Source organism: Leucopleurus acutus (assembly GCF_964270905.1).
Source record: "Leucopleurus acutus genome assembly, chromosome: 7".
Taxonomy (NCBI): Eukaryota; Metazoa; Chordata; class Mammalia; order Artiodactyla; family Delphinidae; genus Leucopleurus; species Leucopleurus acutus.
In genome coordinates, this window is record NC_139150.1 from 27,258,869 (window position 1) to 27,835,584 (window position 576,716).

The following is a 576,716-nucleotide window of genomic DNA, read 5'->3' on the forward strand; positions in this document are numbered from 1 at the left end:
CAACCTGAGGACCGGATGAGGTTTAGTCAGCAGGCTTAAGCAGGAACAAAGTCAAACATTACCAGAGCAAAAATGTCAGGAGAAAAAAGTCAAGCCAAGGAAGCAAGGAACACCTGGGTGACAAGGTATGGCTGACTAACACTTGGTGTTAACCAAGTGTTAACACTTGGCAGGAGCCACACAAAAATTTCTCCCAGATGGGTGAAGAGTTGCGCCAAAAAGGACTTGCTATTCAAAAGACACCTTCTCGGAAAAAGCTCTAACTATAAAAGAAAAAAATAGATAAATAGGATCACACTAAAATTAAGAACTTCCAATTATCAAAGGCACTATTAAGAGAATAAAAAGGCAAGCACAAAATGGAAGATACTTGCTATTTGGGTTTATCTCCAACACAGGACTCTTACCCAGAAAATATAAAGAACTCGTATAAATTGATAAGTAAAAGACAACTAGTATTTTTTAAGTTCAGTACAAAACTGAGCAAAAACTTGAACAGGTAATTTACAAAAGAGGATATCCAAATAACCAATAAACATATGCAGACTGCGCAACTTCAATAGCCATCACAGAAATGCAAATTACAACTACAACAAGATACTACCATCTGCTCATTAAAATGGCTAAAGTGAAAAAAAAGAAATAATACCAACTGCTGCTGAAGATGTTAAGCAGCTTGAACTCTCTTACACTGCTGGTAAGAATATAAATTAACACAACCCCTTTGGACAACTGGTGGTATGTGCTAAAAGTGAACACAGATAGCCTCAGACCCAGCAATTCCATTCCTAAGAGATCGTATGTTTACCAAAAGACATGTACAGAAATGTTCATAGAGGCATTATTTAAAATAGCCCAAACTGAAAATAACCCAAATGTTCATCAGAAGTAATATTAATGAATACAATTAATAAATTGTGTTATATACTTACAATATATATACATATATAATAATATATTTGCAATGAGAAGTATGAAATACTGCTACCTGCATCAACATCAACAAATCTCAAATATAATGTTGAGAGAAAGAAACCAGAGATTAAAAAAAAGAAGACATTCTGCATGATTCCATGTATATGGTGTTTAAAAACAGGTAAAACTAATCTACAGAGTTAGAAGTCAGGACTGTGGATGCTCTTTGAGGTGGGGGATAGGGCTTCTGGAGTTTTGGTTCTGTTTTACGATGTTGGTGTGTTCACTGTGAAAATACATAGAGTTGCACTGGTATGATTTGTGCACTTTTTATACATGTTTTATACTTCAAAAAATTTCAGTTAAAGAGGAGTAATGACATCTTCTAACAAATTTACTAGGTAGCTTAGGGCTTGGTAGGCAGTCTGGCCCTGACTAGGTTTTCTGTCTCTCCAGAAGAAGCCCAATCTCTGTGGGAGTAGCATGGTAAGCCAAGGTATAAAAGCCTATCCTAATTCATGTTAAGTTTTTGGAGTCCAGTCAAAGGCATTGTTATGTCATCAGCTCCATCAGAGGTTTCTTCTGGAATCCTGAGACACAAAAGTTAAGCTCTATGCAATTCTCTTAGTTCCATACTCTTCTTTTTCTAAAGAATTCCTCCCAGAGCAGATGAGGTTAATAACAATCATCCTGGAGTTAATCATTAGGTGCCAGTAATTTCAGGCCTTAAGAATGATCTGGGGCTTCCCTGGTGGCTCAGATGGTTAAGAATCCGCCTGTCAATGCAGGGGACACGGGTTCAAGCCCTGGTCCGGGAAGATCCCACATGCTGCGGAGCAACTAAGTCCGTGCGCCACAACTACTGAGCCTGTGCTCTAACGCCTGCAGGCCACAACTACTGAGCCCACGTACCACACCTACTGAAGCCCGCGCACCTAGAGCCCATGCTCTGCAATAAGAGAAGCCACTGCAATGAGAGGCCTGCGCACCGCAACAAAGAGTAGCCCCAGCTCGCTGCAACTACAGAAAACCCATGTGCAGCAACGAAGACCCAAGAAAGGAAGGAAGGAAGGAAGGAAGAAAGAAGGAAAGAAAGAAAGAAGAAAAGAAAGAATGACCGGCTCCTTGAATCATTTACTTTTTTTTTTTTTACACTGGGACAGAGCTGCTTAAAAAGTGGGAGTTGGGGTGAGGGGTGGGGATGGTCGCCAGACACCAAGTCTGCTGTGGGGCCCCTCAACTGTGTGCCTCTGCATGTTATAAGGGATCTCTTCTCCTCCCTGAAATGGAAGTAATTTTAGCTAAGTAGGGGTAAGAGTCTTGTCTTGTTGCCTGAAAAAATGTAATTTGGGCTCCAGGCATGCACATTTTGTTGGGTACTTCCAATTCAGGGCTGGGTGGCGAGGGAACCTGAAGTCAGGCTCAAAATTCATTAAACGGTTATTCTCCACCAGGCTGCTAGGTCATGAGAGCCAGTGAGGGTGGGGATGAGAAAACAGCAACTTGCCCAAAGGTTGCCATTCAGAAGGGGAATGGTGAATGGTTCAATAGTGACATGAAAAATGACCATCATCACCACTCTCTACATTGGGCTCTTGTGAGATATTTGTGAGGAAATTCCAACAGGCTGGTTCATGCATCTTTATATGTAGGTGAACTCCTTTATGTGTAGATGAAGAACACCTCCAGGCTCTCAGGAGCTTTGCTCTAATGGCACACGGACCAATGAACAAAGATTACGTGGCTTGGTAAGTACTATAACAGCAGGAAGCACAAGGTACTATGAGAGCTCTTGGAGGATGAGCCTCTAGTCCAGACTCAGAAGGTTGAGAAAGTCTGGGAAATAGCTGTTTAGCAAATGCACTAGAGTCCTAACCCCATCTTGTACACCACAGTGTTTTGCCTGCCATCCCTGGCTATGAAGCAGGCTTCAGGAGGCTCCTAGCCAATCACATGGCAGCAAATTAGGCCACTGAATAGTAGATATTCTCCCAGATCTTAATTCCCAGATCTTAACAGTAGATATTCTCCCAGCTCTAGCTTCTAGCTAAAAGAAGAGATTTGGAACTTGATCAGGACTCTGGGCTACAAGCTATTTGTAACAGCTGTCTCCTAGAAACCCAAGTGCAAGTCCATGAACTGATGCAACAGTTTCTGTTTAAAGTAGGTGGAAGAACAGTCGTCTTGCAGGCAAGTCACCATTATTTAATGCCTGTTTTGTTGTAGAGCAATCTAATTCCCATGCTCCTGTTTATCCATCCATGGGCCAAGCACTCTACACATGCTCCCCCCACCTATCCCCAGCCTCATATTAAGAGCTCTGTAAGGCCCACTGCTATGTCTATTGGTACCGCATATGGCCCTTGTTCCATGACATAGTCATCTACCAAAGACTAGGCTCAGAAAGCAGATATCTTTTACATCCTACAGAATAGTGAAGAGCTCAAGGACTCCCACTAGTAGCAGAGCAATTGCAGCATTTAGTGGATGGGAATTGGGAGTTGGAAAATGGCCAAAGAGTGAAACTGAAAATTTGCTGCCAACTTCTACAATACCTCAAATGTATGAGATTCTTCTACTAACACCTTCCCACAAGTCCAAAGCCTAGCCACTACTTAGGCTGAAGAACTGGCATAGAGCTGCAGGAAAGAACACCATGGTCGGAAGCCAGTGTCACATACCAGTCCAGAGAGTTGGGTCTTACGCACAGTAAAAGACAGTCACAGGGCTGGGACTTCATAGCTTTATAAGAAGCCCAAATACACCGAACCACTAGATCTGACAACTATTGGATCTTTCCTATTTAAAAAAAATATAAGGTATGATTGACATACAAAAGCTGTGCATATGTAATGAATACAACTTGATGAGCTTGGAGGTAAGTATACATCCATGAAATCATCACCACAATCTATGCCATAAATACATCCATCACCTCCAAAAGTTTCCTCCCATCCTATTTATTAATATTTGTGTGTGTGAGAGATAAGAACGCTTAATTAACATTTACCCTCTTAGCAAATTTTTAAGTATAGTACAATAAGTATTATTATTATAGGCTCTAAATTGTACAGTAGATCTCTAGGAGTTATTCACTTGTATAAATGAAACTTTGTACTCTTTGACTAATACCTCCGTTTCCCCCTCCCCACCCCCCCAGCCCCCAGAAACCACCATTCTACTCTCTGCTTCTATGAGTGATTATTTTAGCCTCCTTATGTTAGCAATATTATGTAGTATTTGTCCTCTATGTCTGGCTTATTTTACATGGCATAATGTCCTCAATGTTCATCCATGTTGTTGCAGGAAATGGCGGGATTTCTTTCTTTTTTAAAGCTGAATAATATTCCGTTGTACATATATACACCACCTCTTCTTTATCCATTCATCAATGGATTCTCAGACATTATTCTTTAAGTAAGTTTTCTACCCCTTTCTTTTTCTTCTCCTTCTGAGACTTCCACCATGCATACATTGGTTCTCTTAAAGATATGCCATAAGCTCTGTAGGCTCTCCTCACTCTTTTCCTTTCTTTTTTCTTGCTGTTTCTCTAACCGGATAATTTCAAATGACATGTCTTTGAGTTTTCTGATTCTTATTGAGTCTACTGTTGAAGCTCTCTGTTGAAATTTTCAGTTCAGTCATATTCTTCAGCTCTAGAATTTCTGTTTGGTTCTTTTTTATGATTTCTCTTAGTTTAACTTTTTGTTTTGTTCATGTATTGATTTCCAGATTTCATTTAGTTGTCTATCTGTGTTCTCTTGTGCTCACTGAGCTTCTTTAAGATGACTGTTTTGAATTCTTTGTCAGATCATTCATAGATCTCCTTTTCTTTAGGGTCAGTTACTGGAGCTTTATTTTGTTCCTTTGGTGGTGTTTGTTCATGATCCTTGTAGCCTTTCATTGGTGTCTGCACATATAAAGAAACCGTCACCTTTTCCAAATTTTACAGACTGGCTTTGTCAGGGAAAGCCCTCCACTGGTTAGCCCGCCCAGAGATTCTGTGTGGGCTGGCTAGTGGTGTCTGCAGGTGGCCCAGCTGGCGGGCTCCACAGGCAGATGGGCCTGGTCCCAGGGATCAAGTGTGGTCTGCTACTGGGGGTTGCAAGCCAGCTGTTGAGATCTCTGCACTGGTTGATGAGACCCTTCCACCCCTTTTCTTTGTTCTTAGCTACTTCCCAGAGATCTAGCCTTGCCAGTTCTCTCAGGGTTCTGGGTGAGGTGCGACAGAAGAGGGCCTCCCGAGTAGAAGCCTGAAAGGCAGGGGAAATCAGGCTCTCACTTTGCCCTCTCTTTCCCTCATGGTGGACAAGGGATCTCTTTCAGTGTTGTGCTGTGCTGGCCTGGGGGAGGGGTGACATGCATGAAGTGACACTGTTATTCTTACCCTTTCACTGCATCTTTTCTATTGTCTGTGTTCCACTGGGATGCTGTGACCTCTCACTGGATTCCACAGCTCTGATAAAGGTATTCACCGATGGTTGTAAATTGATGTTTCTGTTGGGGAGGAGGACAAGGTCTGGAACCTCCTGTCTACCCTCTTGCTGATGTTACTCCTCTGACCTTTCCTATTCATTAACTTTCTCTGGCTTTAATCCCAGATGTGACAATGGACTTTGATTCTTATGTTGCATTTGCATTTGGTAATTTCCATTGTGACCTTAGAAACTTGGATCCTAGGCAAAACACTCAAAGGTATTTGGATTTTGCTTTGGTATCCTGTGTATTCTAACCTGATATAAAACTCCTTTCCCATTTTTGGCATCAGCATCTCTTAGAGAGTGCACTCTGCCATGTAACTGGGGTGGAGAGGCTCATTCACATGGTATTCTACACTCAGAGATTTGCTGGGTTCTGGCTTCAGGAAATCCTGAGGGCTACACAAAACAGGGAAAAAACTGCCAGCATGAATTCAGAACTAATCTTCTACCATAATAATAATAACGTATATTAGTATATCCTGTGAAATATCCAACTTTAAGCGTTTCCTATTCATTGTTTTCTTAATGTTAGCCAAATTTTTGCATCTTTTAGGTTTAAAAAAAAATCTATTATCCCTACAATGTTTATAAAGAAGTCATCTTTTTCACAAAGCTATGTCTGTGATACTTGATTTGAATGAGATCAAGGCAGTTGGCTTGGCAAAGTCCCAAGACTTCAGCCCACATCTACCCTAACCCCTAACCCTTAGTTCATTATAAGAATTTGATGAAAGAATATGGATGGAGCACTAAAAATCCAATAGGGCATTATTACAGTGGCAAAAGAAGGCCATTTGCAGCTAACTTAACACCAAGGTTAAGATGTTTAAATATTCATTACTGTTTAGGTTGCTGACTATTAGACTGCTAGCAAAAGGAAGTCTGAAATTGGCCTATAATATTCAACTGCATAAGAAAATTAATTCAAAACTACTGGTGGACACTTTTCAGACAAAAAAGATCTTAAATCAATTGTAAGTTGAGTAAGAAAAACATTTTGGGGGTAAGAAATAATTTATTTAAACACACCTGAAATTTTCCACCTCTAACCCTCTGCCCTTCCATATTCCATCCTAACCAGGATCTGAGGCTATGAGATTATAAGAAAAATTTTTTAGCTTTTAAAAAACAGCAAAGAGAGACTTCCCTGGTGGTACAGTGGTTAAGAATCCGCCTGCCAATGCAGAAGACACGGGTTCGAGCCCTGGTCTGGGAAGATCCCACATGCTGTGGAGCAACTAAGCCCGTGCACCACAACGACTGAGCCTGTGCTCTAGAGCCCATGAGCCACAACTACTGAGCCTGTGTGCCATAACTACTGAAACCCACGTGCCTAGAGCCCGTGCTCCGCAACAAGAGAAGTCACTGCAATGAGAAGACCGTGCACCACAATGAAGAGTTGCCCCCGTTCACCGCAACTAGAGAAAACCCGCGTGCATCAATGAAGACCCAAAGCAACCAAAAATAAATATAAAATAATAAATAAATTTATTAAAAAATAAAACACAGAAAAGAGTGGGGGCGGAGGGAAGGAGGGAGGGGACAGCAGAGATGAAATATGTCTTGCTTTTCTTCTCTTGACAGAAACATTACTGCTGCATATTTAGGCTATCTTAGGGGTGATGGAGATGGAGGTGTTAAGTGAGTATGTGAACTGAGAAGGCCTCAATCATTCATTAATTTCAGGACAGTCCATCTTTTCATCTCTGTAAATGAATATGAATTACAAGCATTTCTCGGGGACTTCCCTGGTGGTCCAGTGGTAAAAATTCCGCCTTCCAGTGCAGGGGATCCCTGCATTGTTCAATCCCTGGTCGGGGAACTAAGATCCTACATGCCGCCGAGCAACTAAGCCCCAGTGCCACAACTACTGAGCTCACGTGCCTCAATGAGAGAGCCCGCATGCCACAAACTACAGAGCCCATGTGCCCTGGAGCCCGTGCGCCACAACTACAGAGCCCACATGCTCTGGAGTCCCCGCACCACAACTAGAGAGAGAAAACCCACAGAACTAGAGAGAAGCCCATGCGCCACAACAAAAGATCCCGCATGCCTCAAGGAAGATCCCACATGCTGCAACTATGACCTGACACAGATTAAAAAAATAAAAACAAAACCCCAAGCACTTCTCAGATCAGATACAGGAACTCAATGTGAGACCCCAGAGGGAATGAGGGCTTTGGAATAAGAGAAATTTGTGACAGAGACAGGTATGTGGCAATCTCCAGGGAAGATATCTGCAACTGCTGGGGCTTCATCACCCAAGGGTATAACCAATTTAGGAACTAACTAGCACAAGAGCTGAGCGCTAACCACCTAGGGCAGCAAGAATCTGATGAGTGAAAGGGTCAGACTCCAGAATGGATGGAAGAGACCAATTCAGGGAGCATTTGTCTATGTCTTGACCAAGAAAGGAGGAAAGTGAATGGTATAAATATACAAGAACAGTGGCAGGAAATTTAAGGGCTAAAAATGAGCTGAAGTTTACTGAAAACACTTGTCTAGATTATTCTAGAACAATTTCACTTACCTATTTGAAAATTCAAATTGGCTTTTCCAATTTCACAATGCATGAAACCTTTTTTTTAAACATCTTTATTGGAGTATAATTGCTTTACAATGGTATGTTAGTTTCTGCTTTATAACAAAGTGAATCAGCTATACATATACATCTATCCCCGTATCTCCTCCCTCTTGCATCTCCCTCCCACCCTCCCTATCCCACCCCTCTAGGTGGTCACAAAGCACCCAGCTGATCTCCCTGTGCTATGCGGCTGCTTCCCACTAGCTATCTATTTTACATTTGGTAGTGGATATATGTCCATGCCACTCTCTCACTTCATCCCAGCTTACACTTCTCTCTCCCCATGTCCTCAAGTCCATTCTCTACATCTGCGTCTTTATTCCTGTCCTGCCCCTAGGTTCTTCAGAAACATTTTTTCCTTAGATTCCATATATATGTGTTAGCATACAGTATTTGTTTTTCTCTTTCTGACTTACTTCACTCTGTATGACAGTCTCTAGGTCCATCCACCTCACTACAAATAACTCAATTTCATTTCTTTTTATGGCTGAGTAATATTCCATTGTATATATGTGCCACATCTTCTTTACCCATTCATCTGTTGATGGACACTTAGGTTGCTTCCATGTCCTGGCTATTGTAAATAGAGCTGCAATGAACATTTTGGTACATGACTCCTTTTGAATTATGGTTTTCTCAGGGTATATGCCCAGTAGTGGGATTGCTGGGTCATATGGTAGTTCTATTTTTAGTTTTCTAAGGAACCTCCATACTGTTCTCCATAGTGCCTGTATCACTTGACATTCCCACCAACAGCGCAAGAGGGTTCCCTTTTCTCCACACCCTCTCCAGCATTTATTGTTTGTAGATTTTTTGATGATGGCCATTCTGAGTGGTGTCAGGTGATACCTCATTGTAGTTTTGATTTGCATTTCTCTAATGATTAGTAATGTTGAGCATTCTTTCATGTGTTTGTTGGCAATCTGTATATCTTCTTTGGAGAAATGTCTATTTAGGTCTTCTGCCCATTTTTGGAATTGGGTTGTTTGTTTTTTTGATATTGAGCTGCATGAGCTGCTTGTAAATTTTGGAGATTAATCCTTTGTCAGTTGCTTCGTTTGCAAATATTTTCTCCCATTCTGAGGGCTGTCTTTTCGTCTTGTTTATGGTTTCTTTTGTTGTGAAGAAGATTTTAAGTTTCATTAGGTCCCATTTGTTTATTTTTGGTTTTATTTCCGTTCCTCTAGGAGGTGGGTCAAAAAGGATCTTGCCGTGATTTATGTCATAGAGTGTTCTGCATGAAGGCTTTTTTGAAGCTATTAGCGTAAAATGTTAACATTTTGTGTACAGTCTTATTCACAGAATGGAGAAGTTGGCCTCCTAAGGTCCTGTCCACTCCATGTGAGGCAGCCTGCAGTGGGTGGGGGCAGGGAACCCTGGATTTGCAATCAGAAGCTCAGTCATTAACTGGAGGATTCTTCTTGGATGAGCCCTTTGACATTTCTTAAGCCTCAGTTTTGACACATGAAAATGGGCTTGAAAATACCAGTTTGGTTGATCTCACTGTCCATTATGAAGATTAAGTTATACCTTACATATTCTGAGTAAACATAAAGCTTTATATGAACATAAATTATTTAAAAAATCATGTGTGGAAGATTTTGGAAGATGCCCCCTAGCAGAGTCAGCAAACACGAGGCAGAGAACAAATAGAGGAACTGCAATCGCCTCATTGAGGTGTTTTCTAATTTCTGTACCTAGAATATCTTTCCCTACCAGAGTGCAAATTCTGAAGGGCAAGAATTAAGTTTTAGACACTTTTGCACCACCCGTACCCCCAACTGTCATCCTTAATTGGTAGTAGGCGCCAATGAACGTTTGTTGAACTGTACCACCTGGCTTCAGCTTCCAGCCTTATATATTGAGAAGCCAAGAGGGTAAATGTGAGCAAGTTGGGAAGGAGGGCAAAGAGAAACCCTACTTTACAATGGGGAAAACAGCCTTGTCGTTGTGGTCCTTATTGTGCCTTCACTGTGCTGCCTTTCTTATTCTGAACGCAGCCGGCTTCTGGACACTCTAAGTTGTCAAGAGCTTGGTGGGTTTTCCCGGACTAGCAGCTTTGTGTAGCTGAACACAGGACGTACTTTCTTTTGATACTTTTGGGGGATAGGTTTACTGACAAAGTTGTTGTCCCTCTCTTCCAGGCCCTAGCTCTCTGCGGATCTAGTCATGCTGTTTAGGTTCATGAAGTACAAATTAGCATAATCCGATTAGATGAGCTGCTGAGGGGCGGGCTTTTTTTTTTGGTCTGAAAAGCAGAGAAAAGAAAAGTGTCTCACAAAGAGGGGAGCCTGGAGCTTGGAAGGGGAGGGGCGACAATTGCTCCTGGGCTGCTGGCCTGAAAGCTTGCACCTGCACAAGCCCTCTTATAAATAAGGACTCTTAGATGGTATTAAACAGGGGACTGAGGAGTCCGGGGGAGCTTGGGGAGGTAAGCATGGGGAAGAGAAAGGCAAGACAGCGGCTCTGCATCCATTAATTGATTTATCTGGATCGCAAAGCGGGGCTTGCTGACAGAAGAGAAAGCCCGTTTGATTCCTACTCAGCATTGCGAGTGGGTCAGCCCCATAATCAGGTCTATTGAGATAAGCGTTTTAGAATCTCTGCAAGAGACTGATAAGGGGTTTACTTGTAGGGAACAAAGTTCACTGGATGTCTGATTTCAGTACTTTCTGAATTGGACTTCTGTTTCTTTCCTTTATTTCCAGAAAACAAACAAACAAACAAACAAACAAAAAAGCTGGGAGGTGGTAGTTGCTTTAGGCCTGTGGGTGATGTGTGCTTAGAAACCACAAGAGAAAAACTCAACTATCAACTTGTTAAAATAGGGGAAGCCAGGGAATTTTCTGACTGAGTGCACCTTTCTCTGCTATAGACAGTTGATGGGTATAACTGACATTTTCATTATTTTGAAAACTAAGAAGGACTCTAATCTATGTGTGTGGTAAATGTTGAGTTTCAAGCAAGTGATTACTTCTATCCTTCTTACCTGGAAGAAAGATATTTTTACCCTTAAAGATGAAGGAGTACTGAAATGATGTCCATGTACTTGCTGGGGACCAACCATCATCTGCACCAGTTTACGCGATGCTCAGAGAACATCTAAATGTGTCTGACTCTATGGAAGTAAAAGGAAACCTTGTTTAAGCCTGACTTACAACATGATGAACATCGAAGGCCAATTAGTGAAGGCTCATTTCTATTGATACATCTTCTGCAGTGCTGTTCAACATAATTTAAATGCTGAGAGGGATGGAACCCCCATCACTTCCTTCGGATAATTTATGGTCTATCAAAGAATTCTTCTGGATAGAAAACCTAGATCACCAATCAAATTACTCTGTGCTTTAAAAAGAAAAGATCCATGGGCTTCCCTGGTGGCGCAGTGGTTGAGAGTCCGCCTGCCGATGCAGGGGACACGGGTTCGTGCCCCGGTCCGGGAGGATCCCACATGCCGCGGAGCGGCTGGGCCCGTGAGCCATGGCCGCTGAGCCTGCGCGTCCGGAGCCTGTGCTCTGCAACGGGAGAGGCCACAATAGTGAGAGGCCCGCGTACCGCAAAAAAAAAAAAAAAAGAAAAAGAAAAAATCCATTTCAATCATTGCCTACATGCAGCGAGCATTTCCTTCATGGGAGGTTTCTATTCTTCAAGGTAGAGGAACACAGAGAAATTTGGCCTGTGCTGAATTCAGAGCCTAGCCTTGCTGCTTGCTCATTGCGTGAATGTGAATCTCAGGTTGGTCTCCTAGACTCTTCTAAGCCACAATTGCCCTGACTGTAAACTAAAGCAAATACCTCCATTAAAAGATCAGAAGTATCAAAGACGGCATTTATAAAATGCCTGGCATGTAATAGGCACTCAGTGAATATTAATAACCCTTCCTTGAGGCGTTTATATTTCCCATCCCATTCCCAACTTGCTGTATTCAGTTCTCTTTATATGTCCAAGTAGATGTATCCTGATACCCAAGCACAGTGTAGTTTTCTATTCCCAAGAGCTGTCTTTTCTCTGCTTTATCTCCTCCGTCTTTTCACCAGTACATCCGTCCTTCTCAGTTCCTGTGATGGAGCATCTTTCCTCCTGGAGCCTAGAGTCATACAGCCTCTCAGAGAAGGACAAAGGAGACAGTGCAAGGCTGTCTTCAGAAGCTCTGGAGCTTACGGAGGAAATTTAGTCTAGGGAGGCAGATAAGAAAAGAATTTCTATCTGCCAGAAGCCAAAGTGAACATGCAAAATACCTTAAGTGTGATCTGGGTATCTGGAGGCCTGATATCCAGAGAAAGGGGTAGGAAGCAGATCAAGGAAGGCCTGAGAAACTGATTAGCTCTGACAGCCCCTGTCTCTTTTGGGCTGTGGGTTGAAACAGTTGCATTTCACACATCCTCTTACATAGAGTGATGGAGTGGCAGAAAAGGCAATGGCACAAGGTGTCCTTAGACAAGGTGCTCTGCATACCCACTTAGGTTTTAGTAAAGGCTCCTTTTGAAAAAGTCTGACTTTTTCAGAGATGCCTTATATCACGGTCAAGATATAGATGGGCACACAATTTGACAGTATATGAAAATACAATTATACCATGACCACGTAAAGATTTATTCCAGCAAGGCAAGGCAATGTATTAATATTATATATCTCATATCAATCTCAATAGATTTCAAAAAACCTTTCATTAGGGCTTCCCTGGTGGCACAGTGGTTGAGAGTCCGCCTGCCGATGCAGGGGACACGGGTTCGTGCCCCGGTCCGGGAGGATCCCACTTGCCGTGGAGTGGCTGGGCCCGTGAGCCATGGCCGCTGAGCCTGCGCGTCCGGAGCCTGTGCTCCACAACAGGAGAGGCTGCAGCAGTGAGAGGCCCGTGTACCGCAAAAAAAAAAAACAAACAACTTTCATTAAAATGTATTGCCTGGTCCTTCTTTGGGGGAGGGGGCAGTAGAGGTTTTGCCCTGCTCTGTGCCCCAGGAAGCACACATCTCGGCCTCTACCACTCTGGCCTGTCAGGCATCCCCTCTGCATGGCCACATCTGAGCTGGGTTCCAGTTACACCGGGGAGACCAGGGGTCACAGGAGATGTTGCTTCCTCGTTGCAGTGCGAGGGTTTCTCATTGCAGTGGCTTCTCTTGTTGCGAAGCACAGGCCCTAGGCGCGCAGACTTCAGTAGTTGTGGCACACGGGCTTAGTTGCTCCGTGGCATGTGGGATCTTCCTGGACTGGGGCTCGAACCCGTGTCCCCTGCATTGGCAGGCAGATTCTTAACCCCTGCGCCACCAGGGAAGCCCTGGGGCCCCCATTTTTGAGAAAGTTGCCCTTCTGAACTTCTATTATGTGTTTTTTCCTTCCTGCCTTTTGGATGTTTTTCTTCCAGCCCAAGATTGTGTGTGTCCTCTTAGCTCTGCCAGGTCAGGATAGTGGTGCTAATCTGTCTCAGACCTGGTGGGCCCTGAGTTCCTCCCATCCTCTTGTCAGAGTTCCAGGGAGTGAGTTTTTGAAATTTCTCTTTATTAGAGGAAAATTTAGAATTTGGTGAAGGAGAAATTTTTATCCAATTTAATTTATTTGAAATATGTAATATTAAACTTCTTAATAAGTCATTCTTATTAAAAAGGAGGGAATATTCAGCACCCCTCCCATTTCTTACCCCAGAAACTTCAGAGATGAGGTCTCATGGCAAGGTTTTAAAGAGAACCTAGGAGGATAAAACCTCAGAGTCAAGGAGGCTTTTCTAGCTGTGACTCAAAAACCCAGAACCATAAAATTGATAAACTGCACAGCATAAAATTAAAATTCTTATTACATGGCAAATAAGCACCATAAATAAAGTCATAAGACAAATGAAAAACTTGGGGGAAATACTTGTAATTCACATCATAGACAAAAGGTTGATCTCTTGTATATAAAAAGAACTTTTGAAAATTGGGAAGAAAAAAGCCTAACAACCCAATGGAATAAAAGAAAATCTACAGACAGTTCACAGAAACAGAAATACAAATGACCCATAAACATGTGATGTCAGCCTCACTCATAAAAGAAAAACACAGGGACATCCCTGGTGACACAGTGGTTAAGAATCTGCCTGCCAATGCAGGGGATATGGGTTTGATACCTGGTCCAGGAACATCCTACATGCCGCGGAGCCACTAAGCCGGTGCGCCACAACTACTGAGCCTGCGCTCTATAGCCCATCAGCCACAACTACTGAGCCCACGTGCCACAGCTACCGAAGTCTGTGTACCTAGAGCCCGTGCTCTGCAACAAGAGAAGCCACTGCAATGAGAATCCCACGCACTGCAACAAAGAGTAGCCCCTGCTCACCGCAGCTAGAGAAAGCCTGTGCACAGCAACAAAGACCCAACGCAGCCAAAACTAAATACATTAAATAAAGAAAGAAAAATGCAAATTAAAACCACATTGAAATAGCATTTTCACCTATCAGACTGGCAAATATCCCAGCAATTGTCAGCATACTCTGCAGGTGAATCCATGGGGAAACAAGAATTCCCATACAGATTGGGATTGACATATATACACTAATATGTATAAAATGGATAACTAATAAGAACCTGCTGTATAAAAAAAATAAATAAAAATTAAAAAAAAAGAATTCCCATACATTGCTGCTGAGAATGCATTTATCCTACAGATATACCTGCAAAATTGGGAAATCATGTATGTTGAAGGCTATTCATCATGGGATTGTTAGTATTGGCAAAAGACTGGAAAAAGCCTGTGTCCCTCATAAGGTACTGGTTAACTAAGGTATATCTACATGATATAATACATTCAGATATTAAAAAGAATGAGAAAGTTCTCTGGTGTGGGAAGAATTCCGGAATATAGTGTTAAGAGAAAAAAGCAAGTTGATATAAGAAAGGAGGAAATAAGAATATATTTGCACGAAGACCCATTGAAAAACAATTAGAATTTACTCTTGGTGGTGTACATTTTAAGGGTTTCTATAAATGTATAGTGACATGTATCCATCATCATAGTATCACACAGGGTATTTTCACTGTTCTCTGTGCTCTGCCTATTCATCCCTCCCCCTCCCACCCCTGGCAATGCTGATCTTTTTATTGTCTCCATAGTTTTGCCTTTTTCCAGAATGTCATATTGTTGGAATCATACAGTATGTAGCCTTTTCAGATTGGTTTCTTTCACTTAGTAATATGCATTTAGGGTTCCTCTATACCTTTTCATGGCTTGATAACTCATTTCTTTTTAGTGCTGAATAATATTCCATAGTCCGGATGTACCACAATTTATTTACCCATTCACCTACTGAAAGGACATCTTGGTTACTTTCAGATTTTGGCAATTACTAATAAAGCTGCTGTGAACGTCCATGTAAAGGTCTTCGTGTGGACATAAGTTTTCACCTCCTCTGGGTAAATGCTAAAAAGCACAATTGCTGGATCATATGGAAGAATATATTTAGTTTTGTTAGACGCTGCCAAACTGCCTTCCAAAGTGGCTGCACCACTTTGCACTTCCATCAGCAACAGATGAGAGTTCTTGTTGCTCCCCTTCCTCTCCAGCATTTAGTGTTGTCAGTGTCCCACATATCAGCCATTCTAATAGGTGTGTTGTGGTATTTCATTGTTTCAAGTTCCATTTCCCTGATGCCATATGATGCGGAGCATCTTTTCATAGGTGTATTTTCCATCTGCATATCTTCTTTGGTGAGGTATCTGTTAAAATCTTTGGCCCATTTTTTAATCAGGTTGTTTGTTTTCTTCTTGTTGCGTGTTAAGAGTTCTTTGTATATTTTGGATAACAGTCCTATATCAGATGTGTCTTTTGCAAATATTTTCTCCCAGCCTGTGGCTTGCTTTCTCCTTCTCTTGACACTGTCTTTTGCAGAGCTCAAAAATATTTTTAAAAGAATAAATACTACTGTTACTAACCCCACTTCCACTCTCCATTTTTTTCATTAAAAATAGCTTTGGAAAATAACTTTTTGATAACAATTTTCTGAGCATATTACCATATCCCCCCATTATATCAATCATATCTTTAAAAGCATTACTTCTGGAATACAAAAACTATAGATTTTAGAATACTTTATCAATTTATAAAAGCATGGCAGCTGAGTTGAGTCCATTTAAATTTAGTATACTTATAACCACAAATGATAGAACGTATAGCTTTTAAAATTTATACACATTTAGCACATTCACTTAAACATTTTATCTGACCATGTAACACACATTTATTCTTTAAATCAAAGTGCTTAGGAAAAGAAAGAAGATGTGTATTTTTAACCTTTTGCTTAGAAAGTTCTCTTTGCAAGTATACAGGTGACTGTCTTCTAAAAACTAATTTTTACACCCAAGCATTTTACAATATATGGTGGAGGTGGGAAGGAGATGAGATGGGCTTTTGAATTGGCCTGAACTGGTCTTTTTATTCCTGAAAGACTGGAAAGGCATGGGCTCTGCCCAAACGCCATTATAGCATGGAAAAGGAAGATCAGGCAGAGCATGGTTGAAGGCAGTGTCAGCTGAAAAAAAACCAAAAAATGCACACTGTGAGAGCTGTGACTTCAGTTTTACTGGGCAGCTTAATGAAGACTATAGCCCGGAAACAGCCTCTCAGATAGCTCTGAGGGACTTCTCCAAAGAGAAGGGTCGGGGGAGGTCAATATATATGTGATTTTGGTGAAGCGGGTATGTGCAATCAGGCACACATCTCAGTAGAAGGTTGCTGCTGGGCTAAGCATATGTCTCCATTAATGATTTTAGTGCTTTTCTAGGTAAAAGAAAATGAAAGAAACTGGGTCCATAAAATTTTCTCCTGAAAATATCGAACTATGTGAAGGCCTGTTCTCCCAGTTCTTACCAAAGCACAGAGTGCCTCATTCCTGATCTCCACGCTGAACTCCTTTCAGGGTGTATTAAAGGTCAGTGACTGCCGTGGCTAGTGACTTCATTCTTGTAGAACCAGATGGTGAGCAACATTCTTTAGTTTGCCACAGTGACTGAGAAAAAATGAAGCCAGCTCATGTTGGCACCCCGTCAAGTCCAGACTGTGGCACAGTCCAGTTGCACTGTGGGCTCACATTCAATCCTGCCTCTATAGAACAGTCTACCTGCCGGGGACTTATTGTATTACCCCCAGCCTGGTGCTTCTGAACAGGAAGCTTGGTTTTTTTGGAGTTGTGTTTGTTTACCCAATAATGTTATTGGATAATATGCCTGGTCTGTGAGGGTCTATTAAGGTAGTTAGGCTCAAAAAGAATCAAGAACTCTGATGGAAAAAAAAAAAATGTCTGTGTAAAGCAGTGATTTTGAGTAAAAATGACAAGGGTTGAATTCTGGCTCCAACAGTGGAAACTTGGGCAAGTTAAATAATCTCCTAAAGAGAAATTAAAGAAACAATCCCATTTACCATCGCATCAAAGAGAATAAAATACCTAGGAATAAACCTACCTAAGGAGACAAAAGACCTGTACTACAAAAACCATAAGATGCTGATGAAAGAAATCGAAGATTACACAAACAGATGGAAAGATATACCATGTTCTTGGATTGGGAGACTCAATATTGTCAAAATGACTATACTACCCAAGGCAGTCTACAGATTCAATGCAATCCCTGTCAAACTACCAATGGTATTTTTCACAGAACCAGAACAAAAAAGCTTAAAATTTATATGGAGACATAAAAGACCCTGAATAGCTAAAGCAATCTTGAGAAAGAAAAACATAGCTGTAGGAATCAGGCTTCCTGACTTCAGACTATACTACAAAGCTACAGTAATCAAAATAGTATGGTACTGGCACAAAAACAGAAATATAGATCAATGGAATAGGATAGAAAGCCCAGACATGTGCCTATGGTCAATTAATCTACTACAAAGGAGGCAAGATTATACAATGGAGAAAAGACAAAGACAGTCTCTTCAATAAATGCTGCTGGGAAAACTGGACAGCTACATGTAAAACGAATGAAATTAGAACATTCTTTAACACTATACACAAAAATAAACTCAAAATAGGTTAAAGACCTAAATGTAAGACCAGATACTATAAAACTCTTAGAGGAAAACATAGGCAGAACACTCTTTGACATAAATCTCAGCAATATCTTTTCTGAGCCATCTCCTAGAGTAATGGAAATAAAAATAAAAGTAAACAAATGGCAACTAATTAAACTCAAAAGCACAGCAAAGGAAACCATAAACAAAACGAAATGACAACCCACAGTATGGGACAAAATATTTGCAAACAATGTGACCGACAAGAGATTAATCTCCAAAATTTACAAACAGCTCATGTAGCTCAAAATCAAAAAAACAAACAACCCAATCAAAAAATGGGCAGAAGACCTAAATAGACATTTCTCCAAAGAAGGCATACAGATGGCCAACAGGCACATGAAAAAATGCTCCACATGTTAATTATTAGAGAAATGCAAATCAAAATTGCAATGAGATATCACCTCACACCAGTCAGAATGGCCACCATCAAAAAATCTACAAAAAAATAAGTGCTGGAGAGGGTGTGGAGAAAAGGGAACACTCCTACCCTGTTGATGGGAATGTAAATTGGTATAGCCACTATGGAGAACAGCATGGAGGTTCCTTAAGAAACTAAAAATAGAGCTACCATATGATCCAACAATCCCACTCCTGGGCATATATTCTGAGAAAAACACAGTTTGAGAGAATACACGCACCCCAATGTTCATTGCAGCACTCTTTACAATAACCAAGACATGGAAGCAACCTAAATGTCCATCAACAGATAAATGGATAAAGGAGATGTGGTACATATATACAATGGAATATTACTCAGCCATTAAAAAGAATAAAACAATGCCATTTGCAGCAACATGGATGAACATAGAGATGATCATATTAAGTGAAGTAAGCCAGACAAAGACAAATATCATATGATATTGCTTATATGTGGAATCTTAAAAAAAATGATACAAATGAACTTATTTACAAAACAGAAACAGACTCACAGACTTGGAGAATGAACTTATGGTTACCAGGGGGAAGTGGGGAGCGAGAAGGGATGGATTGGGAGTTTGGGATTGACATGTACACACTGCTATATTTAAAATAGATAACCAACAAGGACCTACTGTATAGCACAGGAAACTCTACTCAGTACTCTGTAATAACCTAAATGGGAGAAGAACTTGAAAAAGAATAGATACATGTCCATGTATAACTGAATCACTTTGCTGTACACCTGAAACTAACAGAACATTATTAATCAAATATACTCCAATATAAAATTAAAAAAAATTTTTTTTAATTCACCCATTAAAAAAAAAATCTCCTAAATTTCAGTTTCATCATCTGTGAAGTGAGAACAATACATATAATTGATATTATATTAGCAATATAATATTGTTATGAAGATTAGGTGAGCTGATATGCAGGAAGTTCTTGTCACAGTGCCTGGCATATTGTAAGCACTCAGCAAATCTTGGCTCTGACTTTCATTACCATAAATTTACTTTATTTTTACTTACATTGTATTGTAAACAATTCTGAAATAGATACCCATATATATAATCCTTTGACCATAATTCTGATTATTTCTTTATGATAGCTTCCTCGAAGGAGAGTTACTAAGGTCCAAGTGTATGAACATATTGGATAACCCTGATTTTTAAAATTATCCAGAAAAGGCAAGTCTACAGCTTGCCTCATTCGACTACCCCCTTGAGCTCTGGAAATTAAATTCTTAGAGTAAACATTATTTGGTAGATTACAAACCTAACTAAGGTTTATGTAAAAATCTAGTGCTTTTTAAAATCTAGATTAAAAATCTTTTAAACCTAGTGATTTTTAATGCTAATGATAGGTCATTAGCAATAAAGAGAAAATAGAACAGAAATTTCCCTGTTTATAGTAAACTCCAATAGTCATAGAAGGGAGGGTGTGTTTAGGAGCCCATGCCCTGGCTTCTTATAATCCTGAACCACACTCTCCCCTTCGCATTCCTTCCTAACACCTGCCACTTTAAATCCCCCACTTTGCATTGCCATTAAGCTTTTAGATTTCCTCCTTATCTTTGACCTTTTTATTTAAGGATATGACTTTTAGCTAACCTTTGGCCTGCAGGTCAGCAGTTAAGCTGTCCATTCTCCTGACCCCTTTCATCCTTTGGCCTTTTAAGGACAAAGCCTGTTGTGCGTAACTTATACATATTTGGGTCATCTCAAGCCATTCTTAGCTGGTGAAACCTCATCAGGCAGGTGCTGCAGGAGACTTGGTGAATGGATATTTTGAGAAACAAACTTTTAAGAAGAGCTTTAGGGATAGACACATACACACTACTATATATAAAATAAATAACTGATGAGGACCTACTGTATAGCACAGGAAACTCTACTCAATGCTCTGTAATGGCCCAGATGGGAAAAGAATCTAAAAAAGAGTGGATATATGTATACGTATAACTGATTCACTTTGCTGTACACCTGAAACTAACACAACATTGTAAATCAACTATACTCCAATAAAAATTAAAATAAAAAAGAAGAGCTTTAGACTTGGGATTTCTCACGAAAATTCAGCCTGTTCAAGTTGCATTTCAGTGTCGTCTTTCAGGGGAGGCTAGAGGAGTATTCTTAATGGAGCTAGTCTCGGTATAGTTTTCTCATTTTAAAACTGAGGTCACTGGCAGGGCTGTTGTGAAGACTCAATGTTATAAACTGTCACTGCCCTCAAGGAGATCTTAACTTGTTGCTGAGGACAGAATATGCACAAGATGTATATAATACAGGGGAGAGGAAGTAAGGGTCTTGAAGCATATAAGAGGATTCTACAAAAGGAGAAATTAGACTGAGTGGTGGAAATCTAGGAGGACTTCATGTAAGGTGGTGTATAAGATGAGTCAAGCTTCCTGAAGGAGTGGTATTTAAGATCAGTCATGAAGGATTTTAGCAAGTGGAATTTAGTGCAAGCAGATGAACTCACAAGAGTAAAGTCAGAGGTATTAGAGTTTGGCCTGTTGGACCACCAAGTGAAGTGGCTTCATTAGCAGGTATAAAATATTTAGGCAATTGTGGAAAGTAAAGGGAATAGTACATTGAGCCAGGCTGCAGAGGGCTTGGTTTGCTGGGGTATGGCATCTGTCTCAGTCTGGTGGACAAGACACTAAAGGTTTGATAGCAGGGGATGACCTGACCATAGCTGTGATTTGAGAAGGACAGTTAGGAAGCTGTGTGAAAGATGAAGTGAAGGGAGTGACTAATTAGGGGATGCTAGATATTTATTTTAATAAATGTATTTATTTTTGGCTATGTTGGGTCTTCATTGCTGTGCGCGGGCTTTCTCTAGTTGCAGTGAGTGGGGGCTACTCTCCGTTGCAGTGTGCAGGCTTCTCACTGTGGTGGCTTCTCTTGTTGCAGTGCACAGGCTTCAGTAGTTGTGGCACGTGGACTCAGTAGTTGTGGCTTGTGGGCTCTAGAGCTCAGGCTCAGTAGTTGTGGTGCACGGGCTTAGTTGCTCCGCGGCATGTGGGATCTTCCCAGGCCAGGGCTCGAACCCATGTCCCTTGCATTAGCAGGCAGATTCTTAACCACTGCACCACCAGGGAAGCCCTAGATTTTTTTTTAGACTCAAGATAACAGGGGGAGTGGGGTTCAAAGGATGGACAGAATGGGTGGATGTGCTTAGTAAATTTGTGAAATACTTTCTAAAAAAAAAAACAATTTCTTTTCTTAAATAATTTATTTTCAATAAGTTAATAGTTAAATAGCAATTTAGAATCAATGATTACAAACTCACAAAACACATCACCAAATAAATCTTTGGTTGGTACCTCTAATCACATTCTACAAAGCACAATAATTCAATTTCAATTAAAAGGCATATGAAGATAACTGAACACTATTGAAAAGAGATGAGTCTAATAATGAGATGCTTGGCCATTTTCAATCCTAAAATCCTTAGTGGCTGAACAGGGCTGTAGACAGGCTGGACGTGCTGGCTCAGAAGATCTCACACTATGTCCTGGGCTGCACTAACTGTCCGTGTGACCTCTGGAAAGTTACTTCAAAACCCTCTGGACTGTTTTCTCCTCTGTAAAAGGAGGAGTAGAATTCGCCAATCTAATGATCTGTATAAATAAATGGGCGTGTTTATACTTGGCTTCCGGAAGTTTCCAGTGGTGCCCATAGCGGAACAAACACTTGTTTTCAAGTAACAGAGTAGCATAAATGATATAATCTGTCTAAAGTTTTCTTTTGGGTGCAAATGGCCCATAAAGAGATGTACCATCAGTGAACTAGAATTCATTTGAACCATAAATTCTTACTACTGCAATCACCAAGCCGTAAGTACAGGACACCAAGGAAGGCTGTGGAGTGATTTTAGAATTAGCTTCCAGTCTCACAAATACCTTGGCAAGGTTTTGGTCCATATAACTACAATTCCTTTTGACAGTCACTTTAACCTAACACAACTTGATAGGCCAAAATCCAACTTGCAAAAGAAATCATTTAAGAGATGAATTACATTAAGTAATATTTTAAATGTTTATTCATTTATTGTAGGAATTTCCTATAGGGTTTCTTTAAATAACTGTTCCCTCATTTAGTTTAACGATACTCAATCTCCTCACGACTTTTTGGCGGTACTGGGTTACTTTTCAGTGGAAAGGCCTTCTGTGCACAACAGACATGGCCCCAGCAGCAGAGAAGTGCACTCATTCTGAGAAGAGCAGTAAAATCCCGTGTTCAGGCAAAGAGGTCTTCTCTGCCTTCCTCAGCAACATGAGGCTAATATAAAAATGCTGTCAAAAGTGTTACTTTGAAAAAAAAAAAAAGTGTTACTTTGAGTTAATGCCAGATGAGAGAATAAGCAATATTAATCAATTGACAAACTGTCATTAAAGCTTTGAGATGTACTATCACCTGGTAGTTTGGGGACAAACTTAAGTCCACATAAGCTCATGAGAAAGAAATGCAAATTCAGGGGAAATCCCCTGGTCTCTGTGCTTATGTGTTTCCCAGGACTATTCTGGGTCTGTGGGGACATTTACTGAATGCAGTTTAAAGAAAGGATCTACACAGAAAATGCATTGTTTCTGATAAACGCGTTGTCTACAAGTGTCAATGCTGTGTAGAGTTTAAAGACATTGTGACCTTGCTATTTTGGGAGAATGAGATTTTGAGGGCGCCTCATCCAGATTTCTTCTAAGCACCAAACCAAAGAGGCTCATTTCAGCCTTTCATAAATCAAATACCTTCTTTCTAGAGTGGCAGAAAATTTAAATTCCTCTACTGTGTATACATGATCTCAAATCCATCTATTTCCTACCTGTAGTTCAGACGGTTTTAAAACCAATGCACCACCAAGAACTCTGGGGAAATGAAATGTCCCATAGACAATCAAATGACATTATTTGTATTCTGGGCTCAACTATGGGATTCCTTTTTGAATCTAAGCATCATCAGGGTGGCACAAGGGGGTGAGTTCTGCCAGACCCACGCTGTTTCACTCATCGTGGGTACCGCCTCTCCCAGCGTAGACTGAGCTAATGCTCCACAGCAGGGAAAACAGATCACAGGTTCATTAATTCATTAAAGTCTGGTATCAACATTCCTATTGTCTACTCTACATCTTTTGTTAAGCTCTCTATTAAATGGTAATATTTAGATTTTCATCATTATATTTGAATTTTACAGGTCTTAAGTCAGCAGAAGCTCAGGCTAAATTAAAAGTTTTGATACCTGACATGGGAAACTAAGGGGTTAGAAAACCTATTTTAGCTAGCTGGTTTTCATAAGAAAACTATGAACTCTCGTAAATTATCAGGTCCTTTCCTCTCACAGGTATAATCCACCATTTGGCTTTAGAGATAACATATACATACACAGCCCTATGCAAGTGACACCTCACATGTCCATAGAGATAACGGATGCAGAGCTCTTCCACAGGTATCTGCTGCCTTCCTGTGGTCCTCACATGTCAGGAGGGTCTTTTCTTCACAGATGTTCCTGCAAGTCTCCAGGTTGGTTTCTGCAAGGGCTATCTTTTCATTTGTCTTACATTGTTCACCCTTGATCAAATATGCCTCATTTTTCAAAACAAACTTTAAAATATGTTCAGAGGGAAGCATTTTCTACTCAACCATCTGAGATCCATTTTGAGAAAACTTTCTTATAACTGAAAATGTACAGAGTAAAACAGTGATTTTCAAACCAGTTTTTAACCTAAGGGTCTTTTTTTTTTTTTTCAAACAACATCTTATGCAGAACCCAGATTTATAACATAGACAGAGACAGGCTGATCTGACTAAAGCCCTGGGGGTGGGGGGTGACAGACACCCAAGCCACGTTCCTCATGGTCCCTTTCAGCATCCTGAAGCCGACCCTGAGCCACCTCCTATGAAGCTTAAATTCATGCCTCACAAATTATTCATCAGGTTGACTCTGGAACATGCAAAAGGCTGTCGACAGCTAGTTACTTCTGAACCAGTGCTGCCTGGGGTGACGACAGCCAGAGCCCCACTACGGAATGTGGTGGCTTGGGCCGGATGATGGAACCTGGTAATCACCAAGGAGAGTCCTGTCCGGCAGGTGGGGTCCTTGGGGGAAGAGGCCCAGAATATTTCCCGGAGCAGCCACTCCCGTTTGCTGTAGGCTTTGCTCCCCCAAGACCTTCACCAGGAAGTTGATGTACCTCATCGCCAGGCGAAGCGTTTCATTTTTGCTCAGCTTCTTGTCGGGAGGGTGAGTGGGGATGAGCTTCCTCAGCTTGGCAAAAGCACTGTTGACGTTCTGCTGCCTCCACCGCTCCCTGGTGTTTGTGAAGATCTTTCTGGTCATGTTGGAGCTCCTGAGACGAGAAAGAGAAAGGGCCCTGAGGGCCAATACCTTGTCAGAGGCCTGCTGGGTAGCACATGTCCTGCCAGGAACTTGAGATGTTAGTCTTCTCCACTCAGATCTTAGGAAATGCATTGCCTCATTTCCAGGTGCTTTGAATCTTCCTTTGACAAGGGAAGAAAACATGGCAGAAGAAAGGGCAGGATAAGAACACCTTCCTTCAGCGTTTCTCTCCCTGGGTGTTTTGAAGCCTCCAGTTAAAAGGTGGTTTTATCTTAATACCCCTATTACTACTGTTATAACCAACTCTTCCTAATTGTTCAGAATCAGGCACAGTGTAGGATTGAGTACGTGTGTGAATAAAACATATATTTGCTAATAGAGAGTTGAATATAGATTCTTTAAAAAGGGGGGTGCTGAGATCCTAGGTTTCATTAACGAGATAATATTTGGAGTGAAGAAGGTGACAGCACAACTCTCCTCTTAGCTGGCCGACGTCATCTGCAGGATTGGGCCCGCTGTGTAAGAGCTAAAATATCTAGACTGGACCACATTTAGAGGGGGATGAACAGGATGATGAAGAGCCCTGAAACCCAGCTGCGTGAGGAGCAGAAGTGGGGTTGTTTAGCGTGACAAAAGAAGAAAGGGGGCGGGGGGGGTGACGATTTGGCGTGGATGCTGTGGAAGATACCCAGGCTCTCCAAGGTTGAATTTGGATGACCTTTCCAACGCTGGGAGAGGTGATTATTATCGCATATTGCCAATTCTTAATTGTGCTCTTTTTAACATTTAGAGGCATGGGCCCCTTTGTTCAGGTGGCTTGGATTAACCTTCGTTAATGGGAACCTTTATGACGCATCAGCAGACGAGCCACAGCCCAGCACCCAACGTTTGGTGCTCTTGGTTTATGGCTATCAGTTTGCCGCCTGCTCCAGTCTCAGCAACCTGGGCAGAGGGCCCCTTCTGTGCCCACAAAGAGTAGTAAATATTCCTAACTCCACACCTTCACACATGCCATCTTTCTGTCCCTTGAATTCCCTCCTTGCTGTCTTCTTGCCTATTTCTACACATTCTTTAAAGAGCAGATCCAATCCTCCTTTTCATTCCTATAAAGGCTTCCAGGCCATCCCAGAGCCCCCCATGCCCACAGCCACTGGTGGAAGACAAAGGCTATTAGGAGAATGAAATAAGTTAATATTTGTAAATCACTATAACAGTGCCTGACACATAGTAATGGCTATAAAAGTGTTGGGGAATAAATACAACAAAATAATAAATATATTTATAAAGAAAAATGACTTGTGAGGTACTGAATATTCCTGGGGGTGATCCCTTGTTTTCCTGCAACCAAGCCTCTACTGTAATCTCTTGGCTCTTGCTGCCTTTGTTGCTTTATTTTAACCCTTCCTGTAGACCTGTTCTGTTCCATGGGTTTGTGGACATGGTAGGACGGGGTACTGGTGCTCAAGGAGCTTATTGGATGGTCTGGTGGAGGAGGCAGCACATACATAAGCACTTAAAAATCACAGCAGAAGGTCCCACACACCAAGGGCCAAGTCCAGAGCTGCACTTGCTGACTAGAGAAAGGTGTAAAAGAACCACGTCAAGACCAAAATGATTGGGTCAATGCCATTGAACTTTTCCCTAAGTTCTACCTTTTTTCTATTTCTTTTTTTGAATTTTATTTTATGTATGTTTTTATACAGCAGGTTCTTATTAGTTATCTATTTTATACATATTAGTGGATATATGTCAATCCCAATCTCCTGGTTTTATTTGGGCTTTCCTGAGGATATGAGTTTGTAGGTAAACATCCCGAATATCTGAGAAAAGTTATACAAAGCGCCATGTAGAATGTCAGGCACTTGGTAGGTGCCGCTCAAAGTGCCAGTTTCCTTCCACACCTGTTGTTTGTGTTAGCAGCCCACGTTGCAGGAAGGAGTTGGAGGGTTAAAAACTGACACATATGGTACAAAAGGGTAGGCTGTGATGCAGACCTGTTAAAATGGCAGTCAACCCAACAGGGAGCTCTAGGGCAAAGAGTGACTGTAGAGGAGACCCCACTGGGCAGAAATCACCAGATCCTGGCAGCGCTGCCACGCTCACTCATAGGCTGGGGGCTGCCGGAAGAACGGAGGCCCCCTCCTGAGGGCACTGCCACTGAAGGCTGTCAGCTAACTGCACTCCCTGCAGCTGAACTGCAAGTTTTTTCTTGAAGTGAGATCCAAGCAGCGCACCCCTGTGTGATCTCCGCGTGTACCCAATGCTGAGAACACTGCTCTACTCTCCAAACAGGAGTTCTGAGACCTAGCAAAACTATGTTTGAGAAGGAAGCAGTATCTGAGGGATTAAGAGGCACAAACTATTATGTATAAAATAAGCTACAAGGATATATGCCCCCCAGGACATTTCCCCATGCAGGTCCTTGATGCCTTTCCTGCTTCTGCCTGGGTTGGAGAGGCCAGTGCTGTGCTGAGAAGCCAGTGATGAGCAGAATCATAGCGGCTCAAGTTCACCGGCTGGCCTCAGGCTCCCTCCATCAGCCACTTAAGTCTATTTCCTCTCTCTGTGGAGACACTCCTAGTTGGACCCATGATCCAAGACAGTCACATGCACTCTAAGCTTTACTATCAACACTTACTGACTCTACGTGCCAGACACTGTGCTCACTGCTGGACACTGAGGAGCCCACTGCCCTGTGACACAGAGAGGGAAGCACAGGGCCTATAGGAGCAGAGAAACAGCACCGAACTCAGGCATTCTAGGGGGCTTTCAAACTGAACGGAGTGATCCCCAAGGCCTCTTTCTATGCTGAAATGCCACAATGCCCTGCCCTTGCCTTTTATCTACCTAAGTTATTTCTAAATAACCTAGCCTTTGGATCTACAATGAAAATATGAGCTTTGTCAGACCTGTATCCAACTATACCTAAAATATGAAGGTTTGAACCTAAATCAAGGGGATTTAAAAAACTATTCAGTTTTGCTCACACCAAGGCTGGTTGCTTTGCAGCCAGGACTGTGGAAGCAAAGTCACTTTTAAGCTTCTCTTGTCAAAAGAGGCTTTAGCTCATTCACTAGTCCCATGGGGGGTCTTTTTCAAGCTGGGAAGAAAAGATTAGGCAGGATAAACTAACTGGTGTTCTCTTCTGAGAGGGCTCCATCCTATTGTGAGAAGCAGACAGAGGAAATGGGGAGAAGAGAAGGCTTCTGAAACGTAGCCTTGCCATCCTAGGACATGCTTAATAATTACTTGTTGACTTATCCTCAAGTGTGTTACTCTCCTTCTCCACAGGGGGAAACAGAAATCAGTGATTTAACAAGCTGGAAAAACTCAAAGTAGAGGTCACTGGAAAATTGCTAAGGACTTAATAAATCAAAGGAAAGTGGCATTTAGTGTTTTTCCTGTTGCAAGGACTGATGGCTGCTAATCTTGATTCAGAGTAATTTAAGAACTTAAAAAGTACCCCAGATGCCACAGAATCAGAGAACATCTGACAGATGTTGAAACAGGCGTGAAGTTTTTTTGTCCCAAGTCACACATCCCTGTGTGGCAGAGCCTGTGTCCCAAGCCTGAGTATTTATGCATCTATGTCACCACTGACTCCTGCTGAGTCAGGGTCCATAACCTTTTTTGTGCCATGGACCTTTTTGGCAGTCTGGGGAAGCCTAGGGACAGATTTCATCTCAGAACAATGATTTCAAATACATGAAGGAAAAAGCCTTTGGTTCCCTTCTCAGAATAAGAGTTTTAAATGTATGAATTAAAATAGACACATAAAATAACCAATTATACTTCATAGGTATTAAAATAATTCTAAAAAGCAAGACAGTAAAACCTGTGCTTCACTCTTAACACATTAAACAGATTTGTTATCATCATTTCTAAGTAGTGATACTTAAATGATTTTTTCAGAAGATCTGCAACATGAGTTGAAAGTATGATTTTTATTGGTGACAAAGTCATCAGCACGACTAGTGCCAAAGTAGTTTTTACTCACATTCATAAATAAAGGAAATGCTAAATTTAAACTAAAGGTCAGTAGACATAAAGATGTAATTTTTTCCCACCTAAATATATAGAATGCCTGAATTCTATCCATACACCCGAGTGGGTGTGTGTCATGGGCCCCAGACTAAGAATGCCTGGACAGGAGGAATGTCACGGTAAACTGAATAGGAATATAGGTGTGCACAAACTTCTACTTATACTGTCACCACAGAAGGTAACAGGTTACTGGAGAAAAGAACAATTATGCCCCCAGAAAAGGTGCTGCTTTTTCGTGTGGGTGTTTCCTGGACACAGAGCCCAGGTCAGCTAGAAAGGTTGCAGCACACAAGTACAGCTAACATTTCTATGGTGGCCTGTCCCAGGCATTCAGACTCACACTGCTCTTTTTTCATAAAACTTTAAATTTCTCTTTCTGGCCTTTGGTCCTGTGTATTTGTCTCTTTCATCTTTCTTTTAAAAGTAAGCGGAAACACTGTCCAGAAAGAGGGCAGTGAAGTGTGGTTTATACAAGTTCGTGAGGGGAAGGTGCCTAACCTCCAACACTAGGCACAGCTTTGCCTTTTGAAGTTACTATAGAAATAACACATGATCACTTTAGAAAAAAAAATTCAAGCAGTACACAAGTGATAAAGCAAAAAATAAAAGACCATCCTTATCCATCTACCTATTCAAACTCATTCCCCAGCAGCAGCCAGTTTGGTGTGTGTATATATAATATATGTGTGTGTGTGTGTGTGTATGTATATATATATATATATATATATATATATGTAAATATATACATATATATATACATACAAATATATACAAATATATACAAATATAAAATATATGTATCCTTCAAAAATCAGAATACATACTATTATGCAATTACTTTTCTCAGTAGACAACTCTTCTAAATAAGTACATTTGCTATGAATGCGGGTCTTTGGGTGCGCTCCCGGCGCACTGGGAGCGCCACCTGTTCCAAAACGCACTCAACACCCGCGCCTAGCCGCCCACCCCGCCCAACCTGCTGCCCTTGACCGCTTCATTCCCGGCTTTTCCCTTTTTCTTTGTATAACTTTTGCTCCCCTTCGCCGGCAGCGCCTGCCTTGCGATGAAGTTCAGGCGTCCGGGAAAGCATCTCGGCTAAAGTTTCGCACCTGCCAGGTGTCCAGGAGTCGCTCATCCCGACGCAGAAGCTGCCTAATCGGCCCTCGGAGACACATCAAGGGGTGCCCGGGCATCGGACACCAAGGCGCAGCAGCCCCGCCAACACGCGCTAGAGGACCCGCCAGGCTCCCCCGGAGCCGCACCACCGCCCCTGCTCCGCGAAAAGCCCCCAGGTTATCTCACCGAGTCGCCTTGGTGGCTGCCACCAAGTCAACTCCACACCCCTGCCCTCCGCAGCGAGTGCGGCTCAGACTCGGGGAGCTGCGCCGGAGACCCGCTGGCCCACCAGCCCCGGCAGTGCCCACGTCCCTCTCGGAGTCCACGCACCTCCTCTCCAAGATCGAGGAGCCCGCGCGCGCCGTAGCTGTCGCCCTCGCCTGGGCGCCGCGCCTCCGCTACCGCCTTTATAGGACACCGCCCTTTGTCTCGGGGACCCAGGGGGCCCCTTTCTGACCCGGACTCTGCAGGTCCCTCCCTCCTCCCTCCCCCCACGGCGCGCCCGCTTCCCAGGACCAGCCTCCCTGTGTTCTAGAAACGGAGCAGAGGCGGAAGGAGAACCCTGCTTTGCCTAAGGCTTGGGGACGGGAGGGGTCGTGCCACCTACCCGGCCACGGCGAAGCCGGGCGTGTGACCTACCCACCCTCTTCCAGGTCTACAAACCTCGGAAAGTCCATGCCACGTGGTTAACTCATCAGATGTCAATCATTTAAGGCCCAGTAAGTCTCCAACTGTAGTTCAAGAACCACTTGCTTCAGAATCATGGGTGGGGGGAGGCAGATCTCAATATCCACAACCCAGACCACCAGATCAGGTTTTCTGGGGATGGGGTCCGAAATCTGCGTTTTTACTAAGTATCCCAGCAGATGAAGATGCACAAAGAAATTTAACAATCACTGCACTGGACAGATCCCCAGATTTATTCATCCCAGCTTCCAGAGTGCCCCGGGGACTTGGTATTTCGGGGCCTCCTCATTGGTCTTCCTGATTCTGTACTTTCCTCTTTCCATCCATTCTCCAACATCACCCAGAATGATCCTATGAAAACCCAAGTCAGGTTCCTGTCACTTCTCACTCAAAGCCTTCCCCTGGCTCCCCATTTCACTCAGAGTTAAGCTGAAGTCTTAACAATGGCTCCCAGATTTTACCAGACCCCGTGTGTTCCTTCTCTCCTTGGGGTGTACTCAGCTCTGGAACACTCCAGGCACCCTCCTGCCTCAGGGCCTTTGCACTGTCTGTTTCTACGGCCTGAAACACTCTTCCCCCTCAAGTTATCCAAATAGTTCCTTCCCTCACCTCCTTTCATTCATTAAGAAATTATTATTGCGTGTCTGCTATGGGCCAGTGCCTGTTATAGGCACTGGGGATACAACTTCAAACAAAACAGACACAAATTCTGCCCTCAAGGAGCTGACATTCTTCAGGTCTTTGCTCAAATGTCACCTTCTCCATGAGGATTCTCTGACCACAGTATCTAAAATTGCACGTTCACACACACAGGACTCTCCATCCTCCTGCCCTGCTTTATTCTTCTCCTTAGCACTCACCCCCATTTAGTAATATTTTACCCATTTATCTCGTCTGTCTCCTCCTCAAACCCAGTGAACAGGCATTCTTCAAATGTTGGTTGATAAATGAATGGGTAAGTAACAAAATTCTAGGCATCACACTCTCTGAAGGTACCAGCATAGGATTTGGCACAATAAATTCACAAATGCATTAAAGCTTAGTGGATAAGAGCAAAGGACTCTGGATTTGCATTACCCAGGTTGAAATCCCTGATGTACCCAGTTATGTGACCCTAGGTAAATCATGTAATTCTCCCTACCTCAATTTCCTCATCTGTAAAATTTAGCACTGTACCTAGTACACAGTCAGACTACTATAAATTTTACTGTGGTAAATTGTATTATTGTTACAACTACTGGCTCCCTTCCTTGTGAGAGGATTATATAACCCCTCCCATTGTCATGTGACTGGCAATGCCTCCATGTAGGTGAAGGGAGAGCAATTCCTCACTCCCTTCCAGGCTTGGCCATGTGACTTGCATCAGCCAATGGAATGTGAGCAAACGTGACATGGTGGTGATAGAACAGAAGCTCTAACAGCCAAATGTAAAATAGATAGCTATTGGGAAGCAGCCGCAGCCGCATAGCACAGGGAGATCAGCTCAGTGCTTTGTGACCACCTAGAGGGGTGGGATAGGGAGGGTGGGAGGGAGGGAGATGCAAGAGGGAGGGGATATGGGGATATATGTATACATAGAGCTGATTCACTTTGTTATACAGCAGAAACTAATACAACATTGTAAAGCAATTATACTCTAATAAAGATGTTTAAAACAAAAGAGTGATTGCTGGTTGGGCTTAGACATGAGAAAGTAATGTTTGGGGTTGCTTTCTCAGCCTGGAAGCCATAAAGCAAACCCATAGGCAACCACAGCCTTCGCATCACAGGAGTGAGGAATAAATCTTTGCTGTTGTAAGCCACTGAGATTTGGGGGTTGCCTGTCCCCCTCCTCAAAATAAATGCATACAGTTCTTTATTATAAATAAAAAAGTTGTTGCATAAACGGCTAGTTCTCAGAGGGCAGGAAAGTGAAGAAAATTCTGTATCTGCCTTTAAGGAGTTCACAGTCTTTGGGAGGAAGAGGACATGACAAAAATGACTAAATACAAGACAGACAGTCCTGAGTGCCAGAGAGTATGAAATTGGAGTTAAGGAGGCAAAGATTCTAGCTGGAGGATCAGCAATTGCTCATGGCAGGGCTGCCTCTGACATATGTGGGGCTCAGGACAAGGGTACAAATGGAGACTCCTGACCCATCCACATTCCCATTCTTTTCCCACCCCCTTCTCTGTGAAGGGTCTTGTGTATATGACGTGGAATCCCAGCCCACACGGACCTAAGGAAGAGCGCTGTGAAGGTTCTGAAAATAGACTCAGGGCCATTTGAGCAGAAATGCAGGGGTTCTGGATATACAGAGTGTGGTACAAATTCAGGGGTCCCTGATACCCTGGGTGTGGTCTAGAATGTGGGAAATGGGCACCTGGTGGGCATTGGAGGAGGACCAGAGCAGGTCCATCTAAAGCACAGAATCCAAGGCAGGGTCCCTGATCACCTGGGTGCAAAGTGGGAAATGCTGGATAGGAACTACACACGTATGAGTGGAGGAGAGGGCAGTCCCTATGAAGGCAACTGTGTGCCTTGAACATGGGAGTGATATGTTTTGATTTACAGTTACAGGCCTCATTCTGGTGGCAGTCAGCGGATGGATTAGAGGGCGGGTTGGAGAGAATGAATGGGTCAATTATGCATAGGCACAAAAGGGGCCTTTGGGAACATACTCTAATATTTGCAGTGAGCAGCCCTGATTTGTCCTTTCTGCCGTCTGTCTCTGTGTGCCACTGAGGGGAACTGCTGCCTCGTGGTGCCTCATGGTGCCCAGGTCTCCCACCCGACCTGTTGTACCTCAATCCTGATAGAGGGCATGTTGGAATTTAAACCAAGAACCTACATCACCCTTCCTCTCAGCCAAAAGCCTGCGAGGTAATATATTCTTAATGGCACGTTCTACAGTTGTAAAAAAGAAGTGTAGCAACTAGGAAGCAAGACTGGAAATGTGTGAGGCTAAGGTAAGCAACAGTAAGTGTAAAATAGGACCTGTGCACAAGTGGACGAGGACTGAGACACAGGACGAGGGGAAAGATGAGGACTGTGGAGAAGGGAGCACAGATGTGTTGGCACAGTGCAACCGGGGTCGACATTTGTTTTCTCCTCTGAAGTTCCTTCCATGTTACTGTCGGTTTTATAATTTCTGAAATGGGGGAAGCCGTCTTGGTGCAGCACTCCACGAGCAGAGATGCTTCAGCATGATGGGCCCTCTCCCATCCTGTCTCCCAGTGTGGAGAGTTTAGGGGCGAGGTCTTGCAGGGGAAGGGGTTGAAGTAGGAATTTACATAATCCGATTATTGGGGGATTAGGTTTGGGCAGCTAAACGCCTCTGTGTGCTTGAGCTAAAACCCTTACTATTCATGGCTCTCACCGCCCCCTGGAGAGACTGCACCTGCGGGCTCCTGGGGAGGGACGAGAGGGTTGGGGAGAGAAGAGCAGGTCCCTAGGAGGGCTGGGGCATTGTCAGCCTCTCTGGTTCTGCTGTCTTAATTGATCTGTCTGGATTAGCCTGTGAATGCTGGATTTCTAGTCCTGTGTGCTGGGGCTGTTAGCTTTAGAAAAGACGAACCTGAGGTTTTCAGAAGGGGCTCCTGTGAGCCCAGGTGGTTGTGGACCAAAGTCATTTTGGCTGGAGGTCAAGCGTCAGCTCCATCCAGTCTTAAAACTCCCTCTTCCCCGCTCATTCTCAACCCCCTTCCCAATCCCCAATTGTGCATATCCAGGCCCCAAAGCATCCATCTATTTCTCCATTTATCCAGTCATACATTCAGCCCCCCTTCCATCCATCTATTGTTAAGCTTCCATCAATTTATTCATCACATGAATTAACTGGTTCTTGATAGTTAATAAAATTTACTAGTAAATCCTAGATAGATTTTGTTCCTTCAAGTGTGCTACCTTGCAAGTCAATTTTGGTATTTTGACATATGAACTTGACATTTTCACATTCATTAATAAAGTGTTATATACAGTTACTCAAAGTGAGACAGGCTGGGACCTGGGCCCCTTTGCTGCAGTGCTGCAATGCTTGCACCTGGGCACACCTCTCCTCCAGCAGCAAAATACAAAGAAACTGTCTGGGACTAAAAATAACTGTGTGCATGCGCAGTTGGGACAAATTCTGGACAAAAGATACAAAGAGACCAAAAAACCCAACTGCCACTTTTGAAGAGCCTGGAGCAAAAGCAGGGTAGTGCTCATGCCCTCTGCACACTAATATGTATAAAATAGATAAATAATGAGAACCTGCTGTATAGCACAGGGAACTCCACTTTGCTGTACAGTAGAAACTAACACAATGTTGTAAAACAACTATACCCGAATAAAAAATAAATAAATTTAAAAAATAATTTAAAAAAATAAAGAAAACCCCACCACCTAAGGGGTGGGCAAAGCACCTAAGCCACCCCAGCCACCCCTCCGGCGAGACCCCTGGACACACCCCTGTCCTCGCCCCATATAAGGAACAAGCTCACCGCCCCCTCAGGGAGCGAGCAAACAAAGGAACCTGTGGTATGTTCTCGCTCCCCGCTGCTGCAACAGGGGCCCCAATAAAGCCCTGCCCGAATTCCTTCTATGGCCTCTAGTCAATTTTCATTGATCGGGGAAGGCCAAGAACCCAGGTCGGTAACAAATGCTTTCAAAAATATCTCTGTATTTACATTATCAACTTTCTCATTCCTCATGTTATGTGTCTAGGACTTCTCTCTCCTTTATTAGCTTTGCAGAGCTTGTCCATTTTATTTTTCTCTTAAAAAACTACCTCTGTGGTTCACCATTTTTCTGATTTTCTAATGTATTAATTTCTACTATATCTTTATTTATTTATTTTGACTTTCTAGGTTTCATCTTTTTTAATTGAGGTAACTGGTTTATAACACTATATAAGTTTCCTGTGTACAACATTCTATTTCAACTTCTGTATACACTACAGCGTGCTTACCACCGAAAGTTTAGTTTCCATCGTCACCATAGAGTTGACCCCCTTTTAGCTATTTCGCCCCCTCCCCTTCCCCTCTGGTAACCACTATTCCATTTTCTTCATCTAAGTTTTAGTTTTTGCTTGTTTAATATTTCACATATGAGTGAAATCATACTGTATTTGTCTTTCTCTGTCTGACTTATTTCACTTTCTACCATACCTTTATTAAATCTGCTTTTTCATTTGCCTATGTTTATTTTGTTCTTTCTCCATCTCCCATTCTTAGATTGTTTATTAATTTTCATTCTTTCTTGTTTAATAAGAAAAGCATTTCAGGCTATGAATTTTCTTCTGATATACCTTTGGTGTCATCCGTCACTTCCATTTGCAGTATCTTTGCCATTAGCCTCTAACATCTGTTGTTTATTTTTTCTTTTTGAAACTTTTAAAAAATTTCCTTATCATTGTATTTTTTGGTAACCATGTGCTATTAACTTCTAATTTTATTGCAGTGTAGTCAAAGGTATGCTCCATATTGTTTTTGCTTTGGGATATTTATAAAGAGTTTCTCTAGGTAAAACTTCTATAAATCATCCGTAGGTAATAGAAAAGGAGATACAGCCTTTGTTTGAAAAATAAAAATTTTTTTATATACATCCATTAAATTGATCCTCTATATTCATGGGAGTTTGGGTCTATCTGATCTGTTAGAGAGAGTTATGTGAAAATTTCCCTCTACTGTTTTGTGTCTGTTCCTTCCTTTTGGTTTTTCCAAGAGTGTTTGCTTTAAATATTTATATCTTGAGATACAATGCATTTTGCACATAAAGACTCTTGGAAGTTTTATTGACTTAAGAGAATTGTGCCCTGTGTCAACATAAAATGATCTTCTTTGCCTTGCTTCTTCTCATGAATTCCATTTTGATATTACAACTCCTGTTTATAAATTTGCTTTTTCCAAATAAAACTGTGCCAATTCTTTTACAACTAAATTTGTCAGTATGTGGGTGTTACTTTTGGTCATAGGTTTTATCTTTCTGTGATATTTTATTTGGGAAATTTAAACTCCTTTGAATCCTCTGGGGGTTTTTTTGCGGTACGCGGGCCTCCCACCGTTGTGGCCTCTCCCGTTGCGGAGCACAGGCTCCGGACGCGCAGGCTCAGCGGCCATGGCTCACGGGCCCAGCAGCTCCGCGGCATGTGGGATCTTCCCGGACCGGGGCACGAACCCGTGTCCCCTGCATCGGCAGGCGGACTCTCAACCACTGCGCCACCAGGGAAGCCCTCTTCTTTTTAAAAGCGCCCCCATCTCCATTTTGAATTCTTTAAAGCAAGTCTCATTCTAGTTTACTTGCTTTTGATGAATGAATGCAAGACAGCACTGACTCATTTCTCCAAACAGCTGCCTTCAGCTTGCCCTGCTTTCCGTCAGAAGTCACATAGCTTGTTTCTGTGAAATGAATGCTTCTAAGGCCATGGAAGGAGCTTCTGGTGATTGCTTAATTTGTTTTTTAAGGAGATGAGAAGAACATTCTGGCTGCTGTATGGAGGGGGCCAATAAATGATGTGGGGAGACTAGGAAGCTGTGACAGGAATACAGACGAGAGAGGATGATGGCTTGACCTAGGGGGTGGCATCGAGCACCAACTCTGGGCCACACACTGAATTCTCTACCGCTATTATGTAGCACTAAGTGTCACACTAGGCATTTCACCCAATTTTCTCATGTAATATGAGAAATTATATATTTTCATTATAAAGTTACATAACAAGGTGTTATCCTAGACAAAACAAAATACCACTCCCCCACAATTTAGCTCCCAAATAAATTGAGTATTTAACTAAATTCTAAAATGTATGCCCAAAGAAACAAGCCTTCAAACACAGCTGACTGTTTTACTAGCAATTTTTACACAAACATCTTTTCAGAGCCAGCAGGGGCTATAAATTCTCGTGGATGTTAATGTCACTCCATTCATAGGACTCACAGGGCAAACTGATTAGCTAACCTCCTCTTCCCGCCTCCCCTACTCTAACCTCCCCTGAATGAAAAAAATAACAGAGCAAGTAGCTGCCCTATGATGAAAGCGGGTGATGTGGGAAACCAGGGTACGTGGAAGGAAGAAATACACTGATGTGGCCCACATCTTTACCCAAGCGTTGGGAGGGATGAGAGCTTTGATCTTCTCTCCTAAGGAAAGAGAGATCTGGCTGTTTCATCATCATTTGGGGACTTCCCTGAGGTCATTCCCTAGTCATGACAGAAAAGTAAAGCTGCTAGAATCTTTAGACCAGAGTCCCTGAGGCACACAGGTTTTGTGGCCCTGGACACACTCATAGATAGGAACAACAAAGGAAAAAAATTATACCGATTTAGGAGGAAGCACACCTGCTGTCCACTGGGTTTTTCCCCCCTGCAGCACACTGTGACTTTCAGTGACAAAAGAGGAGAAACAATATTACTCTGTAAATAAGTTATCCTTACTTGGAAGCTTGCCACAGCCTGTTACCAAACATCCTCCATCTGAGAAGGAGTGAACGAACGTTGAATCTCAGGGATGGTCCTCAACTGGATCCACATGTAAGGAGCCCTGTTTGAATAAAGAAGGTGGAGGTGAGGAGAGTGATCCGACCACAATCCGGAATCAGATTTGCAAAGGTTCCCTGTACTGTTGTTCATCTGCCCCGTTGATGCCCTTTCTTCCTGTCTCCGCTCTTTTCTGTCTGCTAACCCAGTGCCTTGCCTGGGATAAGCACGATGATGAGGCTACTGGTTTGCATTTCAGTAGAGGAATTTGTTAATTGGTCTAGAGGCTCACTGCTGCATTGTAACTTTCTCAAACTGGCCACTTATTTAAGAAATAAAAAGCTGGTGAAATTGCAAAAAAAAAATTACTCTTCTGAGCCTGTTTTCTATAAACTGGGAGTAATAAATACTCATTGATATGCTGTGGACTAAGTGGGAAAAGGTACTGAGAAATAACCAAATGGAAAGCAGCTTTGTAGAGAAGCTGAGAGGCCTTTCATTAGGCTTTGGAGGCAGACTGGTGTTTGAATTCCTGCTCTGACACCAGCTGCCATCCTGGGCAGGTTACTTAACTTCTTCCAGTCTCAATTTTCTCAGCTGTAAACTGGAAATAATATCAACTTCATGGATTATTGTAAAGACTCAGTGCACTAATGTACATGAAGTTAGTGACTAGGAGTAAATGCTTTAAAACAGTGGTAATAGGCATCTCATAAAATCATAGTTGCTCAATAAATACTCATTTTATTACCAGAAAATTCTACCCAAAAACTAGATGGGGAATATGAACACATGCCTCTAATTTTCTCCAAAGGGTACTTTGATATTTTTCTTTCATTTGTCCAACTCAGTATCCTGGCTCTCACCTCTCACCTCTCTCCTTCCAGTTGCTTTGGGTCCTGTGCTACTAAGAAGCATTTATTTCCTTCCACTAATTGAAGCCAACATCCCAGGGCTGGATGGATTAAGGAGATGTCAGAGAGGGGGGAAAGAAAAGCTTCCCTTGAGCATCAGGCTCTCTCTTCCAGTTAATTTTCACTCTCCAGCTCCCCAGACCCAGTACCCCTTGGTAACTGTCCCCCACCACACACACACATTTCTCCACCAAGACACCTGGTGTTGAGGCCAGGCGGGTATTTCTGTCCAGAGCAAATGTTGACCGTCGCAGCAAAAACCAGGGCATGTAACTGCCTCAAGTGAGTGGGCTTTTCTTCCCTTAGTTACCAAGTAGCGGGATGCACAGCCCTGGGTGTGCCCAGCTGCTGACACTCTCAAGACCAGGCTGGCTTGGCCTCAACTTTGTAGGCCTGGAGCTGTGAGTACTTCTATTTCCAGCCGATAAACCGAAGTGCAGTGGGAAAGCAAGGGTGGTGAGGGTGGGCAGAACCAGGTACTGGAGAAAAGAAAGGGGTGGGGTGCGACTCCCCTCTTCCACTTTACATTCTCTGCTCTTTGTATAAGAGACACGATTCATCAACGGGTCCCCTAGATGAGGATTTAGATGCTCTGTGGGCAGCAGATAAGAGTGCAGCCTTCTTGCAGAAAGTAAATTCATTGAATACTCCCCATAAAGTCAATAATGTCAGGCTTATCAGCTGTCCTCATTCCCCATGCAGCCCCGGGGGACCAGGACTGGAAATAAAGGCCACAGCTCCAGGGGCTGGAGCGTGAAGGTGCAGAATTGGGCTGGGGAGGGTCCTCTGTCTCCCTGGGCTGAGTTTTAGGCAGGTGGGGGGAAATCTGCCAGGCCTGAGCTGCCCAGAGCCCTCAGCTTCCCAGACTGACAAATCCCAAACCAAACACATATACTGAGGGGATGAGGGAGGCACTCCCTGACCCCTCAAATCCAGCAGATGTTTTCAGGAGGCTCCCCTGGGGCATCTTAGGCAGATTAAGGATGTTACTTTAAATCTAACCAATAAAAAACCTTCAGAGGAAACCCTGACTTCTCACCACAATTCTCACCTCTGTTTTTCATAACACAGATACTTCTGCACTACCCAAGAGCACATCCACATCTTCTAGCTGGTGGAGATTTGGTTTCTTTGCAAATTGTCTGAAACAAGTGGGTTTGTCAGCTGAGGTTTCAGACCCGATTTTGAGATTTACGCTGTAGCTGAAGCAGACTGTTTAACAAAATATACCTGTGCTTGGCTCCCCTCCATTCACCACCCGTATGATCCCAGCAGATGGGGTCCCAAGCTTTCCTGGGGGGATAGGAGGTAGGGTGGAGAGAGTGATGTCAGTTGTTAGCAAAGCTGCGCTTCTAGTACAACTAGAATACCTCTTCTTCACCCTTTGGAGACCAGAGTCTTCAGAGATGAACAGACAATAGGGAAATGAGGACCAGGTTAAGACCCCGAATTGAACACCTCTACTGGGCCCATCTCCTCTCCTGGCTTCAGTTCCCCCAGATCCCAGAGCTAGGCCTTGTGGAGTCCCCACAGGGACAGCCCATCCTGTCCTGGCTTCTGACTGAAGCAGCAGGTGTAGAAATAGCTCCAGCCTCTTCCCCACAGCTCTCACATTGCCTGCACTGTGGGGCCCAGGCCTAACGCTGACTTCCCCAGAGCCTAGGACCTCACTACCGACTCTCCTGCCCCAATTCATCTAACTGAGCCTTGGCCCTCAAATGCCTGTTCTAATTCCTGGAGCCCCCTGGATAAGACCCTACCCTGGTCCCAGCGTGCTTTTCTGAGGCCGGCAGCACTGATCTTGAGCCCCACTTCCCAGAGGAACACCAAGTACCCCTCAGTCTCAGGCACTTCCTGCCCCTGGACTCCCTGTGTCCGTGCCTGGAACTGGCTGGGAATTCCTAGGATTGACCTCCTGAGTCACCTGAGTGGCTTACGACCACCTGGCTAAGTCTCTGTCCTCTGTCCTGCAACTGTACGGATCCCAGGGTTTTGGGGACGAGTCTGTGTGAACCTAAATTTCCCCAAATCCCTACTCCGCCCTTGAAAGAGCTTCATGAATGTTTGTTGTGTCAGTGAATGAACCTCAGCCCTTAGCACTGTGGCTGTGAGTAGTAATCTAGTCAGAATTGTTTATTGAAGGCATCATGCTCTGATTCAAATAAACCTTCTCCATTTTCTCTCACCCGTATGTTACAGCAGGATATTTACTGCCCCCACAGTCTGCTCCTTGCCCACCTTTCTATTTGTATTTTTTACTACTTATCCATACATAGACAGATGGTCTTTTTCACTGCTCTATAAAGCCCATTCTGGGACTGTACTGATTCCTTCTCTTCAAGAATGCTTTCTTCCCTTTCTTCATTTATTCAAATTTTCTGTTCATTAAGTCTTAGGATCCAGCTGAACTTCACTGTCCCTCTCCCTGTCCTCCTTCCCGGAGTTTTTTCTAGCCTCAGACCACCTTCTACAAAGTGTGGGATCTTTGGTTCCCCTACCTAAGCCTGGTCTTTGAAATTCAATTCTTTTAAGTGTTATGTTGTTTGTTTTTTGCGATACGCGGGCCTCTCACTGTTGTGGCCTCTCCCGTTGCCGAGCACGGGCTCCGGACGCGCAGGCTCAGTGGCCATGGCTCACGGGCCCAGCCGCTCCGCAACATGTGGGATCTTACCGGACCGGGGCCCGAACCCGTGTCCCTTGCATCGGCAAGCGGACTGTCAACCACTGCGCTACCAGGGAAGCCCCTGTTGTTTTTTTAACATCTTTATTGGAGTCTAATTACTTTACAATGGTGTGTTAGTTTCTGCTTTATAAAAAAATGAATCAGCTATATATATATATACACATGTCCCCCTATCTCCTCCCTTCCACCCTCCTTTCCCACCCCTCTAGGTGGTAACAAACCACCAAGCTGATCTCCCTGTGCTATGTGGCTGCTTCCCACTAGGTATCTATTTTAGGTTTGGTAGTGTATATATGTCCATGCCACTCTTTCACTTTGTCCCATCTTACCCTTCCCCCTCCCCATATCCTCAAGTCCATTCTCTACTACATCTGCGTCTTTATTCCCATCTTGCCCCTAGGTTTTTCATGACCATTTTTTTTTTTTTTTTTTAGATTCCATATATATGTGTTAGCATACGGTATTTGTTTTTCTCTTTCTGACTTACTTCACTCTGTATGAAGGACTCTAGGTCCATCCACCTCACTACAAATAACTCAATTTCGTTTCTTTTTACGGTTGAGTAATATTCCATTGTGTATATGTGCCACATCTTCTTTATCCATTCATCTGTTGATGGACACTTAGGTTGCTTCCATGTCCCGGCTATTGTAAATAGAGCTGCAATGAACATTGTGGTACACGACTCTTTCTGAATTATGGTTTTCACAGGGTATATTCCCAGTAGTGGGGCTGTTGGGTCATATGGTAGTTCTATTTCTAGTTTTTTAAGGAACCTCCATACTGTTTTCCATAGTGGCTATATCAATATACATTCCCCGCAACAGTGCAAGAGGGTTCCCTTTTCTCCACACCCTTTCCAGCATTTATTGTTTATAGATTTTTTGACGAGTGCCATTCTGACTGGTGTGAGATGATATCTCATTGTAGTTTTGATTTGCATTTCTCTAATGATTAGTGATGTTGAGCATCCTTTCACGTGTTTGTTGGCAATCTGTATATCTTCTTTGGAGAAATGTCTATTTAGGTCTTCTGCCCATTGTTGGATTGGGTTGTTTTGTTTGTTTGCTATTGAGCTGCATGAGCTGCTTGTAAATGTTGGAGATTAATCCTTTGTCAGTTGCTTCATTTGCAAATATTTTCTCCCATTCTGAGGGTTGTCTTTTCATCGGTTTATGGTTTCCTTTGCAGTGCAAAAGCTTTTAAGTTTCATTAGGTCCCAGTTGTTTATTTTTGTTTTTATTTCCATTTCTCTAGGAGGTGGGTCAAAACGGATCTTGCTGTGATTTATGTCATAGAGTGTTCTGCCTATGTTTTCCTCTAAGAGTTTCATACTGTCTGGCCTTACATTTAGGTCTTTAATCCAGTTTGACTTTATTTTTGTGTATGGTGTTAGGGAGTGTTCTAATTTCATTCTTTTACATGTAGCTGTCCAGTTTTTCCAGCACCACTTTGAAGAGGCTGTCTTTTCTCCACTGTATATTCTTGCCTCCTTTATCAAAGATAAGGTGACCATATGTGCGTGGGTTTATCTCTGAGATTTCTATCCTGTTCCACTGATCTATATTTCTGTTTTTGTGTCAGTACCATACTGTCTTGATTACTGTAGCTTTGTAGTATACTCTGAAGTCAGGGAGCCTGATTTCCCCAACTCCGTTTTTCTTTTTCAAGACTGATTTGGCTATTCGGGGTCGTTTGTGTTTCCATACAAATTGTGAAAATATTTGTTCTAGTCTGTGAAAAATGACAGTGGTAATTTGATAGGGATTGCACTGAATCTGTAGATTGCTTTGGGTAGTATAGTCATTTTCACAATGTGGATTCTTCCAATCCAAGAATATGGTATATCTCTCCATCTGTTTGTATCATCTTTAATTTCTTTGATCAGTGTCTTATAATTTTCTGCATACAGGACTTTGTCTCCTTAGGTAGGTTTACTCCTAGATATTTTATTCTTTCTGTTGCAATGGTAAATGGGAGTGTTTTCTTAATTTCACTTTCACTTTCAGATTTTTCATCATTAGTGTATAAGAATGCAAGAGATTTCTGTGCATTAATTTTGTATCCTGCTACTTTACCAAATTCATTGATTAGCTTTAGTAGTTTTCCGGTAGCATCTTTAGGATTCTGTATGTATAGTATCATGTCATCTGCAAACAGTGACAGCTTTAGCTCTTCTTTTCCGATTTGGATTCCTTTTCTTTTTCTTCTCTGACTGCTGTGGCTAAAACTTCCAAAACTATGTTGAATAATAGTGGTGAGAGTGGGAAACCTTGTCTTGTTCCTGATCTTAGTGGAAATGGTTTCAGTTTTTCACCATTGAGAACGATGTTGGCTGCGGGTTTATCATATATGGCCTTTATTATATTGAGGTAAGTTCCCCTTTGCCTACTTTCTGGAGCATTTTTATCATAAATGGGTGTTGAATTTTGTCAAAAGCTTTCTCTGCATCTATTGAGATGATTATATAGTTTTTGTCCTTCAATTTGTTAATATGGTTTATCACACTGATTGATTTGCATATACTGAAGAATCTTTGCATTCCTGGGATAAACCCCACTTGATCATAGTGTATGATCCTTTTAATGTGCTGTTGGATTCTGTTTGCTAGTATTTTGTTGAGGATTTTTGCGTCTGTGTTCATCAGTGATATTGGCCTATAGTTTTCTTTCTTTGTGACGTCTTTGTCTGGTTTTGGTATCAGGGTAATGGTGTCCTCATAGAATGAGTTGGGAGTGTTCCTCTCTCTGCTATATTTTGGAAGAGTTTGAGAAGGATAGGTGTTAGCTCTTCTCTAAATGTTTGATAGAATTCACCTGTGAAGCCATCTGGAACTGGGCTTTTGTTTGTTGGAAGATTTTTAATCATGGTTTCAATTTCTGTGCCTGTGATTGATCTGTTCATATTTTCTATTTCTTCCTGGTTCAGTCTTGGAACGTTGTGCGTTTCTAAGAATTTGTCCATTTCTTCCAGGTTGTCCATTTTATTGGCATATATTGCTTGTAGTAATCTCTCGTGATCCTTTGTATTTCTGCAGTGTCAGTTGTTACTTCTCCTTTTTCATTTCTAATTCTATTGACTTGAGTCTTCTCCCTTTTTTTCTTGATAAGTCTGGCTAATGGTTTATCAGTTTTGTCTATCTTCTCAAAGAACAAGCTTTTAGTTTTATTGATCTTTGCTATCGTTTCCCTCATTTCTTTTTCATTTATTTCTGTTCCTATCTTTATGATTTCTTTCCTTCTGCTACCTTTGGGGATTTTTTGTTCTTCTTTCTATAATTGCTTTAGGTGTAAGGTTAGCTTGTTTATTTGAGATGTTTCCTGTTTCTTAAGGTAGGATTATATTGCTATAAACTTCCCTCTTAGAAGTGCTTTTGGTGCATCCCATAGGTTTTGGGTCATCGTGTCTCCATTGTCATTTGTTTCTAGGTATTTTTTTATTTCCTCTTTGATTTCTTCAGTGACCTCTTGGTTATTAAGTAGTGTATTGTTTAGCCACCAAGTGTTTGTAGTTTATACAGATTTTTTCCTGTAATTGATATCTAGTCTCATAGCACTGTGGTCAGAAAAGATAGTTGATACATTTCAATTTTCTTAAATTTACGAAGGCTTGATTTGTGACCCAAGTTATGATCTATCCTGGAGAATGTTCTATGAGCACTTGAGAAAAATGTGTATTCTTTTGTTTTTGGATGGAATGTCCTTTAAATATCAATTAAGTCCATCTTGTTTAATGTATCATTTAAAGCTTGTGTTTCCTTATTTATTTTCATTTTGGATGATCTGTCCATTGGTGAAAGTGGGGTGTTAAAGTCCCCTACTATGATTGTGTTACTGTCGATTTCCCCTTTTATGGCTGTTAGCATTTGCCTTATGTATTGAGGTGATCCTATGTTGGGTGTATAAATATTTACAATTGTTATACCTTTTTCTTGGACTGATCCCTTGATCATTATATAGTTTCCTTCTTTTTCTCTTGTAATAGTCTTTGTTTTTTCGTTTTTTTTTTTTTTTTTTTTTTTTTTTTTTTTTTTGCGGTACGCAGGCCTCTCACTGTTGTGGCCTCTCCCATTGCAAAGCACAGGCTCTGGACGTGCAGGCCCAGTGGCCATGGCTCACAGGCCCAGCCGCTCCATGGCATGTGGGATCTTCCCAGACCGGGACACAAACCTGTGTCCCCTGCATCGGCAGGCGGACTCTCAACCACTGCGCCACCAGGGAAGTCCTAGTCTTTGTTTTAAAGTCTATTTTGTCTGATATGAGAATTGCTACTCCAGCTTTCTTTTGATTTCCATTTGCATGGAATATCTTTTTCCATCCCCTCACTTTCAGTCTGTATGTGTCCCTAGGTCTGAAGTGGGTCTCTTGTAGACAGCATATATACAGATCTTGTTTTAGTATCCATTCAGCCAGTCTATGTCTTTTGGTTGGAGCATGTAATCCATTTATGTTTAAGGTAATTATCGATATGTATATTCCTATTACCATTTTCTTAATTGTTTCGGGTTTGTTATTGTAGGTCTTTTCCTTCTTTTGTGTTTCCTGCCTAGAGAAGTTCCTTTAGCATTTGTTGTAAAGCTGGTTTGGTGGTACTGAATTGTCTTAGCTTTTGCTTGTCTGTAAACCTTTTATTTCTCCATCAAATCAGAAAGAGATCCTTGCTGGGTAGAGTAATCTTTGTTGTAGGTTTTTCTCCTTCATCACTTTAAATATGTCCTGCCACTCCCTTCTGGTTTGCAGAGTTTCTGCTGAAAGATCAGCTATTAATCTTTTGGGGATTCCCTTGTGTGTTACTTGTTGTTTTTCCCTTGCTGCTTTTAATATTTTTTCTTTGTATTTAATTTTTGATAGTTTGATTAATATGTGTCTTGGTGTCTTTCTCCTTGGATTTGTCCTGTATGGGACTGTCTGTGCTTCCTGGACCTGATTGACTATTTCCTTTCCTATCTTAGGGATGTTTTCAACTATAATCTCTTCAAATATTTTCTCAGACCCTTTCTTTTTCTCTTCTTCTTCTGGGACCCCTATAATTCGAATGTTGGTGCGTTTAATGTTGTCCCAGAGGTCTCTGAGACTGTCCTTAGTTCTTTTCATTCTTTTTTCTTTATTCTGCTCTGTGGTAGTTATTTCCACTATTTTATATTCCAGGTCACTTATCTGTTCTTCTGCCTCAGTTATTCTTCTATTGATCCCGTCTAGAGAATTTTTAATTTCATTTAGTGTGTTGTTCATCACTGTTTGTTTGCGCTTTAGTTCTTCTAGGTCCTTGTTAAACGTTTCTTGTATATTCTCCATTGTTTTTCCAAGATTTTGGATCATCTTTACTATCATTATTCTGAATTCTTTTTCAGGTAGACTGCCTATTTCCTCTTCATTTGTTAGGTCTGGTGGGTTTTTGCCTTACTCCTTCATCTGCTGTGTGTTTCTCTGTCTTCTCATTTTGCTTAACTTACTGTGTTTGGGGTCTCCTTTTTGCAGGCTGCAGGTTCGTAGTTCCCTTTGTTTTTGCTGTCTGCCCACAGTGGCTAAGGGTGGTTCAGTGGGTTGTGTAGACTTCCTGGTGGAGGGGACTAGGTCCTGTGTTCTGGTGGATGAGGCCAGATCCTGTCTTTCTGATGGGTAGGTCCACATCTGGTGGTGTGTTTTGGGGTGTCTGTGGCCTTATTATGATTTTAGGCTGCCTCTCTGCTAATGGGTGGGTTTGTGTTCCTGTCTTGCTAGTTGTTTGGCATAGGGTGTCGAGCACTGTAGCTTGCTGGTCATTGAGTGGAGCTTGGTCTTGGCGTTGAGATGGAGATCTCTGGGAGATTTCTGGCATCTGATATTATGTGCAGCTGGGAGGTCTCTTGCGGACCAGTGTCCTGAAGTTGGCTCTCCCACCTCAGAGGCACAGCCCTGACACCTGGCTTTTTGGAGGTCTGAGGTTTTCTTCCAGCATTCAGTAGGAGTTGTTCCACGTGTAGATGTATTTCTGATGTATTTGTGGGGAGAAAGGTGATCTCCACATCTTACTCTTCCGCTGTCTTGAAGCCGTATCCAAGTGTTATGTTTTAATCCTACCATCTGTCTCCCCAAAGGACAGGCCTTGTACCTGTGCCCCTGAGGCCACTCTCACTTCTCATCACCAGTCCTCAGGACAGGGCCCTCTCACCAGGAATACTCTGAAATACAGAAAGGCTCTTATCTTACAGAAATATTACTTGGGATTATTAGGAAAATACAAGTTCAGAGATTAATGCCAAAGGTTGAAATAAAAGTAAAGATAATAATATTAATAGCTATCATTTATTGAACTTCTACTCCGTACTAAGCAATATACCAGGATTCCTATAATTCTTATAATAACTCTTATGGGCAGGTATTAATTTTAGCTTCATTAGTTGAAAAAAAAATTGGAACTCAGAAGTTAAATAACCAGTCTGAGATCACAAAGCTAGGAAGTGACACCCCTGGTTCTGAGTCTAGAGCTCTACAACTCCAAAGCTCTTGCTGGTCCCATCAAATCCTCTGGCCCTGCATTGTCCAGTATGCTAGCTACTAGCTATATGATACTACTTAATTTAATTAAAATCAAAGTAAACAGTGGAGAAAAGACAGCCTCTTCAATAAGTGGTGCTGGGAAAATTGGACAGCATGTAAAAGAATGAAATTTGAACACTCCTTAACACCACATACAAAAATAAACTCAAAATGGATTAAAGGGGTTTCCCTGGTGGCGCAGTGGTTGAGAGTCTGCCTGCCGATGCAGGGATACGGGTCCGTGCCCCAGTCCAGGAAGATCTCACATGCTGCGGAGCGGCTGGGCCTGTGAGCCATGGCCACTGAGCCTGCGCGTCCGGGGCCTGTGTTCCGCAACGGGAGAGGCCACAACAGTGAGAGGCCCGCGTACCGCAAAAAAAAAAAAAAAAAGGATTAAAGACCTAAATGTAAGGCCAGACACTGTAAAACTCTTAGAGGAAAACATAGGCAGAACACCGCATGACATAAATCACAGCAAGATCCTTTTTCACCCCCCTCCTAGAGAAATAGAAATAAAAACAAATGGGACCTAATGAACCTGAAAATCTTTTACACAGCAAAAGAAACCATAAACAATACAAAAAGACAACCCTCATAATGGGAGAAAATATTTGCAAACAAAGCAACTGACAAAGGATTAATCTCCAAAATATACAAGCAGCTCACGCAGCTCAATATCAAAAAAACAAAAAACCTAATCCAAAAATGGGCAGAAGACCTAAACAGACATTTATCCAAACAAGATATACAGATTGCCAACAAACACGTGAAAGGATGCATAACATCACTAATCATTAGAGAAATGCAAATCAAAAACCCAGCAAGGTATCACCTCTCACTGGTCAGAATGGCCATTATCAAAACCTTTATAAGCAGTAAATGCTGAAGACGGTGTAGAGAAAAGGGAACCCTCCTGCACTGTTGGTGGGAATGTCAATTGATACAGCCACTATGGAGAACAGTATGGAGGTTCCTTAAAAAACTAAAAATAGAACTACCATATGACCCAGCAATCCCACTACTGGGCATATACCCTGAGAAAACCATAATTCAAAAAGAGTCATGTACCACAATGTTCATTGCAGCTCTATTTACAATAGCCAGGACATGGAAGCAACCTAAGTGTCCATCAACAGATGAATGGATAAAGAAGATGTGGCACATATATACAATGGAATATTACTCAGCCATAAAAAGGAATGAAACTGAGTTATTTGTAGTGAGGTGGATGGACCTAAAGACTGTCACACAGAGTGAAGTAAGTCAGAAAGAGAAAAACAAATACCGTATGCTAACACATACATATGGAATCTAAAAAAAAAAAAGAAAGAAATGGTCAGAAGAACCTAGGGGCAAGATGGGAATAAAGACGCAGATGTAGTAGAGAATGGACTTGAGGATATGGGGAGGGGGAAGGGTAAGATGGGACAAAGTGAGAGAGTGGCATGGACATATATACACTACCAAACATAAAACAGATCGCTAGTGGGAAGCAGCCGCATAGCACACGGAGATCAGCTCGGTGCTGTGTGACCACCTATAGGGGTGGGATACGGAGGCGGGGAGGGAGGGAGATGCAAGAGGGAAGAGATATGGGGACATATATGTATGTATAACTGATTCAGTTTGTTATAAAGCAGAAACTGACACACCATTGTAAAGCAATTATACTCTAATAAAGATGTATTAAAAAATATCAAAGTAAACATTTAGTTCCCCATTTGCACTTGCCACATTTCAAGTGCTCAAGACCACATGTGGCTCGTGGCTACTGTCTTGGACAGTGCAGGCAGAGTCATTTCTAGTATCAGAGAATGCTCTGTTTGACAGCACTGTTGTAGATATTCTCTGGTCTTCCACTAGGATATAGGGGAAACCTGGTTCCTAGCAAATTGTGACCGCATGACATGAGGAGAGGACAGCTTCTTAAAAGCTAAGCCTTTTGCTTTGTGAGCTCACCCTTCAGTTTTTCTAAGCAGGATCTGGCTGGATTAAACAGTTGCACAGTTTAGGCTCCAAAACAAACTCATACACACTCCAACTATGCGATGATCGTTCTTCTAAGACACCTGAAAGACATTTGGTGGTAATACATTTTCAGAAAATTAGTCAACCAGTCACCTTTCCTGCAGTATTCTCTAGAAAATATTCTCCAAAGTATTGAGACTAACTAGAAAAAAAAAAAAAGAATTTAAATTAAAAAAAACTGGTGATAAATATGAAATTAGTTAAAGTTAGAGACCTAAGAACAATGACACCAGCTGCTAAAGGGCTTTTGCTGATAAATATTCTTGGGGAAAAGTCAACTATAAAGGACACAAAAGAATGCAAAAATAGGGCTTCCCTGGTGGTGCAGTGGTTGAGAGTCTGCCTGCCAATGCAAGGGACACGGGTTCGAGCCCTGGTCTGGGAGGATCCCACATGCTGCGGAGCGACTGGGCCTGTGAGCCACAATTGCTGGGCCTGCGCGTCTGGAGCCTGTGCTCCGCAGAGAACAAGAGGGGCAGCGATAGTGAGAGGCCCGCGCACCGCGTTGAGGAGTGGCCCCCGCTTGCCACAACTAGAGAAAGCCCTCGCACAAAAACGAAGACCCAACACAGCCATAAATAAATAAATAAATTTATAAAAATAAATTTAAAAAAATGCGAAAATAAATTTTAAAGAGGGTTATTAAATTTACAGAGTAAATCAATAAAGAATTGGAGGAGAAAAAGAGAAAAACAAAACAAAAAGCTAAAATCTGTCTTCCGAAGACTGAGACAAGATTATTCCTTTTAATTTTATTATGAAGAGTGTTACATATTATGAACGTTTATAAAATGTTTAAGGACACTCTAGTAAAATCATAGTCAAACAATGGTGCAAAGAACACATTTAAAAAGAAACCATAAGAGAGACAACTACAGTATTTGGTGTTTTCACTATTTAAAATTTTAGCCATCCTAATAGCTGTGCAGTGATATCTCGTTGTGGTTGTAATTTGCATTTCCCTGATGGTTAACAATGTTGAACATTTTTTTTAAGTTTATTAGTTGTCAGTACTGTAGTCCTCTATCTTTACTTCTCTATCATTGACAACTTTAACTCCTTCCAGAAAATGTTTTTACACTTACCACCTTTACTTAGAAGTTTATATATAGTTTTGGTATTTGTTACAGGGGGACTAGTAAGGGAAACTTTATTAAAGAGGAACTGGGAAGATACCAATTTAGATTAGAAATAAAAGGAGTAGGGAATTCCCTGGCAGTCCAGTGGTTAGATTCTGTGCTTTCACTGCTGGGGCTCGGGTTCAATCCCTGGTTGGGGAACTAAGATCCCACAAGCTGCATGGCATGGCCCCCCCCCCAAAAAAAAAGAAAAGAAAAAGAAGAGTAGTAGTAATTTTCAGTAAAGGTGGACATTTTCACAAAATTTCTAGAAAATGACTTATTAAGGAAGAGGAATATGCTGAAATTCAGCAGACTTTGTATTTTTGTGTCCAAGGAAAAAAATAAGATCCCAAAACACAAAGTATGATGTGGCAGAGCTGACACCAGCTGAACACCTGTAAGCTCATACCAGTGACAACACAGAAAATGGTTTCTAATTATTAGCTGAGCAAGATCTGGTTTATTAATATTTACTTCAGGAAGATCACATGATGTGTTCATGGGAGAAATTATGACAAAGAAAAATTGTAACTTCTTCCCCTTCCCCATTTTATTGACATATCACATTGTATAAGTTTAAGGTGTACAACGATGATTTGATATATGTACATATTGTGAAATGATTACCACCATAAGTCAACATCCATTACCTCAGTTAGAAATTTTTGTTTTCTTGTGATGAGAACTTTTAAGATCTACTCTCTTAGCAGCTTTCAAATATACAATATAGTATTGCTAACTACAGTTATCATGCTGTACATTACATCCCCAGAACTTACTTATATCTGGAAGTTTGTATCTTTTGACCACCTTCAACTAATTACCCCAGCCCCTACCCCCTGCTTCTGGCAACCACCAATCTGTTCTCTGAGTTTGTTTGTTTATTAGAGTCTACATATGCAATCATACAGCATGTCTTTTTCTGACTTTTTTTCCTTAACATAATGACCTCAAGGTCCACCTATGTTGTCACAAATGGCAGGACTTCCTCTTTCTTGTGGCTGAATAATATTCCATTCTATATATACATCACATCTTCTCATCCATTCATCTGTTGATAGACACTTAGGTTATTTCCATATCTTGGCTATTGTAAATAAAGCTGCAGTGAACACGGGGTGCAGATATTCCTTCAGGATAGTAATGTCATTTCCTTCGAATATATACCCAGAAGTGGAATTGCTGGATCGTATCGTTCTATTTTTAATTTTTTGAGGAAACTCTGAACTGTTTTCCAGAGTGGCTGTACCAGTTTACAGTCCCACCAACAGTATACAAGGTTTTCTTTTCTCCACATCCTCACATGCCCTTGTTAGCTCTTGTCTTCTTTGACAATAGCCATTCTAACAGATGTAAGGTGATATCTATCTCACTGTGGTTTTGATCTCCATCTTCCTGATGATTAGTGATGTTGAGCAATTTTTCATGTATCTGTTAGCCATTAGAATTTCTTCTTTAGAAAAATGTTTCAGTTCCTTTGCCCACTTTAAAAATTGGATGTTTTCTTGCTATTGAGTTGTATGAGTTCCTTATATATTTTGGATATTAACCCCTTATTATACATATGATTTGTAAATATTTATTTCCAACTCATAGGTTGCCTTTCATTTTGTTGTTTTCTGCTCAGAAGCTTTTTGGTTTGATGTAGTCCCACTTGTTTATCTTTGTTTTTGTTGACTATGCTTTTGGTGTCATATCACTGACAAGACCAATGTCAAGGAAATTTTTCCCTATGTGTTCTTCTAGGAGTTCATGGTTTCAGGTCTCATATCTAGGTTTTCAATCCATGTTGAGTTAATTTTGACTGGTGTGATATAGGGATCTAGTTTCATTCTTTTGCATGTGATTATCCAAATTTTCCCAGCCCCACTTATTTAAGAGACTGTATTTTCTCTATTGAGTATTCTTGGCTCCCCTGTCAAATATTAGTTGATTGTATATGCATGGGTTTATTTCTGGGCTCTCAATTCTATTCCATTGGTCTATGTGTCTTTTTAAATGCCAGTACCATACTGTTTTGATTACTACAGCATTGTATATGGTAATAATATAGCTTGAAATCAGGAAGTGTGATGCTTCCAGCTTTTTTCTTCTTTCCCAGGATTGCTTTGGCTATTGCTTTTGACTATTTGGCTAACGATGCTGAACATCTTTTTAATGTGCTTATTTGCCATCTGTATAGCCTCTCCAGTGAAATGTCTGTTCATATTTCTTGCTCATTTTCTAATCGGATTTTTAAAAAACTGTTGAGGGTTTTCTTTAATACATTCTAGATACTAGTCTTCTTTCAGATATGTAATTTGCAAATATTTCCTACTAGTCTGTAGCTTGACTTTTCATCCTCTTCTTGTAAGCTTTTGCAAAGCAGCAGTTTTCAATTTTGATGAAGTACAATTTATCAATTTCTCCTTTTACTGATTGTGCTTTTGGTATGAAGTCTAAGAAAGAACTCTTTGTCTAGCTCTAGATCATGAAAATTTTCTATTTTTCCCCTTAGAGTTTCATTGTTTTATATTTTACATTTAAGTACATGATACATTTTGAGTTCATTTTTATATAAAGTATGAGGTTTTTCATTTTTTTTTTTTGCCTATGGCTGTCCAATTGCTCTCGTACCAATTGTTCAAAAGACTATCCTTCCTCCATTGAATTGCTTTTGCACTTTTGTCAAAAATCAGTTGAGCATATTTGTATGCCAATTTCTAGGTTCTTTTTTTCTGTTCCATTGATCTATGTGTCTATGCCTCTACCAATACCATTCTGTCTTGATTACTGCATTAGTTTGCTAGGGCTGCCTAACGTAGTATGACAGACCAGATGGCTTAAAACAACTTTCTTTTCTCACAGTTCTGGAGGCTAGAAGTCCAAGATCAAGGTGTTGGCAGAACTGGTTTCTTCTGAGGGCCTCTTTCCTTGGCTTGTAGATGGCCATCTTCTCCCTAAATCTTCACTTGATCGTCCCTCTGTGTTTGTCTGTAACTTAATCTCTTCTTATAAGGATACCAATCATATTGGATTAGGGTCCACCCATACAACCTATCTCACCTTAATTTAGAAGTACTGTACTGGTGGCAAGATTACTATTTTACTAGATTGCTTATGAATGTTAGTGGCTATTATTTCTACTGCAAGCTGCAAAAATAAACACAAAATATCTCAAGTGATTAGAAAAATTTTATTCATCGTCCCAAACTGGATTATATATTACAAATTCTGATCAAAATAATAATATTAAAGGCATTTTCAGTAGTACCACAAACTATCTGTACCTGAAGATAAAGTCAAAGTAAACTGGTAAGCATACACTGAAATTTACTCATGTTTAAAATATCACTTTGTTTAGAAAATTCACAAACACGTTTTCTGGTTATGATGAGGGATACATAAATAGCTACATATGATTTTCATTTAACAAACACATGAACTATTCCCCATGCTCTGAATGAGTCATCATAAGTCTGCATACTCTTGTAATTCTCTTAATGGTACATGAGACAGTAGTTTATTGTTTTATAGAACAAAATACAGCACTTCTAATTCTCCTCATACTGCCTTTCAACCCCACTGTGAGAGCTGTGCATAAGAACACAGCAGCTTGGGTGGCTCATGGGTTCCGACATAATCTCTGCATTGGTTGGGTTAGAGGAAGGCAAGGAAGGCATTCTAAGATATAAGTTCTGAGAATATAGAAACAGATTTCTCATAGAAAAATGTATACTTGTCTACTTTAGCACAGGTACCGTACAAAAAGCATCACTATTGAATTGGTCTGTTTGACTTATAAACTATAATTAGGATTTCAGTCTGATGTGGAGCAGCTTAAAATAGTATCACATACCCTGTTGATTCTTGCCTAGTTGAGACAGAAACACAAATGTGGGGGAAGAAGGTAGAAAAGAGTATTTTCAATTCCCGTTTATTAATACTGACATAAGCATTCATCAGCACAGATAATTAAGTGAAACTAAGTATTCCAAATTCTTTCCCTCTCCAAATCATGGCTTATATCTGATTTTGGCTGGCAGAGATTTACTAACAAGAAGGTGAGGGTTCACCTCCACGTAAAGCTAGATTACTGAAACAGAAGTCCAGGGCAGACCAGGCACCAAATCTAGGGAGGTACGGAGAGTGACCTGCTTGGGACCTGGGAACTAGGTAGCATATGGGGATAGCATAAGGAGACCCTAGAGGACAACAGCTTCACCAATAAAATGAAAATATTTGTTCTATTTAGAGAAGGAGGCAACTTGGTCATGTCTCTGAATTCATCAACCATACAATTTGTCCTTTAATGCCTTGTTATAATGAAATGATTTTTTTTTTCCCTAAGCAAATTCAGTCATGCAACCTTCTGAGTAAGGTTTGTGTCCTACCAATTTCTTTAATCCCATTTGAAGAATAATTAGAAAAAGGATTTGGAAATAAGAAATGGAACATTTCTTGAGTATTACCTAATTCTAGGCCTGATACTAAGCACTTTATATTTCATTTAATCCTAACTAAAACCCCTTAGAAGTATTCTTCATTTTGCCAATTCACTCATGTGGAAATTGAGGTTAAGAGGTCCCCACCATAAATCCCACACAATGAAGCTGGGATTCAAACTCAGGCCTAATTCAAAACTTTGTGCCCTTTTATGCTAACATGGCACTTTCCCTAAGTGACATGTTAGAGGTGACTTAGCCCGGGTCTTAGTGACAGAGCAGGAGGAAAGAGAAGTAGCTGCTGGGGCATTTCTTCAGAGAAATCCTTTTGAATGGTCAAGAAATAGAGTTTTTCCCGTGCTTTAAAGTTGTTACAAATGATGGCTATGTTTTAGAAGGTGGGAATGTGGCACTTTCTCTGATCGTGTTTTGAGGGGAAGTTTCCCCTGGGGATTTATAATACTAAGAATGAAGGAACTGTTCATTTTTCAGAAGGTGAAACTAGGGGGAGACTTAGAAACATCTGCAGCCTTAGGCTTGTGACATTGGGTGAGGGTTTATTGGAGTGTGGGAATTCATTCCAAGTGTGTTTCCCAGATGCAGCTCTGGTCCCCAGTCTACCCCTGCTTTCCTGTGTAACACCTTGCTGTCCTATGTGCCGTTTGAAGCTTTGTAGCCTGTAAGGCTAGAAACAATGGTTTAGGGTCACAAAAAAAAAAAAAAGAGAAATGAGCATAATCTATTCTCAATTTCTTGGATCCTCCATAAGAGACTATCAGTAAAGAGGAAGAGGAGGGAATCTTCAGAAATGGGCACTTACTAGATTGGTGCTAATGGTTTCCTGGGGAAGTAGAGAGGTAAGCAGAAATGGGACACATCGTGAGCCTAAGGGAATCAGGTACTCCTGGATATTAAAAATATAATGACCAAAGGCTGATGCCTCCAAATATGAACTATATCACCTTTTGGAGATAAGGTATGTTTTAGATAAAGGTATGAAGACAGTGTAAGCATTTTGGACAAAACACTCTTCCTTCGTCACCTCAGACTCTAAATTTGAGCAGAAAGATATTAAGTGGGTGATGGCAAAAACATCCTGAAAACTTCTCCGTCAAGCATGTCAAGCAGGGCTAAAGATGTTGTGCTGTGATCAGTGAAACAGGCATGTGCTGAGAGTCATGGCACTCTTAGAGCCTCAACTCTTTCTTGCTCAAATCACTCCTTTCTGTGCTTATTTATTTAGCTATACAATAAAAGGGTTAGAATGAGTGTTGCAGTGAGGGCCCCTCTGGCCCTTAAGACTCAAGAGCAAGATGATTTTCACTTGAATGTTAACTTGTCTGGGGGGAATGGTGGCACACATTCTGCCACCTAGTGGTCATATTTCAGGGTTTGCCCCACTGCCCAGCTTCTCAGGGATGCTCAATTTGGAGAACTGAGGTTTTATTCCAGGATCCAGATGTCAGCAGCTGCAGCAGAGGAGAGAAGGACAAGTGCTCCCTGCTTAGAGGACTGAGTGGTCACCTGGTTGTCAAGTGAGAGGTTGTCAGTCTTGACTCTCAGGACCTCTCTGGGGACATCCATGGGTGCTAAACAAGTTACTATAAGAGGTTTTCTCCTGGTAAGCCAGGCAAACTGTACCTGGAAGTGGACAGATTAGGAGAATTATTATTGGAATACTCAGGTGAGGAAAGCAAAGTGATCTGATAAGGTGCTGATGGTAGATCCAAGGTCTCTGGACACTCAGCAGAGTGCAACAATTAAGAAGTATAGGATGAAGTGTAGCTGAATCTGTAACAGAGCAAGCCTGGCTTTCAGAGTTTGGGGAAGGGCTTTCATTCTCCCAAGTTAGGGTAGGACCCAATGTCTGAACTCTGTGAAACCAGAAGGCAGTCAAAAAAGGTATTCTAGCAGCCAGTGGTCTACAGAGGGATGTATATGGAACCTCTGTCCATGCGGCCAAGTTAGCTTAGATATTTGAATGCTTCAAGACCTTGAACTCCGGGGACAGATAAAAAGAAATAACCTAAACAGGGGGTGGGTAAGACACCCCCTGGCAAACAGTGGGGGTCCCAATTTGAAATGGGCAGAAATGTGTAGTGTGTGCACTTTTAGACGCTAAGTACGAGCAAATGGTCCTCAATAAACAGGGTGGATTTTGCCCGGGAACACTATTATTACCTGTTACATTTTTTCAACCATAAAAAAAAAATTAGGTTCAACTATTTAGAATTTGCGTATGATTTCCATGGGCTGATTTTCTAGCAGAAAGAAAGCTGATTACAATGGCCTGTCATTTGGGGACAAGTTTACTGGTAATCTATAAAGGTTACCTGAAAACCTAAATTATGTTAGGTTTTTATAAGAAGACCCAGTGACTATGCACTGAAAGCTCATCCTAAGAGAGGAAGGTCATTGCTTACCATTTATCAAAAAAAAGTTTTTGCTGTTTTTAAAATTTGGAGTGGGGTGGTTGTAGCTTGTAGGTTTCCCCAACTTTGTTTTAGGAAAACTATCAGCCCATTCTCTCAGACCTTCTGGTTTCCATTTCTGACATTCCTATTATTCTCTAGTTTTCACGAAAATCTGCCAATCTGGTCCAGAAAGTAGTCCTAAGCAACCTACATAAAATGTAAGACTTAGCTTCCTATCCTGGGCAAAGAAAAAGATAGCAATGCTCTGTGCCTAATATCCCTTTACCTGTCACTTACAATGCATAATTAAAGTGACTCGTGAAGAGATAGGGAGACACAGCCATCCCAGTCCACTCAGGGACATATCTTGAGGGGAAAAAGGAAACTGGAGGGTTTCAGAGTGGGTGCTACTTGACAAAGTAGGGATGTCTGAGTTCTTGCCCCATTGATATTCAATAGATAGGACAACTAGGAACCAATACAAACTTTGCAAATACTATGATCTGGGGTGGGGAACAGCTGCCAGGTTTGCCACTTATCTGTATTTTGGAGTCCTGATGTAGTGCTGGAAGAGGAGAGTGAACAGGCAGGTTTACATACCATGGAAATTGGTTTATAGGCTATAAGTGAAAGATATGGAACTATGATTGATGAATGAATACACTGAGGAGTACCTTTAGAAAAAGTGGAGGTATTGCTATTAACACTTTAGGGTTAACATTAGAATTGGAGTACAAGGGTTATAAACTCAGAAAATATTAAATGACCATGAATTGCTCATAGTTTACCTATTGATTGAGAATGAAGTAAGGAAAATATGTTTTATGAAATCACCACCCTTTCAATATCATGTCTGGTAGCATGGTCTCACTTGAGTGATTTGTCAAACAAGTATTATCAGGTCAGTGAAAATATTCTCACAATGGCTGGAAATTTAAGCATCACACAAGCATAAGCTTTCTTTTCACTTCCGATATGAAAATAGAAGGTGTATGGAAATTTACATACCTTTGACAAGGCTAGAAATAAGCTGTCACTCTCTTATATAATGCTCTGTGCTCTAAATCAATTCCACATCAGGGTGCTTGTAACAGGAATCTGCTAGCATCTCTTCTTGATGTCACCTAAAGTCTGATCACTTGAATATTAACTCAGCCTCCACACCTTAAAAGTAGCCCTAACATACAAGCTTACACAGGTTATTTTTTTTACTAGTATATCCTTCCTTAGCTGCACCTGGTAAGCCCATCTTCCAAAATGTTAATTATTTAACATTTTGAAAGCACTTACAGAACATTTCATATTCTATATAAGCTCTTCAAAGGGTGAGGGTGTTTCCCTCAAAGGAAAACTGGGGTGCTTACCAAAGGTAGGGGGAAAAGAGGCAGGCATCTGTCTCACTCATCTCTGCTTCTCCACTGTAACCTAGCATTGTACCTGGTACATGGAGACTCTTTAATAAATGTAAAATGAGAGAATTAAATCAGTTGGCTCAGGAGTTAGGACTCTCTCTGTATTTTCAAACTTGTCATTTTTCTTTGGCTCCTACTTATGTTTGACAACTAGACACGTATCTTTTTAAACAGTCATCTCCCTTTTGTGCAGGAGGGGAATTCCACCATTTCAACCTACTGTGTCAGTACAACTGGATAACCTCATCCCACTCAGAAATGGGCCAGACTCCATTGGGCTGCACATTGTGGGGAGAGCGTTTCCAGTCCCATGTCCTCACAGGAACCTTCCAGGTCTTACCATAGTTGGCTTCGATGTACTCGATGGTTTCACAGGGCACACGAACCTTCATGTCTACAAACTCGGTCCAGCACAGTGTAAACTTGGGAAACAGGTATCTGTGGCAAAACAGGCAATGGGGAGAGGCGTTAGGCTCCAACAGCAGAAGTTTTAGCTAAAGAACCCACAACTAGTGTACTCTTGGCTAAAGGACAGTCCTCTTCCACTAAATAGATTTGGGGATAGACACAGGGGACCTTTTGCTGTTTCTGACTGTCCAGTATCTCTTTCTTCTTCTAATGGCAATAGCACCCCAATTTATCTCCCCTATTCCCAGTCCATATGGGTCAGGAGGGGCTGACCTGACCCCTAGGCCCCAGAGATGGGTAAAAAAGACTCAGGCCTAACCAGAAAATTATAGTGATTGGGTCAGGGATGGAAATTTACACAAATTAGGCAAATGAAAATCAGCCTTGGAATTTCTTTTGGAACTATCAGGGGAAGAAGTGTTCTTCTGCTGAGGTTTCTAAGCTGTAGGATGGAAACTGAGCACTGCTAGTGGCCATCTTTGCTGTTAGCAGGGAGAGCCGGTCTGAGAATGAAGTCAAAGCAAAAAGTTGTCAAAAGATGGAGGAAAATGATAGAGGTCAGAAAACCCTGGGGAAGTGCTTGGATTTGGTTGTGGCCATTCCTTAAATACTGATAAATATATAAATATTCTTTTTGACTACATTTCTAATACTTGGAATTCGTAGTACATGGAGGGAGGCACGTAGCAGTGAGAGAGGAAACAAAACCCTCCTAGTTAGCCAGAGAACCTGAATCAATCCTGGCAATGTATGACATTCTCCAGCAATAGCATCATAAATGCTTGTGTGTTTGTGAGAGGACATGTTAATTCCTGTCTCCTGGGTTTCACTGTGGTCCCAGATGGCTTTTGATGACCTTAGATAGCTGAAGGAGAAATTCCCAGGATCAGTCAGGATATTTCTCAAACTCCTTTCCTAACTCGCACAGTAATAAGAATTTCATACCACAATACGTGAACATGGTAAGACTCACTATATGTTGGCTTTCTGAGCAAAGCTTCACACCCCAACCCCTCCTCAGATGCAGGAATAGAGATCTAATGCTTGGATCTACTGTACTTCAACAATACTTCTCTTAAAGGAAACAGTTATACAAACCACCTTCTTCCTGCTCTGCCTTTTATTTTATCATCTCCCCTTTTTAATTTCCGTTCTCAGCCTCAAACTTACTTCTTTCTTGCTTATTTTTAATAGGTTACACATCATTAAATCTCCATCAAATCCAAACTGCTACTAAAAGAACCTAACTAAAGAAAACCAAAATAAGCATCACATGTGTAAGGTGAATCTTCTTTTCCTTCACAGCATGGATTTTCCAGGGAAACAGAACAAGCACAACTCCAAGATGCTCTCCCAGGCTCCTCCCTTGCTTCCATCCCTCACGGGAACCCACCTTTTTGTTTTTTGGCCTTTCTTTCTTTTTTTCATCTCAAATGTAAAAGAATATCTCTAAGCTAGCCCACTAGTTATAATGAATTTAACTCAACTTATAGCAGAATTATTTCAATTAGTAAGTTTCAGAAATTATACTAAAAAAACCCCACGTTTCTTAAAGGTACTTTGGATCAGTAAATGAAATTCTATATATTACAAAGGAAAGTTCAAACTAGCAGGTTCGTTAGATTTAAGTTCATATTTTAATGCTATATTCTGTGTTGTTGCTTTCTGAGAAATGTTTCTTCTCTTCACAACATGGCAAGAACCTTCCGTAATGAGATTTAAAGTGGCAATAGCAGAGATTAAAGAAATTTAAAATATCAGAGGATTAAAGAAAAAAGGAACAGAGAAAAACCAGATGTCAAAGAGTAATCAGATTACAGAAATGGGATCTAACTGGGATGTTCTCCAAGGAAAGGTCAGTTCTCAGATATTTTGCTTTTGAATATTATTTTACCACCAGATGAACATAAAGCCACAGATGGAAATGAGAGGCTGAACATTTCTAAAGAAAGCAACAAGTCCTTTCTACACAAACCAATAGGTGCTGGCAGTTAACAGACAATACCAGCTGGCTTCTGTGAAAAGAAGGCCACAGCAAACCTCAAAGCTGAGGGAGAAATAGGATACAGCACAGCTCCACCATCTGCTGGTCCCAATTTTACTCCGCACACTCATATTCATGGACTTGCTTATTTTGTGAGACATATCCATCCATCATCAGCCTCCACCCTCCCCGATCAAGATGCTGGTCAGCAGAATGTCCACCTGTCCCATCCTATCAAGTTGACACACTGAAGCTGAAATGAGGCAGAAATCATGGTCCATCTAGTAACACAGGCCAAGAAATGCCCCTCTTAAATATAATCCTCCACAGTCTCATCAAAGAGATGAAAGAAAGAAAAACCGTAAGTCCAGGATGATACAATGGATGAGAATACTATAAATTTTATAAAAGCTTTTATAAAATGAAACGTTCAAAGCTTTCATTGAACAATGAAAGATTTATGAACAAAAACAAAACAGTTAAAATACATAAGCAATCTTAAAATTACTCAAAGACAATTTAACTCAAATGTTAATTTTTGTTCCTAAATAAAAACATCCCTAAACTATCTTTGTGGTTTTATTTTCACCAAATAATTTTCAAGCCTTTCAGCAAAAAGAAAATTCCAGCTTCCTAGGAGAAGAGGGAAGATAAACAATACAATGTGAAAACTGATTGTAAAACGGGATTGTGGAGAGGAAAAGGGGGGGTGAGTGACTCAGAACAGCACATGCCATGTACCCTGTCCAGGTTACCAGTAAATAATGACTAAGACTATAATTAGAGTCAATGTTACCTTAGCTTTTAAAGCCCACATTAAGTTCTCCTAAGTAGTTTGTACTTTAAAGCTCTGAGATAGGATCCAAAATGTGAACAGATTTAAATTCAGACTAAACAACCCCAAATCAGAATATAAATTCAAGGGATCTTATCACACACACACAAAATCCTTCCATTCATTTTCTAGTTCATACCACTTTTACTTCTTTTTATTTTTGCAAAAAGCAGTAGTTAGAATTAAGAGTTAGTTGGAGAAGACCATTTTTTCCCTCACAGACATCCTTAAAATCTGTAAAACTACTTATTGGTGGTTGGATAAAGTAATTTCATCAGTTTAACTGTACCACCTAAAAACATAATTGCTAAATGAAAAGCGCTGTTTTTACTGTTAATTAGTTAGCTAGGCTAAGTGAGAGAGACATCATCAATGACAACTGAATCTGACCTTTTTAAACATAAGTTTGCATTAAACTCTAGAGTTGGAACAGCAGAGCTTTTTTAAACAAGAATTTCCTGCAAAACAACACAATAGTTTATTCTCATTACCAATTTTGTCTCTTCTTTTAACTCTTAGTTTCTTTTTCTTGTGTTATTCCAGTGCCTAAGCCCTCCAGCACACTGCTTAATTAAAGCAGGGACAGCATGCATTCTTATGTTTTTTTCTGATTTTAACAGAAAGGCTTCTAAAGTTTTACCATTAAATACGATTGCTCACTCTAGATTTTTGGCATATTCCCTTTATTAGGTTAAAAAAATTTCAGATCCCCTTTAGTCCAAGTTTACTAAAAGGCCTTTTGCTGTTGTTGTTAATTTATGAAATGTATCAAATGTTTTTAATGTCATCTATTGAAACAATCACATACTTTTTTCTCCCTTTAACCTTTCAAGTGTTGAGAATTACACTAATACACACACATACTACAAAATTCTATTCATTTGTTTTTCATTCAGGATATTTTCATTTGTGTTCACTAAGACAGTAATTTCCCTTAAAAATTTTTTTTGGTACTGTCCGAGTCCAGTTTTGCTATCAGTCATAAAATGAATTGCTTAAAGCAGTTTTCTTTTTTTTTCCCAAAAATAAGGGAATAATCTATCCTGTGAAGGCATGGTAAAACTTTCCTGTAAACTTTCTAGGTCTTTTGGTAGAGAAAAAAAGGGGAAAGGAGAATTTGTGATTAGTAATTCAATTTCTTTAATAAGTTATTTAGAACTTCTTGAGTTAAAATTTTGTCATTTTCACATTTTCTCTAATATCGCATTTTAGACTGTTATCTTAGTTGTCCATAGCATTTTCTTTTGAGTCAGTGTAACACAGTTGTTTTGGATCAATCTTGCTGGATGTCTACTTAGTTTACTACTTTTATAATTTGTTATCTTAAGAACTAGCATTTGGATTTGTTCATCTTTGAGATTTTTCTTTCTTTTTTTTCTTTTTTTGGCAGAGCCACATGTCTTGCAGGATCTAAGTTCCCCCACTCAGGATCGAACCCAGGCCCTTGGCAGCAAAAGCACGGTCCTAACCACTGGACTGCCAGGGAATTCCCATGATACTATTTGTTTTTTATTTTATTAATTTCTTCTCTTGGTTTCCTTCCTTCACTTTCCTTAGACTGACTGTGCTGTTCTTTTCATCTCTTCAGGTGGTAGCTTAATTTTTTCAAACCTATTCTTTCATACTTGTTTTTTTTTTCTCCTAGTCTCAGACCTTCCCAAGGGACATGGGATGGAGTGACTAAATGCACTCAGCTTGTGCCCCACTGATGGGCTTCCCTCCACCCTACTTTTTAGAGGATGGGGTGGGGGGTGTGGGTGAGTCTGAATTAGATTACGAGGCCCCCATACCGGGTACCTCACAACAGCCATTGAAATACTTATTGTTTTAAAGGCTACAAGTTTACCTCTATCCTCTTAACTGCATCCTATTTGAATCCTAAAACTTTTGTAATTTCCACTATGATCTCCTTTTTAATTCATTAGTTATTAAAGAGGGCATTTTAAAGCTTCCACACTTTTTAAAGATGTCTTTTAATTCTTGATTTCTAATTCAATTCCACTGTGGTCATACAATGCCATCTACTGAAATAATCATAGTTTTTTTTTTTCCCTTTAATCTGTTAATGTGGAGAATTACACTCATACACACACACCTCACAAGAATTTTATTAGTGCTTTCAAATGTATTGAGATTGCCTTCATGTTGTAGTACATGATCAACTTTTATAAATGCTCCATTTATAGTGGATAAGAAAGTACATGCAGCATTTGCTGGATGAATACTTTCATATATATATATAAATAATACTTATATATATATATATATATATATATATCTGTCAAATAGATCAAGCCTGTTGATTTTGTCCATATCTTGCATATTTTTACTAGTTTCTTCTTTGCTTGACCCAGCAGTTTTTAAAATAAAAGTATACCAAAATCTCCCACCAAAATTGCAACATGTCAAATATTCATCAGAATTTCATCAGTTTTCGATTTATATATTTCAAGACTATATTGTTAGAGTCATAAAGGTCATGAATATTATTTCTTCTTGGTGAACTGTTCCTTTGTAAAATTATGTAGTGGGCCTTTTAATCCTTTAACAGTCTCCCCCACCACAACCCAATAAAATTCTATTTTGTCTGATAGTAAAATTACAGTAGAATTTTCTTTGGCTAATAATATTGGGGTATATTTTTTCTATTCCTGTAATTTTCAACCTTCCCATGTGATTTTGCTTCAGGTGTGCCTCTTCCAAGCATTTTATAGTTAAATGTTGTTTTCTATCTCATTTGATACTGTTTATCTTTTTGTAGGTTAGCTTAATCTGTGAATATTTATTGCAATAAATTACGTACCTGGACATATTTTGAACTCTAGAGCCAGACTATCTGGCTCAAATCCTGGCTTCACCAATTACTGTCGTGTGTGACCTTGGTCAATGTTTTTGCGCCTTAACCTCATGTATAAAATGAGGGTACAAGCAGTACCTCAGAGAGATGTTAGAATAGAATGAAAAATATTATAAATATAAAGTGCTCAGAATAGTATCTAACACACATAGTAAGTGCTATAACAATGCTGACTAGTTTTATGATTATTTTTACATGTTTTCAGTTTACCATACTTTTTCTTTGCTCTACCTTTCCTACTTTCATTTAGAATGATAAAGGTTTATAAATTATCTTTTGTTCTGCTTGTTTGGAAGTTATAAATAATATTTCTATCCAGTAGTAATTACTGTTTGTAATACTTACTGTTTATTTTTCAAAAAACATATTTCAGGGCTTCCCTGGTGGCGCAGTGGTTGAGAGTTCGCCTGCCGATGCAGGGGACACGGGTTCGTGCCCCGGTCTGGGAAGATCCCACATGCCGCGGAGCGGCTGGGCCCGTGAGCCATGGCCGCTGAGCCATGGCCACAGAGCCTGCGTGTCCGGAGCCTGCGCTCCGCAACGGGAGAGGCCACAACAGTGAGAGGCCCACATACCACACAAAAAAAAACAAAAACAAAAAACATATTTCATTACAACATTTTCTAATAAAGACTTAATGTATACAGAATCTCTATCCTCTTCCTAAACATGGGACTTAGTATACTTTATTCCTTGAACACTTAACAAATCGCCTCCTCCTCAACTTATTTTTGACACGTCTTTTTTTTTGGTAAACAGGTAATGGCTAACAAATGTACTGACATATTTTATCCATTTGTGTGTCCACCATTTTTTCATATATATCATATCTTCCTTTTGTGTTCTTTAATACAGTTTTAAGTGTGGATCTGTGAGACATAAATTTTCTTAGTCTTTGTACATATGCAAATGCCTTTATCTTGACCTCCCTCTTGAGTATTAGTTTTAATTGTACGTAACATTCTTAGTTGACAGTTATTTCTCCTCAGCTTTTGGAAGATGTTACTCCGTTATCTTCTGTCCTCTATTGTAGCCAAGGTATATTTGCTGTTCCTTTATGAGCAATCTATTTTCTCTGGTAGCCTATAAAATTTTTTTTGGTTTTGGTATTACTGTTTCCTTAAGAAGTATCTAGATGTAGATTTATTATTTATCCTGCTTGCCTGTCTTTAATTTGGAAATTCTCTTTATATACTCCTTCTTCATCATTTACTTCATTCTCTTTTAGCTCAGCTATGTCTTTTAGACATTATTCATCAGTGATTTGTGTTTGGAGCAAAGGGAATATGGCAAGGTGAGGAATTATTGTGCCACATTAATTATATGTCATCAGCATCAATTTTGCCCATAGTTTTCTACGCATTTCTAAGAAATCAACTCTTTGCTTTCTTTTCTTTTTTTTTTTTGGTACGCAGGCCTCTCACTGTTGTGGCCTACCCCATTGCGGAGCACAGGCTCCGGACGCGCAGGCTCAGCAGCCATGGCTCATGGGCCCAGCCGCTGCACAGCACGTGGGATCCTCCCGGACCGGGGCACAAACCCGTGTCCCCTGCATCGGTAGTGCAGTCCCCTGCACTCTCAACCACTGCGCCACCAGGGAAGCCCCTCTTTGTTTTCTTTTGTTTTTGATTTTTTCTTTTTTTTTTTTTGGCCGCCCCATGTGGCTTGCAGGGTCTTAGTTGCCGGACCAGAGATTGAACCTGGGCCCCCTGCAGTGGAAGCGTGGAGTCCTAACCACTGGATCTTCCCTAAAACCAACACTTGAAAACCAAAGTTACAGCATGCTGACTAGTATTTTTTTAACCATCTCTTCCACTAAACCTCTCACAATCCTTCCACTGATTATACAGAAGCAAAGGGGTAATAGAGGAATGGCTAACACTTTTCAGAGACTGGACTGGAATATAGTCTCTCTGAGGTCTTTATAGATCTCATATGCCAATCCTGTCCCAAACTTCTAACATATAATCAGTATACATATAGCATATACATGTTTTATAAGATAAAATTCTACCCATTGAACCTTGTTTTTCTGCTGACTTCCACTGTAAGTTGAGTGATTCCATCTATCTTATTGACAAACTCTCCTATGCAATCTCCATAGGACAGAACTAGTGAAGTAGAAGAAATTTATATCACCAACGAGTAGACAAATTAAAGCTTGTATGGATAGTTATCATTTAACACCTGAATGCACATACTTAATGACCATATCAAAGACTATTCATTTAAAGCATGCACAAGACTTTCCTTTAAGGCCAGAGGGAAAAACCTCAAGGCATTTTTATTTCTACTGCGTAACTTCCAAAAACTATATCTATAGCTCATCAACAAGTAATTAGACTCCAGCTGTGCTTGCTTTGTCTCAGACAATTTTTATAGGATTCCTTTTTGGATATAATAGATAATGAAAAAAGGAGATTAAATTACGATTTCAAATTTCATACTAAATACAAAAGGCTTCATTTATTTTGATCTCAGATTATCTAATTTGTCCAAGCAGATGCAAACGGCTCCAAGTTTATCACTGCAATTAGGTCTGCCTTGATCAAATTCATGGCTTCTGGTCCCAGATATCCTTCTGTTTCTACTTGTGATCTTGAGCTCTTTTCTCTTAGTATCAATTTTCTAAGTCACAGAATTTTTTTCTCTTTCAAACTCTTAAATCAGTTTTTCAAGCTGCAATTTACACATAATGAAATGCACCCATTTTGAGTTTTGATAGGTGCATATACCTGGGTAACCACTAAAATCAAGATACAGAACATTTCTACCACCCTGCTTCCCAAAGCTCCCTGTGCTTTTTGGCAGGCATGCAGTCAGTCCACCGTGGCCCCTGGTGATCAATGACCTTTTCACATTCTTGATTGGTTTTGCCTGCTTTACAATTTCAAATAAATGCAGTTACATAGTACCTACTCTTCCTATTTGAATTCTTCCACGTAACATAACTTTTGGAGATTTATCCACGCTATTGCATATATTAGTAGTTGGTTCCTCTCTGTTGCTAAGTAGAATTCCACTGTTTGAACATACCATAATTTGTTTATTTGGTCACCAAAAGATGGGCATTTGGGTTGTTTCCATTTTTTGGCTACCATGAATAAAACTGCTGTGAACATTTGTGTAGAAGACATTTAGTGAAAATTTGCTTTTATTTCTCTCAGAATACTACCATATACAATCTCTTACAGAATTATATTCAAACAACAAAACATACCGCAGTCTTAAAAAACCAAATTTACTTCATATAAGTGAAAGGCCCGCTATTTATTCATTCTGAGGTAATCTTCTCTTAAAAAAACAAATAAAGCTCACTATACAAAGAACTGCCACTTCTATATATTGTATAAGAATACAATTACCATATAACATGCATTCAATGTTCTTCCCTCCATGGTTTGGAGGTGTTACTAAGGAGACCTAAGACATAATCTAAATGTTGTAAAATATGAAGGTATAAACAAAGTAGGAAATATAACATCATTTTTAGAAAAGCTAATGTTTTAAATGCACTCATTTAAAGAAATTATTCAAATTTGCCTTTTAGCTTCACAGCTGTAAGTACTTAAAAGACAAATGTGTTTTTTGAGAGCTAGAACTATGGAAGCATAGTATCAATCTATGGAGCTGAGAGAGTCTATGAGTGGGGATTCAACAACCAACACCAGTCTTTAACTTCTTTTGAAGCAGTGACTGAAAACAACTGGGGTGACTTAACTTTATGGCTTTGATTCTCCAAAGGTGCTCCGTTGGATCAAGTCATCAATCTGGTGTCACCCTTTCATCTTAACGAAACACTGTAAACTGTGCTTAAGAGGAACTGGTTTTAGTTTCAAGTAGGGTTCAGGTCTCACTCAGCCTGACAGATTTATCAGGACTGATTCTACCTATAACTCAGAAAGGACAGAAAAATCAGCAGAAGTACCCAAATACAGCATAAAAGAGGTAAAGGGAAAAGAAAAATCTATGGAAATTCAGAGGAAGGGGAGATTATTTCCATTTAGAGGTACTGAGGAGCAACCTCAAAATGGAGGCAACTCAATGGCAGATGCCCTCGAATGGCAGAACTGGGACATGGGATGACGTCTAATAAATAACCTGGCACTACTAGTGACACACTTAAAATCGTGGACTGAAATCAAGTTTCGAAAGGCTGGGGTCTAAGTACACTGTGGTGTCTAGGATTTGATCCTAGAGCAGAGAAAGGACATTAGATAAACTGGTGAAGTACAGATAATATTTAGAGTTTAGTTAACTGTAATGCACCGAGGCTGGTTTCTTGGTTTTGACAAATGTACCACAGTAACAATACATTAACATTAGGGGAAACTAGGTGACTGTATCCAGAAACTCATCTGTATTATCTTCTGTGAATCTAAAATTATCACAAAACTAGAAATTTATTTTTAAAAAATAGGGGGAAAAATGGCAGGTAAAATAAAGCAAGCTGACAAAGATGACTGAGGAGACCTGTACAGCTGCAAAGAGACTTAAGGAGTCAAAGGAAAAACAAGACACTGAGCAGTAAAATCTTGTACTTTTATCAGAACATTGACCAATTACTCCTCTTTTTCTCAAATAGCACAATCAAACAATAATAATAATTCCAGTTCTGGGAATCTATTCAAAGAAACAACCCCTAATAAAGCTTTCACTTTATATATAAAGATGTTCACAGAATTTTTTAATAATAAAAAAATGGGAATAATCTAAATAGAATAATAGTTATATAAACCTATTATTAGACCTTTCTCCATATTCCTCCTAAGTCTCCCTAAGAAACTTCTCTATTTTTTATGCCACACTTCCTTGTCGCTGCTTCTAGATAGTTGATTTGTATCACAACTATACATGACACCTATTTAAATCACACCCTGCTGACAGAGTACTTTAATATTTGTTTCATGGTCTAGATTATGAGATCCTTGAGAGCAGAAACTAAGTTATATTCACATCAGAATCCTTAGCACATAGCGGTTAGTAAATAAATTTTGCAGAAATGAAATGTTAAATAGGAGTCACACTTGGATGAGTCTAGTCTCACAGAGGACAAATCCAAATTTTTTGAAGATCTATACACTAAGCAGAAGCTGCATATATCAGAAGGCCTAAGTAAGCCACAGGTAGCCCCAGTGGTAGCAGATTTCCTATCAGAGGATACAGAGGTAGCTGTAATATTCTGACAATGTCGATAAATAGAAGGGCTACTTTCATGGAGGGAGTATTAACAATATGATAGAGATTGTGGTAACACTAACACTCTGTATGGGTAAGAATACGAGCTCTGAAGTGACATGGCCCTAGGTCTGAGGCTTAGCTCTGCCTTAATTTCCTCATCCATATCATGAGGTGACAGTAAATCTCCCTTATAAACTTGTGATGAGGGTTAAATGACATGATGCATATAAAAGCTTGGCATAGTGCCAAGCACAAAGTAAATATTCAATAAAAGTTAATTTTTATTATTACCATTATTATTGCCTCTTAAACTTCTGGCCTCTACTTATATCAGTTGATTCAGATGTGAAGGAAAGAAATAACCCAAAGGAATCTGGGCAGCATCTGTAAGAACTCTGAAGTTCTGGAATGACAATTTCACATCTGGAGGCATAGTTAATATATTCATCACTTTTTATTATTGGCAATTGGAACTTGGAGAAGAAAAATAAATATTAAAAATCCAGACAAGATTTAAGAATGGAATTTAGATTTTAGTTGAAAGTATAGGCTTAGAGTAAGAATTGAAGATGGAAGAAATATGGGACCTGGGAAGAAAATGCTTGCCCAAAGAGTAACTAATCCAAGTTATCACTGTGTTGAAGGCCCAGTGTTTTGTATCAGTGCAACACATGAGTAGTAATAGTAATAGAATAATAATATGGTAATGATAGTTGCAGCCGTAGCTAATACTTACACAGTACTATGTGGCAGGTACTGTTCTAAATGCATTACTACATACATTAACTCATTTAACCTATTAATTCTTAGACGGAAGCATTTAGGCTTAAGAATCCAACAGGTCTGAAGTTAAATCTTGGCCCTACCATTAATGGCCAGAGAACCTTGGACAAGTTACTTCCCTTCTCTGGGCTTTAGTTTCCTCATTACTAACTGGGAGTGAGAACACCTAACCCACAGGGATAATGTGAGGATGGTATGAGATTAAATAATAAATTACCTATCATAGTGCCTGATATCTAGCTGATACCTGGTAGCTATAGCTTTACATTGCTATCAATATTGTAATTATTATTAAATCTTATGACCAAAAACATCATTCTGAAGGCATGCAGAATAAAGTTTTGAAAGGGGAAACTTTTTTCTTCCTTCCTCATTCCTCTTCACCTTTTCAAAAAATGGTAAGCATCCTATATTATTATTAAGCTTTTTCTCAGAATAAACTACACATGAATAAAAAGTAGAATATTATAAAGATAAAAAGACCCTTAGACTAGCTTTAAAGATTTTTCCCTCTAGGAACAATAGTGGTGAAAATTCTATAGTTCCTTAAATAGTAGTGAAAAGAATGAAAATGGCATATGGCTGGGGGAATCTTCCAAAGAAATTACTCCACACAACCATCCCCTTTTCTCTTCTCTGCCTTTTAAGGTTACGGTAACATGATAGAAAATCTGAGACTCACACCATCTGTTCAGGCAGTTCTATCACTGCTCATTTCTCTCGTTAAATAATCAGAACACTTTCCACTTCCCAAACACTGCTACCATAAAGAGCAGTTAAAGCACAATGAAAGAAGACTTTTCTAGCCAGAGATGTAGTAGTTAGAAGTGCATAGTTCTTTTGAGGTCTGACATGGGATCATGTCAGTGAGAAGAAAGAAATCCTTCTAAGAAAGCCTTAGAAGAAAAATTAAGACTAACATGATTATAATACAAGCTTCAGAAATTACTTTTCTTAGAACAAAGGTGACATTCTCATATGAGTTCTCGAAGAATAGGTGTGGCAGTTTAATATTGAGATAATTATATAGGTTTCTGATCTGTAAATTCCTTGTAAGACTAAGAAGAGAAATCCTACTGCTACAGAGAGTATTAATAATAGCAGCTTATAATTACTTAGCACTCAGGACATGCTTAATTATCTTCAAAACCCTTTTTGTGTATTGACTCACTTAGTTCTTAAAACCATTCTGTGTAGGAATTTCTATTATTGTTCCCATTTTACATTTGAGGAAACTTAGGTACAGATAATATAGCTGATAAAATGGAGAGCTGGGATTCAAAAGCAAGCAGACTGGCTCCATGCCTTTAATTTCTATGCTACACTATCTCCTAGTTTAAAAAAAAGCCTCTAAATTATGTGTTAAATTTGGCATCTTTACCATATTTGAATAAACAAACTATAGCTAAATGTCAAAAACACTTAGCTCCCTATTCACCTAGCCATAGTGAGAGTGTCAATTACAAATTCATTAACTTACTAATTTCTACCTTATAATCTGAGCTTACTCAGCATGAAGGTGTTTGTTGTCATAAAGCAAAATAATTTTTTATAATAAATGAGTTTCGGGAATATGCTCCAGGATCAGGGTCAATTGGGATACTTTATTACTTTGAGAAAAAGGTTTGGATTACTCTCAAACGTCCAGAACCAGTTTAACCTTACACGGAGACTCCCTGCCTTCAAACAGATTCAGTGATCCCAGTAGGGTATGTCTAAGTACCCAGGAGAAACCAGTCCAAGTTTGGAATTCTTCTTCTATGCTATGTAGAACATTCCCCAATGCTCCCAATGGCTCAAATTTATTCAATGATAGGAGTCCCAATCTCAGCTAGTTGGTGAGGGAAATTTATGCTACTGGTCATATAACAACCATAAGAATGACAACAACGATAGCAATCACATTAGCAATCATAATATTAATAATATTAAATAATAATAACAATGGTAACCACCACTTACTGATAATAAGTGCTAAGCATTCCGCTAAGTGCCTCATACTGTCAGGTGTATTACAGAGGCAGTAGGGGGTAGTGATTAAAAGTATGAACTCTAGAGACAGGCTGCTGTCTGACTTATTCGCTGTGATGTTGAACAAACGACTTAAATTCTCAGTGCCTCATAGACTATCTGTGGTTGTTATGAGGATTAGATGTGTTAATACATGAAAAATGTTCATAGTAGTGCCTGATACACAGTAGTACTACTCAAATTTAATGGATGAGGAGCTTAATGTTCAGAAAAGCTAAAGGCCACAATTAGGGTGAAGCTGAGGCTTCCCGGGTCTGCCTGATTCCAGAGCCCTTGCTCTCTGGGTTCTCTTTCGCATTCATTCTCTCTCTCTCAGAACTGTGAACAGGCCAACTGCATCATAAAGGGCACTCAGTTACTCTAACTTCATTTTTGTCTTTCGTCATCAAGGAGTTTGACTATGGCAGTATTAAAAAAAAAAAATGTTCAAAATGCCAGTCTAACATATTGCAGTCCATCAATTAATTCAGAATTGAGACACTCTCCCCCTGCAATTTTCTATCTGAATCATGTGTCTTAAGATTATAATTGGCAGTGTCTTTCCTTTCTTGATAGCACATAAAATAATGGTACATCTTACAATGCATATCACCTTACATTTGACAAAATATGGTAGCCGTTAAGCCCGATCACTATCCTTTAAGGATTAGCCCTCAGTCTATGTGTTAAAGGCACATTCCAGAGCTTGCCCAGCATTCATGACCTCAGCTCCAGCCAATCCCAATCTCCTCACTTAAACTTCACGTGACCTTAACAATCTCCTTCTTACTGACCCTTACCCGTTCTCATCAAATTATCAAGCTCCTACAGCTCTAACAGCCAATCAGTTTTTTGGCTCAGGCTCTGGGCCTGATTTTTCTGTTCCTTATTTTGGCTTTCCATTTCTGATGACTCAAGGGCTTCCAAATCACAATGACTCTATGGACTGACAAACCCAGGGGCACTTCCTCCTCAGGGACTGTCCTTATAGGTAGTCCTCACTTCTCAAGCATAACTGGGCTCTCTGGGAAAGCTGAGAAAGTATCAGCTAACAGTGAGACTTGACAGTCTTTTTCCCCCCCCATTTTCAGTTACTTCCTTATTTCTACCTTCTGCAGTTATTACTATAGCCCCTTTTGTAAGTACTTATCTGATTCATACTTAAATTTTTTTCCTGTTTTGGCCTGAGTGCCTCCATTCCACATATAGTCAGTCTCTTCATAGAAGAAAAAAATGTCAAGTTTTACATCATCTTTTCCCTGGAAAGATAGTTCCAAGCTGTCTTCTACCTAGGGAGAAGATGAACATCTTCACAGACTGAAACAAAGGAAGTACATTTTTTAAAATTAAAAAAACAAAAGATTCTTATGTTTTATACAGAGAGAGTATAGGTTTCAAGATACTGTTTTTCAAGTTGGAGCACTTCTAAAATTGGGATGCATCAGTAGCACACCATTGTTTGATTTTTTTTTTAACATCTTTATTGGAGTATAATTGCTTTACATTGTTGTGTTAGTTGCTGCTATATAATAAAGTGAATCAGCTATACGTATACATATATCCCCATATCCCCTCATTCTTAAGTCTCCCTCTCACCCTCCCTATCCTACCCCTCTAGGTGGACACAAAACACTGAGCTGATCTCCCTGTGCTATGCGGCTGCTTCCCACTAGCTGTTTTACATTTGGTAGTGTATGTATGTCCATGCCACTCTCGCACTTCATCCTAGCTTACCCTTCCCCCTCCCCGTGTCCTCAAGTCCATTCTCTACGTCTGCGTCTTTATTCCTGTCCTGCTCCTAGGTTCTTCAGAACCATTTTTTTTTTAAGATTCCATATATATGTGTTAGCATACAGTATTTGTTTTTCTCTTTCTGTCTTACTTCACTCTGTATGACAGACTCTAGGTCCAACCACCTCACCACAAATAACTCAATTTCATTTCTTTTTATGGCTGAGTAATATTCCATTGTATATATGTGCCACATCTTCTTTATCCATTCATCTGTCAATGGACACTTAGGTTGCAAAAATATGGAACGCTTCACGAATTTGCGTGTCATCCTTGCACAGGGGCCATGCTAATCTTCTCTGTATCATTCCAATTTTAGTATATGTGCTGCCGAAGCGAGCACTGATTTCTTTCTTAAATGCACATAAAATAATGTTGCTTTTTACAACTGATGACAACTCAGAGTAAATGACTTATAGTAGTTAAATGGTCACTCTGCAAAACATCCTGTTCCTGAGCCCCTTTCTGACTAAAGAAGGAAAGTAAGCAAAGAACAATTATTCCCTTTAATAACCAAGTAAAACTATCAGGAAGTAAGTCTCTCATCACAATCAATAAATGAGTACTTATGTAACTGTGGCATAGAAACCCATACATCAATACATTATATACATGAAAAAAAGAAAAAAGAAGTTAAAAAGTACAAAGAATTCTGAGAGCATTTCCCTAAGAAACTTATCCTACAAATAATCATGTTCCCATTGGACTTGGTGCATCTGTCTGTGGCAGCACTAATCACTTAATTGTTGATGACTTTGTTTTCTCCCAATTAGACAGTGGACTCCTCAAGGATAAAGACTGTACCTTATTCATCTTTGTGTCCTGGGTGCAGAGCTCAGTGCCAGGCAGAGACTGAGTGTTAAGGAAACAATTGCTGAATGACTAGAGTTCTATTGCTTTGCCTTTCACCTCAGAAAGATATTTTATTAAATTTTTAAATAAACTAGAATGATTATGATGAGAGAAGTAATTTTCCAGGAACTAAACATACTTCTACTTGCTTTCCAGGACAACACCTCCCTGGGAACAACCAAATTAAGAGTAAGGTCATTGTCGGGATCATAGGCTTAGGGCATAGGAATCAAAGTGTCTAAAAGGAGATTTCATCTAAGCCACAATGACCTATTCCTAGTTGACCTGTGAGAAAACTGCTATGGCCTAGGACATGTGAAATAAACAAGAAACCCAAGTACTGTTTGAAATGATTCCATATATTTTTTTTAAGCTTCTTTTTTTTTTTGACATGGACCATTTTTTAAAGTCTTTACTGAATTTGTTACAACATTGCTTCTGTTTTGTGTTTTGGTTTTTTTTGGCCGAGAGGCATGTGGGATCTTAGCTCCCCGACCAGGGATCAAACCACACCACCTGCATTAGAAGGCAAAGTCTTAGCCACCAGACTGCCAGGGAAGTCCCTATATTTCTAATTCTTAGCAATCCATGGAATGTTTCAAGTTGATAATAATATGATGCCTACGTGAACATAAAATTAAATGACTCATGAGAAAAAACATAACTTCAGGTAAGGTAGATGAGATTCTTACTTATTATATTAATCATATATTATATTAATTAATTATGTTATATTATTGCCTAATATAATGGCAATAAATTCTTCAGCAAGAGTCCAAGCTCCTTTTTGCCTTCTCATGGTCAATAGAAAGCCAGATTTTCTAGTTTTCCTTAAATAGTGCAGAAGTCACAAGTGGTAATAATCTTCTGCTGAACTCATCCTGGCCGATAATGAGTGATAAAATGCTACATACAGTGCTTTTAAACATCTCTGAGTTGCTTAATATAAACTTTACTTTTGAGACATGTTACTAATGAAGTAAATCAGATTTTTATTACTGACCTTCCCAAATTTGTGTTTGAGTGGGAGTCCTGCATCTTGAAATGCTGAAATAATATCAGATTTGTAATCTTGTATAAAAATTCCTAGGTCAACATCTTTACTATAAGGAATAATGCCGCACTGCCGATACCATCCTAAAAAAAAGGAATGAGAAAACTTTTTTAAAAACTTAAGTTTGGAAAAAATTAGTCATTATTATAATGGATAGTCTTTGTAACAGTGTATTTTATTTCACAGGATTAGACTTGGTGTGCTTTACCAAAGTTAAAAAAAACTTAGATCCCAACTTAATATCTGTGATTATAGGAGCCACTTGTTGAAGAACATTTCTTTTATTCCTTCCTTCCTTCATTTTTACTGGTTTGAGCACTCAGCAGCCTCAAAAACTTTCATGATGTACTGTAATTTCTGAATAAACTATTAGCTTTAATAATGTTAACTGTGCCATCCATTTAAAACATTAAGTTACTTTTTAAAATGTTTAATCATAAATCTCTTATAATGAAGGCTGCTTTTAAGATATGCTAAAAAATATAATTTAATTCTTTTGCTTAAGCTATATCCCTTTCCTGAGCAGTAATTTGTAGAACTTAACAGCTCTGAACAGCTCATGTCTGATGGATCACATAAAAAAGAAGAGCAGTACCAGCCTCAATTTTCAGCATACTGTCAAAAGATATTCCTACATATTTACTATGTATCTACTTCTAAACTGGGGCTATAATAATGTTCTAAAAAGGCAAACTTTATACCTTAATATTACTAAGGGCTCTGAGTTTCTCTTATTATCCTTCTAATCCTTCCATCAAAGTATTCAAAAAGTAAATAAATGTCTATGATTATCTTTGAGAAATACTGTTTGGAATTCTAAACTTTAACTTCATTTTAACATAGATCTTTAGAAGCCTAGCATGGGATCTCATCTCTAGTTTAAGAAAAATCTACAATCCACATCTATCAAAGAATCATGAACTACTAAAAATGGAAGACTCCTTAAGTATCATCTGATCCAACTCCCTCATTTTATAAATGCCCTTAAATTAAGAAAACCATGGGGCTAAGAACTCAAAAGATATCATGATAAATGATCACGAAATATTTTTGATGACAGTCTATAAAACAATCTTACTCCAGAAAGTTAAACCTTAAAGCATGTATCACATAAATGAGATGTACTTTTTTGGGGGGGGGGGTTACTCTAGCTGGAAGCTCCTTGACAGGAAGAACCATGGGAATTTTCCTCAAAGCCTAATTGACAGGATAACCATACATCCCTGTTTACACCTGTTGTACCAACATAATTACTAATGGCACTCCTTTCACTCTCAAAAAGTCTCTTGAATTGGACAATAAATTATATGGTAACCCTATAAAAGCAGGAACAAAATTAATTTTTGTACAAATATACTTATAATTAAGATAGAACAAATACAGATATAATCAACTACAGTTATAAACAAGAGGGAATAAAAACAAAAAAATGTTAAATTCTAAATAATTCTAAAATCCAAAGGAGTTTGAGCTAATGCACAATAGAAAGAGATCCAGAAATCTTTCTTGGATTCTACATTTCCCCATCTCAGAATGAACAGAATGTGGTAAGACAGTGATGTCCAATCATGATCTGGAAAAGATTCGTGGAAGACCTTATAACATTCCCTTTCCTCTTAGAAACTTTTGGTGCAATGCAAGTTATTTGTATTGTGTGTAAGTAAAGAAACAGAACACAGTTTGTTTTTTTTTTAAGGTAATAACAACCTTTGGGATAGAAATAATAAAATGCTTATCTAAAGATTATCTGAGAATCACATGTAGTCTACATGTTCTGATATAAATTTTATACAAATTACTTATAATTTTGGGACACACAACATGGCCTTAATTCTGTTTTATGCTTCTGAAGTTATTTCTTTAAAAAAATCAATAAATCCTTGCTCCATGCACTATGTTTATTCTTTCTATAAATATGATGCTTCGAATACCACTGATGTGTTGTCGTCTCAAGCAGTCATCCTTAGAGCCAAAGAGGATGAAATGTCAAAAAGACAAATGTAAAGTAACAAGAATTTTACCTAGACAAGTTCCACTGCTCAGCCAGAACCGTACTCCCAATTTCTTTAATGTTTTGGCTGCTAGTTGCAACAATTCCTTTGCACTCTTCCGAAAGGCCATAGCTTCCACAGTGTTATCATCAAGGTATTGCTACAGATATAATAAATAGTCAGCTATTATAGCCATTTCTAAGTTGCCAGAAATATTTCTGTGACATCCAAATTAAACTTGAAAATTAACCCCATATTATATATTTTTTGATTATAAAAAACAAGTTTCAGAATTCCTTGTTAGTCACACATTAAAATAAGACTATAAGAGTGGATTCTAGGAGAGACAAGTTAAAGGGGAAGGACTATACCCAGGATTCTCAAAGGATGAGATTTATACCTTTATCAACTCCCTCCTCTACATCACGATTTAGCAGATTGGGTAGTTAGGGGAAAAGAAGGTTAATTAAGAGAGCTACAGGCATATCTGAAGCACAAGGCCTTCAGTGACGTTTTCATCATTCACTGGTGCAAATGGTCTTTAGGACAGAACAGTACAGTACAAAGAATGTGGGATTTTTGAATCAGATTGTGTTCAAGTCTAAACTCACTTCATTTTAGCTATGACCCTGGGCATAGCGCCTCAGAAGAACATAAGCTCTACGAGGAAAATGACTTCATTTTGTTTATCACTATATCTCCAATGTCTAAAACAGTACTTGAATGAATGAGAGAATCAAAGAACAAACCTCTCTCAGATATAATTTTCTCATCAATAATTAAAGAATAATAATTATACTTTGCAGGACTGCTGTGAAGATTTAATGAGATAATGACAGAAAAATGTCTCACAAATTTTGAAATTCTATACAAATATTACTGTCATTTACTTATAGTCTTTTTGCTTTTCTTCATTTTTAGGGTGTTCTGGAACTGAAGAAAGCACTGAAAATTCTTCATTGATGCTTCACTACCTACGGGACAAAATCTAAACTTCTTGGCATGGCAGACAAGGACACTGTGTTTAGGGCCAGAGTACTGGTCCAGCCTTATCTCCACCCTTCTCATATTTCACTCCCCAAATATATCACAACTTTTCAAGCCTCTGTGTCAACATGTTTCCCTGTCTGAAATGCCCTGGACTAACAAAATCTTTCAGGTCTCAGTTCCACCCTCTGAAAAACATTCCCTGATTTTCCCAGGAACACAAATGTATTTATTCTCCCAGGGCTCCTCTTCAGCTCAACATTTAAAGAGCAAGAAATTACGTTTGGTACTAGATATAGACAGAGACAAATAAAATAATCTGTTCAGTGACCTTATAACAGTTACCATTTATATATACTTTTATTATAATTCTTATCATATTTAATTCTTTTTGTTCCAGAACAAAAGATCAAAGTCTTTTTTTAAAATTGAATTGTAATTGACATACAATATCATATTAGTTTCAGGTGTACAGCATAGTGATTCAATATTTTTATACATTACAAAATGATCATCATGATAACTCTAGCTACCATCTGTCATCATACAGAGTTATTACAATATTACTGACTATATTCCCTAGTGTGTATATTACATCCCCATGACATATTCGTTTCATACCTGGAAGTTTATATCTCTTAATCCCCTTCACCTATTTCACCCATCCCCCTTATCATATTTCATTCTAATTGCTGATTCTATTTATATTTCCTCCAATAGGCTGTAAACATGAATCCTTTAAGGCAAGTACTGAATCTCTCCATCACTGTATGTACAAATTGAAAATGGTGCCTGGTATATAATATGTGAGCAACACATATTGATAAATGAGTAAATAACTGACTAATCCCCTCCCATCCCACAATATCTTAAAATATCCTGGCATTCTTTTACAATATAGCAGGAGGAAATATAGTTCCTAGAAGGACCATATATCTCAAGCAAAAAGTATCCCTAGGAAAAAAGACGGATTCCTGAAGATAAGTTACATTCTCCAGAATACACAAAGTATGTGGGATCTTTTCAATATGAAAACATCCTCAGAGCCACAATTCTCTTAGAACATATGATTGGCATGAGAGATGCATGTTCATATCCCTGTTGTAGGGGGGAAAGCCTGGAGCTAGAAATTTGGAGACCCAGAATTTACTCCATGCTCAGCCAATAATGACTATGTAACTTACATCTTGAAACCTCAGTTTTCTTATCAGTTAATGGTGAATCCTTGGCTTATTTCACAGAGTAACTGAAAGGATCAAATTAAGTAACAGAAATGAAAACTTTGCGTTATACAAAAATATTACTCTGACAATTATGTCCAACTGAGGCTGCCCCTGCATAGACACACTCCCAGCTCTGACATACCTTTAATAAATAACATGACACTCCCAGAAATTCCATTTCTTAGAATTGACCCTCATATGCGTTAAAGTATAAACACGTATATACCTATACACCTTATACATCTGTTACGGACTTTAAAAGTTATAGTTATACATACTTTTTTTCATTTAAAAATGTCTCATATAAATCTTGGGATTACCATGCCTCTTAGAAAAAGACTAAATCCTAATTTAAATACCAGTCCATATGATCTTTCCTGTTCAGACAACCTTTCCCCAAATCTTTCCCCAAAATATAGATGAAAAACAATAAAATGACAGAAGGTGTCCACTCATTTCACAGATGAGGAAACTAAGGCTCAGAAATTTGCCCCAGGTCTCAGAGCAACTTAGTAGAAGAAAGAGGATATGAATGTGGCTTTCTAGATATTTCTGGGCCAGGGGTCCAGATATTTCCATACTCCCCTCTAGTTTTTTACTGGAACTCAACAAACTGAAGCTCATCAATTATTTTTTGATGGTTACCGCCGAAACAAAATTAAGTGCAGGAAAATGTGTATTATCCTAGTCCTAAACTTCTTGGTAGATTGAGAAAATAATTAAAGTAAATAAAGTAAGCCAGGAGAGCACTTCCCCTCTGTTCTCCTTCCCTCCCTGGACTCTTCTAAACTAGAGCCATTAGATGAGGCAGAGCAAGAAAGCGCACAGTGGTGGCCTGGCATGGGTATCGGAGCCTGAGAAGGCGTCGAGGGCATCCACATGGAGAAGAGTCCAGTGTGGGGAGCCAGAGCCTGAGCAAGATGAGAAGTGTGTCTATATATGGGAGTAGCCCAGTGGGGGAGAGCAACACCTAAGCAGGATGAGGATAGCATCCATGTGGGAGAGCGAACAGCAGAAACAATGGGAGACTGAACAAATAAGTAAATATATTAAGAGTAATATAAGTCAGGTTTCTCACTGTTTGAGAAGGGAGTCACAAAAATGGAAATGAACCCTATGCTATTTAATTGAAATATAAATTAAACTGAAGACATCAATGTGGATTCATGGATCGTGATAGACAGATACAGAAGTAAATACACACACACTCTACTCCTGTCACTGAGAGGTCCTGCAGGCAAGCAAATCTGGTCTCCAGGCTTGGCTTCTAAAAGGAATCAGTATCCAGAGAGATGGCTGATTCCAGGATTGTAGCAGGGAAATTACAAGATGAACCCGGAATATCTTGAGCCAAAAAGCAAGAAGGTGCTCAAAAGATGATGGAGACATGTCAAAAAGACACAGAAGTCATGTGAAGGGGCTTCTACTGGCCAAATATGGAACAGTTTGAGGATCAAAATAAATGATGAAAATAGTGCACTATAACTCATTGAAGAAAATAGGAAATCATGAGTTCATATTGATATAAACAAAGAAACTTGAAAGTTTGAGGAAGATATTGACAATATTTACAGACTTTTAAAGTACCTTCATGCCAAATACCTATTAATTACAAAGGGAAAAATAGAAACTTCACCAGGGCGAAGCCAGCAGACAGCACTTTAATCACGTAATCAATGTAAAAGTCACTAGTAATGGGACAAATCAAAATCATGCAGCGTCCAACAGGATGAAGTGAAAGCACAGAATCACTTCTGTGTTATTCCTACTAAAGGTATATAACCTAAATCTAACTTGAGGAAAAACCAAACAAACCCCAAACAAGGGACAATGTACAAAATATCTGGCCTGTAATCTTCAAAAGTATCAAAGTCATAAAAGTTAAAAAGTGATTGTGAAACTGTTCCAGACTGAAGGAAACTAAAGAGACAGAAAAATTAAATGCAACATGTGATTCTGAACAGAATCCTTTTATTATAGTAGTCATTATTGGGATAATTAGCAAAACTTGAATGAGGATTAAATGGTAATAATCTTTATGTTAATTTCCTGATTTTTGTACTAAGACATGTAGGACAATGTTCTTGTTTTCAAGAAATACTAAATTATTTGAAGTTGTGGGGCAGATGTTGACAACTTACTTGCAAATGGTTCAGGAAAAAGAATTATTTGTATTGCATCTGTAACTTTTCTGAAAGTTTGAAAACGTTTCCAAAAATTATTATAAAAAAAAAAGAAAGAAAGTTAGGAGGCTGCTTTGTGAGATCTAGTAGATTCATTGATTTTTTTTTTTCAACACCAGGCATTGTATTTAAGACTGTTTGGCGCCATCAAGTGTTCAAAGTTATGTATGTTCACCTCAATTTGAAAACTGACCTTCCTGTGGTTATAACGTAAGAAATGATGAAGAATGAAACATTTACAAGGGTAAGGATTAAAAAAAGTTATCAATCCCATTAGGTACTCTATATCAGTAATAACAGTACATTAGCAGAAGAGGAAAACAAATCAGTAATCACGAGTCTGTCTTGCTACTAGTGAAGGACACAAATAACATGATGAAGAATGAAGACAAAGTTTGGGACTTCCCTGGTGGCGCAGTAGTAGAGAATCCGCCTGCCAATGCAGGGGACACAGGTTCAAGCCCTGGTCCGGGAAGATCCCACATGCTGCGGAGAAATTAAGCCCGTGTGCCACAACGACTGAGCCTGCGTGCCACAACTACTGAAGCCTACAGCCCGTGCTCCGTAACAAGAGAAGCCACCGCAATAAGACCACACACCGCAACCAAGAGTAGCCCCTGCTCGCCGCAACTAGAGAAAGCCTGCGCACAGCAACGAACACCCAATACAGCCAAAGATAAAATTAAAAAATAAATAAAATTAAAAAAATAAGATTCAGCATAAAAAAAAGAGAATGAATACAAAGTTCCACTTGATCCTGTTATGAAGAGAAACCTGTCAATAGCATTACAGCCTTGCTATGTGATGGTACTTTAAACACCAATAGTATGAGGCTATGATAAGCTGATTAGCCCTCTGAGCATCTGTCATCCACATTCTTTACTCTAATGCTGACTGAATGGTTGCCCTTAAAATCTAAAAAGCAAAAGTGAAAATATGCAATTAAAAAAATATAACACTATTCTCATGATTTCTCAATATCTTGAAACATTTTACATCTTACACTGCCTTCTCACAAAGTTCAATAAAATGAGTTTGGGCAAATGCTTGCTGGGTAATAGAGTAGCTCTAATAAGTGTCCTGGAAAGAAACCATTTGATTCGGATGAGCACCTTATTCTTCATGCATTTTTCCATCACTAGAGGAGCCTTTCTTTGCGCCAGCTACTGTGCTAGATACTGGGGCTATAGAGGTGAGTAAAATAAGATGCCTGCCATCAAGAAGTTCACATAATCTTGTAGGGGGACAAGACTGACATTCACAATTAATTGTGATAATTGCTATGACAGAGGTGGCAACCAGAAAAAAACTCCCCTGAGGCAGGAATAGTGAATGCGTGGTCAAGTGCAAGCACCAGTCTGCATCTCTTCTGCTTCCTACTACTCTGTGGTGGGGATATGATGGGCAGCACTTGCCTAATATTGCTGGTCCAGCCACACATGCGGTTTTCCAGCTTTTCATCCACGAGGCTGACTGGGTATGCTTCACAGTCACATAACTATAGATTTAAGGGAACAGGGCTAGGAAGGCCCACCCAGGCTGTCAGGTCTAGGCCCTGGGTGTGAGTACAGCCTACCAGAAAAAACCTTGCATTTGTGGGTGCTGGGCATTTGGCCAGTGATGATACAGCTGGTACTTCATTTTCCCATTCCACTCCTATCCTTGTGTACACAGCTTTCTTGGAAGGGAACCCCAGAAAATAAAGGGCAAGTGGAAAAATTAGGGTACCAAAACCCCACCATAAATTTGACTGATTTCACTCTATCTCTCTTTCATGTCATTTCTTACAGCTGAACTTTCATGTCCTTTAAAATCATCTTTATATCCCCCGGGGTCAGGAGAGTTCCTGGGAAGCTAGCTTTTAATAAATGTTTATTGAGTAGAAAGCTAAAGCAGCAGAATAAAGTAGAGTTCAAAAGCACTTGGTCTTTGTGTAGCATTTATCTTCAAAAACCTTCAAAAACACAAAAAATTCATATTCAGTGCCAACCCTCTGAGAAAAACTGTATTTTCTATGAAGTCCTCTCTAAATCCGCATGGTCCATATTCTACATGGATTCATCCTACTCAGATTGCTTCAAGAACAGAATATACCATCTTTATAAAGTTCATGGGCTATCCTAACTAAAAGCGGAGGCCAGTGCTGAACCTGTCAAAGTCTCCAAATAAAACAAGGTCTCCATAGATATCAAACCATTCAACTGGGGAAGAAATTGTTCCTTAAGGTTAATGTTTAATCTACTTAAAAAAAATTGAAACCATCTAGAAGAAAATAGACAAATCAGAAAAGATGTTTTCTTACTTACTTTCCATAGTTCCTTCATTTCCCCCCCCCAAGAAATATTATACATACACTTCCTTTAATTTGAAAAGTACAATATTTGGTTATCTCTAACCTGAAAGAATGCTCGAGCTTCTTTATACCTACACTCAATAAATCTAGAGTGTGGTATTTCTTCCAGAAAGTGCATTGGATCTTTTGGAATGAGAACTTCTAATCCATCAATAGTAACTTGTTGTAACTCTGGCCTGAAAACAAATGTTAAGACTTATTATAAGGATTTAACTCAGAATATTGGCAGCCTCTTCAAAATATACAATATAAGCAAATAGCTAAACATCAAGCATATTTTCTTCAATTACCTCAGGTATCAGTTTTAAAGATCTACTCTCTTAGCAACTATCAAATATACAACATAGCAGTGTTAACTATAGTCACCATGCTGTACATCAGATTTCCAGAACTTATTTATCTCATAATAATTGGAAGTTTGTACATTTTGAACACTTTTACTTGTAAGTATATAAATCCACAAACATACTTTATCCTGTGTTTGAACTCTTTATATATATAGAAAGATTTGTATTCTTTTATGCCTTATTTTTGTCACTCAACATTGTAGGATTCATCTCTGTTGTTGCACAGAGCGTGAGTTCAGAGTGTCTTGTTTCCCTGCCCTACGATTCTTCTCGTTATGCGCACATACATTTTGTGTGGGGCACTAAGAACAATGTTGCTATGAACATTCAGATATATATTATATTTCCTGGGGCACATGTGCATGAGTTGCTTCCTGTTGAATATTTACATTTCAAAACTGATTTACATGAATTACATTTTAGATTTAATTACTAAATGTAAAAGAAAGAATAAGAATTCATGACTGAACAAGACAGGTTTCACATCTCCCCTTTAGACCCTGAATTTACCTGTCAAAAGCTCCAGGATAACGACCAAACTGTAACTTTCGAAAAGGAACAAACTTCCTGTCAACGTGTCCTTTGAGCCGTAGATGGCCATGCCAAAGGTAGTTGCCGCTCCTTTCATGGAAGACCACCAAGTGGACAGCATGACTGGCCAATGTGCAGATGTAGTGCAGGGGGATTTCAGTTCCAGAAAGTGAGTCTATCCCATCTAGCCGGGGGTCCTTGCTCTCGAACTTTAGGCACTGAAATCCCATATTTTCAGCTATCCGAAACCAGCTTTCCTAAAACCAAAGAAACATCAAACTTGAATATTTAAAACCAAATACTAGTAGTGAAACTAAAATGATTCTTACACTGAATTAAGTCATACATATTTTTGTCCTAATCTGCTCTTTGCCTGAAGATTAAAAAATGAAGGTGGGGAAGGAAAGGTGGTAGTGGGAGAATAAAGGAAAGTACCAAAAAGAGAAACCACATAGCATGGAAGACATGTTCAAAGACTCTCTTTATGAAAATTAATACAAATTTCTTCCTTGGAATGAGAATGCCCACTCATTATAGTGTTCTTTGGTTAGTATCTACAAAGTAAACGTTAATATAAGGATAACACTTAAAATTAAACCTGTAATTCTCAATTTCACTTCTAATAACCTTCAAAAGTGCTTCATAAAAGCAGGGTTTTCATCTCATAGTTATATCCCAACACCTTAAACTGCTACTAAAATAGAAGCCTATCATAATGCACATTATTAGAAAATAGACTGAGATATACTATAAAACAAGGTGCATTTTCCAACAGCATTAGTTATAGTATAACTCTCACGTAACAAGATTAATCTATAGGGTAGATTTTTAATCCTAATCTGGACACCAGTGCTTTAGATGATTAACCAGTATTAATTATTAAGAACACCTTATGTTTGAATAGAAATGTACAGTTTCCAAAGAACTTTTATAAACATTACTGCATTTACATATGACATCTATCTTATAGAGCACAGATATTATAGATAAAGAAACAGACTCACAGAAGTCCAAAGAAACAAAATTAATAAGAGGCAAAGCCACTGCCAGCATTTAGGTCTTATCTAACCAAATACAAGGTTCTTTCTACTCTACAATACTATTTCTTTAAGTCTATATTTATATAATGTGTACAAAGCTCATTCACATTAATTATCTCATCTGATGTCCATAGAAATTATGTGAGGTCAGCAAGGAAGATATTATACCTAGTCTACAGTTAAGGAAAATAAAGTGGTAATACCAGACATTAAAGTTATTAAAGGATGGAAGTGCATCTGAAAGTCTTATGAGCCACAGCATTCATAAACATCTTTCAAGAGTACTTTATTTGCATCACTTATTGTCTTTGAATGTTGTCATTTGGATTAGCTGTGTCCTCATTTATGCTCTTATAATACACACAAACCGTTATCATAGTACTGATTGTACTGTTTTTTAGTTGTTTAAACTCCATTAATAGACTGAAAGTTCCTCAACCTTAAGAATCAACAAAGTGGCTAGTACCAGCAGGTGCTCAATAGATACCTGTTGTTGTTGTTTATATTGTTAAACAAGAGAAAGTGACCATTCTGGTAAAGAATGCTAACCAGCATCAATAACAACTGTCTTCTCCTTTCTGGATATAGAGTGAAATCGTGTTTTGGTCAAAGGAATGTGGATGGAACTATCAGATACCACTTCCAGGCCTGGCCTTACAATGTCCCATAAGACCTTCCCTGCTTTCCCTCCTCCATCTGTATGTAGGGAAACAAAGAACTACAAGATGGGGAAGCCATACAAATGAAACAGCCTGCATCCCTAAGTCACTGCTTAGAGGAAAGTCATCCAGGAATATTGCTGACCAAGAATAACCACACTGGATTTTGTCTAGAGACAATTACTCCTTTTTTGCCCTGAACCAATGAGATTTTAGGGTTGTTTTTAGTAGCAACTAATGTAACTTAGTCTGGCTAATACAATTTCACCTTGGTACTCCTTATACTAGAATTATCAACTGTAGGATTCCCCTTTTTCATAAACCTAAGAGGTGGAAAGTACTGATTGAGTGTAAGAGTGGCCAACTCAGAGAAGGAATCTACTGTACAGGATGAAAGAAAAGCATTATAATTTGGTAAATTTGGGAAAAATTTAAAAGGCCAGACAGAACTTGAAGAGGGATCAGACCTTTGGTTGTGGGAAGAAAGACTGACAGACAAAATAGGCAGAACTATGAAATGGCTTGCCTTTTTATAATCATGGCAGAGGAAAGTCAAGAACAAAGTAGTTGCTCTAATCAAACGGAGCAAAGGCCTAGCTCAAGACTGTACTGCACACATCTACTCCCAGTTACCTTGGCAGTAGTTTGCTCACTTCATGGTAATGATATTAATAAAAGAAAAATCACAGGTAAATTAAGTCTATAGTAATTAGATCTGGTGATCTAATGAATTAGCTCTACCTTGGGAGAAGGTGTTGGGAGGACTACCCAAGGGCTCTGTATGATGTCATTTATGTAAAATGATAAACATGACCCTGTGTGCTTATTCTGGGTGTTGCTGACCTTTTGCTTCTGACTCTGGTCTTTCTGGTTTTGCCAATTATGGCATATTCTCTTTCTTCTAAAGTACTGGTTCTCAAGGCAAGTGGTACTGTAACCAAGAGACATTTTAGAAATTTGTGGAGATATTTTCAGTTATAATGATTGAGGACACAACTGGCATTTAGAGGTCTAGGCCAGGTACACGAGACATCCTAAAATCCAAAATATGGAAATCTATCCTGTGTCCTGCATAATTTCAAATGTTCTATCAGATAGTCACGTAGTGAAAAACGTATTTGTAATTATGTGAGCCTCCATTTCCAAGGAATACAATCGCCATGTTAAAGGAGAGACAATTTTACTTTTCTGCTGTTGGAAACTTGTTTACTGTTTTGGAAAACTATATTACTAAAAACAATATCATTCATAATAGAGTCTATATTGGAAGTTATTACATTCAGTGGTCCTACTAAATAAGTAGGATAAGTGCAAGCATCTGAATTACTTCCTTATGTCTTCCAGTGTAGTCATGCCTGGGCATTTACACACTGAAATATACATTTCCTTTCATTTCTACTTTATACTATAGTTGAGACATTACAGGATTTGGGAGATTATGTATGTAGGTAAGTTATAATTTCTATAGACTTCGTTTTGGGAAAATAAAGGAATGATAAAATACTTGTTGTAAAAAAGGTTTATAAGCTTTGTAGGCTTTTTCTATGAGGAACTCAAACAGTCCAATAGGAATGACCTACAAATACTGACATTTAGGAGTCTTTGCAGTGAAAAAGCTGGCATACTCTTATTACCCTATAGTGAAGTCCACTAGTTAATGAGGCCTAACCAGAAAAAAAAAGCTTCCAATTGGTATTCAGTGCCTCATTCTTAAAGATGAACAAAGATCAATGAACACTATAGAAAACCTGTATCATGAAAAACAGACAAAATAAAATAACCATACCAAAACCCAAACACCCACAAAGAAGGGAATTTCAAAAACAAAATGCGGTAGAAAGCAAAAGACTTTCTTTTAAAAACACCAAACCTTGGGGCTTCCCTGGTGGCGCAGTGGTTGAAAATCCGCCTGCCAATGCAAGGGACATGGGTTCGAGCCCTGGTCTGGGAAGATCCCACATGCCGTGGAGCAACGAAGCCCGTGCACCACAACTACTGAGCCTGCGCTCTAAGGGCCCGCATGCCACAACTACTGAGCCCGTGTGCCACAACTACTGAAGCCCACACACCTAGAGTCTGTTCTCCACAACAAGAAGCCACCACAATGAGAAGCCTGCACACTGCAACGAAGAGTTGGCCCCCTCTTGATGCAACTAGAGAGCCCGCGTGCAGCGACAAAGACCCAACGCAGCCAAAAATAAATAAATAAATAAATAAATTTATTTTTAAAAAAGTTAAAAAAAAGAAAAACAACAAACCTTTAAAATCTGAAGAGGGAAAAAGACAAAACTGCACCCATAAAATAAGAATGCTACTATAAGAAACAGAGTACACAAAGCTTTTAGAAAATAAAGATATTAAATTTTAAGCAAAATATGAAAAAAATCAATGACATTGTTAAAGATTTTGTTTAAAAGTAGAACAGTTAACAAAAGAGATGAAAAAAATCACAGAGCAAAGATAAGAAAATGAAACTTTGGAAGTCCAACATCCAAGTAACAAGTTCAGAAAGAAAGACACTTTTATTCAACATTATCCTGGGGGTCCTACCTAAACCAATAAGACAAGAAAAAGAAATTAGGCATAAGAGTTGGAAAGGAAGAGACCAAATTTTCTTTTTGTGCAGAGAATACAATGACCTACACTCAAAGAGGGAGAAAATGAAAGAGAGGGAGGAAAAGGAGGTAGGGGATTGAGGGAGGAGAGAGAAACTATTGGAGTTTACCTATAGAGTTCAGAGTTCAGTACAGTTGCTGGAAAACAAGATCAAAACACAAAAGACAACAGCATTCTAATTCACCCATAATAATGAATTGGCAAAAGAAGAGGAAAAGTATCTACATTAACACCCCCCCATGCACACAAAACTATAAGGTAGCAAGAAATAAATCTTACAAAGATGCACAAAATCTGTAAGAAAAATATACTCTATTAAAGAACACCAAAGGACACCTAAATTAAAGGAGATATATTTCATGTTCATGGATAAGAACTCTTCATATTTTAACAATGTAAAGAGACCTTGCATGCTTTTGCTTTCTCTGACTAGCCTAGACTAACCTAGATAATGAAAGACACATGGCCCAGGCACCTCCACTGCCTCATCTGACAGCCAGCCATCCTGAAGAAGCAGAGCTGCCTAGCTGACTGGCAGCTGTACAAGTGAACTTGGCTGAGACCAGAAGAACTGCCCAGCTGAATCCTACGCAAATTGCTAAGTCACAGAATCATAACCTACATAAATGGTTGTTGTTTAAGCCACTAAATTTGGGGACAACTGTTACACAGCAGAAGCAAATTAGAAATCAAACGTGCAGGTAAGAAGAAACATCTTCAGATATGCAAGGTTTCAACCTCCCATTCAACCTTTCTCCAAAGAGAATTCCTAAAATGTTGTGAAGAGGAGTTATACAACAGTATCTGCAGAGCAGATCAGACTGTATTAGGGCAGAAAGACCACGAGATCTAGGAGGGATGTCTCCAGAAAAAAAAAAAAGGAACTGAGAAATGATCTGATGTATTTGATCCTACTGAGAGTTTTATGTTTCTGCTGCAGAGTTCGTACATGGATTATTGATAAATATATAGAAAACTAGCAAACAAAAAAAGAGAAAGAGAGTCATATAAGAAAAGGAAAATATTCAGAGTAAACTAGGTAGCATTCATGTGATTATCTATATATTCATAGTAAGATAAACACTGACTATTGATTTAACTACAAAATATGATACAGTCATGGTAATGGGAGAAGAGTGTGTGTGTGTGTGTGTGTGTGTGTCTACATGAGACAAAATAGATATGACAGCTAAATTCTCATAATTCATAATCTAAATATGAAATATTTTAAAAATAGAAGCATAAACATTTCATTTATAAAGGAGAAGATAAACAAGGTAGAGAGAGTTGAAGGTGGTTGGCTCTAAGAGTGGGAATAAGGGGTGGGGAGGAGAGAAGAGTCAGATACTGATGTTTTTCATTATGAGCTTTGCCTTACTATCTGACTTTTTAAACCTAGTACTAGTATTCTTTTGATTAAAATGCCATGTCCTAACTTTTCTGTAAGTTTAAATATTTTCAAAATATCAATATAAAATTGGGAGGAACGAAAAACCAAGCAAACAGGGCTTCCCTGGTGGCGCAGCGGTTGAGAGTCCGCCTGCTGATGCAGGGGACACGGGTTCGTGCCCTGGTCCGGGAAGATCCCACATGCCGCAGAGCGGCTAGGCCCGTGAGCCATGGCCGCTGAGCCTGCACATCCGGAGCCTGTGCTCCGCAACGGGAGAGGCCACAACAGTAAGAGGCCCGCGTACCACACACACACAAAAAAAACAAGCAAACAAACATCATGTTATATAAACATGTTATCTGTTTCATCACCTGCATCACTGCCTGGGAAGAACCATAGGCAGAAAAAAGTCAAAACTCACTCTCTTGAGACCTTGTCTAAGAGTCTGGGCAATCAAGGAAACATGCAGCTTATAGTGCTCTGCCAGACCATACCATCACCCTGGAACATAAGCCCCACCTATCAGTGGTCAACACAACTAAAACAGATCCACTGCAGAGCTAGTGCACATCTATCATGGGTGGCTGACTAAATAGTTGAGCTCATTTAATCTGATGCTAATTTTCTTACTCTTATTTGAATAACTCCTCAGAATGAAAAACAGTGAAACTGAAAAGTCAGAGGTATTCCAAATAAAGGAGTAAGCAAATTTTTGACATGTTTGGTTGAGACCTTTTTTTTTTTTTTTTTTGACTACTATCTAACCTTTGCTTTGTAACCATTTAAAAAGGATGAAAATATAAGTTTGAATTTTTGGATACAGCTAAGAAGCACTCCACTCGAGTATCAAACAAGTCCTATGCACTTACAAACCATCAAGAATAGTGCTATAGACGAGGAATACTACCCTCATGTATACCTTATGTGGCAGATACCGAAAATTCAACACCAAATCCCTTCCTACCTGCCTGCCTACACTGAAGAAAATGCTAAATACCTGTTTTTTTAGCCACCTTCACAACACGGAGACATATGAATATAGTTCTAGACAGTGAGCTATAAGCAGTTTACCAGAAGCTCCTGAGGAAAATTTCCCATCAAAAGATAGATTGTGATAATCCTGAAGCCCGTGGAACAAAAACCACATTCACAGAAAGATAGACAAGATGAAAAGGCAGAGGGCTATGTACCCGAAGAAGGAACAAGATAAAACTCCAGAAAAACAACTAAATGAAGTGGAGATAGGCAACCTTCCAAAAAAAAATTCTGAATAATGATAGTGAAGATGATCCATGACCTCGGAAAAAGAATGGAGGCAAAGATCGAGAAGATGCAAGAAATGTTTAACAAAGAGCTAGAAGAATTAAAGAACAAACAAACAGAGATGAACAATACAATAACTGAAATGAAAAATACACTAGAAGGAATCAATAGCAGAATAACTGAGGCAGAAGAACGGATAAGTGACCTGGAAGACAGAATGGTGGAATTCACTGCTGCGGAACAGAACAAAGAAAAAAGAATGAAAAGAAATGAAGACAGCCTAAGAGACCTCTGGGACAACATTAAACGCAACAACATTCACATTATAGGGGTGCCAGAAGGAGAAGAGAGAGAGAAAGGACCAGAGAAAATATTTGAAGAGATTATAGTCGAAAACTTCCCTAACATGGGAAAGGAAATAGCCACCCAAGTCCAGGAAGCGCAGAGAGTCCCATACAGGATAAACCCAAGGAGAAACACGCCAAGACACACAGTAATCAAACTGGCAAAAATTAAAGACAAAGAAAAATTATTAAAATCAGCAAGGGAGGGCTTCCGTAGTGGCACAGTGGTTGAGAGTCCGCCTGCTGATGCAGGGGACACGGGTTCGTACCCCAGTCTGGGAAGATCCCACATGCCGTGGAGCGGCTGGGCCTGTGAGCCATGGCCACTAGGCCTGCGCGTCCGGAGCCTGTGTTCCGCAACGGGAGAGGCCACAAAAGTGAGAGGCCCGCGTACCACAAAAAAAAAAAGCAGCAAGGGAAAAAAGACAAATAACATACAAGGGAACTCCCATAAGGTTAACAGCTGATTTCTCAGCAGAAACTCTACAAGCCAGAGGGGAGTGGCATGATATACTTAAAGTGATGAAAGGGAAGAAACTACAACCAAGATTACTCTATCTGGCAAGGATCTCATTCAGGTTCGATGGAGAAATCAAAAGCTTTACAGACAAGCAAAAGCTAAGAGAATTCAGCACCACCAAACCAGCTCTACAACAAATGCTAAAGGAACTGCTCTGAGTGGGAAACACAAGAGAAGAAAGGGACCTACAAAAACAAACCCAAAACAATTAAGAAAATGGTAATAGGAACATACATATCGATAATTACCCTAAACATGAATGGATTAAATGCTCCAACCAAAAGACACAGGCCTGCTACATGGATATGAAAACAAGACCCATATATATGCTCTCTACAAGAGACCCTCTTAAGACCTAGGGACACATTCAGACTGAAAGTGAGGGGATGGAAAAAGATATTCCATGCAAATGGAAATGAAAAGAAAGCTGGAGTAGCAATACTCATATCAGATAAAATAGGCTTTAAAATAAAGAATGTTACAAGAGACAAGGAAGGACACTACATAACGACCAGGAGATCACTCCAAGAAGAAGATATAACAATTATAAATATATATGCACCCAACATAGGAGCACCTCAATACATAAGGCAACTGCTAACAGCTATACAAGAGGATATCGACAGTAACACAATAATAGTGGGGGACTTTAACACCACACTTACACCAATGGACAGATCATCCAAAATGAAAATAAATAAGGAAACAGAAGCTTTATGACACAACAGACCAGACAGATTTAATTGATATTTATAGGACATTCCATCCAAAAACAGCAGATTACACTTTCTTCTCAAGTGTGCACAGAACATTCTCCAGGATAGATCACATCTTGGGTCACAAATCAAGCCTCAGTAACTTTAAGAAAATTGAAATCATATCAAGTATCTTTTCTGACCACAACTCTATGAAATTAGAAATGAATTACAGGGAAAAAAACATAAAAAACACAAACACATGGAGGCTAAACAATACGTTACTAACTAACCAAGAGATCACTGAAGAAATCAAAGAGGAAATCAAAAAATACCTAGAGACAAATGACAATGAACACACAACGATCCAAAACCTATGGGATGCAGCAAAAGCAGTTCTAAAAGGGAAGTTTATAGCTATGCAAGCTATAAGAAACAAGAAACAAGAAAAATCTCAAATAAACAATCTAACCTTACTCCTAAAGGAACTAGAGAAAGAAGAACAAACAAAACCCAAAGTTAGCAGAAGGAAAGAAATCATAAAGATCAGAGCAGAAATAAATGAAATAGAAATAAAGAAAACAACAGCAAAGATCAATAAAACTAAAAGCTGGTTCTTTGAGAAGACAAACAAAATTGATAAACCATTAGCCAGACTCATCAAGAGAAAGAGGGAGAGGACTCAAATCAATAAAATTAGAAATGAAAAAGGAGAAGTTACAACAGACACCGCAGAAATACAAAGCACCCTAAGAGACTACTATAGGCAACTCTATGCCAATAAAATGGACAACCTGGAAGAAACTGACAAATTCTTAGAAAAGTATAACCTGCCAAGACTGAACCAAGAAGAAGTAGAAAATATAAACAGACCAATCACAAGCACTGAAATTGAAACTGTGATTAAAATCTTCCAAAAAACAAAAGTCCAGGACCAGACGGCTTCACAGGTGAATTCTATCAAACATTTAGAGAAGCGCTAACACCCATTCTTCTCAAACTCTTCCAAAAAATTGCAGAGGAAGGAACACTCCCAAACTCATTCTATGAGGCCACCATTACCCTGATACCAAATCAGACAAAGATACTACAAAAAAAGAAAATTACAGACCAATATCACTGATGAATATAGATGCAAAAATCCTCAACAAAATACTAGCAAACAGAATCCAACAGCACATTAAAAGGATCATACACCATGATCAAGTGGGGTTTATCCAAGGGATGCAAGGATTCTTGAATATACACAAATCAATCAATGTGATGCACCATATTAACAAACTGAAGAATAAAAACCATACGATCATCTCAATAGATGCAGGAAAAGCTTTTGACAAAATTCAACACCGATTTATGATAAAAACTCTCCAGAAAGTGGGCACAGAGGGAACCTACCTCAACATAATAAAGGCCATATATAACAAACCCACAGCCAACATCATTCTCAATGGTGAAAAACTGAAACCATTTCCTCTAAGATCAGGAACAAGATAAGGATGTCCACTCTCACCACTATTATTCAACATAGTTCTTGAAGTCCTAGCCACAGCAATCAGAGAAGAAAAAGAAATAAAAGGAATACAAATTGGAAATGAACAAGTAAAACTGTCACTGTTTGCAGATGACATGAGACTATACATAGAGAATCCTAAACATGCCACAAGAAAACTACTAGAGCTAATCAATGAATTTGGTAAAGTTGCAGGTTACAAAATTAATGCACAGAAATCTGTTGCATTCCTATACACTAATGATAAAAAATCTGAAATAAAAATTAAGGAAACACTCCCATTTACCATTGCAACAAAAAGAATGAAATACCTAGGAATACACCTACCTAGGGAGAAAAAAGACCTGTATGCAGACAACTATAAGACACTGATGAAACAAATTAAAGATGATACCAACAGACGGAGAGATAGACCATGTTCTTGGATTGGAAGAATCAATATTGTGAAAAGGACTATACTACCCAAAGCAACTACAGATTCAATGCAATCCCTATCAAATTATCAATGGCATTTTTTACGGAACTGGAACAAAAGATCTTAAAATTTGTATGGAGACACAAAAGACCCCGAATAGCCAAAGCAGTCTTGAGGGAAAAAAAAGGAGCTGGAGGAATCAGACTCCCTGACTTCAGACTATACTATAAAGCTACAGTCATCAAGACAATATGGTACTGGCACAAAAAAAGAAACACAGATTAATGGAACAAGATAGAAAGCCCAGAGATAAACCCACACACCTATGGTCAAGTAATCTATGATAAAGGAGGCAAGGATATACAATGCAGAAAAGACAGTCCTTCAATAAGTGGTGCTGGGAAAATTGGACAGCTACATGTAAAAGAATGAAATTAGAACACTCCCTAACATCATACACAAAAATAAACTCAAAATGGATTAGAGACCTAAATGTAGGGCCAGACACTATAAAACTCTTAGAGGAAAACATAGGAAGAACACTCTTTGACATAAATCACAGCAAGATCTTTTTTGATCCACCTCCTAGAGTAATGGAAATCAAAACAAAAATAAACAAATGGGACCTAATCAAACTTCAAAGCTTTTGCACAGCAAAGGAAACCATAAACAAGACGAAAGGACAGCCCTCAGAATGGGAGAAGATATTTGCAAACAAATCAACGGACAAAGGATTAATCTCCAAAATATAAAAACAGCTCCTGCAGTTCAATAGTAAAAAAAAAAAAAAACCCAATCCAAAAATGGGCAGAAGACGTAAATAGACATTTCTCCAAAGAAGACATACAGATGGCCAAGAAGCACATGAAAAGCTGCTCAACATCACTAATTATTAGAGAAATGCAAATCAAAACTACAATGAGCTATCACCTCACACCAGTTAGAATGGGCATTATCAGAAAATCTACAAACAACAAATGCTGGAGAGGGTGTGGAGAAAAGGGAACCCTCTTGCACAGTTGGTGAGAATGTAAATTGATACAGACACTATGGACAACAGTATGGAGGTTCCTTAAAAAACTAAAAATAGAATTACCATATGATCCAGCAATCACACTACTGGGCCTATACCCAGAGAAAAGCATAATTCAAAAAGACACATGCATGCCAATGTTCCTTGCAGCACTATTTACAATAGCCAGGTCATGGAAGCAACCTAAATGCCCATCGACAGATGAATGGATAAAGAAGATGTGGTACATATATACAATGGAATATTACTCAGCCATAAAAAGGAACGAAATTGGGTCATTTGTTGAGACGTGGATGGATCTAGAGACTGTCATATAAAGTGAAGTAAGTCAGAAAAAGAAAAACAAATATCGTATATTAACACATATATGTGGAACCTAGAGAAACAGTACAGATGAACCAGTTTGCAGGGCAGAAATTGAGACACAGATGTAGAGAACAAACGTATGGACACCAAGTGGGGAAAGTGGCAGGGTGGTGTGGGTGGTGGTGTGATGAATTGGGTGATTGGGATTGACATGTATACACTGACGTGTATAACACTGATGACTAATAAGAAATTTAAAAAAAAGAATGATTAGATATCCAAATTTTGGACAAAGTTTGGATGAGACACAGTTGGCCCATTCATGTATATAACTTGACATTAAAGATGGCTCTTCATGCAATGGCTGAAAAAAGTCAGTTTTTAAAAAGGTACAAAAAAATGGTACTCTTATCTTGTTTGTGGTGATAATAAACACCAGTATTAGTAATTAAAAAAAAAAAAAGATAGATAGTGTCACTATGATACCCTGGCGCTACAACAGCTACCTTGTGAGGATGAGAGAAATGCAGGAAGAATTTCAGTGATGCACATGCTGACTTCAGTGGACAGCTCCACTAATACCAACAGCCACCAACATTTTAACCTCTTGTTATATCAGAAAAATAAGTCCCCTATTTGCTTAAGCCACTATTGTGTTTTGTTACTTATTGCTTAAAGTATTCCTGATACAATCTATAAAAGTCTTTATGAAAATTTTAAAATGTTTTACAGTTTAAATTGGTTTAATCCCATACTGTTTTGTAAAAGACACTCCATTATCTGAAAGCAAATCATCTTACCTCATTCTTCCATAGGTGATACTGTAGTGCAAATGCAGTAAAGTCTCTTGGAACACAGAAAAACTTGCATTCTGAAGCGGAGCCATGAGAAGCATTCTTGACTTGTTCAAAGTTTTTATTAATCAATTCCAGAATCAAAGGATCAATAAGGAACACAGGTACATTTTGACTGGATGTTAGCATAATAAATTTTTTAACTGTGCGCTGTTTGAGAGGAAAAGAATCCCCTTAGTTCTTCTAAACCAATACAATAATTGATCTTATTAAATTTTTATTCATTAATATTATAAGGATATCTAGACTGCTTACTCAGTAGATTGCATGCTTATTAGTTTGCTAAAAAAATAAAACCCACAAATAAATAATACATTGTCCCTGTTCTCAAGAAGTATACAGTCTACTGAGGAAGACGAACAAATATTTACAATACAACGTAAAATATGCTATAGTAGAAATATATGCAACCTATTATAGAGTACAGAACAATAGCTACTAATTAACTGTACATCAGAAGGATAACAAAATCTTCATAGAGGAAGTAGTATCTGAAATGAGAACTTTGGGCTTACAAATTATTCCCTTGGTAGTAGCTAAATCTTTTCAAGCAAAAGTGGGACAGGAAATACCAGCCTTTTCAGTTTTCAAAAATCAGTCATGTCAACCTTTCTGAAACCAAAAATCAGTTGTATGTGCCACTTTTCTTCATATTTGAAATACTGCTTAATAATCTTGCCAGTCAAAAGACAAACTAAAATACATCGCCTGCCTGACCATTCCTATCTACAGTTTGATTTTCTAATAATACTGTAATATTTAAAAATATAATTCTGTTGAGTGCTAAACAGAACACCCTACTGGAAAAAATAAATTTCAAAATTAGAATTGAAACAACAATCACACTTAGGAGTAAATAATACCTAAGCGTAGTCAAGTTAAATAGAATAACTGAAATACATTATTGCTTAAAAGCCTACTTTAGTGAAAGCAATAATGATTTCAAAGGGATGTATGCCATCAAAAAAAGATGTTTCAGGGAATTAAGGATAAATTCTTATTTACAAAATCTGAGGAAACTTATAAAAACATATACAAGATAAATAAATAGAGTATCAAGAATTATAAAAATTTAAAAAATGAGATAAAGGCAGTAATCAGTCTCTTATCCTTTGTTTTTACTGTAGAGTATTATGCAAATACCAAGAATATAATAATCTCTATTCTAGAAGAGTTTATCATCTCTTAGAGGGAAAGCCAACTAAGTAAAAAGTTAGAATAAACAATTATGCCCCCAAATTCAATAACAGATGAAATGGACAAATTTCTTTAAGAACAAGATTAAGAAAACTACCACAAAATGAAACAGGAAATCTGACTTGCCCTATAACTATTAACAGAATTGAATTTGTTATGTATTAAAAAAAAAAAACCTGCCATCAAAACAACAAGAAAAAACTCTAGACTCAGATGGTTCACTGGTGAATTCTATCAAAGCTTTAAGAAGAAATAATACCAGTGTACAAAAACTCTTTCAGAAAACTGAGCAGGAGGAAATCCTTCCAAACTCATTTTATGAGGCCAGTGTAATCCTAATAGCAAAACCTGACAAAGACATTACAAAAAAAGAAAATTATATACCACCATCCCTCATGAACACAGAAGAAATAATACTTAACAAGATACTAAAAAATCAATTCCTGTAGTTTTTAAAAAAAGGACCAAAGAAAGAAAAAAAAGGAAATATCATGACCAAGTAGGGTTTATCCCAGGAATGAAAGGCAGCATTTGAAAATCAATCAATAAAATTCACCTTATCAACAGAGTAAAGGGGAAAAACTCTATGATAATTTCAACACAAAAAAATATTTGACAAAATTCAATATCTATTTATGATTAAAACCTCTTAGCAAATCAGGAATACAACACTTGTTGAATTTGATAAAGATTATGAACAAAAAAGTCTATTACTGAATTGCACTTCTTCATTTATCCTTGATACCAATCTTTCATTTCAGATACATGTTTTGCAAATATTTTGTAATCTGTGGCATTAGCTATTCATTTTCTTAATGGTGGCTTTTGATGAGCAGAAGTTTTAAATTTTGAGAGCCTAATTTATCAAAAGTTTTTTCTTTCATGGCTATTACTTTCTGTGCTTTACACTAGGAGAATAAAAGAGGAAGGAAGATGATGAGATGACAGATACTAGTACATATAAGGTGCTTAATAAATGTCTGTTGAATGAATCTCTTTCAACTTGGTGTTTGTTGAATGAATCTCTTTCAACTTGATGAACACACAGCTTCATTATGATTATTAATATAAATATAGATTAGGGCAGGGTCAAGGAGAGATTCTACAACTCACCTTCTAAATATGCCTTCCAGGTTGTTATCAATGCAATCATCAAGGTTCCCTGGACATAGATGTCCAATTGACTCTAAATCCAATTAATTCTTAATCAACATGACTATTATCATCTGACCTTCAGTAATTCATTTTGTTTACAGGAAAGAAAAACGTCTTGTTGAGAAAAGGATACAATGAGACTGTAACAGTCCATTCTTCCACAAGGGCTTGGCAGGACATGTCCTTAGTGAACACCTAGTTCCTAATAATCATCATATTTTCTCTTCTAAGCCCCTCAAATTATCTGTTTAATAACTCATTCTAGGATTTTATCAGAGTTCAGTATCACATCTATTGATGACATTTCACTTTTTTGTTCCTTCTAAAATATTAGAACAAAAGTATTTTAGTACTACTTCTCCCTTCCCTATGACTTTGCCAATATTATACGGAGTGATTTTCAGTACCATGCAATGTAATTAACAAAGAGAACTCACTGAATGTAGTAAGCTGCTCCGTAATTTTTTGCTCATTTATCTTGGAAGTCAACCCTTTTAAAACAATCTGTTATTTTCTCCCACCTCAAGGGTCATTCCCTGAATGAAAGAGATAGGGCTTCCCTTTCCCCTCAGACTACCCTAAGTTCACAAAGCAGAACTGCTACTTTTAATAAATTAAAAGTTTACATTGATACTTCTAGACCTGATAGTTGAGGAGTCTGATATAGGATATCTCAGACTTTACTTTTTAAACATAGTTCAAATCCAATTGGTATCAGCAATGACCTAAAATTATCACTACTTTATAGCTGCTTGGTGATTTGAAAACTCACTTCTAATCTAAAGCCTCTCATGTCTCTGGTTAAAGAGAAGCCAAAGATTGAAGTGTATCCACAAGAAATAACTAGTCATATCCAATATGTATGCTAACAGGATAAACGTAATTTTTTAGCATTGTTTTTCATTCTAAATTTGATTAGAAAAAAGAAAATATATTTTATAAATTGTATAAATGTACAGGCTGTGAAACAGGGATTTATTGTACATATTGCTAATTTTCCTTATCTTAAAAAGAAAACATGGGATTCCCTGGTAGTCCAGTGGTTAGGACTCTGTGCTTCTACTGCCGGGGGACCTGGGTTCGATACCTGGTTGGGGAACTAAGATCCCATAAGCCCTGCGGCACAGCCAAAAAAAAAGAAAACATGTTGAATAGATTTTTACTCCTAAACTCCTATTTACTAGGTACATTTACTAGGTAAATAGGTACTCCTATTTACCTTTATTCTTGGTTCAATTCTGATTCACATATTTATTCACTTGGGGAAGCACCACAGCTCAGTGAATGAGGATTTTGGAGGCAAGCAGTTAGAATCTGGACTCAGCCACTTATTAGCCAACCAACCTTAATCTTTCTAAGTGAACTGAGGATAAACATATGTACTGACTTCTTAAAGTTTGCACAAGGACTAAATGAGATACTGCATGTAAAGCACTTGGCACAGGGTCTGCCTCTTCCTTTCTATCACCTACTACCTGTTTTCACAAAGCTAGCTATTATCATTGTCATCATTCAACAAATACTTATTAAGTAGATAAATGAATGAACTAAATGAACATGGCAATTGAGGAAGTTCTTGATTATCATACATACCCACTGTGTGCCATCAAATCCAATTCGGCTTCCTTTGGATTTCGATAAACCAGCTCCATTCTAGGAAGATTAAAAAAAAAATTGTAGTAAATTCAAAGCCCAGCATGCAACATTCCATTTAGGGTAGGTATGATTCAATCTATATAACTGGTTCATAATCATTAAAAAGCATTATCTAAATACCTATTTTCATACAGTCATGAGCTAAGAATTCTACAAGTACATAATACAACTACCCAAGACGGAAAACACTGACAGATTGCTATAATTTAATTAAGTGTCATCACTTAATTAAATAAATACGGTCAACATCTCTGAACCAATTAATTTCCATCAATGAATAGTAAACTCTTTGCTATCTCTTTAGAATTAGTGTTTATCCATTTAGCTCCATATCCCTAACTTCAGCTTACCTCCACACACTGACTTAGTGTTTGCAGACCTTGGCAAAGTGATAAGAAAGTATAATAATTATTGAGCAGCTTCTAAGTGTACTTCCACATATGAATTATGTATTCTCATCTATCTCGCATAACTATCCTGCAAAGTAGGCATTATTATTTCTGTTCCACAGAGAGCTCCAATGCCCACACTTTTCATAACATATATCATACTTGCAAATGTTGAGTTATTTTTTAAAGAATATTTTTTAAAACATTCAGGTCTAGAGAATCAGAAGGAAAAAAGTATTATCAGTTCTTCATGTGTTAATCACCAAAACACTTTGAAAGTCACAGGAGAAAGAATGTCTGATCGTCTAGAGACAAGAGGAAGAATGTTTCAAGCTCAAAGAAGTTTCTTATGCATTGAATGTGCTCTTTATCTGTTAGATGGAAGTATTTTGAAAAGCAGTAAGAATATTCTCACCCTGAAAATGAAGTGTGCTCCAAGTTCCTAAACAGGAGACTCATTTCCCCATTAAACTGTAAACTCAAGGGCAGGGACCAAATCCAATCCACCTTTGTATCACCAGTATCTAGCATAGTGCTTGACAACTAGTAAAATGCTTAATAACAGTTTGCTAATTGGAGGGAAGGAAGGAAGAAAGGTATACTGAGTGATTAAGGTAGAACCAGAACTGGTCTCTCCTCACAAGCTCTGCAACTTAAACAGTAACATTTTAACACCAAGGAATATTTCTCTAGGATTCAGCAAGAGCACTCCTGGTTATATGTCCGAAGAAAATGAAAACACTTATTCGAAAAGATACATACATCCCAATGTTCATAGCAGCATTACTTACAATAGCCAAGATTTGGAAGCAACCTAAGTGCCCATCAACAGATGAATGGAAAATGATGATGTGGCGCATACACACACACACACACACACACACACACACACACACACACACACTGGAATACTACTCAGCCATAAAAAGGAAATCCTGCCATTTGCAATATGGATGAACCTAGAGGATATTATGCTTAGTGAAATAAGTCAGACAGAGAAAGTCAAATACTATATGATATCATTTATATGTGGAATCTAAAAAATAATGAATGAATATGACAAAACATAAACAGACTCATAAAGAACAAACTAGTGGTTAGCAGTGGGGAGAGGGAAGTGGGGAGGGGCAAGATACGGGTAGAGGATTAAGAAGCACAAACTACTATGTATAAAATAAATGAGTTATGAAGATATATTGTACAGCACGGGGAAATACTGCCAATATTTTATAACAACTTTAAATGGAGTATAATCTATAAAAATATTGAATCACTATGTTGTACACCTGAAACAAATATAATACTGTAAATCAACTATATTTGAATAATAAATTAATTTTTTACAAAGAAAATATACCAAGGATATTTACAAAACATCAGAGGCAGCTTTGCGATCCTCATCCTTGAAAAAAGATTGCAAATTCTATAATATAGCCACTTGTTGCTCACCATAGCCCTACATTAGTAGATAAAACTAAATTTCTGAGTTGTTTAATTTGTTTTCTCTATTGGATCACTCCCATCAGTATACAAATATGAAATTATTTCTCCTATCTTAAATAATTAAAACAGAAAACCCGTCTTGACTTCTCTTTTCCCAACTAACAATTTTCTGTCCCCCTTTACAGCAAAACTCTTAATGGGTAGTCCATTCTCACTCCCTCCAGTTTCTCTCCTGTCATGTACTTACTTGAGCTTAAGTTCACTCTGCCAAGTATTCATCAAGTTCACCAGTAACCTCCATATTGCTAAATCCAATGGTCAACTATGAGTTCTTGTCTTATTTGATCTATCAAGAATTATTTATCACCTCTGCCTCACCTAAACACTTCATTCACTTGGCTCTCAGGATCCCCATACTTCTGGTTTCCTGCTATTTCTCTCCAACTACTCCTTGGTCCCATTTGCTACTTCTTCTCAGCTCCAAGACATGTTGGAGGGTCCCAAAGCTCAGACCATGAGATTTTTCTCCTCCTCTTTTTACTCTATGTTTACTTCCTTGGTAACTCATCCACTCACAGCTTTAAATACAATCTATATGCTTACAACCCCCAGTTTATATTCCCAACCACATCAGTCCTTTGTACTCCAGACTTATATATTCAAATGTCTATTCACCTTCTTCATTTGGACGTCAGATAGGCATCTCAAACTTAGTATGTACAAAAAAACTCCTGATCTTCACCATTCTTCAAACTTGCTTCCTCTAGTCTTTCCCATCTCGTTAAACAGCAACTTCTCCCTTCCAATTATCTAGGTCAAAAATACTAGCATTGGGGCTTCCCTGGTGGCGCAGTGGTTAAGGATCCACCTGCCAATGCAGAGGACACGGGTTTGATCCCTGGCCCGGGAAGATCCCACATGCCGCAGAGCAACTAAGCCCGTGCGCCACAGCTACTGAGCCTGCGCTCTAGAGCCCACGAGCCACAGTTACTGAGCCCACGTGCCACAACTACTGAAGCCCACGTGCCTAGAGCCCGTGCTCTGCAACAAGAGAAGCCACAACAATGAGATGCCTGCGCACCGCAAAGAAGAGTAGCCCCCCGCTCACCACAACCAGAGAAAGCCCACACACAGCAACAAAAACCCAGCACAGCCACACACACACACAAAAACCTAGCATTATCCCTGACTCTTTTCTGTCTTTCATACCCCACATCTAGCCCATCAACAAATCCTGATAACTCTACTTTCCATTTCTCACAAATTCCACCACTAGCTCCTGTGTCCAAGCCATCATCATCTCATGTAAATTACTAGAACACCTTCTAACTGGTCTGTTTCAGCCCTTGCCCCTACAATCTGTTCTCAACGGAGCATCCGCACTACTTCTTTTTATTAAAAAATGTCAGGTCATGTCACATTTCAGCTCAAAACCTTCCTAGAGTCCCCAATCTCATTCAGAATAAAAGCCAAAGCCTTTATAGTGGCTTACAAGGCCATAAAAAATATAGAACTCTCTGACCTTACCTACTATTCTCCTCTCTCACTCCTCTACAGCCACAGTGATCTCTCTGCTGTTTCAAAACTGCCAGGCAAGTTCCTGCCTCAGGACCTTTGTGTTTCCTTCGGTCTCTACTTAGTGTACTCCTCTTCTAAACATACACATAGCTCATTCCCTTTACATAGGCTGTTTCCTCTATTTGTAATGGCTCTCCCATCCTTCTTTACATGGAGAACTCCTACTCATCCTATAAGACCAATCCAAACTATTACTTTATCCATGAAATATTTAATCATATCCTTCCCAAATAGGTTACTCAGCAGTTCCTCATTCCCTGAAAACTTTGCACTTATCTAAGCTCAAAGAGTCAAGGATAGGGACATAAGAGGATCCACTTTTATACAGCTTGAAGATTATACAATTTTGGTCGTCCTTTTTCAGAAAAAAAAATGCAATAAATTATCTATTGCAAACTTTACAAAAATACACAGTTTTGTAACATATTCCTAAGGCTCCTCCAAGAGCCTTGGAAGTGAGGGGAGTTGCAGTTTAAATTTCATTATCTTAATGGTTAATCCACCTCGGTAGGAACAGTTAATGGCATGCAGTGGCTACAACTTTGCTGTACAGGAGGAATGCAGTCACTATCAACCAATAGCCCTACAAATGGAGAACCAAGAGAATAAATAACCTGGCCTCTTTCGTCCTGGTCTCCAGTCTCCAGCTGATGCCTCCCATTGGCTAAACCCAAATGGCAAACAAAGAGCAAGGGAGCTCAGCTAATGTAGTCCACAGAGGTCAGCCTCTCAAGCCACAGAGTATGGCGAGGAGAGGACCTGGAGAGGCAAACAGAGACTATCTACCGCACCATGGTAAGAAGTTGGGATCTTATTCCATAGGTATTTTATGCAGAGAATAACTTGATCAGATCTGTATTTAAGAAAAATAACTCTGACGGCTGTTATTTTTGCCTGAAGAGCATTACAAAGGGTAGAGGTAAAGAAGAGTTCTTAAGCTATAAGTAGTAAAGTAGGCAGAACAGTGTTTTATGATGTGTGATTTGAAGAAGTAACATATCATATTGATGTCATTTGTTTATATGTCTCTATATATTTCTTTTCCCCTTTCCCCTTCAACCCCGAACTCCCCCAATTTGTGGGTTCCTAGGCAGCAAGGACTGCACTTGATTCATCATTTTGTCTCATAGCCTAGTACTGTGCTTAGCACATAGTAAACTCTCAACAAATACTTGACAAATGAATGACTGAATGTTCTAAAAGAAAAGCCATAAGGTAAAAGTCAAGAGGTTAAAAACGTCTAAAGATATTCTGAAACACTATCTATGAGATATTTGTGTTGAAAACTTAAGTGAAATGAATAAACGAATGGAGAGAGAGAATCAGATCCCAAACAGGACTGGTAGAAACAGTCTGGTGGCTACTGAACTCCACTGATAAATGAATCAAATTAAGATATGCCATCAAAGAAAAAGCATTCAGGAAACAGAAGTAAAGATTTAAATGATCCTGTCATTTTTTAAAGATAGTAGCCAACAATCAGTTTCTTACAGACACCAAAAAAACAATTCTTAATTCAGCATGATAATTAATCATGCCTATTGGACCTAATGGTAGTACTTTAAAGAAATATTTTTAAGTCTTCAATAACTGGTGGGAAAGCTATGTTTATTAATAATCAAAGCTGCTTGGCCAGAAACTTATACAGCTTAAAGTCTGGGAATAAACGGAAAAAAATTTTAAATACCCTTTAATTCTAATGAAAGAAATTCTTTCACATTTCTCCTGGATAATGGCAGGAGTGGCGGGGCGGGGGAAGGATGGGAAGGGGGAACAGTAGCATTTATCAAAGTTTACCATACTAGATGAGACTATCAAGCATGATATTCTTTCTCAGCAATGATCTAAACATTAGCCTTCAGAACAAAACGGAACTAGCCAGAAGTCAAAGAAGATCTAAGAAAAATCATGCTTCAGTAACTGACCAACTGAAAACACTTCAAAAACCTGTTACACATGATCTAAATGGTTATAAGATTAATTTCCATTTCTAATAATGGATTATGAAATTGTTCACTGTGAATGACTACTGCCAAATTTGAAATCCAAATTCCCCTTTCAACTCCCTCCCCTGCCTTCTAACCAAACACACACAGGTTACTAAATATAATGCAAAGAACGATATCCTAGCACAGAACACTGTTAAGTGGCCTTCTAGGTAATAAGAATAACTGATTACTACAGGCAGCGGTGCAGCTTACGGTTGTAAGTCAAGAACATCATCAAGGTTTGGTTCACTCAGTGCTTTACACAAACATGGTTCATTGGCTTTGTCTTCTTTCCACTGAGGCATCAATATTTTATGACTTTCAATTGGGATGCAGAACTCCTTAAAGCTATCTCATTTCATATCTTCTTATCAATGTTATAGTGTTTTGTTTGAACATACTTGTATTTACATGTTGGAATAGCCCTATGAGTGAAGACACAAGCTTTAGGAACTGAACTTAGCAATCTTTTTTTTAAAATGTATTCTTTTATTTATTTTATTTTTATTTTATTTTTTTTAAATTTTTGGCCATGTTGGGTCTTTGTTGCTGTGCGCGGGCTTTCTCTAGTTGCGGCGAGCGGGGGCTACTCTTTCGTTGCAGTGCATGGGCTTCTCACTGTGGTGGCTTCTCTTGTGCAGCACGGGCTCTAGGCATGCTGGCTTCAGTAGTTGTGGCACATGGGCTCAGTAGTTGTGGCTCATGGGCTCTAGAGAGCAGGCTCAGTCAAACAACTGAATGAGGGTTCAAACTCAGGACTATCTAGGCCCAAAACTCAAGAATTACTGCTGCTACCACTTCTATCAAATTTTGAGTTCCTTGAGATTTAGGACCTATGTTCTACTTATCTCTGTATTCCTACCAAGTGCCCTTTATGTAACATACAGTCAAGAAACACAGACTGAATGAGCAACACAGAATCATAATCACACTATCCTGTTAAACGCAGTAAAAAACAATGAACAACTGACATTCCCTAGAGGGTGCTAGAGACAAGTCTTTCCCTTTGAAGGCCTGGAAGAGTTTGTATTTCAAAGACTTGGATGGTTGTTATGGAATCTGAAGAGTGAACTGTATCCATCAGTGGAATTTTACCAGACTCAACAGATATAATCTGCTAGTTCCTATCTTCAATGCTATCAGATAACTGGATTATTCAGACCTCATTTAGGAGGACACTGAAAGACTAAACTTGCATAACCAGCTAGGGTCAAAAGGAATTCCATGGTGAGGCCCAAGAAATAGATAGACAGAAGTAGCCCTCCTTAACTCCAAGAAAGAAAATAGCCCTTCTTCCCTAACCAATGATAGATATTGTATTTCTCTCCATTGAAGAGCCTGAAAAACTCTGTAGTCCTAAACATCTACTACACTAGATATGGGTTGGGGACCAATGATAAAACCCATTTTTCATGCCTGCCCTAGGTCTAATACATAATCTCAAGGGTCTCTCTAAATCACCTCAAAGTTCAAGGATGACCTAGAATCAAGGTTTCTCTGTTGATGATGCTGACCTATTATTTAGTATTGATCAAGGCTACTATTATGTACTCTTTTGCCAAATCAAACAAATTTGACTGAACTAAAAATCATTTTCATGTGAACTTTATTTATCTAAGATTATCCCCCCAAAATATTGTTCACTGAACAAATGAGGAAGACAATTCAGATACGATCAATAAACAAAGTTCACAAAATTCTGGGTTCTCCTCCTATGTCAGGAGAATCTGTATTAGATTACAGAGGATGCATCTGTACTTCCCTAAAGTTTGTATGTAAGTAAAATCTTGAAGTTTAATAAAAAGCCAAAAGTTAAAACTTCTTCCACAACAAAACTAAAAAATTTTTAAAAGTTGGTAGCTTCAGCAGTTAGTCTAACCCTATTTTTAAATAAAGCTTTTTTTTTCCTGTTAGTATAGAGAAACTACTTGTATTTGTTACAAAGTATCTTACCTTCACATTAATAATATATAGGAAACATTTATTGTCCCATTAACATCTGTCCCCAATTAAATTATAAATATAGAGAGGAAAGAGACTACTTCCCAATCACTGTTTATCACCTTAGCAAAATGCCCAACACATGACTTTTACATAAAAGTTTCTGAATTAATAAGTTTTAAAATTCCATCTTAAAGAATACAAAATTACTTGGCTAGGAATAGTTTAATATAATTTCCATATTCTTCAATAAAATAAAAATAACCTTTGGTATTTAGAACTTAGATGTTGTAATTTCCACCTATTATTAAAATTAAACATAAAAAACAAGAACTCTAGTACAGATAATGCAAATTTTACAAATTTAATAGTATACAAAGGTTAACTGAACTTTATTTAATTTAATGCTTTATTTTGTTCAAAATATTCTATTTTGTTTAAAGAATATGGCACTTATTACTAAAGCAGTTTGTATGTCATGGACTCAATACAACAAATACTATTTTTCATTATAAAATTGAAGATAATAATAATAAAAATAATAGCTAATATGTACTGATCTCTTTCTATGTGACTTGTACTGTTCCAAACGCTTTATGTCTATTAATTCATATAAGTTTCACAAGTCTCATAGGTGGTACTGTTACTGTCCCAATTCCATAGATGAGGAAGTAGAGGTCAAGTAACAGAAGTCAAGTAATTTACCCAAGATCCCACAGCTAATAAGCAGGATAGATGAGGTTTAATCCTAGGCTGGAGATCATGCTCTTAACAACTATGCCACATTGCTTACCAAGGAAGAAGGTCAGGACAGGAGTTATTTACATGAATTTAACATATAATTAAGATTGGATTTTTAAATTAATGAAGTCATTCAATAAGTGACATTGGGACAGCTGACTAACCATTTGGGTAAAACTGTAAATTAAATATCTAACTCATACCTCATACTAAAATAAATTATATTTTGTATAAAAATTTAAACATAAAATAGTATCTGATGAAAATACAGGTGAATATTTCCATAATCTTGGGCTACTTATGACATAAAAACCAGATGCCCTAAGGGAGAAGGATCTTGATACCTGTCTACCTAGAAATTAAATAGAACACTAGTGTATTAAGGGGGTACATCGTGAATATAAAGGTAAAAGGCAAATTAATAAACTGGGGAAGATATTTGAGATATATATGGCAAACGCTTAATATCCTTAAAACTATAAAGAACAACTACAGAAAAAGACAACAACATCAGCATATGGAAAAAGCAAAAAGCATATGGAAAGATGTTTAACCTCATTAGAAAGAAATGGCCTCTAATGGAGTTTAATATCTCTCGGCTCTTGAACATCAAAAATACCAGAAATATAAAGAACAAGCGCTCTTGGGGTAGACTCCTCAGGTTTAAATTCTATCTCCCTCACTTAATAATTGTGTGACACTGGACAAATTTAGCAAGTTTCTCTAAACCTCAGTTTTTTCTGCTGGGAAAATGAGGACAACAGGATCTACTCAATTTGTTGTTATAAGAATTAAATATATGTGAAGTGCTTAGCATAGTGCCTAGCCTATGAGCACACCAAAAAACGTGAACTGCTATGGCAGACACGATAGGTAAGTTGACCTAACACCCACTCCCAAAACCCTTCTCCTTTGCGATCTCTAATATAAATTCTGGAAAACCTAACTAACAACAGCATTAACACTAATAGTAAAATCTTGCTTTCCCAGATTTTCTTACAGCTGGGAATCTGCTGGCCATGTCACAAAAGAAGAAGCCTCCTAGAATGCACTATTTCCTCCTCCAGCCTGGACTGTAGCACCAGGGAAATGTCAAGAGAATTTTGGAAGCTCTGGACTGAAAGGTATGAGACAAATAACCCTCTATTTGTTTAAGCTACTATTAGCCAAAAGCATCTCAAAAGCATGACACGGATGCCATAATTATTGTTATTGTTGTTATTATTCCCATATTTGGAAAGGGTATAGGAAATCAGGCACACTACTTATCCTTAGGAAAGGTGACTTTGCAATATGTAACAAAATCTAGAATGTACATCCTAGACCCAGAAATTCCACTCTAGGACTTTATCCTAAGAAAATAATCAGCAAAGGGTTGGAGATGAAACACAAAGACATTCACTGGGTCAACAGCCAAGACAGCTGGTAGCCTCAGTACTTGTCAATTATTTTTAAAATAATATAGCCTGGAAAGAATGGAGTTAGGTACACCTGTCAGGCTTGCATGTTAGAAACTGGGTAATTGGGGTAGGTTATCTAACATCTCTGTCAGAGTTTTGGTTTTCATATTTGTAAAATGAGGTCTAGGAACCTCATGTAATAATGCTGCATGATAAACCTCTCTCAATCTTAAAGGCTTAAGCATTTGTTTTCTCCCTCATAGATGTATGAGTCAGCTGGGCAGCTATGTTTGGTCTGCTCCATACATCTAATTCAGGGCTCAGGCTGGAGGTCAGCATCTACCCAGGGCACACTCTTCTCCTGGCAGGTCAGGGGAGCACAAAGGGCAAGTCACATCATACGAGCCCATTTGAAATCTCTGAAAATGTCTATAACATTCCACAAGCGAAAGTAAGTCTCATGGTCAAGCTTAACTAGGGCAGGGAAGTATCATCCCCTTTGGGAGGGAAAGGGAAGTAAATGGTTCTGAAGAATAGTTCTAACTATCAAATGACGATACAAACAAAAACATATTTCCCCCCCAAAATGGTTTTAGGGTTAAATTAAGCATAGACAGTATCTAGCACAATTCTCAATAATGGTAGCTATTATTATAATTAATCCCAGTGGGAGTGTTTGGCAACTTTTCACAATTCAGCAATACCTTCTCAACTTTGGAATTTCTTATCTGGACTTCTGTATGATCTTCAGAAGCTACCAGATTCCAAATTATTGTCTCTACATCTTTATACCTATAGATTTATAATAAAGGTAAGTTATAACACTACACTTCCCTGTTAGACACTATATTAAAATATACTCTGTACTAAAATAAACTAATTCTAATATTTTATCAAAATTATTTATCATTGAATTCTTTCCAATGAGTGATGATCTGTTTGGAAAAATAACAATTTTCACATAACTCTATCAGAAAATTTCAACATCACTGAAACTTGGCACCTCTGACTTTTAGCATGTTATTAATAACATTTAACTGTAATTTTGAAGTGCTTGCCACACTCACGAGGATGAGAATCTCAAAGAACTATTTCTGCACAGATTTTAAAAACTGATTAATTTTATGTACTGCAAAAGGGAAGTATGTTAGGAAAATATACAGCTAAAATGAAGTCTAATAATGAGAAAGGAGGAAAAAAATTACCTTTGCTGATAAATAGTGCTTGTAGTAGTACAACTGAAACAGCAGAAATGCAGAACTTGTCAAAGTTAAAAGCGCCAAAATCACGTTCTTATTGATCCTACTCATTAGTCTGCGGTGCTCACTTGGTTGTCTTTTGAAAGTAACCCAGTTGGTTTCATCTTTTTGGATAAGAAGATAATCTTGTTTTCTGTGAACAAAAAGATATTTCTAAAGAGACAAAAACCTGTATTTAATTTTCACCTTTATTAACCAAGAAAAAGTTATCTAAAGTTCAACAGAACCTTCTTTGACTTGGTAATTTCCTATCCTAAAGAAATAATCAGATATGAGACCACACTTGAAAGAACAAAAAAGTTTATCATAGCATTCTTTACAGTTGCAAATAACAAAAAACATAAATGGGATATCTATAAAAACTGACCAAAAGAGACTGGGGGGCTTCTCCCCCAGGGTCTCTGATTCAATAGAACTGGGTAAGTCCTCTGAATTTGCATTTCTAATGAGTTCCCAGGCAATGCTGATGCTGCTGAACATACTAAGAACCACTTCCATAGAAAAAAATTAAGTTTTTGGTCAAGGAACACCATCTGTATAATAGCTCTTTGTCTTTTGTTATGTAGGATGTGGTCAGTTTTTATAAATATCCCATATACATTTTCATTTTCTGCAAGTGTAAAAAAAGCCACGATAAAAATTTTTGTTCTTTCATCTTTGGTCCCATCTGACTATTTCTTTAGAACAAGAAATTTAATATAGTTCTACTTCTTCTTACCTCCTCTCCACTGTTTGATTTTGGTCAAACATATTCAATTCAGTTCAAATATTTATATTTATTCCTTTAAATATACTAACACCTCTATTACTTGATGTCTAAACTTTGTATGTCTTTAGTTCTCCAGCTAAAAAATAAGAGAAAATCTACCTTCTGCATCTCTCCTCTTTCAATCCTTTTATTAATTTACTTTGCTATCGTTCTATCGCATTCTGCAATACAAATCTCACAACTTTTTTAGTCTTATTCCTACTATATTCCCTGCCAATCCTTTTGCTGTATCATCTCTGTTCAGCTACTGGATGGCTGGTATTCATCTTCTCCTTAGGACTTGTGGGCACTATTTACCTTGAATTCCTACATTGTTCAAAAATGGGTGTCAGGCTTCCCTGGTGGCGCAGTGGTTAAGAATCCACCTGCCAGTGCAGGGGACACGGGTTCGAGCCCTGGTCCAGGAAGATTCCACATGCCGTGGAACAACTAAGCCCATGTGCCACAACTACTGAGCCTGAGCTCTAGAGCCCCTGAGCCACAACTACTGAGCCCGTGTGCCTAGAGCCTGTGCTCTGCAACAAGAGAAGCCACTGCAATGAGAAGCCCGTACGCCACAAGGAAGAGTATCCCCCGCTGGTCGCAACTAGAGAAAGCCCGTGCACAGCAATGAAGACCCAATGCAGCCAAAAATAAATAAATAAATTTATGAAAAAAAAGAACAAAAAACGGGTGTCAACTAATAGTTTGGCTATGAGGTCACACTTTCTTTCCTCTGATGACTTATAGAATTTGTACCACTGTCCTGCAATGCTAAATACTCCCTTGACAATATCTGATCCTTCCCCTGGCACTCCCCTATAGATAAGCTGATCTTTTTAATGGGATGAGCAAAGAACACATTCCTTATCTTTGCAATCCAATTTTTTAAAAACTAGGTTATGTAATGATGTTAATGACTATATATTAGTTTTTCTTCACTATGTGCACTTTCAATCTGTAGAATCAAGATTTCTTTCTCTGCGGCAAGTTTTCTTAAGTTATACGTTTGAATACTTTTCTGTTCTAATGTTGTTCTCTACTTCCAGAACTACAATTAAGCATTTGTTTCATCTCCTTTCACTCCCATTTCACTTTGCTCAACTTTCAAAAGCCTGTCGTCATATCCCTTACTGAGCTTTCAACAGTGTTAATTCTCCTTTTTGCTTCGTATGTGGCGTTTTATTATTATTTTTCTTTTATAAGGGACCACTCTTCGATGTTCTCATTGACTCTTTATTTATTTATTTTTATGTCTGGCTGTGTTGGGTCTTTGTTGCTGAGCGCGGGCTTTCTCTAGTTGCAGCGAGCAGGGGCTACTCTTCGTTGTGGTGCATGGGCTTCTCATTGTCGTGGCTTCTCTTGTTGCAGAGCACAGGCTCTAGGCATGCGGGCTTCAGTAGTTGTGGCACACGGGTCTCAGTAGTTGTAGCTTGTGGGCTCTAGAGCGCAGGCTCAGTAGTTGTGGTGCACGGGCTTAGTTGCTCCACAGCATGTGGGATCTTCCCAGACCAGGGCTTGAACCTGTGTCCCCTGCATTGGCAGGCAGATTCTTAACCCACTGTGCCACAAGGGAAGTCCTGGCCTTTTATTTCTGATTTTTTTTTCTTTTCTTTCTTGAGTTCTGCCAAATTATTACTCACCATTTACTGTTGTCTTACTATTTCTTTCTAGCCAATTAACTTTCTCTATTACTTTAAAGAAGTGATTGTCTCCTTAAATTTGTTAGGCCAATACAGTTTTCTCATGGGTTCTTTGTCACTTGTTTTTCCGTTTCTTTTCGCTTTTCTTCTTATAACATTTTTGTGTAGCTGCTGTGCTAATTTCCTTTTTACTATTATTAATCTTTGAATGACATGAACTCCACTCAGGCCAACTATTTGCAAGAGGACTGTGGAAGGAAGAAGCAAGGCTGTGTTGTGGACTAGAAGGTAGTCTCTTTTTTTTTTGCGGTACACGGGCCTCTCACTGTTGTGGCCTCTCCCGTTGCGGAGCACAGGCTCCGGACGCACAGGCTCAGCGGCCATGGCTCACGGGCCCAGCCGCTCTGCGGCATGTGGGATCTTCCTGGACCAGGGCACGAACCCGTGTCCCCTGCATCGGCAGGTGGACTCTCAACCACTGCGCCACCAGGGAAGCCCCGGTAGTCTCTTTAGTATACAAGAAAGCTCTTTATGATACAGGGTGTTCTGTGCATGTGTGTGCGTGAGAGAGACAGAGAGAATATATGTGAGAACAAGCAAGAGAAAGTTGTTTAGCCATTACTTCTTGCCTCACCAAGAGAGTGCTTCCTGCAAAGATTGTGTATCTGTATGCTTTCTCATTTGCTCTTCCTTTCCTGCTAGTTCATGTTGCCAAACATTCCAAGGAAGCTTCTCCCACTGCTTTTCTATGCATCCTGACACCACTGTAAACAGAAGATCTATTTCTCGTTGCTCTGTCAGTTCTGAGATCTCTTTCTGCCAGAATGCTCTTTTAATCTCTTTCTGCTTACATTTGAGAAATATTTCTCAAATATTTCAATTTGGGATACAGGACTCTAGTCCCATCAAAGATGTAATTAAAGTTGAACAATGCAGGGGTTGGGGCACCAACCCTCTGCAGTTAAAAACCTGCATATAATGTATAGTTGGCCCTCCATATACATATGTGGTTCCTCTATATCTGCGGTTCCTTCATATATGCGGTTTTGCATCTGTGGATTCAACCACCCAGGGGTCATATAGTACTGCAGTATTTACTATTTAAAAAAATCTACATATAGCAGTTCAAACTCATGTTGTTCAAGGGTCAACTGTACATCTCTGTCTCTCATTCTCCTTGCTGTTTCAGGGTAATTTCAGATAGAAGAAGGCACAAATGTCTTTACTCTGTCGTCTTTAAATCAGAAGTCTTAGAGTTTTAAAACAATCCAAACGAGCTTCCAGTGCAGAAGCCTATATAAAGCAAACACTACATGATATTATATAAAGTCAACAAACTACTTAAGAGAAATATCACCAGTGACGTGAGTAATCTACTTGATTTACAGATAATGCATAAAGCAAAGATAACTGAATAAATCATGATCATGTTCTATCTCCTAAAACTAAAAACTAGCAACATAAAACAATATTGATGATGGTATTAGTTTTGCTGTCAGCTAAACCTTGCTAAAATAAAACTGTCAAATATGTACTCTGATAAGGACAGCTCACAAGATAACAAAAAGAATATCCTTCATTTTCAGTATTTCAGCTCAGTTTCTTATAGTTGTAGTAAATAGTGCATCAACATATTGTACACTGATTCCTAGTGAAATGTAAAGTAGCATTTGGAGTGTGCTATAGAACCCAGGCTTTTCTGTGCCAGAATTAACAGGCGGAAAGAAAGGCCTATATAAACCACTACAGAAACATAAAGTCCAAATTAATATCTTTTTCTTTCTTTGGATATAACTCTAACCTACAGTTAATTCTTAAATGAAATAAACCTCCAGAATATATCAATCACAACTACATTTTTATTATCAAGATGATATCCAATTAACTTTACTTCATTACTTATTTTCTATAAATGCCAAGGCAGTTATTGCAAAGGAAGAATATTAGCCTGTCAAAACATTCCTATTTGCTAGCACCATCTCTTCATTAGGAATGGAGTTACCACTTTAAAATGAATAATGTGATACTTTAAAAAAGAGAGGCCAAGGCTTGTTGAGTTTACCTCTAAAATCCCTCTGGCACCAACTCTCTCTTCATTCTTCACTGTCATTCTAATTTGAACTCTAATTGTACAAATGTCTTAATTGTAACTGATGTCCCAGGTTCCACTTTCTGCCTACCCATAATCTTACCTATACATTGACAGATATACCAAGTTGCTGATAAATGAATCAAATTACACCATAATCAAAATATTTCAGTGGTTCTCTACCACCTACAAATAAAGCTCAAATTCCACATACATTTGACCCTTGAACAACACGGATCTGAACTATGCAGGTCCACTTATATGCAGATTTTTTTCAATAATAAATAGTATTACACAATCTGTTGTTGACTGAATCTTTTGGTGTGGAACTGCAGATACGGAGGGCTGACTCTGCTACCTGCAGATTTTTGACTGCAGGGAGGTGTAAAATAAAGAATGGTGCCCACCATCCAGTTCTACAAGAATCAAGTCATTAGCCACTGCAGTTGCTGACCTACAACATATCTGAAAGGAATTCAGGGTGAAGATCAGGATGAGGCACTCTGTGCTCTGGGGAAACAGGCAAAACAGGCCCTTAGATACTTAGAAATATTTCAGGAGAAACAGTTTATGAACCTGGACCCTTCCATCTTCCCATACTTAGAAAAGCACTAAAATCATTAACTGAGATATGTGTTCCTCGTGACTAGCAGCAACTTTCTACAGACATGTGTGCTTGAGTGCACGTACCCCTTTGCCAAAATCATGTATCTACTGACCTCCCCCACTACCTCTTCTTACTCTGAGCTATCTGAGAGACTGTCTCCCAGACTACAGTCCTCAGTAAGTCCCCAAATAAAACTGAAACTCACAGCTCTCATGTTGTGTGTTTTTATTTCAGTCGACAGAGGGTTGGCACCTGCACTGTTCAAGGGTCAACTGTAATGGCATTCAAGGGTATTCACAATATGACTGAACACACGCAAATATTCTAGGCTTTCTCCCACTTCACACACTCTTTGGTTTTTGCCCAGGTATTCCTGGAATACACACGACCTTTCTTGCCTCTTTGCTTTATACTCATTCCCTCTTGTCTGAAATGTTCTCATCCATTTCCACAGAACCAGTTCTACACCTCTTTTCATCACTCCTCTCAAGTGACCCTTCTTTTATGAAATCTTTCATGCTCTTCAAAGTCAGAAGTGAACTCTCCTAGCTCTAAATTCCTAGTCTTACCTTCTTGAAGGGAATAAATATTTACTGTCTACCTTAACAGGCAGAGATGCCAATAAAATGCTAAGTTGGAGAGAAAATGATACAGTTCCCTATCTTCTAAGACGTTAGAGATGAGTATGTAAGAGTTTTCAAAAGAAGAATGGTGATGGTAATGGTGGTAGAGGGTATGATGTGCTAAAGAACAGCATGGGAAGTTTTTTCCAAAATGCACAAGCACCATCCTTACCACCCTCACATCTATTAAGAACCACTGTTCTAAATTGTGATAGACTCTATCAGAGATAAATATAGAGACAACTTCAAGTGTAATGGTCATGGAGTAAATACAGGTTACTATGGAGCACAAGGAGAGGAAACTAACCCTAAGGCTTTTACTACTTTCTATTTTGAATTATAGCTATTAGAATGCATGAATCATCTCCCCTACCAGCCTAAAAGTGGTTGAATTATTATCAAGAAATAAGTATGTTAAGTATACTCAAAGACACTGCACAATGCTCAAAAGAACACAAAACTACTTTTAAAAAGTTTTTATTTTAAAAAGTTCTCTGTCCTACAGAAACTTTCATAATAAAACAGAATATGAAATACGAAAAAGTGATTTTTTTAGAGCTTAAAGCCTATACTTGGTTCCAACTCCTGAACAATAAACATTTTAAAATAACATATGGAGAAATATAGCATAGAATCAAAATAAAAACATTATTTGTATATACATTTCTCTTTATATGTGACATTTTAGCTATCATAATAAAAATGCTAGAGAAGACAAGTAATGTATTTTCTTACATATACTTAGGTAAAGCTTCCTAAAGAAAACAGTAATAATGACAAAGAAGAAAGAGTACCGCAGAGATGTAAATTTAAATGAGGGGGCGGGGAGATGTAATGGAGACTCTAAGGGGAGTTACCAGGTTTAAGTACCCAAGTATCTTCCAAGTTCTAATGCAAATATGAGAAGGTTAATATAAGTATGGTATATTACAGCATAGAATTAGTCTTAGATGACTTGGAAACAGGCTCTAACTAGTGCATGAACTAGGATCTGGCAATGAAGAAGACAGGAATGGGCAGATCTGCTTCCCAGCTGAACCTTTAATGGGTTGTGGGTGTCGGAGCTATCAATCCTCTCAGTCTTTTGAGCCTGGGGTAGCTAGAGTCCAAGACTGTCACCTCCAGCCAAGAACAAACACATTCTTTTACCCTTTCTTTCGCCCTCTATTATCAATTTTGCTTTGTGTCAAGGCATGAGAAAGGTTGGAAAAAACCAGCAGTAGATAAAAGCCATATACAAATTTGAAGGAAAAATATACAGGATGGGAAGTTCAAGATAGCTCTCAGGTTCTTGCTACAGCCAAGAGCAGTATTTCATATTCTTTCAGCTTCCCATTTCCCTTTCACATTATCATTTGTTCTTTGATGGTAAAGGCACAAAAAACTTTGGCACCTGGCTTAACCTGACATCTCCTCTCCAACTACTTTTTTGAGAATCATCTTGGTAGGGATCAGTTTGAAAGAATGTCAAACGGCCTTACTTTCTTATCCCAATTCTCCCCACTACTGCCTTCTGGATCACCTCTCGATATCAGAGGCCCTTGGACAAGAAATAATCAGCCCTGACACTGAACTTAGGCTCATAAGATGATGTGTGCTAGCCTGGTCCCCTCAATGCTGCTAGATCCAATTTATTCAGGAACACTGGGGAGTGAGAGGAAGGTATAGGTGGTCTGAATCAGACAGAACTGAGATTCAAATATGCCCTGCACTGCAAAATAAAACAGGAGGCTAAACTACAGAGAAGAAACAGGGTAGTCTAAATAGGCAAAGGCATGTTTTGAGATAAGGCAGCAGACTGGAAAGCGTAAAGAGAAAATGCTTCTGAAGAGGTATTCAGAGTTAAGATGAAAAAAAAAAAATCAACATTTTCAGCTGCTCTAAGCCAAAAAAAAAGCCCAGTAGCAACAGATGCTATCCATCTTCCTTAAATACTGCTGCTCCTTTTCCTTTCTTTTCATTGCTAAATTTGCAAAAGAGCGTCAGTAGCCTGGAAGCAAAGGTTAGACTGTAAGGGTTTAAAAAGTCTCTTTATCTGCTTACCACTCATTCACTTCTTAACCCTTTGCAATGTAACCTCTCTCAATATGCTGACACTTGAAGATTAAAAAATTAATCTCTTCATTTGATACTCCAGAAAAATCATAAATATATAGTGACTCCTTTTGAAATGGCTATGGAGTACTGAGTTTTTAGAGAGTGTCTGAAATGAAAGACCTAGACAAGAAAGGAAGTGAAGATAGGAAGGGACTGATATTACAGGGGCAAAGTAAAAGGGTGAAGGAAGTGGCATTGCCTAATATACCTACTGAATAATTCTGTGTTTGATATGAAATCTGGATGGATGTTCTCTTTACATTCTCTTGCTCCTAATCACTTTATTAGATATACCTCCCATATCTACTGGCTACTTACTACTTATAAATATTTCACCAGACTGTTGGTGATGTCCTCTTGAACATTCCACCAGCACCTAAAACAAATCACTGTCCACCTTCAAACCAGATTTCTTTCATGACTTGCCCCTCTATTCTGTTAATGGTATCCCTAAATATTTATGTTCAAAACAAAATAGTTTTTGTGGTTCTAATTCCACATCTGAGTCACCAAACTTACATTCTTCGTAGTGCCTCTACAAGCTGTTATTTCTTTCCCATTTCCAGTATAGTTAGCCTAATTTAAAGGCTTATTAACTCTGCCTAAATAGAAAGCCTCCTACATGCGTACAGATAGTCCCTAACTTACGATGGTTTGACTTATGGTTTTTGACTTTACAATGGTGCAAAAGTGACAAGCATTCAGTAGAAACCACACTTGAATTTTGATCTTTTCCTGGGCTAGCAATAAATGCCACGTAATCCCTCATGATGCTGGGCAGTGGCAGCGAGGCACAGCTCCCAGCCAACCACGTGATCACAAGAGGAAACAACTGGCCCTTATAACCATTCCGCTTTTAATTTGCAGTATTCAATAAATTATATGAGATAGTCAATACTTTATTATAAACTAGGCTTTGTGTTAGATGATTTTGCCTACCTGTAGGCTAATGTAAGTGTCCTGAAGATGTTTAAGGTAAGCTAGGCTAAACTCTAATGATGTTTGGTAGGTTAGGTGTATTAACAGCATTTTCAACTTACGATGGGTTTATCAAATTGAGGAAGATCTGTACTCTACCACCAGGCTTTCCTCAAAATACCCATCTTAGGGACCAAAGTCCAGTCATTTCTATAGTACCACTTTGTGTCAGTTTCCCCTGCTTTCAGAACTCCTATGGCTTATTTAGTACTAATCCCCTAAATGAAACCATCAATACAGTGCTTGCTCACCTCGGTGCATTTGTCTATGCTATTCCTTCTCTCTACAGTGCCTTCTCCCCCACATCCTGCCCCCTCACTGTCTTTTGAGTAGTTCAGAGCATAGGCTCCGAAGACAGACTGCTATGTTCAAATCCTGCTGTGCCACTTGCAGCCTATATGTACGTCCTCAGGCAGGTTACTTAATCTTTCTATGCCCCATCTTTAAAGTGGATCTATAAATTGTACTTGACTCACAGGGCTGTTCTGACAGACTAATACATGTAAAGCACCGAACAGTACCTAGAACATGATAACTATACAATATATGCCAGCAATAATTAATAACTGTCACCTTAAAAGCCTACTAGAAATTCCCTCTGCTCTCAGACAACTAAAGTCTCCCTCTTTTATATCCACACAGCATTGTGTATTTGTACTATTTTTGCGGTCAGTCTTAACTAGTTATAGTTCCTTGAGACAGGAGGCTATCATATGTTTCCATATTCCCCAGTATTCCATATTCTGTACTCTTCCACAGTAGAATTCAAGCACAGACATAGATTTTAAAAGATTTATGATGGACCTCTGTTGCCCCAAGAGCTCTGTGTGCCCAGAAGAGTATACAAAAGTATTTGAGGTAAGTGGTGAATGCGAGCAACTGCAGGTGAAGAGTGACAGCCAGAGTTTATGTCACACAGGTCAGTTTGGTTTGTTCCCTCATTCATTCATTTTTCCATTAAGTTCACAAATATCACTGAGCCCTATGTACATACTATAGACACCAGTCAACCTGCTAGCTGTTCCCTGTCACAAGACTCTACAGTAGAAACAATAGATTCTGTTTATTTCAAAGGCAGCATAAAGTTGAGGAACCAAGGATTTCTTTTGACCTAAACATTATTTACATACATTATTTCATGGGTCATTTAAGAGCTACCTTAGTAGCATACACACCAGTGTAAAAACAGTGGCTGTCTTTGGGTTGGAAGGACTGTAGGTGCTTTTCTTTTTCCTTTTTATTTATCCTATGTGAATATCGATTGATTTTGTAATGAGAGAAAAAAAGTACTAAGTTTCAAAAAAACTTTAAAAAAATTCTCTCTTTCTGTGGCTCAATTAACAAATACTACAGCCCACACACATTATAAGCTTTAATTATCTTACTATCTTCCAATTTTTGGAGTAACAGAATAGTGTTAAACCAAGCTATTTTTAACTGAGTAAAGTCTTCCCCTCAAGAATGCAAGTACTTAACTGCTTGGTTGAGGATATCTGGGTGTTGATCTTAGTAAAACTATAAAGCGAATCAAACACACAGAATCAAACATAGGGCTCAGCAAGCATCAAGTACTTAGTACAAAATATAAAGTGTGAATATATGTACATACATAAAATCTGGATGGATGTTCACCAATATATCAATAATGGTCATCTCGGGGCTTCCCTGGTGGCGCAGTGGTTGAGAGCCCGCCTGCTGATTCAGGGGACACGAGTTCGTGCCCCGGTCCGGGAAGATTCCACATGCCGCGGAGTGGCTGGGCCCGTGAGCCATGGCCTCTGAGCCTGTGTGTCCGGAGCCTGTGCTCCGCAACAGGAGAGGCCACAACAGTGAGAGGCCCACGTACCGCAAAAAATAAAAATACAAAAAAATAATGGTCATCTCTAGGTGTGGGGATTGGCATGATTTTTACATTGTTCTTTATGCTTTTTTATATTGTCCCAAAATTTTTATAATGAGTATATATTATTTTCATAAAGACAATAAAATTATTAATAAAAACAGCTGGTAAGTAGTAGTAGTGGCTTAATACCTGCTAGACAGGATCTAGATCTTTGCTACTTAAAAGTATGGTCCTCAGACGAGCAACCTCAGCATCATGTTGAAGCGTGTCAAAATGCAGAATTTTCAGGCCATACTGCAGACCTACTGATTCAGAATCTACATTTAATCTACATTTTAAGATCCTCAGGTGATTCATATTTGCATTAAAATTTGAAAAGCACTGATTTGGACACTACAGCCTTTACATGCAGGGACGATAGGAACAACATCTGCCTTCTTCATTGTACATCCCTAGCACACAGCAGTGCCTGAAACACACAAGTATTTGTTGAATAAATAAGCAAGTAAATGATATTACTTCTGAATAGACAATCAGAATGACAGTGGAGACTGTATCTGTTTGAATTATTTTCTGCTAGAGTTCCCCAAAATGATAGCTTAATATTAATATTTACTGTAAATACTGTTAAATTATTTTAATAAAAATGCTGGCCCCCAAAATGTAATCCTTTTTGAAAAGGAGTCCTAGCTCATAGCCCTGAGATCTACATGTCTCCTTCAATCATTTCTCTAGTCTCCTATCCATGCGCACACCCTATACTCTTTACAATCTCTCCCTAAAAGCAAACTCATTTTCAAGATTTTAAATACCACCTCTGAGAGAAAACTTACTTAAGTTTCAGTCTATAACCCCATCTGTCTATATAACCAACTCTATTTCCTACACCTCAAAGTTAACAGTTTTATTCTCCATCTACTATCTCCCTGCCCCCTTCAAAGAGAATAGTTCTCCATCCTCACAGACTCCTGTTTTACAGGTTTTAGAGAAGAGAGACCACCTAATCCAAGAACATCATTTTACAGAGGAGAATAGGATCTGAAAGAAATAAATGACAGCCCAAGAGGCTAGTTATTGGCAACGCAAAGCTACAATCTGCATCACCTTACTCCCAATACATTATCACATGCTAAAATTCTGATAGAATTCTCATTTTTATCAACAGCAGTTAAATTCACTTTTGAGAAACACAGGTTCAAAATAACAATCGCCTAGATCCAAGAAATCAAGTACTGTATATTGTTGACATTTCTCTCATTCCTTTTTTCTTCCTTTTCAGAATGTACTGCATTTTCTTTCCACTTGGGGTTCCTTCAACCTCTAGTGCCATACTTCCCAAATCCTCCATCCTCTCAAAGCCTACCTCCGCAAATATACTCTAAAATGCCTATTCCTGTCTTCTGTATCTTTATCTATGGTGCTCAGCAGAGATAGCTCCTGATGACTCAAACCCTATCCATCCTCAACGTACAGCTCAATCCCAGCCTTTTTTACTTTTCCCAATTCCTAATGCACTGCTCCATCACTCACTTTCATATTTGTTCATAGGCTGATGTTTATTCTTTGGAAACCTGCTATCTTCAAAAGTAGAAAGAACCTGTTGTTATCTAGGTCCTCCGTTTACATCTGAGAAAACTGAGGCCCAGAGAGAAGCGACTTCTCTCGTTACTTGAGAAATTGGTGATGGTGATGAAATCTTAACTCAGTTCCCCAGATTCCTATCCAAAGCTTCGGTCATCTCTCTCTCTCTCTCATATGAAACTTTATTTAGCATGGCTAGCTGTGTCCACCCCATTATTAGGCACACAAAAGGGACGCTTCAGTAAATACTCCTCCAACTGAACTGAAAGCTGAACCCAGGGGGAAAGCATAAAAGAAAGGGATGGTTAATTAAATTACCCTCACTCTAGAAAACTGCTGTAGTTCCCCCACTACCCAAGGAAGCACTCCACACTCCCTCATGGGGCATCAAGGTTCGTCCCAGTTGAGACCCAACGGTAGCTCCTGCCACATTTCTGGCCCTCCCCTCTCCGCACCCATTCCTCCAGCCATTACCCTAACACGCAGTGCTGCCCAAACCTGGTAGTCTCTTTCATGCTTCTGCACCTTTGCACACACGGGCCCCACAGCCTGCAATGCTCTCCTCCCTCCCGCCGACCCCTGCCCCCGAGATCCTCTTGCAAATCCCGAGACAGCTCTCAGGACCCTATTCAAACGTCACTACCCCAGTCGGGTCCTACAAGGGTCTCGATCGGCCTCCAACACCGGACCTGTCTCGGGATGACGATTTTACTTGCTGACAAGCCCAAGAGCGTGGGAGGGACGCCGAAGCGCACATCCAACCCGAGGTGCTCGTGGACTGCCTCACTGAGTATCCCCCGCCCGGAACGCGCTCGACCTATGGCCTGCCTGGGCCGAGGCAAGTGCCCATTCGGCTGGAGGAATGCCCAGTGACGGCACCCGAGCCACCGGCGACATCCGCCTGAGGCGCCCACCCGTCCCCGGAGGCCAAGCCGCGCCTCTCACACCTTACCTCCGCCAACACCAGCGGCAACGCCACTTTACGGCACTCACAGCAACCGCTGCAAAAGGGGCCGTCAAGCGCGGAGCCTTTACGTACCGGTTGGTTTGGTGTCGCAGCCGTTAACCCCGGCCTTCGCCTGGTCTACTACCAACGCTGCTTCCTCACCGAAGTTTACGGAGCCCGGTGATTTCCTGGCTTTGGGGATTTAGACATGTAGCCAAAGCTCTTTTTATCTGTTGCCTAGGTAACAACTACAGCAGGGCACTGAGGCGATCTGAGATTTTAGGAATTGCTCCTAGAATTGGAGAGGCACCAGCTGAGCTGTGTTTCCCAAAGTGTGTGAGTTTGCCAGATAAAATATAGGATGCCAGTTAAATATGAATTTCAGATAAACAACGAATAATTTTTGAGTGTGCTTTGCAGAGGGATTCAGAATAACTCCCTGAACTCTGGTTTGGGTACCATCAGGTGAGATGGGAGATAGATTGGGAAACAGTAGCCGAGTTAATATTGCTCTTGTGGTTGAGGTGTCTGTGGGACGTGCAAGCTCCCGCGGACTGTTATACTCCTGTTAAGGACTAGAAATATACACATTCAATTCCGGACCTGGTTGTTTAACTGTGTAATCCAAAGAATTATTGTTAAGGATCACAGGTGAATCAATTTTGACATAATCTTGAAAACTATAAAGCACTAAACAAATTACTGTAATTTGAAGTTCTTTCTACAAAAATTACTATTACCAGCCCATGGTGAAAACTGATAATACTTCCCTCATATATTTGAGTTGTTTTCTAAACTTTTTCTTTTTTGCATTTTGAAATCATTTTATCATAATAGAGAATGCTGGTATACATAACATACATTTATTGTAGTAGTACATATGTTGTATATACATTTTCTTACACCCTGAATTATTTTTAGTGGGCTAACTTGGTTTCCAACTTGCATGATATATACATTTTTGTGCCCTCTAGCACAACGCCACGTACCATTATGTATGTTCAATAAAGCACATGGAATCTAAACTGTTTTTTTGAAAAGTATAAAATGAAAAGTCCTTTTCCCTCTCATTTCCCAGGGGTTATGATCCTTATCAGTTTCTTGCTTTTCCTTCCAGAAGTATTCTGTGTACATACAAGTTTATGCTGTATGTAACCAGATGAGGCCAGTACTCCAGAGACAAGTGTTAGTGGAAAAGGAAAAGTTGCTTTATTCAGGAGTCCAGCAACATGGGAAGATGGTGGACTGATGTCCTAAGACCATCTCCAAACTGCTAGTTAGGAGACAGAGGTTTTAAAGGCAGTGTGAGGGACGGGGCAGTGCACGTGATCAGCTCGTGCACAGTTCTTGGATTGGTTGGCATCAAGGTGAAGTTTCCAGCATCACCAATCTTCTGGTTTTGACCAGTATGTTGTCTACGTGCTTGTGGTCAGCAGTTTTCATCTGGTGGGGGTCTGCTTCCTGTTAAAATAACTTAGGACTGTGTGTCAGACCTTCATTTATCTCTTTCAGGGAAACGGGAGTTTGATGATTCTATGTGGCTGGTTTATAGTCTGAATTGTTGCCAGTTTCCCAGCTCAACAGCTATTCTTTGTTTCTACATCTTCCTATTTACTAATCATTCACTCTTGAGCCAGCCTTCTGAGAATCAGGGGAGGCCTGGGAGACTAAAGCTTTTCTACAATCAAGAGGCAGGTGGAGGACATGGGGGGGGGGTGTCTGTCCCAGGAACGCCCCATAGGGTCCTGCTTGGTTACAATCCCCCTTTTTCTTTGATACTCCTCAATCCTGAGGTGTGGAACAAGAAAGGAAGTAAGGTTTGGGATAGAGAGGTTAATCATAAACTCGACAGAGGAACTCAGTTTTAGGGAACTCAGTTTTATGTAGAGTCCTCTGATTACTTAGAACTGGTAGTTGGTAGGTTAATTTAAAAAGTAGGTAGAGAGTGGCACAGACTAATATATACTACCAAGTGTAAAATAGATAGCTAGTGGGAAGCAGCCGCATAGCACAGGGAGATCAGCTCGGTGCTTTGTGACCACCTAGAGGGGGGGGATAGGGAGAGTGGGAGGGAGATGAAAGAGGGAGGAGACATGGGGATATATGTATATGTATAGCTGATTCACTTTGTTATAAAGCAGAAACTAACACACCATTGTAAAGCAATTATACACCAATATTTTTTTTTTTTTTAAATAAAAGGAGAGACATAGAAGAAGGAAAAGAAAAAAGTAGGTAGCACCCAGAGGAGGGAAGTTACCAAAGATTAACAGGATCATTGGACACAGGTGCTAACCTGAGGGACCAAAGATGGTAAATTTTGACCATCAAAATGAATAACTGCTATTGATTAAACACATCAAATATATGAAAATTCTTGACTTCATGATTCCTTAAAAATGAAACTCATTAGTCATGATTGAAGATTGCCAGGGCACCACCTCACTATCCCGAAACTCGATAAAAATATCAAGCATTTATCTGGCCTTTCTTATTGGAACAGGATTTCAGTGTAACCAAAATACTAATGAGAATTCCAGCTAATAAATGATGAATGATAGAACAATCACTGCTACTCCTAATGCCGTATGAAGGACAGCCCTCATCAGTAGAGGCTAAAATTAAGTTGAAACGTTGATGGGGAACTTTTCAATAGACGGATTAGGCTGGCACCACCTGAACCCACTGATCAATCTTTTTAAGTGGGACAACCTGCCATTATGCACTTACGGATGTGATGCAACAGAAAGTACACAGCACCACCTGTGAAGGATTCTTGCCTTAAAATTGAAAGTGCGGGCTTCCCTGGTGGCGCAGTGGTTGAGAGTCCGCCTGCCGATGCAGGGGACACGGGTTTGGGCCCCGGTCCGGGAAGATCCCACATGCCGCGGAGCGGCTGGGCCCGTGAGCCATGGCCGCTGAGCCTGCGCTTCCGGAGCCTGTGCTCCGCAACGGGAGAGGCCACAACAGTGAGAGGCCCGCATACCTCACCAAAGAAAAAAAAAAAAAAAAAATGGAACCTGCATTTAACCATAACTCTAGATTTAACAAAGGCTATAGAGAATAGATCAGAATGTGGGACATTCTACAAGGCAGATGCCCCAGTTTCTTTATCAATGGCATTTAAAAGGTGGTGAGGGAACTAATACAAAATCAGAGACTTAAGAGACATAACCAAATGCAAGGCATGGACCTTGTCTGGATCCTGATTTGAAAAAAGCAACCATAAAAAGATATTTTTGAGACAACTGAAATTTTAATATGGGCTGGGCCATTAGACAATATTAATTTTGCTAAGAATGTTAATGGAATGTGGCTGTGTTTAAAAGAAAAAGTCACCATTGATGCATATTACAGTACTACTTATGAGTGAAACTTTTTAAAACAAAAAAATGACACAAACATGGCAAAATGTTAACAACTGATAAATCTAGGTGATGAGCATAAAGGTGTTCATTATAAATAGCCTCTCTACTCTTCTGTATGTTTGAAAATTGTCATGATAACAAGAAAAGGGAAAAATTATCAGGTTCATAAAGGGCATAACAAATCTTATTCCATGTAAAGCTTTAAAAAATGCAGTAATAGCAGAGGATTACATTAGCCAATCTTTTTTTTTTTTTTTTGGCTGCGCTGCGTGGCATGCGAGATCTTAGTTCCCTGACTAGGGATCGAACCTGTACCCCCTGCAGTGGAAGCACAGAGCCCTCACCGCTGGACAGCCAGGGAATTCCCAACATTGGCCAATCTTTTGATTTGAACTATGGCCTTTTTAAGTGTGGATCAACTAATTAGTTTTTCTTACATAAGCCACAGTCATAATAGATCACCTGTAGTTTCTGGTATGTTTCTTTAAAGTGGACCAGGAACTTACAGATACAAGTGAAGGAATCTCAACTCAGAGTCCTAGATGTGTGTTTTTCTTTTTTGCAATCCTCTGTAATTTACAATTATCTTGGACACAACTAACTTGTCAGCCACTTGCTCTTCATCGCTAAAGTTCCCTCCACTTGAATTTCATTGGTTTATGTAATACTTAAATTATATAATTACAACAATGCCACTGGCGTAACAAGTTTGGGAACAAACAGCTAACTAGAGGTATACATACCATGCAACTGGTGGGAGCAGTACTTCTCCAGCATACAAGGGGGAGCCCAGCTGTGAGCCTTCAACTCACTGTGAATCCTAGTCAGTATGCTTTAACCTGGTTAGCCAGTCCAGTTGGAGAAGGGGTACAAGGATTGGTAAAAACAGCCTCTAGTATAAGCAAACATCCATCTTTTAAAAATTATTCAGATGCTGAAGCACATACACATCCTGGCCCACCCTAACACTGTGGGGCCCGGGGCAAGAGTAGAAATGGAGGCCCAACTTGACATATATTTTAAGTGTCTAAATAGGTAAGAGTCAATCATATACACATACATATATACATACACACACTTCTATCTTGACAAATATTTCTTCTCAAGGAACAGAAATCTAGGTTCAAAACTGAATTCTCAGACATGTGCTGGAAGGTGATAACACGAGAACCAGGTTGGCCTGTTCTCCCCACAAGTCCCTGGGTCTTTTTCCTTTTAACGTCTAGTTACAGCTTGCCACAAGGGTCCTGGTAAACATGAAGGTGGACACCCCAGTCTGCACATCCAAGCCCCATCCACACTCCTCCCAAACTGCCTCCCCTTGAGTCTAGGGGTATACACCTGTAGTGCAGTGCAGGATGGATTTGGGGAAGAGGCCTGCATGTGCTGTGTAAGCAAGCTTTGGGCTGGTGGGACAGGGAATTATGGGGTCCTAGCTATCTGGCTCATAGCCAGGAACACAGACTGCAAGTGGGCGTGATTTCTTAGCTCCTTCACTTTTTCATTCCATGGAGAGGCACAGCCAGAGAGTGAGGATCATGGCAGGGAACCCCTCTTGCCCAAGTCGAAGTATACACCACCCCCCATGGTATCATGCTATATATACTGTTGGCCTTGCTTTTTCTATTTCATAGTATCATGAAAACCCTTCCATTAATAGTATATTCTGTATCAGATGTGTAGGGTTACCTGGAAGCATCACGATCTAATCCCATGACCTTGTGCAAAATGGGCATAAACATACTACTAGTACCATGGAGTATAAATGTAAAATGAGGTGTAGTAATGGAAACACTTGGACAGAAAAATAGAAGGCACAAAATTTCCTGAGCTCTCACCCGAGATCCAGTGAGGCACAGTAGGACTGGTATACCAAAGAAAATGTTCTCTAATTGAGGAAGCCAATCCCCATAATGGTCTACATATTTATAACATTTTGGGAGGGAGGCATGCAGAATATATGTAGACAAGTATATAACAACTTGTGTAGCAACTTAGAAAAGGGGAGCCTTCAGAATCTTGGTAAGCCCATTTTTCAGTTAACAATTAGGTTGTTTGTATTTTGCTATCAAAATGCTGCAATGAGTACTTATTTGTGAGTATATATGTAAGAGAAATACCTAGAAATGGAATTAAACTTTTCAAAGGTATGTATATTTAATACCTTGATATTACTTAATTGTTCTCCAGAAATGTTGCACCCATTCACACACTCCATCTTCTATATGAGGGTACTGGCTGCTCAATATCTTTTGTCACATTCCTCTCCCTGTGACTCAAGACTATCCAGTATCTCTTCATTCTTCTCTTGGTGAAAATGATCTTAGTTACAAGAGATCCAGCCTCCTCTGGTCATAGATTGGTTTTCTTTTTTCTCCTAAACTGGTTTCAAGTTAGAATATAAATTTTAAAAAAATCTTAGGTTCTGGTTCTCTCCTAGCTACCATCTACCAAAATGTAATGCAAGATGTGACAAGCTCCAAAGACAGAAACTAAGTTCCTGGTTTATGTTATAGTTACTTATAGCATGTCTCATCTTCCATCTATAGCTGCACTGTACCAAACAGCAGCTATTAGCAAGATGTGGCTCTTTACATTTAAATTACAATAAAAATTTTAGTTCCTTAGCTGAACTAGCCACATACATGGAAAGTGCTCAACAGCTGCCTATGGCTAGTGGCTACTGTGTTGGACAGCCCAGATACAGAACCTTCCATCATTGCATACAATTGTGTTGAACAGCACTACTCTAAAATAAAAATCTTTGGGGTCAAAAGTACTATGACACTTTTATCTTCTCATGCTCAACAGCACATTGTAGATATCTAATGAGAGTGGATAAAAATGCAAGCACTGAAGCAAAAGATAGCAGGAAAAAAAGTTTAATTTTTAGATGAGATATTCCAGGTGCTTTTTAAAGAACTTAACTTGGTCATTCTATACACAACATACAATCATTTCAACATACAAGTTACTCCACTTTGAATACCCTATTTTAAAGTTTAAAAAAACATTTTAAAAGCTTTGTCTTGTTTCCAAGGAAAATGAGGCAAAATGCTTATTATAAAACACTAGTTTGCAGCACTGCGTACTGCTTAATTATAAGTAGTCCATTAATGTTCGTCACCCTTAACTTAAAGGTTAAACCTGAGGAATTAGAATTTTTATTATCAGAACTGCATAGCAAAACCATGTCCAGATGATAGAAACACCAAACAATCTGTGGATCAAGACAACCTCTAAACCATTTAATCCAATTTAAAGCAAAACAAGTAGGTTAGGAGAGATACTAAATGATATCCAGTTTGACAGTTTTGAAATGCCTCATCATGTTTTAAAAAAATGACAATGCAACAAAAGTTGTCAAATGTTTTAAGTGGGCATATTCACCTTATATCATTTATCTGATGACAGCAAACTGCTGAACCATTCCAAAACTGTTGTTTTGGAAAGAACTATTTAGGCCAAATTCAGTCTTTGCATGTGGCACTGAGCAGTCATAAATTGAAAGTGCAAATGCCGGGATGGAAACATAGCTTAAATCATTTATTTATGCTACTATTCTACTCTGACACACTTTAATGCTGTGGGAACATTTTTACAGTTCTGTAAGTCTTAACAGAGTAACAGGCTTGATGAGAAAATACAAAAAGGCCACAAGTCATGCATAAACTAAAAATGCTAAAGGATATTTTAATTAGGCTTTCTTCTTTTAAAAAAAAATCATGTTTCATGTCCTGGTGATACCACTTTAAACACATGCTTTGTCAAAGTAAATGGCATCTAGAGGTATCCAAACACTTAAGTCCATTATTAACTGAAAGTAATACCTTACATTTACATAGCATTTTACTGTTGTTGAAGCAATTTCACACACTCCATTTCATTTTATTCCTCACAACAGCCCTGTGAGGTAGGCTGAACAAGTTACAATATTTTATGTAAGGCAAAGGAAGCCCAAAGATGATAAATGATTTAGGTAGAGATAACAGATCTAGTACATGGTAGAGCTAAGGTGATTCATTTTAAATACTTTAAAAGAAATTAAGCCAAAATATTTTTTGTTACATCCAGAAAATTTAGACTAATGGTTTTTAATATAAATTACTCCAACTTTAGCTACTATTATCTTACAGTATGAATTAGTTATAAATTTGATTTTAAAGAGTCTTCCTTAAAAGGTAAATTAGACTCAATGCTTTGGTACCTTAGAGATACTGGAAATGTTTAAAAAAAAAAAAAGCATTTTCATAACCCTTAGACTCTCCAAAAAGTTCCAATACTAATAAAAATGCCTTTTACCAATCACTTACAATTTGACTTATTTTAAAACTGGCCCAAACTTAAGAAGCTCCAAGCCAAAGCAAACACATTCACCCACCTGCTGTCCTACATACTGTGAAATCCTCTATATGTCCCTTCCCAAGGACCAACTTACATTGAACGGGTAACATTAAGAAAATATATCAAAAAAAAAAAAAAAGAAAGAAAATATATCAAATTAACATAGCTCAAATGATTACAAATCAAAAGTCAGGACCTTATTCTGACCCAGAACTAACAAATACTGTTTTAATTTAATAAGTGAGTAGTCTGGGGAGAAAAGTACTATGACAATCTCTGATATCTATTGAATATTTATAAGCCAATACTAACCTTTATATGGCATACCCAACAATATCTTTTCAACAAAAACATATACCAAATATAATCCACTTAACCTCCAAATTACTCAAAAAATGTAAAGTATTTACATTAATCAAATATTCCAGGTAACAAAGCTATCATATGTGACATATCAAGATCACAAATATCTGCATAATATGAATACTGTAAGATATACACAAAACTAAAACTATGCTGAATATGAGATAATCTTTCTGCAATGATTAAGGAAACATTCATGATCTCTTATAAGTGCTCTAGTACTGGCATTATGAAATGTAAATTAAAAATAACAAATAACTTTATGGTTATTTGGATGTTGAGTAAATTTATGCTGACCATACACTTCCCTAAGAGAATATATCCGGTGTAAAAATAAAATCAAGGAAGAAAATTCTCCAGACACATTTTATGTGACTACATATAAGTGAACCATTTTATATGCAGTTAATTAGAATTTTTTTTACAAACTCTAACATTTACTTTTTAAAATTTCTGACTTATTAGCAAAAACATTGTTTTTAAGATGCAAACTATGTCTTACCACGCAAAAGCAGCAAAACTACTATACGCACAGAAAATCACACTTCACTAATTTGGGAAATCCAAATACAAAGTATGACTGTCATATCCCAGACACTTAAATATTTGTTGTATGAATTAGCCAATGAATGAACACTGACCTTACAAATATGGGGTTTTTTAAAAAGAATTATCATGATGATTTTTACATATAGTCTGTAGTTTATTTAGCCTAGATTCACATATTTTATAGAAGTCTACACTGTCTCTTTAAAATTAATACTCTGAAACAATCATTTTCCATATATATCCTTTTCCAATTTTTTCCCATGTTTCCAAAAGACACTATCTAAGTAACTTAATAATTTTATGGGAAAAGTATATATAAAAAAACTAATCATTCTAGGTAAGTCATGGAATACAGTATCTTAGCCTAATTAAAAGATTTCATTACAAATTATTTATTCTTTATACCACCAAGGATCAGTCTCAAAAATTCAAATTATACACGATACTGTACACACCTTAATTTCATAAATGAGCAAATAAAGCCAAGCCAGTATGTCTCTTTAGATGAAAACATGGGGAAAAAATGATTGCAGAACAAATTCGGTCAAGTCTAGCTGTACAGCAGCAGTTCATGGTTTGTCAAAATGGTACAGGTGCCATCAGTTAAAGCCATGTACAGACAGGCACGCCTTTAATACTTTCAATTTGTTTACCTACACCTGGAACATTCAAAGAATTACTGTATATTAAATGTGTATGTATATTCAGTTAGTAAATGCTTGGTATATACATATTTATGAAAAGTTAAAGATGTATGTGACAGTCAGTCCGAAGAGTCAAAATGAATTGTAAAAGAATTCTTTTTCTAAAGTGCTTAAGGCAATTCCTTCATTTCTTTATCCAGTTTACTAAGACTGCTTTGGGATTCAACTGCTAAAAGAGAAAGGCAATACTAAATGTATGTTTTTTATAAAACATAATTTTTTTTACACCTGTGATAACATACATTACCGTCAACCTCTCATGCATTTCTTTTACAGAAATCAATCATGTTTGACCTGTCAAAACGAAGAGTAAAAAAAAAAAAAAAAACAAGAATATGTGAAAAGGTATACCAACTTTCCATAATGTCTTCAATTGAGCACAAAAAAATCTCAATATTTTTTAATTCAAATGTCAAAGAGAATGTTATATACTGTGTGTCAAGTTAATAGTTACCTTAATTTGAGACTATGTAAATAGGCACTACAGTTAGACTATTTTCTAGTTTGAAAATAAGGGTGGCAAACTTCCTCCAGTTTAACTTAACACAAATAAATGTAAATCAACTAAGCTAAAACCCCACACATTTTGTTCTTTTTTTTAGAGACTTTTAAGAAGAAGCACAGTAAAAGGAAAACCTCAGATTCTTATTCTGAGGTATAATAGTATTACTTCAAATGAATTTTCCAAATGAATATTAGAAAACTTTATATGAAGGGTTTCAAATGATGACACGCGCACAGGAAGAATAATATGCACTCCTTCAGCCCCTGATTAATATTTCCTTTTCCTCATGCCCCTGCAATAGAAGCCCCTTACCAGTATAACATAATGGTCTCTGGTTTAAATATCAGTTGACACTGCATGGGGAATGGGGCAAGAGCATGCTTAGAGGAAGAAGGCACTTAAAATTAAAGAGAGGATACAATTATATAGACATAACAGTGAAAGTTTTTAATACAAGAACTTCTGGCTTTTTCTGTGTCATTTTGTTAAAATATACGTAACTGTTCACAGAAAGCAGTTCACAAAAAGCTCCACCACTAACTTACTGTTTTCAGGTTTAACTCTACGAAAAAGAATTATAACTTCCTGTTTCCTTAGGTCCTAGAACGACCCTGCTGTAGGGACACCCAAAAATTTCTTTCAAAATCTCTAGGAGAAACAAAAACCAAAATTATATTTATTTGGAGAATCAAAAGGATATCTACTGACAATGTCATTCTCTAAACTTCATTATAGTCTTTAAAATATGTCATGAGACAATGGTATAGATATGAATGTCCTCTGAAAAAATAATACCCAGTTCAAATGAAATTCCTTATTTAGATTTGTTTTACAATGAACAAAACATCCTATCAGTAAACTGTAAGAGAGAATGAGCTGTTCCTATTCCACAGGGCTTTCTGTAGGAAGCAATTCAAATGTAATAAGCAGCAATGGTCACTTCTAGGGAGGTTGTCATAACACAATATACTTAAAATGTGAACGAAAGAAAGTCAACATGAGAAAGTAAAAGTTTCAAAAATTAAGGAATATACAAATCCAGACCTCTTTAAAATGCTCAATGGATTCTTAAATACTGTAATTACAACTTTCAGTTTGGCTCAAAGGACTTGTTACAAATTTTAATCAACTTTAAAAATATAAATACTCTTCTCAATAACCATGGGTATTACTCATTGTTTAACACATTTTCCCTAAGTTTGGTAAAGATTACTCTATGTTGATTTTTGGAAGAATTACAACCCTTTAGAAAGCAAATGCATGTAGCAAAAAGATTGAGAGAAAAACCACCTCTGAATAGTTATATCTGAAAAACTCATGTGCCAAATAAGTCAGAGATTTGTAGTTTTTCAAAACAGTTGTTTAAACCATTCCATCTTATTAAAAAGCAGATTTAAATGACTTCAGTAAAGAATAGTTTTAGGCACCTCCCTTTATAACCTATTCCTCGTAGATAAAGCTTGAATAGGTAGCTTTCTCTACTTACTATACAGCTTTAATAAACTTTCATCTTCCTAGAAATGTTAAAAATCAGTTATTACCAAATTCAAGTGGGAATTTACCAAAGGTAACTACTAAAGGTAGTATTAAACTAGACAAAAAATCAGAAAATATAAAGCATTAAAAAATCTTACCCATCATCCAAAACGACGGAAAGAAAAGTCTGATTAAACAGGGTAACATATAAAGAATATCCCTTTGCAGCAGGTAAAAAACTGAAATTTGGGTGATTTTAAGCTATTTTGTCTAGAAATTTCCTATCCACTTTCTTTTCTGAGTTATAACCATAAGAGAAATATCACAATATTTGGAAAAGAGAAAATGATATTCAATCCAGTCAATAAACAAAAGAGGATAATTTAGCAAACCTCAGCTTGTTTATAAAAGGGGAAAAATAAACTATTGTAAGAAAACCTTTCTAGCACCCCCAATTATTTCCATTTTTAGAAAACCACAGAGGACTGTATAGTTTTCAAGCTTCAGTGTAAGAACTAAAGAACAGGTAGTGATGACATTAAAAAAGAGAAAGTACAGAGGAAAGAAGACAAGATTTAAATGCTTTTCCCTCAGGTCCTAGGGCTACCATATGTAACTAAACATATTAGAAGAACCAAAGTAATCCAAGAAACACAAAAATGAGTTTCTATGTAACTACTTAAACACTGCCTTTTTCTCCCATTTACTCTTCAAAACATCAGTTTCTTGCTTGATGTCTGCTTGCTTCTCTGATATTGCTCAGCAGGTTCCTGTGAATGCTTCGTACTAGATGCTTGATGCTAACAGATTCCACACCTTAAAGCAGAATGTAGCAAACCTGATTTCCACCACTCAAAAATTTCTGTGATTAGTAACTGCACAGAAAAGTCCACCCATTCAAGAAGAGGTGAGGGAAGGTAAACATATTCTGAATAGGCATTACTGAGTAATATTGTTTAGGCTGCTAGCCGAACCAGTCATTCCATTTTCACTTTTCTGAAGTGTTCTCACAGCACTTGGAACCTGCATCCCAGTATTCAAAGAAAGTCCACCGCACCAAACCTAAGAAAGGACAAAAACAAAGCTTCAGTCAGATTTCAAATCAAATGAAAACTTAAATGATCCTTATATCTCTATTTGAAAGGCAAAATGCCACATAAGTGAACATTATCGAATTCCAAACTGATAACCTTTGTATGTGAACTGAGGGGAAGTGGAAAGGCTAACTCAAGAGTCTTCTAGAACCAAAGAAGTCTTTTAGACTTTCCAAGAGACCAAAGGAAGTCTTTATGATAGCAGAACCCACTGGAGCGGCACACAAGAAAGGGAAGTAAGGGCTGTAGAAATTTAGAGACTAAATTGGATTAATCTAGGCAAAAGACATTATCATTATTGATGCTAATGTTCACAACCAAGAGAAGTGCACAAAGAGTCAACTTCTTTACCCCGATTACTGCTTTAGATTTTGCTAACGAGGTGTGGCCTGACACTATAGGAATTTAACACCCCTCTGTTAACAGAGTAATTCCATGAGTTTCTTCCCTAGCTTGTTAACAATAAGAACTCTTTTATAATTCTTTAAGGTTGTCAGAGGAAAATGCAAATGACAATATCCAGATACACTTGCTATATTCTATTATCATAAATGTGAATGAGTTTATGAAACATAAAACTGCTTCACTTGTGAACAGAGCAGCTGTCATTCAGTAAACTATAACTTATTTGGAATACAGTCAAGAGAATTAAAATGTGAAAATATGAATCAGTTAAGCTATCATCAGCTGCCATTTATGTAGCAGACATAAGCATAAATCGAGGGAGAGTCTAGAAATTTTTTAAGTATTCCCAACTTCAACTATATCCTAAAGTATTAAATATTTACTAAGTAACTACAGCATAGTTACAAAGAATTTCCTGACCTGTGAAATGTATAACTATATAATTAACATTCTAAAATATTAATGACAGAAGGTAATGATAACCCTTAAAATACAAAAACATGGGACTTCCCTGGTGGTCCAGTGGTTAGGACTCTGTACTTCCAATGCAGGGGGCACGGGTTCGATCCCTGGTCGGGGAACTAATATCCCGCATGCCACGTGGCATAGCCAAAAAACAAAAAAACAATATGGCACAAATGAACCTATCTACGAAACAGGAATAGACTCACAGACATAAAGAACAGACTTGTGGTTGCTGTTCTTTATGTCTGAGGGATGGGGGGGTAGGGGAGGGATGGACTGGGAGTTTTGGGTTAGTAGATGCAAACTATTATATATAGAATGGATAAACAACAAGATCCTACTGTATAGCACAGAGAACTATATTCAGTATCCTGGGATAAGCCATAATGGAAATAATATAAAAAAGAATGTATAGGGGAGTTCCCTGACAGTCCAATGGTTAGGATTCGGCACTTTCACTGCCGAGGCCTGGGTTCAATCCCTGGTTGGTGAACTAAGATCCCGCAAGCTGTGTGGCCAAAAAGAAAAGGAATGTATATATGTGTATACCTGACTCATTTTGCTGTACAGCAGAAATTAATACAACATTGTAAATCAACTATACTTCAATAAAAAATAAATTAAAAAATATAAAAGCAACTGATTATAAAACTACTATCTTATTTTATTGAAAATTATTTGATTTTAAAAAATATTTACTCAAAATATCTAGCACAAAGCTGGAAGGGAAAATCAATGGAGAAAGGTTAGTCTTTTTCAGTAAGTGGCACTGGAACATGTGGACATTCATATGCAAAAAGGGATAGGGAGGGTGGGAGGGAGACACAAGAGGGAGGAGATATGGGGATATATGTATATGTATAGCTGATTCACTTTATTATAAAGCAGAAACTAACACACCATTGTAAAGCAATTATACTCCAATAAAGATGTTTAAAAAAAAATAGATCTCAAACCATGCTCTATACCATATATAAAAGTTAACTCAAAATGGATCCCAGACCTAAATGTAAAACCTAAAATTATAAAACTACAAGGAGAAAACAAAAGAAAATATCTTTGTGGCCTTGAGTTGGGCAAAGCATAATCCATAAAAGAAAAAAAATTGATAAACTAGACTTAATCAAAATGAAAAACTTCTCTTTGAAATGTCAAGAAAATGGAAAAAAAATCAGAGACTGGGAGAAAATATTTGCAAAACATTTATCTGATAAAGGATTTATCCAGAATACATAGATATCTTAAAACTCAATAATAAGAAAACAAGTAACCCAATTGTAAAAAAATGAGCAAAATATTTTAAGATACTTCACCAAAGAAATTATACAAATGGCAAATAAGCACATGAAAAAAGCATGACATTCACTAATGTAATTATAGTTTCATCATTTGGAATGAAAAAACAATGAATAAACTCACTACCTACTTTCCTGAGATAGACTCAAATTAAACATGAAATCTACCCTTTTAAAAAGCATATCTGAGGGCTTCCCTGGTGGCGCAGTGGTTGAGAGTCCGCCTGCCGATGCAGGGGACACGGGTTCGTGCCCCAGTCCAGGAAGATCCCACATGCCGCGGAGCGGCTGGGCCCGTGAGCCATGGCCGCTGAGCCTGCACATCCGGAACCTGTGCTCCGCAACGAGAGAGGCCACAACAGTGAGAGGCCCACATACCGCAAAAAAAAAAAAAAAAAAAAAAGCATATCTGAGACTTAGGGGAAAAATAACTTTGAATTCTACATGGTAAAAATACTGTCCTTGAGTGACCAATTTGGAAAAACAGCCAAAAGCAAATCATATGCAGAGGTTAAAAAGAAAATAACCTTTCCAATATCCCTAAGTATGGTACTACAAACAATAACTTTATTCACTAATCATTTTTACTTTTTAAGGGAAATCTAGGAGTCTTCGTTATTAGCATTCTTTTAAACTTATTTTATGACTTTATGGTACCTAGGGTAAATAATCATTATCAATTGTGAGATTTAAAAGTACTGTACTTTAAACCCACATATAACCTGAATACTTTTATCCTTACAGTTTAGGAGTTACAGTTGGGGGTGATTGTCGAAGAACACACATATAAACATTCCACCAAGTCTGCAATGGAAATACACCATCCTGATCTGTAGAAGCAGCCCCCAAATTAAGGGAAGTTCTAGCCAGAATAATGATGATCTTAACTGGATTGCAGAACTCCCCACAGTGGCCTAATCTTATAGGGAAATGCAACAGATAAAGGAATTAGGAGAAGCAGTAATATTTCCTTAATAAAAATATAAATTCAAAACCAAGTTTCATTTTGTGTGGAGAATCATGACTTTTTCTCAAATTGAGTAGTCCTGAAATTATACACATGTATATAGACATACATATATTCAGTCTACCACACATAGGTAGTCATCTAATATTTTACAAAGATTGTACTGCAGTGGAAAAAGGATGATCTCAGTAAATGGTCCTGGAATAAGCAGCTATCCATATGGAATTAAAGAACATATTTCAACCCTAACATCATACCAAACATATCATTTCTATATTATACTTGTATTGTAAATGCAGTCTATGTCTAAATGTATAAGGAAAATTTTGCTTTTAGAAGAAAACACAGTATTTTCATGACGTTGGGAGTGAATAAAAATTTTTTAGACTGAATACAAAAAGTGTTAACCATAAATGAAAAAACTGATAAACTGAGCAACATTAAAATTAACAACTTTTGTTCATCAAAAGACACCAATAAGAGAGGTGAAAGGAAAGCCAGAGTGGAAAAGATAACTGCAATACATATAACCGGCAAAAGACCCAGACTATAGAAATAACTCCAAAACAATCAGTAAGAAAGAGGAAGAAAATCCAACAGAAATACAGGCAAAAGACTTGAGCAAGCATTTCACAAAAGAATATATCCAAACAGTCAATAAACATATTAAAAGGTGTTCAACAGCACTAATCACCAAGGAAATGCACATGAAAACCACAATGTAATATATCATACCCATTAGAAGGATAAAAATTTTTAAAAAGACAATATCAAGTGTTGATAAAGACGTGGAGGAATTCAAACTCTCATATACTGCTGCTGGTAAATTAGTATAACCAACGTCTTTGGAAAACTCTACTACAGTTGGTTACACACATACCATATGATCTAGTAACCTCAATCCTAATTATATACCCATTGGAAATACATATACATATCTACCAAAAAACATTAACAAGAATATTTATAGAAGTTCTATTTGTAAATGTCTCCAATGGGAAACCACCCAAGTATCCAACTAAATTAGAATGGGTAAATAAATTATGATATAGTCATATAATGGAAAACTATACATATACATACAATGGAAAACTATGTGAACTACCACCACATAGAAAAACATGGATAAATCTCACAAACATAATATTGAGCCAAAAAGATACTGTATGATTCCATTTATACAAAGTTGAAAAGAAGGCAAATGAATTTATGGTACTAAAACTCAAGACAGTAACCACTTTGGAGGAGGGCCATTAGGGGCTGGAAATGGGCACAATGCTGCATTTTTTGACCTAGATGCTGGTTACAAAAATGAGTGCGGTCCTATGAATATTGATCAAACTACACGCTTATGGTTTGCAGACTTTTGTGTCTTAACACTTATTTCAATAAAATATACCAAAAATATACAGACAAACACAGATTTGGGAGAGGTGGACTGGGGAAAGGGAGAGGAATATAAAGAAAAAATAAGGTATTGTGCTTCCCCAAATATACAGCATAGATTGTTCTCCTTAAAGTTGCCAAACCAAATAAAATATAAATTACGTACTAACCATGAAACCAGGTAGTACTGGCTGAGTAAATTTTGTCTTAAAGGAATACAACAACTGTTTTGAGTTTGCATCATAGAAAGAAAGTTGACCTAAAAGGAAGGAGAAAAGAAAGTCTGATTTATTATTGAAAAAAAAAAATATCTAATTAAGTCTAACATAAAATCATGCATAAAAAGTAATAACCAAATGCACATTTTGGCATTAATTTTTTTGTCACTATGAGGACTGGACTTAGTAATTCTCACTTGCAAATCAGTAGTAAACATGCTTAAGAAAAAGCCCAAATCCAGTTTTCTTTCCCTGGTTTTCAAGATCTCCATAGTGCTTGCATAATCTGGCACTATTCTACTTACTCAACTATAGACTATTTATTTTATCATTATTTAACAAATGGCTTCCTTAGCCCAGTAAAAGCCATGGTTATTTCTTCTTCATTTTTATTATATAATCAGCCTTTCCACCCAAATCCTATCACCATTTAAGGTTTACTCTATGAAACTTTGTCTTCTAACTACTTGAAGCCATGCTTATGCCTGAGTTTCTGAAATTATGGTATAGTTATCACCGCTTCAACTTTCTTAATTCTTAAAATCTCCTCACAGTCCGTCTTTCAACAATGATCATGTAACTAAATCACTCTTTCTGACCACCTAACTGTCCAACCTGATGGCATCCTCACAACTGTTATCACTTCTTCAAACTCTTCTCTCATGACTATTCTCTTGGTTTGTTTCCTAATCCTGAGGATATCTTCTGTCTCTTTTTCTCCTATTCTAAATGTAGATGCTTAAAGCCAGAAACAGGGGTATCAACAGTGGTTAGACTCCCAGGGAGGAAACAGATCACCTCATTGCTCTTTCAAATCCATCTTTCTAGATGCTTCTCAATTAACCTCTCTGAGCCTCAGTTTCCTCATCTGTTACATGAGATTAATAATTCTGACCTTTCAGGATAGTTATAAGGATTAAGTGAGAACAATATGTAAAAGGGGCTTAAATCCATACCCAACATGTAATATGGACAACTATTTCTATTAGTGGGAACTCTTAGTGATGCTATCAAAATAGTCATATGTTAATTAAAAAAAATAAGTGTAGATGCTTGTCCAGGCTCTTTCTCTCTACAATGCTCCCACTGCTGCCATTAAACAGAGAAGAAGAGAAAAGAAACTAGCATTTATGCCTACTATTAAAGAACTGGGTGATTTATACACATTACCTCAAAATATCAAGCAACCTATATATGGTCACAAAGTTAGTACACAGCAGAGCAATAATGCTTAACTGTTCTGTGCAATATTCACTGGCCATTCGTGATGCCATTTCTAATATTTAGCTTCAGCTAAATAATGCCACATGGCTGTCCTGCTGGCATCTCATCTTTCCCCAGGACTCTATGCTCCCTATCCTGTTGATGATAACTATCACCCTGCTGATCACACTGGATGGAACCTCAGTCATCTTCAGTTCTTCTTTGTCTCTCCCTCCAATCCATATTTAGTTATCAAGTCCTATGAATTCTACTTTCACACCATCAAATTCATTCTTCTTGATTCCTCACTGCTCAGATCCCTCTTACCACGAATCACTCAACAAATACTTATTAAGGGCTCACTATGTGAAGCACTTGTCAGGCAATAAGGACATAATACTTAACAAAACAGACATGGTCCTGTCCATATAAAGACCACCTCCTTGAAAAGTCTTCCCATATCAATGTTTGCAGTCTCTTCTACATTCAGCCATTTACTCTCTAATATTTCTAAAACTATATTACAATCATATGACTACAGTTTTCTAAAATGAACAGAAGCCCCCCCACCAACTACTAAAAAAAAGACTAGCCTATTATTATTTTTCAAGGCCCTCAGAATCTGATCCCATCCTACATTACAATCTCTTCCTATACCCTATGCTCTAGGTTAACAATTATACTTCTTACTACTATCTTTAAGGAACCACCAAGTATGGGAAAAGAGAAGATAAGCAAATGCTATCTTGGTAGTTGAAAAAGAAAAAAAAAATGTACGCCAATAAATTTACTAGTTATCCTGAGGAAAATATTTATCTGATTCAAAAGGAGTAAATAAAAAAGATGCAGCAAAACTGACATGTCATCACTATCACTAAAAATAAATCAAACCAAAATCAATTTGTTTACTTTTTTGTTTGAGTAACCAGGTTGATGCCTCATGGAATCATCTGGACACAATGTTAACTAAAATGGTAAAATTTGGTTTTATTAGCTCTAAGTGTCAACTTGGAGAGAAGCATTTAGGGAATTACTTTTGTTCCCTAGTTCAACAGTACTTCATCTTCAAACGTTTTATAAATATTTAGATGACAGTAGAGAAGATACTTATCAAATACCTAACTCAAAAAGCTTAAAGAAATTTTGCAAAAAATAACCCCATCAAGTTAATTTTTAGATGATCTTAACAGGAGGGAAAGATTGGCCAAATCTATCAAGATGAAACTTATGGACAAATATAATATTCTTCATTTGAGTTATAAACAACAAAAAAACACCCCAACACTGACAATATCAGAGAAAAAAAGATAATCTGACAGAACTGCATGGAAAAAGATCTAGTGGATTAGCTGGCTACAAGCTCAATATTGATCTACAGTGCTGGTAAGTCATATTACTAGAAATTATGCGGCCAAATCACTAACCTATGAAGGTCAGAAGTTGTGTGTTCTACTTTGAGAACCAATCTTTAAAATATATAGACATAGCATACAACCACAGGAGATAATAAGGGTTTGGAAAAATTAAATTATAAAAGGAACAGTTAATGGTATAGGGAATGTACAGTCTGGAAAAACAGGGCAAGAGAAGCAATGTTAGTAGTTTTTAAACAAATAAGGATTATACAGTAAGTCCCTTACATACGAATGAGTTCCATCCTGAGAGCGTGTTCGTAAGTCCAATTTGTTCCTAAGTCCAACAAAATTAGCCTAGGTACCAAACTAACACAATTGGCTATATAATACTGTACTGTAACAGGTTTATAATACTTTTCACACAAATAATACATAAAAAACAAACACAAAAGTAAAGAAAACATTTAAAATCTTACAGTACAGTACCTTGAAAAGTACAGTTGTACAATACAACAGCTGGCATACAGGGGCTGGCATCAAGTGAACAGGCAAGAAGTGTTACTGACTGGAAGAGGGAGAGGAGATGGGAGATGACAGAGCTGAAGGATCGTCAGCAACAGGAGACGGAGGGCAAGCTGCAATTCCACTCAGGCCTGACGTTGATGGCAGAGGTTCTGGTTCCTTGCTTGATTTAATTCTATCTACCCTCTTGAAAAAACGATCCAGTGATGTCTGGGTAGTAGCTCTTTTTTTCTCATTATAGATGACACGGTAGCACTGGATTGCATTCTGAATTCTGCTGCAACCTTTGTATACCGTTCTACGTTCCGGTCCTGTGCCTCCAAAGCTAACAGTGCCTCCTCAAATAAAGAAAATTCCCTTGCCATTTCCTGCGTCATGAATCTCTTCAGTTTTTCGGTTACTTCTTCTTCCTCTTTTCTCGTCGTCCTTTCTCTGGGCCTCCAGTTCAATCAAGTCTTCATTAGTAAGCTTCTTGTGTTGCACAGCAAGGAATTCATTGAAGTCATCCTCTTGCAGATCTAGCGCCAGCTACTCGCTGAGGGTCACTAAGTCGCTGAAGACCTCTTTGGACTCCTCATCCACCTCCTCAAATCCACGAAACTCATGAACAAACCGTGGGCAAAGGTTCTTCCAAACCTCATTCATGGTGACGGCCATAACCTCACGCCAAGCAAAGTCCGTATTTTTTATGACCTTGTAGATGTTACAGTCCTTCCAAAATTGCTGCAAGGTTGTTCCTGATCCGTCACTTGCCTTTACTGCCTGATGAGAAGTGTGATGTAAATAATATTTCTTAAAAGTTGGTATAACTCCCTGGTCCATAGGTTGGATGAACAACATAGTATTTGGTGGCAGATGCACTACTCTGAGGTTGGGATGAAAGCTGTCCATGAATAGGGAGCGGCCCAGAGCACCCTCAAGCAGCAAAAGAATGTTGAATGGGATGTCCTTTGCCAAGCAATATATCTCTACCTCCGGGATAAAGTGGTGGGAAAACCAGTCCTGGAAAATGGCCTGTGTAACTCAGGCTTGGGGTTATTACTCTTCCACAAAACAGAGAGCCCTTGGCTGTGTGTTTAAGGGTTCTTGGGTTCTCTCAGGGATAAAACTAAGAGAGGCTTCAGCTTCATATCGCCGGAAGCATTGCCACCAAACAACAGAGTTAGCCTATTCTTTGCTGCTTTATAGCCTGACATCACCTTTTCCTCCTTACTGATGTAACTTCAGTCTGGCATCCTCTTCCAGGACAGTTCTGTCTCATCCACATTAAAAACCTGCTTGGGTAAATATGTGCTTTCATCAATAATTTCTCGAAGCATTTCAGGAAATTCCCGAGCAGCTATCATATCTGCACTTGCTGCCTCGCCACTTACTTCTATGTTTTGAAGGTTGGCTCTAGCCTTGAACCGATGAAACCAGCCATGGCTGGCATTAAAAGGTGTGCCCTCTGATTCTTCGCCACGTTTCTTCTTCAAGTCTTCATAAAGGCTTTTAGCTTTCTCTTGAATCAGCATTAAGCTGAGCAGGACTCAGCGCTGATGTTGATCCTGCATCCGCACACTGAGAAGTTTCTCCATCTCCTCCATCACTTTTCCATTCTTTTTCAATATTATTGTTGACATCTTCGGCACAGCAGACTTCATATGTCCGATCTTGTCCTTGTTCTTTAGAATTGTGCTGATGGTTGAACGATTCGTGTTATAAGAATGAGCGATGTCTACCGTCTTTTCACCTTGCTCCACTCTCTCAATTATTTTCACTTTTGTTTCCATACTTATCGCTTGGCTCTTCTTAGTAGTACCAGCTACATCACCGCTGCTTTTAGGCTTGCTTCCTGACATTCTGGGCTTGAAATAAAGATACTGTACTACTGTACCCTAGATAGTACTGTACAGTAGAGTACACAAAAGCACAACCACTTGTAGAGGACATATACACGTGACAATGTACACTAGACACTTGAACTAACTTACATGATTGGACATGCGAATGCACATTCACATCTTTGAGAGTTCACAACTTGAAGATTCATATGTAGGGGACTTACTGCAATGTAAGTATGAATTAGGGAACATAATTCTGTGTTTCTTCAGATGTCAAAATTTAAGAGCAACAGTCTCAGAAGTTACTGAGAAGACAAAAGTGAGTTGATTTAAGAAAAACCTTCTAACCAAGTGTTATCCTACAGCGAAACAGGCTGCCTTCTAAGACAATTAGCTTCACACAGAAAAGTTCCAGCACAGGAGTTGGCAACTACTTGCAGATATAATGTAATAAGGATTTTATACTATGTGGCAAATGGATTAGGTAATTTCTAAGGTCTATTCCAACTCAAAAAATCTGACTCTACCACTCTTAACAAGTAATAAAACAAGGTAAAGGAGGAATTAAAACGGGCATAAGAAATTTTAAGGCTCAAGACTAAAATTAGCAAAATCTCTTTTTCAAACTTACTTAGTATATTATAGATGAGTGCTTTTGCAGGCCTGCAAGCAGACATCGCGTGCCCTTTCAGTCAATTACAGAGCTGAAATTATGTTTGTGATCAAATCCCAGAAGGTCAAAATACCCTTACCACAATACTACTGGAAATTCTGTAGAGATTGATTACTAATGAAAAGTACTGAAATACAAGCAACGATGACGAAATAACTTAGGAGAAAATCAGTAAACTTACCCCCATCAAAATCACAAAATACACCTATTCTTTCAGGAACTGTAACATCCAAGGCTTTGACTTTATTATTATGCTTTGCTGCAAATGTGTTTTGTAGCCAGTTGTTGACATGGATACACCAACTAGTGTTTGTCTTTCCTAATTGGTCAAATTTCCCCAAAGTCTTGTATGCTACTCCCACGCTGTAGGATTTACAATCCTTCTGGGCCTTGACCTCCCAGTAATGTTGTCCACTTTCAATAGCAGTGTCTCCTACGAAAGATCAGAAGGTAAATTTGACTCTTACCTCTTCCTTATGAGTCACAGAGTTTTACCTATATCTTGTCCCACAAAATGGCACAAAAAATCTGATTCAGGAGAAAAATCATGCTAACACACAGACACTAAATGCAGAGTATCTGCTATAATGACTTGTACATTTACTGCTAACTCTTCTGAATATAAAAGGCTTCAGAACTTTTCTTCCTTACTATCCCCTCAAGAGTTATAAATGTGGAGCACTATGTAAACTGAAGCAGAATTTAAAACATATCAATAAAAAGACAATTTGAAAACCCACCAAAGTAATTAAGCTTCAAGAGGGAAAAACTTTGGCAACAATTCATTCAATACACAGGCAGCCACTCCACCACTGAGTGTAAAGTCCACCAATGTGACTATGATGACTTTAATCTGAGATAACGAAGAACTATTACGTTTATCCTACCCAGCACTGTATATGATTCCCCAGTAAAACGATCTCTGCTGCCTCTTACTGCTGGTGGCCTGGAGCCTATGGATGTCCGTTTAGGGGATGGTGTACCACTTCTAGATAAACAGGAACAAAAAGAAAAACAAATATTCTATGTTGCACATGTTTCACAAACTAAAATTACAAATCAAGAAATGAATCTTTCTAAAGATTTCTAATCATGCTGCACAAATAGCAACATTTAATTTTATTTGAATTATTTATTATTAAACAGATTTGTCAATTATAACACTTAAATGTAAGGAGTCATCAACATAAAGCATGCTAAAAACACTAATACCATGCAGACTGAGCAAGGCTTGTACAAAGAACATACAGTTGAAATATGAGACAATACAAAAAGGGAAAAAAAGAACTCAAGGGAAAAAAAAAGAACTCAAGAAAGATAATGGATTATAGCTTACATTTCTTGCAGTTAAATTTAGATGAAAAGCAAGACTTATTTTGGTAGGAGAAATGCTTTATAATACTTGTTATTATCCTGTGCATGGATTTGGGTAATTGCTATTTTTCTTTTTAAGACTTATGAGAATCAAAACTAAATAACCTTTTTTATAAGCAGTAGGTATTGGGTTGGCCAAAAGGTTCGTGCAGCTTTTTTCCGTAAGATGGCTCTACTAGCGCTTACTTGTCTTTAACTTCATTCGAAACAGTTTTGTTAGACTATATTGTGACAGCTATCATATCAGTGTGCATTTAAAAAAAAATCAAAATCGGTGAATTTTTGTGTAGTCATTTTAATACTGAAGATGGAAGAAAAAGAGCAACATTTTCAGCATATTATGCCTTATTATTTCAAGAAAGATAAAAACGCAACTGAAATGCAAAAAAAGATTTGCGCAGTGTATGGAGAAGGTGCTGTGACTGATCAAACGTGTCAAAAGTCGTTTGCAAAGTTTCGTGCTAGAGATTTCTCACTGGATAACATGCCACGGTTGGGTAGGCCAGTTGAAGTTGATAGCAATCAAATCGAGACATTAATTGAGAACAATCAACGACATGGGAGATAGCCGACCTACTCAAAATATCCAAATCAAGCACTGAAAATCATTTGCATGAGCTCAGTTACGTTAATCGTTTTGATGTTTGGGTTCCACATAAGTTAAGTGAAAAAAACCTTCTTGACCATATTTCTGTGTGCGATTATCTACTGAAACATAATGATAATGCTTCGTTTTTAAAAGAAATTGTGACAGGCAATTAAAAGTGGATACTGTTCAACAATGTGGAAGGGAAGAGATCAGGGGGCAAGTGAAATGAACCACCACCAACCACACCACAGGCCAGTCTTCATCCAAAGAGGGTGATGTTGTGTATATGGTGGGATTGGAAGGGAGTTCTCTATGATGAGCTCCTTCCAGAAAACCAAACAATTAATTCCAACAAGTACTGCTCCCAGTTAGACCAACTGAAAGCAGCACTCGATGAAAAGCGTCCGGAATTAGTCAACAGAAAATGCATAATCTTCCATAAGTGTAACGCAAGACTACATGTTTCTTTGATGATCAGGCAAAAACTGCTACAGCTTGGCTGGGAAGTTCTGATTCATCCACCGTATTCACCAGACACTGCACCTTTGGATTTCCATTTATTTCGATCTTTACAAAATTCTCTTAATGGAAAAAATGTCAATTCCTTGGAAGACTGTAAAAGGCACCTGGAACAGTTCTTTGCTCAAAAAGATAAAAAGTTTTGGGAAGATAGAATTATGAAGTTGCCTGAAAAATGGCAGAAGGTAGTGGAACAAAATGGTGAATACATTGTTCAATAAAGTTCTGGGCGAAAATGAAAAATAGGTATTTTATTTTTACTTAAATACTGAAAGAAATTTTTGGCCGACCCAGTGTTTTTGTTCTGTATCTTTTCTTCTTAAAAAGAAAAACAGCAATTATCCAAATCCAGGCACAGGATAATATCAAGTATTATAAAGCACTTCTTCTACTAAAATGGACAAGATGCAACCTGACCTCCCTTTATCAAATTATATGATACGGTAAACTGGACAGTATTAAGGCCTCTCACTAACTCCCCAAAACTCAAAATAGATCAAATCCCAAAGATGTTTAAAAAAATAAGATTTCAATTATATCAAATCACTGCATTCATAAAACAAAAAAAATTTATAACTTACCAGTAGTAAAGAAATAAAGGGAAAGCATGGCAAAAAGAAAAACAGATGTAACTACTAAGAATGGCAGCTTAAATTTCAGAGAAAAATTAAATAAGGAGATGTCTTCCTTTGCAGCATTCTAGACTTCCAACCCTAAGTACATTTTTGCAAGAAGTGCAACAGCTGTTATTGTTTTAAAGCAGCGGTCCCCAACCTTTCTGGCATCAGGGACCGGTTTCGTGGAAGACAATTTTTCCATGGACCGGGGGAGGGATGGTTCAGGTGGTAAGACGAGCGATGGGGAGCGATGGGGAGCGGCAGATGAAGCTTCGCTTGTTCACCTGCCGCTTACCTCCTGCTGTGCACCCTCCCTCCCAAGACGACTGTTATGGGTCACAGCCAGGACCGGGGCTTGGGGACCCCCTGTCTTAAAGCAAACATGATCCCATCCTTTAAAGACACCTCAGTCACTCAACTATCTGAATTAAGCCTCTTTGTTACCTCTACTCTGGATTGTTTTACCAGCTTCCCAGATGACCTCTCTGCTACCGAATTCATTTGTTCACTGTTACGAGATAAACCTAACTGATTCTCCTACTTTAAAATCTTCAAGCACTTTCTTACTGCCTACAAATGACTTAGCTTGGCTTTTCAGGTTCTTCTTGATTGGGGCCCACTCTGCTTTCCCAGCCTTCTCACCTCTGGAGAGCACTATCCAGCTAAATATAGTCACTCAAGTGTCCCTTAAACTCAGGCAATCTGCTTCAGTGCCTTTTCCTTTCCTTGCTCCTTCTCTCACTGCAAGTCCAAACGCTACACATTCTTCCACTTATTTGAGAATCAACCTAAATACCATTTCACTAATGAAGGTTTCCCAGATCCTACCAGGCTAAATAACTTTTCTGAAGAGTCCAGCTCCAGGCCAAAATCCTATGTATGATCTTTCAGGCCCAACAAGAAGCGATTATAAATGCTTGCCTTCTCTACCCCAGACTTGGTACAGAGCTAGTTCACTGCAGTTTCTAGAAGCAGTTGCAATACCCCCTGCAACCCCAAGCTCATATGAATGTCTGCATTCCTAGATTGGGCGCCAGTATTCAGAGGCCCCCTTACAGCAGGGGGCCCCCGGCTGAGACCCTTTCCAGCTGCCTCTTCAGAGACCTCCTTAAAGAGGGCAGGGGTCAGGGAGCAGTCTGAAGACACTTTTCTCCACTCTGTCTCAATACTTTTCTACTCCTAACCTTTCCCCCTCTCTCATCTCCTTGGCCTCAGGTCCATAAAACAATAGGAGAAGCCTTTTGTTTGGGCCTTCCTGGGCAGTGAGATGACCCTCAGATACTCACCATCTGCCATCTGCTCTCATTTACCTAACCCTCACCCTGAGCCATTCTGTTGTGAAAAGTGGAACCCTGGGGGGAGCTAACACCCTTTCCTTTGTGGCCTCTAGCTTATACTATCACAGTAAGTACATGAAGTCTTGATTGTTACTTTCAGTTTGGCTTATCGTCCTAACTGACCACTTCAACATGCGGCAGCTCAGGAAACCTTTCTTCCTCTAAACTCCCTGATTCACACATACTATTACACATAATCTCTATCTTGTATTATTGTTATTTATATATAGAGATATATCTCATCTACATAAGTTAGGGCAAATTCCTTGAAGGCAGGGACAGTGTTTATCCCTATAAACTCCAAAATATCCAGCTGACATCCTGCAGTGAACAAATATTTATGGAAAGAATAAATGTATGTAACATTCCAGAAGTAGTCAACATAATAAAATACTCTTAAAAGGAGGGAAGAGAGAAAGAGAAATAACATGATGAAATTCTACATATAAGTACCTAAAAATCTCCAAATGATCAAATGAAACTTCACTGATTCTATTAAATCCAGCAGCACTTTACAATTTATAATACACTAACTATGAAATCACTTTCACCAATAATAAGCAAATAAACTAGAAAAAAAGAAAAGATAATTTTGAAAAGAGAACACATTCTGGTTTCTGGGAAAGATACGCAGTATCTTCAAATTAGCACATTATTACTTGTGCAATTTGAAGTGATTCATCTTTCTGGCACTGTCCTAATAACTTCAGTAATGACCTTTATTTTTTATCCTTGATGCTTCTGAAACTGCATGATTATTATAAAACATAGGACACTTCACACCTGCCTCATGTCAAATATATATAAATGCAAAGCTGTAATGTTAGATATATTGAATACAGCACAACAAGAAAGGTGCCAAGTGTAAGTAAATGCAGAAAAAAATCAGATAAAGGAAAATAATTCAAGAAAGACTTTAAAGCAGAGCTTATTGTTTTGTTATCATATACAACATAATCCAAATAATATACAGCACATTATAATGCTGTAAATTCAAAACATAAGCCACCAATACAGACAGTCTACACAGACCAATATTTTAGCTTATGAAGGCTGCTGCAATGGCTTCTGCTTATTGGTTAAAGAAAAATAAAAGTTATTCAGCCAAGCTAGATATACTAAGTCCTAGAACTATACAGACATAGATCATCACCTTGTATGTTTCTTCAGTGAAGTAACATGGGCACTGTCAGATAAAAAGGCAACTGTTAAGAGACTGCTTTACAACTTAAATTTAACAGTTTATAGTAAAATTAGATCAAAAGCCTGCTGAGGAATTTCTTTTGATTCACTGTTTAACTCACAGTGATTACCTTATTTTAGTTTGAGCAAAACTTATCTCTGTTTAAAGAGGCCCCCATACTTTGAGACTATCTAAATAAGTCCTACAATAATAAAAGGTCCCAAGCCTGCCTCTTTGTTCATAAGGCTGCTGATCAGGGGCCAGACACTGGGACTGTACATGGTAATAGCTGTCATTCACTGCAGACCTTCGGGTAAGACAGGTGATCTGTAAGTCTAAAATTCAGGAACTATTGCTAGGAATTTCTCTCTAAGCAGTTCAAAGTGCTGTAGATATAACTTTAAAGTAATGGAATACTGAAATAAAAGGTGTAAGAAGAGGATTAGGAAAGAAACTTAAAAAAAAGTAATGAAAAATGTTAATGACAAATTCAAGTACTGATAATATTATATTCTTCACTTTGGTGTTACTAATAAGAATTTTTTTTAACATCTTTATTGGAGTATAATTGCTTTACAATGGTGTGTTAGTTTCTGCTTTATAACAAAGTGAATCAGCTATACATATACATATATCCCCATATCTCCTCCCTCTTGCGTCTCCCTCCCACCCTCCCTATCCCACCCCTCTAGGTGGTCACAAAGCACTGAGCTGATCTCCCTGTGCTATGCGGCCGCTTCCCACTAGCTATCTATTTTACATTTGGTAGTGTATATATGTCCATGCCACTCTCTCACTTCGTCCCAGCTTACCCTTCCCAAGAATTTCATTTTAAGTTATTGTCAAGTAACAATCAATGTACAAGCATTTTATTCAGATAACAGATTTAATAAACTAGCTTACCTGCCCTTGTTCTCTTTTCCTTTAATTTTGCTTTCTTGACCTTTTCCTCCAGTAGGATCCCACTCTACACAGGTATCTTCAACTCTCAGGTTCAAGTGGGAGGATGAGTTATCCAAACTGAAGTTAAGTGCTAACCAAAACAATATTTCAATTTTTTAAAATGTAGCATATCTCTAGTTTCTGAAGCACAACCATCATCACATTGTTTTCCTACTCAATGGATTTAACACTGTATATAGAGAATAAAGTTCCAACTCCTAATCCTAAAATTTAAAGTCTACAACGATAAAGCCGTAATCTACAAATTCCTACTCTATTTCCCATATTCTCCTCTATATGTCTATCCTGTACTCCAACCAAATACAACGTGCTTTCATGGCCACTGGTCTTTCTGCTATTCCTTCTGCTGGAATCAATAGCCTCAATTTCCTATTATTAGAGCATCAGCTGATTGTTATGACTAAATAGGAAGAGGAACTGGTAGAATTAAGGATGAGGAGAAAGTGATGTGGTGTAAAAAATTATAGAGCCTGGCACACACACATTTTCTCTTATGCCCTAACACTTAATAATTTCATATTTAAACTCTTAGTAGTTTCAAAATAAGGCAAGCACAGAGAAACAGGCCATGATGGCAGAAGCAAGGGAACTAACCCAGCTGATAGAGCTAAAGATGACATACATGGCAAAGAACAGACTGGGGAGAGGGGCTACTTAAATGAAATCAAATTTTAAAAATCCAAAACAAAACTATGCTTTTCAAATTAGTTGGTATCGGGGGAACTATCTGTACTATCCACAAGACTTACTCAGAACTGCTAATTTAGGAAATCAGTGTAACACAGTATTACCTTCTGCCTTGGATACTGAGCGTTAATCATTGAAATGTATTGATTCACAGCTGAGTAATGCACAGTTCTTCCTATTTAATATCCTAAGACCCTAACTGGGTCTTAGGCAAGGTATTATCTACTACATAGTTACCAATAAATCTGCTTATTAGTTATACTTCCCTCCAAAAATTTAAATTTCTGGTAAGTACTCAGTGAAGAAATATTCCTTTACAATACCCCATTTCACTTAAGGATAATACGTGATTTAGCTAAGGTTTCAGTGTGTCTGTGAAATATACATCATCAAACAACAAAATATTCATATAGAGAACCTAGTGCTTACCTAGTGAATCAAGAATCCTTTTATACTCTGCTGTTTCTTAAAGAGCACTTTAATTTTATCTATGCATCTGACCCATTGCTCAGTGTATTTTAAATATTCTAAATACAAATCTACTGACCATAACCACTTTTAGAAAATGTCATACTATATGCAAAAAAGTTAATAGCTTTCAAAATCTGCATGTAAACAGATAAGAGCTTACTGAAAGACGAAATAATGCAGCTTTTCAGTAAAAATGGAAACAGAATTCCTCAACAGGTGGGTTACTAAAAAGTTAGGATTAAGCAAAACTGAGACCCTGTATTACCAAGAATGAACTGCCTTAAGAAAACAGGGTTAACCTCTATATTAGTTATTAGTTAATATATGTGAGGGCATCTGCATTTTTGAGAGAAAGAAAAATTGGATATAACTCTAAGGTGCCATCACTCCCAGTTGCCTGTTAAAATCCTAAGGGAAGAAACAAATCCTAAAGCTATTCCCTGTGTTTCATGATGGAGAGATGAGTAGAGTCAAGGGTAGCAAAAACAGGTATCACCCCCAAGCCGCTTGAGACCAAATTTATCAAATACCACAGCACCCAAACAGTAAAGCATGGGTTCCAGTCCCAGGGGTGCAACCTTTTATCTCTTCTTTTTTGGACACTGTCCCTTTATGAGGCCTCAACTAAATCATAGAGGCTCTCTAAGGTAAGAGGGTTAATACCATGCAGTTTAAAAGCAAATAAAAGACTGGCCTCAAAAGTGAGGTCTCAAATTTTAGTCCTGTCTCTCATATAAGCCCTGTAATATAGCCAGATATTAGTTTCCACATCTTTAAAAGTGTGAAAACAAAGTACCAAAAAAATTAGAACACAGACACAGATATGTTTCATGTGTTTAGTTTGTGTTGGTGGCTGCTTTCTAGGCACTGTAAAATTATATCATAGACACTAACATTTGAGGCTAGAAAGTAATTGGTGATTAATATCACATCATTTACCTTTACAAGGAAGTAAGGGATAATGTACTTTAAAAATTCTGGTCATAAGAAATATTATTCATCACTTTTGACAATTCCAGTAACAGAAGAAATAGAGTTACATACAACTGGAGAGACAGATATTAACAATGTTCACTATTTTCCACACCAAGCACCACAAGTGGCAGGATATGAAGTTTGGGTAGGCCTCAACTATTAAATCTCCATCTCCTTCCCTTTGCCTCCAGTTCTTTGCTCATATACTTATTTCTACTGTTTGGTCAAAAAGGGCTGCAACAAGTCAAAAAATTAGTAAATAACTGTTTAACACAGCATTTAAAAAATCTGACTTTTCTCTGGAGCTCCTGTTGTCATTAGTGGCCACTCCAGTGGTATGGAATAATCCTAGAAAACCTGTGACCCATAGTTTCTTAAGAGGTACTTTTACTCTGAGTCCCCCAGAAGGTCCCAGAAGATTCAGTGGGCCGCAGCGCTTAGTATCAGTCTAACCCAACCCCAGGGGGTTTACCCCGCAGAGAGAACTGCTCAAAAGGACTAGAATCAACTTAGTCTTTCCCTACAAACCCTAAGACCAAGAATTTGACTGGTAAAATCTAGACATTGCTAACAGGAGCAGACAGCCCAGCTCCAAGGAAGCTACAAGCCAGTTATTCATATTCCTGAATCTATGGAATTTGAATGGAAATGTACAATTCACCACATTTAGGCCCAAGTTTGGTCACTAAACATAAAAAGTAAATGAGAACAAAAGAAATAAAAAACATATAATATTCTTGAGGGAGGATATTAATAATAATGCAATTTTACCTGACAAGGGCTAAAATCAGGTCAAGTTATGTAGGAAGGATTATCTGCCTGTAAATATGACTATTTATGAAATGGTAAAAATCTCTATAAAGAAACCACAGTATCATCTCAGTTTGTTAACAAGTAATTCTAAGTAATTGCATTTCTTGGCTAAGTTATCTGTAGTTCTCAAATAAAAACATTTGCTAATCCAAATTACTTCGACTGAGTTTTGTTTCCTTTAATCTTTCTGATGCAAACATATTCTTATGAGTTTGTCTTGTCAATAACTTATGAACCTCATATCTTGTTTTATTCTAATATGATATTTTTATATCAGCCTCCAAATCACATCAAACTTCTGGCATTCAAACCCTATTTAAATGCTATATGAACTAGAGGTCAGTGGAACACTCTAAGGCCCAACTATCTAACAACAATGTGTAGAATCTGATTCTGGAAGTAAACTGAGTCAATTATCACCTCACGATTGGAAAGACCTCTAGCATTGTGGCCTTCAAATTGGTAAATACCTGAAAAATCTTCTGTGTTTAAATATGTTATTCTACAATAAATCCAAACTGTTCTCAGAGACTAGAAGCACTTACATTCCAGGTCCACAATAAGGGCTGGCACAGAACTTGTAAATCGATTCTTATTCACAACTTTCCAAGCTAGTTCTAGGAACAGACTTTAACTAACTTCACTTTCTTCACCTGCAAAATGGTTATCAATAATATCTATTCTACTGATCTCTCAAGATGGTTTCAATGATCAAATGAAGACTTGTGAGCTTTGTAAACATTATATAAATGTTAATTTCTACAATAAGATTTTAGAAAACAAAAAGAACCTGAACTAAACTGAATACGTACTTCCCCATTATTGAGTCACAATCCATTCTCTGGGAAAACTGGGCAAACTCCAATCATGCGAATGTATTTATACTAGACTGAAATTTGTAAAGTAAGTATGCATGAGAGAACATAACACCATCATCAGTCTATTTTACCCATCTGAATACCACGGTAAAAGAAAAACTAATGAAAACCACTACTGTAGTCCTAATCTTCCCATCTTAAAATTCCTCCTGCTGAGAATTCCTTTGCGGGGTGGTGGGGGAAGTGGGGGTGAATCAAGGTGGGGAAGGAAGGCAACTATACATGAAATGTTTCCTGTCACGAAGTCTGGAATAATTACTGATGTCAAGTTCTGTTTCATGCTGTACAAGTAGCTACTGATCTTACCTTTGGTCTCTAGAGTCACTGGATCAGAACACTCTCCAGCCACAGCCTTGTTACAAGCCCGTACTCTGAAGTTCATATACTTTGAATCAAACTTTAGGCCTGAAAAAATGAAAAATGGCTTTCAGATATGAAAAGTAAAGGAATCTACTCCAAAAGTACGAGTATGAACCTTCAAACAGACATTTTTCCCTCCCTAGAACTATCTTTTTACTCAGGAAGGGTACAGATTTATGTTAAAAGGGTGATAATGCCTGAAATAAGAGAAATCATGATTTATCTATGATTTTCTTCAAAATAAATTATACAGTTTATCACTGGGCTTTTTAAACCTAGCAATAAAAAGATACTCTCAAGCCTCATTATAAGTAAGGTTTCATTCATGGAGAGACACTACAGTTTAAAATAACATATTCAATTTCTGGAAAGTAGACACTATAGAATTTTTATATTTATGACACATTGTTTCATATGTGAAAAATGAATTTAAAGAGAAAGTGAAGCATAAGGATTAACAGAAAAACTTTGAAGTCTGTCAGGTCTAGATTAAAATCTCAATCCAAAAATTACTAGCTACGGGACCTTCAACAACTTGACGGAGCCACAGTTTTGTATCTGTTAAAATAGAAAAGAGAAAACCAACCTCTTCACCGTAAAGACTAAATGAGATGTATTGTACTGATTAAATGAGATGTACTGTGTAATACACTTCAGCCCAGCTCCTGACAAATGGTAAGTGCTCAGTAATGGTAACGTTACTGTTACTGCTCGCATAAAACAAATATTGAACAACTCAGGCAACATTTGGCCATTTCAAATACCCAAAGTCCCCTATACATGCAGATATGTTTTTAAAGACTATCAAAAGGCCAACACACAAATTTCTAATACCAAGTCACAGCTTAACTTTAAGTATTATCGTGAAGGTTATCAGAAAAGGGTAAAGGCAAGTCTTTACAGTATCACGGAAATGCAGGGTAGTGTATACATCTAGAAAATTGACAGCTTTTTTTATTGTTAGAAAACCAAGGTAAAAATTAAATGTCACTCTGAAATACAGTTTCCAGAACATCCTTTCATGTTTGTTTTAAATACACTGTTTTACCAGATTGCAAATATCCAGAAGTAATGAAAATGAAGGTTTTCTTGATATTTTAAGAGAAATTCATTTCCATAATAGATATACAAAAAGTCAGCTTGGCTAAAGAAACTTAATAACTTCATCTTTTAATGTAATTCAAAATATTTTTCACAATTACATCTATCTTCCGAGAATGAGATTCATGAAATGCAGTCATCTTACCTGATAGTGTATATTCAGTACCCTTAATATTATCAATTATCTCCCAGCATCGCTCATCCTTTACACGTGGAAGTCCATCAAAATTAGTTTTCCTATATTCCAGTATAAAATGATCAATCTTATTATCTTCTTCTGGCATTCTCCAAGCTACTGTTACAGAATTGTCAGCCACCAAACACTCTACTGGATCTATCTCTGGAGCTTTGGGGACTGAAGAAAAAAAAAAGGCTCGTTTCTCACTATAGTACTAATCCAGTATTTATGTTTGTCGTTCAAATTATGCTTTTCATGTCGCTTTTAAACTGTTCAATTGAATCAGGCTAAGAGAAGGGATACCTTATAAATGCAAAATAACCATTTTTCTAGCTCTGTTTTAAAATTCATATTTCAAAGTTTTTCATAGACTTATTCAAAGTATATTAAAACCCTAGTTAGCAAAAAGCAATTCAAACATGCTAAGAATAAAGAATCAAGAATGATTTGTTACTTCTCAACACGTTTTTAATCTGTTATTTCAAACAGCTGGAGAATATAAATTAAATCACTATTGACAAAATAAAATAACTTGCTTTGAATCCAAAGATTAAAATAATTCAAGGTATTTTCAATGTATTTAAAAAACCTAGTTTATAAAATAACTGTAATTTCTCAACACTGAAAATGAACTCCGCAACCCCACAAAATATTTAAGCATTTTTAAATGTTTCTCCAAAGAGTTCTATGATTCATTAAAACAAACTGAGGTAAATGAATCACAATTAACATGAATGAACATTAATCAATTTCTTTTCCATGAAAGAGGTTTTCCGTAGCTCCTCAACATTAACAGATGTTCCACTTAAATAGCAGGCTAACTGGAGAATGTGGTGCTCCAGTGATACAGATGGGTCTGAAATGTGTGAAACTGTGCAAGTACTGTATTTAAACCTTTTGTTGCTAAAAAAAGGTTTTAAAAGATTTACTCCAAGTATGTAAGGTTGGTTCAACATTCTAAACTAGTTAATGTAAACTATCACATCAGTAGAAGAAAAATCAGATGATCAGAAGAAAAATTATATGATCATATCAATAGATGGAGAAAAAAATATTTTACAAAATCCAACATTCACTCATGACAAAAGCTCTCAGTAAACTAGGGAACTTTACTTGATAAAGAACATCTACAAAAAAAACTACAGTTAACATTAATGTTGAGAAACTAGATACTTTTCCCCTAAGGCAATGACATCCCCTCTCTCCACTCCTACTCAACACTGTACTGGAAGTTCTAGCTAAATGCTATAAGACAAGGAAAAGAAGTAAAACATACACAAATTAGGAAGGAAGAAATAAAACTGTCTTTGTTTGCTGATGACATGATTGTCTATGTAGAAAATCTCAAAGAATCAACAGAAAAATTCCTGGAACTAACAAGCTTATAGCAAGACTGCAGGATACAAGGGATGAACAGGCAGAGTACAAGGGAATTTTAGGGCAGTGAAACTATTCTGTATGATAAGGTAGTGGTGGATACATGACATGATCCATTTATCAAAAGTCGTAGAACTGTATAACACAGAGTGAACCCTAATGTAAACTGTGGACTTTAGCTAATAATAATTTATCAATTACTACAAAAGTACTACACTAATGCAAGACATTAATAACCGTGGAAACTGTATGTGGGGGAGGAGGGGAAGTATATGGTAACTCTGTATTACCTGTTCAATTTTCCATAAACCTAAACGTGTTCTAAAAAACAAAGTATTAATTTTTAAAAAAACTATAATAACAAAGGAATTCTATACATGAAAATTCAAAGCAATGTGAGACCTAACAAAGAACAAAGTAAACCAAATATCTTAGATACAATAATCAAGACCAAGATGAAAGGAATTTGATATACATTTTAAATCTTCAAGCCTAACTAGTAAGAAAGGGAGGAAAGGAGAGAGGTGGGACAATTGATCTCCATTAGCTATAGTCTTCAAAGTTGAACTACTGCATGTGTGTAATTGTACAATAAATACTTGGAATCTGATATATCTTATCAGTAAGACAACAGACAAAGAAATACTTATCATTTCTCATTATGATTAATTTCCTTCATCTGTCTGTAGGGGTTTCGTCCCTATAATACATTACAGATGTTAGTCTCTTGTTACCGGAATATAAGCAATACAGACTACTATTCATTGCTATGGGAAGAGATACAGGCATTCATAAATTTAATATGCTGTGCAGTGCCTACATGTGAGGAACTGTAACGGCCTATGGCATGTAGTAATTTTATAGTTTTGCTGAGTTAAAACCTGTACTGAATGTCCCAAGAGGCTTATATACAGACAGAATCACTTAATTTGTAAGTGGGTCCAGCTAACTCCCCACTATCTATCTCCCAAATTCAGCTACCATTCCAGTAAGAATGTACTAGCAAGAAGATTCTTCTTTCTTGTGAATAATGGCCCCAGAAGAAAGCAAACTTGGGAGGGCAAAAGAAAATTTAGATAATTTAAGTCAAATATTGTGTAATAACCTATATGGGAAAAGAATCTGAAAAAATGGATATATGCCTATGGATAACTGAATCACTTTGCTTTACACCTGAAACTAACACAACACTGTAAATCAACCATACTCCAAAATAAAATAAAAATTAAATTAAAAAAAAAGAGTGGTAGGTCAAATTAAGAGTGACTTGGGGGCTTCCCTGGTGGCGCAGCGGTTGAGAGTCTGCCTGCCGATGCAGGGGACACGGGTTCGTGCCCCGGTCCGGGAAGATCCCACAAGCCGCGGAGCGGATGGGCCCCTGAGGCATGGCCGCTGAGCCTGCGCATCCGAGCCTGTGCTCCGCAACGGGAGAGGCCACAACAGTGAGAGGCCCGCGTACCGCAAAAAAAAAAAAAAGAGTGACTTGGATCTGATATGTAGGAAGTTCACCCAATATTCTAAACAGAAGTAAGAGAAGAGTTTCAACAAATGTGGGATAAAAGTTCAGGGGAAGATGAATGTTCGTAAACTTGTAATATAAAAATATTAGGAAAGGCAGAACTCTCTTTAGAAATGAGAATGGAAAGCAATTCACAGCAACTTCCATAAAGCAACAGTTAAATTGTGTGGACATTGGTGTAAGAATTCTGCTAATGTTTTTCTCTGCATGTGAATGTAAAAGGACAACTGACATCAATACTGCCACAAACATGTTTCTCTTCTTGGCTGCAGAGGCTCAGAAAGGATATAAACTCTAAGTTTCAATGTATAAATAATGGCTTACAGCAGAAGAAAATGACTTTAATTATTATCATCCATCATCATCACTTACAATGTGCAGGCTCAGATAAGTCCAAAACTCACTACTATACATAATTCAGTATAGAGTTGATTTTTGCAGTGTTTATAGAAGGAATTATTAAGGGATGAAGGTATTCACTTTTAAGTTAATCTGGTTGGATCTTATAGGAAATTTTTATGCTCTAGCAGAATACAAAAAATTAGTAATATGAATTTACCTTTCATAAATTTTAACAACCTATTATACCTTCCTTCAGGATGAAACTCCTCCACAAAAGGATTTCTTGCTTTTCATTATACCTCATTCCTTCAGACTGTCTTAACAGTTTGCAAAAGAGGAAATCCTAACTGTGCATGCAATCTACTTGACTGTACGGCAGACATGGCCTTGGTTTGTTAAGCCATCACTGAAAATCAAGGAAAGTAATGGTGAGAAGACTTCTTTCTTAGTAGTTTTTAAAAAAAATCCAACTACTACTACTCATGTGTATATTCACAATCTACCACTCCTGACTCTCCTTCTGAATTGAGTAGTATTGTGAATGAAAATATAATGGTTAGGAATTCTGAAAGGCCAATTTACAGATAGGTATCCACTGACAAGTATGTATACTTCCTTCCTCTACAACTATGATTCCTTCTCTCATCTTTTCCTTCTCTAAACTCCTCTAGAACTTCTGATCTATACCACACAAGTTAACACTTCACTTGTACTACCATTACTAGTTCCATTATAGTTTCATGACTACTAACTTTGTCTTTCCAATCATCTTCTAAAGTCCTGGACTAAATCTTCAGAGAAGAAAAGAATGGTTTCATATGATCAACATTCTCTACTCAAAAACAGCTAACCTCCAAAAACCATAAACCTGTAAGTAAAACACTTTGCTTTCAAGAGATTTCCTGATCCCCCAAATCACCAAGTCCAAATTGTTTTAGCTATCAACTTAACCACATTACTTGATGTTAGTAAAAAGAGAATAATAACCGAAAGGTCCTTAACTGGCTCTTTCACACTTGTGGACAATAACTTGGGACTCAATTTCAAATGGTTCTGACTGCTGGAATACCCTCATACTAATACTCTAATAAACCAATGCTAACACATTACTACTGGAAATAAAATTCCATCTGAACCAGCAACCACCACAATAATGGTAATAACAACCGTTAACTTTCACTGCGTGTTAACTGTGTGCCAGGTACTATTTCACGTGCTTTAGAGGTCTCAGTTCATTTAATCCTTATAAAAACCCCAGAAGGATAACATCACATTTTAAAGATGAAGAAAATGAGGGAGAGTTAAATAACTTGTTAAGGCTACACAGCAAGTAAGCGGTAGCCAGGATGCAAATCTAGAAGTCTGGCCCCACGACTCACTGTGAACCACCATGGCATATTGCTTCTCTCTGCCAAACTAGCAACAAAAGGTATCCCTTTCTTGGGTTCTTAAAATGGAATCTTTACTATCAGTAAAATAATTATCTAAAAATAAAGACTAGCAAATTCAGTTATTCCTTAGCTGAATGAAGAAAAAAAAATCACACTGTACTTCCTTAATATTTACATTCTAATGTTCATTACAGAAAAATCTTGAAGGAAAAAAAAGGTTTTTTAAATAACTTTACATGTAATATATGTACTAACTTACCTGGCAAAAACTTCAAAGTTTGCAATATCTGTCTTTCCTGAGAAAAATCCACCATTAAATGAGTCATGCTGTCACTGACCTTTGGTTTCAAAGAAAGGCGAAAAGCTGAAGCCATTGTCACTCTACAGAAAACACAAACATAAACAATTCTTTTAAAAATAAAAGAATGGGAAGTATCGTATCATATTTAACTTAAAAAACGAACAGATAGAACTTACTTCACTCTAGTGATTTCAGAAGCTATTGCTTTTAGATCTTTTGAAAATTAACTTAATAAAAAACTGTAAAATGTTTTTAAATTTAAAGACATTTAAGATAACCCTTAAAGAACTTTCCTCCAGCCAGTTTTACAAAATTGCATAAAATTACAAATAACTCAAGAGACAAATATCCAAGATAAATCATCTTTAACAGACCCAACAATCATCTGAACCTCTGTACACTCAATCTGATTTCCTGATGCCAGCCTCACCCCTTTTCATATGCCAAATAATGAACTGTAAATATACCCTGATTCAAACATTCTGCCTAGTTGTCACAGCCATTCCATGTGTCCTTAAATAAAAGTAGAGGTACACTGACCAAATACTGCATAGCTTGGTAGCTGCTATAGGCCATGGATGAGAAAGGAGAGAAGTAAAATTACAATTTTGAATACCATGCTAGTAGGTGTCACTCTGATCTAGCAACATCAACTGAATGGAAGGAGACAAGAAGAAACAGCCCTGTGAAACCATATGCCATGGAAATAACAGAAACTCAATAAATATATTTTAGATGAATGTGGTATACAAAACAAAGAAAGGAAGAAGCCATACCAGACATCATTTTACCCAAAGCAGGGGGAAATTGTTCTGTCAATTAAAACTAGAGATTAAAAGAAATTCTCATATTCTATTCATTTGTTATTTTATCTCAAATTTCAATTTTTCATATTACAGTAGATTTCCACATGTATCACAAAGTAACTCTCCTTATTATCTTTGGTCAAAAAATGACACAAAAATGCTATTCATGAATGTTGCCCTCCTAGTACAGAATTTGGCAGAGGAAGTAAATAGAGCTGCAGGAACAAAGGGAATACCAGGCCTAGTCATTCAGATCTACCAAACTACCCTAAAGATCAATGGTATGAAAGGTATCAAACATATTGCTGTATTCAGTTACTTGGGGATGAAAAATGTCACACTGTTGCTGTATTCAGTCATTTTCTTTCATCTTAAAACTAGGAAAGTAGTCACTTTAGTAGTAACAAAGAGTGAGCAGCAGCTGATCTATTTATCAAGAAGAAAGTGCTATGAAAAAACGCTCATCATCGCTAATAATTAGAGAAATGCAAATCGAAACTACAATGAGGCACCACCTCACACTGGTCAGAATAGCCATCATTAAAAGTCTACAAATAACAAGTGCTGGAGAGGGTGTGGAGAAAAGGGAACCCTCCTACACTGTTGGTGGGAATGTAAATTGGTGCAGCCACTACGGAGAACAGTATAGAGGTTCCTCAAAAAACCAGAGTTGCCAGATGATTCAGCAATTTTGCTCCTGGGCATGTATCTGGACAAAACTATAATTCAAAAAGATATGTGCACCTCTATGTTCATGGCAGCACTATTCACAATAGCCAAGTCTTGGAAACAACCTAAACGTCCATTGACCAATGAAAGGATAAAGATGATATGGTACATATATGCAATGGAATACTACTCAGACATAAAAAAAGAACGAAATAATGCCATTTGCAGCAACAGGGATGGAACTAGAGATTATCATACTAAGCGAAGTCAGAGAGAAAAAAATACCATATGATACCACTTATATGTGGAATCTAAAATATGACACAAATGAACTTACCTACAACACAGAAATAGACACACAGACAGAGAGAACAGACTTGTGGTTGTCAAGGGGGGAGAAGGGGTTGTGGAGGAATGGAGTGGGAATTCGGAGTTAGCAGATACAAACTACTATATATATCAATAGAATGGATAAACAACAAGGTCCTACTGTATAGCACAGGAACTACCTTCAATATCCTGTGATAAACCATAACGGAGAAGAATATAAAAAAAGAATGTATATATATGTATAACTGAATCACTTTGCTGTACGGCAGAAATTAACACATTGTAAATCAACAACACTTTAATTTAAAAAAAAAAGGAAGTGCTATACTAAAAAACAATTTATGGAGAAGGGAACTCACACTTAACTGAATGGCAAGTATAATGCTGAGCATTTCACACATTATTACTTTAAGCTCTTGGTTCTCAATAATAAAATTTCAGATTACATCAATAAGAAGTTAGGAACAAAGGCTAAATCTTACATATGTTGTTCTTGACAGTCCCAAGTATCTTTCGATTTAAAGACTTCTTAAAGAGCTATATTCAGATAGGTACTTGGTAAATGCCCACTGAATCAATGAACAGGTTTGAACTTACTTGGTTGCTTCTAAACCTGATGATTTAAAAGTTTGTTGAGAACTGTTGAGAAAAATATCTGAAAGTATTTTAAGGAATTTAAACCTGAAACTTTATCTGTAAAACTTGATTTAACCATTATGGCCTCTCCTGTGATAAACCATAATGGAAAATAATATTTTAAAATGTATACGTCTATGTATACCTGAATTACTTTGCTGCACAGCAGAAATTAACACAACATTGTAAATCAACTATACTTCAATTTAAAAAAAAACCAACAAATAAAAAGTATAGTATGTACACTCTTCAAGATAAACCTGGGGGAAAAATATCACTATGGCCTCAAAGAAAAATTATATCCCCTAAAGATATATCAGAAAGGCCTATCAAAGCCGAAAAAAAGAATAATGACCTTTATTTTCTAGACAATGAAAATTTCAGTCTCCATAAATCAAGTTAGATGTACAACAATGCTATAATTTTCCAAAAGACTGGACTTTTTATTTTTAAACTGAATATAGTTAGACAACTGTGCCTCAAAGCCCAAACTAACAATCTAAAATCCACAGATACATCTCTACATTACAGGTTCCATGTGGTTAGGAATGTTTTAATTCACCTTGCCCACTTTTTTTTACTGGAGTATAATTGCTTCACAATGTTGTGTTAGTTTCTGCTGTACAATGAAGTGAATCAGCTGTATGTATACATATATCCCCTCCCTCTTGGACTCCCCTCACCCGACCATCCCACCCATCTAGGTCATCACAGAGCACCAAGCTGAACTCCTTGTGCTTTATAGCAAGTTCCCACCTGCTATCTATTTTACAGATGGTAGTGTATTTATGTCAAACCTAATCTCCCAATTCATCCCACCCTACCCTTCACCCGTGTCCACACGTCCATTCTCTACATCTGCATTTCTCTTCCTGCCCTGCAAATAGGTTCGTTCATATTACCATTTTTCTAGATTCCACATATATGCATTATATACGATATTTGTTTTTCTCTTTCTGACTTACTTCACTCTGTATGAAAGACTCTAGGTCCATCCACATCTCTACAAATGACCAGATTTCGTTCCTTTTTATGGCTGAGTAATATTCCATCGTATATATGTACCATTTGGTTCATTTCTAATAGTAAATAGTTCAGTAAAGCTGAACACAAGGATCTCTTCCTCCTAGTTTTATTTTTGCAAAGAGAAAATAACTGCAAGGTTTCTTTCAAAGTCTTTGGACGGCCCAAAGCCTGATTAGGAAGTGACTTCTAATCCAGAAAATCACAGACCAGAGCAGGATTTTGTGCAGTAGGTGGCTAAACAGAAGAATACTCTAGCCAGGGTAGAAGATGGATTACTTATGGCAAATTCCAGCACACATAACCCAAATATACCTTATCCAGAAAACTGACCTACCTAGCATCCATTCCTCATACAGCCAATACTTTTCACTTTCAAACTCTCATAATCTCCTTTCTACATCCAGGATTTATAAGAATAATCCAAGTCTTTAAACACTCCCTGATATAAAATATACGAAAAATACTGTATAGCACAGGGAACTCTACTCAATACTCTGTAATGACCTACATGGGAATAGAACCTAAAAAAGAGTGGATGTATGTATATGTATAACTGATTCACTCTGCTGTACACCAGAAACTAACACAACATTGTAAATCAACTATACACCAATAAAAATTAATTTTAAAAAAATATGCAAAAAATAGAAAAATTAATATTTGTGCTAAGAATGCTATGACTGCCATGTGAATCTTGCCTCTAGTCAAATAAAAGGCCACTAGAAAAACACAAGAGTTGAAGTCTTCAGCCAAGATTAACAATACAACACTGGTTTTCACATAATACATACAGAATAATTTTGTGAATTATCTGATGAATAATTTAATCTAGGACTCAGAGTGGTGCTTTGAAGAGCTGTGCCTTTCAGAGAATTTCATTTTCCTCAAATGAAGAAATCTTAAGTGATAATTTCACTACAGTCAATGCTCAGTGACTAGCCAAGCAGATCAAAACCATCCGTTCTGAGATAACCCAATCCAAAATTGCCAACAGCTCTTTTAGCCCTTTCGTACATTCATTACAGCAAATACTAAATTACCTGTGCTAATCCTGGCTCTACCAATGGTAAAGACCTTTAAGCCAAAGCCTATCATCATTTTCTTTAATCTTCTCGTCCCACAAACTAGACAGTAGTGGCATTAGAAATAGAGATGGCACCAGGAACAAGATGGAATGAGAATACAAAGGTGTTAAACAGGAGAGCAGTGAAGTAGGAGAGCAATAGCTCTTGTTTTGTGTGTGTGGCTTTTAAAGGACTTTATTGACCCAGTGGGTCCAGTAGGTTGAGTCCAAGTAGTACATCTGAGACACAGATCACAAACATAACGAGTTATCATCAGGCTGGCTTTTGTTGCTGTGGTTGTGATACCGACCAGGGTTCTTGGCCTTCCCCCGATCAACAGAAATTGACTAGAGGCCAGACAAGAAATTCAGGCAAGGCTTTATTGGGGCTGCGTCAGCTGCAGGAGGGAGCGAAAAAGGAGAGCTTTAGCTCCTGAGGAACGAAATAAGGCTGTAACTTCTCATAAAATAAGACACGCTTATATTGGTAAAATTTAAGAACAACAAAAAATACATTCAGGAATATATATGTTTTTAATTATTCAAAATGGTTCCCCATCTACTAGCATAGCTAATTAAGAACTGTACTAAAACTATATTATACCAGAAATGAAATTCTTTTGGAAGTACATAATTGTCAATAACTATGTTTTTTAAAAATCTTGCTGATATACTGTTTATTCCGGAATATATGCAGAAGACTTTTTCTCTTTTTTTTTGCACTTCGCCATTAGGTGTATTTATTTTAACTAACGAGATTCTAATAAGAAACTTCTTGAATTTCATTTCTGACTTCACTGTTGATACTTAAATAAAAACGTAGGTTTTATACCATACCTATCCTTGATCTGTCTGGCAGCCTTGGAGCAAATCAGGGAGAAGAGAAAGAAGGCAGTTAGTGCTTTTCATGCAAGTTTCAATGGCAGTGACATGCAAGAAAAGTTAGGATTAAAAACCCTGAAATAGATTAGTTCATATTCACCAAAACATAAATTACAAGAAATCTGTACAGTTCACATCAGCTTGCATAATGTGATGTTAGAACTATAGTTGGAAATCCAGTCCCGATATAAATCACCTTAAAATAAGGAGGAAAATTTAACACTTCAAACTAATTCCAGATGACTATAAATGTTTTTTCTTACCTTAAGATTATCAACACACACCTCCACTTTCATTCAGTCTGACACTCTTCAACTAGAACAATCAACCTCCTTCATGGGGCACACATTTCTATGCATTCTGATGGTTTTCTTATACATTTCAAATCTGCTCTTCAATTTTTCTTCAGAGATCTCTTTCACCACTTCATAAATGGTTCTTCCAAGTTTTCTCTACTTGCCTTCAATGGGCAAGGACTTTGTATTCTGAGAGCTTGCCTGCTAACATATAAAACTAGGCTGCAGTTCTACAATCCTTTACCCCCAAAAATGAAGTCGTAACAGCAAAAATTCAGACAAGGAGAAACCAAAGAAACACTTCTAGCAATAGGGTCTTTCCCTCAGATGACTTCAGAGAAGCTGCCAACTTAAACCTACGCTACTTAAGCTATCTTTTTTTTTTTTTTTTGAGAATGCTAGCACAAGTTTAGGAAGAGGGCACAGCTATTACTCAGTGCTGTATGTCACAGAAAATTGATGAAAAATACATGCAGAAACTGCTGTCCCCTTTAAATTTACATACCATATAATAGGTCCAACAAAAGGTTTTTTCCCCACACTGACCATCATAATTAACAACACATGGCTATTATGCTTGATATTCTAACCCCAGTGTCTAGCATAAAGCTCGGCACATAGTAAGATTTAATAACTACTAAATTTAATTGAACATTAATTAGATGTATTCAGCAATGTTTCTGTTGTCTCTCTTCTTCAGTTCTAATATTGTTCTTACTTGGTATTGGTCATTTTTATACCCATCCTAAAATATTCTGGTCTGCATACCTGTCTACACAAAAAGAACAGAATTGAGATTTAGAAAATGAGCACATCCCAGCACTATCATAATCAACTCCATGACCTTGTATACTAATCATTCTATTTGGTCCTTAATGCTTCTAAAGACGCATTCCAAGCTCCAGATACTACAGCAAACAACCCAATTCTGTGGCATCTATAATACGTGCCATGAGTCATACATAAAAGTACAAAGTACCTACTTTGGTACTAGGAATAAGAAATGTTAAGAAAAGTCAATTACATATACATCAGAAACTAATATTGTATGTCGAATTTACCTTTAAAAAGTTAATTACACTGATTTTTTAAAAATTATTGTCATTATAGCTAGAATTATAACCAAAGATTTTTATACAAGTGTGAAAGGAGGGGAAGAGGAGACCCAACTCTGCACTTGATGTTTCTTTACACATGGAGAAAAGTGCCACTAGCCTTGCTCTCTATTCCCTCATTTTCTCCTGGGAAGATGATATGACTTAATCTGATTATGAGTTTGGAAGGACAAACTAGAAATAAGTAGCTCAGCACCTTTCCCTCTTTCTGGCAGCTTGCTTGCCCACAGAGAACATATATTCTATATTCGGTTCTTTCCCTCTATTCAGCAAGTTTCATTGAAACAGGCTCCCCTCACACACAAAGACCTGAGGTAGCCCTGTACTTACATCCCTGGGCGGGGTAAGTCTGTCTACTTCTAGGATTCAATATTAGGAAGTATGCCCATTGATATAAGCCAAATTCTCCAATATCATTTTATTTGGCCTCTTATCAACTTTATTGTTTTGTCTTATTTCCCAATTGGTTTAGAACTTGGTTAAAGGAATGTTACTTACCAGTTACTCCCAAATAACCCAACAATATAAAGACCATTACTGTTTTTAAAACTGACCATAATGATTCAATTTTGTGTCTAGTATTAATTTAGTAAGGTGCCATTTTTTTAGTGCATCTGTGTGCAAGTGTGCACATGTACACACGCATGTAAAGCTTCCATGTTATTGTTTAATATACTAGGCTGTTCATGACAAACCAGAAAATAGATGAAAAGCCAGATAATCTAGGAAAAATTGTTCCCATGTATTTATATATGTATCCCATGTATTTATATATATAAATACACCCAGTTGGTAAAACTGGAGACCCTCCATGGTTCCTCTTTCATTTAGGTTCAAATTTTATAGTATATACACTGTATAAATGCAGGAGAGGTTGAAGAAGTTATACTGTGCAATGAGAAAAGGATAGAAAGTCTCAAATTATGCAGGTATTTCAATGTAAGGGCCCAACTTCAAGAAATGTCTTAAATTGGAAAATAGATTGTTTACTTTTTTCCTGGAATTTCTTCTCCCAAAGCAGAAAGCTATCCAAAAGATATACATTAATATGTTGCTTGATTCCTCTAAGTTTCAGTTCCAAGAGTGATGCATTTTTGTCAATTACACATCTCTACTTAATGAGTACCACCTGATCCCAGGATTTACCACTGCTCTGTCTCCAATACATTTATTTGTATCTACATAATACCACTTTGTGAATTATGAAGAGGTCTCAGTGAATACTTAGATTTTTAGGTTATGACAGTGTACACTATTGGAAAGCCTTCAAGAAACATTAGTCATATTACTTTGCTCAACATCACTATTTTCAATTTCAATCACTATTTCGATTTCAATATTCTACTGAAATCCTGTTTGCCAACCATTCATTTCTCTCTCTTACATCAGAGATGGCTCCTTTCTCTCTCTCTCTGAGATTCCCTTCCTCCATCTCTCAAATGTTATTTAAAATAAATCCTACAATTCTGACCCTTTATTTTACCAGTTATGTGAATCTGTCACCTGAGACCAAAATTCCTTAAATAAAACTGTAATAATAATGGAGAAGTAATCACAAATGGTTTTTTATCACTACCAATTAAATATAAAGTATTTAAACCAGATCTTTTCCCAATCTGCAATGAGCAGATATAGAAACTACTTTCCTCCATGAATTTATTTCAGCTCTCTGAAGATTAAGATCTTATTGTTTCTATATTTCTTCTTAATATCTTCATTTTTCTCCTTTTATAGAAAGACATTAGAAGCAAAGTACTCTAAAATAGTTCCATATATGGAGGAGCTAATTAAATAGTGTTTCCTAAACACAATTAAAATAGGAATAATAAAGAAGTTTTAGACCTTGCTTACTGTACTCAATGAATCATTTACCCAAACAGAACAAAATTTGAGATTTCCAAATTTCTTCCCAACCAGCAGAAATTTTTTAACTTTTTAAAAATAAGGAGCATTAGACCAAGTTTTAAGAGCTCTGAGTTTCAGCCCATCACATTAACCAGCAAGTCACTTAACTCTTTTAGGACTCAATTATCTCATCTATAAAATGATGAGCACAATGATATCTTTGAACCCTAAACTCCATCCTAAACCGTCTTATGTGTAGATAATGACTTTTTAAAATTATCTAAAATAAATTAAACATTTTAACAATCTAATTCTCCAAAATACAGGCTGAAATAGAGAAAGGTAGCAAGGGAAAAGTTAGTTAAAATCAGAGCACTGAAACAGCAACAAAAATAAGAATATATCTGTTTCTGAATGATAACTGCTGAGAGAAAAATATACTAACGTTGTCAAAAGAATGAATGTAACAAAGGCTAGATGTCACATTTTCAGGAGAAGATTTATCTTGATTTTGATTTGCAGTAAAGTCCAATAGAGCTCCTAGTAAAAACGTGAATGCCACGCAACACTGAGGAAACTTTTCAAGTTATGTCTATATGTTCACATTGTTTCATACTTCAGATTATCCTGTTAGATTTGGGACAGATAATTTTGCAATGTTTCTTTCAGACAATCTGAAAATGACTAGGGGGCAAATATTTAATACTTTTTACAATATATTACTAAGACTTCTACCTTCACCCCAAAAATACCATATTAAGGATTAACTTGGGAAATGGAGGGGACTCAGTCAGAGAGAGTAAATAAGAGACTGTTTCAATTTTCCCTTAGGCAAAAAATACTAGATTTCAAAAAAAACTACTGCATACTGGTTGATTCCAAACATTAGAAGTTTTATATTTCCTATACATATATTTATGTTTATAAAAAGCACTATTTTTCCAAAAACATGGTCATTTAAAAGTCTTCTTCACAAAACCCTAGTAAATAACTTGAAATAAACATGGAATACAGGGCTTCCCTGGTGGCGCAGTGGTTGAGAGTCTGCCTGCCGATGCAGGGGACATGGGTTGGTGCCCCGGTCCGGGAAGATCCCACATGCCGCGGAGCGGCTGGGCCCGTAAGCCATGGCCGCTAAGCCTGCACGTCCGGAGCCTGTGCTCCGCAGCGGGAGAGGCCACAACAGTGAGAAGTCCACATACTCCCCCTCAAAAAAAAAAAAACCATGGAATACAGTACCACATACATCTGTACTCTATGACTAAGTACATTTATATAATAGGAGACTGCATTTCTGTAAGACATAAACACCTACAAATGAAGTAAAGGTGAAAAGTTATAGTTTGAGCTATTCTTAAATATTTAGACTTGTTTTTAAACTGCCTTCATAACTGAAACATTCATGCTTTTTTTTTTTTTGGCCACACCGAGCAGCTTGCAGGATCTTAGTTCCCCGACTAGGGATCGAACCCGTGCCCCGTGAAGTGGAAGCACAGAGTCCTAACCACTGGACCGCCAGGGAATTCCCTTCATGCTTTTGTTGGTGGTCCTCTCCTCTCCCAGAATTCCTGACTGCAGCCACAGAAGGAGTTTCTGCCAGTACTACCTCTGCTCCCTTGAAAATACTGAGTGAGCTTCCACCCCTCTCCTTATTTGCTCCTTCCAGTGGTCAGAGATTGACACCTGCTGAATAATATTCTAATGGTGAGTTACTGTGAGTCAGAAGTTGGAAATACACAAAATCCTTTCTCCCTTTTCATCTGTGATCTAATCTAGAAGACTGTTTCCCTTTCACCTTATTCTGTACTTTTTTCTCCAGTGTAAGCACCTGTGGGCAGGTAACCATTCCCTCCCTCCTTGTCTGACAACTGAGTTACGTGTGGCAAGATTGGGATGAAGTGGCTGATTAGTTATATTGACTTGGAAAATGTCCCATAAACTCAGCTCTTTTCATAGGTAAAATTCAAGTTCTAAATTCGGAGGAGAGGGAGAGTTGGTAGGAATATTAATTTTGCTAAGGGATCCATGCAGTGTTCTGCAAGCCAGTTATTAGCAGAAAAACCAAGTCTGCTGGGGCTTTGGCTACTTGTTCAACCAGAAATAAAGCTAATGATCCAGAACTCATTTGCTGGTGATCTTTCTGCATATATTTACTATCAACCAAACTCCTAACAGTTAAAAAAAAAGAGTGAAAATTTGTTCTAAAATCCTTTTCCATTTGTGCTATTTTTACTTGTTCACTTTCAGACTGTCTAATGCTGGTAAATAATTAACATAGCTTTGTGTTCAATTCTCATGCTGATGTACTGCAACATGATCACTTAAATATTAGTATTTAAAATACTCTTTTTGAAGATAATGAAGTCTAAAAGGACTCATGGCCTAGATTTCAGCCTACAATATTTTTTGTCCCCATGCGTTATTCATATTAATCTGCTTTAATCACTTTAATATGAGATATTTGCAAATAATATACATTAAAAGAATTGTTTCCAAATATCTAACAACATACTCCTAGACCAATAATTAATCTTCCAAGTCATCTTTCCCTACTCTGTCAGCAGTTAGGTATCTGAGGCAAGCCTGGAGTCCATGCAGCTGGTTAGGAAAGTACATTTAGTTTTTGACTTGGAATCAAACCATAATCTGGATACTATTTGGATATACTAAGAAAATAATTGCAAGTAACTCTCAGTTAAGCATTTTTCTTGAACAATAAACTCAGATTTCTGGCTAGGAAACACTGACAAATAATTCGTTTCAACACATCTCCAAAGGGATCAAGCTACTAGGCAGTACTGCAAAATGCTGGAAGACAAGACCAAAATAGTAAGATAAGAAGCAAAGTGGCACATGAAGAAAATATATTTAAACCACAAGGTGATTTATTTTATCAGAACCTTTCCAATTTACAGTATACTGGAAACACATTTTAACAAAGCTGGAAAGAACAAAGGAGAGAGAAAGAGAGAACAGAATCTTTTGAGAGGAAGAAGAAAGGACTCTGAAAATGTCAATGGAAAGAGAAACTTGGGAGAAACAAACTTTTATCAGTTTTTCCAAGCATCAGGTCCTATTTAAATTCAACTGGATTCAAGCTATTTTTGAGTACTATGTCCACATTTTATAGTTTTCCTGTCTTCTTCCACTCTCAGGTGCTCAGCTGTTAATTCTTGCTGCTATGATTATGCCTGTCATTAACAGCTGCCCTACTCCACTAGAAGGGGAATCTGTTGATAACCAGGAAACAAAAAGGAAAAAACCCTAAAAACTTAGTAGTACCATGTACATATTAATAGTCAACAGATTCTGAGACACTATCATGAACAGAAGATATTAACTGCCACTCACGAACTGTGCAACACTGATTCTGCTGACTCAGACATCTTTTGCTTTCTGCATGGTTTTTTTTGCTATGTTCCAGATATTTGAGGTTATCACATAAATGCCCTGTGAATAGGTGACATATCTATACTTTTAGAATAATTTAAAGTATGATACTATTCCCTCATAATTCCTTTATATAATAAGTCTTACAAAGTGCAAAGATGAATTTTCTTACAACCGACATCCAAATTCAAGAATTAATTGGTTAACTCGTTTACAGCAAAAGAAATTTCCATTCATTTAGTCAAAAGGAATTAATTTTTAAAGTTCATGTTCAAGATGCAGGGATTTAAGTCAGCAAATGTTATCTTCTCAAGGAAGTTTCTTCTACCCTCAAGTTCATAGAAAAGTCATAAAATGAAATCACTGGTGGGCACACATGGATTATAAAGCTACCTTTCAAGCAGCTCACTACACAGTCCACAAAGACCAAGAAAATATCAAACTCAAATATCTTATCTTGATAAGACTACTTCACAGTATATATTTTACTAATTATATAGCTTTATTTCACACTCTTTCATGCCATTTTCTATATAGTCTACATACTTATTCTATATCAAATGATTTGATAAATTGGTAATCATTTAAAAATGACTCCACTTAAAATAAGAATAAGAATCTAGATTCAGTATCTCTTAAACACCAGGATCTAGGTTAAAACATTAGCAGTCTTCTTGCTCTGCTATTTGTATTTTCACACCAAATATACCCCTTAGGGACCTACATTTTCATATTTTAATAAAGCATTCAAACAATTACTTAAGCTGAACACTGGGACATTTAATAACAAATTTAGTAAGTTTCACAATGCTTTCATATGCATCAAGTCATGATGTTTTCCCAATCAGCTCATTGAAAGGTACACCAACTTAGATTTTTATGAATGTTAATAGCAATATCAATCTTCTTTCCTTAGTTATAAAATGTTTATAACAAAGGTATGACTCAGCTAAAGTATACAAGTACCTTTAAAATAAATGACCAAGGGGGAAGTAATTGAAAAAAAGAGTAACGTCATTCATCTGAATTGAGCATTAAACAAATAATTAATTTGTTCGTGACCCCAATGACACACACTTCTAAGTATATGCTTTGGAATAAATGAACAGCTAGCATTTTACTTAACAAGAACTGCCAAGCCTTTTCTAGTATCAGAAATGACTGAATGAATCCAAAATCAAACGGGAAAACACCACTTTCTTTTAAACAAAACTTTCCTTTTTAAGTGGATTAGTCTCATTTTTTTGGTTGGTTTTTTGGTACCTTTGAAAATTCTTCAGGTTCCTTTATATCTAATGACCTTGTTGCAAATTCTAGTAGTTCTTCCGAGTTCTCCAGGGCATTATTACATTGACTAAGCTGACTCTAAAAATAACAATAACAAAAAATCATTAAAATAGAATTTCCTATTGTCATCAGAATCTTAAATATATACTGTTACAATGAGCGTTACAATCTTAATAGCAATAATTGAACAAACATTTTAGAGAGGTACTGAAGCAAGGTAATCACTAGTCATATATATAACAAATTTTAATTATCTTAAACTGTCCATAATTTGTCCAGAACAGCTTAATTGCATACAGATAAAGATATACTCATCATTTAAAAACAAAAAAGAAAACAAAGCAATTATAAATGGTTGGGGTCAAATTTATTTAAAGATTCTTCTCAATCAGGTAGTCAGAAAATTTAAAGTAAAATATCAAAATAATCCATCTGCAGGCAACATCCTCTATAATGAAGACAAAATTTCTTGATGATATGTAATTAAGCTAAAGTTCATGAATCAAGTTACAGGTACACTCAGTTGAGCACAATCTTAGTACTCCACTTATCACATTACTCAAGTAATACATACTCCTATAAATGCTAATTTACAGTTTCCAAAACCGGATAACATAGGAAGTGCCTAGATTTCAAAAAAATCAAACAGGAACAAAAAATGGTAACTGTTACAGTGATACGCTCTGTTATAGTGATGTGTTAATTTCACCTAACACAATCTTTCCTATTCAGTTCTTTCTCTCCCCTCCCCTCCCCGCTTCTCTCACATTATCATTTGTAGATTTAAAACTAAGCCCAGTTATGTGAAAATACTGTTAGTGATACCTTTAAACAAAGAAACTGACCCATTTATAAGCTTTTAAATGTATCCAAGATTCTTCTTCAGAATATTTATTAATATCTATTCCGTATTCAAATCTACTTAATTTTCCCTTCCAATACAAACTAAAGATAAACTACATCTGGTTTTATTGGTTTCTGATGTGCCCTGTTTTACTTTGGAAAAGTAGAATAGTTCAGTCATAGTTTGGATTAGAATAGGTTTTCATGTGTCATTCTAAGAACCTAACTATAATTTCATAAAAATACTGCTCTTCCTATGAGTAAGCGTCTTATGAGTTTCAAAGAATTAACAAACCACCATTTGAAATAGAGCTTTATAAAAGCAAAATCACTGAGAATAAGATGGTAGGTATAAATGGTCCATACAGGATCACTAGGGCAGAGTAAGTCAATGTAGTATAATAGTAAAAAATACCAAGAAGAGGGCTTCCCTGGTGGCGCAGTGGTTGAGAGTCCACCTGCCGATGCAGGGGACACGGGTTCACGCCCCGGTCCGGGAAGATCCCACATGCCACGGAGCGGCTGGGCCTGTGAGCCATGGCCGCTAAGCCTGTACGTCCGGAGCCCGTGCTCCGCAGCGGGAGAGGCCACAACAGTGAGAGGCCCGTGTACCGTAAAAAAAAATACCAAGTAGAATAAGGAATATATCTCAAGGAACTACTAAAGTAAAAAAAAAAAAATCTGAAGTCAAAGTTGGAAAAAAATATATCTTATTCTAAGAAAATGCTGTAAATTTGCTTTCAAGTCAAGAGGGAAAGCAAAAAAAAAGAGAGAACAAAGGATTACAACTTAAAGAGCACTTAGTTATTGAGAGGAATTATTAAAATACCTTAATAAAAACAACATGCTATTGAGTTTGTGAACCCAAAGAAAGAAAAGAGATGCTCTATTAACTCCAAATAAAGAAAGAAATGGCATCAGTAGCCAAGTTGTGATTCTTTTTAATACTTGGTTTTTAAACTACCCCAAGAAAGCATTATGGTTTGAGACCACCATAGGTTTTCCTTTGAACCATAACACAAGAACATCCTGAAGAATGAAGTTATGTTCACTAAGCTTACATCTCAATAACTTAGAGTCTTATTTTACAACCTACTGTCCCCTCAATATCCCGTGCTCTCCCCTAGATCACCATTTCTATTAAAATACTGTGAAAGGGGCTTCCCTGGTGGCGCAGTGGTTAAGAATCCGCCTGCCAATGCGTGGGACACGGGTTCGAGCCCTGGTCCAGGAAGATTCCACATGCCATGGAGCAACTAAGCCCATGAGCCACGACTGAGCCTGCATTCTAGAGCCCGTGAGCCACAACTACTAAGCCTGTGTGCTGCAACTACTGAAGCCCACGTGCCTAGAGCCTGTGCTCCGTAACAAGAGAAGACACCACAATGAGAAACCCACGCACTGCAACGAAGAGTAGCCCCTGCTCACCTCAACTAGAGAAAGCCCGCGCACAGCAAGGAAGACACGGTGTAGCCAAAAATAAATATAAATAAATAAATTTATTTTAAAAAATACATTAAAAAAAACTGTGAAAGTTTTTGTGCCACTGAGAAGAAAAGTCAAGTACTAAGAATCAAGTACTGAGGATAATAAAAGGATGGAAAAAATGGAATCACTATGAAAAAATGAAGATCGGTAGTGATGATAAGAAAAGATGGTGCTAACATCTCTGCAGTCACCACTTCCAAAGAGTATTTAGAACTCTGTTTCTCTCATTTTCTGCAACATTTTGAATCCCCCATCAATATTCAACAGCTAATGATGAATTTGATAGAATACTTGATCAAAAAATGAGAGTAACATCATCTCATTTAAAAAGAGCCCAAATGCAGTTTGCCTGAAAGACTTCCACGAATCAGATCAGTTGCAAAAATAATAATAATAATTATGTTCATTATCATTTTAATTAAGAGTCACAAAACCCAAAGTGGACAAAGTTCATCTAAGACTCCATGAGAAAAAAAGGTTAAATAAATTTATATGACCCAATTATTCATTACTGGAAATTTAGCCAATAACTAGAAATATACATTCAATAGTTTAAAAGAGCAATAAATGGAGCCTGTTGTAAGATGAGCACTATAGATTTTACGTGTACACACATACACCTAGCTCTGTATAGGGCTGCCAGAAAGTAAGTTCTGATATGAAAATGTCACACTTCTTCTAGAAGTCTAAGGACATATTTTAAACCCAAAATCTACGATGGATAGAGATTACCTAATTCTGAAAAATCTCAAACATCTTGACTTAAGGACAGCACACCTAAATATCAAAATTCACATGCCATGACATGAATATTAGATCTCTCCTCCAAATCAGCAGTGACTTGACTTAAAGATGATTCTAAGACTCTTCTAGACTTTTAATCTTTGATTATCTTAACAACTGAACTGCCTCTTACCTGGAATACCCTCTCTTCCCTTTATTAAGTAAGCTTTTCCCTCCCTCAAAGTGCTTCAAATCAGTTTCTAATTGTTCCTGAACTCAATTCCCTTCATGATCACTCTGCATTACACACAGCTGTACAGTGTTTACATTAACATTATTCTTAAATCGGTTATATCTTACAGACATTTTTGCTTATTCTTATAAATTCTGATCTCTTTGGCAAAAGGATTTGATTTTCCTTTCTCTTGCATTTCTTGCAAATTACCCTCCATGAGAATGTGAAATGCATAAGGGCAGGAACTGTTTTGCTCACTACTACTAACTCTAAATCCAGCATAGCCGTAACTCAAATTTTACTGAATGAGTGCATAAAATCTTGATACTGGCAATCAAATATTATCACTGACTTCCCCATAAATTATTAAAGTAGCTTCTCAAATATGAATTTTGAACATTAAAGAGGTGGAACATTCCAAGGTTTTTCAAATTCTTTTGTGACTCTATCTTTAGTATAAGCATAACAGGACATAATGAAGATGATAAAATAATTTTTAAAAATCCAATGATAATTAAGACTTCAATGTCTAATAATGCATTTCTAAAGCTATTATCATATGAGCTTTGTTTCCAGTGTATGTGAATTTTGAGGAGAGGAAGAAAGGGAAAAGTAGAGAAAAGGACCTAAGAGAAGCTAGTCAACTGCCATTATTTAAAACCTAGCAATATAATAAGATAGGTGAATAATATGGGACAAGGAGAAAGTATTTTTCCTCCTTGGAAAAATTTCTACACTAATGAAGGGTATTAACAGTTCAATTTTATTTAGCTAATTGCAAGGTTTTTTGTTTTTGTTTTTGTTTTGTTTTGTTTTATTTTTTGGCCACGCAGCATGGCTTGCAGGATCTCAATGCCCCGACCAGGGATTGAACCCAGGCCATGGCAGTGAAAGCCTGGAATACTAACCACTAAGCCACTATGGAACTCCCCAATTGCAAGCTTTTAGAACTGTGTCTATTGGCTGCTCCTAGCTTCCCTATTAACAATGCCAGAAAAATAAACTGCATGCACAGTTAAGCAGAAAGAAGATGCCAACAAAACAAGGCACCAACCAGGTATCTGAAACTTCCAGGTAAGAGAGAAGAAAAATAATAGCAGCAGCACTGGAGCATCACTCACTTCAGGGATGGTTAAAGGTGGCAGATCAAAATTGATAATGTACATTCAATATGCATGAGATTTGTCACTTGATGGGAAGAGGAAAATGTAGGAGAAAAAATATGACTCATGGCCATTTTGGTAGCAAATTTATTATGTGGTATAGGCCAGGCTGACAGAAATGGTGTCTGGTGAATACAATGAAGATAATTAGAGCTGCTCTGACAGAGAAAAAGTATGGGGAGGGAGCAGGGAAGGTTAGAGATTAAGCAACTGAACGCTTAAAGGGTATTCCAAACTGGTGCTATGAAGAAGGATTTGGGCCCAAGACAGAACAGAAATCTCCACAGGATGAGCCATGGGTGAGATCTTCAGAAGATGCTGAGTTTTCCTTTATTCTCCAATCTTGCTTTTTTAAATGCATGAATTTCTTATTTATTGAAATTTATGGATACTTTATGACTAAACTAATTACCTTTAAATGATTTAAGTACAGTTGGCTCTTGAACAATGGGGGGGTTAATCCATATATAACTTAGAGTTGACCCTCCATATCTGTGGTTCTTCTGCATCCACGATTCAACCAACCACAGACCGTATGGTAGTGTAGTGTTTACTACTGAAAAATATCAGTGTATAAGTGGACCCTCACAGTTCAAACCCACGTTGTTCAACTGCAGTACAACTCCCACCTCCTAAATATAAACAACAAATCTCAACCTGGGAAGAATGGACAGACTTGAAAGGGTATTTAATACTGGGAAATTGTGTGTGTACAGCATGTTTGTAATTAAAAGAGAACATTTGTATTCTTCCATAGCTTTCAGATTCTCAAAGACATCTGTGACCAAAATCAGCACACAAAAATCTGTTGCATTTATATATATGAACAATGAACAATCCAAAAAGGAAATTAAGAAAACAATCCCATTTAGGGACCTAATGAAACTTAAAAGCTTTTGCATAGCAAAGGAAACTATAAACAAGATGAAAAGACAACCCTCAGAATGGGAGAAAATATTTGCAAATGAATCAACCGACAAAGGATTAATCTCCAAAATATATATAAACAGCTCATGCAGCTCAATATTAAAAAAACAAACCCAATCAAAAAATGGGCAGAAGACCTAAGTAGACATTTCTCCAAAGAAGACATACTGATGGCCAAGAGGCACATGCAAAGCTGCTCAACATCACAAATTATTAGAGAAATGCAAATCAAAACTACAATGAGGTATCACCTCACACCAGTTAGAATGGGCATCATCAGAAAATCTACAAACAACAAATGCTGGAGAGGGTGTGGAGAAAAGGGAACCCTCTTGCACTGTTGGTGGGAATGTAAATTGATACAGCCACTATGGAGAACAGTATGGAGGGTCATTAAAAAGCTAAAAATAGAATTACCATATGACCCAGCAATCCCACTACTGGGCATGTATCCAGAGAAAACCATAATTCAAAAAGACACATGCACCCCAATGTTCACTGCAGCACTATTTACAATAGCCAGGTCGTGGAAGCAACCTAAGTGTTCATCTACAGACGAATGGATAAAGAAGATGTGGTACATATATACAGTGGAATATTAGCCATAAAAAGGACCAAAATTGGGTCATTTGTAGAGACGTGGATGGACCTAGAGACTGTCATACAGAGTGAAGTAAGTCAGAAAGAGAAAAACAAATATCATCTATTAACGCATATATGTGGAATCTAGAAAAATGGTACAGATGAACTGGTTTGCAAGACACAGATGTAGAGAACAAACATATGGACAACCAAGGGGGGAAAGGGGGGGTAGTGGTGGTGGTGGTGATGGGATGAACTGGGAGATTGGGATTGACATATATACACTAATATATATAAAATAGATAACTAATAAGAATCTGCTGTATAAAAAATAAAATTCAAAATTTGGAAAAAATAAATAAATAAAATCAACAAGTCAAGCATACCAATACCAAAAAAGGGAAAGAACATAAAAGATAATTCATAAATGGCAAAAATATCAAGAAGCATGTTAAAATATTCAACCTAATAATGAAGGAACTTCAAATAATAACATGCTTTCCTCCCTCCATTTAGTTGGTAGAAATTAAAAAAATATATATATCCTTACCCAGCAGTGAAAAGATCATTTTTGCATCTTGTTCATGGAGGGTAAAGGAATATAACCATTTTGGGAAACAATATGGCAGTATAAAGAACACGAAAAATGTTGTTTAATCTTGATGAAATCATCAGAGATGTCCACAAAAATACAAAATACTTGTACAACACGGAGCTACTTACAGTAGCAAAAAACAGAATAACTAGGGGCTTCCCTGGTGGCGCAGTGGTTGAGAGTCTGCCTGCCATTGCAGGGGACACGGGTTCATGCCCCGGTCCGGGAAGATCCCACGTGCCGTGGAGCGGCTGGGCCCGTGAGCCATGGCCGCTGAGCCTGTGCGTCCAGAGCCTGTGCTCCACAACAGGATAGGCCACAACAGTGATAGGCCCGCGTACCGCAAAAAGAAAAGAAAAAAAAAAGAAAACAGAATAACTAGATACCTAACTATAGGGAATTGGTTTAACAAATTTTGATAGGTAATATTAAGATGAAAGTTTTCAAAGACTTTTCAATGGCATGGGAAAATGTATCTGGCATAATAAGTGATTAAAAGGCCAGGTTAAAAATTATACATAAGATAGTAATTCTATTAAAAATGTCCCTACATATGTGTATTATATATGTATATTTAAATGTATATTACAAAAAAAAAATAGTGACTATTTCTGAGTGACAGGACTATGGATGATCTTTATTTTCTATTTTATAATTTTTCTAAATTTTCTATATGAACAATAAATATTATTCCTTTGTAAAAAATTTTTAAAAAAGAAAACAATCCCATTTACAATAGCATCAAACAGAATGAAATAGGGCTTCCCTGGTGGTGCAGTGGTTGAGAGTCCGCCTGCCGATGCAGGGGACACGGGTTCGTGCCCCAGTCTGGGAGGATCCCACATGCCACGGAGCGGACGGGCCCGTGAGCCATGGCCGCTGAGCCTGCGCGTCTGGAGCCTGTGCTCCGCAACGGGAGAGGCCACAAAAGTGAGAGGCCCGCGTACCGCAACAACAACAACAACAAAAAGAATGAAATACTTTGCAGTAAATTTAACCAAGGAGGCAAAAGACCTATTCACTGAACACTACATAACACTGCTGAAAGAAATTAAAGACACAGATAAATGGAAAGACATCCTATGGTCATGGATTGGAAGACAATATTGTTAAAACAACCATAGTGCCAAAAGCAATCTACAAATTCAATGCAATCACTATCAAAATTTCAATATACACTCACGTATACTGCAGAATTACTCACTACAGCCAAGAGACAGAAGCAGCCCAAATGTCCACAGACAGATAAATGGACATACCACATAAAGAAAATGTGGTAAATACATGCAATGGACTATTATTCAGCCATAAAAAGAAGGAAATCCTGACACATGCTACAAGATGGATGAACTTTGAAGACATTATGCTGAGTGAAATAAGCCAGTCACAAAGGGACAAATACTGTATGATTCCACTTATATATCTAGAGTAGACAATACAATGGTCGTTGCCAGGCAGTGGGGGCAAAGGGCAAATGGGGCGTTGTTCAATGAGTACAGAGTTTCAGTCCTGCAAGATGAAAAAGTCCTAGAGATCTGTTACACAACAATGTGAATATAGTTTAAATGTACTACTGTACATTTAAAAATGGTTAAGAGGGTAAATCTTAGGTTTTTTATCACAATTTTTACAAAACGATATCTATGACCAAAACAAAGTTAAGAATCATTCTTCTACAAGATATCAGTACAGTTATACAAAAAATTCACTAATTTTTGCTTTCAATAAATCAAGCATTATACAGACTAAAATTCATATTTAAATAGTTGCACGATCTCACCTGTAACTCCTGTGATTTACGAGCTTGTTCCTGCTTGATACTGTTAATCATACTTTCTTTTACCTCATCCAATATGGAGTATAAACTATCAAATTCTTCATCTAACTCTGAAAGTATGTTAGAAGAATTTTCCTGTTTAATAAACAAAGATTTTACTTAAAAGCTGTCAAACATTAAAAAACTAAAAGATATAGTACTTACCAAAGAATAGATTCATATTATGAATCTAGTATCAGCCTCATATCATAAAATAATTAAAATTCTAATATTTGACATACACCTTTAAAAACAGATAAATCCAAGAAGCTGGCTGCTAATGCTGATAGTTCTACTTCAGCAATGCTATGAGTTAAGTACCTTTTATGAACTAGCCCATACTCTCCTCACCTTTCATAAGACTGTTTCCACAGGACAATGTGAAAGTTTGTTTCAAGGTTGTCAACTTTGTCCAGACCTTCAGGCTCTAAGGCAGACCCTAAGCCAGTGGTTCTCAACTTTTGGTGTGTATCAGAATCATCAGTGAAGCAGATTTTAATAAAATATTCCAGAGATTTTGATTCTGTAACTCTGAGAAACAGTCTGGGCATTATAGGGATGGGGCTGATTTTGCGCAAATTTTTAAATCTTTCAGGTTGCCTAAAACACTGCATTTACATAAGATAAGCAGAATTAAAACACTAAGCAATTCCTTACTGGGTCCTAAGAGATTTATCAAACACTGAATTTCGGTGCTAGAAGGAACCTCAGAAATCATCTACTGACTAGAATCTGTAGTCAAACTTCTAAATTTTATAAACTAAAATCTGTTTATAAAGTCTGTTGACCTCCAAGAGTTCCTCACTGCCTCATTAAGCAAGATGATGCTATTTCAACAAGAAATAACAAAATATCTGTGAAATCCCTAGATAAGTGATATTCACACTTGCAACAATTATGAGATAGAAGAAATCATCTTAAGGCATTTTTCAACATAGATGAATCATTCAACTAAGAGAAGCGAAATTGGCACTGGTTTACAAAACTAATACAACAAAATCTACTGTAATATTACAATCCAAACTTTTGCTTAAAATGTTTATAAAAACCAGACATCATCTCACTGGAGTCTTGCCAAAAGTGGTGTTAATCATTTTACTAGTTTCTTTACAGTAGTAAGAACATGACGTGGAGGGAGAAATGTGCAGTCTGGAAGGCAGAAGACCTAAGTCAAATTCCACATTAACAACTCAGTAACAGTGTGACCTTGGACAAGCCACTTGAATTCCTGGACCTCAATTTTTTCATCTGTAAAAAGGAATTGGACTGCTCTTTCCCCTCAATAACCAACTGGCACATTCTTATGGTCTCTCGTCCACTACAGCTTATGCTCCCATCTTCAGTGACGAGGGTGTAGTTTAATTCCCCCTCTATTTTCTTTATGGATGCTAAGGTAAAGTCCTAATAATCTGTCAATCAGAAAAACAGTGTGAGCTAGCTCTATCTAAAGGTACCCTTTTACAGATTTGAAATGTGATGATTCTCTTGTCCATAGACCAAGAGTTTTAGAACCACTAGCTTTGCTTATTTAAAGAAACTGGATTAGTGGATTCACCAAATTTTCCAATAAAATAGTTTGAGAAAGACAGTTAAACTGGTGAAGATAATAATTAACTAACTTCAATTACAGCAAATTCAGAAGTAAAGAAAATACAAGACCATAAGGTTTAACAGGCCAGGCAATTACCTAGGCTGAACCAAACAAAAATCACAGGAAAGGATTCACTGTCTACAAGTATCCTGGAAATCGTCTATGTTTATTTCACAAAGAAATGACCCTTAAATTAATTAAAGCACATTCATGGGAAAGCATCACCAGCTTATCTTAAGGTCTCTTCCACAATCAACATTTGATTATTTACAGTATGGCTTATCCACCTATACCTGGGACCATTTCCTTAAGTATTCCCCTCTCTCCTCAATGGGCACTTTACCTTTTACTTTTATATCTTAATTTCATCTAGTTCTGCAAGTGGACCTCTCACCATCTACATTTTCCTTCTACTATTTACAGTAAAAGAAATGTTTAGCTTCCCAGTACTTTTGGAAAGGTACAATTTGCTCTTAATTGGAATTAGAAAAGACAAACATGAAACAGAAAGGAAGAAAAGGGAGCATTATAATATTCCTAGCAATATTCCAGAGTTTTCTTTTTCCCTTACTATTTGATCTTTCCATGGAGAATGTGGGAATAGCAAATAAAGCATTTTTATTTATCTGCCATTTAAAAACCCTGCTCTCACCTCCATTAGTTTATAATCTATAGTTGACAGTGTATATTTATACTTCTGATTCGACCCAACAATCATTAATTGTGACATATTCACACAATTTTTTTTTAAAATAGATTCATACCTGAACTCCTTTTAGTGTTTGATTTAGTGTATCAATAAAGTTCTGAATTTCATCATTTTTATTTGCCAGAGTTGAAATGATCCTTTGTAGAGCTTCCTAGGATAAAAAAAATTTTTTTAACACTATGATATTTTATTAAAAGAGAACTATAAACTTTATAACAACAACTCTCTAAACAAACTCTGTAAGAGTATATTACATAATAAACAGGAGCAACGTAAAACTGTTCATTGTTCAAACGCTATAATTACAAAAGATGGGATATATATTGGTACTGTTTTACAACCTCTTATTCCTAGTGTACAACTTAATTACCACCATATCTTTCACACTGAAGATGATCAATATTATTTAACATAAAGACTGTTACTTTAGGTCATAAGGCCATGGCAAACGAACAGAACCAAATCCTTAAACGTTGCAAAAATAAATGGAAACTTCTAATCAACATCAGGAAATGAGGAATAAAAGCAGAGACACTGAAATTTGACATTTATTTATAAAATTTGACATTTATTTATAAAATTTGACATTTATTTATAAAAATTAAAAACATATTTTAGAAATATGAAAGTAGATAATAAATTTGCAGTTAAAATTACAACATTCATTGCAATATTTACAGATGCTATAGAACCATAATAAATAAGGTAATTTTAGTAGCAAATACCTCAGACTTTTTGATAATGCTTCCTATTTAAATAAAACACTTGATTATTTAACTCTCTCATACTCTCTACTTCAGTGTTGTCCAATAAAATTTCCTGCTATAATGGAAATATCCTACATATGTGCTGTTCTATATGGTAGTAACTAGCCACATGAAGCTAATGAGCTCTTGAAATGTGGATAGAGCAACTGAGGAACTAAATTTATTTTAACTTGAATTAATTTCACTTTTTATTACACATGTGACAAGTGCTGTCATACTGTACATCACAGGTCTAGTTGTTTAATAACTCTTCATGGCTAGTAAAAGCAAAATCCAAACAAGGTACTTGTATTCTCAGTAAAAATCAAAAGCAAGTACTTTCACTTTATAATTTTTCCCAGAAGTACAAGCCTTATTTCCGTAAGCACCTACAAACATAAATATTTTAGTAATTTCCTATAAGATTTTGTGTAATAAAGGTTCTCCTCAAATTATTATCAAAAACTGATAAAAGGCTAAATATAGGGCTTCCCTGGTGGCGCAGTGGTTGAGAGTCCGCCTGCGAATGCAGGGGACGCGGGTTTGCGCCCTGGTCCGGGAAGATCCCACATGCCGCGGAGCGGCTGGGCCCGTGAGCCATGGCCACTGGGCCTGCACGTCCGTAGCCTGTGCTCCGCAACGGGAGAGGCCACAACAGTGAGAGGCCCACATACCGCAAAGAAAAAAAAGGCTAAATATAAAGAGCTCAGGAAATAATCTGATAAAGGGATGACATTTCATATAAATGCTCATAAAGCATTATAGTAAAAAAATTAAAATAATTACAGCTCTCATTTCATTCTCCCAACAATCCCTGGAGATAAGTAGGTATTACCATCCCCGGGCCAGACTAAGGCTCTTAGCTTCACTTACCAATACTACTTCTTCCCATCCTCACCACTGTTGTTATTTTAGTATAATAACACAATGAAGTTATGCTATGAAAGAGTTAGCTGTTTATCCTCTCGGTGTTCCCTCCAGAAACAGGTACATGGAGATTTGAATACAAAGACAACGCAGAATGCAGCCAGTACCTGGGGGAGGGGTGGGCACAGCTGGAGGGACGAGAGTGGTAGTACAGAGATGTAGAAAAGGAGGGTAGAAGACTTAAGAGTCTTTCGAGTATTCATCCAAGACAGACTCTCTATATACTTTAAAAAACACAATGGAACAGTAAAAATGGTTCTGCCAGTCCTCGGCCTGTGTACAGTAAGCTTCAATTAAGATTGGGCTTTTCAGGTTAATAGACTGACTCTCTGCATCCTCTTCTAACCCTCCCAATGGTAGGGTTACATCCATATTATATAGATGAGAAAACGGAGATTCAATCAGTTGCCCAAAGTGACACTGCTTGTAAAGTAATGATTATGCTCAGTCTATCTCGAAAGCCCATGCTCTTTACCACTTTAGAATACTGCCTCTAAACCTAACCAATTTGCCCATTATATGAAACACCCATACAATAAATTACATATTGTTTTAATATTTTGGTTTGCTAAGACTCTTCAATGACATATAAAATCACTGGAATTTTCTTGGAGAATCACAGCTTGAGCTTAAGCTTTGTCCACTGAAATTAGTGAAATTCTGGTAAAGGAACTTGATTGTAACATTTTAACTTCTATCCACATACAACTATTATAATTCAAGCATCTGGGACTTCCCTCGTGGTCCAGTGGCTAAGTAAGATTCTGCACTCCCAATGCAGGGGGTCAGGATTCGATCCCTGGTCAGGGAACTAGATCCCACATGCCACAACTAAAAGATCCCACATGCCACAACTAAAAGATCCTGTGTGCCGCAACTAAGAGCCAGAGCAGCCAAATAAATAAATAAATGTTTAAAAAAAAGAAAGGAGTATCATTTTAAAAAAATAATTCAAGAATCTGACATAATATAAACACATATAGAAATTCTGGTATTCCAAGAAAAAAGTTTTGAAAGCAGGACTACATAAGCTGAGTTCTGAAACTTTACCCTAGCCTGTGTATGTGACATGAGGTTAAAGTTTTCTCTAGGTGGTAAGACCCAGGGAAGAGATCTATACAGGGATACTGTGTTCCCAATATAGGAGGTATGCAAGGGGAGGCAAGTCCAGTAGAGCTTTTTTTTAAGTATTTTCTAAATATGGCAAGCAACATACCAGGGCAGGATAAGAAACTTTGAGAAAGAGGCAAAAAAGAACTAAAAGATACCATAATGCACGGAGTTTTCTACCCTACTCTACCCCTCCAGGGCCTCCAAATTTAATCACTAGCTTTTATAATGGAGACACAAGTAATTGATAAAGAAGCTGAGGAGGAAGTACAAAGAAAGTGATGTAAGCTGTGTACGGCACCTATTCTCTGAGCTCCAGACCATTTTAATCCAACTGCTTACTTGAAATCTCCACTCGGATGTCTCAAAAGCACTTCAAAACTCAACATGTCATAATGTCCTCCACTAAACCTGAGCCCTCCTCTAGCGTTCTATCTCTGCCAATGGCACTACCAGCTGTAAAACCAGAAAACTAGCAACTCAAAATCAAAAACAGAAAAAAAAAAATTAAAAAATCAGCAGAGGACCTGAACAGACATTTTTCCAAAGACGACATACAGATGGCCAACAGACACATGAAAAGATGCTCAACATCACTAATCATCAGGGAAATGCAAATCAAAACCACAATGAAATATTACCTCACACCTGTCAGAATGGCTATTATCAAAAAGACAACAAATAACAAGCTCTTGAGAGGATGCAGAGAAAAAGCAACCCTTGTACACTGTTGGTAGGAAGGTAAATTGGTACAGCCACTACGGAAAACAGTAGGGAGTTTCCTTAAAAATGAAAATAGAACTACCATACCATCCAGCAATTCTATTTCTGGGTATTTATCTGAAAACAAAAATACTAATCTGAAAATACTAATTCAAAAAGATAAATGCACTCCTATGTTCACTGCAGCATTATTCACAATAGCCAAAATGAGAAAGCAACCTAAGTGCCCATTGATAGATGAATGGATAGTGAAGATGAGAGCTATATACACTGGAATATTACTCAGCCATAAAAAAGAATGAAATCTTGCCATTTGCAACAACATGGATAGACCTAGAGGGTATTATGTTAAGTGAAGTATGTCAGACAGTGAAAGATAAATACCATATAATTTCACTTATACGTGGAATCTAAAACACAAAACAAATGAACAAACATATTAAAACAGAAAGAGTCATAGTTACAGAGAACAAACAGGTGGTTGCCAGAGGGGAGAGGGGGAGGGGGATGGGTGAGGTAGGTGAGGGAGATTAAAAGGTAAAAACTTCCAGTTACAAAATAAATGAGTCTCAGAGATAAAATGTACAGTGTGGTAAAAATAGTCAATAATAATGTAATATCATTGTATGGTGACAGATAGTAATTAGATTTATTGGGGTGATCATTTGTAATGCACAGCAATATTAAATCACTATGTTGTGTGATTAGCATAGTTAATTCTTACAGGAATTAACACAGTAGGTCAATTATACTTCAAAAACAAACTCACAGAAAAAGAGATCAGATTTGTGGTTACCAGAGGCAGAGGGTGGCGGGACTCAGAAGTAGATGAAGGTAGTCGAAAGATACAAGTACTAGGGGTATAATGCACAACATGATAAATATAATTAACACTGCTATATGTTATATATAATTAACGCTGTTGCCTAGTATATATGAAAGTTGTTGAGAGTAAATCCTGAGTTCTTGTCAAAGAAAAAATACTTTTCTCTTTTTATTTTTTATCTACATGAAATGATGGATGTTCACTAATCTTACTGTGATAATCATTTCATGATGTATGTAAGTCAAATCATTATACTGTACACCTTAAACTTATATAGTGATATATGTCAATAAAACTGGAAGGAAAAAAACCCCAGAAACCTAGGCCACCATCATTACATCCTTTCCTTTCATTTGTATTCTACACGCAGTCACCAATTCTGTAGATTTTACCTCCTAAATAACTCTGTAATCACTATTACCACAAGTCAGTATCATATCTCAACTTATACTCTTGCAAAACGTAACAGGCCTCTGATCCATTCTTTCTCCCCAGTAATCAGCTCTCTATATTGCAGCTAGAGTAATATGTTAGCATCACTCTTCCTGCTTAATTGTCTTGCCACAAGGCCTTGGATAAAACTGAAAATCTTTTAACATGAGCTGTTAACATTACCTTAAACATGACATTACATAATCTGTAAGACCCTGCATGATCTTCCTTCCCCCTGCCTACCTCACCTGTTTCAACTCACACCAGACTTCTCTCTTGCTGTATTCCAGCTGCAGTAGCCTGCTGTGAGTTTCTCTAATATGCTTTGCTTCCCACCTGGGAACCCTCACATTTATCAATTCTTCCTGTTCTAAAACATATACACAATTTTTTATTAAAACAAGTTCCAAAAACTTGTTTTTGGAATGAGCCCATTCTATATATCTAAGTATACACATACACGCGCGCGCGTGCGCACACATGCACACTTGCTTCATTTCTTTTATTATCAAAGCCTGACGGTGAAGAAGGGCAAAGACAACTTTGAACTGGGACTCTATCAACCTGAAAGAATGCCTACCAGGGTCTCTCAGACTTCATCTCAGATCTCAAGTCTCCCATTACCCTCCAAATACTGATGGATAAAGTGACAGATAAACATAGATGGATAAAGGCAATATAAATCATCTGAAGTTTATCTAGATAATATAACTGATTTTGCAAGACTTCAGGTGGCCATGACTAAAAGCTTTAGGTGATACAGGTCTGAAGATATGCTTTGACAAATACGAATTCTGCTGGATCACAGTAAAATATGTAGAATGTATGTCTCCAGAGGCAGTATGCATAGGCAATCTCAGCCATTGTCCTTTGGTCATGCACCTCAGTCACCAGGAGCTCAAGAAAACCTACACTATCAAAATTAAGCCTCTCAATTACTTGACCATGGAATTCGTCTAAGGTAACTGCTATGTTAACAAAGGGGAGGGGGGCGGGAATGACACGCCCCAGCCAAGCACAACTGCAGTCATTGCTATGGAATGGTTCAAAGTAATCTGGGATGTACAAGGCATGAGGTACCCTCTTCAAAGAAGCATAGCTTAAAGTTATGCTTATAGTCCCTATAAATCATAAGAAGTAAAAGCACAATCAATTGACTCTAAGCAAAATAATAATAACTAACACTTTTATACTCTTAAGGGCCAAGCACTATCTTAAGCTCTTTACATACATTAATTTGTTTAATCCTCTCAAGAATCCTATGAAGTAGGATACTTGGTTATCTCCGTTTTCCAATTTGGAAGCTGAGGTATAAAGAGGTTAAGTAACTTGCCCGGGACCTGAGAGTTAGTATGTGGCAGAACCAGAATTCAAATTAAGACAGTCTGATTCCTGAGTCTATGCTCTTAACAATTAGCACTGTACTACCTGAAAACAAAGATCAGAGGTCCATGAAAAGAAAGTCAGAACATCTAAGAGCATCAAAAGGACTTAAGATTTTCTTTAAGACTGGAAAAAACTAGGAATGAGCAACAGGCTGTAACATGTACCACCCTGCCAAACACAAGGGCAACAGTAACAGCTCTTCTTACCGCAGGCATATGATCATTAACTCTGAGAACATGATGATGGTCACCATCTGAAATGGCATGGTTCTACTGGTTTTAGCTTAATATATGTGAATATGACAAATTCAAATGTGAGTCTTAATTCTGCATTCAACAAAAAACTCTGCCAACTGGGCTACTTAACTGGAAACTATCCAGTGCAATAAGTGCCTGAAGTTATGATGCAGAAACTTCCTGTTCTTAGAACCAGTGGCAAAAAACCATTATACCCGTGTTTATATGCTACTCTGAATCCAAAGGCATCAATAACCAAGTGGCCATAATTAGACACTGTGATATATGGGTTTCCCACCAGCGTCTACTCAGACAAGGAGAAAATTTCTGATTCAAATTCTACATTAGTATTCCAGACAGTTGAGATACACGAATCTAGAACCACTGCAAATATCACTAATCAATCTACAATTTAAAGGGGCCAAACTATGACTATAGTCATTTCAGTTAGTATTCATTAAGCACTTTCTATGTGCCAGGCACTATACTAAGCTTCTAACATGGACTATCTTTTTAATTATCACAATAGACAGCAATATGTCTTTGTATTTTATGGTTGAAGAAAGAGAGGTTAAAGAAGTTATGAAACTTCCTTTGATCACACAGCTGTCAAATGGCAGTCACAATTCAAATCCAGGAAGCTGCCTCCAGAGTCTGTGCTCTTACACCACTCTAGGCTGCATACACTGCAGAGGACTGTACAAAACAGTCATAGGGTTCCTGCAACCAGAGAAAAGGGATCAGTGAAAAATCCTAATGCCACCAGGAATTATGCCACTTGTATCACTCCACACCAAAGACCTCTCCTTTGAATCAGGTAATGAGTAGAAATCCAGAATGCTCTATCCAGCTAGTAAGTTAGACAACCAGAATCTTACCAGCTGACCATAGTTATGGCAACACATAACAAGAGTATTGTGCTCAAAAGTGATGCAACGAGCTAGAAAAGGAGAATTATATATTGTTGAGGAATTCAGGAATCTGATAATCATAAATAGTTAACTGGTAGAAAGCTACGCCCTCTGTAACAGTGAAACAGCTGGGATTACTACCTCTGTACACAGATGCAACTGAGGTGATCCACAGAAAAAAAATCTAGTAAAAGACCTGGTAGGGAATACTGTCTTTTCACCCTGAGCCCAGTTGCAGATATCAGGGCAGAAGAAGAGGTTCTTTCCCAACTAGGATTTGAGGAAATACAGTGTATCAGAGGCTGAGGAAGCCTCATCCATTTTTGCAGCCTCTGAACTGTCTGTTCCATCCAATGAAGTCTAAGAGGCTCACATTCGGCCATGGAAACCAGAGGACTCATCATCTAATTAAGGGAGGTGGAATGGAAGTAGAGATGGGGGTACTCTCAGGTACCACTAGTAGCAGTATAAACTGACAAAACCTTTCTGAAGGGCGACTTGGCAATACACATCAAAAGATATTTAAAAGCATATACACACTGCCAACAAACACATGAAAGAATGCTCAACATCATTAATCATTAGAGAAATGCAAATCAAAACTACAATGAGATATCATCTCACACCAGTCAGAATGGCCATCATCAAAAAATCTAGAAACAATAAATGCTGGAGAGGGTGTGGAGAAAAGGGAACACTCTTGCACTGCTGGTGGGAATGTGAATTGGTTCAGCCACTATGGAGAACAGTATGGAGGTTCCTTAAAAAACTACAAATAGAACTACCATATGACCCAGCAATCCCACTACTGGGCATATACCCTGAGAAAACCAAAATTCAAAAAGAGTCATGTACCAAAATGTTCATTGCAGCTCTATTTACAATAGCCCGGAGATGGAAACAACCTAAGTGCCCGTCATCGGATGAATGGATAAAGAAGATGTGGCACATATATACAATGGAATATTACTCAGCCATAAAAAGAAACGAAATTGAGCTATTTGTAATGAGGTGGATAGACCTAGAGTCTGTCATACAGAGTGAAGTAAGTCAGAAAGAAAAAGACAAATACCGTATGCTAACACATATATATGGAATTTAAGAAAAAAAATGTCATGAAGAACCTAGGGGTAAAGCAGGAATAAAGACGCAGACCTCCTAGAGAACGGACTTGAGGTTATGGGGAGGGGGAAGGGTGAGCTGTGACAGGGCGAGAGAGAGTCATGGGCATATACACACTAACAAACGTAGTAAGGTAGATAGCTAGTGGGAAGCAGCCGCATGGCACAGGGATATTGGCTCGGTGCTTTGTGACAGCCTGGAGGAGTGGGATAGGGAGGGTGGGAGGGAGGGAGACGCAACAGGGAAGACATATGGGAACATATGTTTATGTATGACTGATTCACTTTGTTATAAAGCAGAAACTAACACACCATTGTAAAGCAATTATACCCCAATAAAGATGTTAAAAAAAAAAAAAGCATATACACAATGACTCAGTAATTCCATTTCTACTAATTTATTCTAAGTAAATAATTAAAGAGTATAAGCCGAGACTTGACGACAAAGATTTCATCTTACTATTATTTATAATATTAAAAGGTTAGGACCAACATAAAAGTATGAGAAAAGGATACTAACTAAAAATCAAGTAGGGCTTCCCTGGTGGCGCAGTGGTTAAGAATCCTCCTGCCAATGCAGGGGACACAGCTTCAACCCCTGGTCCAGGAAGATCCCACATGCCGTGGAGCAACTAAGCCTGTGCACCACAACTACTGAGCCTGCGCTCTAGAGCCTGTGAGCCACAACTACTAAGGCCCACGTGCCACAACTACTGAAGCCCGTGTGCCTAGAGCCTGTGCTCTGCAACAAGAGAAGCCACCGCAGTGAGAAACCCGCGCACTGCAACAAAGAGTAGCCCCCACTCACCACAACTAGAGAAAGCGCACGTGAAGCAACAAAGACCCAACGCAGCCAAAAAAAATTAAAATTTTTTTAAAAAATCACTTAATATATATCCATATTAAAGAATTCTGCTAAATCATTAAAAGTGTTGTAGAATGATATTAACATGGAAAAAGATATCCTTACATATTAAGTGAGAGGCAAATTACAAATCACTATACATAGTGTGATACCATAGTTTTTTTAAGTTTCTATATGCATTAAAAAAGACTGGAATGTAATATATACAAATGTTAAAAGAAGTTATCTCTGGGTGGCAGGATTATGGGTGATTTTTATTTTATTTTCATTTATCTATATTTCCTAATTTCCTACAATAAACTTGTGTTACTTATATTTATAATGCAACAGGAGTGCACAGGCTGGCTGTGCTAACACTATTATAAATTAGTTCAAAATATAATTAGCTATCATCAGCAAATATCAATAACTGAGACCATATTAATCAGAACCTTGTGGCCGGGAAGCAGTGCCAACTGAGGATATAAAACATAGAAAAAGAAAGCTGTAGAAAAAATCCACTAACTTCAAAGTATTGTCCACCCTACACTGGAGTGGAATATCTATCACTATGGCATTCAATATGTGTTTGCTGCATGAATAATCCTGCTTACATTCAGCCAGGCACTGCAAAGAACCATTGTCCTTAAAAAAATTTTTTTAAGTTAGGTCTGTTTCACTATATTTCTAGTTTTTTTTTAAACTGTCAAGTTCAATAAAAATGAAGGTGTCTGTATTTAAACACAGTGATACAAGTATGTCAGCATGGTCCTTTGAAGAGGGTACCTCGTACCTTGTACATCCCAAATTACTCTGATCCGCTCCACGGGAATGACTGCAGTTGGGCTTGGCTGGGGTGTATAAAAACCCCAGTTATACTTTCCTGGTCACACCTCTATTTTAGAAAGCAAAGACCTTCCCTCAAAAAAGAAAGAGAGCTGGAGAGAAGGGAGATACATGTACTACAGAAAAATGATTTGTAGCAGCAAGGGAGACCAAATTCCAGAGTTTTATCTAAATCATGTTCTATACTTTCTATCAACGATTTTTACTAGACTAAACTAGTTTCTTAATAACAACAACAACAAAAAAACTACTTTATAGGGGTTTATATCTTAAGTTTTATCTTAAGATCTAAGACATATCTGAAGATAAAGATATATCTTAAGTTTATATTTTAAGATATATCTTAAGTTTATGTCTTAAGTTAATATCTTAAGTTTTAATGACATTAATCATGCCATCATTTAAAGGCAAAGGAGCAAGGCAGGAAGGGTGGTAATGAAAGAAGCTTGAGCTGGGAAGAAAGACCTGGTATGAATCCAGACTACCACTTGCTAGCTGTGTGACTCTGAACAAGTTATTTAACCTCTCTCAATTCCATCTTCCATATCTTTACAACAGGAATAACAGCTGTTGTGAGAATTTAAAGCAGTCTAATACAATACTGGATACAGAACAATAGTCAAATTTCATTTCTCTTTCCTTTCCTCAGGACTGAGAAAAAGGCATAATTTTGGAACATGAGAGACGGTTGGTTATCTGGATATGGTGGAGGCCTCCGAACTGTTAGGGTACAACAAGAAGGCAAAGGATAGCAAATACCAGGGCAGAGGAAGAAACTGGGATGAGGAAGCCAAGTCTAGACATGCTACTGGTTGCAGGTCGTGTTGTGCTTTAAAACTCTCCCTACTCAGTTCAATCTCCTCAGTCTAGGTTTGTTCAGTCTTGCACATCAAGCCTTGCCTGACTGTCACTATTCCTCTCTAAGCAGAAAGTAGAATATGTGGGGGGAAAGGGAGGAAAAGCAAACAACTGACAATGTATGCTCTTGATGACATCTTCCCTCAGGGATCCCTTCCCCTTTCCTCTCCACCTTTATTATCCCTACAGCACAAACCCTTCCTAGAAACAGCAACCCCTATGAATATGAATGATCTCCTGCACAAGAATTTAACTGAAACTATCAAATTCTAAGCACCAAGATTCTAGAAAGGTGCAAATGTCTTATTTGTTTCAATGGTTTCTTTGAACATACACATTTTATCAGGTAAAGAAACCTTTGGGATTTTATCTTAAAACCACTTAAGGACATAATCAAAAGGTTTGAGTATCAAATAAAGCCACCTATCCATAACACATCCTGTTCACAAGTGTCCCAGAAACTCGATATAAACAAAATCCCTCTGTTTATTTCTAGAAGATAATACTGTGGTTTTCTGTATCCAACAGTACACCTTACATACCCAAGGTAATTATGTTTTCTTCCTCTACTCAAACAGAGCATCTGTTGCTAACACAAGTCCAAGTTATTTTCACAGACAAAAAAGCAGCTGGTCAAGCTAATCCATTTGCTGACTAGCCACCATCAAGCTTCTGTAAGACTGTCCAGTTAACTTAACCTCTATTGTCAGATTGCATGAGTCAGAACTTCCAATCCTCTTTCAATTAGGATTTAACAACTCTTCTTTGGCACCATCATTTGAAACACTTATTACAGACATAAACACAGAAAACATGCTTTAAACTTCAGGACAAAGGTAAGAAATGGTTAGACTGGATTAGAAAAATAGTTATACAAATTATCAACAAAGGGATAAAGTTACTTTGAAGTTGAGATTATGAGATTACTAATAGCTAACGATAGTACTTATGTGTGCTAGGCACCAAGTGATTTTTAAAAATTAACACGATCTTCATAACCCTTTGAGGTAAGGAGACTTTAAAGATGAGGAAATGGAGACTGCAAACTGCCCAACCTCATTCAGTTCATAAATAGAAGGACTGGAGACGACTCTGAAGCCATCCTCTTAATAATTTAAAACCCAAATCCCAAATACCTTACAAATGGATATATATTCAAGCCACTCTCACCCTCTGCCACTTGCAGTAACTATGTTTCCTTATGCTGACTAAGGTATCATCCCTGCTATTATTTTCGTTGTAACATTCTATAATAGAAAAGAAAAATCATGCCAGGGGTGTACTACTACTGTTTTATTTCAAGAGAAATACATAACCAGCTCAGTTCATTATTAGTTGAGGTATATAATTGAATCTGCAGTAATTCATGAGAAAAGAATGCTCAAATTCAGAGCACTGAATTGGTTATAAGCATCAACACATGATGCTTATTTTAAGCTACAAAACAAAGCGTTTTTTATTAGAAATATTATTTAATACTATCAATGAAATTCAACATATTTTCTAATATTGAGAAGTTGATTCTCTAACTTATCTAAGATACATTAGTACCAGTAAGAAAGAACAGCTAATTCTTCTCTACCTCTGGTAAAACTGTACACAGTACGTGTAGGTACTCAAATACAACATTTGGAATGAAACCAAGTTCAGATCTTAGCCTTATGCATGGCTAGTGGTATGACCTTGCAGGACTCACTCCAACTCGAGTCCTCATTAAAATGAGAGACAATGCATGCCCTGGCAAAATAAGAGGAGCCACATTAAAATACTTTTTAAAATTATGTTTTACAGCTCACAGAGTATTTTAGTACTTATTCTTTGTAAACTTTAAAGCACTGTACTTTAAAGTACATAATTCATACTTAATTATATTACCTGCTTTTTACAGTAACTGTAAAATATTCTCATTTCCACTGTATAAATGAGGAAATTGATTAATCACAGTTAAGTGATTTGCTCCATATCACAAAGCTACATATAGCAGCATGGAACCCGAGTCTCTGGACTCCAAGTCTTTGCCCTTCCGTTTGCTCTGAACTAATGTCCACTCAGATATCACATGACTTTTATTTAAAAAGTTAAATAAGCTTTGAAATGTTTTACAAATTCAAAACACACAAAATGTAATTTTTAAAAAATGTCTTACTAATAGTCATGAAAATTAAAAAATTGAATATACCTGACTTTCAAGATGCACACATACAATGAAATCATATGACTTTTGTTAAATACTGTAATAGTTAACGCTAAACACATCACTACACTATTCTCTCATGCCCCCAGTGCTCAAGGAAGTGAATCCAGGCAAAATTATAGAAAACAAGGTTCTAACGTTTTTTCCAGTACTTTCTATCTAATAATAGAAAAGAATGGCCTCTTGGACATGCCCTTGTTTTTCCCTGCTACATTATTAGTAACACTGTGTTCCTTCTTATTATACTGCACTATATTTCAATTACTATAATCTAACAAAGAGAGCACCGTGGTTGATTTTTATATAGGGATTATAACTAAATATTAATAACACTTCTAATTGTATTCAAACGTTGGCTATGTTCTCTAAATATATATATATTTTGGTTAATAAAAACGGCTAGTTCTGTATACCCTTTCTTTAACTTGTTCAGAAAGTATAAAACATGCCGAAACAACCATTAAGGTAACTGACCAGCAGCACTGAACTGGTCAGAGGGTGGGACCGCTGCTCTGACAACTGTCAGTCTTTTCTCTCAATTCAACCAACACTAAACACCAAGACGTGCTAGTGAACTAGTCCCGAGGAGGGCTGGGGCGGTGGACAAGGCTGGGCGGGGGGCGGTACTAAGGAGATCTGGTTCCCGACCTAAAGAGGCACAGATTTTGCCAAGATAGGAGAAGACTGGGTCGAGGAGAGGGGCCAGCTTCGGCGTCAGCCGGTAGACCCCCATGTGCCTTGACTTCCTCTTCTGCTAAGGATGGATAAACCCTCACTAGCTCACCGTGAGGCTGCGAGAATCAAAGAGGGCCCAGACCGTTGCAAAAACTGATGAAAACCTGGGGGCGGCTCCCGCTATCCCCTCAGGAGCCAGGGACCAGGACCCAGGACCAAGTACAGGGCAGAAGCTGTCCAGGGTCACGGGGCGCGGTCCCCGCAGCCCGGCGGGCGCCGCTTTGCTCCTGGGAAAGAGCAAAGCGGCCTGGCGGCCTCGCCCTCCGCGGCCATAGCCCAGCCTCAGGCTGGCCTGGCCAGCCCCGCTCGCCCACCGCCCACCGGCCGGGGAGCTCTGCCCAGCCTCGGCGGCCCAGCGCCCGCGCTTACTTTCTGAGAGTCCATGGCCAGGGGCTGTGTCCGCTAGACCCAAAACCGCGTCGAAGAACCTTGCGAGGAGACGGAGGGAGGTCGGACACGCCAACACGGCTTCCCGGGGCCGCTGCTCTGCTGAGCCACCGCCGCCTCTGCCTCAGCCTCAGACCTCACCGGCGCCGCCCGGCCGCGCCCCGTCCGCGCCCAGCCCCGCGCGCGCCGCAGTCGCGCCGCCGTTGCCAGGGTGAAAGGGCGGCCCGCGGAAGGGAGGGGGCGAGGAGCGCCTTGCGCACGCGCCCTGCTGCGAGAAGAGATGGGGAGGGGTGGAAGGGGGGTGCTGGTTATCCGGTGCAGCGACGGAGCGGCAGAGAGAGAGGAGTGCTCGCCCCTCGGTCCCGCCGGTCGTTTGAAGAAGCCTCGCCCTCCTTCCCCCATCCTTTTTCCTCCAGCGCGCGCGATTGCTGCTGGCTTTGGAATAGACCACTGGGCATCCAGCAGCCGGGTCCGTGGGGAGGGCAGGGGAAGGAAAGCTCCAGCCCTGGAGATAGATCAGCCTCTTCTCCATCCTGCAAGCATCTGAAGCACCTCCTTATGCTAGCCCTTGGAGAAGCAGCCAGGCTGACAGGCCCAGCGGTCCAGTGGGAAGGAAATGGCTGGGAGGGCGATGTAGTGGAAACATGGGGAAAGCCTGTAGGAACGAGACAGAAACTTGGGTAGACTGTGGAGTCTGGTAGACCTTTACCAGAGAGCCCCCTGGGAACCTTGCTCGCTGTGACTTTGAGCAACTACTCTCCCAGAGCCTGTTTCATCTTTGGTAAAATAAATAATTCTGACTTTGCAGAGCATTATGAAGATTAAATAACGTATTGGGGGCTTCCCTGGTGGCGTAGTGGTTGAGGGTCCGCCTGCCGATGCAGAGGACACGGGTTTGCGCCCCGGTCCGGGAAGATCCCACGTGCCGCGGAACGGCTGGGCCCGTGACCCACGACCGCTTGGTCCTGTGCGTCCGGAGCCTGTGCTCCGCAATGGGAGAGGCCGCAACAGTGAGAGGCCCGCGTACCGCAAAAAATAAAAAATTAAAGAAAAAAATAACGTTGTGGAAGTGCCCAGTACATAGTTAATGCTCAGTAATTATAGTTATTGGTGGGAAGCTAGAACCTGCTCAGTCTGGACTGAGGGGACAATAGAGACTAGAAAGCTTGGGAAGGTACGATTCAAAATGTTCTTCCCTAAGTGGACAGGCCTCATCTTCCATTTCGATGACTGCAGAGGTTCAGAAAAGTTCAACTGGGCAATCACTTATTGTGAATGAACAAAAGGGAAAAATATATTGAGTACCTATCAGGTACCAATTCCACGGACTGAGAATCAGCAGTGACAAGGCATTTTATACACATATATATATATATGTATATAAAATGCCTCCTTACATTACATCTCTAATGTAAGGAGTTTAGAGGTTTTACAGGGAAAAATTACATGGGATAAATGGAATCAGAGAATTGTGTGGGCTTCATGTTCGGTAGGAGAGTCAGGGAAGGCCTCTCTTGGGTCACTCCTGAGAGTGAGAGAATAACTATACAAACATCTGGAGAAAAGCATTCTAGACAGAAGAAACAGCAAATAAGGTCCTGAGAGGGCATGGTCTCTATGTTTAAGAAACAGCATTTATCCTACAAGGCTGTAATTATCTCTGTAGATGTGTCTCCCTGACTATACTTGTGGGTTGAAATTTCTTTTACCCATATCTGTATCGCCAGCACAGGGCCTGCCATCTAGTATGCATTCAATAAATCCTTTTTAAACTGGACAGACATGTACAAGAAAGGGGTTGAAGGGAACTAAAGGAAAAACTAGTTCAGGCCAGGTGGGTTGTTTTTGAAGGCCAGGGTCCAGGGCCTATGTGCACAATTTTCCTCCTGCGTCTGAAAGTAGTGGCATGCAGTCTTGCAGAGAGATTCTCCTTTTCTTGGTATCAAGGGAAAGGAGCCTCCTCTCCAAGCTGCCCCAGTTCCATGAGGAGAGATGAGAGCAGCCAGGCACTCAGCGACTAGCCTGCCGCTGCAGCCACGCAGGCCATTCTCCGCAGTGCACGCGCACTGCAGCTGAGTCAGTTTCCCTTGAGGGAGAAATGCAGCCTCGGGACTGGAGAACATCAGAAGTCAAACCACCCTGCTGTGAGCTCCCCAGCCCTGCACCTGCCTGCCACTGCACGACCCAGTGAAGAAGAAACAGCATTTAGCACTGTCCCCAGTTCTCTTGCTGCAAGGACTTTACCTCACTACTGTCAGAGGGTAACTCCTGGGCACTCTGTGACTGATGGGCTTAACCCCCGAAGGAGGCAGAAAGAGGCTTTGGAGACAGTGAGTCAACAGCTGAAATGCGATCTCCAGATTCTGTCCCAGGCCACATCCCAGGAGCTCACTCCTGGCCCCTTGCCTCCCCGCTCCCCTAGTTCTTTCCCTGCAGCCCAGCCAAGAACCTGCAGCTTTTGACAAGAGTGCTACCCCATTTGACTTCTGCTCTCGCCAGATCTCTGTCTCCTCTGGCCAGTCTGGCTCCCTGCCCAGCTTCCCGGGCCTTCTGGTTTCCCTCATTCTCATCTGTAAACAGCTAGTGTCTTCTAGCTGTGACTTCTGTCTTCCCCGGCCCATACAGCAGGCACTTACCTAGCTGGGCACTAAGTCTGCTGCCTGACCCACTCCCGCTGCTTCTGGCCTATGGACAAGTCCTTTGCCTCTTCACAGCCGAGTCAGTTTAGAAATTTTCAAAAATAGCTTTTCTAATAAACCAAAGCCCTTGTTCTCAAATGTAATCCCCAGACCAGCTGAATCAGCAGCACCTGGTAACTTGTTAGTAGTACAAATTCTCAGGCTTCATCCCCAGACTTACTAAATCAGAATCTCCAGGGGGTGGGAGGGGGGTACAGTAATCAATGTTTTACCAAGTCCTCCAGGTGATTCTGACGCACACTAAAGTTTGGTCGCCACTGAACTGAGAGAAAGCAAATTGTTTTTTAAAAAAAAAAAAGGGAAAAGGGAACTACAGAAGCACAGAAACAGATGACTTTTCAACACAGGTTTCTGATTCTGAGATAGCATATCTGGTCATAGATATTTATTTGAATGAGGTTCCTCGGCCTTCAGGACTGCCTTTCTTACTAAATCCCAATTTAGGATAGCCTCAGGCTTGGCACTGCTGATTTAAAGAGTCTGGCAAAATTGTCTCTTCCAGAACCAGGTTTCCTGTTCTCTCTTGCCAGGCATCGCCTGCAGCCCTGAGTTCCCTCATAAGTTCTGGGATCCCCCATCTCTTGGGAGAGAATATTTCTTCCCTTAAGTTTCTTGCCAACAGTCTTTCCCTTTGGTATAGGGCCATCGCCCTGGAGTCAGCCATCTGAATTTTTTTCTTTTTTTTTTTTGCGGTACGCGGGCCTCTCACTGTTGTGGCCTCTCCCACTGCAGAGCACAGGCTCCGGACGCGCAGGCTCAGCGGCCATGGCTCACGGGCCCAGCCGCTCCACAGCATGCGGGATCCTCCCGGACCGGGTTACGAACCCGTGTCCGCTGCATCGGCAGGCGGCCTCCCAACCACTGCGCTACCAGGGAAGCCCCAGCCATCTGAATTTTAATCCTGCCACTGCTACTTACCAGCTGTGTAGCCTTCAGTGAGTCATTTAACCTCAATAAGCCTCAATTTCCTTATCTGTAACATAGCGATCATAGTGGTAGTAATTCCCAGTTAGGGTTGTTGTGAGGATTAAAGGAGATTATGTATGCAAAATGCCTGATTTAGACACATTTAACAAATGGTAGCGGTTACTGTTATTACTGCCTTGTACATCATATCCTTCTGTGCCACCATGGCATGGCTTTCTGCTCCTTGATCTCTGGGGTCTTAGAAGTCCTATTCTCACCCCTAACCAGTTTTCACTGTCATACCTGGCTTTTCTGAAACATAATCACTGGCCAGATGCAGCTCTTTGTTGAAGCCAAATCTTCACCCATTGCTCCCTGTTAATATCTGGCCTGAGTCTTGGCATACACTACATAGCCTCGGAAAACCCTGAGCTTCTCTAAGCCTCAGTTTCTTCAGCTGTGAAATGGGCATCATAACAGTACCACCTGTAAGGGTGGTTGAGTGGATTAAATGAGAGAATTCATATTAAGTGTTAAGCACAGTGTCTGGCATGTAATAAGCATTCAAAAAATATTATCTATTATCATCTCTTCCTAACCACAGAAATCTAACTCATTCTTTTTTTTCCTGCCCCCTTCTGACCAAAAATAAATTCACCCAAAATCCCTGGAACCCCTTGGAACTTGGAGTACTAATTTCTGATCCTATAAGTTCTCATAGGAGGGAAGGGATGGTTCTGGTCTGACGTGAGCTTGTGCTCTAACTCCATACTTGGAGAGCTCTAAGCAAAGTGGGAAGCAGTCAGTGGACACAAATCTGACAAAGGGCCTGGAAACCATGTGAGAAGAGACACAATTAAAGCACCTGTGAGTATTTAGCCTGGAGAGGAGAAACTCAGGGAGGACACAGCCATTTAGGCTTCAAATCTCTCTAGGGCTGTTGTGTGGAGGAGGAATCTGGCTTGTCCTCTAGCCTCCCCCAGATAAGAGTTAGACCTGATTTGGTGGAAGCTACAGGAAGATAGATTTCCATTCAACAAAAAGTCCAATTTTCTAAGAGAACCGTACCGAGCTGGGATGGATTTTTGTCTGGTTGGAAGGTCCCCATCAGTGGAGTTATCCAAACAGAGGGCTGGGCATTTCCTTGTCAGAGCTGTTTTAAGGGGATCAGGCACTGGAAGATAACTGGCAGAGATAACCTTTTACATCTTTCCAAACCCTGAGGTTCTCTCATTCTTCAAACTAGAGGCCAGTTACTATGCATTCCCTTTCTGACTCGGCTTTGCAATTGTACTCACCTTTGGAATGCACTCTGAATCTCTTCTCCCCACCCTCACTCTCATAAGATCCATCACAAGAGGTCCCACTCTTTCCTGGGAGAGAGCATGAGAGGGGCAGTTAACTAAACTGTAGCCATTATGATGTTACTATGTCACAGTCCCTTCTCCATGAATGATGGCCTGCTTTTATGCTAGGTCCCTGGGACACTGAGATAAGTGAGGTCTGGAAGACACAGGTGTTTCCATCACATCCTACCTTGGCTCTGGAAATGCCTCTGGATTCATCATGTTCAGAGAATGACCAAGGACACAGCAAATTCATCTGCCTCTTGAGCTCCTCTGTGTGAAAGGATGCTGGCCCCCAGCCAGGTCTCTCCAACACAGAGGAACAGGCTCACTGTTCCTAGTAAGAACATTGCTCAGCAGCCCCTCTGAGGCCCTCTGCATATACTCTGAAGATGGTATGGGCCCGATTGAGGCTGCGTGGTTGAGACTAGGGAGAGGAAGGGCCGTTGTGAGTTCTATTTCACTGGCTAAGCTCCAGGACTCTGACACCAGACTGTCTGAATTCAAATGCCAAGTCTCCCACTTATCAGTGGTGTGGGCTTGGGTGATTTCTTAACCTCTCTGTACCTCAATATTCTCATTTGTACAATGAGAGTATTAACAGGACCCACTTGAAAGGGTTGTCGGGAAGATAAATGACAATGTATATACAGTGCTTACGATAATGCCTGACATATGGAAAGTACATAGTATATGTCCGCTATCTATTATTCTTTTCTAAAATAAACCATTCTTGAGTACAGCAACAGGAAATAATGGTTTCTGAGCCCTTTGATACTGCAGTGCCATTGCAGTAAAGTTCAGATGGTACCATGTCAGCACCTTCTAGGGAAGTCTCTTGAAATCCGTCATTCTAAAGGTCAATCTGAACTCTCTCCTAGCAATCGGAGATTGAAGGGGGAAGGTGACAGGACTTAAGCAGACGGGAAAGGACAGCAGGATCCTTCCCAAGCCAAGAACACAGTCTGAGCAAAGGTGAAAAAGAAGGAGAAGAATAACTAGAGGCAATAGAGATAGGAGTTGAAACAAATGAAAACAGCAACCTTTAATGTCCAAATACCCAGGCAGTATTAGGAAAATTCTGGAATATATAGGAGATGAAATATTCTCAGCCATGAAAAATTATCTTTATGAAAAATACACAGCAACGTGGGAGAGAGCTTATGATAATACAATTTAAAAACAAAACAAAAACCTTAGCTGGAATAGTTTTTTTCTAAACACAATTGGAGAGTGACTTCTGTAGGAAAGTAACTGAAACATTTATAAACTTCTCTTTTGTTTATAACTTTTTGTTTTTGTTGCGCTGCTGGGCATATGGGATCCTAGTTCCCCCACCAGGGATCGAACCTTGGTCCCCTGCAGTGGAAACACGGAGTCTTAACCACTGGACCGCCAGGGAAGTCCCTGTTTATATAACTTTCAGCTTAGGTGAAGAATCAATATATCATATATGAGAAAGCTCAGCCTGGTTTCCTATTATCGCCTACAACTATTATATGTTTACTTTTCTGCTTACATAAAAGTGAATCAAAGACAAGTACATTGGCTTTGAAATATAAACCCAAACTTGGCGTGACTTCCTCGTGATTAAAAAAAAGAATAAGACGGGTGGAGAGAGAGATTCATAGGGGTCAGATTGTTTTGGTCTCTACATTCCCAGCTGGGGTGTTGGAATTTGAGCATTTTGTAAGTGGGAAGCCACTTACAAGCTTATAAGCAGTTATTTTAGGAGACTTGATTTGGCAGGGGAAATCGGAAGGACATGAGTGGGATGCGTCTGGGGGGAGGAGCTGAGTGGGGACCCAGAGGCCCAGACTTCCCCCTTCTCCTCCGTGTCCCTTAACCTCCGCTGGTTGGATCCCTACAGCCCCACCCCCATGCCCCACTCCACCACCACCAGTGACGGCCTTAGCAGTACGAATCTTTAAGTCGTTTTCTCAGTCAAATGAAAAAAATAATTAATTGGCCTTAATAAAAACTATTGGTTCTCTTCCTAAGTCATCTAAAACAGGTGTCAGCAAACTTTTTCTAGAAAGGCCCAGAGAGTCAATATTTTAGGCTTTGAGAGCCATATGGCCTCTGTCACAGCTACGCAACTCTGCCATTGTGGAGAGGAAGCAGCCTTAGGCAGTACATAAAGGACTGGGTGTGGCTGTGCTCCCGTAAAACTTAACTTACAGAAAGAGGTTGGGGGCTGATTTGACCCATAGGCCACAGTTTATCAACTTCTGATCTAAAAGAGCATTGTGTTATTTTTCTTAGAGAATAATTCTGTGATTTTTCAGTGCCTCTAAAGCTCCCTGACCCTCCCTTTCAGACACTTCCCATCACATACACTGCCATCCCCACCTCTATTTATGAGAGGAATGCCAGTGATGATATGGTGGGCTAGCGATCTCTGGAGCAGTGATGGGCAAAGCAGCGTGTTAAAGTGGAGGGGCTTTGGATTTCATCTCAATTTGAGCCCTGACTGCCAACTGTGTGACCTTATACACAGCACACAACCTCTCTGAGCCTCCATTTGCTCATGGGCAAAATGGAGATAATAGGTTCAACCTCACAGGGTTTTTGTGAGGATTAAATGTTTGTAAAGCACCCAGCCTAACAATTGGCATGGAACTGGCATTCAGTAAATAGTTACTAACCAACACGGGCTCTATAAATAGCTGTCAAACAGGACAGACCCAGCCTGCACGAAGAGAATTCCATTGTGGATCCAGCCTTCAGGTCAGTACTGGTACTGGAGTGAGAGGCAGTGGGATCATTAAACACACGCAAGGCAAGATAAGAAGGCAACATAAATTTGAAGGGGCTGCTGCCAGACACATTTGTATCAAATGCTTCTGATGAATCATTTATTAGGCAGCCCCACTGTACCAAATCCTCTTGGTGGGTTGGTGGTTGGGAACATGGTCCCAGGCTTCCATTGGAGTAATAAGATCCTGCTCTTCATCCACAGACTCTCAACAGCTGGTGAGCGGGAGAACCTCGTGTAAACAGCCTCCTCTGAGTTCATTCTCCCGGGCTCATGGGACCAGTCACCTTCCCCTCAACTGAAAAATAAACACAACAAGAAAATGAATGCATCTCTCCTAGGGGAACACGACACAATGAGAAGCAATCAATAACAAGAAATAGCGTGGGATCATCTTTAGAGAAGACACCGTGAAATGTAAGAAGGCTAAACACACACACACACACACACGGGTTAACAGACAAGAAAGATCTGAGAACCTGGGTTCATCCTGATTTTGCCTCCTTATCAGTTGTTCATTTCTGGGCAAGTTATTCAACTTCTATGCCTACATTTCCCCATTGTAAAATGAAGATAATCATGGTAAGTTCCTTTAAGGTTTTTGTGAGGACTAAATGCATTACTAAGTAGACAGTGCTTAGAACAGTGCCTGACACTTTGTAATGAATACTAGGTTAGTGTTTGCCATTATTTGGTATCAGTATTACTCATTCACAAAGATGTTTTCAGAATAGCTGAACAACTGAGTCAAACACATAATGAATCAAATTCAAAACTAATCTGAAAAATCTGATTCTGTGGTACAGTCAAAGACCCAAACCCAAAATTCAAATAAAACTTTGGATTTTTCACTCCCATGACTGAGCGGTGGGAGAGGTCAGACCAGGATGACGGGTGTTCCCGTAGTTCAGTTCAATTCAAGGAACAGAATATCCTAATTCTTAGGAAATATACAATGAAGTAGTTAGGAGTAAAGGGCCATGCTGTATGCAAATTGTTCTCAAGTAGTTAAAAAATATTAGATGTGCATACATATATATATGTATATATAGAGAGAGAGAGAGACAGAGAGAGAGAGAGGGAGAAATGTTTAACAATAGGTGTAACAAGAGTCTATGGTCCACAAACCCGTGTCCCCTGCATCGGCAGGCGGACTCTCAACCACTGCACCACCAGGGAAGCCCCAGTGTACCATTCTTATTCTTGCAGCTTTTCTGTAAGTTTGAAATCATTTCCAGATAAGTTTTAAAAAAAACCCATTAGGATGGGTTAAAAATAAAAAGAAGCATTGACTCAAGTTTGACTATCAAACAAGCACTGGGCCGCTATAGGACAAGCAGAGGTGACAAGGTACAGTCTTGACAAGACACCAGGAGAGCCTGGACCTGGAACAAGGAAAGTGGTTCTATGACTCAAATATCTAATGGAAACAGGCAAACTAAGATCGTCTGATACAGCTGTCTCCACAGTAGGCTCTGCTTGTCCCCAGGTGCCTAAAACAGGTTGTATGTGGCACTAAGAATAACATTGCTTGAAACCTTTGCCATAAGCTCCATTTTAGGGCTTTAGTCTTAAGATTTTTGTTTACCATTCCAGTTGTCGCCTCTTTGCTGATCCCCCGCCTCAACTTCTCCCCAACTTCAACCCATTTTGCAAACTGCTCATAGAATAAATCCCTCAACTGTCACTCTTACTACATCACCTCCTCACTCAGGAAATTACAATGGCTTCCTATTTTCCACAACCCAAATCTAAACTTTGCTGTCTTATCAGTTCCATATTTTCTGATTTTTATGTATCTTGGTTTGCAGTTTCAACTTTTTTCCCTGTCGCTGAAAATAACAGAACCTGGGATTCAACTGATACCAGATAGTGGTTGATGCTTAGCTGCAGTCATGTGGCCTGAGCACTAGGCTTATACCAAAATTGTGATTTGTCTGAGATTGAGATAATAGTTCTTTCCTCCTATATATTTTTTAATTTAAATAAACTTAAATTTTAGAATAGATTTAGGTTTACAGAGAAGTTGCAAAGATAAAGAGTTTCCATATTCTCCACACCCAGTTTCCCCTATTTTTAACATCTTACATCACTATGGTACATTTATCACAATTAATGAAGCCACACTGGTACGTAGTTATTAACTAAACTCCATACTTTATTCTTATGTCATTAATTTCCCCTAATGTCCTTTTCTATTCCATGATTCCATCCAGGAGACCACATTACAGTTAGCTTTCCTCCTATTTTTAAATTTTAGAATATTATTTTAAAAGCCAAATGTAAACAAAGTGTATAGTCTAACTGAATAAGATTTTATATGACACTTTGATGCAATATCTTTCCTACTACCCTTGAACATGAAAAAACTCACAGCATCTAACTCATCTCCAGGCGTGATTAGAACATTTATCCTGAGTTTTCTCTTTGTGTCAGATCCCTTGGGAACCCAGAACAGTCTTCTCAGATTTCATGTCCAAGACTACATCAAATTAGCTAGTCCAAGAAAGCTTTGTTTCCTATACAATATAAAGGAATTCTCTACACAGTAACTCACATGGAGATTCCTGAAATCTCTTGTTTGACACAAACACATGGTGGTAAAATGGGCTTTCACTACCACCTGTGGAAAGTACCTCAGAAACATCACCACTGTATTATTCCCGCATGGGCCAGGAATACTAGTGTCCCGTATGGAAAACTATAGTATCAACTGCCCTTAAACAGGCAGAGACTTTTCTCTCATCAGTTATAGGGAGTCTACCTACCCTACTCACAGAGCTCATTTAGCTCATGGAGCTAATTAACAGACAATGTTTAATGGCTCTTTCTAGACACTGATTTGATCTGCATTCTTTCCAACACCCTCATCTTTCTCTGCATAGCTGGAGTAGAAAGAAAACTTTCATTATAACATTTAACCAAGTGGCCATGTTTTTCCCATCAGGAGTGGGTAATTTCCCATTCTCTCTCTTAAGGAAGAGAGATAATACCACTTCCTAGAAAAATTTCTTAGATGGAACCTGAATTTAAGTACAATATCCTTTAGCATCCTGCTAAGGGCTAATAGCTATAAAGATTTCAGATAACAAAAATATTTGAAAAGTAACAACAATGCTTTCCAAATGAAATACTTGGCATAGAATTTTAAATAGGCAACATAGGATTTTTATCACTTTTATTAAAAAATTTTTGATGTTTCCCTTGTCTGTTAAAAAACCCAATATAAAATTAAAGGGAGGGCTTTCCTGGTGGCGCAGTGGTTGAGAGTCTGCCTGCCGATGCAGGGGACACGGGTTTGTGCCCCGGTCCGGGAAGATCCCACATGCCACGGAGCGGCTGGGCCCGTGAGCCATGGCCGCTTAGCCTGCGCGTCTGGAGCCTGTGCTCCGCAACGGGAGAGGCCACAACAGTGAGAGGCCCGCGTACCGCAAAAAAAAAAAAAAAAAAAATTAAAGGGGATTTTGAAAAAAGAAAAATTAATTTGTAATTCTGCCATCCTCACATACCTGTTTTCAGGTTTATTACTTCCCTTTTGTCTTCATCCACTGCATATGTTCCTTTCACCTTGCATTATTTTATACACATTTCCTGTGTTTCTGGTATTCATGTAATTTTTCAATGGTTACATAACATTTCATTAAGCAGATGTATAACTATTATTTAAACATTTCCCTAATGTGCTCTATGAGGGCAAAGACTTCTGTTTCCGTCACCTCTGTACCCTCAGTGTTTAAAACAATGCTGGCAAAAAGTAGACACTCAGTACATATTTGATGAATAAAAAGTAAATTCAAATGGTTTCAAATTTTTACTCATATATTATTATTTTTCAAATTTCATCATGCCTTCTTTTGACTTGTTAATTTTTCTCACTCTACCTCCATGAAATAAAAACAGTTTATTATGATGATTTTCTCTTTTGTATGTAGACAACATCGAGTGATCAGTTTTCTTTGATGATGATTGGTATGATTCCATGTAAATCCCTTGTGTATTTGAAATGTTTTTATTCTACCCTCACATTTATTTCATAGTTTGTATAGATTATAGAGTTCTACAGTGGAAATCATTTTCCCTCTGAATTTTGAAATTGTCTTTTCATTTTGTATTAGCTCTCAGTGCTCTCTTGAGAAAGCCAATGTTGTTCTGATTCTTGATCCTTTTTCTATATATAATGTTTCTCCCCTTCCCTTCTCTCTTTCTCTCCCTCTCTCCCGCCCTCTGTTCCTCCCCCAACCTCTTTTCCCTGAATCTTCCTCTTTTAAATAACCAAACTTTTTAATGAATACAGTCTTCTCTATCATGTACCTTAATTTAGTAATTTTTAAAAAAGTGTTCTTGCATCTTACAGTCTGTTTCCTCCAAGTCATTTTGTTGTTGTTTTCTCTTTGTTTTGGTCTCTGTCTTTCATGGTAGAGACTTGCCTCAGGGGTCTGGTAATTCTTATTTAAGAATGGGGCACTAACTATATTCAATATCTTGTAATAATCTATAATGGAAAAGAATCTGAAAAAGAATATACTATATATATATAACTGAATCACCTTGCTGTACACCAGAAACTAACACAACATTGTAAATCAACTATACTTCAATTAAAAAAAAAAAGAATGGGGCACTCAAAACTAATCGGAAGCTTTTTATTTGTGGGTAGATTTTGGAATTCAAGAGCTCTACTACAGGGTCATCTCGCTGGGCCATTTAGTTGGAGAACTCTGGGTGTCAACATCTTTAGGTATTTTCCCTTGGCCTAGTCAGATTCCCCAGAGAATAATCTTCCAATCTCATGCTTGGTGGGTGAAGGCCTGGTTGCTAGATTTCTGGGAGCTCAGAGGGGGAAGGAGGCCTCAGGTCCTCTACTTTCAGTATGTAGACTTCCACTTAACCCCCTAATTTTACTATGGTTCCCTGCTTCTGATGCCACCCTACGTCCTGTTTTACCCTCTTCAGAGATTCCCTCCTAGTTGTCTGCTGGGGATGAAAAGGGGTCTGACTTCACAGAATAGAGGATGGTGTCTGGAAAAATTAATTTTTTTAGCATACCTTTAAAAATTTAATTATAACTTAAATACAATAAAGTGCACAAATCTTACATGACTAATGAATTTTTACACATGTATGTATCCATGTAACACCATCTAGATTGACATATAGACTATTTCCAGCACCCAAGAAGACTCCCTCATGACCCCTTCCAGTCAAAACACTCCCTAAAGTAACCACTATTCTGATATCTTTTACCATAGATTAGTTTTGCCTGTTCTTAATCTTGATTTAACCATTAAATCACACTGTGTGTATTCTTTTGTGTCTAGCTTTCTGCTCAACATTATATCTGTGAGATTTATTCATATTGTTTCAAGTTAGCTGTAGTTCATTATTTTTCGTTTCTGTGTAGTTTGCCATCATATGAATATACCACAATCTATTAATCCATTCAACTGTTGTGGAAACTTGAGGTGTTTCCAGTTTGAGGCTCTTAGAAATAATCCTTCCATGAACATCATTGAACTCATCTTTTGGTGCACATGTGCATGCATTTCTGTCGGGTACATAACCAGGAGTGGACTTGCCGTATCTTAGGACATATATTTATTTTTAGCTTTTTTTTTTTTTTTTTTGCGGTACACGGGCGTCTCACTGTTGTGGCCTCTCCCGTTGTGGAGCACAGGCTCCGGATGCGCAGGCTCAGCGGCCACAGCTCACGGGCCCAGCCGCTCCGCGGCATGTGGGATCTTCCTGGACCAGGGCACGAACCCGTGTCCCCTGCATCGGCAGGTGGACTCCCAACCACTGCGCCACCAGGAAGCCCTATTTTTAGCTTTAATCCTACAGCCAAACAAGTTTCCAGTGTGCTTGTACTGATTTATTTTCCCACAAGCAGTGTACGAGAGTTCCAATTGCTCCACAACCAAGTCAACACCTTGAATTTTAGCCATTCTGGTGGGTGGGTAGTCGTATCCCATTGTGGTTTTAATCTGCATGTCCCCAATAACTAAAGATGTTAACTATCATTTTATATGCTCGTTGGACATTGGACTATCCTCTTTTGTGATGTGCCTATTCAAGTCTTTTACCCATTTGGGTTACCTGTCTTTATCTTACTGATTTGCAGAAGTTCTTTATACATTTTAGGTGAGTCCATTTTTAAGTGCGTTTTGCAAATATTTTTCCAGTCTGTGGTTTACCTTTTCTCTTTTAATGCTGTCTTTTGACAAACAGAAGTTTTTGATTTTTATAATGTCCAATGGAAGGCTCAATTTTAAACAACTTAAAAAGGAATGATTTCATTTAAAAGTCTGGTCTGTCTTTCTGAGTTCACTTTAATTACTGTAATAAAACTTATGCTGAGCAGAAAACCATCTTTGCTCCAGGGTTCGGGATGATAATTATTGTTCCAGCTGTCATCAAGATTAAACATTACCAGACACAAACTATATTATGCTACTACAGGATCTCTGGCAACAGCAAAGAGGAAGAGAGGGGTCAGTCTTTGGTTGTTCTAGCAGACCATACTGCAACAAAGCTTTGATCTCTAAAGACAGACGGACAAAGCTTCCAGGCCCAGGGAATCATTGTCTCTGCCCTTTTCTTTATACATCACTTGTTAATAATCTGATATCATTTTGGATGTTTTATGCAATCCTGAATATTCCTGTGCCCCCATCTTCAACAAAGTGGAACCGAAAGACAAGCATTTTATTATACACAAACGATAAGATTTTATTACCTTTAACAAGAAGTGGCCTGAACAGATACTGCAGTTGGCCTACTAGCTAATTATTGACAAAGAGAAGGGCTATAATCAATGGTTCACAAACCAGAGCCACCATTCAACTGTTTTTGACCAAAAAATGATAATCTCATACAGTCAACGTACTATTTTTGGTAACTTTGCAAATAGTTTATGTTGGAGGTAGGCCAGAAGTAAAAAGCCTCAAATCAAAGCTGCTTTATCGTGCATGGTACAGAGGAGGGGCTCAATAAATATTTACCAGATGAATTTGAGGATGCTGAGATGAGTGTATGGAGTTATATTTGCCTAAAATTGACAAGGCTTCAAATTCTTTTAACCACACTATATGGGCTGGAATTCGGGCCTAATTTGTCAGTTTGTCTCTAAGCAGACTAGAGTTCCACCGTCTTTTCAGGTGCGTGTCCCTCTTATGACCCTCATTCTTAGAGGAGATGTCAGTTTCTTACCCACGCCAGGCAACAGGTAAGAAGCATGGGCCAGTGTTCAACTATACTCCAGGTACTTGTTAGAGAACAAAATGTATTCATTTCACTCCGGTATTCATCGAAAACTCAGCAGAGACATGAATTCCAATGGAATAGAACTGCAAGTCCAGCAGGAAACCCATACATCTATAGTCAATTAATTTTGGCCTTGATAAGACTGCCAAGACCATTTCATGGGGAAAGAATCGTCTTTTAACAAAGAGTGACGGGTCAACTGGATACCCACATACAAAAGAAGAAAGTCGAACACATACCCTACACCGTGCACAAAATTAACTAAAAATAGATGAAAGATCTAAATATATAAGCTAAAACTATAAAATTCTCAGAAGGAAAAGAAAACTAAATCTTTACAACCTAGGTAATGGTTTCTTATATATGACAAGAAAAGAACAAGCAACCAAAGAAAAAGTCCATAATTGGACTTCATCAAAATTAAACACTTTTATGCTTTAAAGGACACTATAAGAAAGAGAAGAAAACAACCCACAGAGTGGGAGGAAAATATTTGCAAATCAGATATCTGATAAGGATCTGGTATCCACAGTATGGAAAGAAATTTTATGCTCAACAACAAAAAGACAAACTAACCAATTAAAAAATGGGCAAAGCACCTGAATAGACATTTCTCTTAAGAAGATATACAAACAGCCAATAAATATATGGAAAGGTGCTTAAAATCATTAGTCATTAGGAAAATGCAAAGCAAAACCAAAATGAGATACCACTTCACACCCACTAGGATGGCTACAATCAAAAAGATGGAAAATAACACATATTGGCCAAGATGGAGAAACTGGAACTTTCGTACATAGCTGCCGGGAATGTAAAATGGTGCAGAGGCTGTGTAAGATGGTTTGGCAGTTCCTCAAAAAGTTAAACACAGTTACCACATGACCTAGCAATTCCATTCCAAGGTATATACCTAAGATAATTGAAAACATATATCCACACAAACACTCGTACACAAATGTTCATAGCAGCATTATTCATAAGAGTTAAAAGGTGAGGACAACCTAACTATCCATCAACTGATGAATGAATAAACAACACGTTGTATGTTATACAATGGAATGTTATTCAGTCATAAAAAGGAGTCACGTACTGGTATGTGCTACAACTTGGTTAAACCTCTAAAACATTATGCGAAGTGAAAGTAGCCAGACAGAAGAGTCTACATATTGGATGAGTCCATTTACATGAAATATCCAGCACAGGCAAATCCATAGAGAAAAAAAGTAGATGGGTGGTTGCCTGGTGCTGAGTGAGGGGAAGAGGTATTGACTGCTAAAAGGCACGGGGTTTCTTTTGTGGATGAGAAAAATGTTCTGGAGTTAGATCATAGACATGGTTGCACAGCTTTGTGACTATGCTGAAACCATGAATAAGTACACTAAAATGGTAAATTTTATGATATGTAAATTATATCTCAATAAAAAAGGAGAAAAGAACTATAAAAAACCTTAGTAAGAAATTATTTACGCCCACATGATAAGAACTGTGGGTAAAGCACACAAACACAGACACATAAAGAAACACGAAAGAAGATTTAAACAAAATTGAGATAAAATCAAAGTTCTGCATGGGAAGAATTATTTTAAAAATTATTTTCTCCAAATTAATTTATATACCTAATAGTCTTCTAGTTAAAATTGCAGAGGCCTTTTTGGCAGATGGTAAACAGTTGATAAGAGATTTTATGTCAAAGGATAAAAAGTATTATACAGAAAAATGATTAAAAATTTCCAACAAACAAAAGTCCAGGACCAGATAGCTTCACAGGTGAATTCTATCAAACAATTAGAGAAGAGCTAACACCCATCCTTCTCAAACTCCTCCAAAAAAATTGCAGAGGAAGGAACACTCCCAAATTCATTCTATGAGGCCACCATCACCCTGATACCAAAACCAGACAAAGATACTACAAAAAAAGAAAATTACAGACCACTATCACTGATGAATATAGATGCAAAAATCCTCAACAAAATACTAGCAAACAGAATCCAACAGCACATTAAAAGGATCATACACCATGATCAAGTGGGGTTTATCCAAGGGATGCAAGGATTCTTCAATATACGCAAATCAATCAATGTGATGCACCATATTAACAAACTGAAGAATAAAAACCATATGATCACCTCAATAGATGCAGGAAAAGCTTTTGACAAAATTCAACACCCATTTATGATAAAAACTCCAGAAAGTAGGCATAGAGGGAACCTACCTGAACATAATAAAGGCCATATATGACAAACCCACAGCAATCATTCTCAATGGTGAAAAACTGAAAGCATTCCCTCTAAGATCAGGAACAAGACAAGGATGTCCACTCTCGCCACTATTATTCAACATAGTTTTGGAAGTCCTAGCCATGGCAGAGAAGAAAAAGAAATAAAAGGAATACAAACTGGAAAGAAGAAGTAAAACTATCACTGATACTTGATAAAATTTCAATTTTCTTAAATTTACCAAGTCTTGATTTGTGACCAAAGATATGATCTACCCTGGAGAATGTTCCATGAGCACTTGAGAAGGAAGTGTATTCTGCTGTTTTTGGATGGAATGTTCTATAAATATCAATTAAGTCCACCTCATTTAATGTATCATTTAAAACTTGTATTTCCTTATTTATTTTCATTTTGGATGATCTGTCCATTGGTGAAAGTGGGGTGTTAAAGTCCCCTACTATGAATGTGTTACTGTCGATTTCCCCTTTTATGGCTGTTAGCATTTGCCTTATATATTGAGGTGCTCCTATGTTGGGTGCATAAATATTTACAATTGTTATATCTTCTTCTTGGAGTGATCCCTTGATCATTGTGTAGTATCCTTCCTTGTCTCTTGTAACATTCTTTATTTTAAAGCCTATTTTATCTGATATGAGTATTGCTACTTCAGCTTTCTTTTGATTTCCATTTGCACGGAATCTTTTTCCATCCCCTCACTTTCAGTCTGTATGTGTCCCTAGGTCTGAAGTGGGTCTCTTGTAGACAGCATACATATGGGTCTTGTTTTTGTATCCATTCAGCGAGCCTGTGCCTTTTTGTTGGAGCATTTAATCCATTCACATTTAAGGTAATTATCGATATGTATGCTCCTATTACCATTTTCTTAATTGTTTTGGGTTTATTTTTGTAGGTCCTTTTCTTCTCTTGTGTTTCCCATTTAGTGAAGTTCCTTTAGCATTTTTTGTAGAGCTGGTTTGGTGGTGCTGAATTCTTTTAGCTTTTGCTTGTGTAAAGCTTTTGATTTCTCCATCAAATCTGAATGAGATCCTTGCTGGGCAGAGTAATCTTGGTTATAGATTCTTCCCTTTCATCCCTTTAAATATATCATGCCACTCCCTTCTGGCTTACAGCGTTTCTGCTGAAAAATCAGCTGTTAACCTTATGGGAGTTCCCTTGTATATTATTTGTTGTTTTTGCCTTGTTGTTTTAATAATTTTTCTTTGTCTTTAATTTTTGTCAACTTGATTACTATGTGTCTCAGTGTGTTTCTCCTTGGGTTTATCCTGCCTGGGACTTTCTGCACTTCTTGGGCTTGGGTGACTATTTCCTTTCCCATGTTAGAGAAGTTTTCAACTATAATCTCTTCAAATATTTTCTTGGGTCTTTTCTCTCTCTCTTCTCCTCTGGGACCCCTATAATGCAAATGTTGGTGTGTTTCATGTTGTCCCAGAGGTCTCTTAGGCTGTCTTCATTTCTTTTCATTCTTTTTTCTTTATTGTGTTCTGTGGCAGTGAATTCCACCATTCTGCCTTCCAGGTCACTTATCCATTCTTCTGCCTCAGTTATTCTACTATTGATTCCTCCTAGTGTATTTTTCATTTCAATTATTGTTTTGTTCATCTCTGTTTGTTTGTTCTTTAATTCTTCTAGGTGTTTGTTCTTTAATTCTTCTAGGTCTTTGTTAAGCATTTCTTGCATCTTCTCAATCTTTGCCTCCATTGTTTTTCTGAGGTCTTGGATCATCTTCACTATCATTATTCTGAATTCTTTTTTGGAAGATTGCTTATCTCCACTTCATTTAGTTGTTTTTCTGGGGTTTTATCATGCTCCTTCATGTGGTACATAATCCTCTGCATTTTCATTTTGTTTATCTTTCTGTGAATGTGGTTTTCGTTCCTCAAGTTGCAGGATTGTAGTTGCTTCTGCTGTCTGCCCTCTGGTGGATGAGTCTATCTAAGAGGCTTGTGCAAGCTTCCTGCTGGGAGGGACTGGTGGTGGGTAGAGCTGGGTGTTGCTCTGGTAGACAGAGCTCAGTAAAACTTTAATCCACTTTTCTGCTGATGTGTGGGGGTGGGTTCCCTCCCTGTTGGTTGTTTGGCCTGAGGCAACCCAGTACTGGAGGCTCCAGGCATTTTGGTGGGGCTAATGGCAGACTCAGGGAGGTCTCATGCCAAGGAGTACTTCCCAGAACTTCTGCTGTCAGTGTCCTTGTCCCCATGGTGAGCCACATCCACCCCCCACCTCTGCAGGAGACCCTCTAACACCAGCAGGTAGGTCTGGTTCAGTCTCCTGTTGGGTCTCTGCTCTTTCCCCCTGGGTCCTGATGTGCTCACTACTTTGTGTGTGCCCTCCAAGAGTGGAGTTTCTGTTTCCTCCAGTCCTGTCAAAGTCCTGCAGTCAAAGCCCGCTAGCTTTCAAAGTCTGATTCTCTGGGAATTCCTCCTCCTGTTGCCGGACCTCCAGGTTGGGAAGCCTGATGTGGGGCTCAGAACCTTCACTCCAGTGGCTGGACTTCTGTGGTATAGTTGTTCTCCAGTTTGTGAGTCACCCACCCAGTGGTTATGGGATTTGATTTTATTGTGATTGCGCCCCTCCTACAATCTCACTGAGGCTTCTCCTTTGTCTTTGGTTGTGGGGTATCTTTTTTGAGTTCCAGTGTCTTCCTGTCTATGATTGTTCAGCAGTTAGTTACGATTCCTGTACTCTCGCAAGAGGGAGTGAATGCACATCCTTCTACTCCACCATTTTGAGCCCATCCACAGTCCTCACTTCATATAATATCCTAAAATTATTTACAGCTATTAAGATATATAAAAGATAAAGACATAAAACTATTAAAAATAGAACATAAATTTTACCTTATTTTTAAGAAGAAAAAAATTGAAAAGATAGATAAGTATTTTACTGATTTAGGGGGTTAAGAAAAGACTTTTAACAGAAAAAAATATAGGAGAAAATAACACAAAATTAGTTATCAATTTGTTTATCATGAAATTTAAATCATTTACAGGTAAAATATCACTAACAATATTAAAAGACAAATTATACAGAAGGAAAAATATTTTCCATAAATGTGACTGAAAAAGTCCTAATATATAAAAATCTTTTATCCAACAGTAAGAAAAGTAGTATCTCAGTAGCAAAATTGGCAAAGGACATGAATAGAGAATTTACAGAAGAGGAAATAAAAGGGTCGATAAATAAATGCAAAATATTTAATTTGCTAATAAAGAAAGGCAAATGAAAACAACCAAGGACTGTCATCTTTTGCTTTACGTTGATCAAAGGTGAATGAGAATAATGTCATGAGTATCCACCAGGTATGGGAAGACAGGGACATTCATACACTTTAGTACAAATGCAAAGTGGTAGAACCTTTCTAGAGAGTGATTTGGCAAAATGTATCAACCTTCATAAAAAAGTACCCTCACCTCTTGATCTAGTACTATTATTTCCAGAAGTCTACTCTAAGGAAATAATCAGCAGTGTGACAAATATATCTCTACAGTAAAAGGGTTATAAGTAATCTAAAAATTTAGGGACTTCCCTGGTGGCACAGTGGTTAATAATCTGGCTGCCAATGCAGGGGACATGGGTTCAATCCCTGGTCCAGGAAGATTCCACATTGCGGCGGAGCAACTAAGCCCATGCACCACAACTACTGAGCCTGTGCTCCAGAGCCTGTAAGCCACAACTACTGAGCCTGAGAGGCACAACTACTGAAGCCTGCATGCCTAGAGCCACTGGGGACAGACACCAAAAAGAACAGGAACCACAAACCTGCAGCCTGTGAAAAGGAGATTCCAAACACAATAAGGTAAGCAAAATGAGAAGACAGAGAAACACAAGGCAGATGAATGAGCAAGGTAAGCACCCACCAGACCAAACAAATGAAGAGGAAATAGGCAGTCTACCTGAAAAAGAATTCAGAGTAATGACAATAAAGATGATCCAAAATCTTGGAAATAGAATGGAGAAAATACAAGAAACGTTTCACAAGGACCTAGAAGAACTAAAGAGCAAACAAACAATGGTGAACAACACACAATAAATGAAATTAGAAATTCTCTACAAGGAATCAATAGCAGAATAACTGAGGCAGAAGAACGGATAAGTGACCTGGAAGATAAAATAGTGGAAATAACTACTGCAGAGCAGAATAAAGAAAAAAGAATGGAAAGAATTGAAGACAGTCTCAGAGACCTCTGGGAAAATATTAAACGCACCAACTTTCGAATTATAGGGGTCCCAGAAGAAGAAGAGAAAAAGAAAGGGACTGAGAAAATATTTGAAGAGATTATAGTTGAAAACTTCCTTAATATGGGAAAGGAAAGAGTCAGTCAAGTCCAGGAAGCACAAAGAGTCCCATACAGGATAAATCCAAGGAGAAAACATGCGAAGACACATATTAATCAAACTATGAAAAATTAAATACAAAGAAAACATATTACAAGCGGCAAGGGAAAAGAAAAAAACATACAAGGGAATCCCCATGAGGTTAACAGCTGATCTTTCAGCAGAAACTCTGCAAGCCAGAAGGGAGTGGCAGGACATACTTAAAGTGATGAAAGGGAAGAAACTACACCCAAGATTACTCTACCCAGCAAGTATCTCATTCAGATTCGATGGAGAAATTAAAACCTTTACAGACAAGCAACAGCTAAGAAAATTCAGCATCACCAAAACAGCTTTACAACAAATGCTAAAGGAACTTCTCTAGGCAGGAAACACAGGAGAAGGAAAATACCTACAATAAGAAACCCAAAGCAATTTAGAAAATGGTAATAGGAACATACATATCGATAACTACCTTAAATGTAAATGGATTAAATACTCCAACCAAAAGACATTGACAGGCTGAATGGATACAAAAACAAGACCTGTATACATGCCGTCTACAAGAGACCCACTTCAGACCTAGGGACACATACAGACTGAAAATGAGGGGATGGAAAAAGATATTCCATGCAAATGGAAACGAAAAGAAAGCTGGAGTAGCAATTCTCATATCAGATAAAATAGACTTCAAAATAAAGACTATTACAAGAGACAAAGAGGACACTACATAATGATCACAGGATCAATCCAAGAAGAAGATATAATAATTGTAAATATTTATGCACCCAACATAGGAGCATCTCAATATATAAGGCAAATGCTAACAGCCATAAAAGGGGAAATCGACAGTAACACAATCATAGTAGGGGACTTTAACACTCCACTTTCACCAACGGACAAATCATCCAAAATGAAAATAAAAGAGAAAACACAAGTTTTAAATGATACATTAAACGAGATGGACTTAATTGATATTTATAGAACATTCCATCCATAAAACAAAAGAATACACTTCCTTCTCAAGTGCTCATGGAACATTCTCCAGGACAGATCATATCTCGGGTCACAAATCAAGCCTTGGTAAATTTAAGAAAATTGAAATTTTATCAAGTATCTTTTCTGACCACAATGCTATAAGACTAGATATCAATTACAGGAAAAAATCTGTAAAAAATACAAACACATGGAAGCTAAACCATACACTACTTAATAACTGCAGAACTTAAAAACTGAAGAACTTAATAACTGAAGATACCTGAAGAAATCAAAGAGGAAATCAAAAAATACCTAGAAACAAATGACAATGAAAACATGACGACCCAAAACCTATGGGATGCAGCAGAAGTAGTTCTAAGAGGGAAGTTTATAGCAAATACAATCCTACCTCAAGAAACAAGAAACATCACAAATAAACAACCTAACCTTACATCTAAAGCAATTAGAGAAAGAAGAACAGAAAAGCCTCAAAGTTAGCAGAAGGAAAGAAATCATAAAGATCAGATCAGAAATAAAAAAAAAGAAATGAAGGAAACAATAGCAAAGACCAATAAAACTAAAAGCTGATTCTTTGAGAAGATAAACAAAATTGACAAACCATTAGCCAGACTTATCAAGAAAAAACGGGAGAAGACTCATATCAATAGAATTTGAAATGAAAAAGGAGAAGTAACAACTGAAACTGCAGAAATAAAAAGGATCATGAGAGATTACTACAAGCAACTATATGCCAATAAAATGGACAACCTGGAAGAAATGGACAAATTGTTCGAAATGCACTACCTGCCGAGACTGAACCAGGAAGAAATAGAAAATATAAACAGACCAATCACAAGCACTGAAATTGAGACTGTGATTAAAAATCTTCCAACAAAAAAAGCCCAGGACCAGATGGCTTCACAGGCAAATTCTATCAAACATTTAGAGAAGAGCTAACACCTATCCTCAAATTCTTCCAAAATATAGCAGAAGGAGGAACACTCCCCAACTCATTCTACGAGGCCACCATCACCCTGACAAAGATGTCACAAAGAAAGAAAACTACAGTCTAATATCACTGATGAACATAGATGCAAATATCCTCAACAAAATACTAGCAAACAGAATCCAACAGCACATTAAAAGGATCATACACTATGATCAAGTGGGGTTTATCCCAGGAATGCAAGGATTCTTCAATATATGCAAGTCAATTAATGTGATACACCATATTAACAAATTGAAGGAGAAAAGCCATATGATCATCTCAATAGATGCAGAAAAAGCTTTCTACACAATTCAACACCCATTTATGATAAAAACCCTCCAGAAAGTAGGCATAGAGGAAACTTACCTCAACATAATAAAGGCCATATATGACAAACTCACAGCCAACATCCTTCTCAATGGTGAAAAACTGAAACCATTTCCACTAAGATCAGGAACAGGACAAGGTTGTCCACTCTCACCACTATTATTCAACATAGTTTTGGAAGTTTTAGCCACAGCAATCAGAGAAGAAAGGAATTCAAATCGGAAAAGAAGTAAAGCTGTCACTGTTTGCAGATGACAGGATACTATACATAGAGAATCCTAAAGATGCTACCAGAAAACTACTAGAGCTAATCAATGAATTTGGTAAAGTACCTGTATACAAAATTAATGCACAGAAATCTCTTGCATTCCTATACACCAGTGATGAAAAATCTGAAAGAGAAATTAAGGAAACACTCCCATTTACCATTGCAACAAAAGGAATAAAATATTTAGGAATATACCTACCTAAGGAGACAAAAGATCTGTATGCAGAAAATTATAAGACACTGATGAAAGAAATTAAAGATGATAAAAACAGATGGAGTTTTATACCATGTTCTTGGATTGGAAGAATTAACATTGTGAAAATGCCTATACTACCCAAAGCAATACAGAGATTCACTGCAATCCCTATCAAACTACCAATGGCATTTTTCACAGAACTAGAACAAAAAAATCTCACAATTTGTATGGAAACACAAAAGACCCCGAATCACCAAAGCAATCTTGAGAAAGACAAATGAAGCTGGAGGAATCAGGCTCCCAGACTTCGACCATACTACAAAGCTACAGTAATCAAGACACTATGGCACTGGCAGAAAAACAAAAATATAGATCAGTGGAATAAGATAGAAAGCCCAGAGATAAACCCACAGACATATGGTCACCTTATTTTTCATAAAGGAGGCAAGAATTTAAAATGGAGAAAAGACAGGCTCTTCAATAAGTGGTGCTGAGAAAACTGGACAGCCACATGTAAAAGAATGAAATTAGAACACTCCCTAACACCATACACAAAAATAAACTCAAAATGGATAAAAGACCCAAATATAAGGCCAGATACTATCAAACTCTTAAGAGGAAAACATAGGCAGAACACTCTATGACATAAATCACAGCAAGATCCTTTTTTGACCAACCTCCTAGAGAAATGGAAATAAAAACAAAAATAAACAAATAGGACCTAATGAAACTTAAAAGCTTTTGCAGAGCAAAGGAAACCATAAACAAGATGAAAAGACAACCCTTAGAATGGGAGAAAATATTTGCAAATGAAGCAAGTGACAAAGGATTAATCTGCAAATATACAAGCAGGTCATGCAGCTCAATATCAAAAAAAACAACCCAATCCAAAAATGGCCAGCAGATCTAAATAGAGATGTCTCCAAAGAAGATATACAGATTGCCAACAAAGACATGAAAGAATGATCAACATCATTAATCATTAGAGAAATCAAATCAAAACTACAATGAGGTATCACCTCACACCAGTCAGAATGGCCATCATCAAAATATCTATAAACAATAAATGTTGCAGAGGATGTGGAGAAAAGGGAACCCTCTTGCACTGTTGGTGGGAATGTAAATTGATACAGCCACTATGGAGAACAGTATGGAGGTTCCTTAAAAAAATAAAAATAGAACTACCATACAACCCAGCCATCCCACTACTGGGCATATACCCTGAGAAAACCATAATTCAAAAAGAGTCATGTACCACAATGTTCATTGCAGCTCTATTTACCAATTGCCAAGACATGGAAGCAACCTAAGTGTCCACTGACAGATGAATGGATAAAGAAGATGTGGCACATATATACAATGGAATATTAGTCATAAAAAGAAACAAAATTGAGTTATTTGCAGTGAGGTGGATGGACCTAGAGTCTGTCATACAGAATGAAGTAAATCACAAAGAGAAAAACAAATACCGTATGCTAACACATATATATGGAATCAAGGGGAAAAAAAGGTTCTGAAGAACCTAGGGGCAGGACAGGAATAAAGATGCAGATGTAGAGAATGGACTTGAGGACACGGGGAAGGCGAAGCGTAAGCTGGGATGAAGTGAGAGAGTGGCATGGACATATATACACTACCAAATATAAAATAGACAGCTAGTGGGAAGCAGCCACATAGCACAGGGAGATCAGTTCGGTGCTTTGTGACCACCTAGAGGGGTGGGATAGGGAGGATGGGCGGGAGACGCAAGAGGGAGGAGATATGGGGATATATGTATATGTATAACTGATTCACTTTGTTATAAAGCAGAAACTAACACACCATTGTAAAGCAATTATACTCCAATAAAGATGTTAAAAAAAAAAGTTAATGGGGAAATGTATAAAAAGACCCAACACGATGAGTCACTCATAAAAAGGCTTTCAGGAAATAGCAGTTGATATTATTTGATTGTTATTTTTTTAAATGGAAAAGATTTAGGAAGCAAAGTAGTAGTGAAGGCAGAGGAATTATTTCCCGGCCAAGGGAGTTATTTAATTTCTAATTTAAAAATAAAAAACATAAAAGATATTACAATCCTGGGACCTTAAAGGAATGTAAATGTCAATGTAAATCAAGATCAAACATGAGGAAAAATAATAGGAAGAATGCAATGCACGAGGTAACCCCAGCAAATTCTCTAAAGCTTCTTAATAACTATGACATTGCCACCTTGTGGAATTAGTGATGCATTACATATCGGAGGAAATTTGAGTCTTTTTTTTTTTTTTTTACATAGTTGGTATAGAAAGACTAAATTACACAAATATTCTTACAAAAGAAAATAACATGTAACAAGGTGAGATCATACATAAATTGTTCAAGCACATACTTCCTTTAAAAATAAAAAAGTTAACTGTAGAAAGTGATGTTATAGGACATTTGGCGAGCAAACAAAAAATCAGAATTCTGTCACTTGAAAGCAATGACATCATTTAAAAATTATTTCTATTATTTCATCCCATTTTCTACTCACTTCTAAGTTAATATTATATAATTAGGATTTTCCATGCTGTGACATTCATCACAATGATTTTTAATGGCTGCCTAGCATTTTGTTGAACGGACGTGCCATACCTGCTTCAACATTCCCTTAATGCTGGACATCTAGACGGCTTCCAGGTAAAACGTCAGTTTACTGCGATGGTTTCTTTACAGGTAGATATGAGGTATTTATTTATTTATAAAAATTAAAATATGTTCTTATGAAGATAATACACAATTAGTATTTTAAAAGTTAAGCAAAATTAAGAAAATAAACTACAGTCACAATTTTCCAACCCAGATAACCACTGTTACACCTTGCAGAGTTTTTAAACACACACACACACATATATAATATATATGTAAACGTACGTTAGCATACATTAACATTTATAAAAACAAAAACGGGATTATATTACTATATGACCTTTTTTTCATTTAAAATTCTATCATGTGCAATTTTCTATGCCAGTAATACCCATAGAAAACATTATTTTTGTTGACTAAATAGTATTCCATTATATATTGATAGATTACTTAATCGCATAGATGTACTATGCAGTGCTAACTTCTGATATACACATTATGAACACGGTGCTTACAATTTGATGAGAGGGAAACAGGCATTAAACAAATAAACAAGAAAAAGAAATATAGAAGCCTGATTTGTGATGAAATGCCATGAAGGAAAATAATGGATACTAGGAGACAAAAATAGGGGTACACAAGTTGGTTGCAGAAGGTCTGCCTGAGGGAAAAAAATTGGACTTGAAGGACGAAGAATCTGTCATGTGATAACTGAGAAAGAAAGTTCTAAGCAGAGAGAGCAGTGTATTTGAAGGCCCTGAGGTGGAAAAAAATTCTTAGGAAGCACTGGAAACTGAAAGGTGCTCACTGTGGCTCGCACTTAATGAGGCTGGGACAGATGCAGCTGGAGGGCTTCTCTGCCATGGCAGGGAGTAGGTACTGTGCTTTCAGTCTGTGGCAGTAACATGGTCTGATTTCTATTTTAGAAAGCTCACTCTGCCTGTTCCGTGTTGAAGAATGGATTGCGGGGGAACAGTGGAAGATGGGAGACTAGTTAGGGGAGTACAGCAAGAACCCAAACAGGAGATGCTGGGGGCTTGGAGTAGTGTAGAGGTAATAGTTGGATAGGAGATATAATGGCATGGGGAGTCGGAAGTTGAAATTAATATCCCATCCAGTCCCGAGAGTCAGCGGTAAATATTGCATCCAGGGTGGCTGCTAACATTTTCAAGGCTGAGACAAGAGGACAAAAGAAGACCCTTCTCCCATTCTCTCCCCACCGCTTGCCCTAACACTTGCTTGTGGATACCTGAACCCACTAATCCAAGCTCCAACCACACCACCTGCCATAGCCAGGATCCACCCTTAGGAGGAACTACCTGGAGAAGAGAGCCATGCAGGCCTTGTTTGAGGAGGGAGTTCTGGGGTCCTTGGTGGTCTCAGGGGAAGGAAGTGGGCTTTGGGTTGACTTCTTGCCCTGTGGAAGGGGTCCAGAGGGAAGAGGGCAAGGGTGAGGACCCGGATGCTCAGGGTCTTAAGGTGGTGCTGATCCCATCCCGTCAAAATTAACTTTGAAAAACCTCTTAAGTTATCCATAAAGTATAGTACCGTATATATGTTTTATATGTAAAATCCTATATCACTATTTTCTAATTCTTCCTTTTCCGTGGCTCTCAAATTAATTTCATCTTCCATGATATTTGTAGAGTCATCAACTCCCACTTGCCTGGCTACTTAAACAATGCCTTTCATAGCTCTTTCGTTTTCCTAGTCATCTCCCAGTGATGTGCAGAGGATACATCTTCCTCTATCGGTGGTGAATAAACCCTTGAAAGCATTCAACCTTCCTTATATATTGGCTTTTAGGCTTGATGGCATCTATCACCTGCTTAAGTTACTACATCTACAAGACTATACCCTGTATATTTTAGAAAACGGCAGGACTCGGAATGACAAGTTGAAAGAGAAGGAGGGAAATTTTAAAATGATTCTAGGTTTCCAGCTTGAGCAACTGGTTTAACAGTGGTGTTATTTTCTGAGAGGAGAAAGACCGGGGAAGAACAGGTGTAGGTGTAACGTAATTCGTTGACCTGATTCTCTATATTTGGATATTTAGGTTGGTTGTGATATCTTATAACTAGGAACAGTACTCTGGTTTACGGCAAAATCTTTTCACACATCCTTAATTTCTAAACACTCAATTTTTGGGTTAAAGGATGTGCACATTCTTTAGATTTTTAATACACATTGCCAAATAAGTTCTAAAAGAACTGTTTCCTCACACTGTTAATATTAGGGTCTATTTTGAATACTGAGGTTCTCAGTATGCTCCCTCTTTTTCTTTCCTTTCCTCCGTACCACTTTTCCTTTGTCCATTCAATAACTGAACTTTTATCAAGTACTTACTATATCCCACACAGGGTCTGAGATAAATCTAGCTTTGTTCCTTGTTGGGGGCTGCGAGGTGACTGGGAGAGGAAGAGCTATAGAAGACGCTAGAGTTTTGAATTGGATGACTTGGATATCCCACCCACAAAATTTTTTCTCTCTGGATAGCAGTCCAAATTAGTTAAAATTCCTTCTTCATTTAGGTTGGTGATACCACTCTAAGAATTTGGAAGAAAAAATGTTTACCTTTGAGCAGACTGCGAATAGGACACTGAGACCAGGCTTTCCCCCAAAGAACTGTAACTTAGAGGGTATCATTTTCCAATGAGCTTTTAAAATATTATGCAAATTTTACACTTTAGCCAATGGCCACATCACTTCTCCAGGCTTTGAGGCAGTGTTGCCCTAGCCAGGGATCTGTCTCCTGGGAGCTGACAGAGAAGGATGGAGGAGACCAGAGGTCAGGGCGGGAGTTCCCAGCATGAGGCCTCTTTGTGCACACTAGGGCCAACCCCCAATGTCTTGATCTGAGAGTATATCCCATACTACTTGGTTTGAACACTTGAGTGGCTAGATTTAACTATGACCTTGCGTTAAAACAGGCACCGGTGGACTTCCTTATTGCTGTAATTCAGATAGGAGTGTCCAACCCAACAACAGTATCTTTTCTCAACGGGCACTTAGTGAAAGACTTCATTCAGCACACATAACACCATATTTATTACCAGTCATTGGAGACTTAGGCCCCTTGAAAGGCTGGAAAATAATGACAGTGTACCTATGTGTCCAAGGAATTAAAAGAGATTCCTGGAGTATTGTGAACCTAACACAAGCCTTGATCATGAGTACCACTGTTCTCTTTTTAAACATGGGCTATTAGAAAATCCCTGTAATCCGGAGTTCTAACACTTACTTATTTAAGTAACTTGCTAGAGGCTCTTTGACCTCTAGTAAGCTACCTAAGTCTCTGAGTCACTGTGTTCACATCTTTAAAATGGAAACAACATTCTAGTCTCATGATTCTTGTAAGCATTTAAGGAGCTAATGCACCTAAAGCCCATAGTAGCTTTCACTTAGTGAAAGTGTTCAGTGTTTAGTAAGTGGTGGCTGTTTCTGGAACAGTGTACACCATCATACCACATCTGAGTCATAAAATATTAATGCATTTTATTACTAAGACCATCTATTTGAAAGCCAGAGGAACCATTTCCAGGTATTGTTTTGTAATGAAAAATAGAGTTTTAAAAGAATTAACAACTGCCTTTTAAAAATATATGATGTGGTTAAATCTTTGGAACTCTAGATATTTATTAGTTTATTCCACATTTGCTGAACACTTTTTATTTACCAAAATTATGCTATATATCTGTGTCTTTCTGAATGGGCTCTTGCAGTTCTTTTCTCAGTAGGATACTGAAGCAATACAACAGCAGATCAATCTAGACCATCCTACTCAAATAAGCATTGCACTGATTATAATCAACTCCACATTCTGGCACTTTGCAGACTTCCTCACTTTGGAAGAAAAGAAAGAGATGTCTAAAAAAGGAATATGTGCTCTTCAGGGGAAGGAAAGAGTCTTTCTAATTCACTCTCTCATACGCCACCGTACACACATGTCTCCAGGACAAATTAAAGAATGTTGTGATAACTTTAATTTTTGAATCCCAATAGGAGGCCAACATTTCTTAAACAATAAAAGTTACAGACAACCATGACTTTTATTTAACCAAGTGCTTTAACTTCCTCCCTCTTCCTAGGAATCTAACAAGGAGTAAAATAGGGCATTTAGTCTCTCCCCTCTCATTGTGCCAAAATGTTGGAGGTACTGCAGGCAACAGGGCATATTCCACCAGGATCAGGGGATCCTGGATGGGAAGGGCTCTGGTGAAGGCGGCATTTGTCCTAAATAATGGCAGACAAAAGAGACCTCTGATAAAATGATAAGACAGGCTGTCAAATAACACAGGCACCAGCTGTTCCAGAAGACAAAGCAGGGAGCGTGTGGAGGGTTCAAGGCAGCAGACCCTGCTCTCTAACCATCAGGGCAGCCAGCATGGGAACACGATGCCTTCTAAGAGGATTCTGAACCAGTTAGAAGAATTACTAAATTAACTTCTAGTAATAATTAGCAGTTGACTGTACCTGCAAGTTAGGAGATCCAGAGCAATCAGGAAGCTTCCTGCAGTATAGGATGTTCAAGTCTTCTAAATCCCAGATTGGGACAGATCACCTGTCCAAAGGCTTTTTCTCCTGACTTGTGTATTTGCTGATATTCCCTTTGTAAAACTACAATGCAGATACAATTTTCTTTCCTACTCTTTGAGCTTATTAAAAGCAAAATAAAAATTACTTTGGGAAGAGCTTCAAGACGGCGGAAGAGTAAGACGTGGAGATCACCTTCCTCCCCACAAATACATCAGAAATACATCTACATGTGGAACAACTCCTACAGAACACCTACTGAACGCTGGCAGAAGGCCTCAGACCTCCCAAAAGGTAAGAAACTCCCCACGTACCTGAGTAGGGCAAAAGAAAAAAGAAAAAACAGAGACAAAGAATATGGAGGGGACCTGCATCAGTGGCAGGGAGCTGTGAAGGAGGAAAGGTTTCCACACACTAGGAAGCCCCTTCGTGGGCGGAGACTGCGGGTGGCGGGGTGGGGAAGCTTCTGAGCCACGAAGGAGAGTGCAGCAACAGGGCTGCGGAGGGCAAAGCGAAGAGATTCCCGCACAGAGGATCGGGGCTGAGCAGCACTCACCAGCCTGAGAGGCTTATCTGCTCACCCTCCGGGACGAACGGGGGCTGGGAGCTGAGGCTCGGGCTTCGGTTGGATCCGAGGGAGAGGACTGGGGTTGGCGGCGTGAACACTGCTTGAAGGGGGCTAGTGCGCCACACCTAGCCGGGAGGGGGTCCGGGCAAAGTCTGGAGCTGCCGAAGAGACAGGAGACTTTTTCTTCCCTCTTTGTTTCCTGGTGCACGAGGAGAGGGGATTCAAAGCGCGGCTTAAAGGAGTTCCAGAGACGGGCGCGAGCCGCGGATATCAGCGCGCACCCCAGAGACGGGCAGGAGACGCTAAGGCTGCTGCTGCTGCCACCAAGAAGCCTATGCGAGCACAGGTCACTATCCACACCTCCCCTCCTGGGAGCCTGTGCAGCCCGCCACTGCCAGGGTCCTGTGATCCAGGGACAACTTCCCCAGGAGAACGCACAGCGCACCTCAAGCTGGTGCAACGTCACACTGGCCTCTGCCGTCGCAGGCCCGCCCCGCACTCTACCCCTCCCTCCCCGCAGCCTGAGTGAGCCAGAGCCCCTGAAGCAGCTGCTTCTTTAACCCCGTCCTGTCTGAGCGAAGAACAAACGCACTCAGGCGACCTATACGCAGAGGCGGAGCCGAATCCAAAGCTGAACCTCAGGGGCTGTGCAAACAAAGAAGAGAAAGAGAAATTTCTCCCAGCAGCCTCAGGAGCAGCGGATTAAATCTCCACAATCAACTTGATGTACCTGCACCTGTGGAATACCTGAATAGACAACGAATCATCCCAAATTGAGGAGGTGGACTTTGGGAGCAAAGATATATTATTTTTTTCCATTTTTCTCTTTTTGTGAGTGTGTATGTGTATGCTTCTGTGTGTGATTTTGTCTGTATAGCTTTACTTTTACCATTTGTCCTAGGGTTCTGTCCGTCCGTTTTTTTTGTTTGTTTGTTTTTACTTAAAAATTTTTTTCTTAATAATTATTTTTTATTTTAATAACTTTTATTTTACCCTCTTTCTTTCCATTTTTTTCTCCCTTTTATTCTGAGCCATGTGGATGAAAGGCTCTTGGTGCTCCAGCCAGGAGTCACTGCTGTGCCTCTGACGCGGGAGAGCCAAGTTCAGGACATTGGTCCACAAGAGACCTCCCAGCTCCACGTAATATCAAATGGCAAAAATCTCCCAGAGATCTCCATCTCAACGCCAAGACCCAGCTTCACTCAACGACCAGCAAGCTACAGTGCTGGACACCCTATGCCAAACAACTAGCAAGACAGGAACACAGCCCCATCCATTAGCAGAGAGGCAGCCTAAAATCATAATAAGGACACAGACACCCCAAAACACACCACCACACGTGGACCTTCCCACCAGAAAGACAAGATCAGGCCTCATCCACCAGAACACAGGCACTAGTCCCCTCCAACAGGAAGCCTACACAATCCACTGAACCAACCTTAGCCACTGGGGACAGACACTAAAAACAACGGGAACTTTGAACCTGCAGGCTGCGAAAAGCAGACCCCAAACACAGTAAGTTAAGCAAAATGAAAAGACAGAAAAACACACAAGATGAAGGAGCAAGGTAAAAACCCACCAGACCTAATAAATGAAGAGGAAATAGGCAGTCTACCTGAAAAAGAATTCAGAATAGTGATAGCAAGGATGATCCAAAATCTTGGAAATAGAATGGAGAAAATACAAGAAACGTTTAACAAGGACCTAGAAGAACTAAAGAGCAAACAATGATGAACACCACAATAAATGAAATTAAAAATTCTCTAGAAGGGATCAATAGCAGAATAACTGAGGCAGAAGAACGGATAAGTGACCTGGAAGATAAAATAATGGAAATAACTACTGCAGAGCAGGATAAAGAAAAAAGATTGAAAAGAATTGAGGACAGTCTCAGAGACCTCTGGGGAAACATTAAATGCACCAACATTCGATTTATAGGGGTCGCAGAAGAAGAAGAGAAAAAGAAAGGGACTGAGAAAATATTTGAACAGATTATAGTTGAAAACTTCCCTAATATGGGAAAGGAAATAGTTAATCAAGTCCAGGAAGCACAGAGAGTCCCATACAGGATAAATCCAAGGAGAAACACACCAAGACACACATTAATCAAACTATCAAAAATTAAATACAAAGAAAACATATTAAAAGCAGCAAGGGAAAAACAACAAATAACACACAAGGGAATCCCCATAAGTTTAACAGCTGATCTTTCAGCAGAAACTCTGCAAGCCAGAAGGGAGTGGCAGGACATATTTAAAGTGATGAAGGAGAAAAACCTACCACCAAGATTACTTTACCCAGCAAGGACCTCATTCAGATTTGATGGAGAAATTAAAATCTTTACAGACAAGCAAAAGCTGAGAGAGTTCAGCACCACCAAACCAGCTTTACAAAAAATGCTAAAGGAACTTCTCTAGGCAGGAAACACAAGAGAAGGAAAAGACCTACAATAACAAGCCCAAAACAATTAAGAAAATGGGAGTAGGAACATACATATCGATAATTACCTTAAATGCAAAAGGATTAAATGCACCAAAAGACACACACTCGCTGAATGGATACAAAAACAAGAGCCGTATATATGCTGTCTACAGGAGACCCACTTCAGACCTAGAGACACATACAGACTGAAAGTGAGGGGATGGAAAAAGCTATTCCATGCAAATGGAAATCAAAAGAAAGCTGGAGTAGCAATTCTCATATCAGACAAAATAGACTTTAAAATAAAGACTATTAAAACAGACAAAGAAGGACACTACATAACAATCAAGGGATCGATCCAAGAAGAAGATATAACAATTGTAAATATATATGCACCCAACATAGGAGCACCTCAGTACATAAGGCAAATACTAACAGCCATAAAAGGGGAAAACGACAGTAACACAATCACAGTAGGGGACATTAACACCCCACTTTCACCAATGGATAGATCATCCAAAATGAAAATAAATAAGGAAACACAAGCTTTAAATGATACATTAAACAAGATGGACTTAATTGATATTTATAGGACATTCCATCCAAAAACAACAGAATACACATTCTTCTCAAGTGCTCATGGAACATTCTCCAGGATAGATCATTTCTTGGGTCACAAATCAAGCCTTGGTAAATTTAAGAAAATTGAAATCGTATCAAGTATCTTTTCTGACCAAAATGCTATGAGACTATATATCAATTACAGGAAAAGATCTGTAAAAAATAGAAACACATGGAGGCTAAACAATACACTACTTAATAACCAAATGATCACTGAAGATCAAAGAGGAAATCAAAAAATACCTAGAAACAAATGACAATGGAGACATGACGACCCAAAACCTATGGGATGCAGCAAAAGCAGTTCTAAGAGGGAAGTTTATAGCAATACAATCCTACCTTAAGAAACAGGAAACATCTCAAATAAACAACCTAACCTTGCACCTAAAGCAATTAGAGAAAGAAGAACAAAAAAATCCCAAAGTTAGTAGAAGGAAAGTAATCACAAAGATCAGATCAGAAATAAATGAAAAAGAAATGAAGGAAATGATAGCAAAGATCAGCAAAACTAAAAGTTGGTTCTTTGAGAAGATAAACAAAATTGATAAACGATTAGCCAGACTCATCAAGAAAAAAAGGGAGAAGACTCAAATCAATAGAATTAGAAATGAAAAAGGAGAAGTAACAACTGACACTGCAGAAATACAAAGCATCATGAGAGATTACTACAAGCAACTCTATGCCAATAAAATGGACAACCTGGAAGAAATGGACAAATTCTTAGAAATGCACAACCTGCCAAGACTGAACCGGAAAGAAATAGAAAATATGAACAGACCAATCACAAGCACTGAAATTGAAACTGTGATTAAATATCTTCCAACAACCAAAAACCCAGGACCAGATGGCTTCACAGGCGAATTCTATTAAACATTTAGAGAAGAGCTAACACCTATCCTTCTCAAACTCAAAATATAGCAGAGGGAGGAACACTCCCAAACTCATTCTACGAGGCCACCATCACCCTGACACCAAAACCAGACAAAGATGTCATAAAGAAAGAAAACTACAGGCCAATATCACTGATGAACATAGATGCAAAAATCCTCAACAAAATACTAGCAAACAGAATCCAACAGCACATTGAAAGGATCATACACTATGATCAAGTGGGGTTTATTCCAGTAATGCAAGCATCCTTCAATATATGCAAATCAATCAATGTGATACACCATATTAACAAATTGAAGGAGAAAAACTGTATGATCATCTCAATAGATGCAGAGAAAGCTTTCACAAAATTCAACACCCATTTATGATAAAAACCCTCCAGAAAGTAGGCATAGAGGGAACTTTCCTCAACATAATAAAGGCCATATATGACAAAACTACAGCCAACATCGTCCTCAATGGTGAAAAACTGAAAGCATTTCCACTAAGTTCAGGAACAAGACAAGGTTGCCCACTCTCACTACTCATATTCAACATAGTTTTGGAAGTTTTAGCCACAGCAATCAGAGAAGAAAAAGAAATAAAAGGAATACAAATTGGAAAAGAAGAAGTAAATTTGTCACTGTTTGCAGATGACATGATACTATACATAGAGAATCCAAAAGATGCTACCAGAAAACTACTAGAGCTAATCAATGAATTTGGTAAAGTAGCAGGATACAAAATTAATGCACAGAAATCTCTGGCATTCCTATACATTAATGATGAAAACTCTGACAGTGAACTTAAGAAAACACTCCCATTTACCACTGCAACAAAAAGAATAAAATATTTAGGAATATACCTACCTAAGGAGACAAAAGATCTGTATGCAGAAAATTATAAGACACTGATGAAAGAAATTAAAGATGATATAAACAGATGGAGTTTTATACCATGTTCTTGGATTGGAAGAATCAACATTATGAAAATGACTGTACTACCCAAAGCAATCTACAGATTTAATGCAATCCCTATCAAACTACGACTGGCATTTTTCACAGAACTAGAAGAAAAAATTTCTCAATTTGTATGGAAACACAAAAGACCCCGAATAGCCAAAGCAATCTTGAGAAAGAAAAATGGAGCTGGAGAAATCAGGCTCCCTGACTTCAGAGTATACTACAAAGCTACAGTAATCAAGACAGTATGGTACTGGCACAAAGACAGAAATACAGATCAATGGAACAGGATAGAAAGCCCAGAGATAAACCCACGCACATATGGTCACCTTATCATTGATAAAGGAGGCAAGAATATACAGTGGAGAAAAGACAGCCTCTTCAATAAGTGCTGCTGTATAAACTGGACAGGTACATGTAAAAGTATGAAATTAGAACACTCCCAAACACCATACACAAAAATAAACTCAAAATGGATTAAAGACCTAAATGTAAGGCCAGATACTATCAAACTCTTAGAGGAAAACATACGCAGAACACTCTGACATAAATCACAGCAAGATCTTTTTTGATCCACCTCCTAGAGAAATGAAAAAGAAAAATAAACAAATAGGACTTAATGAAACTTAAAAGCTTTTGCACAGCAAAGGAAACCATAAACAAGATGAAAAGACAACCCTCAGAATGGGAGAAAATATTTGCAAATGAAGCAACTGACAAAGGATTAATCTCCAAAATTTACAAGCAGCTCATGCAGCTCAATATCAAAAAAAAGACAACCCAATCCAAAAATGGGCAGAAGACCTAAACAGACATTTCTCCAAAGAAGATATACAGATTGCCAACAAACACGTGAAAGAATGCTCAACATCATTAATCATTAGAGAAATGCAAATCAAAACTACAGTGAGCTATCATCTCACACCAGTCAGAATGGCCATCATCAAAAAATCTAGAAACACTAAATGCTGGAGAGGGTGTGGAGAAAAGGGAACCCTGTTGCACTGTTGGTGGGAATGTAAATTGATACAGCCACTATGGAGAACAGTATGGAGGCTTCTTAAAAAACTAAAAATAGAACTACCATACGACCCAGCCATCCCACTACTGGGCATATACCCTGAGAAAACCATAATTCAAAAAGAGTCATGTAGCAAAATGTTCATTGCAGCTCTATTTACAATAGGCAGGACATGGAAGTAATCTAAGTGTCCATCGACAGATGAATGGATAAAGAAGATGTGGTACATATACACAGTGGAATATTACTCAGCCATAAAAAGAAACGAAATTGAGTTCTTTGTAGTGAGTTGGATGGACCTAGAGTCTGACATACAGAGTGAAGTAAGTCAGAAAGAGAAAAAGAAATACCGTATGCTAACATATATATATGGAGTCTAAGAAAAAAAAAAAAGGTCATGAAGAACCTAGAGGCAAGACGAGAATAAAGACACAGACCTACTAGAGCATGGACTTGAGGATATGGGGAGGGGAAAGGGTAAGCTGTGACAAAGTGAGAGAGTGGCATGGACATATATACACTACCAAACGTAAAATAGATAGCTAGTGCGGAGCAGCCGCATAGCACAGGGAGATCAGCTCGGTGCTTTGTGACCACCTAGAGGGATGGGATAGGGAGGGTGTGAGGGAGGGAGACGCAAGAGGGAAGAGATATGGGAACATATGTATATGTATAACTGATTCACTTTGTTATAAAGCAGAAACTAACACACCACTCTAAAGCAATTATACTCCAATAAAGATGTTAAAAAAATTACTTTGAACATACTTTAAAATCCTTCAAGTACAACCCAATTCAAAAATGGACAAAAGACTTAGACATTTCTCCAAAGAAGTCATACGGATGGCCAACAGGCACATGAAAAGATGCTCAACATCACTAATAATTAGAGAAATGCAAATCAAAACTACAATGAGGTACCACTTCAAACCGATCAGAATGACCATCATTAAAAAGTCTACAAATAATAAATGGTGGAAAGGGTGTGGAGAAAAGAGAACCCTCTTACTTGGGTTAGAGGGTTGGTGGGAATATAAGTTCGTGTAGCCATTATGGAAAACAGTGTAGAGGTTCGTCAAAAAACTAAAAATAGAGTTGCCATATGATTCAGCAATTCCACTCCTGACCACATACCCAGACAAAACTATAATTCAAAAAGGTACACACACCCCAATATTCAGAGCAGCACTATTTACAGTAGCCAAGCCATTGAAACAACCTAAATGTCCATCGACAGAGGAATGGATAAAGAAGATGTGGTACATATATACAATAGAATACTACTCAGCCATAAAGAAGAATGAAATAATGCCATTTGCAGCAACATAGATGCACCTAGAGATCATCATACTAAACGAAGTAAGTCAGAAAGAGAAAGACAAATACCATATGATATTACTTATAACTGGAATCTAAAATACGACACAAATGAACATATCTACGAAACAGAAACAGACTCGCAGACATAGAGAATAGACCTGTGGTTGCCAAGGGGAAGAGGAGATAGGGAAGGGAAGGACTGGGAGTTGGGATTAACAGATGCAAACTATTATGTATAGGATGGATAAACAACAAGGCCTTATTGTATAGCACAAGTAACTATATTCGATATCCTGTGATAAACCATAATGGAAAAGAATATGAAGGATATATATATGTATAACTGAGTCGCTTTGCTGTACAGCAGAAATTAACACATTATAAATCAACTATGCTTCAATAAAATGTTTTTAGAAATCACATTTAAAAACTTCTTCAAGTACAAATAAAGCAGGGTAATGTTTCAGCATCATCATTATCTCCCCACATCAGTCACTGTCTTGCAGCCACCCTTGGACATACATTTATACCAGCGCTACTCAAAGTACAAAAGCTGTGCAAACTAGCATGTTTCTCACCAAAAGTTTCTATGCTAACACAAGGGTTCTTCAGCTTGTGAGTCTTTTTCTTTGGTAGCTTTTCAATCTTTTGTCACTTGGCTCTATTTTGACTGTCATGTTCACTGCCATACTTTGTTTATTCACAATTTGCCAATTTCTCGGCACTTCTAGGACATTAAGAGTAGATGAGTACAACAGAACAGAATATGCGCGATGGGAACTGTCCCTGAAATACTGTCCCTTTAAGTCAAAGATTACCTTTGGACCAGATCTTTGAGGGTAATGTTCTTTAGGCTGTTGACTTGGCCGATGAGTAAGAAACCTTGGTCTGTTATGTAATATCTACCAATAGGAAAGTCATCCTTCAGCATGAGTGGCTAAGAGACCCTCTCCTGATTTGGGGTCAGGCCAGTCAGGCACCAGTCTGCTTATCTGTGCAGATGGGGGCAGCCCCGCCCACAGGTCAGGAGAGCCTGTCTTCGGGCATCACATCAGGGTTGTGGTCCATGTCCTGTGGTGAGCAAATATTGACAGAACTGGATTCCTCTTGGAACTGCAAGGAGGGTGGGTGGCTGGTTAATGACCGTCAGACTCCATACTTGAAAGAGCTCAAAATCTTTTTGTTTTGTTTTTGTTTTTAATTTTGGCCACCCCGTGCAGCTTTGCGGGATCTCAGTTCCATGAACCCGGGCGATGGCAGTGAACGCGCCGAGTCCTAACCTCTAGATAGAGAGATTGGGACAGAAAATCTGTAAGCTAAGAAAAGGTCTCTAATTTAATTAACCCGTTTCAGAGGTAAACTCCATAGAACAGCACAGAACAGCAGGAACTAATGGTCACTTACCACTGTTGCAGTCTGAAGGCTGTGTGCTTCCTGGTCTTTTGATGACTCACTGGTATCAAGGGAAGGATAGGAAAAAAAGGGGGAAAAGCTAACATTTACTAAGGTCCTGCTGTGTGTTGGGCACTGCTCTCAGGTATTCTATACATATTTTTTCTCACTCAATCCTCAAGAGAAGATATTATTAGCTCCCTTTGCCAGATAGAGAAAGAGGAAAAGTTAAGTGACTTGCTAACATAATGGGGTGGGAGGTGGGGCAGGGAAGGACAAGATTCAAATTCAAGTCCTCTGGATTTCAAATTCCATGCTTTTTTCCTCTAGACTATGCCAAGTGGGTAAGGCTATGCATGGTGTGGCTGAAGACCAAGCAGAAGGGAGGCGGAAGAAACAAAAAGATTGTGTTTGTCCATCTTTCTTGATTGTGTAGCAGGGCCCCACGGTAAACACCTCCTCCTGTTGTCAAAAGCAACATGCAAATATATCCATTATCACTTATTATATGTTCAAGGTGAAAAATTGTGCACAAAATAATGAATTGGTTTATTTCGTGCCTCAGGCTCTGAATATAAACCAGAGCTCAGCTTTTGGCCCTGTTAAGGACACCTGTGGGGGTTTCCCGGGGTCTGTGTGATGGGCACTGCTGCGTATGTGGCCCTGTTAGCACAGGAAGAGGAGGCAGTGCAGAAGCTCCAAAATAAAAGGCATGGAGAGCCTGCTCTGACTAATAGCTACAGTAAACAAACAAAGAAACAAACCAAAAACCGCCCCCCACCAAACCTCTGTTATAGTTCACAAGCCAAATCTAATTACCAGAATGCTAAAAGTCTTTTCAAATAGACTGGGGCTTTTTTGTGTGTTGAATATGCATGAAATTCTCAACTACTAGATAAAATTTTTTTAAAAACAATTATTTATTTGGCTGCACTGGGTCTTAGTTGTGGCATGTGGGATCTAGTTCAATCCCTGAGCAGGGATTGAACCCAGGGCCCTGCACTGGGAGTGCGGAATCTTCACCACTGGACCACCAGGGAATTTTAATCAGGAATTTGGACTCAGTTAAATTTGTCCACCATCAGATAAAAAGGAGGTGCTCTGCTTTGTGTATTGCTATTCCAATGGAATAAACAATCTGATAAAAAGCACATCTTAAATTTAAGCTCTTCAGTGCTTAGTCACAACCTACAGGGTGAAATCTAACCTTGGCAAGTGGGGGAGGTTTGGCCTGACTCCTTGGCCCCATTACCTGTCACTGACTTCCAGCCTCACACTTTATAAGGGCAAATTATTTGGAGGTTACCCCTTTCCTGTGACACTCACCCCGAATGCCATTTCACACCTCTGTGTTTCAGCACATACCAGTCTCTCTTCTGGGAGCTTGGGACCTGGTAATGTCCACGTAGGATCTGGAAGAACGAATCTTTCCCACATCTCACCTTCTTCCTTGACTCTGCACCTTCGTCTCACTGCTTCTCCACATCACACACACTTCCACTGTAGGGACCACGCCTGCACCCTCTCCATCCCTGAGCCCCGAGTTCTCTGAGAGGATGGCTGGCATAAGTAGGTGCTCAGTAAAAAGAAGAAACCAAGATATCATGAAACAATTTTTTTTTTTTTATCTTGCCTGGAGTCATCAATGAGAGATAAAAACTGGCTTCTCACTTTTCCTCTAAAACAACCACAAAGAATAAGTTCCCCAGCCAAAGAGTTCAGTAAATCCTTTCAGAGGAAATCCAAGAGTTGGTAATGTTTCAAGTAAATGTGAAATAAGAATATTTGTTCTAAGAAATATGTAAGATAATTGAAGGATAATATTCAAATATATATTGATTCTACTTGAAGCTAGTGAAAAGAAGATACAAATATAAATGCATATCCCCTAGATACCTGGGGCTTTGGGTATATTAAACATCGCTGTTAGAATTCAGACACTAAAGTGCAGCACCTTCAGTATCTGGGCCCCTTAAGAGAAAACACCTGTGTATCAATAGTTTGCGGGGTTGAGCCTTTGCTAATTGTTACTCTCAACCAGGAGGTGTCGTCAGAGACAAGCGCGTTTGCTATGGCTGCCTTCTTGAGGCTGATCGCCCAAATCCTGCTCCAGGTGGAATTCCTGCTGCCTCCTAAGATCCTATCCCTCTGTGGAAGCTTCAGCTAGAACAGCCAGTATACACACCTGCAGTTCTCAAAGTGTATTATACAGGAGAATCACTTGGGGGCGGCGGGGCGGGGGGCGGGGGGGATGCTAAAATGCAGATTCCTCAGCTGCAGCTGTGGAGATTCTGATTCAGTAGGTCTGGAGTGGGGCCCGGGGGTGATTTTCATCTTAAGCACCATCTTCTTCTCCCTCCAACCTCCCATTGTGAAGTGCTTCGAGAAACACTGATCTGCACCTACATAGACTGTACAATATCATCTCACAGCCTCAACTCAGAGACAGGCTGGAAGGGGACTCATTTGTTCACTCATTTGTCAAACACCTACTGAGTCCTTACAGCCGGCCAGTCACCGCTGGGTGCCTTGACAAAGTCACGCAGCTCATCTTCCTCTCTCAGGCTTGAGATCCCCATCAAGGGTTCAATCATAGAATCCAGTAAAGACTTAGCCTATCCTTTCTTACGTTCACCCCCATCAAAGAACCTGGCTTCCACCATGATAGGGGAAAAAGCCCCCCTTTCGCATACAGAACACTGCCATGTTTACAGAAATTCTGCCTCTAAATTGATCCCTAATGGTTATTTTACAGGATATCAACATTCCAATGATTTAGTTAGGAAGGAATCTTATTACCAAGATTCATTCTTTCAAACACAGACAAAAATAATAAATCCATGGCTTTAAAAACACAGACCAAAATAATAAATCCACATGTATCTGAAAATCAAAATGCTGCTGAGTATGTTTCACTGCCACGTTAACTTTGTAAGTCCAAGATAAATAAAAATCCTGGTAGTAAACAGTGGGATAAATTACATTACTATAAATAAAACATAAACTAAAATTCCATTAGAAATTTTAAATCACCATGATATGGTTACCCCGGGGGAATTGAGGGAGAGCGCTTTCTTAGAAACTGTAATGAAAGTTGCATATCCCACTATAGTTTTTCAGGCTACAGCTGAAAAACACCATCTGTTCAGTGACCAAAACCTACTATGCAACAGTTCACCTATTTTTAACTTTCTGACCATCAGAAAAGTTTTTGTTCTAGAAAGGACTTTAAAGGTCATTAAATCCGACCTTTCACTCTACACTCAATACTGCTTTATAACATCGCAGCTGCAGAAGTGCCCTACAGCCTCTGCATGCATTCTATTCCTCTGTGGGTCAAGAGGGTCACTGCCTCCCTGGAGCTCAGCCCATCTTGGTACTGTTCCAGTTTTTAGCACTTTCTACCTCACATCCTGTCTGATAAGCAGAAAAAGCCAGTTTTGTTTTTTGGGTTTTTTTCCCACAAGAAATGCTTTCCCCTCTTAGAACAGAGCAGGGTTCCTGGATTAGGATGGCATCTCGGCTGCATTGACCAGAAACCTGATTCAGTGCCTTAAACAAGGCAGGGACTAATTCTTCTTATGTAGCAGGAAGCCCAGAAGACAGCTCAAGTAAGAGAAGCCGTGGCCTTCTTGGCCACGACTCTGTCACACAGCCACCTCAAACTTCAAGGAAGTATGGGACGGTGGGTATTTTAGCTGGTGACCAGAACAATATCTGGGTTATATCCACGAGGAAGAAGGTTGGGACAGATTTTGGGTAGGGCGATTAGCAGTCACTGCCACAGCCTGAGAGTAGTATCAGGTGACTAATATGCTAACTGACTGATGAAATCTGTCTTTCTAACCATTAGAACCCTTTAGGGGCTTAGGACAGGATTATAAAAACTTTTTTTTTTTTTTTCTGTAACATCCCTTCAGCTGTTTGCACACAATGATCATTTGTTTTCCTTTTCCCCATCCCAAGATGTCTCTTTTCCAAGTGATGTCTTTTCCAGGCTTGTCTCTGAAAACACTCCCATTTGTTTATATTCCAGGTGCGGCCTGACCTATAAAAAGTAATGCAGAGTCATCTCCTTCCTCCTGCTGTACACCATACTATTATTAACAGAGCCTAAAATCCCCTGAACTGAAACAGCCTGCTGTCAATTCATGCAGAGCACGCCTTGAACTCAGATGCTTGTGGGGAAGGGGTAGGGCCAAGGAGGGCACACATCACTGAGTACTTACCTTGTGACAGGCACCCCACCATCTCCTTTATAAGGTATCCATTCAGAAGACCCCACCAAGCCATATCAACCTCATTTAGCCATTGCAAGGCTGCTTTTATGGACCCAAGGAAGCACTTTACATTATTACTGCTAACCTCCATCCTCCATGCTATCAGGTTTAGTCCACTGCTCCTGAGCTCTGATTATTACCCCATGGACTATATATCTAGCATTTTTAGCTCTAAGTCACCTTAATATATGATTATCTTTGGTATTAGTTAGGATTGTGTTCAGCTGTAATGAAAAAAAAAAAACCCCAAATAATAGCTGCTAACATAAGACAGAAATTAATTCAAAAGTCTGGAAGTTGTTAGCCAAGTTGACATGATGTGCCGAAGTATCAGGGATGCAGGCACCTTCTGTCTCATTGTTCCATCATGCATGTCTTCCAGTGTCAAGGTCACCTTGCTGTCCAGAATGGCTGCTGAACCTCTAGCCACCACATCTGAATTCCAGCTGGCAGGGAAAAGGAAATTGAGGAAGGAGTAATGGCCCTTCCTTTAAAAGACATTTCCTGATAGTTACATGTCATTTCCACTTACATGCCACTGGCCAGAACTGAGTCACATGGTCACAATTTAGCTGCAAGGGGGAGCTGGGAAATGCAGTCTTTGTTCAGGATGGCTATATATCCATTTAAAAACCAGGTGACTGCTGTCATCAAAGATTAAGTAAAAAGATATTGGGAGACAACCTATAGTCTTGGCCACTCCTTCCATTCTTCATCCACGTCAGTGGTAAAAACATTAAACTATCCAAGACAAAGGCAAAAAACACCAACAGTAATAGGAGATAATATTTATTGAGCATTTACTATGTGCCAGCCACTGCCCTATGCATTTTATGTGTAATAATGCAGTTAATCTTCACAAAAGCATTGTTAAGTTGGGCACTATTTTTTTTTTTTTTTTTTTTGCGGTACACGGGCTTCTCACTGTTGTGGCCTCTCCCGTTGTGGAGCACAGGCTCCGGACACGCAGGCTCAGCGGCCATGGCTCACAGGCCCAGCCGCTCCGCGGCATGTGGGATCCTCCCGGACCGGGGCACGAACCCGCGTCCCCTGCATCAGCAGGCGGACTCTCAACCACTGCGCCACCAGGGAAGCCCTAAGTTGGGCACTATTATAACTCCCCTGAACTGAAACAACCTGCTGTCAATTCATACAGAGCATGCCTTGAACTCAGATGCTTGTGGGGAAGTTGGGCACTATTATATTATTAATAATAATTATATATTATTATTAATAACATATATTATATAATTATATAGTATAATTATGTATAATTATACTATATTATACATAGGTGGGAAAACAGAGGCCTAGAGAGTCTGAAGCCCAAGGTCATATAGTTCATAAGGGATACAAGTGTGCTTGAATTGGAGCTCATGCTCCTAATTAATCACTATAATGCATTGCCTTTGGGCAATGTGTGAGAGATGGAAACTTCTGTCTTATTTTGGCAACTGTTGTTTTGGGATTTTTTGTTTACTCACATCTGGAGTTGGCCTCCTCTACTGGAACCTCCTTTGGGTTGAAATTAATTAGCAAGACTTGGGCTTGGTTCTTCAATTAATGACTATTCCACCAGTATACCTGCTCAGGTCTGCTTAGCTCCTAAGAGTCTTGTCCTTTGTAATTTGGATAAACAGGATCAGCTCCCAGAACCAGGCTTATGCTGAAGAAAAATGAGAGATATGACCTAAAAGACAGGAGAGCAAGTGTGGCAGCCCAGCAAACACATCATGGCAGTATGGAGGGCTGTATATAGGAGAGTTCAAGGGTTTTGGGTTGTTTATCTTTGCTGTTGAGTGTTAGAGTTCTTTATATATTCTGGATACTAGACCCTTATCAGATATATGATTCACAAATATTTTCTCCCATTCTGTGGGTTGACTTCTCATACTTTAAAAAATAGTATCCTTTGAAGCAAACATTTTTTAATTTTGATGAAGTCCAATTTTCTTTTGTTGCTTGTGTTTTGGTGTCATACCCGAGAAGTTACTGCCAAATCCAAGGTCATGAAGATCCACCTCTATGTTTTCTTCTAAGAAGTTTATAGTTTTAGCTCTTGTATTTAGGTCTTTGATCCATTTTTAGTTAATTTTTGTATATGATGTGAGGTAGGGGTCCAACGTCTTTTTTTGCATGTAGATATCAAGTTGTACAAGCATCATTTATTGAAAAGACTATTCTTTCCTCGTTGAAAGAATCTTGGCAATCTTGTTGAAAAATCTGTTGACAACAGACACACACTTTTATTTCTGTCCTTTTAATTCTTTCTATTCTAATATTGATTTCGATATCTATCTGTATGTCATTATCCCATTGTTTTGATTGCCATAACTTTTTAGTAAGTTTTGAGGTCAGGAAATGGTAGCTCTCCAATTTTTTCTTCTTTTGCACAATTGTTTTGGCTCTATGGGCTTCCTTGTAATTCCATATGAATTTTTGAATCACCATTTCCATTTCTACAAAAAAAAAGACGATTAGGATTTTGAAAGTGATTGCACTGAATCTGTAGATCACTTTGGGTAGTATTACCATTCTAACAATATTTGCTCTTCCAATCCATGAATGTGTGTCTTCTCATTTACTTATGTCTTCGCTCATTTCTTTCAATGGTATTTTGTAGCTTTCAATGTAAAGGTCTTGTACCTCCTTGGTTGAATTTATTTCTTGGTACTTTATTCTTTTTGATGCCCTTGTGAATGGAATTGTTTTCTTCATTTCCTTTTCGGATTGTTCATTGCTAGTGCATAGAAATAAAACTGATTTTTGTGTGTGGATCTTGTATCCCACAACAATGCTTAAATTGTTTATTAAGTCTACTTGTGTGTGTCTGTATGAATTGTTTATGATTTTCTACCTATAAGGTAATGTCATCTGAGGAGAGAGATTTTATTTCTTTCTGATTTGGGTGTTTTTCTTTTTCTTACCTAATTATCCTGGCTAGAACTCTCGGTACAATACTGAATAGCAATGGCAAGAGAGGCATGCTTGTCTTGTTATTGATCTTGGGGGAAAAGCTTTCAGTCTTTCACTATTGAGTACGACGTTAGCTGTGAGTTTTTGGTAAACACGCTTTATCAGGTTAAGTTTCCCCCACTGCTGTCACAGTGATTTTTTTCCTCCTAAAATGCAAATATCATAAAGCACTCCCTTGCTAAAAGTCCTACAGTGAGTCCCCATTTTCTTCAGCATGAAATCAAGTCCCTTAGTATGGCCCAAAGCCACTTCAAGAGTGTCTGATACCCGCTGACTTCTCCAGTTTCATGTCCCCACACCCTAGAGTCACAGACACATCATTTCCCCACACACACCGTTCCCTCCGCTGGGAACACTACCTCCCTTTTCCAAAAGGCTTCTTTGCCACAGCCCTGTGTCCCTGCCCCTCCCGCCTTCAGGCAGCCTCTGTGTTACTCCTGAGTTAACGCCCAGAGCAGCTGGTACACTAGAATACAATCATCTGCTTACCCCTTTGCCTTCCTAAACAGACTATGAGGTTTCGGAAGGCAAAGACTAGGTCTCTCATTTCTGTATCCTTAGTGAATATAAGACTTCATAAATGTCTTTGGAATAAAGACGACTTTTCTGTTTTATTTATATTTACGAACATGTCCTGTAAGTCCTAACAGAGGTGGATTTACATAAGGATGAGGTAAATTCAGTTAAAGAATCAGGAAGTTACATGCTTGGACTTTGCCAGCTCAGCTCCCCAAGCCCCGTTCGAGAGCCATACGCAGATTATTTTTGTTTTCACAGTAACTTGAAGAATGCATATACCTTCTTCCATCAAAGGATAACATTCTATATAAATCTTAGTGTTCTTTCTCTTTAGGTTGCTAGGACACTCAAAGTATTTAATGCTTCATTGTCCTGTAACTACATTAGTCCTAGAGTCTAGCATATTTGTTTCTTCCTGTTTATGTCTTTGCTTTTCTATTTTTATTTTAATAATCTTACTGTACATAAGCCTTTTTGGAAAAAAGTGGAGCATAAATATGTAAATATATATGCTAAAAATACATTGTATGTATTTCTTGTTAGCAGAGAAGCACACAGATTGTTAAGGTGACAATGCAGAAGAGCAGAGTTAGAGCCATTGAGAAAGAGTTTGTCTGCAGTGACTTTAGCTGTACAAGCCATTGTTAGGTTGGGGTCTCTTAAATGAAAACCAGAAATCAGGTAGATTTCCTTCATGAGGGAGTGGAAAAAAATTTTGTTGGCACAGAGAAATATTTTCAGGCCCTCAAACTCTTCTCCAAATGGCTCCTTCTTATCATTACAGAGATTTTGCATCAGACGGCACTGAGAAGAAAAGGTAAACATATCCAATATTCAGTGAATTAGAGACTCAGAGCCTGGATGAACTTGACCATCTGGAGCAAGTCCCTATCTTTAAATGAAGAAATGCCATACCCCACATTGAGCGTACACCTCCGCGATTCCTCTTCCCTTCCCCCCAGATCTAATTAGTCACCAGGTCTGTAAATTTCCCACTGGGATCTTCCCCTTCCCCCTTCCCCCTCTGTCCCAAGTCTCCACAGGCTCTAGGTCTGACTGAACGTGCAAAACTCCCATATCCTCTCCGGGGTCACCTCTTGCTGCCCATCCATACATTCTTGGCTTTGGATTTTCTAAATGACTGAGGTGTCCTCGTGTCGCTATATGATGGCCCGTGCTAATGGCCCGTGCTATTCCTCTGGGTAGAATCCTCTCCCTTCCTCCCTCCTGCCCTCTCATCATCTGGCTCATTCCCGCTCATCCTTCAGGACACAGCTCAGGCAGCTTCTCCTAATAACCCAGCACCTCCCTATGTGCTCCTGAAGCACCTTCACTGCTGTCTGTCTCCCTCATTAGGCTGTGAGCTACTTCAGATCAGGGAGTGAAGTTACCAGAGTCCCCAGAATATAAATCCTACTCACCAGAGCAGGTCTCGGGAAATGACTGTTGATCGGACGTGGACACGCTTAGCACACTGCTGTAGACACACTTAGTGAACGTGCACGAAACGGGCCTCACTCATAACAGTTTCCAGAGTATGAGACGTGGACCTCACCAACTTCCACCAGCCTGATGTTTCCCCCTCTCCCACCCCAATTCTTCTACATTTATTAAGTCCTTCCCACTCCTTCCTCTGTCTAATTAAAACAAAAAAATTCCTTATTCCATTTGGATTTGACTTAGATCTGTTTTCAAACTGAAAGCCAATTGTCCTAAACACTGTTTATTAAATGAATTCTTTCCTTTCTTATTCATTTTGAGGTGTAGCCTTAGCTCTTATTAAATTCTTATAAATAATAGAATTTGTTTTGGGGAATTTCTCTTCTACCCTATTGGCCTATTATCACTCGGGTTTAGTTGCTGTCATCTTATTATACTTACCTGGATATTTGCTTTTTAACTTAACTATATTTTTTCATGTTAAAAAACTATAGAGCTTACTTCAAAAAAAAAAAAAAAAAGAACAATACAGGAGTATTTTAAACATACAGATAAGCAAAGAAAAAATTAAATTACCCTAATGCCATGTCCCAGAGATAACTATAATTATCATTTTGATGTAACAAGAGTGGTAGCTGACTTCCACTTAACCATCTTGCCAGATTAACTGACACCTCTAGTCCTCCGTAGAATGTGCTGGCTGATGTCCATAGCAAGCTGAATGGTCCCGGAGGGCGGCCTATGCACTGCTCTCAGCATCAGCGGACTGTGCCTAGCAAGAGTCAGGTGTGTTTATTCCAACATGTTATGCCAGGTGCAGTGGTTATTCAAATGGTATGATTATTTAAATATTATGTACATTGGGCTTCCCTGGTGGCGCAGTGGTTGAGAGTCTGCCTGCCGATGCAGGGGACACGGGTTCGTGCCCCGGTCCGGGAAGATCCCACGTGCCGCAGAGCAGCTGGGCCCGTGAGCCATGGCCGCTGAGCCTGCGCGTCCGGAGCCTGTGCTCCGCAACGGGAGAGGCCACAACAGTGAGAGGCCCGCGTACCGCAAGAAAAAAAAAAAGTTATGTATATTGATAAAAACAATGAGTATAAAGAGAGTAACTTCTAAGAAAAGTAAGTTGAATGCTTTGGAAAGACTCTATAAAGATAAGATACTAAAAATATTACTCAAATTATGTGTACATGAGAATTAAACATTGGAAAGAAAAAAAAATCTAGGAGTCTATACTCAGCTTGCTTCATTATTTAGCTTCTCTAAATTCTTGATCCATTTAAAGAAACCAGTATTTCACATTTTTACATTTTCCGGTGGTTACATTATTGGTATGTTTAATGCTGCCAAAAAAAAAAAAAGACAATACACAACTTCAGAGGACTCAAAGAGTCATAAATAGAATACCTATGACAAAGTTTGGCCAATGATTATTTACTTGTTGTAGTTTTAAAAAACATTTCATTTATAAAGATTCTCCTCCTTAAACAAATTTTTCAATTAACCGGTCAGCTACCAGTGCCCACAGACTTGGTTAAGAGAGCATGTATTATACCTTCAGTCATTTAAAAATGTATAAAGATATTGATTTTTACATAAATGAGATCATGCTATAAATACTGCTTTATCCCCCTTTTCACTGACTATATTGTAGACCTTATTCCAAGTCATTAAAGATTACAACATTTTTAATGCCTGCCCAGCTCCTCCTGCTGAAGTCCTATTTAACGTTTCCTTTTATTGGGCATTTAAAACTATGTACCAAAAACAACCAACCCAATCCAAAAATGGGCAGAAGACCTAAACAGACATTTCTGCAAAGAAGATATACAGATTGCCAACAAACACATGAAAGAATGCTCAACGTCATTAATCATTAGAGAAATGCAAATCAAAACTACAATGAGATATCATCTCACACCAGTCAGAATGGCCATCATCAAAAAATCTATAAACAATAAATGCTGGAGAGGATGTGGAGAAAAGGGAACCCTCTTGCACTGTTGGTGGGAACGTAAACTGATACAGCCACTATGGAGAACAGTACGGAGGTTCCTGAAAAAACTAAAAATAGAATTACCATATGACCCAGCAATCCCACTACTGCTCATATACCCTGAGAAAACCATAATTCAAAGAGTCATGTACCATAATGTTCATTGCAGCTCTATTTACAATAGCCAGGACATGGAAGCAACCTAAGTGTCTATCAACAGATGAATGGATAAAGAAGATGTGGCACATATATACAATGGAATATTACTCAGCCATTAAAAAAGAACGAAATTGAGTTATTTGTAGTAAGGTGGATGGACCTAGAGCCTGTCATACAGAGTGAAGTAAGTCAGAAAGAGAAAAAGAAATACTGTATGCTAACACATATATATGGAATCTAAAAAAAAAAGGTCATGAAGAACCTAGGGGCAGGACGGGAATAAAGACGCAGACCTACTAGAGCATGGACTTGAGGACATGGGGAGGGGGAAGGGTAAGCTGTGACAAAGTGAGAGAGTGGCATGGACATATATACACTACCAAACGTAAAACAGATAGCTAGTGGGAAGCAGCCGCATAGCACAGGGAGATCAGCTCAGTGCTTTGTGACCACCTAGAGGGGTGGGATAGGGAGGGTGTGAGGGAGGGAGACGCAAGAGGGAAGAGATATGGGGATATATGTATATGTATAGCTGATTCACTTTGTTATAAAACAGAAACTAACACACCATTGTAAAGTGATTATACTCCAATAAAGATGTTAAAATAATAAATAAAACTATGTACCTTTCTTGATTTCCTCTTCGTGGGACTCACAGAAAACTTGGAGTTTAGTTTTATGTGCAGCCTAGGGTTTCTTATACAGTTAATCTCCTTTTCTCAATTTTCACATGCCTGCTTTAAAAAAAATTTTTTTTTTAATTTGTGTTAAAATTGTTTCTTGTTGTAAGTTGGGAGAATCCCTTCTGGCAGAGAGAATAGACCAAACACAAACCCCTAATATCCTGTCTCCAAGTGTGAGGTTATAGTGTAAGTTTGGTTGACAGAAAGCCCTTTTGTTTTGCCTTGAAGGCAATTCCTTACTGTCGCCTCTCTGGTCTGACATAACCGGCCAGGGAGCTTATAACTACCTAGAGAGCTCTAAGACTTCTACTGAAATTGCTGATAAGCCCAGGAAGTGGTCTAATAGCTTAGCTTTGCTTTTTCTGGACTCCTGTATGTAACCTAGGTATATCTTCTAAAATTATTTTTCTCAGGATTTGGACAGTAAAGGAGGCACAATATCAAATTAAAGGCACGAAGTATTCCTTACCTTCACTGCTACTTGCAACAACTGAAAAAAATTACCAATAATGTGAAGAGGCCTGGCCTTGTGGGTTACTTCCACAACACCTGGTCAAAAATAGGAGGCCAGGGCTTTCCTGGTGGCGTAGTGGTTGAATCCGCCTGCCGATGCACGGGACGCGAGTTCGCGCCCCAGCCTGGGAGGATCCCACATGCCGCGGAGCGGCTGGGCCTGTGAGCCATGGCCGCTGAGCCTGCGCATCCGAAGCCTGCGCTCCGCAAGGGGAGGGGCCGCAGCAGTGAGAGGCCCGCCTACCAGGGAAAAAAAAAAAGAAAAACAAAAAAGGAGGCCAGAGGGCCTCATTAGGATGCTGGCTTCTTTCTGAAACTTTCGACACCTCTAGGAGCTTTGAGCACTACCTGAAGCTGAAATTTCAATCACAACTTATATATTATCCTAAAGTGCACAAGCAGTATGCCTCTTAAAAGAGACCCTGTGGAGGCTTCCGTGGTGGCGCAGTGGTTGAGGGTCCGCCTGCCGATGCAGGGGACGCGGGTTCGTGCCCCAGTCCGCGAGGATCCCACGTGCGGCGGAGCTGGCCGCTGGGCCTGCGTGTCCAAAGCCTGTGCTCCGCAAGGGGAGGGGCCGCAGCAGTGAGAGGCCCGCGTACCGCAAAAAAAAAAAAAAAAAGAGACCCTCTGGATTTTTCTTTATCGTCTAAAATTTGAGATTGAATACAGATTATACTTTTCATAGCCAAAGAGAAAAGGAATATCTGGGTCCCTTTTAGGAGATGTGAGGCTTTTCACAGGCTCTTTCATCACTAGGTGGTCTATGGAACAAGAAATTGTGTACGTTTGCATCAGGACCACGCCTCCAAAAAGAATTAACAGTCCAGATTGGTTAACATTCTTTAGTATCTCAAACACCTGTAGTGTCTGAGGACTCCTCACAAATGTTCTCTAACAACTTCTTTTGGCAAGCTGGTATAGATAAATAACTAGGGCTACGATCTGGGCATTGCTCACATTTGCTAATGAAAAGCAGTCTGTACAGCAGCCTCTCAAGAAAAATCCAAAATTAAAAAACAAATTGGGAGAGATTTATTGGTATTGCAAAAGGTCTTCCACTTAAGAACACCCCTTTCTTAGTCCCCAATATCATTTAACATAGGATTAGTTTTAAATAAGCTTGATTTTTCCAAACTTTTCAAGCTTGTTGAAAAATCAACAAGCTTGATTTTTCCATAATTTACTGCCTAAATTATGGCACACCACAGTTTCACCAACTCACCAACTTAGCACAGATCCAGGCTTCAATTTATGTGCAGGGCACTGTACCAAGCACAACGAGTGATTTCCATGGTAAACGTTATCTAACAGGCTTTTCGTCTCTGCCTGATGATTGAATTCAGTTGCAACCTTAGCATTCACAGAGTGACTCAGACTCCAGCTAGGAAGTCTGGCTGGGCAGTGGATGAACTTTGTACTTCGGAAATTAGGTTTTATTTAGTACATTTATGTTTCATACTTCAGGGATCCTAGAACATGCTGAGAGATGCTGGAAAGAAATAGCTGGTCAATTCCAGGGCACCCTTGCAGCATACTGACCTAATCTGAAAACAAGATGTTGCCCACAATCAGTTTCTATTGCAGCACAGCAGAATACGCCACCCCCAAATATGACTGCAGGAGTTCAGGACATGCCGCCTCAAAAAAATGCCACTTTGTTGTATTACTGTGAGCTGAAGGCACTTGAAAAACAGCAAATGTGGGTGAGGTATTCTCTGAACTCTCCTTATCTCCCTAGACAGATTCTCCAAAAAGAACTCAAATGTCATAAATCCCCTTCTCAGGAGTTTCATCAGCCAGGGGAGATTGACTCTTATCACAGGAGAAGAGCCTAGAAGTCGACACCACACCCAGACACACTTTGCCATAAGCTATCATGCGGCCCAGCTATTCCTCTAAGGGCCCATTCATCTTTCCTAAAAATCATTTACTCTCCCCTAAGAGGCCTACATCCTCTCTCCCCTTTCCCTATTAAGATGGTATTTAAATTTGAATTCTAAGCCACTTAGAGGAGTTACTCATTTTTCCTGGGTATCTCACATGTATACCTGAGGTATACATGTTAATAAACTTCTGTGTGTTTTTCTCTTGTTAATGTGTCTTCTATTACAGAGTCTCAGCTAAGAACTCAGAAGGGTAGGGGGAACAATTATTTTCCCTCCCCTACACTATTCATCACCACCCTGGGCATGGGAAAGTGCTACAACACAGTAGACAATGACATTCTTTCCTATAAAATTTTATTTATTACATAAAAAAATTCTATACATTTGTTAGACTAAAATACAGTTTTCGTTATAGTTCTGGTAACTGAGTCAGTACACAGAAAACGTAGCATTAGATCAGCACTGTTTTTTCTAGTTCATATTTCTGAACAAGGAAAACATTTCAAAGCTCCATTTCATATAGGCTCATTGTACTCTGAAGCCAGATGGAATTCCATCCAATTCAGAGCTCTTGGAAGTTAATTTCCCAGCAAGATTTGATAACTCCAGAAAGTTAATTGCTTCATATACATATTTTTAAAGTCCTCTGAGAGCACAACACTCTGTAAATTCTGCACTGTGTCAATAATGACAGTCACAAATACTACAGGGCTATGACCATGTCTGTGGGGCATGTTCAAGCACCTACATGTTTGTTTCCCCACCTGAATACAGTGTAGTGACACTGTAATAAAGAAATAATAATAAGGAAAAAACTCAAAATAATGCTAAGGTACAAGATCCCGAACCAGGGAGTTCATGGAAGACTTAACCATGATCCTACAGTTTGTAATGGACAAAGACCGGACATGATACAAAAATCCATTTTGACACTGTGAATAGGATGCAAATAGCAAAACAAAACAAAACCAAAAAGACAAAAAAGGCCTCCGATTGACAAATATGTGGCACCACAACATACCTCTTATGCTGGATTTCACAGCAGTGAGATGTCGAAACACACTGATGGGCATTTTCTGTTCAAATCTCCCCATACACTGGATGGGATCTGACTGGACGGGATGTTAGGCTCAGGGCCTGAGAGATGAAGAGCAGGTCCCTCTGCATTGACTGATCTTTCAAACTTGGCTGCTTTATTCTAGGAGCCTATTCTAAACTCAGGAGTTCAGGAAGGCTGTGCCAGAAAGTACTTAAAGTTGGACCTTTGGTCTTCAGAAGATATGCATTTGTCTTTGGTTGTTTTCCCAGAGCCCCTGTCATTTTGTTGGTGCCCTCTACACTTTTCTCCCCACTCTTGTGTTAGTTGTAGCAAATCGGATCAGCTAACAACCTCCTGAAGTTATTTCACTGGGTACCACATCTTTAGAAGTGCATTCAATGGTCAAGAATATTCTGAGACAGTGTAACTGAAACTTCATTATGGAGCTCCCAGTACCCTTTTATAGGATGGACAAAATCAAGACAACCTCAACAGCAACATAATCTAGTAGCACTAAGGCAATACAGTAGAAGAAAGGTAGCTTCCCCCCCGTGATGTCTTTGAAAATCAAAACCAGCCAGAACAAGGGGGCCAAAAATTCTGGGAGAACACTGCTAGAACCCAGAGGAAGGGGAAAATTTACTCTGTAGTCTCTGTCTCCAATCATCAGTCCCAAAGCTGTCCTAGTATTGTTTCATTCCTATGAATCACCTCATACAATTTTTGAAAACAATCCTGGCTTAATGATCCATGTGGTAAATGAAGGAAGTGCTCACATTTTCTAGTGGCAGGTAGAATGGTCTGCAGGATGCTGGTAGGACGTTCACTCCAGTCCTGTGTCCATTCATTCCTCAAGTCTTTTCTTTTTTTTTGTTTTTTTCTTTTTATTTATTTTTGGCCGCACTGTGCAGCATGTGGGATCTTAGTTTCCTGACCAGGGATGGAACCCACGCGCCCCCTGCATTGGAAGGGTGGAATCTTAACCACTGGACCACCAGGGAAGTCCCTCAAGTCTTCTTTTCAATGCTTACTTTACTCACATAGAATGATTTAACACATTATTCCTCAAAAAATAACTAAAACTAATTTCCTAGCTGATGGGATGGGTGGATCAGATTCCTATGTGAAACTCAGGACATTTCCTTTAGGTCATACACTTCTATGACAAAAAGACATCAAATATAGATACTTACACCGGACTTAGGCCCTTTTCCACCCAATATGGGAACTTCCACCTGTGGTCTCTTCCTTTGCTACTGTGGAAGGTTCAATAGAGCTCTTCTGGGGTTGTGGGGTGGGGAGGAGAGCTGACTTTTCTATTTTCTTCACCAGCCAATTAGGACATTTCCACTGCTTTCTTCAGCTTGAAAATGTAGGTAATAGTTTGATGTCTGACTATAGGTCATGACCCCCTGGAATCAAATCTTAAAAAACCTCAAATTCCTTTAAGGATGTCTGCCTGCTTTTTCAAGGGCCCAGAGGACACTCCATATAGTGCAGCAAGCTTACCTAATAGTAAGGTGTAAATGTGAAGAAACCCACATGCTCCCTAAAGAAGGAAGGTGATGTGGATGGGGGGAGTGGAGGCACAGTCCCATGGGCAGTGGTCCAAGGCTGCTCTAGTGGTGACTGGAAAACACTCAAAACAGGAGGGAACATCTCACTGATTTACGAAGGAGAAAAAAATAACTTTTGAATTTGTCCCCCCAGCATCTGCTCCTCCAACTTTCCACTAAAAATTTTTTGTCAACTATGGACTATGGTAAGTTTGCTAATTTATCACCATCTTCAAATGTTTTTGGTCGTGTTGACAGAGATATATTTTTGGACAGTGATCTAACTGCTAACACTATGCTACAGATGTCATATAATAAAGAATCTAGTGTTTTGGTAGATGGATGACTACAGGGATTCCCTATTCATTTCTTCTTGGATTTTCTTGTCCGTTGCAAATAATTTGGTACCTTGCCAAAAATTCATCACAGGACACACACATCCTTACACCACCAAGGAAAGAAATCTTACTGTCTTGAAGATTCAGTGTTGACGTCCTGTTTTTCATTCACATTAGTGTGGTTTTGATTTTCAAAGCTGGTACTAAAAGTTTTCAAGTTATAAAAAGGATTCCAGACAACAAGGTCCTACTGTATAGCACAGAGCACTATATTCAGTATCCTATGATAAACCAAAATGGAAAAGAATATTTTAAAAAAGTATATAACTGAATCACTTTACTGTACAGCAGAAATTAACACAACATTGTAAATCAACTATACTTCAATTAAAAAAGAAAATGATTCCAGGTCTGAAATTGTTAAGTACCATCTTAAAAGAATCTTCAGTGGAGGCCTAATCACTACTTTATTTCAAAACACATTATCAAACCAACTTTAGAGCAGCCTCAGACTTGTGTTCCTTAGGCCCTGAGGGGATGGGGGCGAGGTGGAGGCGGGCAGTCTCAGGGTCCTGAAATTCTATTAGTATTTTAAATGTTCCTAAGTAGGCTATGTGACTTTGAGAGAAAGGTAGTTCATTGCTTTCAGAAGCTTCTCAGAGGGGCCCTTGGTCCCCTCAAAAGATTAAGAACCTGCTTTTGAATATCAAATACTAAATTTGGGTCTTAGCAAATAAAAGTGAAAGATTTCTGAAACATTTGGAAATTACAACGTTTTCATGTTCAGCTAGATCTTGACTAGACCATGAGTAACCTGAAAGCTTTACTATTCTGAATTCCCTGGTCTAGAATGTTTATTCCTCAGGAAATCATTTATATTGTAAAACTGGTATCAAAACTGAAGAAAATAGACTAATATTTGGGTCCCTAACAACTGCATATCTTTTCCACAAGTTTACTAATGAATTTCTTTAAAAAATATCCAACTTAAATCCTGCTCATTTAATTTAGAAAAGTGATAGCTGTTCATGTGATACTGAAATGGAAGCATCATTTGTCTTTTTTTTACACATATAAAAATCAAGGAGATGGGGTGGAAGAAAGCGTACTATAGTATTTCCATAGAAAAGAAAGGTTTTCCACAGAAATTCTCAAGTTTAAAAATGCTGCATTGAAGTTTTTTATAAGAAAGATATCTTCAAAGATTTAAATCTTGGGTTAAAAATTTCCTCTTAAATTGAAATTTGGAGAATAAGAATTTGACTCAAATTTATGAAACGTGAATGGAGGAAAGTGTGCTATTTAAAATTTTTTGGTGTGTACAACATGTTTAGCTTTTTATTTTGTTTTCTAAGTTTGCTAGCTTTATATTTTCTCTTGGCACATTCAAGCATCCTGCTTTTTTCACAATTTGGGCTATATGTCATTAAAAAGATAAGCTTATTCTGAAAGTAGCCAGTGTATATGAAGAGTGCCTACTTTTCAAATGGGCTAACATGTATTCCTTAGTACACAAAGATACATGAATATGCATTTAAAGCAAAAGGCATTCTGCACTGTGATTATAGAATACACAAAGCCCTGCTTTATGCATTTACTTACGAACCCACAATTTTCCAATATATATTCACAGACCACATCTTAAAAACTCTAGGCAAGCCATTATAGCGCACTTTTATCTCTCAGATGGAATATATGAAAAGAATACAGAGATTAACTGTGGCAGGTGCACTGATAAGCCTCCAGATTCTGAGGATTTCGTTTTTGTTTTTTTAAGTAGCGGTTAAAACGCAGTAGAGAACTTATTGAAAGGTGAAAACTTTAAAAGACCTTTCTGAAGGAAACTTCTCAGAGGTTGTGTTAAAGGCTATTACTGGAAACTCCAAAAATTCAAGAGAGGTTACTGATGAAAAATAAAATAAAATGTTCAGGTCACCATAATTGGCAGCTCTGGTTTCAGAACTGACCCCAGAATTCTACTTTGAAGGCCAGGAGACCTCTTAAAATGGCCTTTATTAGCTATTAGTGGTGCTTGGTGGAAATGGTCGGGGTCTTGAGGGCACTAACATGGCCTCACAAATATTTGGTGCCTGTAGTTTCCGTAGCTGTTTTAAGGGAGAGGGTGGGAGGAACATTACTCTGGTTTCAAGGGGCTCAGGACCCCTATAAAAGGGGTCACCTCCTAACCACCCCCTACTGGGGTGAAATCCTGAAACTGCCCTGGGAAGATAAGGGAGCCCTTGGCAGATACCGAGGTCAGTGGTATTGGGAACTGGCAGCTTAACGCCCTTGGCTGAAAAAAATGACAAAATTAGAGTAAGGGAGCATCTCTACAAAGGAAAAACTTATTTGCAGCTTAATTTTTAAATAGACTCAGTGAATGCCCCCTCCTTAACCATTATGCAAAAAGTTTAGGAACCAACACACAGTTAAGCTACTTATATTGCAGTAACTTAGGACTTAATTATGCTATAGGATAGGATAAAAGCTTTGATCCTTAAACATTAAACATTGCATTAAATGGTTTAAAGGAAGAGCCTGCTTTGAGCTGTGCTAGTTCGTGCAGAGACAATACAATCTCAGCGCTCTAGCTAAATTCCTAATGTTTACCTAACGTACTGGTAAGCCTCCCACAGAAGATGGGTCTCTTGGATTTATACTGAAATATAACCTTTTCTCTTCCATATCATATACAGCAGAGCTTACTCTTGAGGCAGGAGCCTAGAAAGTCTAAATCAGGCACCAGAACCTTAATTTTCCAATGGCAGCAACAATCACGATTCTCTTCTCACTGTGATCACCACTGACAACCGCGGATGCTAACTGTAACTCTGGAAGTAGGCGTCCTGAACACAATTTTGAAGATCCACCGCAGACAAAAGACAAAACCCACCACACAGAGCCAGTGGTTGATAAAAGTATTCAGGTAACCACATTTCACAGACGATTTTTGTCCTTCATGTATTCTCACTTGGGCAGAGATGGAGGCAGTGAGCGAATAGCAATAAGGCAGCCCAGGGCCAGCTGAAGAACGGATCACGAAGAATGACAGCGGCAGCAGGTCTATCCAAACATAGCTTCAAAACCTTCAAATATCGCTAAAAGCCTCTGTGAGGCTCTCTGAATTGCATCAACAAATGAAGCTCATGAGAGAGTGATAGTCTATAAGTCAAATATCTGTGTGTGTGTGTCTGTGTAATATATATGCATATCTGCATATATCTACCTATATGGCACACATATCCACTTAGGGGAAACAGCCTGGCAATTAATTTGGAACTCAAATGACATGGTTACACATAGAGCATAATTTCTAAACACAATGTTAGTAAAACAAAATTTATTTGTAAAACAGGACCTGTTATATAAAATGGCACACAATCAAGTTATACAAAAATACAAAATTTCTTTCTGATTACAGTTCTAGTTGCAAATGATAATTAGAAAGCATTCCTGGTGGCTTCCAAACAGCTGAGATTGCGAGCATATGGAACAGGGAGCAGCAAGAGTCCATGGTGCTGGGATGGCCAAGTGAGTAGAACCTAATTTCCAAATTCAAGAATTCCACCAGGTCACTTTGGAGGGACACCTCCTAAGATAAGTAGCTCCTGTAATGTCTTCTGTTTTGATACCCATCTTCCATACTTTTGCCAAGCCTAAATTTAGTTCCCAATGTTTCTTAATGCCCACAATCTGTGTGGCTATGAAACAGAAGGTAGACTGAATTTTCCTACATGATTTGCTCTCTCACCTATTTGGATAATTGTTAGTTACATAATTATATTTATTCCATTTCAAATGATATAAAAGAGTACAATGATATCGTTTAGTGACATCACATGTTAGAATGTTAACTTCTGGAGAATTATTGTTTCAAAATAGCTACTCTCACAATATTGTTTTCTGTGATCTTGCCAAGACATGAGCTCCTGTTTCTTTAAAAAAAAATAAAAATAAAATTCCGGACTGTTATTGCAAATATTCTGAAAAATCAGAAATATTACATGAGCTTTGAAAAGAAACCGAGGCATTTAGCAAATTTTAGCCTAGCTAGAGTAAAGAACACGGATACTTAAAAAAAAATACAATTTACCTTTTGCAGCAATTTAAAGGTCCAACCCTTTGAAAGGAAGCACATTAGCAAACAGCTGCTTATTAAGCCCTAGTGACATTAATTGTACACATTTCCATAATACCGGTCTAATTCACTGTCTAATTCTGGTAGGAGGCAATGCTTTCTTTCAAAAGATTCTCCTTCCATGGAATGATAAAATGCTGAGGCTTTTTTTTTTTTTTGTACAGAGCCTATATTTAGTGCAATAAGTTTAAAAAATCTGCTCTGAAATATTTACTTTACATTAACAAAAATAGCTTTTTTTAAAAAAATTGTAACAAAAAGGAGTTATCGCATAAACAGATCATGAATTATTCTTAGCAAATTACACTTTTTTTTCTTAAAGCATTCACCATTACAATAAGCAGAACAATGAAATATTAGCCATTCATATCTGGTAAGCTTCAGGAATTAAAAAACCCCCCAAAACCCAAAACCCATCCCCAAACACAAAGAACGTTCAACACTTGAGGATCAAAACATTAACCAATTCTTCAGTTAAACATTGTAGAATTCTGGATACTTAATGAATTGCCAAGGAGAGGAGCACCTGCCAGTATGTTTTCAGATTTATAGCAAGCATTTGAATAAAATGGCCATTTAGCCCTAAGCCATTGAAGTTCCTCTGAAGCAGAAGCCCAAGTACCGGAATTTTCAATGCTTTGTGTTTCATGTTTCTCTCCCTTTTTTATTCCTTCCAGCATTACTTAGTCTGCAAACCTATACACAGAAACTTAAAGGCTAAACTTGCTGGGTACCCCAGCTTCCTTTCAAATCAGGCACACAAATGTGTGGAGGATGCTACTAACGTCAAAATGAAAGAAAGACAAAATATAAGAGAAAAGTTTGCATAAGAAAGATTATCTACCCTTTCCTTTTTTACCTACTCTCTTATAGAAGCATTAGGGTAAACTACAAATACCTGAGGAGTTGGTTACTTTTTAATGTTGGCTGACAAATGCATGAGCTATTATGAAAATTCCCATATTGGGTCCACTTGTATGTTTCTAAAAGGAAAATGACATGGTTTCTTTGATTGGGGAAAACTGAATGGAGTAACTCCTTATTTACCTGAAAGCATATGCCTAGTCTCATCCCACTAGGACTTATGCATCAGTAAAATAAGGTCTTGATTTTATGCACACATCAGGGAAATCACCCCTGAATAAACTTTAGACAGAGAATTCGGTACAATAATTTTACCTAATTTAAATAACTAAAGTTAAAATCTCCTCTAAGTTATTAAAAATGTTAATCAGATATGAATCTTAACATTTCCATTAAGACAATTACAATTGAAAACATTAAATGACGGCAGTTGCCTTGTAAAAGCCACCCGTATGAAAGGAGTACATGTTTGACAAAAATAAGCATAAAAAAGGTATTAAATCCCTGTTCCTGTTCTCTGATTTTGGCTGATTATGTGTGTGTGTGTATATACATATACATATATATACACACATACATATACATATATACACACACCCACACACACAAATACATAGTTATGTGTATATATTGTTTTGGAATGTCAATGGGTTCCATAACGGTCGGCTAGGTTCAAGCAGAACTTGCTCCCGAAGCCTAGAAAACAAAGTCATACAGAGTATAATCTTAGACAATTACCATTAAAAGGAGATCATGAATGATGTTACAAATACACAGATGGTCACAAACAGCAATAAAGAAAAATGGATTGAGAATCCTTCTCCCCCAAACCTAAATTCCATGGTCTGAAATTCCTGTGATTGTAGAAAGTCACACTTCCCTCTGGGTCATCTTTGAGATATGCAGAGAATTCATCTCTAGTCTATGTTGCTATAGTGCCCAGGTTTTTTCCTCCATTTTCTCTGTAAGTTTTTCCTGTATGATAGCGAGCAGATTGCCAGATGTCTCTTTCTTAAACCTCTACATCACATTTGGTAAATTTTTCTAAAATAATTTTCAAAGATTTATAGAAAGACCTTACAAACCTTCAAAGTTTCCTTAACTAGTGAGGCTCTCTCAAAAAAAAAAAAAGTCTAAGAGGAAAGCTGGAAGTACTTATGTTTAGTTTAGTGATGCCCTGTCAAATGTAAAAATTTAAACCTCATTTTTCTGAACATTATTTTATAGACTTAAAAAAAACTCATATTAAACTATCCCATTAAGGAGACAGACAGTGAACTCGAACAGCAGTGTTTCTACAGATGCAGCAAAATAGTTATGACGCTCTGTTAACAGAACTTTCATCTATGGGAATAACATGTGAATTAAACCAAGCAAACACAAATAAGCAATCGTAAATTCTACCAATCCCCAAACTCTAGGAGGGAGTTTCTCAGGTACTTCTTTAGGGACACACACAAGATGGTGGTGGTATTACGGGTCAACTCTTAACATGCATACTTCGAAAGAGAGCAGATTTAGAGGCACTGATATGCTTGAAAGATTTAATTATCCTGTGAGCAACAATTCACACATCTCTCATGGGGACTTTCTGAACCACTTAAAACGTTGTTCTTAGAGATCAAATGCTACAATGTCCAAAGGACCAGAAAAACAATGCACACAGAAGATGTATTTTGGGACACGGCAGAGGGCTTTGCCATTAATCTGCAAGCAACGAACAACATAAAATAAAAGTAAAAGTGGAATGAAGATTTTAATGTGGTGTTTGAATTAAGGGACATTAATTTAAAGCTGAAAGTAATATTAGGGGGAAAAAATTTCTACATTTTTGGCTTCTGATAGAATGCCACATAACCTAGGCAATTCTCCTACTATTAATACCTATGAATCAGGGGTTTAGGTAAGAGAAGGTGTATTTGCATTCTGGTCTACCACAATTCAGCTATCTTTCCCTCAAGAATAATACAGAAATACATGCCAATTCATGGCTCGGAGTAGCTAGTCCTAAACCTCTAATTATTTCTCCCTTTCTTTAAATGCTTGTTACTGAAGAGTGATTTAATGTACGCGTCAACCACTGGAAAGACAGAAAAGGGGGGGAAGGGTGGTTTACATTTTAAGATTTTATATGTCTTTTAAAAGTTTTAGGTTTGAAACCTTATTTTCTGAACAATTAGGACAACCAAGCAGTGGCAAGAAGGAAACCTTCCTCATTTTTCCAGGCTATCTTAGGGTTGGCAGAATTTTCACTGTGGTCCCCCTCAGCCCACATGAAGTAAGAGGGATGCAGAAAGAAAGGGCAGGGAGGCAAGTAACCTGCCAGGAGGGATTGGTGATTAGCACCCTTCCCTGTTCATCCAGTGCTGTCTGATGCACACTTAAAAATAAGAGTTACATGGCCATTCTACACGCTCTTACTTATGATTAGAGTGATCTGTGCCTTGGGAATATAAACATTGAAGTTTTGACTTTATCATCATCAATGCTATTAAGAGCAACACCAAAATAGGCACTGGATGGGGTTACAGAGAAGAGTCTATAGCTAAACATTCTGTTGAGGCTTTAATGTAGGTTGAATATGCAGTTATTTTGCATATACGTATACCATCCCCCCACCCCCGCAATGAAGCCATTTCCTTCATTCTTACATACTTAAATGGGCTTGTTTTATACTACATATTTCTTAAGTTGGACACCTATAAATCAAACCATTTATTAAAGTATAAAGGAGAAAGAAAAGAGAGTCTTCACCTCTCCTTTTCTTGGACGTTATATGCAAATAGAAGGCACATTGTTTTAAAATTAAGTGCTTAAGGATGTAGGCAATTATATAATATTCTGAAATAAACATGCTATTTAAGAATAATACACTTGTAATACAAGCAGTAATTAGACCAATATAGCTAAAGACATCTGTCATTATGCAGTGGTGAGAATATATATGGGAAAAGCTACTCAGGATTTTCTTATACTGGTTAACTTTAAGTTGCTTTTTTCAAATGAAAGGAGAGTGGTTATATATATATCACTGACCAGAGGTAATTTATCTTTCTCACAATTAAACTGAGGCTGGAGAAGACCAGATTGTCTTATTGAGTGGGAATGTGGGTGTTGACGGAAATAGCCTTGTTTGCTACTGAAAAATAGCTTAGGAAACAAAGAAAGTACAATCCAGGCAACAGAAGAAAAGGTCAGCAAAGGGGAAAAGACAGCAACATAAACAAACCAATATTAAAAGAAGGGGGGAATATGAATTTCAGCAAGTTGAAAGGAATTGCTATCATCACTTCTAAAATAAGTATCAAACCGTCAGTTCAAGTGCACAACCAAATGTTCAGTCCCATGAAAACTAAACACTGACAGTTAAAAAGAAAAAAATGGAAACTGCAAGTTCACCTCAGGGACAAAAATATCCCCTGCCCCGCCATGAACACTGTTCCTTTCAGCTTACTTTTACAGAAGGTGGTCTCAGTTGTGACAAGAATTCTGCCATCCAAGTGATGGGTAAACACACAAACAGAAAGAGCAGCACGTCCTGCGTGACACAGATCACAAAAGCTTCTCCTGAAGAAGTGCAGTCAGTGAAGAGAGAGAGAGAGAGGAAGTGAAAGTGAAATTCTTGGAGGGCGGCCACCTCCTCATCTCCACCTACCATCGGTTTTAGCTCTCTGGCATCAGCAACACCTCCCTTCCCAGCTTCTTTCATTGCTTTCCTGCTGTTTTCCACAAACTCCTGCAAAACAGGGACCAGATTACATAAATTCTTAGGTCCTTTCAGACTTCAGTTGGTAGATGATTTCTAAAGAATATTTACATTTTTGACTCAGTAATGGTAAATGGATGGCCTAAAAACATAGCAATAAGTAATATGTGGTACCACACATAAGAGCAGCTAAATTTGTGGGGATGCAATCTGTTGATATAAAATCTTTTTTCCCACCATTCCTTGCGACAATCTCACATAGGCTCAAAGAGATGTCAGTTCTATCTGAAAGAGAAAATACCTTTCGTTTTTTAGAAAACACTATTTTTCCACACTTAGAATATTGTTTTATTTGTTGTGTTACTTTTTCCATATCAAGGTTAAATGGAAAAGCAACAACATTTTACTCTATAAGCCTCCTCTTTAAAATAACCCTAGGAGGTAAAAGAAAGCATTGATACCACTAAGTATAGTATACTGTTTTTACCAAGCCATAAATAAGCTATTTGAAAAAAAAAAGTCTATCTGGCCTTGAGATTACTCCATAAAGCAGGAAGACAGGGAGTAACAACCAGAACCAGTGGATAGAAGTAGTTAAAATGGGATTATGCCCTGAAGGAACATTTCTATCCTGTCAAAGTTTATGGAGTACTTCCTCGTTCAATATCCTCATCATTCTTATAGAGAAAACTAAAATAATAAAAACTATGTATTTTACTCTGCTTTTCTTCAGTGGCTTAAAAAACAAAAACAAACCTCTCCTCCTAAATGCCTTAATCACACAAGAGATGATGCTTCTAGGTCAAATTCCATTATGAAAATAACAGTTATGACGCTCTGTTAGCGTCATTATAGGATTACTGCTCTCTTAATCTTAAGATTACTCTTAATGGGAAACTGCTCTAGCAAGGTAGATTTGAAACGGTCTCGTTCATGCCAAGAGGATCTTCTTCCCTGATTTCCCCAAGACTAACCTCATTCACGGGTGCTGAAGGTTTTATTCTGAATTACTCAGGTTCATATCATGGGAATTAAATACAGAGAATAGTCTACAAAATATTTATATTAGTATTTTTATCCTTAAAGCAGCAGAGGGCATTTGAGGTACTTACCATCAGCACTTTATCCATATAAAATTCTCTGCCTGGGCTCCCATCATTGTATTTTGTATCAATGGCAAAACACAAGAATAATACATCCACTACCATTTCGTAAATGGACAGGAAGCAATGAGCGACTAGGAAAGCAAAGAGGCAGACGATGATCAGAGGCAGCACCCATACTGTGTAATCTTGCTGGTAGTTGAGCAGCATAATCCCAGCCAGACCTGTGCTGCAGACTATCAGCACCTAAAGCAGAGAGAACAAAGATCACGTTTAATAACCTCCTGCAGAAAACCACTATTTCTTCATCATTTGCAGACTTCTCCATTTATAAATGATGGTTGCATGAGTCCATGCCACCGCAAACTAGAAAGCATAATCCGTAAATACCCATATACATGTATATCATATAACATAAATATCATCCTTGTTGACACTAAAAATAATCAAGTTTTCCAAATGTTATGCTTGTTTCCTAAGACTTCACTTATTCAGCATCTGTGGCAATTTTTAAGATAAATGTATACATATCTTAGAAAAAAAATTATACACACTGTTAGCACTCAGAAGGAAATTATTGACATTTCAGGGTATTGCTATGTATTTTTTCTAAGCATTTTTACATATATGAAATAGTATTATATAAACATATCATTAAAAGCTCTTCATTAATATTTATATATCATAAATGTTTCATAAATATCTATTCAGCTACATGTTTACATTTTATGGGTGATTTAAAATTTATTTAACCATTCTCCTATGCTTGGAGACATATTGTTTTCAGATATAAATAATGCTGCAACAAACACCTCTAAGAGCTTTTTCTTTGTTCCATATTTTATTTCACATAGAATATGTGGTAAATTTAATATGATTTGCCATGAAGTGTTGATTTGGACTATTTGTGGAGAAAGAGGTTGCCAAACACACTCATGCTGTAAAAATAAAAGAAACAGCCATTTGCCTACTGTCAAGAACCACCTACTCTGATGCTTCAACACTGTACAGGCAGCACTTTAAATTTTCTGTGTTCCTTTTAATACTTTTTATTTCAGTTTTTCAATAACTCTATGAATGGCTTATGGCAAACATTATCACCCTCATTTTATAGATTGGGAAACATGCTTAGAGGGGCTAGCTGATCTGCCCAAGGCCACAGAGTAGAATAAAGAGCAGATATCATTCAAAAAATGGTCTTATGATGCCAACACCAGTACTCTTTCCAGGTAAAAATTCAGCAAATACTTGGATACTGATATATCACCTTAACAGATTACACTGAATCCTAGCCACACTCTTCCCCAGCCCTTTACCTGGCCTAGCGTCAAACTTTAAATAACAAAGGAAAAGAAAGAGTTCTCTAGAAACACAGCAGCCTTTCCTTGCCCAGTGCTGAGGACAGGCAGACTCAGAATTCTTCTTTTGCCTCTCCCTCACTATTTATCAACACCAAAACATCTCTCATTCACCATTATCTTAACCAGGAATTATAATGCATCAGAGGATGTATTGGTTAAGCTATAAATTGATCCCTCTCTCAGATGATTTTAGGGAGCAAATCTGGGTCTGCTCCCCTCTCATCATTTTTTGTGGCAATATACCTATGAATCTTCTCTCACAGTGACTTATTTTCTGGGGTGATGTCCACAAATAGCTAATTAGGTCCATTTTTTTTCCCTCTTCTGTTTCAATTTTAGGATGAGTTATTTCTTATACTCTTCTTCAATGTTTTTACATCCACCCTATGGGAGAACTCAGCTGCTTTACACTCTCTCTATGGCACTAAAAGTTAAACCACATTTGAAATGTTAAAGTCAATTATAGGCAGAAGATGTGGCTCAGACAAGTAGATGCTGAGACAAAAACTGTTAAGGTAGAATACTGTCACTTGAGAACCAACTTCAAAAACTAGTGACATTTAGCTTAAACAGTCAATTTAATAATTTACTCCCCAATTTAATTTAATAATTTAATAATTACTCCCCAATATAATGAAAGGGTATCACGCACTCATTCAAGCAGAGGATACATTAGTGGTTCTCAAACTATTAGAGGGGCTGGAAATCCCTTGGGGAGTTTGTGAATAATGCAGATTCCTGGGTCCTGCCCCCAGAGAATCTGATTGGTTTGATTTAATATGAAGCTTAGCAATATTCATTTTTAAAGAACCCTCGGGTGATTCTTAGAAAGTCCACAGCCTATAAGGAGTACTGCTCTATATCACTGATCTCCATGGTAGAGTACACATAGCCCAGAGAAGTTTCAAGAGAATCACCTGGGACTTCTATTTGTATTTCCCATACGTTTAAAATTTTACACTTTATAAAGCATATATTAGTGAAAGCTATACATACGTCATTAATAAATAAATGTAAATATATTGGGGAAATGTGCTCAAATCATTTTTTGGTAATAGGATGTTTGATTTTAAAGGTTTAGACATTCTTGTTATAAAGGATAAATTATTTGTGATGCAGTAGAAGAGATTCATACAGAGTAGGATGTGAGAAGCAGGAAGAAAAGGATGCTGGTAGTTTTGTGACTCTAAGCAAGTTCACTTAACTTTTCTGAGATTGTTTTTCCATCTTTAAGAGAGACACAATAGGACATACATCCCGTAATTGTTAAAATAAGCATTCTGAAAGCATTTAACATAGTGACTGGCAAACTTAGCTTCTTTCTTTCTTTTTTTCTTTTTGTCATCATAAATCTTGCATTTATGATGCCCTTTTCCCCCATGGAACCCCTGTTTTGAAAGATTTTGTTTACCAACAAAATAGCATCAACAAATAACTCATATTTTCATTTTTTAATAATTGAAGCCAGATTAAATTGTCAGCTAGAACATCTAATTGTCATAAAAAGTATTATCAAATTAGAGGTAAAATAATTTCAAACAGAAGCAAAGAAACAAGATTTGGGGGATTTTTTGGGTATAGTTTTATTGGCAATAAATATGCAGTATGCAATATTTATTGGACTTAAAATGCAATACCTATTAGACTTAAAAATGTTTAAAAAGCTTCTAAATCACTATTCTTAATCTTTGAGGACCCTGCAGGCCAGTGATCATAGGTCACAAGCCACTAAACTAGAGGAGCTAAGGTCTCTTCCAAATCTAATTTACCATTCCATAAAATCATTGCGGCTTCATAGAAATGGAATACATGACACTGTCTTTTGTTTTCTTTCTAAAATCAAGATTTTGAAAATTAAATTTAAAATTTTGAGATATTATGAATTCACGTGCAGTTATAAAAAGTAACAGAACGATTCCATGTACCCATTACCCAGTTCCCTTCAATGGCAACACCTTGCAAAATTACAGTACAAAGTCACAACCCAGATATTCATACTGGTACGACAAAGATACAGAACATTTCCATCACCACAAGCATCCTTCGCTTTAACCTTTTATAGATATTCCTACTTCCCCCCTCCCCTATCACTAACTGGGTGACCACATATATGGTCTCCATTTCTACTGATATAATATTGTCATTTCAAGAATGTTATATAAATGGAATCATACAGCACTTAATCTTCTGGAATTGGCATTTTTCACTCAGCATAATTCCCTCAAGATTCATCCAAGTTGTTCCATGTACTAGTAGTTTGTTCCTGACACTTTCATAATGTTTATTATGATCTACCTAGTTGAACTATCTGATCAAAAACTATTTCTGTATACTAGTAGCCATTAATTTCATTAACTGTAATGAAAGAAACTCTTTAAAAGATTTATTGTATTCTGCGATCAGAACTATATTTTTGGAAAAGGAAAACAAGAATTTATCTTAGTACGTTGGAAACCCAGAAGTTTTTATTTCCTCTTATCTTTCTCCTTTTTTGATTTCTCAATTTAAAAAGTGTTTACCTTTCGTGGTTTTAAAAGTCTTGTTTTTACATTAGAAATATGCTATTCAAAATTATATTTTTCTGGAAACCAACTTGGAAATATGTATCAAAAATCCTATTATGTATTTGAACTCATTAATTCTACTTCTAGGATTCTGGCCTCAGGAAGTAAGTATTAATGTGGGCAAGAACTGGTATGCAAAAGTTTCACTTTATAATAGTAAAAAATTGAGAAAAGTTCAACTGTAAAAAAAAACCAAAGGAACCCAGAGGCTTTGTTAAATAAATGATACAACAACTACATAGACATTTTTAATAAAATGAGAAATGCTCATAATATAACACGAAGTGAAAAAAGGGATACAAAACTTCCTTTTCTACCAGATTTTAAATTCTCTTTATTGACTAGTATATAACCAGCACCCAGATTAGCCCCTAGTACATTACCAGTAGGCACTCTATAAATATTTGTTGAATGACTAAAAGGTTATGATAAACCTAAAGAAAAAATTTTGACAGGTCATTAGGTTGCTGAAAAACTCAAAGCCAATTTTAAAACACTGTATTTTATCCTGTATATATTTTTCCATTATAAGAGAAATGCATACTTAATATAGAAACTTTATCATATAAAGTTTATCAACTTTATCAAAGTTTCTATCATATCATAGAAACTTTACCATTATATGATAAAGTGGGGGGAGATGCTTGGAATCACTCATATTTTCAATATTTCAAAGCAATCGTTATTAAAAATATTTTGAGATATTAATTTTCTTTCTCTTTCTTACGCACATTTTTATGCACATTTTAAAATGGTTCTGTGATGGTCTAGTAGTTTTATTCAGCTTTTCCACTTATTATACACATTATCACATTATAAACTCAATAAAAAACATGGTTTAGGGAATTCCTTGGTGGTCCAGTGGTTAGGACTTGGCGTTTTCACTGCCATGGCCTGGGTTCAATCCCTGGTTGGGGAACTAAGATCCTACAAGCCACACGGCGTGGCCAAAAAAAATTTTTAAAGTTAAAAAAGTAAAATAAAAAAACAGGGTTTAAGAGGTGAATAGTCTGTTGATTATTATTTCCAACCTTTACTGTCAGGCAGTAGATTGTTTACGATTAGTCACTACTATAAGTAATGCTGTATTTAGAATTATCTCCAGTAGTTTACAATCATCAGAATCAAAAGGCTTTAGGGGGGGAAAAAAAAAAAGGCAGGCCCAGGGACAAAATTAATGTCAGTTGAGGCAATTATAGCACACAGTGATTAAAAACTTTGAAGTCAGACAGATCTGAGTCTGAACTCCAGCTCTGCCACATTCGAGTTTTCTAAATTTGGACAACCTACTTAGCTCTCTAAACTTTGGTTTCCTTTGCTGTAAAATGAAGATAATAGTAGTAGGTCTCCTTACAGGGGAGGACCAAATATAACACTTCACATAAAGCACTGCCCTCAGTACCTGGTACTCAGCAAGTGTCTCAATCAGAGTTACTAAAATTATCATCGTGATCAAATGTTGCCACTTGGTATAATTTTCTCCCTTATTCTCTATATGTCTTCTTATTTCTCTTTTATTTTAATTGCTCTGCATTATATATGTTTTTATTTGAAGTTGCTTCATATCTTTCTTAGCAGTAGGGGTCAATTATAAATACATAAAAAATGAACAAAAAAATCTGAAGCCTTCCTGAGTTAGTCATATAGCACATAAATAACAGCAATGGTTACTGACAGGGTCAGATCTGTCTGTACTCATTCGTTAACATGAATTAACTCATTCAAGTTTTACTATAAAAATTTTCCTCTTATTGTTAAAACATGACAAAAACAAACCCAGGAGTCATACTGTACGTTTAATTACAAATTTTCAAAATAACTATCTGTATGGTTTTATAATTCTTTTTAGATGACAATTGCCTGAGAACTTAAAACTACATTACACAGTGCTAATCAATGCCTTTCTACATCAAATATTTAATTCCCTTTCAAAAACATTTTAAAGGCACAGTGGTTGGAGTAACTTAAGTGTTCAGCAGTGAGAGAACAGCATTTGATGGAACAGTGGCCATCATGATAATGAGTAATTATGAAGATTATCAAAGTAATGCAAAAAATGTATATGACAGAATATGAAGTGAAAATAGCAGAAGAAATAGCTATGTATACTAGGATTGTTATACTATAGAAATATAAGCCTGTGAAAAAACACTGGGAGGGAATATAAAAATAAGTTATTAGGTTATAGTGGTGGTGCCGTTTTCTTAACTCAATTTTTCAAATTTTCTGAGTATTTTATGGTTTGAAATATAGATACAAAGATAAAGTGAGTCCTCAATTATAAGGTTATCTAATATTTTGCAGATTTTAATAGCACAGAACAGAAAAACACTTTTGAGGACAGTTAGGTCTCATTCCCTAACAGCTCTATTTTAAGGGGTTTATATATAGTAAGGATGACGGCTAATATTCATCAAGAACTCGCAATGTATCAAGCACTATCTTAGGTACCCTACAAGTATTAATCAGTCTAACCCTCACAGTTCTAGGGGTTTGGCACTATTATTACCCCAATTTCACAAATGGACAAACCGAGGCACAGAGTGGTTATACACCCTGCCTCAGGTCACACAGCTAGTCAGGTCAGGATTTAAATCCAGGCAGTCAGGCTCCAGATGCAGTGCCCCTAACCATTACATGGACTGTTTCTTAATTCAAAATATGTAATGGGCAAATTACTTAACTGCTCCGTGCCTCAGTTTCCCCATCTATAACATGGAGATAATAACAGTACTTCCTTTACAAATTTATTACGAGGATTAAATGAGCACAATACATGTAAAGTACTTAGAACAGTGCTTGACACATATTAAGGGTTTTGTAAGTGCCTGCTGTATATTACGTGACTTTTAGGTGTTTTGTGGGCTACGTATATTTTTGAAATTAAAGAGCAACTGTACGCATATGCAAAAATTTACTGTCTGTCTCAGATAATATACTTGGTCTTCTTACCTTGCCTAGGAATAACATGAAATCCCCCACTGTGTTGATGGCAGCTACTCGCAAAGCATTCTCCACGAGAATGACAAAGGCGTCCTTCGCTGAGGTGCAGAAGTTGGTGCTGTTGATAGCTGTGGCTGTGTATGCGTTCTGGACAAAAGCAAAACCAATTTTTCATCAGTACATGCAACCTTTAAGATTTAAACCAAACATAGTTAAAGCATAGCTTGTGAAACTAGTTCACAGTTAAACCCATGGCTTTGGTGAGGTACAGATTTAGATTAAGCTCAAGGAAATATGAGACATTAAAAAAAAAACCTGATAGGGTAACGAGAGCTTCTCATTTAGCCTAGCTTAGGTCCTTTAAAAACACTGATATTTATTAAAACACACATAAACCTTTCCAATATCCATTAACTTCTTCCATGTATTAGTAAATCAAACCATAATTTAAACTTTCCTAGATATCTTGGGTTCATTACCATGCATATCAGTGATGCATTATTACCACTTCAGTGATGCTTTAAAAGCTGCACACACACACACACACACACACACACACACACAAAGCCATCAGATTGCTGTGCTGCTTTACCTGGAACCCTTCCTCCTTGGTACTTTCTTCTATGCTGTCTTATCTCATAGTTCTTGCAATAGACAGCTGTTTGCTGCCGATCTTATACCCCTCCCTCCTGGGGCAGGATCCTAAATTCCCTTTAAGAAAACAGACCTTCCCCATTCTCTTGGAGTCTGAGTGAGACTGACACTACCTCCAGCTCTTGGGGTGGGCCTTGGTTGATGTAAGCCAATCAACATGTTCTACCTACAACGATTCAGGGATTCGTACATAAACTAATCAGAGCCTATGAAAGTAAAAGATGTTCCCTGGGGCTTCCAGGGGGAAAAAAAGAAGTTTCCTTTCTCTTCCATAGGTGCTCCTGACAGAGCAGCTCTCTCATTTTTCTGGACAGCAAGGTGTGAGGGTACGAATTGCCATGGCTGTTTTGCCAACATAAAGGAAGTCAGAACAGGGAGAGGAACCAGGTACTCGCATTGGGTGACAATGTTTGCAAGATCAGGAACTAGCCAGATTCTGGACTTCTTAGTTATTGAAGCTAATAAATTGCCAAGAATCTCTCCCTTCTTCTCTCTCCCCCACCCCCTTCTCACTCTTGCTCTTTTTTAGGCCAGGCTGAGTTGGTTTTCTGTCCCTTGTAGTACTGAGTCCCCAGCTGACATACTTTTATTAAATCATACCTGCTTCTGCTGCCCCATGTTTTCCTTGACCACTCAGACTTTTTCCTTCTTTTTTACATTGCATTCTAGAATAGCATTGGCATTTTCAGGGAAATGTGAATAAGTAACATAACATGAAATATGTCTGAGTCTTAGAAGGGAATGTATACGTACTTTGTAACTAAAACTTACGGTTCTAACCAAGAGGGAGGGAACCCAGCGCCCCCCCCCCATCAACAGCCAAGAGGATTAAAGTTTTACTGAGCTCTGCCCACCAGAGCAACAGTCAGCTCTACCTACCACCAGTCCCTCCCATCAGAAAACTTACACAAGCCTCTTAAATAGCCTCATCCACGAGAGGGCAGACAGCAGAAGCAAGAAGAACTACAATCCTGTGGCCTGAGGAACAAAAACCACATTCACAGAAAGATAGACAAGATGAAAAGGCAGAGGGCTATGTACCAGATGAAGGAACAAGATAAAACTCCAGAAAAACAACTAAATGAAGTGGAGATAGGCAACCTTTCAGAAAAACAATTCAGGATAATGATAGTGAAGATGATCCATGACCTTGGAAAAAGAAGGGAGGCAAAGATTGAGAAGATGCAAGAAATGTTTAACAAAGACCTAGAAGAATGAAAGAACAAACAAACAGAGATGAACAATACAATAATTGAAATGAAAACTACACTACAAGGAATCAATAGCCGAATAACTGAGGCAGAAGAACGGATAAGTGACCTGGAAGACAGAATGGTGGAATTCACTGCCGTGGAACAGAATAGAGAAAAAAGAATGAAAAGAAATGAAGACAGCCTAAGAGACCTCTGGGACAACATTAAACGCAACAACATTCATATTAGAGGGGTCCCAGAAGGAGTAGAGAGAGAGAAAGGACCAGAGAAAATATTTGAAGAGATTATAGTCGAAAATTTCCCTAACATGGGAAAGGCAATAGCCACCAAGTCCAGGAAGCACAGCGAGTCCCATACAGGACAAACCCAAGGAGAAACACACTGAGACACATAGTAATCAAATTGGCAAAAATTAAAGACAAAGAAAGATTATTGAAAGCAACAAGGGAAAAACAACAAATAACATACAAGGGAACTCCCATAAGGTTAACAGCTGATTTCTCAGCAGAAACACTACAAGCCAGAAGGGAGTGGCATGATATACTTAAAGTGATGAAAGGGAAGAACCTACAACCAAGATTACTCTACCTAGCAAGGATCTCATTCAGATTCGATGGAGAAATCAAAAGCTTCACACAAGCAAAAGCTAAGAGAATTCAGCACCACCAAACCAGCTCTATAATAAATGCCAAAGGAACTTCTCTAAGTGGGAAACACAAGAGAAGAAAAGGACCTACAAAAACAAACCCAAAACAACTAAGAAAATGATCATAGGAACATACATATCGATAATTACCTTAAACATGAATGGATTAAATATTCCAACCAAAAGACACAGGCTTGCTGAATGGATATGAAAACAAGACCCATATATATGCTGTGTACAAAAGACCCACTTCAGACCTAGGGACACATACAGACTGAAAGTGAGGGGATGGAAAAAGATATTCCATGCAAATGGAAATCAAAAGAAAGCTAGAGTAACAATACTCATATCAGATAAAATAGACTTTAAAATAAAGAATGTTACAAGAGACAAGGAAGGACACTACATAATGATCAAGGATCAATCCAAGAAGAAGATATAACAATTATAAATAAGTATGCACCCAACATAGGAGCACCTCAATACATAAGGCAACTGGTAACTGCTCTAAAAGAGGAAATAGACAGTCACACAATAGTGGGGGACTTTAACACCACACTTACACCAATGGACAGATCATCCAAACAGACAATTAATAAGGAAACACAAGCCTTAAATGACACAATAGACCAGAAGATTTAATTGATATTTATAGGACATTCCTTCAGAAAACAGCAGATTACACTTTCTTCTCAAGTGCGCACGGAACATTCTCCAGGATCGATCACATCTTGGGTCACAAATCAAGCCTCAGTAAATTAAAAAAAACTGAAATCATTTCAAGATCTTTTCTGACCACAACGCTATGAGATTAGAAATTAATTACGGGGAAAAAAACGTAAAAAACACAAACACATGGAGGCTAAACAATACGTTACTAAATAACCAAGAGATCACTGAAGAAATCAGAAAGGAAATCAAAAAATACTTAGAGGCAAATGACAATGAAAACATGATGATTCAAAACCTATGGGATGCAGCAAAAGCAGTGCTAAGAGGGAAGTTTATAGCTATACTAGCCTACCTCAAGAAAAAAGAAAAATCTCAAATAAACAATCTAACCTTACTCCTAAAGGAACTAGAGAAAGAAGAACAAACAAAACCCAAAGTTAGCAGAAGGAAAGAAATCATAAAGATCAGAGCAGAAATAAATGAAATAGAAACAAAGAAAACAATAGCAAAGATCAATAAAACCAAAAGCTGGTTCTTTGAGAAGATAAACAAAATTGATAAACCATTAGCCAGACTCATCAAGAAAAAGAGGGAGAGGACTCAAATCAATAAAATTAGAAATGAAAATGGAGAAGTTACAACAGACATGGCAGAAATACAAAGCATCCTAAGAGAATACTATAAGCAACTCTATGCCAACAAAATGGACAACCTGGAAGAAATGGACAAATTCTTAGAATGGTATAACCTTCCAAGACTGAACCAGGAAGATATAGGAAATATGAACAGACCAATCACAAGCAATGAAATTGAAACTGTGATTAAAAATCTTCCAACAAACAAAAGTCCAGGACCAGATGGCTTCACAGGTGAATTCTATCAAACATTTAGAGAAGAGCTAACACCCATCCTTCTCAAACTCTTCCAAAAAATTACAGAGGAAGGAACGCTCCCAAACTCATTCTATGAGGCCACCATCACCCTGACACCAAAACCAAAGATACTACAAAAAGAAAAAGAAAATTACAGACCAATATCACTGATGAATATAGATGCAAAAATCCTCAACAAAATACTAGCAAACAGAATCCAACAACACATTAAAAGGATCATACACCATGATCAAGTGGGATTTATCCCAGGGATGCAAGGATTCTTCAATATATGAAAATCAATCAATGTGATACACCACATTAACAAATTGAAGAATAAAAACCATATGATCATCTCAAGAGATGCCGAAAAAGCTTTTGACAAAATTCAACACCCATTTATAATAAAAATTCTCCAGAAAGTGGGCATAGAGGGAACCTACCTCAAGATAATAAGGGCCATATATGACAAACCCACAGCCAACATCATTCTCAATGGTGAAAAACTGAAAGTATTTCCTCTAAGATCAGGAACAAGACAAGGATGTCCACTCTCACCACTATTATTCAACATAGTTTTGGAAGTCCTAGTCATGGCAATCAGAAGAGAAAAAGAAATAAAAGGAATACAAATTGGAAAAGAAGAAGTAAAACTGTCACTGTTTGCAGACTTGATACTATACATAGAGAATCCTAAAGATGCCACCAGAAAACTACTAGAGCTAATCAATGAATTTGGTAAAGTTGCAGATACAAAATTAATGCACAGGAATCTCCTGCATTCCTATACACTAATGATGAAAAATCTGAAAGAGAAATTAAGGAAACACTCCCATTTACCACTGCAACAAAAAGAATAAAATACCTAGGAATAAACCTACCTATGGAGACAAAATACTTGTATGCAGGAAACTATAAGACACTGATGAAAGAAATTAAAGATGATACCAACAGATGGAGAGATAGACCATGTTCTTGGATTGGAAGAATCAATATTGTGAAAATGACTATACTCCCCAAAGCAATCTACAGATTCAATGCAATCCCTATCAAATTACCAATGGCATATTTTTACGGTACTAGAACAAAAAATCTTAAAATTTGTATGGAGACACAAAGGACCCCAAATAGCCAAAGCAGTCTTGAGGGAAAAAAACGGAGCTGGAGGAATCAGACTCCCTGACTTCAGACTATACTACAAAGCTACAGTCATCAAGACAATATGGTACTGGCACCAAAACAGAAACATAGATCAATGGAACAAGATAGAAAGCCCAGAGATAAACCCACACAACTATGGTCAACTAATCTATGACAAAGGAGGCAAGGATATACAAAGACAGTCTCTTCAATAAGTGGTGCTGGGAAAACTGGACAGCTACATGTAAAAGAATGAAATTAGAACACTCCCTAACACCATACACAAAAATAAACTCAAAATGGATTCGATACCTAAATGTAAGGCCAGACACTATAAAACTCTTAGAGGAAAACATAGGCAGAACACTCTATGACATAAATCACAGGAAGATCCTTTTTTGGCCCACCTCCTAGAGAAATGGAAATAAAAACAAAAATAAACAAATGGGACCTAATGAAACTTAAAAGCTTTTGCACAGCAAAGGAAAACATAAACAAGACCAAAAGACAACCCTCAAAATGGGAGAAAATATTTGCAAATGAATCAACTGACAAAGGATTAATCTCCAAAATATATAAACAGCTCATGCAGCTCAATATTAAAGAAACAAACAACCCAATCCAAAAATGGGCAGAAGACCTAAATAGACATTTCTCCAAAGAAGACATACAGATTGCCAAGAAGCACATGAAAAGTTACTCAACATCACTAATTATTAGCGAAATGCAAATCAAAACTTCAGTGAGGTATCAACTCACACCAGTTAGAATGGGCATCATCAGAAAATCTACAAATAACAAATGCTGGAGAGGGTGTGGGTAAAAGTGAACCCTCTTGCACTGTTGGTGGGAATGTAAATTGATACAGCCACTATGGAGAACAGTATCGAGGTTCCTTAAAAAACTAAAAATACAATTACCATATGATCCAGCAATCCCACTACTGGGCATATACCCAGAGAAAACCATAATTCAAAAAGACACATGCACACCAATGTTCATTGCAGCACTATTTACAATAGCCAGGTCATGGAAGCAACCTACATGCCCATCGACAGACGAATGGATAAAGAAGTTGTGATACATATATACAATGGAATATTACTCAGCCATAAAAAGGAACGAAACTGGGTCATTTGTTGAGACGTGGATGGATCTAGAGACTGTCATACAGAGTGAAGTAAGTCAGAAAGAGAAAAAAAAATATCGTATATTAACGCATGTATGTGGAACCTAGAAAAATGGTACAGATGAACCAGTTTGCAAGGCAGAGATTAAGACGCAGATGTAGAGAACAAATGTATGGACACCAAGGGGGTAAAGCCACGGGGGGGTGGGGGTGGGGGGGTGATGAATTGGATGATTGGGATTGACATGTATACACTGATGTGTATAAAACTGATGACTAATATAAACCTGCTGTATAGAAAAATAAATAAAATTCAAAAATTCAAAAAAAACCCAAAAAACTAATACTAAACTTTCTTTGGGTTATTTGTATGGAAATATGTTAATATAAATGTTTCAGACATTACATGAGATTCCTAGAAATCTTATATGTTCTGGTATAATGTTATAAGTCATAATTCTAGTTATTGCTTTAAAATGTATATCTCAGAAATAACTAAATTTCCTTGTCAATTGCATTATTACGAACTTTCATTAAACCTTTAACTGTGGTCATTTTTAAGTCTTTTGTCATTTACACACAATTCTAGGTGCACTCTGATGGTTTTGCAAAAATGTTGCTATAAAAGGGTTTCATCTTCAAGGAATGCATGGAAAAGACTGACAAGTACAGGTTTCTGGTAACTGACTGTACTGCTGAACTGAATGAATAAGCATTTTCAGAAATCTAATGGAAAACTGATGCATTCATAAAGGTGCTAACAAAAGATCAAGATGAAAAAAAATTACATGGGACTGAGTGAACTGATGAGGATGATTATAATTTTTGTGACTTTCTGCTTGAATAAAAAAATGTGAAAAAAATACAATGATGTATATATTCATGTATACACATTTAGTGATTTATGGATTTGGTGTTTTTCATCATTTTAATAATTTCCTTTTGACAAAAAAAACCCCAAAAAACTTACGGTCCTGAGAAATTTTTGGTTTTGTGCTGACTTAAGAAATTGTTGGTGAGTCCAAAATATGGAAGTTGTTGGAAAACTGCAGGACACGAAGGGCTTACTTTACACTGTGTTGTCTGAAAAGTTTTAAACATTGAGCCCAGGAGAGATGGTCTTTAATTTATGAATGTTCCAACTGTACGCGTGTTAGTTATTAAGAACCTGGTATGAAGATGAGGTTTGGGTTATCAAAAATTTAGCTTGCCATTATATGCTTAATTTTATTGGTTAAAAATGCAGAACTTTTCAGGGCCAAGGAGAGAGTACTGTACTGAGTAGGTCACTACTTGTGGTTCATAAACTTTTTACAGTAATGGAGCAGCAAGAAATTATGTTGCTCTTTGAGAAATATAGTATGATTTTGATATATGAAATTCCATCATACAAATTGGCATAACATCACAGTATATTACTATATCAGGTTTGTAGGTCTTCTTATCTTGAAAGTTAATATATACAACATTTTAAGGAAATCATACTATTAAATTGTCCTGGTAACATTCATTTGCTGCTTGCTCACGTATACTGTCATCTGCCAGAGTTTCCTATCAGTTAAAAGGCAGCAGGCACCTAACTGCAGTGGCTCACGTTTTTTCATCTTCTACAAAGCTTCTTTTGAAACATTCTGCCAAAGGCCTCATGACATCGAAATAAACTATACTTTTGATCTTGTAGAACAGTAACTCGGCTGAAAAATGATAAAGAACTTCCCAAGCCTGATCTATTCTCAAAGAACCCAGATTAGTTCCCACTTCTCACCAGTTCCCTATGTACTCAAGAAAAAACCCTATTTAACAATTTATTCTAGAGAAGAGGTTTTCAAACTACCACCTGTGGGCTAAATCTGTACTTCTGTACATAAGTTTTATTGGAAAACAGCCATGTTCATTTGTTTACAAACTGTTTTGGCCGTTTCCATGTTATGATGGCAGAACTGAGCAATTGTGGCAGGGACTATATGGCCCACAAAGCCAAAAATATTCACTGTCTGGTCCTTTGCAGAAAAACTTTGCTGACCCTGGCTCTAGAGTAATGCCAAGAATCAATACCAACCTCACTTACAGTCTAGGGAACCCACCTTCTCATCCCTTTTGAAATACAAACCACATTTGCTCATTTCCAGTCTATTAGTACCTTTTCCCACAACTTCCAGACTTGTAGCATTTTTTACTACAATTCTTCAGTTCAACAATTGACAAATGTCCTTGGTGATCTGAGATACAATTTCCCTGAAGAGAAAAACCTTATTTCCCCTATTCTAAGATATGATCCAGGGGCTAATAAGCCAGTTATTTAATAAAAGGTTTTCAGAGGGAAATACCCTACTATATTAACTATATACATACTATATATATGTATACACACACACACACACACACACGTATATATGTTATTAATGCTGATGTAAAAAAGCATCATTATAATGTCTAGAATCAAGGGTATTGGATGACCCATTTAAATCAACTAGGTGTTGTCTTAAATCCCACCCCCTCAGTGAGGACGAACAACTCTTAACTATGTTGCTCTCCACTTTCCAGTTTGAACATAACTTTCCTTGAAAGAAGAGACAGAAGCAAGAGAGGATCCACACACCTCCAATCTCTCTTCTCTGTTATCATCAGACCAGCTGAGTCTAGGAGCAGACCCAACACTTCCAAACTAAACTACAAAAGTTTTTTTTTGCTCTCATTAATTTTCAGAAGCTTCAGTTCATTTGACAATTATTATTCTTCCTCTGCTGCTTCTTTCTTCTCTCCCCCACCCAGCTCCACCCATTCCATCTACTTTTAGAGCAAAAGGCTATTTGTAGACATGAAAGGAGGCAATAATGATTTCTTTTCTCCACTCCTCAGTTCCAGGGTTGGATATTCTCATAGAAATTTAGCCTTCTTGGCAATATTCCTACAGATCTATGCAACTCCTTTATATTCAACCTAACTGAAAAAAGTAGGTGGGTATTTTATAAACGTTTTCCCTCTCTCAAGGCAGGAAGATGAGCTGCATGTGATACACAAAGGTCAAGATGACCTCTTCAGGAAGAACAATGTGCTAAAGATCATAGCAGGCCATTGAAATTTCCCTCTGCTTCTATACCCCTTAGTCTAAAGGATTCATGCTAAGGTTCTCAAGAGATTCTGAGTCCTTTGTAGCTTTCCCTAACTGTTCTCTGAGCTTTCTGCAGACCACTTAGTTAAGATTTTTAGAGCCCACCCACCTGCTTCCCAGACCGCCTTCCTGATCTTGAGCTAAACTGCCCACAGACAGGCATAATGATTAACATTTAGCCTGTGCACAACATCTGCTCAGGCAGGGCACAGGCTTAGAGACTATTCAATTCTTAGAAGCAAGATAAAAGATGATCACCATCCAGGAATCTTTTTAAAAGGATGCCTGTTAGTCCAAGTGGTCCCTGGTGTGTGCATTTTTGTGAAAAAGTACTGGTCATGTGGAAGAAAATATGTTAGGGCAGAGGATCGCCAGGCAGGTAACCCAGGCCTGCCTGGCCACCAGTCAGAGAACAACGTCTACATTTTTACACACTTTCTTTTGTTCACTGAAGGACCTAGAAATTCTCTTAAAGTTTAAAATCTTTACATAATAACTCAATTAATATGGGCAAGCTAGACAGCAATGGTAGGAAAAGGGGAACAGTTATGTACAACTTTGTGGATCATTATACATTAAATAAAGGAAATGGTAAGTAAAATGATCCCTTTCTTATTTTGAGTGAGGGAATGGAAGGGGTACAAAGTCCAATCTATACCATATATTTCATTCAGTTTGGTTGCAAATATTATTTTAAGGGGCATAAGAATTAAAAGTATGTTGCAAATCTTAATTTAAATAGATTGTCTTTAAAACCATCACTTATCTTAGTTTATAGCATGAAACATGAAAGTTTGAGATGTTTGCATATTCTCTATAATAAACTATACTTTAGTTTTCTTTAAGTTTCACAAAAATGTATATACAGTTGACCCTTGATCAACGCAGGGGCTGGGGTGCCAACGCCCCCTCACAGTCGAAGATCCGCATATAACTTTATACTCTATGTTTTCTGTGATTCCAGCATCCGTGGATTCAACCAACAGTGGATTGTGCAGCACTGTAGTATTTATTCTAAAAAATCTGCGCGTAAGTGGACCCGCACAATTTGTTTTTCATTCTATGTTGATTTCACTACATTAGCATATTAAACGACACACCTACCCATGCCAGTACTGTACATTAAGGACCAAAACAGGATAAGAAGGGGGTGGCACCCCACTCCCTCGAAAAAGCCCTGCCCCTTGCTTGGTAGACTAATGCATGTGCCTCCCCATCATCAGCCTCACTCCTCCTCCCTTTAAAATTAAATCCCTCTCGCCAGGTGGGCGAGAAGTTCATCTGTGATGGACCCACACAATTTAAAACTATGTTGTTCAAGGGTCAACTGTAGGACACTGTGCATTGTCATGGTAAGATCTAGGTAAACTTAGACTAGAAAACTTCCTCCACCTCTAGGTCATGTGATCTGCCACAGGGTACCAGGCTCAATTTTCTCATGTATAACAGAGGAAATGTGCCTTCCTTTCAGAGTTGTGTAGAGAAAGTGGTAATATATATGAAGTGCTTTGTATACTATCAAGGATTTAAGTAGGTGCTCAAAAAATAACTCCCACTCATACTATGTAGAGAAAAGCTTTATAATCTTAAGAGCTTATCAGCCAGAGAGCAGATACCCTCCAGTGTTAAATGTACTATCTTCAAGTGGAGTCAAAGTAAATCAAGGCCTGAGTAATCCAATGCCCAAATGTAACAGATTCTAGTTGTAACAATCTTTCTACCTAAAGTGAATTCTATAGGTTAGATTAGATGTACCATAACTTTCCTGTCACATTAAGATAAGCACCTGCAGAAACAAAGAGCAGTTCACAGTTCACTCTGTTTATCTGCAAAACTCTAGCACCTATGCTGTAAATATTTAATAGCTTATTTTAAAAATCTAAAGCTCTTTTTCTGAAGTCAGCTATATTTTCCACACTGTTTAGCACTGAAGTATGGTTTGGGATTATGGAATTTCATAGTGTGCTGCACAATGACTTTGGTCTACCCTGCCTCCATGTAAACACTCCTCTCTATTATCCTCTACATTCTCTAAGGCAGTGGCAACAAACTGGTGGCCTATGGGCAACTGACATTGTGGGGTCCAAAGACAACACAGTGTTTGCTTTGGCTCACTCAGAGTTATTCTTTTCTTTATTAGTTGTCAACATTTTAATAGCAGGAGATAAAATGCAAACATCCAGAATTCTGGCTTCTCTTAGAAAACTGGAAGAGTTAGAAACTGTCTATAAATTCTCACATGGCAAACAGTATCCCAGAGCTAAGTAGTGATGGCCCTCTTTGGATGGAAAGTGACCATCCAGTTGATCACTCTCTACTGCTCCCTGTTGCTTTAGACCCTGGCTGCTGCACTCACTCACAGAAGTGATGTAACGGACTTCAACCGGCCCTGCAGGGGTTTGTGTTGTCCAGTTCTGCTCCAGGATTTTGACTGTGGGTTGCATGCTGACATCAGGAGTTGACAGCAGAAGAAAGGACAGGAGGAAAATGATGCAAAGGGACCTTAACTAACTCACTGTTAACCATTTCCAGAGAGTACTACACAAAACAGAACTCCAACTGAGAGACCCTGCATGTGAAGTGTGAGCCACAGTGCACGGCACATGGTAAGTGCTCAGTAAGTGTTAGCTGGCATTATAATTAGTATTACGTTTTCAATGTACTCTATTGAATACTCTAAAGATAACCTCAGAGAATAAACAGGTGACTTGACAAGAAATCTTTGAAAAATAAGAATGAGAGATTTGCATCACAGGATACTTGAGATATATAATGAAGTATAATTAAATATTCTAGTACTGTACACCTGTAACTTACATAATACTGCACATCAACTATACTTCAAAAAACTTTTTAAATTAAAAACAAACAAACAAACAGTGCCAGTAGAAGAACAGATCAGAAAAGAAAGCCCAAAGACAGACTCAAGTATGATATGTAAGAGTTTAATACACAATCAAATTGACACTTCACAGCAGAAGAAAGGATAGATTAATCACTAACTGGTCCTGGGACAACTGATTAAATCCCAGATAAACTAAAAATTTTTTTTTCCCTTTTAAAAAGGGGGAATCTCTAAAGGACTATATGAAAAAATGCTAGAATAATTATTTGATCCTGAGGTGGGGAAAACTTTTCTAAGTATAAAAGCCAAGTAAGCAACCATGAAAGAAAAGCTGAACAGAACTGACAAGAGAAAATAAAAAATATAACTGCTGCACATTATAAAAATGTAAAAGAAATTAACTGTGGACAGTACTATAGAATAAGATTCACCACTCACTGAGCACACGCTTAGAGCACTGTAGACTCTCTTCATCCTCACGGTAACTGGCACTACACTCTTGTTTTTTAAATTTAATTAATTAATTAATTAATTTCTGGGGCTGCGTTGGGTCTTCGTTGCTGCGCACAGGCTTTCTGTAGTTGCAGTGAGTGGGGGCTACTCTTCGTTGCGGTGTGCGGGCTTCTCACTGCGGTGGCTTCTCCTGCTGCGGAGCATGGGCTCTAGGCGCGCAGGCTTCAGTAGTTGCAGCATGCGGGCTCAGTAGTTGTGGCTCGTGGGCTCTAGAGCACAGGCTCTGTAGTTGTGGTGCATGGGCTTAGTTGCTCCGTGGCCTGTGGGATCTTCCCAGACCAGGGCTCAAACCCGTGTCCCCTGCATTGGCAGGTGGATTCTTAACCACTGTGCCACCAGGGAAGTCCCACTACAGATACTCTTATTAGCCCCATTTTACATATGAGGTTTAGAGCTTATCAGACATTAACTGAAGTGAAATACTGCAAACTTTTTCTCAAAGCTAATGATAAGTATTTTAATGAAAGTGGTAGGTAGTTAGACATGAGCGGCTCCTCGCCCTGTCCTGGACGGGGTCATCTTTCCCTCCCCGACCTGGACACGGGTGATCAGAACATGTCCAGAGATCTTCCCTTTTTGCGGTCAAGGACCGCTACGATTCCAGCCTTATGAAGACCAAACAAGACGAACCCGCCAGCACAGGCTGACGCAGGCTCACCAAGACCTAAAAGGTGCCTCAGAGTAAAATCCGGGGTTCATTATGCCATATTTATAATAAATTAGCATTGCGGTTTTTGCCCGTGTCCCCCGGGGTTTCGCTTGGGTGCTTGTGGGTAAGCGCCTGCGCACAAAGAGAAAAGTCATATAACCTAAAGCTGTCAATCACCTCGGCACTCAAATGACCCAAGACACAAGGAGGGACTTTCCACCCCTCTGAAAAACCAGCCCTACGCCCGTTGCGGGCTGCTTCTGATTTCTGGACGGCCTGCTCCCCTTCTCTCTCTTGGGAGGATATTCTCGCTTTGCTTAATAAAACTGCTGCTGCTTAAAACTGCTCTATGTCTCTCGACTGAGTTCTCTCCTTCGGGAGGTCCAGGACAGAGGAATTGCCGTTTGGCCGGTAACAAAAGTGTTATGTTAGCATGGTGAGATCATGGGTGATGTTTTGTTCTTGTCTTGGTTTTCCAAACTCTTCAGTATCTTACATTACATTTATTTTTACAGAAAATAGATTCATTTGTAGAACTACCTTTTGAATTTTCTTTGTCATAGCTCTGTTATCTTAGAGTAAAACATAGGGAGTTCTTTATAAAAAAATAAAATGCGGTGGAGGGAGAGCGATAACACCACTTACTAGGTATCTACCAAGAGTTAGACACCGTAAGAGCTGATTTATCTGCATTATATTTCATCCTAACCTAAAGCCTGTGAGGACAGGTATAGTTTTCTCCACTTACTGAAGAAGAAAACTGAGACTCAGAGCTTTCACGGAGCTTGCCAGTTACACTGCTGGGGATTGAAACACGTCTTCAACATCTGGGCTCTCTTTATTGGGCCTCCCCCCAATTATCCACTGTACCTTCTCCAACAAGGCTATAAAAGTGTGGGCTCAATCCTATGTGTATGGGAAAAGGAACTTCATTTTCAGAAAGCAATGATAAATACAATACAGGAGACAAAACGAAAGGTGTGAGTCGACTCCATCATCTTGGGGCCAGCTATGGCTTCATCTCTAGCAGAGCACTAAGCTTACAACTGCCGAATGTGTGTGACAGCACTAAAAATGTCCCTTCTTGCACTAGTAGATCATACTCTTATATCCTGTTTTCTCAAAGTTTAGAAAAGTTTCTGGAGCTCATTTATTCAGTACCACCATGACCCCTATCATCTTAAACACTTCAAACAGATGGGTGCCTATCCAGCTCTGAAACATTTCACAGGAACAAGGGTTAAAAAATTCCACTGGTAACTCGTATTTATGCTTAACCTGTCATGGCAGGAAGTATGCTAATGTCTTCAATATGTTGACCTCATTTCAAATAAAATTCCTATGAAAACAAGAGACATGAAGCTCCAGTGGTAACCAGTTCCCATATCGCAACGCTTCATATTCCCAAAGAGAGCTACCAGGTATGAGTTCAGAATCACTCTCCCTAAACCTTTGCTCCCATATTTGATTTACTACTATTTTGATGCCTCCCTTGAATCTTCAGACATCATGCCTACCTAATGAGGATGCAAAATGGACAAAACCTATAAAAGAAAGACCAACTTGTAATTTGTATATACATCTCAGGACTGCTGGGACTAAACTGCTGACTAATGTTTAGTTTGGAATGAGCTGAAAACTTTGGATGTTTGCACCTGGTTACTGACCATCTTGACATGATGTGATTTGTTTTCTTCCTGTAGTATAACTGCACATATCCTTTTTGAGATTCTTAGAGTTTTATATCACTGTCTCAGTCTTTTTTAGTCCAAATATTCATTGATTAACTAATCATTCATTCAGAAAACAGTTAAAGACCACCTACTGTATACCAGGCACTGTGACAGTTTCTGGAGAGACAAAAATAAGTCTTGCCTTTAAGGACATAAAAGTCTAAAGGATGAGATGAAGTGAACAGACAACTCCCATAGAGTGTTCTTAGTGTTTTCACAGAGGTATGAACTGGTGTTGTAGAAAGTCAGAGGAGGGGCTGGGGTAATGAGGGAAAGTTCCTTAGAGGTGATGCTCAGGAAGAATCATTAAGGATCAGTAAGAGTCAGTCAAGCATTGGAAGGAAGTTATTTCCCTGAACATTCTGGAAACTGCGAGAGCAAAAGGTGCCTGTGCGAACTGAAAACAGAGAGCTGAGGTTAGCCCATATGTCTGAGAATAAGCTATTTAGTGACAGATACAAATGTAATGATGATTATCTTTAGTGCATCCATCAACTTTTTTGATGAAGATGACTTGGTCCCAAACCAAATTTTAAAGGACATAATTTTTCAGAATGTTGTGGTTGTTACTAATTATTTTAATAATAACCTTCCAAATGCTTTACATCCATAGAGTATGATGAGCTACAAGAATGTATTTTGCTAATGAAATGTCATACCTACTTTATCATATTAACCATAAAACTCCAATAAAGCAAACTCCAGGCAAGCTCAACACCATCACCATTGGACTCCTACCCTTTGACTACCCGTGAATGAATGGAAAGTGCAATGCTACCCTGCAATCACTTAAAGGTAAATGGTGAGAAAGTCAATTTTTATCTTTGGTCCATTAGATGAGGGCATCAGTACATTAGAATTGATTTTCAGCGACTGGAGAAAAGTGGTTTTAAAAAAAAAAAAAAAAAAAAACCAACCCAGATGAACAGAGTATTTCACAGCGAGAGTCCTACATGCTCAGATACAGAAAGACCCACTCCGCTAAGAACTGTTACCCCATAAGTATCAATCCCTCCATTTGACCTTAGAAATAGCACTTCCTTTGATAATATTTTCCAGGCCAGTATCATAGTCTTCAGCAGTCAGACAAAAAACAAAAACAAAAAAAACCCCACGGCCTACAGAGCATGCTAGTTTTGAACAATAGCAGACAGTTGCAAAAAGGAGCAAGTGTCACAACAGCTTTTCACTAAAGCTTTCAAAAAGCATTAAAAGAATTAAAGAACTGTGGCTAGAGTAGACAGATTCTCAGAGAAAATCAAAGATGAAAGGATGTGAATTAAGGGATAAGAGATAAATGTCTTTCCTGAAAGATGGACACTAATAATATTTTATCAATGTACTACAATTAATTAATAATAAGCCTTGGTAAGAACATATATTACGTTTAAAAACAAGAATATGATTGAAACAGTTATACGTGATCAAGGTACAATGTATAACACCATGAGAAAAACAAAACATCTTTCACTTAAGCTCAATAACTTTATCTTGGAAGAAGAAACAATGAACCTATCTTTGAAAGTGAATGTTAAATGTATTTTTAAAACATTTTACCTTGGCACCAGGTGGGGGATGAATTGGGAGATTGGGATTGGCATCTATACACTAATATGTATAAAACAGATAACTAATAAGAACCTGCTGTATAGCACAGGGAACTCCACTGTACAGTAGAAATTAACACAACATTGTAAAAAAACTATAACCCAATTAAAAAAAAAAGAAACACAGAAAGGATATGACAATTAAAAACAAACAAAAAAATAAAAAACCAAAAAAACATTTTACCTGATTTAAATAATTTAGGCACTTTTCAAGACACCAAAGGCAACAAACGCAAGATTTCAGCACACATCGAGCACAAGCATTTTCCTGGAAAGAATGAAAAATGGAAATAATTAAAGACCAAAGAATCAAACCATATCATATAGAATATTCTAAATTTTAGAAAAATAAAAATTAAGAAAAATCACAACCTATGCTTCAAAACCTCCACACTCACCCTTTTTTTCCTCAAAATGTAATGGCTGAATTATTTTTAATCAGTTCAATTCAACATTTACTTAGTACCTATTGCATACAAGATATAAGGTATATAAGACCAACAAGGAACTTATAATCTAGTAGGAGAAAAAAAAAGCGCTAAACATAACAACAATTAGAATCAGAATATGATATAGATACTAGTGCTATGAGAGTGGGGAAGAGAGAGAGAAGACATCACTTGGGAGGTGAGAGGACTCGGGGGAGGCTTCTAGGAAGAGGGGGCATTTGAGCTAAGCTATGTAGAAATGCATGGTATTTCTGCAGTCAAGGACAGAAAGGAGGTTCCAAGGAAGAAAGCGTGTTGAGTCCACACAGAGGAAGAGAAGCACAGGACATTTGGGGAAACTACAGAGGGCAAGAGTGGGAGACAAAAGGGAAGAATTAGATTCTATTAGGCAAGGACTTTGAAAAAAAACATTTGCACTTGGACTTAATATCGCTGGGAACTTTGCTACATGCAGAACTGAAGTTCTGGAATTTGCCCACAGAAAGTCCAGAAAAGGGTTTTTCCTTACCTTTCCTTTGAGCTGACTGTGAATGTACATAAGGATCATTCGTGGAATTTTGACTAATGTGATAATGAAAGATCCTTTCGCCACAGTACCAAGGTGATAACGAATAAGGCGATTCACCGACGCCAAAATAGGTGTAAATGGCAAATTCCTTTTATCCCTATATAAAAGACCAAGATGGAAACACAGAGATGGTTTAGAGTCCAAAAGAGTGAAAAATTAGTTCATTTTTCTTATTCTAGCTCTATGACAAAATGGCAAAGTAATATAAACGCTACAGATGTACCATGTAAAATTAATGTTTCATTTCTTTATGGTAGTTTCATGGGGTTCTTATGCTGTAACACTTTAAGTTAAATAAAACTGTGCTTTGAAAGCTCTTATTAGCAAATAGTTATGGGGTTAATTGTAGAATCAGATAATGGAACTTAAAAAGATGTTAGGCCTGGCACCTCATTATAATAGAAAACTGTAAGGCCTATTGTAGTGTATACTCAGCTAGGAAGTTAGGAAAGGAAGTCACAATACTTGTTCTGATCCATACAAATTAAAAAGACTTGTTATCCTTTGATGGACGTTTATATAAAGCAAAAGTACATAAGACACTACTACAAGATTCGTTCTTCTGCTAAATGTAATTTAAGTGTAGCATGACCTGCGGTTCTAATTAATTTTTTGAGAAAGCTACAGAAGAGTATAAAGAATAAAATAATAACCTCCCATTTTCCTACCTCACAGAATGATCAACTACACATTCTGTTATATTCACTTCCAATTACTTTTTAAAGAAATGGAACTCTTACCGGTCTCAGTTCCATTTCCTTTAGACAAAACCACTTAGATGATCTTAAGTTTTCTTTCTTTCTTTCTTTTTTTAATTAACCTACAACACTATGTTAGTTCTGGGTGTACAACATAGTGATTCAATATTTCTATACATTACAAAATGATCACCACAATAAGTCTAGTTATCATCGGTCACTATACAAAGTTACTATCTTTCTCTTCCTGACTTATTTCACTTAGCATAATACCCTCTAGGTCCATCCATGTAGTTACAAGTTAAGTTATTATCTTTCTCTGTCTGACTTATTTCACTTAGCATAATACCCTCTAGGTCCATCCATGTAGTTACAAGTTAAGTTTTCTGACAAGTATAAATTCTCACCTAGTAAAATAGTATGTTACCACAGCTCCTGCCACAGTCATCTGTTGACAGGCTAGAATAAATTCACTGATCCAAATCAGACCCACCACATGGTACCACCACATGTATTGCAGAGGCCCAGAAACTTTGAACTCCACAAAGCCTTGGTCATTCTGAACAGCGCTGCCTAGGAAAATATCAAAGAAGGAAAGAAGGAGCACATAAAGCATAAACCAATAAGTATGGCTATTAAATCTAAGAGATTAATCTAATTTCCAACAATATGTCCCTATCCCCAAACCACTGACTTCATGATCACAGTGCTATTACATTAAGGGACCCTCAAAGCCATCATATATAGCTTTTAAAAGTTTTTCTATTTGAATATAGATTTTTGTTTTAATATTTATTTATCTGTTTGGCTGCACTGGGTCTTAACTGCGGCACATAGGATCTTCGTTGCCGCGTGCAGGATCTTTAGTTGAGGTATGTGGGATCTAGTTCTCTGACCAGTGATCGAACCCGGGCCCCCTGCATTGGGAGCTCAGAGTCTTAGACACTGGACCACCAGGGAAGTCCCTGAATATAGTTCCTACCACATTATCAGTTATTTAGTGTAGGCATGAATTTTCAAACACTTCAATTTTTTTTCAGAGGTATTACTTGTCCAATAATTATAGACCTAAATTATTAGCAAAGTACAGAAATTAATATTATTTTCAATTGTGATGGTGTGCTGAATGGCCAAAGCAGTTCCATATAAGCTTACTATCCTTATACCACTCCTCATAACTAATTCCATTTAGACATACATAACCTTTGATATTAAGTATGGCTACAAGCAAGTCTGGGAGTCTAACTGTGAACTGTATCACTACTAGCTCTACATAGGTTCAGGTCATTTCCAAACTAGAAAGTCCCAAGGAAGCAAGTTGATCTTTGGCTATAACTGGAGTTTGAGGCAATTCCAGAGCAGCACTGCATTCATCAGTTCATCTTAGAATGAATCCAAATGTCTGAGTCAGTACAGGAACTTACTTCAAATCCATAACCATCTTGAAACTGGATATGATTTCAGGCCCTACCTGGTTTAGACTCATTTTGCTGGGATGTTCTAAAAATCATGAATGGGGAATATGTTATTGAAGAGCCATAACCATTGCTAATTCTGATGGTTGTTAGACCTTAGTCCATAAATGTCTTAAGAATTATACCTCTCTGATGTTTTAAAATATTTTAATGCAAATCAGTTTCATTACTAAAAGAAAGAAGTAACATGTCTTCTTACCGGTAGTGCCAAGAAAGAGAAGTGTCATGATCCAATACACCCAAAACAGGACAAGAGCAAGGAAAGTCCAAAAGGGTTGGAAGACTAGCAGTGGCAAGTGAATGAAAACCTTGCCAGCCACGTGGAACAAGGCGATGGTGAGAGCAACCCGCTTGCGCATGACTAACATTATGAGGAACAAGATAACCTGTAGGAGAGAACAGATGGAAAGATTCCAGCTACTGTTTTAAGCAGTAAAAACAGGAACTGAACAATGGTGGAAAATTTTTAACATAACCTTTCATTCCAAAATGGGGATGTATCATTCCCTGGAACCCCAATAACGCTTTAACAGTCTGTATCTCTCTTGCAGCCCTTATTTTTCATTATATACTGAAAATGTCTTTTAAAGCTAAACATAAAAGAGTTTCTCAATTTATTAATATATCCTAGATGTATTAATTCTTCTACTTTCCCTTTTTCCACTCGTTATGAATCAAAACGTGTTGTTTGTCATCAGGATGAGACTCTTAATTTATTTAAATAGATACATGCTTGCCACTCTGAAAATAGGGGAAAAGACAATATGCTATGACCACAAAAGCACAGAGAACTTATACCTCATCTCCCTTGTTGGACCAAAAGCACCTTACAAGCAGGGTCCATGTCAAATTTATCCTTTGTCACTCCCCACTCTGCCCTGGCACCTGGCTCAGAGAACTGTACTTAAAAGATGATTAATAAATATTTGTACAATGATAGCAAACAAAAATCTTTTGGCACCAATGGTTTTACGATGGCTTTATTTTTAGTTTCTAATGCTCAATGAAAAGCTTGGGATTGCTCCAAGAAGTGGACTGAGATTTTTTTCCCCTTTTTTCAGAGAGGAGAAGGAGATGAACCAAAGATATGAATATAGATTATTGAACCACATGTTAATGAATAATTTTACTGCAATTATTATAATAATTATACTAGTTAGTGAAGCTCACCTCTCTTTTTAAAATAATGTTGTTAAAAGGGAAAATGTTGTTAAAAGGGAAAAATGGGAAATACTTAGTGAATACGTAGATGGAATGACACTAGGTAGCCTATTTCTTAATAGACTTTTCTATAATTACACTATCTCATGACAATAAGATGTATGTTCTTACTAGAAAATGATAATTAATACTCTAGGTGAAAATTCCCTCTCAAAAAGCAGGCAGCACAGAATAAAATGTCACATAAAATAGCACTCATCATTTAGGGGAGCCTTCTGAAGCCTTCTGAGCATGTCATACACTGTGGGGCAGAGATTTCATCCAATAGGGATCATGGTTAGGCATGCAATGGCTAAGCATGAGTTTCTGCTTCATTAATGATCTATAAATTAAAACATAAACCTGAAAGATACACCAAGGCCTGTACTCACTGTGAACACTGTAGCTGAAATGGCATAGATGAGGAGGGCCCGAAGATTGTCTTCAGCTACCTGAAGCTGTTCAGGGATAACTGTTTCTTTGGGAGACTTTCTTTGCTTTGCATATAGCCACCATAGTACACCTGTGCCACCTGCAGACAAAAAAAAAAACAATTGTTTTTGCAATAACTGGCACAAGAAAATGTGTAACATAAATCCTCAATTTTCTGGCCCCTTCCTATACATCATCGTGGACTAACACAGCAACAATCCATTTGGCTGGGAGGTGCGTGGCCGTAACTTTTTGCCAGCATAAGGGGAACGCCAATGACTCCACTTACATCTTCCACATTAGGCACTTACAAATCTCTCACTGTATCAAATAAACTTCCTTTAACTGTATTTATTATCAACTCTGAAGCTGAGAGAGAGCCAGCAAGGACAGACACCCCTGAGAGGAACTGGTCACGAAGAGAGCCTCAGCGCCTGCTTAAACTAGGGAGCCTATGGGAAGCAAGTAAGGGTTACAGAAATCAGCAATGAAGCTGAGGAAGGCAAAGATCTTCTCTGTTGTACAGTAACCCTAGTGCCTAGTGAGGATACACTCATGCAGTTGATGAAATATTTGTACAATGAATAAATGAAGATCAAATGAGTAGTTCCCACCAAAGGTAGGAACAAAGATAGGAAATCTTTTAGCTAGTGGGAAGCAGCCGCATAGCACAGGGAGATCAGCTTGGTGCTTTGTGACCGCCTGGAGGGGTGGGATAGGGAGGGTGGGAGGGAGGGAGACGCAAGAGGGAAGACATATGGCAACATATGTACATGTATAACTGATTCCCTGTGTTATAAAGCAGAAATTAACACACCATTGTAAAGCAATTATACTCCAATAAAGATGTAAAAAAAAAAAAAAGGAAATCTTTGATAGCTGGAGAGCGGTGGGCACTAGGGATGGGAATTTTTATCTCCATGACTGGTTCAGAGATTCTGAGATCTAGACTGAAGAGGGAGGCAGACCTGCCTCCATATAAGAGAGCTGCTTTGGACACCTTCATTCAACCCATTCGACAAACACTTTGAGTGCCTACAGCTACTGTTCTAGGGGCTGGGGATAGAGCGGTGAAAAACCAACATCAACTCTCATGCAGTGTACAGAGTAATGGGGAAACAAAAAAAACAAGGAAACAAGTGAAAATAGAGTATATTAAATCTAAGAAAAAAGCTGCCAGTAAGGGATAGAAAGTGCTAGCGCTGGGAAAGCATTACAATTTTATATAAGCAAGGCCTCACTGGGGTGAGATGCTAGTGGAGCAAAAGAATCAAAGACAGGGAGAAAGCAATCTACGAACCTATCTAAGAGTGTTCCAGGCAAGAGGAAACAGCAAGTTCTAAGATGCTGATATGGGCCATGCCTGGCAGGCAAGAAAAGAAGAGGCCACTAGAGCTACAGCAACGAGCAATGGGGAAAGCAGTAAGAGATGTGTGCAGAGAAGGAGCTGGGCACCAGATCATACTGCAAGGCCTCGTAGGCCACGGTAAGGAAATGGAAGATTCAGAGTAGAGATGTGTATGTATCGGTGGATGAGATGAATGCCTGGGAGAGAAGCAACTGGGCTGAGATCTATGCAAATCAACCCGACCTCCATGTGCACTCAGGTCAAGAGTGAATAGTGTCGAAGGGAAATTCCAACTACCTGTTGGCAAATATTAAGCATGAATGTTTCTTCTATGGAAGATGATTAAACAAACCAAAACAAACATGAGTCTATGAAGAATATTTCAGAGAAAGGGAAAGGCTACTTCCATTTTGGAATCTTGAAGGTACAAGAAAACTGTTTGGAAAACTGTTTAATATCCTCAAAAAATGGGATAAAATACGTTCTCTACAAACAGAAATAAAAAGTTGAGAGAAAGCCTGAAGTTCAAGGAAAATAGAATGAGATAATAATGATGACATCAAGGGCATTGTTCGTAACATCCACAGTAGATATCATTAATTAAACATTTAAACTTGTGCCAGGAATTAGCACAAAGAGTTGCAACCACATTTAAACACAATGCTATTAAGTGGGTATTATTAGCTCCACTTTGCAAATGATGAAATTGAAATTTAGGAAATTTCAGCAGCATGCCAAATGTCACATACTTGGTAAGTGGGAGAGCTGGGATTCAAATCTACTTTTATTATAAAAGCTATCCATCTGTTATGAACTGAACGCTGTGTCTCCCCAAAACCCATCTACTGAAATCCAAATCCCCAATATGGTATATTTGGAGGTGGGGCCTTTAGAAGATGATGAAACCATAAATGTGGAGCCCTCATGAATGGGATTAGTGCCCTTATAAAAGAGACCCCAGAAAGCTCCTTCCCTCTTCTGCTACGTGAGGACACAGCAATCAGATGGCCGGAAACAGGAAGATGGCCCTCACCAGATGCCGAATCTGCTGGTGCCTTGATCTTAGACTCCCCAGCCTCCAGAACTGTGAGAAATAAATGTTTGCTGTTTATAAGGCATCCAGTCTTGTGGTACTTTGTTACAGCAGCCCAAACTGACTAAGACATCATCTAAACACAGAATTAGATTTGAAGGCTACAAACTGAAATGAAAAGGAAGATGGCTGAGAGAAGGAAGACCTACAAATAAGATGAAATTGGGATAACAAAATTAAGTAGTCAAGTACAGACTGACACCAAGGAAAACAAAATCAGTGATATGGTAGATAAACTTGAAGAGTTCTTCCTCAATGTAAAGAAAATGACAAAAGGATTAAAATGATAATTTAGGAGATGATAGCAGGAGAGTAAGAAGGATCTTAAAGAGAAAACCACCAGGATGGAAACAAGAAACAAGTATAGAAATAAAGTAAACTTTTCAAAGTTGAAAAAGATTCCCCCAAAAAATAGATCATAGGCAAACTGAGTTAAGATTCTGAACTAGACAAAAATTTTAAGTTGTAAGGATAAGTTAAAAATTATATAAACATCTAGGTAAGTGAGATAGGTTATGGGCACAGGAACAAAATTTAGACTGGTCTCAAAGTTCTTCTCTGAAATGAAGTACAGACATAAGGCAATATACTGTATCTTAAGACTTTTATATGCAACAAATTCAATATTCACATGTGAAGGCAAAGGCAATCTTAGATAACCAAGAATTCAGAATATTACAACCCATAAGTCTTTCATGAATAAGTTACTTGAACTCAGATTCCAGTCAAAACAAATATGAACTGAAATTTAGAACTCAAGAATGAACTTTTATAAAAACAGGACCAGTATAACTGAATCACTTTGCTGTACACCTGAAACTAACACAATATTGTAAATCAACTATACTCCAATATAAAATAAAAATTAAAAAAAATAATAAAAATAAAAACAGGACCAGTAGTTCTCACTAAAATCAGGACAGGAGAACTTAAATAAATATAATTATGAAACTCCTCAAGGCAAAGGTAAGCAAAATTCTTTGAAAAGATATAGTACAACAAATAATATTTTAAGTTTAATAATAACCTGAATAATGAACACTCAGAATATTTAACAAGAGCTAAAAAGTGCGAGTGGGCAGAAGAGAGTAGGATTAGACAGGAAGGAAAGTTTATGCTAAATTTAAAGGGGGGGGGACCTCAACAAGTATTGTTTCATTTCAGCCTTTAATAATTATAGAATTCTAGACTGAAGAATATTTTCTGAAAATGTATGGGTTACCAACTGAAGAAGTGAAAATAAAATTATACCATCCAAAGCCAGGGTGAAAACAACCAAAGAAAACATAATTCCATACAGCAAAGATAGGGAAAACAAAATAAGGAAGCATAAATTTAAGGAAAACATAAAACAGATGACATCAGTAAGACCAAACATACCAGGTAAACGTAATGGTGGCAAATTCTCCTACTGAAAGAGTTTCATATTGGGTTAAAACGTTTTTATACTATATACATACACACACACATGCATACATATATATATGAATATCAAGGTCTGGATTCCAAATGCTAACACTGGTGAACTGAAGGTGGGTCCCTACAATTATGACATTTTTAAAGGCAAAAGTAAATACTCTTTAAAGAGAAGATGTAGCATGTGAAATAAAACTTTTATTTTCTTTCCTATATTTCTATTTTCTACCATGGAAGTAGTTAGACACCATGAGTAGGTATGACATTTATAATTGGGAGGGGGAAATGTTTTTTTAAGACAATAAACACAGAAAACTCAGAAGGTTTCATTAGAAACACTAACATGAAAACAAAATAGAATGTCAATAGACAGAAAAATGAGTAACAAAATTTTAAACACACCCCCACCCCGACAGAGTTATCCTGCCAGGAACACTTTTCAACCAGAAAGAATTTCAACACCTTAGAATGGCTGATTTAGGCCTTAAAAAAGTGCAAGATAAAAAGAAAGGGTCCCTTCATTTGCCAGGCAGGGAGCACTGGAAGAATCAAGTGAAAATTCAAAAGCAGGAGCAGAACAGAGGCTCAATTCCTTTCTTTTCAGTTGTACTCTCCCCCTCCAACTGATATTGACAGAAAAACGTTAGTCCCCTTTTAAAAATATCACTTGCTCTCATTCCAAAAGCCACTGACCTTCCCATTTTATTTGATTTAGTGATCTCACAGTGAACTAACTTAAATGTAATCCACTTACCTGTCTTTACATTTTATCAACGAATTCACAGGCCTTACAAGAGGAAAATTATTTAAAATAACCAAAACAGTTCTGAATTGAGGGATTGTTAAAGGCAAACTTGAACTCTCAATTCTAATTACTAAAAAACAAAGGAATAAGCAGCTTACCAAGTGAACCCAGGATGAGCAGAATTGTTAAGATCCACACAAGTATTCTTGATATATACCTGATTATCACCATCAAAATCATGGACAGAACTGCAGGGAAGATAAAGAACACACAGAATATCATTTGAAAACTTTAGAAAATATAAAGAGAAACTCTTTCAATTGTTTTCTCCTAGGGAAATAATTTGTTGCTCTTGACAAGTTCATGACTCCAATTTAGGTAAGAAAGGAAACTGGCTGCTTTTGTACTTTGACTTTGGTACTTGTACCACTTGAACAGCATCACTTAAAACCAAAGGCACCTAACTGGGTTTATAAATGACAGAAAAGAATATATGCAAATGTATATGGTGACTCAAAAACAGCACAGAACTGTTGTGGATTTGCCACAGGAAGACATCAGAACTCACATGCAAACATAGATGCTGACACACAAAGTGTAGAGAATGACATGCCGTGTTGGTGACCGGAAAAATTACCACATGTAGACAGACATCAGTTAAATTAGGTGCTACACTTCCTCGAGTCACCTATGCGTTTCAGGACCAACTTCTCTGATGTTCGGTCAACAAGCCAGATGGTATATTATCTTTTTCTAGTTGTTTCTCCTCTAAAACTCCAAGAAATGGTCTGACTCTATAGAATAATATCCTGAAAACTACTGAAGCCAAAATTCCTCTGACGTTACTTCTCAACTGAGGTCGGGGTCCTGACTAAGAAGCTCTTCAAAAAAGGAGCAAAGCTTAGTTTGAGTTATTTAACCAACTCCTCTACCCACCCCAAGTTAAATTCCAACATGCCAAAATCTTGAGTGAAAATCTCAAAAGAAACTGAGAAGATTTAACCCTTGCATGGGGAAATTCATTTCTGAAATCATAATTTGTTCATCTTTAATTATCTAAAGTCCCATTTCACAAACAAATGAATAAAGATCTTAAACCTTCAAAGTAAACCATTCTAATAAAAAATGGAATTCCAATGGCTTAACAACATTATTAACACTATTTTAGGTTTGGATTTTTTTTCTTGGTTCAAGTTGATTCAACTATTTCAGAAATCAAAAAATTTTTAAATAAAGCTAGACTAATAATCAAGTTTCCTTGGACCATTTGCAAAGCCAAATAAATGGTTGGGACCTGTGACTAGGTAACATTATTAAGGTACTCACATTTGCAATAAATGTACAGGAACCAAAAACAGATGGGAGCGTTTCAAATATCACAGAAATAGCTTTTCATATGGACAGCATTATTTCAACTGAGTCAAGTACTACCTAAGCAAAAAGAAAATACTCTCTAATGACAAGACAGAAATATAGCTAGACTTCTCAATGACTATAATTGGTGTTAACAGGCATAAACACTCATTTTACTTATATAACAAAATAGTTGTTTGGTTCCTACTACAGTTTACTTCTCCCAACTAAAAAAGTCTATAAATTCTGATATGGCTACATATAGTTCTAGGATAATATAGGGAATTTACATCTTGAAAATAAAATTTATTTGCTTTTATTTATTTTATTATCTATTTATTGACCAAAAAACTAAATGGCTAACAAGTGGAGATTTCCTACTTTTTCAAGCAATACAGATATTAATTGAAGCAATGAAAAAAATTACATAATCCAAACATATCAGAAATCTTGCTCTTTGATGGAAATATAAAAGAGAATATGTAGCCTCTTTTTATAAGCAAGTAAGCCTTTTGGAATCAAAACTAAAAACAAAGGGGTGCTGATATTAGAAACCTCCTATTATCATATTAAAGGTTATTATAGCCTTTGTAATCAAAGTTTGGGAATACACCAGTTTTCTCCAATGAGAGAAAAAGAAGGGAAATGAGTTTCAGATATATTATATTCTTTTAAAAATATGTATCTATTTATAACTATATATATTCTGAAACAATTATTTTGGCTATGGGAAGTTAAACAATTTCCAAGTATCCCCAGCAGTATTCATATTTTGGTTAAAAGAACAGTCTTCTACTGCAGTACTATGCAATAGCTAATAATGAGAAAAACAATTACCTAGTGATAACAAGCAAAGTCCCAATATAATTTCTTTGCTGGTCATTACTCCACTAATCAGCCTGTGTAAGACACTATTGTCACTGACAAAGGTGATCAGGGCCTCTGCAAACTTGGCATAGCAGGAAATGTTCACAGGAGCACAGCGATGGAAGAATGGAATAGGTGCACTGGTGACACAAGAAAAAAAAATCAGAAAAAAAATTACTCCTACTTAATATAAATGCCACATCAAACACACAAATGAAAGGTGAATATGACTGCAATACAGTCCACCCTCCACACATCATATGGGAGCTAAGAGCTGTGAGCTTAATGCTATGAAGATGACCGTCATGGGGCATGATGCACATCTTACCACAAGCCTTATCAGAGGGTGGAGTGCATATTCCAACAGAAGACATTACCCTCCCCTTCTGAAAAGAAACACACACACATATGCACACACATACACACATACTAAAAGCAAAACCAAACACTTAAACTCCTCAGCCTACACATCTATCAATCAAGGGGCAGATGGCAAAACTTACAAACATATACTTCATTGAACTGAAAATGAATTTTTGCCATAAGCTATCTAAAAATAAAAACAAACATACTTTTGCTTGAAACATGCCACCATTAATAGAGTATTTCTTCTCTCAGAACAGCATACAAAACCTTAGATTAAAAAAGGTATTTGGGGCACAAGCTTAATAACTCATACAAAGTAGTCATACCAAGACATCAACATACAGCATAATATGCAGCTATTTGAAACAATAACTTTGAATACTAATGTATGGAAGAACTTACGATTTAACAGTACAAGGGAAAAAACCCAAAAATTGATATCTAATGTGATGATTACATCTCTGTATAAAAGATATATACATAAGAATGAGAACAGGAAAAAATATAAAGAAATGAAAAATCTCTGATTTGTTAGGGTCATGGGATTCTGGGCCATTTTCTTTTCTTTTTGTATGTTATTATTATTATGAGATTATTTGTGTCCAAAAAAGAGGGAATCAATTATATCAGGTTTATACTGACTGCAGCTTTCAGTTGTGAAGGAACATAGCTATGTATAAACCATGACATAAATATAGCTTGTTATAACATGGTTCTATTTTAGCTTCTGAGAACATGTATGCACTAATCAGTGAGAGATTTTAAGCAAAGCTCTATGAACATGCCCTCAGTTGTGACTTATTTGGATTCTAAAAGAGCCCATACATGCGCCTATGCACAAACACACATTTATGTGTGCATTAAGTTAAAATTTAGTCATTACTAACACGAATCCCACATTGTCAGAATTATTTGTAGGACTATCAGTCACAGTGTAACATAACACTTTTGACTGGACTGAAATAAGTGTGTTCTCATTCTTGATTGGCACTGTATTTTGGTCAAATTAGTGAATAAGATTACGTGGTTGAACACCAAATAAAATCCCAAGGTTTCTAATCTCAGCAAAGGAACTTTGTATAACCCAAAGCAAAACACTACCTTTGTTTCCTTCCTCAAAAAACAATTAGAATATTTCTTTTCAAGTAAGAATATAAGTGAACTATATATTGATTTTCCTTAAATGTTGGTACGTGAGCACCGTTGGGAGTAAGAATAAGCAACATCTTCCGCGATGTTAAACTTCATGGAGCAAAATAAAATAATTTTAAAGATCTAGCCTTACCTTAGTTATGCTCTAAAGTAAAATGTATCCAAAAATGATGATGACATGCATGTTCATTTTTTAAAAATTGCCTCTTTTGATGTGTGGGTGTATTTGTATACACCTCCAAAATGGTGTTGGTGAGAGACAATACCAAAGATTTGATATTTTGTCACAAAGTGCAGAAAGCCAGAGCATTCTGAGTAATGCTTGAATTACAGGTATGTAAGTCACCATTTTTTGACCAAAAGCTGTTTTACTAATGATTTAAAAAGACATTAAATTACAGAATACTTTTAGGTGATATGGAGTTTAGACAGGAAAGAATGAAAAAAGATTAACTAGAAGTTCCTACTCAATGGAGGCTAACTTGGGACAGAAACCTCTAAACTTGACAACTGTGTTGTGACCTACAACTATTTTTTTCCTGATACTGTCTAGATACTGTCCCTGCCAGGTTAATGTCCCTGTCTAAGGACTTTTAACCGTATTTTAACTAAAAGGCTGGTTCTCTGTCCTTCAAAACCAAAGTCCTCTCTGCTCCATGACTGTCTACATCTTCATCTGCTTTATTACCCTACATCTCTGATGTCATCTCAGTTTAACTCACTTGCCTCCAACCTTGAACATAAAATACATCCACCTTAAGGATACTGATGGTCTGTTTTTAAAACCCACCAATTTTTTTGGTCCTGCTCCCCTGTTTCCTTTTTCCTGTCATATAACCGTAAACTTTATCCTCTGTCCAGAGGTGGCTCCACTTAAATCTCCCATATCCTAACAGGATGTTGATGTATTTTTATACTCAAATATACATCATTTCCAAAAGAGAGTGGAAATTGTGATAAAGAAAAACTGGACTTGGGTTCAAAAGCCCTGGGTGATTCTCCTTACATTACACAGGTCACTTCATCTCTCTTTCTCAGTCCCTCCTTCTGTTAGCTGAAAGAGTAGAAGTAAGTCCTCTATTAAGTCTTTTCACATCTTAATAATAATAATAATGTCCACCCATAAATCAATGATTCTAAATTAGTAGAAGCAGGATGCCCAGTAGCTTTCGTATTTTTCTGCTTTTCATACTTATAATGAGGATAGCTGATTTGAAAAGGGAAAGATTATAGTCTTACAATTCTAATCCTTCATTTGTATTTAAGAGGAAAAGCTGAGTAATATCAGTTTTGAACTTACGCTTTCAAGTCATTTGTCTACTGTATATAAACACTTGACCAATTAGAAAGAGTACTTGTACAAGTATCTTTCAAAGAACTGGAATAAAATAACAGTCCCTTGCCTTATAATTCAATCTATGTCAGTTAAAAAAAACCTGACAGCTCTAAATTTAAAGGTATAAAAATAGCACACGCTGATTATACTGTTTAGCTGATGGTCAAAATGGTCAAAAGCTGCTCTTAGTGGTAAGGAATAACAGAAATAGAAGGCAAACAAGACCGAAGATAATATCTGGACACAACAGCAAAAATGAAATTAAATACTTAGCTTTAAAGTGAAAAGTACTAGATTCCCTTGTCATTCTTTTTCTCAACTCTTTCCCAAACAGAAACAACTTGACTAGTCATGAATTATTTTGTTTGAATTATTTTATTTTATTATTTTAAAAAATTTTAGTAATCATGGCATTGAAATGGTTTGTCTTATATTTTACCATTTAAATCCCATGTGATATGATGAATTTAAGATGTTACCTGATTTCATATACCTCTCAGAAAATAACCCTTCTGAGAACCTAGTATATGAGATCACTTCTACTTTAGTGTCTAACCTAAATGACACACTCTGTGCTTCTTAATTAAGAGAACGAGCATAAAGTATTCTATTTACAGTAAGTTTTTCTACCTTTTGAAGCCTACAGAATATTGAATCTTTAAGAAGTCAGTGTTGTTTCATTAGGAACCGATGCTGTTTCACTTTATTGAAACATTAGTCAACAAGAACAAAATGAATTTATAATGACTCTTTTAAAGATTTTTTTAAAATTAGCCACTCATAGGAAAATTGTATCTTACCTTGGCAAACATATTGCCCATTTGCCTTTAAGTCCAGACTATCACAGTTAATGAGCTCCCTCAAAGTATGATGACAAACAATGCCTAATATCTTGTCCATATGCCTTTGTAAGAGAAGATAGGAGTTTGCACTTCACACAATTATCTTAAAACTTCAGGTTATAAATAAGCAATTACACAAGACTTCTCATTAAAAGTTTTATTTAAGAAAGAATAAAATAAAGGGTTTTGGCAATATCTCTATAGCACAGCAAAGGCAGGAAATAAGTAATCAAGAATCTAATGGCAATGTGCAGTGATTTTCACATATTTCATTTTATTTCTTTTCTCTCCTCTTTCATTCCTATACTCCCTTTTTTCCCTTCAAACTAACTGTGGTATAGACTTTACAAGACCTTAGATTCAAATTCTGATTCCCAACAATTAGTTGTGTGGCCTTGGGCAACCCATTTAACCTCTTATTTTCTATTTCCTCATCTATAAATTAGGGACAGTATCCTTATAGGCTTTTGTGAGGGTTAAGTGAGACAGTACATATGAGAAACATAATACTGTACTTGGCATCCAATAGATGATTTATAAATGTTAATTCACCTTGAATCCTTCACTTAAAAAATATAGATAATATTTTTTTCTTGGCTATTATTTTCTTATTTCCATATCATGTTAATTCCTCAACAGCAAGTACCCTTTCTGGCATCTGGAAGTACCAAAATAAATGTTTGATGAATAAACTGAACTTATGAAATCTGTTTCTAGTATTGCAACTTTTTCTAGCTATACCCAAACCTTTAAGCACTGTAAGTATAAGGGCTGGCTAGACTCCCTGTTGCTACTATGTTTAGCATGTCACCAGTAGAGTTCTGAATTTGGATACAATATGGCCCTTTCTAGGCATTTGCTTTTAAAATTCAAAAGCTCTTACGAATAGTAACCATTTGGAAATTATGTGGCACTAATGTTTTATTGCAAATTAGTTTACAACTGCTTTTCTTTAAAACAGGCACCTTCACCTGCAGAAGGTTCCTGGGTACCCAGGAAGGTTGGAAGGCTTTCGAATAGTTCCTAAGCCAAATGCCAAGCACAATAATGAATATTTAACACATATTATCTTACTTAATCCTTATGACAATTCCATGGGAGAGGTATTGATAGTCCCATTTTACATATGAGAAAACTTGGTTTACTGAGGGCTTAACAGACTTGCTTAAGCTGACAAATAGAAAGTGGTCGAACAGATTTCAGCCCCAGGCCTATCTGGACTCAAAGTTCAGTTCTTTCTGTCCCACTGCTGTGCTCCCAGGGAGACAGCAAAGGAGACATAAAAGATGCTGAGGGCCATTTGCCTGCATCACAGGTTTGCCTAGTGCTGGTCTTCTGGTGCACATAGAAAAGTCAATCAAAGCATAGTCCCTACCCTTTTTTAAGGACAGAGTTTCTTAAGGACAGAGACTAGGTCTTACTCATCTTTGGAGATTTGGTAGCTAACCTAACACTGTGTGTGAAACAGGGTAGTGCCCTAAGTTTTTTATTAAAACAAATTTATTCTTGTTTTTTGATCCTTTCACTTTGCCAAATACCAGATGATGATATTTACAAGATCTTGATTTGCCTTCCTTCTATCAACTGTTGCTTCTCTTTTACCTTCCAACAACTTGAGTTCAGACAAAAGTGATAGACGGTGAACGACTAAGTAAGATGTGAGGATCTTTAAATACAATATAAATATAGTACCTAGCCGGTTTTCACAGGGTTTAGGTTCATCATTGCATCTTGGATTACTAAAACATTAGTGGATAACCTTGTTAGAAGCCAAGCCTGTCCATCTCTAAAACCCAAGCCCCTAATACTACGTTTTGTCTCCTAGTGAATGAATGCCCTTAGGATGCTGTATGTGAGACATCCATGAGTGTGCAGCCAAGACTGGATCACCCAGTATAACCAGGAACAGGCAGTCCTCAACATGGTAGAGTCAGAGGTCAGAGGTGCCGGAGGATTTGAAGTATGAACTGCCCACCCATATTATTACTAGAGCAGAGCAACCTCATTCTCATACCACGGCTTTCTGGTTATCCTTTTATAATATACTTATGCCTTAAAATAGTGACTCTATACTCAAAGTATGCATTTAAAATAGGCTTTAGCAGCTGAATAGAGAACAGAGCTTTTCTTGTTTTTACATTGATAATTTTCTCTATTCAAAGAACCTCCTTTCTTTACTGTCTCAGCCTCCCTAATATTCTCAATTTTCATGAATGGAGTTTCCCTACCTACTGGTCTAAGCCCATAATTTGTAGGTCCCTCCTACTTAGTATCTTTTAAAACAGTCCCATTATTTTTATGTCTGTAGGCTTTAAATTTTAATTTCAATAGCAACTTGACAGTACTAAAAGAGCTGGAAATCAATTAAACTGATATATCCTTTGTCGTCTTTTCAACAGAAAATTTCAAATTCAAGTTAATAAAGCGCAAGTAACACCCATAAGCAAGTTGAAGGAAAGGAGACATAAGATAAGAATTTTAGCTAATAGCTTGCTATAACACACTGAGATACAGTAAAAAGTGGTTTTGATTCAATATTCCTGGGAAATACTCATGTCATACATGGTTAGTGATATATGCTAAGATTCTCAAGATCAGACATGCTCCAAAAACTATATACCTAATTCTGAGGATATATTCCACAATGCTTGAGAATTTATTTCCTTTTTTAAAAAAATCAATTTATAATTTTAAAGTTTGCTTTACTTAAAACTACTGTGAGATCCTTCCAAACAAAGACCATTTCTTGTTTCATCTTTGCATCCATTACACGCAGTAGGTACTTAACAATAAATGTTTGTTGATTAAGACAAACAGCTTACTATAGAGAATGTACCTAAAGGATAGAGCTTGAAATAAACTATGGAGAATAATCATTGACATATTTTTTAAACTTACAAAGAAAATTTTAAAATAATACCAGTAAGTATGGCCAACTTCAAAGAATCTTCGGAGAGTGTGAGACTTGGCTTCCAATTTTGTTGTGGGTTTTATAATGATTCAGCAGCTTTGTATACTTAAAACTATGGCATTAAAAAAAAAACAAAAAGTGAGCCCCCAAAAGAAATTTAAAATAGCTGAGAATGAGAAAAGTAGTTTGCCTGTGTGTGTGTGTGTGTGTTTTAAAATGATGTGAAATTCACAATGTCATTTCTATTACTACTTTTAAAACTTTGTTGTAAAAGCACTGAAACTGGGCAACAGGTATCATCAAGTGACTCTTTTCTCAGAAAAACATATACAGTTTAAAATCTACCTACAAAAACAGAAGTCACAAGTTAACAAAATACAATAAAATTTACCTCGCTGGAACAGGCAGTTTGGGGCAAAGAACAGAAGCTTTTGATGATGTAGTATATTCAGAAGGCTTTAAGTCGTAGCTGCATAGGGCTGAGCCTGTTGAAAGAAAAGCTATATGTTAGCTAGCAGAACAGAGTCTGAATAAATTCTTCTATTAATTCACTTTAACTTTATTTTATTGGTTAATATTAACTCAACATATACAACTTTCAAACATTATAGAATTAATAAAAGTCTGATTTGGTCTATAGTATCAATTCTCAATCATTTGAAACAGATTTTTCTCTGGTAACTTATATATAAATTTTAATTAATAATATTAAGGGTAATAACTCAGGCCCTACACAAGATGACATACAAATACACATATTTCTTTTTAAATAAAGAGTCAACTTTTCATTGTAACTGACCAAACTGTGTTTAGGAATGTCTTCAAACAACAGAACCAAAGAAACATGATAAAAATATCCTCTTGAAGAAACCAAGAGTTTTTGCCAGCCCCAGTGCTTCTGAGGGTTAGACTGAAAGCAGCCCATTCCTGAGGCTGGTTCTCTTCCCCACGCCAAGAGCAGGGCTGGGATAGATAGAGGACCTGGCCTTTCCTCCTATTATGCAGTGGGGTGAGTCTCTCCTCTCAACATATATAAAAATTATATTATTTACTATAACTCCATTAGGCAGGCCTTTTTAAGCCCACTTGACGGAGGAGAAAATAGAGGCTAAGAGACAAGGTAAATAACTTGTCCAGGGTGACACAGCTGCTAAGCCAGTAATGCTGGGGTTAAACCCTAGATCTCTTTGACTACGAAACCCATCTTCAGCTACATATGCCATCTCTCCTTCTGATGCTCTCCATTACTAAATATTTAAAATTATTGCATATAGCACATATGCATTCAGATAATATATTACTTTTTCCTTATTTAAAAGGCAGGAAACAGTAACTGTAAATAAACTGAATTAATTGATAAAATCAATAAATTGATCAAAGGATTCCCTGTTTTCAGATAGTTTAAAACAGCTTAAATTCAGTCCTAGATTGGTTATTCTCTGACTATATGGCTAATATATATCTAAATAATACATAAAATTCAAATGGATACAGTACACCCTATCTTTGATAAGTCTTATTTAACTGACCTGCTAATTTTATAACACAGCAACTAGAATACTGTAAGATTCATTGTACAACAGATACTGTTAAATAAGGAGATCTAGGCTTTAGTTCTAATTTTGCTGAGACCTACTACATTATATCATGTAAACTGTTTGTATTTCATTAATTGAAGTGCTTACGAGGTTACTAATTTGGTCAAATACTTCATTATTAAATACAAACAGAATAGCTTTGCATTTATATCATAGCAATAATGAGATTTTGCACTGTATCACCATGGAAAATGTTTAAATTATAATGTGAAGGCAGACTTTAACATTGGATTAATTATGGAAACATCATGTGAGGATGTGAGAAGGAACTAGAAGGGAATATAGAAAAAAAGATTTGTTGGGACAACAAAATTGGGAGATTTGTTTCATTTATATCTGGTCCTTTCAATCAAAAGCACTTTTAGAAAGCCACAAACCTGCATTTAATTCAGTAATGCTGCCCCTAAACCAGCAACCAACTTGCTAAGTGTTTGAATACGTGGGCCTTAATAGCACATTTACATAAATACATGTAGCATCTATTTTATATAAAAATAATTCAAGTAACTTGACAGTGTAAAATATTTTTAAAGAGATACTTGAAAGTTACATGGCACTGTTCTTCAAGTTTCTTCAGCTCTTAAGATAGACTCAATAGAAAACTAAGTTTCTAAAATTGTTTTCAATCATTCTCTTCATTTTAATGACTTTCTTTTTTTTAAGTTAAACATGAATATTAAGCATCTAACTCTTCTAAAATTAGGCTTTTGTGTTTAAAGATAATGGAACTAGATACTATTTATAGCAATTTTAGAGAAAATATGACAGCAATGGCAAGCAAACATCTTAGATTAATTCTAAAATAACTGGGAGTCCTATTATAGAATTGCTCATGAAAAAATAGCAACTGTGCCAATAACTGCAGAGCACCCAACGTGATCATCAACTTCCTGATCTGAATTGTCAACTTACTTCTTTTAGAGTCCAAGGTGGAATCGATTTGCACAGTATAAAAGGCCCTAACTAAAGCATATTGTGTCAGTGCTGTCAAACACACTGCTCCATCTGAATTCAGTGAACATAATCTCCATCCCCGCCCTTTTTTCATTTAAAAAAGGAGGTCAGCAGGTGCAACAGAGTTCAATTTTATAAAGACTTTCCCAGGATAATGCTCAATGAAAGGATAATAGCCTTATCTCTGATGGTATTCTGGGACAGAGGCCAGTACTAAATAGATCCTGTACTAAATAGATTAAAGAAAAAAGATCTTTACAATGTGTTAGTAGTAACAATCAGAAGAAACCTTATATTGCTTCCTGCTCAAAGGGTTCATGGACAGAGAAGCCTCAATGAAGAACATTAAAACAACCCAGAAATGACCAATGTTTTACAATTGTTTTTCTTTTCATGTTTATTAGCTAATGCATTTTTAGTGAACTCTTTTAAGGTAGTATTTATTTTATTATTTTTTAATAGTAGAAGTATAAACATATGATGTTTGGTTATAAACAGCAAGACAACATTTTTCTTCTAATGCAAAAAGCAGGGAAAAACCATGCTAGAGTAATGAAAAGTCTAAAACAAAAAACAAAAGCTTATCTAAACCACACCAGAGGCAATCCATGCAATTCAGCCAGTGTTATTCAAAGGCCATCAGAATGAGTGATCTTAGGAACCTAACTTGGGTATATAAACATTTATCTTGGTAAACAGTTGCTATAGTCCCCAGAATGTTTAACTACTACAATATATCAAATGCCTTTTAATAGTCAATTATTTATTCTTTAGCTCACTATCACTTATAACAACACCCCTAAGAGGTATGTTTCCATTGCCATGCTCCAAACATTACAGATGAAAAACATAAGTCATACTTCCAAGGCCTTTTAAGCAATCACTGGCAAACTACTAAGAAACAGAGTTCTTCACTCCTAGGCTACAATGCTTCTTCTGTGTCTTTTCTAATAATCGTAATCAGACATGTATTCAATAAGCTCCTGGGCAAAAAGCATATGGTCCACAGATACTGCAAAGATAACATGTTTGAAAACATTTTTTTCCATCACCCACTCTCTAAAATCTGCTGTCTCCTCCCGTGTTAATTCTACCCTGGTTAATGGCTCCAGCACCCATAAAATCCCCAAGATGAAGTGTGGAAGTCATCCTATATCTTCTTAATCTACATTTTCCATCTACATCTTCCCACACTATTCAAAACATTCAAGATACCAAGTCCCAACAATCAGATCTTTCTGTGTTTATTTCAGACCATCACGATCTCTTATTGGGTCAGTTAAACTATTCTCTCAGAGGGTTTCTTAACTCCATCCTGTGTACAACCTTCAGAATGATTTCTGTAAACTGGGCATTAGTTATATTACATCCCTGCCCTCAGGAAAATTCCAAACCCCTTGGCTTCAAGGCCCTCCTAAGGCAGGCCTCTTCCTAAAACTCCAGCCTCATTTAAGCATAATAAACTACTTATAATTCTTGCTGTTTCACAAACTTCCAGGCTTTTCCACATGCTGTTCCCTCTGCTTGGGCTGTCCTTTCCTAACTAGCATCTGAATGAGTGTTCCAAGTTTGAGCAGAATTTCTACAAACTACTCAAGCTTTACCTCCTCTGTCAAGTCTTCTCTGATGCACCCAAACAAAGCTATTTACTTCTTAGCTCTATTATAAAACTTAGCATATTATTTTATAATTTTTTAGTTTACATATCATCTCTATCTTTAGAATGTGAGCTCTTTGAGAACTGGGACCTTATGCCTTCAAAATATCTGGAACTCCTATCTCCTGGCATAGAGACAGCACTCAAAAGCCATCTGGTAAATAAAACAGACAGAAATAACTACTTTTAGTCTCTTATAGTTTGGTGTTACATGTTATATATAATGATATATGCTTTTCAACACTGACTACAAAGTACACTCTCTGAAACAGGATTTCTAAACCATGGTATTAAGGCAATTCTTGGTTGTATGGGGCTGTCATGTGCATCTGCAGGATGTTTAGCAGCATCCCTGGTCTCTATCCACTAGATGCCAGCAGCCTCCCTGTAACTTCTCACCCAGCTGTGACAACCAAAAATGTCTCCTGACACTACTAAATGTCCTTGTGGGGTGGGGGGGTGGGGGGTGGGCAGCAGTGGCAGGTGCAAAATCACCCTTAGTTAAGATCTACTGGTCTAAAACATCAAATTATTTGAAACAAAGAATTGGCAAGTTGGAGGCTAATTCTTGTTTAAAAATTTTGTTTGATTCGCTATCTCAATAATACTTGTAGGATATACAAAGAGAAAAAAATAGTCCTTAAAAAACGTGCTTTAGGACTTCACTGGTGGCGCAGTGGTTAAGAATCCACCTGCCAATGCAGGGGGCACGGGTTCGAGCCCTGGTCCGGGAAGATCCCACATGCCGCAGAGCAACTAAGCCTGTGCGCCACAACTACTGAGCCCACGTGTCACAACTACTGAAGCCTGTGCGCTTAGAGTCCGTGCTCCACAACGGGAGAAGCCACTGCAATGAGAAGCCCATGCACCGCAACAAAGAGCAGTCCCCGCTTGCCTCAACTAGAGAAAGCCTGCACGCAGCAACAAAGACCCAATACAGCCAACAATCAATCAATCAATAAATAAAATTAAAAATAAAGAAAGAAAAAAGAAAATCTTTTGAGGCAGAACAGTTTTCATTATGAAAAACAAATTACATTGCTATGAGAAGTTTAATTAATTTAACCCCTTTCTCTCTAATTAGGAAAGCATTATATATTTACATGCCAGAAGAAAGCAAGACAATTTTCCAATTTCAATTTCTAGTAACCAGTGAAAAGGATGGACATATTTACAATTCCCAAGAAGCACCATTAACCAGCTGTAGATATGACATCACCTGTCAATCACTATTGGCACATAGTAGGCACACAAGAAACATTTGCTGAGTGAATTAACTTTGGCCATCTATGTACAAGACTTCTACTAGGTATTGTGGAGGACAGAGAGAAGTTTGACTGCCTACTCTAATGCAAGCTCCTTAAACATGGAGAGGACTGTACCTTGTTTTTGTCTCTCTGGCACATAATTAGTTATTTGTTGAATAAAGGAATTAGTTAAAATTGCATTACTAAATTTAAGGATTTTTTCCTCCCCTTTTTAACAATCAAGTTTCCCTTGCTGGTCTCTGACTTGGAGGCAATTAAATCAGTTGCTACGGTTGTATGTTTCATTCATTTATAAATTATATCAAGACCAACCTTTTGATTCACTGTGGCCAAAAAGAATACATACTCTCTGTGGTTTAAGTTATAGTGTTACTGCCAGGTAAAAAAAGAGGGTAATAATCTGGTCATCCATTCATACTAACTCTACACTTACCAACCAGATAATGATAATCAAAAGGCTTGTTAGTATTCATAAATCTTACACGAATGGATCACAAAATCTTTCATGATTTTCAGCAGTGATCACTGAGAAAGCACCAAGCTGCATGGCTCTACTCAAAATGTGAACACGGTCCAACTGGCAGGTCATAAAGCTCTCAGAATTTATACAAAATACAGTACACTGAAGAAGCACTCTTAAATAGGAGTGCTATAAATGGGACACAAACAAAAGGAAAATAAGAATTCTGTCATCTTACTACTGTGTTAGGGAAAACAAAATAAATATTGATACAATACAGTTTTTGATACAGTTTGATACAGTTTGATAAGAGTAATACAAAAGAAAATAAGGAATTCCATGTAAAATATTAGCACCAACTGAGAACGTGCAGCCAGCCCCCAACCTACAGATTATTCTCATTTCTAAACTTTTGTTTAGAATTTAGACTGCATGTGGAAAGAATAAAATGACGTGTAAAGCATCTGCCACAGTGCATGACACAAAGTAGGTACCAATAAATGGTATGTTGAAACAAAACGCAGGGCTTAAGTCTGATTTACCTATTCAGACTCAGATGCCCATGCTCAACTATGGGGACAGTGGAATAAAGTGAAGGGTGGACTACAGGCCAGAGGTGGTGGTAAGGCCAGAATTAGGGAAGGGGGAGAGGAAGGGGAAGAACATCTGAGCAGGCATTATGTTCCCTTCCTTTCACCACCTGTCATGGTCTGGCTGGGCTGAGACGACAGTCTCATGTAAAGTTGAAGTTAGTTTCAGCTTAGAGGGAGGGTGATTCTTTTCCCCCCTACAATGTATATATTATTGAGTTTTCAAAAATAATGATAATAAAGGAGGAAAGAAACTTCTTCATCAGAAACTGGAGGGCAGAAACATTGCTGGGTTCATGCTCTGCTGAAAATAAGAACTCAGATGGGACCTCTCACCAGATGGTTTTAGTTTCCTCTGTAGGGCATAAGGTTAGGAAAGAGGAAGAACAAGAGAGCTTAAGAGAATAAAAGGCATGAATAATCCTTGGAGAGTATGTATAAGAGAGATAAATGAATGAATAAGATGAATTATTTAGAGATGAATAAAAAGAACTGATTTCACAGCAATTCTAGTTAGACTGAAGCTAAACAATTTGCCTGTTGGTGGCAACTCACATGGATACAGAATTGAGCAAAGGATAGTATGTTAAGAGAATGAGAAATTATTAAGTGGCAATAGAGATGAAGAGGGAAATTCAGTCTATTATGCTTTCAAAAAACATGAATAATTGCTATGTGAGGTCCTATATTAGGGCTTCGATATTCAGAGATGAATAGAGCATGATCCTGCCCCCAGGAAACTCATGCACCACTGCAGCAAGATGATAAACAAAGAACCAAAGAAGTTTAATACTGAGTCCTTATGGTATTTGGCAACTCTAATGTTTTAAAGGCAATTGTTAAATTGTTTTATTCTCTAGCATCATATATTTATGATTTGTGTCTATATAAACTATGAACCAAAATAATAAAATGCACATTTATACACCTACCACTCAATTCATGTACTAAAACTTATACTTTTATATTCATCTGAAATCTTCTGCCTGTCTTTTAAAGCTCCTTGTAATATGGCAGCATCCTCTCATAACTAATCTAATTTCCAGCTATTTCTTCCAAGCTTTCTATTCTAGTCAGACATATTTGACAGAAGCATTACACGAACTTAAGTGTCCAAGAAAACATCTCCTCTTTCTTGTCCAAAAGAAACAAAGAATTGAGGAAATATTATTTGCCTGATAAATGCATTTCTTATATTACTACAGGAACTAAGAGCTTTTCCTTATAAAGATTTTAAATAGTTTGTAAAGGTAATAAAAGTTCACATGAATGGATGGTTAAGTGCTAAAAAGTACCTTCAAACGTTGTCATGGAAACTTAAAACTCTGAAAAGGATTTATATTATCTTTTCATTCTGGCAAGAAAAATGTTATTTTACCTTGCATTTTAAAATAAGGTTTAAAATTATCATTAAAAAAGTTACTACCCCAGGGACTTCCCTGGTTGGCGCAGTGGTTGAGAATCTGCCTGCCAATGCAGGGGACACAGGTTCGAGCCCTGATTGGTGAAGTTCCCACATGTCACGGAGCACTAAGCCCATGCACCACAACTACTGAGCATACGTTCTAGAGCCTGCAAGCCATAACTACTGAGCCCGCATGCCACAACTACTGAAGCCTGTGTGCTCTAGGGCCTGCGTGCCGCAACTACTGAAGCCTGCACACCTAGAACCCGTGCTCCGTAACAAGAGAAGCCACCGCAATGAGAAGCTCTCGCACCACCACAACGAAGAGTAGCTCCTGCTCACCGCAACTAGAGGAAGCCCACGCACAGCAGCGAAGACCCAATGCAGCCAAAAATAAATTAATTAATTAAAGAAAAAAAAAGTTACTACCCTAAACAGGATCCTTCTCTTTCATGAACTTTTAAATTGTGGTACAATACACATAACAAAAAATTTACTATCTTAACCATTTCTAAGTGTACAGTTCAGTTGCACTAAGTACATTCACACTGTTGTGCAACCATCACCATCACCCATCTCCAGAACTCTTCATTTTGCAAAATTGAAACTCTTTATATATAAAACAGTAACTTCCCATTCGTCTCTCCCCATGGCCCCTGGAAATTACCATTCCACTTTCCGTCTCTGTGAATTTGACTACTCTAAGTATCTCATATAAGGGGAATCATACATTTGTCCTTCTGTGTCTGGCTTATTTCATTTAACATAATATCTTCAAAGTCCATCCATATTGCAGCATGGGAAAGGATTTCCTTCTTTTTTAAAAAAAATTGTGGTAAAAACACATAACATAAAATGTACCATCTTAAGCATTTTTAAAAGTGTATGGCAGTCTTACCTATATGTATATTGTTGTGCAACAGATCTCCAGAAATTTTTTACCTTGCAACACTGAAACTCTATACCCATTGAACACCATCTTCCCATTTCCCCTTTCCACCCAGCCCCTGGCAACCACATTTCTACCTTTAAAGAATCTGACTACTTTAGATACCTCATATAAGTGTAATCATGCAGTGTTTGTCTTTTTGTGACTGGCTTACTTCACCTAGCATAATATCCTCAAGGTTCATCCTGTTATAGTATATGACAAGATTTTCCTTTTTTTTTTTTTGCAGTATGCAGGCCTCTCACTGTTGTGGCCTCTCCCGTTGTGGAGCATAGGCTCCGGACATGCAGGCTCAGCGGCCATGGCTCACGGGCCCAGTCGCTCCGTGGCATGTGGGATCTTCCCAGACCGGGACACGAACCCGTGTCCCCTGCATCAGCTGGTGGACTCTCAACCACTGCGCCACCAGGGAAGCCCAAGATTTCCTTATTTTTTAAGGCTGACTAATATTCCATTGTGTGTATTGATATATACCACATTTTCTTTATCCATTCATCCGTCAATGGACATTTAGGTTGCTTCTACCTCTTGGCAGAATAATGCTGCAATGAACATGTGTGCAAATATCTCTTTGAAATCCTATTGTCAATTCTTCTAAAAGTGGGATTTCTGGGTCATATAGCAATCTCTTTTTTTCTAAGACTTGATTTTTTTTTTTTTTGATTAGTTTTAGGTTCACAGCAAAACTGAGAAAAAAGTACAAGATTTCCCGTATAGGGCTTCCCTGGTGGCGCAGTGGTTGAGAATCTGCCTGCCAATGCAAGGGACACGGGTTCCAGCCCTGGTCTGGGAGGATCCCACATGCCGTAGAGGAACTAAGCCCGTGAGGCACAACTACTGAGCCTGCGCGTCTGGAGCCTGTGCTCCGCAACGGGAGAGGCCGTGACAGTGAGAGGCCCGCGCACCGCGATGAAGAGTGGCCCCTGCTCGCCGCAACTGGAGAAAGCCCTCGCACAGAAACAAAGACCCAACACAGCCAAAAATAAATAAAATAAATTAAAAAAAAAAGATTTCCCGTATACCTCATACCCCCCCACATGCACAGCCTCCACCATTATCAACATTCTCACCCTGGAGTGGTATGTTTGATACAACTGATAAAACTACAATGACCAATGATAATCACCCAAAGTCCACAGTTTACATTAGAGGTCATTCTTGGTGCTGTACATTCTATGGGCAGACTCTCAACCACTGCGCCACCAGGGAAGCCCTGCCCATTTTTTAATTAGGTTGTAGGTTTCTACTTGCTGTTGAGTTGCGGAGTTTTTTATATATTCTGGATATTAACCCCTTACCAGATACAAAGATTTGCAAACATTTTCTCTCATTCCATGGGTTGCCTTTTACTCTGTTGATTGTGTTTGACTCACAGAAGTTTTAAATTTTGATGAGTTCAATTTATCTACATTTTCTTTTGTTGCCTGTGCTTTTGGTTCACATCCAAGAAATTATTGCCAAATCCAATATAAGGAAGCTTTCCCTTATGTTCTCATTTAGGAGCTTTGCAGTTTTCTCATGCATTAGGGTTCTTTCATGGACGTTTAACAATTCTCTTACAGATTTGGAAAGTTCCCACTTAAACCTAAATTATCTTTTAAAGATATACCTCTCTGAAATTAATGACTGAGAGCTATATATTTGAGGTCAAAGAACTGTGTATTTTCTAACAGAAATATAGCTTCAACAACAAATGGACACAGATAATAATAAAAATTATCTGCTCCTTCCAAATCAATTTGTACCTCCAGTTTTAAGTCACCAATCCAAAAAACAATATAGATTATTTTGAGAAATTCAGAAATTTCAACTTAGGGTTGCTGTTAAAATTAAAGTGTTTAGGCCCCTACACCAAAGGCTCTCTCTCTATTACAATTTTATAGTTTTCTATTTGTTTTTTTAAATTATTATCTTCTCCATCCTCCATCGCCATGCCTTTTGATGCTGCCATTATTATTACCTCTGAAAATGCCTAATCTAACTTATTTTGCAAACAGCTGCCTCAAAAGACTAAGGGTGCCTTTATCACTAGGCACCAATCTAAGACGTCTGTCTTCTGAAATAATGTTTATTCATTAATACTCCTCAACACCCACTTTGTGCAAGATACTATGGGTAATACAAAGCTGCAAAACTCACCAGAAGGGGCTTCTTATCAGGGCCTATTAAGGCCATACTCGGTATCATATTCACCCAGGATAGGGGCCTGGAAACAAAGCATAAAAGCAGGGCAGCATGGAGCATTTCTCCCCAGTGGATCATCAGAGCAGGCAATACAGCCAACAAGGAACTAGCTCTTTTCTGGCCCTCCAGATGATATGTCAGGTTCAAGGGACCAAGACACATCTGGTACATCCAAGAGAACTTGTTAGACGTTAGTTCAATACTAGATCATAGTTTTGAATGCCAGGGTAAGACATAGAGACTTTTATTTTATTTTCTTACCACTGATTTCTGAATAAGAGATTAACATGATTGAAGCTCTAGGAATATTAATATGGCAGCAGTATGTAAGGGCACTAGAAGTTAGAGACTGGAGACAGGAAGAGTATTACATTTCATTGGTAGAATAATAATAATAATAATAATGATGATGATGATGATGATATAACAGCAGTAGCCAACACTTTTTTTTTAACAACTTATATTAGCCAAACATTTTTCTAATGATTTTTTCATGTATTAACTCCTCATAACAACTCTATGAGGTACTTTAGGTAAAAATATTATCCCTATTTCATAGATGGGGAAATTGAGGCATGGAGAGATTAAGTAACTTGCCCAGGGTCTCACAGATATTAAGTAGCAGGAGCAACATTTGAACGCAGATAATCTAGTTCCAGAGTCTCTACTATTAACCACTCCATGATACCACTTCTCAGAGTACACTACATATGCTCACATTGTCTAATATTTTAGGAAAACGCTTAAGGAATAACTCATCCATCCCTGAAACCTGATAATGACAGAGCTGGTAGTTCTGGTGTTAGACTCAGCAAATCAACACATGTGAGGATATCATGTGCGACTAGAAAATGAGAACTTAAAGAATAGTTGGTACCTCTTTATTCAATGCCCACCAAGTGCCCAGTATTCTTCATGCATCATCTCATTTAATCCTCACACCAACCTAAGAGAGGGGCATTATTTTAAATCTACCTTTTTTCAGTTGAGGAAATCTAGGCTCAGAGAGGTTATACCTTCTGTCCCTCATTATACAGCCCATCAGTGACAGAAGCAGAAGTAGAATCCAGATTCCAATCAATCCCGTGTTTTTCCTACTCTCTTATGTGGAGGGCATGCAGCAACGGGACAGGAATACTGCCAGTCTGGAAGGCTGCAGTCCTTCTGCCCTCAGAAGGCTAGCGCCCCCATCTGAAACACTCTGGAGCCATGCCGGTATGTGTATAGTTATGTCCCCAGGGTGCTTCTCCACCCAGCCAGAAGTTACACCAGGTGGATGCCTGAGTCAGCCCTTGTTCCAAGGCTAGAACTAGCCTGTGAGTTTGGGCAGGACTGAGGCGGCTCTGAGGATTCTTATACACAAAATACAAACATGAAACCCCATGGAAAAATACAGGCTTGAAGGACTATCACTATGCAGCCCTCCACGAAGAGAGGTAAAAAAGAAAAAAGTCTATGAAGGGAAATGCTCTGAGTCATATGGAGCTGAGGATAGCACCTGGAGATTAGCAACCCAAGAGAAGAGAGCTAGAGTTCAGGAAATTGTCTATGCTTGTTTTCTCAGGGAATTCCCATATGTTTAACCTCAGTTTCTCAAAACTTATTTCTTCGAAAAATGGTTAAGACATAATGTGTAATTAAAAAAGCAAAACACAAAATTTGAAAAATGCTGGAATTTTCCTTTTTACTTCATTTTTTTTTTTCCTGAACTTTTCAAATTTCCTATCATAGACATATGTTACATCCAGGGGCAAAAATAAAATAAACTAGTTGAACTACTTTTAACCTATACTTAGGAAGAGGGGGGAAAACCCCACAAATTTCCCATAGAGTAGTCTAATAATTCCCAAATACTCAAACAGGCAACATCAAAATCACCTGAAACATTTGTAAAAAATACAAATTTCCAGAGCCCAAAGACCTACACAGTCAGAATTTCCCTGGGTGGGGCCTAGGAATCTAGAGTTTCAACAAGCTCCCTAGATGACTATAATAATTTATATCAAGGAAGTCCAAAAGCACCTTCACTTCTCTTTTTCTTTCTGAGGTTCTTTGATGATTTATTTAATGCTAGGACAAATTTATATTGAAAGGCAAACACAATATTTAACAGTGACTGGACTGTAGACTTGGATGGCCTACTGTCTCACCATTTATCTCTGCAAACTTCTGAACATCACTTAGGGTTTTCAGTTCTTGTCTTGGACATGCTGCTACACACAGTGCTACAGACTTGATCTTCCGGTTTATCAAGTCCAGATTGCATGGATCCAAAAAGAACACGTACCTAAAGCATGAAGAAAAATATTGAGATATTATTTCACAAAATACAGTCTGGTTCACTGCATATTTGAATAAACCTAAGAGCAAAGAACATCTCATTTCCCCTTCACAAATTTAATCATAGATGAACAAACATTTCACAAATCTAATCAAACACGAATTTTTTTAAAAATAATTGCTTATAAACATACTGTTAACAGTGGGGATGGAGGAAATACGGGACTCATATTTTTCATGATCTATTTTTCTAATATTTAAAATTTTGCAATGTGTATTTTATAATCAAAATTGTCTATTTTAGTATTTTTAAAACAACTAACTTTAGTTTTATTTTTTTGACAAAGTTGTATCCCCCAAATTACTGAAATACTGTTATATAACATGAATTATAATTTAAACATAAACTTTAATGAATATATAATCATATATAAAATGTATCATTATAAAAATGAACATATATTGATATATACAAGGTATAGCCAAGAAGGCTGAGTAGGAAGACCCTGAGATTATCTCCTCCTATGGGCACACCAAAATTACAACAGCAACTATTGATGAGAATGATCTGAAGACTAGCAGAAAAGATTTCCCACAACTAAAGATATAAAGAGGGAATCACAGTAAGATGAACAGTGGGGTGGAGACGTGGTACAGGAAAGATCCACACCTCTCAGTAGGCAACCCACAAATGGGAGGATAATCACAATTGCAGAGGTTCTCCCCAGGGAGAGAGGGATCCGTGCCTCATATGGGCGCCCAGCCCTGGGACCCTGAGCCAGGAAAACAAGCCTCCAGAACATCTGACTTTGAAGGTCAGCAGGGTTTGCACACTGGAGAGTCAGAGGGCAGTAGGAAACAGAGACTCCACTCTCAAAGGACACACACAAAATCTCACATGCTCCAAAACCCAGCACAGATACAGTAATTTGAAATGAGTCTAGGTCAGACTCACTTGCTGATCTTGGGAGAGCCTCCTAGACAGGTAGGAGGCAATTTCAACCCACCTGGGGACATGATTGCTGGTCACAGCCATTTTGGGGAACTTGTTCTACCACAAGGACATTGGTCCTGACAAGCACCATTTTGGAGTCCTCCCTCTAGCCTATCAGCACCAGGGGCTTACCTGCCCACAAGCTGGTTACCCCAGGCCCAGGACGCCCCCCCACCCAGGACAAGCAGCCAGCCATGCAGGGACCCAACCTCACCATCCGATGGGCCAACACCAGCCCCAGGTACCATAGAGAGCTACCCCAGGACCTACTCCCACCCACCAGAGGGCCAAGACCTACTGTAAGCTATGCTGGGACACAGGCCTATCCACCAGCAGGCTAGCACCCGCCCCAAGACTCACCAAACTTTGCAGCCACCCATGCTGGGAACCAGCCCTGCCCACCAGCAGACTGACAATAGCCCCGGACCCCCTGGAACCCACTGTCAGCCTTGCCAGGACCCATGTCCATCCACCAGAAACATTAAACACTGCAGGGGGAAGAGGGTGTTAAAATTGCACCTTCCTTGTTAGAATGTCTTTGAACTTAAGAGACTATCAACTTAAAATAATCATGCATAAATATGTTGTTATATATGAACCTCATAATAACCACAAATCAATAATCTATAATAGATACACAAAAAAGAGAAAGGAATCCAAACGTAACACTAAAGAGAGTCATCAAATCACAAGGGAAGAGAGCAAACGAAGAAGAAAGGAACAAAACAGAACTACAAAAACAACCAGAAAACAATTAACAAAATGGGAATAAGTACACCCATATTAATAATTGTTTAAATGTGAATGGACTAAATTCTCTAATCAAAAGACATAGAATGGCTGAATTGATAAAAAAATGAAACCCATCTATATGCTGCCTACAGGAGACACACTTCAGATCTAAAGACAGATACAGACTGAAAGTGGGGGGGATGGAAAAAGGTATCCCATACAAGTGGAAACCAAACGAAAGCTGGGGTAGCAATACTTAGAACAGAGAAAATATACTTTAAAACAAAGACTGTAACAAGAAACAAAGAAGCATATCATATAATGATCAAGGGATTGATCCAAGAAGCAGATATAACAATTGTAAATACATACGTACCCAACACAGGAGCATTTAAACACATAAAGCAAATATTAGCAGACAAAGGGAGAAATTGACACAGTTTCTTGTATTATTAATTGTTAATTGCTGATTGTATTATTAACACAAGAATAGTAGGGGACTTTAACAGCCCACTTACATTAATGGACAGAAAATCAATAAGGAAACACTGGCCTTAAATGACACATTAAATCAGATGGACTTAACTGATATATAAAGAACATCCCATCCAAAAGCAGCAGAATACACATTCTTTTCAAGTGCTCATAGAACACTGTCCAGGATAGATCACATGCTAGGCCACAAAACAAATCTCAATAAATTTAAGAATACTGAAATCATATCAAGCATCTTTTCTGGCCTCAATGATATGAGACCATAGTTGGTAGAAATCAACTATAAGAAACAAAACTGCAAAAGCCACAAACATGTGAAGGGTAAACAATATGCTACTAAACAAGCAATGGGTCACTAAAGAAATCACAGAGGAAATAAAAAAATACCTGGAGACAAATGAGAACAGAAATACAACAATCCAAAATCTATGACACGCAGCAAAAGCAGTTCTAGGAGGAAAGTTTATAGTGATCAAGTTTACTGCAGGAAACAAGAAAAATCTCAAATAAAAAACCTAACCGTACATCTAAAGGAACTGGGAAAAGAAGAACAAACAAAACCCAAAGTTAATAAAAGGAAAGAAATAATAAAGACCAGAGCAAAAATAAAATGAAATAGTGACTAAAAAATGATAGAAAAGATCAATGAAACTAAGAGTGGGTTCTTTGAAGGGACAAACAAAATTGGTAAGCCTTTAGCCAGACTCATCAAGAGAAAAAGAGAAGGCCCAAATAAAGAAAATCAGAAATGAAAGAGAAGTTGCAACTAACACCACAGAAATTCAAAGCATCACAAGAGATTACTATGAACAATTATATGCCAACAAAATGGACAACCTAGAAGAAATGAATAAATTCCTAGAAACATATGATCTTCCAAGACTGAATCAGGAAGAAACAGAAAGTATCTATACACTGATTACCAGGAAAGAAATTGATTCAGTAATCAAAAAACTCCCAACAAACCAAAGTCCAGGACCAGAGAGCTTCACAAGTGAATTCTACCAAACACTTAAAGAAGAAGTAAAACCTATCCTTCTCAAACTATACCAAAAAATTGAAATGGAAGGAATGCTTCCAAACTCATTCTATGAGGCCAGCAACACCCTGATACCAAAACTAGACAAAGACGTCACAGAAAAAGAAAATTACAGGCCAATATCACTGATGAACATAGATGCAAAAATTCTCAACAAAATATCAGCAAACCGAATTCAAGACATTAAAAGGATCATACACTATGATCAAATGGCATTTATCCCAGGGATGCAAGGATGATTTAACATCTCTCAATCAATCAATGTGATACACTACATTAACAAACTGAAAAATAAAAATCACATGGTCATCTCAATAGATGTGGAAAAAAACTTTTGGCAAAATTCACCATCCATTTGCGATAAAAACTGTTAACAAAGTGGGCATAGAAGGAACATACCTCAATATAATAAAGGCCATAAATGACAAGCCCACAGTTAACATCATACTCACAAGGTGAAATGTTGAAAGCATTTCCTCTAAAATCAGGAACAAGACAAGGGTGCCCACTCTTGCCACTTTATTCAACATGGGAGGCCTAGCTACAGAAATCAGACAAGAAAAAGAAATAAAAGGAATCTAAACTGGAAAGGAAGAGGTAAAACTATCACTGATATCAGATGACGATACTATATACAGAAAATCCTAAAGACACCACCAAAAACTATCAATATTAGAACTCATCAATGAATTCAGTAAAGTTGCAGGATAAGAAAATTAATATACAGAAATCTGTTATGTTTCTATATACTAACAACAAACTATCACAATGAGAAATTAAGAAAACATCTCATTTACAATTGCATAAAAAAAAAAAAAGCCCTAGGAATAAATCTAACCCAAGGAGGTTAGAAACCTACACTCAGAAAACTCTAAGACACTGATGAAAGAAACTGAAGATGACACAAATGGAAAGATACACCATACTCATGGACTGGAAGAATTAATACTGTTAAAATTACCATACTCCCCAACACAATCCACAGAGTCAATGCAATCCCTATCAAAATATCAATGGCATTTTTCATAGAATTACAACAAATAATTCTAAAATTTGTATGGAAACACAGAAGGCCACAAATAGGCAAAACAATCTGAGAAAGAAGAACAAGCTGGAAGTATCATGCTCCCTCACTGCAAACTGTACTACAAAGCTACAGTAGTCAAAACAGTGTGGTACTTGCACAAAAACAGACAAATAGAAAAATGGAACAAAACAGAGGGCCCAGAAATTAACTCATGCACTTATGATCAGTTAATCTATGACAAAGAAGACAAGGATATACACTGGGGAAAAGACAGCCTCTTCAATAAACGGTGTTAGGAAAACCAGCCAGCCACATGCTAAAGAATCAAACTGGACTACTTTCTCATACCATATACAAAAATAAACTCAAAATGGATTAAAGATTAAATGTAAGATCCGACTGTAAAACTCCTAGAAGATAACACAGGTAAAGTGAGAGAGTGGCATGGACATATATACACTACCAAACGTAAAATAGATAGCTAATGGGAAGCAGCTGCATAGCACAGGGAGATCAGCTCGGTGGTTTGTGACCACCTAGAGGGGTGGGATAGGGAGAGTGGGAGGGAGGGAGACGCAAGAGGGAAGAGATATGGGAACATATGTATATGTATAACTGATTCACTCTGTTATAAAGCAGAAACTAACACACCATTGTAAAGCAATTATACTCCAATAAAGATGTTTAAAAAAATGCTATTAGACATTGGTCTTAGCAAATTTTTTGGATCTGTCTCCTCAAGCAAGGGAAACAAAAGAAAAATAAACAAATGGGACTACATCAAACTAAAAAGCTTTTACATGGCAAAGGAACTATCAAAAAAATGAAAAGGCTGCCTACTGAATGGCAGAAGATATTTGCAAATGATATGTCCAATAAGGGGGTAATATCCAAAATATAGAAAAAACTCATATAACTCAACATCAGAAAAACAAACAACCCAATTAAAAAATAGGAAGAGGACCTGAACAGACAATTTCCCAAGAAGACATACAGATGGCCAACAGGGATATGAAAAGATGCTCAACATCACTAAACATCAGTGAAATGCAAACCAAAACCATAAGATATCACCTCACACCTGTCAAAATGGCTATCCTCAAAATGACAAGTAGCAAGTATTGGCGAGGATGTGGAGAAAAGGGAACCCTTGTGTACAGTTACTGGGAATATAAATTGGTACAGCCACAATGGAAAATAGTACTGATGTTCCTAAAAAAATTAAAAATAGAACTACCATACGATCCTGCAATTCCACTTCTGGGTATTTTTCCAAAGAAAACTAATAAAACACTTAATTCGAAAAGGTATATGCACCCCTATGTTCATTTGCAGCATTATTCACAATAGCCAAGATATGGAAGCAACCTAAGTGCCCATTGATGGATAAATGGATAAAGAAGATGTGTTACATACATGTATGTATAATGGAATATTACTCAACCATAAAAAAGAATGAAATCTTGCCAGCTGTGACAACATAGATGGACCTAGAGAGTATTACGCTAAGTGAAATAAGTCAGAGAGTGAAAGACAAATACACATATGATTCCATATGTGGAATCTAAGAAACAAAACAATTGAACAAACATGACAAAACAGAAACAGACTCATAGATACAGGGAACAAACAGGTGCTTTCCAGATGGGCCGGGGGAGGTGGGGGATGGGTGAGATAGGTGAGGGAGATTAAAAGGTACAAACTTGCAGTTACAAAATAAATGAGTCACAGTTACAAAACGTACAGCATGGGGAACAGAGTTAATATTATTGTAATATCTTTGTACAGGTGATAGATAGTAACTACTTATCATGGTGTTCATTTTGTAATATATAGAAATATCAAGTCACTATGCTGTGCACCTGGAATTAACATCATGTTGTATGTCAATTACACTTCAATTAAGAAAAGAAAAAAAAGGGAATTCCATGGTAGTCCAGTGGTTAGGACACCGCACTTTCACTGCCGAGAGCCCAGGTTCAATCCCTGGTCGAGGAACTAAGATCCCACAAGGTATGCAGCAGGGCCAAAAAAAAAAAAAAAAAATTTAATGGGTAAAAAATATCTTACTGTTTTAGTTGCATTTTTGATGAATTTGAACATTACTTCATATATTGTTCATTTGTATTTTCAATTTTTTTTGTATCTTTTGCTTGTTTTTAAAATTGAGGTGTTCTGCTACTCGCTGAATCATAAAAACTTTGTATATTAAGGGTATTAAATTTATGTTAAGGCTGATACAAGTATTTTCATGATTTGCCAACTGTCACTTTGAAATAGTTTTCTATTTTTGCCATCAAATCTTTTGTTTTATTTTTGTAATTAGTTCACTAAATTTTTATGGTTCAAAAAGTAGCTCTCCTTTCTCATATCAAATGTTTCATAGAGGGCTTCCCTGGTGGCGCAGTGGTTGCGAGTCCGCCTGCCGATGCAGGGGACACGGGTTCATGCCCCGGTCCGGGAAGATCCCACATGCCGCGGAGCGGCTGGGCCCGTGAGGCATGGCCGCTGAGCCTGCGTGTCCGGAGCCTGTGCTCCGCAACGGGAGAGGCCACGGCAGTGAGAGGCCTGCGTACCGCAAAAAAAAAAAAAAAAAAAAAAGTTTCATAGATACAATTTGGTGTACAGAAAAGAGAGAAAAGATGTTACTTTAATTTTCTAAGTAATTAACCAATTATCCTAGTGCTTTTTTTTTTCTTTCTTTCGGTACACGGGCCTCTCACTGTTGTGGCCTCTCCCGTTGCGGAGCACAGGCTCCGGACGCGCAGGCTCAGCAGCCATGGCTCACGCGCCCAGCCGCTCCGCGGCATGTGGGATCTTCCCGGACCGGGGCACGAACCCGTGTCCCCTGCATCGGCAGGCGGACTCTCAACCACTGCACCACCAGGGAAGCCCCCTAGTGCTGTTTTTAAAATATTATTTCCTGTTCATAGCATGTTGTCACTCTTCTACACTAGAGGATTTGGGTTTATGTTCTCTATTTTGTTTCATTGATTCATCTGAATGTTCTGGTGTTAGTAAAAACAAAAAAATTTTAAAAGGACATATAAACTTGAGCTAATGAATATATAATTATAAAAATGCATTATAAAATTTAATATATAAAGTTGAATATAGACTAGAGGAAAATACACCACCAGTTCAACTACAGTCATCTCTGGATATTAGAATAAAGTGATTTTAATTTTTTTCTTCTACTTTTAGGGGCAGGACAGGAATAAAGACACAGACGTACAGAATGGACTTGAGGACACAGGGAGCAGGAAAGGTAAGCTGGGACGAAGTGAGAGAGTAGCACTGACACATATACACTACCAAATGTAAAATAGATAGCTAGTGGGAAGCAGCTGCATAGCACAGGGAGATCAGCTCTGTGCTTTGCGACCACCTAGAGGGTGGGATAAGGAGGGTGGGAGGGAGATGCAAGAGGGAGAGGATATGGGGATATACGTATTCATATAGCTGATTCATTTTGTTATACAGCAGAAACTAACACAACTCTGTAAAGCAATTATACTCCAATAAAGATGTTAAAAAAAAAGAATTCTTATTTTCTAGAATGAGTGCCAATTACTTTTGAGTTGAGATGACTATAATAATAAATGTTGTTTTCTAAAAATGTCCATTTCATATAAACAAAATACTCCCCAAGGGGCTTCCCTGGTGGCCCCGTGGTTAAGAATCCGCCTACCAATGCAGGGGACATGGGTTCGATCCCTGGTCCGGGAAGATCCCACATGCTGCAGAGCAACTAAGCCCGTGTGCCACAACTACTGAGCCTGCGCTCTAGAGCCCACGAGCCACAACTACTGAGCCCACGTGCCACAACTACTGAAGCCTGCACGCCTAGAGCCTGTGCTCCACAACAAGAGAAGTCACTGCAGTGAGAAGCCCATGTACCGCAACGAAGAGTAGCCCCCGCTCACCGCAACTAGAGAAGCCCACGCACAGCAACAAAGACCCAATGCAGCCAAAAATAAATAAATAAAATTAAAAAAAAATACTCCCCAAATCCTAAATTATGTGTGGTTTCCTGTACGTTTATATTTTAGGAAAGAGAAAATTAATTAGAAATTACACTAAAACATTTTTTTTAATGTTATAAAGGTAGAAGAGATGACAAAGATTGCAGATGTTATCATTTGTCCAAAGAGAAGGTAAGAGCCAAACACTCTTAACGGAGATAAACAAAGTCTAATATTATTTTTATTTTTATTTTTATTTTTTTTGCTGTATGCGGGCCTCTCACTGTTGTGGCCTCTCCCGTTGCGGAGCACAGGCTCCGGACGCGCAGGCTCAGCGGCCATGGCTCACGGGCCCAGCCGCTCCGCGGCATGTGGGATCTTCCCGGACCGGGGCACGAATCCGTGTCCCCTGCCTCGGCAGGCGGACTCTCAACCACTGCGCCACCAGGGAAGCCCCAAAGTCTAATATTATTGATCCAGGGAGAGAGTACAAGTAGGGATACTTTCTCCCAAGATAAGAGTTAAAGAACCTCCAGCCCTGGGTTCTACTCTACTGGGTCCATGGAAAGTTTTATAAAATAACGTATCTTCCAATACCTTTCTCACGCTGTTAAACTCTGTTGCTTTACAAAATATGATTCAAATCAGGAAATATAACCGAATACAAGAATTAGGTGAGAAAACTGAAAAGCAAAAAGATAAAGTCAATATATGTGCTCAGATGGATCATATAAAGGGATATCAGGGAAAAAATTAAACAGAAAAAAAAAAGTTGGGAGTGGTGGCTATGACAGACCGGGAAGGCCTTTGCAGGTGGAGTAACCACTGAACACTTCAATGGAGCTGGGGACCAGGAACCCAGCATGCAGGCCAAGTATAAGCTACAAACCACCAAACTAAAAAAAAATGAATTTTTTGCAACTCTGTCAGTGATTCCAATACCATTAATGTTCTACATAGATAAAAGGAAAGGAAAGAAGTCAGGCAGGAAGATGTGGTTTGGAAGTGGATTCACTGATAACAAAGGATCTAGGGCACAGAGAAAACTTTCTGGCACCCTTTGTGTGGAAACAATCATTCCCTTACTAACTCTCCCTCCATCTATCCTGTGCATCTTACTGGGCATGCCCATGCCTGGGACCTTGTGTAATGAACTGCTCAAGCCAGCCACTAGGCACAGAACATGCTGGTCTTTGAGGAAGGTGTCCTAGAACCGCTGAATCATTTACCACCACCACCACTAATAATAATACTATTAACAATGAAAATAATGGTAGCCAACACTTACTGAGTACTTACTATGTACCAGACACTGTATTAAACCCTTTATACATATTAACTCATTTATCCTTGCAACAATCCTGTTGTGTGTTTCTAGGTATGTGCTTGGGGTGGGAAGGGTGTGGACAGCAGAACTGGGGTGGGGTACAGGAGTTAACTGTGATGAGCAATGCCTTGAGAAATATCTGGAGAACCTCCTGACAGTTAAAAAAAAACAAAAAACATGCTTGGGAAAAAGGAGAGAAAGCCAGAGGTTTCCAGGGTCTTGCAGATAGCTATATTTATCCTTCTGAGCCCCAGTTTCCTTACCTGTAAAACTGCATACCACCTACTTTATTTGTTGTAATGCTATTGACAACGTACATAAAGCATCTAACAGGCAGTATATACTCAGTGATTCATATCATTAAGAAACTGACTTGCCTTTCACAAAATTTACATTTCATAGTAAGGCACTAAATTCAACACCTTCTGATATGGACATAAAACAGGACTACAATATTAGTATTTAGCTTTCATTTGGAGGAAAAATCTGTGTAGGTGTAGTCATGACTCTTAGGGCATTAGCCTTGATAAGAGCTAAGCAGGTCTCCAGAACTGATCTAGCACAAGGCAAACAATATTAAGAGGGAAAGAAGAATTCTACAATGACTATAATACTGTAAAACACTGCACATTTTTTTACCCTGTGTATATGGTTCAGAAGAATTTGCTTCAATAGAACTACAAAAATAACTTTAAATGGTATCCTCAGGAATTACACTCATATACATACACATCATTAAACTCAAAAGTCACCCAACTCCACAGTCTAAGAACACAATAAACTTAATTCCCTACACATTTCCCATATTCAAATGCATATACCCATAACACATGTGGACACACACAATGTTTAAAATAATTTGTAGGCGTTAGATTTAGATTCTATCAACATTTACTGAATGTCTGGGTGCTGGGAACTGTCACGCTAATGACTTTATTTGATCCTCACAACAACTTTATGAGATGGAGGTCTTAACCTTCCACAGAGGACAAACCAGAGATGAACTCAGTTTTGTCGTAGGGACTAACCACATGGCCCAAGAGAGCTAGTAGGTAGGTGTCAGCGTTATGAAATCAAACCTAGTCCTCCTGATTCTGAGTTTCACTCTATTTCCAACCTGCTCTATCCTTAAAATATTTCCCACAAACACAATTAATAATTTTAACTGCTCTATATTAACTCTGAATATTGTTTCCAGCATTCTGAAGTTCATCCAATCCATGGTAACATGTCTATAAGTAATTATATTTTAACTAATTGGTATTTAACTGAATATTTACAGAGTAGGAAAAATGCTTCTATTAAACAGACAAATTTAGGCTTCATTAAAACTGCACTTTCTTGCCTTTTGATTTGAAAATGCCCTTAGCCTAGTAAATAAATCCTTAGATTAGTTTCAGTTTTCACTTCAAACAAAACGAACTTTATGGGGCAATTTTATTTTTTTGAAATGAAACAACCAACTCTCAAATAATCATGGCATTGGCAGATTTTAATAACAAATCAACAGATGAGTGTTTTTTTAACTGAGAGGAGGCAAGAGATACTGGGTAAAAAGCTATAAAATATTCTAGAAAGATTTCTTAAAACATCCTACTTCCGCTCTGCCACCAGGCAAATGGATGGGAAAGGGATGGGGCATATGAATTTTGAGAAAGCATCTTAGGCAACTCTAATTACACGCCTTGGTTCCTATGCCCCAACCTTTCAGGGCAGAGAACCACTGTCACAGATAATTTATAAACCTAAGTTCAAAGCAAATTTTCATTGCTATCCTCAGTGAATCTTTTACTAGACCTAGTAATAACTTAAAAACAGCCTGATATAAGCTTCCCATTCTTTAGAGGAACTAGAATGACTAAAATAGCAAAAGTGGGAATGAGAGAAGAGAAGCACCAAGAGAAAAATACCCCACAAATGAAACAGCCCAGACACCTGCAGGCACTGGCCTATACAACACGCACACAGCATGATCCCGAGAAGAACACATTTGCAAAGAGAATTGTAAAGCAGCCGAAGCGAGCTTTGAACTTAAAACTTAGGGGAAGGGAGAAAAATGTTCAAACCAAACTGTAATGCAAACATTAGAGAGGACAGCAGTTAAGACAGATAAATATATATTACGGTCGAAGTGGTTTCTGGGAATTATCGAAGGAGAGAAAAAGATGAATTCAGTTAAAACCGAAATTCTTGAAATGCAATAGCAAGGTATCCCCAAAAGGGGAGGAAAGGAGAGATATCTAAATGAAATATCTGTCTACACAGTGAACTCAAGGGGACAGATGCACCAAAGATGAAAACAGGGCTATGAGGCAAAGGGAGGGGCACTAACACAGGGAAGCTCAAGAAAAGTGACAAGAGGCACAGAAAGGGGTGACTTTCAAAGCTGTGCTCAGAGCCAAAAAGATGAACAGTGAACAATCTGATGCAGATGAAGGTGCCAGAGAAGGTTCAAACCTAGATTAAACTTCTATTTTGCTGTCACTTTCCTCATGGAAGATAGGGCAAGGTAAAAACAGTAAGATTTACCAAGAATTTACTTTGTGCCACAAAGCATGTGGGTGCTGTCCTCACACGTCCTATTTCAACAAGAGAGAACTGAGACTTACAAGCTGGGCAACTAACCAAAGGCTACACAGACACGAGCCCTGCGGAGATTGACTCCCAAGGGTTGCTCTTTCCACCACTGCTATTCCAATTCAAATTGGAAAGTGAGAGGCTTCCCTGGTGGCGCAGTGGTTGAGAGTCCGCCTGCCGATGCAGGGGACATGGGTTCGTGCCCCGGTCCGGGAAGATCCCACATGCCGCGGAGCAGCTGGGCCCGTGAGCCATGGCCGCTGAGCCTGCGCGTCCGGAGCCTGTGCTCCACAACGGGAGAGGCCACAACAGTGAGAGGCCCGCGTACCGAAAAAAAAAAAAAAAAATTGGAAAGTGAGAATAAATGCAATGGAAAGTGAGTTACAGAGCAATCAAATCAGTGAATTAAGATGGGTCAATCCTCTGGAATCCCAGAACAGATGAACCCCTACTTGGACATGACAGTGTTGTCCGCTACGTGGTATGCAACACCCCCATGACAAGGATTAAATAGGTCGATATGAAAACACTTCATTCATTCAACAAACATTATAAGTGTTGACTATGTGCCCACTCCTGGGCTAGGTCCTGGGGATATGAAATTCACAAAAAAACAGGGACTTCCCTGGTGGTGCAGTGGTTAAGAATCTGCCTGCCAATGCAGGGGACACAGGTTCAAGCCCTGGTATGGGAAGATCCCATATGCCGCGGAGCAACTAAGCCCGGCGCCGGAACTACTGAGCCTGCACTCTAGAGCCCGCGTACCACAACTACTGAGCTCCCGTGCCACAACTACTGAAGCCCACACACCTAGAGCCTGTGCTCCACAACAAGAGAAGCCGCCTCAACAAGAGGCCCGCACACCTAACGAAGAATAGCCCCCACTCACTGCAACTAGAGAAAGCCTGCTCTCAGCCCGGAAGACCCAATGCAGCCAAAAAATAAATAAACAAATACATTTTTTTTTTTAATTCACACACACAAAAAAAAACCCCAAAAAACAATTCTTGAATGCAAGTAACTAGAGAAGAAAAGAAAACTACGGAGTCATCTCAAAATCACGTGATATGAGGCAGGGTTTGGATGGCAGAGGAAACGGTGTAATTCCGCAGAGGATATGGGGTTAGAGGAAGCATTACAGAGCAGGAGGCAGTAGCTAAGCCACGTTTTGAAAGTGAGTAGGAATTTTCCAGACAGATGGGGAAGGGAGCATTCTAGGCAGAAGAAACTGCATATGGAAAAGCACAGAAGCATGAAAGAGCATATTTAAGGAATTGCAAATAAGTTGAGAAAGTGGACTACAGGATGGGACATCAAAGGGCTATGCACCAAGGAGAGGCAGGAGCTGGAAGAAATAGCCATCCCTCGACTTGGGAGCATCTTTCAATTCTACTCCATTAGACAACTTGCTTTCAAATGGCCACGAGACAGTGATGCCCTCGTATAACCAGCCTCTTGGATTGAAGGCCAGAGAGGGGAAGGCTACAGTACCAGCAGCGCGCTGTCCCAGAGATGAGCCTTTGCCATTAAATTGCCTCTCGCTGCCATGGCAACTCTCTGCAGCAAGGCTTTTTGGAGCAAAAGGTGGCAAGCAGATACTGGGTCTGCTGGCCGCCTCCTGCCAAATTTGGCTTCTCTCCTCTCTAATCAGGATGGAAGCCCTGCAGCACTAAAACTGGAAAGCCGGCTGAAAAATCCCTCCACCGCCTTCTGCTTTAGTGATTCCTGACACGTGTTTTCCCCAGAGGGGAATAAAAATGGAGTCTGATCATTTTCCCAATTATTACCTCATATCAATTTACAATTTATAGCCCCTTTCCACAGAGTATGCTGCCATTAGTGAGTCACACCAAAAGGAAAACAGGACAGCCTAGCAGAGGCTTCTGCTACTGCTAAATATAGACTGCAGAGAACCCCGGGTCTGTACTCCACTCCCAGAGGAATTCCACCCGGAGGAGGTTTCTTACTTCCTGTGTGGGGTGCCAGCACGGCAAATCCAGTCATCCCAGCGGGGGTGGGACCCAATTACCCCACGAAGAGCTGTGTTACACAAGAATAGCGCTACGGGGCCAGCACACTAATGTCGGTGAAACCCCACCTAACCCAACACAACTAAATGCAACATAATTAACTACAACTTTACTGGGACAAAGCTAAGGGGAGAGAGAGAAACAAGCTGAGAGCAGCCATTGGACTTCAAATTTGTAACTCCCGATAGCGGCTGACAGAGTTGTACAATTTTTATAAAGGCCCCGAGACTCCACGAAGACAGACTAGAGAACAGAAAAGGACTGAGGTGAACTGTGGGGAGCCCAACACATGAGGCTGAAGACAGTGGTGTCCCACTTTCCCACTGCCTCCCCAATCCCAATGAGAAAATGGTGAAACCGTCCTGAGAAAGAGGCAGTTCTTGTTAAAGCAATGCCTAAGCATGCACCTCACCAACCTCCAAAGAAGCAACTGAACCCTCACCAGCACAGCAGCTTTCTATGCCAGCACCGCCACGGCCCTTGATTCACAGGTCACTACTAAGAAGAGAAATTTTCAGAGTCCTTCTTGGGAAACTCATAGCACTGAGAGCTGGGAAAAACTTAAAACTATGGAGGAAGCCCAGGGATTGGATTGAGGCAGCAACTGATATTCAGAGAATAAATACCTCCCTGACCTCACTCCCCCCGGGTCTCCAGTCTGTCCTCAAACAGCCCGGCACACTCTCACATGAGGCCTTTGCACCTCTGTCTGCCTGGAATGTTCTTTCCTCAGATAGCAGCATGGCTATTGTTAGCTCCTCCAGTTGCTTCAAGCCTTCACTTAAAAGTCACCTTCTCAAAGAAGCCTTCCCTGACCACCCTATCTAAAATGCCATCTCTCTACTCTGATGCACCTTATCCATCTTTCTTGCCTTATTTCTCCTCAGCACTTACACTCAATAAGACAATGTATATTTTACTTATTTATCTGTTTATTACCTTTCTCCATTGGTAGAGTATTAGCTCCCAGAAGGCAGAGATATTCAACTGTTTAATTCATCGCTATATGCTCACTGCCTACAATAGTGCCTGGAATAAGAAAAGAGCTTCATTCTTATTTGTTGAATTAATAAATGGGTGGCAAGTGTGTAAGATTTTACCAAGTGTGGCAAGAGTAGAGGGGAAGGGAAGGAAGAAGATATTTTTGGTAAAAAGAGACAACTCTCATTCATTCAACAGAAATTTACCGAACACTTTGCCAGGTGCAGGGCTAAATAAGCACTAGTGATACAGTGAAAAGTAAGACCAACGCAAGCCAGTGTCTCCCTTCCCAGCGTTTATAGCCCAGAGAGTAGGGAGGCAATGACAAAACTGTGTGTAAATGCTTTAACAGAGAAAGGAGGATAGCAGAGGATGCATCAAAAGGGCCCTATGAATGGAGTCAGGATAGGAGTCCAGAAGAAAGAAAATCTACAGCCAGAACCTAAAGAGTGAGTAAGAGTTAGCAAGGTGTGGAGGAAGAGGGGTGGGAGCAGGGGGGAAGAGAGCAGCAAAGGCTTATGAAGTGACAGACGGCATGGCATTACTAAGAAAATGGAAAAGGTGGGGATGGTTGATATGGACAGTGATGCAAGAGACAGATGGCTGGACAGCCCAGCTGGAACTAGATCACGTAGGGCCTTGCAAGCGGTATTGAAGATGTCAGAAAGTTTGGAGTTCATTCTAAAGACACTAGGAAGTCACTGAGAGTTCATCAGCTGCCATGGGGAGACTGAATTAAAGATGAGCAAGAGAGAAACTAAGGAGACTGGTCAGGAGGCTACTGAATCTCTACCAAGAAAGGACGACTTGGACTAGGGTGAGAAAGGGAATGAAAAGGAGATTTCAAGAGCACATGGGCATAATTAAGAAAACCCGATGACTATATAGAGAGAGGGGAAGGAAGAAATTAAGAAGGACGCTTAGCATCTGATTTAGGCCAGGGTGGCTAAGGCATCCTTGGTTTGGGCTCTTGTTCCGTTCAGTAAGACAGAGAACTCAGAAGGAGGACAGTAAGGAGGGATAAAGACCATGTTCCAACTTCAGACAATTTGAGTCAGGGGTGTCTGTGGGGTGTCCAAGTGGACCTAGACAGTTGGCTGTAGTGTTCTAGCAGAGAAATCTGGACAAGAGACAGAGATTTTGGAATTATCAGCATATAAATGATAACCTCACCCCTAGGAGTGCATGAGATCACTAAAGTGAGTGTATGGGGTAAAGATTCTTATCCTGGGCTTCCCTGGTAGAGCAGTGGTTGAGAGTCCGCCTGCTGATGCAGGGGACACGGGTTCGTGCCCCGGTCCGGGAAGATCCCACATGCCGCGGAGCGGCTGGGCCCGTGAGCCATGGCCGCTGAGCCTGCGCGTCCGGAGCCTGTGCTCTGCAACGGGAGAGGTCACAACAGTGAGAGGCCTGCGTACCGCAAAAAAAAAAAAAGATTCTTATCCTAAGTGAAATCTGTGACCCTCCTGAAATTATAAGCAAAATTTGGTACAAATTCACGTGTAGTTTTCTGAAGAGAGACTTCATAGTTCATAGTTTTGAACAAATTGTCAAATCCCCGAAAGAGATTAAAACTAAGAGTAAAGTAAGATGAGCAAAGAGCCAAAAGAGGTACCAACATTGCAAAACAAAGGCATGGAACTGGAAACCATGGGGAGAAAATGATTCTCCCGTTTAGCTACAGTGTCTGTCTCCTCCTTATACTTCTCCATTAAAGGGAGAAACAATTGCAAGAATGGTAAACAAGAGTCAGATATCGTATTGTGTTCCTTATACTAAACTAAGACAGAAAGCAAATTAGAACAGCCTTTTAAAAATATTTCATAAGAGCTACAAGAAAAAGTTTTCTATTTAATCTAGCTAACTAGAATACCCCTAAACCCAAGTTCATGGTCAACACTACACAAAGGGATGATTCTCAAAATCATCTTGTTCCAGTACTCAAAATAAATCCTATCTGCTAAAAGCCAAAGGCCAGAAATTTATTTTCCTTTTTAGTTTTAAGCTTTACTGAGATATAATTTGCTTACCATAAAATTCACCTGTAAACTGTATCATTCAATTCAATGTTTTTAAGTGCATTTTACCAAGTTGTTCATCCATCACCACAATCTAATTTTAGAACATTGTCACCCCCAAAAGAAACCTTATATCTATTAGCAGTCACTTCCAATCCCCCCACACTCCCTAACCCCCAGCCCTAGGCAACCACTAATCTATTTTCATTCCATAGATTTGCCTATTCTGAACATTTCATATGAATGTAATCATGTAATATGTGGTCTTTTGTGATTGGCTTCTTTGACTTAGCACAGTGTTTTTGAGGTTTGTCCATGTTGTAGCATATATCTGTACTTCATGCCTTTTGATGGCTAAATAACATTCCTTTGTATGGATATACCACATTTTATTTGTCCATTCATCAGCTGGTGCACATTTGTGTTGTTTTCCCCTTTTGGCTATTATGAATAATGCTGCTGCGGACATCTGTATACAAGTTTTTGTGTGGACATATGTTTTTATTTCTTTTGGGTAGATACCAAGGAGTGGAATTGCTAGGTCATATGGTAACTCCATGTTTAATATTTTGAGGAACTGCCAGACTATTTCCCAGAGTAGCTGTACCTTTTTTTGTTCCCACCAGCAATGTAAAAGGGATCCAATTTTTCCACATTCTTGTCAACAATTAACTGTATGTCTTTTTTATTATAACTATTCTAGTGGATGTGAAGTGGTAACTCACTGTAGTTTTGATTTGCATCTCCTTGATGACAAATGATGTTGAGCATCTTTTCATGTGCTTATTGGTCATTGATCTCTCCTCTTTGGAGACATATCCATTCAAATCCTTTGCCCATCACAGATCTCTTTTTAATCTTTGAGAAAGACAGAGTAAGGCAGAGAAAGGTACTAGATACTATCACACATTATAAAAAAATTATATTAGAAGAAAAAATAAGGATAAAAGTAGTGAAGGAAGAGTGTTTAGAAAGTACAGGAGTCAAAGGACTAGAAGTGAAAGAATGACTCCAGTGGGCAAAGAAGAACACCCAAGCCGGAAGGAGAGAGAAGGCTGTGGTCAGAATGGGGAATTCTTGAATCAGGTTGAATTGATTTAAGGGTGATGATGAAGATGAAGCTGGACTACAGAACAGTGAATCCTGAAAACCCCCACTGGGAAGAAATTAAAACAGTTCCCACGTCTAGGGTGAGAATCAATGAGACAGAAGATGTGAAAGTGCTTTGTCAACTACGCAAATGTAAGGTTGGTTAAAATAGCTGTTTTCCCCAACTGGGTTAAAAGCTTTGATAAGTAACTTTGAAACTTGTTTTAGAAGATGGTAATAATGAAGATGATTATAATAAATAGCAGTTAACATTTATGGTTCCAGGCAATGTGCTAAAGAATAGACATCATTTATCATACTCATTCCTCCAAAACACCCTAGGAAGTAGGTACTACTATTATCTTCACTTTACAAATGAAGATCTTTAAGCCAAACATATTCATGTTTTTCTCTCTAGTGCAAACCATCCTTGGTTACAGTGTAAACCATAACTGGTTACCTGCCTACTTATAGATACATCCCAATTTCAGAGAAAATCTTACCTATCAGAGAAAAACAACAAATACTATTCTCACTGCATTGCTTTTTTCTTTATATCAGAGAATCGAAGTTTTTGATAATCAAACATGCCTACCTTGGTCCTATTTTATTTCTTTATTGCTTCAACAATGTACAAATGATCTCTCCATAACAAAGGTAAGTACATAATGTTTAAAAATATTTAACTCATCTTGGGGCTTCCCTGGTGGCGCAGTGGTTGAGAGTCCACCTGCTGATGCAGGGGACATGGGTTCGTGCCCCGGTCCGGGAAAATCCCACATGCCGTGGAGCGGCTAGGCCCGTGAGCCATGGCCGCTGAGCCTGTGCTCTGCAACGGGAGAGGCCACAGCAGTGAGAGGCCCGCATACCGCAAAAAAAAAAAAAAAATTTAACTCATCTGGGATTTATTCCACATGGTATGAGATTAAGATAGAGCTAAATGCAGTTTTCTTCATATTATCATTCAACAATGTTTTTTATTAAACACTGATCGCTTTTCTCATATATTGAACTACTATGAGTTTATTTCTGATATTTCTATTTTGTTTCCATCAGTATTATTAACACACATTCAGGTAGTCTTGTTAATATACTTTGGAATAGATTTTGGTCTTGAATGGCAAAACTCCCTTTGTTCCTCTCTAAGCTACACAATCCTTAATTAGCTAATGACAACTATACACACATAACTCTTACTTAGACAATGAGTAACCCCTCCCCCCTACACATTTTGTCTGGCCAGTACACTAATTGCCAGTATTTAAAGATCACTAGGGCTTCCCTGGCAGTGCAATGGTTAAGAATTCACCTGCCAATGCAGGGGACATGGGTTCAAGGCCTGGTCCGGGAAGATCCCACGTGCTGCAGAACAACTAAGCCCGTGTGCCACAACTACTGAGCCTGCACTCTATAGCCCGTAAGCCACAACTACTGAGCCCATGTGCCACACCTACTGAAGCCCGCGTGCCTAGAGCCTGTGCTCCACGACAAGAGAAGCCACTGCAAGGAGAAGCCCGCACACCGCAACGAAGAGTAGCCCCCGCTTGCTGCAACTAGAGAAAGCCCACGCTCAGCAACAAAAACCCAATGCAGGAAAAATAAATAAATAAATTAAGTAAAATAAATAAAATAAAAATCAGTAGATGATAGATGCTATGGTCTGAATGTGTCTCCCCAAAATTCACATGTTGAATTCTAACCCCCAAAGCTGATGGTATTAGGAGGTATAGGGGCCTTTGGGAGGTGATTAGGTCATAAGCGTGCCTATAAATTTCTGGCTTCTCTTGAAAAATTAGTATCACTGGGACCATGTACCCACATGCCAAGAATCAGCTAGAACCAATCAGCCACCACCTCCCCTCCTTCATATGGGCACACACATATAAAGTTCAAAGTGTCCAACATTCCCTGTTGTCTTATTCCCAGGCCACCTAAGTGACGAACAGTGTCTGCCTAAAGGCCTTTGAATTGCAACTTCTGGTTCACTTTTCTGCCTTCAAAGACAGAAAGTTCACAGTTAATTTGATGATCAACTTCAGTAACCACACCTAAGCTAGATTTCTGGTCTAATCTTTTCTCTACTTCCATGGTATGGTTCCTGATCTTTATCTTCATTTAATTATCTTAAAATATATGCACCTAATTCTAACCCTCTCAAATAATTTTATGAACAAGAACAATTTTTAAAAACATTTGCCCCCTGAAGTTCTTGCCTGCTCCTTTACTGTGTGATTTATACTATCACTCAAATTCAATTCAACATCCTATTGGTATCTTAACTGGTATTATATTAAATCTATAAATTAACTTTGTTAGTATTGTCATCTTTATCATATTAAGACCACTCAGCCAGGAGTAGACTATATTTCTCTTACTATTTGTTTTCTTTTTTCCTACTGAAGTATTATAATTCTCTGTATTTGGCCCTATATCTTGTTAGATTTTTTAATAAAACAAGTATTATCTTTTTCATTACATTTTGTCTATTGACAAAATAAATGACTGAATTCAGTTAGGCATATTTTTATAACCCATGATTTAAGCATCTCATTGCAAGACATGTTTTTGTTGAATCTCCTAAACATTCAGGATACAGTCCCTTGTCATTGACAAATAGCATTATTTTTCTCTCTATTGATTTACACACATTTCACTTATCTCATTTATATGATTTGTTGCAACTATTTACTTAAAATAATACTATAAAAAAGGTGACATCCTTATTATGTTTAATTTTAAATAGACTATTTCTCCATAATTATGGTACCTGCCACTACTATAAACTCCATAAACTTCCCTCATGCCCTCAGACTTAAAATGAAATTGTTTTCTGACAGAAGTGCCAAGGTAATTCAATGGGGAAGATAACATTTTCAATAAATGCTGTGGAAATAGCTAGATTTTTATATGGGAAAAACAAACAAACCTTGACCTCTCCGCACTGTACACAAACATTAAACATAAGTGCTAAATAAAAAAACTTCCGGAAGAAAACAAAAAAATCTTTGTGACTTTGGGGTACAGCAATGATTTCTTAGAAAACAAAAGGCATGAACCATTAAAAAGACACATTTTTGTGTGATGTTTTTAAAATTTATCTCATGGATAAATTAGACTTAATCAAAATTAAAAACTTTCATTTGTCAAAAGATACCATCAAGAAATTGAAAAGGAAAACCTCATATTAGAGAAATATTTACAGAACATGCCTGACAAAGGTCTTTTATCTAGTATACATAAAGAACTCATAATTTATTAAAACAAACAAACCAATTTATTTTAAAATGTGTAAATGACTTAAATACTTTGCAAAAGAAGATATATGGATGGTCAACTAGCACTTAAGATGCTCAACATCATAAGTCACTAGACATATGAAAATTAAAACCACAGTAAGATACCACTACACATGTACTAGAATAGTTAAGATTAAAAAGCCTGATAATATGAAATGTTAGTGAGGAGACGGAGCAGCTGTAACTCTCCTCCTTTCCTAGTGGGAATGTAAAACAGTTTGGTAATATCTTATAAAGTTAAACATAGCCTCACCATATGACTTGGCAATCTCAATCTTACGTATCTACCCAAGAGTAATGAAACAGACCTTCATACAACATCATATACACACATTTTCAAAGCAGTGTTATTCACAATAGAAAAATTGTTAAGCGTGGAAAACACACACACACACACACACACACACACACACATCCAAAAACTGGTGAAGAGATAAACAAAACGTTATATATCCACACAATGAAATACTACTCAGGAATTTAAAAGGAACAAACTACTGATATATTTAACAACATGGATGAATCTCACATTATTATGCTATGTGAAAAAAAGTGAGAAAATACTACACACTGTATGATTCCATGTATATATATGAAATTCTAGAAAAGGCAAAACTATACTGACAGAAAGCAGATCGGTGGTTATTTGCGGACAAGGATGGGGCATGGATTGACTGCAAATGAGCATGAGGTAATTTTCTGGGGGTAAAAGAAGTATGGATTATGACATGGATTATACACATGACTGTATAGTTACCAAAACTGTGCACTTAAAATGGATAAATTATTATACGTAAGTTATACCTCAATAAGACTATAAGATATTTTAAATTTCATCTTGAAAATGCATTTTACAAAATGCAAGTTAATCTAAAGAGTCGCAGTGGGTAGTAACAAATTTAACCTACTCAGAAAGAGGTCTGGACTTTGCCCTGGGCTTTGGGGAGTTAATCTCTAAGCTTTGTAGAAGTGTCTTTATTTGCCTGGGGATTTAGGTTAAGGCAGGTAGTCAACAATGTGAAGGCTGGAGGTGGGCCTCACCAGATAGGATTTAGGGTGGAAGTTGACCACTCTTAGAAAGATCAGCAATGTCATGTAGACCAGGAGTTGTATCAGCCTGACCAGAAGGGGCTGAGACTGAGTCAGCCACATGGGTAATGAATCATGCTTGCATAATGGAGCCCTATAACAATTCTGAATGCTGAAGCCTGGCTGAGCTTCCCAGGTGGCAATACTCCATGCATATTATCACACATCAATGCCAAGCAAGTCACATGCCCTGACTCCAGGGAGAGAGAACAACAGTACAGCTTCTCTTGTTAGCATCTCCTTACAACTGTTTGCTTTTCCTTGTAATAAACTGTAACTGTGAGTGTAACAGACTTCAGTAAGTTCTGTCAGGGCTTCTGGAAAATTATCGAAACTAAAGGTGGTCTTGTGGACCCCTGAACTTGCATTTGGTGTCAGAAGTGAGTGTGGTCATGTGTGGACTGTATACCCTCTAACTTCTCAGTTGCCCTCAACTCTCACATCCAGATAAACATATGTAGGTTGCAAATTGATGACTATAAAATTCATAGTTGAAGTGGTTCATAATAACCTAAAGTATATGACAAAGGTCATATCCATAAGCTTATGTACAATGACAAAATAACAAAGAACTTTTACAGCTGTCTGGTTAACCTGGAACCAACCCAAGTAGTAAGACTCTAGGTTGAGGATGTGCAATCAGTTGTTTAACTTAGACATGTCAAGTATATAACCTAGGCAGGTAACACAGAGAAACCAATCATCCCTCCCTTGTCTAGGTGTATGCCTATCATCTAATTCTGTTGAGTGGCTTTTTACTTCCTTATTTAGAATCTGCTCAACATTTTGACTTTCAAGTCCTGAATTTCCTATGGCATGCAGTTGGATCTCTTCTTTCAAATTGCTAGCAGTATTATCCAGAGTAAGTATTTTCCTAAAGGAAGAATTTCACTAGCAATACAGACGTTACTTTGTAAAAAGTGTTTTAAAAACTCAGGATAAAGAGGGTGTAATCATGAAATGACAAAAACTATTTTCCAAAGATGCCATCATAAATCTGCTTTCTGAAAGTTTATCATTTTTACAACTTTCACGAGAAAAAAATGAAAAATTAGGAAAAAATTGCATAAATAATACAGTAAGTTTCCATAGAACACCATAAATGTTACTGTTTCCAAATGCTGGTAAATTTGTGGGCAAATGAGTCCACAAATGCAAGTTCAAGTGAAGTATCTATCTAGGCTGCTCTTTTTTGTGTCAAGCCAAACTAGGACAGGTGGTAGGTTAATGTTGCAGTCAGAGAGTATTTGACAGGAGGGCACAGAGGAGAGTGCTTTCCCTCAAAGCAAAGGCAAACTCAACAAAGGCTCGAAGTATCTCCATTTGTTCAAACTTATCCCTAAGTGTGGGAATGAGCAGATATCTACTGGGCTGCTCTGAAGAATACCCGGGACACTCCATAAAACCCAGCACAACGGATAAATGTGCTACCTCTGTCCTCCTAAGTTTCTACAACTCCACAAGACAGAGCTGGGAGCTCCTTACTGTGTGCACCAGTTTTCATCAGGCTTTAGGTTGGCCTGCAGAACTCCAACCTGTAGACGATGTTCTTCAGCCAACAAGAACCAAGCTTAGCATTCTAATCGGAATCTCATCCTCACTATAGGTGGGCTCTTGGAGCTGCCTCTTGGGCCAAGAACCCACATGACCATCCATCATCAGCTCCCTCCTGCACCATCATCACTATGTGTGCCCTCCTTCCACAGATCTACTTTATTTGATTTTTCCCCTGCTAGAATGCAAGTTCTGCTCTGAACCCCCAACTCACCTAACTGGGGCTCTAAAAAAATCCTACTTTGAATGACTCTGTTCCTGAACCCCAAGTCATTGGCTGAGAGATTCTCTAACCCACATGGACAATCTAGAACTAAGAGGCAACCCTAAAGAAGGGGAAGTCAAAAACATTGAAACCTGAGAAGGATTTGACCCACTGTTGTTGAAGGAAAGGGACCATAAGCCACAGAATATACAGGCTACAGAATACATAGGTTACCTCTAGAAGCTGAGAATGACCCCTGGCTGATAGCCAGCAAGGAAATGGAAGTTCGTCCTACAGGCACATGGAACTGAACTCTGCCAACGGCCTGAATGAACTTGGAAGAAGGTTCATTCCCCAGAGCCTCTAGTAAGGAACACAGCCCTGCCAACCCTCTGATGTCAGCCTTGTGAAACCTGGGGCAGGGAACCAGCTGAGCTGTGCTGTGCACAGAATTCTGATTTACAAAACTTTGTTGTTTTAAGGCACTTAGTTTGTGGCAATTTGTTACAGAAGCAGTAGAACTGAACACAATAGTGCTCTCAGTGCTACCACCAAATTGCCTTGTTTTCCTGTCCCCACCTGCCTGCAGTTAGGAACCCAGGAAACTGGAGTCACCCAGCTTTCAATATACAACACTTTTCTAGGATGCCCCACACTGCACTGTCATAGTTTATCTGTGTATTTTGTCTTCCTCACTAGAACGCAAGCTCTTCAAGGACAGGGACTGTGAATTCCTTTTTTTTAACTCTAATTTTTTTTTCATTGCCCAAATAATATACACTGATGGTAGAAAACTTAGGAAAAAAAGAAGCATAAAAGAAAATTTAAATGACCCATAATTCAACAGTTAATCACACTGTTAATATTTTCATGTCATTCTATACTTTATTATGTACATGTATTTTTCTCATATATAAATAAAAATCACACTATATATACTGATTTATAACTTTATTTTCCCCTTAATAATGTTATGTGGATATTCCACGTCAATGGACATAATTCTATACCATCATTTTTACCGTTCCATAGTATTCAGACTGCGCCAGGTCCTCCTGTTATAACCACTCTGGTGCCCTTATATCTCGCCCTTCATAACACTTTTGACAGCTATAATAACATTTGTGATTATATGATGATATTACTAAGTTCTGTTTGCTCTACTAGATTGTAATTTCCATGAGATAAGAGTGTGCCTATTTTTCTCAGGAGTATAATCTCCAATGCCTAACCCAAAGAAGATGGCCAAGAAATATAATTCATGAATGAATGAATGAATGAACGCAAACCTCTCTTTTCAGCCATTTAGGTTGTTTCCTATTTTGTTATTCTTAATAGAGGTTTTTAGCACACAGTAGATTTTCAATAAATGTTTGCTGACGACTAAAATAATAAACAGAATTTTAAAGAATGGTGAAGGATAGTCATTCAGTAGGCAGTAATTTGATTTAAGTCATTGGGAGGAAGAGAAATAAGCCCTAGCGACGTAAACAGAAAGAACTGTACATAGCTGATAAAAGGATCCTCAAAGTGAATATCCTAGCAAATTGTATCTTTACTTTTCTAGTCTTTCTTTTTTTCAAACAGAGACAGGTATGCGTAGTCAACAAGATTTGATAACTCTTTAAAAAGTCTTCAAAACAGGTCTATGTTTTATATGATAACTAATTTTTTTTTTAAGTTCTTCCTAAAATATATGGTTATACGGCATAGTATAGGCCCAGAAAGCTTGGCAGTCTGGTCATGAGTAGTTTAAAATGTGAACACATTCTTCATATGGGTATAATATCACTACCAACCCCCTAAATAATAAATCAGACATCATAAAAGTTAATAAGCTTTATATAGTATTGTGTATCAATTATACTTCAATTAGAAAAAAGAGAAACCAGGGGGAAAAAGTTAACAAGGTAATTAGCAATCATGGGATAGACTGAACCAGACACTAAACCTACAGAATTCTGAGATTCAGTGGCCACTAAAGTCCCATTCTTTTTTTTTTTTTTAAATATTTTATTTATTTATTTGGCTATGCCAGGTCTTAGTTGCAGCATGCAGGATCTAGCTCCCTGACCAGTGATCGAACCGGGGCCCCTGCACTGCAAGTGTGGAGTCTTAACCACTGGACCACCAGGGAAGTCCCTGAAGTCCTATTCTGTATCCATGTAGAGATTATAAAAATAGACAGTTTCTTTAAAATAAGACTATTGCCTATTAAACAATCAATGATCTTACTAAGAAAGTAACATTGCCAGTTTTAAGCTACATGTTTTTCAATGAATATTTAACACATACAAATGGTAAAAATATACAAATGTGAAATGAGAAAAATGCATTTCATCATTAAAATTCATATTCTTTATCTTACAGAGAAAGAAACACACAAGATTGCCTCCAAATTATTCAAAGCCTTCAGAGATTGTATAGGTGCTTTGGTTCCTTACGAAGTTTCTTTAGTTATAACTTGATTGATTTATATAACCTGCCCTTTCTTCTTTGCATGTTCTACTAAGTTTCTTTCATCTTTAAATGTTGGAAGGGAGAGGCCCCAAAAGCGAAAAGGGTGAGAAAGTAGAATCACTGTGTAGCTTACCGGAGACAGTATAGCATATAATGCAAAGAGCACTATACTAAGCATGGAGAGTGGAGAGCTAGTCCTGGTATTACTGTCTTTGTCAAGTCACTGATGTTTCCTAGACCCCAGTTTCTTCACCTATAAAATGAAGGGGCTCGGGGCTTCCCTGGTGGCGCAGTGGTTGGGAGTCTGCCTGCCAATGCAGGGGACGCGGGTTCGTGCCCCGGTCCGGGAAGATCCCACATGCCGCGGAGCGGCTGGGCCCGTGGTCCATGGCCGCTGAGCCTGTGCGTCCGGAGCCTGTGCTCTGCAATGGGAGAAGCCACAACAGTGAGAGGCCCGCATACCGCAAAAAAAAATAATAATAAAAAAAAAATGAAGGGGCTCAGTGATCTCAAGGGCCCTTCCAGCACAAACATTCTAAGCTGTGGATTTCTGGGGAATGAGACAGTTAAAGAAAAGAAGTAAAACTCACACTAGATACCCTGCTAAATATTATGAAGGTAACTGAAAAAGGTCTCAAATAAAATGCCCCCTATGGATTTTACTCACACATACATGCCATCAACCTCCTCAGACCTCTGCTTCCTGTACATCTTGTTGACACTGATTCATCTGAAATCTGAGAGGCATTTTAGGGCCACAGAGCTTTTATCAGTGATTGGGACTTTAATGGCTTCCTTAGAGAAAAGCCAAAAAGATAAAGAAGAACATTAGATTTGAGCCAAAAAAAAAAGTACACACAAAACATTTGTGTATTAGAGGTACCTTCAGAACCTCTGCAGAAAGATCAATATTGATAAGTGAGATAAGCTGAGAAAACTTCTTAGAGCAACAGAGAAAGTGGACACTAAGCTGTATGTTAGGATTGTTTGCAGAATGGAGAACAGAGTTCTATTAATAATATAATGCCTATATCAAAATGATTAAAAGCAGTTCCCTACATACCCTCACCCGGCCTTATGATAGCCTATGTATACTAAGAGCCACTGCCACCTTGCCTTAGCCTCTCCCATCCCAAGCAACCAGAAAAGGGGACTATCCATGGAGGAAACACAGTACCTCCCCTCCTCCAATCGTCTTACCGGGGTCAACAGAGCTAGATGCTTTGCCCCCATATAGTTCTCATATACACTAATTCAGGTATCTTAGGACTAGAAGCATTTCTGCTTTATCCAAATTGATAAGGATAAAGCAGAGATTTGATGGATGATTTGATGATTTGCAAATCAAAACTATCATGATATCACCTCACACCAGCCAGGATGGCCATCATCAAAAAATCTACAAACAATAAATGCTGGAGAGGGTGTGGAGAAAAGATAACCTTCTACAGTGTTGGTGGGAATGTAAATTGGTACAGTCACTATGGAGAACAGTATGGAGGTTCCTTAAAAAACTAAAAATACGGGCTTCCCTGGTGGCGCAGTGGTTGGGAGTCCGCCTGCCGATGCAGGGGACACAAGTTCGTGCCCTGGTCTGGGAAGATCCCACATGCCGCGGAGCGGCTGGGCCCGTGAGCCATGGCCGCTGAGCCTGCGTGTCCGGAGACTGTGCTCTGCAATGGGAGAGGCCACAACAGTGAGAGGCCCGCGTACGGCAAAAAAAAAACCAAAAAAAAACTAAAAATAGAGTTGTCATATGATCCAGCAATCCCACTCCTGGGCATATATCTAGAGAAAAACATGGTTCGAAAGGATACATGCGCCCCAATGTTCATTGCTGTTTACAATAGCCGAGACATGGAAGCAACCTAAATGTCCATCAATAGATGAATGGATAAAGAAGATGTGGTATATATATACAATGGAATACTACTCAGCCATAAAAAGAATGAAATAATGCCATTTGCAGCAACATGGATGGACTTGGAGATTATCATACTAAGTGAAGTAAGTCAGACAGAGAAAGACAAATGTCATATGATATCACTTATATGCGGAATCTAAAAAAAAAAACGTATACAAATGAACTTATTTACAAAACAGAAACAGATTCACAGACGTAGAGAATGAACTTATGGTTACCAGGGGGGAAGGAAGGAGGGAGGGATAGATTAGGAGTTTGGGATTGACATGTACACACTGCTATATTTAAAAGATAACCAATAAGGACCTACTGTAAAAATAAATAAATAAATATAAATTTTAAATAAGATAAAAACAGATGGGGCTTCCTTTCTGGGAACAATTTCTATAATAATAATGATTCTCTGTCTAAAAATTGACACATACACTCTAAGACTAACTTTATTTTACTTTTTTGTTTTTTTAAAAATTTATTTATTTTTGGCTGTGTTGGGTCTTCATTGCTGCATGCTGGCTTTCTCTAGTTGCAGTGAGCGGGGCCTACTCTTCGTTGAGGTGTGCAGGCTTCTCATTGCAGTATCTTCTCTTGCTGTGGAGTATGGGCTCTAGGCACTTGTGCTTCAGTAGTTGTGGCACACGGGTTCAGTAGTTGTGGCTCGCGGGCTCTAGAGCACAGGCTCAGTAATTGTGGCGCACGGGCTTAGTTGCTCCCCGGCATGTGGGATCTTCCCGGACCAGGGCTCAAACCCATGTCCCCTGCATTGGCAGGCAGATTCTTAACCACTGTGCCACCAGGGAAGCCCTAAGACTAGCTTTATGGTTTTGAAAATGATAGGCAATCTAGAATGTGGCAGAAGAGATATGTTTTTGGAATTGCCAATCAGAGTTCAAAATATATTATTATTTTCACCATCCCAATCCCCACTACCAAATACCAAAAAAAATGGCTATAAGCCACACCCATGCTCTATAGTAACATTAATACCATAGCTCAGCTATAAATACAAGTCATTTTCTTCTCCGGGCCTTAGCTGGCACTCACAAATATTTGATGCAATGCTTTAAGGAGGTTACCTATTAGATAATCTTAAGGATCCCTTTCATCTCTGGCACTTTATGGTTCTAAGATACATGAGCTTTTCTACGTTGACCCAGCGTCAGAACTTTATTTATAGCATTGTTTCTAGGCAGAAAAGTTTTATACATCTCAAGCAACTGACTTAAAAATCAACTTTGGGAATATAATCCATTTGAAGTTGAGGCCTTCCAGTATCTCATAAAATATTGTCTGCCATGTTCCTATACATCTTTATTACTACAGTAAATATTATTTGGAGAAAAAGAACACATTATAATTAGAATAATTAAAAAAATAAACACAGACTTTTCTTTACTACTATAGAATTCTTACAGTCGTCTTGGTATCTTAAATTTTCTGGTTAGAACAGGTCAAAGACATTTCCCTTCCCATGACTCTCTTGACTTACCTCCTTCCTATTTTATTGCAATTCAATAAGCCCTTATGAAACAATTCTTGGTTTTTGAAATTTAGGAGTCATACAAAACATGGTGCTCCAGGGAGACAGAGCTGGGCAGTGTGGCACTGAGACTCTAAGATGCCCTAATTATCCCTACCTCCTATAATTCAGACCCCTCCCCTTAAGTTTGGGTGGGACCTGTGACTTGTTTCTAACCAGTAGAATATGGCAAAGGTGAGGGGATCTTACTTGCATAGTTACATTACATAAGACTGTAACTTCCATCTTGCTAGCAGACTCTCTGTATTGACTCCCTCTCCATTGGCTTTGAAGTAAGCTGCCATGTGGAGAGGCCCACGTAGCATGCAACGAAGGTGGCCTCTGGCTGACAGCCAGTAAAGAGCTAAGTCTCTCAGTCTAACAGTCCTCAAGGGGTATGTGCTGCCAACAACCACCTGAGCTTGGCAGGGGAACTTCCCCAGTAGAACGCCGGCTCTGACCAACACCTTGACTGCAGCCTTCTGAGAGACTCTGAAGCAGGAGTCCAGCTAAGGCAAATCCAGATTCCTGACCCACAGGAACTGTGACATAATAAATGCCACTAAGTTTATGGAAATATTGTTACCTAACAACTGATCATTAATACAAGCAGATAAGAAGCACAGCATAATTAGAGAACAACTTAAAGGAAATAGAAATCCAAGTATAAAGTTCTGGGATAAAGTTAGTTTTGAAATAGTCCATAGAGAGGGTATGAGACCCACATTTTTTCAAGAATTGGCAGAGAGGTAGAGGGACAGCGCAGAGGTAGAATAAACTGAATACCATGGACAATAGTATCATTACACTGAGAAACGTGGCTAAGACTGAAGAGGTACATTGGGTCTAGGTCACGGTAGGGCTAAGTGGGCTCATTTTCAATACTGTAGTTAATCACACAAAAGGAAAGGCTCTAGAGCAGGGAAATGACAGTAAAAAGTGCTTCAAAGAACTTAATCCTATCACAGTATAAAGGATGGAGAAGATTAGAGATAAGAAGACCAAGAATAGATATGCTGGCACAACAGTCTTCATGAGAGGCCAACAAACATTGGTGGGGGGGCGGGGGCGGCAGCGCTGGGCAGGGGGTTCACATTCATGAATAATCAAAGGAATGCAAATTAAAACTATAAAACACCACTTTGTGATTGATCAGATTAGTACAAAAACTAATAATACTAGCAAAGATAAAACAATCTCAGACACTTTGTTGGTGGGAATGTAAATGAAACAGACTGTATGGAAAGGCACTTAGTGATATGCATTAATAACCTTTAAATATTCAGATCCTTAGACTCAGTAATTCACTTTGAGAACATATTCAAAAAAAAAATTAAAAAATTAAAAAAATAAATTTTAACATATATACATGAGTTAAGGCATAGCTATACTTGTGACACTACCCTACAAGCTATCCATGAATGTGTCTCAACTGTGCTAAGCATTCAAGGAAAGGGAACCACTTTTTCAGAAAAATAAGCAGGCTTTCTTTGCAAGAGGCCAAAATGTACATAGAATAATCTGAGGATTTGAAATTAAAAACTGATCAAATGAACCTAATAAGCTTAAGGATGAAGTGACAGTTACACAAACTTTATGGTAAGAATATGCTTGGAGTTACCAGCAAGTTAAAAAGGGAGCCATAAGAAAGATCACGACCTCATCTCAGCAGTAGACCTGAGGAAGTAGAGCCCTTTTCTTCCTGTCTCCTCAGTTATCTAAATGGTAATATTTTATGTTTGGTACATGTCAACAGTATTAAAGAGTTACAAATATTTGACACTACCTTCAAAAATATATATATATGCAGAACTCTGTACTATTTTTGCAACTTCTCTATGAGTCTAAAATTATTTCGAAATAAGAAGTTTGGGTAGATTTGCTACAACAAATAACACAAAGCCTAAAATTTGTGTTAATTTCATGAAGCAATCAAAAAGAAGGACAAATGAAACAATTCTCCAAATTATGCTCTGAGAGTCCAATTTTCACTTCTTCTGTTAAGGGATGCAGGTACCTATCAAGAGAAAAGCCCATGGTCTGTCTTGGACATCCACTGCCCACCAGACTTTTGGGGAAGTCATTTCAATCTCTCTAAGCCTCTGCTACACCTACCCCACAGGTTGGTATTATATACTTTTTGACCATGGCATACTATACAAGTATTCATGATCATTATTTAGAATTATTTATTTGAACTGCATTATTCCTTCATTAAATGGAGGAATATCTCTAAGATATGATGAACTATTTGGATTTTTTTCAAGTCTTTGCATTTATCAAATGAATCTTCTACTTAATTAGGGGCTCAGATTTAACCAACAGATTTATCTAACAGTACATATAGTTATTATATCCCCCCAAATATAATAGAACTACAGTCTAAAAAATGTTTTTATCTGCTTTAGCCTTTTCCTATAAAGTTCATTAATTGGTTAACCTGTTACCTTAAAATTAATTCGGTTAATTCTGAAGACCTGTATTTATTTATTAGAGCTGTCTAATAAAGTTTGATGGGGCATAAATACACAGTTTGAACAAACATACTATCATACATAAAATGTTTGATGAAATATATTTACCCCATAGACATTAAAAATGAAAAAATAGCTCTTTTGAAGAAAAGAGGCGATTAAGTCAGGAGTTTCATGAAATCCAAACGCTGAACCTTGAGAACCCAAAAGAAATTTCAAAGTCTGACAAAGAAAATTTATCTCTTATAAAATTGGAAATCAATGTGTACTTATAAATGATGCAGCACAAAATGCTTTATTATAACTTTAATGTGTCAAAATCCATTATCCCTCCGCCTTCCATCAAGTACACTCTCAGGAAGAAAAATATTATATTATTTTCTGTGTTAAAACTTAGTGTACAGCCTAAAGGTGAGTCGGAAGACAGAGTACAAGAGTAACCCTCTCAAATCATGCATTTACTCATTAAAACCTCAAGGTAGCCCATTTTAACATGGCACCAAATTTTGTTTCCTGGAAAATGTATTTATAGACCAAAACTAGAAATGATTCAAGTGGACAGTTAAAAAGAAAATAAAAAAACATCATCAGGAAGCATATAAAAATAATATTCCGTAAGATATTATCTTTATAACAGTAAGAAAAGCAGGAGGCCCCCTCCCCTTCAAAGTTTCCAGTGTTCACCATTCAGCCAGTCTACTCACTTCCGGTGGGTGTGGTCCATGCCACTGTTTGGTATTGCTTCCAACTTTGCATTTTTCTGCCCACAGATATTTCCATAGCTGTCGTATCCTGACACTAGTCTTGCTGCTGCACCTGTTGCTACTGAAAAGCCACAAATAAATCCCTAGGGGAAAAAAAAACAGAAAAAAACATACAAATAAACCATTTCAATAGCAACAGTCACTACTTGATAAAATAATGAGCTGCTTTTGTCCCTTGAAGGGAACAAAGAGCTATCTTTCCTTTTGCAAACACTATTTCACTGTTTTCCTTGGATTTCACATAAGCGATATACAAAGCAGTCCACAGGGCAACACTATTTGCTACGATAACAAATCTCAAGCTTTTACATCATAAGGTTGTCTTTGCATTTTACAATAATAATAGCAGCTTCTCTGTATTGAACATCTGCTCAATGCCTGGATCTGTACCAGATGCTTCCCATACATTTTCTCTAATCCTGATGATGGGGAAACTGAGGCCCAGAGAGCATAAATAAGTTGCCCAAGGCCATAGAAGCTAGTAAAGATCAGAGCATAGACTCAGACCCAGCTTTCTTCATTCTTTAGTTTTATTTGGTTGTAAAAGAGTTCTGTTAAATGAACAACAGCAACAGATGAAAGATAAAAATTCAAAGAACAATAGGTATGTGGGTTTTGAATCACTATCACTTCAGTACACACAACACTTCTGTTCCCTTCCTGCAGTAAAGTTGTATACAAGCCAAAGAATTATACCATGAAGCACCACCACGCTCTGAATATTGGAGACTCGAGGAGAGTGAGGCACTGGGTCCGTGTGCCGCAAAGGTCACTTCATTTCATGGGAATATGCTTCGCCACAGTGCCAAAGGCAAATGGTACTTCCTTCAGAACTGCATCATGCTTGCTAAATTGAGGATGCACTGACCAAAGCAAAGCAATAAAACCCTACACTCAACTGCAGGCTACTGGGCATTAAGAACAGGAAATAAGGTGAGTCACTACTAATAAACTGACTGAATTGGGAGAACGGACGGGGGTTAAGAAATATTCTTGCAACACGGTCATTAAAAAGGCTGAGTTTTTTGTTATCTTTATTAAACTGACGAATGAAGATAGAGATTATCACTGTTTCACTCATCACAGCCAAGTATCATGAATGGTACTTACCTAAGCAGCCCTGCTAGAGCTCAGGTCTACACTGGTAAATACTGTACTCATATGCAATGCCTCTAAGGATTTCCCCCTTAAACCTACTTTCCTAAAAAGGCAAACAAACTCTTTTTTCTAAATAGCTCCTCTATGTTTATCATGCAGGTAAGGAAAATGAAGGGGGAAGCGTAGAGAGTGTAGGTCTACCTAGTGAAAACGTCTTGAAACTACGCTTTGTAAGAAAGTGGACTTGGAGCAGAGACTATGCCTGATTCGCTACCCTCTCACCCTCTGATCCTTTTGCCAAGTTATTTTACTTCCCTGTGCCTCAATCTACTCACCTGTAAAATGAAGATAATGAGTGTTGCTCTTAAGGCTGCTGTAAGGATTAAATGAAACAATCCAGTAAGGGGTTAAGAATCCTGTTTGGCACATAGTAAAAGCTCAATAAATGCTGGCTCTTACAGTCGCTAGAAATGAGAACATGTTGTAAGGGAAAGGCCAAGGGCTTTGGAGTCAGATAAACCTGCACTGATCAGTGGAATACTGATGAGTCCATTTTCTACTCAGGTGACCTTGGACAAACTTGCTTAATTCTCCATGCCTCACTTTACCCATCTCTAAGTTGGGGCTAAAACCACTTACCACTAAGGCTGCTGTGACAAATACCTAAGATAATAATGTAAAGTGTCTGTCTCAGTACATGTTAGTACCCTTCTGCCTCAAAGCACAGCTAACTGCTAGCACTGGAGTTAGGCATAGGCTGGTCAGTATTCACTCATTCACCCTCACCCTGGTTTCCCTCTCCCTCTCTCCTGACTCCTCCAAGGAGACTGCAGGGCAATTAGTCCCACCTCAGAACTTCAAGCCAATATTAAGACATGAGAAAAATATGTATACTCCCCAACATACATATACATGTGCAAATCAGCATGCCATTTTTTAAAAATTTAAGACCTTTAGTAACAGGTGCTTGCAGTTTGTTGACTTTTTTGAAAAAATCAACCTGTAAACTTTTATTACAAATTAAAAATGAGGTTCTTAAAAATCTCAACTTGACCAGATATGAAATAATTTAAAAACCTTTAAAGGGGTATTGAGAAAAACCAGGCTTTTTAAAAAAAAAAAAAACACGTTTGTCATTACCAAAAAGATACGTCTTTAGGTAAAAATAATAAAAACCTCATGCTGCATAGATAATGCAGATAGCTCTAGTTATCTGGTCAGCAGGCAAAAAGCAAGCACTTAAGGTCTTCAGCTCCAATCTTTTGTTCATTGCTTATTGCTGGAATTTCGTATTCATTTCTTCTTGTTGGATGACTAAACCGGATGATGGTAGAGATGGTAAACTGGCATTTACTCAGCCCCGCCCTGCTCAGCCTCGGGAGCAGACAAGCGGACGAATTCTCAGCTGGTGGATCATTGGCTGCTTTTGTCTCTTCGCCATCTTGTGGTTTAGGGTTTTCTGGGCGTCTGCGTCTGCAATTGAAGTTGCGGCGGTACCGACGTTGAGGTGGCTGCTGACCTTGGGTCTCATCTCCATGATTTTCCTTATCTTCTTCATTGCCGTCCTCTCCGGGCTGTCTCTAGCGAGGAGGGCCCCTGCGGAATCGTGGTCTATAACCCCTATACATATTCTGTCTCACTGGTCTACCTTGTTCTCCTGCGCCCTGGTTGTCAGCACCCTACATCACCTCTCCCTGCACAGGAGGGTTGGAATACTGTGGTCGACGCCCATAGGGTCTCCGCACGCAGTAAGGTGGGCACCTTCGCCTGCGGTAGGGCCGTCGCTATTGGGCCTGGCCTTCAGGAGCGCTCTCTGATCCCCCATCCTTTTCCCCGCTCTCACTGATTTGGTAATTCTGCTGGTAATTGCGGGGAGGACCCCTGCGACGTGGAGAGCATCTATAATGGTTATGGTCTGCTGCACATTGACTGCCTTGCGCTGGAACTCCACCAGGGCCTGTAACATTTGCTTTTCTCCTTCAACGACATCAAACTCCACAGTCTCTCCATCTCCTACGCTGCGAAGGTACTTCCTGGGGTTCTTTACGGCAGTCTGGTGTGCAAATACATCTTCCTTGGTGTCATTCCCGTTGATGAAGCCCTACCCGTTTCTTACAATGAACCATTTTACTGTTCCCAAAACCTTCGTTGCGATGACCTTGTCGTCTCCGCTGGCAGGCGCTGCTGATATGAGGCCACCTGTGCCGCCGCGCCCTGCGCCGCCGCTGCCCATCGTGCAGGGCATGGTTGGCAGCGCTGAGGGCGGCGGGCGGCTGCCGGGTCTCGGCCTCGCTGCTCCTGGTTGCGGCGACGGTGACTGGGGCCCCCTGCAGCAGCTGCGGCTCCTCCCAGGCTGTGATGGTAACTAGGTCGGCGGAAGCGGTGGCGCTGCTCGGGGCTCGCTGGGGTCCGCTCTCCCAGCATGCCATTTTAAGCATATCCTTGAACTTCAAATTAGGAAGCCCTACACTAAACAAAACTGGAGGTGGAGGTAAATATTGGAGGTTTCATGGCTAACTTTTCCAATACAGCTCTTTAACAAGAAGGATCACAGAGTAATAGAAAGGGAATCCAGAAAGTTCTGGATTCAAACCCTCATTCTACCACTTACTACCTGTATAACTTTGATCCAGTTACCTACTTAGATGTTTCCTCCTCATCTCTGACACAAAGTAATATCAACTGTTTCACAGCCTAATGATGAGGACTAAATGAGATAATGCATCTCTAACTTCTAGCTGGTCTGGTACATGGCAGGTGATCAATGTATGGTGCCTGTTAGTTAGAAAGTCAGACTAAAGAGGTTGACAACAGTAATTGGGGACAAACCAAAAACCCCTTCAGTTCTCTATTTTAGACAAGACTTTCTAAGGGGTCAGGGAAAGTGAGAACTAGTGTCAGTCATTTTGTTATGACACAGAAACATTCAGATCACAATTACAATCTTCTTTCACTACTAGTCTAAAATAGGAAAGCCCCTGCATAATTAAAAGGTTATGTTCTTCTTTCACTTTTTATACAAATATTCTTCTTATGTTTATAAGTACTTTGTGTTACAGATTGCCTTAAATGGTTTCTGATTTCCCTTTATGACTATTTTTAACAATACTGTGGGACATGTGGTTTTTGTGCATGTGTGTGTGTTTGTGTTGTTTTTTTAAAAAATCATAAGCCACCTCATATCCCTCTGGGATATAGGCAGAGTATAAATTATAAATGTTACATATATATTGGTAAAATGGGACACTGACATATTTTCACAGAGGCCATTTAAACTTCTTAGTAGCTTCCCAAAGCGTTAGGGTGGAGAGGGTAAAAAGCTGCAGCAGAGAAGGAAGGAGAATAGGAAGCTAATAAGATAGAAACCAAGACTGTTATTCCAGAGACTTCCCATATGGTATAAGTAGTGACAATGGAGAACCAGGCCAAATATAATTAAAAAGACAATCTCCTTTTTTAAAAAAATGTGAAATCCAAATGCAGGAAGCAATACAGTTTCAAATGAGAAAAAATCCAGTACATGAAATTAAAATAGGCTGAGAGAAATTTTACAGAACGCACTCAATAATTTAATGGCTCCGTGAGGCGGATGGGGGCCGTACTCAACAGAAGGAAATCACATTAACTAAGCAAATGATAAGGGGGACGAGGAAAGCTTTTATACACCTAGAGCAGGGAGCAATCACTAGAGAGAAAGTAAGTCTATTAGTAAGGAAGAGAATCCTGGCTAAAATCTTAAAATGACTAAGCTATTGAAGTGCTTTCAGAACTGCTATTTGAAGAGAGAGAGAAGAAGCAGACAAATCTAATAACAAACAGGAGGTGACTCAAATCAGATAAAGGGATGCAGGGATGGTAGATCACAGGCAAGATCTGGCAACTAATAAGTACCTACTGCCTACGTCAGAGAAAAGACAATTTGCTAATTAAAGAACTGTGCTCATTTCCCCTTCACATCACAGGGTTTATTAGTTCAACTTAAGTAAGAGTTTTGGCTTAGTTTCATTCACTGTCAGTCAAAAAAAGGGACATATTTTATTTCACAAGCTGTTTGAATTTCACACGTGGAGCATTTACCGTGCAACTGAGCCAGGCAGAGGCCTTAGTTTCTCTCTGAAGAAAAAAAAAAGTCAACAAAACATGCATGAGGGGTGGGGATGGGGTATGAATATGGCATTATGAAGCATACTTCAAGATAAAAAGATGGAGGAAAAAGACTCAGGCTTACAGCCTTCTCCCGGGGATTAATGAAAATATATCCAGGCTTTTTTCTCAAAGACTTCCTCTCTTATCTCAATCAACACTTGGAGTCAGTCTGCTAATAACTAATTTGTCAGACTTCAGAGTAACACTTGGCTTCTCTTCCTCCTGTTCTGAGAACCCTGAGACAAGGGGGCTATTAGGACCCAGCAGACGGGATAGAATTAGAATGCCTGATGCAGAACTAATACTTATGCAAGCAAATTTCAAAAACAAAGTTAAAAGCTTTGCCAATCTGCCAGATTTCTGGATTTCTTTAAAGTTTAATAGGATACATTACTCTAAGAAAGAGGAAAGAGGAAAAAAACAAGAATGGTTGGAAGTCTAGGAAATATCCACTCAATAGGCATTTATTGAGCACATAAAAACGCAAGATGCCATGCAAGGTACAAAGGGTTATAATACGTAAAGTTCACCCTGAAAGAACGGAAGTGTTCTCAAAAGAGAAAAATAATGGGGCGTGAGGGAGCAAAATCAGAGAGAGGTTCAGTTTCATGGGCAGCTCGAGCAATGAAAAAGAAAACACAGACAAAGAATATGTACTGAGAACTGAACCCAGCTCTTTTGCAAATACTCATGATCCCAGACAAGTCACTTTAAATTCTCTGAGCCTCAGTCTCCTTACCTGTCATTAAGAATGGACTAGATTAATCTCCAAAGCCCTTTCCACTTCCAAAATGTTATGATTCTAAGGGAAAGTACATAGAGAGTAAATTTTTTCAGGGTATACTTCCAGGGAGAAGTACAGGCCCTTTTGATCCACTATAATGACTGAGTGGGGAAGGGGCGGGAGGGGATGTAGATTAAAAGTAAATGGATTTAACTGAACTGTACATTTAAAAATAGTTAAAATAATAAATTTTAAGTTATGTATATTTTACCACAATGATAAAAAAAAAAGAAAAACCAAAAGATTTAACAGAAAGTAGGTAGCCATTTGGATCAGGTGACCTTAAAGTGATTTTTGGCATGCTGTTCTTCCTATTCTATCATCCTGCCAAAGCACAGCCCATCACACAGGTGACGAAACACTGCAGTGAGTCTTTGAGTCTTTCACTTTGTGCTGCATACTCCACAATGGTTAATGAGGTAGAAACACTATGCTCTAAGAACTAGAATACGGCTATAAAATAAAAAAGGTCCTTGAAAGCAGTCTGCAGGGACGACCTATGCAGACCTATAATGGCTCCTAAATCCAGCTCTAGTCCAGATCATTCTCCAAAATTCCAGCTCTGTATTTTCAACTGCTTATCCCTACCCACACACTGTACATGTCCACAACTCACCTCCCTCCACATTTCCCCAAACCACTTCCCCTTCCTGCATATGCCGTATCTCCGTTAGCAGCACCGTTCCTGACTAGACTGCACAGCTAGGATATGGAGTGAGAGGACTCTAGCGTCCTAACTCTGCACTAGAGGAAGCAGGAATGCTAAACTCTTTGCTCAGAGTCTGAAATATTGACTAGACCACATTTAACTGGCAGGTGAGGTTACTGTGTCCTACAGGTCCATGTTCTTAACAGCAACTTCTTTCGTTGTTCCCAATTCCGGGCAACAAAGAAGGGACTGACTATCTCTTGAGGCCTTGCCTTCTAACTCTTCTACCCTGGGTTCAATGCTGCCGCCACTGTGTAATCTTAGACAAGTTATTCAACATACCACTGTGCCTCCTTATCTGTAAAGTGGGAATGATGATAACAGTAGTATCTACTTCACTGAGCAGTTGTGAAAATTAAATCTGTATTGAGTGCAGAGAACAGTACCTAGTCCATAAGTAAGCAGCAATAATGATCAGGGGTAAGTTGTAGGAGGTATCTGTGTCTTCTATTTTCCAAAGTACGTACTCCTGTTAGGACCATCCAGACTCCTCTTTTTCCTGACTTTTGAGGTAAGATGATCTGGGCAGATTGGGTCCAGGTGGATCTCTTTCCTTTCCTCTTCTCACATCTACCTCTACTTGGGACAGAATGAAGTCAGACTATCCAAGGTGGGAAGAACCTTGAGTCCATGTGGGCCAAGCTTCATTCCACAGGTCATGTTTACCAAGGAATTCTTTACTGGGCATAATCAAGTGACTGCTTGGCTACTAACAAAGTAGTGCTTTGTTTATCCATCCCACTCTTATTCCTTCATGTGCACAGAAACTGTGGTTTGGAACCTACAAGGAGCTGGAGTAGGATCTGAGCTGAAAAAGCTTACGCAGAACCCATAACACAAGAATCTCTTAGTCATCCTTTATCTGTTTCCCACTTGCCCGCAACACTGGTGACACCAAATATTATTGATCCCGCTCCTTCACTCTCTCTCCTCTCCTTTACTATTTCCTTATTTCAGGTTTTTCACCTCTTATCTAGACTCATCTGAACTGTTGCATCAGCCTCTGAACTGGTGGCCTGAAATCTCTTCCCTCTTTACAATGACTTTACATTTATTTTGGCTACCAGGGCCATGTTTCTAAACCCAGCCATATAATTTCTTGCTTAAAACTCTTCAGTAGTTTATCAGTGCCTACAACGGTGGGTCTCAACACTGGCTGAACATTAGAACCATAGAGATTAAATCAGATTCACTGGGGTGGGGCCCAGGAACGAGTATTTTTATTCTAATACCAGCTAATTCCAATATGCAGTTAGTGTTAAGAACCACTTGTTTATTATCTTAATGGAAAATAAAAATTTAGAAGTACAATGCTACATGTAATTTTTTAGAACAGGGTAAGCATATGTCCAATAATTTCAAAATATTGAATAAGTTCGAATGTGGAAGACGATAGCTCTCACAAAGGCTGATAGCAATTTACTTTGAAAAATACTCTAAGTTCTAGACAAGCATGGAAAAACCTTAAAAGTAAGGGAAGAAATAAAAGAGAAGTACAAGTATTTATGACGAGATGAACATGTATAAATAAAAAGATTTAATGGTGAAAATGAGTAAAAGATGACAAGATCTTAAAATATTTCAGAACTACAGAATAGATACCAAGGAGTGAGCAAAGAACTGCAAGTAAGGGCAGTGAGTAAAGTTATAGTTTGAGTAATGGGCTGCAAAGATTGACTATAAAAGCAGAAGCAACTGGGCCACTAGCTGAAAAGAATATAGGCAGAAATTTCCGGTTCCTATTCTATTTTTGCCTTTCATGGGCAGCAGTATATTCTTAGATAAGCTAATACTTAATCTCACTACACTTTGCCTGTAAACTGGGGATAAAACCCATTTCATAGTGTAACTGGGAGAATTTAGTGAGATAAATACATATATGAAAGCATCAAGCCCATGATAATCCTCAAAAAATATTTGTTGAATGTTTCTCTGAAAGGTACTATGGAAATGAAATCCAAAGGCAAAAACAAAATACAGCTTTTAAAAAACATACAAAACACATACTCAGAAGACCAAAAAAAAACTCTGGTCTATTGTTGTTCCAGTGAGGTGTACAACAGAGCTTTGAGATTTCTCCAGTTTCCACATGGCAAAATTTGATGCTAGCTCAGCTCCAAGATGGTAATCCATAAAAAGAATCATTCCAAAACAAATAATGCTATGCCTGCATTTAAAAGTACACACAGGGGGTCTTAATTACCATCACACTGAAATTAACAGTATATTAATTACCACTGCATTACAACGTTTCAGTAAACAAATGGCTCCTTACTCTCTGGTCACTCCCAAATCAGCCTATTAACATTAATGATTGCACTTCCCTGAGCTATTTTAGCACAGAAAATCAAAAGCACCTCGGGTGGCAGGTACATATTTTTATAAACATAATTTTGAAAGGTCAGCTGCTATTTATCCCAGGGTGAAATTCAGGGGTGGGGAGAGGTTGTGGACTAGTTCTGTTAGCAAAGAATGTTCTCCACACTCTGATGCTGCATTTCAGTTGCTACTCCATTAAACTAAGTAGACTCTTGAACAACATCTTATAAGTCCTAAGTTAGGAAATGGGTATTCTGATGTTTTCTAAATATCCTAGATTTGATGAAACTGAGCTGTCTATTATCTTTAAAACTAACACTCTTTATTTTACTGGATTTATTATATCTCATCAGAGTTCACTGCTTTCTTTTCCTTGATGCAGGAGCTGGACTAGTGCCTACACTTATGCCCATTAGCCATGAATAGGGTTGTTCTGTGCTTCTCAAATGACATTTTCGAGGTGGGCAGCCGCAGAGAGACACAGAATAGGATCACCTAAAAATAAATAAAAAATAACAAGATTCCTAAAAAAAAAAAAGGTATGGGAAAAAGGAGGTTAAATACACTCACACTTGAGTGAAAAAAAAAAGGGTGCCTGAGGTAGCATGATTGTGTTTCCAGCTGCAAAGCCTAAGGAAAGAGAGAACAATACTGTCTGCGTGATCCCCTGATCCCCTCGAGGGAGAGGAAACTAAGTGGCAGAAAAGAGCACTGGCCTGGAAGGTAAAGAGTCCTGGGCTCTGTTCCCAACTCTGCCATTTACTAACAGTGTGGCCTTGGGATGTTCATTATCATCTCTGGGGTCTGATGTTCTTAACGTATATAATGAGGGTGATGCACCGGATGAGGATTTCTAAGTCCTTGCTAGCTCGAAATATCGGCTAGCTCTAAAACAGCTGCTTTCTACCTTTTTTCCAGCCCAGCACACTGGTGGCAATGACACTAAAGTCCCTGAACCCTGTGTGGAAACCCCTGCAGGGTAGAGCGGGGATGCAATCTGAGTAAGCACAGCCCCAGCACTTTGCACTCTGCTCCTCCATCCTCCGCACCCACTGGAAAATCACCAGCTCCCATGACCTCTGACTGAGAGATGCCACTTATTACAGTAGACACAGCAGGCAGCAGGAGCCTAGTATGGGTTGAAGGAGGAAGAAGCAGGGAGAAACCAGCCTCCTTCTAGGAAGAACTAAAAGATGTCAGAACTGGAAGCATTGTAGATATCATCTAGCAAAACCTCTAATTTTATACAAAAGAACACCAAGTCCCTGAAAGGAAACTGAATGGCACAAAAATAACCATCAGGTTTGTGTGACTAGGTTGGATGAATACTCAGGACTTGACCCCATGACCATTGCTCTGCTCACCATCCCATCAAGATCATAGTTCACGGATATTTTGGTCAAATGACCTGGCTTTCTGAAATGGGCTAGTCAAAGAGATAGAGTTTCAATTATTCCTTAATTTTGATCACAGTTTTCATGCAAACCAAAAAAAAAAAAGTCAAGGGGTACCAAATACCACTTAACTGTATGGGGAAAAATAACCTGCTTCAATGGTATCCTAGGACTTCCAGATGTAAGCAATTCAAGAGGGGTTATTTATTTATTTACAGATATGAATAAATAAATAAATAACAAGTTCCCTCTTTAAACTAACTCCCCGTCATCCCTTCGGATCATGAGTTCAGGTTCTGAGGCTCTGTGAGTTTCTTACCATCCCAATGCAGAACAGGATAAAAAGCAGCAGCCACGGTATGTCTGTGCAACAACGGTCCTCCAGTGGCTTCCATTCTCGTTTGGAGCTCTAATTGAAAACACAAAGAGAGTGGTAAATGTGAATTTTAGTTAAAGTTAGGAAGGTGCAAACATGCCATCGATACCTAGATCCCTGCTTTTCCTGACAAATTCCTATTGAACCTTTCAGTTCAATAGGAACCTCAAATATTTGTCACCTTTCTGTGAATTTTACCCTAACACCCACCTCTCTTCCTGGCCAGGATTGATTCCAATGCTGTTTTGGTACCTCTGTTAGAGCAGTTAGCATGCTGAATTATTATTGATTGAGCTGTGCCCCTAGCAGAGCATGAACTTTGCAAGGGAAGAGACCACTTCTCATTTCCCAGCGTCCAACATGATGCTTGAGGGTTAATGGTATATACTTAGTAAGGGCTTTTTTAAATTAATAAACAAACAAATTCTTCCAACATCAATCTTGGCGGTAGCTTTTTCTTTGTATGTCCAGATGCTAGACTTAAAAATGTAGAACGTGCTTTCTACATGTTCTCATCTAGGAAGGAAGCTCTTTAATTATGAATTCCTATTGAGGGGTAGACTCTTCTAAGTCTAATAAAATTCAGGAACGAAAAACTAAATTAAAACACTTTTACAGACAGATCTGGGCAACTCCTAAACCACCATCCACAGATTTTCATTCTGTTTTTAGAAAGTGTAAAGAGTTTTTAGATCAAACACAAAGATTCCCTAACTAAAAAGCTAAAGGCATTCTAAAAGTTAACTTGCAAAGTATTGATTGGAATTGAATGCATTTTTTTTTTCATACAGCGATAGTCTTAGGTTCTCAAATCAGCTCACAAATTCCCTTTAACCAGAATGTAACTGAAATAACACTCTTGAGCTTTCTAATGAACAAAAATCCCTGAGTCTCACACCTTTTCCTGGAAACAGTAAGCAGAGAAGGGAGAGAGAAGGTAGCCTTGGGAAACTTATGGGAAAAGTTCCTGCAAAAAGAAGGCCAGGGCCTCCAGTGGCTTCCATGACAAGATCCAGGAAGCTATCCGGAGAAGGCCTGTCAGTAGGAAAGGACAGCAGCACAAGGTGTGGTAAGGAGATAAGAGAGCCCTCTAGTATAATTAGTACGCAGAGTTCAAGAGTGGGGACCCAGTTCTTAATCAGGTTTGCTTAGCTTTCTCTCCTTCTAAAACAGTTTTTAACTTTGACAACCTGATGAAAGCTACAGATTCCTTTCTTAGGAGATAAACATAACTAAGTTGCATAATTTTCTTAAAAGTTTAGGGAATTCAGACCCCAGGTTATGAAACCCAACTTTAAAATACCTGCCTATGGACACTGAGGGCAAAGCGCTGGAGCTACAAACACTCCTTCCTGACCCCTAAATGCTAACCAGACAAATGCCTTTCCCTTCCTCAGTGTCTTATACACTGTTAGTTTTTCACAAACAACAACAAAAACCACCACCCTTGATAGCTTGTTCCCAGACACCCACACAAGAAAACAAAAGAGCACTAGTTAGTCATGGAGAAAAACCTCACGCCAAGACTCTAACTAGCATTAAAAACCAAGAGCGAGTAGGCAGTGTTTTCCAGAGGAATATAACACTATGGCAACTGGATAAAGGACTCTGTCCTCTCCTTGGCTCTGTCATTAGTTAGCTACATGACTTTAGATAAAACGCTTCATCTCCCTGGGTGGCAGGAAGAAGTGAGATTAAATCTCTTAGGTTCCTTCCAACTCTAAAAATCTATGGTCAGGAATGCAGTTTTGTGAAAATTTGTGCAATGACAAAAAAACTGCAAAAATAATTTGACATTATTCCCTGTGTTATTCAAATAAGAATGCACGCATTGTGGTCTGTGTTTTGGAAGACAGTTGTTCATAGTATGAATAAAGAATGTTTCTTTGTATTAAATAATTTCAAGCTTGAATAATACCCATTATAGTAAAATTACTTACAAACACAGAACTTGGACACATCTTTGAAATTCATTACATTTACTCTAAGGTGATTTCCAGAGCAATGGCTACTTTGAAATACTATACTTGTTTATCTTAACAAACAGTATGTATTAGGGGAAGGCAGCGGACGGGGGTGTGGACAAGTCTCAGACTGATTGAGCATTTTCTTTATCCACAACTATTTTCTTCGTATTTTTACTTCAGACCAACATTCAGCTTTTAATGCTTAAATTTTTACCTATAACATAAAGAAGGTAGAATTTCATTTTGACCAGAAAAACACAAAGATTCAATATCTCAACAGTCAAATTACTGTGGGCCACTTCTGGGCCAAATATATAGAAAACCTTTCACTGGGGATGAGAAATGGAGAAGGGGTAGGGGTTACATTTATAAAACATAGAGTACAACACGGAGTAGAAGAATACAAAAAAAAGAGGTAGTCACCTCACTCAGATAAAGAAAGGCTTCTCCAGGAGGGGCAGCTTACCTCATAAGCTATTGTGAGGATTAAATGTGAGCATCTGTCACACAGTAAGCACTAATTCTTGGTTATAATTCTTATTTATCAATACTCACTTTTCAGTTAACCTTCTCGCTATTGTAAAAATATCCCTTTACCAGGTGGACCTTTCCACTAAAAGGACAGAAAGAATATTAAATTCACCTTTTCCCCTTCTATTACTAAAATTCTGACTTAATGGTGGCATCTTTCATTTTAGCTACTGTTTTTAATGCTTTCAGTTATTGATTACTATTAACTAGGCACTATACCCAAAGCTTTATACACATTACTTTCAAAATAGCTCTCTGATGTATGTATCATCCCTATTTCACAGCTAAGGAAACTCAGGCTCAAAAGTTAAGTAATCAGGGGCTTCCCTGGTGGCACAGTGGTTGAGAGTCTGCCTGCTAATGCAGGGGACACGGGTTCAAGCCCTGGTCTGGAAAGATCCCACATGCCGCGGAGCAACTGGGCCCGTGGGCCACAACTACTGAGCCTGCGCGTCTGGAGCCTGTGCTCCGCAACAAGAGAGGCCGCGATAGTGAGAGGCCTGTGCACCGCGATGAAGAGTGGCCCCCGCTTGCCACAACTAGAGAAAGCCCTCGCACAGAAACGAAGACCCAACACAGCCAAAAATAAATACATAAATTTTAAAAAGCAAAAAAAAAAAAAAGTCAAGTAATCAGACCAAGGTTTCACAACTGTGCAACCAGGATTTGAACCCAGGTCTGTGGCCACAAAACCAAATCTGATGAAAATATCATTCATTTTGCACTCGTCAGTAAAGAGCAAAAACACCTCCATTAGTTTTTCCTCACACAGCAAAATTTGGGAGCCAACCCAATAATTTTAAATCCTATAGGCACAGCGAAAAAGAGAGATGTTTTATGAGCCATGAAATTTTTCAAGCAAGTCAGGAAACCCAACAGTTGAAAGAATTTAATGATTAACAGACTTAACCAAGTGGTAACTGGATTTAATGCTGTCTGTTTCTTCCAATTAAAATCCACATAGACTTAGCAAAAGTAAAATGTTTTGCAAAAGCACTTTTTAAATGTGATTTTTATCCCTTTCTCAAATTCTACATGAGGTTAATAAAGTCTGTCAATCAATGTTAGGTCCCTTTCCATTCACAGAATCTTACAATTCAGGAACTAAATAGGACCAAAGTAATCATACAGTCTAAGCCTTTAAGTGACCTAGGGAAAGGAAAGGAAGGGACTTGCCTGACTTGCCCAAGATCAATTGTTTTGATCTTCAAAACAATTCTGTTAGTTGTTATTATATATTCCCAGTTTTGCTGCTTTGTAAAAGAGAAAACCAAGGTTCAAAGAAAATAAGTGGAAAATTCAGTACTGAAACCTGAGTCCTCAAACTCTAGCAGAGAGATGGAAACTATAAGAAAGAGTTAAGAAAATGCTAAAAATAAAAAACCATGGTAACAGAGATGAAGAATGCCTTTGTCTGGCTCATCAGTAGACTAGACACTGCCAAGGAAAGAATCGATAAATTCAAGGATAGGTCAATAAAAATTACCCAAAGTGAAACACAAAGAAAAAGAGAATGAAAATTAAAAACCCAGAACGGAACATCCAAGAACTACAGGATAATAGCAAACGGTCTAACATATGTGTAATTGGAATCCCAAAAGAAGATTAAAGGGAGCATAGGGAATGAATAAAGAAATAATGACTGAGAATTTTCCAAAAATAACAAAAGAAATCAAAGCACAGATCCAAGAAGCTAAGAGAATCCCAAGCAGAATAAATACAACACACACATGCCTGCATACACACACACAAACACATCCTACACAAACTATATCCAAAATGTTGAAAACCAAATATAAAAACATCATCTTGATGGCAGCAAGAGGGAGGAAAAGGCACACTATAATCAGAGAAGCAACGATTACACAAACTTCTTATCAGAAACTATGCAAAGCAAAAAACCATGGAATGACATCTTTAAATTACTGAAAGAATTAAAAAGAAAAACAAAAACATTATTAACTCAGAATTCTATACCCAGAGAAAATGTCTCTCAGAAATGAAGACTTTTTCAATGAAAACCTAAGAGAATTTATCAGCAGCAAACCTGAAGTACAAAAAATGTTAATGCTCTTCAGGCTGAAAGAATATGATACAACACAAACTTGGATATACACAAAGAAATAAAGACTTGTAAAATGAAGTTTTGAAATTTTCCATAATAAAGTATTTTAAAAATAAGCGTGTGAATATATGTGTATAACAACATTCTCATTACAGCCTTCTTGCACACTCTACAAGATTAATAACCTAGAAAGCAGAATTACAATTTTTAATGTTAGTATTAGACCATAAAAAATAAATCTAAGTCAGACCACAGCTGATGTATGCCTTATGTTTGTATTATATTCATATCATTAAAGTTAGGGAGGAACAATATTTAACATCTTCACATTCCTTCCTACATTTTCTACATCATAGATTTAAAAAAAATTTTTTTTCCATAGTATCTTACCAAAGTCATAGTACAGGCAACTATATATATCCTAGACTTCACATTCACTATGAACCCTAATAGCTAAAACGAAGACCTTCTGGTGAATTTGATATGATAGGGGTGTGTATTTTTTTAGGAAATAAACCTATAAAAAGTTTTAGCTTAAATTTCCATGTTGGGAATTCCCAGGTGGTGCAGTGGTTGGGAATCGGCCTGCCAATGCAAGGGACACGGGTTCGGTCCCTGGTCCGGGAGGATCCCACATGCCGCGGAGCACCTGTGCCTGTGCGCCACAACTGCTGAGCCTGCGCTCTGGAGCCCGCGAGCCACGGCTGCTGAGCCCACATGCCACAACTACAGAAGGCCGGGCGCCTAGAGCCCGTGCTCCGCAACAGGGGTGGACACTGCAATGGGAGGCCCACGCACCGCAGCAAAGAGCAGCCCCGCTCACCACAGCTGGAGAAAGCCAGCGCGCAGCGGCAAGGAGCCAACGTAGCCAAAAATAAAATAATAAATAAATAAAATAAAATAAAATTTCCATGTTGTTCCTAATGAAGACACAGTTGTTGAGTAACTGTTTTTTTAGATAATAGTCACACACAAAGATTTTGACAAGTGATATGTTACAATCAGTCAAATCAGGCATCACTGGAAGGCATCAGCAGTAATAGGGCTGGCAGTGTGGGCCAAGCCAGGGAACAAATCAGGTAGGAAAAGGTCTGGCAGATGTGAATCTAGTTCACAGAAGCAGGCAGGGCTGGTTGGATCAGGAAGATATAAAAGGATCAGAGAGGCAACAGCAACAATCCAGAGTTAAGACAGAAAGAGTCAGCTAGGTCTCAAATATGGAAACAAGTAGGGTCCAAAATCCAGGAAGTCAGAAGATCCAGGTGATACCTAATGGCAAAGATCAAATGCTCCCTGCCCTCTTTCTATGCTCTGCATACTGTCTGTATGACTCTCTCCTAATTGAGACAGATGTACAAAGATTCCCAAAAGATTCTTATCGTAATCTAGTAACAGTATTACCTAATGCTATGAGTCTTTCCTTGATACACCAGATTTTTGTAAACATGGTTTGAAAATAATGAAAAATGTGCTTTAAAAAAATGGTATTGTCAGTTATACTAAGAAGTTACTTAATTTGTCAGGTAATACTCTTAAGCATTCTGTTAGTTTTTCAAATAAATACTGAGCACCACACAAAGAACCTGAGATCCAAAGCCATGTACAATAGCCCCTACCCTTGCAGAGCTCTAGTTTAGCAAGACAGGCAAACTAAGGACTGATAATGTGAGTGATGCCAAAATAGAGATGTGTAAAACGTACTGCAGGAATAGAGATAGGGAACCATTACGCAAACATTTGCAAGATTTATTGAAATTACCTCATAAACTTCTGAAGCAAACACTAAACAATGATCCTCTGTTGTCTAAAATAGAATGTGTTTTTGTGCCCAAAACATACTGAAAATTCTCGCTATCTATGATGGGGAAATATTGACTGCCAAATAAGAATTATTCCACTCAGAAACGTTTAGTAGTAAACAAACAGAACATTAAGTTGGTTTAAAAAAACAAAAATCAGCCATTTTCCTCACTTTGTACCCATTAGATTTCTCTGTACTACATTTTATGGCTGCTCCAGTTAGAAAGGAGCCTTTCAGTTTTGGAAAAGAGAAAACGTATCTTCCTTTGTTTTCTGGAACAATTAGTGCAGGGCTATATTCAACTAAGCTACTAGAATAATATTTTCATGTTGATGTCATTGGTGAGATTCCTACTAATACTGAGTTAAGTACTATCTTGTCGCATACATCCAGAGTTGCTATAAATTGGAATTTCTGATGGGCTAAAGAACTACAGGCTCCCTGTCATTTACCTAGTACAACTGTCTTTACCTAGTACCCTGTCCAGCGGCTCTACTTTAGTTTTCATTTCCCAGCTACTCCGTGGCACAACTAGAAAGCCTCTAAAGCAGTCACTGAATGCATCTCCAAGGTCACTGCTACAGACATTTGTGATCTAAGTAAGTACATATGTCGCAAGCACTGGGCTATCTGTGAGGACGTCATTTTGTTCATGCCCATCTGTTTTACACAAAAACCTCCAATATTCATACACTCCAAATCTTCAAAGCTCCCTCCAAGGACATACTGGTTCATTAAATTCCCCAAAATGCTTTTATTTGTGCAGAGTAGTAACAAAAGAATATAAGAGCTGATGTGTATCATTTTTGCCACACTCCTGAATAGAGTGAGCAGACCTGATGAAGTTGGGTAGCAGTAAAACATGGAGGCTTTCAACTTTCTGTTCATAGCACCTGAAACTAAAATCTTGTAATAGGATTTTGAAAGACGTTGCCTGTCCTTGGGAAAGCTCTCTCAAGGATTTGGAGTGCATAACTCCTTACAGTTGCCACAAGTAGCCCATTTCATTCGCTAAGCTTGGCGATGGCAATTCATATTTGCAAGGTAAAAATAAGAGCTGTGATTTTAACAGGCAGTTAAAGGTAATAAGATACATTGAGTGGAAAGATACAGGCATCTGTGTCCAACTGCTTCTCTTAGTTCATTAACTTTATGCTGAATCACAAACATTCATCTATTTAAGGAAAAAGGGGGAAATGGCAACTAGAGCTGCTCTGAGTTATGTATTTACACAGTGACAGAAAGATCATGGGAGATATGTTGCCTATGACTTCATTCTTTCCCTGAATGCCCTAAAAAGAAATAACTGTGGGTCTGTTAGAGTTGTCCTTCTTCCATCAGACTTCTCAGGGGCTGTCTTTCTTGCACACAAGCACATGACAATTACTGGGCAGAGGCCACGTTCCTCCTGTCCTGCAACATAGCTAATAGCATCTTTTACCTCCATGACCAATGAAACATTATCAAAGTTATACAGATAAGCCTTATCTGTAATCCTCTAATAGTATTTCTAACGTGCCTTTCTTCTGAATCATTTGTAAGCAATGTTTTTAATTTAAAATTACTATTTGGTTTTATTCTAATTATACAGTTTTCATGGGCTTCATTCCCCCATCACATCCTACAAGTGTCAGAACATCTTCAGTACTTGGTGACACCAAGGGCAGACTGAAAGGACCAGAATTGTACTTTGCACCTCCAACCTGCTACAGTACAGCCAGTTTCCATATAGCTAACGGATTTACTGACTTTTCTTGCTATACTGTAACCCTTTCTTTTAAAGCAGGAATTCACAGGTACTCAAAAGAGGATTGTCATTCCAATCTTGCTTCCTTTCCTTGATGGAATGGCTAAGAACTGACTTATGAAGACAATGATGACTTATGGAGAAGAAACATGAAGATTACACTGATCATATACATAGCTAAGAGGTGAGTGGAAATGAGTAAGTTTATGTCTTAAATCAAAATTAGATCTCATCTTTGCCAATGAAGAGTTTTTAGTCCATAGCAATTGTGCACAGAAATAAATATATGTTCAGTTCTGTGGCAGTGCCTAAGAACTCTCAAGGGAACAAATACTTATCACAGTTAAATAATTTACAAAAATATAGATTACATTCCTTTCGTGTTCCTATAACACACTGCGTACACACCACCATCACCGTAATTATTATTTCACATTATAATTATTTGCTTCCCCAGTAGATTACGAACTTTTTGAGGGTAAGGATAATGTTTCTATTTTTTGTTTAAATCAGGGATCAGTAAGTACTTAATATTCTTCAAGTGAAAGCCTATTCCACATGAAAGTAGAATCTTACCCTAACTGGCTGAACATATAATGGCCATTCTTCCTACCTTACTGCCTACTTCGGGCAGGGACTTGTTGGGTTTTATTCACTGCTATATCCCCAGTAGATGAACAGTGTCTAGCCCATAATAGGCTCTCAGCAAATTTATTTAATGGATGAATGAACAAGGTGAGGTCTTTTACCATTCAAGTAGCATAATGTTAGAGCAAACATCCTCACTGCCTCTCCTGCATGAGACCATTTCCTTAAAAAGCATTCTATTGCATCACAGGCTGGCTCCTTTTCCCACAGATATTGTAAAGTATAACGTTTCCCAAAGATGTTGGTCAGTAGGTTCTGTAAGAAAAATAAATTCCAGATTTAACTACATTTTGGAAATGCTAGTTAATGAAATCTAATCTTTTGAGCAGGACTTCTCTGAGACCTTACTGTGAGGCTCTCCAAAATGTATCTGGTCACACACTGACTGGGAGACGTGAATACAGACAGTGCCAACCTCTCTCACAATACATTTCTGGAAACCAGAGCGTAAGGGTTCATGGTTAGGATTGATGCTCCCACTGAAAAACACTTTCAGAAGTAAAGGCTGGTAGCACTGTTTAAGACTATACTGAAACTCATAAAAAAGAATGAAACCTTGCCATTTGCAAAAACATGGATGGACGTGGAGGGTATTAATGCTAAGTGAAATATATCGGACAGATACTGATATCACTTATATGTGGAATCTAAAAAAATACAACAAACTAGTAAATGTAACAAAAAAGAAGCAGACTCACAGATATAGAGAACAAACTAGTGGTTACCCGTGGGGAGAGGGATGGGGGAGGGGTAATATAGGGGTAGGGGATTAAGAGGAACCAACCATTAGGTATAAAATAAGCTACAAGTATATATTGTACAACACAGGGAATACAGCCAACATTTTACAATAACTATAAATGGAGTACAACCTTTAAAAATTGTGAATCACTATATTATACACCTGTAACTTATTTAATATTGTACATCAACTACACTTCAATTAAAAAAAAAGACTATGCTGAAACTGAACGCAATGTACATTGGTTTGACACTTTGGAAAGTAATTTGGTGATACATTTAAAAAACCCAAAGAAATCATCTAAAACATTAAAATAGCTGCACGTGAGATGTCCAATATAGTGATATTATGAGAAAAAATTAGAAATTAACTATCTATAATAGAAAATAATTAAAAATGAGAATGGAATATTAAGCAATCATAAGGGTAATTATGAAGACTTTGCACAGTAACATATAAAATGATAATGATAAAAAGCTGTGTTCAAAAACATGGTATGAAATTATGCCATGCTCCGGTGACACAATTTATAAAATAGTATATGCAAATGTAAAAGCATTAGAAGAGGATAGTGCAAATTTTAAATAGTTAGACTTATAATGCATTTTTCTCATTTTGATTTCTATTAATGCTATTTAATTATGGAAGAAATATCAAAAAAAGAGGAATATTAGCTCCCATTTCTTCAGATCATGCTTCTTCTACTTCCTCAGTATAGTGTCAGCTATAAATAGATGCACAATGAAAACTACCAGAATATATTCAGGTCATTCTATCTGACACTTATTGACAGGAGATCAGAACATTTCAAACTTCACTAGAAAGCCATATGCTGATAATCACCTAGGCAAGAGCAAGATTTCTCCTGAAAGATGCAGAACTGGCAACGTCAGAGAGGTAATACACTCTAATAAACATTAGAGAGGAAATCACCAGTGTAGTGGGAGGGAGGAACACATACCTGGGTGTGAATCATAGCTCCTCTTCCAAATAGGAGTATGATCAGCTGACACGATCTTCCCAATTCTAAGGTAAAGATGATTCTCCCTACACCATCCACTGTTGTTTTCAGGATTAAAGTAAAGCTGCTGGCTAGACCAGGTCCTAAACCATTTGTTAACATCCCTTCCCAAAGGGCTATGAGAAAAATCTCCCTAGGAATCATCTTAAAAAGTGAATTCTCGCAAACAATCATCTCAAACATTTTAAAACTGCTCCCATATTGTATACATTCTAAAACGTGTGCTTGGAAAGTGAAAAATGAGTTGTAAAGGAAATACAACCGGGAGAAATTGAGTGCACAGTTTTATAGATAATCGAGGTAAACATAAGAAACAAATAGTAACTTTCAAATGATAACACAATAAGAGCGACTGAAATGACTTCTTATATCCTAAATTTTTTAAGGGAGTTGAAGAAAACATCAATCCTAAAACCACAGTTAACCAAATTATAAAAAAAAAAAGTCCATTCATTCAATAAGTAACTGTTCCACCTGAGAAGAACTAGGCTGGGACTCCGAGAGCCCATTAGTTTACTTTCACCTCTCTACTGTTCTCTTGCTAATTTATCTTCCTCATCTCTAGGTTTTACCTTGTCTTTCCTCCCTTCTATAAATAAACAATTCATTTGAGTTCACATGTGAGGGTTGCTGAAATGATAGACAAAAATGTATGTTTATTGAAGGTAGAAAAAGGTCATGGATCAACCTTAAGAAGATTACCAAAATAATCTGTTTCATCTGGAGTACTTAATGACTGTAACACTAAATGCAGACTATAGCTAGTATCAGTGAGCATAAGCCATGTGCCAGACACTTTATCCATATTAACTCATTTAATTTTCACAAGCCAGTAAGGTCGATCCTATTATATTATTCCCAGTTTTCTGCTGATAAAACTAGACAAAGAGGGGTTAAGTAAATTGCCCAAGTCATACAGCCAATAAGCACTAAAAAAGCAGGGATGTGAAGCAGGTAGTTGGGCCCTAAGGCCCATGATCACCCCACTCGGCCTTGCTTACTATGGTTAACATATCTTGTGTGGACATAAGGAACAGATTTGTGGTTGCCAAGGGTGGGGAGAGGTGGAATGGACTGGGAGTTCAGGATTAGCAGATGCAAACTATTACATATAGGATGGATAAACAACAAGGTCCTACTGTATAGCACAGGGAACTATATTCAGTATCCTGTGATAAACCATAATGGAAAAGAATATAAAAAAGAATACGTATAACTGAGTCACTTTGCTGTACAGCAGAAATTAAGACAGCATTGTAAATTAACTACATGTTAATAAAAAAAATTAAAGATTTTTAAAAATTAAAAAAATATATATCCTGTATGGATACTGTGGATAGATGGGTATTGGAAGGGAGGAGGAAAGAGGAAAATGAGAGGCATAAGAATTACTGTTGACCCTTGAACAATGCAAAGGTTAGGGACACCTATCCCCATGTAGTCAAAAATCTGCATATAACTTTATAGTCAGCCCCCCCATATCTGTGGTTACATGGATCCATATTTGAGGTTATGTGGATCCCTATCCGAGGTTCTGTATCTGAGAATTCAACCACCCACGGATCATGTAGAACTGTGGTATTTACTGTTGAAAAATATCTGCAAATAAGTGGACCCACGCAGTTCAAACCCATGTTGTTTCAAGGGTCAAACGCACAGCAAAAATACTATAGTAAATTCTGTGGCTTATTTTATCTAAACTGATGTTTTGCATGGTTAATATTTCTTCTTACAGGAAAATTATAGGACATAACCAAGAATAAGATATTATTAACATATTTTGATTTCAAAAATAATGTCCAAATATTACTGTTGATATTTGAAGAAAACACCTGCAGTGGTGTTTAACCGGTGGAAACAAACTGTTGTTTCCTCCTAGCCTTCTGTAACTTCCATCTATATTTTGCATAACACTTGTTTGGATTTCAAGAGTAATAGTACTTAAAATGCTACTTTGCTATTAGGAAAGCACATACAAATGCCCATCAACTGATGAACAGATACATACAATGTGGTAGATCCATAGCATGGAATATACATTTTGGAATAAAAAGGAATGAAGTAGTGATACAATACTACAACATGGATGAACCTTGAAAACTTTATAAGTGAAAGAAGCCAAAGTGGACATATTATATAATTCTATTTATATGAAATGTCCAGAATAGGTAAATCTGTAGAAACAGAAAATAGATTAGTGTTTGCCTAGGATTGGATGGGAGTTAAGGGGAAATGGGGAATGACTGCTAATGGCTACGGGGTTTCTTTGGGGGATGATGAAAATGTTCTAAAATTGACTGTAGTCATGATCAAACCTCGGTGAACATACTCAAAACCATTGAATAGTACACTTTAGATGGGTAAATTGTATGGTGTATGAATTACATCAATAAAGTTGTTATATGTATAAGAAAAATCATGTGAAAAGGGGGTCATTCTGGCCACTCACATATGGAGTTCTACTGATTTCATTATAGACTCCATGCGAACACTTTTAATACAGTTCCATTAGGTAGACAAGATAAAAGCAGAACAATTTAACTAAGATAAAGAGTTGGGTAACAATGAAATCTGATGAAAGCAAACATTTTTCTGAGAAATCAGAAGTTACAAGAATTACTAGATAAAGTGCTGATTTTCATGTAATAGTTCAATTCCTCTGTAGGTAGCATAAGGGGAAAAGAGAAACAAGGTTGCAGAAAACTGAAATAAAAGGTAAAATAGACCAAGTAGAGAGAGAAAAGTCATCTTTTGAAGAGACCAAAGAACACACACACCAAGGCAAAAACTAGACTGTGTTATAAACACAGCTACAGAAAGAATGTACTTGTCAGAAAAAAGGGACCAGACAGGGAAAGTACACACACAGCTACTATTTATTTAGCACCTCTTAGGTGCCACGATCTATAATTGGCCAGTTACACTGAGAAATAACGGTCTAAAAGATACACTTTGACACTGCCCTTCCAAACTGTCTTGGGGAAGGGGTACCAGGGCAGCAGACTCTAGAATGCTGAATAGACAATTCAGGATACTGAGTTGCTGTGCCGTGAGTCATCCAGCCTACTCCCCTTCATCTGATTCCATGACGTTAGGCGACCTTCTCACTGTCCTCTGACTTCCCACAAGTTGACAAGCAGTGTGCATAACATAACTACAGAGCTATAGAAAATAAAGCAGTGGAGCAATAGAGGTTATTGTATATGCAGAGAGTCTGGAAGAATATATATAGACTAAGCTGTGAACAATTGTTATCTCATGAGGTGGGGTCAGAAAGGACTCTCTACTTATACATGTTCATTGGGTTTTTTAATAACCACACTACTTTTCTATTAGGAATAAATATGATACTTCTTAAATAATAATTTGGCTTTACCTTAATACTAGCTAAGCTGACAAAAATCCTCTGGTTTGTATGTCAGTTTAATAAATTAGCCTCCTGAGTCGATCCACGTGTCTTAAGACTTTGGTTTACACGAGTCTACTATCAACGAAAGGATCTACTCTTAACATACTAGCAAAATCAAGTTTCTGAACCTCCAAAGCCCCAGGGCTTGGTGAATTCTAAAAACAATACTTGGCCAAGCTTCCAGGTTCAGCCTGGTAAAACCTGAACCACACCAAGGACCCTGCATTCAAATTCTATAAGCAGAAAATATTAAAGAGCTATAATTTAGAATCCTTCTAGAGAATGTTTCCCAGCATTTCAGCATAATTTACAAATAGGCAGCTCCTTGAACTGCAGACTGGCCTTAGCCAACTAACTCTGAAAGAAAAGAGGCTGGTTCTATCCTACCACCAACCAACACCCTCTCCCTGTGCATGAATAGATCAGAATCATGGAGAAAGCCCTAGGAGCATGAGTCCTAGGTTTAGCCTGGCCCTAGACTCTGGATCCTAAATCCAACTACATTCCCATCCCCAGCCGGGGGTTTAAAATTAAAGGTCGGAGTACCCTGTGGTAGAAGCCACTGGATGGTGCCAATATTTCATCATCAGATAACCAGCTGGCCCTCAGCCACCCGAAAGTATGGCCAATTGGTTATCTCCAAATGACTACTGGGTCTATTAATGCTATGCTGTCACGAAGCCCCCAAATCCTACTTCTAGGTAAATCCAGCTACTCAAAATCAAGATATCAGTTATTTAAGTCTGAACTGGAAAAGAACAATACAAGGGAATCAAGCATTAAATTAACTGTTGGATTAGAAAACTATTGCAGTCCCTTCCAATCCTGAGATACAATGGTTTCACAATCAGCAAAGGTTTCCAGGAGAAGCAGAAGTAAGGAAAACCAGTTAAAGACCTAAAGTGATTAAAGAAAACTCACACAAAGACTAGAAACTGCCAAATAAGTGAGGAGGAACACGGAATCATCAAATTAATAGCCCTATAAATGACAGATACTAAACTTGCTGTTTAAAAAAAAAAAATCAACCAAGAATAATGAATGTTAATGGACCAACCTTGAATAAATAAATGCTCTGAAAACATGAGCATCTGTAAATCTCCATGCCCAATGAGTCATTAAAATATCCCACTCAGAAGAAACCATTTTTGTCCACCTCCAAAGCCAAGTCTCAAGCTCAGGCAGATGTCATTTATATCTTGACTGGTTTGTATCCAGTTCTGGCAAACTATCTTTCTCATCAGTCAGTCCTCTATGTGGTTGTTAAAGCTACTTTTCTCTTAAGATTAATTATTTATTAACCCCTTAAGAGTAACTACTTTTTTTCCTCTCTCTCCACACCTTTATTCCCATCTCTATGTCAATTGGTTCTTTCTGTACTGCCCAAAAACAATGATTCTCAATCACAGGCTTCAAACAACTATACAACTTCTAACAACACTGCTCCCATCTTCAGTAGATAGCCACTTTTCTGAAATCCAGTTAAATCCTGCTTCTTTACACAAAGTCGACCTTATAATAAACCAATCTTCTATTAGAACTACAGATATGATCACAAAGAAACAACCTATTCTAAGACGGTAAAGACTGGGTTACAAAATGACCAGCTAGTAATCCATTGTGGAATAAAAGTGCAAGCCCCTGATAGATTCCCTCCATCCAACATGAGATAGGACTCCAAGGCTCCAACTTTGCCGCTTCCAATCCTGACAATACCATGGCTCCTTGGCCACAATGAGACCCATCTGTGGCCTGCTGGTGTACTATAAATATCACTTAGGTCACCTTATCACTGTCTAGACACAAGCTTTTGTGCTTTCACTTATGAAAACTGTCATAGTAATTGAACAGTATCAAAGGGAGAAGAAAAAACAGAGATGAGAATATAAATATGCAGAGACAGAAAAACACATGCACCACTGCCAAGAATATCATGGGCTTTAGAAGGAGAAGAAATCAAGGGGAAAACACCCTCTGCTCTACTCCAACTCTTCTTTTTCTGCTAAGCGTTTGGCTAGTAACACCTCTCCCCTTAGTCCTCCGCCATTGTATGATTTGGCCCCAAAGGGGCTACTTCTAGAGTAGGTCCCAACCACCCCACCGGGATCTTTCCACCCCAGAGATCCTTTGCAGGTCCAGCACCCCGTGCTGGTGCAAGTCCAGCTCAAGAAACCCTCCACGGTCCAATACAGTGGATGTTTATTCCCAACTGTCTCTATTGTGTGCTTCCTGGAGAAGGCAGCTTCAAGCAGAAATGTGCTCTGGCCCGGGGTTGATCTCCAGGTGGTTTCTCAGCACGCTCTGGCACGTCTGTGTATAGGCTGCTGCAGCCGGCGTGCACCAGCTCCTGAGCACCAGCAAAGCACATCTCTTCCCAACTCCTGCTCACCGACTTCATGTTGGTAGCCTGGTGGGAGCATTTATACGGTGGAAATCAGCAAATGTGACAAATCTGGGCATTTTCTTTCTTCCCTTGCAGAGCTGATTGTTAAACATTAACCAGTACACCACTACTTGTGCCTCAGTTTGTCATCTAATTTGAGTTTTTCTTTTATATAGAAATAAGTTTTTGCATAGCCAAATAAATTTGACTTTGGACCTTTTCTCACTGCTTTTAAACTCTTCAATTATTTGATAAATACTGTTTTCTTCTACTTGTTGATGGTTTCATGAAATTAACTGATGTATGAGTTATCCAAAACCTTTTAACTAAATATCATAGCTAATCAAGCGTTGATTCAAAATGGCTCCTTTAACAAATAATAAATTCTTGTTTACACTACGGTCTTACATTTACACTCTTCCATTGACCTGTTTTGCTCTTGTGTCAACAACTAAACAATAGTAGCTGACATTTTTTGAGTACTTCCATGTACCAGAATTTGCTCAGTTCTTTAATTACATTATCTCATTTAATCGCACACTTTACAGGTGACGAAACTCACACCTGGAGAGATTAAGTCACTGAGCTATGGTCACATGTCTGTAAGCTGCAAACCTAAAGTCCAAATACTTTCCCTCCAACACCTAAACTCACTGCCACTCTGCTAAACTGTAACACATTACTGATTGCTACAGCGTTTTTATCTGATATTGGTCTCTCCTTTATGTTTACTGCTTTGCCAAGCCCCTCTAAAAATATATGTATTTTTAACCCAGACCATGTTAACTTTATAAATTAATTGGGGAAAAAATGACATCATGTCAATATTCCATTTTTTGCCTCCAGGAACAAAGTACATTCCTCCAGTTCAAGGTTTATCTTATAAATCTCAAGAAAAGTTTTATAGTTTTCTTCATTTTGATCACACATATTTCTTGTTAGGATTATTTCAAAGTATTTTGTATTGGTTGTTACTAAGGTGAATGGGATATTTTGCCCATTATATGTTTCCAACTGGTTATTGTTGACACTTGGGAAAGCTACTGATTTTTGTATACTTACCAAATATAGCTCTTACTAATAATTTTTAGTTGATTTTCCTGGTTTTTGTATGTTGTCTCCTTTCTGATCATTATACTTATTTTTGTTTTGTGGTTTATTGCATCAGTCAGAACTTCTAGAACAATGCTAATAGTGATAGAAGACTTGCTTATGTACTCCCAAAGTAAAGAGAAAATACTCTAGTGTGTCACTGTCAAGTATAATATTGGCTGTTGGTTCAAGGCAGTGGATCTTATTAAAGATGTAGTTTTTACCTTCTAGCTTTAAAATAGCTTTATAAAGGAGGAGACTTTGAACTTTCACATGTGTTTTGAGTATACCACTGAGATAATTTTAGGGATTTTCTTACCAACTTCCTATTTGAAACAGAAAAATTCTAGACTATCCAATAGGGAGGTAGGTCTGAGTTTGGTCCTGGTGTGTATGTCAGCTAAAAGGCATCGTAGGTCCGTAGTACGGTCTGTTCTGCAAAAAATGTGTTTCTTTGACACGCATTACCTCACACACAACAGGCAAATAGATGAATGATGTCAGTATAATGGAGAAGTCACTTTGGCTCACGTGCAATTTTCCCCAGCACGTTAATGTTTCCAAGTAGTGAGAATCAAGTTTCCTCATGATTATTAAGAGAAAGCTTTAGCAATATAAGACCTTCAGCAGGGGAAAAAAGCTAAAAAAATCTACAGAAGTGACTTACTTTTAAATGATGGCTGATTTAGTGGCTTTGAAAAAACCATTACACTTTCCTTCTTTTAAGCTACTTGTCAAAGGTGCAAATGCAGCTGAAAAAGCTGCAGAGACATTGCTCCCTGTATTAAAACAATGGATTAATTAAGAAGGCTCTGTCCTGGACCAGATATTTAATTCTGATGAAAAGGTCTCTGATAGAAGGAAATATCCTATAAGACCTACTTCTCAAAGAAGAGAGCATTAAGCTCCAGGGTTGAAGGCTACAAGATTTTTCTGACTGTGATACCGGATGCGAACACCAGTAAACTGTGCTGGGCTTTTTGTTTGTTTGATTGTTTCCCTTTGTACTTCTTTTAGGACTATACTTGGTTACAAAATTCCTTAGTTTTAAGTGTTCTGTCCCAACTCTATTTCTCCATCAGCCCTGTTGTTTTTAGCACCTGAATTTGCACAACATGAGTTTATTTTATTTTTAAATTCTTGTTGAGGTTTTAATCTTGCTGTTTTTATTTTCTCGTATTTTCCAGGTTCACCTGTATGGGGTGGCAGAGAAACATCTGCATTCCTCCTAGAACCATCGGGTCTAATGCAACCTGCTTATCACAGTGCAGCCCACTTGAGATTTGAGATTTTTTTTTTTTAACCCAGGCAGCTAACGGACACGAAGTACCTGCCATCAAGGAATCTATGATAATTGAGTTAAATATTAAAAAGTTTAAATCATTTTTCATAGATGGAGTACCTGCAGTGAAGAGAGGGGGTGTGCAAATTTCTGAAGTATATTCACGTGAAGAGGCTGGCCACACTCGGGCTCCACTGTCTCATTTACAATACACATCTGTCACCAAACTCCTGATATTCTCCTGCACAACCTGCTCCACCAACAGCCTTCCCCTTCTCTGTAAACAGTAATTCCACCTTCTCAGGCGTTCAGACTAAAAGCCTTATTATGGCCTTTCTTCCTCATGCCATATGCCCCATTCATCACGAAATGTTGCTGTCTCAACCTTCCAACCATGTCCAGAATCTGACCATGTGTCCTCACTTCTCCACGGCTACCACCACTATCTCTCACCTGAGTCACTGCAATAGATTTCACTCTGCTTCTATCCTTGTCCCCTCAACACCAGGTTCAATAAGATGAAGCCCTTTTCCTCAGAAAGCCAGATCACGTTATTCTTCTGCTCAAAAGCCCGCAATGTCTTCCAGCCTCACTCAGATCAAAAGCCAAAGTTTTTATAATGGCCTACAAGACCCAAGTCGCTCTGGCACCAACCACCTCTGACCTGTTCCCTTCCCTCCACACACTGCTCCAACCACTCTGGCCTTGTAGCCTCTCCAGCCTCTCAGGCCTGCTTCCATCTCCTGACTTATGCACTTGCTGTTCCCTCTGCCTAGAATGCTCCTCTCCTAGGTAATCAAGGTGGCTTGCCCCCTCACTTCCTTTAGGTTTTTGCTCAAACATCATCACCACAGAGAGGCTTTTCTTGACCACCATATTGTAAATTGCAAATACACACACACTCCCTATCCCCCTTCCCTAACTTACTTTTCTCCATAGCAGAATGCACCTTCATCTGCTAAACTATGTATTTTACTTATTTCTGTACCTGCCCTGTCCACTAGAAAAGAAGCTTGATGTTCTCTGCGGCATCCCCAGTACCTAGAATAGTTCTCGCTCAATAGCTACTTGCGGAGTGACTGAATAAGGTTTACTGCATGGTGTGATGAAGGAGGTGACAAAGACGACTCCAGGTTATGGCCTTCACCATCACAAATTCAAGGAATACTTGGAAGAAGGTGAGCAGTTCACAGAAATTTATTTTAATGCAGTCATATGGCTAGGTTGTGAAAACTTGTTTAAGAGATTTACTGAGCCCCTTCCACAGATCAAGGACACTTGAAATGAAAGGGTTTTGAGTGGTTCGACTTGTCAGACACCCCAGCGACTCACAAGATTGTTCTTCTGTAATGTGGCAAGACTTCTGAACACAGCAAATCTGAGACTGCAGGGGGAAAAAAAAACCCAGAAGCACTGCTGACATGACCAAGGAAATACGAGCATTCTGACTAAAACTGGACATGTGAATCAAGCAGCTGGAGAATGCATTCACTGTCCACAGCAGATCAGCCCCACACTCAACGAAATCATTGCATTTAAAAAGTGAAGAATCTTATATCAATTTCAAAAGAAATTCACACATTTTAAAAAGAAATCAGGCTGTCAGTATCTGCAGTTGCCTTTGAAGGTCATCCCTTGGGGATAGGCTGGAATCATCACGCATTTGTCCCACTGGCATGGCTCACATTTTCATGAACAAAATGCAAGAGCTGAAAGCAAAATCCGACCAACAAAAAGTCAATATTCATGACATTCTGAAGATGAATTCGCAAAGCTTAGAACAATCCTAAAACTTCTCACATGCGCTCAACTCAGTTTTCTATCCCTGATGCTGTGAAAACCTATTCTTTTTCATGAAAGTGCTGAAATCAACCCTGGAGCTACCATCTGTGATGTAAACCTAGAGTCATAATAAATTGAAATATGCCTCACTACCCACCTAGAGTTGCAGAATATGGTTGTTTCTTAAGCGTCACTTTCCTCTTATTAGATCAAGAACACTATACGAGTAGCTCCAGGTCTGTAACTGCACTTTTGGGATTAACACGTTTATTCAATTGTTTTTCAAACTGACTTTGATTAATTTTGAAATCATATTATAGATCTGTTTTATTTCATTACTGTTAAGAATTTAAACTTCACATGGGCCCACACATGTATGGATTTCAAATTATGTAATTCATTACTTTAAAAACATAGGCACTTACTTTTCAGTAGGGACAAGGGAATGAAATATAAGGACTGCCTGAGAAACTGTCAGAGACTGAAGGAGTTAACTAAGGAAACATGATGGCTAAATGCAATATGGGATCTGGAATTAAATCCTAGGATAGAAAAAAAAAAAAAGGACAATTGTGGAAAAATTAGGAGAACCTGAATAAAGGCTGTAGTTTAGTTAGTGGTATTGTACCAATGTTAATTTCTTAGTTCTGATAAATGTACTATATCATGTAAGATGTTAACATTAGGAGAAGCTGGATGAAGGGAATACAGGAACATTTCATACTCTTTGCAACTCTTCTGTAAATCTAAAATTATTTCAAGGGAGTTCCCTGGTGGCCTAGTGGTTAGGATTCTGTGCTTTCACTACTGTGGTCCGGGTTCAATCCCTGGTCGGGGAATAGAGACTGAGATCCTGCAAGCCATGTGGTGTGGCCATAAATAAATAAATAAAATTACTTCAAAATTAAAATTAATTCTAGATTTAAAAACTCTAGAAACACAACAAAAATTTTTAGCCATTTTAGGGTGATCTATTAAAAAAAAGCCAATGCCACAAAGATGGTTTCATTTAGTTATTGATACAGAATCAAGGAAGGTTACAGAAATCTGGAATTTCAGCTACTCTCAATATGCAAGTTGTCAAAAATAGATTTGACAACAACAACAAAAAGTCTTCCATTGCTCTGTCACAACAAAATATAAAAGACACATAAAAGAAAACCACCTCAAAATAACAAAAATGATCACATTTATATAGACTTGAAGTGACAACGAAGATTAGAATAAACCATTATTTCAACTAACGTGGGATATGAAGGGCATTGTAAATTTGGAAGGGAACTAAAGCATATAGTGGTTGTTTCTATGTGCTGGAATTATAAAGGACTATCTTATCCTTTAAGCTTTTCTTTACAATGGCCATATAAAGATTTAAAATCTGGGCTTCCCTGGTGGCGCAGTGGATGAGAGTCTGCCTGCCGATGCAGGGGACACGGGTTCGTGCCCCGGTCCGGGAAGATCCCACATGCCACGGAGCGGCTGGGCCCGTGAGCCATGGCTGCTGAACCTGCGCGTCCGGAGCCTGTGCTCCGCAACGGGAGAGGCCACAACAGTGAGAGGCCCACATACCCCCCCAAAAACAAAAGATTTAAAATCTGAATAATAAGCATAATACATTTTGGTATTAGTCCACGTGATACTGAGATAAAATAACAGGAGGCTATTTCTGATCCTGCAAGCTCTCACACTCTTGCTCCGCTTTTGTCCCCTCTCACCTGCAATGGTTTAGACTCTGACCAGTTCTCCCCTTGTCTACTGCATCAACAGTCTCCCTACACTCCTCCACTGCACTTCAGTCTATTTTTCCATTCTTATTAAGCTATCTTCCTAAAATTCAGGTTACAACACATCACTTCTCTGTCGAAACAAAACCACAGAAACTCTAATGGCTCTACCTATTGACTAAAGAAGAAAAAACCCTTCCACAAACTCAATACTCACCATCAAGCTTCCTCCAAGCCTCTGTTCATGCCTTTCTCATTAATAAAATTACCTACTTTAACTAACATTTGCTGAGTGCTTATTTTATGCTAAGTAAAATGCTAAGAGATTTACATGTCCTTTTTTCCCTATAGTCTTCTCACCAACCCTAGTGGTAAGTGCTACTACTAAATGAAAAAAAGTCAGAGCTTTTCCTAAGGTTACCTGGCTAGTAGGTGGTGGTGTAAGAACTTGGACCCCAATCTCTAAGTTTCAAAGTCCAAACTCTGAACACAATCTTCTTGCCAACTTCTATCATTCCATCAAGTCCCAGAACAAATGCTAACTTCTACTACCATCCCTAATTCCTCCAGGTGGAAGCAATAAGCTTTTCCATGGACCCACATGCCTGTTTAATTTCCTTTTATAGATCTTATTTCATCCTGCCTTATATGTAGGAAACAATATACATGTCTAAATTACCCATTAGATTCAAGAGCTTTGAGAACAGGAACAGCTAAATTATTATCCTTCACAACTTGGACTCATGATAATGCCATGGGGTAGCAGAACTGAGTAAATGTCTATCAAAGAAGGAAATCGTGTTCAGAGAAACTTAGACTTCTACTTAATTCTTCTAGTTGTTCACATACACACACGTTTGAACTATAGACACCAAGAATTTCACAGAATACAAAGAACACAGATTTTGAAGCTCGACAAACCTGTTTACAAATCCGGCTCTACTAAAAAGAAACTACTCTCTGACCTTGGGGGCAACTCACTTAACCAATGTGTCCTTAATTCCTCATCTATAACACTGAGACTAATGATAATATGTGTAAAACACATAACACTATATAGCAAGGTAAACTTTTGATAGGTGTTTCTTATGAGAACTTGTTTCATGCCCAGAATGACAGGACCCTCTTTAAAAAGGGTCAATATTTCTATAGATAGATGACATGAAACACTTAGATAACAAGATCCAGGATGGTGTATGATTAAGTGCTAAGTGTTCAGGGATGGGAATGATCAGTGTTGACCAAAAAGAAGGCTTCTTGGGGACTTCCCTGGTGGTCCAGTGGCTAAGGCTCCACACTCCCAATGCAGGGGGCCCGGGCTCAATCCCTGGTCAGGGAACTAGATCCCACATGCCGCAACTAAGAGTTCACATGCTGCAACTAAACTTCCTGCATGCAGCAAGGATGATCCCGGGTGCCGCAACTAAGACCTGGTGCAGTCAAATAAAAAAATTTTTTAAAATTTAAAAAAAAAAACTAGCATTGTAGTTTGTAACCTTTAAAAGAAAGAAAGGAGGGAAGGAGGGAGGGAGGGAGAGAGGAAAGAAAGAAAGAGAGAGAGAAAGAAAGAAAGAAAGAAAGAAAGAAAGAAAGAAAGAAAGAAAGAAAGAAAGAAAGAAAGAAAAGAAAAGAAGAAAGAAGGAAAGAAAGGAAGAAAGAAGGAAAGAAAGGAAGAAAGAAGGAAAGAAAGAAAGGCTCCTTGAAAGGAAAGAATATGAGCTGGCTCATCAGGATAGGACTTGGACAGAAAGGAGAAAAATTCCAAAAAGGAGACAATCATAAGTAAAAGCAGGGAGGCCAGAGTAAAGATGCTCATTCAAAAAGTATGCCTCCAGTACAGTTCTTGCTCAGTGGACAAATGCCAGATGAATAAACAGAGGGCAGAGTCCAGAGAAAACTATGAATCTAATGCTGGTATAAAGGATATTGTGCTAAACAGAATAAAAGCGGGAAAGGAGAACCTTCATACTGCTTATAGGAAAATGAGAATTAGTGGTTTATCTAATGAATGCATGAATACGAGTTTGCTATAATGAGCATAAGCAAAGTCTTACCAGTGGATAGATCCTTTGTTTTTTATTAGCTTTATTCACTACCTTTAACTCTAACATCAATGTCGGTATTCCCACCCAATCCTGTCTTTTAGCGGTGTGAAATGTATTTGTATGCACAGAGAAATAATAACTTGGAAAACTATTGTATACTTTCCCATGTGACTGAGGGTGTAGATAAAATGCAGAAGACATAGGGCTGAGGGTTCCTTACAAGTTAAAAATGCTGTTTGATTCTGAAGACCATCAGAACCAGGAAAAGTATTTTATTATTAATATTTTACTCAGAACAAAAAATGTAGGCACATTCTGTTGAGGGAAAAACAAAGCAATGCCAAACTGCTTAATGAACTATGATATCGATATATACAATCGTATGAACTATCACTGCTCTGTGATGGCTGGTAAGGAATCAGACAATATACACAGAACATAAGGCTTTTTCAAGATGGACTCACACCTTCAAACTCCTATTACTTGAATGAAATTCACTCAGTTGCAATTTTACACAAATCATCCACCATGAAATGGTATAAGAGCCCAGCATCCTGAGTTTACATATGGATTTTTCAAATCAGTGGGCACCTGTTCAATCAGAACTGAAAAAACAAAAAACACCTAGCTGACAAGTGTTTTTTTTTTTTTTTTTGGTCTCACTGTGCAGCTTGAAGGATCTTAGTCCCAGACCAGGGATTGAACCCGTGCCCTCAGCAGTGAAAAAGCGGAGTCCTAACAACTGGACTCGTCAGGGAATTCCCTGACAAGTATTAATAAAGCAAAATGTAATCCACTCATCTCTGCAGTCCATATTAACCACAGTGACAATAAGGAACAACACCCCTACCTCTAATTCATCAACATTATATGTCCTAGAAATAAATTTGGGGTAACTCTTACTCTAATCAAAATTACCAGCCAACAGGAATAATTTATGCCAAATGGAGGAGGCCCTTTTGAGAATTACCATGTTAATGGTGAAAATATGAGAAAGAAAATTAAAAACTAAATATGTTGAATGGAATTATTGTATTTTAACATAATATTTAATGTGGTATAAAATAATGTTTATTTTTCTTTTTATTACCTATTTTCATTCATATGTCACGAGAAAGGCCAGAGGCTTTGAATTTGCCTGTATCCCTTAGCAGATGGGGAAGGCATACTTTCAGCATACGTACTAGCCAATGCTGCATAAATTGCATTGTTTTTCAATTGGTCCACAGGCCATTAATGGAATTTGAGATACCTAAAAAATAGAGGAAAGGAAATAACATAAGACCTGTGTTCTAATTCCCACTCTGCTTACCAGCTAAATCTTTTTAGACTTCTAACTTCTATCAACTTGTTTTCTCATCTGTAAATAGGATAGTTATATCTAACACAGAACAGTTAATGGTGGCTCATTTTCTTCTTTGAAGGACACAAAGTGTCCCCACAAAAATCAGAGGCAGTTCTCTGACTGGAAGGGGGTGCATGAAGATGCCTCTGCACAGTACTGCACTGAAAATTATGAAAGTATTAGCTGTCTTATCAAGAACGGGGACTTAGAGATACCGAGGAAACCAAATATTCCACAAGCCCCTCCTTGATGCCAGCACTGCCGGGTATAGGGATCACAAATTATACATGGCAACAATGATGTGGGAGATGCAAAGAAGACAAAAAATGAATATCCACAGGGCAAACTCATATAAGGTATGCAATAAAAAAATTATACAAGTCTTTTTTTAGATTAATTGAATAGAAAAAGTCTGATTGGGATTGACATATATACACTAATATGTATAAAATGGATAACTAATAAGAACCTGCTGTATAAAAAATAAAATAAAAGAAAAGAAAAAAAGAAAAAAAAGTCTGGCCATCTAGATTTTTGGAAAAATTAAATCTTCTTATCAGAATTCAACTCAACATTGAACACCTATTATGTGCAAGCTACTATATAGGGGCTATTGAAGACAGGAGAAAAAATTAAAAGTCCCTTACCTCCAACTAACCAATACATAAAAAGAAAAAAAAATAATTCCTACAGTAGAAATACAAAAGTATCATGAGACTAGAGTACAGACTCTCCATAATCCTGAGCCTAACATTTAAGGTCACAATCTACCTTTCAGCCAGATCTCACACTATAGATAAACAATGCTCCAGTCATTCCAAACCACTTTTGCCAAACATATGAAGCATTGTATGCTTCTGTGCTTTTGCTCACGCCATTCCTTCAGGCTAGAGTTCCTTTACTCCTACTGAGGTTATTATTCATCCTCAAGACCAAATTCCATTCCATTTGCTTCACAAAGCCTTTCTCACACCAAGCTGGAATTAAGGGAGGTGACTAAAACAACAACAAATGATACCAGGAAACAAACAGAAAGAAGGAAAGGAATGCAAACTCTGTACCAGAGGAGCTAGAAGGTAACTATAAGACTAAAAATTCGTCAGCATCTTCTAGAAAAACATCATCCCATGCTACAAGAGAAAATGAACAAGTCTAACAAGGTCTGGAATGACGAATCCAAGAGGTAAGAGAAAGCTGTCAAGATTACGGGATAATAAAAGTGACAAAAAACCCAGCAGCAGAAATCTGAGAAATGTATCTAGGGATTATGAAACCTAAGGCCTTAAAGCCACAGTTGGTATTTTCATCTATTATTCCAACAGGACTAAGAAGTATATGGAAAGTTAACCACTGGTTACACGGATGGCATCAAAGAACAGAATTTAGGACTTCCCTGGTGGCGCAGTGGTTAAGAATCCACCTGCCAATGCAGGGGACACGGGTTCAATCCCTGGTCCGGGAAGATCCCACATGCCGTGGAGCAACTAAGCCACAACAACTGAGCCTGTGCTCTAGAGCACGTGAGCCACAACTACTGAGCCCACGTGCCGCAACTACTGAGCCCACGTGCCGCAACTACTGAAGCCCACGCACCTAGAGCCCATGCTCCGCAACAAGAAGCCATCGCAATGAGAAGCCCACGCACCACAACAAAGAGTAGCCCCCGCTCACCGCAACTAGAGAAAGCCCGCGCACAGCAACGAAGACCCAATGCAGTCAAAAAAGAAAAAAAAACAGAATTTAGTTTTTTACAATCTTAAGACACTGCAAAGATTAAGCACTTTACCAGAGGGCACCTGATTAAGTCTGGAAGAATGCCTTTGCCCAGAAACTGGCTTATGTCATCAGAAGTTCTCAATAGAAGGGTCCTGAACTAAAAATGGAAGGGTAGAAGAAACAATGTAAACTGATACTATAACGCATCATTCATTCAACACTGACTGAACATCTATTTCCTAGGTGCCAGGCCGAAGTATAACACTGAGGATACAGCAATCAACAAAATACACAAATCCCTGCTCATGGAGATTATGGAATGAGAAAGCCAATAAAAATACATTAATGGGGGCTTCCCTGGTGGCACAGTGGTTGGGAGTCCGCCTGCTGATGCAGGGGACGCGGGTTCGTGCCCTGGTCCGGGAGGATCCCGCATGCCGCGGAGCGGCTGGGCCTGTGGGCCATGGGCGCTGGGCCTGCGCGTCCGGAGCCTGTGCTCCGCCGCGGGAGGGGCCACAGCAGTGAGAGGCCCACATACCACAAAAAAAAAAAAAAAAAAAACATTAATGATTTCAGGTGATGATCAGCTTAAAGAAAAATAGAGCCAAGTAAAGAAAAAAAATGACACAGCTGGGCTGGAAGGACTGTTTCTGAACCAAGGGAGCAAGTCTGGCAGATCTGAGGGTAGAGCCAGAGAAGAGGGAGGGCCTGACAAGGACAAGCCTGCAAACAAGGAACTGGGCCAAAACATAATGAATTAAAACAATGGTAAGAAGGGAGGAGAAGAGGTAGGCAGAACCAGATAAAGGTAGAGAGGAAGTCTGGATATCATATTTAAGTGTGCTGGAAGTTACTGGAGGGCTCCAAGCTCAGAGAGATGGGATCTGAGTTGCTTTTTGATCACTGAGGCTGCTGTGTGGAGAAAGGACTACAGGCACCAAGCACAAGATGCTAACTCGGAAAGGGTGGTGGCAGCAAAGTTGGCACATGTCTGATACGATATGTAAATAAAGAGCCTAGGTGAGAAAAGACAAGAAGCAAACCAATTTATGCCACAAAACGCCCCCAAACTTCAGGAATTAGTGGTATGTGATATCTCTGGAGCTAGAGGTGACAGTGGAACTACAGATGGGAGGATTCATGAAAGGCTGTTTAAGAGCTGTGAGACTCTCTGTGCAGGTAGGCAACTAACTGTCCCTCCTCTACCCAGAAAAGTTGCACACAGGGGGGCAGAAAACAAAAGGAATAAGTGCAAGTGTACACAGTAAATACTGAGACCAACTTCCACTCCAGTGTTCTTTCCCTGCTTGGGTCCCAGAACTCTGGCAGCCAGATTAATACCCACCAGGAGGCTAGATGAGACTTCTCTGGGGAAACCTGACCAGTCTAAGAGAAAAGACCAAAAGATAGCTACCCTGGGTGTTTCCCAAGGAAACTGGCCAGCCAGACCACCCTACAGTGAACCCCATAGTCAACAATCCCATCCCCAAATGAATACAGTGCTTTTTAGCAACATTTTGAAGCCCAACACTTAAATAATGAGCAGATAGCTAAGGATCACCAGACATTTAGGAAAATCTTTAACATGAATGCAGAGACAGACAGAAGAAACTAAGTTGGAAGAAACAGATGATGCAGACGCGGAGAGAAGAGAACTTAAAACAAATGCACACATATAGCACAGAGAGAGAAGAACAGATGGTGCAAAAATAAAAAAAGAATATTGAAGAGAACAATGTAAAATACCATACGAAATTAAGAACTCAGCAGAAATAAAAATGTAATAGAAGGACGAAGATAAATTGAGGAAATCTGATTGAATATGGATTAGAAGACAGGAGTTCAGAAATGAAAGAAAAGATAAGAAAATTAAGGAACAGGGGAAACATCGGAAGGAATAAAAGAAGAATTCAGGAAGAAATTTCCCAACTGCAAAACGTAAATTTCCAGATTGAAAGACCCCACAGTGTCCAGCATAACGGATTAAAACAGATCCACAAAAGGCACGTCACTGAAAAATGTCAGAACATGGGTCACAAGGAAGATCCTAAATGGTTCCAGAGAGAATTAAACATGTTTAATACAAAAAAAACCCAAGAATCAGAATGGCATCAGACTTCAACTGCCACCCTAGCAGAAAGAAGACAAAGGAAAAACTCATTTTAAATTCTAAGAGGAAATAATTTCCAATCTAGAATTCTAAAACCAGCCAAATATTAAATATGTATGAAGTAAGAATAAAAATATGCAAGGTATCAAAAAAATTACATGTATCCTTTCTCAGGAACCTACTAAAGGAGGTATTTTACCAAATTAAGGGAATAAACCAAGAAAGAAAACACCAGGACAGGAACACTGATGAAAGAAATCAAAGGCTAAATAAATGGAGAAGGACACCACATTCACAGATTGGAAGACTCAATATTATTTGACAAATTCTTTCCTAATTGATCTACAGTTTCAACGCAAGCCAAATCAAAATCCCAGCAGGATTTTTGGGGGTAAATATTGATAAACTGATTTTAAAATGTATTAAGGAAAGGCAGAAGAACTAGAATAGCCAAAATAGTTTTTTAAAAAGATAAAAGTTAGATTCACACCACCTGATTTCAATATATACTATAAAGCTACCATAATCAAGACCATGTGGTATTAGTTAAGACAAACAGATCAATGAAAGTTCAGAAATAGGGACTTCCTTGTCAGTCCAGTGGTTAAGACTCCTTGATCCCAATGTAGGGGGCACGGGTTCAATCCCTGGTCAGAAAACTAAGATCCCACATGACACACGGCACAGCCAAAAAAAAAAAAAGAGAGACCCACACATATATGGTTGATATTTAGAAAAGGTACAAAGGCAATTCAATGTAAAAAGTATAACCTTTTCACCAACCTGTGAAACTGGAATAATTAGACAACCATATGCAGACAAAAAACAAGATCCCAACCTATACCTCAAACCTTATCCAAAAATGAACTCACAATGGATTCTATACCTAAGTGTCAAACGTGAAAATAGAATATTGTAGGGCAGTGTGTCACTTGCTGCTTAGCTGCGGAAGTGATCTGAGGGTCTGCTTACTCCAGTTACAGACTATCAGTCAGTTCTGCGGTTTTTCAGCCTCTCTTCTCACCCGTGCCCTCAGAGATCCCTGGGCCTTAGATTCCTGGTGTTCTGAGTCTGTATTTATGCTCTGCCAAGGAGTTTGGGGAAGGACCAGAGATAAGTGCCTGTGTTCAATCCACTAAGTTGACTAGATTCATTGGTCTCATTCCAAACACATGTTTTGAACTTGCAAGACCTTCGAGTTTGAAGGCAGAATACAAGTTTTCTTCCTCCAATTCTATTTCACCGTTTTTTCTTCCTTCCTTTCCTTCCTTTATTTTCCTTACACAGAGTTGTAAAATAAAGAAAGCTACATAGCCATTTTTTAAAAAAAAATAGTTTTCTAGGGGCTTCCCTGGTGGCACAGTGGTTAAGAATGTGCCTGCCATTGCAGGGGACATGGGTTCGATCCCTGGTCTGGGAAGATCCCACATGCCGCTGCCACAAAGCAACTAAGCCCATGCGCCACAACTACTGAGCCTGCACTCTAGAGCCCGCAAGCCATAACTACTGAGCCCACATGCCACAACTACTGAAGCCTGTGCGCTCTAGGGCCCACATGCCACAACTACTGAGCCCACGTGCCACTACTGCTGAAGCCCGCACACCTAGAGCCTGGGCTCCGCAAGAGAAGCCACCGCAATGAGAAGCCCGTGCAACAACAAAGAGTAGCCCCCGCTCGCCGCAACTCGAGAAAGCCTGCGTGCAGCAACAAAGACCCAACGCAGCCAAAAATAAAAGTTTTTTTAAGTACATGGGTTCCAGATAATCAGGACACCAGCACAAGAAAGACAAAGGAAATCCTTGGTATGATGTGAAGAGAGATCTCAAACTGATGACTTTGAAGCAGGTCTGAGAAGTGGCCAGCCCAGATTGGAGCTATAGGAAAGGTCTCATCAGGAAACTGAAATTGAAAGATTATCTAAAGCATCTGTGCTGACTCAAAGAAATTCACACAACCCGGCAAGAATGTAGAGGTTAATTAGTCCTCAATAAGTACACAGAAAACTAGGTAAACAGCAACACAAGACAATTATCATCTCCAAGAGCAACACAGGATTATGGAGGAATGATGAAATACTACATGACTCAGCTGTGAAGAGCATTTACATAGTCATAATGGAAAGACTGAACATCAATCCAAACAAAACTGTGATTATCCCTGCAGTAGGGAAAGGGAGACTGAAAACATGTACATGGAATCAGGGCAAAGAATCATTTGGAAGAGAGCACAATCTTCATCTTCCATAGTGGAGGCCAAAATTAATGCTGAAAACTAAAGAATCAGGTGGTAGCAATATAAGCACGTTAGAGATACAGAGGGAAATAGCAAAAGATTTAGTTCAAAGAGTTAAAAGTGATAGCCTCAGGACAGCAGAAAATGGGGGAAAGGCTTTAAAAAAAAAATAACAATCCTGCTACTAATGTTTGACTCTTTAAAAATATATGCATGGGGGGCAACCCTGGTGGCGCAGTGGTTGAGGGTCCGCCTGCCGATGCAGGGGACACGGGTTCGTGCCCCGGTCCGGGAAGATCCCACATGCCGCAGAGAGGCTGGGCCCGTGAGCCATGGCCGCTGAGCCTGCGCGTCCGGAGCCTGTGCTCCGCAACGGGAGAGGCCACAACAGTGAGAGGCCCGCGTACCGGACAAAAAAAGAAAAAAAAAAAAAAAAATATATATATATATATATATATATATATATATATACACATACACGCATGGGGTTTCCCTGGTGGCGTAGTGGTTGAGAATCTGCCTGCCAATGCAGGGTACACGGGTTCGAGCCCTGGTCTGGGAAGATCCCACATGCCGCGGAGCAACTGGGCCCGTGAGCCACAATTGCTGAGCCTGCGCATCTGGAGCCTGTGCTCCGCAACAAGAGAGGCCGCGATAGTGAGAGGCCCGCGCACCGCAATGAAGAGTGGCCCCCGCTTGCCGCAACTAGAGAAAGCCCTCGCACAGAAACAAAGACACAACACAGCCAAAAATAAATAAATAAATAAAATTAAAATAAATAAAAATATATGCATGTACAGCTTTGATAAAAATAAAAATTAAATAAACTTTAAAAAATTAAAGCCTAAGAAGAAAAATAAAGGGAGGGGCAGAATAGTACAGGATCTGGAATCATGACACTTAGAAATGGTTATATAAACTAAGGGTTTTTAAGTTTAGATGTACACACACACACATGCAACTTGGCACACATTAAGGCTGATTTCAGTTGTTTTACCTTCAGTTCAGTTATTCTATATATCTAGTGGGTGCAGAATCAGAACCAACAATAAAGTTACATGGACAGTGAGGTCAGCTGTGCAAAGAAGAAATTTCTCATAACTACCTGAAAGTAGAGTTAACTGTCTCAGGAAGCAGTGAGTTCTCTGCTGACGGAGGTATTGAAGCAGAGCCTGAACAAAACCACTCAGTGGACGTCATACCCTCGTAGGCTGGAATATAGGCCTCTAAGTCCCCACCAGCTGGGGGATTCTGTAAAAGGATTCCAGGTAATCATCTCCTTTGAATTAGTACCTTCTGAAGTGGGACTAGAAACACTGGTAGGTGAAGCAGCTGAGGTACTTAGGACACATTACAAATCAGGGACTTCCCTGGTGGTGCAGTGGTTAAGAATCTGCCTGCCAATGCAGGGGACAGGGGAACGAGCCCTGATCCGGGAAGATCCCGTATGCCATGGAGCAACTAAGCCCGTGCGTCACAACTACTGAGCCTGTGCTCAAGAGCCCGCCAGTCGCAACTACTGAGCCCGCATGCTGCAACTACTGAAGCCGGCGTGCCTAGAGCGCATGCTCCGCAAAAAGAGAAGCCACCACAATGAGAAGCCCGCGCACCGCAATGAAGTACAGTCTCCGCTCGCCACAACTGGAGAAAGCCCATACACAGCAACAAAGACCCAATGCAGCCAACGATAAATAATAAATAAGTTAATTAATTAAAAATATATTTTGGAGCAGATGAGATATAAAAAAAAGAGTAGAAGAGAAAATGCATGTCTGAGTGGCAGAAAGCTGGAAGAGAAACAAGCCATGGTGTGATGGGTGTTAAGAAATGAAGAATCCACTCTGGGTCCTGTGGTTTGATGGCGGTGGGACATTAAACAGGTCACAGTGCCCAGTTAGGTAAGAGACCTTAGGGCCATGGCAAGAGCACCTGGGCTTCCTGGCAGAGTGAAAGGGCAGAGACCTGCGGTTCAGTCACTAGATGCAGACGAGCTGCAAGAGAGCCACCTGAGATTAGAGAACAACAGCAAAGGGACACTTGATTTGTTCTACTTTAAATAAAGTTCCTAGAACCTAGTGCTATCAAAGAAAAAAAAAATCACACCTCAGCTTCAACGTTGGTCATTTCAACGTGGAAATTAAAATATTAAACACATTATAGGTCCCATCTTTTTTACGGGACCACCTCAAGAGTGTGACTTGTCCACAGGCTTCAGGGAAGCTTTATATTATTTTCTACTCAAGGCCAGTATTTTTTCTTTCACTCTGTCTAATAAAATACTGTCATGACTACAGAGACAATAAATTTATCCCAAAGTTTACTAAACTCCATCCTTACCAGTTAAGAGCTGACATGGATCATACTTTAAAAAATGTCTACGTTCCCTAAGGACACTTTTGTAGCTCTAGTTCTTAGTTTTAAAACTTAGTTTGGAATCTACCAAGAAATTGTCAGTTATCAATTAAATACTGAAATTATCAGTATTTAATTAAGAAATTTAATTAAGAAATTATCAGTATTATGGGGTATTACTGTGTACCCCGTAAACTGTGTGACTTTTGGCTACTTAGGAAACAGACCCAGGTGAGCGCCAACACTCTGTGGACACCCCTCCACCTTCCCTCCGTTAACTGACTGCACACTTCTAGACGGAAAGTCTCCTTCTTGGTTGAATCCAGTACTTAGCACCCTAAGCAGCGTACTGGTCAATAAATGCTGAACTGAACCAAAGCATGTGACTAGCCTGGAATTTCCTCTTTATTCTACCAACATTCTTGATTCTCTTACTTTTTTTCTTTTCAGTGCCTTCCCCTCACCTTGAGTACCAGTCACAGGCACGGGTCACTGCTGCAGGCTGCTCTTCACCCTTCTGGCCGCACTTTGAACAAAATAAGCAGGATTTGTAGCTCTACCCACACTGCTCCCAGGCAGGCATGAGAAGATGGGCCAGAAGAGCTTTCACTGTACATCCTGTACTGTGGGCCAGTTAAAAAAAAAAAAAAAAAGAAGGGGGGCACAGGTGGCAGCAGGAAATGTAAGCCTCTGTTCTTATAAATCTATTGACCAGGTCTGATGAGGCCCACTGGTCTCTAGCTTATGATGTGCTCTTTTTTTTCCTGACTGGCTAGTATTAATGTCTTACCAAGACTTCATTATAATGTGGGAACCCATGCTAACAAGTTCAGGTTCAAAATCACCAGAATTAACTTAAAACATTTCAAATAGTGGCTTAATTTTCAGGTTCATTCCCATTTCCTTCCATTGACAGGCTACCTTTGTTTTAAAAGTAATTTTGACAAGAATCATTAGCATCATCAACTAAAATTCTAGTCTCTGAATACCCCATGCCCCCACCACATATATTCAATAAACATTTATTTGGGATCTATTATTTGCATAGCCCCTGTAATATCACCTCTGTCCTGGATTCTTCCTCTAACAAAAGACAGTCAGCCTTCAATGTGCAGATGCCATCTGCAGATGTCCATGTGGAATGCTGAGCAATAACTACAACTACGCCTGTAGTCTCTACCGCAGACCCCAGGCAAAAGGAGAAGAAGACCCCAAGCGCAGATGGCTGGTTCCCTCTCTAGCTGTTGGCCCAGCTGGCCTCACAGCAGTTCTATTCTGAAGTTCCAAAGTTGAAGGATCCTTTTGTAAACCCTTAACCTTCCCAACTTCTTGGAAATCTCAAACTACAAATCTGAGAAATTATTCACATGAAACGCTTTTACATTTTCCTAATATACTTGAGGGACTTGATACTCATCCACATTATTTTGCCAGTACTGGAAAGAACATGTTGAAGTTTGTGATGTGCTCAAACTCAGCTCCAAATCTGCTAATCGCTTCCGACTAAGGGTTACCTGATGAACAACATTCTTGCTACCACACTCACTTTTGTTCTCACTGGAGGAAATTGAGAAGGAATGTTTCAAGCACTGTTTCTCAAAGTGTGTCCTGTAGGAGAACAGTTCCTCAAGATGCAATGAAAAACAATAAATTTTAAGGACAAATGAATTGACTGAAGGTCAATTAAGCCAAGTTAAACTGGTTTCAGGTGTGGGGATGTAGAGCTTTTAAACAAGCTGATAAGCACTGTGGCTCCACAAATTGGGGGAGTGGGGTGGGTATGGAATGCACAGGAACTTCCCAAACTTTTCTGACCTCAGATCCCCTTCTTGGAGTACCATCTTGTAGCCCTGGTGCTACTAGGAGCACATATTTGGGGAAACCCTGCTTACAGTATTCTTATATAAATGGGATGGCATGTGGAGCACCACCTACAGAGCAGAGGGCCTAGTGAGCAGTAGGTTATGGGGAAATGTTCCTTCCCCCCAGGAGGCTCCCTACCCTGTCTGCTTGTCACTACCACAACAGAAACGTGTGTTTACACTTGGTCTTGGTTTACTTTCTCAGATTAAACTATAAACCTTTAAAAATGATCACCAAAACTAGAATTGCATATAATTTTAAAATGAAGTATCTTATTAAAATATTATTTCCATACCTTAATAACTGAAATCTACTTCTACCACCAATGTCCATTCCGAAATGTTTTTCTTGATGTAAAAGTAGGGCTAGTTTCAAAATATATTTAATATGCTAGACTTTAAAACTTGATGTTTTCAGAACTGTCTTCCAACACTTGAAGTTTTTAGAATTTATGAAAATACAAAATCACATGCAAAATCAGTTTGAAAACAACTGAGGTTTTAAAGTGCAGTTTGGTTCAAACAAACAAAAAAAAACCTCCAGCTTTGCTCCAGTGGTAAAAATCTCTGCCTTTGTAATTTGATCCCCATGTGCATGCAAATCATTTGTGCCACAGTCTTCCAACTTCACCATGGCCATTTGCTTCACCCTTTCCTTTCTTACTGCTCTCCTGAGCCTTACGGATACTATTAAATAATGTTAGTATCAATTACATTAACCCTTTCAGAGGCCATGGGTCTCCAAAGACTAAATATATAAATATATATTCCTTATTAAAACTGTATTCTTGAGAATCTGAGTTATGGGGAAAGGACACAATTGTGGTCACTTTTAGTAAACTTACTGCCATGATAGACTTGTTCAGACTTAAGTTCTTAGAAGAAAATGCAGAAGGGCCCAGGAGGAAATGCACAGCAGTTAAGGGTCCCAGGAGTCTTCAGTTTATAACCACCACTTATACAGACCCTGCTGCAAATTCTTACATTCTTACCTCTGGTTTAGGGTGCACTGACTGAAAACCAACACCCACCCCACCCAAACACACATACACTTTAAAGCCAGAGTAAATAGTACACACAGTCTCTGAATTTCAGTGACAGAAACGTGGTATCTAGGCTACATTTAATACACTATTTAAATATAGCTCTCAGTACAGCAGAAGGAAGGGAATGCAGTGCAGCAGGAAACGCACATTTTGAACTACCCCAGGCTTTACACTACTTTGGGGGCCTTGGGGCAAGCTGCCTAAGCTTCTGCGCCTCAGATTCTCTTTTTTTTTTCCAACTGAAGTATAGTTGATTTACAATGTTATGTCAGTTTCAGGTGTACAGCAAAGTGATGCAGAACACATATATATATTCTTTTTCAGATCCTTTTCCATTATAGGTTACAAGATATTAAATATAGTTCGCTGTGCTATACAGTAAGTCCTTGTTAATATATCTTATTTATAGTCGTGTGTATATGTTAATCCCATACTCCTAATTTATCCCCTCCCCCTTTTCCCTTTGGTAACCATAAATTTATTTTCTATGTCTGTGAGTTTATTTCTGGTTTGTAAATAAGTTCATTTGTATCACTTTTTTTCTAGATTCCACATATAAGTGATATAATGATATTTGTCCTTCTGTCTGATTACTTCACCTAATACGATAATCTCTAGGTCCATCCATGTTGCAGCAAATGGAGCCTCAGTTTTTTTGTTTTTGTTTTTTTTCTTTTTTGGCCACACTGTGGAATCTTAGGGATTCCACAGGGATTGAACCCGGGCTCCAGGCAGTGGAAGCACCGAGTCCTAACCACTGGACTGCCAGGGAATTCCCAAGCCTTAGTTTTTTAATCAGTAAAATGGGGCTAACACTGATACCCATCTCAGAGTTGCAAGAATCAAATGAAATTTATTCTATGAGGGCAGACAACTAGGGAATGAAAGCAGGGAAAACCCAGTGGTCTGCTCTCATATTCCATGCCCTTTCCTTCCCCTGGGAGACCACCCATCCTTACAGCATCTCCTTTATGCATATGACTTAGAACATTTTCTGAAATCCAGTTCTGGATCTTCAACTGCCTATGGGAAATTGCTACATGGAATATTAATATCATCTCAAACTCAGTTCACACAAAATTAAATTCATCTTCCCCTCCCCATATTCTAGTCTCCATCTCAACTCCCATGTCTGTCAATTATAATACCCTTCTTCCATTATACAGTATTCTAAACCGGGTTTATCCCTCTCCGTTATCCCACATATCCAGATTAAGTCAGGAGAATCCGTCCTATTTCAATTCTATAATGTCTCTTCTGTTTCCCATTTACACTGTTGGTTCAAGTTACTGAACGGTTTCCAGGGTGGCCTGTTTCCCTTTCTCTCGCTTCAGGCATAGGCAAGGCTCCGATTATTCCTTACACAGCTCTGAAAAACCCTTCATGGCTGCCCATTTCTCTCCCCTTGGAATAGTAGTCTTCCCTACATGTTACATTTCTCTTTATTCTGGCCAGGTCTCCTTTCCAAATGGACACGCAGTCAGTTAAAGGCTTCCTTGCCTTTGTTCAAGCTGTTCCTTTCACTGGAATGTCCTCTCTTGTCCCTGCTTTATACTAAAATCTGTCTATCCTCCCACATTTTCTAAACCCATCCTTCAAAGCCAAATCAAGGATGATTTTCAGGAAGCCCACTCTCCAACTAGTCCATCCTTTCTTAACTTCTCCAGTGAACTCCTAACCATCCAATTTAGCCTCTCCTTATTGCTGTTCATTTCACCCTTAACACTCATCTTCCAGACACAGTTTAAAATTTTTGGAAGTCGAGGTTCCTTTTCCAAAACCCAAACACAGGATTTTTTTAGGGGGGTATTAATGGGTAGGAGAACATCTAAGAGCCTTAGTTTACATTAATATCATAATGTCTAAGATATTTTCATGGGGTGTGCAGTTTGCTACAAGCCTGTGAGATAGGTGTTATTATTGTTCCCATTTTACAGTTGGGGAAAATGAGGCACAAAATGTTAAAGAATTTGAAACCCACAGCCAACATCGTCCTCAATGGTGAAAAACTCAAAGCATTTCCACTAAGATCAGGAACAAGACAAGGTTGCCCACTCTCACCACTCTTATTCAACATAGTTTTGGAAGTTTTAGCCACAGCAATCAGAGAAGAAAAGGAAATAAAAGGAATCCAAATCGGAAAAGAAGAAGTAAAGCTGTCATTGTTTGCAGATGACATGATACTATACACAGAGAAACCTAAAGATGCTACCAGAAAACTACTAGAGCTAATCAATGAATTTGGTAAAGCAGCAGGATACAAAATTAATGCACAGAAATCTCTGGCATTCCTATATACTAATGATGAAAAACCTGAAAGTGAAATCAAGAAAACACTCCCATTTACCACGGCAACAAAAAGAATAAAATATTTAGGAACAAACCTAAGGAGACAAAAGACCTGTAGGCAGAAAATTATAAGACACTGATGAAAGAAATTAAAGATGATACAAATAGATGGAGAGATATACCATGTTCTTGGATTGGAAGAATCAACATTGTGAAAATGACTCTACTACCCAAAGCAATCTACAGATTCAATGCAATCCCTATCAAACTACCACTGGCATTTTTCACAGAACTAGAACAAAAAATTTTGCAATTTGTATGGAAACACAAAAGACCCCGAATAGCCAAAGCAATCTTGAGAACGAAAGAAGGAACTGGAGGAATCAGGCTCCCAGACTTCAGACTATACTACAAAGCTACAGTTATCAAGACGGTATGGTACTGGCACAAAAACAGAAAGATAGATCAATGGAACAGGATAGAAAGCCCAGAGATAAACCCACGCACATATGGTCACCTTATCTTTGACAAAGGAGGCAGAAATGTACAGTGGAGAAAGGACAGCCTATTCAATAAGTGGTGCTGGGAAAACTGGACAGCTACATGTAAAAGTATGAAATTAGATCACTCCCTAACACCGTACACAAAAATAAGCTCAAAATGGATTAAAGACCTAAATGTAAGGCCAGAAACTATCAAACTCTTAGAGGAAAACATAGGCAGAACACTCTATGACATAAATCACAGGAAGATCCTTTTTGACCCACCTCCTAGAGTAATGGAAATAAAAACAAAAATAAACAAATGGGACCTAATGAAACTTCAAAGCTTTTGCACAGCAAAGGAAACCATAAACAAGACCAAAAGACAACCCTCAGAATGGGAGAAAATATTTGCAAATGAAGCAACTGACAAAGGATTAATCTCCAAAATTTACAAGCAGATCATGCAGCTCAATAACAAAAAACAAACAACCCAATCCAAAAATGGGCAGAAGACCTAAATAAACATTTCTCCAAAGAAGATATACAGACTGCCAACAAACACATGAAAGAATGCTCAACATCATTAATCATTAGAGAAATGCAAATCAAAACTACAATGAGATATCATCTCACACCAGTCAGAATGGCCATCACCAAAAAATCTAGAAACAATAAATGATGGAGAGGGTGTGGAGAAAAGGGAACACTCTTGCATTGCTGGTGGGAATGTAAATTGGTACAGCCACTATGGAGAACAGTATGAAGGTTCCTTAAAAAACTAAAAATAGAACTACCATATAACCCAGCCATCCCACTACTGGGCATATATCCTGAGAAAACCATAATTCAAAAAGAGTCATGTACCAAAATGTTCATTGCAGCTCTATTTACAATAGCCAGGAGATGGAAACAACCTAAGTGTCCATCATCAGATGAATGGATAAAGATGTGGCATATATATATACAACGGAATATTACTCAGCCATAAAAAGAAACGAAATTGAGCTATTTGTAATGAGGTGGATGGACCTAGAGTCTGTCATACAGAGTGAAGTAAGTCAAAAAGAGAAAGACAAATACCGTATGCTAACACATATATATGAAATTTAAGAGAAAAATAATGTCATGAAGAACCTAGGGGTAAGACAGGAATAAAGACACAGACCTACTAGAGAATGTACTTGAGGATATGGGGAGGGGGAAGGGTAAGCTGGGACAAAGCGAGAGAGTGGCATGGACATATATACACTACCAAAGGTAAAATAGATAGCTAGTGGGAAGCAACCGCATAGCACAGGGAGATCAGCTCGGTGCTTTGTGACCACCTAGAGGGGTGGGATAGGGAGGGTGGGAGGGAGGGAGACGCAAGCGGGAAGAGATATGGGAACATATGTATATGTATAACTGATTCACTTTGTTATAAAGCAGAAACTAACACACCATTGTAAAGCAATTATACTCCAATAAAGATGTAAACACACACACACACACACACACACACACACAAAATGCTAAAGAATTTGGCCCAAATAACCCAGCTGGTGACAGAGCCATACAGTCTGGCTATACAGCCCACACTCCTGCCAGTACAAGATGGTGTTTAATTCTCAGATTCTAATATCCTTTTAGAGCAGCAGTAGGGAGAGGATTTCTTTAAAGGATGGCAGAAGGCTACTTACCCATTAAGGGAGGATCATTTAGTTGGGTATGGTGAAGTGAGACACATATAGCAGACTAAATTCAACTGAATTTTATATTAAGAAAATTTTACATCAGCAATATTATGTTTAAAGTTAAACTATTTTGCTACTACAAATAATGCCACATGTAATGTCATCTAGCATTTAGTATACTTTTGGATTACTAAAGGGTGTCAACTTTTTTATGGCTTTCAATGTATGTCATCAAACAGTGTCCCAAGAGGGTCATACCATTTATTCAGCAAATCAATAAAGTATACTTGAGTTGAAACCACATGAGCAATTAATATTATTCTGTTAACTACCAAAGTTACAGACGAAAGTGGTGTCTATGTATCCTTAATTTGATTTGATTATTAGCAAGACTGAACATATTTACATATTAGTTTACTAATTCTCCTTCTGTAAAGAAGCAATTTTTATACTGTGAGAGCTCTTTACATCATAGAGGTATTCTAAATAATGATGTGAATCTTCAGTTTTACTATTGCTATACCAAAAAACAAAAACAAAGAAAAACAAAATTAAACAGGAGGAAAAAAGACACTCTCTCCTCTTCTATGCTAGTATATTCCACTCAGTATTACGGCCCCTTAAGTGCATCAGGTAGGGGTAGAAAGAAAAGGGATGAAAAAGAAAACTTTAGGGGAAAGGAGGGAAAAAGAAAGAAAAAATGAGTACCAATCGGACAGAGATAAACACACAAAGAAGTGAGAAGAGGTAGAAAAGGAAATTGAGAGCTTGAAAAGGAAGAGGTTATAGTAACCCCCAAGGTTCTCTTGGGTCTCACTGGTTGTGGGAAAACTGATTACCTACTTAACCATTATTCCAACCTTAAATGCTCTTCTCTATCCAGAAGCTATGCTTGCCTCAGAATGGGAAAGAAGCAGTGGGGGTGGGGAAAAGAGAAAGACGGGGATTCAGCAGTGGCTAGAGCAGTAGCACTGGGGAAATAGGAAGATAACTGTGTGACTTTCAACTATGAACTGTGAGGTTTTATAATGGAGCTATAAACAAAATGTTAGGAAACACCATACAAGTGTGATCTTATAGGCAGAAGAAAATGACAAAACTATGTAAGCAGATACCATTGGCTGCCTACTCAGTCATCACTCTCCCCAACACCCCCAAGCCTTAGTGGCGGAGTCCTAATTTCGCTCTGGTATTGCTCCACCCTCCACTTGACTCAGAGGGAAATCCTGGTTAGTCTAAGCCAATCAGAGTGCCCTTGCCTCCCCCTTGCTAGAGATTGTTTAGGGATGAGTATGCAGCCCTCCCTAACTCCTACTGAAAGAAAAAGCACTGGAGATTCGCAGATCGGCGTGAGTCTGTCAGAGTCACATCCATCTTGGGATCACAAGGGGAGCTAAGTGAGGGAAAAACTAACTTCCTTAAATGACAAAAAGAGACAACTCAGGTCCTTGTTGACATCATCAAGCCACTGAATTAACCAAGCTGGAAGCCACCCTACCACGCAACTTATAAGAGATAGTAAGTTTTCCTTAATGTATTAGCTATTTAGATTTAAGGTTTTTCATTTCTTAAAGCTGAATCATCCTTAAGTGATTCATAATGAAAAATCTTACTAGATCATTATCACTACCATTATCATAATGCTACCAAAAAAAAAAGCAAACTTTAATACCTTCCCTGCTACTTGAACATCTTGAAGTAAACATATATTTTCAATTTTTCCATCTTTTTGCTGTTTTCCTTATTTTACATTATACAAATGTATCCAGAAATCAAACATGTCTGTTCAGCAATCTTCAGCGTATCTCGCAACCTTAAAAATTAGGATAAAAATAGCTTTTAATAGTTTCCTTACTAAATAAATGTCTAAATATTTGATTGCAGGATGTTATAGAGAGCAGCTAAAAAAAAGTAATATTATTAAAAAAAATTCCAGTAGTTTATCAACCAAATTTTTTTTAAGTAAATCTTACTATACAGCTGATATGAAATCAGAGAGGAGTCCATCAGGGGAAAAAAAACACCCCCTAACTTACACCTCTACAAGTACACCTGCTTCACACAGGAGACGTATACCTGCAACAGACAAGCTGCTTAAGACAGCTGCTAAAACTTCTGTTGAGAATCTTCTTCGAAAGTATTTGTCCTTTTATGGAATTCCCTGGCGGTCCATTGGTTAGGGCTCAGTGCTTTCACTGCCTGGGCCTGGGTTCAATCCCTGGTGGGGGAACTAGGATCCTGCAAGCCACCAGGCACCGTCAAAAAAAAAAAGTATTTGTCCTTTAAAAAAAATTTTTTTACACTGAAGCCCTTAGCTTCTTTTTTTTCTTTTTAATTAATTAATTTATTTTTGGCTGTGTTGGGTCTTCGTTTCTGCACGCGGGCTTTCTCTAGTTGCGGCAAGTGGGGGCTACTTTTCGTTGCGATGCGTGGGCTTCTCATTGCAGTGGCTTCTCTTTGTTGCGGAGCAGTCTCTAGGTGCACAGGCTTCAGTAGTTGTGGCATGTGGCTCGCGGGTTCTAGAGCGCAGGCTCAGTAGTTGTGGCACATGGGCTTAGTTGCTCCGTGGCATGTGGGATCTTCTGGGACCAGGGCTCGAACCCATGTCCCCTGCATTGGCAGGCGGATTCTTAACCACTGCGCCACCAGGGAAGTCCCTAAAATTTTTTTATATTGAATTTTATTTATTTTTTTTATAAGTAACTACTTTTCGTTTTTTAAAAATTTCTTGCTTTTATTTTTTTGGCTGGGTCGGGTCTTAGTTGTGGCACACAGGGTCTTTGTCAGTGTGCGGGCTTCCCTCTAGTTGTGGCGTGCGGGTTCTCTCTCTAGCTGTGGCGCACGGGCTCCAGAGCACGTAGGCTCTGTAGTTTGCGGCACGTGGGCTCTCTCCTTAAGGCGCTCGAGCTCAGTAGTTGTGGCATGTGGGTTTAGTTGCCCCCCGGCATGTGGGATCTTAGTTCCCTGCAGGGATCGAACCCATGTCCCCTGCATTGGAAGGTGGATTCTTTACCACTGAACCACCAGAGAAGTCCCTATATTGAATTTTAAAACATCAGAGTCACTACGGTTGGAGTTTATCCACATCCATCCATGAAAGGAAAGAGATTTGAACAAATTCACTAATTTGTTCCAATATTTCACGAGCACCTACCAGGTACCAGGTACCAACTAAGCACAGAGAATAACAGCAATGAACAAAGCAGTCATGGTCCCTCTCCTCATCAACTCAGTCTAGACCAGGGGTTAGTAAACATTTTCCCTAAGAGCCACAGAATAAATATTTACACTTGCAGGCCATAAGGTCTCTGCCACAACTAACCACTCAACTCTGCCACCGTAGCATAAAAGCAGCTATAGACAATGTATAAATGAATGCATGTGGTTCTATCAATAAAGCTTTATTTGCAGACAATGAAATTCAAATTTATATAATTTTTATGAAATAAATTTCTCATGTAAAATTCTTCTTTTGATTTTTTCCCCCATTTAAATATATAGATACCATTTTTAGCATTCTTAGCTTGCAAGCCATACAAAAACAGGTAGCTGGCCAGATCTGGCCCATGGGCTGTAGTTTTGCCAACTCCTAGTCTAGACATTAACTGCATATTGCTTTAGGTGTTCATAGGGAAAATACATAAGGCTGTGAGAATTTAATGAGGAGACATGGCCTGGTTTGATGGATCAAGGAAGCCTTTTCCAAACAAGTGACTCTGAGGCTGAAACTTAAAGGATGAGTATCAGGCAGCCAAAGTCCAGGGAGAAAAGCAAAGAGCCTTCCCCAAAAGTGAAAAACATGTGCAAAAGCTCTAAAAGAAGAATACAGTCTCCTGAAGAATCTGTGAGGTTGGAGCGAGCACAAAGAGTAAGGAGCAGCATGGTATGAGAAGACAGTGATGCTGAAGAGGGATGGAGACCAGCCCATGCAGCATTGTTGGCTAGGGTCAGTGATTCTGGTCTTTGTCCTAAGAGCAATCAGAAACCATTAAAGGGTTTCAAGTAGGTGGGGGACACAATCCCCACACAGCTTTGGATTTTTTTTAAAGAGATCACTAAGACTGCGGTGTGGAGAAAAATTAGAAGGAAGCATGAATGAATATGGGGAGATATGGAAGCAAGGTTCTGGCCAGAGATGACAGAAGCTTAAACTAGGGGGCTGGTAGTGGAGTTTAGAAGGCAAAAGAGGCAAGATATAGTGGCCAGGTATGGAATAATGAGAGGCAGGTTTCCTATGTGCCTCGGTTTTCCAGTTTCCACACCAGGATACTGGTAACATTCAGTGAACCAAAGATACTGAAAAAGATGTGTGTGTATGTGCCTACAAATTTTGAGTTCAGTTTTGACACGCTGAGTTTGAGTTGCCTACAAGACATTCTAGTGGAAGTGCTAAGTATAGCTCAGAGGCCAGGAAAAAATTGGTTTCAGTTCAGTAGTTCAGTTTGGGAATTGTCAGCATATGTACTGTAACTGAAACCAGAGAAGGAGATGGAATTATCTAAAGAAAGGGTGTGTAAGAGTGGGTTTTAACCTTGGCAGAACATGAAAATCACCAGGGGAACTTTAAAAAATACCCCTGGACCCATGACATCAGAACCTCTGAAAGGAGGACCCAGGAATCCGTGTTTTTACAAGTTCTCTAAGTGTTTCCTATGTGGAGCCAAGGTTACGAAGATAAGAAGACTTAAGACATTAAGAATTAATACTAACTATAGAAAGCTCAAGAGATTAAGTGACTAAGTAGGTTTCTAGTCCTAGCTACCTCATAATGTATCTCTCTGACCTTAGACTACTTCTTATCTCTACATTCTAGTTTAGCTCAATAGAAAAGAGAGATAGTAGGCCTAGTTTATCTCTAATAAAGATAAACTAGAGCTCCCCAAATCTGAGCCAAATTATGAAATTGAAATATTTACTTCTTTTTGGGGGGGGAGGGTTGGGGAGGAAGGAGACAGTAAAATAGCTACTAACCAATTACCTGTAATAGAATAGAGAATATATTTCTATAAATAAATGTCCTTCAAGCCAATAACATTTCTAAATGATAGGATTAACACATCAGATAGTATTTGGTAGTATTTGTTAAGCCTGGGAACTTTTTAACTGGACTAGTTTTGCTGTACCACATTATGTCGTTCTCCAGCTAGTAACTGCAGCAAGTTCAAAAAGGCATGACTTTAACTTGGACTCCCTTAATTCAAAATGTTATTGAGTGGACCTTTTCTAAAGATAAAATGAACTGCAATTTATGATATGGGAAGCATGTATGTGAACGCAGAAAGAAAAGCACAGGACTCACATTCAAAAGACCTGGGGTAAAGTTTGGATGGATCCCTTAGTAGCTCTGAGACTTCAGCCAAGTCTCAACTAATGTCCAAGTCTCAACTGCCTCCCCTGTAAAACGGAAGTAAAGTCAACTTCAGAGTTACTAGAGAAATTAAAACATGAAAATGGCTGTGAAAAATAGGTATACAAAAAGTCTCACCATTTTTACATTACTTTCCAGCCAATTTTAATATTAACTTTGACTTACATTATTTGGAGGAATGGATCTTCTATGCTAATAGCATAGTATTCAGAAGAAGAAGAAAAAAATAAATTGTCTTCATGCTGTGTTTTTTTAATTCCAGTTAGAGCAGGTTTACTTCGCTGGACAGTCTTCAAATTTCATTTTTACCTTCTGACTTCAAAGTTCACAAAGCAGAAGGAGACTACAGTACTAATAAAATTCTGTTAAAGAACAGTTAACATTCTCAAAAGTTAACCAGTATTTGTGAACCACTTGATTGTTTTTCATTACTCCTGAGACAAGATATGAGAGCTAGAAAAACACAGCTAAATACTTAGCTCTCAATTTGAAGACATGGGACGAGACCAGAGACAAGACCAATCTCTCCTAAAGTCAGAGAGATATGAGGGGCAGTTTGTTCAATTAGAAAGATTCCCCTCCATCCCTCTCACAATTTCTAAGGTTAGAACCAAAGGACACAGAACTTCAGAGCACTTGCGAAATCTCCTGGCCTCCAAAGCGCTGCTGTGAGAAATGATGATCTAGCCATTAACGACAAAGACTTTTGGCAATTTGCTACGTAATCCTTCAAAAGCCTCCTTCATTCAAACTGGTTTGTCAATGGGAAAGAACATTTCATAAATCTGAAGATTTACAACTGAACTTTGAAGTTTAACATTACAAGAATAGAAATTATGTCAGGTTATAACAGAATAAATGAATTATGGAGAGTTGGGAATAAATTTTAAGAATCTTAGGGAGGATTAGTGCTGTAAAAAGAAACTCATGACTATCTCACTTTTATGTTCTCTTCAAAGAGATTTTTAGGCAAAGGCTATCATGTATTGGCTTGTGTTGAGCAATTACTAATATTAGCAAGTAACTTGTAGTGGCCACAAATAAAAAAAATAAGAGTTCTATAAGAGTTCTATAAATATATCTAAGAGTTCTTAAGATTCTTAGAAACACATATCTGATACTGCATAAATAGTTTTGCCAATAATTTTCTCCTTCAACAGTAAAATACAAGTAAGTATAGAATGTGATGCTTTTCTTTTATCTAAATCCAAAAACAGGATAATTATTTTGATGGCAAATTATGATAACCAGACACTGACAAGAAAATGAAAATAATACCAGAACAGACTACAAGAGACGAAGCAGTTTGGAAGTCAATAAACTCTTTTATGAGAGTCTACAACATAGCAAGAGACTATGAGGGAAAATAAATTATATGTATTTCAAAAGTGAATTCCTACTACAAAGAGGAAACACACTATATTTACATTGATAAAACCTGCCAGGGCTTGAAAGTTGCTGATGATACCACTGAGAAAAGCTAAACTGAACTGCAGATTACCTCAAAGCGCATTGTTTTGATGTGCTGTGCAGGTTATCGTTAGAGTTTGCAGACAAGCTCTTTTAAGATGTTATAGCCACTGCTCCAACTAAAAAATAAGCACTGAGCAGAGCACCAGGAGAAAAGAAAAAACCTGCTCAATTTTGCAAACTGATGGTACCACTGACAGAATAGGAAGGAATGTGGGAAAAGCAGGTGAATTTTAACTTAGTTGAAATTTGAGCTTTGAAGAGGGTGGTGTGGTGGCATTACTCAACCAGCTCATGGAAGTAAAACAGCACATAGTTCGGGGCTGGATTCATATTAAACGTTACTCGCCAGCCAAATGTTCAAATGTTCCAATCTGTGTATCTATATTCTGTTCATTGACTACTGCTGAGCAACTTATTATGTACAAGGTATAGTGAGGCACTGCAATGGATACAAACATGTGGAAAATAAAAACAGTTCCTATACTCAAGAAGTTTACAATTCAGTAGAAGGGATGAAAGAAACATTCTGCCTGAAAATACAATTGAGGCCTCTAAGAGAGGTTCAAAGTGATGTGGAGGTTCCCATTTAGAGAAGATGTGCAGCTGCATCTCTATTTTGTTTCAACACAACTCATACAGATACTATATTATCCTAACTGGTGATGCTACTGAAAGGAGCATTAAAATGCAGCAGATTGGTAACATTTCACAAATTAAGAATGATGCCAAAATCTCAAATAAGGAAAAAAAAAAAATGATGACCAGCTCTTTGGCACGAAACCTCAATGCTCCACATACACTACAAGTCCCTAAAGCTGCTGTTGATTGGTTATAGGAATCCACAGAAAAAAAAATGCACCCTTCGGAGTGCATGACATGCATCTTGTCTGTAGAGCACAGCATGAAGGAAACAGTGGCTGCAAGAGGAGAAAGAAGAAAGGAAAATATATGGGACAGCATTCTGAAAAGTAAGATGTGGAGCTAGTCAAATGCAAGACCTGTTAAGCAGAGTTTTGGTCCAGCATCCATCCCTTCCAAATTTAATTGATTAAACACTGAACAAGCCATCCATAAACTATCCAATACCGTCTTAAAGGCATTTCATCTCCAAAAGAGGATGCAAAATAACCCAATTCTTAAAAGAAAGGCAACAGGAAAGATATCTTTTTGGTGAAAATAATATTTAAGTAAATATTAGACGAATAGCACCCAAGTAGATTCCTCCCTCTCCCCCAAAATCTCTGACCAGTTGAAAGGTACTGTGTGATTCCACACCTTTATCTGTTAATATGAAAACTGTGGTCTATCGACCTCTCCTTCCTAACACCACTACATATAGTTTTTCTCTGTTATTCTAACTGAACAGGAAGGTTTAACTAACTAAACCAGTCAGCCCTGACTATGATCCTAATAGGAAAAGAAAAAAAAAATCAAAAAAAGAGTAAGCAAACACCCAAAAAAGAAGTAGACAAATAGGATGGATACTTAATAAAACATAAATGTCCTCCATTCATCTGCAATTCTAGTCATTTTCTAACAGATCTCAGATTTTCAGAACAAGTATGCAGGTTATTTAAAACTGAGTTATATATAGTCATTTAGAAGCAGCAAAACACTTCTGGCATTATCACAGATGCTAGATCTCTGAAGGAATTTTTTTTTCCAAACTAGCATTTTTCTTCACCAAGAACGGACCAGCCTTTATTTCTAAAAACAAGAGCCCTTGTATCCCCCCAAAACAAACAAATCAAAGACCACAGTTACATTCTACACTAATGAAACTGTGAGATTATATCCCAGGCGTTGTCAGAGCCTATTTTTCATACACCACCACCAGACAGTTTGATGCAGTATTCCTGATTGCTTTTTATCGTATTTGTAAATACACTCACTAATCCACTAAATTAGGTAATTTACAAACAGGTCCTCTTAGTTATTAGTGGCCAGCAGTCAAGTCCTATTACGTTTGATCCTTATACAGTTGTCTAAACATTTCTATCCAGGTTAAGGGCTCGGATCGGCATAAGAGAGGGAGGTTAGCGAAATCTGGATGGGGGCAGGGTAGAAGCTGGGAGAAATCTCTGCATCTCAGCCCTCAGCGACAACACTCAGCCAGTGCACACAGAAAAACTAAATTCGGCACCTCTTCCTCCTGTTACACTGGCAACAAAGAGGGAGTCTCCGTAACGATCCCGTCACCCACCAGGTGCCCAATCTCCTTCTCAGCCCAATCCCCGCGCTCCCGCAGGGGCCTCGGGGTGCGAAGAGGCCGCGGTGCCCGGGGTCAAGGCACAAAGGGGGGATGGGATGGGGTGGGAAGCGAGCGGCTAGAATCGGGGAAGCGGGTCGTAGAAGGGCTCCGGGATCCGCTTAAACACTTGAACCCGGACGGGGGGCGGCGGGCAAGAGAAAAGGGACAGAATATCTAAGAGCAGAAACTGTAATAAGGTGGGAGAGGGGTGAACAGCCCATACTGGGGGTACTCCTCCAGGGAGCACAGAAAATAGTCTGTGGATGGGGAGGGGGAAGACTCCAAGGAGGTAGGAAGAGAGGAACCAGGCCCGGAAGACGAGGGAAGGGGGTGCCACCAGGGGCAGAAAGCAGACGCCCTTATTGCCTCTACCTGCGGGCTGGCGGGACGGGCCGCTCAGGTGTTACTGGGAGGAGGCGGCCAAGTCGGCAAGGGGCTGGGCAGAGCTAGCGGCGCCCTGGGGGCCGCGCAGAGGCGCCTGCGAATCGGCAGCCCTGGGAGCCAGCGCGGGGACATCTTCGGGACAGGGGGAGGCGGGAGAGGGAGGCGGGAGTGGGGGTCTCTGGCGTGCACGGTGGGTTGAAGGGACGCTCGCAGGTAGTGGGAGGCTGCGGGCGCCCGCGGCACGCGCGGGGAGGCATCCGGGCGGGCGGCCGGGAGGCGGGAGCCCCTCACCTGCGCGGCTGAGGAGGCGGAGTTGCAGCAGCCCATGGCGGGGCCGGAGGAGCCCGGAGGCGGCGCCGGGCGCGCAGCTACGCCCCGGAGCCCCTCGGCATGCGAGCCGGCGGGCGCCCGGGGAGGGCGCGGCCTGGCTCCGCACGGCTCGGCGGCGGCGGCGGCGGCGGCTCGGGCGGCGTTGGGTACTCAGGAGGCGGCGCGGCTCGGGGCGGGCGCCGACCACATCCCCCGGCGGCGGCGGTAGTGGCTGCGCGACTCCCGCTCCGCTCCTGCTGCTGCAGCTGCTCCCCAGCGGAAAGGGGCGGGCGGCGGCGGCGGCGCCTCCCCCTGTCCCCCGCCTCCGGCCTCCCGCGCCCAGTCCCTCTCCGGCTCCCTCTCCCCGGCCGCCGCCTTCTCAGCGCCGCGCGCTTCTCCCATCAGACTCCCCGCCCCCAGTGCAGCGCCGCGCGGGCGGCCGGGCGAATGCGGCCAAAACGAGGCCGGGCCCTTCGGTGCGCGTCGGAACCTGCGCGGTGCCGAGCCAATTTAGCGGTGGCACCGAGGCAGAGCGCTACCTCGGTACGAGAGGGCGCCTGAGGCTGGGGCGCCGGAGGGCTGGACAGGCTCGCAGCCGAAATGGGGTCGGGTTGCTTCCGGACCTGGGAGGCACGGGCGAGGCTTGCGGAGCTGCTAGCCATCCCCAGTAGGCGCGCAACCCGAGGACCCCGCTGGTTTCTTACCTCTCAGGTGGCTGATTTTATCCAGGGGAAAGCGTACGCAATAAACCCCTGCAGAAGCAGTAGGTGATTGAAGACAAGGAGAAACAAGCAACTGTTGCTACTCGCCCCATTTTGCTGATGTGGAACCTGAGCCTTGAAGGGCACCAAGAGCTTAATGGAATGCACCCAAGGTCGAAATTGTTATAAAGGGCCGAAAATAGGGAAAAGGCAAAAAAATTCTACAGTTCTGTCAATTCAGAGCCATATTGGATCTAAACGAAACTTTTTATACAGAATAGTCCACAAAAAACAATAAGCGAGTATTAATTTATCATGTTAAAACATATGATACTGAGGGCACACTAAGTTCCAGTAATTTACAGGCACTGGGAACAAAGAGGTGAACAAAAGAACCAAAGTTTCTGCTCTCTTACAAGTCCCTGTTGTTACATGAATACGCTATGCAGTATCAACAAGTTACAGTAGGTGCGGTCACCACCTTCAAGAAGTCTACAACCCAAGTCCTTGAGAAATCGTGTGAGATGAGAACAGTTAAAATGTGGCAGGAATAAAACTGAAGATCCTGCTTAATATTAAGAGAACCACTTATGAGGCACCTTTTTATGTTTCCTTTCATCCTGTCAAAGAATGTCTTAAAGACAGAATCAGTTAGAAAAGAAGAAAAAACGAAAGAGTATTTGCAAAGGAGACTCTAGAAGGCCTGACTTGCCAAATGAAAGACAGCAAGTTTTAAAGACTATTCAGAGACAAAGAGGAAAGAAATAGCACAGAAGTAAATTAACTTCACATGCCTTGAAAGGGAATCTAAGCAAAGGAAATTCAAGATGGGAACCTAGGGACAGCCAAAGAAAAGGCCAAAGAAGAATTCCCAGTTGGTGTGTTTCAATACCATTTCCTAGGTCTGTGACTAGGAATGCATCACTTCTGCCTCTTTCTCCTGGTCTGTGAAAAACGGGTAATGAGGATGACCAGGAAGGGTTGTTGTCAAGATTAAATACTATCTGAAAGTAGCTAATAGGACGGTAAGGACTTAATAAGTACTGCTTGAGATTATTCTTCCTCTGCATTCTCCTTATGTTCCCTTCAAATTTGATCAGAGGGACCACCGTACCACTGGGCTGGTGAATCCTAAGTGTGTTACTAGTAACCATTAGGCCATTAAAGAGAAGTGAAAAAAATAAAACTTTAATGGCTCTGGTCCCAATTCTGACTGTAAACTCCACAATTAGATTGTAAACTCCCTGAGAACAAGGGAAAACATTTTCTCCTTTGTATCTTTCTCAGCTCTCTCAGATGTGTGTTGAATTATTCAATGCAGCCAGGAATAAAAAACTTTCCCTTGAGATTTTCCCTCAAAGCCTCAAAGTACATCTTGTTTTTAACTGAGGGAGGAGGCTGAAAGTAAAATTACAGTCTTGAACAAGAAGCCATCTGTCTTCCTTCTTTATAATCAAGGAAAGGGCAGTTGTTTCTCTTAGCAGAGTCAATATGGGAGCATTTCTCTCAGATTATAAAAATCTTTTTGGCTAGTGTAGTTATTCTACGTAGTAGCTAGTGCTTATTTTGTAATTAGAACTGCAAAAACTGATAAATACATAACAGACTGTGACAGTGCTTCAGAAAAAAAAAATGCATTTCACTTTTTTGGGAGGTCTCTTTCCTCGACAAGGATGATGGGTGTATATAATTGAAAGGGAGCACATTCCACTGTGCTTGACTGATCTGAATCCCAGTTTTCCCTTTAAGGGTTAATGGAACTAAGAGTTCTAAGGTTCTGCTAGGTGCTTTGTCAATATACTAATTATGTATATATGCACCATATATGCATATGAATGTTATGTTTTTAAGTTATACCTTGTCATTAGCATGAAAGAAACTAACAGCTCCCAAATTGATGTTCTGTACCTTCTAAGAATGAGTTTCTTTCCCACCCCTCCCCCTACCCAAAGAAGCCTCATAAAAGGAATGATTTAGAGGGGGGCAAATTACTGCTTCTTTTCGTTCTTTCTCACAAACAAGCACACACAGCATTCAATGAAATTAAATTACAGCAAATTCAGAAATCCTGAAAGGGAATTTTTTTCCACTAGCTAGTGATCAGGGTACTGATCTTAACCACCATAAGGTGTCATCAAGCCAAACCACTTGGGAAAGACTTGGGTTTGTTTTTCTTTTAAGAAAAAAGGATGTTAAAAAAAAAAAAAAAACTTATGTAAGAACAGCATCTGCACTAACCAGGATAAAATTATAAGGTCTATCAATCTTGATGCTGCAGGGTAAAATCAGATCACCAGCTGAGCCAGCCAGAAATGCTTCCCAGTGGTCTAGTATTGCATAATTGGCCATGTGAATTCCAGGGTTTCCAGCTTCAAATGGGGGGTTTGGTGCCGGTCACTCACCGAGGGAAAACACTGAACTAATGGTCTTTCCGGAGATTTTAATAAAGCCCGACTAATCGTTCACATGATTTCAGGTTTGGGGGTAAAAGAAATATAAATGCATCCATATGTGTGTATGTCTATAACTGCTCAGAAGAGTCCTCTATTAAAAACAAACATTTTTAAGCATGGCATTTGGTGCTTTGGCTGTGTTATTTACATTTTAGCACATACTGTGTTCACAGCCGCATCCCACACGAGCACATTTGCCTCGGCAGAGCCCTAGCTTCCATGTCCGCCTCACAACCTCCTCCTTCAAGCTATTCGCATATCACCCCTGGGAAATGCTCCAAAAGTGAAAGCTAATTGTAACCAAGGGCTGTAACTGTTCATTCATTACCAGAGATGCAAGAGCAGGTCTCTCTTTGAGAAGACTGAAATGTATCCCAGCGTCCTAGTTAAACCCTGAAGTTAGGAACCCCTGAAAAGAGCTTCCGTGAACTCAGGCATGTGGCAGAAAAAGACAACATTGTTCCCAGAAAGACTCCAGTGAGAATCATAATTCCTTAGCTGTGCAACTTTGCTCCTGCCCACACTTGTAAGTTGATGTTTCTCCAGTGTTAATTAATAAATCTGGCTTTTATTTATTTTTACTGGGATTTCCTTTGCAAGATCAGACAACATATAAGTTCTCTAAAAACACTTGCTGTGAACTTGTGTCCACAGGGGTGTGGCACTTCCCTATTACTTTTCTGAAAGACATTTCTTTTAAATCTGTAGTTATTCGTTTATTCAATTCTTTTGTTGAGTCCCTCTTACGAGCTTAGCATGTTTAAGTATCATGTATGCAAACATGAGTCCCAGGGATCTGACCTAACATATAACTAGTGTTCGTTTTTATTTTGGGGTGATGGGTGAGGAAGGAGGGGAAGGAAGGCAGGATTATGAATATTCATTTGAGAAGGAAAGAGGCAATTTGTAAAATAGGGAAATCCATTTATTTAACAGTATAGTTCTTGAGCCATTATAATGAGCCAGATACTAGCTAGATGCCAAGGATTCAAAGATGAATGAAGGACATTCCTCACACACTTAAGTCGTTTTACATTTTAGTGAGGTGGAAAGACATTTAAGCCAAGAATGAGAGTATGTTATGTTTAAATATAATGAGAAAAATGAGTCCACATGCTATATAAGCTCAGAAGCCACAGATTATTTTGTTTGTAAAAAAAAAAAAAATTGCTGCATTATGTTTTTTCCCGTTCCCCTTTTTTTCTTACCTCCACTAGACAAGTTCCCACTGTGTACCGTAAGCCTAGAAAAGAGCTCGGTACCCAGGAATGTGTCATAAATATCTCTTCAATGAATGAATGAATTTTCTCAGTATGGGTTCCTGGAAATTTAGATTTGTAAATTAAATGCCTACTAGAATGTCTCAAAGAAAAGTTTATGTGAAACATTAAACAATTACTTTTTTTAAATGTTTGGCTTTTTTTTTTTCTATAAAGCAATTGGAATAAAAAATATTTCCTTATATAACACTAGAGGTATGAAAGTGTCTTTCTTTGGAAGACATTTTAGCCTAACACCTTAGTAAAAGACAGATAGGATCAATTACATAACCTTTTTAAAATTCCTAGATGCAAAATATTCTGTAAATAAACACAACCAACAAACAGATAAGTAATACTTGCAAAGCAATATGTAAATGGTTTACTGCTGTAGTCTGAATGTGTCCCCCAAAATTCATGTGTTGAAATCCTAACCCCCAAAGATGATATACCTCCCAAAGGAGGTATAGGCCTTTGGGATGTGCTTGGGTTCATGAGGATGGAACCCTCATGAATGGAATTAGTGCCTTATAAAAGAGGTTCCAGAAAGCTCTCTAGCCCTTCCACCATGTGAGGGCACAGTTATGATCTGTAACACAGAAGAGAACCTTTGCCAAAACTTGATATGCCAGCACCCTGCTTTTGCACTTGCACACTCCAGAACTGTGAGAAACAAATTTCTGTTTCTCAAAGAAATTTTTTATAAGCCACCCAGTCTATGGTATTTTGTTAGAGCAGCCTGAATGGATTAAGACATTTATTATCCATAATACTAAAACAACTCCTACAAAAAAAGAAAAAAAGAAAATGGGCAAAGGGCATAGCAGACAAAATCTACAATGAAAGAAATACAGGGACTAATAAAATGTGAAATGCTGCTCAACTTCACTAATAATAAAACTGTAGGTTAAAAAAATTAGGAGCTATTATTCCTTACCTAAAACACTGGCAAAGATTTAAAAACTTGATAATATCCAGTGTCAGAGAAAGTCACAGTACTCTCATATACTATTCATGGGAATATACTTACCTCTTTCTGAAGAAGAATTTAAGAATTTATACCAAACTTAAAAGGTGCTTTTATTTATTTATTTATTTATATTTTATTTTATTTATTTATTTTTTTGCGGTACGCGGGCCTCTCACTGTTGTGGCCTCTCCCGTTGTGGAGCACAGGCTCCAGACGCGCAGGCTCAGTGGCCATGGCTCACGGGCCCAGCCGCTACGCTGCATGTGGGATCTTCCCAGACTGGAGCACGAACCCGTGTCCCCTGCATAGGCAGGCAGACTCTCAACCACTGCGCCACCAGGGAAGCCCAGGTGCTTTTTTTTTTAATCTCAGCAATTCTCCCAGGAATGTATCCAACAGCAATATACTCTTGTTTTTAATACGGAAAAGTTTGGGAAAACCTAAATTTCTACAAGGAGAATATTAGTTAAACAATTGGTTAAATAATAGGAAATACTACACAGCTGTTAAAAAGCATAAGATAGATTGGTATTTACTGACAGAAAGATAACTAAAATATGTCATCAACTGAAAAAGCAGTTTATAAAACAGTATTGTGATGGAATCCTGTTTATGTAAATAGTTTGTACGTGTGTGTGTATGTGTTTGCAGAAGAGGTTGTGAGGAATATGTACCACTCTGTTAAAGCTGTTACCTTTGGAGAGGGGGTGGGGGTAAACTGGAGTGAGATAGGGCAAGACAGAATAACTTTCTGAATTATTGTTTATTGTTTGTAGTTTTGACAAAAGCAGGTATTGTTTTTTAAACTATATTAGAATATTTTAATAAAATAACTGCAGGGGAATGGGGTCCTCACAAATGACCTATTAATCATGGAGAAAATATGGAGAAAGAACAGATCGCTATTAATCAATGTTTAGGAAAGGTATTGAGCTGGTCCCTGAACAGTAGGTAGGTTCAAAGGCACAAAATGACTTAAGCGAAAGTGCAGGTTTAGAAATAAGATCTGGGAATTCCCTGGTGGTCCAGTGGTTAGGACTCTGAGCTGTCACTGCTGAGGGTCTGGGTTTGATCCCTGGTCAGGGAACTAAAATCCCACAAGTCACATGGCACGGCCAAAAAATAAATAAATGAATAAATGAGTAAGATCTGTTGGCTGTTCCAGCTATCCATTGTTGCATCACAAACCAAACGAAAACTTGGTGACTTAAAACAACAATTATTTATGATCACCTCTCATAGTTCTGGGGACTGAGTGGGCTCAGCTAGGCAGTTCTCTCTTGGGCGGCTCTTATGATTGCAATCAGACAGTGGACAGGGCAGGAGCCATTTCCAAGTCTTCTCACTCACATGTCTGGTATAGCTGATGCTGGCCGTTGGCTGTCAGCCAGAATACTTACCGTGTGACCTGGGTTGCCTTGCAGCATGTGGCTGGGTTCCAAGAGTGAGCATCCCAAGAGAACCAGGCTGACACTGCCTTACCTTTTATAACCTAACCTCAGACAGCAGATAGCATGACTTTTGCTGTAGTCACAGGTCCATTAAGATTCAAGGGAAGAAACTACAGATGCCACCACCACCCTAACCCCAACTGAAGAAATGTCCATGTCACGTTGTAAGGAGAGCATGTGGGATGGGAAGTTGGGAAGCAGCGCCAGGAGCTCTCCAATTTGCTATGGTTCCCAACACTCTTTCAAGTCTCTTCTGACAGGAGTCAGCTTCTCCCATCTACTTTACCCACTGGCATCCATAAGCCTTGGAGTCTGTACTTCCTACAGACAAAAGGAGCAGGAAATTCGGAGCAAAAAGGTAATAAAGGGAGCTTTTTGCTTTAAAAAGATCACTATGATGATATCTTACAAGGAGGTCTAGAGGAAGGAGAGATTAAAGAAAAACAGTGGGTGCTAAAGCTGTTGCCCCTATTCATCAACTCCCTGCTCAATTCAGCAAAATGATGCCTAAGTATGATTGACAGGAGTCCTCCATATTCTTACCAAAGCCTTCAGTCTTCAGGATGCTCTCAATGGGCCTCAATTCTTATAGAACCAGATCCTCCTATGCCTGGCAGGAAATTACTAGGCCATGGGAAGTAATTGAACTTTTTGAGAATACCAAGATACCACTTCGAGGATACTAAGTGGTATTTCTCCCACTGAGCAAAGGACATATACTACCTGGGAATGAAGCCTGATTTGACCACCGACTCGCTCACTTCCCAAGTGTTCCAGTAGTTTGTCTCCTAGTGTGGAGCTGAAGAACAAAATGAAAGAAAAGGGGAGGGGGCAGGCTGTGAGGTCTAGCTGGACTAGCAATTGGAAGCTCAACTACCATCATTCCCAGCTTCCCTCAAGTCCTGTTAAGAGATTTGTGTCAGGCAATGAAAATTGTAGCATTAGTCTGGTTTTTGAAGTTTTTTTCCCCCAACTATTATTATTTTATTGGACAAACTGTCAAAATCCACCTGTTCTTTTTCTCAGAGCTCCTTTCTTCCTTTCTCATTGGCATTAGACAGAGTCATTTTCCCTAATACTATGTAATTTAGAAGAGACTGTGTCAATTGCATAAAATATTTCTAATCTCCATAATTAAGATGCTGCTGGTCTGACAGCTTTGCTCTCTTACTCCCCCTCAGCTAGTTGCAGGGATGTAGAAAGACATTTAAAGAGAGTACTAAAGCAAAAATGACATGCAGTTCCCCTCCCGAAGGGCCGCCGTCTTATAGCTATCACAGTCTCCCCAGGCTCACTTCTGGAGCGTTTCATTTATGGCTTTTTCATAAGTAGGAAAGAGAGACTCTGCTAAGGTTCTCCAGACCATCTCCAGAAAGTGTATGCCCTGTCCTCAGTTTGGATTTAGAGAAAATCCACATTGCCCCTTCTCAAGATCTGCTCCTGAGGCCAGCTCCTAGCACAGCATTTGACAACAGAATAGGCACCAACAAATTTGGGTCAAACAATTGAATGACTGAATTCTGAGGTCAGAGAGAAATTTGGATGTGAGAGATAGCAGAACATCCTAGTTGGTGGCAAGGAAAGTCTGGAGATCATGCAGTCTATTTTCCTTTACTTTTGGAAAAAACAGAGAGACAGTGATTCACCAAGATTGCCACACATCCCATTCTTTCCTCCTGCCTCTTGCTAGTTTGACAATGTATTCAGGTGTAGCCTGAAAAGTCTCATTTCATCCTCACAATAATTCTATTAAGTCAAAATTGTTATCACTATTTTAGAGTTTAGGAAAATGAGGTACAAAAAAATAAGTCTTGATAGACTGGGTTATGCTGCTACAATAAATTTACCCTCAAATCTAAGTGGTTTCATAGAACAAGGGTTTATTTCTCCTTCACAGTTTGTATGGCACAAAAATTAGCCTGGCTGGAGAGAGATGAGTGGTAGCGTCTATTCCATATAGTCAGTCAGGTACCCAGGCTTATAGAGGCTCCAAGATATTGTAACTACAACCTGTTTAACTTGAAGTCTTTCAATCTCTCAGAGATAAGAAAGAACTGGATAATTATCTATGGATGTTTCACTGCTTCTGCCCAGAAATGGCATACATTGCATTGGGTATTTTTCATTAACTAGTACTAGTCATATGTCTCACATAACAGAAAGAGGGAGCAACTGGAGAAGCAATGGAATATTTGGTAAGCACTACTGTCACTGCTTTATAAAGTAATAATTTGTCCACCATCCCACAGCTATTAGATGGCAGGATTGTCATCCAGATCTAAGCTGTTTGACCCCAAAGCCCATGCTCTTAACCATTGTATTTTCTTTTCTTTTCTTTTCTTTTTAATATTTACTTATTTAGGCCACACCAGGTCTTAGTTGCTGCATGCAGGATCTTCGTTGTGACATGTGGACTCTTAGTTGCAGCATGCATGCAGGATCTAGTTCCCCGACCAGGGATTGAACCTGGGCCCCCTCCACTGGGAGGTGGAGTCTTACCCACCGGACCACCAGGGGAGTCTCAACCATTGTATTTTCATCACTTCATAATGCCATTTGGGGGATAGAAGTAGCCATTGCATAGGAAACAAATATAGCATAGTAGAAAGATCCCTGGACTTGTGACAGGTGGGTCTGCCTAACCATTTTGCCACTTCCTAGTTGTGAGGTCCTGGGCAAGCCCCTTAGCCTCTGTGCTAAGAGCAGGTTTCCCATCTATAAAATAGAAGCGACTAAAACTCATTAAATCACTGTGAACTTAAAAGCATGAGACCTTTGTAACCTGTAACACTCTCTCAACGGTCTTCTTGTCCCTCTTTCTGTCACGCAAGTGCCTTCCTAGGATGTAAGTCCTTCCACAGTAAGAGCTTTCGCTGAAAGTTGTAGTTGAAATTTTGCCAGAGGAAAGCCTTCAGTAACCTGATCTAAAACACTTCCAGCATTAAAGTTCTGATTCTATTACCAGTCCTTTTCCTGACATCAGCAATTTCCTTCATGTGTTGCCAAGCACAACTCATTCATGACTTCAGGTAAAAGGAAAGGATAATGTCACAGTAAAATTAAAAGTTATGGCTTGAGAGCAGTTTCACATTTAAAAACAGTGGAAATGTTGGAGCCTCTCTAGGAAGTAAATGTCAAGGCGTATTAATGTAGAGTGAGCACCAATGCCTTCAGGTATTAACCTACTGAGAAAACTCATTTGGTTCACCATTGTAGCCTCTCCTAAACTCTGAAAATAGGTCCTCTGTATTATTTTAATGTTACTTAGAAAAAAGAATTAAACAAACATCTATTAAAGCAACCAGGTGTTAGGAAAAATGTCTTTTTTAGAAACCTACTGAGCCCTTTCCTCCTGGGAAAGGAAAGTAAATTGTTTCCTACGGAAAGGCGCATTAACTCTTTCAGGCCCCTGGATGATTGTTTAGGAGAGTATTGGTAGAGATAATTAATAACTTTTGGTTCCAAGGTTCATGGCAAAAGTAATGAACTTCCCAAAGCAAGTTTCTTTTTCAAAAAGAGGCTGAAGCATAACAACTTTTATTTCTTACTTTCCCTTTCTTGTTAGCAACTCAAACATCCTGACACGCTGCTTGCCATATTGGGCTCTGTAGTCAGGACAAATGTGGATTTGATAACCAGCATAGCATATTACTAGCTATGGAACCTTGTGCAAGTTACATAAGCTCTCTGAGAGCCCATGTCCTCATCTGTGACATCGCATCGTGATTATTAAATGAGGAAAATCTAACCTTGCAAGTTTACAGTGGTATACCTGGCATGTTTGACACTGGCAACAGATAATTTTTAATTCACTCTTGTAGATGCGAAAATTATTATCAGTAATACTTTCTTAATTTATTCCTTAGTTTCAAAACAATTTACAATTAAAAAGAGCAAATTTAACTTTTAAGAACTAAAAATGTGTGTTTTGTGTGAATTAAAATACACAGTTACTAAACAAGGCATTACACTTTGCAGTTCACCATTTTACTGTTTAAAGTTTTAAACTTTAATTAAAAATCAAATTGTCAGAATGATTGAATTAAATTAATCCAGTTTTGTTTCTTTGTCTTTAGAACCAATGTGCTATCATTGTTTATTCATATTTACTGTTTAAATGTAGGGATATATTGTACCACAGGGCTTGGAGACATGAACAGTGCCCTAAGTGAGCTTGAACAATTCCTAGCTATTATGAACTTACTCTCGAAGCAAACCCATGAAGCTGCATCCACGTGTCAGGGTGGCCTGTGTAACTGGGGGTTCTCTGAATTATCTTCCACATAGAGTACAATGCGGATTAAGAGACAATTTGAATGATGAATGAATAAATGAATTTGATTCATAGAACATAAACAAAATTACATGGTAGTGCCTCAAGATACTAATATTGGTTATACAAATAGAAACTACTCATGTCTAAAAATAAAAAGAGAATTTGAAGTTTACATACATACACAGACACATATACATATTATATAATACATATATACACGTGTTATATAATAAATTTATAAGTATGTGTTTATTATACATACACATATATACATATTATATAATATATATACATATTGTTAAAACTCAAAAGTTTAGAAGATAGACCAACCAGAGATGTTTTAGGGAAGAGCATTTTATCACCAGCATTGTTTAAAGTTGTGAACACATGATGATAATAAAAAGCAGACAGACTAGGCTTGAGTGGTTTTTAAAATTCTCTCCAGACAGTGCATGCTCTATTGTTGCAACAGGGCCAGCCACTCCCCCTGCCCCACCCTTGGCACACCACTGCAAAGTTTCCAGTGTATACTTAGCACGCAAGTCTTTTTACAATATTATACTTCTTTTAATTATTTATTTATTTATTTATTTTTTGGCTGCGTTGTGTCTTCGTTGCTGCGCATGGGCTTTCTATAGTTGCAGCGAGCAGGGGCTACTCTTCATTGCGGTGCGCAGGCTTCTCATTGCGGTGGCTTCTCTTGTTGCAGAGCATGGGCTCTAGGCGCACAGGCTTCAGTAGTGTGGCATGCGGGCTCAGTAGTTGTGGCTCGTGGGCTCTAGAGCTCAGGCTCAGTAGTTGTGGCGCCCGGGCTTAGTTGCTCCATGACTTGTGGGATCTTCCTGGACCAGGGATTGAACCCGTGTTCCTGCTCTGGCAGGCAGATTCTTAACCACTGCGCCACCAGGGAAGTCCCAGCATGCAAGTCTTTTGAAACCAGAAAGATTTCTAGGGTCTTACTTTTGTGTTGCAGAGAAAGAAAAACAAAGACATGGAAATATGACTTCAAGAAGTGGCATTATCTTTTAAAAAGAGTAATGTTCTTCTGTGATAACAGCAATAGATGCATTTTAATTTAGAAAATATACAAAAGTATTTTTAAAGTACACAAAAAGGAATAAAATCCCCTGTAGTCATGTTATACAACAACAACAATAACAATCATTTATTGATTCCCTTACTGTATCCCAGGAACTGTACATTCATTCCATTATTCAAATCCTTACTATGAATTTAGGCAGTAGATTCATTTTTCACTTTTTTTTTGTTTTTTCAAATTTCCTTCTTTCTTTTCTTTTCTTTCCTTTCTTTTTCTTTTTTCTTTTTTTTTTTTAACAGAAGCGATAGTTGAGACCTAGAGAAGTGAAATTATACAAGTAGCCCAAGGTTACAAGCCCAAGCTCATAAGTGGCAAAACTGGGATTCAAATACAGATCTGTTTGACTAAAAGCCCAATCTCTTAACAACTCTGTTATTTTATACCTTTATAACCTCTCTTCTAGGGATTCATTCAAATGAAAGAAACAAAATTGTTTTCAAAGATTTATGAGTGAGGACATTTATCAGAGTGATAGCTGTAAAAACACATATTTATGTACATGGGAGAAAGATGAGAAGGAAACAATAATATGTCATCAATGGTTAATTCTTTGTTACTGAACTATTGGTGATTCTTATTTTATTGTACATATATCTCAATATTTTCTGAAAGTTCTATAATAAGAATGTGTAACTTCCAAAAAGTTGAAAAAATGTTGCTTTAGAAAATGCTGATAAATTTTTGGTGAATTTTCAACTGATCAATCATTGAATCCTGATCTTTTATACCAAGTTTGATTAACATGTTCTGTACAGCTCACACTCTCCAACAACATCTGTACTAGGCTGGAATTAAATGTCACTTTGTTGTCTTCCCTCATATCTCCTTTAATCCTCAGCTGTTAGTGGCTTTTATTCTACCAATTCTTTATTGCTCCTAACCTTCCCAGGGGGATGGCATTCATTTACTTCTTTGACTGCTTTTTATTTTTTTATAATTTTATTTATTTACTGCAAGGCTAAATAATGATTTATGCTTTCTAAAATGCTTTCTTCGTACATAGTAATCCTCATTTAAGTAATATGTGCCCACCAATGAAACAGGCGGGAAGGGGGCAGGGCACAACCTCTGAAAGAATGACATAGCCCAAGGACATGACATAAACTGATTAGAACAAAGCGGGTCCAAGATGGTGGACAAGTCAACTTCCACTAGACCTTGAGCCTCAGTATATGCTCATTGTAATGCATCAGCAAGCTAAATGACACACCCACCGGTGCCATGACAGTTCTTAGACCGACCATAAGGATCAAAAAGTGGGCGGTGGCCCAATTCCTGGAAATCCCCACCCCTTCCTGAAATAGCTGGAATACTCCTCCCACTCATTAGCCTATGAAATTACCCACCCCTATAAAACCCGACAACCCCATACCCTCGTGCCTTTCTCACCTTCTGAGATGGCCCACACTCTGTTTGTGGAGTGTGTTTCTCTCTAAACAAATCCACTTCTTACCTATCACTTTGTCTCTCACTGAATTCTTTCTTCGATGAGACATCAAGAACCTGAGCTTCATTAAGTCCTGAAACCAGGTGTGTGATCTCAGTTGGAAGACCGTGGGTTTTGGCCGGGTTTGAGTCCCAATCTGAGGTACATAGTTTCACACTCACTCCACCCCAAATAGTACCCAGTTACCCATTTACTTTCTAATTCCCAGGATTTTTCTTTCCTCCACCCTTTCTTTGGGCCAGTTATCTCATGGCTTTTGCATCAAATCAAGCTTGTTCCTTTTTTTTTCTACAGTGTCAACTGTTTTTTAAAAAAGACATCCAATTCCTTTCTCTCATTAAGAAATTAAAGAAAGAAATATTTACACAGCCTAACTTTCTCCAAACAGATGGAATAATTTTTTCCCATCTTTTAAAAATTTCTTCCTCATAGCTAAGCTCTCTCCAGAAATTTTGGACATGGTTAGCAGTTTTCATTACAAGCATAAGCTTCCTGGATATCCAGGCATAATATGTTAGCTGTGGGATCCTCAGTGTATTTCTTCACTGTAGACTCACTTTTCTCTTCTATAAGTGAAGACAGAAAGTCATTGAGCTCTAAAATCTCTGCCTAGTCTTAATCCTTAAATAAAAACAGACCAGTAAAGACTGGGTATTAGTTCTTCTGGTTCCAGTGCTGAAGGAGGATGTAACGTATCAACTCTCTGAATGGTGACTGAGCAAGGGGCTTAGAGTATAGAAGCTTAAGGTAGTATTGAGGAAAGATGCTGAATTTAGAACTAAAGAAGGCTATATGGCTTTGAGAAAGTTATGTAATCCCTGGGTTGCTTTTCAGGGTTTGTCTTTGTCTTTATCTTCTGTAACTTCTGTACAAAGTGTTCAGATGTGGATTTCTTTTTGTTTATCCTGCTTCAGAATGGTAGAAATTTTTGAATCTCTGTGGATGGTATCTTTTATTGGTTTTGGAAAATTCTCAGCCACTCAGTATTCAAATACTGCCTCTAGGGGTAAAATTTTATGAACTCTGGGAATTGCCTTAAAATGTACCAACAAAGAGAGACATAAAGAGAAAGAAAGAAAATGAAGAAATGTGTTAAAATCTTGATAATTGTGGAATCTGGATGATGGGCATATGGGGTTTATAGTACTATTCCCTCTATTTTCTTTCTTTCATGTATGTTTAAATAATTTTCTAATAAAAAATAAAGAGATATAAGAGGCATATCAACCATTCTGTCTCTTCAGGAGCTTCAATGGAACATGCATCAGACCTTTCATTTCTATCCTCCATGTCTCTTAATGCTCATTTCATATTTTTACCTTTCATGTGACATTCTGGGTAATTTCTTCTGGTTTATTTCTAGTTCATTTATGCTGTATTCAAATATATTTAATTTATTAGTGAGTACTTAATTTTGGTTATTGCCATTTTTATTCATAGACATTCTTTTTGTTTTTTCTTCACATATATTAGGTGCCTTTTTATAGTTTCCTGTTCCTTATTTTTCCTTTTCTTCAATCAGAAGTGAGCTTTCTCAGGCTTCCCTGATGGTGCAGTGGTTAAGAATCCGCCTGCCAATGCAAGGCACACAGGTTCCAGCCCTGGTATGGGAAGATCCCACATGCCGCGGAGCAACTAAGCCCGTGCGCCACAAGTACTGAGCCTGTGCTCTAGAGCCTGCGAGCCACAACTACTGAAGCCCGTGAGCCACAATCACTGAGCCTGTGAGCCACAACTACTGAAGCCCGCATGCCTAGAGCCCGTGCTCCGCAACAAGAGAAGCCACCGCAATGAAAAGCCCGCGTACCACAACGAAGAGTAGTCCCCGCTTACCGCAACTAGAGAAAGCCTGAGTGCAGCGACAAAGACCCAACGTAGCCAAAAATAAATAAATAAAATAAATTAATTTTTTTAAAAAAAGAAAGTGAGCTTTCTCCAGGAATTATTTTTTTAATACCTCTACCCCAGCTATTAAAACAACAACAATATGGTAGGCATAATTGTTTTATAGCCTGGGTCTCATAATTCAGACATCAGAAATCTGTGAAAGTCTTCTTATGTTGTCTGTTTGTTCTATTGTTTTAAAAGGTTCTTGCTCATGGTGCCTTGTTTGTGTGCTTGATTATATTTGACTGTGTGCCGCTCACCATTTGACAAATTATATGTGGGATCCCTTGTGGTCTAGGATGGAGGTGTTTTCCTCTAGGGAGAATATACATTTGATTTTGCCAGGTGCTCAAAGGCATTGACAATTTGGAACCATTTAAAAATAAATTTGGGGGTGGGGGGGAGGGATAAATTAGGAACATGGGATTAACATATATGCACTACTATATGTAAATAGATAAACCACAAGGACCTACTGTATAGCACAGGGAACTGAACCCAATATTTTGTAATAACCTATATGGGAAAAGAATCTGAAAAATAATAGATATATGTGTATGAATATATATAAAACTGAGTCACTTTGCTGTACACCTGAAGGTAACAACATTGTAAATCAACTATACTTCAATAAATAAATTAATTTTAAAAATAAAATAAAATGAATTTAGAAGTTGCAACTTTTTGGACCAACCAAATTCAATGATGTGAATGTAGGCTGCAAATCTGAGTGTAACTTCTTACAACTTTTAGGTCTTTCCCTCCCTGACCTGGGATTCAGCAACAACACAATTTTCTTACAGCCCCTGAAGTCGGGGAGAGGTGTAACACTTTGAGGCCCCATTTTCTTTGAGATGAAGAGGCTTCTCCTTAGAGTCCATCTTGGACAGGACCTGGGCTTTGATTTCGCCCGCGCTTGCCATCAACACTCTGGGGAAAAAAGCAGCCTCAGTGCTTTCTTTTACCTTCTTGGAAAAAGATGAGTAGTCAACTCCTCTAAGGTCCAATTTCTTTATATGTAAGATGGGGCTGAGACTGCTTCACTCACAGAGTTATAAGTGATAAACAGGATTTTAAAATGCCTTTTGTAAATTGTGTTGGGAGGAAGAAATTTTCCTCTACCCATCTAAGTTCTGGCTTGTCTAAGAATTAAATTGACATGAGACAATTAAAAGGAGAAAAAATCAAATAAAAGTTTACCAAATTTGCCAAGAGTTGCTTAAATCCAAGCAACTTGCTGCACAAATATTTTCTCCTGCTTATCTAATTTTAGAAACAAGAGAAAGGATTCTTACCACTCTCATTTCCAACAGACCCTGCGGGCAGAGATCTGGGAGACTGACTAACATGGTAAGAATTCTTATCTTCTGCTGGCTTTTGTCAGTTTTCTCAGGATCTCTTAGTGGCAGCTGTCTTGATGTGAATAGTGTCCAGTAAAGCTGAATCCTGCTGGCTATGCAAACTGTGGGGAGGGGAATATTCCCCTCTTTACCCTCTAAGTTCTTTCTGCTGGCAATGAAAATGACATAAGGCAGATTAACAGGAGAAAATCAAACTTATCACATACGTAAAGGGAAATTCACGTAAATATGAATTCCAAAGACAGTAAGGTAAGATTAGGTATGTATGTCATTCTGGACTAAGGAGAATGAGGTAGGGGTCTTCCCTTTCCTTACTTCAAAGGGAAATAAGGTAATTCACAGGAAGATGAAAATAATATTTGATAAATAAATGTTTGCTGGGCCATGTAGAGACAATGGGACAGAGAGGACTTTGATCAGTAGGCCTTGCTAGGTTCCTCCCTGTCGGCCACACCTACTTCATACTTTATTATAGTTACCTATGGTGATAGCTCCTTCCAGGAATAGGCCTTCTCTCTTAAATTCTTTTAGGCAGTTAGGGGGGAGTTCAAAGTTTCTTCCTGAGTCTTTGGGTCTTGCTTGATTTCAGTTCTGTGTGCCAGAGTGGTATATCTTGAGACAGCCTGCCCTGTACCTCATCAACTGCAAGTCACAACATAATCTCACTCAGGAAACCTGGGCCCTTAGGGTGTGGGGAACCTTCTCAAGTTGCATTCATTACTTTGTAGATAAGTGCATTTTACTATGTGTGTGTCAGAGGGTGCCCACAAATTTCCTAAGATTTTCAAAGGATTCACTGACTTCCAAAACATGTTTAAAAAGCAGTCGAGGGCTTCCCTGGTGGCACAGTGGTTAAGAATCCGCCTGCCAATGCAGGGGACACGGGTTCGAGCCCTGGCCCAGGAAGGTCCCACGTGCCACGGAGCAGCTAAGCCTGTGCGCCACAACTACTGAGCCCGCGTGCCTAGAGTCCATGTTCTGCAACAAGAGAAGCCACCACAGTGAAAAGCCGGTGCACCGCAACAAAGAGTAGCCCCCACTCGCCACAACTAGAGAAAGCCCGCGTGCAGCAATGAAGACCCAAAGCAGCCAAAAATAAATAAATTAAATAAATAAATTTAGTTTTTTAAAAAAAGCAATTGAAAGTGCAAATTATTATTAGAAAGTTAACAAGTACAGGAAAAGGGCAGTAGATCTGGCTAGTGTTTATTCATTTAGATGTTGCTGAATTTTTAAAATCCCTGCCAATGACCAAAATAATGATGATTTGCTCAATAAAACCATATTTTCCCTGTTCTCTTCTATACTAAAGTTCCATGTGTGTGAAGTTCAAGGGTAAGATGGAAACAACATATGTATATTCCAAATAAATGCATTGGTCCTAGTTCAAGTTTAGTATCTGGTAGGAAGAGCATTTTTTCCCCTTCATAATTTATTCCTTACAGATTTCCCTTCATGGGTGCGTATAGACTCTTAGAATGTTGGAACTGGCTGGATCTGTGCAGATCAAATCACTTACCTCCTTAATTCACATTTAAGGACAGTGAGGAAATGACAAAGATAAGTTTACTAGGATTATAAATTCTAGAGCCTTTGTGCTCCAATATTCCAGAGGCTTTCTGCTACTTAAAATGATTCCTTCCTCTAAAAAAAAAAGTAGTCAGCAGAGTCTGAGATTTCCCCCGTTCCCTCTATAGCATTGCCAGTGTTACTCTTCAAGGCCCTGATCAAATGTTCTCTCTTCTGTGAAGTTTTGCAGCCTCAGATGAGATGAGCCATCTGAGTGTTGCAGGAAAGAAAGTGGGGCCGGAGAGGATGGTCACATCCCAGGTCACAGGCAAGTCCCTGGGACAGCCACCAAGTGTGGATTCTTGGCTTCACGCAGGAAAGAATTCAAGAGGGAGCCATAGTAAAGTGAAAGAAGGTTTATTCAGGGAGAAACACACTCCACAGACAGTGTGGGCCATCTCAGAAGGCAAGAGGCGCCAGGGTACGGGGTTGTCAGCTTTAATAGGGGAGGGTAATTTCATAGGCTAATGAGTGGAGATTTTTTTTTTAATTGGAGTATAATTGATTAACAATGTTGTGTTAGTTTCAGGTGTACAGCAACCTGATCCAGGTATACATACACATTCTATTTCAAATTCTTTTCCCATTTAGGCTGTTACATAATATTGAGCAGAGTTCCCTGTACTATACAGTAGGTCCTTGTTGGTTATCCATTTTATTTATTTACTTTTTTGTTCTTCAATTTTTGAATTTTACTTTATTTTTTTATACAGCAGGTTCTTATTAGTCATCCATTTTATACACATCAGTGTATACATGTCAATCCCAATCTCCCAATTCATCACACCAGCACCCCCACCCCCCACTTTCCCCCCTTGGTGTCCATACGTTTGTTCTCTACATCTGCGTCTCAATCTCTGCCTTGCAAACTGGTTCATCTGTACCATTTTCTAGGTTCCACATACATGCGTTAATATACGATATTTGTTTTTCTCTTTCCGACTTACTTCACTCTGTATGACAGTCTCTGGATGCATCCACGTCTCTACAAATGACCCAATTTCCTTCCTTTTTATGGCTGAGTAATATTCCATTGTATATATGTACCACATCTTCTTTATCCATTCATCTGTCGATGGGCATTTAGGTTGCTTCCCTGACCTGGTTATTGTAAATAGTACTGCAATGAACATTGATGTGCATGTACCTTTTTGAATTATGGTTTTCTCTGGGTATATGCCCAGTAGTGGGATTGCTGGGTCATATGGTAATTCTATTTTTATTTTTTTAAGGAACCTCCACAGTGGCTGCATCAATTTACCTTCCCACCAACAGTGCAAGAGGGTTACCTTTTCTCCACACCCTCTCCAGCATTTGTTGTTTGTAGATTTTCTGATGAGGCCCATTCTAACTGGTATGAGGTGATACCTCATGGTAGTTTTGATTTGCATTTCTCTAATAATTAGTGATGTTGAGCAGCTTTTTATGTGCCTATTGGCCATCTGTATGTCTTCATTGGAGAAATGTCTATTTAGGTCTTTTGCCTAGTTTTGGATTGGGTTGTTTGTTTCTTTAATATTGAGCTGCATGAGCTGTTTATATATTTTGGAGATTAATCCTTTGTCCGTTGATTCGTTTGCAAATATTTTCTCCCATTCTGAGGGTTGTCTTTTGGTCTTGTTTATGTTTTCCTTTGCTGTGCAAAAGCTTTGAAGTTTCATTAGGTCCCATTTGTTTTTTGTTTTTTGTTTTTTGTTTTTATTTTTGCGGTACGCAGGCCTCTCACTGTTGTGGCCTCTCTCGTTGCGGAGCACAGGCTCCAGACGCGCAGGCTCAGTGGCCATGGCTCATGGGCCCAGCCGCTCTGCCGCACGTGGGATCCTCCCGGACTGGGGCACGAACCCACGTCCCCTGCATCGGCAGGTGGACTCTCAACGACTGCACCACCAGGGAAGCCCCCATTCGTTTATTTTTGTTTTTATTTCCATTACTCTAGGAGGTGGATCAAAAAAGGTCTTGCTGTGATTTATGTCAAAGAGTGTTCTTCCTATGTTTTCCTCGAAGAGTTTTATAGTGTCTGCTCTTACATTTAGGTCTCTAATCCATTTTGAGTTTATTTTTCTCTATGGCATTAGGGACTGTTCTAATTTCATTCTTTTACATGTAGCTGTCCAGTTTGCCCAGCACCACTTATTGAAGAGGCTGTCTTTTCTCCATTGTATATCCTTGCCTCCTTTGTCATAGATTAGTTGACCATAGGTGCGTGGGTTTATCTCTGGCCTTTCTATCTTGTTCCACTGATCTGTATTTCTGTTTTTGTGCCAGTACCATATTGTCTTGATGACTGTTGCTTTGTAGTATAGTCTGAAGTCAGGGAGTCTGATTCTTCCAGCTCCATTTTTTTCCCTCAAGACTGCTTTGGCTATTCAGGGTCTTTTGTGTCTCCATACAAATTTTAAGATTTTTTGTTCTAGTTCTGTAAAAAATGCCATTGGTAATTTGATAGGGATTGCATTGAATCTGTAGATTGCTTTGGATAGTATAGTCATTTTCACAATATTGATTCTTCCAATCCAAGAACATGGTCTATCTCTCCATCTGTTGGTATCATCTTTAATTTCTTTCATCAGTGTCTTATAGTTTTCTGCATACAGGTCTTTGGTCTCCCTAGGTAGGTTTATTCCTAGGTATTTTATTCTTTTTCTTGCAATGGTAAATGGGAGTGTTTCCTTTATTTCTCTTTCAGATTTTTCATCATTAGTGTATAGGAATGCAAGAGATTTCTATGCATTAATTTTGTAACCTGCAACTTTAACAAATTCATTGATTAGCTCTAGTAGTTTTCTGGTGGCATTTTTAGGATTCTCTATGTATAGTATCATGTCAGCAAACAGTGACAGTTTTACTTCTCCTTTTCCAATTTGTATTCCTTTTATTTCTTTTTCTCTTCTGATTGCCATGGCTAGGACTTCCAAAACTGTGTTGAATAATAGGGGTGAGAGTGGACATCCTTGTTTTGTTCCTGATCTTAGAGGAAATACTTTCAGTTTTTCACCATTGAGAATGATGTTTGCTGTGGGTTTGTCGTATACGGCCTTCATTATGTTGAAGTAGATTCCTTCTATGACCACGTTCTGGAGAGTTTTTTGACATAAATCGGTGCTGAATTTTGTCAAAAGCTTTTTCTCCATCTACTGAGATGATCATATGGTTTTTCTTCTTCAGTTTGTTATATGGTGTATCACATTGATTGATTTGCGTATATTGAAGAATCCTTGCATCCCTGGGATAAATCCCACTTGATCATGGTGTATGATCCTTTTAATGTGTTGTTGGATTCTGTTTGCTAGTATTTTGTTGAGGATTTTTGCATCTATATTCATCAGTGATATTGGTCTGTAATTTTCTTTTTTTGTAGTATCTTTGTCTGGTTTTGTTATCAGAGTGATGGTGGCCTCATGGAATGAGTTTGGGAGTTTTCCTTCCTCTGCAATTTTTTGGAAGAGTTTGAGAAGGACGGGTGTTAGCTCTTCTCTAAATGTTTGATGGAATTCACCTCTGAAGCCATCTTGTCCTGGACTTTTGTTTGTTGGAAGATTTTTAATCACAGTTTCAATTTCATTCCTTGTGATTGGTCTGTTCATATTTTCTACTTCTTCCTGGTCCAGTCTTGGAAGATTATACCTTTCTAAGAATTTGTCCATTTCTTCCAGGTTGTCCATTTTATTGGCATAGAGTTGCTTGTAGTAGTCTCTTAGGATGCTTTGTATTTCTGTGGTGTCTGATATAACTTCTCCTTTTTTATTTCTAATTTTATTGATTTGAGTCCTCTCCCTCTTTTTCTTGTTGAGTCTGGCTAATGGTTTATCAATTTTGTTTACCTTCTCATAGAATCAGCTTTTAGTTTTATTGATCTTTGCTATTGTTTTCTTTGTTGCTATTTCATTTATTTCTGCTCTGATCTTTATGATTTTTTTCTTTCTGCTAACTTTGGGTTTTGTTTGTTCTTCTTTCTCTAGTTCCTTTAGGTGTAATGTTCGATAGTTTATTTGAGATTTTTCTTTTTTCTTGAGGTAGGCTTGTATAGCTATAAATTTCCCTCTTAGCACTGCTTTTGCTGCATCCCATAAGTTTTGGATCATGTTTTCATTGTCATTTGTCTCTAGGTATTTTTTGATTTCCTCTTTGATTTCTTTAGTGATCTCTTTGTTATTTAGTAACGTATTGTTTACCCTCCATGTGTTTGTGTTTTTTACTTTTTTTTCCCCCGTAATTCATTTCTACTCTCATAGCATTGTGGTCAGAAAAGATGCTTGATATGATTTCAATTTTTTTTAATTTACTGAGGCTTGATTTGTGACCCAAGATGTGATCTATCCTGGAGAATGTTCCATGTGCACTTGAGAAGAAAGTGTAATCTGCTGTTTTTTGATGGAATGTCCTATAAATATCAATTAACTCGATCTGGTCTATTGTTTCATTTAAGGCTTGTGTTTCCTTATTAATTTTCTGTTTGGATGATCTGTCCATTGGTGTAAGTGAGGTGTTAAAGACCCCCACTATTATTTTGTTACTGTTGATTTCCTCTTTTAGAGCTGTTAGCAGTTGCCTTATGTATTCAGGTGCTCCTATGTTGGGTGCATATTTATTTATAATTGTTATATCTTCTTCTTGAATTGATCTTTTGATCATTATGTAGTGTCCATCCTGTCTCTAGCAACATTCTTTATTTTAAAGTCTATTTTATGTGATATGAGTATTGCTACTCCAGCTTTCTTTTGATTTCCATTTGCATGAATATCTTTTTCCATCCCCTCACTTTCAGTCTGTATGTGTCCCTAGGTCTGAAGTGGGTCTCTTGTACACAGCATATATATGGGTCTTGTTTTTGTATCCATTCAGCAAGCCTGTGTCTTTTGGTTGGAGCATTTAATCCATTCACGTATAAGGTAATTATCGATATGTATGTTCCTATGACCATTTTCTTAATTGTTTTGGGTTTGTTTTTGTAGGTCCTTTTCTTCTCTTGTGTTTCCCACTTAGAGAAGTTCCTTTAGCATTTGTTGTAGAGCTGGTTTGGTGGTGCTGAATTCTCTTAGCTTTTGCTTGTGTAAAGCTTTTGATTTCTCCATCGAATCTGAATGAGATCCTTGCTTGGTAGAGTAATCTTGGTTGTAGGTTCTTCCCTTTCATCACTTTAAGTATATCATGCCACCCCCTTCTGGCTTGTAGAGTTTCTGCTGAGAAATTAACTGTTAACCTTATGGGAGTTCCCTTGTATGTTATTTAACATTTTTCTCTTGCTGTTTTCAATAATTTTTCTTTGGCTTTATTTTTTGCCAATTTGATTACTATGTGTCTCAGCCTGTTTCTCCTTGGGTTTATCCTGTATGAGACTCTCTGTGCTTCCTGGACTTGGGTGGCTGTTTCCTTTCCTATGTTAGGGAAGTTTTCAACTATAATCTCTTCAAATATTTTCTTGGGTTCTTTCTCTCTCTCTTCTCCTTCTGGGAACCCTATGATGTGAATGTTGTTGTGCTTAATGTTGTCCCAGAGGTCTCGTAGGCTGTCTTCATTTCTTTTCATTCTTTTTTCTTTTTTCTGTTCCATAGCTGTGAATTCCTCCATTCTGTCTTCTAGGTCACTTATCTGTTCTTCTGCCTCAGTTATCCTGCTATTGATTCCTTCTAGTGTATTTTTCATTTCAGTTATTGTATTGTTCATCTCTGTTTGTTTGTTCTTTCATTCTTCTAGGTCTTTGTTAAACATTTCTTGCATCTTCTCGATCTTTGCCTCCATTCTTTTTCCGAGGTCGTAGATCATCTTCACTATCATTATTCTGAATTGTTTTTCTGGAAGGTTGCCTGTCTCCACTTCATTTAGTTGTTTTTCTGTGGTTTTATCTTGTTCCTTCATCTGGTGCATAACTCTCTGCCTTTTCATCTTGTCTATCTTTCTGTGAATGTGGTTTTTATACCACAGGCTGCAGGATTGTTGTTCTCCTTGCTTCTGCTGTCTGCCCTCCGAGTGGGAGGATTATTCCAACTATTTTCTGTAATGGGCAGGGATTTCCAGGAATTGAGCCATCACCCACTTTTTGACATTTTATGGAATGACCTTGGAAGTGTTGTGGTGCCTGGGGGTGTGTATTTAGCTTGCTGATGTATTACAATGAGCGTATACTGAGGCTCAAGGTCAAGTGGAAGTCAATCATCTGCCTTCTTGCACCTAGTTGGTTTTAACCAGTTTATGTCATGTCCTCAATGGCTGTTATTCTTTTAAAGGTTGTGCCCTGCCCCCTTCTTGCCTCATAAGTATAAACAAAGGCTTCGTGATAGACCAGAATTGCTACTTTAACTTTTCATCTGTTTTTACAAAACATGTCTTGCCATATTCCAGAATCAGAGTAAAAGAGAAGTCAGGGGTGGCAAGTTTGAAAATGTATAAATTTAATTCCAAAGCTGTAAATTGGGAGTACTCATTCATTCTCTCATTTAACAAATATTTACTGAGTATGTGCTAGTGTACTAGGTGCTTGGGTTACAATGATGAACAAAAGATAGATATTGTCCCTGTCCATTTCACCATGTCTACATCATCATGTGTCTCTTTTGGGCAACTCTGTTTATCTGCTCACTGATGTGTCTGCTTACATTCTGATCTCCCTTTGATCCAGGCAGAAGAACCTTTCTGTTACTAATTTGGCCACCTGGAATCTGTGCCTGGGTCCTAGCCTGGGCCAGAGACCCCTTGTCTTGGCCAGGGAGGTTCTTTTTCTGCTCAGATTTGCATAGCCAATAATGATAGTGATGCTGAGACTGAAACGGTGCAAGCTTTATAATGGCCAAAGAATGGAGAAGCAGGAACTTGTTTGCAAATTAACTTCTTAATTTGATTCTGGTGGAGACACCACTTATATAGGAGGATGGAGGTAAAAAGGAGGGAATTGAAGAGAGTGGGAGGAATATTCCTGACTTATCCAAGAACAGGGGTGTGCTTCAGACCTGGGACTGAGGCAACACTCCTTTTCAGTCTTTGTATGGGCTTTTCAGTTTGTTGTCATGGCAACCGTCAACTGTCATGGCGCTGATGGGTGTGTCATTTAGTATGCTAATATATTACAATAAGCATATAATGAGGCTCAAGGTCCACTAGAAGTCAAATCTTCTGCCATCTTGGACCTAGTTGGTTCTAACCAGTTCTTGTTTTTCTCTTTGCAGCTTCCTCCTGAAACTCAGATAAGAGTAATTGGTTTCCATTTGAGGGAGGGAGAGGTGCATGATCCTGGGGCAACAGCCTTGGAAACGTTTTGATAATGCTGAAAACTCCTCTTTAAAACCTGTAGGAGCTCCACTTATGGAACAGTGACCCACTCCTCAGAAACAACCATAACTAGTGACCTTTTTATTATATATATGTATACATAAACCAACCATTAAAATCTCTGGAGATTGTCCTAAGGCCATGTAGTAAAGTGTTGCAGGAGAGGGAGATGTCATGTCCTGGGACCCACAGGAGTCCTTAGGATGGACCACCAAGTGAGGGTCCTTGGCTTTTTGTAGGAAAACATTGAAGAGCGAGCCTTAGTAAAGGGAAAGCAAGTTTATTTAGAGAAACACATTCCGCAGGCCAAAGGTGGTTCAGTCTCAGAAGGCTCAGAATGTGAGTGGCCCCAGGGCATGGGGTCATCTCAGAATATGAGAGCTGCCCCCAGGCATGGGGGAGTAGGTTTTTATGGGCTAAGTAATTTCATAGGCTAAGAGTGGGAGGAATAATCTTGCTATTTTGGGAAAGGGTGGGGATTGGGCCACTGCCCACTTTTTGGCCTTTTATGGTCTGCCTTGGAACTGCCATGGCCTAAGGGGGAGTGATTTTTACTATTACAATGAAGGTCTAATGAGTTAAATGTCAATGACCGGACTATTCTCAAACTCACCTTGGTTTCAGCCAGTTCCAGCCAGTCTTTATCGAATCCCAACAGCTGAGTCCCTTCTTCATTATCTAGCATTTGTGTCCTGCCCCTTTCTGTCCTGTCTCCAAATGAAGAAACCTTTATTAAAGAAATTCTCTTAGTAGATCTTGGTCGGAATGGCAAAAGTCTGTGGCACAAGCTGCTCCCTCCCGGCTTCCCATCACAGCTTGATGACAGAAGCTCAGATCTGGGAAGGTATCACTGAGGAAAATGAAGCTCCTTCTCCTCTCAGCTCCCAGTCAAGGCATGCGGAGGAGCAGGCCAGCAGCATCTCTCATGCCACGCCTCTGGGGAGTGTGGCTGAGAGGTGAGGGGCTTCCTTCCTCCACCCAGTGAGGCCGAAAGCTCTGCGCTGGTGCCCAATCAAATCTCGAATCTCGGAGACAAGAGTTTTGAGTGAAGTAGAAAAGAATAGCTTTATTGCTTTGCCAGGCAAAGGGGGCAACAGTGGGCTCCTGCCCTCGGGAAAACTAAAACTACGTGTCCCAAGCCAAGCGGGAGGATTTGATGAAGAGATTCATAGTAATAGTTCAAGGGTAGGGTTGCTGACAAGATTAGGGTGTGGGCAGGGCTTGCACTCCCTTGATCTTGTCTCAGGTGGTCTCCTAATCTTGAGGAGCTTTTTTGTTCCCTTTAGTCTTGCCTCAGGTGGTTTCTTGGCTGGTCCTCCCTTGACTAGGAACAGTTTGAATCTGCCCTTTGGAACTCAGGGAAGGTCATGGAGGGTCTAGTCTTGCTTACAAGAAACAGGGGACAAAAAGGCCTCCATGCCCAGGAGCCCCACAGGGCCCCGCTCAATTTCACCAAAACCCATGTATAGGTGGAGTCTCTATCCAAGGCATGGCAGGCCAAGAACACTGGAGATCCGATAACTCTTTCTCCAGGTTGCTTGCAGGGTGGAGGTTTCGCAGAAATCTTAGGTAAGCAGTTGGATATAGGATTCTGGAACTCAGAGAACTTGAGACTGTAGATACACAAAACCACCCTGGGAAAGTGTGGTCACCTCTGGGGAACCAGTCCTCCTTCACTCCCAGGCCTGAGGCTCTAGAGGGACAAATGATCACGACTACTGCTGTCAGCCTCTGGCTCCAGTTCTGCCTTGCCCCACTGGACTGTCAAAGGCCTGGAGTGTCCTTCACTATGCCTCTCCAGCTGTCAAATTCCTGCTCATTCTGCAAGACCCTTCTTTCTCTGAACCCCACTTTGCAGGAGGGGTGCGCCCTGGCTCCTAGGGATTCTTTTGTAATGAGCTGGTCCCAAGGAGAGAAACAATTTCTAAGAGTTAATGAAAAGCTCCTTTTGTGTCTCCTACTTTAATTTGATCCCCTTAGCTTGAATCCCAGCAGAGGTGTGTGTGCTGAATTCTGAGGGTGAAGGAAGTATTTTTCTTTTGGCTCTCAAAGGTCAGGCAGCAAGCCTTAGTCATGCTAATGGAGATCTAACCTTTCAGGGCCTCTGAGAGTTTTCCAGCTCAAGGGATTTTCCAAAGTCTCTCAAATGAGGCCTTTGTCTCCAAATCACAGTGATAATTGCTAGCAAAGTCAGAGCTTGAACTGAGGTCTTCTGACGTGAAGGCTAGTGCTTTCTTCACCGGCAACTCTCTCTTGTAATATTTGACTTTTTAATGGCTGTTTCAGCACGAAGTACCATTCCTAGCACATAGTAGTGTCACAATAAATATGATGAATAAATTAACCAATAACAGCTACTCTACTCTCTGATTCTTCCTTTTCTCCCTAGCATAGCGGGGAGTAAAGAAAGCAAACTGGCAGAATGTGTTTGGGGTTTCCAAGAAGTAGTATCAGTATGAATGAATGACCTTTGGGATCCCTGCCACTCAAATAATTCAATCAAGTGGAAATTGAACCTCTGAAGAACTACTGTCCATTCTTAGCACAATCCCTAAAGGATACAAAATCCTAGAACATAGCCAGTAGAAAATACTAACTCTGATCTGTTGTATAAGCGATATCATGTATAAAGATGGAAGACCAGATACATTTCCAAAATGGCTGAAATACATTTTCATGGCTACCACAGGCATGGGTTTAGAAGCAGAGGGCTCCCAGGTAGTCTTAGGGTGTGTTTGTTGAAATGAGTCAAATTTAATTGAATTGGATTGATTTCTTCTGTGATTACTCAAGGGGTCAGAGTTTTGTCTTTCAAGGTCCTGGGAACAAGACTCTAGAGGACGTCTATTGTTTTCTGCCCTTGTGAGTCAATTCACCCTCCCTCTAGAAGTACTCTGTTTTACCCCTGAGAAGCTCTCCCTCCTCCATTCTCAGCCCCCGTGGCTTGGGCAAGTTTAAGCCAATGCCAAGCTCCAGAGGGGACCATGGACTTCAGGCATGGCTAGTTAGTTGTTGCAGAGTCAATGAGCCATAATGAAGGATTTTTATAAGACACATAAGGCGGAGACTCTCACTCTTTACACTGAAGGTAGATTTGAGAGTTTATAGGGAGTTGGCCTGCTTCTGCCGTATTGCTACCATATAAAGCCCAAGGCTGAAACCAGATAGCAGAAGGCAGAGTCAAGAGATTGGAGAGAAACTAAATCTAGATGATTTCAATTGAAACCTGAATCCACTTACCTGAAGCCAGCCCTAGGTCTGGATTTCTCAGAAAAGATGTGGACCCATAGTATTTCTTTTTGCTTAAGGTAGGTTTAGGTTGGGTTTTTCTGCCACTTGTAGTCAAGAGGCTCCTAATTTGTGTAAGAACAGTTCCTGTCTCACTTCTTCAATGTTCTCTCCTGAACAGTCTTCTCTAGTACAGACCGTACACATCCAGTAACAGGAAAACAAGCTGGCTCACCGTGATCTTCTCTGATTTCTTTCCAATCTCCACCCCACCATCAGCACGCTACCTTTAAAAGGTAACTTGTGCTAGGAAACAAGTGTTTTATTGGAGAACATATAGCTAAGAGGTGGTGAAGCCAAAACCATGGCCTGGGATTTTGGATTCAAATATTTTGCTGTCCACTTTTCACATTTAAAAAAATCATATTAGGAGCCATTGTGGATCCCATTTTCTGGCTGTAGCCATATACTTTAGAGCTGCACTGTATAATATGGTAGGTGCTAGCCTTATGTAGCTACTTAAATTCAAATTAATTGAAAATAAATAAAATTTAAAATCAGTTCCTCAGTCATTCTAGTCTCATTCCAAGCACACTCTAGCCACATATGGGTAGTGACTGCCAGATGGGACAACACAGATAAAGTACATTTATATCACCACAGAAAGTTCTGATGGACAGCATTGCTCTAGAGACAGATTTCCTTCTTTAGCCAAAGTTGCTAGGGTCAGAATCCCTGATAGAATCCTTCTACTCTTCAAATGGCAAATGAGGCTAATAGACAGATGCTGAAATATGAGCTGTTCAGTCGTCTATTCCACACTTTTTAAACACTTAGATGGGATGAATAGTTCCTAGCCCCTTACCTCTGGGATGGGTAAATCTGAAACATGCTACTTAGTAAGGGATGATTAATCTGTTGTTATATCAAGCATTTTGAAATTATATAAATAAATATAAATTAAAACATGCATTTCTCTACCCTGCTCTGATCTAGTATGTGATTATACGTTTCTTGGGAGTTTGAAGAACATGATATTTCATTCTCAAGCTGGTGATTCATTAAGAATACATTTCTCAATGACATTTCCACAGATCATCATTCTCCAAGCAGGAACTCTCTTCCTAGGTCTGGGCCCATTTCCCTTTCAGATTAAAACCCTCTGGGAAAAAAGATCTAATCATTTCCATTCAAACAAACAGTAAGGCTCTCCAACTGAAAATTTGTAGCAGATATTCAAGTTGGGAAATGGTAACTATGGCATAAAATCCATAGTGCATTAATTTTGTATCCTGCTACTTCTTTATTGGACAGAATATTCAAATAAATGATTGCATTGTCACCTAGATACCACTAGTGAGTTATTCTTCCAGGGGAAAAAAAAAGCTAGTTTGGCTTTGTTGTCTGTCAAACGGAAAAAAAAATGATGAACAGATACACACAGGACCCAGGATGACCATTTCTTTTTGGTTTGACATGAATAGTGTGTATTTGCAAACATTCCCCATTCACTTGTATGAAGTAATTAGAAAAAAAGCACACAATTTTCGCAAAATGGGAGGGGGTGTGGTCAGATTTCAGCCCAAGGGCTCCCTTGTTGGGTGGATAATTTAGTATCGGAAGGTAGCCGTGGAGAACATGAAAGTTACTCATGTGAGTAAACATGCAACTAGTGACGCCCACAGTTACTTAATCGCAGGCATGCTTCAAGTGCTTTGGCCATTTTTGGAGCCTGCTTATGGCTGATTGTGGCTGCAAGTGAGTAACTACAGGTGCAATCAGATGTGTTTCTAATTTTTACATTTGTGCTGACAGCAGGAGAATAAACTGCCCCTTCTAAAAAGGGGAGTTGTAAAAGGAGGGCTGAAATTAGTTCTTTCAAGTTCAGGGAGGATGGAACAGCCTCCAACATTAAAAAAAGACACAAGTCATTTAATGTTTAAACAGAGGAAAATCCTAGATCATCCACCGACCTTCAGCCAGGTTCCAGGCCCATCTGTGCATCTTCCCCTTTCCCTGAGGTCCTCCCACTCGGATTCCTGCTACTGCCCCTACCAAAAGGGGCCTTTTACATTCTCCTTATAACTCTACAACTCCTGTCCCGTCATGGAATAGACACTATTTTTTAATGTTATCTTCTGCATGGTCACTTTTACTCTACAAATACTTTTTACACATGTTGTAATACATATGTGCACAGAGGAACTCTGATATATACCCTTGGGACAGGCGGTTAGCTTTTGAAGTTCTCTTACCAGGAATTAACACCCCAGAGATGGCTACGGAACACTTCCAATATCCTTATCAAAATCTCACTTGGTTTTTAATTCCTATAAGGAATGTTAGAAATATTTTTGAACAGGTACAATGAGTGCTGGAACGAGGCATTTGGTTGACTAGGAAATAGAAGCCCCACTGCTCTTGCATGGCTGAGTATACAGCTCCAGGAAGCTCAGGGGACAGACTCCACCTGAGAAGTGATTGTGGTTGCATTGCCTGTAGTGCCTGCTGCTTGTGGTAAACAGATCCCCAAAGCCTCAAGAACCAGTCACAGGACTGTTCTTGTACCTGCTGGTGAGTAAAACATTTGCAGTTTTGGCAGAATTAGGTCTGAGTCCTCACCTGGTGTGGCAGTTGTAAGGTAGAGGATGTATGCCTCAACCCACCTGTGAGCACTAGCGCTACTGACATTTACCCCAAGAGCCTGGCAGTTGCTGACTGGCCAAATTAGTTTGGGCCAGTTCAGAACATTTTGATTTTCTCCTAAAATAGTTCTCACGGGTTTATATTCCCAAAACAAATGAAATAAAAAACAATGATATATATAATTATAATACAGATAACAAAATAAACAACAAGGGTATAGAGGAAATATGTAGTTACAGAAGGCACCAAATGCGGAGAAATGGACACATTATTTTAGGTTCAGGAAATCACCTTCTACCCAAGGGAGGGAATGTAAATGACTCCCTCTGTGCACATCTTGCCTGGCCTCTGGCCCTCCTAGGCCCTGCTTTTCTCCAAGCGCTGTGAATCATCTTTTCCCTGCCTCAGAAGAGTTGCTGGTGAATCACTCAAACTACTCTCCATTCCACAAACAGTATCAGATATCCATCTGCGTGTTCTGGGCTCCGTGGTGACTCATTGGGATAAATTGGACAGGCTCCCTGCCCAAGGGATGCTTTCCTATAAGTAAGCCCTCTGCTCCATAAATCATGCACTCTTCTGGTTTGGGGCCTGAGATACAAGCTTTATCCATAGCCAATGGCAGAACTGTGAGGACTGGTGAGTAATGAGGTAGAGAAAATGTTGGTCACCAGAACCCTCTTAGGGAGAGCTCTCTGTTTGATTAGAAGAAATACTTTGCAATGACATTCGGGGTGGAAGGTGAAGTCCCAAGGGCCTTGTCCATCAAGGAAAGATGTCTGCTAAACTGCTTTGCATGACACAAGGAGACGGATTGTGTTGCCCCTAAGAGAGGGCAGAGAACAGGTAGGGCAGGGAAGGGGGAGGCCAGGGAGGTGGAGGGAGGAGTGTGCGGCCACAATGCAACAGCGGAGGTGTCTGCTGCATGATGGAACCCTTTGTGGGGATACACAGATCTTGGGTCAAATATGCTAAACGAATGAGGTGTTTAGCATGTGTGATTATCTTGTGGAGACTGGTGAAGAGGTTGAGTTTGGCATCTGGACTGATGCTGAACACTACCTCTGGGTTTTTTAGTTTCATAAACCCAGGTATTCCTTTTTTTTGCTTAAGCCAGTCTGGTTCTCTCTGTCTGGCTCTCTCTCTCTCACTCACAGACACACACACACACACACACACACACACACACACACACGAGCATACACACACACTGTCCTACACTTCCCCATGGTGATAGAGAAGGAGCAATGGGTAGAAGCAGGTAAAAGGAGGATTATTCTATCATACTGTAACATGACAGGCTGAGGGCATGAGTGGGCTTGGAGAAATGGGCATGGTGCCCAGGGCTTGGGCAGCCACAAGTCAGAGGATGATTAGACAATAGCAATCAACGACTTATAAAGTCTAGGGGTCAAGGCCACAGAGATTTTTCAAAATCCAGGCAAATAATCACCACTCAGGGGTCTGCCGGTGCTGTGGGATTTGAGTGTGGCTGAGGATCAAATGGTCAAACATTTCCTCAGCACAGTGATATGCCAGGCCCAGTGTTAGAGATTCTACAGGGATGGAGACACGGCCCACTTTCTCCAGATGAGAGACCTTTAGGTCCAGTAGCAAAACTACAGCATTAGGAAGCTCAGAAGAATCTGGCAGGGTAGGGAAGCCTTCCACAAGGAGGTGGTTCTTGCTGTCAGCTTTGGAAGGTAAATAGGAGTTAGGCAGATGTGTGAGGAAAGGTCTTCCAGGCAGAGAGGTTGGCCTGTGCAAAGGGCAGAGGCCTGAGAGTCAGGGGGACTGAGGCAGGAGATGAGGTTCTCCAAGATCAAAAAGGCCTTACCTGGAAAGGAGAGAAGCCTGGAACAGACCCTCCCCTCATGGCCCTTGGAAAGAATCAATGCTGCTGACACCTTGCTTTCAGACTTCTAGCCTCCAGAACTGTGAGAAAATTACTTTCTGTTGTTTAAGTCACTGAGTCTGTGACACTTTGTTATGGCAGCTCTAGCAAACTAATATAGCCGGTTTGAATTCTGGCTCAGCTGCATCTCAGCTATGCAAACTTGGGTGAGTTACATAATCTCTCTGTCTCACTTTCTTTACCTGTGAAATGAAGAGAGTCATCAGAGCTATGTCGTGATAAACGATACACATAATGTGTTTAGCTTAGTGCCTAGCCTGAAGTCAGCTTTCAATCAATGCTAGCTGCCATTATTATTTTGGTTATTATTATAATATTAGTTTCTTGGGAATTTTTTTAGCTTCTTTCTGTAGTGCTACTGTGATGAAACTTAAATGGCTCTAAATTTTTTTATGAGTTCCTCTTTACACTCATAATCAAGAACGTAGTCAGGGGAGTTCCCTGGTGGACTAGTGCTCAGGATCCCGGGCTTTCACTGCTGTGGCCCATGTTCAGTCCCTGCTCGGGGAACTGAGATCCCACAAGCTGCCCAGCATGAAAAATAAAACAAAGAATGTAGTCAGGCCTGCAGGAGTAACTCCTGACACTCTCACATGTCTGGGGTAGAAAACTTATTTTAATGAAAAACCCCAGGAAGGTCTCCTCAGAAGGCCACCTGGCAGGGGGCTGGATCCCCTGAATCACCTGGATCTCCTAAGATCACGGGTCAATCTGAGAAGTTGCATCGTCCCTTCACTCTGGACCTCACCCTGATCCTTTTCCGAGCTGAAAAACCAAAGCTTCCTCACAAGCAGAACACATGCCCAGATCTAAAATACACTTCCTGCCGAAGTGGTCATGCCTGAAGGAACCCTACTTCCCTGCTGGGTTTTGTTGTTGTTTTGTTTTATATTTTTACCATTTTATTGTGGAGAATCTCAAACATACCCAGAAGTAGACAAAAATAGCTTAAAAACCCCAGGTGTCCATCATCAACTCATGACCAAGCCCGCCCATCCACTCTCAATCCCTCTCAATTTTTAAAAACATTTTAATTTTATTTATTTATTTTTTATACAGCAGGTTCTTATGTTATCTATTTTATACATATCCTCTCAATATTTTTAAAGAATATTCCAGACCTTATATAATTTCACCATTAATGTTTGATTATGTATCTTTAAAAGATGAGAAGTTTTAAAATTTTAAAATACCATTATTACATGACTTAATTAACAATATAATATTATTCATAATATAATATTCAGTCAATATTCAAATTTCCTTTCTCATAACCTCATAACTTTTAAAATAGTTTGTTTGAATGAAGATTAAAATCATCCTTATTATTTAAATATGATTTGCACATTGCAATTAATTAATACAGTTGACCCTAGAAAAGATGGGTTTGAAGTATGCAGGGCCACTTTTAGGCAGATATTTTCAATAGTAAGTACTACAATGCTACATAATCCTAGGTTTGTTGAATCTGCGGATGGAGAGCAGCAGATACAGAAGAAACACGTACAAGAAGGGCCGACTGCGGATTTTTGACTCTGTAAGGGTCAGCGCCTCTAACCTGTAACTCTCACATTGGTCAAGGGTCACCTGTATACCTTTCAAGTTTCTTTTAATCTATAGGTTTCTCTTTATTTGTTGAAACCTGGCTGTTTGTTCTATAGAGTTTCTCACAGTCTGGATTTTGCATTCATCCCTGTGGTGGCATTTACCATGTTGCTCCATCTTATGCCTTTCTTGTACATTGGTGGTTAAAACTAGGGTCTTGATCAAACCCAGGCTCAATTTTTTTAGCCAGACTACTTTGTAAGTAGGGTTGTATTCTTCCACCAGGAGGCATATAATGTCTGGTTGTCTCTCTCCTGATTGTTTTTCCCTCCTTCTTTTTTTTTTTAAATTAATTAATTTATTTATTTTTGGCTGTGTTGGGTCTTTGTTTCTGTGCGCAGGCTTTTTCTAGTTGCGGCAAGCGGGGGCCACTCTTCATCGCGGTGCGCGGGCTTCTCATTGTCGTGGCTTCTCTTGTTGTGGAGCACAGGCTCTACACGCGCAGGCTCAGTAGTTGTGGCTCACGGGCTTAGTTGCTCCGCAGCATGTGGGATCTTCCGAGACCAGGGCTCGAACCCGTGTCCTCTGCATTGGCAGGCAGATTCTTAACCACTGCGCCACCAGGGAAGCCCCTTCCCTCCTTCTTGACTTCCTTCCTTCTTTCCTTTCGGTATCTCATCTTGCTGCTTCCTGGCAATGGACCTGGACGTTGGGGGTCTGGAGGAGGGGATTGCCAGCCTTTCTGTCCCCACCTGGGGCATTGCCCTGCCTTATCCCCTTGCTTTCTGTCAATGCTGCCAACATGGCTTTCCATTTCTGCGGGACATCATGGTGCTGCTGAAGATATTCTCAGGTCTGGGTGGGGAAAAAACATGCTGAGAAAACTTCAGAGGATGACATTGAACTTCTTTTGTTCTTCCACGTTAGGGAGTGCCAAATTTGAGCGCTGCTTGACTTGCTAATGATCTGGATGGCAAACCGCTGTCAGTCAGGGGATGGACTGCTGGAGGTAGGGAAGTAATTGCAGTACTTTTCTTCCTGACCCATGCAGAGTAGGAATATAATTTCCAAATATAACTTGATGCCTAAAGTTCAAATTTAATGTTTGAAGCCTGAAGTCCAGCCATAGTTGAACCCCATAAGAATATTCCAGATCCCCTAGACCTTGGTCAACAAAGGAATGCCGTATATAAAGGATTTGCTCAACCATTTATTGCCCACATGAATATGGAACCCTTGCCCAAGTTCCAGGCTATTTTGTGTCTAGAAAAAAGAAAAAAGTGTTATCAGTTGTCACAGCCAGCCTTTCTGCAAAATAAACTTTCGCTAGATTTAGCAACATTTACAGAGTATCTGTTTTTATTTTACGGCAGTTTCTTCATCAGTTAACCTTACCTTGTTGAACCCTAAGTGTAGCAGATTCTGTCGATGCTCCACCCCACTGGCCCACCTCTGAGTTCATAGGCAGCTGGAAGGGGATTGTTCTAGGAACTGGCTGGTTCCTACCTCACGTGCCTGCAGCTCCCAGCTTCTCTTCCTGAAGGTTTTTTCTCGTTCCACCAGAAATTACCAGACTGCTCAGGGCATTGCGGGGGTGCTGGTTATTTAAGGCTCCCGGGAGCAACCCTCAACCACTGAAAGATGAAAGTCAATGGATAAATACCTCGACTTCCCCTCGCCCTCAGCGGGAGAATTTTGAGATGCGTTCTACGTGGTCCTTCAGGGGGTTCCCAGCAATAGTGATCCATAGGGGCTTTCCTGCTCATTGGTGCACCTTTTACTGACTTTTCTCCCTCTCCAGTCTTACATTCTTCACTGTTTCACTTGAACTTCCTGGGATTACTTCCCAAATAAGCCATCTCTTCCCAATTTCTTGTGTAAAGGGCTGCTTTTGGGGGAACAGAAAGGAAGACAGGGAATAAATGTGTAAGCTACCTTAAAATCTTTTGGAACAAGTGAGTACACATAAATAAATAAAATATGGAGAATTCTGTGCTGAGTGGCTTCATATGTTCCTTATCTCCAGTCCTTTTAGTTATCGATAGCCCCATTTTCCAGTTGATGAAACTGAGAATGAATCATTAAGAGAATTTTCCAAGGGAATTCCCTGGTGGTCCAGTGGTTAGGACTGAGTTTTCTCACTCCCGGGGGCCCCAGGTTTGATCCCTGGTCAGGAAACTAAAATCCTGCAAGCCCCGCAGCAAGGCCAAAAAAAAAAAAAAAAAGAATTGCCCAAGATCATATAACTGGTATGAGCTGAGATGCAAGTCCGTCACTGCCATCAACATTGTCCTGCCTCTTGTTCTCCATTTTGTTTCAGGTGAAAGATTTTCTCTGACAGCTAGTAGATCTGTCTTTCTTTCTTTTTTGTATTGTTCTGTTTGCTTACCTGTATATTGAATGGAAGAATTTCCTGCCAGTTGAACTTCAACTTGTAAGTGAAAAGGCCCATCTTGATATGGTTTCCTAGCAACAATTTATGAAACACTTTAAAGCAATTATTCTTCTCAAGCACCTTTCCAAACGTTGAAGCATGTTCATTCACTTCGATCATTAAAATCCCCAAGAGCATTCATTGTGCAGCACACAGTTCTGGTAATTATAAGCTCCTCAACAGGTTGCTTAGTGAGCTGAGAGCAAAGATGGACCACATTCCTCCCAGGAGCTGAGCACTGTGTTTCCAGCCTAGCAGGGCAGGGCAGACCCACTGTTCTCTGAAGAAATCTTAATTGACTTGTGGGGTGGGGGTTGGAGGAAGAATATTTAACCCCCAAATAGCCATCTGTAAAATGTTGAGCCCATGGCAACACACACAGCTTTAGGGAGGATTTGAATAGCTAAGGCCCAAGTCCACTAAGCAAGCAGCTTTCTGCTGTTCCTCTGGGCCCTCACCTTTACCCAGCCTAGATTTGGACAAAGTCAGGCAAAAGACCCATTTTCTCCCCTGGTTCCTTAAAAATGCAGTTCTGCCCTAAATTAGCCTCTTGCCCTTCAATTTGTGCTTCCTTCCTTTGTCTTTTTCTAAGAAATTTTTTTTTTAATCTTTTTTTTTTTTTTTTTTTTTTTTTGCGGTACGCGGGCCTCTCACTGTTGTGGCCTCTCCCACTGCGGAGCACAGGCTCTGGACGCGCGGGCCCAGTGGCCATGGCTCATGGGCCCAGCCGCTCCGCAGCATGTGGGATCTTCCCGGACCGGGGCACGAACCCGTGTCCCCTGCATCGGCAGGCAGACTCCCAACCACTGCGCCACCAGGAAGCCCTATTTTTATCTTTTTAAAGAAAATATATTTATTTATTTTTGGCTGCATCGGGTCTTAGTTGTGGCACGTGGGCTCTTCATTGCAGCACACAGGCTTAGTTGCCCCACGGCATGTGGAATCTTAGTTCCCCAACCAGGGATGGAACCCATGTCCCCTGTATTGGAAGGCAGATTCTTAACCACTGGACCACCAGGGAAGTCCCTATTTTTGTCTTTTAAATGTTTTAGTATACAAGTCTAGAAGGGAATCTAGATGGTTGGTGATCACTCTGCAGGCGTAGCAAATAGGAATGACAATTTGGCAAGCTAGAGAGTTGTTGGTCTGGGCTGTGGTTGTGTACACATCATGCCTGACTCTACTCCACTGGTGAGGATGTCACAACCAGGTCGGTGCATTGGACAAAAGATAAGTGCCCCTGGGAAGTTTTAGACCTAAGGAAGAGGGGAAGATTAAATTTCCTGCCAATCCAGGCAATAGCTTCTAAACATTTCAGATTTACAGAAGCGTTCCTCTATATCCTGCATACCCTTTATCCAGCTTCACCTAATGCCAACATCTTACACAACTATGGTACACTTATCAAAAGCAAGCCTCTGTTGTATTTTAGGTGTTCTGTGGAAGGAAGTTGTATGAATCCCAAGCTGGTGAAGCTGGAGGTGTGCACAAGCACATACACCTATCATATATACATACATGCACACAACAGAGAGGTACACACACAAAATATAATACAGATACGAAGAACACACATGTACACTTAACATACATACAAACACAGCATGTACACACAAAGCACACATGCAGATATACACACATACAGATACACACATGTGTATAGACACACACAAAACACACAGCACGCATACAGTATACACACACAGAGATATACAGATACATGCCCCATACATACAGACACACGTACACATCATACATACAGATATACACACATGCTGTGTCTTAGAATTAGGGGTTCGTACTATACATCCTGAGATTGTTTCTTGATGAAACTTGAGCTTGTTGATAGAGGCAGAAAGGTGCTAAGAGAGAACTAAAGAACACTAGTGATGAAACAGGGCAAGTGGGAAAGACTGACCCTCTTGGCCTGGAGATGATGATGATGATGATTTTTAATAAATTTATTTATTTTATTTATTTTATTTTTGGCTGTATTGGGTCTTTGTTGCGGCGTGCAGGCTTTCTCTAGTTGAGGTGAGCGGGGGATATTCTTCGCTGCAGTGTGCGGGCTTCTCATTGCGGTGGCTTCTCTTGTTGTGGAGCATGGGCTCTAGGCATGCGGGCTTCAGTAGTTGTGGCCCGTGGGCTCAGTAGTTGTGGCACACGAGCTTCGTTGCTCTGCAGCATGTGGGATCTTCCCGGACCAGGGCTCGAACCCCTGTCCCCTGCGTTGATAGGCGATTCTTAACCACTGCACCATGAGGGAAGCCCCTGGAAATTATTTCTCCATGGAGACGCGGCTGTCATCTCTCACAGCAGTATTTTGGGTTGCAAAATCTGACCCACCCAGCAGTTTGAGGGAGCCTCATTCAGATAAACTTCTTACATAAATGGTTCCATCCTCTTCCGCAGGCAGGGCTGGATACGTGTGGCCAGCCTCAATTGTCTCAATCCTGAGGTAAGGGTGGGGGGCAGAAATGAGAAATGTCTCCACCCCCAGACTTTAGGTTGAGGTTCTGGGTGGAGAGTAACAGAATTATGGGAGAGGGTGGAGGCTGAAATCTGCCCCAAACCTGCTGTAAGAGGATAATAGTCCTGAGGTGGGTGTCATTCACTGAGATGTAGAGACAGGTGGGCTTTAGAGACACAGGGAAGTAGGAACAGCAAGGAAGAGAGGACCAGAAGTGTAGAATGGTACTTTGGATGAGTTCCAGGGCCAGTGGTCTACTTTGCCTGAGTTTGTGTTGGTTTATGTAGGTCGGTGGGCGGGGTGGGGGGGTTACTTGAAGGAATTAGAGCCATATAGATTAAAAGAGCTTAAGAGTTAGGTTAGTGAGTGTATTAATTATCATTTCTGTGTAACAAACTACCCCCAACACTTAGTGGATTAAACAACAATAAAGATTTTTTTTTAATCCCTCATAGTATCTGTGGGTCAGGAAATCAGGATCACCTTAGCTGGGTAGCTCTGGCTCAAGGTCATTCATGAAATTATAGTCAAGATGTTGGCCAGGACTGCAGTCATATGAGGGCTTGACTGGGGCTGGACAATTTGCTTCCAAGGTGGCTTACGCACACAAAAGGCATGTTGATGCTGGCTGTTGGCAGCAGGTCTCAGGTCCTCACTATGTGGGTCTCCCTGTCTGGCTCCTTGCATGTCCTCATGGCATGGTGGCTGGCTTCCTCCAGAGCAGGTGAGCCAAGAGAGTAACACAGAAGTCTCAATGTCTCTTATGACTAGCCTTGGAAGCCCCCCTCTCGTGTCTGCAGCGTCCTAATGGTCACACAGGTCAGCCTTATTCAGTGTGGGAGGGGACTTTCCAAAGGTGTGACTACCAGGACGCCGTCTTGGGAGCTGACTTGCACAGTGGTTTATCATTTTTATGATAAATTTATTCAGGTTTCATAAAGCATATTTGATTAGACCTGAAACCAAGTCAGTGGAGTTGGTGAAGGCCAAAGTCAGGTGTCCCTGGTAAGATGACATTTGAGAAGGAACCTGAAGGAAATGTAAGAGAGACAGAGAGAGTGAAGGATGAGACCAGAGCAGTGTGAGTTTGCGGGGAGGTTGGTTGGGGGGAGGCAGGTCATGTGTGCCTTGTTTGCCACAGTAAGGGCTTGGGTATTTTAGCCTTTGCATAGTGTCAGGAGCCTTGCCTAAGTGCTTGTGTCCTTCTCCTCCTTTCTGTCTCACCTGTGGAGTTCAAGCGACATACAAGATTTTGGGGAATTGTGTGGGAAGGAGGCCAGGAAGTGTGAAACACAAACGGAGGACCTGGTAGAGTTTAATAATAGAAGTCATTACTACTGTCAGGAATTACTGTGCGCACCATTTGTGTGTGTGTGTGTGAGAGAGAGAGAGAGAGAGACAGAGACAGAGACAGAGACACAGAGAAATAAAGGGATTCAAGAGTCTAGGGATATGGATTGGTAACAGCTATAATAGTATTCTTTTCCTTTAAAAAGTTATTTTAACAAATTCTTACTTTACAATTTTTTTCCTGATTATCCAAGTAATATATGTTCATTGTAGAAAGATCGGGGTGAAAGAGATAAGTATAAAAAGATAAGGCAAGAATCATCCACGATACCTCGCCCAGAAGCAACACTTAATATTTTGACATTTTCTTGGTACATTTTATTCTTGTCTGCATTTTATTCCTAACCTTGAGATCATATTTTCTCTGTAATTTTGTATTCAGCTTTCCATAACATTTAACTAGGTCATTTAAAAACTTTTAGTAAGTATTATTTTTAAAGATGGATTATATACATATATAATTTCTTCTCTTGTTATACATGCTCAGAAAAAAATTAAATACTCTAGAATTGTATTAGGAAGGAAGAAAAAAATCCTCCCACCTATCACTTCCTAAATCACTGTTGATGGTATAGTTTATACTTTTCAGACATTTTTCTATATATCTATAAGTGTATATAGATAATGTTGATAGATATATATATATTTTTTTGTACACGGGCCTCTCACTGCTGTGGCCTCTCCCGTTGTGGAGCACAGGCTCCGGACGTGCAGGCTCAGCGGCCATGGCTCACGGGCCAAGCCGCTCCACAGCATGTGGGATTTTCCCGGACCGGGGCACGAACCTGTGTTCCCTGCATTGGCAGGCGGACCCCCAACCACTGCACCACCAGGGAAGCCTGATAGATATTTTTAAATGTTCTATAATTTATTTTACTTCATTGTCACTGTCATGAACATTTTCCATCATCAGTGAATAACACCTCAACTTTTAAAAATATTATATTATTTTTTCTGATTTTGAAATAATAAATTCTTTAAAAAAAGTATGTTTTATGAGTGTGTAATATTCCATCATGTAGACACCATCATTTATTTAATAGTTACCCTATTATTTTCACTATTTTATTATTATGAACAATCTTGTGAGAATTATCTTGGTAATTTCCTCCTGTATTTCTGATTATTTTCTTTGGTTCAAGTCTAAGGGTTAGAATTTTCATGTTAGACTTTAATAACTATGTGATATGTATTGCTATTTGCTTCCCTATCACAATTTCATGCATTGTAAAAACAATAATGTCTCATTCAATTATTTTTTCTTAAAAATATTTATTTAATGAACAAACTGCATTGTAACAAATATTTAAAATTATTAAATATGAATAAAAATCACAATAATACCTCCACAATAATAAATCAGCTTTATTTTTCCATATTCTTATTTAATCCTTTTTCATATAGTACATATTACTTTTAGACTAGGGCTTGGCAAACTTTTTCATAAAGCACCAGGTAGTGGTATTTTAGGCTTTACACATCACACCGTTTCTGTTGAAACCACTCACCTGTGCCATTACATCATTAAAGCAGCCATAGACAATACATTAATAAATAAGCATGGCTTTGTTCCAATAAAACTTTATTTACAAAGACAGGCGGCCAGCTTGTGTTTGTTGACCCCTGTTTTATGGACAGTTGGTCTTATAATATAGATGAAACTGTTTGTTCAGTCATTCATGAACCAAACTTCTAACTTTCTGAAGCTGCTTTGCATTTTTAATTATTTAATTTTCACTATGGTTAGTTTCCCCAAATCTTCTTAACCATGCTAGAATTATGGAGCTGGAGCTCCCACAATGATCTGTTTTTAGTAATGCAGTAAACTAATGCATTTACCAATTATAAAAATACAGAATACACTTTTACAAAGGGCTTCAAGTATGATTCTTAAAAGAAAAATATTCATCAGTAACCCCACACCATAGCAAACAGCCGTGACTTTTCTCTATCTTGGTCTGTGGGCTTAATTTTCGTTAATTATGTTAATAGAAAAGGTGACACAGCAAGAGTAATTTCGAAAAAAAAAAAAAGATCACCTCTAGTTCCATTAACCCAACAGATACATTTCTAATTCTTGTCTACCTGCAAACGTATTTTTACATGGCTGCAATTATGTACCTATCCTTTAAAAAATATTCTTTACATTTATTATAAGCAACACACACGTATATATTTTTTGGCTGCACCACACAGGATGCAGGATCTTCCTTCCTCGACCGGGGATCGATCCTATGCCCCCTGCAGTGGAAGCATGGAGTCTTAACCACTGGACCGCCAGTGAAGTCCCATGAACACATAATCTAAGCTATGTAAGTTTGTCCACAGTTTTGATCTTCTAAAGGAATTTCAAACTGCTTTTACCCTTGTCAGAGCAGCTCCCTCTCCATTATTCTGAGGCAGCTTAATCCAATCCAGTTTTTTTATTTGTATATTTTCACTTAATACTATGAAAAAACTTAAATGTACAGAAAAGTTGAAAGAATAGTGTAATGAATACCTACATACTCACTACCTAGCTTCGGCAATTGACAATATTTTACACACACATAATTTTTCTCTCAATCATTTGAAATTAAAGGGCAGACATCATGTCACTTCACTCCTAAACACTTCAGCACATATCTGAACCTAAGAACAAGGTTGTTTTCCTCCATAACCGCAATACAATATCACACTTAAGACAACTAATAATAATCTCTAATATCATCTACCATCTAGTCCATACTCACATTTCCTCAGTTGTTCCCAAAATATCTCATATAGTTCCATTTGGAACTAGCATCCAATTAAGTTTACATATTGCATTTGTTAATTTGCCTTTCAGTCTCTCTTAGTCCAGAAGAGTACCCAGACATTTTTCACTATGAGATTGACTTTTTGAAGTGACTGGGATGATTGCCATTATTCCACAGTCTGGGTTTGTCTGATTTGTTTCCTCATGATGTCATCTAGATTGTTTGTCTCTGGACTCCCCATACACTGTAGACTAAATCTAAAAGCGAAAAAATGGAGGTAAAAATGATAAAAAAAAATTTCACCGTTTATGCCTATTGACTTTGATTCATTAGACATCCTCTTATACATAAAAATATGTTCTGTGTGGATGGTGGACAAGATCTGCTTTGGAATCAGAGAGGTTTTACAGGTAGAGAACTTGGGAAAATTATTTCATTTCTTTGAGCCTCAGTCTCCCATATGTGAAAAGGGGAGTGACAGACATTTAACAAATGTTTGCTTCCTTCCCCTGGTTTACTTCTGGATCTCACAAGGCTCCCCCAGAATAGATATCTCAAAGCACATTTGAAGAGCTCACGTTTCTTAAGTAAGACAGCAGCAGCAGGATGGCAATCATTTCTGTGGAGACAGTATCATCATAATGCAATATTAGCTACTGTGATCTTCTATCATTTCCTTCCTGGAGAGTTATGACTGTGGCATTGAGGATTTAAGACCTACAGCCTGAACACTACTTACTACAAATCTCTCACAAAGCTGCTGCAATAAATCTCATAGAGGAAAGTCATTGCATAAAAAATCCCCAACTCCAGGGAGCTGGCCATCTATTTTCCTAGAAAAGAAGGGCTGTGACGAGAGACCCTCCATGGTCCTTAAACTCCATGGAACAGAAACCAACAAAGCATTCATCATGGAAAGTTGAGTGATGGGCCCAATGAGACCAGCTGGGGAAGGAAGATGGAAAGAGAAATGCCCCCACCCAAGGCCTGCTCAGGGATTTCCTGTAGCCTAGCGATTGGCTCTGCATAGAATCAGCACAACTCAAGGTGTAGTTCCTGGAGACAAATTACCTTCAGAGGCACTAAGTCAGTGGTCTTAATCTGGGCCCAATTGACTCCACAGATTTATTTAGTCTTCATAGTGTTTAAAAATGTTTTTATGGGCTTCCCTGGTGGCGCAGTGGTTGAGAGTCCGCCTGTCGATGCAGGGGACACGGGTTCGTGCCCCGGTCCGGGAAGATCCCACATGCCGCGGAGCGGCTGGGGCCCGTGAGCCATGGCCGCTGAGCCTGCGCGTCCGGAGCCTGTGCTCTGCAGCGGGAGAGGCCACAACAGTGAGAGGCCCGCGTACCGCAAAAAAAAAAAAAATTGTTTTTAGTTTCTAATATTTAAAAATGGAAAATTGGGACTTCCCTGGTGGTACAGTGGTTAAGAATCCACCTGCCAATGCAGGGGACATGGGTTCGATCCCTGGTCTGGGAAGATCCTGCATACCATGAGCAACTAAGCCCGTGTGCCACAACTACTGAGCCTGTGCTCTAGAGCCCGTGCTCCCAACAAGAGAAGCCACTGCAATAAGAAGCCTGTGCACCGCAATGAAGAGTAGACCCTGCTCACCGCAATTAGAGAAAGCCCACGCACAGCAACGAAGACCCAACGCAGCCAAAAATAAATAAATAAATAAAATAATTTTTTTTTAAAAAAGGAAAATTACACAGAAAAAGATAAAATACAGATTTGTGGCTCCTCTAAAGAAACTGAAATATCTGACAACTGTGGGTCATATTCCTGCCTCCTCTAGACAGTGTGTACATTCTCCCATTTGCCCACATGGCTTTTGCTTCTACCTTACCTGTCCTGTAGGCAATGGAGTTTGCGATCCCCATAGTAATCCATCGCCTGGGAGTCCATTCGCTCACCCTCTACTCCTACCTCTGTCTTTGAATCAGAAGTGTAAACCTATTGCACACAGAATAGAAAATACAACTGACTGATCCCTCTTAAACCATGACTGATGCCAAAATCTTGGCTTTCTGTACACCAATGCCAAAATGTGATATGGAGACAAAGTTTTGGAGGAGAAAGAGAGAGTAGCTTTATTCTTTGCCAGGCGAAGAGGGGACATAGCAGGCTAGTGCCTCAAGAACTGTGCCCCCCTCGCAGGGGAATAGGGAGAGGTCTTACAGACAGGGCTCCGGGTCGGAGGTAGGTGATAAAGGTCAAGGCAGTCACAGGCTTGCATTCTTCTGATGGGTTAGTAGTGAGGTAAGTAGGAGTCAGCATCATCAACCTTCAGGCTCCAACTGGTCTGGGGTCTATGTGCTTGTGGGCAGCATACCATCATTCATCCTTAACTTCTCCCATCTGGAGGGGGTTTTAGTATCTGCAAAACAGCTCAAAGATATCTTTGTGTGTGTCCGTTGATGGGGAGCAAGGACCTTGCTCCAAGGCTGCACTGTTGTTTCTCTTGACTGTTTGTTTCTCCCTTGTCTTGCATCCTTCCCCCGCCTTCCCTAATAAACAACTGCTTGAATCTGCCCATTGGAACTCAGGGAAGGTGATGGAGGCTGAATGAAAGCTGTTTCCTGTAATCAAAGAAATGGGGGACACAGGAGATATTTCTAAAAGGGTAGGGAGGCAGCTTGTTGTAAAGCAGAGAGCATCGGCTTTGCTTAAGGAGAGACCTCAGCTCAAATCCCATCTTGCCCTTACAGTGGGGTGTTGTCCAACTTGCTAAGTTCCTCTTGAAACTTTGCTCAAAGTATGCTCATAGCAAAAGAGCTATAATGGGATCTTCCACTTTGGGTGAGGACTGAGTAATGGATATAAAATGCCTGACACCTTGGATGTGCCCTCTTCTCCTAGCTTCTGTGACCTCTTCTCCTAGCTTCTGTGACCTCAAGCTCTCTTGGTTCATTCTTTTTCATGGTTTCTTTGCTTCACTTTTTCTGTCTCCTTTGAAGGCACCCCTTCCTGGAACATGCCATAGATGGCAGTGTTCTTCAAGGTTCTATCCTTGACCTGACTCCCCTGCATCCTGAAACCAGCAGGACTCTGTGGGGCTCCCAGGTACAAAACCTTTCCATGTCCCCCGTTTTCTTGTTTGTAGGAAATAGGCATCATTCAGCCTCCTTGACCTTTCCTGAGTTCCAAAGGGCAGTTTCAAACAGTTAATCCTGGAAGGAAGGGAATACAGAAACAAGGGAGGAGCCGTCAAGAAACAATAGTGCAGCCTTGAGGCAGGGTCCTGGTTTCTCCTCAAGGAATATATATGACTGTACCTTTGAGCTCTTCTGCAGAACTAAGGCCCCCAGCCAGGTGGAGGATGGTAACTTCAGGTTGAGCACAAGATTCCTGGAGCATCGCCGTGTTACCTCACCACCAGCCAGTCAGAAGAAAGTCACACACATTTCAGCCCTCACCCAGATTTTGCCTATAAAATCTTTTACCCCCAAAGGACTGGGGAGTTTGGGGGTTTTGAGCATGAGTCACCCATTCTCCTTACTTTGCCCTACAATAAACATTTCTCTGATCCAAACTCTGATGTTTTGGTTTGTTGCCCTCACCGTGCATCCGGCACACAAACTTTGCCCTTCCCTCTGTTTAATGCTGGTATAGACACACAATTTGATAAGTAGATTACAGTACAAAATTTCTGTTTTGCTTGTTTTCACTTATCATTACATAAACTTTTTTCTTTGCTGCAATACGTCCTTCAAGATAAACATTAAATGTCTGTACAATATTCCATTGCATTTCATTTCTCTCCATTGCAGATCATAATTTAACTGATCATTCCTTTAGTATTGGACATTTAGGTTGTTCTAATTATGAAAGGCAAGAATGCCAAGGATGTTTTCTTATACCTGGCATTTTTCTGTTTGGGGATTATTTCTCGGCCTGGAAAAGAGAATAGTTAAAAAGCAGCCTCAAGGAGGTTTAGACAACAGAAGAAAGTTCTAGAATCAGGAGTGTTTTGTTTTTGCTTTTTTCCTTTTTGAGACTTAGAAAAAATTCAGTGTGCTGACAAATTGGACACAATCCCAACTATCTGGTCACAGGAAATGAAACTTTGATCTAAAGTCAGATTTCAGGAACACCCAGGAGAGTTTGTAAACCTAGTGAAATCCCAACTGAGCTGCTCTCTTAGGCTCTTCACAAGCACTACGAGTCCTGTCCTTTTCTTTTCCTTGATTGAAGTGGCTGTAACATGAGAGAGTTCACTAACCAAGTTTATGACTCCAATGGAAATGGCCTAGTTTCCTGGATCACTCCTCCTAGCCAGCCACTGCACTGTTGCCTCTGATCCATGATTGAGAAAGCAATCAACTTCTGACCCACAGAACTGTGAGCTAACAAATGGGTGTAGCTTTGAGCTACTGAGTTTGGGTTAATTTGTTACACAGCAATAGAAAATGAATACACCTACCTTCCTCTTTCATTACTCAGGAAAATACTATAAGACCCATTACTCAGCTGGGCGCCCGTGGAAAAAAGGGGTTCTCCAGAACAGAGCACCCATACTGCCCTCTGGTGTAGATCTCGGGTAAAACAGGCATGTGTAGGTACAACTTCCCTTTCTGAGAAAGAATCTGGTTGTCCCAATCCTGATTAATATAACCATGGAAACATTGATGCCAACCTAGCACAGGAGTCTTCTCTTGAGAGTAAAGCAGATCCAGCTGAACAGTTCTACCACCTCCAAAGTTCCCTAATGAGAAACCTAATGCACACAATAACATGTTAATAATAACAGGATAAGGAAAAGGGACAGCTTATCAAAGATTCACATCTTCCCCCTGCCCAGTCTGTGGCCCAGAGAGGCATGCCTGGGAGCTCCCAAGCTTTACCCAGCAGTGTGTTCCCTGGAACTCCAGACCCATGTGTGCTGTTTGACACTCCTCCCACCCTGCATCCAAACAAAAGCTCCTGGAGGAAGAAGCTTGGTTGTCTCCCTAGTTAATCACCTTCCGAATCCCTTCAGGCTTATTCTAAGTGAGGACAGCCCTCTCCTCCCATAACCCACCCAGGCTTTGCTCTTCTCTGTAAGCCAGCCTAGCTCAACCACATTTTGACCTTCTTAGTAGACCAAGAAACTCAGAGACTGGGAGGGCACTAGAGCTGTATTTTGTGAATTGCTGAGGTTTCACTTATTCAGCTTTGTGCTGGGTGATGATGCCGAAAATTCGGCCTTTGTGCACCAGTGTCAAATTGAATCTCAGAGACAGAGTTTTGGGTGAAATAGAAAAGAATAGCTTTATTGTTTTGCCAGTCAAAGGAAGACACAGTGGGCTTGTGCCCCTCAAAACTGTGTGTCCCAACCTGGGAGGATTTGGCGAGGAGTTTTATAGCAATGGTTCAAGAGCAGAGTTGCTGATAAGGGTCAGGGTGTGTGCAGGGCCTGCACTGCTTTACTCTGCTTCAGGTGGGCTCCTGATGAACTTCTCTGGTTCCTTTAATGTGGCGTCAGGACGTCTCCTGATGAGCTTCTGGAGGTTATCAAATGGTGACCTTCTCTGGAATGAAGAATGCTAACATCTTCCATTTTGGGGGGGGGTTTAGTTCTGTAAAAGAGCTCAAAGAGGGACTTCCCTGGTGGCACAGTGGTTAAGAATCCGTCTGCCAGTAGGGGACAGGGGTTCCAGCCCTGGTCTTGGAAGATCCCACATGCCATGGAGCAACTAAGCCTGTGTGCCACAGCTACTGAAGCCTGCGCGTCTAGAGCCCGTGCTCTGCAGAAAGAGAAGCCACTGCAATGAGAAGCCCACCACCGCAACGAAGACCCAACACAGTCATAAATAAATAAATAAATAAATAAATTTATTAAAAAAAAAAAAAGAGCTCAAAGATCTTGTTCTGTGCATCCCTTGAAGGGGAACCAGGATCCTGCCCCAAGGCTGCACTGTTGTTTCTTGGCTGCTCCTCCTTTGTCTCTGCATCCCCTCCCTTCCCTGATTAGCAAGTCTTTGAAAGGCTTCCATGCCCAGGAGCTCCACAGGGTCCTGCTTGGTTTCAGTGGGCCCTGCACCTGGCATTGCTAAAGAGGGTTTCAGGAAGGTGCAAAGGCGATATGCTTCCAGGCCAATGATAGTGCATTTCTGCTCCAGGTTCATTCAAGTGCATTTTAATAGAACCTAAAGTCAAGGTGGATGCAACCAGGTTCTTTTGCATTTCAGCCTCACAACAATCTTGTGAGGTAGGTAGTATTATCTTTTTATAGATGAGACTTGAAAGGTTAGGTGACTTATCCAAGGTCACAGTCTATAAGCTGTGGGAATTGGGATTCAATTTGATTTAAAAAAAAAACTGTATGTGTTATTATGGTTTATTTTTAAATAAACTTTTAATTTTAGCATAGTTTTAGATTTACAGAAACACTGTGAAGATAATACAGAGTTTCCATATACCCCACATCCAGAATTTCCTATAATCAATATCATCTATTCATATGATACATTTGTCACATTAATAAACCAGTATTGATACACTATTATGAACTAAAGTCCATGGTTTGTTCAGATTTCCTCAGTTTTTCCCTAAGCACCTTTTACCTGTTTCGGGTTCCCATCCAGGATACCACAGTACATTTAATAGGTCTACTTAAGATCCTCTTGGCTGTGGCAGTGTCTCAGGCTTTTCTTGTTTTTGATCAACTTTAAAGTTTTGAGGAGTACTGTTCAGGTATTTTATAGAATGTGTCTCAACTGGGAGTTACCTGATGTTTTCTCATGATTAGACTGGGGTTACGTGTTTTGGGGAGGAAGACCACAGAGGTAAAGCGGGCTTTTCATTACATCATATCAAGGGTGCATGCTCTCACGGTTGATGTTAATCCAGATCACCTGGCTGAGTTAGTGTTTGCCAGGTTTCTCCACTATACAGTTACTCTTTATTGACTCTTTTTATATGGTACTTATTTGGAATTCTGCACAGGAGATTTGTCTTTTCTCTCCATTCATTTATTTATTCAATCGTTATTAATATCAATATGAACTCATGTATATTTATTCTATGTTTTAGGTTATTATCTAAATTTTGTTGTACATAATTTGATTTTAACCTTATGTGTTTTGTTTTGTTTTTACAATATATTGCTTGTGGTCTTGATTCTATGACCTGTGGGTGGGGGGGTGGTATTTGGCCAGGAGCTGGAATCCTTTCCTGCCACAGCCATACCCCTTTGAGGTTGCCAAGGGACATAAATGCCAGAGGATAAGGCCAGATAAAGGAATTCTCCCTATCACTGGACTGATCTTTGGCCTCTATCAAATTATAAATTTCAAAAGTTGAAAACATGAATTGGTACAGCCACTATGGAAAACAGTATGGAGTTTCCTCAAAAAACTAAAAATAGAACTACCATATGACCATATGATCCAGCAATTCCACTGCTGGTATATACCTGAAGAAAATGAAAACACTAATTTGAAAAGATACATGCACCCCAGTGTTCATAGCAATGTTATTTACAATAGCAACCTAAGTGTCCATCAACAGATGAATAGGAAAAGAAGATGTAGTGTATATATATCCAATGAAATACTACTCAGCCATAAAAAGGAATAAAATCTTGCCATTTGTGACAACATGGATGGACCTAGAGGGTATTATGCTTAGCGAAATAAGTCAAACAGAGATGGACAAATACTGTATGTTATCACTTATATGTAGAATCTAAAAAATTAAACAAATGCATGAATATAACAAAACAGACTCACAGATATAGAGAACAAACTAGTAGTTGCCCATGGAGAGAGGGAAGTGAGGAGGGGGCAAGACAGGGGTAGGGGGTCAAGAGGTACAAACTACCATGTATAAAATAAATAAGCTACAAGGATATATTGTACAGCACAAGGAATATAGCCAATATTTTATAACTTTAAATGGAGTATAATCTATAAAAATTTTGAGTCACTCTGTTGTATACCCAAAACTAATATAATATTGTAAATCAATTATATATTAATTTAAAAAGTTGAAAACATGACTCTTAAAAATATGGAATAAATACATGTCAGAGATTTTATTTAAATTATTCATTAGTGAGGGAACAAGTAAGATGGTAAAACTGGTTTTAAAGAGTATTTGAGGAACAGGATAATTGTAGGCAATTTTAAAAAGGAACATCAGAATAAGATCACTGGGTTACATACAAAACTGATTTAATGCCCTACAGGGCAACAAAAACCACAACCTTTGGGGTTATTGTAGCTACCAGTCAGAAATCATTTGCATTTCTGCTAGCCACAAATCTACAAGTCAACTGCAATGTCACTGAACCTGAGCCTTAATTAATAGTAATAGCAATGTCATAGAATGGTACCTTCTCAATAGAAATTAAATAATTGTTGGATGGGTCTGTTAAACAGTATTCAGTATGACATTAAAAGGACAGGTGCACTTTCTTAAACTTACCATGTTTTGGATAATTTTTCTTAACAATCATACCCCAGTGTCCTCTCCTGTGGAACTGTAGGAAACAACAGGAAAGCATTTTTGCCAGCCTACATAGGCCTAGTGGCTTCCCTATAGGCGCCACTCTGGTTTCACTCCAGGAAACAGAAGGTCCTTCCTGCAGGGGAGGTAGCCTCCAGTCTAGGGAGACAGAAGATTGCAAAGGGAGGCCAGAAAGAGCCCTGAGGGGCTTAACACTTTATTTCCTTCTTACAGCACCACTTCCTGGCACTGTGGTCCACAAAATATTAAACCTGATCAATTCATAGCAAGACCTCTTTCCTTGATTGTGGGGAGACAATGAGGCTTGGCAAAGTGGACAGAACTGGATTTCACTCTAGAAAGTAAAATACCCTACACGGCTTCCAAAATTTAACATCACATAATAGTACTAATTTTTATTTAATGCCTTTTAGGTTGAGTGCTAAGTGCAGGACTATGCCTTGTATAGCTCTGCATTCTTCACAGCATCTGGCATTGGGCCTGGCATAGTGCAGGTGCTCTGTAAAAGACAGCTGTGTGAAGAAGAAGGTATTATAATTTGGGGGTTGGTGTTTTGAGAAGCCTGCACCAATGACTCGCTATTTGTGAGGCCATGCTGTGAGGGGTTGTCTTGAGGACACAGTATTCTGGAAGGAGTAGTTTCTAGAAACACAAGAAATCTTTTTATTTTTTTTAAAATGCCACCCAGATGGCAATACCAAATAATAATAATTATGATGATACTTTTTTTTTTTTTTGAAGAGCCCAGGCCTGACAATGTCTGGCTTTAGATTGTAAATTGGCTCATCATCAGGAAAAAAATATTTATTGAAACACAGTAACGATCAATGGCTCCACATAACCCTGTTGCAAAAATCAGGCAGTTATTTGTACATGTGGTATTTGGTGCATAGCTTCTCAATAGGGATAATTTTGTTCCAAGATGAGCACCAGGGACAGGAATAGGACAGGGGTCCTGGACTGATCATCTGGAAAATAGGGCTAATTGGGATGCCTCCCTTGGAGGTTTGCTTTATTGAGGTTTGGTTGAGCTCTCAGGAAGCGCTGAATCAAAGACTCCTTAGCACTTATTATTTAAATACAAAACCTCTAGGCGCTTAGACAGTTTGTTTTTCAAGCCTCTCTGTTTTTCTGTGACATTAGGCTTTCCTAGGAACTTGTCAGCATTCAGCTCACTGCCCCTCTACTTCCTTCTCCAGAAGCATCTTAAATATTATTGAGCATAGAATATACTGAAAGACTCCAATACCTTCAAAGTCACAAATGATGGGAGAATGCAACAGAAGGCCAGCTGGAGCAGTGCTGGCTACAACAAGCAGCCTGTAGGAAATAAGCCAGGCTTTAGTGTCAGATGGCTCTGAAGTAGAATCAGGAGCCTAAAGCATAATAGATATGTGACCTTAGACACCTTATTTAGTGTTACTGAGCTTCAGTTTCCTCCTGAAGACGAATGGGAATTACACCTGCTTTGTAGTATGGCTTTAAGAATTAGAAATCATATTTGTATAGTTGTTAGAACATAGAAAATATTTAATAAATGATAGTAATTATTATCATCATCCCCCCCCCCCCCCAACAAAACAAAACAAAACAAAACACCTGGCAGAAAACCTGGCAGGGAGAAGTGGAGGTTTGGGAATTCTCTCCTTCAGGGTGTCCTGAGCTGGGAACATGGAGAGGATCTCTGGTTATAAACCTGATGGGAACTCTGAACTCCCCAGTTCCCTTGAACCTAACCAGCATCAGCTGTAAAATACACATGCCTAACATGTTTAAAGCTGAAAAGAAAGCAGCCAATGGAATGAATGAGACTGAAACAGCATTCATTGTCTTCGACTAGGGTGCAGATTGCCCCACCACATAAACCAGGAATTGGGGTTCCTGGAGGTAATATAAAATAGTGGTTAGGAGCTCAGACTCTGGAGCCAGACCGCCAGACTCACTCTAATTGCTTCAGTTTCCTTAACCTGAAGATGGGAAATTGTCAGTCAGGATAGGCTAGGTTATGCTGCAATAACAAATGACTCCAAAAAATCTCAATGACCGAGAACAACAAATGGTTCCTTCTTGTTCTCACTACATGTCCTTCATGAGTCGGCTACGGCTCTGCTCCATGCCACTTTCATCCTCAGACCCAGGCTGACAGAGCAGCCACTATTTGGGACATTGCCAGTCATCATGCCACAGTGAAAAGAGAACAGGGCAAAGCACACACTGGCTTTCAAAGCTTCTTCCTGGAAATGACACATGGCACTTCTGCCCTAACTTCATTGACCAAAGAAAATCCTGTATATGGTCACCTCTTAGTCCAGCAGGGCTGGGATATTTAAGTCTGCTATAAGCCAGAGCACTGCAGAGAGGGAAACCAAAATATTTGGTGGATAGTAATCTAATTTACCACAGATGAAGATAAAAAAGTCCCTACCTCATGGGTTGCCCTGACAATTAATGAGTTAACTTTATACATAAAGCACTTAGAAGAGTGAATGACACCCATTAAGCATAATATGTGTTTGCTATTATTATTGCTGAACATCATACAGTGGGTTAGTGACAGAGGTGGAATAGATCCCAGGTGCTGTAACTGAATGGAAAAACAAAATTGCGTGTATTGGGAACTACAGATCCACAGACAACCAAGGACCAAACACACCAAAAACCAATACAAAGCACGTTTTCACTTTTGTTTGTTTGTTGTTGTTTTGGCTCAAACAACACAATTCTATGGTCTCATAGTCCTGGAGGCTGGAAGTCCAAAACAAAGTTGCAAGCAGGGTTGGTTTCTGGTTTCTGTTGAGACCTTTCTTCCTGGCTTGTAGACGGTAACCTTCTCATTGGCCTAACTGTAAACAGATAACGTAGGGGGTTCCCGGAGAAAGAAAACCAGGCGTGGCTTTCTTGACATAAGAGAAGCCATTTTTGGCCTAAGCCACTTTGTGATCTAAGCCTGGCCACAATGCTTGTCCTTGAACAGATCTCAGTAATTAAGTATCTTAAGCAGACAAAAGAATGCAGGAACAAGCAAGAGAAGTTAATAGCAAAGGTAATATATCAGTTGTAAAGACTCCCAGTTCCCTTCCAATGATAAAGATTAGCCTGAAGCCTTCACCACCAGATAACTGGAACCTAAGGGATGATGATGACCTTTTCTGGTGACCTCAGTCAGCTAAAGCCTGGACTCTGCCTACCGCCCAAGCCCCTTCATGAATATGCATGTACCCTTAGCTTAAAACTTCCCCAAATTTGCTATTGTGGGAGTCATTTCTTTGGGAAAGATCCCCGATGTTCTCCTTACTGGCTGCAAGTAGTAACAGATCCTTCCTTCTCCTGACCTTTGGTTGTGTCTTTTGGCTCAACGCCCACCAGAAGGTGAATCCAGGTTTTGGGTGACATTACCTCTGTGCACACACACCCCTGATGTCTCTTCCTCTTCTTATAAGGACCTAGTCTTATTGGATTAGGGAAGCAGGTTTTAAAAAGGGAGAGAGAGGGAGCTGAGGGAGAAGGGATAGAGGGAAAGGTGAAGGAGAAAGAATGAGTGAGAGAGACAGGGAGGGGAGAGACCCCAGCCTGCAAAAGTACAGTGCTAGTATCTCTTTCTCAGTCCTCTAATTGTTCTCCTCAACCTTGAGTCAGCAGCTCTATGGGATGGTCGGAGCTCTCACGGAGAAAGGAAATTTCCCTTGGGTTCCAGCCTTAGGTGATGAGTGCATTTCTAGCTCAGAGGGGCTCAGCGCTGGGCTGAAATCAAGGTGAGAGTTAGGCTCCCATTAGAAGCAGGAAAGCTCTACCCCAGGCTCCCACCTGTGACGCAGGGTGGAGTGGCAGAAGGTAGGGATGCTGTTGGGATCTGGGGCAGGGGATGGTTCCTGAGTGTGCCAATAATAGAAAGAGTTAATCGTCCAATTGCACAAACTGCGTGCCCAACACTTGAGTAAGCGCTCACATCTATAAACTCATTACATTCACAACAGCTCTAGGCTGTCTGATTATCACCTCCATTTCACAGATGGAGAAACTGAGACACAGAATCAGGTAGCTTGTCCTTGTCCAGGTTCACAGTTGGAGCAAACAGCTGAGCTGGGCTTTGAATCCAGGCAGCTTGCTCCAGAGTCCATGCTCTGAATTACTACAACCTGCCTTTCTAGGGCTGGCTTGGGGCACTACTTCAATTTTTTTGTGCAGTAAGTTTTGTCTAATAAAGCAAGTGTGCCCTGATTTGAAACTCTGGACATAGAACATCTAGAACTTAGATTGAGGGACTCATTTTATTCCCCCTCCCAATACTAAGGATTCTTTACTTATAAAATAACACAGCTATTGTATTTAGAAAATGGCTGTCAATTGCTATTATTATTACATTGGCTCCATTCGGCATTAATTTGTCTCCAGAAACATAACCGGCACAAACATTCAGAGCTTTCTATGTTCTACCAGGGGAGTGCGGGTCAGCCCCAGTAAAAGGTGCCCTTTTGGGAGGTGTCTCCCTGGAGCCCTTGGACACAGAGCCTCTTCTCTGGTCCTTTCAAGAATCAGTCTCCACACTGATTGCCTGATCTCACCTGCCACCAGCAACTTGCTTCCCCTTGACTATCATTATCTGTCCTAGCCTAATTATTTTGCTGAGTCAGACAATCAGTCTTAATTGCCCATTTCCACCTCCAGCTGTGCCTCTGTCTCGCGGGAGGGAAAACCTCTTTCTCAGGGCTTGGTGCCTGCTCATCCCCCTGGATCAGATGCCCAGGGTGGCAGTGCAGGGTGGCAGAGGACCTCCTACAACTTCTGAGCCCCCAGATTCCTCATTTTCCTGGGCTGTACTGGGGGAAGATGAGGGTTTTGTTCATGTGCAGAGCGTCTCCCACTAGCCTCCCCACGACCTTCACTGTGTCCTCTTTTAGAAGCGGCCAGTGCTGTGCACAGGTTCCCTTTTTGTCCCTCCAGGCTCACTCTCACTCTTCCTCACACTCCTCCCTGCCCTGGAAGGTGGGCCTGTTTGGAGCCCATCGAAGGGCTCCTTTGCTTCCTGGCTTCCAGCTGGTTCAGCGGTGAGAAGCCTGGGCAGGAGACCTGGGGAGGTCAGGATGTTTATTCCCCTGGTGCCCTCCCTGTGGGATTCCCCAGGTTCTCTCTGATGGAAGGTAGGAGCCTCTCCCAAGGGGGCCCTCTTCTCATGATTCTTTCTGAGTTCTGCTAAGTACTCCCTTCCTCAACCCTAGCTATATGATTGATAAATTATTGATTAAATTATATATAATGATTGATTAAATTATCTTTGTCCCTCCTGGTATCCACGCTCTTTGCCAGGATGTGACTTTGCAGTTACTCTCGTAAAAGGAGGGGTGTATTTCTCCCTGCCCCTGGGCTTGGCTCTGTGACTTGCTTTGGTCAATGGAATGTGAGTGGAACCAATTGTTTATGCCAGTTTCAAGCCCAGGCCTTTAGAAGCATCTTGTGTTTCTGTGTGCCTTTTTTGGGCCTCTGCCATCTCCATGAGAAGACCTTCCCCTCGGCACTGCTGCCTCCTCAGTCTGGGCCCTAGAATGAACCCATGTGGAACAGCCCAGAGCTTGATCTGCAGAAAAGCCCGGCCCAGCTGGACACCAGCTTGAGGCAGAGCTCCCAGCTGAGCCAGCTGATCTCCAGTCAACCCACAGCCTGGGAGAAGTACATGCCAACTGCTGCTTTCCACCAAGATTGTGTGATGAAGGGTGGCAACACCCTACTGGTACTAGAACCAGGGTTACTGCCGTATTCCTTGAGCTTTCCCTGTACCCTGCTCTTACACCATAAATACTCCCTGTATTAAGCCCTTGGGGAGCCACCCTATTTTGAGTGTCATCTGTTTCCTGTAGTGACACTGAGTGAATGATACAGGCACCAGGCCCAGCTCTTCCGTAACATTATATCACATTGCCAGCAAAGCTCAAAATATGACATTCGATACCAGCTGCACTTTTGTGTTTCTCATTTGCTACTCAATATTCAACTGAAAGCCAGTTCTTAGAAGCTGATAATGACATCTTATTTTATTTTTTTATGTATCTTTTAAATCTTCCATCTTTTATTAGGAAAAATTTTCAAACATATACACATGTAGAGATATTATAATGAACACCCAGGTACTCATGACCCAGCTTTAACAATGATTGACATTTTGCCAATCTTATTTCATCTCTTCCTCTCCTATTTATTTTCTAAACCTAATGATCTTTCAATTTCCAGAGAGAATCCAGGGGTCCCATCTCAGCACTAATCTTCTATGACCTCTGTGTAACATTCACTGCTATGGCTCACCCTTCCTTCTCTGCCCTTGCTATCTATCTCCTGGGTCTCCTTGTATCTCCCGTGTCTGGTCTTGGGTTCCTGTTTTTGATTTCTGACTTGGCTTTCAAATGTTGGGATTCCCAAGGGGCTTGTCCTCTCTTTCACCTGTTTTCCTTCTCTCTGCACTCTCTTCCTGGTGGGGGGGGGTCCTTCTGCACTCCCATGGCTTAATCTGTGAGCCTGCGCTGTGTTTCTGGGCTGTACTTTCTGTCTGTCCACTAAGTGTCTTCACTTGGATGTTGTATGTACTTCACAAACCAAACTCAGCGATTTCTTCTCAAAACTTCTCCTCCACCTCTTCTTCTGGGTTCCCCATCTCTGTTTAGACCTTCCATAATTGCCCCATCACATAACTAGATACCTTATTTCTCTCTTTGGCCCAGTTCTGACCAGTGTGTTTCTCTAAGTGCTAGCATTGCTATTCTAAATCATATCGTGCTAACCCCATCCCAACTTAGAAATCTTCTATGGCTCCATTCAGAATATATTCTAAGTATTTTGGTGTGATACTGAAGCCTCGTCACCCCTCTCCTTCTAATCTCACCTTCTGTACCCTGTCCTCCAAACAAATGGCCCTGCTTGTTTCTCCCCTAATGTACCACACGCTCCCCTAATGTACCACATGCTTTCAAGTAGCCTTGTCTCATGCTGATCACTCTCTTATTTTAATAAGATGAAAAAAATGTGGTTCTGGTTCTCAAACACTAATTTCAAAGTGCCTCTTCCATCATTCTTGAATCCCCCTTGCCCTTCTGAGATTCTTGCTGACATCTGAATTTGTTGTTCTTGCCAAAGGAAGTCAACATGGTATCTAATTTTTTGAGCAGTCTTATTAGAGTTTCTCTTTCAAATATATGCGGCAATGAGGTATTTTCTCCATAGAAATGCTGGCCGTGTAAAGTTACTGACACTTCTGTAGCACTTTGAGTGCCCCCAAGGCAGGAATGGTGTGCTACTCATCTTTTTATGTATCCCCAGTACCTGGCATATAGGAAATACTCAGTAAATGTTTGTTTGAATTGCATCTAAATTAGCATTGGGACGAGGACGTAAGATCTGGAGAGGGCACACATGTTGCCAGCCAATTGCAGAGAAAGCTGCCAAACACATAATCTATGAGCTGAGAGGCTGGGGTCACCCCATTCCCTGCAGTGAGGGCCTCCGGGCTTGTCAGATGTCAGTTGCATTTGCAAAGCTAGGAGTTCAGGTGGAAGGTTGAATTTTTCTTCATTAAACTTGTCACTCCCCAAGGTGTGGCTCTGACAGGAACCCAGTGAGATGTCAAGCTGAGACAGCTGTTGCCAAACCTGGTGGAGGCATTTCTGACAGCTGGGGATACAGCTGCTGCCTTGGGCTTCATGGGCAACATCCTTTTCTTCTTAAAGGACATCAAGATGCTTAACAAATAAATAGCAACGGTATGATGGAGGCAGAATTGCATCAGAGATCATGTGGATTTGAGTCTCGACTTTGGTTCTTATTAGCTGTGTGACTTCAAGCAAATTGTGTCACCCTTCTGAGCCTCATTCTCCTCATTCATGATACTGGTTGCTGTGAAGACTTAATGAGATAATGTATATGTAAATGTTTTATAAGTTGTAGATCACGCTTCAAATAATAGGTAAAATTAGAATATATTAAAATTACATTTAGTCTTCAAAACATGCACACACATTGAATATAGAATGGTTAAGTTGATACATATTTGCTCGCTGTCTATTATAAGTCCAGCTCTCTGCTTGGAACTGTGATAGACACAGAAGTTTATATAAGGTCAATTTTCTGACTTTAAGAAATATATAATCTAGTTGGGAGAAAAGACCAATTTATTTCTCCCCATGTTTCTACACAGGGGAAGAAATTTCTACTCTACAACCAAGGTAGAACATTTCTCTCTATTTCTTTTCTCATCCTTCCTGAGAGAGGGAGAGTAACCTATGTGGTTGGTAAGCTTGGGCAAAGGTACTAAGCATGGTGGTTTAGCACATTTTTTGCTTCTCTCTTCTGAACTAGTAGATCACTGGGTATGCATGCTTTCTCTACTCTTTGCCACAATGTAAGATTTTAGGTGGCATGTGTTGGGTGAGAGCAGAGGTTGTCCAGATTTCTCTGTGATTGGATGGGTAGGTTAAGTTCTGGGGGAGAGTAGTAGAAAGTGCATTGTATCTTGACATGTAATACCAGTTCTTAGCCTTGATTCCATCCGAAGGTATGTTTCTTATTTAAACCTTTGACATCTAAATCTCCTCCCTTGTGGGGGGAAGCACCTGCCACCGACTCTCAGGACTTGAACCTATCTCAGGATCTAACTACCTCTAGAGATTTAGACTATTTAAATTAGACCAGTGCCTTAGGCCTTCTGCAAGTCTCTCCAGGTGGGCTTGCCACTCCAAGTCCTATAGACAGGACAGTTCAGAATGCACTCCAAATCTGATTCTCTTCTGTATGTCCTAGCAATGTGAGTTGATAAGGTGCTTCTGTGTCGTTGGCTTTGAACTCTGTTAGGTGTGGTTTTCTTTTTGTTTACCCTACTTGGGTTTTGTTGAGATTCTTGGATCTGTCACGTAATGTTTTTCACCAAATTTGGGAAGCTTTTGGCCATTATCTTCCAATATTTTTTCTGTCCTCTGTCAGTCATGGTTCCACCAGAGAAACAGACCAGTAGGATATATAGCAGGATATGTGTCCAGGAGGATATGAGTGTGTAGAAAATTTTATTGCAAGGAATATTGGCTTACATGACTGAGGGGGCTTGCTAGGCAAGTTTGAGACTTGCAGGGCGGGCTGTCAGGAAAGGCAGGCTTGGACTTCTGGCACAGGAACTGATGCTGAAGTCCATGGGTGAAATATCTATTTTTTTTCTCAGGGAAACCTCAGCTCTGTTCTTAAAACTTTTTAACTGATTGGGTAAGACTCACCCAGATTATTCAGGATAATGTCCTTTATGTAAAGTCAACCGATTATAGATGGTAATCACATCTAAAGAATACCTTCCCAGCAACACTAGATTAGTGTTTGATTGAATAACTGGGTATAATTTTTAATAGTACAATATTATTAATATTAATGCTAATTAAAAACATTTAAAAGCATTATAGATATAAAATTCCAAATGCAAATGCATTTGCAGTCTAAAGAGTGACAAGGAAATGAACACATACAGTCACTATCTGGTTTGAAATAGAATATTAGTAGTTTGAAGCCCTATGAGCCTTTTTTTTTTAGGTACATCCACCTCCCTACCATATGGAAAGTTTAAAATATGTAAAACAATATCATATGTTATATAAAAGTATAAAAACATGCATACAATGATAAACACCAATTGAAGACAGTGGTTACCTCTGGAAGGAAGGAGAATGGGATTGGGTAGGGATACAAGGGTTTCTAATATATTTGTAATGCTTCATTTTTAAAAAACGACGTCAAGCAAATGGGGCAAAATGTTAAGATCTGGCTAAGTGTTCGCTACGTTATTCTCAGAGGGCATAAAGGCAAAATAGCACAAGGGGTTGAGTGCACAAATTCTGGGGCCAAACTGGTTTAGATTCATTTTTGGCTGCTTAAATTACTGACTGTAGAAGTTGTACAAATGACTTCGCCTCTCTGCAACTCAGTTTTTCTTATCTGTAAAATGGAGATCATAATAATACTTACTTTATAGTATTGTTGTGAAGATTGCATTAAGTAGTTTAGGGAAAACATTGGAACGGTGTATGGTACATAATGAGCATGCAATAAATGTTAATTAGCAGCAGTAGTAAGTTTTACATAGTTCATAAACTCTTTTAAGAAACTGCAAACACACACACATACATACACACACACGGACCCAAATCCCTAAACTATAGGATCACAATCATTTATTTGAAACTCCTAGGGTAGATGTTTCATATGTCAGAACTATTTGTTATTTATTATGCAACACCACTAGTGGGGTCTGGGGCAACATGCCCTAATGAAACACATTATTATTTCTGCAAGAAAAATTATGAATATTCATTAAGTGAGATACATAAAGACTCTAAAAAGCTTCATGTTGGTTCAGGTCAAGTTTTACCACCAAATGAATTTGCTGCCAACTTTCCAAAAACTTTCAGTTTTCAGAATGTTTTGGAATCTGGAACTGCATTTAAAGGATTGTGGACCTTTACCATACTGTATCTACCTTATGAGTACCAGTTGTCTTTAAAAAGAACGAGGAAGCTATACATATTGAAATGGAAAGGTAAGGCATATGTTAAGTAATAATAGCATATGTGTTAGAGTATTTGGCAACTGGCCAAACAATACATATTACATAATTCCTGTTATATTTATAGAACGAGACTTCCATATTTTCTTACATATATAGGATAAATGCATCGAAGGGAGATTGGAAAACACCCTCTGTTACCGATAGTCGGTCGGCTGCTTGCCATTTGAAAGCCAATACGAGGCGAGGTTGGTGGAAAGGAAAGTTTGCTTTATTTCGGAGCTCAGCAACCGGGGGAGGGGGGAGAGGGCAAACTTTTCTCCAAAGGCCGACTCCTCACTGACAGTCATTGGGCAAGAGCTTTTAAAGGGGAGTTTCAGTGGTGCACAGGCGTAGGGAGGGGGCCACAAGAAGAACAGCACAGTCAGTTCTGACAATCACCTTGCAGTTAGTCATGAGGTGGTCTGATCAACATCATCTTGATTGTTTTAAGTACAGTTAACCTTCAGTTCCAGGGTCGGTTTGTTCCTATTTCTCTGAGGCCAGTTCTCGGAATTGTGCAAGATGGAGCAGATTATGTCATGGCTACAGTCTGGTCATCATGTAGTTAACTTCTTCCATATGGTGTGGGTTTGTGTATCTATATAACAGCTCAAAGGATATGGCTCAGGATATTATCTATAGTCCTTGAGGAGGAACTAAAGGTCCTTGACTTTGCTTAATGACTAAAATATTATTTTGTCCTGTTTGACTGCCTTTTCTTTGTTTCTGCATTTTCTCATTTCTCTGATTAAATTTATTCTTTGACTGAAGTTTTTCTACAGACAAAAGGCAGGCAGAGGACATGGCGGGTGGGGGAGAGGACCATAGGGTTCTGCTCCATTTCACTGACAAACTGGCTAGAGGGGGGCTACCACATTTTCCTCTGTACACATCTGATATTTTGTCTTCTGTGAAAAGGAATTCACCTATATTTGGGTAGTAAAAATGGAAAAAAAACTGCTTGGAAAAGTAAATTGAGGCAGTATTGTGGAGAACCTGAGAAGTTTTTATTTAAATAAATGAATGTTAAGAAGCAGTGGATGTTTTTGAGCAAATTAGTAACAGCAGGTTCAGCAGAGAAGCACGTTGTAACTATAAGGTTAGGATTTAAGTATGGAAAGGAGAAATACCCCAGGATCAGTCTGTGAAAATTTTCCATTTGAGGTCCGGCCTCAGGCTCAGAATAGTAATATGCTGGATTACTGTCCCCAATGTTTGTAGTTCATGAAAAACCCAAGAGATGCTCTGTGATAAGAACAGAAATGAAACTAAAGGGCTTCTTAGCCTCTACAAGAGACCCATAATGTTTCTGTGTCACAGATATCAAGGGAAAAGAGAATTTCATTAAGGAATTGGACAGCAAGGTCATGTGGTGCTTGAATTTTTGCTTCTGTCCAGCCGATTCTCCATATAGCAGCCAGAGTAATTTTTGAAAATCACAAACTTGGTTGTGCACAACTTCAGTGGTTTCCCTAGGATCTTTCTAAGTAGAGCTGGTGAGGAGAAGCCCTCAGTTCCTTTCTGGTTGTAAGCCTAGAGCTCCCTAGGGTCATGTTTCCCTTCCATCCCCCTGCTTGGAGAAGCTGGCTCGAGAAAGAGATGCTGACACAGCAGAGAGCATCAGAGATGAAAAACAGAGCGAGGAAGGACTAACAGTATTTAAGTCCCCAAATCCAGTCTCACTTTGAGGCCTGGTATGCCATTACTTTTTTTTTTGGCTGCACCACACGGCATATGGGGATCTTAATTCCCCCACCAGGGACTGAACCTGCACCCTCTGCACTGGAAGCGTGGAGTCTTAACCACTGGACCACCAGGGAAGTCCGCCATTAGCTCTTTTTGAATTTGGTTAACGTTTTTGCCCATGCTCGTTTGAGTTGGATTTTTACCTCTTGGAGCCCAAAGAATCCTGAGTAATACCCTCCATTTTGTGTTGGATTTCCTAGAACATTTAACTGGGGCCCAATTTGAATTGCTCTCCTGGTGAGGTTTATTAGGATTTATGGGATCTAAAGTCTTTATGTCTGCCTTATACAAACACAGAATTCTACACAGCTGAAGGGGGAAGTAGTAGGAGGTGACTCAAAGAGTCATGACATTTATATGCTAAAATACATCTTGTCACTGTGGTAGTCATTAGGGCTGCTTACCATTATTCCAGTTCCCCTTTCACTCATCACTCCCCTTGACATTGGATGTAGCCATGTGATTTGCTTTGATGAATGGAATGGAAGTGACATGGGACATTTCTAGACAGAATCTGCAAGAGCTTGTGTGCAATTTGCATGATCTCTTTCTGCTACTCTGGAGATGGTGGAAGTACACGTTGAGATGAAACTTCTACCATCTAAGTGATTGTGGTGGCTGAGACCTCCTACCAACCCACTTTTGGTCATGTGGGTGAGAAAGAAATGTTAAGTCACTGAAATTTTGGGGTTATCTCCATAAAACCTATCCTATCCTGATTGATACAATCATTCAAAAAATTGAGTATTATAAATTCTGTAAGACTCTGACTTTGGACTTGAGAATCTATAATGAACATAATTATGAGGAGAGTGGAAGTAAAGATCTCAACTGATGTCTAGAATTATTCCTCACAACTACCTCAGATTTTGTAGACCTTGCACTACATTTTTGGTAGAGTCTGCTAATTACTCCTCTCAAATCCATTTTAAAGCTCTAGACAAAGGTTTTATTTTGCTGTATTTTTTTCAAAGTCTGTTATTCTTTGTGGCCTCTGATCCTTATTAAACACTTTTCATTAACTCCTCAAGTACAATTCAATCTAGGTACACTCAAAAGAGAAGCCGTTTGATTTTTACAAACGGAAAACTTCTAGTCCTCAAAATTCCATTTTTACTTATGTGGTTTCTTGTATTTTCCTTTAGTCTTTATGCTAGCCTCATTTTTTTTTTTTTTTTTTCGGTCCGCGGGCCTCTCACTGTTGTGACCTCTCCCGTTGCGGAGCACAGGCTCCAGACGTGCAGGTCGGCGGCCATGGCTCACGAGCCTAGCCGCTCCACGGCATGTGGGATCTTCCCGGACCAGGGCACGAACCTGTGTCCCCTACATCAGCAGGCGGACTCTCAACCACTGCGCCACCAGGGAAGCCCCTGTGCTAGCCTCATTTTAAAGACAATTCTTGTTTGGGTTTCCAGGACAGAATTTTATATGCAGAGCAAATGGGATTTAGGCATATTTACTACATTATTTGTTAGAGATAAGCTATTCAAAGGATATTTCCAATGGATTTGAGGTGAGTTATACTCACCCAGCTTAAGGGGCATTTGCAATCATATCCTAGCCTACAGTGCACTTATAGTTCTTACATCTTATGTGTGTATGTAAAATCACTATAAAAGGTCACCTTATGATAATTAGAATTTCTCAATGTTTTGCAGTTGTATTTTCTAATTCAAGTGGGATTCTTCAGTTTTCCCAAACTTGATGTATAGATTTTGGCATTTATCTTATTTATTGTTGCTCTCTATTGGAGAAGATACAAATACTTAAGTAATATCTAGAGGCGAAGATGTTGGGAGCACCTAAATCTACCTGGATACTTTTTTTTTTTTTTTTTTTGCGGTACGCGGGCCTCTCACCGCTGTGGCCCCTCCCGCCGCGGAGCACAGGCTCTGGACGCGCAGGCTCAGCGGCCACGGCCCACGGGCCCAGCCGCTACGCGGCACGTGGGATCCTCCCGGACCGGGGCGCGAACCCGCGCCCCCTGCATCGGCAGGCGGACTCCCAACCACTGCGCCACCAGGGAAGCCCTACCTGGATACTTTTTGATGCTTGTCAGCAGATGTTAACAATATGTCACAAGAGGCCAAGATCCCACAGGAAGGTGAAACAATCAGATGAGACCCTTGAAAAGTAGTAGCTTCAGCCTGGAGGTGAAATTCAAATTTGTAGATGGTTCAATGTGTGTGGTGTGTGTATATGTGTGCGTGCACGTGCATCTTGAATTTAGAGATGTGTCTGATCGGTCACACTGTCAATCACATGATACTAGGGGCTATCACAAAGTTGACAAAAGTCTTATGATTCTGTGAGCCAAATTGCTCTTGGTCTCTTTAATCATCCAGGGAACCCAAGGAGGCCACAGCTAGGAAGGTGAAACGAAATTGCAGAGGTGGTAACTGATCATTGTGCAGAAATCTGGCAAGAATAATATTATTGACTTCGACTGGTCTGTCACTCTAAGCATCACGAACTTAATACAGACACTACATTATGGCTGATTCTACAAAATCTGTATGTTAATACCCCTAACGAATTCAGAATTGATAGGAATAGTCTTATATCCTAATGAGGCTCAAACCGTAGATAAATATGGATGCCTATCCTCCCAGAACAGGAGGGTAAGTGCCTTCCTGGGTGCTGACGATATGCTTTAATGTCATGGCTAAAGAGTGACCTCAGTAACTGGTTCTGAATAATTAACCATTGTCAGTGCTTTTGATGCAAGGTATTCCAAAGCTAATGTCACTACCATTAGCAGATATTTCCCAAAATCGATTTAAATAAATAACAAAACAAAAACAACAATCACAATAAAACTGGACCCATGTCCATACAACGAGTCCAGCCATTCAGTTTTCTTGGGGCTAATTCATTCAGCCAAATCCACTAGGAAGTCACATGATTCACTGATATATTATTGAGAGTTTTTAATAAGCATTGGGGTGACAGTTAACATCTGCTTTTGATATTTCCTCTTTCAAAATAATCTCAACCATGCTTTGTGGGACGTAACTTTGTGTGGCGGGATCCAGGCCACTTTATGAAGAAAAAAATAATTTTGCCAGTAGATCCATCTCTGTGGGAAAGGGGTAAGTTTTTTTTTTTGGTACGTGGGCCTCTCACTGCTGTGGCCTCTCCCGTTGCGGAGCACAGGCTCCGGACGCGCAGGCTCAGTGGCCATGGCTCACCGGCCCAACCGCTCCGCGGCATGTGGGATCCTCCCGGACCGGGGCACGAACCCACGTCCCCTGCATTGGCAGGCGGACTCCCAACCACTGCACCACCAGGGAAGCCCAGAAAGGGGTAACTTTTGATTCAGGTAGAGATCCTGGCTAGGTACCTCAATTTTTTAAATAAGGCAAGGACATTACTACCTGTGCAAGTATGTTCTCACGCAGTTGTATGCTGGAGACGGTTCTCACTGGCTTGTGAGACTGTACACATCTCTTCTCATATCCATGGTCAGTGATGTCAAATTGGTAGCTTGAAATTGATCAGAGCAGGAGTAATTACACCAGTGGTTCTCAATGAGGGTGATTTTGCCCCCTAGGGGACACTTGGCAATCTCTAGAGACATTTTTTGTTGTCACAGCTGGGGGGTTGATACTGACATCTAGTGGGTAGAAGCCAGGGATGCTGTTCAACATCCTGCTATGCAAGACACCCCCCAACCCCAAAGAATTATCTAGCCCAAAATGTCAATAGTGCTGAGGTTGAGGTGTGATTTATACCATGGAAATTGGAAAACATAACAAGTGCAGAATTTTTTTTTGAGTGCCAGTTTATCAACGACCAACCCAAAAAATGAATTCTTATGCTTTCATTACTGTACAATCTCTAATTCCTATCAGAAGCCGCCTAGGAGAAGTGATGTTCTTGGGAAGACTGAAAGCTGTGTTCTCCCCGGGGTAAGCATATAGAGCACAGCATGGCAACCTTTTTTCTGTAAACAGCAGGTAGTAAATATTTTAGGCTTTGCGGACCATATGGTCTCTGTTGCAAATGCTTATCTCCTCCATTATAGTGTAAAAGCATTCATAGACAATATGTAAATTGAATGAGGATGGCTGTGCTCCAATAAAACTATTTATAAGGCAGGTCACAAAGTTTGCTGACCTCTGACTTAGACTACTAGCTTAGCCCCATTTTAGAACTGCCTTCACTGAGGCTTTATTTTGATACTATACCTTCAGATTTATTAATTTATAAGACATAACCAAATTCTGTTTGTTGCAACAATAGGTACAAAAAGAAGACATTGAGAACATTTTCCACTGGGTCGTTATGTACTTTATTCTTAAAGTCTCACAGGAAAAACTCTTAAAATGCTTGGCTTCCCATTGAAGAACTAATTATGCTTACTTTTTTTCTGATCTTACTTTGTATACTAGGAAGTTCAAAACTATATTTGATATTCACCTATAGCAATAACTTCCACCTTGCCTAATGAGCCTAATGAGAATCAGCTGTGAGTGCTTTAAAACATACAGGCGCCTAAACTCTACTCCAGGTCTCCTGAATCTCAGTCTTTATGGGGGGACCCTAGATCAGTGCTTCACAAACTTTACATACATACACCTGGGAATCCTGTTAAAAGGCAGATTCTGATCCAACAGATTTGGGGTAGGGCCTGAGATTCTGCATTTCTGAAAAGCTCCCAGGTGACACTGATGCTGTTGGTCTTGGGACCACAATTTGAGCAGCAAGGTCTTGGAGTATCAATAGTATTTTGGTAATAAATTCTCCCCAGATGATTCTTACCACGGAATTGTGTCTCAGCTATGTTTCTCCTTTTGTGTTCTGGTTTCTGCTTTAATTTATAATTTGAAATTTCATTATGTATGTTCTTACTTTAAGTCCTTTAAATCTTTTGGAGGGGGTGAGATGGGGGACAGAAATAAATCTAAGATGAATAACTTTGGATGCACTATTTTTTTTTTTACAAGTTTAGTCTGATACTAATTAGTTGTACAATGAATCCATACATAACAAACAACAAGATTAATTTTATGTTATTTCTTCAGGACTGGGGCTTTTTGATGTTTTCAAATTTGGGATCTTCAGATTTGAAGTTAGGGAACATATTCGTGTCTACTTTACCTTAAACATGTTAAAGCTGAGAAAAGCTCCCTCTCCAGCTTTTGCTGATCCTCTGGGCCAAGAAGGTCCTCAAGATGCTGCTTGCATAGATTTATAGTCTCTAATCCTGTCCACGAAAAGTTTCGGTACAGGATCAAGCTCCTTATTAAATGCTACTGCTTTAACACCAATGGTCTTCCGCAAATGGACTGAGACGGCCAATGGAATGGCAGCAGAACCTGAAGACCTCTGAGAAAACATTGAGATTCTGTTACTTGCACAGACACCCTATGGTCCCAGAGCCAGCCAGAGGGGCCACACTTCTACTTCCTGCCCTGGACCCGCCCCCACCCGGCTGCCTGCCATGCAGTGCATTATGGGGCGGCTCTTCTGAGGGACGGAGCTCGCTGGACAAGAAGCTTCTCAGAAGCCGCGTGCACAGCCGTGTGCTGAATATCCTTTTAAAACATACACTCCTTGGGCTTTCCTGGTGGCGCAGTGGTTGGGCGTCTGCCTGCCGATGCAGGGGACGCGGTTTCGTGCCCCGGTCCGGGAAGATCCCACATGCCGCGGAGCGGCTGGGCCCATGAGCCATGGCCGCTGAGCCTGCGCGTCCGGAATCTGTGCTCCGCAATGGGAGAGGCCACAGCAGTGAGAGGCCCGCGTACCGCAAAAAAAAAACAAAAACCATACACTCCTTCAATTTACATTCCGGAATTAATGGGAGTTTTTGTGCCCACATCTTGTATGAGCACAGAGATTTGTGAGTGAAAGTTATGCAATTCATGGGAAGGAGATAATAGTATTTCCACTTCTTCCTGACGGTAGAACTTCAGGATGAAAATGGCCAGTTTCAGCGTGCCTTTTCAGTCTTCTGCTGTTTTCCCTTGAAACCTTTGGCAACTGTCAAGAGGTAGCAAAGGGGCCAGTGGACCATGTTGAATGGCAGAGGGTGGACCGTTGGGCTCTATGTGAAGTCTGTCAGCCTCAGATTGAACAGCACCCTTGGCTGTTGACGTATTTGCAAGTGTCTCCTGGAGCTGTGAGCCCAAGCCGAGAGGATTCCGTGCACCAGACGCTTGTGGGACACAATGCTGTGGCCTCCAGGTGGTGGAGGTCGGTTCTCTCTTCTCTTGGAGCCTGGCTAAGCAAGTATGTTAAATTTCCTTGGTCACTAGGTGGCAGAATATAATTAAGATGTCAGGTTTTCATAATTCAAAAAGAGTCATGTACCACAACATTCATTGTGGCTCTGTTTACAATAGCCAGATCATGGAAGCAACCTAAGTGTCCATCGACAGATGAATGGATAAAGAAGATGTGGCACATATATACAATGGAATATTACTCAGCCATAAAAAGAAAGGAAATTGAGTTGTTTGTAGTGAGGTGGAGGGACCTAGAGTCTGTCATACAGAGTGAAGTAAGGCAGAAAGAGAAAAACAAATACCGTTATGCTAACACATATACATGGAATTTAAAAAAAAAAAAGGTTCTGAAGAACTAGGGGCAGGACAGGAATAAAGATGCAGATGTATAGAATGGACTTGAGGACATGGGGAGGGCGAAGGGTCAGCTGGGACGAAGTGAGAGAGTGGCACTGACATACATACACTACCAAATGTAAAATAGATAGCTAGTGGGAAGTAGCTACATAGCACAGGGAGATCAGCTCGGTGCTTTGTGACCACCTAGAGGGGTGGGATAGGGAAGGTGGGAGGCAGACGCAAGAGGGAGGAGATATGGGGATAGATGTATATGTATAGCTGATTCACTTTGTTATAAAGCAGAAACTAACACACCATCGTAAAGCAATTATACTCCAATAAAGATGTTAAGGTTTTTCCCCCCATAACATTGAAAGGTGTTTCTAGTTCCTTCCTAATGACCTCTTTCATTACTTTGTAGTATTTGCTAATACCAGTTAGGGCTGAAGCAATGAAATAAAATTTCTTCTGCGAACATTTCCTGTACTTAGGAAGGAGTTTACTTTTTCATTTAACTGGTTTGCCTTTTAAGGGGAAGCATCCATAGCATAACACACATTCTCTTCCTAAAAGGCTACTGTTTGGACAGTGCAAGCTTCTTATTTTACAAATTATTTTGTTATTTTTTTGAAGCAAATTGCAGACATTGTTTCACTTCACTTCTACCTTTTCCAGTGCCTATATCTAAAATAAGGACTATTGGGAATTACCTGGCGGTCCAGTGGTTAGAACTTGACGCTTTCATTGCCAGGGCTGGGTTCAGTCCCTGGTCGGGGAACTAAGATCCCGCAAGCCACGGGGTGTGGCCAGAAAAAAAAAAAAAAAAAAAAAGACTATTGAATCTGTGCAGTTTTGATGATTAACACAATCAAATAATGAAATATTTATGTGGATCATAGTATCAGGGTATGCACAGTTATCCACAGAAGCCCAGTTTTGCAGGGGTGGGAATGGTCTGACTGCAGTGGGCCAGTTCCCCTGCCTATGGAATCTGGGATTTATTCCACTGGGGAGAATACATCCATGACTCAATCCCTGAATCTCTCTTCAACCCTCAGGTAAGTATATGCAGAGTTTAAATGAACAGAAAGCAACAGATCAAATGTGTGGCTGGCATATACAAATTGAGAGTCTCCTCCAGTCTCCTCAATCTTTCACATGTCCTCTGCCCTCTTTTCAGTTATCAGAGGGGTAGGGAGTCTTCAGCTGAACCTCCTGTGGTTGAGAGTACTCGCTTCTGGGTCTCTGTCTTGTTCTCTGTTCCCTGCCCTTCCAGGGCCAGCCTCAGCTCTCATCTCTTCCTTAGTTGGGGTTCACCTTCTTCATTCTCCCCTGATTAGCACTGGCCCAAAGTACCCTTTTTACCCCTTTGCCTTAGTTGGGTTGGCTACACCTTTTCTGCAAGGGTTGCTGTATTTTCCTCTCTCCTCACTTCCTCTTCAAATTCCCAGTTTTACGTGAAGGCCCCCGTTGATTCCCCTTTCCAGAGTGCTAATGCCACAAAGTTGGCTGGTCTGCCTGCCCCCCTTCTTCTCTTTTCCCACTCTCACTTCCCCATGTACTGGATGCTTGCCACACATCAGGGGCTGCACTATGTGCTGGGGATACAAGAATGAAAGAAACAGACTTGCCTTCGAAGAGCTCAGAGCTTGAGGGGGCTAGGTGAGCAGGGAAGTGGAGCATAAATGAGGGCAGTGCAACATGATGTGTGTCAGAAAAAAATGTAGGCACAGGTGATAGAGCAACATGGAAGAGGGGTGGACTTACTGTGTTTGGAAAAGGGTCTGAAAAGGTTTGCCCAGGGTGAGCATTTTCATTCTGTTTTTGTATTTTAATTTTGAATCAGGTTATACATTCATATAGTTCAAATATATATGCATATATTTTAAAATAAACTGATAAATATATATATACCTCTCTTAACCCCCATTTCTCTTCTGCCCATCCCCATGCTCTCCAAATGTAACTATGGCTATTAGTTTCTCATGTCCTTCCAGAATTTTGAATGCATACACAAGCAAACATAAATAATTTTTTCTCTTTCTCCCTTCCTTTTTACCCCAAAGGTAGCATATTATATTTACTTGTCTGAACTTTGCTTTTTAAACTTAATATTATTGTTTAGTGGTTAATAAAATGGACTCTGGAATCAGAATGGCTTCATTCAATCCCGGTTGTGTAATTTACTAGCTGTGGGAGCTTGGCAAGTTACTTAACGTCTCATTGCTTTAGTTTATACATCTGTATCTGAGGTTTTCAAAATTTTGCATATTTATCATATACTAAACTTTATCATAAACTTTATGCACATACATATGCAACTTTATCATATACTAAATCTCATATGCATTCTGTTTTGTTCTATTGGTCTGTCTATTCGTGTACCAGTACCACGCTGTTCTACTTTTTGAGGTTTTACATTATGTTTACTATCTAGTAGAGCCAGTCTGTTAGTCTTTATCAAAAATAAGATCCGCTGTTAACCGTATGTGGATTCCCTTGTATGTTATTTGTGGGTTTTCCCTTGCTGCTTTTAATATTTTTCTTTGTATTTAATTTTTGATAGTCTGATTAATATGTCTTGGCATGTTTCTCCTTGGATTTATCCTGTATGGGAGTCTGCACTTCCTGGACTTGATTGACTATTTCCTTTCCTATATTTGGGAAGTTTTCAACTATAATCTCTTCAAATAATTTCTCAGTCCCTTATGTTTCTCTTCTTCTTCTGGGACCCTTATAATTCTAATGTTGGTGCATTTAATGTTGTCCCAGAGGTCTCTGAGACTGTCCTCAGTTCTTTTCATTCTTTTTTCTTCTCTGCAGTAGTTATTTCCACTATTCTATCTTCCAGTCACTTATCCGTTCTTCTGCCCCAGTTATCCTGCTATTGATTCCTTCTGGAGAATTTTTAATTTCATGAGTTGTGTTATTCATCATTGTTTATTTGCTCTTCAGTTCTTCTAGGTCCTTGTTAAACATGTCTTGTATTTTCTCTATTCTATTTCCAAGATTTTGGGTCATCTTTACTATCATTATTCTGAATTCTTTTTCAGGTAGACTGCCTATTTCCTCTTCATTTGTTTGGTCTGATGGGTTTTTACCTTGCTCTTCATCTGCTGTGTGTTTCTCTGTCTTCTCATTTTGCGTAACTTACTGTGTTTTGGGTCTTCTTTTCACAACCTGCAGGTTCGTAGTTCCCGTTGTTTCTGGTGTCTGCCCCCAGTGGCTTAGGTTGGTTCAGTGGGTTATGTAGGCTTCCTGGTGGAGGAGACTAGTGCCTGTTTTCTGGTGGAGGAGGCTGGATATTGTCTTTCTGGTGGGCAGGTCTGCGTCTGGTGGTGTGTTTTGGGGTGTCTGTGACCTTATTATGATTTTAGGCAGCCTCTCTACCCTCTCTGTTGTATTCCTGTCTTGCTAGTTGTTTGGCATGGGGTGTGTAGCACTGTAGCTTGCTGGTTGTTGAGTGGAGCTGGGTCTTGGTATTGAGATTGAGATCTCTGGGAGTGCTTTTGCGGTTTGATATTACGTGGAGCCGGGAGGTGTCTGATGGACCAATGTCCTGAATTTGGCTCCCACCTCAGAGGCACAGTCCTGATGCCCGGCCGGAGCATCAAGACCCTGTCATCCACACAGCTCAGAATAAAAGGGAGAAAAAAAGAAAGAAAGAAAAAATAAAATACAATAAAATAAAGTTATTAAAATAAAAAATAATTATTAAAAACAACCAAAAACATTTTAAAGTAATTAAAAAAAAGAAAGAAAGAAAGAAGGAGCAACCAAACCAAAAAACAAATCCACCAATGATAACAAGCACTAAAAACTATAGTAAAAGAACAAAAAACAAAAAAACGTACCGACAGAACCCTAGGACAAATGGTAAAAGCAAAGCAGTACAGACAAAATCACACACAGAAGCATACACATACACACTCACAAAAAGAGAAAAAGGAAAAACATATATATATCATTGCTCCCAAAGTCCACTGCCTCCATTTCTGTTTAGGTATTCCACAGAGGCAGGGTACAAGTTGATTGTGGAGATTTAATCTGCTGCTCCTGAGGCTCACGGAGAGATTTCCCTTTCTCTTCTTTGTTTGCACAGCTCCTGGGGTTCAGTTTTGGATTATGCCCCGCCTCTGCATGTAGGTCGCCTGAGGGCATCTGTTCTTCGCTCAGACACGACAGGGTTAAAGGAGCAGCTGATTAGACAGCTCTGGCTCACTCAGGCTGGGGGGAGGGAGGGGTACGGATGCACGGTGAGCCTGCAGCGGCAGAGGCCGGTGTGACGTTGTACCAGCCTGAGGCGCGCTGTGCGTTCTCCCGGGGAAGTTGTCCCTGGATCACGGGACCCTGGCAGTGGCAGGCTGCACAGGCTCCTGAGAGGGAAGGTGTGGAGAGTGACCTGTGCTTGCTTGCACACAGGCCTGTTGGTGGCTGCAGTAGCAGCCTTAGCGTCTCATGTCCGTCTCCAGAGTCCACGCTAATATCCGCGGCTTGCGCCCATCTCTGGAGCTCCTTTAGGCGGCGCTCTTAATCCCCTCTCCTCGCGCACCACGAAACAAAGAGGCAAGAAAAATCTCTTGCCTCTTAGGCCGTTCCAGACTTTTTCCCAGACTCCCTCCTGGCTAGCTGTGGTGCACTAGCCCCCTCAGGCTGTGTTCACGCAGCCAACTCGAGTCCTCTCCCTGGGATCTGACCAAAGCCCGAGCCTCAGCTCCCACCCCCTGCCCACCCTGGCGGCTGAGCAGACAAGCCTCACGGGCTGGTGAGTGCTGGTCGGCACCGATACCCTGTTCGGGAGTCTCTCTGCTTTGCCCTCTGCACCCCTGTTGCTGTGCTCTCCTCCGTGGCTCTGAAGCTTCCCCCCACCACCTGTCCCCGCCAGTGAAGGGGCTTCCTAGTGTGTGGAAACCTTTCCTCCTTCACAACTCCCTCCCACTGGTGCAGGTCCCATCCCTATTCTTTTGTCTCTGTTTTTTCTTTTTTCTTTTGCACTACCCAAGTACGTGGGGAGTTTCTTGCCTTTTGGGAGGTCTGAGGTCTTCTGCCAGCGTTCAGTAGGTGTTCTGTAGGCGTTGTTCCACATGTAGATGTATTTCTGATGTATTTGTGGGGAGGAAGGTGATCTCCACTTCTTACTCTTCTGCCATCTTGAACAGCCTCACCACCACTTTATTTTAAATTTATTTACTTCATCATAGGTAACTTTTTTAGGTAATCTTTTTTTTGAATATTTGAATTTTATTTATTGTTTTATACAGCAGGTTCTTATTATCTATTTTTTTTCAGTTGCTATTTGCTTTTTTTTTGAAGTGTTGAATTTTATTTTATTTTTTTATACAGCAGGGTCTTATTAGTTATCCATTTTATACATATTAGTGTATACATGTCAATACCAATCTCTCAATTCATCACACCATCCCCCCACCACCACTTTCCCCCCTTGGTGTCCATATGTTTGTTCTCTACGTCTGTGTCTCTATTCCTGCCCTGCAAACCAGTTCATCTGTACCATGTTTCTAGGTTCCACATATATGCGTTAATATATGATATTTGTTTTTCTCTTTCTGACTTATTTCACTCTGTATGACAGAATGAAGAGGATGTGGTACATATATACAATGGAATATTACTCATCCATAAAAAGGAACGAAATTGGGTCATTTGTAGAGGCGTGGATGGATCTAGAGACTGTCATACAGAGTGAAGTAAGTCAGAAATAGGTAACTTTTTTTTTTATTTTTTTAAATTTTTTTAAATTTTTTATTTTTTAATTTTTTTTTAACATCTTTATTGGGGTATAATTGCTTTACAATGGTGTGTTAGTTTCTGCTTTATAACAAAGTGAATCAGTTATACATATACATATGTTCCCATATCTCTTCCCTCTTGCGTCTTCCTCCCTCCCACCCTCCCTATCCCAACCCTCCAGGCTGTCACAAAGCACCGAGCCAATATCCCTGTGCCATGCGGCTGCTTCCCACTAGCTATCGACCTTACTACGTTTGTTAGTGTGTATATGTCCATGAGAAATAGGTAACTTTTTAAACCACTTTAAATCCTTTTGGAAACAAGGACAGGCGTAAATAGAAAAAGATCCAGGAACTGTATTAGGTGCTTTGCATAATAAATCCCTAATTCTCATAACAACACTACAAGGTAGTTATTATTATCCTCTTTTTACAATTGAAGACACTGAGGCTTGGAGAGGTCAAGTAATTTTCTCAAGGTTATATAGCAAATAAATGTAGATTCAGAATTCAAACCAAGGTCTGTTGGTGTTATAATCTTTGTGGTTCCTGGTGCTTCTTTAAACCATACTGGATGAGGTTCTTTATCCGGGTCCTTTTAAGGATAGCAGAAAGAGTAGCTGAGAAAGAAACTGGACCCATAATAGGGGAACAATTATACACATTGTTCCTAATGGCCAATATACAAATATAGTAACTACAGACTATGTAAAACCATCACTATCATGTGATTTTGGTGTTAACCCATTGATTCACCAAACATAGAGAGAGTCTACCATGTCAGGCACTGCACTAGGTGCTGAGGGTACAATGACAAATGGGATCTGGTCCCTGGCCCTTAACACCTCCTGTGGGAGTTAGCTAGCAAGTCTTCCTGGTCTGCAGCCTGGACATGTGTTGCAGCCGGAGGAATATCTAGTCCATTTCTTCATCCCATGCTGGTTAATGCCCGACTGTTTTGTTTCAAAGCTGATCATTTATGATTAACTAGTAGCAACTTCTTGGAGTGTTGTTTTAAAGATTATGGGGCTATATCTGGAATCAGTGGCAGAGTGCAGTGACTAATTAGCCATGCTTGCCATGGGGGCAGGAGGGAGAAATGAAGGCAAACAAGCCATGTACTTGTCATACCTGAACTAGTTGTCCAGAATGATCTGTTTCTCTCTGCAGTTGTTATAAATGACACCGACAGTGTTTTATTGCTTGAGTTCACCATATCTTAAATTGCTGCATAAGATATTTTCCTCCTGGGAAGTCCTGGAGTAAAGAAATCCACTTAACTTGGTTGAGACATAGTTTCTGAAACATATTTTTTGTCCAAGGGATCTTGTGTTTTCATCATTGCTAATTGCACAATCCATATTAATGCTGGATGTATCACTTTGCCCCTGTCCACCATCACTGCCCATGAGTGCCTTTAATTTCCCAGTGTTGTTGTAGTGACTTTTGTTGGGAAAGAAAAGTCCTGGGCTGAATGCTACTCTGTTCTATGGAAGCCCTTTATTCAATATTTTCTTCTTCTGTCTTGCTACCTAAAATTCCTCTTGCTGCCATGCTGGAGTTAAAAATGGTCACTTGTTGTCTGTCTGGAGTTTTACTGTTTAACTTTTTCAAGACCACACACAAATGAGTCCTTGTATCTCTGGGGTAGCTCTGTTCAATCTGTTTGTTGGATGAAAGCATGCTAATTAATGAAAAACTTCCTCTAAGAAGTTAATCCTCAAATGGCTGTTGCCTCATGGGAAATGCAGGTTTCTCTCTGTCCACCTGTGGTTACATCTCTGGCCATGGAGGGTAAGGAGGTGATGGTAGTTGTGCTACAGGATGGTATAGTCACGGAAAGAGTATTGCCTTTGGAGTCACTAGCTCTATGTAAAGTTCTGGTACCATTGCTTTGTTGCTATGTAAACTTAAGTGAATCACTTAAACTCTGAACGCCAGTTGACTCAATTATAAATGATTATAATAATAATTCTGACTTTCCTTCTATAGAGAGTTGTTGAGAGGACTAAATGGGATGATATATGGAAAGCACCTTTGCAAAGATAAGTTTTTACTATAGTTTTCCCATTGCTCTTGTCTTAACGAGATGCAATATGTGAAATACAGTCTTTCTTGCAGCTTTTCCAGGTATGCTTTTTATGAAAAGCTCATAGACAAAACCCCTGATACTAAGTCCACCTTGGTTTTGGTGGTAGACTTCCTCTTGTTTTTTCTTTCACCACTTCCTTTTTTAATCATTATTCATAGATTTTAAGCATAGTGTTGACCCTAATTCATAAATTGTACCGCAGTGTTAATGACTTTTAACAAGTCTGTGGAGAGAAGGAAAAAAGAGATGCTCTTCTGTCCTACAAAACTTTAAACAAATTTTAGTTAAATAAATGCTTCAGATAACTGAGGCTCTGGAAGAAATGAGAATATAAGAGCAAAAAGTAGAGTGTTAGAATACAATTATTTATTTGGCAAAATGTTAAGGGTCTATACTCTGTGCCTTATCTTAAGTGAAGATGTGAGGAGTTATAAGGTGGGATCCCATTGCATACTGCATAGCTTTCTGCCATCTCACTGACTCTGTCTCACTTGCTCCTTTTTTTTCTGTCAACTTCTCTTTCCTTTCTGGAACAAGGGTCTAATTCCTTGTTTACACTCAGACCTCCTCCTAAGAAAGACTTGTTGCTCAACGCCAGTGAGTGAGTCAGCAGACAGCCTCCCCCTGTCAGCTCCTTCAGGGTCTGCTTCAGCAGCAGGATGGCACCTCACCTGAGGCCACACCCTTCCCAGGGTGACCCACATCCAGTGACTGAGTGAGGTGGAAGTATAAAGGCTGGGCTATCTCAGCCTCATGTGAGACACTCTGATGGGCACCACTCACTCCAGAGCTCCCAGCCTGGTTAGCTGAGGCTTTGTTGGGCCTGCATCACAGGTCAGGTTCTTCCTCTGCCCAATCCTGCTTCCTTCTCCTTCCTTTCACAGATATTGATCCCTAACAGTTACTTTAAAAAAATTTTTAACTTTATTGATGTATAACTTACATATTATATATATGCACCCTTTTAAAGTGTACAACTCAGTGGTTTTTAGTATATTCAAAAAGTTGTGCAACCATCATTACTATCTAATTCCAGAACATTTTCATGATCCCCAAAAGAAACTCCATACACGTTAGCAGTCACTCCGCATTACCCCCTCCCCCAACCTCTGGCAACCCTTAATGTACTTTCTGCCTCTATAGACTTGTCTATTCTGGATCTTTCATCTGAATGGAATCATATGTGGCCTTTTGTGATTGGCTTCTTTCACTTAGCATAATTGTTTCAAGGTTTATCCATGTTATACCATGTATCAGTACTTCATTCCTTTTCATGGGTGAATAATATTCCACGGTGTAGTATATAGATCTACTACCTTTTGTTTATTCATTCATCAGTTGATGTACATTGGGTTGTCCTAATAAACATCTTGGGCCCCAAACTCTATATCATCATCTACTTCTGAAGAGCATAACCTGCAAACTATCCTCACTTGGGGCCCTAGGACCTCATCTTCTGCACCAGTGGGGGTTATCAAGGAATTCTTCCAATAGAGATGGTTCTTCCCAAAGAGAAATTTTAGTACCAGATGCCAAGATAATTAAAAGTTCTCCATTTTGTTAGAATAAGTACTGTAGGCCAACCTGTTGGCTACTTGATCTTAGAGTAGGCACGTTTGGGGAAGAGGTTAAGTGTAGTTGAAATCTGGTGAAAAAAGGAGAAGATAGAAGGGCCAGGTGAGAGGGGAGGGCAGCAGGACCAGTAGGGGCTACCTTGTAAATGGCATTTATGCCATGATGAGGTATTTGGACCCTTCCTGTAGCAGTGGGGACTCATGGAAGGCAGGTGAGGTGTGAGCAGGTATGCCCTCATTTCATTTGTGGATTACAAGTGGTGGGCAGCTCTTCTATCTTAGAAGATTATTGCAAGAAGATTGAGTTGGCCAAAGTCTGAGTGAGGGAAGTTGTTGGAGTTTAAGAGATGAATTGTGGGTTGAAGAAGGAGTCAGAATGAATATCACAGGTAGGGAAGATGCATATGAGACTCCAGGAAAAGTGGAAAGGAAGCATGCATGTGTAGCATGTTGGAAAGAATATGGGTTTGGAGTCTGATACACCTGGGTTTTTATTCCTCTTTCATCCTTTATTAGCTCTGTGACTTTTGGCAGATTACCTAACTTCATCTTAAAGAGGAGGCTAATAATCCTTACCTCTCAGCATTTTGTTGTGAATTTGAAATGATGTCGCCTATATAAGGTAACCAGCTCCTCTTAGCTCACTTCCTCTGTCCTCCTAACCAGGGAAGGTGTGAGAGGCAGGACCCAGGGTGAAGGTGCAGAGTCAGGTCATCAGGTAACCAAGGGCAGAGGGCAGTGATGGTTAGGGGAGCTGGGGACCAAGGAATAGGAAGTGGGTATGAGAAGAGGCCCAGAATCCAGGGAATTGCAGGGCTGGACCCAGGCAGGAGCACGTCTGTATGGATAACGTTTCTCTGGAGCTTTGTCCTTTTTGAAAGTTCAGAACAATCTCTCTATGACCCACCAACTCAGGCCTCTGTGCAACTTCAAATGGTGGCCACTGGGGTCCATTTGGATGGGGGAGCCTGACACACCTCACAATTTTAGACCTCTTAGAGCAGGATGAGGTGAAGACAAAGGCTGCGTTTGGCAGGTACAACTGCCTAGTGCTAAAGAGTTTGTATCAGCTATCTCCTTCCTTTCTTGCTTTACTTTTACTTTTTCAAACTCTCTTTCACTGACACGTCTTGTTTTTTAAAACAGTTATTTTGCATCTGCTACTTTTCAGTTCCAAGTGATATATGGTTGGATTCCGTGACCTCCGAAGCTCCTTGCCATCCCGTGATGCTGGGACTGAAAATCAGGCAGAGTTTGGCAGCTGCTTCCTGAGCCATTTTGGACACTTGCCATCTCAGAAGTTAATCTCATCCATCTCAGAGTCTGCCACTTAGCTGTATGGAGATACTGCCAGCCTCCGAAAACACTAAAACGGTACAGAAAACTGTGTATTTGACCACTTGGGGAATCACTAATCTTCTGTGTGGAGACACTGCCAGGCTCTAGAAACCTGAAAATGGTACAAAACCTGTGTGTTTGACCTTTTGGGTTTACTCACTGGCACCTCCACATTCAATAGTATAAAGATAATTGGGTATGTAATAAGGACCCGGAGGCCACACAAAAACATCAAGTATAATACTTTCTTTCTTTGATGCTTAACCAGAATTTGTGGGTATGTGGTTGTCTTATATTCACTTATTTGGTAAACATTTGCCCAGTGCTTCTGAATACCCTGAACCATGCCAGGAGCTGCACATAAAAAGAGATGAAGCACAGCTTCTGGACTGAAGGGGCTTACAGAGTCCAGGGAGGAGGTGGACACAATAGTTGGAGCACAAATGACACAGGTTCTGTTACAGAGGTGTAATAGAGTCAGAATGGACTAAGAGTTTTTTGGTGAAGTTCTCAAAATTGACCATAGGAATACACAGTATGGTGGCTTTGTACTATTTAGTTTAAGGTCTAACAGCTGTAATGAATCTTATTCTATATCACTCGTTCTGGAGCTGCTTCTCTGATGGTCCCCTGACTGATGTACATAGTAAGCCTCAGTTCACCCTGTGTTTGATTGATTAGCATTCCATATTTGGTGATCATGTTAGCTAGCAAAGAATAATGTATTTGCAAATGCCAGCATCTATGAAGGTGGCCCCTTGGGTTGAATTGGAGAATGTTTCAGAATGAAAGAGAGAGATTGCTCAAGACTTCTCATTTTTCCAACTTTTCATTTGGAAATAGAGATCCTGATCTGCATCACTTTAACTGCTGGCTCTCTCCTCTGCCTTCCCCCATCAGAGACTGAGTTGCATAAACCAGAGACACAGGTTTGTCACTCTTCAAAAGTCCCCAGAGAGAAGAGCTTGAACCTGAATGCAGCTCTTGGGGACGGTCTTCCTGGGCCTGCTGCCCCCTCTCAGCTAGCAGTGTAGGAGTCCAGCTAGTACCAGAATAGCTCAGGGGGAGGGAGGGGCTATAGCTTTTAGAAAATAAAACAGAATTGAATAGCTGAGCCTTGAGAGAGAACAGGGAAGATACAGGGCTACTCAGTCTTATGTTCAAGGGCTTCCACAGTCTCTCCCCAGTTTGCCTTCCAGGTTATGTACCATCCCTCACCCCCAGAAACAACAAATGACTCCTGGTGAATGAACACGTTGCCATCTTCTGTGCCTTTGTTTGCTGATGCCTCTGCTCCCTCCCTCTGCCGACTCACTCCTACTGACTTAAAGACCAAGCTAAAAGTCACCCTCCGAGAATGGCCTTTAGGCCAGTGCACCTCAGACTTTAAGGTGCATGGGGCTCTTGTACAAGGTCTCACTTGGAGGCCTTGCTAAATTGCAGATCTTAATTCAGTAGGTTTGAGGTGGGGCCTGAGACTGTACTTCTAACAAGCTTTGGGGGATAGAGATGCTATTGGTCTGTGGACCACGCTTTGAGTAGCAAGGCTCTAGATCTCATTTTTCTATTAGGTTTTTTGGGGGTTTTTTTCTTTCTTTTTTTTTTTCGTTGGGGGGAACTTAGGTCTTTAGAAGCTATTTTAAGGGAAGCAAGATATTTTGCCTTGACTCAAGCTAATTTGGCATTGGTAAATTAGTAAATTATTTTGGTAGATATGTAGGGTGACCAATGTCCTGGTTTGCCTAGAATTGTGGGGTTTCCTGGGACATGGGACTTTCAGTGTCTTGGGCAAACAAGGATGAGTTGGTCTTCATAGCTCTGATAGTTTCAGGTGGGTGGGGACCATACATCCCCCTCTTTACAACCTCTACACCAGGTGAGGTCTTAGACAAAATTCTGCTAAGGCTACAAATGTTTATTAGCCAGAAGGTACAAGAACAGTCCTATAACTCATTCTTGAGGCTTTGGGGGCCCATTCTCTGCCTTAGGCACTGTAAGCAGCACTAGCATGATGGGTTCTCTTTAAAGTGAACATAAGGATATTATAGTGATGGAACCAGCCAACCTGGCAGTAGTTCAAGTGACAGGCCTCTGTGGAAAGAGACACAGGACCAAAGGAACACTAGACCTCAGGCACGACACCCAAAATACCAGACTGCTTGGTTAAATTTGTATATTTTATTCAAGCATGGGCGATGGGCTTAGTTCTGCACCCAGTGAGGAGCCATGATGGTTTTAGAGCTTCCTCAGGGGTGTTGCGTTCAGCCAGGCAATCAGCTCTGTGCCTCTCTCAGACTTAATTAGATTCAGGTTTTGTTGGTCTTTTTTGATATTTTGCCTGGAAGATGAGTGGAAGTTCACCTCAAGAAAGGGCCACCACTCAAAGCTATTTTATTCCACACTGCAAAATATCCCAGACAAAATCCCCTTGAGCTTCCTGTATTCTTGTTCAACACCAGGAAGAAAGAGTGGCACAGAATTGGTTTCTTTGGGCTCTGAGGAGCACACAGAACAGCAAGACACGTCCCCCCCACCACCATTAGGGTTCAGAGAAGCCAAATCGTGTGGGGCCCTAGGGCTGCATTGGGACAGCTGAAAGTTTTTTTCCTAAGGATCTCTTTCTGATTGAACCTCAGTCTCTTAAAAAACATTTTAAAAAAACACTTCTATTTGTATTCCTGGAAAAAAAAGAGAGAGAGAGAAAAAAACTAGACTATGCTTGCCTCTAGACTTTTCAGAAGGAACCAGCTGGGGGACAGGAGGCTGGGCTGCTGGGATGGAAGTTCTGTGAACAGATTTTTCGGAGCAAGTGTTAGCCTTAGTGAAGCTCTCATCCTCCCTGTGGATTTGTTCGCCAACCTCTGACACCCATTCAGCAAAACAACTTCACCTTTCACCTACTTTCTTTGTTTTCCAGCTGTTTAGTGTATGCTCTGTGTGCACATGTGAGCAACTCTTGAGGATATTGTTTGCTCATACCATTTCTTCCTCAACAAAGAGAAAGAATAGACATCCTCAGTGAGAATATAAAAGTTAGGAGACCAGGGGGGTGTGAGTATGTTATAGTTGGAAGGGGCACCGAGGGAATGCAGATTGTGGCCCAGTCAGATGGCAGCTCTGGTTTCACACAAAGATCCTTCATTTTATTGATGACGAAACTGAGACTTGGAGAGGAGAAATGGCTGGCAAATGAGCTTTTCTAATGCTCTCAAAAATCATGGAGTCTCGGCGTTGAAAGAGACCTTAAGAATTCCATATGTAGTCTCAAGTAGATGCTTGAATTCTGGTGTCTAAGTCCTTGTGAAGTGGCCCTATGACCACTGCTGGCCTCATTGAGTAATGGGGCAATCACCACTATTGCAGAAAGTGGGCCTTCTTTCGATGATTTCCTTGGGTGTAGGATATTTTGACTAGGACCATGTTTTGAACTCTCTTTCTGAATGCATTAATTTCAATTAGAATTATAGCAATACTGATGAATTTTCATTGAGAAGGTATTTCCTGGATCAAACTTCATTTAACTTTCATCACTTCATTGTAGAACACCTAAGAACCTTTAATTTCCACAAGGGATGAAGCCTCTCCTAAACATAACCCTGTTACTTGGGGCAGAATATCTTGTAGCTCTAACTGTTCTGTAGAACGAATTTAGGACAATGTTGATCTGAGCTATGGAGTAAAATTATAAAAAAGGTACATGTAAATTTTTTTTTTGAATCAGGTAATATTTTAAATATAATAGAGGAATTTACCACTCAAAGCAACCAATGGAAAACATATTGCTAAGTGAGAAAAGCCATATTTATATAACATAAATCAATTTTTAATTAATACATATTATAAATTATTCTGGGAGGATGTATATAAATATCTTAATGCTTATTTTGTACATGAAGTTTTGGGAGACTTTCATTTTTTATTTTGTTTGTCTGTATTTTCTAAATTATTATATTGAACAATACCCTAACAATGAAAAGTTTCCAAATGAGCAATGATAAATCCTTTAGAAAAATGAAGAATGTTTTTGGTAGGGAGAATAAGCATTATCCCCCCTTTTATCTTCTTTGTAATTCAGGGAGATTCTCATCCTCTGTGAGAAATACATAGCTAAACCATTATTTTCCTTCTTTCTCTGATCAAAATACCTGCCTGCATATCAAGTCTAATCTCCTCTGCCTTATTGTTAAGACCCTGTATAATCTGACCCCATTTTGTCTCTCAGATTTACCTAATGTTGGTCCCCTTCTTTTTGCTTTATAAATTTATTTGTTTATTTTTGGCTGTGTTGGGTCTTCGTTGCTGCGCGTGGGCTTTCTCTAGTTGTGGCGAGTGGGGGCTACTCTTCGTTGCGGTGCACGGGCTTCTCGTCGCGGTGGCTTCTCTTGCTGTGGTGCACGGGCTCTAGGTGCTCAGGCTTCAGTAGTTGCAGCACGCAGGCTCAGTAGGTGTGGCACACGGGCTTAGTTGCTCTGCGGCATGTGGGATCTTCCCAGACCAGGGCTTGAACCCGTGTCCCCTGCATTGGCAGGTGGATTCTTAACCACTGTTCCACCAGGGAAGACCCCCCATTCTTTTTTTTTAATTTAATTTTTTATTTTATATTGGAGTATAGTTGATTTACAGTGTTATGTTAGTTTCAGGTGTACAGCAGAGTGATTCAGTTATACGTTATACATATATCCATTCTTTCTCAGATTCTTTTCCTATATGGGTTTCTACAGAATATTGAATAGGGTTCCCTGTGCTACACAGTAGGTCCTTGTTGATTATCTATTTTAAAGATAGTAGTGTGTACATGTTAATCCCAAACTCCTAATTTCTCTCTCCCTGCCACATTTCCCCTTTGGCAACTGTAAGTTTGTTTTCGAAGTCTGTGAGTCTGTTTTGTAAATGAGTTTATTTGTATCATTTTATTTTTGTAGATTCCACATATAAGTGATGTCATATGATATTTGTCTTTCTCTGACTTACTCCACTTAGTATGATAATCTCTAGGTCCATCCATGTTGCTTCAAATGGCATTATGGTCCCATTCTTATAGCACTCACTCCAGTCAGGTTCATTTCTTATCTCCAGGCCTCTGGTCCTCAAGCTCTTTTCTACTTCAGTGTCTTTATTTTTTTCCAGATTGGAATGTCCTTTCTATCTTTCCAAATTCTAAACTATTTGTTCTACAAGACTCTGTGCTGATTTTTCCCTTTTCTGACTTCCTGGGCGCATTTCTAGTCTATACTTTACCGTTTAATATTTACTGATTTACACTGCTTACGTAGGCTCAGCCCTTGATGCTGAATAGCAGAGGCTAACTTAGCTTGCTGGTTGGAGGGTTTGAATACCTTGAGGACATGCTGAGAGGGAACAAATATCCAGGAATGATGCAGTGAGTTAGAATCCACAGAAACAGACCAAGTAGACCTCAGTTGGAGTGGCTGAGCAAATGAGCAGTTAGAAAGATGCTAGAGCAAGCAGAGGGGCATGCAGTGTGGATAAGCATAGAGAAGGTGGTAACTTCTTATTCCTCTCACACTGGACTTGGTGTGGTCTGACTGGGCTGGGGACTATTCACCACTGCACACTGACACATTCTTTAAGAGAGCAAAGTAGGGAGTTCTCTGGGGGCCTTCTGGACAACTCTCCTTTTCCATACTACCACTTAGTTCGTGCCACTAGAAGTCCAGCTTGATTTAGACTGTTATAACCAATTAGAAGGAACTCAAGCTGGAAGTAACTGAGGCAAAAAAATGCAAATTTAGTTCTTCATGGACTCTAATAACCAAACTTCAGGAAGCATGGCTGTAACTTGGCCTCAGGAATAACTGGGTGCTTAGAGTTGGATGCTACCAAGAATTTTTTTTAATCTTCCTAATCTCTGCTTCTTTCTGCATTTTAATATTCTCTTCTGCAGGCAGCATTCCTCCACATGGTTGTAAATGTAGCCACTAAAGTGTCCTAAAGTTTATATCTTTCAACTTCTACCACCAAAGAGAGACCGATTCTCTTACTCCAGTTAGGAGAATCTCAAAGAAGGGCTCTGGTTAACTCACCTAGGGTCAAGCGCTTCACCTCTAACTAGTCAAATGTGTCAGGGAAGACAAGGCCACATAGGAATTTGCCATGTGGATAGGGGTGGGGTGAGTAGTTCCCATGAGGAGGGGGTTTTGGCCAAACAGTCCCACGGATGTCTAATATAATAGCACAGCAGCAACTGCATGCACGGTAATGCCCAGTACAGGTGTGTCAGTCAGTATGCTGGAAATCAGGAAGGAAGAGCTATGGTGTAGCTTACCACCCTTCCTATTGTTAGAACAGAGTCAACAAGCCTTTATTGAGACTTGCTCCCTGGGGACTTGATAATTGTTGGACTAGCCTTCAACTCTGTACACTGTCATTTTTTTTTCTGTTACGTTAACCCCAGGACCTGCAGCTCCATTCAGACACCCAACAGCCCTGACATTTCTCTGCTCTGCAAAGAACCACTGAAGACTTGCACTGTTTTCTTGGTCTTAATTATGACTGCTAAGTCACTTCATTTCCCAGAGGGAGAATGTGAATGGCACCGACACTGCCAGGTCACTGACAGCCTTAAGCTCTAGATGGAATGTTTCTGGGGAGGAATGTGAGTGAGAAAAGGAGTTGAACACTTCCTTTTAGAGGAAGGCTATTGGCTTATCCTGGATGGTAGGAAAGAGTATAGGAGGAATATTAGCATAAAATGCTTAACTCTGGACAGGTCTTCCCCAGCACTGGGGGCACCAAAGTCAGTAAGTTCCCAATTCATAAGGCTGGTGGCGACTCAGCTGTTAGGAAATAAGATGAGGGATAAAGCTGTGAGGTAGGGAAGGTGGCATGGCATGAAGACTCAGACATGTGTAGGTCCCCTTGTTCCATCTCTCCTTCCTCCGATCTGGCTTCTGCTGGTTGATCTGGGCTCCCCAGCTGCCTACCTACCACCACACCCCTGTTTCTAATAGGTGCTAGGCTTTCGACTCACCACTTTCTTCAGGATTTATGCCTTTGCTTTGTTCTTCTGGCACATGGATTTTTGTTGGACTCTGCAGTGGTCCTTTGAACCCTTGTCATTTTGTGACATATTCTGGAGGTGGTTCATCCAGGTGACCCTTGGCAGCCCAAGCTCCACATCCCCCTGGCACCTGGCTCCAAGCTTACTGGTACAGCTTCCAAATATACTGGGTGGAGCTTCTTTCTTTGCTGGGCCCCCACAGTGCTATACAGGGCTTAATCCAGACTGTATTAGCATTGCCTGTTAACTCATGACTGTGTCCCCTCTAGCTCAAGTCAGACTCATCTCTGTACCCTCAGCATCTGGCACAGAGTCTGGCACAGAGCAGGATCAACCATGACTGGGAAGTGATTGGGAAAATGCTCACTGTCACCTCTGACTGTGGCCTGGACTTGCTTTACCCTGTTTGTCCTTTGGATTCAGATGTGACTAATCACCACACTCTTTCCTGTTCTCCTTTTCCACCTGCTCTCTTTCCTTTTCCCGCCAGTCTGTCTGAGAGAGAGTGCAGTGTAGTGGTTAAGAACATAGATCCTCAGAGACCTTCAAGATGACGGAGGAGTAAGATGTGGAGATCACCTTCCTCCCCACAAATACATCAGAAATACATCTACATGTGGAACAACTCTTACACAACACTGACTGAAGGCTAGCAGAAGACCTCAGACTTCCCAAAAGATATATATATATATATTTTGTTCCTTTTTCTCTTTTTGTAAGAGTGTATGTGTATGCTTCTTTGTATGATTTTGTCTGTATAGCTTTGCTTTTACCATTTATACTAGGGTTCTGTCTGTCCATTTTTGGTTTTTTTTTTTTGTATAGGATTTAGCACTTGTTGTCATTGGTGGATTTGTTTTTTGGTTTGGTTGCTCTCTTCTTTTTCAAATTTCTTTTTATTACTTTTCAAGTTTTTAAATTTTTAATAATTATTTTTATTTTAATAAATATATTTTATATTTTCTTCCGTCCTTCCTCCCTCACTCCCTCCCTTCTTCTTTCCCTCCCTCCCTTCTTCTTTCCCTCCCTCTCTCTCTCTTTCTCTTTCTTTCCTCCTTTCTTTCTTTTTTCTTTTTCTTTCTTTCTTTCTTTCTTCTTTCTCTTTTTCTTTCTTCCTTCCTTCCTTCCTTTCTTTCTTCCTATCTTCCTTCCTTCCTTTCTTCCTTTCTTTATTTCCTTCTTTCCTTTTCTTTCCTTCTTCCTTCCTTCCTTCCTTCCTCTCTCTCTCTCTCTCTCTCTCTCTCTCTCTCTCTCTCTCTCTTTCTCTCTTTCTTTCATTTCTTTCTTTCTTTTCTTTCCTCCCTTTTCTTCTGAGCCGTGTGGCTGACAGGGTCTTAGTGTTCCAGCCGGGTGTCAGGCCTCTGCCTCTGAGGTGGGAGAGCCAAATTCAGGGCATTGGTCCACCAGAAACCTCCTGGCTCCACATAATATCAAACTGCAAAAGCGCTCCCACAGACCTCCATCTCAATGCTAAGACCCACCTCCACTCAACAACCAGCAAGCTACAGTGCTGGACCCCTATGCCAAAAAACTATCAAGACAGGAACACAACTCCACCCATTAGCAGAGAGCCTGTCTAAAATCATAATAAGGTCACAGACACCCCGAAACACACCACCAGACGCAGTCCTGCCCACGAGAAAGACAATATCCAGCCTCATCCACCAGAACACAGGCACCAGTACCCTCCACCAGGAAGACTACACAACCCACTGAACCAACCTTAGCCACTGGGGGCAGACACCAAAAACAACAGGAAATACGAACCTGCAGCCTGCAAAAAGGAGACCCCAAACACAGTAAGCTAAGAAAAATGAGAGGACAGAGAACTATGCAGCAGATAAAGGATAAGGTAAAAACCCACCAGACCAAACAAATGAAGAGGAAATAGGCAGTCTACCTGAAAAAGAATACAGAGTAACGGTAGTAAAGATGATCCAAAATCTTGGAAATAGAATGGAGAAAATACAAGAAATGTTTAACAAGGACCTAGAAGAACTAAAGAGCAAACAAACAATGATGAACAACACAATAAATGAAATTAAAAATTCTCTAGAAGGAATCAATAGCAGAATAACTGAGGCAGAAGAACGAATAAGTGACCTGGAAGATAAAATAGTGGAAAAAACTGCCGCAGAGCAGTATAAAGAAAAAAGAATAGAAAAAATTGAGGACAGTCTCAGAGACCTCTGGGACAACATTAAATACACCAACATTTGAATTATAGGGGTCCCAGAAGAAGAAGAGGAAGAAAAAAGGGACTGAGAAAATATTTGAAGAGATTATAATTGAAAACTTCCCTAATATGGGGAAGGAAATAGTTGATTAAGTCCAGGAAGAACAGAGAGTCCCATATAGGATAAATCCAAGGAGAAACACGCCAAGACACATATTAATAAAACTATCAAAAATTAAATACAAAGAAAAAATATTAAAAGCGACAAGGGAAAAACAACAAATAAATACAAGAGAATCCCCATAAGGTTAACAGCTGATCTTTCAGCAGAAACTCTGCAAGCCAGAAGGGAGTCACAGGACATATTTAGAGTGATGAAAGGGAAAAACCTACAACCAAGATTACTCTACCTAGCAAGGATCTCATTAAGATTTGACAGAGAAATTAAAACCTTTATAGAAAAGCAAAAACTAAGAGAATTCAGCACCACCAAACCAGCTTTACAACAAATGCTAAAGGAACTTTTCTAGGCAGGAAACACAAGAGAAGAAAAAGACTAACAATAACAAACCCAAAACAATTAAGAAAATGGTAATAGGAACATACATATCGATAACTACCTTAAATGTAAATGTATTAAATGCTCCAACCAAAAGACATAGACTGGCTAAATGGATACAAAAACAAGACCCATATATATGCTGTCTACAAGAGACCCACTTCAGACCTATGGACACATACAGACTGAAAGTGAGGGGATGAAAAAGATATTCGATGCAAAAGGAAATCAAAAGAAAGCTGGAGGGCTTCCCTGGTGGCGGAGTGGTTGACAGTCCGCCTGCCGATGCAGGGGACATGGGTTCGTGCCCCAGTCTGGGATGATCCCACATGCTATGGAGCGGCTAGGCCCGTGAGCCATGGCTGCTGGGCCTGCGCGTCCGGAGCCTGTGCTCCACAACAGGAGAGGCCACAACAGTGAGAGGTCTGCGTACCACAAAAAAAAAAAAAAAAAAGAAAGCTGGAGTAGCAATTCTCATATAAGACAAAATAGACTTTAAAATAGGCTATTACAAGAGACAAAGAAGGACACTACATAATGATCAAGGGATCAATCAAAGAAGAAGATGTAACAATTGTAAATATTTATGCACCCAATATAGGAGCACCTCAATACATAAGGCTAATGCTAACAGCCATAAAAGGGGAAATCTACAGTAACACAATCATAGTAGCGGACTTTAACACCCCACTTTCACCAATAGACAGATCATCAAAATGAAAATAAATAAGGAAACACAAGCTTTAAATGATACATTAAGCAAGATGGATGTAATTGATATTTATAGGACATTCTGCCCAAAAAAAGCAGATTACACTTTCTTCTCAAGTGATCATGGAAAATTCTCTAGGATAGATAATATCTTGGGTCACAAATCAAGCCTTGGTAAATTTAAGAAAATTAAAATCCAATCAAGTATCTTTTCCGACCACAACGCTATGAGACTAGATATCAATTACAGGAAAAAAAATCTGTAAAAAATATAAACACATGGAGGCTAAACAATACACACTAAATAACCAAGAGATAACTGAAGAAATCAAAGAGGAAATAAAAAAATACCTAGAAGCAAATGACAATGAAAACACTATGGGGCTTCCCTGGTGGTGCAGTGGTTGAGAGTCCACCTGCCGATGCAGGGGACGCAGGTTTGTGCCCCAGTCCGGGAAGATCCCACATGCCGCGGAGCAGCTAGGCCCATGAGCCATGGCTGCTGAGCCTGCGCGTCTGGAGCCTGTGCTCCACAATGGGAGAGGCCACAACAGTGAGAGGCTCACGTACAGCAGAAAAAAAAAAAAGAAAACACGATGACCCAAAACCTATGGGATGCAGCCAAAGAAGTTCTAAGAGGGAAATTTATAGCAGTACAATCCTATCTCAAGAAACAACCTAACCTTACACCTAAAGCAATTAGAGAAAGAAGAACAAAAAAACCCCCAGAGTTAGCAGAAGGAAAGAAATGATAAAGATCAGATCAGAAATAAATGAAAAAAAATGAAGGAAATGATAGCAAAGATCAATAAAACTAAAAGCTGGTTCTTTGAGAAGATAATCAAAATTGTTAAACGAGTAGCCAGATTCATCAAGAAAAAAAGGGAGAAGACTCAAATCAATAGACGTAGAAATAGAAAAGGAGAAGTAACAACTGACACTGCAGAAATACAAAGGATCATGAGAGATTACTACAAGCAACTATATGCCAATAAAATGGACAACCTGGAAGAAATGGACAAATTATTAGAAAAGTACAACCTTCTGAGACTGAACCAGGAAGAAATAGAAAATATAAACAGACCAATCACAAGCACTGAGATTGAGACTGTGATTAAAAATCTTCCAACAAACAAAAGCTCAGCACCAGACGGCTTCACAGACGAATTCTATCAAACATTTAGAGAAGAGCTAACACCTGTCCTGCCCAAATTCTTCCAAAATATTGCAGAGGGAGGAACACTCCCAAACTCATTCTACAAGGCTGCTATCACCCTGATACCAAAACCAGACAAAGATGTCACAAAGAAAGAAAACTACAGGTCAATATTACTGATGAACATAGATGCAAAAATCCTCCACAAAATACTAGCAAACAGAATGCAACAGCACATCAAGAGGATCATATACCATGATCAAGTGGGGTTTATCCCAGGAATGCAAGCATTCTTCAATATACGCAAGTCAGTCAATGTGATACACCACATTAACAAATTGAAGGAGAAAAACCATACGATCATCTCAACAGATGCAGAAAAAGCTTTCAACAAAATTCAACACCGATTTATGAGAAAAACCCTCCAGAAAGTGGGCATAGAGGGAACTTACCTCAACTTAATAAAGGCCATATATGACAAACCCACAGCCAACGTTGTTCTCAATGGTGAAAAACTGAAACCATTTCCTCTAAGATCAGGAACAAGACAAGGTTGTCCACTCTCACAACTGTTATTCAACATAGGTTTGGAATTTTTAGCCACAGCAATTGGAGAAGAAAAAGAATTAAACAGAATCCAAATCAGAAAAGAAGAAGTAAAGCTGCCACTGTTTGCAGATGACATAATACTATACATAGAGATTCCTAAAAATGCTATCAGAAAACTAGTAGAGCTAATCAATGAATTTGGTAAAGTAGCAGGATACAAAATTAATGCACAGAAATCTCTTGCATTCTTATACACTAAAGATGAAAAATCTGAAAGAGAAATTAAGGAAACACTCCCATTTACCTTTGCAACAAAAAGAATAAAATACCAAAAAAAAAAAAAAATACCTAGGAATAAACCTAAGGAGACATAAGACCTGTATGTCGAAAACTATAAGACATTGAAGAAAGAAATTATAGATGATATAAACAGATGGAGAGCTATACCATGTTCTTGGATTTGAAGAATCAACATTGTGAAAATGACCATACTACCCAAAGCAATTTACAGATTCAATGCAATGCCTATCAAACTACCACTAGCATTTTTCACAGAACTAGAACAAAAAATTTCACAATTTGTATGGAAACACAAAAGACCCTGAATATCCAAAGCAATCTTGAGAAAGAAAAATGGAGCTGGAGGAATCAGGCTCCCAGACTTAAGACTACAAAGCTACAGTAATCAAGACCGTATGGTATTGGCACCAAAACAGAAATATAGATCAATGGAACAAGATAGAAAGCCCAGAGATAAACCCACGCACATATGGTCACCTTATTTTTGATAAAGGAGGCAAGAATATACAATGGATAAAAGACACTCTTCAGTAAGTGGTGCTGGGAAAACTGGACGACTACATGTAAAAGAATGAAATTAGAACACTCCCTAACACTGTACACAAAAAGAAACTCAAAATGGATTAAAGGCCGAAATGTAAGGCCAGACACTGTAAAACTCTTAGAGGAAATCATAGGCAGAGCACTCTATGACATAAATCACAGCCAGATCCTTTTTGACCCACCTCTTAGAAAAATTGAAATAAAAACAAAAATAAACAAATGGGACCTAATGAACCTGAAAAGGTTTTGCACACCAAGGAAACCATAAACAAGACGAAAAGACAGCCCTCAGAATGGGAGAAAATATTTGCAAATGAAGCAAGTGACAAAGGATTAATCTCCAAAATTTACAAGCAGCTCATGCAGCTGAATATCAACAAAACAAACAACCCAATCCAAAAATGAGCAGAAGACCTAAATAGACATTTCTCCAAACAAGACATACAGCTTGCCAACAAACACATGAAAGGATGATCAACATCATTAATCATTAGAGAAACGCAAATCAAAACTACAGTGAGGTATCATCTCACACCAGTCAGAATGGCCATCATGAAAAACTCTACAAACAATAATTGCTGGAGAGGGTGTGGAGAAAAAGGAAACTTCTTGCACTGTTGGTAGGAAGATAAATTGATACAGCCACTATGTAAAATAGTATGGAGGGTCCGTAAAATGTAAAAGTAGAACTACCATACGACCCAGCAATCCCACTACTGGGCATATACCCTGAAAAAACCATAATTCAAAAAGAGTCATGTACCACAATGTTCATTGAAGCTCTATTTACAATAGTCAGGACACGGAAGCAACCTAAGTGTCCATTGACAGATGAATGGATAAAGAAGATGTGGCACATATATACAATGGAATATTACTCAGCCATAAAAAGAAATGGAATTGAGTTATTTGTAGTGAGGTTGATGGACCTAGAGTCTGTCATATAGAATGAAGTAAGTCACAAAGAGAAAAACAAATACTGTATGCTAACACATATATATGGAATCTAAAAAAAATATATATTGGTTTTGAAGAACCTAGGGGCAGGACAGGAATAAAGATGCAGACGTGGAGAATGGACTTGAGGATATGGGGAGGGTTAAGGGTAAGCTGGGATGAAGTGAGAGAATGGCATGGACATACATACACTACCAAATGTAAAATAGATAGCTAGTGGGAAGCAGCCACATAGCACAGGGAGATCAGCTCAGTGCTTTGAGACCACCTAGAGGGGTGGGATGGGGGGGGAGATACAAAAGGGAGAAGATATGGGGATATATGTATAGCTGACTCTCTTTGTTATAAAGCAGAAACTAACACACCATTGTAAAGCAATTATACTCCAATAAAGATGTTAAAAAAAACCCAAACAAACAAAGATCCTGGAATAGGATATCTAGTTTTAAATCCTGGCTTTATTAATTATAAGCTGTGCAACTGGTGGCAGTTACTTTGCCTCTCTGTACCTCAGTTTCTTCATCTGTCAAGTGGGAATAATAATAATAGGGTCAATCTCATAGGCCTTTGGGAAGATTAAATGTGTTACTATGAGTAATGTAAATGCTTGGAACAATGTGTGGTATACAGCAGGCATTCTAGAAGTATTAGCTGTCGTTATTGTTCTCTACCTTCACTGCTCAGCTCAGTAAAGGTCATCTGACTTTGTTCCCTCTTGAGTTCTTGGGCTAATCCCCAACCTGCTTTCTCCTTGCACTGAACTTGTGTACCTCAGTCTCATCCTCTGGTCCAGCCAGCCAAATATTTACAAATATTTACCCATGTCTAATCAGCTGGCACTGAGCTACAGCTACAGCCCAGGAGATATCTAGACTCATTCCTTATAAGTGTCAGCATCACCTCCTCTACTCACAGTTCTTTCTTCAGGCCAAGTCCTCATTCAGACCTTGGCCTTTTAATGGCTGATTAGGGGAGCTATGAAAGAGTAAGGTTTATCTCAGCTGCTAGACCAAAATTTGGCAAACTGTTTTGTAAAGGGCTAGACAGTAAATTTTTTTTTTGATTGAAGTATAGTTGATTTACAATGTTGTGTTAGTTTCTGGTGTACAGCAAAGTGATTCAGAAATATATATATATATATATATATATGTTTATATGTATTATTTTTCATATTCTTTTCCACTATAATTTATTACAAGATAGTGAATATAGTTCCCTGCGCTATACAATAGGACCTTGTTGTTTATCTGTTAATCCCAAACTTCTAATTTATCCCTTCCTCTCTTTCCCCTTTGGTAACCATAAGTTTGTTTTCTATGTCTGTGAGTCTGTTTCTGTTTAGTAAATAAGTTCATTTGTATCATATTTTAGATTTAACATATAAATGAATGATATCATGTGATATTTGTCTTTCTGTGTCTGACTTCACTTAATATGATAATCTCTAGGTGCATCCATGTTGCTGCAAATGACATTATTTCATTCTTTTTTATGACTAAGTAGTATTCCATTGTGTGTGTGTGTTTATATATATATATATATATATATATATATATCACATCTTCTTTATGCATTCCTTTGTAGATGGACATTTAGGTTGCTTCCATGTCTTGGTTATTGTAAATAGTGCAGTGAACATTGGATTGCATGTATCTTTTTGAATTAGAGTTTTCTCTGGATATGTGCCCAGGAATGGGATTGCTGTATCATATGGTAATTCCACTTTTAGATTTTTAAGGAACCTCCATACTATTCTCCACAGCGGCTGTACCAATTTACATTCCCACCAACAGTGTAGATGGGTTTCCTTTTCTCCACACCCTGTCTATCATTTATTATTTGTACACTTTTTTGTGTGTGTGTGGCATGCGGGCCTCTCACTGTTGTGGCCTCTCCCGTTGCAGAGCACAGGCTCCGGATGCGCAGGCCCAGCGGCCATGGCTCACGGGCCCAGCCGCTCCGCGGCATGTGGGATCTTCCCGGACCGGGGTACGAACCCATGTCCCCTGCATTGGCAGGCGGACTCTCAACCACTGCGCCACCAGGGAAGCCCTGTACACTTTTTAAAGGTGGCCATTCCAACTGGTGTGAAGTGATATCTCATTGTAGTTTTGATTGGCATTTCTCTAATAATTAGCAATGATGAACATCTTTTCATGTGCCTATTGGCCATCTGTATGTCTTCTTTGGAGAAATGTCTATGTAGGTCTTCTGCCCACTTTTTGATTGGGTTGTTTGTTTTTTTTGGTATTGAGTTGTATGTGCTCTTTGTATATTTTAGAAATTAAGCCCTTATTGGTCGCATAATTTTCAAATATTTTCTCCAGTATTTAGGTTGTCTTACCTTTTTGTTTATGGTTTCCTTTGCTGTGCAAAGGCTTATAAGTTTGATTAGGTCCCATTTGTTTATTTTTGCTTTTATTTCTATTGCTTTGGGAGACTGACCTAAGAAAACATAAGTACGATTTATGTCAGAGAATGTTTTGCCTATGTTCTCTTCTAGGAGTTTTATGGTGTCATATCTTATAGTTAAGTCTTTAAGACATTTTGAGTTTATTTTTGTATATGGTATGAGGGTGTGTTCTAACTTCATTGATTTACATGCAGCTGTCCAGCTTTCCCAACACCACTTGCTAAAGAGACTATCTTTTCTCCATTTTATATTCTTGTCTCCTTTGTTGAAGATTAATTGACTGTAGGTGAGTGGGTTTATTTCTGGGTTCTCTATTCTGTTTCATTGATCCATTTGTCTGTTTTTGTGCCAGTTTTTGACCACTGTAGCTTTGTAGTATTGTCTGGAGGGTTATGCCTCCAGCTTTGTAAATATTTTAGGCTTTGCAGGCCACACATGGTCTCTGTCTCCTCTCCTCCTCTTCCTCTTCCTTCTTCTTTATATTTTATTTCTTTATTTATTTTTGGCTGCATTGGGTCTTCGTTGCTACGTGTGAGCTTTCTCTAGTTGTGGTGAGCAGGGGCTACTCTTCGTTGTAGTGCACGGGTTTCTCAGTGTGGTGGCTTCTCTTGTTGTGGAGCATGGGCTCTAGGCATGCGGGCTTCAGTAGTTGCAGCACGTGGGCTCAGTAGTTGTGGCTTGTGGGCTCTAGAGTGCAGGCTCAGTAGTTGTGACGCACAGGCTTAGTTGCTCTGTGGCATGTGGGATCTTCCCAGACCAGGGCTCAAACCTGTGTCCCCTGTATCGGTAGGCGGATTCTTAACCACTGTGCCACCAGGGAAGTCCCCTCTTCCTTCTTCTATACAACTCTTTAAAAATGCAAGAACCATCCCTAACTTGAAGGCTGTATTAAATGAGGTTACAAGTCACATTTTGTCGTCAGCTCATAATTTGTGGACTCCTGTGCTAGGTAGTAAGTTCCATGAGGGCAGGAACAAATCTGTCTCATTATCCTTACGGTCTAGTGCTAGACTGGCACATGATAGGTCCTTGATTAGTACTTCTTGAATGAATGAATAAACGAATAAATGGGTTCAAACAAGTCTCTCTCTTCCAAAGTTAAGAGACAGAATTCCTGTGTAAGCTCTATAGTGAATAGGAGAACCCCAGGGAAGCTTGCTATTAAGTTGGCTCCTTGCTCTATCTGCAGTTGCCAAAGGGCACAGGTGCTTTCCATGGAGTATGCCTTAGCCTAAGTATTGATACCTACCTGCAATTCCACCCCTATCTTCTAGCTGAGAACCGAGCCTCCCTGCAGCCTCAGTTCCATACTAAACTATACTAGTAGTGTGCTGGTAAATGTTTAACAACCAGCTACACAACAAAGTAAACAATTCCTGATTTATAGCATTTGCCAATTTCCATGGTGTCAGTACTTCCACCCTGGCCAATTTCATGCTATAAATGTGAAGCCACTAAACTTGAAGCTGGGAAGAGATATGCACAATCAGCTGTCTGTAGCTGTAGCATGCCATTAAACCATACCCCCCGCCCTGCTCACTCCTGCATTCCTAAGGACCACACGCCTCCTGGGAGAAAACTTGAAAGAAACCTTAGTTCCCACAATTCCTGCCTCAGGATTGGGCTCTTCTCTGTGTTTTGGTGGATGGGTACCATTATCTTGCCTTCCAAGATTTCCTGGATTTAGGCCTTTGCCTGCTTTGATCCCCAACCCTTGACTGCTTATCTGACCCCCTGGCTCCCTGGTTCTTGCAGAACACAGATGGCTGTACACTTTCTGATCCACCCTGGCTTCCTGGCTGTCAGATTTTTGACATGCTTTTGAGCACAGAGAAGCATAGCCACTCTACCTCCTGCAGGGTCTTCTGGTTTTCAGGCTGCGATCTGCTTTGGCCGCTCACTTCAGTTCTTACAGCACACCTCTCTTGTCTGCCGGGAGGTTAACTCTCATCCTTCCAATTGGGAGCTTAGTTCCCAGCTCAATTCTTCTTGCTCTGTCTTGGCTTCTGTCTAATTAGTACCATTTGCCTCTAAACCTGTACATAATTTTCACCTTCACTGATTCACACAAAAAGTAATTACTGGGTACTTTCTGTGTACCAGGCTCTGTCTAGGTACTGGGGATACATCAGTGAACAAAACAGGTAGGATTCTCTGTCCTTGGGGAACTTATAAGAAAGTGTGAGGAAACTCATATTAAACAATAAGAGTAATAAATAAATAAAATATTACAAAAGAAGGTGATCAGTAGGATGGAAAAAGTGAGCAGGGAAAGATGGGTTGACAGTGCTGATAGGAGGCACATGGTTAGAGTGGCCTCTTTGAGAAGGTTACATTTGAGCAAAGCCTTAAAAAGCATTCCATGTATCCTCTACTCTCATACACAACATCTACTCATCATCAACATCTGGTCATATAGGTATGTAGCTCACCTCAGGCTGAAAACTTCCGGGACTTTGTTTCTCACAGAGGGACTACTTCCTATAAGAGAGAAGCAGAAAATATTGTAATTATATGCTTGGGCTTTGGTATAGGAAACGTGGCTTTGAATCCTTGCTCTGCGGCCAATTAGGGCGGCTGTTGAGGTTTACGTAATCTCCTGGACAATGGGTTTCTTGAGGGCAGGGACTGGATCTGTCTTGTTTACCCTATAGCCCCCATGCCTAGTAGTATCTGGCCTCTGTCAATACTAACTGATGAGTTCAGAGCTAAGTCTCTGGTTTGCTTATTAGCCCTATTGTCCTGGGAAAATTCCTTGCTGAGATTTCAATTCCTCATATGTAAAATGGGGATGTTAATAATGATAATAGCAGTATCTAGCCCATACCAGTATCCACCTAATAGGGTTGCTGGGTGAGTTAAATTGTAACAATTTATAATGCATGTAGAGCACTTGGCACAGTGCCCAGTACATGGTGAGCACTTACTAAACAAACATTAGGAATGGTCACTGTGTTAGAGTCAACATCAAGAGTTAGTGTTCTCCAATTTAAGAGACATTATTATGGAAAGATTCCTTGCTTCCCTCATAACTTGGTGCCATCAACCAAGCCTGCACAGTGCCTGTTATAACCTCTGAGGAAGTATGAGAGGTGTGCATGGGGTAGACAGTGGGTAGGGGCTGCTGAGGAGACTTGGGGAAGAGGAGAGAGCCCAGGTAGCAGGACTGAGGGGGTCCCTGGAGCACCGTGGCCAGGACAGAGGCTGTTGTATAAACAGGCAGGCACTCAGCCAGAATTGGGAAGTGGAGTTGCAGTGTCCAGATAATAACACAGAGCAAGGGGATTAATGGAATGTTAGCTGAGATTAAAGAGAGTAATTTTCTTTAGGGCATGGGCATCACTGGTGGGGTCTGGAAACAAGGCCTAGACCATGTGTCCTATGCCAGGGTCTTTCTTCCTCTTAAAGTGTACTCTCAGCCCCAGTTTCCGGGCTTTCCCAGCAGCTCCGAGCATTTGCTGAACTGACTCTCGTCTCTTTGATTGCTTCCGTCTGGTCTCCTAGGTTTGTTTCTCATGAAGACATCAGTCTGGATGAGGACCCCTGCTGTCTCTATGGGCACAGCCAGGGGCACCACTTGCTAACTCATTAGGAATGTAACCACCACTGCAGTGGTTCCCAGTGAGTGTAGACAGTCGTTAACACTGTTATACAGAAGGCAGCATCCTGACCAAACAGGCCCAAGCAGAAGAGGCTTCTCTTCCTACTAGGCTCCTGGCTGGAAGCAGATGTTTTATGGAAGTCAGTTGCCATCCAGATAGTTGGCAGCATTTGTTTAGAAGCCGCTGCACGTCTGTCCCTGTGATGAGGGAGATAGCATTTCAATGCAGAAAAGATAACGAACCTCATCAAAATCTCTGATTACTTCCTGAGGATTGATTCCTAGAAGTGGCTTTAAGGGTAAAAACACTTTTAAGGCTCTTGATACATACTGCTATATTGCCTTCCAAAAAGAACATACTGATTCACGTGCCCTTTTATTGCATTTGATTGTGCCCATTTTATCATACCAGTACTATTATTAAAAGTTTTAAAATATGTGTAATGGAGAGGCAAAGTGACATTTCTTTGATTAAATCTTTATGTTTTTTAATTAACAGGGGCATGAACATGTTGAAATGTTTGTTTGCTATGGAGATAGTACTTGGTATCCTCTCCAGGGTAGGTCTGGAGGTATATTGACTAGATATATTTCTGGCTGAATTTTATTTATGTTATTTATTTTTAAAATACCCATACAGTAAAATTCACTTTTGTTGTTATATAGTTTTGTGATTTTGACAAGTACACAGAGTCATGTAGCTAAGACAATCAGAATATGAACAGTTTTCTCCCTCATCCTTTATGCTGCCTCTTTGTAGCAAAACCCTCCACCAACTCTTAGCCCCGGGCAACTACTGATCTCTTCTATGCCCCTATATTTTTGCTTTTTCCAGAATGATATGACAGTACATTTAATAGAGCAAAAATTTAAGTCCAACTTATCAATATTTTTCTTTTATATATTGTGCTTTGTTGTCCTGCTAAGAACTCTTTGCTTAACCCAAGGTCACAAATATTTTCTTCTAAAAGTTTTCTAATTTTACATTTATGTCTATAATCCATTTTGTTAAATTTTGTGCAAGGTGTGAGGTGTTGGCCAAGATTCATGTTTTTGTTGTATATTGATGTCCATTTGTTCTGTCTCCGTTACTAAAAAATCTAACTTTTTCTATTTAATTGCCTTTGTACCTCTGTCAAAAATCAGTTGGCCTTATATGGTTTTTTCCTGGCTTCTCTATTCTGTTTCATTGATCTTTCTTATCTTCATTATCACCTGGTCTTGATTATAGTAAGTTGCTATCTTTTATCTCTTCCAGAATGACATACAAACAGCATCATGTAGTATATAAAATTTAAGTCTGGCTTGTTTCACTTAGAATAAAGAATGAATGTCTTCGAGATTCATTCAAGTTGTTGTGTATGTTAATCTTTCATTTGTTTTATTGTTCAATAGTATTTCATTATATGGATGTACTAGAGATTGTTTAACCATTCAATTGCTGTTCCTTTTCAAAGTTGGTCTGGCTATTCTAGTTCCTTTGCCTTTTGTAGAATCAGCTTGTAAATAGCTGTAAAACTTGATTGTGATAATGTTGGGATTTCCATAAGTCTAGAGATAAATATGGGGAGAATCGACATATTAACAGTATTGAGTCTTCCAATCTATGAATATGGTGTATCTTTCCAGGTATTTAACTCTTTTAAAATTTCTTTCATCAGTGTTTTATAGTTTGTAGCTTATACCTAAGTATTTCATGTTTTGGAATTGTCAGTGGTACTGTTTTTAAAATTTAAAATTCAGTTTCAAATTGTTATTGCTAGTATAAAGAAATACAATTGATTCTTTGTGTCTTGACCTATTTCTGATGTTGCCCTCTTGGAAGCCACCTGCTATGTAAAGAAGTCCAGTGTATTCTGGTGGAGAGAGGCCCTGGTGGACAAGAGGCCATGTGACAAAGAACTGGGGTGTCCCAGCTGACAGCCAGCCCCCATCGCCAGATGTGTGAGTGAAGCCATTTTCGATATTCTAGCCCCAGCCAAGCTCCTAGCTGAACGTAGCCACCCAGCTGACACAGCATGGAGCTGAAGAACTGCCCATCTGAGCCCAGCCAACCCACAAAATTGTGAGAAATAATACATCTCTGTTGTTTTAAATCACTAAGTTTCAGGGCAGTTTTTCCTTGAGTAGTAGATAACTGATATGGGGCTTAATAGCAGTTCACTTACTTAGCCCTGGGCTCCATGGCCTGGCCATGAGTGCTGGGCTCTGGTATTTCTTCCTGAGCTTCCTTGTTGCCAGTCAGACTCAGGTCTGTGTCTAGAAATAGCAGCTGGCTGCCAAGTCACAGCTCTCCCTCTAGCCCACTCAGTCCACAGTGATGCAGTCCAAATAGCCTGTATCTTTGCTTGAACTCAAGTTTGGCCACTGTGAGGCCTCTGCCAGCCTTGCTGTGTTGACCCTTACTGCTGACTGCTTGTTCACTTGGTTGACAACACACCTGTCTGCCTGGCTCTCCCTGGGTCCCCATCACAATGTCCTCTCTCTGGCCTGATTGAAAGCCCCAGGGCTTTTATTTGTAGTGCCTCCTTCCCACCTCCTGATACAAGATTCTTTCTCTGTGGGGCCTATTTCATGTTGCTACAAGTGGATCAGTATTCCTCAGGCCTGAAACCCCAACTATAGTTCCAAGAACTGGCAGCTGTTTAAACCTGACCTAGAACTTTCCGAGTGGTTGGATTTTATTAACTGTTCAGTAAAAAGACTTGGAACCCTGGAGATAAGTTAGTTTAAAAAAGTAAGTCAGGGCAAACACTTCCTGGCCTGTCCTTACTAGCTGTGCAATCTGGGACAAGTTCCCAGGCTCTTGTAAACCACATTTTCTTCACTTGTAAAATTGGGATAATAATACGTGATAAGATAATGCATGTACATTGTTGAGCAACACGCCTGGCACATAGCAACTGTTTAATAGTGGTAGTTATCATAATTAATATTGAAAGTCAGTGATAGAAGGGCCCTTAGGGATTATTTAATCCAAGAGCCAATTTTTCAGCAGGATAAAGTAAGGTCCAGAGAGACTGAGTGACTTGCCCAGCGTCACCACAGCTCATAGTTGATCAAGGGCTAGAACACTAGTTTCCCAACCTCTAATCTCATGCCTTTCCCACTGTGTCACAGTTTTTTGGCTTAGGAGGCCCTGAAGAAAAAAAAGGGAAAAGGAAGAAACTACCAATTACTAAGTGCCTACTTTGTTTGTGCTTTTATATATATCATGTCATTTTATCCCCATAATAACTTTATAAATTATTATCTCCACTTCACTACATGAAAACACCAGGGCTTGGAAAAATTAAAATCTTGCCTAAAGGTCCCACAGGTGGCAGACTGGGGACTCCAACCCATGTCTGTCTGACTCCAAAACCAGCCCACGCTCCTGTACCATCTCATGCCCTTTCTGGGTCAGGCTGGGGAGCCTGAGAACCACAGGAAAGAAGAGTTTCTGCAGGGCCTGGCACCACCCTGGCTGCATTTCTTCTCAATCCTCAGTTGCAGTAGCTGGTCTGCACGCAAGAGCCTTTCATCCTTCCTTCTACACAATCTTTTTAACTGAAACCCAGTGGCCAAAACTTAACTGTAATTCTGCAGAACTGGCAGCGAGAGGCCTGGCTGGGCCTTGGGCTGCTCACCCCAAACGTGATGTGCACAAAGAGTGGGGCTGACATTGTTTAGCTCTCTGCTCAGCAGTGCCCAGCCAAGCCTCCCGGTCTAAATTGAGCCCTTAATCGTTTTCCTGGCATTTGCTCAGACAGGATTTTATTTTCTAGTAATAAAAGCTCCTACATTGTAGGAAAAAAAAAAAAAAACGATCTGCCTCTTTTCTAGCTTTAGTGAATGCTTCACCACCTGTCCTTCCCTCCTCCGCTTGTTTTCATGCTTGGGGCAGAGCCAGGTTGTTTTGTGCCCACTATCAAGTTTGGGGGAGCTCTGCGTGGGCAGAGAAATGCACTTGCATTGACTGTGCCTCTGCTCATTACCAAAGGCCTCCCATCTCTTGGACTAAGAGGTTTAATCCTGCAGGCTTGACTTCTGGGTCTGCAGGTGGCACAGGGAAGCCAGTCCCAAGGAAGGAGGAACAAAGTGAGTAACCAAGGGCCTCCCACCTGAGCAGCTCTTGATGGCTCACACCTGGTTAGCTCAGTTTTTCCCTTAAGAATTTTCAGTGGCTCCCCAGTGCCTGCAGAATCAAGTGCACACTTCCTAAGACTGTATTCAGACCCACCTCCTCAGCCTCTTTTTTTTTTTTTTTTGGTGAAAAATAAAATAAGATACAATATAGATACCTAAAAAAGTAAAATTCAAACTCACCAGAATCTTTACCACTATAACCAATGTTAATATATTGGCATATATCATTTCACACCTATGTGTAAATATATGTGTGTGTGTGTGTGTATATATATATATATATATATATATATATATATTTTTTTTTTTTTTTTAAAGATTTTGAGGCCTTTTCTAACCTTATCTTGTGACAATTCCCACAATGCACTAAGCATTATCTAGACCGAGTTCACCTTCTGTAAATGTATCATTCACTTTCACATTTCTAAGACTTTGTATCTGCTAGCTAATCTCTCTGCCCAAAATGCTCTTTATACATTGCCTGGCACATAGTAAGCTCTAACAAAGTTAGTTACTCCTCTTCACTTCCTTTCTTGCCTGGTGAGCTCCTACTTACTATTTAAAATTCTGCTGAAATAGCTCCCCCTCTGTGAAATCCCACACTCTCCCAAACGCACACTTGTCCACTCACCAGTTAGCCACTCATTGTCCATTTTGGGACCCATGGGTCTGCTGCCTCCCACCCTAGCCTGTTCTAATACTGAGTTCTTCCAAGACAGTCAGGGGCCATGTCTCCTTTACTCAGAACCCAGTATGGGCTGGAGAAATGGGCATCAGCTCTATCAGAGGCAGCGATTTGCTGCTGAAGCTGAGCCGAGGCACACTGCTAGGGGCCAGGCACTGCTGGACTGGTCAGGGTGGCCTGTGAGCTGCTGTTTGGACAGAGATCCCGAAGTGCTAAGTAGACCCCTGTTGTTTACTCCTTGTCTGGCAACAGCCAACCTTCAACCTCAGCATTATAGTGCCAGGGAGCTGTCTTGGCAGACCTTGGATGAATTATTTACTCTCTTCTTGCTGAGTGAATGCAGGCGTCTGTGTGGTGTGTCCAATTCTGGTCACATCTAAGGCGCTTCTCAAGATGCTTGGGCCAGAATTCTAGACTTAATGATGCTGTATCTTGAGAGGGGGTACATTTTGTTCTCTCCGGCTCACCTTTGCCCCCAGCTCCCTGCACTGCCCTCCCACCCCCATCTACACTTAAAATGGAAATTTTACATTTTCTTGCTGGCGTACAGTCCTTGCTCCTCTCCCTTCTTTTGCCACCCACCACGAAGCTCCTATGTCATAATCTTACACATCCTTCTACCTGGTCCTCCCTCTTCTTCCAGACTTGAAAACACTGATAGGAACCAGGGGAAATGGTTTACAGGATGCTGTAGCTGATTTGAGCAGCATAAGTTGAAAGCATGAGCTGGGTGCTTTCCAATGCCTCAGATCACTCTTGGGCAGTCATCCTCAAGAGAAGGGGTTTCTAGTCTTCCTGGGTAACACACCTCCATTCCCCAAATCCCTGAGAATGAAAAATGAAGCAATAGAAGTGACTGGGAACAGCATCTAATGGTACCTGAACCCACATTGTATCAAACACTCAGCCTGACTCAATGATAAAGTGACTTGAGTTTCTCCAGGCCTCACCAACCTGTGAGTATCAATGATGGGATCTTATTAGGGGCAATGACCTATATTTTGCTTTCTCTTGCTCCTGCAACTTTGTTCCCTAGAAGCATTTCACAGCTGCTCACAAGTACCCCTCTCATTCTTCCTCTCACACCCATGTTGGCAGTGTTTCTAGATCACCTGGCAGCTTTGGGGGTGGGTTGTGGTGGGTGCCTTATGTGCTCTTGTCTGCACTAAGAACACTTTCTCCTCATATGGAAACTCTTCAGGTGACTAAGCAGCATCAAATGGAGTTCTTGCCATGCTGGGAAGAGCACTCCCCCTTCCACTCCTCACCACTTGTACCCCCAAAGCCCGACTCTGCCCCATTTTGCATCTTAGTTTGTCCCTAGGCCCTAAAGTGGTAATGTCCTTTGTGAAAACAGCCCCCTCGGCTCCTGCATGAAGCCCCTCTCTGCTGAGTTCTGACTCCCGCCATGGTGTCGGCCAGGCACAGATGTCTGAAGCTTCCCGCCCATCTGTGTTTCTTTTTCTGGCTTGTGATCAAACCACTTCCTCATCCTCACGTGGAGTGACTCCCAGACACACTACATACCAGTTCCTCAAACACACCACCCAGGGCTGAAACCAGTTTAGGCTCAAGTTGGGACCTCATTAAAATGATAAATGTTTTTCCAGTTCTTTCCAGTTTATAAAACTCTTTCACATACATTATTTCACTTAATACTGGAAGCAGCCTTTTGAAGTACGTGTTGTCTTTATTCTCACTTTCTGGGGAGTATAGCTGAAGGTCACGCAGGTCAGGGAATGTGGACATGGCTACTTTTTTAAAAAATTGAAGTATAGTTGATTTACAATGTTGTGTTAGTTTCTGGTGTACAACAAAGTGAGTCAGTTATACGTATACATACATATATATATATACACAAACACATATATATTCTTTTTCATATAATTTTACATTATGGTTTATTACAGAATATTGAATATAGTTCCCTGTGCTATGCAGTACCACCTTGTCGTTTATTTTATATATAGTAGTTTGTATTTGCTAATCCCAAACTCCTAATTTATCCCTCCCTCACCCCTTTTATACTTTGTTAACTGTAAGTTTGTTTTCTGACATGGCTACTTATTTCGTAAATAACAGAGCTGGGAATTTTCAGTCCTGCTATTCAGAATCCTAAGTTCCCTTTGTTGTAGGACCACAATGCCTGACATTTAGAGAATTGAAAGGGATGTGGAAAAAGTCAAAATGGCCGTGACTGCAGACCTGATGTTAGATGCAGCTGGCACCACCCAGAGGTGATTGAAATATCTGATAGAGTAACGCCTAGAATTGTGTAGTCCAGGCAAAAATGGCTATGATCTCTTCTCAAAAGTTTGTGAGACTTTTCTGTTCATTTGGCTGGTCTTCATTTTTTATCTGTGCTCCTAGTATTTGGCTAAGACTTATTGTATAGTTATTTCTGTGGGTCTCTTACTATGTTTGCTCTACTTTAGGATACTTGAGCACAGGCACCATGTTTTTGGCATCTTTGCATGTTCCAAAGCAAGAGCTATGAATATAGTAGGTGCTATAATAAATGTTGTTGGAGTGTTTTTGGAATGAATGACTATTTCTTAATGTCACCCTCTTAGATTTCCAAGTGGATAATTCAACTGTAGCCATTTCTTCCCCATTAGCACCTCTATCAGAGGGTGAGCATGGTGCATGATCAAGCAAAATAATTCAAACCTCTTGGTCTCCTGCCTCAATTTCCAAGTCTTTATGTTGCCCAGCTGCTCCCTTTTGGGCCCATTGATGCACTTCACTTTCAGTTGCCCTCCCTCCCTGTCCCCCACTTTCCATTTCTGAGTCCAAACCAATTCAGGTAGGAAGTAGATCAACAACCTCAGTGCCATTGGTAGGGCTTGGTGGTCAGTCATCTGATTGAACTTGGGGTTTGATGGTCTAATGACATGTTTTCCCAAGTGACATTTGTTCTCTTCCCTGTTCATTGTTGTTCCAAGCCATAGATCTGGCTTATACTGGTCTCTAGTTCTCCTGCACAAAGGCACTATTCCCTTTTAGGAGTGGACAATGGCCCTGAACTCAGCCTGGGACTGGGTCCTGATATCCTATCAGTGCCAACCTTCTCCCTGGACAGGAACCTGGATCTTTATATCAGCCTATGGCTGCCCATGGACAATTTGTCTAGAAATAACTTCCCACCTTGCTGTCTGCCTGACTGGGGAGGGCAGACAGGATGTTTGGATTCCTCTCCATTGTGCTCCACCCATTTGATTGGAAGAGTTGCTTCAATCATGCTTGGGCTTGCTATGTCCTTTGGCCACTGTGCCTCACCCATCTGGCTGCCAGTCTGGTATTTGCCTTTGCAGCTGGGCCTATTTCTCCTACTAAAGATCTGACTGTATACTTCTAGGGCCAGGATTTTGCTTTGTCCTCTCTGCCTGCTCTGCATGGCTGTGAGATACCCGTAGTGTCCTGTGCATACCCTAGCTAAAAATCCCTTTGTCTTCATCTTAATGTGCTCTTTGAGAGGTTTGGTGTGAAGGAAAGTTTGAAACTAATTGGATAAATTTAGGGTTAATGTTTGGGGTGGATCTTATTGGTTTATTCTGTCTCTATTATTACCAATTTTTGTAACGCACATTCAGTCAGATACTGAATATTGCTTCCTAGTGTTACTGAACTCAGGTTTGGCTGCTTGACGCTTGAAAGTCAATACTCGAGAGACAAGTGCTGGTAGGAATGGAAAGGTTGCTTTAATCAGAAGGCCAGTAATCAAGAGAAAAGGCAGATTCATGTCCCAGAACCAACTCTGAAGATTCTGCTCAGCCATGAAAGTTTTAAAGGGAAAAAGGGGACGTAATCTCAGTTAATCATTGAGGTAGGGGGTCAGATTTGTTGCCATCTCCCACTGGGTGCAGGCTTGTAGACTCGTGATCTTTCTTTAGATGCTGTCTTGTTCACACCGTTTGCTCTTGAGGTTACTGAAGGGGAAGATGAGGAAAAGATCTAGTCATCCGTTGATTACTTATTCTTCATTTGTATTTCTTTGATCTAAGTGAAGAACCAAGAAGTTAGGTGAGGCACTGTGTGATCAAAAGATCTGAAAGGTGTGCTTGAGCCGCAGGTTAGTTAAAATATCGCTTTGCTAAAGTGACAAGACAAAAGGGTCTCCTGCAGAGAGTTGCTTCCCGCAGTAGCGCTGCCTGCAAAAAGCTGCTTACAAATCCATTGCTATGGGATTATGAGCCAAGGACCATCTTCTGTAACTTTTTTTTTTTAACATCTTTATTGGCATATAATTGCTTTACAATGGTGTGTTAGTTTCTGCTGTATAACAAAGTGAATCAGCTATATGTATGCATACATCCCCATATCTCCTCCCTCTTGTGTCTCCCTTCCACCCTCCCTATCCCACCCCTCTAGGTGGTCACAAAGCACCGAGCTGATCTCCCTGTGCTAAGCGGCTGCCTCCCACAAGCTATCTATTTTACATTTGTTAGTGTATATATGTCCATGCCACTCTCTCACTTCGTCCCAGCTTATGCTTCCCCCTCCCTGTGTCCTCAAGTCCATTCTCTACATTTGCCTTTTTATTCCTGTCCAGCCCCTAGGTTCTTCAGAACCTTTTTTTTTTTTGATTCCATATATATGTGTTAGCATACAGTATTTGTCTTTCTCTTTCTGACTTACTTCACTCTGTATGACAGTCTCTAGGTCCATCCACCTCTCTACAAATGACTCAATTCCATTTCTTTTTATGGCTGAGTAATATTTCATTATATATGTGTGCCACATCTTCTTTATCTGTTCATCTGTCAATGAACACTTAGGTTGCTTCCATATCCTGGCTATTGTAAATAGAGCTGCAATGAACATTGTGGTACATGACTCTTTTTGAATTATGGTTTTCTCAGGGCATATGCCCAGTAGTGGGACTGCTGGGTCCTATGGTAGTTCTATTTTTAATTTTTTAAGGGACCTCCATACAATTCTCCATAGTGACTGTATCAATTTACATTCCCACCAACAGTGCAGGAGGGTTCCCTTTTCTCTACACCCTCTCCAGCATTTACTGTTTGTAAAGTTTTTGATAATGGCCATTCTGACCAGTGTGAAGTGATACCTTGCTGTGTTTTTGATTTGCATTTCTCTAATGATTAGTGATGTTGAGCATCCTTTCATGTGTTTGTTGGCAATCTGTATATCTTGTTTGGAGAAATAGGAGAAAGACCTATTTAGGTCTTCTGCCCATTTTTGGATTGGGTTGTTTATTTCTTTGATATTGAGCTGGATGAGCTGCTTGTACATTTTGGAGATTAGTCCTTTGTCAGTTGCTTGGTTTGCAAATATTTTCTCCCATTCTGAGGGTTGTCTTTTCATCTTGTTTATGGTTTCCTTTCCTGTGCAGAAGCTTTTCAGGTTCATTAGCTCCCATTTGTTTATTTTATTTTTTTATTTCCATTTCTCTAGGAGGTGGGTCAAAAAGGATCTTTCTGTGATTTATTTCATGGGGTGTTCTGCCTATGTTTTCCTCTAAGAGTTTTACAGTGTCTGGCCTTACATTTAGGTCTTTAATCCATTTTGAGTTTATTTTTGTGTATGGTGTTAAGGAGTGTTCTAATTTCATTCTTTTACATGTAGCTGTCCAGTTTTCCCAGCACCACTTATTGAAGAGGCTGTCTTTTCTCCATTGTATATTCTTGCCTCTTTTATCAAAAATAAAGTGACCATATGTGCATGGGTTTATCTGTAGGCTTTCTATCTTGTTCCATTGATCTATATTTCTGTTTTGGTGCCAGTACCATACTGTCTTGATTTCTGTAGCTTTGTAGTATAGTCTGAAGTCTCCAGCTCCATTTTTCTTTCTCAAGATTGCTTTGGCTATTCAGGGTCTTTTGTGTTTCCATACAAATTGTGAAATTTTTTGTTCTAGTTCTGTGAAAAATGCCAGTGGTAGTTTGATAGGGATTGCATTGAATCTGTAAATTGCTTTGAGTAGTATAGTCATTTTCACAATGTTGATTCTTCCAATCCAAGAACATGGCATATCTCTCCATCTGTTTGTATCATCTTTAATTTCTTTCTTTCATTAGTGTCTTATAGTTTTCTGCATACAGGTCTTTTGTCTCCTTAGGTAGGTTTATTCCTAGGTATTTTACTCTTTTTGTTGTAATGGTAAATGGGAGTGTTTCCCTAATTTCTCTTTCAGATTTTTCATCATTAGTGTATACGAATGCAAGAGATTTCTGTGCATTAATTTTGTATCCTGCTACTTTACCAAATTTATTGATTAGCTCTAGTCGTTTTCTGGAAACATCTTTAGGATTCTCTATATATAGTATCATGTCACCTGCAAGCAGTGACAGCTTTACTTCTTCTTTTCTGATTTGGATTCCTTTTATTTCTTTTTCTTCTCTGATTGCTGTGGCTAAAACTTCCAAAACTATGTTGAATAAGAGTGGTGAGAGTGGGCAACCTTGTCTTGTTCCTGATCTTAGTGGAAATGGTTTCAGTTTTTCACCATTGAGAATGATGTTGGCTGTGGGTTTGTCATATATGGCCTTCATTATGTTGAGGTAAGTTCCCTCTATGCCTACTTTCTGGAGGGTTTTTTATCATAAATAGGTGTTGAATTCTGTCAAAAGCTTTCTCTGCATCTGTTGAGTTGATCATATGGTTTTTCTCCTTCAGTTTGTTAATATGGTTTATCACATTGATTGATTTGCATATATTGAAGAGTCCTTGCATTCCTGAGATAAACCCCACTTGATCATGGTGTATGATCCTTTTAATGTGCTGTTGGATTCTGTTTGTTAGTGTTTTGTTGAGTATTTTTGCATCTATGTTCATCAGTGATATTGGCCTGTAGTTTTCTTTCTTTGTGACATCTTTGTCTGGTTTTGGTATCAGGGTGATGGTGGCCTTGTAGAATGAGTTTGGGAGTGTTCCTCCCTCTGCTATATTTTGGAAGAGTTTGAGAAGAATAGGTGTTAGCTCTTCTCTAAATGTTTGATAGAATTCGCCTGTGAAGCCATCTGGTCCTGGGCTTTTGCTTGTTGGAAGATTTTTTTTTAATTTATTTATTTTATTTTTGGCTGTGTTCAGTCTTCGTTGCGGCACGTGGGCTCTTCTCTGGTTGTGGTGAGCATGGGGCTACTCTTTATTGCGATGCGCAGCCTTCTCATTGCGGTGGCTTCTCTTGTTGTGGAGCACGGGCCCTAGATGCACAGGCTTCAGTAGTTGTGGCACACAGGCTCAGTAGTTGTGGATTGCAGGCTCTAGAGCGTAAGCACAGTAGTTGTGGTGCATGGACTTAGTTGCTCCGCGGCATGTGTGATCTTCCCGGTCCAGGGTTCGAAACCATGTCCCCTGAATTGGCAGGCAGATTCTTAACCACTGTGCCACCAGGGAAGTCCTGTTAGAAGACTTTTAAACACAGTTTCAATTTCAGTGCTTGTGATTGGTCTGTTTACATTTTCTATTTCTTCCTGGCTTAGTCTTGGAAGGTTGTGCTTTCCTAAGAATTTGTCCATTTCTTCCAGGTTGTCCATTTTATTGGCATAGAGTTGCTTGTAGTAATCTCTCATGATCTTTTGTATTTCTGCAGTGTCAGTTGTTACTTCTCCTTTTTCATTTCTAGTTTTATTGATTTGAGTCTTCTCCCTTTTTTTCTTGATGAGTCTCACTAATGGTTTATCAATTATGATTATCTTCTCAAAGAACCAGGTTTTAGTTTTATTGATCTTTGCTATTGTTTCCTTCATTTCTTTTTCATTTATTTCTGATCTGATCTTTATCATTTCTTTCCTTCTCCTAACTTCGGGGTTTTTTTTTGTTCTTCTTTCTCTAATTGCTTTAGGTGTAAGTTTAGGTTGCTTATTTGAGATGTTTCTTGTTTCTTAACGTAGGATTGTGTTGCTATAAAGTTCCCTCTTAGAACTGTTTTTGCTGCATCCGATAGGATTTGGGTCATTGTGTTTTCATTGTTATTTGTTTCTAGGTATTTTTTGATTTCCTCTTTGATTTGTTTCGTGATCTCTTGGTTATTAAGTAGTGTATTGTTTAGCCTCCATGTGTTTCTATTTTTTACAGATTTTTTCCTGTAATTGATATCTAGTCTCATAGCATTGTGGTCAGAAAAGATACTTGATACGATTTCAATTTTCTTAAATTTACCTGGGCTAGGTTTGTGACCCCAAATATAATCTATCCTGGAGAATGTTCAGTGAGCACTTGAGAAGAAAGTGTAATCTGCTGTTTTTGGATGGAATGTCCTATAAATATCAATTAACTCAATCTGGTCTATTGTTTCATTTAAGGTTTGTGTTTCTTTATTAATTTTCTGTTTGGATGATCTGTCCATTGGTGAAAGTGGGGTGTTAAAGTCCTCTACTATGATTGTGTTACTGTCGATTTCCTCTTTTATGGCTGTTAGCATTTGCCTTATGTATTGAGGTGCTCCTATGTTGGGTGCATAAATATTTACAATTGTTATATCTTCTTCTTGGATTGATTCCTTGATCATTATGTAGTGTCCTTCTTTGTCTCTTATAATAGTCTTTATTTTAAAGTCTATTTTGTCTGATAGGAGAATTGCTACTCCAGCTTTCTTTTGATTTCCATTTGCATGGAATATCTTTTTCCATTCCCTCACTTTCAGTCTGAATGTGTCCCTAGGTCTGAAGTGAGTCTCTTTTAGACAGTGTATGTTTGGGTCTTATTTTTGTATCCATTCAGCTAGTCTATGTCTTTTGGTTGGAGCATTTAATCCACATACATTTAAGGCAATTATCCATATGTATGTTCCTATTACCATTTTCTTAATTGTTTTGGGGTTGTTTTTGTAGGTCTTTCCCTTCTCTTATGTTTCCTCTCTAGAAAAGTTCCTTTAGCATTTGTTGTAAAGCTGGTTCAGTGGTGCTGAATTGTCTTTGATTTTGCTTGTCTGTAAAGGTTTTAATTTCTCTGTCCAATCTGAATGAGATCCTCACTGGGCAGAGTAATCTTGGTTGTAGATTTTTCCCTTTCATCACTTTAAATATGTCTTTCCACTCCCTTCTGGCTTGCAGAATATCTGCTGAAAGATCCACTGTTAACCTTATGGGGATTCCCTTGTATGTTATTTGGTTTTTTTCCCTTGCTGCTTTTAATATTTTTCTTTGTATTTAATTTTTGGTAGTTTGATTAATATGTGTCTTGACGTGTTTCTCCTTGGATTTATCCTCTATGGGACTCTGCGCTTCCTGGACTTGATTGACTATTTCCTTCTACATATTAGGGAAGTTTTCAATTATAATGTCTTCAAATATTTTCTCAGTCCCATTTTTTTTTCTCTTTTTCTTCTGTGACCCATATAATTAGGAATGGTGGTGTGTTTAATGTTATCCCAGAGGTCTCTGAGTTTGTCCTCCATTCTTTTCATTCTTTTTTCTTTATTCTGCTCTGCGGTAGTTGTTTCTACTATTTTGTCTTCCAAGCTGCTTATCCGTTCTTCTGCCTCAGTTTTTCTGCTATTGATTCCTTCTAGAGAATGTTTTATTTCATTTATTGTGTTGTTCATCATTAGTTGTTTGCTCTTTAGTTCTTCTAGGTCCTTGTGAAACGTTTCTTGTATTTTCTCCATTCTTTTTTCAAGATTTTGGATCATCTTTAGCATCATTATTCTGAATTCTTTTTCAGGTAGACTGCCTATTTCCTCTTCATTTGTTTGGTCTGGTGGGGTTTTACCTTCCTCCTTCATCTGCTGTGTATTTCTCTGTCTTCTTATTTTGCTTACCTTACTGTGTTTGGGGTTCTCCGTTTCACAGGCTGCAGGTTCGTTATTCCCATTGTTCTTGGTGTCTGCTCCCTGTGGGTAAGGTTGGTTCAGTGGGTTGTGTAGGCTTCGTGGTGGAGGGGACTGGTGCCTGTGTTCTGGTGGATGAGGCTGGATCTTGTCTTTCTGGTGGGAAGGATTGCATCCAGTATTGTGTTTTGCGGTTTCTGTGACCTTATTATGATTTTAGGCAGCCTGTCTGCTAATGGGTGGAGCTGTGTTCCTATCTTGCTAGTTTTTTGGCATAGAGTGTCCAGCAGTGTAGCTTGCTGGTTTTTGAGTGGAGCTTGGTCTTAGTGTTGAGATAGAGATCTCTCAGAGAGCCTTCGCCGTTTGTTATTTTGTGTGGCTGGGAGGTCTCTGGTGGACCAATGTCCTGAACTTGGCTCTCCCACCTCAGAGGCTCAGGCCTGACACCCGGTCAGAGCACCAAGACCCTGTCAGACACACAGCTCAGAAGAAAAGGGAGAGAAAAAGAGAAAGAAAGAAAGAAAAAGAATAATAAAATAAAGTTATTAAGATAGAAAAAGATTATTACAAATAAAAAATTAGTAAAAAGAAAAGAAAGAGAGAACAAAAGAAGAGAGCAACCAAACCAAAAAACAAATCCATGAATAACAAGTGCTAAAAACTATACAAAGAAAAAAAAAAAAAAAAGGACAGTCAGAACCCTGGGGCAAATGGCAAAACCAAAGCTATACATTCAGAATCACACAAAGAAGCATACACATACACACTCACAAAAAGAGAAAAAGTAAAGAAATATATATATATATATATATATAAAATTTTAAAAGAAAGCAACCAAACCAATAAATATATCTACCAATTATAATAAGCTCTAATTACTAAACTAAGATAAGCATAAAACCAGAAAAAAATTAGATGCAGAAAGCAAACCCTAAGTCTACAGTTGCTCCCAAAGTCCACCCCCTCAATTTTGGGATGATTCATTGTCTATTCATGTATTCCACAGATGCAGGGTACATCAAGTTGATTGTGGAGATTTAATCCGCTGCTCCTGAGGCTGCTGGGAGAAATTTCCCTTTCTCTTCTTTGTTCACACAGCTCCTGGGGTTCAGCTTTGGATTTGGGCCCGCCTCTGCGTGTAGGTTACCTGAGGGCGTCTTTTGGGAAGTCTGAGGTCTTCTGCTAGTGTTCCGTAGGTGTTTTGTAGGAGTTGTTCCACATGTAGATATAGTTTTGATGTATTTGTGGGGAGGAAGGTGCTTTCCACGTCTTACTTCTCTGCCATCTTGAAGGCACCGCCTCTCTCCGTTGGTTTGTTGGGTGGTGACGGCCAAACTGAGGATTTGGTTAATGTACATTGCAGGACCTTGAGCGGTTGGAGTCGCACTACCCTTCTGTTACTTCTTCATGCTGATGTAGGGCACCGTATTCTTAGAGTGGAAGTTGTTGACATGGGTCTATAGCATCCCTTTGCTGACAATTTTAGTTGCCTGTTTACATACACGGGCAGAGCAAGCTACCATTACTTTGATACCCACAAAGATACAGATGATTATGAGAAATAGTGTTAATCCCATTCTCTTGAGGCTAGTTCTTGGACTTGTGCTAGCCATAGATGCAGTACTGCTCAAGGTGGAGCAGCTTATGTCATGGCTACAGGAATGTGCATCAGACACTAAAAGATTCTGTGACTCTGTTGTGCTAATCATTAACTGAGCCTTCTCTGTTAATGACTCAGGGAGGCCTGGGAGACTTCAGTTTTTCTATAAACAAGAGGCAGGGGACATGGAAGGGCCTTTGTACTTGGGGGTTCCGGCAGGATTCTTCTTGGTTTCACTACGGAATTAATATATTTGGTCTAACTCATGTCAGATATATCCCAGTTATAAGGGTCCAGGTTCCTTTTGGGTGTCACACTTCACTGGGCTAGATGTCCTACACAGTCTGGGAAAATAAACCTTGGCAGTCACTATTTGCAGACTCTTTTAACATAATTGGTGTAAAAGATTTAGTCATAGCTTTCTTAAAATAGCAGTAAGTTGCATTAGTACCTTTTAAAGAAGAGTGATACACATTGGCTCAAATAAATTAATGTTTCCACCTAGAAAAGCATGTGAGGGGATGCACAGTGAAGACAAGTATGGAAGAACTATGTTACAATTTGTTGATAGATCAGGTCAGGACCTCACTCTTTAGGGAAAAAGAAAACATTGGGTTTGACAGACATAACTAAATATTATTGCCTTGTAAGGAGGCTGAGGGACTGCATAGCTCCAGACTTCCAAAAGCCACCTCAATTCTGAGGTATCTCCACTTGGCTTTCTAATAGACGTTTCAAATCCACCTTGTCCCAAACTGAATTTCTGATTGTCATTTCTGCCCCCTGCCCTCCCACTTCCTGTGCCTCTTTTACAATCTTCTTCACTCAAAGCATCTTCACTTTAGTGCATGGCAGCTCTATTCTTTCAGTTGTTCAAGTCCCAAACCTTGAACTCATTCTTGATGCTTCTCTTTCTTTCACACCTCATATCCACCCTATCAAAAATTCTGAGTTCCATTTTCAAAATAACTTGAGAATCTGACCATTTTCTACCTTCTCTTACTTCCCTGGTCATAGCGATCAATGTCTTTCACTTGAGGTACAGAAATAGCCTCCTAATAGAGATCTCTTTGATTCTACTATTGCTCCCTCTTCTTCTCCCCACTTCATTCTCTACACAGTCTTTGGTTTCAGCCATGACTCCTAAAGTCTGCTATGGCTCCTTAATTTACCCAGAGTAAAAACCAAAGCCCTCATCATGGCCTCCAAAGGCTTCAGGCCCTCAGTTACCTCTGATCTCCTCTCCCATTACTTTCCCCTTTGTTTACTCCATTCTGGCCAGGCTGCCCTTGCTGTCAGACATGTCTTTGCCGCAGGGCATTTTTCCTGGATGTTTCCTTTTCTTGAATATTCTTCCCCCAGAAATCTGATATCTTTTCTTTTCTTTCCTTTTTTTTTTTTTTTTTGGCCATGCTGCATGGCATGCAGGATCTCAGTTAGTTCCCCAACCAGGGATCGAACCCATGACCCCTGCAGTGGAAGTGTGGAGTCTTAACCACTGACTGCCAGGAAATCCCAATTTGATATCTTCTTGACCAGCTTTTTTTCATTCTTTGAGTCTTTTCTTAAATGTTACCTTCTCAATGAGGCCTACTAGGACTACCATTTTTAATACTGTCCTCTGCCCCTCTGTCTATTCTGATTATTCTTACTCTATTCTACTTCTTTCCTCATAGTACCCATCACCTTCTAACATACTATAATAATTTACTTATTATGTCTGCTGTTTATGGGAAAGCTTTAAGCACAGAGTCTTTCCCAGAGTAGGTTCTCAACAAAGGTTAGTTCTTGCATTGTCAGAGATGTTGAGTTTAATAAAGCTTTTAATTTAGGTTTGCTTTACAAAATGTAGAACTTTCTTGAACACTGTCTTTTTTTTTAATTGAAGTGAAATTCACATAATAGAAAGTTAGCCATTTTAAAGTGAACAATTCAATGGCATTTAGTACATCCACAATGTTGTGCAGCATCTATTTTTGGTCATACTTTTATATATTGTGTAGCTGCTTCCAAAATATATCTGAATCAGCAGTACCTTTAAATACGGTCTTCCAACAATTTCTTTTACCCCTCAAATTTAAAGACAAAAAAATGAAACCACAGCGACAACACAGATTGTCTGACCTCTTAACTATTTTGCAGGAGGGAAATCTCAATTCAGGCAGCATAGATAATAGAGTTAAAAATAAATCTCTCTGTGTTTATAGGCCTTAAAAAAACAAACCAATTTTCCCTGAAGTTCAGTGGTTTTGTTAATTGTTTCAAGATGTTGGGTGTTTTAAAGTATGTTGTAAAAGCCTGACATGATGACAAAACAAAACTCATTAGCTAGTACTCCCCTGTTGGGATTTTACCTAAAAATGTAAAAATGTAAAAGTTCATGGTAAGACAATCTTACAGCTGCAAATTTCAGTGCATTAAATCAGAAAAGGGAAAAATAGAGATAATATTGATACATCTCTGCTTATTGAGCTAGATCTGGGAACCACACGTCTCATTCCCTTCATTCTCTCCTTGTCCCATTAGAGTGCTGTAAAGTTGTAAAGTGAGTTCAAGAAAATACCTAGAAGGATACACAAGAAATTGCTAACAGCTTTTGCCTCTGCAGAGGGGCTCTAAAGGTGGTAGAAGGAAGACTTATTTTATAATTACATAATATACTTTTGTGTACTGCTTGAATTTTTACCCTAGACATGTATTACAGTTTCAGTAAAATAAAAAATAACACCAACAAAAAGCTAAACTTCTGTTTAGTTATTTCTCCAAGTACCACGTGGTTCTGGGCATTTATTAGTCAGGACTCTTTAGGGTGATGGAAGCCCATTTAAACGAGCCTCCGCAGACAAGGGCGGGTGGTTTATTGGATCACAAGCAGAGATGAAGTAGTTCACAGAATTTAAGGAAAAACTGCAAGAATCAGGCCCTCAGGGATTAGAACTAAGGCCTCCATAAACCCAGAATTCTTTCTCTTGCTCTCATTATCATCTCTACTTGCATTTTTGCATGTTGGTGTCATTCTTTCCTACTTTTCCATATGAACATGGCTGCTGGTAGTCCTAGCTTAGGGATCTGAGAGAAAAGAAAAAACTACCTTTCTTCTAGAGTCTCTTTTTCAATCCTGATGAAGGATTTTAATTGGTTTTACTTGTGTCACATACTACATCTTGAACCACTGCTATTGCCAGGGGAATTGCCATATCTGGATCATCTGTCAGCACATGGTCAGGGTAGTAGAATCTCTTAACAGAAGGAACATATGAAAGCTTCCTGGGAGGGAAAATAACACAGTCTCCTACAATCTACCCCTTACTGTGCAGTCTAACACAAACTCTCCTTCCATAAAATAGTATTCCAAGAATGTTCTAGGCCAAAATAACACAGCTATGATACAGATCCCTAAAATAGACTCATCTCCTCCCCAAATCAAAAACAATTTGTAGTCTTTACCAGCTGAATTAACACCAAGTCCAAATCTCTGGGAGATCTTCCTTCTTCTCAGGTGACTTTGAATGCTACTTCTCTTGGTTCAGCAACCCATGTCTAATTGAGAAATATAATACCCACAATGAAAAGCTACAGTTTAGAAAAGAAAAAAAGGAAACACGATATGCAACAGTAATTTTTCTATGCTAAATATTACCTCCTACTGATCAGGGATAGCAAAGATTCACCTCTGTGGCAAAGTAACGAGTTTCTTAGACACAAAGTATGGTGACTTCAGGTTCTCCCAACTAGAAGGAATCTTACCAAAGTGAAGTATAGTGGACTCTTGAAGAATACAGGGGTTAGGGGAGCTGACCTTCCAGTGGGAAATCTTCATGTAATTTATAGCTGGTCTTCCATATCCATGTTCCTCTGCATCCGTGCTTCCGGATTCATGGGTTCAACCAACTGGGGATCACGTAGTACTGCAGTAATTACTATTGAAAAAAATCTGTGTATAAGTGGAACCATTTAGTTCAAACCCGTGTTGTTCAAGAGTCAACTCTACTTACCCAGGGCCTAGAGGTCAGGCTTTCTCAGTCCCTCTGGTTCCCCTCAGGTAGCCCCATTCCAATACCTAGAAGTCCCCTGTCTTTTACAATAAAAACATTTATGTTAGTGGAACTTAAATCATTATCTGCAGGCAGAAAAGGCTTTGCAATAAGGTTATATTTTATATATATTTATTTGTTTAATGTTTAATTTGTATTAAAATGGAAACCCAAATTTTCTTGTCTTTACTATTTTGAATTAGAAGGAGTTGCACTCATTTTCTTTTTTTAAAAAAAATAATTTTTTTTATTTTGGCTGCATTGGGTCTTAGTTGCAGCACGTGGGATCTTTGTTGCGGCAAGCAGGATATTTCATTGCGGCACGTGGGCTCTTCGTTGCGGTGTGCGGGCTTTTCTATAGTTGTGGTGTGTGGGCTCCAGAGCACACGGGCTCAGTATTTGCGGCATGTGGGCTTAGTTGCCCCATGGCATGTGTGGCATGTGGTATCTTAGTTCCCTGACCAGGAATTGAACCCATGTCCCCTGCATTGGAAGGTGGATTCTTAACCACTGGACCACCAGGGAAGTCCCAATAACTCTTTTCTGAGTGGTGGTCACCTTCCTCCAGGTAGTTTGTGTGTGTGTGTGTGTGTGTGTGTGTGTGTGTGTGTGTGTATGTGTGTGTGTGAGAGAGAGAGAGAGAGAGAGAGAGAGAGAGTATATTCATTCCTCTCCAGGAAATAGGCAGTATTAGGCAATGTTAGGCAATAATATTAGGGAATATTATTTTGTAGATTATTGTTTCAAAAGTACTTTCATGCTCTTGAGGAAGGTGGGGAGGGTACTGTTTGTTATTGGTTTCTTACCTTTCTTACCCTGCTTTGATTTTTCATTCGCTATAAAAGTTCTTTCTGATGATCCTGAGTCTAGTCATTAAGGACTTTAGTGAAGGAGGTGGGGAAAGAGGGAATAAAACTTCAGGTGTGAAGGATGAAAGAAACATGGTGAGAAAGTTAGAAGGGCCACTGACTCAGAGTCACAAAAGTAATTCAAGAGTGGCCACCACCCGAAAACTCTGGATGAATAAGTTGAGAAGACTTCTGTGATGGGCCTTGTCTTTGTGCCCTGGAGTCATATTGTATCAGAAACATTGCCAGCTGACTATGCAGTTTTCATAGGATTGAAAATATTACATTACCTATTCCCAGGATGTCTGAAGATCAAGTGTTCACTCTTCATGAAACCTTGATTATTTTATATTTTACATCAGACATCCTCAGAAGCTTTCCTTCTAGCAGAAGCAATGCCCAGCTTACCAGCTTATACCGTCTACTTCTGCCACTGGGTAGCTACCCCTTATGGTGTTCCTACTAAAATTATGAGACTAAAGGGAACCCCTAGACCCTCAGAGAAATGATGGAAGGAGTTTCCACACCAGAACCCCAAGCTGGGACAGTAATAAGTGGATCTTTTCCTCAGTCTATTTCCAGTCAGGCAAACTGGAAATGAGTTTTTTCTTTCCTCTTTCTAATGATGCTTTGCTTAAGGTTGCCTGGAGACTCAAGGTAAAAGTTTAACCAGCTGATTCTCCACTGTACATCTTAGACCTCAGCTCCTCATCTAATGTGGAGAATGGTGATGGAAAGGGAGGAAAGTGTCATAGTTCTTCTACGCTAATTATCCTTAATTTCTTCTGAGTGTTTATTGTTTGCATTTCCTCTTCCTGGGACCAAATTATTCTCAGTTAGGGACTATTTGGTTGCAAGGAAGAGAAACACTCAAATTAGCTCGAGTACAACGTTATGTTTATTGTGTGGTTATAACACCCCATGTCCTGGACAGTGAGGCAATGCTATGGATGTTTATGGAGAAGAAATGAAGTATAGCTGGGCCTTAGAGGGTCTGCAGAAGGGAAATAGAGAGTAAGGACATAAACCTGTTCTTTTTAAGAAACGCTTTGGTCTCTTTTTCCTGTTTCTGTCCACTCTGGTCTTCTCTCTGCAGAGCATGCATTTCTCCTTATTCCTGGTGTCTTTGACCCTATAGTTTCAGCTTGGTTCAGTGTCTCATAACGGAGGAAAGGTAGTTACCCAAAAGGAAACTGGAGTGCTACTAAGAAGGGAGGATGAATTCTGGGCTAAAAAATGAAAAAAACTTCCATGATAATGACCAACATATTGAAGTCAGTTCAAGTTGGCTGAATAGTTTTCCATGTCTGAAGTGAAAGTTTCCATGACAGCAAACCCAGGTACATGGCCCCATCCCTGGAACTGGAAGACATCTAACAATTGTTTGCTGACTAGATGAATAGGTGAATGAATGACCAGAGGTTAAGCAGGATCCATGTCTGATTTATTTTGATTCATCTTTGTAATACTCAAACAGCACCTGATATGCTGGGATATTTTGTACATAGTAGGTGCTCAGTAAGTATTAACAGAATAACTTTCACTTCCCTTCTTCTGAATATTGTACTCTTTTATTTTATTTACAAATTTATTTATTTATTTATTTTTGGCTGCATTGTGTCTTCGTTGCTGTGCGCGGGCTTTCTCTAGTTGTGGTGAGTGGGGGCTACTCTTCATTGCGGTGCACAGGCTTCTCATTGCAGTAGCTTCTCTTGTTGTGGAGCACGGGCTCTGCACACGGGCTTCAGTAGTTGTGGTTCGTGGGCTCTAGAGTGCAGGCTCAGTAGTTGTGGCACACGGGCTTAGTTGCTCCGCAGCATGTGGGATCTTCCCAGACCAGGGCCTGAACCTGTGTCCCCAGCTTTGGCAGGTGGATTCTTAACCACTGCGCCACCAGGGAAGTCCCGTGAATATTGTACTCTTTTAAATGGCAGAATCATTGTGTAGTACAGTGGTCTCTGAAGAGGACTGCACAAAACAATCCACTGGGGTATGAAAAAAAATCATGGCTTCTATGCATGTTTACCTAAAATATAAAGTATTACTAACATGTAACATAGGGATTGACATTGGCGCCTTCAAATAGGTCTGATGTCAAGTGTGGTTCACAGAGTGCTCTGATGCAAGAGTGAGGCTTCTGCAACATGGAAGGCTTGACCAGGTTGTTTTCTCATGGGTGTTGGCTTTCAGCATACTTTCATCACAGTGGATCCATGAACAACATGGGTTTGAACTGAGATGGCTCCACTTGTGCATGAATTTTCTTCACTAAATATGTACTACAGTACTCATGATCCATGGTTGGTTGAATCTGCAATGCAGAACCATGGATATACAGAGGGCCTACTGTACAGTTATACATGGATTTTTGACTGCATGGGGGTCAGTGCCCCTAACCCTCATGTTGTTCAAGAATCAACTGTATATTGCAGTTTATGTGGACCTATGTAGATTACAAAAGTAGTATATTATCTGGTTTTAACTAAAGTAATTCTCACAAAGTGGACAAAAGGCTTAAAAAGATATCTGTAAAGAAATTGTGAATTGAAGATACTACCTATAATGGGAACACAAGGAAACGAGAAAATAGTCAAGTATACACTTCTGCTCCTGTTACAAGTTCTTTGTCAGCTATGTTAAGAGATAAAACAAATAATGATCTAGTCAGATCTGACAAGAAGTAGTCCAAAAAATTAGAAATTTCATGGAGCCTTGAACTATGGATTTAAATCTAATACTGTTAACAATAGACAGTGACCCAAAGTAAACACTGTGCTTGAGTTTTATCCATGAAGCTGTCATGATTATCATGACATTTAGAAACAAAGCATCCAGAACATGTAGGTCAAATTTCTACACCTTTTTTACAGTGATGTTATAGTCAGGCAATGCTCAAATTCACTTAACGTAATTTTACTAACTTTACAGTTTTTGCTTAAGAACAGAAGTTAAAAAGCTACATACATGCCATGGTAAGAATTGGCTGAAATAATAAAGAAAAATGTGTTCCTTTGTTGGCAAATATCACTGGAAGATGCATAGAAAACATTGCTGAAGATCTGAAAAACAAACATTAGGAGAGATTTGACAGTGTGGGAAATTTGTAATATGGCTGGATGAAAGTACAGATGTTTCTAACTTGTCTTAGTTATGATATTTGTTAGATTCTGTTCCAGTAATGAAATACATGAAAAACTATTTTCTCTCTCTGTCTTCACTGAGGGAAAGATAGCCTGGAAGGAATATATTAATTATAAATATATTAATGACTTCTTTAATAAAAGAAGGGATAAGGCTAGAGGGACAGAACCACAAGAGAAATTTAATCACTGCATCATTCATAGGCAGCTATTGCAGCAAAGAACTCAAAGCCATAGTATTTAAAATTCCAGGAATGTAGGTGTGGTGAATCTTGTGAAACAGAGCCTTTAATAGTAAACCTTTTTTTTTTTTTTTTTTTTTTTTGCTCTATGCGGGCCTCTCACTGTTGTGGCCTCTCCCGTTGCGGAGCACAGGCTCCAAACGCGCAGGCCCAGAGACCATGGCTCACGGGCCCAGCCACTCCGCGGCATGTGGGATCCTCCCGGACCGGGGCACGAACCCGTGTCCCCTGCATCAGCAGGTGGACTTTCAACTACTGCGCCACCAGGAAAGCCCCTAATAGTAAAACTTTTATAATGATCTATAGCAGGGGTTGGCAAGTTCTTTCTGTAAAGAGGAAGATAGTCAGTGTTTGCAGGCCACATGGTCTCTGTCACAACTATTCAACTCTGCCTTTGTAGGGTAAAAACAGCCATAGAGAATATGTAAATGAATGATTGTGACTGTGTTCCAATAAAACTTTATTTATAAAAATAGGGACAGGCTCTATCTGATCCAAGGGCTGTAGTTTGCTGACTCCTGCTTTGTAAAGAGCGAGGAATAGCAATGAACATAGAGGTTCACTGTTTATCTTTTGTCAGACACTTAAAAATGTTGTTGAAGTTAAAGAGAAGACTTCAATTTATTGACCTTTTATGTGATGACAGGTAGTTGTTGGTAGTATGTAACCCAGCAGATAAATTAAAAGAAAAATAAGCACAGGTTAAATAGCTTGCCTCTTCATGGTAAAAATGACATTTAATAATGAGAAACAAACTGCTTTTAAAAAGAACCCAGAGGGCATTTTTGAAAATAGCTCTTGGGGAATGTTTCTATTGTTATATTGTTCAGTTGTAGAAATTATATATGTTTGTCACCTGCATGCTTAATAAAATTGTAAACAGAATTTTCTAATATGTTTAATAATCTCCCAGAGAGTTTTAGTGAGTTTTGAGTATGTTTGTTAAAAATATCAATATTCAGTTCCTTCTAATTTGTTTGCAGGAATAATTTTTTGGCATCAAGAATGATGGAAATTTATTAGCCAAATTTAAACAATAATCTCTGTGTAAATGGTGACTAGAACTGAAAAAAGAGTATTATGATTTAATAAGTGCAGTGAGTGAGAGACTTCTATTTGGTTCCATTTGGAACTTCCACGTGAAGTTCTTTTTCCAGCTATGACAACCATTAAAACTAAGTGTTGATATAAGCTGAACTTAGATGCACACCTTCAAACTGCTGTAACACAAAATATTAAACCAAGATTCTAAAAATAACAAAACATATTCAAATGCATTGCTTACAGGTATTTTTGGTTCCAGAGATTAATGAAATAAAGGCTATTTAAAGGCATTTTTTTCATACTTTACTGGCTTTTTAAATCTTTATCTTGTGTAAGGTTTAACATGTAAAGTAGCGCAGGTATATTATATAAATAAATACACATGTATTGAAGTATGTATGCTAACATTAAAAAAAATTATAGTGTGATATATGATGCAAAAAGTCCAGAGACCATTGTGTTCGTAGGGAGGCAGTGTGACACAGCAAGACAGACATAGAGTTTGGTACCACATAGATCAGCTGTGTTTAATAATAGTAAATACCAATTAATAAGTCACTCCTAGGGCTAGACATCATGTCAGATGCATTGCAGAAATCATCTCATTATATCTTGTCCAAAATCGTATGTGGGAAGGATCACATGGCTATATCTCCTTTCATCTCTACCAAACACATTTCCCAAGGTGCTTGGAAGGCTGGGTCTTCTGCTTGTGAGTGAGGGCCTTGGGCCTCAGATTCTTTTCAACTCTAAAATTGCTGGTTGAGCTCTAGTCTCCCAGGCACTAAAAATCATTAAAGTGTATTTCTGTGGCATCCATTGAACAAAAGTAAAATAACCTATAAAATCACCTCTTAACATGTGATTATAGTCAACTCTCAATTCATTGAGGGTATTAGCAGGTAGGGATGGAATGGCAGCTTCAAAAAAACCTACAACCACAGTTAAAACAATACTATAGTCAACTATGATCTAGAGATGATTAACAGTAATGTTGGCTGGACCTAGGAGGGGTTTATTTTCCTAGTGGAGCTGGGCTTTCTGATGGGCCAGAGTAAGTCCATTCTTCTAGGGAAGCTCAGAAGGCAACTGGTCCCCTCTCATTGTGCTTTTTGTTGGAGTAGAGGCTGGTAATACAAACTCATTATTTGCTGCCTAATTACTAACCCTGAAGTCTGGGAAAGCCTGCCACTCTCAGAGCTCTGCTGTACTTTGACCATCATTGATCTACCCTGGATCATCAAGTGTGGACTGGGCATTACCATTTCACAGACGAGAAAACAGAGGCTACTTTCTCACTGACAGAAAACTGGTGTCAGAGTTGGGATTGGAGCCCAGGTGTGGCTGATTTCAAAGCCTCTTGTGTCTTTCACTGCTTCCCTACTGCTGACCTTGTGGGGTTTGGTCCTACTTGGACAGATATTTTTGGATCGAGGTTCTTTCTTTTTGACTCTCAAAACATGTCATCTTGGCAGATGCCAATTCTGCTTATTCTAAGTGACACCCTTGCTTCTCCTTTTCTGTGACTTTGCTGAGAGTCATAAGAGACTTTGAAAATTATCCATTCCAATGCTCTCATTTTGCAGTGAACAAAATTAATACCCAGAAAGATAAAGTAACTTACCCATGTCCCCACGGTAATTAGTGATGGCTATAAACCTGCTCTGTTCAAACTTTTGAACTCCTCACATTTTGGGAAAATAGATCCCAGAGTATAAATAAATATGTGTGTACAGCTTAAGTTTTCAAATATCCATAATTGAGCAATGGAATTATAATTTTCTTAAAAAATAGGCCAAATCATAGTTTTCAATCAAACTTGTTTGAAACTTTAAGCCTGCTTGGGGTGGCACGTACAGTCTACTAACCCTGGATTTGTTCTTATTCTTGTTTGCCTTGACTTAAAAAGATGAGCCATGTGATTCCCAAGAGTTTGGAAGGTTTTCTGATGTTTTCAATAAAACAGCATGTAGAGTTGGAACTATTCTATGTTAGAATTATTTTTCTGGTCACGAGGCAGTGAGTAACCATCACTAAACTCTTTCCTATTTCTTTTTGAGACTGAATTTCTAAAAAACTGATTAATTTTTTTTTAGCTTGCACCTGAGCCTGTAGAGTCACACAAGGCCTCAAACTTACCCTTTCTTCTTGTTATAAATAATGAGTGAATTTACTAAATAGCAGCTAAAAGCAGAAGAATTATTTGTTCTTATTCATTCATTCAAACAATTAAAAAATATACTGAGCACCTACTGGGAGCCAGGCCTTGTGCTCATTCTTATCCTTGCAAAGACATTCATGGTCTAATAGAGGAGACCTAAACATAAAGAAATGTGGTATTTGAAATGACACATGGTGATGGTTGTCATAGAAGTATGTGGCACTGGGAAGCTTCTGTTTGCCCAGAGGAGGTGGGGAAAACACTGGAGGAAATGACATTTGATCTGGGTATTAAAAGATGGCTAGGATTTCATCAAGTGAAAAAGAAGGGAAGCTTATTTCAGAAAAAAGAGTAATACAAACAAAGAGAGTAGTGGATTACCATTGGGTGGTACCTTTTTGGTGGCTGATAATGTAAATGTGAATGACTGGTATTTCAACATATTGGGTCCATGAAGACTGATTTCAAGTTTTTTAAATCCATTTAAAATTAATTTTTAAAGCTAAATTGTAATTATTGTTGGTGTTGCTGGCTACCCTTGTGCTTTACTGTGTTAGGTGCTTTAAAAAATATTTAATCCTCACAGCAATTCTATGATGTAGCTACTTAGGAGGAAATTGAGCCAGAGGGAGCATGCTTTGCCCAGGGTTGCAAAGCTGGTAAGAAGCCTACCAAGAATTTTGCCCTTCAAATATACTTGCACTCAGTAAAGTTTTAATTTTTAACCAAAATGATAGTCTCTACTATGAAGTGTAAAACCTTTAAGGATGGTTTATTACGTGGACTTTAAGGTATTATATAAGTGAATTTTAAAAGAGCTCATCTTGTCTGAGGCTTTGAGGTATACATCAAGAACTAATCGCCCAGGAGACCTTCAAGATGGCGGAAGAGTAAGACGTGGAGATCGCCTTACCCCCACAAATACATCAGAAATACATCTACATGTGGAACAACTCCTACAGAACACCTACTGAATGCTGGCAGAAGACCTCAGACCTCCCAAAAGGCAAGAAACTCCCCACGTACCTGGGTAGGGCAAAAGAAAAAAGAAAAAACAGAGACAAAAGAATGGGGATGGGACTTGCACCAGTGGCAGGGAGCTGTGAAGGAGGAAAGGTTTGCACACACTAGGAAGCCCCTTCACGGGCGGGAGACTGCGAGTGGTGGAGTGGGGAAGCTTCGGAGCCACGGAGGAGAGCGCATCAACAGGGGTGCAGAGAGCAAAGCAGAGAAATTTCCGCATGCAGATCGGTGCTGACCAGCACTCGCAGCCCGAGAGGCTTGTCTGCTCACCCACCGGGACGGTTGGGGGCTGGGAGCTGAGGCTCGGGCTTTGGAGGCCAGATCCCAGGGAAAGGACTGGGGTTGGCAGCGTGAACACAGCCTGAAGGGGGCTGGTGCACCACAGCTAGCTGGGAGGGACTCCGGGAAAAAGTTGGGAACTACCTAAGATGCAAGAGACCATTGTTTCGGGGTGCACGAGGAGAGGAGATTAAGAGTGCAGACTAAACGAGCTCCAGAGACGGCCACAAGCCACAGCTATCAGCGCGGACACCAGAGACAGGCATGAGACGCTAAGGCCGCTGCTGCCGCCACCAAGAACCCTGTGAGCTTCTTGGTCACTATCCACACCTCCCCTCTCAGAAGCCTGTGCAGCCCACCACTGACAGGGTCCCATGATCCAGGGACAACTTCCCCAGGAGAACATATGGGGTGCCTCAGGCTGGTGCGACGTCACGTCAGCCTCTGCCCGCCGCAGGCTCACTGGGCATCCGTACCCCTCCCTCCCCCCAGCCTGAGTGAGCCAGAGCCCCCGAATCAGCTGTTACTTTAACCCCATCCTGCCTGAGCAGGGAACAGACGCCCTCAGGTGACCTACAAACAGAGGCAGGGTCAAATCCAAAGCTGAACACCAGGAACTGTGTGAACAAAGAAGAGAAAGGGAAATCTCTCCCAGCAGCCTCAGGAGCAGCAGATTCAATCTCCACAATCAACTTGATGTACCCTGCATCTGTGGAATACCTGAATAGACAACAAATGATCCCAAACTGAGGCGGTGGAATTTGGGAGCAACGATATATATGTATTTTTCCTTTTACACTTTTTGTGAGCGTGTATGTGTATGCTTCTGTGTGTGATTTTGTCTGTATAGCTTTGATTTTACCATTTGTCCTAGGGTTCCATCTGTACTTTTTTTTTTTAGTATAGTTTTTAGTGCTTGTTATCATTGGTGGATTTGTTTTTTGGTTTGGTTGCTCTCAATTTCCTTTCTTTTTTTAAAATTTTAAAACTTTATTATTTTTAATAATTATTTTTATGTTAATAACTTTATTTTATTTTATTTATTTATTTATTCTCCCTTTTATTCTGAGCCTTGTGGATGACAGGGTCTTGGTGCTCTGGCCAGGCATCAGACCAGTGCCTCTGAGGTGGGAGAGCCGAGTTCAGGACATTGGTCCACCAGAGGCCTCCCAGCTCCATGTAATATCAAACGGCGAAGGCTCTTCCAGAGATCTCCATCTAAACGCTAACACCCAGCTCCTCTCAAAGACCAGCAAGCTACAGTGCTGGACACCCTATGCCAAACAACTAGCAAGACAGCAACACAACACCACCCACCAGCAGAAAGTTTCCCTAAAATCATAATAAGTTCACAGATGCCCCAAAACACACCACCGGACACAGACCTGCCCACCAGAAAGACAAGATCCAGCCTCATCCACCAGAACACAGGCACTAGTCCCCTTCACCAGGAAGCCTACATGACCCACTGAACCAACCTTAGCCACTGGGGGCAGACACCAAAAACAACGGGAACTACAAACCTGCAGCCTGTGAAAAGGAGACCCCAAACACAGTAAGGTAAGCAAAATGAGAAGACAGAGAAATTTACAGTAGTTGAAGGAGGAAGGTAAAACCCACCAGACCTAACAAATGAAGAGGAAATAGGCAGTCCACCTGAAAAAGAATTCAGAATAATTATAGTAAAGATGACCCCAAATTTTGGAAATAGAATGGAGAAAATATAAGACATGTTTAACAAGGACCTAGAAGAACTAAAGAGCAAACAAACAATGATGAACAATACAATAAATGAAATTAAAAATTCTCTAGAAGGAATCAATAGCAGAATAACTGAGGCAGAAGAACGGATAAGTGACCTGGAAGATAAAATAGTAGAAAAAACTACTGCAGAGCAGAATAAAGAAAAAAAGAATGAAAAGAATTCAAGCGAGTCTCAGAGACTTCTGGGACAACATTAAATGCACCAGCATTCTAATTATAGGGGACCCAGAAGAAGAAGAGGAAAAGAAAGAAGATATTTGAAGAGATTATAATTGAAAACTTCCCTATATGGGAAAGGAAATAGTTACTCAAGTCCAGGAAGTGCAGAGCGTCCCATACAGGATAAATCCAGCAAGAAACACACCAAGACACATATTAATCAAACTATCAAAAATTAAATACAAAGAACAAATATTAAAAGCAGCAAAGGAAAACCAACAATTAACATACAAGGGAATCCCCATAAGGTTAACAGCGGATCTTTCAGCAGAAACTCTGCAAGCCAGAAGGGACTGGCAGGACATATTTAGAGTGATGAAAGGGAAAAAACTACAACCAAGATTACTCTACCCAGCAGGATCTCATTCAGATTTGACAGAGAAATTAAAACCTCTACAGACAAGCAAAAGCGAAGAGAATTCAGCATCACCAAACCAGCTTTACAACAAATGCTAAAGGAACTTCTCTAGGCAGGAAACCCAAGAGAAGGAAATGACTTACAATAATAAACCCAAAACAGTTAAGAAAATGGTAATAGGAACATACATATTGATAATTTCCTTAAATGAAAATGGATTAAATGCTCCAACCAAAAGACATAGACTGGCTGAAAGGATGCAAAAACAAGACCCTTATATATGCTGTCTACAAGAGACCCACTTCAGACCTAGGGACACATACACACTGAAAAGGAGGTGATGGAAAAAGATACTCCATGCAAATGAAAATCAAAAGAGAGCTAGAGTAGCAATTCTCATATCAGACAAAATAGGCTTTCAAACAAAGACTATTACAAGAGACAAAGAAGGACACTACATAATGATCAAGGGATCAATCCAAGAAGAAGATATAACAATTGTAAATATTTATGCACCCAACATAGGAGCACCTCAATACAAGGCAAATGCTAACAGCCATAAAAGGGGAAATTGACAGTAACACAATCGTAGTAGAGGACTTTAACACCCCACTTTCACCAATGGATAGATCATCCAAAATGAAAATAAATAAGGAAACACAGCTTTAAATGATACATTAAACAAGATGGACTTAATTGATATTTCTGGGATATTCCATCCAAAAACAACAGAATACACTTTCTTATCAATTGCTCATGGAACATTCTCCAGGATAGATCATATTGTGGCTCACAAACCAAGCCTTGATAAATTTAAGAAAATTGAAATTGTATCAAGTATCTTTTCTGACCACAATGCTATGAGACTAGATATCAATTACAGGAAAAAAAATCTGTAAAAAATAGAAACACATGGAGACTAAACAATACACTACTTAATAACCAAGAGATCACGAAAGAAATCAAACAGGAAATCAAAAAATACCTAGAAACAAAGAACAATGGAAGCACAATGACCCAAATCCTATGGGATGCCGCAAAAACAGTTCTAAGAGGGAACTTTATACTAATACAATCCTACCTTAAGAAACAAGAAACATCTCAAATAAAGAACCTAAACTTACACCTAAAGCATTTAGAGAAAGAAGAACAAAAGAACCCCAAAGTTAGCAGAAGGAAAGAAATGATAAATATCAGATCAGAAATAAATGAAAGAGAAATGAAGGAAATGAGAGCAAAGATCAATAAAACTAAAAGCTGGTTCTTTGAGAAGATAAACAAAATTGATAAACCATTGGTCAGATTCATCAAGAAGAAAAGGGAGAAGACTCAAATCAGTAAAACTAGAAATGAAAAAGGAGAAGTAACAACTGACACTGCAGAAATACAAAGGATCATGAGAAATTACTACAAGCAACTCTATGCCAATAAAATGGACAACCTGGAAGAAATGGACAAATTCTTAGAAAAGCACAACCTTCCGAGACTGAACCATGAAGAAATAGAAAATATAAACAGACCAATCACAAGCACTGAAATTGAAACTGTGATTAGAAACCTTCCAACAAACAGGAACCCAGGACCAGATGGCTTCACCGGCAAATTGTATCAAACATTTAGAGAAGAGCTAACATATCCTTCTCAAACTCTTCCAAACTATAGCAGAGGGAGGAACACTCCCAAACTCATTCTACGAGGCCACCATCACCCTGATACCAAAACCAGACAGATGTCACAAAGAAAGAAAACTACAGGCCAATATCACTGATGAACATAGATGCAAAAATACTCAACAAAATACTAGCAAACTGAATCCAACAGCACAGTAGAAGGATCATACACCATGATCAAGTGGGGTTTATCCCAGGAATGCAAGGATTCTCCAATATATGCAAATCAATCAATGTGCTACACCATATTAACAAATTGAAAATTAAAACCATATGATCATCTAAATAGATGCAGAGAAACTTGACAAAATTCAACACCCATTTATGATAAAAACCCTCCAGAAAACCGGCATAGAGTGAACTTACCTCAACGTTATGAAGGCCATATATGACAAATCCACAGCCAACATCTTCCTCAATGGTGAAAAACTGAAACCATTTCCACTAAGATCAGGAACAAGACAAGGTTTCGCACTCTAACCACTATTATTCAACATCGTTTTGGAAGTTTTAGCTATAGCAATCAGAGAAGAAAAAGAAATAAAAGGAATCCAAATCAGAAAAGAAGAAGTAAAGCTGTCACTGTTTGCAGATGACATGATACTATACATAGAGAATCCTAAAGATGCTACCAGAAAACTACTAGAGCTAATCAATGAATTTGGTAAAGTAGCAGGATACAAAATTAATGCACAGAAATCTCTTGCATTCCTATACACTAATGATGAAAATCTGAAAGAGAAATTAAGGAAACACTCCAATTTACCATTGCAACAAAAAGAGTAAAATACCTAGGAATAAACTTACCTAAGGAGATAAAGACCTGTATGCAGAAAGCTATAAGACACTGGTGAAAGAAATTAAAGACAATACAAACAGATGGAGAGATGTAACATGTTCTTGGTTTGGAAGGCTCAACATTGTGAAAATGAATATAATACCCAAAGCAATCTAGAGATTCAATGCAATCCCTATCAACTACCACTGGCATATTTCACAGAACTAGAACAAAAAATTTCACAATTTGTATGGAAACACAAAAGACCCCAAATAGCGAAAGCAATCTTGAGAAAGAAAAGTGGAGTTGGAGGAATAAGGCTCCCAGACTTTAGACTATACTACAAAACTACAGTAATCAAGACAGTATGTTACTGGCACCAAAACAGAAATATGGCTCAATGGAACAGGATAGAAAGCCCAGAGATAAACCCACGCACATATGGTCACCTTATTTTTGATAAAGGAGGCAAGAATATATAATGGGGAAAAGACAGCCTCTTCAATAAGTGGTGGTGGGAAAACTGGACAGCTACATGTAAAAGAATGAAATTCGAACACTCCCTAACACCATACATGAAAATAAACTCAAAATGGATTAAAGACCTAAATGTAAGGCCAGACACTATCAAACTCTTAGAGGAAAACATAGGCAGAACACTCTATGACATGAATCACAGCAAGATCATTTTTGACCCACCTCTTAGAGAAATGGAAATAAAAAAAATAAACAAATGGGACCTAATGAAACTCAAAAGATTTTGCACAGCAAAGGAAATGATAAGACAAAAGGGCAACTCTCAGAATGGGAGAAAATGTTTGCAAATGAAGCAACTGACAAAGGATTAATCTCCAAAATTTACAAGCAGATCATGCAGCTCAATAACAAAAAAACAAACAACCCAATCCAAAAATGGGCAGAAGACCTAAATAAACATTTCTCCAAAGAAGATATACAGACTGCCAACAAACACATGAAAGAGTGCTCAACATCATTAATCATTAGAGAGATCCAAATCAAAACTATAATGAGGTATCACCTCACACCAGTCAAAATGACCATCATGAAAGAATCTACAAAAATACATGCCTGAGAGGTTGTGGAGAAAAGGGAACCCTCTTGTACTGTTGGTGGGAATGTAAATTGATACAGCCACTATGGAGAACAGTTTGGAGGTTCCTTAAAAGACTAAAAATAGAAGTACCATACGACTCAGCAATCCCAGTACTGGGCATATGCCCTGAGAAAACCATAATTCAAAAAAGTCATGTACCACAATGTTCACTGCAGCTCAGTTTACAATAGCCGGGACGTGGAAGCAACCTAAGTGTCTATCAACAGATGAATGGATTAAGAATATGTGGCACATGTATACAATGGAATATTACTCAACCATAAAAAGAAACGAAATTGGGTCATTTGTAGTGAGGTGGGTGGACCTAGAGTCTGTCATGCAGAGTGAAGTAAGTCAGAAAGAGAAAAACACCATATGCTAACACATATATATGGAATCTAAAAAAGAAAAAAGTGGTCATGAAGAACCTAGGTGCAGGGCGGGAATAAAGACACAGACCTACTAGAGAATGGACTTGAGGACACGGGGGGGGGGAAGGGTAAGCTGGGACAAAGTGAGAGAGTGGCATGAACATATATACACTACCAAATGTAAAACCGATAGCTAGTGGGAAGCAGCTGCGTGGCAAAGGGAGATCAGCTCGGTGCTTTGTGACCACCCAGAAGGGTGGGATAGGAAGGGTGGGATAGGGAGGGTGGGAGGGAGGGAGATGCAAGAGGGAAGAGATATGGGGATATATGTATATGTATAGCTGATTTGCCCGGGACCTGGCAAGTTGGGGTAGCAACTGATCCTCTGCTTCCTTAGACACTGCTCTTGTCCTTTGACGCTGGATGCCAGTTATGCACCTGCTAGATGTAAAAGTGAATAAGAAGTAGTGCCTGCAGAATAGTTCAATAACTTGCCCAAAGCCCATAGAACCCAAGCAGTCTTCCTCCAGAGCCCATGCTCTTAACTTTGCTCTTACAGAGGAATGGAGATGGGAATAGGATGGGTAGCCTCACTTTAATTCTGCTCAGAGACCTACTAAAGAAGTTTCTTAAATATATTTAGTGCCTCAATGTCCCCATTTGTAGTCACATTTGCCTAACATGTCACAGTTTATAAGGTAAATGAATAAGTTTGACTTTGATGGGATTTCACAACAACCCCAAGAGGTACAGGCAGAGAAGGTTTTCTTATGCTTATTTTACAGATGAGGAACCAGGCTCAGAGTTGCTAAAAGAATTGTTCACCTTTATGCAGCTCTATGCAGAGATGGGATTAGAACCCACAAAAGAGTAATCACTGTCCCTAAGATGCTTATAATATAGACTGAGGCAAAATTGTGTCTGCAGATGAAAACCAGAATGTGGAATGTTTTAGAAGAGGTACAGGGCAAGGTGACTAAATGTTCAGAGGAGAATTAAATTATGTCCTGTTGGCTTTCTGTTAGAGAGGGATAAGAGCTGGGTTATATATGTGGGAAAGATATGGACAGGCATTCCAGGGAGAGCATGAATAGAGACCTAGTGTGTGAGCCTCTTTTTCATCCTCAGCTCCTGACAGCTGAGGAGCTTGCCCATTTACCTATTGAAGGACATCTTGGATGTTTCCAATTTTTGACAGTTATGAATGTGGCTACTATAAACATTCCTGTGCAGGTTTTTGTGTGGACATAAGTTTTCAGTTCCTTTGGGTAAATAACCAAGGAGAATGATTGCTGGATCCTTGGTAAGAGTAGGTTTAGTTTTGTAAGAAACCCCCAAACTGTTTTCCAAAATGGCTGCACCAATTTGCACTCTAACTGGCAGTGAATGAGAGTCCTTGTTGCTCCACATCCTCAGCATCATTTGGTATTGTCAGTGTTCCAGATTTTGGTCATTATAATAGGTAGTATTGCATTTTTGTTTTAGTTTGCATTTTCCTGAAGATATATGACATGGAGCATATTTTCATATGCTTATTTGTCATCTGTGTATCTTCTTTGGTGGTGTGTGTCTTAAGGTTTTTGGCCCATTTTAAAAAATCAGGTTGTTAAATGTCCATCGACAGATGAATGGATGAAGAAGGTGTGGTACCTATACACAATGGAATACTACTCAGCCATTAAAAAATGAAATAATGCCATTTGCAGCAATATGGTTGCCTCTAGAGATTATCATACTAAGTAAAGTAAGTCAGAAAGAGAAAGACAAGTACTATATGGTATCACTTATATGTGGAATCTAAAATATGGCACAAATGAACCTATCTACAAAACAGAAACAGACTCATAGACATAGAGAACAGACTTGTGGTTGCCAAGGGTGTGGGGAGGGAGAGGGATGGACTGGGAGTTTGGGGTTGGTAGATGCAAACTATTACGTTTAGAATGACTAAACAACAGGGTCCTAATGATAGCACTGTATAGCACAGGGAGCTATACTCAATATCCTGTGATAAATCATAATGGAAAAGAATATAGAAAAAGAATGTATACATGTGTATAACAGTCATTTTGCTGTACAGCAGAGACTGGCACAACACTGTAAATCAACTATACTTCAATAAAAAGAAATCAGGTTGTTTGTTTTACTGTTGTTGAGTTTTAAGAGTCCTTTGCATATTTTAGATAACAGTCCTTTATCAGATGTGTCTTTCGCAAATATTTTCTTCCATTTGGTAGCTTGTCTTATCATCTTTTTAAAATTTACTGAAGTAGAGTTGACTTACAATATTATATTAGTTTCAGGTATACAACATAGTGATTCAATATTTTTATAGATTACAGACCATACAAAGTTATTATAAAATAGTGACTATATTCCCTGTGCTGTGCATTATATCCCTTTGACTTATTTATTTTATAACTGGTAGTTTATACCTCTTAATCCCCTTCACCTAGTTTGTCCCTCCCCTTATCCCTCTCCCCTCTGGTAAACACTAGTTTGTTCTTTGTATCTGTGTGTCTGTTTTGTTGTTTTTCATTTGTTTTGCTTTTTAGATTCCACATATAAGTGAAAACATACAGAATTTGTCTTTCTATCTGACTTATCTCACTAAGCATAATATCCTCCAGGTCCATCCATGTTGTTGCAAATGGCAAGATTTCATTCTTTTTTTAATGGCTGAGTAGTATTCCACTGTGAGTATGTGTGTGTGTGTGTGTGTGTGTGTGTGTGTGTGTGTGTGTGTGTGTGTCTCATCTTCTTTATCCCTTCATCTGTTTATGGACACTTAGGTTACTTCCATATCTTGACTATTGTAAATAATGCTGCTATGAACATTGGGGTGCATATATCTTTTTGAATTTGTGTTTTTGTTTTCTTTGGATAAATACCCAGGAGTGGAATTACTGGATCATATGGTAGTTCTTTTTTTTTTTTAATTTTTAAGGAACCTCCATACTGTTTTCTATAGTGGCTTTACCAACTTACATTCCCAGCAACAGTGTACTAAGGGTTGCCTTTTCTCCACATCCTCTCCAATACTTGCTATTTCTTGTCTTTTTGATTATAGTCATTCTGACAGGTGTGAGGTGGTATTTTATTGTGGTTTTTATTTGCATTTCCCTGATGACTAGTGATGTTGAGCATCTTTTCATGTGACTGTGGGCCATCCATATGTCTTCTTTGGAAAAATGCCTACTCAGGTCCTCTGCCCGATTTTTAATCAGGTTGTTTGTTTTTTTGATATTGAGTTTAATGTGTTCTTTATGTTTTGGATATTAAACCCTTATTGGACATGTTGTTTGCAAATATCTTATCTCATTCAGTAGGTTGCCTTTTCATTTTGTTGATGGTTTCCTCCACTGTGCAGAAGCTTTTTAGTTTGATTAGGTTCCATTTGGTTATTTTTGCTTTTGTTGTCCTTACCTGAGGAGACACGTCCAAAATTATTGCTAAGGGAATTCCCTGGCAGTCCAGTGATTAGGACTCAGCGCTTTCACTGCCATGGCCAGGGTTCAATCCCTGGTTGGGGAATTAAGATCCTGCAAGCTGCACGGTGTGGGCAAAAGAAAAAAAAAATTATTGCTAAGACCAATGTCAAGAGCATATTGCCTATGTTTTCTCCTAGGAGTTTTATAGTTTCAGGTCTTTCATTTAAATCTTTAATGCATTTGAGTTCCTTTTTGCATACGGTGTGAGAAAATGTTCTAATTCGGTTCTTCTACATGCAGCTGTCCAGTTTTTCCAAAACCACTTATTGAAGAGACTTTTTCCCATTGTATATTCTTGCCTCCTTTGTCATAGATTAAGTAAACATAGGTGCATGTGTTTATTTCTGGGCTGTCTATTCTGTTCCGTTGATCTATGTGTCTGTTGTTGTGCCAGTACCATACTGTTTTGAATTTTATAGCTTTGTGGTACAGTTTGAACCCAGGGACCATGATACTTCCAGTTTTGTTCTTCTTTCTTAAGATTCTTTGGCTATTTGTGGTCTTTTGTGGTTCCATACAATTTTAGGATTATTTTTTCTAGTTCTATGAAAAATGCCATGTCTATTTTGATAGGGACTGCATTGAATCTGTAGATTGCTTTGGGTAGGATGGACATTTTAACAATATTAATTCATCTTGTCCAAGATCATCAAATATCTTTCTTTTTTTCCCCCACATATTCTTTTTTTAAAATATTTATTTATTTGGCTGCGCCTGGGTCTTAGTTGCAGCACGTGGGATCTTTGTTGCTGGTGTGGGATCTTCATTGCGACATGCAAGATTTTTAGTTGCAGCATGCGAACTCTTAGTTGTGGCATGTGGGATCTAGTTCCCTGATCCCTGACAGGGATCAAACCCAGGCCTCCTGCATTGGGAGCACTGAGTCTTAGCCACTGGACCACCAGGGAAGTCCCTTCAAATATATTTCTGTTTATTTTATTGTCTTCAATTTTTTTCATCAGTGTCTTACAGTTTTCAGAGTACAGGTCTTTCACCTCCTTGGTTAAATTTATTCTGAGGTATTTTATTCTTTTTTATTCAGTATTAAATGGAATTTCTTGATTTCTTTTTCTGATAGTTTATTATTAGTGTAAAGAAATGCTACAGATTTCTGTATATTAATTTTGTATCCTGCAACTTTACTGAATTCATTTATTAGTTCTAATAATTTTTTGTTGGAGTCTTTAGGGTATTCTACATATAGTATTTTGTCATCTGCCAATAGTGACAGTTTTCCTTCCAATTTGGATGCCTTTTATTTCTTTTTCTTGTCTGATTACTGTATTAAATACAACTGTCAAGAGTGGGCATCATTGTCTTTTTTCTGCTTTCAGCTTTTTACCATTGAGTTTGATGTTAACTGTGGGTTTTTCATAAATGGCCTTTATTATGTTTAGGTACGTACACTCTACACCCATTTTGTTGAGAGTTTTTATCATGAATGGGTGTTGAACTTTGGCAAATGCTTTTCCCGCATCTATTGATGTTCCCTCCTCTTCTATCTTTTGGAATAATTTGTGATGGATGGGTATTAACTCTTCTCTAAATATTTAGTAGAATTCCCCTGTGACACTCTCTGGTCCTGAACTTTTATTTGTTGGGAGTTTTTTGATTACTGATTCAATTTCATTACTAGTAATTGGTCTATTCAGATTTTCTATTTCTTCCTGACTTAGTCTTGGAAGATTTTATGTTTCTAGGAATTTGTCTATTTCTCTAGGTTGTCCAATTTGTTGGCATATAAATGTTTGTGGTATTCTTTCATGATTATTTGTATTTCTGTGATATCAGTAGAACTTCTTTTTCATTTCTAATTTTATTTATTTGGGCCGTCTCTCTTTTTTTCTTGATAAGTCTAGTTAAAGGTTTGTAAATTTTGTTTACCTTTAAAAATCCAGCTCTTAGTTTCATTGTTCTTTTCTATTGATTTTTTCTTTGGTCTCTTTCATTTATTTTTGCTCTGATTTTTATTATTCCCCTCCTTCTACTAACTTTGGACTTCATATGTTCTTCTTTTTCTAATTCACTTAGGTGGAAAGTTGGGTTATTTGAGATTTTTCTTGTTTCTTGATGTAGGCCTGTAATCCTATAAACTTTCCTCTTAGAACTGCTTTTGCTGTGTTCCAAATATTTTGGAAAGTTGTATTTCTATTTTCAGTCATCTGAAAGGTATTTTTAAATTTCCATTTTGATTTCTTCATTGACCCATTGGTTTTTTAGTAGCATGTTGTTTAGTCTCCACATATGTGTGATTTTTCCTGTAATTGATTTCTAGTTTCCTACCATTGTGGTTGGAAAAGATGCTTGATATGATTTCACTCTTCTTAAATTTACTGAAACTTGTTTTGTGGCCTAGTATGTGATCTACCCTGGAGAATTTTTTTTTTTTTGCAGTACGTGGGCCTCTCACTGTTGTGGCCTCTCCCGTTGTGGAGCACAGGCTCCAGACACGCAGGCCCAGCGGCCATGGCTCACGGGACCAGTCGCTCCGCAGCACATGGGATCTTCCCAGACTGGGGCATGAACCCACGTCTCCTGCATCGGCAGGCAGACTCCCAACCACTGCACCACCAAGGAAGCCCATACCCTGGAGAATTTTTCATGTGTGCTTGAAAAGAATGTGTATTCTGCTGCTTTTGGATGGAATGTTCTGTAGATGTCTATTCAGTCCATCTACTATTATGTATCATTTAAGGCCACTCTTTCCTTATTGATTTCCTGTCTGGATGATCTGTTAAAGTCCCCTATACTTATTGTACTATTGTCGATTTCCCCCTTAATATCTGTTAATATTTGCTTTATATATTTAGGTGCTCCTGTGATGGTTGCATGTATGTTTACGAATGTTATACCTTCTTCTTAGATTGATCCCATTATAATTATATAATGCCTCCTTTGTCTTTTGTTACAGACTTTGTTTTAAAGTCTATTTTGTCTGACATGAGTACTGCTACCCCAGCTTGCTTTTCGTTTCCATTTGCACGGAGTATGTTTTTCCATCCCTTCACTTTCAGTCTGTGTGTGTCTTAAGCTCTGAAATAAGTCTTTTGTAGACAGCATATAGATGATGCCTTGCTTTTTTCACCCTATGTTTTTTGATTGGAGCATTTAGTCTATTATATTTAAAGTGATTATTGATAGGTATGTACTTAATGCTATTTTGTTACTTGTTTTCTGGTTATTTTTGTAGTTTTTCTCTATTCTTCTTTCAGTCTCTTCCCTTGTGGTTTGATGATTTTCTTCAGTATTATATTTAAGTTCCTTTGTCTTTAATTTCTGTGTACCTATTGAAGTTTTTGGTTTGTGGTTACCATGAGGTGTGTGTGTGTATGTATGTATGTATATATATATATATATATATATATATATATATATATATATATATATATGCACACTGATAGTCATTTAAGTTCAAATACATTCTAAAAGTTCTACCTTTTTTACTCTCCTCCCCATGTTTTATGGTTTTGATGTCATATTTTACATCTTTATGTGTATCCCTTAATTGTTTATTGTAGCCATAGTTGATTTTACTACTTTTGTCTTTTAACATTCATACTAGCTTTTTAAAATGGTTTATTCACTGCCTTTACTATATTTTTGACTTTACCAGTGAGATTTTTTTCCCCTTCATACACTTATTTATTTCTTTTGTGGCCTTTTCTTTTCTGCTTAAAGAGGACCCTTTAACATTTCTTTTTTATATATATACAACAGGTTCTTATTAGTTATCTGTTTTATACATATTAGTGTACATAAGTGAATCCCAATCTCCCAATTCATCCCACCACCACCACCCCACTAACATTTCTTGTAAGGCTAGTTTAGCGGTGATGAACTCTTCTAGTTTTTGCTTATCTGTGAAACTGTCTCTCTCCTTCAATTATGAATGATAACCTTGCTGGGAAGAGTTTCCTTGGTTGTAGGGTTTTTCATTGCAGCACAATAATATGTCATACCACTCCATTCTGGCTTGAAAAATTTCTACAGAAAAATCAGCTGATAGCCTTATGGGGATTCCCTTGTGTGTGACTCTTTGTTTTTCTCTTGCTGCCTTAAAAATTTTCTCTTTATCTTTTGCCATTTTAATTATGATATGTCTTTAGGTTCATCTTGCTTGGGACTGTGCTTTCTGAACCTGGATACCTGTTTCCTTTTTAAGGTTAGGGAAGTTTTCAGCCATTATTTTATCAAATAAAATTTCTTCCCCTTTCTCTCTCTCTTATGCCTCTAGGACCTCAATGATGCAAATGTTACTATGCTTGATGTTGTCCCAGAGGTCCCTTAAACTATTCTCATTAATTTTTTTTTCTCTTCTGGTTGGGTAATTTCCACTACTTTGTCTTCCAGGTCACTTGTGCATTCTTCTGTATCACTGGATCTGCTATTGATTCCTTCTAGTATATTTTTCATTTTAGTTATTGTATTTTTCAGCTCTGATTGGTTCTTTTTAATATTTTCTAATTCTTTGCTGAAGTTCTCACTGTGTTCCTCTATTCTTTTGCTGAGTTTGGTGAGTATTTTTATGACCATTGCTTTAAATTCTTTATCAGGTAAATTACTATCTCCATTTAATTAGTTATTTTTTTCTGAGGTTTTATCTTCTTTTTCATTTAGAAAAATATTCCTCTGTCTCCTCATTTTGCTTGACTTTCTCTGTTTGTCTCTATGAAATAGGTGAAATAGTTTCCTACCCTGGTCTTGAAGATGTGTCTTTGTGTGGGAGCATCCCTATGCAGTCTGCATGTGCCCATTGGCTTTGGTGGGAGAGTTCTGTCTGAGGTTAGACCAGGCTGGAGTTTTTCCCCTAGTGTGCCAGGTCTGTTTTCTTGGCAGGGGCAGGCTGGAGCAGTGGGTAGGGTGCCTAGAGCTGGAGTCTGGTGCAAGCCATGGCTTCTCTTGGGGCATGCTGGTGGATGTCACCTTGGCAGGGGCTGGGGCTGGAGCCAGAGGGCCTAGAGCGGAACTCTGTGTGAGCTGGGGCTCTGTTGGGCATGCTGGAGCTGCCACCTTGGTGGAAGGTGAGGCCAGAATAAGAAGAGCTAGAGCTGGAGCTTAGTGTGAGCTGCAGCTTCTCTTGGGGTGTGCTGGTGGCTCTGCCTTGATGGAGGATGGGGCTGGAGCCACAGGGCCTGGAGCCAGAGCCCAGTGTAGGCTGGGAGTGTGTGCTGGGGTGGTCTCCTTGCAGGTCTTCCAGGGCACCAGACGCTTTTCAATCTGCTGCCTATGCACTGGAACTGGGAGTGAGCAAGTGTGTATACCCTTAAGAGCAGAGTCTTGATTTCCTACAGCCCTCCAGTTCTCCTGGTTGTAAGCCCCATTGGCTTTCAAAGCCAGATAAGGGGGCTCATCTACCTGGTGCTGGACCCCATGGCTGGGGTGCCCAATGTGGAGCTTGATCCCCTCACTTCTTAAGGAGGATCCCCAAGCTTGTGATACTCCCCTCCTCTTCTGAGTCTCCCACTGGCAGTGTGGATCTTGACTAGAGTGCTTCTTTTCCTCTCCTATCCATCTTGGTGTGGTTTTCCCTTTATATTCTTGGTTGTAGAAGAGCCATTATGCTCGTCTTCAGGTCATTCTCAGAGAGAGTTGTAGTTGTAGTTTTGGTGCATTAGTGGGAGGAGGTGAGCTCAGGGTCTTTGTACCCCACTGTCTTGACCCTGCCTTTTTTCGTCTCATCATCTTGACATTGTCTTTCTCAGAGCAGAATCTAATTTAATTTTAATGAAGTCAGCTTATCAAGTATTTTTTTCATGGATTGTACTTTTGGTGTTGTATCTAAAAGGTCATCAACATACCCAGGTAGTCTAGGTTTTCTCCTATGTTATCTTCTAGAAGTTTTATAATTTTGTGTTGTTTTACATTTAGATATGTGATCCGTTTTGAGTTAATTTTTGTGAAGGGTTTAAAATCTGTGTCTAAATTTATTTTTTGCAGTGGATGTCCAATTTTTCAAGCACCATTTGTTAAAAAGACTATCCTTGCTCCATTATATTTTCTGTGCTCCTTTGTTAAAGATCAGTTGACTATATCTATGGGGTTCTATTTTGGGGCTCTCTACAGACAATCCCTGATGTATGATGGTTCAACTTACAACTTTTCAACTTTACAATGGTGTGAAAGCAATACACATTCAGTAGGAACTGTACTTCAATTTTTGGATTTTGATCTTCCCTGGGCTAGCAATATGCGGTCTGATATCCTCTTGTGATGCTGGGTAGTGGCAGTGAGTCACAGCTTCCAGTCAGCCAAGTGATCATGAGGGTAAACAACCAAAACACTTACATCCATTCTGTACCCATACAACCATTCTGTATTTCACTTTCAGTACAGTATTCAATAGGTTATGTGAGATATTCAACACTTTATTATAAAATTGAGTCAGTATTAGATGATTTTGCCCAACTCTGGACTAATGTAAGTGTTCTGAGCATGTGTAAAGTAGGCTAGGCTAAGCAATGATGTTTGGTAGGTTAGGTGTATAAATGCATTAAGTTAAATTTCGACTTATAATGTTTTCAACTTCCGATGGGTTTATTGGGTTATAATCCCATCATAAGTCAAGGAAGATCTGTGTTCTGTTTCACTGGTGTACTGTCTATTCTTTTGTCAATACTATACAGTCTTAATTACAGTAGTAATTAATTACATGTAGCTTTATATTAATTCTCAAAGCTGGGCACTGTCGGACCTCTAAGTTTGTTCTTCAATACTGTGTTGGCCATTCTGGGTCTTTTGACTTGCCATACAAATGTTAGAATCAGTTTGTCAATATCCACAATATTGCATGCTGGGATTTTTATTGAAATTGCATTGAATCTATAGAACAAGTTGTGAAGAACTGACATCTTGACAATATTGAGTCTTTCTGTCCATGAACACAGAATATCTCTCCACATATTTAGCTGTTCTTTGATTTTGCTCATTAGAGTGTTGCAGTTTTCCTGTTACAGATCTTGTACCTACTTTGTTAGATTTATACTTAAGTATTTCAATTTTTTGGGTGCTAATGTAAGTGGTATTGTGTTTTAAATTTCAAATTCTACTTGTTCATTGCTGGTATGCAGGAACAAGATTGACTTTTGTATATTAACTTTGTATTCTGTAATCTTGCTCTAATCACTTACTAGTTTCAGATTTTTTGTTGTTGTTGATTTGCTCAGATTTCTACATTGTCAATTATGTCACCTGCAAACAAAGACAATTTTTTTCCTTCCTTTCAATCTTTACACCTTCTATTTCCTCTTCTTATTTTATTGCATTAGCTAGAACATCCAGTATATGTTGAAAATGAGTGGTGAGAGGGGATATCATTGTTTTGTACCTGATCTTAGTGGAAAAGTTTCAAGTTTCTTACACTTAAATATGATGTTAGCTCTAGGGTTTTTGTAGATATTCTTTTATCAAGTTGAAGAAACTTCCCTCTATTTCAAGTTTACAGAGAATTTTTATCATGAATGGTTGTTAGATTTTGTCAAATACTTTTTCTGCATCTACTGGTAAGATCATGTGATTTTACTTGTTTAGCCTAATGATGTGATTGATTACATTAATCAATTTTCAAATGTTGAACCAGCTTTGCATACCTTTGTAGGATAAATCCCACTTCTTAATGGTGTACAATTCTTTTTATACATTCAATTTACTAATACTTTGTTGAGGATTTTTATATCTATATTCATGAGAGATATTTGTTTGTAGTTTTCTTATAATATCTTTGTTTTTGGTATTAGGGTAATGGTGGCCTCCTAGAATGAGTTAGGAAGTATTCCCTCTGTTTCTATCCTCTGAAAGAGATTGTACAGTATTGGGATAATTTTTTTCCTTAAGTGTTTGGTAGAATTTACCAGTGAACCCATATGGGCCTGGTGCTTTTTTCTTGGGAGGTCATTAATTACTGATTCAATTTGAAAAAATAAATATAAGCCTATTTAGCTTATTTTTTTTTCTTATGTGAGTTTTGCAAGTTGTATCTTTTCAAGAAATTAGTCCATTTCATCTAGTATATCAAGTTTTTGTGTATAGAGTTTTTTACACTATTTCTTTACTTTTTTCCTTAGTTAGCCTAGCTAAAGGCTTATTGATTTTCTTGATCCTTTTAAAGAACCAGCTTTTGGTTGCATCGATTTTCTCTGTTGATTTCCTGTTTTCAGTTTCATCGATTTCTGCTCTAGTTGTTATTAATTCTTTTCTTCTGTTTACTTTGGATTTAATTTGCTTTTCTTTTTCTAGTTTCCTGAGGTAGAAACTTAGATGATTGATTTTAGATCATTATTCTTTTCTAACATATGCATTCAATACTATAAATTTCTCTGGAAGTGCTGCTTTTCACTGCATCCCAAACATTTTGATAAGTTGTGTTTTCATTTTTTTAGTTCAAAATATTTTAAAATTTCTCTTGAGATTTCTTGTTTGATTCATGTGCTGTTTAGAAGTGTGTGGGGGGTGTTGTTTTGTTTTGTTTTTGTTTTTGCTGTGCCATGCAGCATGTGGGATTTTAGTTCTCCTACCAAGGATCAAACCTGCGCCCCCTGCATTGGAAGCATGGAATCTTAACCACTGGACCACCAGGGAAATCCCATAAGTGTGTTGTTTAATCTCCACGTAGTTTGAGATTTTCCAGTTATCTTTCTGTTATTAGTTTCTAGTTTAATTCCATTGCGATCTGAGAGCAGACATTGTATGATTTCTATTCTTTTAAATTTGTTAAGGTGTGTTTTCTGGTCTAGAATGTGTTTTATTTTGGTGAATGTTCCATGTAAGCTTGAGAAAGAATGTGTATTCTGCTGTTGTGGGATGAAGTAGTCTATGGATGTCAATTATATTCAGTCCATTGATGGTGTTGTTGAGTTCAACTATGTCCTGATTGATTTTCTCCCTGCTGGATGTGTGAATTTCTGATAGAGGGGTGTTAAAGCCTCCAACTATGAAAATGGAGTAATCTATTTCTCTTTGTAATTCTATTAGTTTTTGCCTCATAATTTGATGCCAACAAACTGGATAGCTTAGAAGTGAAATATATGACAACAGTAGCAGAAAGTCCAGGAAAAGAGAAATGGAAATATATTATTTTAAGGTCCTTATGTTTGAAATGATATAATACCACTTGAAGGTAGACTTTGGTAAATTAAAGATATACACTAGAGGACTTCCCTGGTGGTTCAGTGGTTAAGAATCCACCTGCCAATGCAGGGGACACAGGTTTGAGCCTTGGTCTGGGAAGATCCCACATGCTGCAGAGCAACTAAGCCCTTGTACCACAACTACTGAGCCTGTGCTCTAGAGCCCATGAGCCACAACTACTGAGCCCATGTGCCACAACTGCTGAAGCCTGAGTGCCTAGAGCCTGTGCTCTGCAACAAGAGAAGCCCCCGCTTGCCACAACTAAAGAAAGCCTGTGCACAGCAGCAGAGACCCAACGCAGCCAAAATAAAATCAATAAATATTTTAAAAATTTTCTTAAAAAGACATGCACTAGAGACCATAAGATAACCAACAAAATTACACAGCAAAGTGGTAATAAGCCACTTATTATAATAAGGTAATAAGCTAATAAGCCAACAAAAGAAATACAAGGGAATCAAAAAAAATCTATGAATGCAAATGAAGGAAGAAAGGAGGAAAAGTAAAGAACCAAAGAGAGGGACTTCCTTGGTGGTGCAGTGGTTAACACTCTGTGCTTCCAACGCAGGGGGTGTGGGTTCAATCCCTGGTCAGGAAACTAAGATCCCACATGCCACACAGCATGGCCAAAAAAACCCCCCACACACAAAAAACAAAAAAACCAAGGAGGAAAATTGAGAACAAATAGCAAGATGGTAGATTTAAATTAAATCATATCAATAATCACATTAAATGTAAATGATCTAAACACTGAGTTAAAAGACCAAGACTATCAGATTTGATTTTTTTTAAATTTCAACTATATGCTATCTAAAAGAAACCCACTTTAAATATGAAAACATAAATATGTTACAAGTAAAAGCATGGAAAAAGATATCTCATTTTAACACTATCAAGAGAAAGCTCAGTAGCTAAATTAATATCAAACAAAGTAGATTTTAGAGCAAAGAATATTACTAAGGATAAAGAGAGTCATTTACTAATAATAAAGTAGTCATCCCATCAAGAGGACATAGCAATCCTAAAAGTTTATGCATCTAATAACAAAGCTGCTCTGGGTACCCTTGGGAACCTCAGCCCTAGGAGGTGCCCTAAGGGATTCCTGTCCTGGTCTCCCAGGAAGTCTCTGGTTAAGGAAAGTGGGGAGCATAGTTATCTATAACCTATTAATACATTTTCACTTGGTGTTTACTTTGACATAGTGTAGCGAGAGTCCCAGAAGGGTCATATTCTCTGCACTCTCCTCAGGCTCCTATATCTTATCTGAGTGATAAACTCCTGGGCTTCCCTCAGAAAAAACCTGAAGGGGTCTTGGTGATTGATACCAGCTTTCCCAGGACACTAGCTTGGTCTTGATTAAAATACTTCAGTGTTACCCCACTGCCTTTAGAATAAAGACAACATTTCTTAACCTGGTTTTACAAGGCCTTTCATGTTCTTCCATTAATAGCCAAATGTGGAGAACTTAATAAATATTTATTGAATAAATAAATATATGAAAACATCCAAATAAAGAGGAGAAACAGAGACTGGTCTTTGCTTACCTGTACAGTTCAACAATTCTTACCGTGTCCATCTCTACCTCACATGCTATTTTCCAGCAATATTCAACTCTTCTGATTTCTTAAAATCTCTGTACTTTCTTGATGTTGTCTTCACATATGTCACTTTCTCTTCCCCCACCCTCAACACACACACACACACACACACACACACACACACACACACACACACACACACTTGCCTAAATAACCTTCATTTTTCTTCAGGACTTATCTTGAAAGACATTTCCTCTGGGAAACTTTTCCATCCTTTTAGAGTTGGTGGTCCTCATTTCCTATATTTCTCATTTATAACAATTATCCTTTTGTGTTCTAGTTATTAATTGTCTGTCTTCTCTATTAGACTAAAAATACACATACAGGGCTTCCCTGGCGGCGCAGTGGTTGAGAGTCTGCTTGCCGATGCAGGGGACACGGGTTTGTGTCCCGGTCCGGGAAGATCCCACATGCTGTGGAGCGGCTGGGCCCGTGAGCCATGGCCACTGAGCCTGCGCATCCGGAGCCTGTGCACTGCAACGGGAGAGGCCACAACAGTGAGAGGCCCGCGTACTGCAAAAAAAAAAAACCCACAAAAATACACATATATATATTTTAAAAACTTTTTTTAGTTAGTAAATAAATTAATGAAAGCTTCTAAACAGAAAATGGAAACAAAGAACAAAGGCTGTCCCATTCCTGTAGACAGGATGTCCCAGTTGAACAGAAAGAAAAGAAGGAGGAGCTGAGCCCTGATCTAGAGCCTGGCTTGGCATCACTAGAGAGGGACATTTATGTGTGTAGCATCAGGTAGTTCTTCTGCAATGACTCAACACCTTCCAGGAATGCAAAGAGAGGGGCTGTACACTATAATGGGCTACGTGCCTTTGAAGGAACTAATACAGTGACCCTTCAATGTCTGGCAGTCCAGGGTTTGGCTGAAAGAGATGGGCTCCTGTCTCTTTACTCTGCAACAACTTTTGAGGGTCTGAGAGTGGAACAGCCTTTGTGAGGCTGCAGTTTTGTAATGGCATTGATCAGGAAAGCATCAATGGCCAATGAATTGGGTCTATGAAGAATAGATGGCTTCCAGTAGAGTCATAGGCAAAGGAAATTTCTTGAAGCTAAATTATTTATGTTCATTGCTTTTCCTTTTTAATTGAAAGACATTCCACTGGAAAGAAGCTCTTGAAGACAGAGAGGG

The 576,716-nt window shown here is 39.1% G+C and overlaps 5 protein-coding genes and 1 pseudogene across 18 annotated transcripts; all 6 read right to left on the bottom strand.

Moving 5' to 3' along the window:
• Positions 1-24,455: 24,455 nt before the first annotated feature.
• On the bottom strand, positions 24,456-24,788 carry TAL2 (TAL bHLH transcription factor 2; the record flags this gene model as incomplete). Its single annotated transcript, XM_082842145.1, has 1 exon — positions 24,456-24,788. Exon 1 carries the CDS (start codon positions 24,771-24,773, stop codon positions 24,456-24,458), a length of 318 nt encoding a protein of 105 aa, XP_082698271.1. The 5' UTR covers positions 24,774-24,788.
• A 13,225-nt stretch (positions 24,789-38,013) lies between these two features.
• On the bottom strand, positions 38,014-127,512 carry FKTN (fukutin). Of its 10 annotated transcripts, XM_082842131.1 has the most exons (12): positions 118,278-118,411; positions 114,279-114,465; positions 103,531-103,590; positions 99,532-99,735; positions 86,920-87,197; positions 86,106-86,238; positions 79,347-79,476; positions 77,275-77,408; positions 74,790-74,917; positions 59,911-60,008; positions 50,131-50,240; positions 38,014-38,120 (listed from the first exon to the last, which is right to left on the bottom strand). In XM_082842131.1, exons 1-11 carry the CDS (start codon positions 118,301-118,303, stop codon positions 50,143-50,145), a joined length of 1,476 nt encoding a protein of 491 aa, XP_082698257.1. In that variant the 5' UTR covers positions 118,304-118,411; the 3' UTR covers positions 38,014-38,120; positions 50,131-50,142. The 10 variants fall into 10 exon arrangements, 9 of the variants coding, with proteins under 9 accessions (XP_082698257.1, XP_082698258.1, XP_082698262.1 ...); XM_082842132.1 differs by lacking the exon at positions 50,131-50,240 and having other exon boundaries at positions 38,036-38,120; positions 118,278-118,410; XM_082842136.1 differs by lacking the exons at positions 50,131-50,240; positions 74,790-74,917 and having other exon boundaries at positions 38,036-38,120.
• Positions 127,513-139,735: 12,223 nt separating this feature from the next.
• Positions 139,736-167,250, bottom strand: LOC309963650 (FSD1-like protein; the record flags this gene model as incomplete). Its single annotated transcript, XM_082842142.1, has 8 exons — positions 139,736-139,858; positions 144,579-144,667; positions 150,384-150,635; positions 151,090-151,190; positions 156,725-156,854; positions 160,915-161,013; positions 162,215-162,424; positions 167,136-167,250. 8 exons carry the CDS (start codon positions 167,248-167,250, stop codon positions 139,736-139,738), a joined length of 1,119 nt encoding a protein of 372 aa, XP_082698268.1.
• A 13,221-nt stretch (positions 167,251-180,471) lies between these two features.
• On the bottom strand, positions 180,472-205,087 carry LOC309963780 (FSD1-like protein; the record flags this gene model as incomplete). Its single annotated transcript, XM_082842326.1, has 5 exons — positions 180,472-180,600; positions 188,859-188,990; positions 191,250-191,345; positions 196,207-196,328; positions 204,982-205,087. The coding sequence occupies 5 exons, from the start codon at positions 205,085-205,087 to the stop codon at positions 180,472-180,474; spliced, it is 585 nt and encodes a 194-aa protein (XP_082698452.1).
• An 8,232-nt stretch (positions 205,088-213,319) lies between these two features.
• On the bottom strand, positions 213,320-424,143 carry SLC44A1 (solute carrier family 44 member 1; the record flags this gene model as incomplete). 4 transcript variants are annotated; one of them, XM_082842128.1, is made up of 17 exons in its annotated part: positions 424,017-424,143; positions 372,843-372,932; positions 362,014-362,156; positions 328,388-328,524; positions 315,564-315,657; positions 308,536-308,705; positions 306,504-306,593; positions 301,704-301,843; positions 300,311-300,497; positions 299,044-299,209; positions 297,879-298,035; positions 297,106-297,189; positions 280,145-280,282; positions 273,492-273,513; positions 273,277-273,401; positions 272,114-272,194; positions 266,713-269,154 (listed from the first exon to the last, which is right to left on the bottom strand). In XM_082842128.1, exons 1-17 carry the CDS (start codon positions 424,050-424,052, stop codon positions 269,131-269,133), a joined length of 1,884 nt encoding a protein of 627 aa, XP_082698254.1. In that variant the 5' UTR covers positions 424,053-424,143. The 4 variants fall into 4 exon arrangements, with proteins under 4 accessions (XP_082698253.1, XP_082698254.1, XP_082698252.1 ...); XM_082842127.1 differs by lacking the exon at positions 266,713-269,154 and adding an exon at positions 213,320-213,483 and having other exon boundaries at positions 273,277-273,513; XM_082842126.1 differs by having other exon boundaries at positions 273,277-273,513.
• On the bottom strand, positions 364,102-365,600 carry LOC309964565 (Y-box-binding protein 1-like; annotated as a pseudogene). Its single transcript has one exon. The product of its transcript is annotated as a Y-box-binding protein 1-like (transcript).
• Positions 424,144-576,716: the final 152,573 nt, after the last annotated feature.

What these genes read in the sequence shown, in the direction of transcription:
- FKTN (XM_082842129.1), bottom strand. Translation starts at nt 118,303, where the DNA reads ATGAAGGATATTCTTTTTGTTATCTT. An exon ending in ATCACCTATGGAAGAATGAG is followed by an intron (nt 87,198 to 99,531) that starts GTAAGATGATTT and finishes CTTTGGTTTTAG; the next exon opens with GAAAGCTGGTTTCGGATAGC. An exon ending in GAGCAGTGGAACTTGTCTAG is followed by an intron (nt 77,409 to 79,346) that starts GTAAAATTCTTG and finishes CCTTTTTTTTAG; the next exon opens with GATGGTATCGGCAGTGCGGC.